The sequence below is a fragment of the Bufo gargarizans genome, chromosome 7, assembly GCF_014858855.1.
Source record: "Bufo gargarizans isolate SCDJY-AF-19 chromosome 7, ASM1485885v1, whole genome shotgun sequence".
In the NCBI taxonomy this organism is placed as follows: domain Eukaryota; kingdom Metazoa; phylum Chordata; class Amphibia; order Anura; family Bufonidae; genus Bufo; species Bufo gargarizans.
Genome location: NC_058086.1, coordinates 187,537,115 through 188,095,953, shown reverse-complemented (window position 1 = coordinate 188,095,953; position 558,839 = coordinate 187,537,115). Strand labels below are relative to the sequence as shown.

Below are 558,839 nucleotides of genomic sequence, written 5' to 3'. Positions count from 1 at the left end.
GGGGCGCTCTGACGTCATTCTGGAGCGCCCCGGGAGCCGCACGGACTGTAAGTATACTGCTCCCCCGCTCCCCACTACTACAATGGCAACCAGGACTTTAATAGCGTCCTGGCTGCCATAGTAACACTGAACGCATTTTGAAGACGGATCCGTCTTCAAATGCTTTCAGTTCACTTGCGTTTTTCTGGATCCGGCGTGTAATTCTGGCAAATGGAGTACACGCCGGATCCGGACAACGCAAGTGTGAAAGAGGCCTTAGTGATCATCAGTTTTCATGGTAATACTTGTATGATATTATGCAAAGTTACCTGTAATTACTGAAAATTGACATTAAATTTCTTTTTTTGCAAACATTTGTTGTATTTTTCAATACTAAAGAGAAATCCGTGAGAACTCTTCCACAAGCAAGAAATCTATTTTATTGTGCAAAATACATACAGCACAAAAGCAGCAATAGGGAGGAAATCCACATGTGGCCTATGGCCGTTTCATGTTATCCGTTGCTTTCCTAAAGCTTCCTGGGATTCGAATGGAGTCTTAGCAAACCCAGATCAGCTCTGCAGTGATGCACTGAGGCTGTACAGCCTTGCACAAGTTCTGTATTCTCCCTGTAACTGAGGCTAATATGTCAGCCCCATTTATAGGAGAAATCAGCAACAAAATAAATGTAATGTTAAATGTCCCCCAGAGGTCTTGTATGACCTTGGGGGGGGGGGGGGGGGGTGTAAATTAGAAAAGACAAAAAAAAAACACCATCACAGTTTAACTTTTTGCCCCACCCACAGCGACCATAACCCATATATCAAAAGTACCATTACGGAATATAATTCACAGAAAATATTTTTGCAAAAAAATATTTTTGTTACATATTCTGCTAGTAACTAAGAACCATTTTTCGATTTTCATTTTTATATTTTGTTAGGTATCAAAACAAAAAAAATGCTAAAATAAAAATAAAGCACAATGTATTACCAAACAAAGTTGTGAAAATAATTGGCATAACCGAATAGAAAAAAAAGTTATGGCTTTCAAAGACACATGTACTAAAGAAACAGGGAAAAGATGCCTTATCAGGAAGGGGGGTAAATGGCTCTTGGATAGGGATGAGCGAACTCGAACTGTATAGTTCGGGTTCGTACCGAATTTTGGGGTGTCCGTGACACGGACCCGAACCCGGACATTTTCGTAAAAGTCCGGGTTCGGGTTCGGTGTTCGTCGCTTTCTTCGCGCTTTTGTGACGCTTTCTTGGCGCTTTTTGAAAGGCTACAAAGCAGCCAATCAACAAGCGTCATACTACTTGCCCCAAGAGGCCATCACAGCCATGCCTACTATTGGCATGGCTGTGATTGGCCAGAGCACCATGTGACCCAGCCTCTATTTAAGCTGGAGTCACATAGCGCCGCCCGTCACTCTGCTCTGATTAGCGTAGGGAGAGGTTGCGGCTGCGACAGTAGGGCGAGATTAGGCAGATTAACTCCTCCAAAGGACTTGATTAACTGATCGATCTGCAGCTGTGGATCATTGAGCTGCTGATCCTCAATTGCTCACTGTTTTTAGGCTGCCCAGACCGTTTGTCAGTCACATTTTTCTGGGGTGATCGGCGGCCATTTTGTGTCTTGTGGTGCGCCAGCACAAGCTGCGACCAAGTGCATTTAACCCTCAATGGTGTGGTTGTTTTTTGGCTAAAGCCTACATCAGGGTGAAGCTGTCACACCAAGTGCATTTAACCAGCAATAGTCTGTTCATTTTTTGGCCATATACAAAATCAGGGGCAAGCTGCGCCTGTCACCAAGTGCATTTAACCCTCAATGGTGTGGTTGTTTTTTGGCTAAAGCCTACATCAGGGTGAAGCTGTCACACCAAGTGCATTTAACCAGCAATAGTCTGTTCATTTTTTGGCCATATACTAAATCAGGGGCAAGCTGCGCCTGTCACCAAGTGCATTTAACCCTCAATGGTGTGGTTGTTTTTTGGCTAAAGCCTACATCAGGGTGAAGCTGTCACACCAAGTGCATTTAACCAGCAATAGTCTGTTTATTTTTTGGCCATATCCCAGTCTAATTCTGTCACTAAATCCATACCGGTCACCCAGCGCCTAAATACTAGGCCTCAAATTTATATCCCGCTAAATCTGTCCTTAGTGCTGTAGCTGGGCGAGTTATTTAGTGTCCGTTCAAGCACATTTCTTGTTCTGGGTTGAAATACAATTCCCAATTTAGCAATTTCATAATTTAGTGGTTTCTGCTATATCAGAGCTATTTGAAATCTATCCCTAAAAGGGTATATAATATTCAAGGTGCACATTGGGTCATTCAGAATAACTTCACACACACCCGCTACTGTGTATTTCCAAGTCTAATTCTGGCACTAAACCCATACCTGTCACCCAGCGCCTAAATACTAGGCCTCAAATTTATATCCAGCTAAATCTGTCCCTAGTGCTGTAGCTGGGCGAGTTATTTAGTGTCCGTTCAAGCACATTTCTTGTTCTGGGTTGAAATACAATTCCCAATTTAGCAATTTCATAATTTAGTGGTTTCTGCTATATCAGAGCTATTTGAAATCTATCCCTAAAAGGGTATATAATATTCAAGGTGCACATTGGGTCATTCAGAATAACTTCACACACACCCGCTACTGTGTATTTCCAAGTCTAATTCTGGCACTAAACCCATACCTGTCACCCAGCGCCTAAATACTAGGCCTCAAATTTATATCCAGCTAAATCTGTCCCTAGTGCTGTAGCTGGGCGAGTTATTTAGTGTCCGTTCAAGCACATTTCTTGTTCTGGGTTGAAATACAATTCCCAATTTAGCAATTTCATAATTTAGTGGTTTCTGCTATATCAGAGCTATTTGAAATCTATCCCTAAAAGGGTATATAATATTCAAGGTGCACATTGGGTCATTCAGAATAACCTCACACACACCCGCTACTGTGTATTTCCAAGTCTAATTCTGGCACTAAACCCATACCTGTCACCCAGCGCCTAAATACTAGGCCTCAAATTTATATCCCGCTAAATCTGTCCTTAGTGCTGTAGCTGGGCGAGTTATTTAGTGTCCGTTCAAGCACATTTCTTGTTCTGGGTTGAAATACAATTCCCAATTTAGCAATTTCATAATTTAGTGGTTTCTGCTATATCAGAGCTATTTGAAATCTATCCCTAAAAGGGTATATAATATTCAAGGTGCACATTGGGTCATTCAGAATAACTTCACACACACCCGCTACTGTGTATTTCCAAGTCTAATTCTGGCACTAAACCCATACCTGTCACCCAGCGCCTAAATACTAGGCCTCAAATTTATATCCAGCTAAATCTGTCCCTAGTGCTGTAGCTGGGCGAGTTATTTAGTGTCCGTTCAAGCACATTTCTTGTTCTGGGTTGAAATACAATTCCCAATTTAGCAATTTCATAATTTAGTGGTTTCTGCTATATCAGAGCTATTTGAAATCTATCCCTAAAAGGGTATATAATATTCAAGGTGCACATTGGGTCATTTAGAATAACTTCACACACACCCGCTACTGTGTATTTCCAAGTCTAATTCTGGCACTAAACCCATACCTGTCACCCAGCGCCTAAATACTAGGCCTCAAATTTATATCCAGCTAAATCTGTCCCTAGTGCTGTAGCTGGGCGAGTTATTTAGTGTCCGTTCAAGCACATTTCTTGTTCTGGGTTGAAATACAATTCCCAATTTAGCAATTTCATAATTTAGTGGTTTCTGCTATATCAGAGCTATTTGAAATCTATCCCTAAAAGGGTATATAATATTCAAGGTGCACATTGGGTCATTCAGAATAACTTCACACACACCCGCTACTGTGTATTTCCAAGTCTAATTCTGGCACTAAACCCATACCTGTCACCCAGCGCCTAAATACTAGGCCTCAAATTTATATCCCGCTAAATCTGTCCTTAGTGCTGTAGCTGGGCGAGTTATTTAGTGTCCGTTCAAGCACATTTCTTGTTCTGGGTTGAAATACAATTCCCAATTTAGCAATTTCATAATTTAGTGGTTTCTGCTATATCAGAGCTATTTGAAATCTATCCCTAAAAGGGTATATAATATTCAAGGTGCACATTGGGTCATTCAGAATAACTTCACACACACCCGCTACTGTGTATTTCCAAGTCTAATTCTGGCACTAAACCCATACCTGTCACCCAGCGCCTAAATACTAGGCCTCAAATTTATATCCAGCTAAATCTGTCCCTAGTGCTGTAGCTGGGCGAGTTATTTAGTGTCCGTTCAAGCACATTTCTTGTTCTGGGTTGAAATACAATTCCCAATTTAGCAATTTCATAATTTAGTGGTTTCTGCTATATCAGAGCTATTTGAAATCTATCCCTAAAAGGGTATATAATATTCAAGGTGCACATTGGGTCATTTAGAATAACTTCACACACACCCGCTACTGTGTATTTCCAAGTCTAATTCTGGCACTAAACCCATACCTGTCACCCAGCGCCTAAATACTAGGCCTCAAATTTATATCCCGCTAAATCTGTCCTTAGTGCTGTAGCTGGGCGAGTTATTTAGTGTCCGTTCAAGCACATTTCTTGTTCTGGGTTGAAATACAATTCCCAATTTAGCAATTTCATAATTTAGTGGTTTCTGCTATATCAGAGCTATTTGAAATCTATCCCTAAAAGGGTATATAATATTCAAGGTGCACATTGGGTCATTCAGAATAACTTCACACACACCCGCTACTGTGTATTTCCAAGTCTAATTCTGGCACTAAACCCATACCTGTCACCCAGCGCCTAAATACTAGGCCTCAAATTTATATCCCGTTAAATCTGTCCCTAGTGCTGTAGCTGGGCGAGTTATTTAGTGTCCGTTCAAGCACATTTCTTGTTCTGGGTTGAAATACAATTCCCAATTTAGCAATTTCATAATTTAGTGGTTTCTGCTATATCAGAGCTATTTGAAATCTATCCCTAAAAGGGTATATAATATTCAAGGTGCACATAGGGTCATTCAGAATAACTTCACACACCCGCTACTGTGCATTTCCAAATCTAATTCTGTCACTAAACCCATACCTGTCACCCAGCGCCTAAATACTAGGCCTCAAATTTATATCCCGCTAAATCTCTCGTTACCGCTGTCCTGTTGTGGCTGGGAAAGTTATTTAGTGTCCGTCAAAGCACATTTTTTGTTCTGGGTTGAAATACAATTCCCAATTTAGCAATTTCATAATTTAGTCGTTTCTGCTATATCAGAGCTATTTGAAATCTATCCCTAAAAGGGTAGATCATATTGAAGGTGCACATAGGGTCATTCAGAATAACTTCACACACACGCTTCTGTGCATTTCCAAGTCTAATTCTGTCACTAAATCCATACCGGTCACCCAGCGCCTAAATACTAGGCCTCAAATTTATATCCCGCTGAATTTGAATACAATACATTGGGCCAAATAATATATTTGTTGTTGTGGTGAACCATAACAATGAGAAAAACATCTAGTAAGGGACGCGGACGTGGACATGGTCGTGGTGGTGTTAGTGGACCCTCTGGTGCTGGGAGAGGACGTGGCCGTTCTGCCACATCCACACGTCCTAGTGTACCAACTACCTCAGGTCCCAGTAGCCGCCAGAATTTACAGCGATATATGGTGGGGCCCAATGCCGTTCTAAGGATGGTAAGGCCTGAGCAGGTACAGGCATTAGTCAATTGGGTGGCCGACAGTGGATCCAGCACGTTCACATTATCTCCCACCCAGTCTTCTGCAGAAAGCGCACAGATGGCGCCTGAAAACCAACCCCATCAGTCTGTCACATCAACCCCATGCATACCAGGGAAACTGTCTCAGCCTCAAGTTATGCAGCAGTCTCTTATGCTGTTTGAAGACTCCGCTGGCAGGGTTTCCCAAGGGCATCCACCTAGCCCTTCCCCAGCGGTGAAAGACATAGAATGCACTGACGCACAACCACTTATGTTTCCTGATGATGAGGACATGGGAATACCACCTCAGCATGTCTCTGATGATGACGAAACACAGGTGCCAACTGCTGCGTCTTTCTGCAGTGTGCAGACTGAACAGGAGGTCAGGGATCAAGACTGGGTGGAAGACGATGCAGGGGACGATGAGGTCCTAGACCCCACATGGAATGAAGGTCGTGCCACTGACTTTCACAGTTCGGAGGAAGAGGCAGTGGTGAGACCGAGCCAACAGCGTAGCAAAAGAGGGAGCAGTGGGCAAAAGCAGAACACCCGCCGCCAAGAGACTCCGCCTGCTACTGACCGCCGCCATCTGGGACCGAGCACCCCAAAGGCAGCTTCAAGGAGTTCCCTGGCATGGCACTTCTTCAAACAATGTGCTGACGACAAGACCCGAGTGGTTTGCACGCTGTGCCATCAGAGCCTGAAGCGAGGCATTAACGTTCTGAACCTGAGCACAACCTGCATGACCAGGCACCTGCATGCAAAGCATGAACTGCAGTGGAGTAAACACCTTAAAACCAAGGAAGTCACTCAGGCTCCCCCTGCTACCTCTTCTGCTGCTGCCGCCTCGGCCTATTCTGCTGCTGCCGCCTCGGCCTCTTCCTCCGCCTCTGGAGGAACGTTGGCACCTGCCGCCCAGCAAACAGGGGATGTACCACCAACACCACCACCACCACCTCCGTCACCAAGCGTCTCAACCATGTCACACGCCAGCGTTCAGCTCTCCATCTCACAAACATTTGATAGAAAGCGTAAATTCCCACCTAGCCACCCTCGATCCCTGGCCCTGAATGCCAGCATTTCTAAACTACTGGCCTATGAAATGCTGTCATTTAGGCTGGTGGACACAGACAGCTTCAAACAGCTCATGTCGCTTGCTGTCCCACAGTATGTTGTTCCCAGCCGGCACTACTTCTCCAAGAGAGCCGTGCCTTCCCTGCACAACCAAGTATCCGATAAAATCAAGTGTGCACTGCGCAACGCCATCTGTGGCAAGGTCCACCTAACCACAGATATGTGGACCAGTAAGCACGGCCAGGGACGCTATATCTCCCTAACTGCACACTGGGTAAATGTAGTGGCAGCTGGGCCCCAGGCGGAGAGCTGTTTGGCGCACGTCCTTCCGCCGCCAAGGATCGCAGGGCAACATTCTTTGCCTCCTGTTGCCACCTCCTCCTTCTCGGCTTCCTCCTCCTCTTCTTCCACCTGCTCATCCAGTCAGCCACACACCTTCACCACCAACTTCAGCACAGCCCGGGGTAAACGTCAGCAGGCCATTCTGAAACTCATATGTTTGGGGGACAGGCCCCACACCGCACAGGAGTTGTGGCGGGGTATAGAACAACAGACCGACGAGTGGTTGCTGCCGGTGAGCCTCAAGCCCGGCCTGGTGGTGTGTGATAATGGGCGAAATCTCGTTGCAGCTCTGGGACTAGCCAATTTGACGCACATCCCTTGCTTGGCGCATGTGCTGAATTTGGTGGTGCAGAAGTTCATTCACAACTACCCCGACATGTCAGAGCTGCTGCATAAAGTGCGGGCCGTCTGTTCGCGCTTCCGGCGTTCACATCCTGCTGCTGCTCGCCTGTCTGCGCTACAGCGTAACTTCGGCCTTCCCGCTCACCGCCTCATATGCGACGTGCCCACCAGGTGGAACTCCACCTTGCACATGCTGGACAGACTGTGCGAGCAGCAGCAGGCCATAGTGGAGTTTCAGCTGCAGCACGCACGGGTCAGTCGCACTACAGAACAGCACCACTTCACCACCAATGACTGGGCCTCCATGCGAGACCTGTGTGCCCTGTTGCGCTGTTTCGAGTACTCCACCAACATGGCCAGTGGCGATGACACCGTTATCAGCGTTACAATACCACTTCTATGTCTCCTTGAGAAAACACTTAGGGCGATGATGGAAGAGGAGGTGGCCCAGGAGGAGGAGGAGGAGGAGGAGGAAGAGGGGTCATTTTTAGCACTTTCAGGCCAGTCTCTTCGAAGTGACTCAGAGGGAGGTTTTTGGCAACAGCAGAGGCCAGGTACAAATGTGGCCAGCCAGGGCCCACTACTGGAGGACGAGGAGGACGAGGATGAGGAGGAGGTGGAGGAGGATGAGGATGAAGCATGGTCACAGCGGGGTGGCACCCAACGCAGCTCGGGTCCATCACTGGTGCGTGGCTGGGGGGAAAGGCAGGACGATGACGATACGCCTCCCACAGAGGACAGCTTGTCCTTACCCCTGGGCAGCCTGGCACACATGAGCGACTACATGCTGCAGTGCCTGCGCAACGACAGCAGAGTTGCCCACATTTTAACCTGTGCGGACTACTGGGTTGCCACCCTGCTGGATCCACGCTACAAAGACAATGTGCCCACCTTACTTCCTGCACTGGAGCGTGATAGGAAGATTCGCGAGTACAAGCGCACGTTGGTAGACGCGCTACTGAGAGCATTCCCAAATGTCACAGGGGAACAAGTGGAAGCCCAAGGCCAAGGCAGAGGAGGAGCAAGAGGTCGCCAAGGCAGCTGTGTCACGGCCAGCTCCTCTGAGGGCAGGGTTAGCATGGCAGAGATGTGGAAAACTTTTGTCAACACGCCACAGCTAACTGCACCACCACCTGATACGCAACGTGTTAGCAGGAGGCAACATTTCACTAACATGGTGGAACAGTACGTGTGCACACCCCTCCACGTACTGACTGATGGTTCGGCCCCATTCAACTTCTGGGTCTCTAAATTGTCCACGTGGCCAGAGCTAGCCTTTTATGCCTTGGAGGTGCTGGCCTGCCCGGCAGCCAGCGTTTTGTCTGAACGTGTATTCAGCACGGCAGGGGGCGTCATTACAGACAAACGCAGCCGCCTGTCTACAGCCAATGTGGACAAGCTGACGTTCATAAAAATGAACCAGGCATGGATCCCACAGGACCTGTCCGTCCCTTGTCCAGATTAGACATTAACTACCTCCCCATAACCATATATTATTGGACTCCAGGGCACTTCCTCATTCAATCCTATTTTTATTTTCATTTTACCATTATATTGCGAGGCTACCCAAAGTTGAATGAACCTCTCCTCTGCCTGTGTGCTAGGCCTAAATATATGCCAATGGACTGTTGCAGTGGTGGCTGACGTGAAGCCTCATTCTCTGCTATGACATGCAGACTGATTCTCTGCTGACATGAAGACAGATTCTCTGTTACGGGACCTCCCTCCTCTGCCTGGGTGCTGGGCCTAAATATATGCCAATGGACTGTTGCAGTGGTGGCTGACATGAAGCCTGATTCTCTGCTATGACATGCAGACTAATTCTCTGCTGACATGAAGCCAGATTGTCTGTTACGGGACCTCTCTCCTCTGCCTGGGTGCTGGGCCTAAATTTATGACAATGGACTGTTGCAGTGGTGGCTGACGTGAAGCCTGATTCTCTGCTATGACATGCAGACTGATTCTCTGCTGACATGAAGCCAGATTGTCTGTTACGGGACCTCTCTGCTCTGCCTGTGTGCTAGGCCTAAATATATGCCAATGGACTGTTGCAGTGGTGGCTGACGTGAAGCCTCATTCTCTGCTATGACATGCAGACTGATTCTCTGCTGACATGAAGCCAGATTGTCTGTTACGGGACCTCTCTGCTCTGCCTGTGTGCTAGGCCTAAATATATGCCAATGGACTGTTGCAGTGGTGGCTGACGTGAAGCCTGATTCTCTGCTATGACATGCAGACTGATTCTCTGCTGACATGAAGCCAGATTGTCTGTTACGGGACCTCTCTGCTCTGCCTGTGTGCTAGGCCTAAATATATGCCAATGGACTGTTGCAGTGGTGGGTGACGTGAAGCCTCATTCTCTGCTATGACATGCAGACTGATTCTCTGCTGACATGAAGACAGATTCTCTGTTACGGGACCTCCCTCCTCTGCCTGGGTGCTGGGCCTAAATATATGCCAATGGACTGTTGCAGTGGTGGCTGACATGAAGCCTGATTCTCTGCTATGACATGCAGACTAATTCTCTGCTGACATGAAGCCAGATTGTCTGTTACGGGACCTCTCTCCTCTGCCTGGGTGCTGGGCCTAAATTTATGACAATGGACTGTTGCAGTGGTGGCTGACGTGAAGCCTGATTCTCTGCTATGACATGCAGACTGATTCTCTGCTGACATGAAGCCAGATTGTCTGTTACGGGACCTCTCTGCTCTGCCTGTGTGCTAGGCCTAAATATATGCCAATGGACTGTTGCAGTGGTGGCTGACGTGAAGCCTCATTCTCTGCTATGACATGCAGACTGATTCTCTGCTGACATGAAGCCAGATTGTCTGTTACGGGACCTCTCTGCTCTGCCTGTGTGCTAGGCCTAAATATATGCCAATGGACTGTTGCAGTGGTGGGTGACGTGAAGCCTCATTCTCTGCTATGACATGCAGACTGATTCTCTGCTGACATGAAGCCAGATTCTCTGTTACGGGACCTCTCTCCTCTGCCTGTGTGTGTGCTGGGCCTAAATATATGCCAATGGACTGTTGCAGTGGTGGCTGACGTGAAGCCTGATTCTCTGCTATGACATGCAGACTGATTCTCTGCTGACATGAAGCCAGATTGTCTGTTACGGGACCTCTCTCCTCTGCCTGTGTGTGTGCTGGGCCTAAATATATGCCAATGGACTGTTGCAGTGGTGGCTGACGTGAAGCCTCATTCTCTGCTATGACATGCAGACTAATTCTCTGCTGACATGAAGACAGATTCTCTGTTACGGGACCTCCCTCCTCTGCCTGGGTGCTGGGCCTAAATATATGCCAATGGACTGTTGCAGTGGTGGCTGACGTGAAGCCTCATTCTCTGCTATGACATGCAGACTGATTCTCTGCTGACATGAAGACAGATTCTCTGTTACGGGACCTCTCTCCTCTGCCTGGGTGCCGGGGCCTAAATATCTGAGAATGGACTGTTCCAGTGGTGGGTGACGGGAAGCCAGATTCTCTGCTATGGAACCTCTCTCCAATTGATTTTGGTTAATTTTTATTTATTTAATTTTTATTTTAATTCATTTCCCTATCCACATTTGTTTGCAGGGGATTTACCTACATGTTGCTGCCTTTTGCAGCCCTCTAGCTCTTTCCTGGGCTGTTTTACAGCCTTTTTAGTGCCGAAAAGTTCGGGTCCCCATTGACTTCAATGGGGTTCGGGTTCGGGACGAAGTTCGGATCGGGTTCGGATCCCGAACCCGAACATTTCCGGGATGTTCGGCCGAACTTCTCGAACCCGAACATCCAGGTGTTCGCTCAACTCTACTCTTGGACTGATTAATCAAATTCCCGTTGATCATATTTGATACCATCTTCTGACCAGCTAATCCCTCAAGTTTCTACATCTAGAGAAGGAGATGATAGGAAAATAATAAAAAGAAGGTTCGGAGATTGAATCACCCTAAAGGGATTTTTTTATTTATGTTGGCTTACCTGTGAGGTCATGACACTATACACATCCATCCCACATAACGGTGCAACACATAATGCAATTATTCTCATGAATTTAAATAGAATATTTATAGTTACAGAGGTCCTATTATCTAGCAATTATTTCAGATTTGACAACAAATAGTACTTACAAATACAAGGTTACCCGATGGGAACATTTTCCCCATTGCTGGCTAAGGCTACTTTCACAATTGCATTGTTAATTGCAGTATTGAGATCCGGCAGAAGATCTCAATACCGGAATTAAACGGATCTGTTTCAATTTTGCACATCAGGATGCACCCATTCTTTTAGGATGTGGTTGTGTGAAATCAAACCGGGAAAAAACGGATCACTAAATACATTGAAGGTCAATAGGCTTCTAACAAAATGGATCTGTCACCATTGACTTTCATTGTTTTCAGTGTTGGATCCGTTTTTATGATCGGACACAAATCCGCAGCTTGCAGCGGTTTTGTGTCCGGTCACAAAATGGAATGCTGCCAGAACCGACAACATCCTGATGAATCCTGAACGGATCTCATTCCATTCAGAATGCATGAAGACTAAAAGGAAACTTTTTTTTTGTAGTATTGAGATCCTCTGCCGGATCTCAATACCCAAAATCAACAACACAAGTGTGAAAGTAGCCTAACTCATATGTGTCATTTTGGGAGAGGTTTTACTTATACATGGAGAATAATCCTTTTTTCAAGCAGATAAAATGGTATGGGAGGTATATTGATGACTTCATTGCCATCTGGAAGGGTCTGATTAATTATATACCTGAATTTCTGAATTATTTAAATAACAATGAATTACATTTACAATTCAAACATGACTATTAGTGTAGCGAATTGAAGTTGACAAAGTGGAATTCAATCCGAATTTCAGGAAAAATTTGATGAGTCAGAAATCCGAATTTCCTGGCAATTAGTGGTAACGAATCAGATTTTCTCAAAGATGACTGCTGCATGTTACAAAGTGAAAGTAATTAGCCCGGGAATGAGGGATCACCCATAATACCATGCAGAGAGTCAATCAGCAGATAGCCAGCCCCTGTAATGCCACAGCCCTATAAAAAGCCTCATCATGTCCGGTCAGTGACCTGAGAGTAGGGAAAGATGTAACAAGTGCGAGGGACAGTGATTAAGAAAGACTTTATTTGAAAAATATTAGTTTTCAATAGTTCAGGGACAGCACTGAGATAGCGTAAGGATATAATAGGGAGACTTTACCCACACTATAGGGAAGAGAGCAGGACCAATAGAACAGTGTAACACTTGGCTAATAGACAAGCCACTCTATTGCACCTTGCCACACTAATTGGGTTTAAAAAGATTTTACGTTGTTGGCAATCTTTTATACATACAGTAAGTAATTCCATTAATCCTTGATTCTGTAATCGGTGTGAAACAGTGGTTCTGCAATTGGGGTGAAATTACGGCCTGATACAATAGATTTTAGGGGGTTCATGTTATTTTATACATAAGTAAGGCTACTTTCACACTAGCGGCAGCCTTCTCCGGCAGGTAAACAGCCTGCCGGATCCGTGCTGCCGCTAGTGCACGCGTGCCGCCGGAGGTCCGCTCTGGCCCCACTGACTATAATAGGGGTGGGCCGGCGGCAGCATGGCAAAGATGCCGAGAGGCGGCCGGAATAAAACTACGACATGTAGAGTGGACATGAATCATGCATAAACTTGGCTTAAATAACACGGCAGTTATCCTTGTGGTGTGAATATGTTCCAAGTGTGTAGACTAGTGTTCAGCGAATCGAAGTATCCGAAGTGGATTTCGATCCGAATTTAAGGAAAAATTTGATTGCTGTGATGTCGAATTTCCTCGAGCGTCGTGGTATTTTTCCTGAAATGGCAGTAAAAAAAAAAAAAAACATACTCACCTCATCCATTTGTGTGTGAAGAGGCCACCGCTGTTATCTTGATTGCAGAAACTGCACAAAATCTTGCACGGGGTGACGTGTGCATCACCGCACGGGCTGGGCGCTGTGACGTCATCAGTGTCACCACGCCCGGCCAGCGTGATGACGTCATCACGTCACCGCATGAGATGTCGCACGGTGTCTTCAATCAAGATGGCCACGAAGGCCTGTGAAAGGCCTTAATTTTAATTATAAGATAGGGTGGCCGCGCAATCGCCATTTCCTGTTATTATGTCGGCTACAAGGCTTTTTTTCTGGCGGAACGCACCGGAACGGAGTTCCGCCACCCTTTGACATCGCAGCCTGCCTTGCTCCAGCATCGCAGGCTGCGATGTATCAGCGGAGAGGGACTGGGAGGAGGAGCTGGGGGCCGGTGCGTTCACTGTGCTCCGGCCCCGCTGCTCCAGTACAGTTATAAAATGTGTAATTCAATTAATAATGATTCACGCTGCCCCCTCTGTAGTACAACATTCAATATATCCTACTCACAGGGCTACTGTTATCGTAATGCAGGCCTGCATTACTGGAGCGGCAATGGGGGGTCTGTGGATGACACTGTTAAGGGGTGGGGGGGGGGTCTGTGGATGGCACTGTTATGGGGTGGGGGGTCTGTGGATGGCACTGTTATGGGGTGGGGGGGTCTGTGGATGGCACTGTTAAGGGGGGGGTCTGTGGATGGCACTGTTATGGGGTGGAGGGATCTGTGGATGGCACTGTTATGGGGTGGGGGGTCTGTGGATGGCACTGTTAAGGGGGGGTCTGTGGATGGCACTGTTATAGGGTGGGGGGGTCTGTGGATGGCACTGTTATAGGGTGGGGGGTCTGTGGATGGCACTGTTAAGGGGGGGTCTGTGGATGGCACTGTTATAGGGTGGGGGGGTCTGTGGATGGCACTGTTATAGGGTGGGGGGGTCTGTGGATGGCACTGTTATGGGGTGGGGGGGGTCTGTGGATGGCACTGTTATGGGGTGGGGGGGTCTGTGGATGGCACTGTTATAGGATGGGGGGGTCTGTGGATGGCACTGTTATAGGATGGGGGATCTGTGGATAGCAGTGCCATCCACAGATCCCCCATTAACAGTGCCATCCCCAGATCCCCCATTAACAGTGCCATCCCCATCTGGGGGGTTTCTTTGCTGGGCTGGACTTTTATAGCCCCCCCCCCCCCCCCCCCCCACACACACACATTTTCTTGCATCCCTGTAAAAAGGGCGGTTTTAGGGGGCAGTCCTAGGGGTGGGGAGGGGCGTGGCCAGGGGAGGGGGGTGAGTTCTACCACCTTTTCTCTGAGAAAAAAAGCCCTGGTCGACTACATACAAAAGAATTCCTCACAAATGTAATTTCTTTGTGAAATTTGCTGAAGCAGCCAAATCGATTATTTTTTCAACTTTGCTCATCCTTAGTGTAGATTCATGGAAAAGACAAAGGAATTCACCACCCGTCATACAGATCAGAATCATACTATTGGAACTCGCATACCTTGTGACTGTAACTTATAACTAGAGCTGAGCAAAGTTATCTTCAATTTGGATGCTTCGCTGAAGTTCACAAAGAAATTTGATTTGTTACTAATTACTTTGTCATGAATCACATTCCATTGTATGTAGAGGCAAAATGACGGAGAACGGCGATCACGCCGCCCCCCGTAGTTGAACCCCTCAGATGCCACATTCAACGCAGATCATAGCATCTGAGTGTCCCATTGAGGCCTTTATTAAGGGGTTAAAAGCCAAAAATACATACTCAGCTTATCCATTTGCTCGCGGAGAGGCCGTTGCAGCCATCTTGAAAATGCATTAAATCTTGCGCACACTGAGGTGGTGATGTCACATGTCAGCACGCTCAAATTTGACGTGCTTTCTTCAATCAAGATGGACGCAGCGGCCTCTCCGTGAGCAAATGGATGAGGTGAGTATACTTCTTTTTTGCTTTTTACCACCTTTTCAGGAAAAATTGATTCGTTACCAGGAAGGGCGAGAAAATTCGGCTTTGTGATGAATCAATTTTTTCCTGAAATTCGGATCAAACACCACTTCAGATACTTCGATTTGCTCAACACTACCTATAACATATAGGTTGTAACACACGCAAACTAAAACAAAAATAGAATCAGTAAGCACATATATGAAACAAAAACTGATACTAGATCATTAAAGATGAATGTATCCACAGCATTGAAACACTTCAGAGACTATCCCTCAGGAAGCTTGAAATCCTTTTCATTTAAAGACATAGAGAGAGTAACTAATCCCCAGAGAGGGGCAGACTGGAGGAAAAAACTAATTTGTGAAGTATTTTGGGTCCTCACACTGGGCTCATTTTCCACATGGACTAAACTAGAAACAGATCTCATGTATCTGTATTGTCTGCTGACCAATGCCAATCAACATACAACCACCTGGAATCATTAGGGTTAAGTTCCACAAGTAACATAAGATGTAACCGCACACTTTAGATACAAAACAGTGTCACATTTGGTGAATCTTTTTATTAAGAAACCATGCGTAACAGATATATGGGAATGTGCATAACAGATGAATTTTAATGGATACACAATAAAAGTGGAATTTTTGGTCCAAGTGCTGGAAGATAAATATATTTTATAGTCGCATGCTTCACCAAGTCCTCAGCAGCTTCAACCTTATGCCATCTCTACCTGATGGCCGGTTTAATCTGTTCCACTATTGGGCTTCATTTGAATGAAAAACAAGCCTTGTATTCCCTGACTTTTCACAGCTCTGAAACAATAACTTTCTACCATCCTGAATGACGGCCTTGCATCTAAAATCACTGATTCCTCATAACCTCTTGACCTTGTATTTTTACATTCAAATATCTAAACATCTATCTACACTTCAATTATCTAAACATACATACAAAATCCTGTCAACCTCAAGATAGATGTCTTAGTCTTTCTTGATAATCCGTAGTTTACCTAAAAGATTTTCCTGAAGTGTAATTTAAAATTCATGAAATGGCTTACTATTCTGCAGTTCCTCTGAACCCATGACAACACAGTCTGCCCTGTGTTCTTTGACTACTTAGATACAAATGTTAGGGAGCATTTATCAAAGGCTGGCACTTTACAACAGCTGCTGGAGGAGTCTAAAGCCTAGTGCTTTTCCTGATCACATGTCCATGTAACATCTTGCATAGTAATTCTTTCATGTCTTGATGCAGCAGGGGAACGTTATAATATTGCTCTCGAACAGGAACAGCATGTCCAGTGCATATCGTACGGTCTTCTTGAAATGTGCAACATTACTCCTCATCATGTTGGGCGAACATGGTTGGATTCCAAGTTAACAACTGTCATACAGTCTGCTCAAGTTCATGCCTGAGGTCATGCTGTTCTAGGCCCAACTGCTTCCAAATCCCTACCACCTCTGTTTCTTCAGTACATTGTCATTCAGGTAGATTGAAAGGAACTGTCGGAGCAGCAATGTTCCTACTTTGGACCACATGTACTTCTGCTAATAACAGTATCCAGGGTAGTATGGATCCTTCCTGGCCTTCCAAGTTCCTGCTATACTGCTGCAACTCCTTGTTGAACTTTCCAAAAGATATGACTAACGGCCCACGCCACAAGTTCTGTAGTGAGACCAGCAAGCTTAAGATATATAGTGGACCCCTTCAGCTTTGTGTGTGTGTGGATCAGTAGAGGTTCAGTAGGATGATCTGTTATTGAGGGAACACCCTTACTCAGCCCTGACATGGAACTTGTAATGCCCCTGCTTTACATTCACATTGGCCTGCTTGCTTTTCTGCAGACAGATTTGTTGTAAATACTGAACCAAGAGGTGTCCTGTCTCAACCCAGGGAATACTACAGTATATCTCCTTATGGACAGCACCTAATTGGCATGAGGACTCTTATAAGCCAGACAATGATCCTTTGGAATTCTAGCAAGAGGTTATCCAAATAAGTTCTTAGCAACACATTCCTCTCTTGAGTAGTCCATCTAGTTTCTGTAGAACATTTCTTCCCACAATCATATTGAAAAAATCATTGACACAGTCTGATCATCACCATGTCTTTATGCCGGAATTATGTATTTTCTTCTAAAAACTCCACATCCATACAGATGACCAAGGTGCTTGGTCCTAAGCCATGGTTGCCCTTAGTTTAAAGGCTTCTGTACAATGGAATGGGGTCATGCAAAGGTCCACCTCTTGACTAAGGGACTTGGCGCACCACACCACCAACAGCTGTGTACTCTGTCCCTGCACCACATCTTATTTGACTTGCAGGTAGACTATTATTCCATAAGTGTGTGATCTCTGCCTTTACCTCAGAAATTGACTCAGAAAGAATCCTGGCAAATTCATTTAGAGCCCCTCCAGTTTTCTCTTCTACTGTCACATGTCAAACTTCTATAGAATTGACTCCTTGAGCAGCTACAACCATGTTTTGTTCTTAATCTCTCACCAACTCTGTCCTACAGGGGGTCCATTTCCTTCTATTTAATTTAGTCTCTTAATGTCCTACGCATGGTGGAACTCCACAGGTCAGCCATGTATTTGTGACAAAGCAATGGGTTTATGTCAGGCATTAACACGTACAACTTTCAATAATTTTTGCTCATCCAATGCTACAGTTTGGTTAGGTATGGAAAACTGCTCAACCATCTCTGTATTCAGGTGTAGAATTTCTTTCTCAGTTCAAGGATGATCATCACCTAAAGAGATTATTATGTTCTGAGGGTTAAGTGAACCCCTGAACATATCACAAGCATACAGAAGACCGACAAACAGACCAGAGAAGCAAACAAATAGTTTAATAAACAAAGAAGCCAGTACACTATAGGCAAAACCTGGACAACAGGCATGGTAACAGTGAAAGATTGAGCACCACTGGACCAAGTGACCGGTTTGGCTTGAGGCCAAACCCTAAGGGCGTTGTCTTGGTGAACCCTCGTTCTTCACAGTACCTCAGATGGTGGGGCTAGACTTTCCCAAGGGTTCACCAGGTTGCTACCTCATGGGATGGTCCCAATACACTTGACCAAAACCTGCAAGGTAACCTACATTGGTGAATAATATCAGCGGTCCAGGCACAATAGCAAATCAGGAACTAGAACCCAGAAACATAGAACAGTCGCAAAAACATACTGAAACACAGACAGACAAAGGTAGATACCTGGACCCCATGCAGAATGAATGCATGGCGGTCACATACAGAGCTGCTCAGACATGAGACAGGCAGATGCCTGGACCCCAAGCAGAACAAATGAATGGTGGTCGAAGACAGGGCTGCCAAGACATGAGACAGGCAGAGAAAGCATAAACACTGGAACCCATGCGGAATAGAGAGGATGGTGCTACCAGTCAGATAAGGCCAGGGTGACATCAATGAAATACCAGACGACCATACAGATCAGGGTAGAATGACAAACACCCAGATCAGGAGCATGCACCCTGCACACAGCAATCCTGGAGACAGACTTATGTCAGGCACAAAAATCACAGGACTAAATAGCTGAGTAATGAGAGAACGTGACCACTAGGTGTCACCGCCAGATCTCTGAGAAGTTCTGATAGACATTCTTCAGTACCTCCTGCATGATGTTCTTTTGTTTTGCTTTTGCTTTGACATCTCTCCTCCCTCTCCCAGCTGTCATCTATTAGCAGTGATTGCCTCTCTATATATCTCCTCCCATACTGCCTCACTTTGCGGTTTATACTATTTCCTGGATTGTGTTCTCTGCTTGAAGTTGCTACAGCTGGTTCTTCAGATAAGTCTATTTCTGTATTTGTTGTTTTCCTGTTGGCTTGATTCTAGGTGACCCTGACTCCCTCCGTATTAAGTGCAGGGAGCCGGTGGTCGTGTCCCCTCACTATTATAGGGTTTGCAGGTGTCACTCAGTGTAGGTACGCGGACATGCAACTTTCTATCATTGAGATCTTTGCATGGGCTGAGAAGACAGGGAGAGCTTCAGGGCTTTAATAGGGCTCACCCTTTTGTTCCTTAGTTTTGGATCAAGCCAGTCGGATCCTTATTTGTAACTTCTTGTTTTCTGTTACACCATCCATGACACCAGGTCATCAAACACACAGACCAGCGAAACATTAACCCTACATGAACACAGAGCATACAAGTCACAAGAGACAGTTCACACATAGCCACATAACACCGCAGCCAGCATGCACCACACAAACAACTAACATACATGGGTAAAGTCAACTGCAGCCAGTACGCAAGCACAGGCAGCCAGCCTACACAGCAACACAGTGAACTGCACTGTGATACAAACACAGGGAGCACAAAGATACACAGGACACAGTTCAAACACTAGAAGGCCACAGCCAGCATGTACCACCCAAGCAACCAGCATACATAGGAGACGACCTGCAGCCAGCTTGCACTGCAGCACAGTGACACAGATGGGCAGTACACACATTCACAGACCACAGTTCACACACTAGAAGGCCACAGCCAGTGAAGTGCCCTGAGCAGGGGTACTTTGAAGTCTGGACATTTGTGTACATTACCCCTGTTTCCCCTATGCAAAGTCATCAACTCCTCACTTTATTTCACTTGAAAGGGTTAACTTGCATTGGCGTATACTGTTTAATAATGTGTAACTGAATTTTACATGTTGTGATGTATATCCTGTTCATTTGCACCATCTTTGCATGGCACCATGGAAAGGGTTAATCAATACTGAGAAAATTTTGGGACTATGAATGAGAAGCGAGTATTTTTTCTTTCCACAGCTACCATAGGATTTAAAGAACAGCATGCTTTGGAGACAAAAAGCCAGACTTGTTTACCAACAAAACCAGACAGACTGACCTTTTGAATGTCTGGTTTAGTTATGTTGTTTTGCCTGAAAACCTTTTTTTGCCTGAAAAAACTGCTGTGTCATTGAGTATCATTGAAGCTCTAATATAAGTCTATGACAGATGGGAATTGCAACAATGTATCTGTTTTAGCTGAGTTTCTCCACTCCACCCCTCCCACTAGAAGGGTCTAGTTCAGCCAGAAACTATTCCCAAATAGACATAACAAATTATGCAATATGTATACCCTCCTTCACCCCAGCCAGTTCCACAAAGCGACTTTTACATGGAAACTTTTTATAAATTACATAGTAGCCTGCACTATTTGACCACGGAAACAAAGGGATTAAACTGCAGGGATCAAAGTTATCTCTTTACTTGGTAGCTACTGCAGGAGCCCAGCCAATGGTACTGCTGATGATTTTGTAGTTAACACAGCATTATGAGTATAAGATCAGTATAAAAAAAAATCAGTCATAGAGCTCATGTGTCACGACAGGTGGGTAAGCGGGGAAACAACCAAACACAGGGAAAACCAACAGAACAAATGACTAGGCCCAAAAGCTAGGGAGAAAAGGGTCACCTGCCAGCGATCCCTAAAAGCTTTCCCTAGACTGCTGTGCCCATGTGCATACCCTTAGGGTGGATATGCACATGCCCTCGTGCCTAAATCTGAACGCCCTGGGGAAACCCTAAGCAGCAGGGAAAAGGGAAGAGGCAACCTGCTTCTTCCAACCAAGAAGAAGAAAACATCTCTCTAGAGACCTAGATAACACACACATAGGGAAAGGAAGAAGAGGACTTATCTTGAGAAGAGCTGGAGCAGACGATCCAGCACAAATCAAGAGCTCCTGGAAAAGAACTATATCCCACACAGGCCACTGGGGGAAGGAGGGATAAATAGCCTCACTAACGATGAAACCCAGTACACCTGAGGGAAGGTGGATCCAGCTCAAATCCAAATCAAAACAAGCCAAGAAGTCAGACATGTGCAACCAGTCTGACAGATCTCCGCACATTTACAGGGCAAGGCGTGACAGTAACCCCCCTTCTACGGGTGACCTCCGGACGCCCCGGACAAAACTTATCTGGGTGTGCCCTGTGAAAGGCCCTCACCAGGCGGCTAGCACTGACATCAGCAGCCGGAACCCACATTCTTTCCTCGGGACCGTATTCCTTCCAGTGCACCAGGTACTGGAGGGAACCCCGAAGAACACGTGAGTCGAGAACCTTAGCGATTTCAAACTCCAAATTGCCATCCACCAGGACAGGGGAAGGTGGCAATGGAGATGGTTCCACAGGTTCCACATATTTCTTTAATAAAGACCTGTGAAACACATTATGGATCTTCCAGGTCTGTGGAAGATCCAGACGAAACGCCACCGGGTTGACAATGGCAGAGATTTTGTAAGGGCCAATAAATCTTGGACCCAATTTCCAAGATGGTACCTTCAGTTTAATGTTTCTAGTGGACAACCACACCGAATCACCCACACACAGGTTCGGACCAGTCATACGTCTCCTGTCAGCCATCCGTTTATATCTTTCACCCATCTTTTCCACATTAACTTGGATCTTCTGCCAGATAGATGACAAGGCTGACGAGAATCTCTCCTCTTCTGGCATCCCAGATGATCCAGTCCCAGAAAAAGTACTAAACTGTGGGTGAAAACCATATGCGCCAAAAAATGGCGAATTATCAGTGGACTCCTGTCTACGGTTATTCAAGGCAAACTCGGCTAGAGACAAGAACGAGGACCAGTCATCCTGGTTCTCAGCAACAAAACACCTAAAATAGGTCTCCAGGTTTTCGTTAGTGCGCTCTGTCTGACCATTCGACTGGGGATGAAAAGCCGAGGAAAAAGACAGTTGAATTCCTAGGCGAGAGCAGAACGCCCTCCAAAACCTGGAAACAAATTGTGTCCCCCTATCAGACACCACATCAGAGGGAATGCCATGTAGCTTCACAATGTTATCAACAAAAACCTGAGTGAGAGTCTTGGCATTGGGCAAGCTAGGCAACGGTACAAAGTGGGTCATCTTACTGAAGCGGTCCAACTACCACCAAAATTACAGTTTTCCCAGAGGAACACGGTAAATCGGTAATAAAGTCCATAGACAAATGCGTCCAAGAACGAGACGGGATGGATAAAGGAAGAAGGGATCCTGAAGGCCGAGTGTGAGCCACCTTCGCGCGTGCACAGGTCTCACAAGCTGTCACATAACCCTCCACACTCTTGCGCAGCCCTGGCCACCAGAATCTCTGGGAAATAAGATCTACGGTGGATTTGCTTCCAGTATATCCCGCAAGGACCGTATCATGATGTTCCTTGAATACCTTGTATCGCAGTTCAGCAGGAACAAACAACTTGTCTGGAGGACAAGAATCAGGAGCCTCCTCCTGGGCCCCTAACACCTCCATTTCCAACTCGGGGTACAGAGCGGAAACCATCACCCCATCAGCCAAAATCGGAGCGGGATCCTCCGAATCACTCCCCCCAGGAAAGCTACGTGACAACGCATCTGCCTTGACGTTTTTAACCCCAGGGCGAAAGGTGACCACAAAATTGAACCTAGTAAAAAACAGTGACCATCTAGCCTGTCTAGAATTCAGGCGCTTAGCAGACTGCAAGTAAGCCAAATTCTTGTGGTCAGTATATACAGTACCGTAAAAGGATGATTAGCCCCCTCCAACCAATGACGCCATTCCTCAAAGGCCAATTTAATGGCTAGCAACTCTCTATCTCCCACATCATAATTTCTTTCAGCGGCCGAGAGCTTTCTAGAGAAAAAAGAACACGGACGCCATTTGCTAGGGGATGGACCCTGCAACAGAACTGCTCTAACCCCCACTTCTGATGCATCAACCTCCACGATAAACGGTTGAGACACATCAGGTTGCATCAGAATGGGAGCAGACGCAAAACATTTCTTAATAGCAGAAAAGGCCTGTAATGCCTCATCCGACCAGACAGAAAAGTCGGTGCCTTTTTTAATCATATCTGTCAAAGGTTTTACAATGGTGGAATAATTAAAGTTGAATTTTCTGTAGTAATTGGTAAAACCCAAAAACCGCATCAGAGCTTTCTGATTCTCAGGCCGGTCACATTCCAGTACCGCTCGGACCTTTTCGGGGTCCATACGAAAACCAGAGTCAGAAAGCAGGTATTCTAAAAACGGTAGCTCCTGGACAGCAAATACACATTTTTCCTATTTAGCAAACAATTTATTTTCCCGAAGGATCGACAACACCTGTCTCACATGATCCTGATGGGTTTCCAAATCGGGTGAGTAAATTAGTATATCATCAAGGTAAACAACAATGAAACTTCCCACTAAATGATGGAAAATATCATTCACAAATCGCTGAAAGACCGCTGGTGCATTAGTTAAACCAAAGAACATGACAAGATTCTCGAAATGACCTTCGGGTGTATTGAAGGCCGTTTTCCACTCATCTCCTTCCTTGATTCTGATCAGATTATAAGCTCCTCTTAAATCCAGCTTGGAGAACACCTTGGCTCCGACAATTTGATTAAATAGATCAGAAATCAAAGGAAGGGGATACGGATGACGGACAGTAATGTGATTCAATTCCCGGAAATCTAAACACGGTCTAAGTGATCCCTCTTTCTTTTTTACGAAAAAGAACCCGGCAACCACAGGGGACTTAGATGGCCTAATATGTCCCTTTGACAAACTCTCTGCAATATACTACCGCATAGCTTCTCTTTTGGGTTGGGAAAGGTTGTATAGTTGAGATTTTGGCAGTTTAGCTCCAGGGATGAGATTGACCGGACAATCATATTCTCGATGTAGAGGCAGCTCCTGGGCTCCACCCTCCAAGAATATGTCCGCAAAATCAGAGAGAAACTGAGGTAGGACCGTAGTTGACACCCCTGAGATAAAAGCACCAAGACAGTTGTTCGAACAAAATTCCCTCCAGCTACTGATTTGTCTTGTTTGCCAGTCAATAGTAGGGATATGCTTTATCAACCACGGTAAACCCAGAACCATCGGAGCAGGCAAGTCCTTCATAACAAAACAAGAAATGGACCCAACATGTGAATCACCCACCCTTATCTTAATGTCATGAACAATATAAGTCAGACTGTTTTGTGAGAGAGGGGAGGAATCAATAGCAAACACTGGTATCTCTTTATCTAAAGTGCTAGTTCTAAAACCAAGATTTTGGATGAACTGAAAATCAATAAGGTTTACCCCCACACCACTGTCAACAAATACCTCAAAATCACAATTTTCTGAGTCTAGCTCCACCATGGCAGGCAGGAGGAAACGGGTACTGCAGGGAGAATGCATATTTGCTTGCTCAGACTCCCCATTCACACTACCAAAAGTCAGGGAAGTCTTTTTTTTCTCTTTATGTGAATACCTCCGTAGTTTTTCATTACCGCTTTGAGGTTTAACAAAAGGACATGCACAAACAAAATTACCTTCTTTTCCACAGAAGTAACATAGTTTATTCAACTTCCTAAAATCCCTATCACCTGAGCGAAAGGAAACCTGGCCCAACTGCATAGGCTCCTCTCCTGCCCCTGATTCAAAAGTCATCTTAACCCGGGAACTAGGTGGGACGGATCCACTTACAGACGGGTCCCACCGCTCGAGAGGAATCTTATACCTTTCTCTAAGACGTCTATCAAGCCGCACTGCCAAAGACATGGCCGTCTCCAATGAATCAGGATACTCATGAAAAGCAAGGGCATCTTTCAACCTCTCAGATAGCCCCTGACAAAACTGACTCTGGAGTGCAGGATCATTCCACCCCGAGTCAGTTGCCCATCTTCTAAATTCTGCACAATACGACTCCGCAGTACGTTCTCCCTGTAACAAACTGCGCAGCTTAGATTCAGCCATAGAGACGCGGTCTGGGTCATCATAAATCAAGCCCAAGGCTCTAAAAAAATTCATACACCGACCGGAGGGATGGTGAGCCGGTCGGCAGAGAAAAAGCCCAGGACTGCGCGTCCCCTTTGAGCAGAGATATAATGATCCCCACTATAATGATTCTGGTCACCAGATGACATCGGCCGCAGACGAAAATACAACCTGCAGAACTCCCTGAACCGTATAAAGTTATCACCACCCCCTGAGAACCTATCAGGGAGAGCAACTTTAGGCTCTAAGCAGACCTTATTTCCTCTAACGGCACCAGACGCCAGAGCATTCTGACACCTTGCAACAGAACTGCGGAGATCAACAACCTCCAGCGATTATCCCTGCATGCGATCAACCAAGACATCCATAGCCTCTATTTCGCAAACAGCAGGAATGTGACAGTTTTTCGGCGGGTTATAATGTCACAACAGGTGGGTAAGCGGGGAAACAACCAAACACAGGGAAAACCAACAGAACAAATGACTAGGCCCAAAAGCTAGGGAGAAAAGGGTCACCTCCCAGCGATCCCTAAAAGCTTTCCCTAGACTGCTGTGCCCATGTGCATACCCTTAGGGTGGATATGCACATGCCCTCGTGCCAAAATCTGAATGCCCTGGGCAAACCCTAAGCAGCAGGGAAAAGGGAAGAGGCAACCTGCTTCTTCCAACCAAGAAGAAGCAAGTGTCTCCCTAGGGACCTAGATAACACACACAAAGGGAAAGGAAGGAGAGGACTTATCTTGAGAAGAGCTGGAACAGACGATCCACCACAAATCAAGAGCTCCTGGAAAAGAACTATAACCCGCACAGGCCACGGGGGGGGGGGGGAGGAGGGATAAATAGCCTCACTAACGATGAAACCCAGTACACCTGAGGGAAGGTGGATCCAGCTCAAATCCAAATCAAAACAAACCAAGAAGTCAGACATGTGCAGCCAGTCTGACAGATCTCCGCACATTCACAGGGCAAGGCGTGACATCATGATGGAGTGTTAAGAGGTTATATTCAACTATATTTAGTTATGATTTAATTCCTGCCATTTGCTCAGGATGGGGTAGTTGGGCAGAGGAAATCAGGCTCCACAGGTGGCCCTCCTTCAAAACAGACCACATGTTTACATTTCACACCTCACGCCACCACACCACACTGGCAGCTCAGCTCCTCTTGCAGAATGAATGCCTGTGGGGGGCTGAACTCGTCAACATCATGGTAGACATCATGAAACTGGCAGTTAATAGAAATTATAAGCTGACCATACATCTCAAAAATACACCATTCATGTCTTTATGACCCTGGGACTGAGACAGATGTTCTCCCGATCTTCATTTACTTGTGGGATGCAGAGAAAGGGAGATACGGGGAACTCCTAGGAGGAACCACATAACGGCACCATGTTTGGTCTCCAATTGTACCCGTAATCCAGGCGGGTCCGTTGGCATCAGAACCAACTCCCTATGACTTTTCAGGACATGGCAGCATACATACATATTTAGCTGCATGAAGGGGAGCATGACATTTTTGGTATATTAGCATATGATGGCAGAACTGCATGGACAGCAGAGAGGGATCTATGGGTGAGAGAAGTTCAATCATTTTGATTCAATTTGAGGGCAAATGGGAGAAAATGAATATGTAGAGAGGTAAGTATGGTCAGCCCTGCTCATGTAATCTCTATAGACTGAATAACTTTGGGTATCATTGTTTATGAATAATAATACTGTCACTGTGCGGTTCAGTGTGACAGTTGTGAACGTGTAGGCTGACTGCATGCCCTCTCGCGTACTGGCTGCAGGCTAACTCCTGTGTTTGATGGTTTCTTGGGGCTGCGTGCTGGCTATGGTGTCTTATGTACACTATGCCCGTGAATGTGTGTACTCCCCTTGTCTGCATCTCTGTGCAGTTCTTGCCATTGTTGCCGTATAAGCTAGCTGCAGGCTCCCTCACATACTGGCTGCAGGCTTACACCTGTGTATGCTTGTTGCTTGGGACTGCATGCTGGCTGCGGTGTTGTGTGTGAACTGTGTCCTGTGTTTGTTTGGGTTCCAGTCCTGTTGTCTGTGGTTCTCCGCAGGTAGAAGCCAAGTGTACCACACCTTCCTCGAGGTGAAACCAATGAGCCCTCAGCCCAGTTCATCCCCAACACCAGGGGATCTGTGAAGAACGGGGCTTGCTGGCTCTCCGCCCTCTGGGTTTTGCCTTTGGTCTGCCGGTGCACTTGGTTCTGTGGTAGATCTACCACTATTGCTCAACCTGCATATGTTACTGTCATGTTCTTTATTACATGTGTAATAAGTATTCTGTTTGTCCCTGGTCTGAATCTTGCCTGTGTCCTGTTTGCAAGACGTCCTGGAGGTCTGCCTTGGGCCTCCTTCATGTGACAAATACTTATAACTGCAAATGGATGGCATTGTATATACAGTTTGCTGAAATAGTGGAGTATGTGAAAGACTCTAAAGTATAAAATTGCTAAGCTAATAACACGGTATGTATGCTATCATACAATATTATTAACATTAAAGTGTACCTTCAGCCAAATAGCCACATTGTTTCAATATCCATGTTTAGTAAGCTATTTTCTCCAAAGCTCAAATTTTTCCTACAGCTATCTCAAGTGTTTGTAAATCTTTGCATCTCATGAAAGCACCATCTGGTTTCAAAGTCTATTGCCATCCAATTGCCACATACTGATAGAAAAGTAAAGCCGATATTGTAGAGGAATGACACCAACAAATGCATGGAATTGTACCTCTTTGGTTATTTCATTGAGGAAGAAGGTCCTGGCAGGGCAGTACCTACACTATGGCCAAAAATATGTGGACATCTGATAATGCCACCTACAGTATATTAGTTGTTGGACATCTCATTTAAAAAACCATACGAGGTGGACCTCTGCCCTCCCTTGTGTCGCTGTAACAGCCTCTACTCTATTGTTAGGCCTCTTTCACACGAGCATGATGGATTAGGTCCGGATGTATTCAGTGAAACTCGCACCATTTTGCAAGCAAGTTCAGTCAGTTTTAGTAACATAGTACATAAGGCCGAAAAAAGACATTTGTCCATCCAGTTCGGCCTGTTATCCTGCAAGTTGATCCAGAGGAAGGCAAAAAAAAAACCTGTGAGGTAGAAGCCAATTTCCCCCACTTTAGGGGAATAAAAAATTCCTTCCCGACTCCAATCAGGCAATCAGACTAACTCCCTGGATCAACGACCCCTCTCTAGTAGCTATAGCCTGTAATATTATTACACTCCAGAAATACATCCAGGCCCCTCTTGAATTCCTTTATTGTACTCACCATCACCACCTCCTCAGGCAGAGAGTTTCATAGTCTCACTGCTCTTACCGTAAAGAATCCTTTTCTATGTTTGTGTACAAACCTTCTTTCCTCCAGACGCAGAGGATGTCCCCTCGTCACCGTCACAGTCCTGGGGATAAATAGATGATGGGAGAGATCTCTGTACTGACCCCTGATATATTTATACATAGTAATTAGATCTCCCCTCAGTCGTCTTTTTTCTAAAGTGAATAACCCTAATTTTGATACTTTCAGGGTACTGTAGTTGCCCCATTACAGTTATTACTTTAGTTGCCCTCCTCTGGACCCTCTCCAGCTCTGCTATGTCTGCCTTGTTTACAGGAGCCCAGAACTGTACACAGTACTCCATGTGTGGTCTGACTAGCGATTTGTAAAGTGGTAGGACTATGTTCTTATCACAGGCATCTATGCCCCTTTTGATGCAACCCATTATCTTATTGGCCTTGGCAGCAGCTGCCTGACACTGGTTTTTGCAGCTTAGTTTGCTGTTTATTAAAATTCCTACATCCTTTTACATGTCAGTGTTACCGAGTGTTTTACCATTTAGTATGTACGGGTGACTTGCATTATTCCTTCCCATGTGCATAACTTTACATTTGTCAGTGTTAAACCTCATCTGCCACTTATCTACCCAAGCCTCCAAACTATCCAGATCGCTCTGTAGTAGTATACTGTCCTCTTCAGTGTTAATTACTTTACACAGTTTAGTGTCATCTGCGAAAATTGATACTTTACTATGTAAGCCTTCTACAAGATCATTAATAAATATATTGAAGAGAATCGGGCCCAATACTGACCCTTGAGGTACTTCACTAGTGACAGTGACCCAATCTGAGTGTGTACCGTTAATAACCACCCTCTGTTTTCTATCATTGAGCCAGTTACTTACCCACATACAGACGTTTTCTCCCAGTCCGAGCATTCTCATCTTATATACTAACCTTTTATGTGATACAGTGTCAAATGCTTTGGAGAAGTCCAGATATACGACATCCATTGATTCGCCGATGTCAAGTCTAGAACTTACCTCCTCATAGAAACTGATTAAATTAGTTTGGCATGACCGATCCCTCACAAAGCCATGCTGATATGGCGTTATTTGCTTATTTCCGTTAAGATGCTCTAAGATAGCATCTCTCAGAAAACCTTCAAACAGTTTACCCACCACAGATGTTAAACTTACCGGCCTATAGTTTCCAGGCTCTGTTTTTGGACCCTTTTTGAATATTGGCACTACATTTGCCATGTGCCAATCCTGTGGGACACTCCCTGTCAGTAAAGACGTCCGCAAATATCAGAAATAAGGGTCTGGCCATGACATTACTTAATTCCCTTAGGATACGGGGGTGTATGCCATCCGGTCCTGGCGATTTGTCTATTTTAATCTTTTTAAGTCGCTGATGTACTTCTTCCTGGATCAGACAGGACACTTTTAATGGGGGATTTATTTTTACATTCTGCATGTCATCAGTGGAGAAAAAAATATTTAACAGCTTTGCTTTCTCCCCGTCGCTCTCTGCGACTCCCCCCTCATTACTCTTTAAAGGTCCGACACCTTCAGATTTATACTTTTTAACATTTATATAATTGAAGAACATTTTAGTGTTAGTTTTACTCTCTTTGGCAATTAATCTCTCGGTCTCTAGTTTGCCCGCTTTTATTTGTTTTTTACATGTTCTATTTTTTTTCAGTGCTTCCGTGCTACCCTCCTGTTTTAGTGATTTATATGCTTTCTTTTTGTCATTTATTGCTTTCTTTACAGTTCTATTTATCCACATTGGTTTCTTTTTGTTCCTTAACCTTTTATTCCCATACGGTATGTACCTCTCACAATGAGATTTTGGGATGCTTTTAAAGATATCCCATGTTGTGGCTGTATTTTTATTTTTGAGGACTTTGTCCCAGGCCTATGGCCTCTCTTAGCTTTTTTGAAGTTTGGTATTTTTGTTCCTCCCTGTAGAAACGCTCTTTTGAATGATAATTGGAATGCTATTACTTTATGGTCACTATTTCCCAGGTGTTCCCCGACCTGCACATCTGTTGTTCTGTCAGGCCTATTGGTTAATACTAAGTCCAGTTTGGCCGTCCCTCTAGTCGGGTCCTGAACCAGTTGGGAGAGGTAATTGTCTTTGGTTATTGACAAGAACCTGTTTCCCTTATGAGATATACAAGTTTCAGTTTCCCAGTCTATATCTGGGTAGTTGAAGTCCCCCATAATAACCACCTCATTATGATTTTGTCATGGTCTTACCTTCTTACTGTTCTCCTTCGTTTGACATGTGCTGGCGGCCATCTTGGTTTCCGGGTTTCTTGTAGCCTCCCACCCTGCGGCTTCTCCTTCCCACTGGGAGGAGCTGGTTGCCTAGCTCATATATATAGAAGGTCTGTGGCTTCAGTTCCTTGCTTGGTCCTCCTGTGTTCACATGCTTCTAAGACTGCTGCTGCTTCTGGTTCCTGATCCTGGCCTCGTCTGACTACCCCGTTGGTTCCTGATCCTGGCTTCGTCTGACTACCCTGCTGGTTCCTGATCCAGGCTTCGTCTGACTACCCTCCTGGTTCCTGACCTCTGTCTACGCAAGACCCTGCTTCGGTTTAGCCATCCGTTTGGACTTTTGCTACAGCTTGATTTTCAATAAAGCCTTCTTATTTCCACTTATCTCTTGTTGTACGTCTGGTTCATGGTTCCATGACATTAGGACCAAGCCATGAATTCTGACGGTACAGGGCCATCCTCGCTACCTACGCTGGTTGCCAGACTTGATCAGCAGGATCACCTGTTGGGTCGGTTCGCTGTGGCGTTGCAAACCCTGCTTGAACGCACGGCTCATTTCGCTTCAGTTGCCGATGGGTCGGTTGTCGCTCCTGGGCCCGCTCCTACTGCCGCTCCGGTTGTTGCGCCAGAGTCTACCCCGACACCTGTTGCTGCGCCTGCGGTGTTTCGGGGTATGACCGGTTCTGCCCCCCTTCCACAGCGCTTTGGGGGAGAGCCAACTCAGTGCCGAGGTTTCCTTAACCAGGTGGGCATTTATTTCGAGTTGCTGCCACATGCCTTTCCTACTGAGAGATCAAAGGTGGGCTTCTTGATCTCGCTGCTCTCGGACAAGGCCTTGGCCTGGGCCAGCCCTTTATGGGAGAACAACAATCCGGTGGTTGCCGAGTTTTCCGGTTTTGTTGCTTCTCTTCGGAAGGTATTCGATGTGCCGGCTCGTGCTGCCTCTGCTGCGAAGCTCCTTATGTCCATCAGACAGGGTTCACGATCCGTAGCTGAATACGCCATTGAGTTTCGTACCCTGGCAGCAGAGGTGGGCTGGAATAATGAGGCTCTGGTCGCTGCTTTCTCTCATGGTCTCTCGGATGCCTTGAAGGATGAGGTTGCAGCTAAGGACCTACCAGTGGAGCTCGAGTCTCTTATTTCTTTCCTGATTTTGATTGACACCAGACTCAGGGAGAGACCTTCCTTTAAGGAGAGCCTGCGGAGGTCTTCTAACAGATTGGCGCCTACGTTTGCTGTCCCACCCGTGCCTCCCTCTCCTCCCACGCCTCCTGGGGATGACTTGTCTGGGGGTGAACCCATGCAGCTGGGGTTTGCTCGCCTGTCCGAGGGGGAGAGGGTACTCCGGAGACGCGAGGGCCGATGCATGTACTGTGGTCTCGGTGGGCATTTTCGGTTGGCATGTCCGAACCGTCCGGGAAACGCTCGCACCTGAGATCCTGTCGGGGGCAGATCTTGGGTGGAGTCTCCTCGTCCCCGGTTTCCCGTGTTGACAAACCACTGATCACTGTTGTCCTCTCCTGGGTCGGGGGCTCGGTGACGACCCAGGCGTTGGTGGACTCTGGTGCTGGTGGTTTGTTCATTGATAGTGTGTTCGCTGCCGCCAATTCCATTCCTCTGCAGCCTCGAGGTTCCCCACTGGCTCTTGAGGCGATAGACGGCAGACCCCTTCTGCCGCCACACGTGACTCATGAGACCCTTCCGGTGGGGATAGCCATTGGTGCCGTTCACAGAGAGTCGGCCTGTCTCCAGGTGATTTCGTCTCCACACTACTCGGTGGTCTTGGGGTACCCCTGGCTCCAGAAGCATAATCCGACTTTCGATTGGAGATCGGCCGAGATCCTCTCGTGGTCACCGCAGTGTGGGGCTAGTTGCATCCATGGGCCTGTCAAGTTGCTGTGTACTTCCTCGGACTCTCTGTTGCCTCCTGAATACGAAGAGTACCGGGATGTATTCGATAAGGTGCGCGCGGTTGCCCTACCTCCGCACCGCCCATACGATTGTGCCATAGAGTTACAATCTGGTGCCGTTCCTCCTCGTGGCAAAGTCTATCCACTGTCGGTAGCGGAGAATGAGGCCATGGAGGAGTACGTGAGGGAGGCGCTTTCACGCGGACACATTCGCAAATCCTCGTCCCCGGCAGGGGCTGGATTTTTCTTTGTGAAAAAGAAGGACGGTGAGTTGAGGCCTTGCATCGATTACAGGGGTCTCAATCGCATCACGATCAAGAACGCTTACCCGATACCCTTGATTTCCGAGCTGTTCGATCGCCTCAAAGGGGCCACGGTCTTTACCAAACTCGACCTGAGGGCGGCATATAACCTGGTAAGGATCAAGGCGGGCGATGAGTGGAAGACCGCGTTTAACACCAGGACCAGTCATTATGAATCCTTGGTTATGCCCTTTGGGTTGTGCAATGCGCCCGCAGTCTTCCAGGAATTCATCAACGATGTTTTCCGTGACCTGTTGCAGCAGTGTGTGGTGGTCTATTTGGATGACATCTTGGTATATTCTGAATCCATGGAGGCCCACATTATGGATGTCAGACGAGTGTTGCAACGGTTACGAGAGAACAGGCTGTTCGGTAAGCTTGAGAAATGCGAATTTCACTGATCCCAGGTAACCTTCTTAGGTTACATCATTTCCGCTGAGGGGTTCTCCATGGATCCTGAGAAGGTTTCGGCTGTCTTACAGTGGCCCCAGCCCAGTGGTCTCCGTGCCCTGCAGCGCTTTTTGGGCTTCGCCAATTATTATCGGAAGTTCATCAGGGACTTTTCTATGCTAGCCAAGCCTCTCACGGATCTGACCAGGAAGGGCAGTAATTTCCAGGTCTGGCCGCTCGAGGCCATCCGAGCTTTTGAGGCTCTAAAGTCCGCCTTTGTGTCGGCTCCGATTCTGTCGCATCCCAACCCTGGGTTGCCCTTTGTCCTCGAGGTGGATGCGTCTGAGACGGGAGTAGGCGCCCTTCTGTCTCAGCGTAGAACACCAGAGGGTCCTCTGCTTCCTTGTGGGTTTTACTCCCGGAAACTGTCTTCCGCGGAGTGCAACTATCAGATTGGTGACAGGGAGTTATTGGCCATCGTGCAGGCCCTTAAAGAATGGAGGCACTTGCTCGAGGGATCGGTGGTTCCGGTTCTCATCCTGACGGACCACAAGAATCTGACCTACCTTTCTGAGGCCAAGAGATTGACACCACGTCAGGCCAGATGGGCTCTGTTCTTGTCACGTTTTAATTACGTGGTCTCCTACCTACCCGGTTCCAAGAACATCAGAGCGGATGCCTTATCACGGCAGTACTCCGAGCTGTCCGGGGAGGAGTCGATTCCGACTTCGGTCATACCTCCGAATCAGATCCTGGCCACCATTCGCACCAGCCTGACCTCTCCCCTGGGTGAGCAGATTTTGGCGGCGCAATCTGGTGCTCCCTCTGGGAGACCCAACGGCAGGTGTTTTGTGCCTGAGGAGTTGCGCACTCGGTTGTTGCGAACCTACCATAACTCCAAGGCCGCGGGGCATCCTGGAAAGAATCAGCTGTCCTGGGCTGTTTCACGTCTGTTCTGGTGGCCTTCTCTACGTTCCGACATCGCCGCATATGTAGCGGCATGCTCTGTTTGTGCCCAGAGTAAGTCCCCTCGGCACCTTCCGTTGGGCCTTTTGCAACCCATAGCCACCGGGGAGCGCCCATGGTCACACCTGGGGATGGATTTCATTGTGGACCTCCCTGCATCCCGAGGCCATACGGTCATTCTCATGATTGTGGATCGGTTTTCCAAAATGTGCCACTGTGTTCCTCTCAAGAAGTTACCCTCTGCACAAGAGTTGGCCACGATTTTCGCCAGGGAGGTCTTCCGGTTGCACGGTTTGCCCAAGGAGATTGTGTCGGATCGGGGGAGTCAGTTTGTGTCCAGGTTCTGGCGCGCCTTTTGCTCCCAGTTGGGGATTCATCTCTCTCCTCGGCCTACCACCTTCAGTCCAATGGGGCCGCAGAACGATCCAATCAGGCCTTGGAGCAATTCCTTCGTTGCTATGTCTCTGATCACCAAGACAATTGGGTTGACCTCCTGCCTTGGGCTGAGTTTGCCAGGAACACGGCGGTGAACTCTTCCTCTGGGACGTCTCCCTTCATGGCCAATTATGGGTTCCAACCTGCCGTGTTACTGGAGGTATTCTCTCCCCAGGATACTCCGGCTGTGGAGGATCACCTTTCCGTCCTACTTGCTTCTTGGGTACAGATCCAGAGGTCCCTTGAGGTCTCTGCGCAGCGCCAGAGACTCCAGGCTGATCGCAGACGAGCGCCCGCTCCTTCCTACCAGGTCGGAGACCGTGTATGGTTGTCCACCCGCAACCTCAACCTTCGAGTACCCACTCCCAAGCTGGCGCCTCGCTTTGTTGGTCCCTTCCGAGTGCTTCGCAGGGTAAACCCGGTAGCCTATGCCCTTGCGCTTCCTCCTGGCATGCGGATCTCCAACGTGTTTCATGTCTCCCTGTTGAATCCATTGGTGTGTAATCGTTTCACTTCCTCGGTTCCTCGGCCCCGTCCGGTCCAAGTGGGCAATCGTGAGGAATATGAGGTGAGCAATATCCTGGACTAACGCCTGGTCCGCGGTCGGTTGCAGTTTTTGGTCCATTGGCGTGGTTATGGTCCAGAGGAGCGTTCCTGGGTTCCCTCCGCAGATGTCCATGCTCCTGCTTTGCTCCGAGCCTTCCACGCACGCTTCCCTCAGAAACAGTTCCTTACTCCGCGGAGGAGGGGCCCTTGAGGGGGAGGTACTGTCATGGTCTTACCTTCTTACTGTTCTCCTTCGTTTGACATGTGCTGGCGGCCATCTTGGTTTCTGGGTTTCTTGTAGCCTCCCACCCTGCGGCTTCTCCTTCCCACTGGGAGGAGCTGGTTGCCTAGCTCATATATATAGAAGGTCTGTGGCTTCAGTTCCTTGCTTGGTCCTCCTGTGTTCACATGCTTCTAAGACTGCTGCTGCTTCTGGTTCCTGATCCTGGCCTCGTCTGACTACCCCGTTGGTTCCTGATCCTGGCTTCGTCTGACTACCCTGCTGGTTCCTGATCCAGGCTTCGTCTGACTACCCTCCTGGTTCCTGACCTCTGTCTACGCAAGACCCTGCTTCGGTTTAGCCATCCGTTTGGACTTTTGCTACAGCTTGATTTTCAATAAAGCCTTCTTATTTCCACTTATCTCTTGTTGTACGTCTGGTTCATGGTTCCATGACAGATTTGCCGCCTCGTCTATCTCGTTTAGTAGCAGATTTTCTGTGGACTCTGGTATATTAGGTGGTTTATAATAAAATCCTATTAGTAATTTATTGTTGTTTGTAGCTCCATGTATCTCTACCCACAGTGACTCAACATGTTCATGTCCCTCACGTATATCTTCACGGAGTGTGGGCTTTAGACAATACTTTACATAAAGGCAAACCCCTCCCCCTCTCCGATTTTGACGATCCTTTCTAAACAGACTGTAACCTTGTACATTAACTGCCCAATCATAGCTATCATCCAGCCATGTCTCAGTTATTCCCACTATGTCATAGTCCTCCTCACACATCACTAATTCCAGCTCCCCAGTTTTATTAGTCAGGCTTCTGGCATTAGTATACATACATTTGAGAGGTTTATGTATATTTCTTACCCTACACTTTTCCTTCTGAGCTGTTCTAGTCCCTCCTTCCATTCCTCCCCCAGTCCCACTACCTTGCCCCCGGTCTCTATCTGCACTATCTTCCCCTCCTATAATGTAGTTCCCCTCCCCCCAGTCCCTAGTTTAAACACTCCTCCAACCTTCTAGCCATCTTCTCCCCCAACACAGCTGCCCCTTCCCCATTGAGGTGCAGCCCGTCCCTACGATAGAGCCTGTAGCCGATAGAGAAGTCGGCCCAGTTCTCCAGGAACCCAAACCCCTCCTTCCTACACCAGTTCTCGAGCCACTTGTTAATCTCCCTAATCTCCCGCTGCCTTTCTTGTGTGGCCTGTGGTACAGGCAGTATTTCAGAAAATACTACCTTTGAGGTCCTTGCCCTAAGCTTTTGACCTAAATCCCTGAAATCATTTTTAAGGACTCTCCACCTACCTCTAACTTTGTCATTGGTTCCGATATGGACCATGACCGCTGGATCTTCTCCAGCCCCTCCCAGTAATCTGTCAACCCGATCCGCGATGTGTCGAACTCTAGCGCCAAGAAGACAGCACATTGTTCGGCGATCACGGTCTTTGTGACAGATTGCCCTATCTGTTCCCCTAATAATGGAGTCTCCCACTACCAGCACCTGTCTGGCCTGCCCTGCTCTTCTGGTTGCCTGCTTACCGGAGCTGACATTCCCCTGACTGGCAGGGGAAGTGTCCGGCTGCAGCAGTGCCGTCCCTGGACTGACATCTTCCTCATCTGCCAAACGTGCAAACTTGTTGGGGTGTGTCAGATCAGGGCTAGTCTCCCTGGCACTCTTCCCTCTACCCCGCTTTCTAACTGTTACCCAGCTAGCTACTTCACTTTCCTCAGCCTCCTCTCTGTCACCCCCCCCCCCCCCCTCATCTACCCCAAAGAGTGCTTGCTCGGTAAGAAGCAAACTCTTTTGCAAATTGTCAATGCCGCTCAGTGTTGCAACTTGCCCGTTTAGAGACTCGATTTGCTCAAATCTTGAACAAAGATATACACCCTCGAACGGCTGTTCCAGGACTGCATATATCATGCAAGATGTGCACTGGACTGCGTTGTCAATTGTGCAACACATTCTAAATGGGGATTACAACAGTAAAAAAGTAAAACAGTAAATATGATTTAGAATTAGACCCTGTCTGCTGTAGTTGAAGGACTACCTAGAATTAGTAGTAGAAGGATGTATCAGGAGATCAGCAGGACAACCTTTTCTGGTCGGGGGCCACATTGTCAGACTGAACCAATTCCAAGGGCCAAAAATAAAACTTAAAGGGGTATTAACAATTGAAATATTGTACTTATGACATATTGAGCATATAGTTTATATCATAAATGCCTAGTTACACTTCTAATACTCCCATCTAATGGGGGAATACATAAAAGATACATGTGAGCAGCCACAAGACACAGACATACATGTCTGTTGCCAGATGGTTGGGGGCCGCACAGAATGGTATTGAGGGCCGCATTTGGCCCCCGGGTCGCAGATTGTCCATCCATGCTTTAGAGGCTATGTACACCTTTGGAGGGATTTTTGTTATTGCATTTGTAGGGCCTTGAGTTTATCTTTCTCTTATCTCTAATCTCTGGCCTTAGCACTCATTATAGCTCAATTCTTATGTTACTGATAAGAATGTGGCTTAAATAAGTGTTTATGACCTTTTAGTATTTTAGAGATAAAGTAGGATTCACACAGCTAGAAAAACAGTTAACCCTTTGTGACAGAACGGGTCAATGTTTTTAATAAAGGCCAATTGAAAGAAATTCGTTTTAGCCCAAAATGAGTAAAATGCAATTATAAAAAAATTGCCCCTGAAATTGTACATAGCCTTTAAAGCATAAACCCATGCCCAGAAAAAAATCATGCCTCCACAGCTAGCGCTGAGTCACGTAATACGTGGTTCAAAGCAAAAGTGTTGCCCTGTCTAATCCACAGAAATTTGCAGTTTATGATCTTTTCCATCTCTTTCAATTCTTTAGGTTTTCTAGAGACGTTATGATGGCAGTGTGAATTTTTTAAGGGAGTGGAAAGACTACAAGCAAGGCTTTGGAAACCAACTAAGTGAATTCTGGCTGGGAAATGATAATATTCACTGCCTTACGTCTACAGGTAATGACTTCTTCACCTTCAGAACTCTGTCATTACTGCGGACACGTCTGCTGATGCCTATCATGACACACTAGTTACTACAGAACTGCAGATCTCTGCACTCCCTACTCTTAAGGCTACTTTCACACTGCCGTTTCTGGGTCCGCCTGTGAGATCCGTTTTAGGGCTCTCCCCAATGCATTCTGAATTGATGCGGATCCATTCAGAATGTATCAGTTTGGCTCCGTTCCGCCTCCATTCCGCTCTGGAGGCGGACACCAAAATGTCCGGTGGCGGTGCGGAGCCGAACGGATCCGTCCTGACTTACAATGTAAGTCAATGGGGATGGATCCGTTTACATTGACACAATATTGGTGCAATTGTAAACGGATCCGTCCCTATTGACTTTCAATGTAAAGTCAGGACGGATGCGTTTGACTTACACTTAGACTTAGACTTTTTTTGACTAAGTGTATGCAGACGGATCGGTACTGAACAGATACCATCATTTGCATTTACAGGTGGGGATCCGTCTGTGCAGATACCAGACGGATCCGCACCTAACACAGGTGTGAAAGTAGCCTAAAGGGATTGTGCCAAGTTTTAAAGTTATTATCTATTTAGAAGATAGGGGATAACTAACTGATCAGTTATGGTCTGTCCGCTGAGACACCCCTCAATCCAGAGAACGGGGTCCAATTTCACCTATCTGATGGAGTGGCTGGCCAAGCTTTCGCCCTGAAACTCCATTTATTTTGGATAGAGAATTAATAGAGCAGCAGGGCACATGCTCTACCTGCTGCTCCAACAGATTGGGGGAATTGGATCCCTGTTCTCTGTATCAGTGGCTGTCCCAGCGGTTGGTTAGTTAGTTATCCTTAACTAGAGATGAGCAAATTTTTCAAAAATTAGATTCAGCTGGTTCGCCGAATTTTTTGAAAATTCGGTTCGATCCGAATTTATTCACGGTGAATCGCGTTAAAAAACTGCTATTTACTGGCTTCAGATAGCCTTTATAGTGGCGTAGAACACTGTGCCTTGCAGTAACACGCATAGAGAGTCTGCTGTGGTAGTGAAATAATACTGTGAGTCAGTATGACATGCAGATGACAGGCATCGCTCCTAGAATCACTGCACACTTCACTTATTTGAGCAGTCACGGGACCAAAACTGACCAAATAACTCAAGTATGAACTCAGCCTTACAGGTCGATGTTAGCGCCAAGAAGAAGCGCACTCCTTTTACACCGTCGTCTGCTGATTCCACATAGATGTCTACAGAACCTGTTCTATTAAACACTTATATAAGTAGAGCCCCCGACATAGTGGAGAGGGTGTCAGCAGTAAGTTTGTGACGTCACTGATTATTTTGCCCTTCCTCTGATTCGTCAGAACAATAACCCCAAAGAAACGGATCCTGTCTGTTGAGCATCCGCTTTCACTCGGACAGAATTTGGTCAGTAATCCATCAGTATTGCTAATGCCAAAAAAGACAGGAGTGGATCCAAAACAGAGATGACACGTAAATGAGGAGACCACAGAGTGGCACAATGACAGAGCATGGAGGTGGTGGCAGCATCAGGAGGCCACAGAGTGGCACAATGACAGTGTGGAGGTAGCAGGAGCATCAGGAGGCCACAGAGCGGCACAATGACAGAGCATGGAGGTGGTGGCAGCATCAGAAGGAGGCCACAGAGTGGCACAATGACAGAGCGTGGAGGTAGTGGCAGCATCAGGAGGCCACAGAGTGGCACAATGATAGAGTGTGGAGATGGCGGCAGCATCAGTGTCATGGACATTCCCGCGACAGGTGGCAGGAGATCGCTGAGACTGGCAACACGTGGTTTGATGTGACAGATTTCCTTGTGGATTAATAGACGTCTGTGTTGTTTCTGGTAATGGCCACACCCCTTGCCTCGGGTGTTGCTTATGTGGTTATTTAACCTTCCTTATTTATAGTTGTTTCTCCCACAATGCTGTGTGGTTTATAGCTTCAGTTTCAGTTGTGGATTGCTGGTGTGTGGATCTCGGCTGAGTTCCTGGTGCTTCCATTGTTCCTTTGAAGTTAAGTCTTTCCTTTCCCTTTTTGTATTTTGTTTGAGTTGTGTGTGTTACCTTTCCCTGTCATTTGTATTAAGGCCTGAGGGAGACTCCTGTTCATCCTTCATTTTGGAGGAACACGTTGTCTCAGTCCTGACATTAGTACCAGGGGAATATAGGGTGAGTTAGGACATTAGGTATTCCTGTGTATCCTCTGGGGTATGTTCATACTGGTAGTTAGTCAAGACTTTGATTAGTGTTTTATTAGGAGGTGTCCATCTCCTTTCCCTAGTTTCCAGGCCTTATTCTCTCACCCCTTTCCCTCCTGTGTTCAGTGTGGTGTTTCCCTCCCACACGCGAACGTGACATTATAAACCGCCAAAACCGTAATTTTTTGCTTGTTTCAGTACAGCCATGGATCCTATTGCTGCAATGGCTGGACAGCTGCAGGGGCTGTCTTTGGAGGTACAGCTGACCTCCGCACGACCGTCTTGCAGATTCAGAGACCACAGGCTGCTAGTGGTGGTAGTGGTTACCAGGCCTGTCTCAAGCCTATAGTTGCCCTCCAGGACAGATTCTCTGGGGGAAGTGATAATTTCATTTTGTTTAGGGAGGTGTGCAAATTGCTCGCCCAACACTAATGTGTAGTGTGAACAGATACATATCAATGTTCTCAGGAAATTCTAGGAAATGTTTTCCTGCATAAAGAATGGTGTACATGTCCAAACTGAATCCAAGTTTGGAGAATTGAATCTTTACTTATATTCTGTTGCCAATATGTTATCACGTGCAATTATCTATTTTGCCACATATGATTTTAAGTATTGTAACCACCTTGAAACTCCCAGTTACTCCCATTATCCCAAGGGTATAATAATAAAGATATTTGGGGTGGTCCCATTGCGTCTCTGTATCTCTGTGTCGGCCGACTTAATTATTTAATTACTTTGTACCTGAAATTTGAACTACTCTGTACGCATTGATAGACGCCTGAGAGAGAGATCTAGGGGCCCCCACTCTCAGGACATACTATCACATAACGTATCGTCTTCCTTTGACACTTTGGGTGAAGATACTCCTGGGTTTATGTCTGGGGACGAACCCATGCAGTTAGGGGGAGCTATTCCTGGATCTGCTTTTAAGCATGCTGGTTATAAGAAAGGAGTGTGTTTTTTCTGTGGACAAAAGGGACATTTTATCAGAGTATGTCCATGTATTCAATGGAAAAAAGAAAAAAAAGGGACATTTAATTCCCATCTGACTATTGGAGGGGTGAGAGGAGAGTCAGAAAATGTGCATTTGTCTTTTACTGGTAGTACCCGGTAGTTCTCCTGGCTGCTGAGGTGGCGCTAGAGTCAAAAACTGTGGGAATTGAGGTGTTTATCGACAGCGGAGCTGGGGTGAACCTGATTGATGCTCAGTTCGTCCGTATGCATGGGTTGTCATTGAGTGCATTAGAAAAAAACATTTCCGTTTTTGCTATTGATTCTGCACCTCTAGCTCGGAAGTGTTTATCTCAAGTGGTGCATGATATCAGATTAATATTGGGTGACTTTCATCAAGAATTTATCTTGTGTTTTGTATTGGAGGGTCTCCCTGTACCTGTGGTTCTGGGTTTACCGTGGTTAAGCAAGCACAATCCAACCATCGATTTGCAAGCTAGATAGATTCTTGATTGCGGTGATTATTGCATTGACAATTGTCTGAATTCATCTTTTTCTGTTTTAACTACTAAGACATTACCCTCTTTTATATCTGATTTTGTCAATGTATTCTCTGAGAGTGGATGCCAGGATTTATCTCCGCATCGGGAATATGATTGTCCTATCAATCTTATTCCCGGAGCTAAGTTGCCAAAATCTAGGTTATATAACCTTTCTGAACCTGAAAGACTGGCCATAAGAGAATATATTATCAAACGTTTGTCTAAAGGACACATAAGACCTTTCAAGTCTCCAGTGGCAGCAGGGTTCTTTTTTGTTAAGAAAAAAGATAGAGGTCTTCGGCCATGTCTGGATTTCCGTGAACTCATTCGGATTACTGTCCGTAATCCTTACCCTTTTCCTTTGATTCCCGATTTGTTTAACCAGATTATTGGCGCCAAGGTGTTCTCCAAGTTGGATTTAAGGGGGGATGAATCTGGTTAGGATCAAGGAGGGGGATAAATGGAAGACGGCTTTTAATAATCCTGAGAGGCACTTTGAGAACCTGGTCATGCCTTTCGGGTTGACCAATGCTCCTGCGGTTTTAGGAGACCACAGAGTGACCCGATGAGTGTGGAGGTAGGTGGCAATATGAGTACCAGCTGAAGATGGTGGGTTAAAGAAGGAGCACTTGGTATCAGATGTGTGGCATCAGGAGGGTGACAGCATCAGAATAGTAGCTGAGGCAGGTAGCCAGAAGAAACCGGTCACCATGGTTCCGACTTTGAGTTGTCGCTGAGAAAGCCAGGATTCGATTTCTTGATGAAGGACACGGAGCAGTTCCTCCCCTGTGTGACTCTGTTCGCCCAGGCAAATGAGGTGCAGAAAAGCGTGACACCGCCATGCCCTGCACATGTGGTATGCTGGAGGGGCACAGTGAATTGTCCCTGCAGCGAAGGCTGAGGACACGGTGGAGGATTAGGAAGCAGAGGCGGATATTGTCGCTGGACCAATGGCGTGAGAATGTGGAGGTGGAAGCAGCGTCACCTGGCCAAGTTGCTGGTGGGGCTGGGCAGAAACCACATTTACCCAGTGCCACGTAAAGTATATATATTGTCCTTGACCATAGTTACAGCCACCGACCAATTTTCCCCAAAAAGGATGTATCACAAAGAGATTTCACCACTGAATGGCTAATTGACGTTATTCGGTTCATACAGAAGAAAGTCTACAAGCACCCATCAATTTTCCCGTATTCTTTTTCCTATCAATACACCCCCAAAAAATAAATATAAAAATCACAATTCACTGCAGAATGGCTAATAGGGCGTACGTATCTAGCCTATTAATACACCCTGTAAATGGCTGTAGCACAATGGATCTTCACCACTAAATGGAAAAAATGGCAAAACTTTTTTGCCACTAATACACACCAAAAAGGGCTTTATAACATATCCGCTTAACTGCAAATATATATACAGTACAGACCAAAAGTTTGGACACACCTTCTCATTCAAAGAGTTTTCTTTATTTTCGTGACTATGAAAATTGTAGATTCACACTGAAGGCATCAAAACTATGAATTAACACATGTGGAATTATATACATAACATAAAAAGTGTGAAACAACTGAAAATATGTCATATTCTAGGTTCTTCAAAGTAGCCACCTTTTGCTTTGATTACTGCTTTGCACACTCTTGGCATTCTCTTGATGAGCTTCAAGAGGTAGTCACCTGAAATGGTTTTTACTTCACAGGTGTGCCCTGTCAGGTTTAATAAGTGGGATTTCTTGCCTTATAAATGGGGTTGGACCATCAGTTGCGTTGTGGAGAAGTCAGGTGGATACACAGCTGATAGTCCTACTGAATAGACTGTTAGAATTTGTATTATGGCAAGAAAAAAGCAGCTAAGTAAAGAAAAACTAGTGGCCATCATTACTTTAAGAAATGAAGGTCAGTCAGTCTGAAAAATTGGGAAAACTTTGAAAGTGTCCCCAAGTGCAGTCACAAAAACATCAAGCGCTACAAAGAAACTGGCTCACATGCGGACCGCCCCAGGAAAGGAAGACCAAGAGTCACCTCTGCTTCGGAGAATAAGTTCATCTGAGTCACCAGCCTCAGAAATCACAGGTTAACAGCAGCTCAGATTAGAGACCAGGTCAATGCCACACAGAGTTCTAGCAGCAGACACAACTCTAGAACAATTGTTAAGAGGAGACTGTGTGAATCAGGTCTTCATGGTAGAATATCTGCTAGGAAACCACTGCTAAGGACAGGCAACAAGCAGAGGAGACTTGTTTGGGCTAAAGAACACAAGGAATGGACATTAGACCAGTGGAAATCTGTGCTTTGGTCTGATGAGTCCAAATTTGAGATCTTTGGTTCCAACCACCGTGTCTTTGTGCGACGCAGAAAAGGTGAACAGATGGACTCTACATGCCTGGTTCCCACCGTGAAGCATGGAGGAAGAGGTGTGATGGTGTGGGGGTGCTTTGCTGGTGACACTGTTGGGGATTTATTCAAAATTGAAGGTATACTGAACCAGCATGGCAACCACAGCATCTTGCAGCGGCATGGTATTCCATCCGGTTTGCGTTTAGTTGGACCATCATTTATTTTTCAACTGCACAATGACCCCAAACACACCTCCAGGCTGTGTAAGGGCTATTTGACCATGAAGGAGAGTGATGGGGTGCTGCGCCAGATGACCTGGCCTCCACAGTCACCGGACCTGAACCCAATCGAGATGGTTTGGGGTGAGCTGGACCGCAGAGTGAAGGCAAAAGGGCCAACAAGTGCTAAGCATCTCTGGGAACTCCTTCAAGACTGTTGGAAAACCATTTCAGGTGACTACCTCTTGAAGCTGATCAAGAGAATGCCAAGAGTGTGCAAAGCAGTAATCAAAGCAAAAGGTGGCTACTTTGAAGAACCTAGAATATGACATATTTTCTGTTGTTTCACACTTTTTATTTTATGTATATAATTCCACATGTGTTAATTCATAGTTTTGATGCCTTCAGTGTGAATCTACAATTTTCATAGTCATGAAAATAAAGAAAACTCTTTGAATGAGAAGGTGTGTCAAAACTTTTGGTCTGTACTGTATATATATTTTTTCCACTTATACACTCCACTAAAGGGCTTTAGAACATATAACTGCACCGCTGAATGGCAAATATATTTTACTTTTGCCACTAATACACAATAAAAAAAGGGCTTTAAAACATATAACTTCACCGCTGAACGACAAACATATTTTACTTTTGCCACTAATACACGACAAAAAGTGCTTTAGAACATATAATTGCACCGCTGAACGTTAAATATATTTAAAATTTTTCCAGTCATACACTCCACAAAAGGCCTTAGAACATATAACTGCACCGCTGAACGGCAAATATATTTTTCTTTTTTCCACTTATACACTCCAAAAAAGGCTTTAGAACATATAACTGCACCATTGAACGGCAAACATATTTTACTTTTGCCACTAATACAAGACAAAAAGTGCTTTAGAAAATATAACTGCACCACTGAACTGCAAATAAATATTACTTTTGCCACTAATACACGACAAAAAGGGCTTTAGAACATATAACTGCACCGCTGAATGGCAAATATATATTTTTTTCTACTTATACACTCCACAAAAGGCTTTAGTACATATAACTGCACCGCTGAACGGCAAATATATTTTTATTTTTTCCACCTATACACACCACAAAAGTCTTTAGAACATATAACTGCACCACTGAACAGCAAATATATTGTTCTTTTGCCACTAATACACAACAAAACAGGCTTTATAACATATAACTGCACCGCTGAACGGCAAATAGGCCCTTATTTTTTTCCACTTATACACGCCACAAAAGGCTTTAGAACATATAACTGCACCGCTGAATGGCAAATATCTTTTACTTTTGCCACTAATACACGATAAAAAGGTTTTTATAACATATAACTGCACCTCTAAACGGCAAATATATATATTTTTATTTTTTCCACTTTTTTCCATAAAAAATCTACACACCCCTGTTAAAATATCAGGTTTCTGTGCTGTAAAAAAAATGAGACAAAGATAAATCATTTCAGAACATTTTCCACCTTTAATGTGACCTATAAACCGTACCACTCAATTGAAAAACAAACTGAAATCTTTTAGGTGGAGGGAATAAAAAATAAAATTAAATAATGTAGTTGTATAAGTGTGCACACCCTCTTATAACTGGGGATGTAGCTGTGTTCAGAATTAAGCAATCACATTCAAAATCATGTGAAATAGGAGTCAGCATACACCTGCCATCATTTAAAGTGCCTCTGATTAACCTCAAATAAAGTTCAGCTGCTCTAGTTGGTCTTTCCTGAAATTTTATTAGTCGCATCCCACAGCAAAACCCATGGTCCACAGAGAGCTTCAAAAGCATCAGAGGGATCTCATTGTTAAAAGGTATCAGTCAGGACAAGGGTACAAAAGAATTTCCAAGCCATTACATATACCATGGAACACAGTGAAGACAGTCATCATCAAGTGGAGAAAATATGGCACAACAGTGACTTTACCAAGAACTGGACGTCCCTCTAAAATTGATGAAAAGACAAGAAGAAAACTGGTCTGGGAGGCTACCAAGAGGCCTACAGCAATATTAAAGGAGCTGCGGGAATATCTGGCAAGTACTGGCTGTGTGCTGTGTGGTACATGTGACAACAATCTCCTGTATTCTTCATACGTCTGGGCTATGGGGTAGAGTGGCAAGATGAAAGCCTTTTCTTATGAAGAAAAACATCCAAGCTAGGCTACATTTTGCAAAAACAAATCTGAAGTCTCCCAAAAGCATGTGGGAAAAGGTGTTATGGTCTGATGAAACCAAGGTTGAACTTTTTGGCCATAATTCCAAAAGATATATTTGGCCCAAAAACAACACTGCACATCACCAAAAGAACACCATACCCACATTGAAGCATGGTGATGGCAGCATCATGCTGCAGGGCTGTTTTTCTTCAGCTGGAACTGGTACATTAGTTAAGATAGAGGGAATTCTGAACATTTCCAAATACCAGTCAATATTGGCACAAAACCTTCAGGCTTCTGCTAGAAAGCTGAACATGTAGAGGAACTTCATCTTTCAGCATGACAACGACCCAAAGCATACATCCAAATTAACAAAGGAATGGCTTAACCAGAAGATTCAAATTTTGGAATGGCCCAGCCAGAGCCCAGACCTGAATCCGATTGAAAATCCGTGGGGTGATCTGAAGAGGGCTGTGCACAGGAGATGCCCTCGCAATCTGACAGATTTGGAGTGTTTTTGCAAAGAAGAGTGGGCAAATCTTGCCAAGTCAAAATGTGCCATGCTGATAGACTCATACCCAAAAAGACTGAGTGCTGTAATCAAATCAAAAGGTGCTTCAACAAAGTATTAGTTTAAGTGTGTGCACACTTATGCAAATATAATTTTATTTTTATATTTTTTCTTCCCGCTACTTAAAGATTTCAGTTTGTTTTTCAATTGAGTTGTACAGTTTATAGGTCACATTAAAGGTGGAAAAAAATCTGAAATGATTTATCTTTGTCTAATTCTTTTACATCACAGAAACTTGACATTTAAACAGGGGTGTGTAGACTTTTTATATCCACTGTACACTCCACAAAAGGGCTTTAGAACATATAACTGCACAGCTGAGCAGCAAATATATTTTACTTTTGCCACTAATACATGACAAAAAGGGCTTTAGAACATATAACTGCTCCGCTGAACGACAAATATATTATTCTTTTTTCCACTTATACACGCCACAAAAGGCTTTAGAACATGTAACTGCACCACTGAACGGCAAATATATTTTTATTTTTTCTACTCATACACTCTACAAAAAGGTTTTAGAAAATATAACTGCACAGCTGAACGGCAAATATATATTTCTTTTTTCCACTTATACACTACACAAAGGGGCTTTAGAACATATAACTGCGCCACTGAACAGCAAATATATTTTACTTTTGCCACTAATACACGACAAAAAGAGCTTTAGAACATATAACTGCACCGCTGAACAGCAAATATATTTTACTATTGCCACTAATACACGACAAAAAGGGCTTTAGAACATATAACTGCACCGCTGAACGGCAAATATATTTTTCTTTTTTCCACTTATACACTCCACAAAAGGGCTTAAGAACATATAACTGCACCGCTGAACGGCAAATATATTTTTCTTTTTTCAACTTATGCACGACACAAAAGGCTTTAGAATATATAACTGCACCGCTGAACGGCAAACATATTTTTCTTTTGCCACTAATACAGGACAAAAAGGGGTATAATTTTCGCACTTCACCACACAACGGCTAATAAACCATTTTTTCCCACTAATACAAGTCAAAAAAATGCTTTAAAACATATAACTGCACTGCACAAGGGCAAATAAGACATAGATATACTGTATTTCCTTGTAATAAACCCTGTTAATGGCTATATCAAACAGCACTTACACCCCAATAACAAGAATGATTTGCTGGAATTACAGAGCTGTATGATGGCAGTTTGGGTCCCCAGTCAGTGCAGCAAGGTACAATAGGATGGTTCCTATTACCCAGGGTGTAATCTCCCCTGCTGAACCCAAGTCATGGATGAACATCGGCCGGGATGTCTCGCGAACATGCGTTCGCAATCAAATAATTGTGAACCGCGCGTTTGCGGTGGGCCCCATTGACTTTAATGGCAGGCGAACCTTAAAAACCTTCAGGTCATATTTGCAACCACCAAATACTTACTAGAAGTGCACAAATAGTCCCACAACAGGGACAATGACATACCAGAGGGGGATTATTGGCAAGAATTCCCACAAAAAATATGTATTTTAATCAGGGGCCATTTTTATGCGTCTTAAAGGGAAACTCTCAAAAATGTGCCCCGCTAGAGCCTAGAAATTTTTTATTTTAGGCCACTGGAGTACAGGTCCCAAAAATTAGGCATTCACTGGACAGAAAAGAACTTGTAATTATGTGGCTCGAGGTACATTAGGTGGTCACTGGATACAAATTTTACTGTAGACCACTGGAGTACAGGCCCCAAAAATTAGGCATTCACCGGACAGAAAAGAACTTTCGTCACCTTCACCACCACTGACATTTGAGATCTTTGAGTAGGCAGCAACAGCGGGGACCACCCTACTTGGGCTGATCTGGGTACTGTCGTCAGACCGCTGGATGGCAGCCATTGCTACCTCCTCTTCCTCATCTGATGTCAAGAATGGCTGCGCATCGGTAAGGTCTGGGAATGGATGGGAAAATAATTCCTCTGACTCGAGTGGAGGGGCTATGGTGGTGGTGACTTTGGTGCAAACAGCAGAGAGTGAGGAGGGTGCAGATATAGAGGATGAGGAGGGTGCAGAAGCAGAAGGCTGAGTGAGCCACTCAGCCAACTCTGTGCGTCCTTTGACGTAATCGTACGCACCTTCTCTAACTTCTTGCTTATGCTCCGGCCTGGTGCACCTGCCCGACCCCTACCACCCCTGGGGAATGACCTGCCTCTTCCTCTGCCTGTCAGTTTCAAAATGACCCTGTGCCAAAGTCCCTAGAGAACAGCAGTATTTGTGGAAGCAGGTATATCGCAGGCCTCAATCAGTATTTGGTGGAAGCCGGTATATAGAACCCCTTAATCCGTATTTTGTAGAAGCAGGTATATAGAACACCTGAATCAATATTCGGTGGAAGCTGGTGTATCGCAGGCCTCAATCAATATTTGGTGGAAGCAGGTATATCGCACCCCTCAATCAGTATTTTGTGGAAACAGGTATATCAAACCCCTTAATCAGTATTTTGTGGAAGCAGGTATATCGCACCCCTCAACCAGTTTTTTTGGGGGGCAACAGGTATATCAAATCCGTTGCAAATAGTTGTTCCAATAACGCTTGTCCCTCTATATACCTGCTGTATCGCAGCTGAACCGCACACAACTGCCGCACAATACAAAATGCACTAAAATATACTTTCTATGTTAGAAAGTATATTATAGGTATATCACACCCCTCAAACTGTTTTTTTGGGGGCAACAGGTATATCACACCAGTTGCAATTAGTTATTCCAATAGCTTTTGTCCCTCTATATAGCTGCGGTATTGCAGCAGAACCGCACACAATACAAATGTGCTATAATATACTTTCTATGTTAAAAAATATATTATAAGTATATCACACCCCTCAGTATATCACACCTATCGATCGTACAACATTATCAGTCCTTAAAAGGACTTTTGTGGACCTATTAGCTAGCCTGTCCCTGCGCCACAAAGCAACCTCTCCCTACACCGGCAAAAGACTGAATGTAAAATGGTTGCCAGATCGGGTTCTTTTTATAGGGTGGGGGTGTGTCCATGTGCTGAAACGTCTCAATTGGCTGTCCTGTACCACCTGATGGATGTGTCATGGGTCAAAGTTCGGCGCAATGCAAAAGAATATAGCCATATGTTCGCATGTTCGGCGAATCGCGAATGAGCAAAATTCGTCACGAAACTACCGCCGGGCAAACCGCAAGGCCACCTCTACTGAACCCTGTTCAACATAAATGCTGTGGAATGATTCCTCCCTATCCTTTCCCGACACCTTGAATAATCTTTCCCTGAACTTGTAAATCATTATTTTTTGCATAATTAGTTTTTTTCTAGCACTGTCCCTAACGCCTGCTGACGTTCTCCCTGCACTGGAAACTGGCAGAGGCTATTTATAGGGCTGTGACATCATAGGGCTGGCTGCTGATTGGCTGCATGCATGGCATTATGGGTCATCCAGCTTTCCCAGAGTTCCTTGCTCCATGTCCTCACGCGTGCAGCAGCCATTTTAGAAAAAATTTGATTTGTTACTACGAAGTGTGAGGAAATTTGGATTCGGTGTGAATCAAATTTTTCCTGAAATTTGGATCGAATTCCACTTCATCAACTTCGATTCGCTCATCTCTATCCCCAACCCTTTAAAAGCTACCCAGCTCAGTATGTGTGATCTGCTAGGGCTTCTTCATCCATGCACTGATTTTGCACGTGTTTAACCTTTTAGGAACTCATCAGCTTCGAGTTGATCTGACAGATTTTGAAAATAATTACACTTTCGCCACTTGTAAGCTGAGTATTGGCGCTTTCACTGGAGGCAGTACAGGTAAAGTCTTTTCAGACAGTGGAATGATCTATTTTGGGACCCAATATCTAAAAACATCTAGTGCAGTCATACTGTCAGGCATGAACTGATGAACAGTTTTTTTGTGCTTCTGTTGCAATGTGTTGTCTTGGAAATTCTGATTATTGTTCCTTTATTTCCCTGCATGCAGGTGACTCTCTCTCTTATCACAACAATCGCCCTTTCACAACCAAAGACAGAGACAATGATGAATATCCACAAAACTGTGCGGTATCGTATAAAGGTGCTTGGTGGTACGGAAGCTGCCATAACTCCAATCTGAACGGGCAGTATCTGAGAGGAAAACACGCCAGCCACGCGGATGGAGTTAATTGGAAATGCAGACCAGGGCAGTATTACTCCTATAAAATAACAGAAATGAAGTTCAGGCCAGTTTAGTACATAGTGGGAACAGAGACCTAATGAATCAAGATAATGAAATCATCTAACATATAATAGACACAGACCAAAAGGGTCAAGTCTGTGATCTAGGACCACCACTAATTTATAGCCCACAAATGAAATAGTACATTTCCATACATTTTACCAGTGATTTGCGGCATATTAACATGTGTATTCCCAATTATGGAGGGGTTTATAGTGTGTTTGTCTTCGTGTTTGATGTACCCAGAATTCATAAAACAATCTTTTATATGGCTGATCTGTATATGCATCCTCATGTATAATACATAACTTCCTACAATAAACGTTTTCTACTACTATACGTCGTCCTCCGTTTTCTCTACCACTAAAACTATGACCTTAATCTTTTATACATAAACCAGCTTGTCGCCATATTGAATATTGAGCTCCTCGGCCTAAATGAGAACCATGCGGCTGCAGTGAGGCCACTGGGGAGGGGGCCCGGCTCTTGTTGGCCCTATCCTCATTCATACATTACATAGCACAGAAGAGTTATTATCCTTATACACACCATGCAGAATCTGCGTATTGTAGAGGTATACATCTAGGGAACAGGTCTATGGTTCTGTACTGTGACGCTGCTGTGTGCATGGGTCCTAAAAACAACATAGACCCTTATAGACTAAGCAGAATTGCTAATTTTGGACAGTGGAACAGCCAGATCAGGGGTGCACCACCAATGAGGCCAGGTGAGGCGATCCTCTCAGGCAGCACCAGGTAGGTGCAAGAGAGGGACAGCAGAAGGGTCATGGGCATTGAGCACTTTTATTGTGGAAAAAGTTGTTAGTTTAAGAAATTGGCATGGGGGGGCGTAGTTTCAGTTTTCGCCTCAGGCAGCAGAAAGTCTAGGTGCACCCCTAAGCCAAATATAAGCCTTCATGCACACAACTGTATTTTTCATCCGTGTACTATCTGCATTTTTTGTAGATAACACACTGCCCCATTCATTTCTGTACTTTTTGCAGATCCGTGTGGCCATTCCACAAATTACATATAATACATATCCTATTGTGGTCCGCATTACAGACATAAATAGCCCTTTCCATTGGTGGTAGCGAAAAAAATACAGAGTGCACACAGAAGGTATCCGTATTTTGCAGATCCTGATTTGCGGACCCAAATACGGATACGGTCGTGGCATGAGTGTAGTGTCCCACTAGGTAAACGTGGGCACTACACAAGGGTCAATATGGCCACGTTATTCTCCACCTCCTGTGGAACAGGGCCATTGTATTTTATATGATATTTTATGTGATTCTTCCTGTGTATCTCCTGTATCAGGCCTGTTAGGGGTAGTTCCTCCTCCTAGAGTGTAGAGGGAGCTAGGGAACCCCTAGTATATATAGTTAGGCCCAGACAGGAAAGGGTCAGTGCAGTATATTCCAGGAGGCTAGTTAGTGCAGTCTAGCCTGCCTGAGGTTCCTGAGCAAGAGAAGCTCAGAAGTTGCATCCAGGGGAAGAGTTGCTTCCTGAGAAACTAAGTTCCTACAAAGTACAGTGCAGAGCCAAATTGATTCCAGCCAAACCAAGAGCTGAAGGGCAGAAGGATCTATTTAAAGCAAGGAGACATATACCTGAGGAAGTTTTCCCTAACCAAGGATAAAGCCAGCAATAGGGCATACGGGCCTTGGGATAAAAACAGACAGGATTCTGAGGAAAGTGCAGCCTGATCTGTAAGTGTTTAACCCTCTGAGTATCTTGCCAGAACATTGTGCCTGCCAATTGATGTAAAGCCTGCATGTTACTACCTCTCACCTATGGAACTTTGACCAAAGACTGTATATAGTTAACTGTTTCAGTAAACAGAAGTTTTGGTTCACTTCAACGTGTGTTCCTCCATTATTACTCCAATAAATCGGTGTGCCACCATTACCGGAACTGGCGTCACAAACTTAAAGGGATCTTGCCACCGGCACATTAAACCTGCAACACCCAGGGCACCTATACACAGAGAGTGCCCCACAGGATCCATGTGTCAGCCTCTCGATCACTGCTGTACTCCTGCCCAGGGTCTATGAAAAACTGCGAGTACCAGAAACACCCTCGGTTAGTAATTACCCCTGTGACCTCACCATTCGCCTCACCCTGCAGAGCTGCATACTGCATGAGATCTAAAGGTCTATGCATTTCTCAGGTTTCATAGAATCTGCATTTTACGTTTTTGACACTAGATGGCGATGTTCTCAAGACAATCCTCAAGAATTGGAATGAAAAATAATATTTCAGAGATCCGCTCACCCCTGCTCTTTCAAGGCAGGTGCACCAACCAAAATTTGAGACACCCCTCAAAATTGGATTTAAATATAGAAAAAATATGGATGGGCACTCATATACGGAAATATAGGACAAGTTTATTGAGACATATAATAAAATTATTATAAAATTACAATGTAAAACGACAATACAATAAAATATGATATGGGATATATGGAAAAAAATTAATACCGTTTAGGCAGAGGTCGACACTCCAAAGAATCCTCACTATAGTTTTCCCCAATGCAAATCTGTGATTTGAGAGGGGGGAGGATAGATTGTGTGGGCAGCCTTCGTCCAAACAGGTAATGTATTTCCTACAAAGATTCGTATGTCAATTCTAAAAAAATGGCATATGTAACCAATTCTCTAAAACACATCAAATAATGCAGGTCAGTCCTATATCCAGATAAAAAACGCACATATGTGCTGAAATGCCGCTGAATATCCTTGGTTAATATAATGTGTATCCAGATTTGAGTACACAAATAGCGCTCCACATATGTGACTTCTCCTCTGCACTTAATGATCTTTGCAGACTATATCCAGTCTCTATTGTATCAATAGGATATTGTTGCGATTCATCCGAATCCGATTACTGGCAGGATAAAGTCCTTGATATATGACTAAGTGCATCTCACTATTTCTCCGTCTGTTAATTTAGTGTATTGCCTCATAGATTCTTACCCACTATGTGGGCTTACCTTTGTCTGGTTCTTAATTTGCTGGGACTCGCAAGTAGACTTTTACTCCGTGCTGAGTGCCGGCGTCCCGGCTATGGAGTTTGTCGCGTCCCACGTGTGTTTCACAGCTGCTTCCGAGACCTGACTCGGTATGAGAATCACGTACTTACAGCTCCAGGCACAGGTTGATGACGTATTGAGGTCTTTCTTAGATAGCAGAAATCCTTTTTTCTTCTTCTTTATAGTGCACTTTTGTCCATGGAGAGCGGGGTATTTATCCAAGATTCACCAGACGCGTTTCGGGGAGACGCTTTCCCCTTCCTCAGTGGTATACCCCGATTCTGTAAATCAGTATAATTTATACTAGTTGTCGGTCTTACTCAAAATCTGGTCCGGACCCAGAGTTCAACCAAAAAGCCGATCTGGCTCAGATTTCTAGGTATCATTTTATATCATTGCGGCTTACTTGCGGTTTTAATGCGATATTTTCCATAAAGGTGCGTTTTCTCTGTTATACTTGCAATTGTATATTTCTGGTTTAGTCCATTTACAATTATTCAAATAGAACATTTCATTCTCATGTTATAGTCCTTAATATAGGACATCCTTTATATCTATTTTCCAATACATATCATTAGCACTATTTGTTCATTAAAAACAATACATATTACTAAGTCTCAAGTATAACTCAAGTTAATGATGTGTGAATATAATAAATAGAATATAAAAAATATATACAGTACAGACCAAAAGTATGGTTTGGAGTTCTCATTCAAAGAGTTTTCTTTATTTTCATGACTATGAAAATTGTAGATTCACATTGAAGGCATCAAAACTATGAATTAACACATGTGGAATTATATACATAACAAAAAAGTGTGAAACAACTGAAAATAAGTCATATTCTAGGTTCTTCAAAGTAGCCACCTTTTGCTTTGATTACTGCTTTGCACACTCTTGGCATTCTCTTGATGAGCTTCAAGAGGTAGTCACCTGAAATGATTTTCACTTCACAGGTGTGCCCTGTCAGGTTTAATAAGTGGGATTTCTTGCCTTATAAATGGGGTTGGGACCATCAGTTGCGTTGTGGAGAAGTCAGGTGGATACACAGCTGATAGTCCTACTGAATAGACTGTTAGAATTTGTATTATGGCAAGAAAATAGCAGCTAAGTGAAGAAAAACTAGTGGCCATCATTACTTTAAGAAAAGTCAGTCCGAAAAATTGGGAAAACTTTGAAAGTGTCCCCAAGTGCAGTCACAAAAATTATCAAGCGCTACAAAGAAACTGGCTCACATGCGGACCGCCCCAGGAAAGGAAGACCAAGAGTCACCTCTGCAGTGGAGGATAAGTTCATCCGAGTCACCAGCCTCAGAAATCAGCGGGTTAACAGCAGCTCAGATTAGAGACCAGGTCAATGCCACACAGAGTTCAAGCAGCAGACACATCTCTAGAACAACGGTTAAGAGGAGACTGTGTGAATCAGGCCTTCATGGTAGAATATCTGCTAGGAAACCACTGCTAAGGACAGGCAATAAGCAGAAGAGACTTGTTTGGGCTAAAGAACACAAGGAATGGACATTAGACCAGTGGAAATCTGTGCTTTGGTCTGATGAGTCCAAATTTGAGATCTTTGGTTCCAACCACCGTGTCTTTGTGCGGCGCAGAAAAGGTGAACGGATGGACTCTACATGCCTGGTTCCCACCGTGAAGCATGGAGGAGGAGGTGTGATGGTGTGGGGGTGCTTTGCTGGTGACACTGTTGGGGATTTATTCAAAATTGAAGGCATACTGAACCAGCATGGCTACCACAGCATCTTGCAGCGGCATGCTATTCCATCCAGTTTGCGTTTAGTTGGACCATCATTTCTTTTTCAACAGGACAATGACCCCAAACACACCTCCAGGCTGTGTAAGGGCTATTTGACCATGAAGGAGAGTGATGATGTGCTGCGCCAGATTACCTGGCCTCCACAGTCACCGGACCTGAACCCAATCGAGATGGTTTGGGGTGAGCTGGACCGCAGAGTGAAGGCAAAAGGGCCAACAAGTGCTAAGCATCTCTGGGAACTCCTTCAAGACTGTTGGAAGACCATTTAAGGTGACTACCTCTTGAAGCTCATATAGAGAATGCCAAGAGTGGGCAAAGCAGTAATCAAACCAAAAGGTGGCTACTTTGAAGAACCTAGAATATGACATATTTTCAGTTGTTTCACACTTTTTTGTTATGTATATAATTTCACATGTGTTAATTCATAGTTTTGATGCCTTCAGTGTGAATCTACAATTTTCATAGTCATGAAAATAAAGAAAACTCTTTGAATGAGAAGGTGTGTCCAAACTTTTGGTCTGTACTGTATGTATAAAAATATATATAAAATATATATATACAGGCTTATTGCAGATTCCCACAGTTTCTATGTATGGGGAATATTTTCCCTCTAGATGGATCTATTCGAAATCTATTTTTATCAAAGTAGATTAGATTGCGTTTTATCTCCCATCCACATTTTTATGTTCATATGAGTCATCTTAGGTATTCTACACGTGGAAAAGAGTTTTTGTCATAGGAAATATTTGCATTAGTTCTAAAAGTGGTGTAGAAAGCGGGGAGCCCATGTGGGGTAGAGGGAGAGTTGCAGCGCTGGAACAAACCGCCTGGCATGCAACTCTGCGTCGACACACCATATTCTGCACCATAACTATTTTCTCTTTTCTGACCAATTCTATGTACAGAAGAGGGGAACCGCCATGGGTACCAGGTTTGCCCCCAGCGCTGAACTCTGGGTCTGGACCAGATTTTGAGTAAGACCGACAACTAGTATAAATTATACTGATTTACAGAATCGGGGTATACCACTGAGGAAGGGGAAAGCGTCTCCCTGTAACGCGTCTGGTGAATCTTGGATAAATACCCCGCTCTCCATGGACAAAAGTGCACTATAAAGAAGAAGAAAAAAGGATTTCTGCTATTCCAGAAAGACCTCAATACGTCATCAACCTGTGCCTGGAGCTGTAAGTACGTGATTCTCATACTGAGTCAGGTCTCGGAAGCAGCTGTGAAACACACGTGGGACGCGACAAACTCCATAGCCGGGACGCCGGCACTCAGCACGGAGTAAAAGTCTACTTGCGAGTCCCAGCAAATTAAGAACCAGACAAAGGTAAGCCCACATAGTGGGTAAGAATCTATGAGGCAATACACTAAATTAACAGACGGAGAAATAGTGAGATGCACTTAGTCATATATCAAGGACTTTATCCTGCCAGTAATCGGATTCGGATGAATCGCAACAATATCCTATTGATACAATAGAGACTGGATATAGTCTGCAAAGATCATTAAGTGCAGAGGAGAAGTCACATATGTGGAGCGCTATTTGTGTACTCAAATCTGGATACACATTATATTAACCAAGGATATTCAGCGGCATTTCAGCACATATGTGCGTTTTTTATCTGGATATAGGACTGACCTGCATTATTTGATGTGTTTTAGAGAATTGGTTACATATGCAATTTTTTTAGAATTGACATACGAATCTTTGTAGGAGATACATTACCTGTTTGGGCGAAGGCTGCCCACACAATCTATCCTCCCCCCTCTCAAATCACAGATTTGCATTGGGGAAAACTATAGTGAGGATTCTTTGGAGTGTCGACCTCTGTCCAAACGGTATTAATTTTTTTCCATATATCCCATATTATATTTTATTGTATTGTTGTTTTACATTGTAATTTTATAATAATTTTATTAAATGTCTCAATAAACTTGTCCTATATTTCCGTATATGAGTGCCCATCCATATTTTTTCTATATTTAAATCCTCAAGAACTGTTATTATTTCTTATTAAAGCGTCATTCATTCCATGTCACTGTAAATATGAAAAGGGTGCACATACATAAGACAACTACAATAAGCATGAACAGGGCACAGTTACAAACTGGTAAAGAAGGAGAGAGGACCCTGCCCACGAGGGCTTTCAATTTACAAGGGATGGTACAAGGGAAGCATACAGTTTGTGATGGTAAAGGTGGTCCTACAGCGGTATAGAGGCAGCAGAGTCACTGTAGGTTGTAGGCTTGTCTGACCAGGTGGTTTTTCAGGTTTCTTTTAAAGGTTTCCACTGTAGGTGAGAGTCTGATATATTGGTGAAGAGAGTTCCAGAGTATGGGGGATGCACGGGAGAAATCTTGGAGGCAATTGTGGGAAGGGGATTGGAGATTACATCTTGGGATGTATCAGGAAAGCAGGCCAGAGATGTATAGTGCACATGTGGACAAAATTGTTGGTACCCTTCCGTGAAAGAAAGAAAAAAAAACGGTCAATGAAATAACTTGAAACTGACAAAAGCAAATTAAAAGTAAAAAAATAAATAAAAATGTACTGAAAATAAACTAATGGAAATCAGACATTGCTTTTGAATTGTGGTTCAACAGAATATTTGTAAAACAAACTAGGTGGGAGATGATGAGGGCATGTACACGCTTATTGGCAGACTCCTGGTTGAGGAATGTGCTGACCTGAGAGATATTTTTCAGTTGGAGGCGGCAAGATGTGGAAATTGCTTGGATGTGCAGTTTGAAGGACAGAGCAGAATGAAAGGCAGCAGAACTGGTTGACTGGGAAGAGTGTGCAGCAATTGATTGTGATAGATAGGTCTGTTGGGGGGTTGAGCGAGATGGGGGAAAGATGATAAATTCTGTTTTATCCATGTTAAGTTTTAGAAAGCGGGATGAAAAGGAGGATATAGCAGAGAGCCATTTGGGGATTCTGGATACTAAGGAGGTGATATCTGGAGCAGAGAGGAAAATTTGCGTGTCATCAGCATAGAAGTGATAATGAAAGCCATGGGACTCTATGAGCTGACTCAGGCTGAAGGTGTAGATTGAGAAGAGCAGGGATCCTAGGACAGAGCCTTGAGAGACACCACAGAGGGGATAAGAAGAGGAGGTGGTATGAGAGTGGGAAACACTAAGGGGGTCATTTATTATGAGATAACCGACAATTTTTGGTATATCTGGTACAGATTGCAGCGCAATGGTTATTTGCACCGCAATCTGTGACTTTTCCCCGCTCATGCCAGGTCTAAAAAAAGGAGGCAAGGTGTGTGCGGTGAAGGGGGCAGGCCCGGCTGGCCTATCTCTTTTATAATTTTCTACGCCTGTTTTAGACATAGAAAATGGCCTTAATCTATGCCAGCAAGGGAGCTGTCTTACATTTAGGCAGGCGGTGGATACGCCTAAGTTATGTAGCAGCCAGCTCAAAGGGGTATTAAGACTGGAGTCTAAAATGCCGGGCTTAATAAATGACCCCCTAAATGTCTAGTCTGTGAGGTATAATATGATCCAGGAGAGGACCAGGTCTGAGACCAGCGTTCCCTCTAAGCCTCTGCTGTTGTTGAGCGGAGCAGTTAGGTAGTTGGGCGATACATTGTGAAAGGTGGGCAATCTCTTACTAAATGTGCATTCCCATGTAGCAACCACGGTGTAACCTGCAACACCGTGCGACCATCATTTACAGGGGAATTCTCATCTCTAATATTTCTGTGGATTTACAATAAAAGTGTGACAGATGCTGATTCTCTTGAGAAGCTTCATAGCTTCATTTGCCTATAGCAGTGCATGTAGTTTTGGCGCGACATGTGTTGTTCCTTTCACTTACTTCTATGGGAGTAAGGGACCTGTGGTATCTGAATCTGACTCCTGTGGATATTCCATAAAAGTCTTACCTGCAGTCCTATGTAACACTACAAATAGCACAGTGATAACTCTCTGAGTACAGATAATGTAGTATATGTTTTCTGCAGTCCTATGTAACACTACTAAAAGCACAGTGATAACTCTCTGAATACAGATAATGTAGTAGATGGTCATAACTCTCAACTTTTAAAAAGCCCAAGGACGGACATTATCAGCAGCACGCGGCACACATGATGGCTCCTTTTTGAAGCAGCTCTGACTTTCTGAGCACCTGTCATGTTTCCTGAGGTTCTACAATGCCCAAACAGTAGAAAAACCCCACAAATGACCCCATTTCGTAAAGTAGACACCCTAAGGTATTCGCTGATGGGCATAGTGAGTTCATAGAACTTTTTATTTTTTGTCACAAGTTAGCGGAAAATTATGATTTTTTTATTTTTTTATTTTTTCTTACAAAGTCTCATATTCCACTAACTTGCGACAAAAAATAAAAAATTCTAGGAACTCGCCATGCCCCTCACGGAATACCTTGGGGTGTCTTCTTTCCAAAATGGGGTCACTTGTGGGGTAGTTATACTGCCCTGGCAATTTAGGGGCCCAAATGTGTGAGAAGAACTTTGCAATCAAAATGTGTAAAAAATGGCCTGCGAAATCCGAAAGGTGCACTTTGGAATATGTGCCCCTTTGCCCACCTTGGCTGCAAAAAAGTGTCACACATCTGGTATCGCCGTACTCAGGAGAAGTTGGGGAATGTGTTTTGGGGTGTCATTTTACATATACCCATGCTGGGTGAGAGAAATATCTTGGCAAAAGACAACTTTTCCAATTTTTTTATACAAAGTTGGCATTTGACCAAGATATTATCTCACCCAGCATGGGTATATGTAAAATGACACCCCAAAACACATTCCCCAACTTCTCCTGAGTACGGCGATACCAGATGTGTGACACTTTTTTGCAGCCTAGATGCGCAAAGGGGCCCAAATTCCTTTTAGGAGGGCATTTTTAGACATTTGGATCCCAGACTTCTTCTCACGCTTTAGGGCCCCTAAAAAGCCAGGGCAGTATAAATACCCCACATGTGACCCCATTTTGGAAAGAAGACACCCCAAGGTATTCAATGAGGGGCATGGCGAGTTCATAGAAATTTTTTTTTTGGGCACAAGTTAGCGGAAATGTTTATTTTTATTTTTTTTTCTCACAAAGTCTCCCTTTCCGCTAACTTGGGACAAAAATGTAAATCTTTCATGGACTCAATATGCCCCTCACGGAATACCTTGGGGTGTCTTCTTTCCGAAATGGGGTCACATGTGGGGTATTTATACTGCCCTGGCATTTTAGGGGCCCTAAAGCGTGAGAAGAAGTCTGGAATATAAATGTCTAAAAAATGTTACGCATTTGGATTCCGTGAGGGGTATGGTGAGTTCATGTGAGATTTTATTTTTTGACACAAGTTAGTGGAATATGAGACTTTGTAAGAAAAAAACAAAAAAAAAAACAATTTCCGCTAACTTGGGCCAAAAAAATGTCTGAATGGAGCCTTACAGGGGGGGTGATCAATGACAGGGGGGTGATCAATGACAGGGGGGTGATCACCCATATAGACTCCCTGATCACCCCCCTGTAAGGCACTATTCAGACGTCCGTATGATTTTTACGGATCCACTGATACATGGATCGGATCCGCAAAACGCATACGGACGTCTGAATGGAGCCTTACAGGGGGGTGATCAATGACAAGGGGGTGATCATGCATTTAGACTTCCTGATCACTTCCCTGTCATTGATCACCCCCCTGTAAGGCTCCATTCAGACGTCCGTATGATTTTTACGGATCCACTGATACATGGATCAGATCCGCAAAACGCATACGGACGTCTGAATGGAGCCTTACAGGGGGGTGATCAATGACAAGGCTGTGATCACGCATATAGACTTCGTGATCACTTCCCTGTCATTGATCACCCCCCTGTAAGGCTCCATTCAGACGTCCGTATGATTTTTACGGATCCACGGATACATGGATCGGATCCGCAAAACACATACAGACGTCTGAATGGAGCCTTACAGGGGGGTGATCAATGACAGGGGGGTGATCAATGACAGGGAAGTGATCAGGAAGTCTATATGCGTGATCACCCCCTTGTCATTGATCACCCCCCTGTAAGGCTCCATTCAGACGTCCGTATGTGTTTTGCGGATCCGATCCATGTATCAGTGGATCCGTAAAAATCATACGGACGTCTGAATGGAGCCTTACAGGGGGGTGATCAATGACAGGGGGGTGATCAATGACAGGGAAGTGATCAGGAAGTCTATATGCGTGATCACCCCCTTGTCATTGATCACCCCCCTGTAAGGCTCCATTCAGACGTCCGTATGCGTTTTGCGGATCCGATCCATGCATCAGTGGATCCGTAAAAATCATACGGACGTCTGAATGGAGCCTTACAGGGGGGTGATCAATGATAGGGGTGTGATCAATGACAGGGGGGTGATCAGGGAATCTATATGGGTGATCACCTCCCTGTAATTGATCACCCCCCTGTAAGGCTCCATTCAGACGTCCGTATGCGTTTTGCGGATTCGATCCATGTATCCGTGGATCCGTAAAAATCATACGGACCTCTGAATGGAGCCTTACAGGGGGGTGATCAATGACAGGGGGGTGATTAGGGAGTCTATATGGGGTGATCAGTGGTTCATAAAGGGTTAATAAGTGACGGGGGGGGTGTAGTGTGGTGTTTGGTGCGACTTTACTGAGCTGCCTGTGTCCTCTGGTGGTCGATCCTAACAAAAGGGACCACCAGAGGACCAGGTAGCAGGTATATTAGACGCTGTTATCAAAACAGCGTCTAATATACCTGTTAGGGGTTAAAAAAATCAAATCTCCAGCCTGCCAGCGAGCGATCGCCGCTGGCAGGCTGGAGATGCACTCGCTTACCTTCCGTTCCTGTGAGCGCGTGTGCCTGTGTGCGCGCTTTCATAGGAAATCTCGGCTATCGCGAGATGACGCGCCGATGCGTCCAGGAGGAGTAAATGAACCACCTCCCGGACGCATCGGTGCGTTAGGCGGTCGGGAGGTGGTTAAACAGTCCTCCTCATCATGCTGTTCACATTTGAGACCAAAATTAAACCTAACAATTGATCAATAGTACCTCACCATTGCGAAGCTTCAAGCAGTATGTTCTCAGACGGAAGTGGCCACTGAGCTTAGAGTGTCATCAGCAGGTTGCAACAGAGATACAGAGAGACTGGAAGAGTCACAGAAAGACATAGAAGTGGACATCTTTTGGCCACATCCCACACTGATGACCGCTTCATTGTGAACAATGCCCTGTGGAACCGGATGATGAATGCCACACAACTTGAGGCACATTTAACCCCTTAGTGACCACTAATACGCCTTTTTACTGACGTAAACAAAGGGGGTTTAGACTAAACAACTGGCTTTAATCAATCATTACATGTACCCAAAATGGTGCATTAAAAACTATAACTTGTCCTGCAAAAAATAAGACCTCATACAAGTACATTGATGAAAAAACTAAAAAGTTATAGCTCTTGGAATGCGATTTTTAAAAAATGTGTGTGGTCAGTAATTAAGGGAGGTGAGAGGCACCTAAGTGTCATTACATATTTTATATGGTTTAAAAAAGACATAAGTCCATCAAGTTCAACCAAGGGATAGGTGGGGACGCGAATCCCAGAAAAAAGGGAGACTCAGATTTCTACATGTTTTCATAAGCATTAATGTCATTTACTTTTAAGAATTCATCTAAACCCTTTTTAAAACTGTCCACTGTTCCTGCTGTGACCACGTCCTGAGGGAGTCTATTGAACAGATTCACAGTTCTTACAGTAAGGAAGCTTTGACGCTTCTGGAGACTGAACTTTTTCTTCTCCAGTCGGAGGCAGTGCCCCCTTATCTTTTGAGGGCATTTTACATGGAACAGTTTTTCACTGAGTTTTTTGTACGGCACATTTATATATTTGTATATGTTAATCATGTCCCCCCCTTAGACGTCTCTTCAAGACTAAAAAAAATCACTTCTTTTAATCTTTCTTCATACTTAAGACCCTCCATGCCCCTTATCAGTTCAGTCGCTCTCCTCTGTACTTTTTCCAGCGGCAGTGTGTCCTTTCTATGGACTGGTGCCCAGAACGGGACTGCGTATTCCAGATGAGGCCGCACCAGCGCTTTGTAAAGTGGTAGTATTACATCCCTGCCCCGCGAGTCCATGCCTCGTTTAATGCATGACAATATCCTGGTGGCCTTAGAAGCAGCTGATTGACATTGTATGCTCTTATTCAATCTATGATCTACAAGGACACCCAAACCCTTCTCTATAAGTGACTCTCCCAGAGTTACATCACCTAGAACATATGAAGCACGGAGATTATTACTATCAAGATGCATAACTTTGCATTTATCCTCATTGAACCTCATTTGCCAAGTTGATGCCCAATCACTCAGTGTTCAAGTCAGCTTGTAGTTTATGGACATCTTCCATAGACTGTACAGTACTACATAGGTTAGTGTCATCTGCAAAAATAGAAATGGTGCTATTAATCCCATCCTCGGTATCATTAATAAATAAATTAAATAAAAGACGGCCCAGCACTGAACCTTGGGGTACACCACTTATAACCCGGGACCATTCTGAATAGAAATCATTAACCACAACTCTCTGAACACGGTCCTTCAGCCAGTTTTCAATCCAATTACAAACTATACTTACCAAGCCTAGACCTTACTTTACGTATGAAATGTCTATGAGGGACAGTATCAAAAGCCTTTTCAAAATCCAGAAACACTACATCCACAGCCGCCCCTCTGTCCAGGCTACTACTCACCTCCTCATAAAAACAAATCAGGTTAGTCTGACAACTTTTGTCCTTGATAAACCCATGTTGGTTATCACTTATAATATTATTTACAGTCACATACTCCTGTATTATATATAGTCCCTTAAGAGTCCTTCAAACATTTTTCCCACAACAGAAGTTAAACTAACTAATCTATAATTACCGGTGGAGGACCTTGACCTTTTTTTGAATATGGACACCACATTTGTTTTGCGACAATCACTTGGCACTGTACTAGTACCTAGAGAATCTTTAAAAATTATAAACAGGGGCAGAGTAATGACTGAACTGAGCTCATTAAGCACTCTTAGGTGTAATCCATCTGGACCCGGAGCCCTGTTCACATTTTACCATATCTACAGTAAACAAATTGAGTATATTACTGGATGTACTAACAGCCCCAGCACCACGGATATCAGCTCCTTTCTCTTCTTTTGTATATACAGAGTAAAAAAAAACATTTAGTAACTCTGCCTTTTCCTTATCTTCAGTGACTTCCCCCCTTTACCATTATTTAGGTATTTTTTGTATTTTTGCAAATTTGATCTCCTTTTTACAGATTTTATTAAGCCCTTTGTAATCTTCAAACGCTACAGCTGAACCCTCAGATTTGTATTTTTAAATGCCCTTTTTTTGTCTTTTATTGCCCTTTTTTACAGTAGCTGTAAGCAATGGGGGTTTAATTTTAGCCGTTTATACTTTTTACCTAAAGGAATACATGTTTAGTGCAATTACTTAATGTGGATTTAAAGCTCTCCCATTTATCCTCAGTATTATTATATGACAATAGCTGCCCCCAGTCTATGTCCTGAAACGTTGCCCTCAACCCAGGGAAATTTGCCTTTTAAAAAAATTCTGTGTCTTTGCTCTGCCTGACAGAGTTTGCTTCTTATAGTTTAGGGGGAATATAATTATATTGTGGTCACTATTACCTAGTGTTTCTCGAACAGTAACATTTCCAACAAGCTCTGCATCATTAGAGATGACCAGATCCAACAGAGCATCGCCCCTAGTGGGAGCTTCTACAAACTGGCCCATAAAGTGGTCCTGCAGCAAGTTGAGGAATTTTGGGGGTCTATAGATTACACCACATATTATTTTTTCAGTGTTTATATCCCTTTGAACTGCCACCCATAAGGTTTTCACATCCTCACCATCCTCATCCACAATTGCCTCTTTCACACTTGTCTTCAGATCACTCCTCACATACAGGCACATGGCACCACCTTTTCTATTGACCCGGTCTTTCCTAAATAGTGTAAAACCCTCAATATTTACCATGTCTCAGCCACACCAACTACATCTATGTGTTCTTCCAGTACCATAGCCTCCAGATCCTTGCCTGCTAGCTAGATTTCTGGCATTTGTGAAAATACATTTTAAATTACTATTACCTGTAAAATGAATATCTGGGATTTTTGGGTTACCTTGTTCGTATGAAACAGGTTCTTATTACCAGCAGTTCTATTTTTCATCGGTGCATAGTTCTGCCCAGTCTTCTTCCTACTTTCCTCACTAACCCCAGCCCCCACTAAATCCCCACTGCCCCCTCCTATATCCCACTCTCTATCTACACTATCTACCCTCTTATTAGTATGATCCCTCCAGTCAGAACATTCTAAACCGTTTACACTTAAGTAGTAACCCTCACTTTGAATGGATAATATTCTGTATGGCCTTATTCATCACTGTCTAGAGGCAGCTTAGTCTACAGGGGTGTAACAGTTTACTCACTCTTCTGTTAATCTAGGGATCAGGCTTGGTTTAGGCCTCCAACAACCAGCAGTATCAGCTAGTAAATAGTTCATGAAGAGAAGGACTAGCAGGTTGCTTTGAGGACGATCACTCTGGGATGACACTCCTCTCAGGAGATCCTCTGGAGTAGATGAATCGTCGAGCCTTGGCTTAATACTTTTCCTTTCTCTCTTAATAAATAGGCATCTTTTGTTTTACTAGCCTAACTGTAGATGGCTGCTTCTCAATAATCATCCGTTGCAAAACCAAAATGTCAGTTACTTATTCAAGTGCCAGTTACTTGTCTTCTGCGCACTGCTCCAAGGAGAGCTGGGAAATGTAGTTCTGCTGCCTCCCCTAACAGCTGTAGAGAATTCTTCTTACTGATGACCATCCACTGTAGTACTTATTGTTCTTATGGATCTCTTACAGGGGTTACATAAAGGTGTCGTCTCATCTTGGACATTGGGACAATATCACTTGGCTATGCCCCAATGTCGGATAGGTGCGGGTCCTAGTGGAAGTGAATGAAGCGGTGGCCGGCCACACTTGCGCACTGTCCACTATCCATTCAATTTAATGGGTTTTCTGAAAATAGCAGAGTTTGCTGCTCTGTTGTTTTCAGCACTCCCCATAAAAATGAATGGCGATATGTCCCAAATGTCCAAGATGAGGAAACCCCTTTAATATCTAGTGAAACACCTTGTCACTATTAGGCCCCTTTCACACGGGCGAGTATTCCGCGTGGGTGCAATGCGTGATGTGAATGCATTGCACGCGCACTGAATCCTGACCCATTCATTTCTATGGGGCTGTGCACATGAGCTGTGATTTTCACGCAACGCACAAGTGATGCCCTATATTGTGTGTTTTTGTGTGTTTTTATCGCAGAATGCCCTATATTGTGTGTTTTTCACACAACGCAGGCCTCATAGAAGTGAATGGGGCTGTGTGAAAATCGCACCGCATCCGCAAGCAAGTGCGGATGCGGTGCGATTTTCACGCATGGTTGCTAGGTGACGATCGGGCTGCGGACCCGATCTGTATTATTTTCTCTTATAACATGGTTATAAGGGAAAATAATAGCATTCTTCATACAAAATGCAAAGTAAAATAGTGATGGAGGGGTTAAAAATAAAAAAATAAATTAACTCACCGAGTCCACTTGATCGGATAGTTGCGGATCTCTGTCTTCTTCTGTAATGTTGAGCTGCCGGCTAATGTCACGGCCTTTGATATGTGCCGTGACACTTTCGCCGCGCATGCTGGTTGCCGGTGGCAACTTGTTGATATACATGTGTGTGCGCTTTCCCTTTAAGGATGTTTCCTTTTCCTGCTTTGGTGTGCATGACTGGATTAATGATGTTATTCAAGTAGTATGGGCTTGTCACTGTACCATTCACAAAGTGTAGGGCAGTTATGTATTGACTAGACACACCTGCCCACACTGTAACATCAACACCACCAAAAACTTGTCTGGTGACAAGAGTGGCTGATGCATAGCGCTCTCCTTGACGTCTCTATCGTTGACAGCCATCATTTCGGCTCAGCGGGAATCGACTTTCATCAGTGAACAGCACTGAGGCCCACTAGTCTCTTGTCCAGCATAGATGCTCCCTGGCACATGCAAGACGATGACGCCTGCGCCTGGTGATGTGGTCAGGTACCCTTGCAGGTCGTTTGGCAAACAGACCACGCTGATGTAAATGGTTTTAAAATGGCCTGACGTGACACTTGGGTGCCTTTCACCTCTCTTAAATGTGTCTGGAGTTGTGTGGCGTTCATCATCCCGTTCCGCAGGGCATTGGTCACAATGAAGTGGTCATCAGTGTGGGATATGGCCACAGGACATTCTATACCTTTCTGTGACTCAACCTGCTGATGACACTCTGTGACACTCTAAGCTCAGTGGCCACTGAGATACTGTTAATCAATTGTTCCATGCGGTCTTGGTCTCATGATGTCAAAATGTGAACAGCATGATGAGGAAGACTGTTTAAAATACCAATTCTAATTAAACCAGGAAATGTATTGGCCGATTCATGGATCAAACACCTGTTGTGCAAAAAGTACTGAAACAATGAACAGTTGGACATGTGCATTCAAAAGTTTAGAAAAGGTCACATTAAGTTCGACTGTAAAGGTTAAAGTGCATTTTAGGTTCATCCTGAAATTTCACCCACAAACCAAATATCCCTAACTTTTGAGAAATGACAAAAATAGTTTGATAAAAAAAAAAAAAAAAGGTGCAGAAGCTCTGGCCTGTTTTCTTTAGCCTGAATGGTTGTACATGCCTCCGCCCAACATTTCTTGTAAATAGCCTGATTTCTACAATAAATGCAGCCTAAAACCAAAACTAGGTGCTTTTATTCTGTATAAAAGATTAGATACATAAATTCATGTATAAAAAGATTCTAAAGAAAACACTGTCGGCAACTTTGTCAGCAAAGTAAATTTTCAAAATTTCATAAATCTCAAATTTTTACCAATTTCCTATATTAAAGGGTTGGCCAGGGGTTTTATATTGATGACCTATCCTCAGAACAGGTCATCAATATCTGATTGGTGGGGGTCTGACACCCCGCCAAGTAGCTGTTTGAAAAGGAGGTGGAGCTCCATGCGAGCGCTGCTTCCTCTTCATTACACTACCTGTCATCTCCCTTGCAGAGTGCAGTGGAGTAATGTAATTATAAGTACTTGCTCCATTCAAGTGAATGAAGAGAGTACTTATAATTATACTCACTTCCGAGACGAAGGGCAGTGATTTATAGAATATATTATGTTGCAGTCCTAAAATAAACAATACTGTCTTATAATCAAAAAACATGTCCATAAGTTATGTCCCAATGATATGTCTGTTAGAGGCACCTATAAGTAACCCCCCTCTTTCAATAGCAAATGTTCTTCTTTTACAAAGTTCCAATGTTCCAATAGGATATGGAGCTACATGGAGCCGGTCTCACTCACCCCTCCCGATGTTTCCATGCTGTAGCGGTCTGATAGCGGCAATCTTGGCGTCCCAAGAGAGCACTGTGGGGGTGAAGACCTGTGTATTGAACACGATTCTTTGCAGGCCTGTTCCATAAATGTCAGACTTGGTCAGTTGGTCATGCTTGCGCACTTTGTCTGTACAAGCTGGCTGGGAGTCCTAATGCCACAGGTTGTTGTGGAATTCTTCCTATTATTATTATCATTAGCAGCACAGCGATAAGCTGGGTATCTGTTCTATGCATTTCAATTTGTCTTTAGGCACTTTACGGTTCTGTAAAAAATGATCAGTGAAAAAGCTAAATAAAAAGTATAAAAACATAAATAAAAGAAAAACTGCAACACGTAGTAATTACACTCGCCCAAAAGACAATGGTGGCTGTGAGCTAAAGAGAGAAACTGAATAACACCTATAAATGTACAACACAGCCGTATGAAGTATAAAATACCAAATCTTTATTGTTACATAAATAACATATTAATAAAAGACATATATATGCGTGGCAATGCAGACACAGGGATAACACCGGACTACCAATGATGTATCAATACAGTAAATGCAGTAAATCCCATCTACCCCTGACAAATGCCAAAGAGATCAATGGATAATAGTAAAGTGCAAAGTGCATTGGATAGAGATAACCATAGGAGAGATAACTGCTCAGTGTATACAGACCAATAGTCCAGGACTATTAGTCTGTATACACTGAGCAAAGTGCAAAGTGCATTGGATAGGGATAAACATAGGAGAGATAACTGCTCAGTGTACACAGGACTATTGGTCTGTATACACTGAGCAGTTATCTCTCCTATGTTTATCCCTATCCAATGCACTTTGCACTTTACTATTATCCATTGATCTCTTTGGTATTTGTCAGGGGTAGATGGGATTTACTGCATTTACTGTATTGATACATCATTGGTAGTCCGGTGTTATCCCTGTGTCTGCATTGCCACGCATATATATGTCTTTTATTAATATGTTATTTATGTAACATTAAAGATTTGGGATTTTATACTTCATATGGCTGTGTTGTACATTAACACGTAGTAATTGTAGTAGTTGTGGTATGGTGTAATTGGCTAAATGTGTTTCGGGCTCTTGTCCCCTTTCTCAGTAGCCAAAATCTTGTTTGCTAGTTCATTGAGCCTTGAGAGTCAAACCTTAAATTTTCTTATAAACATTTTTTACTGCCTAGGATTCCAATACTGTGCAGTACAGCAGTTTTCTAACATTGTATTATATTTCATCTTATTACAATGACATCCAGGTTATTTTGCAAAATGAAAATGAATTTCTGTATAAGCACAAACCACAAGTACAGTATACCCCCATCCAGGACCAGTTTTAGATTAAATGTGGCCCTGGGCAAAATCAAAAGTGTGGCCCCAAATCTTGCAATAATGTGTTAAAAACACAGTCTGACGTCCGACACCTGGCACCCCTGCTGATCAGCTGTTTGAGGAGAGGGAGCGTGCTGTTCACTGCTGCTGTACCATAGACATACAACAGCAAAGCAGGAAGAGAGAAGGGAGATGGCACATGTGCACAGAGCTCGCCGTCTCCTAATACAGCTGTGGGGGTGCCGGGTGTCAGACCCCCGACGATCTGATATTAATGACTGATCCTGAGGATAGGTCATCAATATGAAAAAACCTGGAGGACCTCTTGAAGCTACTCCTAATACTGTGCCTGCTGTGCTCCACCCCATGTCCACAAACACTATACTATACTATACACAGAGACTGCCCTCATTTCATTTATTTTTTTATTTTTAATATCTTTATTAAAGTAAAACAAGTACAGACCAGGTCTAATACCAAATCAAAACTTAATATAATTACATTTTTTTATACCTTTCACAATCAGCTCCCGTCCCGCTCCTCGCCCCCCAACTCTGTGATGCGTCTCACATTTTACCTTTACTCAAGAAGAAAAAAAAGAAGAAAAAAGAAAAAGAAGGAAGAATGCAGAAATTGCTTATGCAATCAGGTTCAAATCCTCCAGACCTCCCATATATTAACCCACTTCTCATGTGCATCTCTCTGCCTATATAAGATACTTTCAGAATTTTTTACCTTATTAACCAGATTTATCCAGGTATTTACATCTGGAGTATGGCGTGAAAACCAGCTCAGAGTAACCAAAAGTCTAGCCAATAATAGTATTCTACCTAGGAAGATTTATTGATATTTATGACTGGCTATCTTGGTGAAATCGCTCAATATAAACGATTGTGCCTCAAAAGGGATCTGTATTTTCAGTTTATAAATAAGGAGGTTATTAATACTGTTCCAATATTCTTTAAGTTCTGGACATGCCCAGAACATATGTAGGTGATCCGCACCTAAAGTATCATATCGAGGGCACTTAGAACTATCTCTTAGTCCACATTTACTGAGCCATAGGGGCGTGACATATAATCTATGGAAAATATTAAACTGTATCAAAATGTGGTTAAAATTATGAGATAATAAACTTAAATTACAAAAAACATTTCCCCTATCCCTCTAACTGAATACTTGGACAGTCCACCTCTCAGGCCCTTTGTCCTGGTGATTGTGTCTTAGTAAATCGTGCCTTAAGAAGTACTTTATATATATATTTGCAGTCTTCAGTCTCAATTGTGACTTCCCTATCCACTCATTTAACAAAGAAGAACTATCTATTTCTAACAGTGATTTATCGTTCAAACTAAAAAGTGCCGATCGCAGCTGGATGTCACAATAGGTAGGTAAGTGGGAAAACAAACTGAACAAACAACTAGGCCCAAAAGCTAGGGAGAAAAGGGTCACCTCCTAGCGATCCCTAAAAGCTTTCTCTAAACTGCTGTGCCCATGTGCATACCCTTAGGGTGGATATGCACATGCCCTCGTGCCTAAACCTGAACACCCTTGGCAAACCCTAAGCAGCAGGGAAAAGGGAAGAGACAACCTGCTTCTTCAAACCAGGAAGAAGCAAGCGTCTCCCTAGAGGCTTAGATAAAACACACAAAGGGAGATGAAGGAGAGGACTTATCTTGAGCAGAGCTGGAGCAGACGATCCACCACAAATCAAGAGCTCCCAGGAAAGAACTATAACCCGCACAGGCCACTGGGGGAAGGAGGGATAAATAGCCTCACTAACAATGAAACCCAGTACACCTGAGGGAAGGTGGATCCAGCTCAAACCCAAATCAAAACAAACAGAGAAGTCAGACATGTGAAGCCAGTCTGACAGATCTCCGCACATTCACAGGGCAAGGCGTGACACTGGAAGTACCTAAACCATGAAAGGTTATCTACACTCTGTGCTAAATCCAAAAACGACTTTATCTCTCTATTCTTTACCACCTGTGCAATATATAAAATCTTATTCTTTTGCCAAAACTGATCCTCGGCTATACCACCTAGGGTCTGTAAGTGAGCATTGTGCCAAAGAGGAGTGAATATAAGTAATCCCTTTACCCCCAACAATATTCTAGTGGTGGCCCACATTTTTTAGAGTAATTTTGTAGTGTCTTTATAGTCCTGATTCCGATTAGTCAATTGTCCAGAGTCTAAGAGAGTAAATACAGTATGTTATTATATGAAGAACTCCCTATTAAGGTCACTAGAAATGTGCTATTCTGCCATTAATGACACAACCATAACTGTCCGGCAATAAAATAACCCTTAAAGCAGGGGAGATTCAAGCCCCCCTGCTCCAATGGTTTATACAGGTATTCCAGTTTGAGCCTTACTCGCTTCCTTCCCCACACTAAGTCATTAATTATTCTTTCCATAAGTTTGAAGTATTTATCTTCTATCCATATAGGTGTATTCCTAAGAACATAGAGGAATTGAGGTAGAATCACCATCTTAACCAGTGACACTCGATCAGCTCTGGATAAAGGTAGCCGCAGCCAGATCCCAATTCTTGACCTAATTTTCGTTATCAGTGAAGTCAGATTGAGCTCAATCTCAATCTGCCCTCATTAGTAATAGTGCCCCCAATAGTGATAATACTCCCCAAGATAGCCCCCATTAGTAGCAATGCCATTCATATTGCGTCAAATAATATTAATGCCCCTACAGTACCCAAGTAGTAATAATATAAACATAATGCTCCCAGTGGCTCTAATGTCCCCCTTTGGTGCCCCAAACTAGTTCCAATATAATGCCCCCCCTCATAGTGCCAGTATATATATATATATATATATAATATGTTCCCCCATAGTGCCAGTATATAATGCTACTCCATTCTTATCCAATAGTTTCAAGTACGGTATATATAATGATCTACTTCCCTCTTCCCTGGTGCCCCCAGCAGTGAGGACATTTAGTATAAAAAAAACCTGCCTCACTCCCGTCTCCCCCGCCGCTGTCTGCAATGCAGACCACAGTTGTATCTGTGGCTTGTGTTGCTGTGTCCTGATTCATGCAGTCCCAATGACATCACTGCTCCTGCTCTGGGTCTCACGTGATTATGTGAGACCCAGAGCAATAGGTTGCAGTGATGTCATTGCGGCTTCTTGCGCTGTGCTAATGCCTCACAGGCTTGAGGCCTAGCAGCCTGAGGCTTGGACGGCCGTGAGGCGCCTCCCTTTTATGGGTAGAGAAGTGTTGCCCCAGGAGGATGACTTCTCTTCCCTAGCCATGGTCCCAGCCCTAATTTAGAGCACATTACCACATGAGTTATAACAGGAGAGGACTATAACTCCCAGCATGTCTAGGCCATTATTATTTAATATCAGAGCACATTACAGGGGGATGTATAACAGTTTGGGACTACAACTCCCAGTATGTCCAAGCTGTTATTATGTAATATCAGAGTACATTACAAGAAGAGGTATAAGAGAAGATTACAACTCCCAGCATGACCAAGCAGTTTTTATGTAATATCAGAGTACATTATAAGAGGAGAGGACTACAACTCCCAGCATATCCAGGGTGTTGTAATTAGGGATGAGCGAATTTCATATTTTGAAATTCGTTTTTGCTTTGTTTTGTGGTATTTACTGAATAGCGTTATGGATTCTGTTACCACGGACCATAACGCAATTCCATGACGGAATGCATAACGTATTCCGTTATTCATTCCGTCATAATAGAAGTCTTTGGCCTGCATAACAGATCAGTCCCGTTTCCGTTATGCATTCCGTCATGGAATTACGTTATGGTCCGTGGTAACAGAATCTAACGCAATTCAATAAATACCACAAAACCTAGCCTTAGACCATCCTGAATAGTGAACACCTGAATGTGCATACTCATCCTGATTAACATTGATACTGTATCAAATTAAGCAATATATTAATACCAACACTGACAATGCAGTCTATCCGATAACATGCGGGGGATGTTCTGTGCAGTATGTGGGTTGCACCACAAATGCAAAAAAAAACTGAATACAAAGACATATTTTGGACATTCCACACTACAAAACCTGAAACGTACCGGCGGCAACCTTACATTTTGCAATGCTTCACAAAGGGGATGTTTCCATGCTTAGAGCACAGGGTACAGAAAGGATTACAGCTAGTGTTGAACGTGAATATTGTAATCGCAAATTTTTATCGCAAAGATCTAGAATATAGTGCTATATCTTCGTAAGTGCAAATATTCTATTTTTTTTTATCATTAAATAAACATAGAATCTTTGTTCACTTATTGTATATAACTTATGTATATATACTTATCCTTATTATGCTATTTATCATCCATAATTTTTTTTACCTATCATTAATAAACTATTTATTACTGCCTGTCATTAACAATTTGTTTTATAGAAGCTGTATTTTATTTTTAAAATAAATCATTACCTATAGCACACATTAGACAATCACACAAAGGCTGTATGGCAAGCCAACAACCTATCCATAAAATAGATACAATCAGCTTACTATACAATGGCAACCTTGTGTGCATGAGATATTCAAGACCAGCTCTGATCTGACTGAGAGCCAGTAAGCCTCAAAGTTACTTAATTTGAGTTTGATGGCTTGGGGGACCTGCGCGGCTGCGCCCCTAGATCATTATCATTAGGGTGACAAAAGTTTTCCTTTTTATTTATTTTTTTGGATGCCAGCTAACTTTTCTCTTACTTCTTAGGAGGGCTGCATAAAAATGTTCAGTTTTATAATTGTCCTAATATTATATTCAATAACCTTTCTATACTGTTTTGTCATGTAAACTAATTTGCATAAACATGTTATATGGGAAAGACATGCAAATAGTGTTTCAACTGAAAAAAAGGCAGATTCTGCTACCGTATTTTTCGTCCTATAAGACGCACCTAGGAATCTGAGGAGGAAAATAAGAAAAAAAAATTTTTTAACCAAAAGGTGTGCTTTTGGTGGGTTTGATCTAATGGCGGTCTGTGCATGACACTATTATGGGGGATCTGTGGATGACGCACTGTTATGGGGTGGGGGATTTGTGGATGGCACTGTTATTTGGGGGATCTGTGGGTGGCACTGTTATGGGGGGATCTGTGGATGGCATTATGATGGTGGGGGGATCTGTCGATGGCATTATGATGGTGGGGGGAATCTGTGGATGGCATTATGATGGTGGGGGGATCTGTGGATGGCATTATGATGGTGGGGGATCTGTGGATGGCATTATGATGGTGGGGGAGATCTGTGGATGGCACTGTTATGGGGTAGTGGATCTGTGGATGATACTGCTATATGTGTCATCCACAGATCCCCCCCATAACAGTCCCATCCACAGACCCCCCCAATTATAATGCCATCCACAGATCCCCCCCAACATCATAATGCCATCCACAGATCCCCCCCAACATCATAATGCCATCCACAGATCCCCCCCAACATCATAATGCCATCCACAGATCCCCCCATCATAATGCCATCCACAGATCCCCCCATCATAATGCCATCCACAGACCCCCCCATCATTATCCCATCCATAGATCCCTAAGGAGGGGCTGTAGTAGGCGGGGAGAGCGGCGGGGCAGTGCAGGCACTGTACTCTGGCCCCACCGCTCAGTATGTACTGTATTATACCTAGTGTTACCGTAATCATAATATCTAAACTGCGCTCCCCATACTCCCCATCTGTACCGTACTTACCAGTACACATGTTATGTTATGTTATGTTACTAAGTCCTTGTATAGCGCTCTAGAGGAACTCAATCCGATCGAAGCGCTTGTCGACGGCTATATTGGTGGGCCCCTACGTCATCCTACACAAAAATCCAGGTCTTAACCAACTTCCTAAATTCCAGGTAATTTGATGTTGTTCTAATGTGTTCTGGGAGGGAGTTCCAGATCTTGGGGGCCAATACTGACACATGTCGCACTCCGTCTCCTGTAGTAAGCGCTAGCAGGCAGGCCGGGCTGCAGGCGGCCGTAATTCACTGAGGTCACGTGCCTGCTCCGCCTGCTTCATTCATAAAGTAGGCGGAGCAGGCACGTGACCTTAGTGAGTTACGGCCGCCTGCAGCCCAGCCTGCCTGCTAGCGCTTACTACAGGAGACGGAGTGTGACATATACCGGTAAGTACGGTACAGATGAGGAGCAGGGGGAGCGCAGTTTAGATATTATGATTAACACTAGGCATAATACAGTGCATACTGAGCGGCGGGCCAGAGTACAGTGCCTGCACTGCCTGCTGCTCTCCCCGCCTACTACAGCCCCTCCTCCCTAATACATCGCAGTTTGCGATGCTGCAGCATTGCAGACTGCGATGTAAATTGCCAGCATTCGCCCCATAAGACGCAGGGGCACTTTCCCCCCACTTTTGGGGGGGGAAGTGCGTCTTATGGGGTGAAAAATACGGTAATTTGCATTTCTTGCCCATATAACCATGTTTATGCAAATGAGTTGACATGACAATACGGTATAGAAAGGTTATTGAATATAAATGTTAGGACAATTAGAAAACTGATTTTTTTATGCAGCCTTCCTAAGCAGTGAGAGAAGTGTTAGCTGGCATCCCCAAAACATTTTTTACAATTTTTGTCACCCCAATGATAATGATCTAAAAAAAAAAAAAAGGTTTTATTTTTGTCACCCCAATGATTATGATCTAGGGGCACAGGTCCCTAAGCCACCCAACTCAAATCAAGCAACTTTGAGGCTTACTGGCTCTCAGTCAGAGGAGAGCTGGTCTTGAATCTCTCATTGTCACGGATGGTGTACAGGAAACAAGACAATGCAACATGCATATAATGTCACGGATGGTGTACAGGAAACAAGACAATGCAACATGCATATAATGTCACGGACGGTGTACAGGAAACAAGACAATGCAACATGCATATATGAGTCACTGGATCCAAAGCTAAGGAACCAAAAGGGAGACCCCTGCACAAGACCTGGCACTTTCCCTGGCTGCTCAGCCTATGCAAAAATCCCAAAGGTGGATGGTTGCATATCCACGTACCTCGACTATATAACACCTGAACACCCTACAATAGTGAGGGGACACGACCACCGACTCCCTACACCAGACACGGAGGGAGTCAGGGTCACCTGGGATCCAGCAAACAGAAAATAACAGATGGAAGTACAGCACTTAACTTAGTAGCAGACTGGGAAATAGGATCAGCATTCACACACTCCAGGAAGAAGTATAAGCCGCCCAGTAATGCATTATGGGGAGGAATTTAAAGGGAAGCAATCAGTCCAACTACATGACAGCTGAAAGAGGCTAACGAGATGAGGAACTGAACACCACAACAAAGAAAACTCAAGGAGGAGGTTCTGAAAGGCTTCTGTCAGAGCTTCTCAGCTGTCTGGTTGTGACAGTACCCCTCCCTCTACGAGTGGACTCCGGACACTCAGAGCCCACCTTCTCAGGATGGGACCTATGGAAAGCCCTGACGAGAGGCCTTAATGTCCGTCACTGGGACCCACATCCTCTCCTCAGGACCATAACCCTCCCAATGAACAAGGTACTGAAGAGAACCGTGGACAAGACAAGAATCCACAATCCTAGAAACCTGAAATTCAAGATTCCCATCAACCATAATCGGAGGAGGAGGCAAAGGCGAGGGTACAATGGGTTGAACATAAGGTTTCAATAAGGACTTATGAAAAACATTATGGATCTTCCAAGTCTGAGGAAGATCAAGACGGTAGGCAACAGGATTGATGACAGACAGGATTTTGTAAGGCCCAATAAACCTAGGACCCAACTTCCAGGAGGGAACCTTCAATTTGATATTCTTGGTAGACAACCACACCAGATCACCAACATTCAGGTCCGGACCAAGCACACGTCTCTTATCTGCCACACGCTTATATCTCTCACTCATGCTCTTTAGATTATCCTGAATCTTTTGCCAAATAGATGACAAAGACGAGGAGAATCTGTCCTCATCAGGTAAACCAGAAGACCCCTCTCCCGAGAAAGTCCCAAACTGCGGATGAAACCCATATGCACCAAAAAATGGTGACTCCTGACGACGGTTATTTAAAGCAAACTCAGCAAGGGACAAAAAAGAACACCAATCCTCTTGATTCTCTGCCACAAAACAGCGCAGATATGTCTCCAGATTCTGATTGACGCGCTCTGTCTGGCCATTCGACTGCGGGTGGAAAGCAGAAGAGAATGACAACCGAACTCCCAAGCGAGAACAGAAAGCCTTCCAGAATCTGGAAACAAACTGCGTGCCCCTATCAGAGACTATGTCTGAAGGAATACCGTGCAATTTGACAATGTGATAAATAAATGCCTGTGCCAGCGTCTTAGCATTGGGCAAACCAGGAAAAGGGATGAAATGCACCATTTTGCTAAAACGGTCCACCACCACCAGAATCACAGTCTTCCCCGAGGAACGAGGCAGGTCCGTTATGAAGTCCATGGACAGATGTGTCCAAGGACGGGAAGGAATGGGTAAGGGAAGGAGAGGACCTGATGGCCGTGAATGAGGGATTTTGGCACGAGCGCAAGTCTCGCAGGCTGCCACAAAACCCTCAACCGACTTACGAAGCGCAGGCCACCAGAATCTCCGAGCGATGAGATCCAGTGTGGCTCTTGCCCCCGGGTGCCCAGCAAGGACAGTATCGTGGTGTTCCTTAAAAATCTTGTGTCTTAAAGCGAGAGGCACAAACAACCTCCCAGGAGGACAAAGATCAGGAGCCTCTGACTGGGCTGCCTGCACCTCTGCCTCCAATTCAGAAAAAAGAGCAGAGACCACCACACCTTCAGCCAAAATGGGACCCGTGTCTTCAAAATTCCCGCCTCCCGGAAAACAACGTGACAGGGCATCTGCCTTCACATTCTTAACCCCAGGGCGGAACGTGACAACAAAATTAAACCTAGAAAAGAACAAAGACCATCTGGCCTGTCTCGGGTTCAGACGCTTGGCTGACTCCAAGTAGGCCAGATTTTTATGGTCAGTAAATACGGTAATAGGGTGTCTGGCTCCCTCTAGCCAATGGCGCCATTCCTCAAAAGCCAACTTGATGGCCAACAATTCCCTATCTCCCACATCGTAATTTCTCTCTGCGGAGGAGAGTTTTTCGAGAAAAAGGCACATGGTCGCCATTTGGTAGGAGAGGAACCCTGAGACAAGACCACCCCCACACCCACCTCAGAAGCATCAACCTCAACTATGAAGGGTAAAGAAATATCAGGTTGCACCAATATGGGAGCGGAAGCAAAACTCTCCTTGATATTAGAAAAGGCCTTACGCGCCTCTACTGACCAAGAAGAAAAATCTACCCCCTTTCTGGTCATATCAGTGAGTGGTTTAACAATAGAGGAATAATTCAAAATAAACTTCCTGTAATAATTGGCAAAGCCCAAAAAACGCATCAGCGCCTTCTGATTCTCAGGAAGCTCCCACTCAAGCACAGCGCGGACCTTCTCGGGGTCCATGCGAAAACCAGAAGCGGAGAGAAGAAATCCCAGAAATTGGATTTCTGGAACCGCAAACACACATTTTTCCAGTTTCGCATATAATTTATTCTCCCACAGGATGAGCAAGACCTGACATAAATGTTCCTTATGAGTTTTGAAATCAGGAGAAAAAATCAAAATGTCATCCAAATACACTAATACAAATTTTCCCATCAAATGATAAAAAATGCTGTTCACGAAATGCTGAAAAACGGCTGGGGCATTCATCAAACCAAAAGGCATAACCAAATTCTCAAAATGGCCCTCAGGGGTATTGAAGGCCGTCTTCCATTTGTCTCCTTCTCTGACCCTGACCAGGTTGTATGCCCCTCTTAGATCTAATTTGGAAAAGACTTTAGCCCCAACAACCTGGTTAAACAGGTCTGGGATCAGAGGAAGCGGATAAGGGTCATGAATAGTGATACTGTTCAGTTCCCTGAAATCCAGACAAGGTCTTAAAGAACCATCTTTTTTCTTAACAAAGAAAAAACCAGCGGCAACAGGTGACTTCGAGGGTCCTATGTGTCCTTTTCTCAGAATCTCAGAGATAAAAGCACGCATAGCGATCCTCTCAGGTTGGGAAAGTTTGTATAAACGAGATTTAGGCAGCTTGGCGCCTGGGATGAGGTTAATAGGGCAATCATACTCCCTGTGCGGGGGCAAATCCTGAACTCCACTCTCAGAGAAGACATCCGAAAATTCAGAGAGAAAAGATGGTACAGTCTTAGTAGCAACCTCAGAAACAGATGTCGTGAGGCAATTCTCTCTGCAAAAGTCACCCCAACCATTTAATTGCCTCGCTTGCCAATCAATGGTGGGGGTATGTTTAGTGAGCCAGGGTAGCCCCAACACTAGAGGAGTAGGCAAACCGCTTAGGACGAAACATGACACATCCTCAACATGAGCATCACTCACAATTAAACGGATATTGTGAACTATGCCCTTTAATGATTTCTGAGAAAGTGGAGCGGAATCAATAGCAAAAACAGGAATATCCTTTTCCAAAGTGCGCACCTGGAAACCATGAGTTATTGCAAATTGATTATCAATGAGATTGACAGCTGCTCCACTATCCACAAAAATCTCACAAAAAATGCTCTTGCTCTCTAGCGCCACACTAGCAGGCAGGACAAAACGGGAACTACAAGCAAACGGAAAACCTTCAATTTCTGCCTCAACCCTGCCAATAGTAACAGACGGAACATTTTTAAAGGTTTTTTCCTGTTTGTTTCTTTATTACTCCCAGAAAACTGCCTGAATCTCCTAGAGGGACAAACATTTGCCAAATGATTTATACCTCCACAACAAAAACAAACCTCCCATGCGAGCTGAATCTTTTATTGTCAGAAGCAATCAACCTCAGCTGCATGGGCTCCTGCTCAGAAGGGGCTGACAGCGACCGAGACCCCTGCGCACAGAATGAGACCGCTGCACTGTCCTGGGACTGAGTATGACAGGAAGGAGATATCTCTCCTCTCTCTCTAAGACGCCTGTCAATACGAACGGCCTGAGACATAGCAGAGTCCAAGGAAATAGGCCTCTCATGAAAGGCAAATGCATCTTTCAATCCCTCTGAAAGACCATGGCAAAATTGACTTCGGAGTGCAGCATCATTCCAACCAGTATCAGCTGCCCATCTCCGAAATTCTGAGCAGTATATCTCTGCGGATTGTTTACCCTGGCATAATAGACGTAGTCTAGACTCAGCCAGAGCAACACGATCCGGATCATCATATATCTGACCCAGGGCTAAAAAGAATTCATCCACTGCACGGAGAGGCCGTGCCCCCTCCGGCAGCGAAAAGGCCCAAGACTGAGCGTTACCCCTGAGCAGCGATATAATGATCCCCACCCTCCGTTCCTCATCACCAGAGGAATGGGGAAGAAGGTGAAAATGGAGTTTGCAAGCCTCTCTAAAACGCACAAAATTCTCACTACCCCTGGAGAACGTATCCGGGAGCGAGATCTTAGGCTCAGAACAAACTCCATGAACGCAAGCTGAACCGGTCACTTGAAGCTGAGAAAAAGTCTTACGGAGATCAGCTACCTCCAATGAAAGACCCTGGAAGCATTCAGCCAAAAGTGAAACCGGATCCATGCTTGAGACGGTTTTGGCGGCTTATAATGTCACGGACGGTGTACAGGAAACAAGACAATGCAACATGCATATAATGTCATGGACGGTGTACAGGAAACAAGACAATGCAACATGCATATAATGTCACGGACGGTGTACAGGAAACAAGACAATGCAACATGCATATATGAGTCACTGGATCCAAAGCTAAGGAACCAAAAGGGAGACCCCTGCACAAGACCTGGCACTTTCCCTGGCTGCTCAGCCTATGCAAAAATCCCAAAGGTGGATGGTTGCATATCCACGTACCTCGACTATATAACACCTGAACACCCTACAATAGTGAGGGGACACGACCACCGGCTCTCTACACCAGACACGGAGGGAGTCAGGGTCACCTGAGATCCAGCAAACAGAAAATAATAGATAAATGTACAACACTTAACTTAGTAGCAGACTGGGAAATAGGATCAGCATGCACACACACTCCAGGGAGAAGTATAAGCCACCCAGTAATGCATTATGGGGAGGAATTTAAAGGGAAGCAATCAGTCCAACTACATGACAGCTGAGAGAGGCTAACGAGATGAGGAACTGAACACCACAACAAAGAAAACTCAAGGAGGAGGTTCTGAAAGGCTTCTGTCAGAGCTTCTCAGCTGTCTGGTTGTGACAATCATTGCACAAAAGGCTGCTAGATAGGATGTTGGCTTGCACATACCAGGCTTTTGGTATATAGCCTTTGTGTAATTGTTTGTTGTAGGTAATGAAATTGCGCGCAATGCGTGTATATGACATTGCCAATTTTTGCAATTGTGAATATTCAGCTAAAAATTCGCAAATTTGAATATTGCTTATGCTGCGCATCACTAATCTATATATTCCCGCTTCTGCGCCTAGAGGAAAGAAGGTTTCTACACAAACATACAAGAGGATTCTTTATGGAAAGAGCAGTGAGACTATGGAACTCTCTGTCTCATGCACACAAACGTATTTTTTATCTGCTTCCGTTCCGTTTTTTTTTGCGGACCGTATGCGGAACCATTCACTTCAATGGAGCTGTAGAAAATACTGAAGTTTCTCCGTGTGCATTCCGTTTCCGTTTGTCCGCATGGCCTTTCCGCAAAAAAAATATAGCATGTGCTAGTATTGTCTGCAAATCATGGTCCGAGGCCCCATTCAAGTCAATTGTTCCGCAGAAAATACGGAACGCACACGGTACACATTAGCATGTCATCCGTATTTTTTCTGTATTTTGCGGATCCATACTGTAGAAATGCTATGCCCAGCCCATATTGCTCATGTGTTTGGTGATTAATAAGCTACTGTTTCTGTATACGATCCGCAAAAAACAGATCAAATACGGAAACCATACGGATATGTTTGTGCAATATCGGAACAGAAGAGGACTTAAATCAGAGGAAAAAAAACCTCAGATACTGAACAACAGATCCGTGAAAAACGTCCCGCAAAACAACAACGGTCGTGTACATGAGCCCTTAGGAGGTGGTGAGTTTAAGAGGGGCCTGGATGTATTTCTGGAGTGAAGCTTTGAAAAATTCATATCGGCAGCTTCGCTGAGGTTTGACAAGAAATTCAATGCATTACGAATTAATTAGTCACAAATCACTTTAAATTAGGTATACCCAGGCAAATCTGCCTAAAAGCAGCATTTTCAAATCTGTCATAAAAATGGATTTCAGACAGAATTGGAGCAAATGGATGTCCATACAGTGACATCCGTCTTCCATTGAAGTGTAGGTTAAATAAAACGGACTGAAGGCTGAAAACCCGCTAAACACTCATGGGAACCCACCCTTACTGGCAAGTCTAATTTATTGCCATGTATCTGTGCAGTACACCAAGATTCATAGCTAATGCAACGTGCCACCCCCCAGGGCCCTATCGTGTCCCAGGTTTATTTGGAATGCCAAGTGGTATGGTGCGGCCTATATGTGTCACGGTGCTCCTACCTGGATACAGTGGGACTCCAGGCTTAGGCTCAGAAGCATTAAAAAATTTTAAGACCCCCACATTTATGTACATATAGACGTAAATACGCGTCGGATGCGCCAACACGCGAAAACGACAATTGTGGTACACGTTACATATCGCCACGAACGTTGGAGTGCGAGCATCAATCACTGACCGTTGGAGTAGGCCCATCAATCACTGACAGCACTAAACTGATGAGCGGTAAAAACTTGTAAATCGTCTCCTATGGCCAATTTTGGGTATTGTAATTTTTTGAGGTTTCGTGGGCGCGCACGCAATTTTAAGGCTTCACATGTTTGGTGTCTTTTTACCCAACGTAACCCCGACTCTTATATTTTACCAAAAAATTGGGTAATAATAATAGTTTTATAATTGAAAAAAAAATGTATGCCCCCCCCCCCCCCTTCCCGGATCTCCCATGTGTGTTTTGCAGATCCGCATTTTGCGGACCGCACATCGCCGACACTATATAGAAAATGCCTTTTCTTGTCCGCAATTGCGGACAAGAATAGGAAATGTTCTATATATTTCGGGAACGCAATTGCGGACCCGGAAGTGCGGATCCGCAATTGCGGATGCGGGCAGGACATAGTGTGTCCCCATAGAAATGAATGGGTCCGCAATTCCGTTCTGCAAAATGCGGAACAGAATTTTGGACGTGTGAATGGACCCTTACCCCTACACCATGCAGTACAGAATGCATTATAAAATCCATACCCCATGCCATACATACAGTATAGTTCATACACCATGCTTTACACAGTATAATCCATACCCCATGCCGTACAATATACACAATAACCCCACAGTGTAGGTGTTATACTGTATAGTGTACGGCATGGTGTATAGATTATACTGTATATTGTATGGCTTGGTGTATGGATTATTCTGTATATTGTACCGCATGGTGCAGGGATTATACTGTAGTCATCTATAGTGCCAGGGCGGACACAGACAGCAGAGGGCCCCTGTGCAAAAAATGTGCCTGGGCCCCCACCCCCATGCCAAATTCTCAACCTAACCTATTCTATTCTAACATTACATACAGCAATACAAAACATACAGGGTAAGGCTATTTTCACACCTGTGGCAGTACGATCCGGCCACCTAATCCGGCAGAAAATGCAAGGAATCGACTGGACACAAAGCACAGCACGCAGAGGTTTATGTCCCGCTGATTCTCTGCATTTTTCCTAGATTGTGGCCGGATCTCTGCCGTACCCCATTATAGTTAATGGGGCTGGCGGGCATCTGTCTGCATCCAGCAGTGCCGGATCCAGTGAATTCTCAGCTGGAACAGCCTGCCAGGATCACTAACGCAGATGTGAAAGTAGCCTCATACAGCCCCACATACCTCTTATATCCAGTGACGTCTCCTCTGATGTAGATGTTCTCTTTCTTCATCTTCTCCATTCAGACCAGACCACCGTGATCATTTCTTTCAGCCATCTCACGTCTCTGCAGAGTTTGACATACATCTTAGTTTCCTACTTTTCCATCATCCTCCAATTAACATCCCATCATGCACCGCCAATACTGAGAAGCTGTGCTCCCCATAACTATACTGCAAAAAGAACTGTGCTAAGCTGATGCTGTGCCAGGGTGCCCCAAAGTAATGGTGCTCCCAAAGTCCCAACAATAGTAATTATTTCGTTGCCAGAGTGCATTTAGTAGTAATAGTGCTCCTACAGTGCCCCCAACAGTAATTGTGTCCCACAAATAATAATGCTCCCATAGTCTCCCAGTTGTAATAAAGCCCACCGTAATGCCCTGATAGTAATAACCCCCCCCCCCCTTATAATGTGCACCAGTACAAAAAATGCCGTGTTGTGTGGCAGTAAAAAAAGAAATACCTCCTCTTAGTGCCCCCAGTAGACCCAATGTCCCCAGAGTGCCCTCATGTGTTCCAATGACCTGTACTGTGTGCCACTACAAAAAACAGTGCCACCAGTTGAGCTTAGGTGCCCATAGTGACCTTATAATTTGTGCCAGTATAAAATACTCCTATATAGTCACCACAGAAGATGCCCCCATAGTGCTCCTTCCCCGTCTCCATAGTGCCCTCCATAATGTGGCACTATAAAATGCCCCTATAGACTGCCCCACATAGATACCCCCATAATGCTCCTTTTCTCCCTTCCCCATAGTGGCATCAAAATGGGTGCCAGTATTAAATGCCCCTATATAATGCCCTTATAGTGCTCTTGTCCCCCACTTCTCCATAGTGCCCACCTATAATGCGTGCCAGTATATAGGACCCCCAGTAGATGCCCCCATAGTGCTCCTTCCCCTCTTCTCCATAGTGCCCCCCATAATGTGCCAGTATATAGGGCCCCCATAGTGCTTCCCCTCTTCTCCATAGTGCCCCCCATGTTGTGCCAGTATATAGCGCCACCATAGTGCTTCCTCTCTTCTCCATAGTGCCCCCCCATGTTGTGCCAGTATATTGGGCCCCCATAGTGCTTCCCCTCTTCCCCATAGTGCCCCCGTATTGTGACAGTATATAGGGCCCCATAGTGCTTCCCCTCTTCTCCATAGTGCCCCCCCATATTGTGCCAGTATATAGGGCCCCCCCATATTGTACAAAGAAAAAAATGTGAAGGGTTCAGCCCGCACTACCTTGTATGCAGGTGCTCATTGCTACAGCGAAATACAGATACAAATGTAAAAACACAAATGCAATCGCACTCTGCAAACCAGCACTCTGCCCTGCCTTTATGCTGGATGTTGAATAAGGCATTGGTGTACATTTTGGCCAAAGCGTAATAAGCCACTCACCATGTCAAGGTCGCCTTTATGAGTGGTCCCTAACACTAGTTCCTACCTGTTATGGGCCACGACAGCCACACAAAGTCCAGGGAGCGCAGGTACAGCATGCATGCCAAGCACAATCTGCTTTTAACCCCGTCCGGTGCCATCACAGCTTTCATCGGATCCAGGGATGCAAGTACCAACATGCATGCTGAGCCCACTATATACTTCTCCTGGAGCCAAATGGCTACTGGTAGGTGCTATATAAGCAGACTCAGTTTTATACTGAGTGCACACCTGACCAGCCGTGCACACCTGACCAGTTAGTCTGCCCTGGAGGCTGGTTTTAAAGTCAGTATAAAACTGAGTCTGCTTATATAGCACCTACCAGTAGCCATTTGGCTCCAGGAGAAGTACATAGTGGGCTCAGCATGCATGTTGGTACTTGCATCCCTGGATCCGATGAAAGCTGTAATGGCACCGGACAGGGTTAAAAGCAGAGTGTGCTTGGCGTGCATGCTGTACCTGCGCTCCCTGGACTTTGTGTGGCTGTCGTGGCCCATAACAGGTAGGAACTAGTGTTAGGGACCACTCATGAAGGCGACCTTGACGTGGTGAGTGGCTTATTACGCTTTGGCCAAAATATACACCAATGCCTTATTCAACATCCAGCATAAAGGCAGGGCAGAGTGCTGGTTGCAGAGTGCGATTGCATTTGTGTTTTTACCCCCCCATATTGTGCCAGTATATAGGGCCCCATAGTGCTTCCCCTTTTCTCCATAGTGCCCCCCCATGTTGTGCCAGTATATAGGACCCCATAGTGCTTCCCCTCTTCTCCATAGTGCCCCCCCATATTGTGCCAGTATATAGGCCCCCCATATTATGCCAGTATATATCGCCCCATAGTGCTTCCCCTCTTCTCCATAGTGCCGACCCCCCCCCATATTGTGCCAGTATATAGGGCCCCATAGTGCTTCCCCTCTTCTGCATAGTGTCCCCCCCATATTGTGCTAGTATATAGGGCCCCATAGTGCCCCCCCATATTGTGCCAGTATATAGGGCCCCATAGTGCTTCCCCTCTTCTCCATAGTGTCCCCCCCATATTGTGCCAGTATATAGGCCCCCCCATATTGTGCCAGTATATATGGCCCCATAGTGCTTCCCCTCTTCTCCATAGTGCCGAACCCCCCCATATTGTGCCAGTATATAGAGCCCCATAGTGTCCCCCCCATATTGTGCCAGTATATAGGCCCCCCCATATTGTGCCAGTATATATGGCCCCATAGTGCTTCCCCTCTTCTCCATAGTGCCGAGCCCCCCTATATTGTGCCAGTATATAGGGCCCCCACCCCCCTTCTTGCCACAGTATAGTATAAAATTAAATAATAAAAACAGTAAACTCATATACTTACCTCCATGCTGCTGTCAGCAATGCGATGCAGGCCTCTTCCGGCCTGTGTCCCGCGCTGTACGGCTCGGGCGGCACAATGACGTCATCGCTCCGCCTGCACCGACCTCTGATAGGCTACAGGCCTAATGCCTGTAGCCTATCAGAGGAATGGGCAAGGGAGATGCTTCTCCCCTGCTCCATTCATCTGTATCGCTGTCCTGAGGACGGCGATACAGATGAATATGGAGATGAGCGCTTCAACAATGGAAGCGCTCATCTCCACTCCTGCCCGGTTGCTGCCACATTAACTTAAAAAAAAAAAAAACTCAGCCGGCGGCCCGGGCCCCCAGTGGCGTAGGGCCCCATAGCCATTGCCCGGCCGAACACAATCAGGCTAACGCTAAGCTGATTGTGTTTGGCCCGGCCCACCGGGCAAATGCCCGGTCTGCCCTATGGCCAGTCCGGCCCTGCTCAGTAAATAACTTAACTTCCATCTGAATAACAATTCCTCTTGCTGATATCTCTTAAGGCAACCGAAGAACCCTGGGCGAGAATTTACTTGGGCCCCCTGGATCCCGCCTTCCCACACCCTAGCAGGCAATCACGCCCTCCACCACTATATATAATATAGATTACAGTGAATTACTGTAAATACTTACAGTTCTGAAGACTCCGGCAGGCTCAGGATCAGTGCTCTGGGCATCTGGGCTCAGGGCTGGAAGTGGGCACCGCTCTTCAGTTCAGGAAGTAGACCGGGGCTCTGCTCACCCTAGCATTACAGTGCACCCCACAGTATGCAGTACAGCACCCTATAGTATATAGCACCCCACAGAATTCAGTATAGCACCCTATAGTATACAGCACCCCACAGTATGCAGTATAGCACCCTATAGTGTTCAAAGCAATAATTGGTCAAGCTGGACAACATTTTCTTTCCATATAGCACCCTATAGTATACAGCACCCCACAGTATGCAGTGTAGCACCCTATAGTATATAGCACACCACAGTATGCAGTGTGTATATAATCCCACACAGCAGCCCCCCAGTATATAATCCCACACAGCAGCCCCTCAGTATATAATCACACACAGCAGCCCCCCCAGTATATAATCTCATACAGCAGCCACCCCCAGTATATAATCCCACACAGCAGCCCCCCAGTATATAATCCCACACAGCAGCCCCCCCAGTATATAATCCCACACAGCCTGAGACCCTCCACAGTAGTCACATCCACCTCTCCAGCGCTGACAGACTCTCTCCCCTCTACAGACGCTGCTGAGCAGCCGTCCCTGATCTTCCTACTCTGCAGACAGTCGGCCAGTGCCTGTGATAGCAGAGCGCTGCCGACCCACGTGACCTATCCTTCTCCTGCAGGCTGCAGCAACACTGAGTCCTGGAAGAAAGAAAGGACCTTTGATTACCTCATAGCCATGTGACCAGTAATATCGCAATGTTACTGGCCACATGGTAATGATGTCATGTAAGGTCCTTTCTCCCACAGGTCTCACTCTCACAGTTCTCTCTGGAGTACCGGCAGGCATGCATGGCAGCACTCCCCTGTAGCTGACAGCCTGACCCCTGGGGCGGACGGCAGCCTCCCCCGCGGCACTCCACTTGATGTAATTAAAATTGTTGGCAGTGGCCAGCGGGGCTCAAGAGGCAGCTGCCTTGGGCCCCCCAGGAATAACTGGGCCCGGGGCAGCTGCCCCTTTTGTCCCTTGTTAAAGATGGCCCTGTCCCTATGGCTTCCAGACATTTGCTTCCATGGTCAGCAGAGCTTATGGCTGCTCTGGCTGACATAGGCACGTCAGGCTGTGCCGTACCTTACTTCTCTCCTGTCCAGACTATAACTTGCACTAACTGGAACTGCTGCCCCTCCCTACTGGTAGGAAGCGGGACTGGACCACTTCTTCCCAGAGGGGGGAGAATGGAATGGTGAGTTCCATTCCCTCTAAGTATAGCTCTGCCATCTGCACTGCCACCTGCTGGTGAACCAGGCATATTACATGTAATAACAGTTGCATAATAATCATAGCATTGTACAATGTAAAGGACCTGGAAAGAAATACACAGGATGGCACTTATCCCAAAATGACAGACAACCAAGATTTTTATACGGACAAATTGGAAAAGCATAATGACTGACAAAGATTATAAAGTTCTGGGTGGTTGACAACCCTGGTTATTGCCACTGCTGTTGCCACTCTCCCCATTTTCTCATGGACCACTATTGACACTGTTACTTCCACTACTTCTGCTGCCACCGTCCCCAATCTGTCATGGGCCACTACTTTATACTACTTTTTGTGAAATATATTAGACACTTGGCCAGCACACTGGGAGTGGGCCTCCAAGTTGGTTAAAAATACTGCATTACAGTGGCCTGCAATACTGACTCATAGTAACTGTACAGCTAACAGAAGGGATTAGCTATGAATTTTGTTGCACTGCACACTTATGTACACAGCGATAAATTGTAGCAGAGTCTGTAGTTCAGCAGTCTTCTACACTCTCCCTCTCTGTTAACTGTTTCCAGCAACACTGTCCTAGTGCATGAGCGTCTTCTTACGTCTTTCCCTATGCTTAGCTCACAGGAAAATGGCGGCGGGATGAGAGGTTTATAGGGCTCTGCCTAGCTGTGTAATCACAGGTGGATGGCTACCTGCAGACTGGCTGGCTGCATGGAATTATGGGTGACCTCGCGTTTCCAGACTTTCTACACTTACTTTCACTTTCTAACACGTGCGGCGCCATTTTAGTTAAACTGGTTTGTTACCATGAAGCGTGAGAAAATTCTGATTCATTTAGAATCAAGGTTTTCTTAAACTTTAGACTGAATTCTGTTTTGAATACTTTGCTTCGCTCAACACTAGTAATTATATTACAGGTTATAGTTACTAGATTTCTGGAGAGGTCTTTGTGTTATTCTGATTGCCGGATTGGAGTTGGAAAGAAATTCGTTCCCCTAAAATGAGGAAAATCGGCTTCGACCTCATGGGGATTTTTGACTTTCTCTGGGTCAACTTGCAGGATAACTGGCTGAACTGGATGGGTGGATGTCATTTTTTAGCTTTACAAACTGTTACTATGTATAATAGCCATACTGGTCCCCAGTGCATGGTGGGTCTTAGATGGCACGAGCTCGGCATAAAATATTGAGCACTGAAATGCCATATCTGTCACCTATTGTTTAAATCACATTTTCGTGTTTAGTATATTTTTAAAGAATTTTTAGTGATGTAATTTTAAATTTTCCATGTTACTATGTATATTTAAACAAAAAATATAAAATCCTGCTGTTTTTGCACTGGGCACTAAGCCTAATAATAGGCGCCACTTCTTGGTCTGTACAGATCACTTTACTGCAGTTACCTGCTTTCGTATCTATACACAGAGGTTATATTATTACAGACAGGATTAGAATGACAGATTAGATCCACCATTAACAATAGGTGATATGAGATGTTATCTATTCTTTCCTTGTACAATGACCTCTGCACAGGTCACAGACCCTTGAAAACGCTCCCATAGAATTCAATGAGGTCCCTCCAGACCATTGTGTCTATGGCCCATGGGGCTGCCGTAAAGCAATTTTCTTAATGCTTTCTAAATGCTGTTTTACAAACAGCTCAGACAAGATGGCCGCCCCCATAATCATGTTCAGGAAATAGGATAAAAAATACTTGCAATCAGAAAATAAAAAGATATAAGAAAAAAAGTATGTGTGCAGTGTACTGCTCCTAGACCGTCGCAAACCACTGTAAAGTACAAGAACTGCATTTATTTTGTCTTATGTGTAATGTAATGCGATATTTAAAGCTGCTGGTCATAGATAACGGGCTAGATATTCTTGAATAATGCTGTATACTTCATCAGTCATCACTAGATGGGACTGGTGTCACCCTATATATAAGGAGAGGAGTGAGTCAGCACAGGGGAGTGAGTTCAGTGTGTTAGTCCAGTCTAAACCAATTCAGTCAGACAGCGCAGTGTTAGAGCAAGCAGAAACATGTAAATGACGCCATCAACCACCCTAGCCAAGCACCGGCCAGTGGAAGGCCAGAGAGAAGGTAAATCATTTACTAGAAGCAGACCAGTTGACATTGAGCGGTTTAGAGCAAGCCCGTTGGAGGTAAAGGGTTTACCAGACTTATAGACTCAACAGCATTGAGTGACCAGGAGAAGTCTCAGATGCCTGGGCACACCTAAACTACAGCTTGGCCTGTTGTGGAGCAAACGCGTTCCTAAAGTTGATTTGTGGATTATATTTTTGTGTGCAACCCTTTGAAATAATGGAGCAGATGTGTATTGCCTGCCACTAGGGAAAACCTTCCTGTGGGTTTCTGAAACTTTATGATATGCCCCATGCCTGGATGCTTCGTAGTGATACAGTCAGCCAGGAAAGTTCAGCCATAGGAAACTTACTTTTGCAGTATAAGCCTGTTATCTGGATCTCAGCAAAGGAGAACAGCAGTCTTTGAATATTGCCTTTAAAAGCTATGTACATCTTTGGGTAAAAAAAATGTATTATTGTATTATTATAGTATTTTTTATTATTGCATTGCTTTGAGCTAAAAAATAATTTAAAAAATTGGTCTTTATTAAAAATATGGTATTTTTTTTCTGTACAGAGCTAAGATGCTCTAGTAGCACACTTTGGATTTTCTGTCTTTTCTGTCAGACCAGGAGCTGACAGACTCCTTATCTCTGCTCTCTGACCTCCTAAACACTCATTATAGCTCAGTTCTTATCTTACTGATAAGAAGGTGGCTTAAATAAGTGTTTCTGACCTCTTAGTAGTTTAGAGATAAGGTTTATTAGATGAATGGCACAAAGTGAAAGTCAAAGTACCAGTCACACAGCTAGAAAAACAGTTAACCCTCTGTAACACAACAGCTCAATATTTTAATAAAGGCCAATTGAAAATAATTATTTTTAGCCAAAAATGAGCAAAATGCATTCATAAAAAAATTGCCTCCAAAGGTGTACATAGCCTTTAAGGAAAATCTGCCATTCCATGACGATTGAGCCAGTAACCTCTACCTCAAAACCTGAAGCTTCGGTAAAAAACTGTTTTCTTTTCACCATGGACTCCTCATTATTACCTTTTCTTTGCACTGCAAGGTTCTGGCATAATAAATACAGGGACCCTGCCTCGCACCATAAAACATCACCATCAAGGGCACCTCAACTGCAAATTTAATTTTTCATTTTCCTAGCTAAGCATTTCTAAATTCTATAAAATTACTGTGGTGTCAAAGCACTCAGTACACCTGTCATGGTCTTACCTTCTTACTGTTCTCCTTCGTTTGACATGTGCTGGCGGCCATCTTGGTTTCTGGGTTTCTTGTAGCCTCCCACCCTGCGGCTTCTCCTTCCCACTGGGAGGAGCTGGATGCCTAGCTCATATATATAGGAGGTCTGTGGCTTCAGTTCCTTGCTTGCTCCTCCTGTGTTCACATGCTTCTAAGACTGCTTCTGGTTCCTGATCCTGGCCTCGTCTGACTACCCCGTTGGTTCCTGATCCTGGCTTCGTCTGACTACCCTGCTGGTTCCTGATCCAGGCTTCGTCTGACTACCCTTCTGGTTCCTGACCTCTGTCTACGCAAGACCCTGCTTCGGTTTAGCCATCCGTTTGGACTTTTGCTTACAGCTTGATTTTCAATAAAGCCTTCTTATTTCCACTTATCTCTTGTTGTACGTCTGGTTCATGGTTCCATGACAATAGGACCAAGCCATGAATTTTGACGGTACAGGGCCATCCTCGCTACCTACGCTGGTTGCCAGACTTGATCAGCAGGATCACCTGTTGGGTCGGTTCGCTGTGGCGTTGCAAACCCTGCTTGAACGCACGGCTCATTTCGCTTCCGTTGCCGATGGGTCGGTTGTCGCTCCTGGGCCCGCTCCTACTGCCGCTCCGGTTGTTGCGCCAGAGTCTACCCCGACACCTGTTGCTGCGCCTGCGGTGTCTCGGGGTATGACCGGTTCTGCCCCCCTTCCACAGCGCTTTGGGGGAGAGCCAACTCAGTGCCGAGGTTTCCTTAACCAGGTGGGCATTTATTTCGAGTTGCTGCCACATGCCTTTCCTACTGAGAGATCAAAGGTGGGCTTCTTGATCTCGCTGCTCTCGGACAAGGCCTTGGCCTGGGCCAGCCCTTTATTGGAGAACAACAATCCGGTGGTTGCCGAGTTTTCCGGTTTTGTTGCTTCTCTTCGGAAGGTATTCGATGTGCCGGCTCGTGCTGCCTCTGCTGCGAAGCTCCTTATGTCCATCAGACAGGGTTCACGATCCGTAGCTGAATATGCCATTGAGTTTCGTACCCTGGCAGCAGAGGTGGGCTGGAATAATGAGGCTCTGGTCGCTGCTTTCTCTCATGGTCTCTCGGATGCCTTGAAGGATGAGGTTGCAGCTAAGGACCTACCAGTGGAGCTCGAGTCTCTTATTTCTTTCCTGATTTTGATTGACACCAGACTCAGGGAGAGACCTTCCTTTAAGGAGAGCCTGCGGAGGTCTTCTAACAGATTGGCGCCTACGTTTGCTGTCCCACCCGTGCCTCCCTCTCCTCCCACACCTCCTGGGGATGACTTGTCTGGGGGTGAACCCATGCAGCTGGGGTTTGCTCGACTGTCCGAGGGGGAGAGGGTACTCCGGAGACGCGAGGGCCGATGCATGTACTGTGGTCTCGGTGGGCATTTTCGGTTGGCATGTCCGAACCGTCCGGGAAACGCTCGCACCTGAGATCCTGTCGGGGGCAGATCTTGGGTGGAGTCTCCTCGTCCCCGGTTTCCCGTGTTGACAAACCACTGATCACTGTTGTCCTCTCCTGGGTCGGGGGCTCGGTGACGACCCAGGCGTTGGTGGACTCTGGTGCTGGTGGTTTGTTCATTGATAGTGTGTTCGCTGCCACCAATTCCATTCCTCTGCAGCCTCGAGGTTCCCCACTGGCTCTTGAGGCGATAGACGGCAGACCCCTTCTGCCGCCACACGTGACTCATGAGACCCTTCCAGTGGGGATAGCCATTGGTGCCGTTCACAGAGAGTCGGTCTGTCTCCAGGTGATTTAGTCTCCACACTACTCGGTGGTCTTGGGGTACCCCTGGCTCCAGAAGCATAATCCGACTTTCGATTGGAGATCGGCCGAGATCCTCTCGTGGTCACCGCAGTGTGGGGCTAGTTGCATCCATGGGCCTATCAAGTTGCTGTGTACTTCCTCGGACTCTCTGTTGCCTCCTGAATACGAAGAGTACCGGGATGTATTCGATAAGGTGCGCGCGGTTGCCCTACCTCCGCACCGCCCATACGATTGTGCCATAGAGTTACAATCTGGTGCCGTTCCTCCTCGTGGCAAAGTCTATCCACTGTCGGTAGCGGAGAATGAGGCCATGGAGGAGTACGTGAGGGAGGCGCTTTCACGCGGACACATTCGCAAATCCTCGTCCCCGGCAGGGGCTGGATTTTTCTTTGTGAAAAAGAAGGGCGGTGAGTTGAGGCCTTGTATCGATTACAGGGGTCTCAATCGCATCACGATCAAGCACGCTTACCCCATACCCTTGATTTCCGAGCTGTTCGATCGCCTCAAAGGGGCCACGGTCTTTACCAAACTCGACCTGAGGGCGGCATATAACCTGGTAAGGATCAAGGCGGGCGATGAGTGGAAGACCGCGTTTAACACCAGGACCGGTCATTATGAATCCTTGGTTATGCCCTTTGGGTTGTGCAATGCGCCCGCAGTCTTCCAGGAATTCATCAACGATGTTTTCCGTGACCTGTTGCAGCAGTGTGTGGTGGTCTATTTGGATGACATCTTGGTATATTCTGAATCCATGGAGGCCCACATTATGGATGTCAGACGAGTGTTGCAACGGTTACGAGAGAACAGGCTGTTCGGTAAGCTTGAGAAATGCGAATTTCACCGATCCCAGGTAACCTTCTTAGGTTACATCATTTCCGCTGAGGGGTTCTCCATGGATCCTGAGAAGGTTTCGGCTGTCTTACAGTGGCCCCAGCCCAGTGGTCTCCGTGCCCTGCAGCGCTTTTTGGGCTTCGCCAATTATTATCGGAAGTTCATCAGGGACTTTTCTATGCTAGCCAAGCCTCTCACGGATCTGACCAGGAAGGGCAGTAATTTCCAGGTCTGGCCGCTCGAGGCCATCCGAGCTTTTGAGGCTCTAAAGTCCGCCTTTGTGTCGGCTCCGATTCTGTCGCATCCCAACCCTGGGTTGCCCTTTGGACACCCGAGGGTCCTCTGCTTCCTTGTGGGTTTTACTCCCGGAAACTGTCTTCCGCGGAGTGCAACTATCAGATTGGTGACAGGGAGTTATTGGCCATCGTGCAGGCCCTTAAAGAATGGAGGCACTTGCTCGAGGGTTCGGTGGTTCCGGTTCTCATCCTGACGGACCACAAGAATCTGACCTACCTTTCTGAGGCCAAGAGATTGACACCACGTCAGGCCAGATGGGCTCTGTTCTTGTCACGTTTTAATTACGTGGTCTCCTACCTACCCGGTTCCAAGAACATCAGAGCGGATGCCTTATCACGGCAGTACTCCGAGCTGTCCGGGGAGGAGTCGATTCCGACTTCGGTCATACCTCCGAATCAGATCCTGGCCGCCATTCGCACCAGCCTGACCTCTCCCCTGGGTGAGCAGATTTTGGCGGCTCAATCTGGTGCTCCCTCTGGGAGACCCAACGGCAGGTGTTTTGTGCCTGAGGAGTTGCGCACTCGGTTGTTGCGAACCTACCATAACTCCAAGGCCGCGGGGCATCCTGGAAAGAATCAGCTGTCCTGGGCTGTTTCACGTCTGTTCTGGTGGCCTTCTCTACGTTCCGACATCGCCGCATATGTAGCGGCATGCTCCGTTTGTGCCCAGAGTAAGTCTCCTCGGCACCTTCCGTTGGGCCTTTTGCAACCCATAGCCACCGGGGAGCGCCCATGGTCATACCTGGGGATGGACTTCATTGTGGACCTCCCTGCATCCCGAGGCCATACGGTCATTCTCATGATTGTGGATCGGTTTTCCAAAATGTGCCACTGTGTTCCTCTCAAGAAGTTACCCTCTGCACAAGAGTTGGCCACGATTTTCGCCAGGGAGGTCTTCCGGTTGCACGGTTTGCCCAAGGAGATTGTGTCGGATCGGGGGGAGTCAGTTTGTGTCCAGGTTCTGGTGCGCCTTTTGCTCCCAGTTGGGGATTCATCTCTCTTTCTCCTCGGCCTACCACCCTCAGTCCAATGGGGCCGCAGAACGATCCAATCAGGCCTTGGAGCAATTCCTTCGTTGCTATGTCTCTGATCACCAAGACAATTGGGTTGACCTCCTGCCTTGGGCTGAGTTTGCCAGGAACACGGCGGTGAACTCTTCCTCTGGGACGTCTCCCTTCATGGCCAATTATGGGTTCCAACCTGCCGTGTTACCGGAGGTATTCTCTCCCCAGGATATTCCGGCTGTGGAGGATCACCTTTCCGTCCTACGTGCTTCTTGGGTACAGATCCAGAGGTCCCTTGAGGTCTCTGCGCAGCGCCAGAGACTCCAGGCTGATCGCAGACGAGCCCCCTCTCCTTCCTACCAGGTCGGAGACCGTGTATGGTTGTCCACCCGCAACCTCAACCTTCGAGTGCCCACTCCCAAGCTGGCGCCTCGCTTTGTTGGTCCCTTCCGAGTGCTTCGCAGGGTAAACCCGGTAGCCTATGCCCTTGCGCTTCCTCCTGGCATGCGGATCTCCAACGTGTTTTATGTCTCCCTGTTGAAGCCATTGGTGTGTAATCGTTTCACTTCCTCGGTTCCTCGGCCCCGTCCGGTCCAAGTGGGCAATCGTGAGGAATATGAGGTGAGCAATATCCTGGACTCACGCCTGGTCCGCGGTCGGTTGCAGTTTTTGGTCCATTGGCGTGGTTATGGTCCAGAGGAGCGTTCCTGGGTTCCCTCCGCAGATGTCCATGCTCCTGCTTTGCTCCGAGCCTTCCACGCACGCTTCCCTCAGAAACCGTTCCTTACTCCGCGGAGGAGGGGCCCTTGAGGGGGAGGTACTGTCATGGTCTTACCTTCTTACTGTTCTCCTTCGTTTGACATGTGCTGGCGGCCATCTTGGTTTCTGGGTTTCTTGTAGCCTCCCACCCTGCGGCTTCTCCTTCCCACTGGGAGGAGCTGGATGCCTAGCTCATATATATAGGAGGTCTGTGGCTTCAGTTCCTTGCTTGGTCCTCCTGTGTTCACATGCTTCTAAGACTGCTGCTGCTTCTGGTTCCTGATCCTGGCCTCGTCTGACTACCCCGTTGGTTCCTGATCCTGGCTTCGTCTGACTACCCTGCTGGTTCCTGATCCAGGCTTCGTCTGACTACCCTTCTGGTTCCTGACCTCTGTCTACGCAAGACCCTGCTTCGGTTTAGCCATCCGTTTGGACTTTTGCTTACAGCTTGATTTTCAATAAAGCCTTCTTATTTCCACTTATCTCTTGTTGTACGTCTGGTTCATGGTTCCATGACAACACCCCTCACTAAATTCCTTGATGGGTATAGTTTCCAAAATAGGGTCACTTTTTGGGGGTTACCACTGGAGGGGAGACTCAGAATCTCTTTAAATGTCACATGGTGCCCAAAAACCATTCCAGCAAAACGTACCCTCCAAAACCCATCTGGCACTCCTTCCCTTCTGAGCCGTGCTGTGTGCCCCTACAGCAGTTTTCGACTACATATGGTGTGTTGCCATGGGTTTAATCCCTGTTACGTCCCCTATCAGGGGACGTGTATATGGCATCGATTTTAGGAACGGGGAGATGGAAAAAGATGCTTGGTCGGTCCTCCTACTTCAAATTTGGGGCACTGCGCGTGCAATCTAATGTGCCACCAGATAGTTGTGGTGTGTTATGTTGTTCTATTCTTATCAGTTTATTCCCTGTTAAGTCCCCTATCAGGGGACATGTATGGAATAGATTTTAGACAACCGGAAAGAGTTGTCAAAAGTTGACACACTCATGACATAAATTTTATACCTCTATGCGTCAATCTTGGTGTAGTTATGACTGTGCTCGTGCGCACGTTTGGGAGATTGCAGGTTATGGGGGTTTTACAAAGCCTATGGTCGTGCTGAGGTAGATCAGTGACAGTTAAGTGACCCAGAAAACAATGATTCTGCAGTGTGGGCCCATTGTTGGCCTAGTAGGCTTTAATGATCACCTTAGATGATTACAAAGAAAATTAATGTTTTTTCTATGCAAAATTATCCAGCCGATCGCTTTTGGTCTGTTCACAATGAAGCAACGACCTTATCATCTGGGGTGTGCCAACATTGCCATTGGCAACACACTCATAGAGGTGGTCGCTTCATTGTGATACGCAAGCCCCTTCACCACAACAAGGTAACGACCACGAAGGGGAATTGACACATGTATGTGCCTTTTTTTTGTTTGGTTTTTGAAGCCACAGTGCAGCACCAGAGGCCAGAAAATTAGGCATGTACACATGCCTGAAAAATATGGTATTGTTTGTTTCCCAGGCAGAAAGCGCCTAATCTAGACTTTTTTGACCTAGGCGACTTCTCTTCTCAGTGACAATACCTCCTGCTGCACTGAAGGTCCTTTCTGACAGGACACTTGAAGCGGGGCAGGCCAGAAGTTCTATCGCAAATTGGGATAGCTCAGGCCACAGGTCAAGCCTGCACACCCAGTAGTCAAGGGGTTCATCGCTCCTCAGAGTGTCGATATCTGCAGTTAAGGCGAGGTAGTCTGCTACCTGTCGGTTGAGTCGTTCTCTGAGGGTGCACCCCGAAGGGCTGTGGCGATGCGTAGGACTTAAAAAGCTCTGCATGTCCTCCATCAACAACACATCTGTAAAGCGTCCTGTCCTTGCCAGCGTGGTCGTGGGAGGAGGAGGATTACTTTTACCTCTTCCCCTCTTAGATTCCTGTTGTGCTGTGACATCACCCTTATACGCTGTGTAAAGCATGCTTTTTAATTTATTTTGGAACTGCTGCATCCTTTCTGACTTGCGGTAATTCAGTAACATTTCAGGCACTTTCTGCTTATACTGAGGGTCTAGTAGGGTGGACACCCAGTACAGGTCGTTCTCCTTCAGACTTTTTAAACGAGGGTCCCTCAACAGGCACGACAGAATGGAAGACCCCATTTGCACAAGGTTGGATGCCGAGCTACTCATGTCCCGTTCCTCATCCTCAGTGATCTCACTGAAGGTATGTTCTTCCCCCCAGCCACGTACAACACCACGGGTACAAGATAGGTGACAACGAGCACCCTGGGATGCCTGCTGTGGTTGGTCTTCCTCCTCCTCAAAGCCACATTCCTCCTCTGACTCCTCTTCCTCACAATTTTCTTCCAGCGTTGCCGCAGGTCCAGCAAGCGATGCTGATAAGGCTGTTTCTGGTGGTGATGGTGACCACAACTCTTCCTCTTCCTCTTCACTACGGCCTGATCCAGCACTCTTCGCAGGGTACGCTCCAGGAAGAAAACAAATGGGATGATGTCGCTGATGGTGCCTTCGTTGCGACTGACTAGGTTTGTCACCTCCTCAAAAGGACGCATGAGCCTACAGGAATTGCGCATGAGCGTCCAGTAACGTGGCAAAAAAATTCCCAGCTCCGCAGAGGCTGTCCTAGCACCCCGGTCATACAAATACTCGTTGACGGCTTTTTCTTGTCTAGCATTAGGAGTGTTGAATTACAATGTGTCGGGCTGTCGCAAATCAAGCGCTTCACTGGCATGTTGTTTCGCTGCTGAATATCTGAAAAGTGCGCAATGGGCGTGTAGGAACACCTGAAATGGCTACACACCTTCCTGGCCTGCTTCAGGACGTCCTGTAAGCCTGGGTACCTATGCACAAAGCGTTGTACGATCAGATTACACACATGTGCCATGCACGGCACATATGTCAACTTGCCCAAATTCAATGCCGCAAACAAATTGCTTCCGTTGTCACACACCACTTTGTCGATCTCCAGTTGGTGCGGAGTCAGCCACTGATCCACCTGTGCGTTCAGGGCGGACAGGAGTGCTGGTCCGGTGTGACTCTCTGCTTTCAGGCAAGTATCAGTGGTCAGATGGACCCTTGCCCCAACACTGTGTGCCAGACATGCCATTACTTCCTTTTGCACAATCGAGTACAGGTTGGGGATTGCCTTTTGTGCAAAGAAATTTCGGCCGGGTACCTTCCACTGCGGTGTCCCAACACCTACAAATTTTTGGAACGCCTCAGACTCCACCAGTTTGTATGGTAAAAGCTGGCGGGCTAAGATTTCAGACAAACCAGCTGTCAGACGCTGGGCAAGGGGGTGACTTTGTGACATTGGCTTCTTACGCTCAAACATATCCTTGACAGACACCTGACTGTGGGCAGATGAGCAGGAACTGCTCAAGGCAAGAGACGGAGTGGTGGATGGTTGAGAGGGGGCAAGGAGGACAGCAGTGGTTGACGTGGCTGAAGATGCTGGACCAGGAGGAGGATGGCGGCTTTGAGTTTGTGTGCTGCTTGTACTCATATGTTGATCCCATAGGCGTTTGTGATGTGCGATCATGTGCCTTCGCAAAGCAGTTGTACCTAGGTAGGTGTTGGACTTCCCACGACTCAGTTTCTTTTGGCACAGGTTGCAAATGGCATCGCTGTTGTCAGAGGCAGACACACAAAATAAATGCCACACTGCTGAGCTCTGCAATGACGGCAGTCTTGTGGTGGCAACAGCATGCGTTGATTGGCGTGCTGTCTGGCTGACCCCGGGTGCCGATGCATGCTGTCTGACTGTGCCACTAGCTCCTAGCGACGACCTCCCCCTGCTTCCAACTCGTCTCCTCCTCCTCTCTGTCTCCCCATCAGAACTTTCCCCCTGTTCTTCTTCTCTTCGAGCGGGCACCTACGTGACATCCACGGACACATCGTCATCATCAACCACTTCACTTGTATCTGACAACTCAGCAAAGGAACCGGCAGCGGGTACAACATCATTATCATGTGTACACCGTACGTCCATGTGTGTAATGCTGCCTGACTGAGACATATCCCTGTTATCTACATCCTCTGGCAATAATGGTTGCGCATAACTCATTTCTTTAAACTGATAAATAACTCCTCTGACAGATCAAGTGAAGCGGCTGTGGTGCTAGTGTTGGTGGTGGCGGCAGGCGGGCGAGTGGTAACTTGAGAGGTGCCCAAAGCTAAGCAGGAGGAGGATGGTGCGTCAAGGTTCCGAGCGGAAGCTGTAGAATATTGGGTGTCCTGTGTTAGCCAGTCAACTATGTCTTTAGAACTTTTCGAGTTCAGGGTATGTGGCCTCAGAAAACACGGGGCATTATTCTAGGGCCAAAGGGAATCACAGCACCACGTCCACGGCGGCCCCTGCGGGGTGGCCTGCCTCTGCCTGTCATTTTTTTTTATTCGTTAAGTTGCACTATGCGTGCAAGCTACTGTGACACCAGATATGAGTTGCGCTGGTGACACTATGCACTTGCAGCTGGGCCTTAAACACACAAACACGTTTGTGCAACTGACTGCTATTTATTCACAGTCAAAATTGTTGTTTTTATTTAAATGGAATCGAATGTGACACCAGATATGAGTTGCGCTGGTGACACTGTGCACTTGCAGGGCATGAAACACACGCGTGTGCCGGCAACTGACTGCTATTATATTACAGTCAAAAAAGTTTTTTTTTTTTTAAATGCAAGCTACTGTGACACCAGATATGAGTCGTGGCACTGGACAAGTGGGCACAGTATACTCTGTGAGCCTGACACACACGCTGGCAGGCAGGCAACTGCAAACAGGGGGGAAAAAAAGCAGACTGATGTTCTAGCCCTAAAAAGGGCTTTTTGGAGTGCTGTCCTTACAGCAGAGATCAGATGAGTCTTTCAGGACTGTAGTGGACACTGAATACACTAGCCTAGCTATCAATTTCCCTATTAAATCAGCAGCAGCAGCACTGTCCCTCCTCTCACTAAGAATGCAGCTTCCGAATGAATCTAAAATGGATGCTGTCCAGGAGGAGGGAGGGTCTGCTGCTGATTGGCTGGAATGTGTCTGCTGACTGTGAGGTACAGGGTCATTAGGAACCCAGCTCTAAGTTGAAATCGCAATGCGATTTATATAACCTGTATTAATCGCATTGCGATTACAACTAAGGGCCCTTTCACACTTGCGTTGTCCGGATCCGGCATAGAGTTCCATCGTCGGGGCTCTATGCCGGAAGAATGCTGATCAGGATTATCCTAATGCATTCTGAATGGAGTGAAATCCGTTCAGGATGCATCAGGATGTCTTCCGTTCCGGAACGGAATGTTTTTTGGCCGGAGAAAATACCGCAGCATGCAGTACTTTTTGCTCCGGCCAAAAATCCTGAACACTTGCCGCAAGGCCGGATCCGGAATTAATGCCCATTGAAAGGCATTGATCCGGATCCGGCCTTAAGCTAAACGTCGTTTCGGCGCATTGCCGGATCCGACGTTTAGCTTTTTCTGAATGGTTACCATGGCTGCTGGGATGCTAAAGTCCTGGCAGCCATGGTAAAGTGTAGTGGGGAGCGGGGAGCAGCATACTTACCGTCCGTGCGGCTCCCGGGGCGCTCCAGAGTGACGTCAGGGCGCCCCAGGCGCATGGATGACGTGATCGCATGTACACGTCATCCATGCGCCTGGGGCGCTCTGACGTCACTCTGGAGCGCCCCGGGAGCCGCACGGACTGTAAGTATACCGCTCCCCCGCTCCCCACTACTACTATGGCAACCAGGACTTTAATAGCGTCCTGGCTGCCATAGTAGCACTGAAAGCATTTTGAAGACGGATCCGTCTTCAAATGCTTTCCGTACACTTGCGTTTTTCCGGATCCGGCGTGTACCTCCGGCAAGTGGAGTACACGCCGGATCCGAACAACGCAAGTGTGAAAGGGCCCTTAGTCAAATTTGTGACACTGCAGCTTCCGAATGAATCTAAAATGGATGCTGTCCAAGAGGTGGGAGGGTCTGGGAGGGAGGGTCTGCTGCTGATTGGCTGGAATGTGTCTGCTGACTGTGAGGTACAGGGTCAAAGTTTACACAATGATGATGAATAGGGGGCGGACCGAACATCGCATATGTTCGTCCGCTGCGGCGAACGCGAACAAGCTATTAACTACTCTATTAACTACTGCTGCTGCTATTAACTATTGCTGCTATTATTAGCACTAACTCTTATTACAAATTGCTACCCAACTGCAACAAGTAATACACTAAGCACTACTGGATTGACGCCATTGGTCTAAGTATTGTCCAACTACTGCCTCTACTATTACCACTAATCATTATTATAAATTGCTACTAACTGCAATAAGTAATACACTAAGCACCACTGAATGACGCCACTGATCTAAGGTTTTTTTACTTGCCTGGGCAAAACCCTCAAAAACTATCATTTTCATTGGTGCCACCCACTATTGTCACGAACATTGACTGTCATCATTTGATATCACTGATTCTTTAGTGATATAGCCACTGTTGTTACTACTATTACTAATTATTATCACTAACAACTGATACTACATTTTTGTTCAATAAGTGATATACAAAATACTGTTGGAATAACGCCATTGATTTAAAGATCTATCACTCGCCTGAGCGAAAGCCTACAAAAATTACCAATATCATTGGGGCCATCAACAGTCATTGTTGTCACTAATATTACTGGTTAATATTGAAGGTCACCGCGGCGAACGCGAACAAGCGATGTTTGACGGGAACTATTAGCCAGCGAATAGTTCGGGACATCTCTACTTATAACTTGTGCCAGTACAAAAATGCACCCTTATAATGCGCATTAAGTACAATAAATGCCCCTTATAAAGTGTGTCAGTACACAAAACTCCCCCCTTTTAGTGCCCCGAATAGAACGGATGTCCCCATAGTGGCCCCCTTATAATGTGGGCCAGTACAAAAATTATCCTTTTTACAGCCGCAATGTCCCCATAGTGCTTTCTCCAGTTACAAAATAATGACCCCCCCATCCCATTGTAGCTGCCAAATAAAAATAATAAACTCAAATATGGTTGTTATTTCATTTTAAAACACTGCAACTCCTAGTTAATGTCACTATTAGTGATCCAATACGCTTGATCTTAAATTATAGTTCTGGAGGCGAACACCACTCTTCAGTGGTCTTAACTCCACTCAGCTACCCACAAGGCTTCAGGGAAAACCAGTTCTGCACTGCCGACCAACTTCTTTGTTGCTTCCCACCTACTGGATCTCACTGTGCAAGCGGCAATGCAGACTCCATTACTAGAGCTCACTTCTCCACAATTATAGCTATCTTCTGGTGAAAGACATGCTATTTTATAGGCTCTACTAACATCTCCATCCATATATCACCAGTGCCTAGAGAGGAACCAAAATCCTGTTCACAAATAGACATAACAAATGATGCACCATGTACACCCTCCTTAACCCCAGGCAGTCTGTCCTGAAAACGGAGCAAAGAACATACACAACAGTTACGTCAGTAAATCATGAAACTGTAGAGTTGTGTGACGGATTTTTTTTTGTGGGACAAGCTGTAGTTTTTGCTAGTACTATTTGTGAATATATCTAATATAAGGCCACGTTCACACTTCCGGTTTTCACTGACATGTCCGCATTTTCCATGAACAGCACACTTACCCATTGATATGTGTGCACGTCACTATTTTTTTAATGACCGTGGGTCAGTTTAAAAATCATGTGGACATGCTCTACTTTGGTCCGTGATGCGGACCAGATACGCCCATTGAAGACAACTGGTCCATGAAAATCATGGACCCATAGACTTGGCATCTGTGTTGCGTCCGTTTTTCACTGAACACTGATGGTTGATTCTCTGGAAATGAATTTTCAGCTGAGCAGTGTCCATGGAATACGGATGACATGTAGGGTATATAATGGACACATGGACCAAAGACGGATCCTTCACGGACGTGTTCACAGATGTAATGCAGACTGATTTTTTTTTTTTTTTCAGGTAGAATCGATTCAAACAGGAATTATTTAGAAAAAAAAATATTCTGAATCGGATACAAAACGAATTTCAAGAAATCTGTAGCTTTAACACATATTTTTTTTTACAATATTTATTAATCCCACAAGGGGACGTGTACTTACAATACTTTTATTACTTACATAATACACGACAACACTTGACCACAAACTGTAAGGGGTTAAACTGCAGGGATAAAAGTTATCTCTGTTCTGGCAGCTACTGCAGTAGCCCAGATATGAGCATCGGCCATGTTCCTGCTGCCGATGCTGCAGTTACAGTAGCAGTTAGTGTTTAGCGAATCGAAGTTCACGCGCTGAACTTGGATCAGAATTTCAGGAAAAATTTGATTGGCAGCGAAGCCAAATTTCCTTGTGCTCCGTGGTAATGAATCGATTTTCCCTGAAATGGCGGTAAAAATGAAAAAAAATCATACTTACCTCATTCATTTGAGCACAAAGAGGCCGCCGCGGCCATCTTGCTTTAAGATCCCACTCGAAATCTCTTGCAGGGTGACATATGACATCACCACGCTGGCTGACGTGATGACATCATCACACACTGTACGAGATTTTGTGCTTAATCCTCAAGCAAGATGGCCGCCGCGGCCCCTTCGCGATCAAATGGATGAGGAAAGTACAATTCCAGTTTCATTTTTTAATTAGCAAACACTAAAATGATTTAATATGGATCTCAGATGCCGCGATCATCGATGAACGCGGCATCTGAGTGATTCAATGATGGGAGCGGCACAATCGCTGTTCCCTGTTATTGCACCCGCCATTTACAAAGAAATGCGCTTCATGGCGAAGTAATTCGTCACAAAGCAAATTTGTTTGGAAAATTCGGCAAAGCAGCCAAATAGAATTTTAGAGAACTTCGCTCAGTACCCACAAGATCAGTATAACATATATATCTGTCATAGAGCGCAAGCTGACCCTTTCTCGTAATGAAGTTTTAAGAGGTTATATAACTATCCGTAAAAAGTATACATAGCGCCCATACAGCTGGTTTATAGAAGACATTAACATCTTCACTTGGAATTGAATTTTGAAAGGTACAATGTTGGCAAAAAAAAACAAGGAAGAAAAAGGAAAAAAAAAAGGAAAATAAATGAGCGGTGGTGAGAATGGAAAGTCATTTCAGGCTGATTTGTGTACTGCCTCTGACTGATTGATGTGTTATATTCATTTTATTTAATTCATGTGAACCCAAGTAACTGGAAAATGTAGTAACATCATAAATATCTGGTCTTGTGAAGGCTAGATTATTAATATTACCGTACATTGCAAATGTCTTGAACAGATAAGGAAAAAAAGAACAGGATTGAGACACTCCAGATACTCCACAGATATTTACTTTAGGGATTATTTCTATGTTCTGTCAGATAAGAGTTGTGTAAGTAATTGTGTAACATTCAGTAACATCGGACAGGATAGAAGCACAAATAAAAGCCTGAGCCTTCAGGGAGCTGGAGGTCAGATGATGAGGGTAGTCAGTATGTGGACTTCGCTGGTCACTGTTCTCTGCCTGGTAACCTGTATTAGTAATGCTGAAGACTCATGTCCAGGTGAGTAATCTCAAATAACAGGAAAAATGATCTGCCAATATTTGCCAACTAAAAACTTCCAAACCAATTCTTCTTCCAGTATCAGTAATATTATTAGTAGTACAGGACATCACTGAACTAATATCTAGTACATCTACTGTGCCTTGTAGCGATGTCTCTTCAGGACTGGGCTCCACTAAAATGACAAGATTCTTTAAACAGAATTAAATTCTGCCATATTTTCAATATCTTTTACTAAATATTTGCTGTTTAAAGAGGCTATCCCATGAAAATTATGTTTTACCTGTCCACAGAAGAGGTAATATCCGATCAAAGAGGGTCTGGCTGTTGGGACCCCCAGGGATACTGAAAATGAGGAGTCCCCTGTCTGGATGGAGCAGTAGTGCATATGTGGATCCACTGTTCCATCCACTTCTATGGCAGATGACACAGATGTAGACCCCTTTTGATCATTTTCATGCGATGCTCCCTTTAAGCTAGTGAGATGTCAGCATATAGCAAACTTGCCAAATCTTCCAAAATGGGGGAGATCTCATGGACTCTCATCAGAGCTGGCATGTCTTGGCTGCTGACGGCCACCACTCAGAGGACATGGCAGCAGACGGACATATTTAGTTGTATATATCTGTATGCATTAAGCCCCTCTTGTGACGGCTCCAGGCAGAGAGATACATGACATTTCTGGTATATCAGCATAGGATGGCCGAGCTGCCTGGGCAGCAGAAAGGGGTCTGCGCTCATCTACATATCAGTAACAAAGCAGATATCTCTCCGGATGTTTAACATACAGACAAAAGAAAAGTATTGTAATCAGCATAATGAGTCCTACCAGGCAGCATGTCAGTTTTAATAGGGTTGGTCATGCTGACAGAGGCTCTTGAAAGCTTTGTAGCCTCAGGAGGAAGCACAACGCGAATCACGTGTTGGGGTTGTTTTGCGGTGCCATACTGGGTCTGTATTACTTGTGCGCATGATGAGCGGCAGGGGCTATATTCAAATTTGCGATATATGACAAATATTTTGTAGACTATTCGTCATATATTTGCGAATATACGAAAAAAACTAATATATTGCTATATATTAGTTTTTAAAATATTCATCATTTTTCATCATCCATCTGAACTTATGACAAGACTATTCATTGTTGTGAGATCGTGAAAACTCAGATCCGACAGTATATTCTAACCCCGAGGCGTTCCCATGGTAATGGGGACGCCTCGGGGTTAGAATATACCATCGGATCTGAGTTTTCACATGGAGTTCAGAAGGATGATGAAAAATCCCATGGAGTTCAGATGGATGATGAAAAATCACGAATATTCTAAAAACGAATATATAGCAAAATATTCTAAATATTCGCAAATTATCAGTGGCGATATTCACGATTAAAATTCGTTATTCCAATATTCATGCTCAACACTAATCAATTTGGATGTATGACCTGCTTTACTTGATTATATCTTGCTGTTATTATTGTGTCATTTTTTTTGACCACATACAGTTGTGTTCAAAATTATTCAACCCCCAATGCTGTAAAGGGTTTTAGGGAATTTTGTGTACATTTGTAATTGTGTTCAGAATGAAATCTTACAAGGACTTTTTAAAGAACCAAATGCAACTAAAATGACATCAATTGTTTTTGTAATACAGTATTAAATGTTTTTTTTGTGATTTCTTCATTGACACAATTATTCAACCCCTTAAAGACTTCCTCTCTTAAGAACAGAGGTTCATTCAAGTGTTTTCGATCAGGTATTGAAAACACCTGTGGATGTCAAGGAGCAGCAATCAAGCATAATAAGCACCAATTAGGCAGATTGCAAAGGACTGTGATACTCAGCTCCTTCTAGACATTTACTGGTGTGTTTACAAACATGGTGAAGTCAAAAGAATGGTCCAGGAAGACAAGAGAAGAGGTGATTTCTCTTCACAGGAAGGGCAATGGCTATAAGAAGATTGCAAAGATGTTAAACATACCAAGAGACACCATAGGAAGCATCATTCGCAAATTCAAGGCAAAGGGCACTGTTGAAACGCTACCTGGTCGTGGCAGAAAGAAGATGCTGACTTTGACTGCTGTGCGCTACCTGAAGCTCAAAGTGGAGAAAAGTCCCCGTGTGACTGCTGAGGAGCTGAAAAAAGATTTGTCAGATGCGGGTACTGAAGTTTCAGCTCAGACAATAAGGCGCACACTGCGTAATGAAGGCCTCCATGCCAGAACTCCCAGGCGCACCCCCTTGCTGTCTCCAAAGAATAAGAAGAGTCGACTGCAGTATGCCAAAAGTCATGTGGACAAACCACAAAAGTGTTCTTTGGACTGATGAAACAAAATTAGTACTGTTTGGGCCCATGGATCAATGCTATGTTTGGAGGAGGAAGAACAAGGCCTATGAAGAAAAGAACACCTTGCCTACTGTGAAGCATGGCGGGGGGTCAATCATGCTTTGGGGCTGTTTTGCTTCTACAGGTACAGGGAAGCTTCAGCGTGTGCAAGGTACCATGAATTCTCTTCAGTACCTTGAGATATTGGATGAAAATGTGACGCAGTCCGTCACAAACCTGAGACTTGGGAGACGTTGGACCTTTCAACAGGACAATGATCCCAAGCATACCTCCAAGTCCACTAGAGCATGGTTGCAGATTAAAGGCTGGAACATTTTGAAGTGGCCATCACAGTCACCAGACTTAAATTCGATTGAGAACCTCTGGTGGGACTTAAAGAAAGCAGTTGCAGCGCGCAAGCCTAAGAATGTGACTGAACTGGAGGCTTTTGCCCATGAAGAATGGGCGAAGATACCCGTAGATCGCTGCGAGACACTTGTGTCAAGCTATGCTTCACGTTTAAAAGCTGTTATAACTGGAAAAGGATGTTGTACTAAGTACTAAGATTGAATGTCACTTGGGGGTTGAATAAAACTGATAATGATGTGAGCACAGAAAAGACATTTGTGGTTATTTCATTATAAATGTTATGTTATATTTGTCTGACTTACAAGTGCTTCTTTGATTTAATTGTAAACAAGATGACTGAAATGATCAAAATCAATGTCAAACTGGCCAAAACACTCAATTTCAGTGGGGGTTGAATAATTTTGGGTCTAGTTAACTAAATTAAATCAGTATTATTTACGTACTATCTAAAATATATGTTTTACTGCCTAAATAAAGTACGCTAAAAACTGTTTATTGTATTATCTATTAAAAGACTCCGCAACAAATTAGGCTTGGTGGGGTAAACGGGGATATCTCAGACTGATGATGCTGATCCCTACAAAAACCCCTACCATTAGAACTCCAATAAAAGGAGTAAATAGTGTATGGTGTGATTCCTCTACCAGCATTGGGGAAAAGGACCAGACAAATGTACCTGATTGAGACAGTGTGTAATGTGACAGGTCTCCTAATGACGGGGAGACACTGCACACCACTCGATATCAGGTAACACTAAAAGAATAGACCAACCCTCAACTGGTGGCTTATGTACAGGAACAAACCACTAGGCTCCTATAATCAGCAAAAGTCAGTCTGTAGCTGTATTAACAGAAATAGATTGCTCGACGCGTTTCTTTTGTCCAACTTACTTGTTGGTTCATCAGGAGCAGGTTATAAAGTCCACTGTTGTCACTGAATATCACCCCCTCACACTGGGTGTACCACAGAGCAACAGGGAACTCCGCAACATCTGACTGTAACTATGCTGCATGCCACTGATATCATGCATGCAGCACTAATCAATCACCAAGTCCACTGCCACCGCTAAGATGTTATCCCTTCACACTGGGTATAGCGGTTAACAGGGAGCTCAGGATTGTTTTAGCAAAGAGTATGCTGCACGCCACTGATGACGTGCGTGCAGCAGAGAGCCTTCGGCAATGTGGCCGTGATCCGCGCGTAGCGCGGACTTGTTTAAATGGAGGAAACACCTCCCATCTGCAAAGCCAACTCACAAGAGAGAGGTTGTCTTTAACGAGGAAATGGAGCAATGGACCTCATCCATACTTTTTTGGATGAGGTTCATTGATGATATTTTCATTCTGTGGAAGGGCACAAAAGAGAGCTTCTTGGATTTTGTTTCAAGATTGAACATCAACTCTCTGGGTCTGTTTTTCACATCAGAAATTGATGGAAAGCGGCTCACCTTTTTGGACCTTACAATTGAGATCGATCCCTCGGGTTATATTACAACAAAAGTGTTCCGAAAACCAACGGCCACTAATGCCCTCTTGAGATGGGAGAGTGGACATCCTTACCAACTCAAGAGGGGCATTCCTAAGGGGCAATACCTTAGGATGAGGCGCAATTGCTCTCAATGGTCCGACTTTAAGGCCTCGGCTGATGACCTTAAAAAACGGTTTACAGATAAAGGTTATCCGAAACCAATTCTGAAGGAAGCATATCAGCATGCAGCAGCATGTAATAGAGAAGAACTTTTGCATCCTAGGAATAGAACATCCAATGAGGCACGGATACGAATTATTGGCACTTTTGACACAGCAAGTAGCGAGATACGCACGTTGCTCACTGAAAATTGGGACATTTTAAAAACTGATCCGGATGTTGGTCACTTGGTAGGCAGTAGCCCTATGATTACATACAGACATGGGGGCAATATCAGGGATAAACTGGTTCACAGTGCCTTTACTACCCCCAGGGATGCCACATGGCTGGGCGCCAGCAGACCCAATGGTACATATCAGTGTGGCAACTGCATTGCTTGCAAAACTATCTTGAAAAGTACTAAATTTAAGAGTTTTACCACAGGACATGAATATTCCATCAAGTCCTTCATTATTTGCAGGACAGTTGGAGTGGTTTACTTAGCCACGTGTATCTGTGGTATTCAATATACAGGCAAAACGAAACGTGAATTTAGGAGGCGTGTTGGTGAACATCTAAAAATTTTACATTCTGGAGATACCCCTGTGGCACAACATGTGGCCATTTGCCATCCTGGCAATTTGGATTGTTTTAAATTCCAAGGAATAGAACATGTCAGGCCACCACCCAGGGGAGGTGACATTGACACGCTGTTGCTTAAAAAAGAAGCACAGTGGATATTCACCCTTAACACTGTGAAACCCAGTGGCCTAAATGATGCGATTTCATTTGCCTGTTTTATTGAATGACTTCCAATAGCTGATTTCACTCTCCATTATGTCATGGAATCATTTAGATGAGATGATGTATTGGGTTGTGATACTGTTGTTTCCCTTGAGATCTTTTATATCCTATATAGATAATTTATTTATCTAGTTGGATATTCTGGTGCTTATTCTGTCTATATTCCCTTTTTAATAATTATTGCCACTTCTTTGTCACTTATTATGGGGGGTATGTATCTATCCTCCTTTAATAATTAATAGTTACAAGAAGTGTGTACTTTCTAGCTTTGTATCTTTATGCTAGTGATGTCCCCTATATATATTTAAAATTGAAGCAATCGTCACAGACCTTAAATTATTCCTCCCTCCTGCTACAGTATTTGATAGTGAAGGGAGAAGGCATTCGTCATCAATTTCTCCCCCTCCCCTATAGGTGACGCTTGTGGGTGGGTGGAGACAGGATTTTTCAAGTCTTGGATTGACGATAGGGTGGATTGCGCGTCATCCGGCTGCGACGGAAGGATTGGTGCGCAGTCGGATGACGTGTCCTGTTCCGGATTGGGCATCTTGTGAGTTGGCTTCATAGATGGGAGGTGCTTCCTCCATTTAAACAAGTCCGCGTTACGCGCGGGTCACGGCCACATTGCTGGAGGCTCTCTGCTGCACGCACGTCATCAGTGGCGTGCAGCATACTCTTTGCTAAAACAATCCTGAGCTCCCTGTTAACCGCTGTACCCAGTGTGAAGGGATAACATCTTAGCGGTGGCAGTGGACTTGGTGATTGATTAGTGCTGCATGCATGATATCAGTGGCATGCAGCATAGTTATAGTCAGATGTTGCGGAGTTCCCTGTTGCTCTGTGGTACACCCAGTGTGAGGGGGTGATATGCAGTGACAGCAGTGGACTTATTAACCTGCTCCTGATGAACCAACAAATAAGTTGGACAAAAGAAACGCGTCGAGCAATCTTTTTCTGTTAATACAGCTACAGACTGACTTTGCTGACTATAGGAGTCTAGTGGTTTGTTCCTGTACATAAGCCACCAGTTGAGGGTTGATCTATTCTTTTAGTGTTACCTGATATCGAGTGGTGTGCAGTGTCTCCCCGTCATTAGGAGACCTGTCACATTACACACTGTCTCAATCAGGTACATTTGTCTGGTCCTTTTCCCCAATGCTGGTAGAGGAATCACACCATACACTATTTACTCCTTTTATTGGAGTTCTAATGGTAGGGGTTTTTGTAGGGATCAGCATCATCAGTCTGAGATATCCCCGTTTACCCCACCAAGCCTAATTTATTGCGGAGTCTTTTAATAGATAATACAATAAACTGTTTTTAGCGTACTTTATTTAGGCAGTAAAACATTGAATAATTTTGAACACAACTGTATTTGGTGCCTCATCTGTGGTCTGTGTCAATACCTCATATTTGTGTTTTAATTGTGCATCGTAATAAAGTATCTTAATTTTTACAATTATATATGTAGAGTGCATTCTTTATTGGTGTCGCTAGTTTGATATATGCATCTACATGGTTTTCCAATGGGCCCTATGTTTATGGGTTTGCAGTTTTGGAAGCCAAAACCAGAAACATAAGTTATATCTGCCCTTTATACTTTCTCTCCTTTTATGATCCACTTCTGATTTTGGCTTTCAAAGCTGCATCAGGAAACCTGACCGCGTGGCCGTACCCTAAATGTCTACATTTTATAGCAAGTATACTGTACATCATCCATTATCTTGAAACATCTTACTTACAGAAGTAAAATATGTGGCAATTGGAGAAACCGAGAAGTTGACTATTCTCCGAGGATGTCCTGGTCTGCCTGGACCTCCTGGACAAAAAGGAGAAGCCGGTCCATCAGCAGAGAAAGGTGAATATTTATGAGCAATTAACTATCGGGCTAGAATAACTGGAACCAGGGCCTTCGTGTGGTTGATATACCGTAGATAGATATGAGACAGACAGATAGGAGATAGATAGATAGATAGGATAAAAACAAATAATTGCTGTTTTTGTTTCAGGACCCAAAGAAGACCCCGGGAAGGTTGGACCTGCAGGGCCGCCAGGTTTGCATTCAGATAACAGGGGCTTATATTGTAAATAAGGCTATTTTCACATCTGCGTTGTTAATTCGGATTTAAACTGATTTGTACGATTTAATACATCCAGATGCATCGGTTTCAGCAGGATCCTGTTGTTTTAAATGGAAACTGAACAAACCGGATCCAGTATGAAAATCATTTTAAAGAGGACCTCTCCCCTCTCCTGACAGGCCTGTTTTAATAGCTTCATGCATTCCCCATGTAATAACATTTCTGGAGCATCTATTCTTATGGCTCTATGTTGTGCCATTCCATTATTATTTCTACTACAAGTTATGAAATAATTGCTATTAGCCTTCAGTAAGGGTACAGAGGGGAGGTAACAAGTTGGGGGTGTACCTGCACAGTCTGAAAATGGCAGTGCTGATTGGATAGAGTGAGTCTGTGCAGGGACACCCCCCCAACTGGTAACACCCCTCTGTACCCTTACTGCAGACTGCTAGCAATTCTTTCATAACTTCTAGTAGAAATAATAAAGGAACGGCTCAACATAGAGTCATAAGAATAGATGCTCCAGAATTGTTATTACATGGGGAATGCATGAAGCTATTAAAACAGGCAGGTCAGGAGAGGTGAAAGGTCCTCTTTAAGTCAATGGGCTCCGGATCCATTTTTTCTGCCGGATCTCAAAACCGGAATTGAAACTCAGATGTGAAAGTAGCCGAGACTGTTTGTTGGCCGGTACCTCTAAATTATGTGTATCTACAATATTTTACATGCACTGTCCTCCACCTGTAAAGAGATTACATTACAGTGGTAGCAAACTTTAAATTGAGAATTAATACAAGTCATTGGAAAGGTCAAATTAAAGTCTGCGGTATGTTGGTTGTTTTTCTTTTGTTTTTAGGGTTATATTCGGGGGTTGCTCTTTATTGATCTTCTAACCAGAATGAATCCACAAGTGTGAGTGAGCCTGTGATATCCTCTGCGTCTCCAGGGGAATTTCATATTGCCTATTGCCCCGCATGAGCGGTCAGTAGAATACAGGCGCTATTTACACCCTCCTGTATAATCTTATAATGCATGGCTTTGCTTGCACAGATTAAAGGGGTTATCCGAAACTATAAACTTCCCCCACATGTGCCGGGCCCCTCACACAGAATATACTTCCCCCGCTCCCTGCGCCGCTACTGGTCCCCACACCGCCGCTGCTGCTTCTCCCAGTGCGTCGATGAAAACATCCAGTGTTGGGGGAAGGGGGAGAAGCAGACAATGGCAGGCGGTGACGGGCCTCGCTAGCATCGTGGGTGAGAGGCCCAGCACATGGGGGGGCAGTTTATAGTTTTAGATAACCCCTTTAATGGTGTCCATCCACATCTAACAGTTGTCAGTATCAGCACTTTCTTTCGCATTAATTCCAGACACAGCAGCAGTATACGTCTCCGTGTCCCATGTACTATAGAGACCATTAAAAGAAAATTAAATATATGTTTCCTATTAGAAGATCAATATACGGTAACACATCCTGCACAGGAATATGGACCAGTACTCACTGCTGTATTATTTATTACAGGATCTGCAGGTTCTCCTGGATTAAAGGGACAAAAAGGTGAGTAAATTGACATAATGCAAAGTAAAAATATTTCGTCTAGAGATTGAGGGAGATCTATCAGAACTAGTGCAAAGGAAAAGTGGTGCAGATACAAATAATAACCAGTCAGGTTGCAAATTGTATTGAAAAGGAGGGCTGGAATCTGATTGGTTGTTATGGTAACTGCTCCACTTGTCATCAGTTTTAGTAATGAAAAGATTAGAACCAATAAAAAAACAAACTCATTCGTCATCAATTTTCTCATCAAAGGTTATATCAGTGAAAGGGGTCGCCCCTTGAAAAATATTCTAAATTTTTCAAGCCAGCACCTGGATCTGAATACTTTTGTGATTGCATGTAATTCAAAATTTTTGTATATTCAGTGAAATCTATCTGTATAGCGCCACCTGCTTTTTTTTTTTTTTCTATTTTCTCTGTCCAGCTCACTGAGACGGCCGCACATGCTCAGTTTTATCCTTCAACTGCATTTGAAAGAACGCATCCTTGAGAGATCCCCCATGAGCTGTCAGCTGGATATAAATCTAGCCGAGCAATGAACGGGGAGATCTCTGGATCCATGTGAGGTACAGGGCTGGTTCTAGCTTTGCTAGAAAGAGATTGTCGTGTACTATACGATGTCTGATTTTATTGTTTTGCATTAATCATGGGATAACCCGTTTAAAGTAAAAACAATTTTTAAATCTGTTTCCTTTTTCCAGGAGAGAAGGGGGAACCTGGCTCCTCAGCTCCAGCATATGGTGAGTCGTGAAAATCTTGGGTAATAGAAAGTTTAGTTCTGTACATTTATTCCTTAGTTATTCCTTTGAGGGTTGCTTATACATATACATTCAAAAAATATCACAGCTATACTGCTGGTGTCCATAGGTTGCAGTGACCATTTATTTCAAGGTAAAACCCAATTTTCCTTTGGTAACATTTCACTTTATATTTAATGTCCACCTTCTAAAATCAGGTCAATTTCAGATCAACATGCTCATTCAATTTTGTCAATACACATGTATGTTGCCTTGCTGGCCACAAGGACATGCTGCCAGTGCCCCTTCTCCTTAAAGAGATTCTCCAGGTTCAGGGCTGAACCCGGATATAAGCTATTCTTCATTCTTTTGCTATATATGAGTGGAGCATTGGAGCATTTCCTTGTTATTTTACACACGTGTTGGGACTTGGTTCAAATATTATTTACAATTGGCCACTCGGACCATCAGTGTCCCTTGGTTTACACATGTTACTAATACTAAAAAATAACTTTTATTTTTTCTCCTTAAAATATTTGCTCTATATTTCCTATAATTAAAATTATCAGCGTAGCCTGCCTGCCTGTTAATGTGCTCACAGTGTGATCAATGATTGCCGAATTCGTCCACTAGGTGGCTCTGTGCATCTACAATAGCTTATTTCATGCGTCCTTTATTATGCAGGCATCTCTCTGCTAATATACTGCACGCTGTTATTCCCACAGCGTCTCACTACTGTGCCACCTTCTTGGACTAATCGCCTATCCTGATATCTCTCTCATACATGAGTTGAGGCTAGGCTACCGCTGGCTAAAACACTAAGTTCACTAGCTGCCCCCCGACATGTTTCGCCAACCAGGCGTCTTCAGGGGTTTGGGCAGAGGACTTGCAGATTACCTTGCTCAGATGCTCCCCCTTGCCTTGCGCTGCATTGCGCAGGGCAAGGTCTGTTTGCTTACTGCTGGTGAAGTACCGCGCTGCTCCTCACTATGCTAGGCGGAGACTTCCACCTAGCAGTGAACCTGGTGACATCACCGACACAAATGGGTGGCCTATAGCTCTGCCCTAGTATGTTTTGGAGGCGGGTACTATTCACATTAGCATAATACCCGCCTACAAAACAGCCTCTGGCAACGCTAGAGAACACCCATTTGTGCCGATGATGTCACTAGCTTTCTGCTGGGCGGAAGTGCTCCACTCATATGTAGTAAAAGAATAAAGAATTGCTTATATCTGGGTTCAGCCCTGAACCCAGAGAACCCCTTTAACCATTGAGCAGAGAACTTCATTAGATCATAAAGAGAACTATGCAGCCGTACAGTAGCCCTCCCTATCCCCCGTGCACTCAGCTATATGATCAGTGCAAGAAGGAAACAAACTTGGCGTACATGCCTTGTACCACATTTGTTAATAGTTTTAGGTGTTTTTAGACTCTTTTTCCATATAATACGACAAGAGGTGTGGTTTTAAAGGGTTGTCCGAGATAATGAAAGATCTCCAATAAAAAAAATCATCAATACTCACCCCTTGCTCGGAATCAGGAAACACTGTGGCCTTTAAAAAGAAATCAGCACAGCATTTTGGATATAGAGTATTCAGATTGCAAAATCAAAATGGTATTCGGTGGTGGGACCTTTTTTAAAGTGTCAAACCCAACATCACCTTTAGATCCAGGTGAAAATTTATTTACAACATATTACAGTCAATCTTCAATTAAACTATATATCACTGAGCTCAGCGGCTCGGTCTTTATTCTTTTGAATGGCAGTTTTAGGATAAGACAGCATTCTTCATGAATACATTGTGACTACATTATCACTACAATAATACATTTGCAGTGGTCTAATAAACCAGAGGACACAGCATATCAGCTGTTATGTGACTGCAATTTGGTGATTACATTACATACAATAGGCATATACAGAATATTAGATGACATTGCTGACTGTATAATTAATATCTTGGTCCCTTTCTTTTGCTATACAAATGTTTTAGGAACCCTATATTAAATGAATTGTTGCATTGTAGGAAAGGTGATAAGTGTCTGACCGCTGAGGATTTGATTACTGGAACCCCCCCCCCCGCACATCACACATGTCCTACCAAATGGAGTCGTGGTCAAGCATGTGCACTCTATGGAACTGCTGGACATAGCCAAGCGCTGTTCTCTGCCTCTCTTCAGCAGTCCCATAAACTTTGGATGGAGTATTAGTACGCGTACTTGACCATCACTCCATATACACAGTCGACACGGTACCCCTGTTCTTGTGATCGGTTGGATCCTCAGGGATCAGGATAGTTATCACCTATTCTATGGATAGCCGATAAGTTGGTATTGTGGGACAACACAATATTTATTGTATCTCTTTGGACAAGACCACCATAAAAACTATTTCTTCCAGCTCATCGAAATTGCAAGGAACTGCGGGACCAAGGGACTTTCCTCAGTGGTTGGTACAAGATATACCCAGATGGGGAGAATCCGCTTACAGTCTTGTGTGACATGGATACAGATGGAGGAGGATGGATTGTAAGTGATAATGCAGCTTCAGTTTTTTTTCTTATAGTGAGAAATATAGTGGGAAATAGCGGCACCTGCACCTCCAAAGTTAGAGTGGTCCTTGAAAGTTTGTCAACGCTTCAGCATTTTCTCTATTTCTGCATAAATATGACCTAAAACTAGATCAGAGTTTCACACAAGTCTTAAAAATAGATTGAGATAAGCAAATCAAAGAAAAGAGTCAAAAATATAAGACTTGGTCATTTATATATTGAGGGAAATTATCCAATATTACATATGTGTAAGCGACAAAAGTGTGCGAACCTTTGCTTTCAGTATCTGGTTTGACCCCCTCATGCACAAAAACTTTAGCTAAACATTTTCGATAATTTCATTGATGCTGCACATCGGCTTGGAGGAATTTTAGTCCATTCATCATTACGAAGCAACTTCAACTCTGTTATGTTAGGTGGTTTCCTTCCATGAACTGCTCGCTTCAGGTCCCTTCACAACATTTCTATTGCATTAAGGTCAGGACTTTGACTTGGCCGTTCCAAAATGTTATCTTTATTCTACTTTAACTATTCTTTCATAGAACCACTTTTGTGCTTATGGATGTTTTCTTGCTACATGACCCACTTTAAGCTTCTAAATTCATTGTTCTTTCAATAATTGCAAGCAATCGTGGCCCAGATGCAGCAGAACAGGACCAAATCATGATACTTACTAAACTGTATTTCACAGATGGGATGAGGTTTTTATGCTGTAATGCAGCTTTTCCTTTCTCCAAAAGTAACTCTTCTCATTTAAAGGCAATCAGTCACCACATATCTTGAAAATAAACCTTCTCCATGTCCAGTAGTGCGCTTGACAGCTTATTCCAAAGCTCTTAGTCCCATTTTCATACATGCCCCCAATGCAAAGAAATAAGTGTTTTAAGTTTCTGATAATTAGCCCTTTGGTGCAACAAGAGTGTTGCACCTCATTGAACTTGAGGTTCCACCTATCCTGTTTCCAGGCCAAGCCCCCATCACTGTGACTGACTGGGCCAAGCTTTGAAGATGTACTCACACCTGGCCCTGTCAGTCACAGTGTTGGAAGAACGGCCTGGAAACAAGATGAGTGGAGACTTGGGTGCAACAATGTGCAAAGGTAATGTCCTTGTTGCACCAAGGGGTAATTAACATAAACCTAAAACGCGTATTTCTCTGGATTGGGAACATGTATGAAGATGGGGTCAATAGCATTGCAATAAGCTGTCAAGCACCCATTTGCACATTGGGAAGGTTTAATTTCAAGGTATGTGTTACCAGATTCCCTTCAAGCCAAAAATTTCTGATTTGGGCTCAAGCATTCACAAAGCATTGTTCCAGTAGCCTTCTGGTTTGTCCAGGTGATCTTTAGCAAACTGAAAAAGATACAGCGACTCACCCCTACTTCGTATGGATAGGTGCTCACCCTCGAGTCCTACCCTCAGGACTAGAAAGAATAGATGAGTGTATACAAAAATGAGGGGGCACACTCAAAAGGGAAACACTAGATGGATGGTATAATAGTATTTTAATACTTTAAAAACACACCCTTAAAATTAATATAAAACATACATAAAACGCACATAACACGTATGCTGCAATCCTACACAATAATCTCTAATTATATACCCAGTACCAATGTTCGGTACTATAAGCGTTCACAAGTATGTGCAAGTTATTGGTGAGACTGACACTCCGGTTACTTACAATCTCTCGCAGCTTGTAGTGTCCCATTGTGAGCTCGGTCTTGTCCCTCTTGGCTGCCTGACCGCAGCGCTGGCTTCCCAGGTGGCCGTACACTCGCAGCGTCCCACGTGGTGTACTCGGCCTAGCGTGGCGTCCCACGTGACCTGGTTGTCTAGGGTGCCGGCTAAACGCTGAACTGACGTCACTGTTGTGCGACTTGTACTCCGGTTCTATGCCGAACAGAAATCTTGTACATTCGTCTCCTTTGGATGTCAGGCTTCCTTGGTTTTTCTGTAAATACACGCTCACTCTGTATTGCCAGACGCGTTTCAGGGTCTAACGCCCCTTCCTCAGTGGCCAACCGAGTGAGTGGATTCTCACTCCTTATAAATGGAATTTTCTTACCCACAATCCCACTTTTTAGTGCTTATCCTAATATGCAAAATGGATTGGATTGTTCCTTCTTTCCATCATACTTCACAATTAAAATATACTTAAATGAGAATTATAATCATAAATATTACTTCCCCTATACGTTGCTCCACAATAAAAATGGTTTGTAGAGAAGACTGCAAGGTCTAGGAATCATTTTGAAGGAAACCGCAATATGGTTACCCCCTCTCCATACTTTCTTGACACTTTCTATGGCTGTGAATTTAAGGCCAGTTGGGTCACAATTGTGTTGAGTTTTAAAGTGTTTGGATAGGGAGTGTGTTTCTAAACCTTTCCTGATATTTGCCACATGTTCCGCTACCCTCTTTTTGAGCGTTCTTTTTGTTCTGCCTATATATTGTTCTGCCTATATATTGCTTCCTGCACCCACATTGTAGCAAATATATGACATCGGTAGAATCGCAGGTCAGGCATTCTTGTATTTCTAGACTAAATGAGTTTACTGTAGATACTACTGTTGTTGTTTTTTTAGGAAAACTCGTAATTCTACAATTCGCGCATCTACCACACTTGAAGAACCCATTTACTGTTAACCAATTGTTATTTTGTTGTTGTGGGTTGTCCTTCCTAACTTTCACGGTCGGGGCTATTTTGCCTGCTAAATTATTAGCCCTTGTGTACGTGATTTTCGGTACATCACTCAAAAGAGGGCCAATTATCTTGTCATTGAGCAAATGTCCCCAATGTTTCCGAATGCTCCTTTCCATCACCCTATACTGAGAACTAAATGGAAGGATAATCCTCAATGTTTCATCTCGTGGTTGTAGCGGACCAGCTGCAAAGAATTCTTTTCTTTCCATCATTTTAACTTTCTCTAATGATTTGTCAATGATCTGGACTGGGTAGTCTCTTTCCAGCAATTGTTGTTTCAAGCCAATGGCCTCTTCCTTAAATTTGCTATCAACTGTACAGTTCCGCCTGAGTCTGCGGAACTGACTGGTCGGTATGTTGATCAGCCACCGCGGGAGATGGCAGCTAGCAAACCTGATGAAGCTATTTTTGGCCACTGGCTTGAAAAACGTATTGCAATGCAGCTGGTCTTCCTTTATCCATATTTCCAAATCTAAAAATTCAACCTTTTCTTTACTTACAATGGGGCTGAATATGAGATTCCTATAATTGTTATTGATGTTATTGAGGAATAGGTCAAGAGCTTCAGTTGTATCCTGCCAAATAAACAAAATGTCATCAATGTACCGCCGCCATAGCACCAGATCCGTCCCCAGCCTGGGTAGAATGACCTCCCTTTCCCACTGGGCCAAGAATAGGTTGGCATAGCTGGGGGCAAATCTGGTGCCCATGGCGGTACCGGTACACTGCACATAAAACTCCCGCTCAAAAGAAAAATAATTATGAGACAATATGTATCTCACTCCATCCAACAGGAATTCCAATTGTTCAGCAGACAACCCGGCATCTCCCGACAGTTGTTCATGTAATGCCTGTATCCCCTTTGTGTGCTCAATCACTGTATAGAGGGATCCAACATCCAGTGTCCCCAAGATCCATCCATCTACCCATTTGACATTCTCCAGTGTTTTAATAATGTCGGTAGTATCCCGAATGTAAGATGGCACTCGTTTGACATAAGGTTGAAGGCATTGATCAATGTACATAGACAAGTTACATGATATGGACTGGATACCCGACACTATTAGGCGGCCTGGGGGTGCTTCCAGGTTTTTGTGGATCTTGGGGACACAATAGAACATCGGAATCCTCCTCTCAGTGTCCAGGATAAATCTAGCTTCCTGATCAGAAAGAAAACCCGCTTGTGCTCCCCTAGCACAATAATCCTTCAGAATATTGCAGTATTCCTCTGTCGGGTCTCCTTTTAGTTTTTGATAGGTATTTTCTGATCCTATCAGCTGGCCTGATTGTGATATCATTTGCCTCTTGCAGTGATTTAATAGCCTTGATTTCTTCTTTGTTCAGGTTTGTATTAACCCTACGGCTTTTAATTCTCCTCAAATCACACTCCACATTGTTCCTAAATGTGGCCATTTCACTACTAATCTCCTGCCTCGGAAATTTTTTGGATCTAGCCTTCAAATCTGTGTGTAGATATTTGCTTGTATTCCCTTCCATATCCCTCTCTCGGTAATGGGATTTTTTAGAAAATATTTCTTAAGACATAAACGTCTGATGAACTTCTCCACTCCTATGTATGTGGCAAACTTATCCATAGGATTTGTGGGGGCAAACTTTAGACCCTTGTTGAGAAGCTGCACCTGGATATCTGTGAGTATAGTGTCACTGATGTTTATTACATTGGTGGTTGCTACTATTGATTCTTGTGCTTTCTTCTTATGTGCATGTCGTCCTCTCCGAATTGTTTGTTGTGCTCGTGTCTTTGTGACCTGTTCATTACTGGTGTGTAGTGATGTGCTGTGTTCTGATAATACCTGTGCTCCTGTCTGTGTGTTTAATAGTTCCCTCTGCCCTGTGCATAATCCCTCGGACGCTCCCTCAAGTTGTAATCGTGTACATAACCCTGAGTCTTGTGCTTGTGTTTCTTTGTCTCCTGTCGTGGTGGTGTAGGGGTGCGTGTGCTCCTCGTTCGTGCTTTGTGATGCGGGGGAGTGAAATCTAAAAAATGTGGTGTTGCCAGTGTCTCAAATCTATTTGTGATTTTAACATTTTCAAATTGCCCCTGTGTATTGATGTGTTCAGCCTCCCTCTTTTCATAAACCTCAGTGGCTTCTTTCCTCTCCATATGGTGCAGTTTCCTAGACTTTTTCCCTATTATCTCCCTTTCCAATGCGTCCAAATTTTTACAAATTCTCTCATGCCATTTGCGGACTGCATCAGTATCTGGGAATGTTTCCATTTCCCTTTTTAGGGTATCTATTTGTCCTGTCATTTCCTCTGTCATTAGAATCCTTCTTTTAATGATCATTTGTATAAGGGCTCCTGACTGCATTTTCAGGAAACTATCCCATTCCTTTTTGAATTTGTCATCCACCAGATCCGATGCGGGTGTCTTGGTGAGTGTCAAACCCCTAGGGATGAGGCCCCTATCCAAATATTGCGTAAGTGATCTTATCTCCCACTTGTTACGCAGCTGATGTTGCAAAGTCTTCTCCAAAACCCTAAAAACATCATCCATTGATCTTGTCATTCCTATTAATGCTTCACCTTCCACATTGAAGGTAAACGCCTCAATTTTTTTGTATTTGTTATCTAGGTTTTCCCAAATGTCCATCTCTAAGAAAGGACAGCGGCTCACCCCTACTTCGTATGGATAGCTGCTCACCCTCCAGTCCTACCCTCAGGACTAGAAAGAATAGATGAGTGTATACAAAAATGAGGGGGCACACTCAAAAGGGAAACACTAGATGGATGGTATAATAGTATTTTAATACTTTAAAAACACACCCTTAAAATTAATATAAAACATACATAAAACGCACATAACACATATGCAGCAATGCTACACAATAATCTCTAATTGTGGGTAAATGCGGCAACAATATTCCAATTCAATGTGCTACTAAACCGCATATAGGACGCAATACACAATGATGCGTTTCTCATGTGGTTTCCTTCAAAATGATTCCTAGACCTTGCAGTCTTCTCTACAAACCATTTTTATTGTGGAGCAACGTATAGGGGAAGTAATATTTATGATTATAATTCTCATTTAAGTATATTTTAATTGTGAAGTATGATGGAAAGAAGGAACAATCCAATCCATTTCGCATATTAGGATAAGCACTAAAAAGTGGGATTGTGGGTAAGAAAATTCCATTTATAAGGAGTGAGAATCCACTCACTCGGTTGGCCACTGAGGAAGGGGCGTTAGACCTCGAAACGCGTCTGGCAATACAGAGTGAGCGTGGATTTACAGAAAAACCAAGGAAGCCTGACATCCAAAGGAGACGAATGTACAAGATTTCTGTTCGGCATAGAACCGGAGTACAAGTCGCACAACAGTGACGTCAGTTCAGCGTTTAGCCGGTACCCTAGACAACCAGGTCACGTGGGACGCCACGCTAGGCCGAGTACACCACGTGGGACGCTGCGAGTGTACGGCCACCTGGGAAGCCAGCGCTGCGGTCAGGCAGCCAAGAGGGACAAGACCGAGCTAACAATGGGACACTACAAGCTGCGAGAGATTGTAAGTAACCGGAGTGTCAGTCTCACCAATAACTTGCACATTCTTGTGAACGCTTATAGTACCGGACATTGGTACTGGGTATATAATTACCATCACTGCTCCATCAGGATTTGGCCATAGTGCCACTACTATATCAGTATCATACAATATTAGAATCTGATTGGGACGTTTGGCCATAGTGCCATCACTACATCAGCACTATACGTCATTAGGAGTCTGATTGGGACATTATTTGCACTATAGTAGCACATTGAATTGGAATATTGTTGCCGCATTTACCCACAATTAGAGATTATTGTGTAGGATTGCTGCATGCGTGTTATGTGCGTTTTATGTATGTTTTATATTCATTTTAAGGGTGTGTTTTTAAAGTATTAAAACACTATTATACCATCCATCTAGTGTTTCCCTTTTGAGTGTGCCCCCTCATTTTTGTATACACTGATCTTTAGCAAACTGCAGACTGGCAGCAATGTTCTTATTGGAGAGCAGTTTTCTCCTTGCAATCCTGCCATGCACTCTATTGTTGTTCAGTGTCCTCCTGATGGTGGACTTATGAACATCAGCTAATGTGATAAAAGCATTTAGTTGCCTAGAGGTTACTTTGGGTTCCTTTGTGACCTTGCAGAGTATTACACACCTGGATCTTTGCGTGATCTTGGTTGGTCAACCACTCCTGGGGAGGGCAATAATGGTCTTGAATTTCCTCCATATTTCCACAGTCTGTCTGAATGTGGATTGGTGGAGTCTACAGAGGACTTACAGTATGTGAAAAACTGATGAAGTTTTACATCAAATTTATGCAAAAATATAAAAATATACAAAATTCAGAAGGGTTCACAAACTTTCAAGCACCACTGTAGTCTTATTTTGTCCCTGCTGATCCAAACATTTATGAGGGTCTTCTTGAAAGCTGCTCCTACAACCTGGTTGCAGGTCCTGAGTAGTAGTTGCCATGAGCCAACCCTATTAAACCAGGCATGATGCCTGTTGGGGTTGATCTGGCTAACTAAAATAACACCATTATTATGTTCTTCTGAAGCGGCATTACTGTGTAATACTTGTTTTTATTTTCATACAAATGAGCTTATTGGAGCACCAAGTGGTGGGACAAGACCCACGAGCACTAGTTCTTGACCTCCCTGCTCCTCCTGCCACTCCCCTTTCCTATTGATTGAAATAGCCAGGCATCTCATCTGGTCCTGTAAATCTAGTAACTGCCATGTTGCCTGCAGGATCAGCACATGCACAGAGCATGTGCTTCTGCTGCATAAGCAACACAGATGCCTACTGCGCATTGATGATGAAGTCTGAAGGTGTGCAAGGATTGTGATGTCAATATATCCCATGTCATAATCCTTCCCACAGATCTGGACGTCATCACCGCATGTACAGTTGTGTTCAAAATTATTCAACCCCCAATGCTGTAAAGGGTTTTAGGGAATTTTGTGTACATCTGTAATTGTGTTCAGAATGAAATCTTACAAGGACTTTTTAAAGAACCAAATGCAACTAAAATGACATCAATTGTTTTTGTAATACAGTATTAAATGTTTTTTTTGTGATTTCTTCATTGACACAATTATTCAACCTCTTAAAAACTACCACTCTTAAGAACAGAGATTCATTCAAGTGTTTTCGATCAGGTATTGAAAACACCTGTGGATGTCAAGGAGCAGCAATCAAGCATAATAAGCACCAATTAGGCAGATTTAAAAGGACTGTGATACTCAGCTCCTTCTAGACATTTACTGGTGTGTTTACAAACATGGTGAAGTCCAGAGAATGGTCCAGGAAGACAAGAGAAGAGGTGATTTCTCTTCATAGGAAGGGCAATGGCTATAAGAAGATTGCAAAGATGTTAAACATACCAAGAGACACCATAGGAAGCATCATTCGCAAATTCAAGGCAAAGGGCACTGTTGAAACGCTACCTAGTCGTGGCAGAAAGAAGATGCTGACTTTGACTGCTGTGCGCTACCTGAAGCGCAAAGTGGAGAAAAGTCCCTGTGTGACTGCTGAGGAACTGAATAAAGATTTGTCAGATGTGGGTACTGAAGTTTCAGCTCAGACAATAAGGCGCACACTGCGTAATGAAGGCCTCCATGCCAGAACTCCCAGGCGCACCCCCTTGCTGTCTCCAAAGAATAAGAAGAGTCGACTGCAGTATGCCAAAAGTCATGTGGACAAACCACAAAAGTTTTGGGATAGTGTTCTGTGGACTGATGAAACAAAATTAGAACTGTTTGGGCCCATGGATCAACACTATGTTTGGAGGAGGAAGAACAAGGCCTATGAAGAAAAGAACACTTTGCCTACTGTGAAGCATGGTGGGGGGTCAATCATGCTTTGGGGCGGTTTTGCTTCTACAGGTACAGGGAAGCTTCAGCGTGTGCAAGGTACCATGAATTCTCTTCAGTACCAGGAGATATTGGATGAAAATGTGATGCAGTCCGTCACAAACCTGAGGCTTGGGAGACGTTGGACCTTTCAACAGGACAATGATCCCAAGCATACCTCCAAGTCCACTAGAGCATGGTTGCAGATTAAAGGCTGGAACATTTTTAAGTGGCCATCGCAGTCACCAGACTTAAATCCGATTGAGAACCTCTGGTGGGACTTAAAGAAAGCAGTTGCAGCGCGCAAGCCTAAGAATGTGACTGAACTGGAGGCTTTTGCCCATGAAGAATGGGCGAAGATACCCGTAGATCGGTGCAAGACACTTGTGTCAAGCTATGCTTCACGTTTAAAAGCTGTTATAACTGGAAAAGGATATTGTACTAAGTACTAAGATTGAATGTCACTTGGGGGTTGAATAAAACTGATAATGATGTGAGCACAGAAAAGACATTTGTGGTTATTTCATTATAAATGTTATGTTATATTTGACTAACAAGTGCCTCTTTGATTTAATTGTAAACAAGATGACTGAAATGATCAAAAACAATGTCAAACTCAATTTCAGTGGGGGTTGAATAATTTTGAACACAACTGTATGTATCTGTGCTACTTGGGCAGCAAAAGCATATGCTCTGCGCACGTGCCAATTCTGCAATCATGGCCCTGGAAATACGTGGACCTGTCAACCAATGCAAAAGGCGGGAGTGGCAGGAGGAGCAGGTCATTGATGATCTGGTGCTATGAGGGGATCGATCTGCCCCTTTGGTGCTCGAATAAGCTCATGTGCATGAAATATAAAACAATTAATTAGTAATGGCGCTTCAGAGAAACATAAGAAAGGTGTCAGTTGACCCAGCAAGATTAACACCTCCAGACATCATGCCAGGTTTCATAGGGTTGGCCCTGGTGACAAATACTATTTAAAGAAAAAAAATCACTAATGTACGCATTCTAAGCTCCCTAATATGCTTAGCAGGCATGTAATCACCAGAAATTGATATATTAGCAAATCTATTTATCTGGATTAACAGTCCTGCTGGAAGCTTTTATTAATAGTGTTAAAATATGTGAGTGACTAGACAAACAAAGCAACAAAAAAGTTGCCAATGCTGCAGGTGGTAAGTCAGACTATGGAGTTGTCTTACCAGCCCTTGACCTATTAGTCTTGTCATAATGGACAAATATCCACCTTGAAAGGGAAACCCAGCAGTGCAGACCTAACCCTCTATTTCTCTTATACTTTCCTACCTATGGGTTTCATGCTAGGATTCATCCGGGGGCCAGAGAAAGATTTCAGAGAAAAGTTTCATTTGAGGTCAGAAAAACTGAGGTTTAGCAATATGTCATACAGACTGACAGTTCAGTCCAAGAGCCTTTGTAAGCATGAAACCATGACTGGCCGAAACGATGCCAGTGCACCAGTGGAAGGGGGTATCTGCAAATGTTTGGTATGTAATGTTATTTAATGTTTGCACTGTACAGCTAGTATGTCTAAGCATGAGCCAGGCGTGGCCAGGATTAACCACCTGGCCCAGCTCTCTCTGGAGTTTAGGGTGTGGGCTGGCGCCACCTCCTAGTTCCAGAGTTTTCTAGTTAGTATAATGTAGAGAGGAAGGACGTAGGGAGCAGTCTCCTTGTGCTCCTCTCCTCCAGAATCCAGCTTCAAGCCCAGGAGCCTTCGGTACCTTCACAAGCTCCAGAGGATGAAAGAGGGGAAGATCAGAAGGATTTGCATGGCTACAGTGTGCGAGTCAGCAAGCTAACCCAGCATAAAGCAATCCAGACCCTGCTGCAGAGAGGGGTAACTTGTTAACACACCCTGTACACTTCAGAATAGTGGACACTACAGCCACGATTGCCAGATTGTAGTCGCTAGATCCCAGTAACAGAGACTTTAGCAAAAGAAAGAGTAATCTGAGGGCCATTGCTGCTAACTACTTGCTTAGCTCATGTTTGGACATATGGGACATATGGCACTGTGTACAGATTATTTCTGAATGTACTACAACTTCTATTTTGTACACAGTAAAGAGAGAGACTTTCATTTTGGTTAATCTGGCCTGGTTACTGACACCAAACATTGGCAAGCCCAGTCTTGCACCCACATGGACATTTAGTACACTGTGACACTGTCATGGACGGTGTACAGGAAATAAGGCAAAGCAACAAGTATAAACGACTCGCTGGATCCAAAAACTAAGGAACCAAGGGAGACCCCTGCAGAAGACCTGGCACTTTCCCTGGCTGCTCAGCCTATGCAAAGATCCGAATGGTGGAGGTTTGCATATCCACGAACCTTGACTATAAAGCCCTGAGCACCCTACAATAGTGAGGGGACACGACCACCGGCTCCCTACACAAGATACGGAGGGGGTCAGGGTCACCTGGGATCCAGCAAACAGATATTAACAGATAAAGGTACACTTAGCTTTGAAGCAAACAGGAGGACAGATCAGCGTGCACACACACTCCAGGAAGTAATATAAGCCGCTCAGAAAAGCCTTCTGGGGAAGAATTTAAAGGGAAGCAATTAACACATGACAGCTGAGAGAGGCTGACGAGAGGAGGAGCTGAATACCACAACATAGAAATTCAAGGAGGAGGTTCTGAAAGGCCTCTGTCAGAGTTTCTCAGCTGTCTGGTTGTGACAGTACCCCTCCCTCTACGAGTGGACTCCGGACACTCAGAACCCACCTTCTCAGGATGGGACCTATGGAAAGCCCTGATGAGACGAGAGGCCTTAATGTCCGTCACTGGGACCCACATCCTCTCCTCAGGACCATACCCCTCCCACTGAACAAGGTACTGAAGAGAACCGCGGACAAGACGAGAATCCACAATCCTAGATACCTGAAATTCAAGATTCCCATCAACCATAATCGGAGGAGGAGGCAAAGGCGAGGGTACAATGGGTTGAACATAAGGTTTCAATAAGGACTTATGAAAAACATTATGGATCTTCCAAGTCTGAGGAAGATCAAGACGGTATGCAACAGGATTGATGACAGACAGGATTTTGTAAGGCCCAATAAACCTAGGACCCAACTTCCAGGAAGGAACCTTCAATTTGATATTCTTGGTAGACAACCACACCAGATCACCAACATTCAGGTCCGGACCAAGCACACGTCTCTTATCAGCCACACGCTTATATCTCTCACTCATGCTCTTTAGATTATCTTGAATCTTTTGCCAAATAGATGACAAAGACGAGGAGAATCTGTCCTCATCAGGTAAACCAGAAGACCCCTCTCCCGAGAAAGTCCCAAACTGTGGATGAAACCCATATGCACCAAAAAATGGTGACTTATCAGAGGACTCCTGACGACGGTTATTTAAAGCAAACTCAGCAAGGGACAAAAAAGAACACCAATCCTCTTGATTCTCCGCCACAAAACAACGCAGATATGTCTCCAGATTCTGATTGACGCGCTCTGTCTGGCCATTCGACTGCGGGTGGAAAGCAGAAGAGAATGACAACCGAACCCCCAAGCGAGAACAGAAAGCCTTCCAGAATCTGGAAACAAACTGCGTGCCCCTATCAGAGACTATGTCTGAAGGAATACCGTGCAATTTGACAATGTGATCAACAAATGCCTGCGCCAGCGTCTTAGCATTGGGCAAACCAGGAAAAGGGATGAAATGCACCATTTTGCTAAAACGGTCCACCACCACCAGAATCACAGTCTTTCCCGAGGAACGAGGCAGGTCCGTGATAAAGTCCATGGACAGATGTGTCCAAGGACGGGAAGGAATGGGTAAGGGAAGGAGAGGACCTGATGGCCGTGAATGAGGGACTTTGGCACGAGCGCAAGTCTCGCAGGCTGCCACAAAACCCTCAACCGACTTACGAAGCGCAGGCCACCAGAATCTCCGAGCGATGAGATCCAGTGTGGCTCTTACCCCCGGGTGCCCAGCAAGGACCGTATCGTGGTGTTCTTTAAAAATCTTGTGTCTTAAAGCGAGAGGCACAAACAACCTCCCAGGAGGACAAAGATCAGGAGCCTCTGACTGGGCTGCCTGCACCTCTGCCTCCAATTCAGGAAAAAGAGCAGAGACCACCACACCTTCAGCCAAAATGGGACCCGGGTCTTCAAAATTCCCGCCTCCCGGAAAACAACGTGACAGGGCATCTGCCTTCACATTCTTAACTCCAGGGCGGAACGTGACAACAAAATTAAACCTAGAAAAGAACAACGACCATCTGGCCTGTCTCGGGTTCAGACGCTTGGCTGACTCCAAGTAGGCCAGATTTTTATGGTCAGTAAATACGGTAATAGGGTGTCTGGCTCCCTCTAGCCAATGGCGCCATTCCTCAAAAGCCAACTTGATGGCCAACAATTCCCTATCTCCCACATCGTAATTTCTCTCTGCGGAGGAGAGTTTTCTTGAGAAAAAGGCACACGGTCGCCAATTGGCAGGAGAGGAACCCTGAGACAAGACCGCCCCCACACCCACCTCAGAAGCATCAACCTCAACTATGAAGGGTAACGAAACATCGGGTTGCACCAAGATGGGAGCGGAAGCAAAACTCTCCTTGATATCAGAAAAAGCCTTACGCGCCTCTACTGACCAAGAAGAAAAATCTACCCCCTTTCTGGTCATATCAGTGAGTGGTTTAACAATAGAAGAATAATTCAAAATGAACTTCCTGTAATAATTGGCAAAGCCCAAAAAACGCATCAGCGCCTTTTGATTCTCAGGAAGCTCCCACTCAAGCACAGCGCGGACCTTCTCGGGGTCCATGCGAAAACCAGAAGCGGAGAGAAGAAACCCCAGAAATTGAATCTCTGGAACCGCAAACACACATTTTTCCAGTTTCGCATATAATTTATTCTCCCGCAGGATGAGCAAGACCTGACGTAAATGTTCCTTATGAGTTTTGAAATCGGGAGAAAAAAATCTAAATGTCATCCAAATACACCAATACAAATTTTCCCATCAAATGATAAAAAATGCTGTTCACGAAATGCTGAAAAACGGCTGGGGCATTCATCAAACCAAAAGGCATAACCAAATTCTCAAAATGGCCCTCAGGGGTATTGAAGGCCGTCTTCCATTCGTCCCCTTCTCTGACCCTGACCAGGTTGTATGCCCCTCTTAAATCTAATTTGGAAAAGACTTTAGCCCCAACAACCTGGTTAAATAGGTCCGGGATCAGAGGAAGCGGATAAGGGTCACGAATTGTGATATTGTTCAGCTCCCTGAAATCCAGACAAGGTCTTAAAGAACCATCTTTTTTCTTAACAAAGAAAAAACCAGCGGCAACAGGTGACTTTGAGGGTCGTATGTGTCCCTTTCTCAGACTCTCAGAGATATAAGCACGCATAGCGATCCTCTCAGGTTGGGAAAGATTGTATAAACGAGATTTAGGCAGCTTGGCGTCTGGGATGAGATTAATAGGGCAATCGTACTCCCTGTGCGGGGGCAAATCCTGAACTCCACTCTCAGAGAAGACATCCGAAAATTCAGAGAGAAAAGATGGTACAGTCTTAGTAGCAACCTCAGAAACAGATGTCATGAGGCAATTCTCTCTGCAAAAGTCACTCCAACCATTTATTTGCCTCGCTTGCCAATCAATGGTGGGGTTATGTTTAGTGAGCCAGGGTAGCCTCAACACTAGAGGAGTCGGCAAACCGCTAAGGACGAAACATGACACATCCTCAACATGAGCATCACTCACAATTAAACGGATATTGTGAACTATGCCCTTTAACCACTTCAGCCCCGCTAGGTGAAACCCCCTTCATGACCAGGCCACTTTTTACACTTCGGCACTACACTACTTTCACCGTTTATCGCTCGGTCATGCAACTTACCACCCAAATGAATTTTACCTCCTTTTCTTCTCACTAATGGAGCTTTCATTTGGTGGTATTTTATTGCTGCTGACATTTTTCACTTTCAGCTGTGAAATTTTGCAAAAAAAACGACATCCATATATAAATTTTTCACTAAATTTATAGTTCTACATGTCTTTGATAAAAAAAAAATGTTTGGGCAAAAAAAAAAATGGTTTGGGTAAAAGTTATAGCATTTACAAACTATGGTACAAAAATGTGAATTTCCGCTTTTTGAAACGGCTCTGATTTTCTGAGCACCTGTCATGTTTCCTGAGGTTCTACAATGCCCAAACAGTAGAAAAACCCCACAAATGACCCCATTTCGGAAAGTAGACACCCTAAGGTATTCGCTGATGGGCATAGTGAGTTCATAGAACTTTTTATTTTTTGTCACAAGTTAGCGGAAAATGATGATGATTTTTTTTTTTTTTTTTTTTTCTTACAAAGTCTCATATTCCACTAACTTGCGACAAAAAATAAAAAATTCTAGGAACTCACCATGCCCCTCACAGAATACCTTGGGGTGTCTTCTTTCCAAAATGGGGTCACTTGTGGCGTAGTTATACTGCCCTGGCATTTTAGGGGCCCAAATGTGTGAGAAGAACTTTGCAATCAAAATGTGTAAGAAATGACCGGTGAAATCCGAAAGGTGCACTTTGGAATATGCGCCCCTTTGCCCACCTTGGCAGCAAAAAAGTGTCACATGTGGTATCGCCGTACTCAGGAGAAGTTGGGGAATGTGTTTTGGGGTGTCATTTTACATATACCCATGCTGGGTGAGAGAAATATCTTGGCAAAAGACAACTTTTCCCATTTTTTTTATACAAAGTTGGCATTTGACCAAGATATTTTTCTCACCCAGCATGGGTATATGTAAAATGACACCCCAAAACACATTCCCCAACTTCTCCTGAGTACGGCGATACCAGATGTGTCACACTTTTTTGCTGCCAAGGTGGGCAAAGGGGCACATATTCCAAAGTGCACCTTTCGGATTTTGCAGGGCATTTTTTACACATTTTGATTGCAAAGTTCTTCTCACACATTTGGGCCCCTAAATTGCCAGGGCAGTATAACTACGCCACAAGTGACCCCATTTTGGAAAGAAGACACCCTAAGGTATTCCGTGAGGGGCACTGCGATTTCCTAGAATTTTTTATTTTTTGTCACAAGTTAGCGGAAAATGATGATTTTTTTTTTTTTCTCTTTTTTCCTTACAAAGTCTCATATTCCACTAACTTGCGACAAAAAATTAAAAATTCTAGGAACTCGCCATGCCCCTCACGGAATACCTTGGGGTGTCTTTCCAAAATGGGGTCACTTGTGGCGTAGTTATACTGCCCTGGCAATTTACGGGCCCAAATGTGTGAGAAGTACTTTGTAATCAAAATCTGTAAAAAATGACCGGTGAAATCCGAAAGGTGCACTTTGGAATATGTGCCCCTTTGCCCACCTTGGCATCAAAAAAGTGTCACACATCTGGTATCGCCGTACTCAGGAGAAGTTGGGGAATGTGTTTTGGGCTGTCATTTTACATATACCCATGCTGAGTGAGAGAAATATCTTGGCAAAAGACAACTTTTCCAATTTTTTTATACAAAGTTGGCATTTGACCAAGATATTTTTCTCACCCAGCATGGGTATATGTAAAATGACACCCCAAAACACATTGCCCAACTTCTCCTGAGTACGGCGATACCAGATGTGTCACACTTTTTTGCTGCCAAGGTGGGCAAAGGGGCACATATTCCAAAGTGCACCTTTTGGATTTTGCAGGGCATTTTTTACACATTTTGATTGCAAAGTTCTTCTCACACATTTGGGCCCCTAAATTGCAAGGGCAGTATAACTACCCCACAAGTGACCCCATTTTGGAAAGAAGACACCCCAAGGTATTCCGTGAGGGGCATGGCGAGTTCCTAGAATTTTTTATTTTTTGTCGCAAGTTAGTGGAATATGAGACTTTGTAAGGAAAAAAGAAAAAAAAAGAAAAATCATCATTTTCCGCTAAATTGTGACAAAAAATAAAAAATTCTAGGAACTCGCCGTGCCCCCCACAGAATACCTTGGGGTGTCTTCTTTCCAAAATGGGGTCACTTGTGGCGTAGTTATACTGCCCTGGCAATTTAGGGGCCCAAATGTGTAAGAAGTACCTTGAAATCAAAATGTGTAAAAAATGGCCTGCGAAATCCGAAAGGTGCCCCTTTGCCCACCTTGGCTGCAAAAAAGTGTGACACATCTGGTATCGCCGTACTCAGGAGAAGTTGGGCAATGTGTTTTGGGGGGTCATTTTACATATACCCATGCTGGGTGAGAGAAATATCTTGGCAAAAGACAACTTTTCCCATTTTTTTATACAAAGTTGGCATTTGACCAAGATATTTTTCTCACCCAGCATGGGTATATGTAAAATGACACCCCAAAACACATTCCCCAACTTCTCCTGAGTACGGCGATACCACATGTGTGACACTTTTTTGCAGCCTAGATGCGCAAAGGGGCCCAAATTCCTTTTAGGAGGGCATTTTTAGACATTTGGATCCCAGACTTCTTCTCACACTTTCGGGCCCCTAAAAAGCCAGGGCAGTATAAATACCCCACATGTGACCCCACTTTGGAAAGAAGACACCCCGAGGTATTCAATGAGGGGCATGGCGAGTTCCTAGAATTTTTTATTTTTTTTGCATAAGTTAGCGGATATTGATTTTTTTTGTTTTTTTTCTCAAAGTCTCACTTTCCGCTAACTTAGGACAAAAATTTCAATCTTTCATGGACTCAATATGCCCCTCACGGAATACCTTGGGGTGTCTTCTTTCCGAAATGGGGTCACATGTGGGGTATTTATACTGCCCTGGCTTTTTAGGGGCCCTAAAGCGTGAGAAGTCTGGAATATAAATGTCTAAAAATGTTTACGCATTTGGATTCCGTGAGGGGTATGGTGCGTCCATGTGAGATTTTATTTTTTGACACAAGTTAGTGGAATATGAGACTTTGTAAGAAAAAACAAACAAAAAATGTCCGCTAACTTGTGCCAAAAAAAATGGCTGAATGGAGCCTTACCAGGGGGGGAGTGATCAATGACAGGGGGGTGATCAATGACAGGGGGGTGATCACCCATATAGACTCCCTGATCACCCCCCTGTCACTGATCACCCCCCCTGTAAGGCTCCATTCAGACGTCCGCATGATTTTTACGGCTCCATGGATACATGGATCGGATCCACAGAACGCATGCGGACGTCTGAATGGAGCCTTACAGGGGGGTTATCAATGACAGGGGGTGATCAGGGTAATCAGGGTGATCACCCCCCTGTCACTGATCACCCCCCCTGTAAGGCTCCATTCAGACATCCGCATGATTTTTTACGGATCCATGGATACATGGATCGGATCCACAAAACGCATGCGGACGTCTGAATGGAGCCTTACAGGGGGGTTATCAATGACAGGGGGTGATCAGGGTAATCAGGGTGATCACCCCCCTGTCACTGATCACCCCCCCTGTAAGGCTCCATTCAGACATCCGCATGATTTTTTACGGATCCATGGATACATGGATCGGATCCGTAAAAATCATGCGGACGTCTGAATGGAGCCTGACAGGGGGGTGATCAATGACAGGGGGGTGATCAATGACAGGGGGTGATCAGGGAGTGTATATGGGTGATCACCCGCCTGTCATTGATCACCCCCCTGTAAGGCTCCATTCAGACGTCCGCATGATTTTTACGGATCCATGGATACATGGATCGGATCCGTAAAAATCATGCGGACGTCTGAATGGAGCCTGACAGGGCGGTGATCAATGACAGGGGGTGATCAGGGAGTGTATATGGGTGATCACCCGCCTGTCATCGATCACCCCCCTGTAAGGCTCCATTCAGACGTCCGCATGATTTTTACGGATCCATGGATACATGGATCGGATCCGTAAAAATCATGCGGACGTCTGAATGGAGCCTGACAGGGCGGTGATCAATGACAGGGGGTGATCAGGGAGTGTATATGGGTGATCACCCGCCTGTCATTGATCACCCCCCTGTAAGGCTCCATTCAGACGTCCGCCTGATTTTTACGGATCCATGGATACATGGATCGGATCCGTAAAAATCATGCGGACGTCTGAACGGAGCCTGACAGGGCGGTGATCAATGACAGGGCGGTGATCAATGACAGGGCGGTGATCAATGACAGGGGGGTGATCAGGGAGTTTATATGGGGTGATCAGGGGTTTATAAGGGGTCAATAAGTGACGGGGGGGGGTGTAGTGTAGTGTAGTGTAGTGTGGTGTTTGGTGGGACTGTACTGACCTACCTGAGTCCTCTGGTGGTCGATCCTAACAAAAGGGACCACCAGAGGACCAGGTAGGAGGTATATTAGACGCTGTTATGAAAACAGCGTCTAATATACCTGTTAGGGGTTAAAAAATTCGGATCTCCAGCCTGCCAGCGAACGATCGCCGCTGGCAGGCTGGAGATCCACTCGCTTACCTTCTGTTCCTGTGAGCGCGCGCGCCTGTGCGCGCGCGTTCACAGGAAATCTCGCGTCTCGCGAGAAGACGCGTATATGCGTCCAGGAGGAATAAAGCAACCACCTCCCGGACGCATATACGCGTACGGCGGTCGGGAGGTGGTTAATGACTTCTGAGAAAGTGGAGCGGAATCGATAGCAAACACAGAAATATCCCTTCCCAAAGTGCACACCTGGAAACCATGAGTTATCGCAAAGTGATTATCAATGAGATTGACCGCTGCTCCACTATCCACAAAAATCTCACAAAAAATGTTCTTGCTCTCTAGCGCCACCCTAGCCGGCAGGACAAAACGGGAACTACAAGCAAACGGAAAACCTTCAATCTCCGCCTCAACCCTGCCAATAGTAACAGACGGAACATTTTTCAAAGATTTTTTCCTCTTTGTTTCTTTATTATACCCAGAGAACTGCCTGAATCTCCTAGAGGGACAAATATTTGCCAAATGATTAATACCTCCACAACAAAAACAAACCCTCCCATGCGGGCTGAATCTTCTATTGTCAGAAGCAATCAACCCCAGCTGCATGGGCTCCTGCTCAGAAGGGGCTGACAGCGACTGAGACCCCTGCGCAGAGAATGGGACCGCTGCACAGTCCTGGGACCGAGTATGACAGGAAGGAGAGATCTCTCCTCTCTCTCTAAGACGCCTGTCAATACGAACGGCCTGAGACATAGCAGAGTCCAAAGAAATAGGCCTTTCATGAAAGGCGAATGCATCTTTCAATCCCTCTGAAAGACCATGGCAAAATTGACTTCGGAGTGCAGCATCATTCCAACCAGTATCAGCTGCCCATCTCCGAAATTCTGAGCAGTATATTTCTGCGGATTGTTTACCCTGGCATAGGAGACGTAATCTAGACTCCGCCAGAGCAATACGATCCGGATCATCATATATCTGACCCAGGGCTAAAAAGAATTCATCCACTGAACGGAGGGGCCGTGCCCCCTCCGGCAGCGAAAAGGCCCAGGACTGAGCGTTACCCCTGAGCAGCGATATAATGATCCCTACCCTCCGTTCCTCATCACCAGAAGAATGGGGAAGAAGGCGAATATGGAGTTTGCAAGCCTCTCTAAAACGCACAAAATTCTCACTACCCCCGGAGAACGTATCCGGGAGCGAGATCTTAGGCTCAGAGCAAACTCCATGAACGCCAGCTGAACCGGTCACTTGAAGCTGAGAAAAAGTCCTGCGGAGATCAGCTACCTCCAATGAAAGACCCTGAAGGCGTTCAGCCAAAAGTGAAACCGGATCCATGCTTGAGACGGTTATGGCGGCTTATAATGTCATGGACGGTGTACAGGAAATAAGGCAAAGCAACAAGTATAAACGACTCGCTGGATCCAAAAACTAAGGAACCAAGGGAGACCCCTGCAGAAGACCTGGCACTTTCCCTGGCTGCTCAGCCTATGCAAAGATCCGAATGGTGGAGGTTTGCATATCCACGAACCTTGACTATAAAGCCCTGAGCACCCTACAATAGTGAGGGGACACGACCACCGGCTCCCTACACAAGATACGGAGGGGGTCAGGGTCACCTGGGATCCAGCAAACAGATATTAACAGATAAAGGTACACTTAGCTTTGAAGCAAACAGGAGGACAGATCAGCATGCACACACACTCCAGGAAGTAATATAAGCCGCTCAGAAAAGCCTTCTGGGGAAGAATTTAAAGGGAAGCAATTAACACATGACAGCTGAGAGAGGCTGACGAGAGGAGGAGCTGAATACCACAACATAGAAATTCAAGGAGGAGGTTCTGAAAGGCCTCTGTCAGAGCTTCTCAGCTGTCTGGTTGTGACAGACACATCCTCCTCATAGCTACAAGCGCCTCCTCAGGGGCTCGCTGCACATGTCTCCACAGATAGTGCTGAGTCCCGTAAATATGTGGTTCAAGGTAAAAGTGACTTACCCTGCCTATTCCATTGAAATTTTTGATCCTTTCCATCTTTCAACTCTTTAGGTTTTTCAGAGACGGTATGATGGCACTGTGAATTTTTTTAGAGAGTGGGATGACTACAAGCAAGGGTTTGGTAACCAACTAAGTGAATTCTGGCTGGGAAATGATAATATTCATCGCCTTACGTCTACAGGTAAGGAGTTCTTCACCTTCAGAGCTTTGTCATTATGGTTCACAAATCTTCTGATGCCTATCATGACACGCTAGTTACTACAGAACTGCTGATCTCTGCACTCCCTACCCTTAAAAGACACCATGCTCAGTATGTATGATCTGCTAGGACTTCTTCATCCATGCACTGACTTTGCACATGTTTAACCTTTCAGGAACTCATCAGCTTCGAGTTGATCTGACAGATTTTGAAAATAATGACACTTTTGTCACGTATGCTTCGTTTGCCCTATCAGGAGAAGATGACAATTATAAGCTGAACATTGGCGCTTTCACTGGAGGCAGTGCAGGTAAAGTCTTTTCTGTCCACAGAGATACCCATGAAATGATCTCTTATGGGACCCAAAATCTAAAAACTTCGTCAAGGCCTTTTTTTCTAGCATGAATAGTGAAGCTGGGCCTTGTACAGCATACTACTTTTATTTGAATGCTCTCAATTTAATGAAGCACTTCCCCTGAAGAGGTCGGTAGGAGTGGAATCAGCCAATGTGCAGCCCCCACGACAGGAAAAAGCCGCTCTGACACAGTGGTTTACCTATTGTAGAGGCAGACCATGCGATTGCTATGGGGCCTGGAGGTTGGGGTGGCTGGCGATGAGCTGCTTCTCCACCACTAGTGGAAACATAGTGCAGGGCTCGAGTCCTGCAGGAACGTGTGGGAACGGCGTTCCTGCACTTTTTTCATAGCAGGAGGACCCCATTCCCTTTCAGGGCCGTCTTTAACGCCGGGCAAAAGGAGTGAAGGCAGTACTCGGTTGTCAGCTGTGCAGGGCTGCGCACAGGCATGAGGGCTGAGGCGCTCTGTGAGGTCACGCTGTGCGCAGCCTTCACAGCACAGCCGACAGCAGGAGGATGCAGATCGCATAGGAGGAGAGGAGCGGCGGCGTCTAGGAGCAGGAGAGGGTAAGTGGTTTTTTTATTTTATATTTTATGAGGCTGATGGAGAGGCACTCTGGGCTGATGGAGAGGCACTGGGGGCTGATGGAAAGGCACTGGGAGCTGGTGAGAGGCACTGGGGGCTGATGGAGAAGCACTGGGGGCTGGTGAGAGGCACTGGGGGCTGATGGAGAGGCATTGGGGGCTGACAGTTGTTAGAACTGTTCTATATTCAATTGTTTATTGCATGTGAATTTTGCAGTTGTTTGTGTAAACTGGCACTTTACAATAAATGTTGCACTGAAACATATATAATAAAACTTTTTTTTTTTTTTTTTGGGGGGGGGGGGGGGGGGGGGTCGGGGTGGCAGTGCATCTTGGGTGAGTTCCCACATTTTTTCCCAGGACTTAGCCCCTGGCACAGTGCATAGAGATTGTACAGCTTTTATTGATTTCAGTAGTAACTGTATATATTCCAATGCACGGAGCTCCCCCTTGTGGTGGCTGCAGGTAGTCAGTTTTATAATACCCTGTGTGAAGGGCTGCAGGAGATAAAGTTATGGTAGTGTTCTGGTGCAAACTACATTGAGCAATGTGATATTCAGAACGAGCGCCATGTTTATGAACAGCTGTTCAACTTTGTCCATCATAGTAGTCAGATTAAGTGGGTGAGGCAAAGGGTTATTAAAAATGTCTTCCTCTTAATAAAAAAAAAGTCAGATGTCTGGGGAGTCGGCTTTACATGACATGTTACCTGGAAGAGTCCCTGCTCTGGGATGTAGTTTTACCCCAAGTCATACAATTGTTTATGATTGTACTTTTTTTTGTAAAGCTGTTTTTTTACAGGTAAAACAATGTGTCGTCTTTTCTGATTATTGTTCCTTTATTTCCCTGCCTGCAGGTGACTCTCTCTCTTATCACAACAATCGTCCTTTCACAACCAAAGACAGAGACAATGATGAAGCTTACCTAAACTGTGCGTCAGAGTATAAAGGTGCTTGGTGGTTTGGAAACTGCCGTCATTCCGATCTGAACGGACGGTATCTGAGAGGAAAACACCCCGACACAGCGGATGGAATTTTTTGGAACAGCGGACAAGGGCCGTTTTACTCCTATAAAATAACAGAAATGAAGTTTAGGCCAGTTTAATACATACTGTATAATGTGATCAGAGACCTTATGAAGGACGTCATTGAAAGATTAAATTACTGTATCTGACATATAATAGACCCAGGTCATAAGGGTCAAGTCTGTGATCTCGGACCTCCACAAATTTTTAGCCTGCAAATAAAATAGTACATTTTTTGGTGTAAAGGTGTTTGTCTTTATGTATGATGCACCCAGAATTCATAAAACAACCTTTTATATGGCTGATATGTATATGCAACCTCATGTATAATACATAACTTCCTACAATAAATGTTTTCTACTACTATACGTCGTCCTCCGTTTTCTCTAACACCAAAACTATGACCTTAATCTTTTATACATAAACCAGCTTGTCGCCATATTAAATATTGAGCTCCTCGGCCTAAATGAGAAGAAATCCTGTCTGAAGTCATTACACTATAGGGAAGGGAGTAAAAACTCCGCAGGTAGACCATGCGGCTGCAGTGGGGCCACTGGGGAGGGGGCCCGGCTCTTGTTGGCCCCATCCTCTTTCATACATTACATAGCACAGAAGAGTTATTATCCTTATAGACGCCGTGCAGAGTATTGTAGAGGTATACATCTAGGGAACAGGTCTATGGTTCTGTACTGTGACGCTGCTGTGTGCATGGGTCCTAAAAACAACATAGATCCTTATAGACTAAGCAGAATTGCTAATTTTGGGCAGTGGAACAGCCAGATCAGGGGTGCACCACCAATGAGGCCAGGTGAGGAGATCACCTCAGGCAGCACTAGGTAGAGGGGGCAGCGGAAGGGCCATGGGCATTCAGCGCTTTCATTGTGGAAAAAGGGGTTAGGTTAAGAAATTGGCATGGGGGGGGGGCACCATTTTAGTTTTCGCCTCAGGCGGCAGAAAGGCTTAGGTGCACCCCTGAGCCAAATATAAGCCTTCATGCACACAACTGTATTTTTCATGTGCTATCTGCATTTTTTGTGGATAACACACTGCCCCATTTATTTCTGCATTTTTGTGGATCCGTGTGGCCATTCCACAAATTATAGAAAATACGTATTATACACTAATGGAATGGCTCACCCGATCAGACTATGGGCAAAAAGAGGGTGCTCTATCTAAAGGCTCAACCGAGCCGATAATGAAGGATAAAATAATATATGAAAAATGATAGGCACATCCCTTAATGAAACTGACACCTAATGATATTTCACAGAATTTATTAAGTAAAAAATTATAATACAAATATGTAAATATGTAGTTAAAAATAAAACAAATGATGAAATGAATAAAAAAAACTCCTAGGTATAAACCATTAATTCATAACAGTTCATAATAATTCACACCATTCATCTATCTAAAAAAAGACTTAATTTCATTCATATTATTTGACCGCCTGATTTATGACATTTTAGAATATGTTAACTGTCTTCATGATTAAATATAACAAACATCCAAAAAGATATATGAAAAATGAAAAATGGTATCAAAATAAAAATAGATAAAGATGATCAATTCATAGGACTATAAAACTGCTTGATATCCCACTATAATATGGAAATCCAGTCCATTTTTTGGTCTCTACATACCAAATAAAAAGGGTGGAAAATCAACCAAACAATATGGCCACTGAGGAAGGAGTGAGTACACTCTGAAACGCGTCTGGCAGTTTATTTGTGTTTTATAATCACTTTGTTTGCATGTAAGCACTTTGTTTATGCAAGATACCAGCAGAAGAATTTTTATTGCATTTTAACTTGAATGATTATCGGAACCAAAAGGTATAATCCAAAGTGGTAACCCAACACCATTGCGGCGGATTTCAGCGCTGTATGGAACAGTCAAACACTGCTATTTATACCCCGACACGAGGTACGAGTGAGGCACGAGCGGGCCAGTTACATAACCCGGAACAGCCAAGCACTGCTACCTATAGCCCGATATAGGGAACGAGCGGCAATTTACATAACCCAATATAAAGCTCCAGCAGGTAAGTCACAGAACCGACGGCTACAATCTGCACAACATCAAGTAAACGCACGAGTGACCACAGCGCACATTGTAACAAACTCACAGAATATGAGAGCGAGCTCCGGAGTAGGACGCTGTAGACACATGTCCAAAATATATGGCCGCATGATTAGAACGGCGCAGGCAATCATAAGGTGTAAGATTAGGAATACAAGAGTGATTATTTCATCCATTCAAGTCTATACAGCGATCCCTCAAGATACAATGGCCTCAGGATACAATATTTTCAACATACAATGGTCTTTTCTGACCCATCGTAAGTTGAAACTAGACTCAACACACAATGCCTCAGACTCAGATCCAACCAATCAAGGTCACTTCTCTGGTAAAGTAGCTGGATTAGTTGCTGGTTAGCAGCTGTTCCTGACTGTTATATGTAAGGACTTGTTTTATCTGTCTTAGTAAGGCTACTTTCACACTTGCGTTTGGAGCGGATCCGTCTGGTGTCTGTACAGACGGATCCGCTCCTATAATGCAAACGCTTAGATCCGTTCAGAACAGATCCGTTTGCATTACCATGAACAAAAAAATAAAATAATTTATTTTTCTTTTTTGTTCATGATAATGCAAACGGATCCGTCCAGACTTTACATTGGAAGTCAATGGGGGACGGATCCGTTTGAAAAATGCACCATATTGTGTCACCTTTGAACGGATCCGCCCCCATTGACTTCCATTGTAAGTCTGGACGGATCCGTTTGCCTCCGCACGGCCAGGCGGACACCCGAACGCTGCAAGGTGTCCGCCTGCTGAGCGGAGCAGAGGACAGAAGGTGCCAGACTGATGCATTCTGAGCGGATCCGCATCCACTCAGAATGCATTAGGGCTGGACGGATCCGTTCGGGGCCGCTCGTGAGAGCCTTCAAATGGAACTCACAAGCGGAGCCCCGAACGCTAGTGTGAAAGTAGCCTTATCTGCTTATTTTTCTTAAATCTTTATTTTCTCTTATCTTGGATGACATTTTGAGGCTTTGGAACTAATTACTCAAGTTACAGTGGTTTCACCTGTACAATGGTCGTCCTGGAACCAATTAATATTGTAACTTGAGGGACTATTGTATAATGTGGAATACAGTTCAACTTAGAAATAAGACTACATAAGTGACACTGGACCCTATTACCACAACTAATTAGTGGCGGTATTATAAACACTGACATCCACAGCATCAATCACACTGCAGTAGGAAATACCTTTATGTGATCTATGAATTAACACTTCATCAGACGGCAGCAGGAAACATTCCTATGGGACTTATGAATTGATCATCTTTATTTTTATTTTGATACCATTTTTATATTTTTTTATATCTTTTTGGATGTTTATATTTAATCATGAAGACAGGTAACATATTCTAAAGTGTCATAAGTCAGGAGGTCAAATAATGTAAATAGAGATGAGCGATTCGAATCCCACGAAGTGGAGTTTGATCCGAATTTCACGATAAATCGATTCGCCTCGAAGCCGAATTTCCTCATGCTTCATATTAGCGAATCGATTTAACCGGAAATAGTGTAAAAAACAAGACAATTCTTACTTACCTCCTCCATTTGCTCGCGACGGGCCGCCAGCAGCCATCTTGATTGAAGATCTCGGCTGAAATCCCATGCGTGGTGACGTCATCTTGCGCCAGATCTTCATGCAAGTAAGATGGCGGAGGCTGGCCCATCGTGAGCAAAATGAGGCGGTAAGTTTCATTTTAAAAAAATTTATGTTAATTTTACGTTGTTTTTACACTCAGGTGCCACGATCATGTATGAAAGCGGCATCTGAGGGGTACAATGATGGGGGGCAGCGCTATCACAGATCTCTGTCATTGCACCCGCCACTTACAAAAAAATGCGCTTCGAGACAAAGTAATTTGTCACTAAGCAATTCATTTTTTTTTATTCGGCGAAGTAGCCAAATCAAACTTTCAAAAAATTCGCTCATCTCTAAATATAATTGAAATTAAGTCCTTTTTATATAGATGAATGGTATGAATTATTATAAACTGTTATGAATTAATGGGTTTTATTCATTTCATCATTATTTTTAACTACATATTTACATATTTATTTTATCATTTTTTACTTAATAAATTCAGTGACATATCATTAGGTGTTAATCTAGTCAGTTTCATTAGGAGATGTGCCTATCATTTTTCATATATTGAAAATACGTATGTTATTCTGTTCCGGATTGCAGACAAGAATAGTCCTTTCTATTGATGGTAGTGAGATTTCCTGAGCCAAATACAGATACGGTCGTGTGCATGAGGCCTACTGGAAATGGCAATGCATCTTTCACATTTTATAGAATCTGCATTTTTTATTTTTGACACTAGATGGCGATGTTCTCACGAAAATCCTCAAGCATTCTCAAGAATGCATGGGCTCCTAGGAGAATCCTCAGAGATAACATGCACAAACCCCAGCAACCCTCACCCTCCGCTAACCATAACAGACAGGACACCCCATAGGCAGTGTTCCCTCTAAGCTGCACGGGTGGGCGGCTGCGCAGCAATTATTGTGGCCCCGCTCACAACTTTACGTAGCGTGGGGGCCCGGTTGCCCCGAGCTCCGAGCAGTAAGCATTTCAATGAGGGCCACGAGACCCTATGGCTCCTGCCCCCTCCGTTATGCCTCATAGGTGTCAGGCCACTGAAGCCTAAGAGGCAGTAGAGCGACGCAGGAAGTCACGATTACCTCTCTGTGGCCTCCTGCGTCGGGTCTCATTAGGTGGCGCGATGACGTGGCGTGGGAAGGCACAGTGAAGCGTTCGTGACTGCCTGTGCCGGTATGCCACAAGTTGTGATGGAGAGAGGCAAGAATTATATATATTTTTTTTAATGTATGTACCCTACCCTAATTGCGGAGGTACTGGGGGCCTTATGGGGGTGGGGGAGGAGCAGAGAGAGGAAGACCGAGGACATTATACTAATGAGGGGGGCCATTATACTAATAATAAAGAGGGTCCATTATAATAATAATACAGAGGGGGCCATTATACTAATAATACAGAGGGGGCCATTATAATAATAATAATACAGAGGGAGCCATTATAATAATATTACAGAGGAGGCCATTATACTAATAATACAGAGGGGGACATTATAATAATAATACAGAGGGGGCCATTATAATAATAATACAGAGGGGGCCATTATAATAATAATACAGAGGGAGCCATTATGATAATAATACAGAGGGGGCCATTATAATAATAATACAGAGGGGGCCATTATATTAATAATACAGAGGGGGGAGTGTCCGGATGTGGAGCTGAGCGGTCGCACGCTGCACTAGCTCCGTTACCAGCGGTACAGAAAGCGGGTCACAGCATTGGATAGTGAACTTTTTCACATCAAAGGGTAGCAGAAACACTCACCGGAACCCCGTCAGCAACCGTCTGATATGGGGCGCGTCAAAAGAAAAGAGGGCCCGCCGAGTAAAATCGACCCAAGATGGCGCCCGCTCCCCGCACCACGAGGCGCCAGATACAAGATACAGATGTGAGCTCCTTATAGCGTGCTCTATGAGCGCAGGAGGCCGGAGTCCTCCGATAGAATCATCCTCCCCTCACCCCTCACCTTCTAAACGGCAGCAGGATCCATTAACTGCCACATACAAGCACATGCTGCAAGACATAGCCGCTACACATGTGGGTGGGAATCTATCCCAGGAGATTCATGTGTCACATTCACCTTCTGCCGATATCCCGCATGCGCACTGCATGGAATGATGCTGCTGCCCACAATGGTCCTCACAGTGCGCATGTGCCGGCGGGATATCGGCCAGTACACTGGATGACGTAAGAGGCTTACAGGGCGGGCCAAGCAACAGGCTGGGGAGGGGTTATGTGAGAAGAAGGAAGAGCGGCCTGGGCACTTACAGCCTGGACACAGCCCCTGGGCACTTACAGCCCGGACACCGCCCCTGGGCACTTACAGCCCGGACACCGCTCCTGGGCACTTACAGTCCGAACGCCGCCCCTGGGCACTTACAGCCCGGACACCGCTCCTGGGCACTTACAGTCCAAACGCCGCCCCTGGGCACTTACAGCCCGGACACCGCACCTGGGCACTTACAGCCCGAACGCCGCCCCTGGGCACTTACAGCCCGAACGCCGCCCCTGGGCACTTACAGCCCGAACGCCGCCCCTGGGCACTTACAGCCCGAACGCCGCCCCTGGGCACTTACAGCCCGAACGCCGCCCCTGGGCACTTACAGCCCGGACACCGCACCTGGGCACTTACAGCCCGGACACCGCACCTGGGCACTTGTGAGCCCTCATTTACATATGAATAAAACTCCGTTTTTGCCCCTGGTGAACATCCAAACAAGAAGACAAAGGTACCGTTTGACTGATCTATAGTTATGCTACAGCGCTATGTAAGCGGTCTATGAGGGCAAATTGTGACAGACTTCCTTTAACAACCTAAAGGAAAAATTTAAAAATGAATGAAAAACTACGAAATAGCATGGATGGGAAGAATATCAACCCTAAAAATGTTCATTATACCACAAATTCTATACCTATTGCGCAACCTCCCAATCTCTATGCTCAGAAAAAACCTAAAATAAATTTAAAAAATGCTTCTCAAGTATATATTGCAAGGAGGACTAGGATGCCCTTCCATAATTAAGTACTACAGGTCGTGCATTTTAGAACACTGGATCACAATTAAAAACTATATAATGGGTGTAAATAACCCCCAAATATTCTTCTATTCTATTTCGCTAGTGAAAAACTACCGCATTCTAGAGATGCCACCCACAACTCGAGCTACACTTAAAATTTGGACCCTACTGACGACCAAATTGAACCTTATCAACATTTTCTTTACAGAAATACCCCTAGAGGTCGTGGAGGAGTGCATCCCAAACCTAAAGATTTATAATTGGATTGACTTAGGAATTAAAAACCAATGACATAAAGTCAACTTTACACAAACAATACTTTAAGATCATTCACAGACTTGTCTTTGAAGTTTAAAATTCCCCATAGGGATTTCTACAAGTACTTACAAATCAGACACCTTTTATCTTGGACGAAATTCCCATGACCACTGACACCTCAGAAATAATGAAAATGTTACGAAACCCATTGACTACTCTCAAAGGCCTATCTCTCAGTTACCACCTTATGAGGTGGCATTATAATAATAATACAGAGGGGTAATTATAATTGTGTAATCTAACTTAGCATTTTCCTGTATATGTACTTTCCAGGCTTGTATCATGTATTTGCTGTAATTTCCCTGTCTGACAGCAGGTGGCAGCAATATGTAAGCAGACCAAGGTTAGTTAGTATATCTAGTCTGGAATAAACCATTCCAGTCTAGGCTCCCCTGTGTGAGCAGAAGTGGGACGTTCCCATGTCCTGTCTCATAAGGGAGGAGAAGGAAGTGTAGTCAGTGTACAAGCCACCCCCTGCTGGGGTAGGTTGTGTTGGTAGGAGCTCCCAGAACCAGGGACACCAACCTAGGATCCAGCCTCAGCTGAGGCAAAGATCCATCTTCCCATCAGCCTCAGTTGGTTGACAAGAAGAGCAGCCACCTCCAGCCTCCAGGAAGAAGCATACCCTGTGAGCCAAGCTGTGAGTACATATTCAAAGTCCAGGAGAAGCCAAATTCCTCCTCAGCTAGTCAGGCCCATTACTAAGCAGAAGACAGACAGAGCAGAAGACTAATACCTGCCAGACTCTTTAGGCATATGATCAGAAGCAGAATAGATATAAATTCCTGCCACATATTGCCAATACCTGCTGGGACCCCAAAAGACTAAAGCTGTACCCTATATGGATTTAAAGCTGCCATTAAGTAAAGACGAGTTGGATTATATCTCCTGTCTGGATCTCAATCATTCCACCATAACTCCTATTGACTACACAATTTATTGCAAGTGAGCCAGGATCCAGGAGTCCAGCCGTACCAAGGTAGGAAACACCGTTGACACTATACCTACTGCTATACAGAGACATTATCCCCCTCTGGCATTCCTCACCTGGTATATGAGCTATAACATCTTAAAGGGCCCTGCTACAGTACCTGCGCAAGCTGCAATTGGCGTCACAAACTACTACATATATATACTGACCCACTGCATAGCTGACCCACTGTACCGGTGTCCTGCTCATTGCACAATGTACAGTCCCATGTAAACATTATTCCCTCCCTCCAACATACAGTCCCATGTAGATCACATTACTCTCCTCCCTTCAAAGCTACAGTGCGAGGCAAATAACCACTCCCTCCCTCCAAGCAGGAGAACTACAGCTCCCAGCATATCCCAGGCTCTCAGCCTCTTACATTGAATCAATCCAGTATGTTCTCTCCACTGCTAAGCCCCGCCTCTTCATCCACTGATCACATGGACATGACATCATCGCAGGTCCTCGAACTGCTGAGCTCTGCCTACTGACGTCATCCCAGATCCTTCAGTGACGGTAGATGGAGTTGTTAGAAGGAGGTCTGTGATGTCACTGGTCACATGACCAAATGTGGGAAGTGCTGACAAACCCCGACTGCAGGAGCTTGTGGAAGGAGGAGGGGCTGTGTGCCTCTGTGAGGGAGGATGTGCTGCAGTCCTGGAGTTGGGGAGGGAGGTTAAATCAGGCAGAGCTCAGCAGTCCAAGGACCTGCGATGATGTCATATCCATGTGATCAGTGGATGAAGAGGCGGGGCTTAGCAATGGAGAGAACATTCTGGACTGCAGCTGTCAGAAAGCAGGACATGTCGTGGGATTAGGTGTTTTTCGTTAGAGGCGTGGCCTAGTGCAGAATAGTTTTCCGTGGCGCGCTTTGCAATAATGTCCCTCTTTGCAAAAGTTGGGAGGTATGTGGTGGCCGATCACAGTAGTAGCAGTGTGACAGCAAGGCCCAGTGACATGCATATCCTTTTAAAAAATGTAACATGTACATATCAGTAGCCAGGAGGCCCCATTGTAGGAATGGCAGTAGAGGCAGCAGCTGGGGGCATAAGGTGGACGGCAGCAGCAATGAGCGGAAGTAACGGCCCATTGTAGGTTATGAAGGTTAGTCATGATCAGCTACATTATTATCTACTATATTTTTTTATTGCAGCATGTTCTGGCTATGAGGTTTTTCCCCTCATTTTCTGACATTTTTGTGGAGTTTTTACATCGCATTTTTCTTTTCAATGTCTATTTTTTTAAATAGAGCTCTCCAAAGGCATTAACCCCTCAGAAGGAGTATATACTTTCCTTTTTGAAAAACATCACTTGCAAAAAAAAAACGAACAAAAAACATGGGTAATAAAACACACTATTTGCAAAAAAAATATAATAATAATTCCAAAGCACAGCACATGCATTTTTGTCTGTTGGTCTTTGCGCTAAAACCGCCCACCAAACTAAATGTATGTGTGATGGGGGGTTAGAGGGGTCCTATGGGGTGTCCTGTCTGTGCAGGGTTAGCGGAGGGTGAGGGTTGCTGGGGTTGGTGCATGTTGTCTCTGAGGATTCTCCTAGGAGCCCATGCATTCTTGAGAATTCTTGAGGATTTTCTTGAGAACATCGCTATCTAGTGTCAAAAATAAAAAATGCAGATTCTATAAAATGTGAAAGATGCATTGCCATTTCCAGTAGGCCTCATGCACACGACCGTATCTGTATTTGGCTCAGGAAATCTCACTACCATCAATAGAAAGGACTATTCTTGTCTGCAGTGCGGAACAGAATAAGATACGTATTTTCAATATATGAAAAATGATAGGCAATAAAAAAAATGTTTTACTTTGTCATGAAGCACATTTTTTTGTAAGTAGCGGGTGCAATGACAGGGAGCTGCGATAGCGCTGCCCCCCATCATTTTACCCCTTAGATTCCGTGTTTATACATGATTTGAGTGTAAAATTGACATACATTTTTTTAAAATCAAACTTACCGCCTCCATTTGTTCTCGACAGGCCGTCCGCCGCCATCTTGCTTGAAGATCTGGCGCAAGATGACGTCCTCACGCCGGCCGGCGTGTTATCTCATACGTCACCAGGCATGGGATTTCAGCCGAAATCTTCAATCAAGATGGCTGTTATTGCCTGAAACTTGCTTAGCTTAGTTATATATTTCTGCCCATCGGATTTTCAGTGCTATATATTTTTTTTCATAACTCGAACAACCCCTTTAAGGTTAAAATAGCATTGGAATAGATGGGAGGTTTAAATAGTCAGTGGTATATACAGTCCTGATCAAAAGTTTAAAGGATAACCGTCACACTTAGACCCTAATTTCAATTTTCATATATGTAGTTACTAATAACATGATATTCCAGAATCAGTTACTATTAGACTGACTTACCCCATATTTAATAAGATTCAGCCCTTAGCAACCAGTCTGCATAAAACTGCAATCTCACTATTCAGTTAAGATGGCCGCCACTGCCCTCACCCTGAGGCTAATCCCGCCTGCCCTCACTAGCCAGTAACAATAGCCCCCCAAAAGTGTCAGTAACCAGAGCCCTCCCCCTAAAGGGTTAATCTCCTGCAGCATAAAGGGGTCCTCTTACCACATGTTGCTGTCATTTATACACTGAGCAGACGGCAGATCTCCCTTCCCTGGTCTGCGCTGCTTCGGCTCTGCATTCTCCAGCTCTGCTGAGTGAGGGAGCGTCTGCCAAGCGCAGGGACAGGGAGAAGTGCACACAGGCACTGTTATCAGCTGCTGGGGAGGACCTGGCTTTAATCATTTACTTACACTCCCTGGCTGTCTGTAATCTGACCCTGCACGCTGCGTGCTTCTGCGTCCTCCGTCCTTCAACACATAGACGGACCCTGCCTAGCAACCTGATTTTAAGCACAGGTAAAAGTAGGCAGTACAGGGAACAAAACAGTGGAATTAAGGGGCAATTGAATACACAGTGAAAAGTTGAAATAGGGCCACCAAGGAGATATTAGTCACCACAATCCAATACTCCCCCCAAAAAATACAGTTATATACAGTTATACTTTAAGACCACTTAAAAAATGGCAAAAAAACATATTTTGCATGGCTGGATCTTAAAGGGCTTCTGTCACCCCCCAAAACTCATTTTTCATTTTTGGGCATATTAAAATCCTTATTGTACGACTATTCAATATATAGGGCTCTTACCTTGTTCTGTGGCTTCGTTTCATTAAAAATCAAGCTTTTAAAATATGCAAATGACTTCACTACTTGCTGGTAGCCGCCACATCCTCCTTTTAAAAAAACGCTCCTCCAGTTGATTGACAGGGCCAGCGATTCAAATCCCGCACCTGCGCCTTACATGTCTTCATTCGACGCAAGCGCTCTGAGAGAAGGACGCTCGCTTCCTCAGCACTTCCTCAGTACGCCTGCGCCGATGACGTCACCTCTAAACCCAAAAGAGAAGTTATGGGGCTGAAGTCAGAACCAGTAAGAGCCTTAATTTGGGTCGAGGATCGTCCAGTGTCTTGACGGACAGTCAATTGGATCCTCCGGCTCAGTGCTGATGAAATTCTTTTGGGTCTTCCACTTTACTTTTTTGTTCCATAACCCTCGGGATCAATTAAGAAATTCCAAATGACTGTCTTAGGCCTCTTTCACACTTGCGTTGTCCGGATCCGTCGTGTACTCCATTTGCCGGAATTACACGCCGGATCCGTAACACCGCAAGTGAACTGAAAGCATTTGAAGACCGACTTCAAAATGCTTTCAGTGTTACTATGGCAGCCAGGACGCTATTAAAGTCCTGGTTGCCATAGTAGGAGCGGGGGAGCGGTATACTTACAGTCCGTGCGGCTCCTGGGGCGCTCCAGAATGACGTCAGAGCGCCCCAGGCGCATGGATGACGTGCCATGCGATCACGTGATTCATGCGCTTGGGGCGCCCTGACGTCACTCTGAAGCGCCCGGGGAGCCGCACGGACGGTAAGTATACTGCTCCCCCGCTCCCCACTACACTTTACCATGGCTGTCAGGACTTTAGCGTCCCGGCAGCCATGGTAACCATTCAGAAAAAGCTAAACGTTGGATCCGGCAATGCGCCAAAACGACGTTTAGCTTAAGGCCGGATCCGGATTAATGCCTTTCAATGGGCATTAATTCCGGAGCCGGCCTTGCGGCAAGTCTTCAGGATTTTTGGCCGGAGCAAAAAGCGCAGCATGCTGCGGTATTTTCTCCGGCCAAAAAACGTTCCGGTCCTGAACTGAAGACATCCTGATGCATCCTGAACGGATTTCTCTCCATTCAGAATGCATGGGGATAATCCTGATCAGGATTCTTCCGGCATAGAGCCCCGACGACGGAACTCTATGCCGGAACAAAAGAACGCAGGTGTGAAAGAGCCCTTACTGCGTCCCACCTCAGCAGCGATGGCGCGCTGTGAGAGACCCTGCTTATGCAGTTTAACAACCTGACCACGTTCAAAAAGGGAGAGTTTTTTTGCCTTTGCCATCACAACGTGTGACTACATGACAGAAAATTACAATGCATCCACATCTTTGCACAGATTTGGTCTTTTAAAGGCAAGTGGTCCTAAATAGGGATGAGCGAACTCGAACTGTATAGTTCGGGTTCGTACCGAATTTTGGGGTGTCCGTGACACGGACCCGAACCCGGACATTTTCGTAAAAGTCCGGGTTCGGGTTCGGTGTTCGTCGCTTTCTTCGCGCTTTTGTGACGCTTTCTTGGCGCTTTTTGAAAGGCTGCAAAGCAGCCAATCAACAAGCGTCATACTACTTGCCCCAAGAGGCCATCACAGCCATGCCTACTATTGGCATGGCTGTGATTGGCCAGAGCACCATGTGACCCAGCCTCTATTTAAGCTGGAGTCACATAGCGCCGCCCGTCACTCTGCTCTGATTAGCGTAGGGAGAGGTTGCGGCTGCGACAGTAGGGCGAGATTAGGCAGATTAACTCCTCCAAAGGACTTGATTAACTGATCGATCTGCAGCTGTGGATCATTGAGCTGCTGATCCTCAATTGCTCACTGTTTTTAGGCTGCACAGACCGTTTGTCAGTCTCATTTTTCTGGGGTGATCGGCGGCCATTTTGTGTCTTGTGGTGCGCCAGCACAAGCTGCGACCAAGTGCATTTAACCCTCAATGGTGTGGTTGTTTTTTGGCTAAAGCCTACATCAGGGTGAAGCTGTCACACCAAGTGCATTTAACCAGCAATAGTCTGTTCATTTTTTGGCCATATACAAAATCAGGGGCAAGCTGCGCCTGTCACCAAGTGCATTTAACCCTCAATGGTGTGGTTGTTTTTTGGCTAAAGCCTACATCAGGGTGAAGCTGTCACACCAAGTGCATTTAACCAGCAATAGTCTGTTCATTTTTTGGCCATATACAAAATCAGGGGCAAGCTGCGCCTGTCACCAAGTGCATTTAACCCTCAATGGTGTGGTTGTTTTTTGGCTAAAGCCTACATCAGGGTGAAGCTGTCACACCAAGTGCATTTAACCAGCAATAGTCTGTTCATTTTTTGGCCATATACAAAATCAGGGGCAAGCTGCGCCTGTCACCAAGTGCATTTAACCCTCAATGGTGTGGTTGTTTTTTGGCTAAAGCCTACATCAGGGTGAAGCTGTCACACCAAGTGCATTTAACCAGCAATAGTCTGTTCATTTTTTGGCCATATCCCAGTCTAATTCTGTCACTAAATCCATACCGGTCACCCAGCGCCTAAATACTAGGCCTCAAATTTATATCCAGCTAAATCTGTCCCTAGTGCTGTAGCTGGGCGAGTTATTTAGTGTCCGTTCAAGCACATTTCTTGTTCTGGGTTGAAATACAATTCCCAATTTAGCAATTTCATAATTTAGTGGTTCCTGCTATATCAGAGCTATTTGAAATCTATCCCAAAAAGGGTATATAATATTGAAGGTGCACATTGGGTCATTCAGAATAACTTCACACACACCCGCTACTGTGTATTTCCAAGTCTAATTCTGTCACTAAACCCATACCTGTCACCCAGCGCCTAAATACTAGGCCTCAAATTTAAATCCCTCTAAATCTCTCGTTACCCACCGCTGTACTGTTGTTGCTGGGCAAGATATTTAGTGTCCGTCAAAGCACATTTTTTGTTCTGGGTTGAAGTACAATTCCCAATTTAGCAATTTCATAATTTAGTGGTTTCTGCTATATCAGAGCTATTTGAAATCTATCCCTAAAAGGGTATATAATATTGAAGGTGCACATAGGGTCATTCAGAATAACTTCACACACACGCTTCTGTGCATTTCCAAGTCTAATTCTGTCACTAAATCCATACCGGTGACCCAGCGCCTAAATACTAGGCCTCAAATTTAAATCCCTCTAAATCTCTCGTTACCCACCACTGTACTGTTGTTGCTGGGCAAGATATTTAGTGTCCGTCAAAGCACATTTTTTGTTCTGGGTTGAAGTACAATTCCCAATTTAGCAATTTCATAATTTAGTGGTTTCTGCTATATCAGAGCTATTTGAAATCTATCCCTAAAAGGGTATATAATATTGAAGGTGCACATAGGGTCATTCAGAATAACTTCACACACACGCTTCTGTGCATTTCCAAGTCTAATTCTGTCACTAAATCCATACCGGTGACCCAGCGCCTAAATACTAGGCCTCAAATTTAAATCCCTCTAAATCTCTCGTTACCCACCACTGTACTGTTGTTGCTGGGCAAGATATTTAGTGTCCGTCAAAGCACATTTTTTGTTCTGGGTTGAAGTACAATTCCCAATTTAGCAATTTCATAATTTAGTGGTTCCTGCTATATCAGAGCTATTTGAAATCTATCCCAAAAAGGGTATATAATATTGAAGGTGCACATTGGGTCATTCAGAATAACTTCACACACACCCGCTACTGTGTATTTCCAAGTCTAATTCTGTCACTAAACCCATACCTGTCACCCAGCGCCTAAATACTAGGCCTCAAATTTAAATCCCTCTAAATCTCTCGTTACCCACCGCTGTACTGTTGTTGCTGGGCAAGATATTTAGTGTCCGTCAAAGCACATTTTTTGTTCTGGGTTGAAGTACAATTCCCAATTTAGCAATTTCATAATTTAGTGGTTTCTGCTATATCAGAGCTATTTGAAATCTATCCCTAAAAGGGTATATAATATTGAAGGTGCACATAGGGTCATTCAGAATAACTTCACACACACGCTTCTGTGCATTTCCAAGTCTAATTCTGTCACTAAATCCATACCGGTGACCCAGCGCCTAAATACTAGGCCTCAAATTTAAATCCCTCTAAATCTCTCGTTACCCACCGCTGTACTGTTGTTGCTGGGCAAGATATTTAGTGTCCGTCAAAGCACATTTTTTGTTCTGGGTTGAAGTACAATTCCCAATTTAGCAATTTCATAATTTAGTGGTTCCTGCTATATCAGAGCTATTTGAAATCTATCCCAAAAAGGGTATATAATATTGAAGGTGCACATTGGGTCATTCAGAATAACTTCACACACACCCGCTACTGTGTATTTCCAAGTCTAATTCTGTCACTAAACCCATACCTGTCACCCAGCGCCTAAATACTAGGCCTCAAATTTAAATCCCTCTAAATCTCTCGTTACCCACCGCTGTACTGTTGTTGCTGGGCAAGATATTTAGTGTCCGTCAAAGCACATTTTTTGTTCTGGGTTGAAGTACAATTCCCAATTTAGCAATTTCATAATTTAGTGGTTTCTGCTATATCAGAGCTATTTGAAATCTATCCCTAAAAGGGTATATAATATTGAAGGTGCACATAGGGTCATTCAGAATAACTTCACACACACGCTTCTGTGCATTTCCAAGTCTAATTCTGTCACTAAATCCATACCGGTGACCCAGCGCCTAAATACTAGGCCTCAAATTTAAATCCCTCTAAATCTCTCGTTACCCACCGCTGTACTGTTGTTGCTGGGCAAGATATTTAGTGTCCGTCAAAGCACATTTTTTGTTCTGGGTTGAAGTACAATTCCCAATTTAGCAATTTCATAATTTAGTGGTTCCTGCTATATCAGAGCTATTTGAAATCTATCCCAAAAAGGGTATATAATATTGAAGGTGCACATTGGGTCATTCAGAATAACTTCACACACACCCGCTACTGTGTATTTCCAAGTCTAATTCTGTCACTAAACCCATACCTGTCACCCAGCGCCTAAATACTAGGCCTCAAATTTAAATCCCTCTAAATCTCTCGTTACCGCTGTACTGTTGTAGCTGGGAAAGTTATTTAGTGCCCGTCAAAGCACATTTTTTGTTCTGGGTTGAAGTACAATTCCCAATTTAGCAATTTCATAATTTAGTGGTTCCTGCTATATCAGAGCTATTTGAAATCTATCCCAAAAAGGGTATATAATATTCAAGGTGCACATTGGGTCATTCAGAATAACTTCACACACACGCTTCTGTGCATTTCCAAGTCTAATTCTGTCACTAAATCCATACCGGTCACCCAGCGCCTAAATACTAGGCCTCAAATTTATATCCCGCTGAATTTGAATACAATACATTGGGCCAAATAATATATTTGTTGTTGTGGTGAACCATAACAATGAGAAAAACATCTAGTAAGGGACGCGGACGTGGACATGGTCGTGGTGGTGTTAGTGGACCCTCTGGTGCTGGGAGAGGACGTGGCCGTTCTGCCACATCCACACGTCCTAGTGTACCAACTACCTCAGGTCCCAGTAGCCGCCAGAATTTACAGCGATATATGGTGGGGCCCAATGCCGTTCTAAGGATGGTAAGGCCTGAGCAGGTACAGGCATTAGTCAATTGGGTGGCCGACAGTGGATCCAGCACGTTCACATTATCTCCCACCCAGTCTTCTGCAGAAAGCGCACAGATGGCGCCTGAAAACCAACCCCATCAGTCTGTCACATCACCCCCATGCATACCAGGGAAACTGTCTCAGCCTCAAGTTATGCAGCAGTCTCTTATGCTGTTTGAAGACTCCGCTGGCAGGGTTTCCCAAGGGCATCCACCTAGCCCTTCCCCAGCGGTGAAAGACATAGAATGCACTGACGCACAACCACTTATGTTTCCTGATGATGAGGACATGGGAATACCACCTCAGCATGTCTCTGATGATGACGAAACACAGGTGCCAACTGCTGCGTCTTTCTGCAGTGTGCAGACTGAACAGGAGGTCAGGGATCAAGACTGGGTGGAAGACGATGCAGGGGACGATGAGGTCCTAGACCCCACATGGAATGAAGGTCGTGCCACTGACTTTCACAGTTCGGAGGAAGAGGCAGTGGTGAGACCGAGCCAACAGCGTAGCAAAAGAGGGAGCAGTGGGCAAAAGCAGAACACCCGCCGCCAAGAGACTCCGCCTGCTACTGACCGCCGCCATCTGGGACCGAGCACCCCAAAGGCAGCTTCAAGGAGTTCCCTGGCATGGCACTTCTTCAAACAATGTGCTGACGACAAGACCCGAGTGGTTTGCACGCTGTGCCATCAGAGCCTGAAGCGAGGCATTAACGTTCTGAACCTGAGCACAACCTGCATGACCAGGCACCTGCATGCAAAGCATGAACTGCAGTGGAGTAAACACCTTAAAACCAAGGAAGTCACTCAGGCTCCCCCTGCTACCTCTTCTGCTGCTGCCGCCTCGGCCTATTCTGCTGCTGCCGCCTCGGCCTCTTCCTCCGCCTCTGGAGGAACGTTGGCACCTGCCGCCCAGCAAACAGGGGATGTACCACCAACACCACCACCACCACCTCCGTCACCAAGCGTCTCAACCATGTCACACGCCAGCGTTCAGCTCTCCATCTCACAAACATTTGATAGAAAGCGTAAATTCCCACCTAGCCACCCTCGATCCCTGGCCCTGAATGCCAGCATTTCTAAACTACTGGCCTATGAAATGCTGTCATTTAGGCTGGTGGACACAGACAGCTTCAAACAGCTCATGTCGCTTGCTGTCCCACAGTATGTTGTTCCCAGCCGGCACTACTTCTCCAAGAGAGCCGTGCCTTCCCTGCACAACCAAGTATCCGATAAAATCAAGTGTGCACTGCGCAACGCCATCTGTAGCAAGGTCCACCTAACCACAGATACGTGGACCAGTAAGCACGGCCAGGGACGCTATATCTCCCTAACTGCACACTGGGTAAATGTAGTGGCAGCTGGGCCCCAGGCGGAGAGCTGTTTGGCGCACGTCCTGCCGCCGCCAAGGATCGCAGGGCAACATTCTTTGCCTCCTGTTGCCACCTCCTCCTTCTCGGCTTCCTCCTCCTCTTCTTCCACCTGCTCATCCAGTCAGCCACACACCTTCACCACCAACTTCAGCACAGCCCGGGGTAAACGTCAGCAGGCCATTCTGAAACTCATATGTTTGGGGGACAGGCCCCACACCGCACAGGAGTTGTGGCGGGGTATTGAACAACAGACCGACGAGTGGTTGCTGCCGGTGAGCCTCAAGCCCGGCCTGGTGGTGTGTGATAATGGGCGAAATCTCGTTGCAGCTCTGGGACTAGCCAATTTGACGCACATCCCTTGCTTGGCGCATGTGCTGAATTTGGTGGTGCAGAAGTTCATTCACAACTACCCCGACATGTCAGAGCTGCTGCATAAAGTGCGGGCCGTCTGTTCGCGCTTCCGGCGTTCACATCCTGCCGCTGCTCGCCTGTCTGCGCTACAGCGTAACTTCGGCCTTCCCGCTCACCGCCTCATATGCGACGTGCCCACCAGGTGGAACTCCACCTTGCACATGCTGGACAGACTGTGCGAGCAGCAGCAGGCCATAGTGGAGTTTCAGCTGCAGCACGCACGGGTCAGTCGCACTACAGAACAGCACCACTTCACCACCAATGACTGGGCCTCCATGCGAGACCTGTGTGCCCTGTTGCGCTGTTTCGAGTACTCCACCAACATGGCCAGTGGCGATGACACCGTTATCAGCGTTACAATACCACTTCTATGTCTCCTTGAGAAAACACTTAGGGCGATGATGGAACAGGAGGTGGCCCAGGAGGAGGAGGAGGAGGATGAGGAAGAGGGGTCATTTTTAGCACTTTCAGGCCAGTCTCTTCGAAGTGACTCAGAGGGAGGTTTTTTGCAACAGCAGAGGCCAGGTACAAATGTGGCCAGCCAGGGCCCACTACTGGAGGACGAGGAGGACGAGGATGAGGAGGAGGTGGAGGAGGATGAGGATGAAGCATGGTCACAGCGGGGTGGCACCCAACGCAGCTCGGGTCCATCACTGGTGCGTGGCTGGGGGGAAAGGCAGGACGATGACGATACGCCTCCCACAGAGGACAGCTTGTCCTTACCCCTGGGCAGCCTGGCACACATGAGCGACTACATGCTGCAGTGCCTGCGCAACGACAGCAGAGTTGCCCACATTTTAACCTGTGCGGACTACTGGGTTGCCACCCTGCTGGATCCACGCTACAAAGACAATGTGCCCACCTTACTTCCTGCACTGGAGCGTGATAGGAAGATGCGCGAGTACAAGCGCACGTTGGTAGACGCGCTACTGAGAGCATTCCCAAATGTCACAGGGGAACAAGTGGAAGCCCAAGGCCAAGGCAGAGGAGGAGCAAGAGGTCGCCAAGGCAGCTGTGTCACGGCCAGCTCCTCTGAGGGCAGGGTTAGCATGGCAGAGATGTGGAAAACTTTTGTCAACACGCCACAGCTAACTGCACCACCACCTGATACGCAACGTGTTAGCAGGAGGCAACATTTCACTAACATGGTGGAACAGTACGTGTGCACACCCCTCCACGTACTGACTGATGGTTCGGCCCCATTCAACTTCTGGGTCTCTAAATTGTCCACGTGGCCAGAGCTAGCCTTTTATGCCTTGGAGGTGCTGGCCTGCCCGGCAGCCAGCGTTTTGTCTGAACGTGTATTCAGCACGGCAGGGGGCGTCATTACAGACAAACGCAGCCGCCTGTCTACAGCCAATGTGGACAAGCTGACGTTCATAAAAATGAACCAGGCATGGATCCCACAGGACCTGTCCGTCCCTTGTCCAGATTAGACATTAACTACCTCCCCATAACCATATATTATTGGACTCCAGGGCACTTCCTCATTCAATCCTATTTTTATTTTCATTTTACCATTATATTGCGATGCTACCCAAAGTTGAATGAACCTCTCCTCTGCCTGTGTGCTAGGCCTAAATATATGCCAATGGACTGTTGCAGTGGTGGCTGACATGAAGCCTGATTCTCTGCTATGACATGCAGACTAATTCTCTGCTGACATGAAGCCAGATTGTCTGTTACGGGACCTCTCTCCTCTGCCTGGGTGCTGGGCCTAAATTTATGACAATGGACTGTTGCAGTGGTGGCTGACGTGAAGCCTGATTCTCTGCTATGACATGCAGACTGATTCTCTGCTGACATGAAGCCAGATCGTCTGTTACGGGACCTCTCTGCTCTGCCTGTGTGCTAGGCCTAAATATATGCCAATGGACTGTTGCAGTGGTGGGTGACGTGAAGCCTCATTCTCTGCTATGACATGCAGACTGATTCTCTGCTGACATGAAGCCAGATTGTCTGTTACGGGACCTCTCTGCTCTGCCTGTGTGCTAGGCCTAAATATATGCCAATGGACTGTTGCAGTGGTGGGTGACGTGAAGCCTCATTCTCTGCTATGACATGCAGACTGATTCTCTGCTGTCATGAAGCCAGATTGTCTGTTACGGGACCTCTCTGCTCTGCCTGTGTGCTAGGCCTAAATATATGCCAATGGACTGTTGCAGTGGTGGGTGACGTGAAGCCTCATTCTCTGCTATGACATGCAGACTGATTCTCTGCTGACATGAAGCCAGATTGTCTGTTACGGGACCTCTCTGCTCTGCCTGTGTGCTAGGCCTAAATATATGCCAATGGACTGTTGCAGTGGTGGGTGACGTGAAGCCTCATTCTCTGCTATGACATGCAGACTGATTCTCTGCTGTCATGAAGCCAGATTGTCTGTTACGGGACCTCTCTGCTCTGCCTGTGTGCTAGGCCTAAATATATGCCAATGGACTGTTGCAGTGGTGGGTGACGTGAAGCCTCATTCTCTGCTATGACATGCAGACTGATTCTCTGCTGACATGAAGCCAGATTGTCTGTTACGGGACCTCTCTGCTCTGCCTGTGTGCTAGGCCTAAATATATGCCAATGGACTGTTGCAGTGGTGGGTGACGTGAAGCCTCATTCTCTGCTATGACATGCAGACTGATTCTCTGCTGTCATGAAGCCAGATTGTCTGTTACGGGACCTCTCTGCTCTGCCTGTGTGCTAGGCCTAAATATATGCCAATGGACTGTTGCAGTGGTGGGTGACGTGAAGCCTCATTCTCTGCTATGACATGCAGACTAATTCTCTGCTGACATGAAGACAGATTCTCTGTTACGGGACCTCTCTCCTCTGCCTGTGTGTGTGCTGGGCCTAAATATATGCCAATGGACTGTTGCAGTGGTGGCTGACGTGAAGCCTCATTCTCTGCTATGACATGCAGACTGATTCTCTGCTGACATGAAGCCAGATTCTCTGTTACGGGACCTCTCTCCTCTGCCTGTGTGTGTGCTGGGCCTAAATATATGCCAATGGACTGTTGCAGTGGTGGCTGACGTGAAGCCTCATTCTCTGCTATGACATGCAGACTGATTCTCTGCTGACATGAAGCCAGATTCTCTGTTACGGGACCTCTCTCCTCTGCCTGTGTGTGTGCTGGGCCTAAATATATGCCAATGGACTGTTGCAGTGGTGGCTGACGTGAAGCCTCATTCTCTGCTATGACATGCAGACTGATTCTCTGCTGACATGAAGCCAGATTCTCTGTTACGGGACCTCTCTCCTCTGCCTGTGTGTGTGCTGGGCCTAAATATATGCCAATGGACTGTTGCAGTGGTGGCTGACGTGAAGCCTCATTCTCTGCTATGACATGCAGACTAATTCTCTGCTGACATGAAGACAGATTCTCTGTTACGGGACCTCCCTCCTCTGCCTGGGTGCTGGGCCTAAATATATGCCAATGGACTGTTGCAGTGGTGGCTGACGTGAAGCCTCATTCTCTGCTATGACATGCAGACTGATTCTCTGCTGACATGAAGCCAGATTCTCTGTTACGGGACCTCTCTCCTCTGCCTGTGTGTGTGCTGGGCCTAAATATATGCCAATGGACTGTTGCAGTGGTGGCTGACGTGAAGCCTCATTCTCTGCTATGACATGCAGACTGATTCTCTGCTGACATGAAGCCAGATTCTCTGTTACGGGACCTCTCTCCTCTGCCTGTGTGTGTGCTGGGCCTAAATATATGCCAATGGACTGTTGCAGTGGTGGCTGACGTGAAGCCTCATTCTCTGCTATGACATGCAGACTAATTCTCTGCTGACATGAAGACAGATTCTCTGTTACGGGACCTCCCTCCTCTGCCTGGGTGCTGGGCCTAAATATATGCCAATGGACTGTTGCAGTGGTGGCTGACGTGAAGCCTCATTCTCTGCTATGACATGCAGACTGATTCTCTGCTGACATGAAGACAGATTCTCTGTTACGGGACCTCTCTCCTCTGCCTGTGTGCTAGGCCTAAATATATGCCAATGGACTGTTGCAGTGGTGGGTGACGTGAAGCCTCATTCTCTGCTATGACATGCAGACTGATTCTCTGCTGTCATGAAGCCAGATTGTCTGTTACGGGACCTCTCTGCTCTGCCTGTGTGCTAGGCCTAAATATATGCCAATGGACTGTTGCAGTGGTGGGTGACGTGAAGCCTCATTCTCTGCTATGACATGCAGACTAATTCTCTGCTGACATGAAGACAGATTCTCTGTTACGGGACCTCTCTCCTCTGCCTGTGTGTGTGCTGGGCCTAAATATATGCCAATGGACTGTTGCAGTGGTGGCTGACGTGAAGCCTCATTCTCTGCTATGACATGCAGACTGATTCTCTGCTGACATGAAGCCAGATTCTCTGTTACGGGACCTCTCTCCTCTGCCTGTGTGCTAGGCCTAAATATATGCCAATGGACTGTTGCAGTGGTGGCTGACGTGAAGCCTCATTCTCTGCTATGACATGCAGACTAATTCTCTGCTGACATGAAGACAGATTCTCTGTTACGGGACCTCTCTCCTCTGCCTGTGTGCTAGGCCTAAATATATGCCAATGGACTGTTGCAGTGGTGGCTGACGTGAAGCCTCATTCTCTGCTATGACATGCAGACTAATTCTCTGCTGACATGAAGACAGATTCTCTGTTACGGGACCTCTCTCCTCTGCCTGGGTGCCGGGGCCTAAATATCTGAGAATGGACTGTTCCAGTGGTGGGTGACGGGAAGCCAGATTCTCTGCTATGGAACCTCTCTCCAATTGATTTTGGTTAATTTTTATTTATTTAATTTTTATTTTAATTAATTTCCCTATCCACATTTGTTTGCAGGGGATTTACCTACATGTTGCTGCCTTTTGCAGCCCTCTAGCCCTTTCCTGGGCTGTTTTACAGCCGTTTTAGTGCCGAAAAGTTCGGGTCCCCATTGACTTCAATGGGGTTCGGGTTCGGGACGAAGTTCGGATCGGGTTCGGATCCCGAACCCGAACATTTCCGGGATGTTCGGCCGAACTTCTCGAACCCGAACATCCAGGTGTTCGCTCAACTCTAGTCCTAAACTTTTGATCAGCTGAAAAACAGCCTGTTTCTTTTTATTCGTTATTTTCAATTAATTGAATGCCCAAAAAATGTTTTGTCTCACTCCCATTTCTTCTTGTTGCATGTTGAAGCTCTACTTGGAACATTGTTAAGATCCAACCATGCTAAATATGATTTTTTGCCATTTTTCAACTGGTCTTAAACTTTTGATCAGGACTGTATGAACCCTCCTAGTTGAATTAATTTTTCAGAGGGATATTTCTTTAACCGCCTCCGGACCGCCTAACGCAGGATTGCGGTCCGGAGGCGGTCGATTCATTCCTCCTTGACGCTCGGACACGTCATCTCGCGAGATGACGCGCATAGCCGGCCCGCGCATGCGCATTGCGGGCCGACAAAAGTCGCAGGAGGAGTTCGTCACCAGCCTGCCAGCCAATAATCATCGCTGGCAGGCTGGTGATTTTCTAAAAATCTAATCACCAGCCAGTTAACACATTATATTTATAAATATAAGGTGTTAAATGGCTTCTGTGCTCCTCTGCTGGTCTTTTTCGTCAGTTGGTCCCAGCAGAGGAGCACAGATCACTGTAAGTGCACAAACACCACACATTTAACCTCAGATCACCCCCCATTACCCCAATTAATCCCTTGATCACCCCTGTCAATCACTAGTGAAAGGGAAAAAAGTGATCAGTGTAAACTGTCCCTTTTTTTTTTTCACTAGTATTGACGGTTAGCTTTTAGGTTAGTCTAGGCCCCTTTGTTAGGTAGTTAGCGTCAGTTAGCGCCCAGCCCATCGCATCGCAGTCACTGATTCGCTGATTAGCGTATCGCAAATCGGCATTGGTACTTTTATAGTATCTGTAAGTGATCAGAACTGATCACAGTCAGATCTATAATAGTATTAGTGTCACCTTAGTTCGCCCTCCACCCAAAATGCAGTGTTTGCCCGATCAGGCCTGATCGGTCGCCCACACGTGTGTTTATCACTGCACAATCACTTTACAAGCGCTGCGGCGATAAAAAAATCAGTTTTGATATTTTTTATCAATCGCAGCGGCTTCCGGTACTTTGCTAGCCTCCCATTTGTAAGACAGGCTTGCTTTTTTTCTTGGGTAGTCTCAGGAAATACCCCCTAAATTTAGTTGACCAAATGGCAAATAAGGGGTATTCTTCTGAAGAGGCCTACAGGCTTCTGACCCAGTCGGATGAGGAATGGGAACCCTCATCTGACGAATCCAGCAGGTCAGAATACGAACCTTTGGAAAGCAGTGGCAGTCTGACCGAAAGACCCACGTACCCGGCCCCGTGTTGCTAGACCACAGGTTGCGCAGGATCCGCTTCAAGGGCAGCAGAGTGGGGCTGGCGCTGTCGGATTACGTGGTGAGGCATACACCAGCAGCGCAGCCCATCCTGGACCTAGTACCAGCACTGCCGTATAACATGGTGAAGTGGTGAGCACAAGAAGGGCAGTTGAAGCTGGTACGGTGGCACGTGCATTAGTTCCCCCGTCGCAGCCACCACACAGACAGGCCCGTAGAGCCCCTAGAGTCCCTGAGGTGCTGGCAAACCCTGATTGCCAGCCCCCAACTTCAGCCGCACCAGTAGTTCCCCCTTTCACCGCCCAGTCTGGAGTTCGGGTTGAGACAGCTCAGATCGGATCGGCACTGGGGTTTTTTGAGCTGTTCTTGACTGCGGAGCTCTTCGACTTAGTCGTGGCAGAAACAAATCTGTATGCCACTCAATTTATAGCCTCCAACCCGGGAAGCTTTTATGCCCAGTCTTTCCGGTGGAAACCCGTCCAAGTTTCCGAATTTAAAACTTTTCTGGGCCTTCTCCTCAACATGGGCCTGACAAAAAAAGCATGAATTGCGGTCATATTGGTCCACAAACCGAATTCATCACATGCCCATGTTCTCTGCTGCCATGTCCAGGACACGATTTGAGACCATCCTGCGTTTCCTGCACTTTAGTGACAACAGCACCTCTTGTCCCAAAGGCCACCCAGCTTTTGACCGGCTCCACCAAATTCGACCCCTCATAGACCACCTTAACACCAAATTTGCAGATGTGTATACCCCTGAGCAAAACATCTGCATAGACGAGTCCCTGATACATTTTACCGGGCGCCTTGACTTCAAACAATACATCCCAAGCAAGCGCGCCCGGTATGGGGTAAAATTGTATAAGCACTGTGAAAGGGCCACAGGCTATACGCACAAATTTTGAGTCTATGAGGGTAAAGATCAGACCCTGAAGCTGGTCGGTTGCCCTGACTACCTGGGCAGCAGTGGGAAGACAGTCTGGGACTTGGTGTCACCCTTATTTGGCAAGGGGTACCATCTTTATGTGGACAATTTCTACACAAGTGTGCCCCTCTTCAGGCATTTGTTTATAGAACAGATTGGCTGCTGTGGCACTGCGCAACCCAGTCGCCGGGGCTTCCCCCAATGGCTCGTTACCACTCGTCTTGCAAGGGGGGAGAGGGCTGCCTTGTGTAACGAAGAACTGCTCGCGGTGAAATGGAGAGACAAGCGTGATGTTTACATGCTCTCCTCCATTCATGCAGACACGGCAATACAAATTGAACGAGCAACCAGTGTCATTGAAAAGCCCCTCTCGGTCCACGACTATAATTTGCTCATGGGAGGGGTGGACTTCAATGACCAGATGTTGGCTCCTTATTTAGTGTCCCGCCGCACCAGACGCTGGTATAAGAAGGTGTCTGTATATTTAATTCAATTGGCTATGTACAATAGTTTTGTTCTCTACAGTAAGGCTGGTAGAACAGGATCCTTCCTCAAATTTCAGGAAGAGATCATCGAGAACCTCCTGTATCCAGGAGGTTCCGTGGCCCTATCCACCAGTGTAGTGAGCCGTCTACACAAGCGACATTTCCCCAATGTCGTTGCTGGTACCTCAACCCAAGCGCCACCCCGAAAAAGATGTCGTGTCTGTAGCAGGAGTGGAATAAGGCGTGACTCCCGCTATTTCTGTCCTGACTGCTCTGACCACCCTGCCCTATGCTTAGGGGAGTGTTTCCGGAAGTACCATACACAGGTACACTATTAGCATAGGGATTGCGTCACACAGGACAGGCACACAGGGGTCTTAGGGCCCTTTCAACTCACAGCAGCTGCAAACCTCTCCTTTCACCTGGGACAAAGTGCATAATGTACTTCGCCACATCTCTGGGCGATTTGCGCTTTGCACATTGTCCCATGGTAAAGGTAAAAAAAGCAAAACAAAACAAAAAATCACCAGTAAGCAAAAAAGTTAATGTTCTGTTCCAAAAGTTCAATAAAGTTTATAAAAGTTAATGTTGTGTTCAAATGTTATATAAAGTTAATGTTAATAAATTTATTGCGTTGCGGCCTGTTTTTTTTTTTTTTACCTTCTAGGTGGACGAACCAATGAACCAGCTGCAGCACTGTTGTGCATTCTGACAGAAGCATTGGGCTGCAAGATGAGATTTCTCCTCTGCAGTAAAAAAGATACGTTTGCCGAGGCTTATGAGCTGAGGGGCGGTGTTCATATGCTTTGGCAAACACTTTGTATAAAAAATATTTTTTTTAAATCCCGGCAATGATTTATTCATCCACATCGATTGATGTGAATGGAGAAATTAGGTTTGCCAGGGCATACGAGCTGAGTGGGTTTGGATGTTGGGCGGAGCTCCTATGTCCTGGCAGACGCCTTCACCCTCCTTTTTTTTTTGGGCAGAGATTTTTTCATTCACATTGATCGATGTGAATGAAGAAATCTGTGCCGTTCATTTTTTCAGAGGCTGAATGGAAAAAAAAATCTCATTACCCGTATGCTCAATATAAGGAGAATAGCAGAAACTCCTAATGCTGGCCATACATGTAATAATTGCGGAGACCCTCAAATGCCAGGGCAGTACAAACACCCCACAAATGACCCCATTTTGGAAAGAAGACAACCCAAGGTATTCCGTGAGGGGCATATTGAGTCCATAAAGGATTGAACTTTTTGTCCCAAGTCAGCGGAAAGGGAGACTTTGTGAGAAGAAACAAAAAAAAATCAATTTCCGCTAACTTGTGCAAAAAAAAAAATCTTCTATGAACTCGCCATGCCCCTCATGGAATACCTTGGGGTGTCTTCTTTCAAAAATGGGGTCACATGTGGCGTATTTATACTGCCCTGGCATTTTAGGGGCCCTAAAGCGTGAGAAGAAGTCTGGAATCTAAATGTCTAAAAATGCCCTCCTAAAAGGAATTTGGGCCCCTTTGCGCACCTAGGCTGCAAAAAAGTGTCACACATGTGGTATCGCCGTACTCAGGAGAAGTTGGGCAATGTGTTTTGGGGTGTCTTTTTACATATACCCATGCTGGGTGAGATAAATATCTCTCTAAAATGACAACTTTGTATAAAAAAATGGGAAAAGTTGACTTTTAGTGTCATTCTTATAGGAACTATGAATTGATCATCCTTTTTTATTTTTATTTTTATACAATTTTTCATATATCTTTTTGGATGTTTTTTATATTTAATCATGAAGACAGTTAAAGGGGTTGTCCGGGTTCAGAGCTGAACCCGGACATACCCTTATTTTCACCCAGACAGCCCCCCTGAGGCTGGCATCGGAGCATCTCATGCTTTTTTGTTTTCAATAACACACTGCCGGGTGGTAACTTCCGCCCAGCAGTGTGTTCGGTGACGTCACCGGCTCTGAGAGGCGGGCTTTAGCTCTGCCCTAGCCGTTTTACTGGCTAGGGCAGAGCTAAATCCCGCCCATCAGTGCCGGTGATGTCACTGGGGTTCCTGTCAGCCCCATGGAGAGCCCCGGTACGTCACCGGATCTCCTAAAAATGCCTTTGCCCTGCACAATTTAGCGCAGGGCAAAGGAGAGCATCGGAGCATGAACTGCTCTGATGCTCATGTCAGGGGGGCTGCCGGGGTGAAAATGGAGGGATGTCCAGGTTCAGCTCTGAACCCGGACAACCCCTTTAACATATTCTAAAATGTCAAATAATATGAATGAAATCAAGTCTTTTTTAGATAGATGAAATACTGAATTATTATGAACTGTTATGAATTAATGGTATATACCTAGGAGCTTTTTTTTATTCATTTCATCATTCATTTATTTTTAGCTACATATTTACATATTTGTATTATAATTTTTTACTTAATAAATTCTGTGAAATATCATTAGGTGTCAGTTTCATTGAGGGGTGTGCCTATCATTTTTCATATTTTTATTTTATCCTTCATTATGGGCTTGGGTGAGCCTTTAGATAGAGCACCCTCTTTTTTCCCATAGTCTGAGCCATTTCATTAGTGTATAATACGTATTTTCTATAATTTGTGGAATGGCCACACGGATCCACAAAAATGCAGAAATAAATGGGGCAGTGTGTTATCCACAAAAAATGCAGATACAGTAGCACATGAAAAATACAGTTGTGTGCATGAAGGCTTATATTTGGCTCAGGGGTGCACCTAGCCTTTCTGCTACCTGAGGCGAAAACTAAAACGGTGCCCCCCCCCCATGCCAATTTCTTAACCTAACCCCTTTTTCCACAATAAAAGCGCTGAATGCCCATGGCCCTTCCGCTGCCCCCTCTACCTGGTGCTACCTGAGGTGATCGCCTCACCTGGGCTCATTGGTGGTGACCCCCTGATCTGGCTGTTCCACTGTCCAAAATTAGCAATTCTGCTTAGTCTATAAGGATCTATGTTGTTTTTAGGACCCATGCACACAGCAGCGTCACAGTACAGAACCATAGACCTGTTCCCTAAATGTATACCTCTACAATACTCTGCACGGCGTCTATAAGGATAATAACTCTTCTGTGCTATGTAATGTATGAAAGAGGATGGGGTCAACAAGAGCCGGGCCCCCTCCCCAGTGGCCCCACTGCAGCCGCATGGTCTACCTGCGGAGTTTGTACTCCCTTCCCTATAGTGTAATGACTTCAGACAGGATTTCTTCTCATTTAGGCCGAGGAGCTCAATATTCAATATGGCGACAAGCTGGTTTATGTATAAAAGATTAAGGTAATAGTTTTAGTGGTAGAGAAAACGGAGGACGACGTATAGTAGTATTGTAGGAAGTTATGTATTATATATGAGGATGCATATACAGATCAGCCATATAAAAGGTTGTTTTACGAATTCTGGGCGCATCATACACAAAGACAAACACCTTTACACCACAATATGTACTATTTTATTTGTAGGCTAAAAATTTGTGGAGGTCCGAGATCACAGACTTGACCCTTATGACCTGGTTCTATTATACGTCACACACAGTAATTTAATCTTTCAATGACGTCCTTCATAAGGTCTCTGTTCACATTATACAGTATGTATTAAACTGGCCTGAACTTCATTTCTGTTATTTTATAGGAGTAATTCTGCCCTTGCCCGCTTTTCCAATTAACTCCGTCCGCGTAGCTGGCGTGTTTTCCTCTCAGATACTGCCCGTTCAGATTGGAGTTATGGCAGCTTCCGTACCACCAAGCACCTTTAAACGATACCGCACAGTTTTGTGGATATTCATCGTTGTCTCTGTCTTTGGTTGTGAAAGGGCGATTGTTGTGATAAGAGAGAGAGTCACCTGCATGCAGGGAAAAAAAGGAACAATAATCAGAGCGCAGCTGCAAAACACCCTTGCGGTCTTACTGGAAATCTTTTTTTTTTTTTTATGTGCAAGAAAAACTGTTTTACGAAAAAAAAGTGCAATCATGAACAAGTGTATGACTTGGGGTAAAACTTTATGCCAGAGCAGGGACGTACACAGATCTGATGGGGCTTCATTGCAAAACTGAGTATGGGCAGCCCCTTCCCCACAGTACATGTGCATCAAACTCTCCCAGGTAACATGTCATATAAAGCCGACTCCCCAGATATCTGACCTCTTTCTTTTTAAATTAAGAGGAGGAAATTTTTTATAAAAAAATGTAATGAAAAAGAATCACCCTTTGCTTCACCCACTTTATCTGACTACTATGATTGACAAAGTTGAACAGCTGTTTATAAACATGGCCCTCGTTCTGAATATCACATTGCTCAATGTAGTTTGCACCAGAACACTACCATCACTTTCTCTCCTGCAGCCCTTCACACAGGGTATTATAAAACTGACTGCCTGCAGCCACCACAAGGGGGAGCTCCGTGCATTGGAATATATACAGTTACTACTGAAATCAATGAAAGCTGTACAATCTCTATGCTCTGTGCTTCCACTAGTGGTGGAGAAGCAGCTCATCGCCAGCCACCCCAACCTCCAGGCCCCATAGCAATCGCATGGTCTGCCTCTACAATAGGTAAACCACTGTGTCAGAGCGGCTTTTTCCTGTCGTGGGGGCTGCACATTGGCTGATTCCACCCCTACCGGCCTCTGCAGGGTAAGTGCTTCATTAAATTGAGGGCATTCAAATAAATGTAGTATGCTGTACAAGGCCCAGCTTCACTATTCATGCTAGAAATAAAAAGCCTTGACAGAGTTTTTAGATTTTGGGTCCCATAAGAGATCATTTCGTGGGTATCTCTGTGGACAGAAAAGACTTTACCTGCACTGCCTCCAGTGAAAGCGCCAATGTTCAGCTTATAATTGTCATCTTCTCCTGATAGTGCAAACGAAGCATACGTGACGAAAGTGTAATTATTTTCAAAATCTGTCAGATCAACTCGAAGCTGATGAGTTCCTAAAAGGTCAAACACGTGCAAAGTCAGTGCATGGATGAAGAAGTCCTAGCAGATCATACATACTGAGCTGGGTGTCTTTTAAGGGTAGCGAGTGTAGAGATTTGCAGTTCTGCAGTAACTAGCGTGTCATGATAGGCATCAACAGAATTGTGAACCATAATGACAAAGCTCTGAAGGTGAAGAACTCCTTACCTGTAGACGTAAGGTGATGAATATTATCATTTCCCAGCCAGAATTCACTTAGTTGGTTACCAAACCCTTGCTTGTAGTCTTTCCACTCTCTAAAAAAATTCACACTGCCATCATAACGTCTCTGGAAAACCTAAAGAGTTGAAAGATGGAAAGAATCAAACATTTCAATGGAATAGGCAGGGTAGGTCACTTTTACCTTGAACCATATAATATGTGACTCAGCACTATCTGTGGAGACATGTGCAGCGAGCCCCTGAGGAGGCGCTTGTAGCTCTGAGGAGGATGTGTCACAGTCTACTCCTTCAGGCCGTCGCTACCTGGGGTCAGTACAGTGAAGGAGGGGCAATCTATATTCCCTTGGGACCCTCCCTGTAGCCATAAGTTACCCTGCCTGATGGTAGTTTGGGGGTGACCCTGATGTTAAATGTCTATGTGGGTGCAAGACTGGGCTTGCCAATGTTTGGTGTCAGTAACCAGGCCAGATTAACCAAAGTGAAAGTCTCTCTCTTTACTGTGTACAAAATAGAAGTTGTAGTACATCCAGCAATAATCTGTACACAGTGTAAATACTTCCTATATGTCCAAACATGAGCTAAGCAAGTAGTTAGCAGCAATGGCCCTCAGATTACTCTCTTTTGCTCTGTTACTGGGATCTTTGGCTAGCGACTACTATCTGGCAATCGTGGCTGTAGTGTCCACTAATCTGAAGTGTAGAGGGTGTGTTAACAAGTTACCCCTCTTGGCAGCAGGGTCTGGAATGCTTTATGCTGCGTTATCTTGCTGACTTGCACACTGTAGCCATGCAAATCCTCCTGATCTTCCCTTCTTTCATCCTCTGGAGCTTGTGAAGGTACCGAAGGCCCCTGGGTTTGTAACTGGATTCTGGAGGAGAGGAGCACATGGAGATTGCTCCCTACTTCCTTCCTCTCTCCATTAGACTAACTGGATAACAATGGAACTAGGAAGGGGGGCCAGCCCACACCCTAAACTCCAGAGAGGGCTGGGCCAGGTGGTTAATCCTGGCCACACCTGGCTCATGTTTAGACATACTAGCTGTACAGTGCTAAATAACATTACATACCAAACATTTGCAGATACCCCCTTCCACTGGTGGCATGATTTTGGCCAGTCATGGTTTCATGCTTACAAAGGCTCTTGGCCTGAACTGTCAGTCTGTATGACATATTGCTAAACCTCTGTTTTTCTGACCTCAAATGAAACTTTTCTCTGAAATATTTTTCTGGCCCTCGGATGAAACCCGTAGGTAGGAAAGTATAAGGAAAATAGAGGGTTAGGTCTGCAGTGCTGGGTCGCCCTTTCAAGGTGGATATTTGTCCATTATTACTAGGGTTGAGCGAACCCCAACTGTAAAGTTTGGGTTCGTACCGAACTTTAGGATTTTTGGACCCCGGATCCGAACATTTCAGTAAAGGTTCGGGTTCGGTGTTTGGCGATTTCTTAGAGCTTTTTGAAAGGCTGCAGAGCTATCACAGCCATGCCTACTAATGGCATGGCTGTGATTGGCCAGTGCAGCATGTGACCCAGCCTCTATATAAGCTGGAGTCACGTAGCGCCGCACGTCACTCTGCTGTGCTTAGTGTAGGGATAGGATGCTGCTGCTGTGAGGGAGAGAATAGGAAAGAATCTGTTATTAGAACTCCAATTGAGCTCAGCGATTTACATAGATTTAGTTGTGTGGGTGCAGTGCACAATCTTTATACCCTGCCCTGAGCCCAGTGACAGAGAAAAAGAACTTTTATCCGTCAGTTAGGTGGGCGGTGGCGGCGACCATTTTATGCGAGGTCAGTGCACCAGCACTGCATATGTGTTTTTGTGACATTCAAATCCAAGCTTGAAATACTGCAATAATAATAATCTGGTTTTAAAAAAACACCCTTTTTTGCAATATCCAACATCTGGTGCCTTTGCAGGATTAGTCAGTGTGCAATTTAAGCTAGAAATATAGCTATAATTTTCTGGGTTTTTAAAAACACCCATTTTGGACAAAAAACTTAATTTTGCAGCCTTTGCTGCATATGTAATTGTGAGATACACCCTTTAGATACTGTGGTTCTATTCTGCTATTAATAAAACACATTTTGGCAAAAAATCTTTAATTGCGGCCTAGTCTGGATCTGTACGTGTGAGATACACCCTTTACATACTGTGGTTCTGTTCTGCTATTAATAAAACAACCAATTTGGGCAAAAATCTTTAATTACGGCCTAGTCTGCATCTGTACGTGTGAGATACACACTTTAGATACTGTGGTTCTATTCTGTTATTCCCAAAACAGCCATTTTGGGCAAAATACACAATTTTACAGCCCTTGTGAAATTCAAGGGTTATATACTGCTGTCATATCCTGTTATTAAACAAACACCCATTTTGGGCAAAAAACTTAAATTGCGGCCTAGTCTGGATCTGTACGCGTGAGCTACACACTTTACATACTGTGGTTCTATTCTGTTATTTGAAAAACAACAATTTGGGGCAAAAAAACGAAATTGTAGCTTTGTCTGGATCTGTACGTGTGAGATACACACTTTACATACTGTGGTTCTATTCTGTTATTTGAAAAACAACAATTTTGGGCAAAAATTTTAATTGTGGCCTAGTCTGCATCTGTACGTGTGAGATACAATCTTTACGTACTGTCGTTCTATTCTGCTATTAATTAAACACCCATTTAGGGCAAAATCCTAAATTTGAGAAATATGAGAAAAGTGTCAAATAAGGACGTGGCCCAGGTCGTGGTGCTACTGGTGGAGCTCCTGTTGCAGGAGGAGGAGGTGGTCTATGCCAACTACACGCACAAGTGAAACACCTTTCTTAGGTGCGAGTAGGCGACAGAACCTGCAGGGGTATTAGGTCGGGCCTAATGCGGCTCTACGAATGGTGAGGCCAGAACAAGTACAGGCGATAGTAGATTGGGTTGCTGACAGTTCCGACAGTTCCTCCACATTGTGTCCCACCCAGTCTCTTGCTGAAAGATCAGAGTTGGCACCTGCAGCCGATGTCCATCAGTCTTTCACCTCACCCTTTTGCAAATCAGCTAAGCAGTCTGAGCCCCAAGTCATGCAGCAGTCTCTTCTGCTTTTTGATGACTCTGCTGGCAGGGTTTCCCAGGGCCATTCACCTATCATTGCCCCATAAGTGGAAGAGATTGAGTGCACCGATGCCCAACCACTTATGTTTCAAGATGAGTACATGGGAGGACCATCGCAGCACGTCTCGGATGATGACGAAACACAGGTGCCAACTGCTAGGACTTTCGAAAGTGTGCAGACTGAAAAGGAGGGCAGGGGTGAAGACTGGGTGGAAGATGATGTGGAGGACGATGAGTTCCTCGACCCCACATGGAATCAAGGTCATGCGAGTGACCTGTGTAGTTCGGAGGAAGAGGCTGTGGTCGCACAGAGCCACCAGCACAACAGAAGAGGGAGCAGGGTGCAAAAGCGGAGCGGCGATCCCCTAGACAGTACTCCTGCTACTGCCCACTGCAGCAAGGGAGCGAGCACACCAAAAGCCAGCTCCAAGGAATTCCCTGGCATGGCAGTTCTTCAGACAATGTGCTGATGGCAAGACACGAGTGGTTTGCACGCTGTGCAATCAGAGCCTGAAGCGAGGCATAAACATTCTCAACCTGAGCACAACCTGCATGACCAGGCATCTAAGTGCAAAGCACAAGCTGCAGTGGAGTAGGCACCTCAAAAACCAAGAAAGGTCTCTGGCTCCTCCTGCTTCCTCTTCTGCTGCAGTCTCGGCTTCTTCATCCACCTCTGGAGTGACAGTGCCACCTGCCAACCCGCAAACAGAGGATCTGCCAGCAACACCACCACCTGGGTCACCAAGCATCTCCATAATGTCCCACGGAAGTGTTCAGCTCTCATCTCCCAAACACTGAGGTGGAAGAGGAAGTACCTCCCTACCCACCCGCGATCCCTGGCCCTGAATGCCAGCATTTCTAAATTAATGGCCTTTGAAATGCTCTCATTCCGTGTGGTGGAGACAAAGAGTTTTAAAGGCCTTATGGCGGTGGCTGTCCCACAGTACGTCATGCCCAGCCGCCACTACTTTTGCAGGCGAGCCATCCCTTTCCTGCACAACCTAGTGGGGAACAAAATCAGGTGTGCACTGTGCAACACCATCTGTGGCAAGGTGCACCTCACTACGGATACGTGGACCAGTAAGCACGGTCAAGGACGTTATATCTCCATAATAGCACACTGGGTAAATGCAGTGGCGGCTTGGCCTGAGGCAGATAGCAGTTTGGCGCATGTCCTTCCACCACCGAGGATTGCAGGGCGCTTCAGTTTGCCTCCTGTTATGATATAATGTGTCTGGAACTTGACCTCCCCTTAATCAAAATTTCGGACACAGCTAAATTATCGGTCAGGAATAACACTGTCTGATCCCTCCACTGTTCTCCCCATTCTTGTGCAGCCTCCTCTATAGGGTAAATCTCAAACAGCGATGAACACTGAGTGAACCCTGGTGCTTCTCTGACCTCCTTTGGCCAGGCACCTGCAAATCAATAGCTACCATTGATGGCTGCGAACCCAACCGAGGACGAGGCGTCAGTGTGGACTATGGGGGATCGACTAGTCACAACCGGAACGAAAAAGGAGACTCCATTCCATTGAGACAGGAATCTATCCCAAATGTGCAGATCGGCCAAAACCTCTGGGTCTTGAAGCACCATACTACCCTGCTCCTGAGCTTGGGGAAGCAGATTGAGAAGTCTGGAAATGAAATCTCCCCTGGGGAATAATGCGTATTGCAAAATTCAACATACCCAATAGAGATTAAAGCTCTGCCTTGGTTGTAACTCTAAACTGAGTGAACCTATGCACCACCTCCCTAATCCTGTGCAGTTTATCCATTGGAAGACTGGCTTGCAGATTAACAGGTTCTAGACAGATCCCAAGAAAGGTGATCGAAGTACCAGGACCCTTAACTTATGAGGAGCTACAGGCACACCGAGATCTTCAAAAACTGTCTGTAATACTTGAAAATCCTGGGGAACTACTGTCGGGGGTTCTATTAGTAGGAAGTCATCTAGGTAGTGGATTACATGGTTGACACGAAAGGTATTTCCCAGAACCCAATGAAGAATGCTGGCGAATTGGTCAAAGATCCAAGGGCTGGACTTTGAACCAAATGTGAGTTTGTTTGCAAAATAATAGTGCCCCTGCCACTTAATGCCATGCCACCGCCACAATTCAGGTTGAATTGGGAGTAGTTTGAAAGCGTCTGTTATGTTCGCCTTTGACATCCAAGTCCCTTGCCCGAGACTAAGTATGACCTCTATGGCTTCGTCGATAGATGTATATTTCATGGTAAATTCTGTAGATGGAATACGTGAATTTAAACTTGGGATTTGTAATGAATGTGGGGCTGACAAATCGTAGATTAATCTTTTTTTAATTTAATTTGCCGGTTACAACTCCTACAGGGCTTACTCTCCAATTGTCATATGGAGGTTGCGAGAATGGTCCAATCAGGTAGCCTTGGTCTAATTCTGACTGTACCAGCTGAGAAATTGCCTCGGGATCTTTGACTGCTGATAATACATTTTTGCACTCATAATTCGACTGAGGGAGGGCCAGCAAACCTGTGTGAAAACCTTCAGCTAGACCGTTGAGTGCATATTGGACGCGGGCTCCGGGTGGCCGTCCAATAATATGCTCAAGAGATCTATGTTGACTAGGCTTAGTCATGTGGGGTTGTTACCTTTTTGTGGGCATGTAATACGAGGATGGGCCCTGAAACATATTGCACACAAATGTAACAATCTGCATTGGCTATAATTGAAATGATTGCAAATTTGTGCTTTGCCTAAATATTTGATTGGCTGACCCAGCTTGTCTAAACCCGACGTGGTTCTGCTAGTTGAAGGGCGGGGGCACTCCTGGGTTGAGTTGTTTCCGTAGGGTTAGTAATATTGGAACACCATCCTGCCGTATGAGAATATGAATTACACATTGTACATGACGGTGCTTTGAGACCCGCAAAATGTCGACAGAACAGTTTGGTATCGAGGTTCGACCAATCAATTGTATGTTGAAATTGCGCAAGCGCGGCTGCAGCTTTGGCTGAAAAAGATGAATGGTGGTAGTCATAGAAAGCTGTTCCACCATACTTATGACCTAACTCTACCACCTTATACAAATAGAGGTCCAGTTCTTCACTTTTATGCGGGCTCACAGTGCAAATGACGTTGCAATAAAGGCTAACTGCCAGGACGAATTCTGCTATGCTGAATTTCCTATTAAGTCTTACATCTTTAGACTTAAGGACCACTGATACCTCCCCACATGTAATGGTTTTGTTATCTGGGGCTTCATGCGCTGCTATAAGTAATGATGCTAGATTTATGTCTTTGCTTTCGAGGATATCCTGACGAATATTTGCTGGGATAAAATGAGAAGGTGCAATAGATGGAGTAGAACCAGACCCACCATAAACATTGGACTGCGTACTGGTAGATGTGGCTGGTCTCTGAGATGCCAAGCCAGATACTGCTGAACTGGCTTCAACTGTCTCCAGCCTAGCCTGGAAACCTGCCATGGAAGATGCCATGGTATTAATGGCCGCATGTAACTGGGTGATTGCTGTCTGGATCGTATCCAAACCAGAGGAGATGGAAAAGTTCCGCTTTCCTAGCCGAAGCTGGAAACGGAATCCCTCTCCGCCATAGTTCGGCCGTTATCTTGGGAACAGTCCATGATCTCAGTGACGGGATAGAACCTCTGTCGGATTGCAAATCCATGCTTCCGCGGGATAAGGATTAGTCCTCGGCGAACTCCCGAGACATACCTACTAAGAGAATTACAATTATAATTATAATAGTTGGGTGCAGATCATGGTTACATGCTGCCCAACACCAGTATAGCACCCAAGTGTTACTGCAATCCAACTGATTGTGCGTGATGAACCAACTACTGACCCACCACCAGCACACATGTTGTACATGACATGTGGCGGTGAGATACTACCGAGGCCTGACATAGTGGGCAACCCCCCCCCCCCCCCCCCTTCTTTCTCTGGCTAAACTGGTCTGCCGGACCAGTTAGTATGAGCCTGATTTCGTGACAGGACTTGAATCGTATCTGTAGTCGTGACAGATTGGAGCACCCATGCCTGTAGACGTGACAGGACTTAAATGAATCTGTAGTCGTGACAAATTTGGCCTGTAGATGTGACAGGACTTATATCGGACTGTAGACGTGACAGTCATTATTATGCAACCTGTAGTCGTGACAGGATTTAAATTCGTGACAGACATGGAAATGCTTCAGAATATACCATGAGTTGATTCACTCTGCTATAATGTACAATTACCCTAAATAGAACGTAGTTAATATGAATCCGTATATCGAAATTTGATCCTGTAATTCGTGACACGATGGTAACCCAATAGACCCACCGCCGCGTGACGTAGTGAGCCCCCAACTGGTGAAAGTCAGTAACTAACCAAGATACAACTATACCTGCCCTCAGATTCTAACGTAGGCGAGCTTCCGTAATACCGAGGTGAACCCTATATGAGGATCCCACTTTCTTGCCCTATTGGAGTGTGAATGCTGACGTACAATGTTTACAGGATACAGTATCGCTATGGGAACACCTTGCGTGACTACCCTGTAATAAACAAACCGAATACTGTAGCCATGGAATAGGTAACTGAGCAGATCATGCACAACAAACACCATCTAATATTCAAAATGTATTTTTTTTTTTAAGTGTCCACTCTTAAGTGCTGCTACTGGGGACATGACGTCACCTGCCCGGCGCTTCTCAATGAATTGTCTTGTATTGATGGGTTGTAGTGGGATGAGGTCTGCACTGCAGGTAGGTGGCCCGGCGTGTGCAGGGGCAACAGAGCCCGGAGGGAACGGTAGGTGAAGGGATGAGGGACTGACCGGGGCACGGACAGGAGCGCTGTGTTTACAGTTACAACAGGCGTATTGTGACGTCACCTGATTGACAGGTCGCCCTGCCAGAGGGAAAAGTCGCTAGCGTCCAATGGGCTTGTAAGCTGGGGGAAGACAGGTGGATATTAACCCCTCCGCTGCCGGCAGAGATGAAGAAGGGGGGGGGGGTTGCCCGTTAAACCGGCTGCAACAGCACCTATTATAAAAGGTGCCGTTCCCCGGAGACCGGGATGGAGAGCACAGGTACCGGAGCCCGGCTCCGCTCTCAGCCCGTGCACACAGCGGACTGCTGCAGCTTAGCTCAGGCAGTGCCCAGCGTTATGTACACAGTAATAACAGAGCAGAGAGTGGCGGCGGGATGACACTTACTGGGGGGAAGCCCAATGATAGGGAGCCGGCTGTCCAATGGTAACATCCAGTGCCCCGAGTCTGTCCTCTCTCTCCGGGCAGACGCAGCTCGCCGCCGGCCGCCGTGGTAACCAGGAGTGCTGCAGCCGCCTGAGGCTCTCTATAGAGCGCTCAGGCGGCTGCAGCCTTAAAGGAAGCAAAACAAGCATCGGGGCTTGGGGCCCCGGGCCAGCTCGGGGCCCCAAGCAATTGCTTGTTTTGCCTGTCTGTTAGCGACGGGCCTGCATGCGGCGATGACGTCCAGATCTGTGGGGAGGATTATGACATGGGATATACTGACATCACAATCCTTGTGCACCTTAAGACTTCATCATCAATGCGAAGTAGGCATCTGAGCTGCTTAGGCAGCAGAAGCACATGCTCTGTGCATGCGCTGATCCTGCAGGCAACATGACAGTTACTAGATTTACAGGACCAGGTGAGATGCCTGGCTATTTCAATCAATATGATAGGGGAGTGGCAGGAAGAGCAGGGAGGTCAAGAACTAGTGCTCGAGGGTCTTGGCCCACCACTTGGTGCTCCAATAAGCCCATTTGTATGAAAATAAAAACAAGTATTACACAGTAATGGCCCTTCTGAAGAACATAATAATGGTGTTATTTTAGTTAGCCAGATCAACCTCAACAGGCATCATGCCTGGTTTAATAGGGTTGGCTCATTGCAACTACTACTCGGGACCTGCAACCAGGTTGTAGGAGCAGCTTTCAAGAAGACCCTCATAAATGTTTGGATCAACAGGGACAAAATAAGACTACAGTGGTGCTTGAAAGTTTGTGAAACCTTCAGAATTTTGTATAAATTTGATGTAAAACTTCATCAGTTTTTCACATACTGTAAGTCCTCTGTAGACTCCACCAATCCACATTCAGACAGACTGTGTACAAATGGAGGAAATTCAAGACCAATATTACCCTCCCCAGGAGTGGTTGACCAACCAAGATCATGCAAAGATCCAGGTGTGTAATACTCTGCAAGGTCACGAAGAAACCATCAGGAGGACACTGAACAACAAAAGAGTGCATGGCAGGATTGCAAGGAGAAATCTGCTCTCCAAAAAGAACATTGCTGCCAGTCTGCAGTTTGCTAAAGATCACCTGGACAAACCAGAAGGCTACTGGAAAAATGTTTTGTGAATGCAAAGCCCAAATCAGAATTTTTTTTCTTAAAAGGGAATCTGTTAACACATACCTTGAATTTAAACCTTCCCAATGTGCAAATGGGTGCTTGACAGATTATTGCAATGCTCTTGGTCCCATCTTCATACATGTTCTTAATCCAGAGAAATACGCATTTTAGATTTATGTTAATTACCCCATGGTGCAACAAGGGCATTACCTTTGCACATTGTTGCACCCAAGGCTCCACTCATCCTATTTCCATGCCACTCCTCCAACACTGTGACTGACAGGGCCAGGTGAGTACATCTTCAATGCTTGGCCCAGTCAGTCACAGTGATGGGGGCTTGGCCTGGAAACAAGATAGGTGGAACCTCAAGTTCAATGAGGTGCAACACTCTTGTTGCACCAAGGGGCTAATTAGCAGAAACTTAAAGCACTTATTTCTTTGCATTGGGGGCATGTATGAAGATGGGACCAAGAGCTTTGGAAAAAGCTGTCAAGCGCACTTCTGGACATTGAGAAGGTTTATTTTCAAGATATGTGGTGACCGATTGCCTTTAAATGAGAAGTTACTTTTAAAGAAAACCTCATCCCACCTGTGAAATACAGTTTAGTAAGTATCATGATTTGGTCCTGTCCTGCTGCATCTGGGCCAGGATGGCCACTATTGATAGAACAATAAATTCAGAAGCTGAATCTCAGGAGAACGTGGGTCATGTAGCAAGAAAACATCCATAAGCACAAAAGTGGTTCTATGAAAGAATAGTTAAAGAAGAATAAAGATAACATTTTGGAACGGCCAAGTCCTGACCTTAATGCAATAGAAATGTTGTGAAGGGACCTGAAGCGAGCAGTTCATGGAAGGAAACCACCTAACATAACAGAGTTGAAGTTGCTTCGTAATGATGAATGGACTAAAATTCCTCAAAGCCGATGTGCAGCATCAATGAAATTAATGAAAATGTTTAGCTAAAGTTTTTGTGCATGAGGGGGTCAAACCAGATACTGAAAGCAAAGGTTGGCAAACTTTTGTCGCTTACACACATGTAATATTGGATAATTTCCCTCAATATATAAATGACCAAGTCTTATATTCTTGACTCTTTTCTTTGATTTGCTTATCTCAATCTATTTTTAAAACTTGTGTGAAACTCTGATCTAGTTTTAGGTCACATTTATGCAGAAATAGAGAAAATTCTGAAGCGTTGACAAACTTTCAAGCACCACTCTAACTTTGGGGGTGCAGGTGCCGCTTTATATTTGCTATAAGAAAAAAAAACTAAAGCTGCATTATCACTTACAATCCATCCTCCTCCATCTGTATCCATGTCACACAAGACTGTAAGCGGATTCTCGCCATCTGGGTATATTTTGTACCAACCAGTGAGGAAAGTCCCTTGGTCTCGCAGTTCCTTGCAATTTCGATGAGCTGGAAGAGATAGTATTTTTTGAGGGCTTGTCCAAAGAGATACAATGAATATTGTGTTGTCCCACAATACCAACTTATCGGCTATCCATAGAATAAGTGATAACTATCCTGATCACTGAGGATCCAACCGATCACAAGAACAGTGGTGCCGTGTCCCCTGTTTATATTGAGGGACGGTCAAGTACGCGTACCCATGCTCCATTCAAAGTTTATGGGACTGCTGAAGAGAGGCAGAGAACAGATGTCCAGCAGTTCCATAGAGTGCACATGCTCGACCACCACTCCATTTGGGAGGACACATTACCATGTGTGATGGGGGGGGGGGGGGGTTCCAGTAATGTAATCACCAAATTGCAGTCACATAACAGCTGATATGCTGTGTCCTCTGGTTTATTAGACCACTGCAAATGTATTATTGTATTGATAATGTAGTCACAATGTATTCATGAAGAATGCTGTCTTATCCTAAAACTGCAATTCAAAAGAATAAAGCCCGAGGCGCTGAGCTCAGTCATATATACAGAGGTAGCAGGGTTAACACACAAACTCTTAAATTTCTTAACTCATCGCGTTATCTTGAAACAAAAGCCATTGAAAAGCAATTGAAGGTGTTTAACGCATTTAGTTTAGATAACACGTCTCATAAATCATGTGTGCTAACTCTGCTACATCCGTAGTTTAATTGAAGATTTACTGCAATATGTTGTATATAAATTTTCACCTGGATCTAAAGGTGACGTTGGGTTCGACACTTTAAAAAAAGGTCCCACCACCGAATACCATTTTGATTTTGAAATCTGAATACTCTATATCCAAAATGGTACAGGAGAAGAAAGAAACGGAACCTTTGAGATGGCGCTGTCAACAGGAGTCGGAAGCAGGTAAGTATTGGTAACACAATACTTTTTATTTACAGTCGACGCGTTTCAGGGGTGGAGAGCCCCCTTCATCACGACAATATACTGATTGTATATTGTCCTGATGAAGGGGGCTCTCCGCCCCTGAAACGCGTCGACTGTAAATAAACAGTATTGTGTTACCAATACTTACCTGCTTCCGACTCCTGTTGACAGCGCCATCTCAAAGGTTCCGTTTCTTTCTTCTCCTGTACCGATATCTCTCTCCAACGAATGCTCTCATAGAACGTGCTGTAACCTAATGCTGTGCTGATTTCTTTTTAAGGGCCACAGTGTTTCCTGATACCGAGCAAAGGGTGAGTATTTTGGATTTTTTTTATTTTTTGCATTTGCAGGGTTCGTTCAAGATCTTTCATGATCTCGGACAACCGTTTAAAACCACACCTCTTGTCGTATTAAGTGGAACAAGTGTTTAAAAATGCCTAAAACTATTAACAAATGTGGTACAAGGCATGTACGCCAAGTTTGTTTCCTTCTTGCACTGATCATATAGCTGAGTGCACGGGGGATAGGGAGGACTGTGCAGCTACTGTACGACTGCATAGTTCTCTTTATGATCTAATGAAGTTCTCTGCTCAATGATTAAAGGGTTCTCTGGGTTCAGGGATGAACCCGGATATAAGCAATTCTTTATTCTTTTACTACATATAAGTGGAGCACTTCCGCCCAGCAGAGAGCTGGTTACATCACCGGCACAAATGGGTGTTCTCTAGTGTTGCCAGAGGCTGTTTTGTAGGTGGGAATTATGCTAATTTGCATAGTACCCACCTCCAAAACAGCCTAGGGCAGCGCTATAGGCCACTCATTTGTGTCGGTGATGTCACCAGGTTCCCTGCTAGGTGGAAGTCTCCGCCTAGCATAGTGAGGAGCAGCGCGGTACTTCACCAGCAGTAAGCAAACAGACCTTGTCCTGCGCAATGCAGCGCAAGGCAAGGGAGGGGGGGGCATCTGAGCAAGGAAATGCTCCGATGCTCTACTCATATATAGCAAAAGAATGAATAGCTTATATCCGGGTTCAGCCCTGAACCTGGAGAACCTATTTAAGGAGAACGGTCACTGGCAGCATGTCCTTGTGGCCAGCGGGACAATATACATGTGTATTGACAAAATTGAATGAGCATGTTGATCTGAAATTGACCTGATTTTAGAAGGTGGACATTAAATATAAAGTGAAATATAACCAAAGGAAAATTGTGTTTTGCCTTGAAATAAATGGTCACTGCAACCTATGGACACCAGTGGTATAGCTGTGATATTTTCAGAATGTATATGTATCAGCAACCCCCAAAGGGTTAACTGAATAAATGTACAGAACAAAACTTTCTATTACCCAAGACTTTCAAGACTCACCATATGCTGGAGCTGAGGAGCCAGGTTCCCCCTTCTCTCCTGGAAAAAGGACACAGATTTTAAAATTGTTTTTACTTTAAACGGGTTATCCCATGATTAACGCAATACAATAAAATCAGACATCGTATAGTACACGTCTCTTTCTAACAAAGCTAGAACCAGCCCTGTACCTCACATGGATCCAGAGATCTCCCCATTCATTGCTCTGCTAGATTTATATCCAGCTGACAGCTCATGGGGGATCTCTCAAGGATGCGTTCTTTCGAATACAGCTGGTGGCAGTTGAAGGATGAAACTGAGCATGTGCGGCCATCTCAGTGAGCAGGACAGAGAAATTAGAAAAAGAACAAACAGCAGGTGGCGCTATACAGATAGATTTCAGTGAATAACTCACTGGATATACTACATTTTGAATTACATGCGATCACAAAAGTATTCAGATCCAGGTGCTGGCTTGAAAAACTTTGAATATTTTTCAAGGGGCGACCCCTTTCACTGATATAACCTTTGATGAGAAAATTGATGATGAATGAGTTTTTTTTTTTATCGATTCTGATCCTTTCATTAATAAAACTGATGACAAGTGGAGCAGTTACCATAACAACCAATCAGATTCCAGCCCTCTCTTTTTTAATACAATTTGCAACCTGACTGGTTATTATTTGTATCTGCACCACTTTTCCTTTGCACTAGTTCTGATAGATCTCCCTCAATCTCTAGACAAAATATTTTTTCTTTGCATTATGTCAATTCACTCACCTTTTTGTCCCTTTAATCCAGGAGAACCGGCAGATCCTGTAATAAATAATACAGCAGTGAGTACTGGTCCATATTCCTGTGCAGGATGTGTTACCGTATATCGATGTTCTTATAGGAAACATATATTTCATTTTCTTTTAATGGTCTCTATAGTACATGGGACACGGAGACGTATACTGCTGCTGTGTCTGGAATTAATGCGAAAGAAAATGCTGATACTGACAACTGTTAGATGTGGATGGACACCATTAAAGGGGTTATCTGAAACTATAAACTGCCCCCCCATGTGCCGGGCCCCTCACATGGAATATACTTACCCCTCTCCCTGCGCCGTCCTGGTCCCCACACCGCCGCCGCTGCTTCTCCCAGTGCGCTGATGAAAACATCTGGTGTTGGGGGGGGGGGCGCAGGCAATGGCAGGCGGGGACAGGGACGAGCCTCCCTAGCGTTACCCGGATGTTTTTATAGGCGCACTGGGAGAAGCAGCGGCGGTGTGGGGACCAGGAGCTGCGCAGGGAGCTTGGTAAGTATATTCCGTGTAAGGGGCAGGCAGTTTATAGTTTTGGATAACCCCTTTAATCTGTGCAAGCCAAGCCATGCATTAAAATATTATATAGGAGGGTGTAAATAGCGCCTGTATTCTACTGACCGCTCATGCGGGGCAATAGGCAATATGAAATTCCCCTGGAGACGCAGAGGATATGACAGGCTCACTCACACTTGTGGATTCATTCTGGTTAGAAGAGCAATAAAGAGCAACCCCCTAATATAATTTGACCTTTCCAATGACTTGTATTCATTCTCAATATAAAGTTTGCTACAACTGCAATGTAATCTCTTTACAGGTGGAGGACAGTGCATGTAAAATATTGTAGATACACATAATTTAGAGGTACCGGCCAACAAACAGTCTCGGCTACTTTCACATCTGAGTTTCAATTCTGCTTTTGAGATCCAGCAGAAAAAAATGGATCCGGAGCCCATTGAGTTAAAATGACTCATACTGGATCCGGTTTGTTCAGTTTCCATTTAAAACAACAGGATCCTGCTGAAACTGATGCATCTGGATGTATTATCCAAATCCGTTTAAATCCCAATTAACAACGCAGATGTGAAAGTAGCCTTATTTATGATATAAACCCTTGTTATCTGAATGCAAACCTGGCGGCCCTGCAGGTCCAACCTTTCCAGGGTCTCCTTTGGGTCCTGAAACAAAAACAGGAATTATTTGTTTTTATCCTATCTGTCTGTCTCATATCTATCTACGGTATATCAACCAACACGAAGGCCCTGGTTCCAGTTATCCTAGCCCGATAGTTAATTGCTCATAAATATTCACCTTTCTCTGCTGATGGACCGGCTTCTCCTTTTTGTCCAGGTGGTCCAGGCAGACCAGGACATCCTCGGAGAATAGTCAACTTCTCAGTTTCTCCAAGTGCCACATATTTTACTTCTGTAAGTAAGATGTTTCAAGATAATAGATGATGTAAAATGTAGACATTTAGGGTACGGCCACACGGTCAGGTTTCCTGATGCAGCTTTGAAAGCCAAAATCAGAAGTGGATCATAAAAGGAGAGAAAGTATAAAGGGCAGATATAACTTATATTTCTGGTTTTGGCTTCCAAAACTGCAAACCCATAAACATAGGACCCATTGGAAACCATGTAGATGCATATATCAAACTAGCGACACCAATAAAGAATGCACTCTACATATATAATTGTAAAATTTAAGATACTTTATTATGATGCACAATTAAAACACAAATATAAGGTATTGACACAGACCACAGATGAGGCACCAAATATGTGGTCAAAAAATGACACAATAATAACAGCAAGATATAATCAAGTAAAGCAGGACATACATCCAAATTGATATACAAAACTGCACACACAAGTAATATAGACCCAGTATGGCGCCTCAAAACAACCCCAACACGTGTTTCGCGTTGTACTTCCTCCTGAGGCTACACAGCTATCTTAAAGAGCCTCTGTCAGCATGACTAACCCTATTAAAACTGACATACTACCTGGTAGGACTCATTATGCTAATTACAACAATACTTTTCTTTTTGCCAGCAGTAGAAAGAAGCAACTGACATCCTAGAGCGTGGTGGTAACGTACCAAACTAATTTGTATGCCATCTATTTCTCTGCCACCAGTCTAATGTTTGTCGTGGAGTATATCTATTATATGAGACCGACATATTTCAACATAGAGTGACTGTCTATCAAAGGGACCATCTGCAACACAGTCTATTTTTACTGGGACATTAACGAGGCTCATATTCTCTCTATTGCACCACTCTTATTTGCTACACTAGGCCTATGGTCACGAGGAGTGCTATCCTTTGGCTTATATCAGAGCACTGGAACTTAGTCCTCCCCTACTACCTTTCATCATTTATCTAGTTGTTTTTATTTGATGTGATTTTAATTGATTGATTTTATTTCTGCGTGAGTTTTCTTGATGCGATTTTATGCATATCTGCGTGAGTTTTCTTGATGCAATTTTATGCATATGAGGCGTTCTATTAATAAATACCATTATATCTGCTGCCCAGAGTTCTCAAATAATTGAGTGCCCCTCCTTTATACGTATGTTGAGGATAACCTCTATTCGTGAACCGGGTCCTCAGATCATTTGCGGCCACCTTGAAGTCCCTCATTTCCGAGCAGTTCCTCCTAGCCCTCAGGTACTGGCCTTTGGGAATGCCGCTCCTGAGGGCTAGTGGGTGGCCACTGTCCCACCGTAGCAGGCTATTCGTGGAGGTCTGCTTGTGGAACAGATTTGTAGTCATCTTTTTATCTGTTCCCACAGAGATGGTCAGATCCAAGAACGTGATTTTTTCGTTCATTGATATCTGACGTGAAGAACAGACCTAGCTGGTTGATATTAAGCTCAGCTACAAATTGGATAAAGCGATCTTTGGTCCCTTTCCACAGCAAAAACACGTCATCGATATATCTAATCCAGATTATTATCGATGACGTGTACTGATCCATATCCTCATTAAAGACAACCTCTCTTTCCCACCAGCCCAGGTAGAGATTTGCGTAAGTTGGGGCACACGGACTACCCATCGCAACTCCCCTGAGCTGGTGGAAAACTTGGCGGTCAAAGAGAAACACATTGTGACTCAGAACAAAGTCCAGTAGTTCCATCCCAAAAGCATTGTGCTGGTTATGATGTTCGCCCCTCTGGCTATGACATTACTTAATTCTCTTAGGATACGGGGGTGTATGCCATCTGGTCCTGGTGATTTGTCTATTTTAATCTTTTTAAGACACCGGTGTACTTCTTCCTGAGTTAATGGGGAATTAACTTTTACATTCTGTATTTAATCTAACAGTTTATTTTCTTCAGTGAATATAGTGGAGAAAAAAATATTGAATACCTTTGCTTTCTCCTCATCTCTCTCTGCCACTCCCCCCTCATTACTCTGTAGATGGCGACACCTTCACATTTATACTTTTTACAATTTATATAATTTTAGGGTTAGTTTTGCTCTTTTTGGCAATTAGTCTCTCGGTCTCTAGTTTGGCTGCTTGTATTTTTTTTTACATATTCTATTTTTTTCCTTATAGTTTTTCAGTGCTTCCTCGCTGCCCTCCTGTTTTAGTGATTTAAATGTTTTCTTTTTGTCATTTATTGCTTCCTTTAGAGTTCTATTTATCCACATTGGCTTCTTCTTGTTCCTTAACCTTTTATTGCCATAAGGTATGTACTTCTCATAATTAGATTTAAGGATGCTTTTAAAAATATCCCATTTTCTGGCTGTATTTTTATTTTTGAGGACTTTGTCCCAGTTAGTTAGGCCTATGGCCTCTCTTAGTTGGCAAAATTTAGTTTTTTGGAAGTTTGATATTTTTGTTCCTCCATGAGGAAACACTGTTTTGAATGATAATTGGAAGGTTATTACTTTATGGTCACTATTTCCCAGGTGTCCACCAACCTGCACATCTGTTGTTCTGTCAGGTCTATTGGTTAATACTAAGTCCAGTATGGCTTTCCCTCTAGTCGGGTCCTGAACCAGTTGGGAAAGGTAATTGTCTTTGGTTATTGCCAAGAACCTGTTTCCTTTATGAGATATACAAGTTTCAGTTTCCCAGTCTATATCTGGGTAGTTGAAGTCCCCCATAATAACCACCTCATTATGATCTGCCACCTCATCTATCTCGTTTAGTAGTAGATTTTCTGTGGACTCTGGTATATTAGGTGGTTTATAATAAACTCCTATTAATAATTTATTATTGTTTTTGCCTCAATGTATTTCTACCCACAGTGACTCCACATGTTCATGTCCCTCACTTATATCTTCTCGGACTGTGGGCTTTAGACAGGACTTTACATAAAGGCTGACCCCTCCACCTCTCAGTTTTTTGACGATCCTTTCTAAACAGACTGTAACCCTGTACATTAACTGCCCAGTCATAGCTATCATCCAGCCATGTCTCAGTAATTCCCACTATGTCATAGTCCTCCTCACTAATTCCAGTTCACCAGTTTTATTAGTCAGGCTTCTGGCATTAGTATACATACAATTAAGAGGTTTATGTATATTTTTTACCCTACACCTTTCCTTCTGAACTGTTCTAGTCCCTCCTCCCATTACCTCGCCCCTGGTCTCTATCTGCACTATCTTCCCATCCTATAATGTAGTTCCCCTCCCCCCCAGTCCCTAGTTTAAACACTCCTCCAACCTTCTAGCCATCTTCTCCCCCAGCACAGCTGCCCCTTCCCCATTGAGGTGCAGCCCATCCCTACGATACAGCCTGTAGCCGACAGAGAAGTTGGCCCAGTTCTCTAGGAACCCAACCCCCTCCTTCCTACACCAGTTCTTGAGTCACTTGTTAACCTCCCTAATCTCCTGCTGTCTTTCTTGTGTGGCTCGTGGTACCGGTAGTATTTCCGAAAATACTACCTTTGAGGTACATGCCCTAAGTTTTTAACCTAAATCCCTAAAATCTTTTTTAAGGACGCTCCACCTACCTCTAACTTTGTCTTGTGTTCCGATATGGACCATGACCGCTGGATCTTCTCCAGCCCCTTCCAGTAATCTGTCAACCCAATCCGCGATGTGTCGAACTCGAGCGCCAGAAAGATAACACACCGTTCGACGATCCCGGTCTTTGTGACAGATTGCCCTATGACATATTGTCTCCCACTACCAGCACCTGTCTGGCCTGCCCTGCTCTCCTGGTCCCCTGCTTACTGGAGCTGACATTCCCCTGACTGGCAAAGGAAGGGTCCGCCTGCAGCAGTGCTCTCTCTGAACTGACACCCCCCTCATCTGCCAAACATGAAAACTTGTTTGGGTGTTTTAGATCAGGGCTAGCCTCCCTGGCACTCTTCCCTCTACCCCGCTTTCTAACTTTTACCCAGATAGCTACCTCACTCTCCTGAGCCTCCTCGCTACCACCCTCCCCCACATCTACCCCATAGAGTGCTTGCTCAGTGAGCAGCAAACTCTGTTCCAAATTGTCAATGCCTCTCAGTGTTGAAACTCGCCCGATTAGATACTCGATGTGCGATTCCAAACAGGTAATTTGCTCACATTTTGAACAAAGATATGCACCCTCAAACGGCTGTTCCAGGACTGCATACATAAGACAAGATGTGCAGTGGACGGCACTGTCAATAATGGAACACATACTAAATGGGGATTACGCAAGAAAAAATAAAAAATACAATATGGTGCAAAAGTCCCTGAATCTGAACTTAATACAAACGCACACTTAATACAAACACACACTTAATACAAACACACACTTGAACATCAAAACACGCGAACGCTCACAAACTCGAGTTATTTGCCTGTTTGTATAAATGCAGATCTCAAACCAGCCTGCTTTGTTTCCTCTGGATTCAAAGGCAGAATGTAATTTTATTTAAAGAATTTTGCCATTTTAGTTGAGCCCAGTCCTGAAGAGTTCAGTGATGTCCTGTATTACTACTAATAATATTACTGATACTGGAAGAAGAATTGGTTTGGAAGTTTTTAGCTGGCAAAAATTGGCAGATAATTTTTGCCGTAATTAGAGATTACTCACCTGGACATGAGTCTTCAGCATTACTAATACAGGTTGCCAGGCAGAGAACAGTGACCATCAAAGTCCACATACTGACTACACTCGCGATCTGAACTTAAGCTTCCTTAAGGCTTATGTTTTTATTTGTGCTTCTATCCTGTCCGATGTGCCTCTTTATGTGAATGTTGCACAATTTAAACTCTTATCTGGCAGAACATAGTAATAATCCCTAAAGTAAATATCTGTTGAGTATCTGGTATGTCTCAATCCTGTTCTGTTTTTTTCCTTATTTGTTCAACACATTTGCAATGTACGGTATTTTAATAATCTAGCATTTACAAGACCAGATATTTATGATGTTACAAAATTTTCCAGTTTCTTGGGTTTCATGAATTAAATAAAATAAATATAACATATCAATCAGTCAGATGCAGTACACAAATCAACCTGAAATGACTTTCCATTCTCACCACCGCTCATTTATTTTCGTTTTTTTATTTCCTTTTTCTTCCTTGTTTTTTTGCCAACATTGTACCTTTCAAAATTCAATTCCAAGGGATAAGTGAAGATGTTAATGTCTTCTATAAACCAGCTGTATGGGCGCTATGTATACTTTTTTTTACAGATGGATTTAACCTCTTAAAACTCCATTATGGACAAGGGTCAGCTTGCGCTCTGACAGATATATACAGTATGTTATACTGATCTTGTGGGTACTGAGCAAAGTCCTCTAAAGTTCAATTTCGTCATGAAGCGCATTTCTTTGTAAATAGCGTGTGCAATTACAGGGAATGACGATTGCGCCGCCCCCATAATAGAACCACTCAGATGCCGCGTTCATCGTTGATATTAAATCATTTTAGTGAAGAAAAAAGGGATTGGTTGGTCCAAGCTGGACCAACCAATCCCTTTTTTCTTCATATTTATATTTCTCCTATTTCGGGTGAAGGAGCCGGTCCGCGCTACATCAGTGGAATCCTTGGCAGGTGAGAGCTGCTCAAACCCCTGATTTTCACATTTTAAATCATTTTAGTGTTTGCTAATTAAAAAATAAAGCTGAAATTGTACTTACCGTATCCATTTGATCGCGAAGGGGCCGCCGCGACCATCTTGCTTGAGGATCAAGCACAAAATTTTGTACAGTGTGTGATGACTTCATCACGTCAGCCGGCGTAGTGATGTCATATGTCACCCTGCACGAGATTTTGAGCAAGATAGCCGCAGTAGCCTATTCGTGCTCAAATGGATGAGGTACGGTAAGTATGATTTTATTCATTTTACCACCATTTGAGGGAAAATCTATTCCCTACCACGGAGCACAAGGAAATTTGGCTTCGCTGCAAATCATATTTTTCTTGAAATTCAGATCCAAGTCTAGTGCATGAACTCCGATTCGCTCAACACTAACTGCTACTGTAACTGCAGCATCGGCAGCAGGAACATGGCCGATGCTGATATCTGGGCTACTGCAGTCCATGTGTCCATTATATACCCTACAGGTCATCCGTATTCCATGGACACTTCTCAGCTGAAAATTATTTTCCAGAACATCTCCCATCAGTGGTCAGTGAAAAACGGATGCAACATGATTTTCACGGACCAATAGACTTCAATGGGCGTATCTGGTCCGCATCACAGACCAAAGTAGATCATGCCCCCATGATTTTTAAATGGACCCACGGTCATTAAAAAAATAGTGACATGTGCACACATATATAAATGGGTAAGTGTGCTGTCCGTGGAAAATGCGGACATGTCATGTGAAAACCGGAGGTGTGAACGTGGCCTTATATTAGTCATATTCAAAAATAGTACTAACAAAAACTACAGCTTGTCCGACAAAAAAACTATTCGTCACACAACTCTACAGTTTCATGATTTACTGATGTAACTGTTGTGTATGTTCTTTGCTCCGTTTTCAGGGCAGACTGCCTGGGGTTAAGGAGGGTGTACATGGTGCATTATTTGTTATGTCTATTTGTGAACAGGATTTTGGTTCCTCTCTAGGCACTGGTGATATTTGGATGGAGATGTTAGTAGAGCCTATAAAATAGCATGTCTTTCACCAGAAGATAGCTATAATTGTGGAGAAGTGAGCGCTAGTAATGGAGTCTGCATTGCCGCTTGCACAGTGAGATCCAGTAGGTGGGAAGCAACAAAGAAGTTGGTCGGCAGTGCAGAACTGGTTTTCCCTGAAGCCTTGTGGGTAGCTGAGTGGAGTTAAGACCAGTGAAGAGTGGTGTTCGCCTCCAGAACTATAATTTAAGATCAAGCGTATTGGATCACTAATAGTGACATTAACTAGGAGTGGCAGTGTTTTAAAGTGAAATAACCATTTGGCAGCATGCTGTTGGTCTACAATGGGATGGGGGGGGGGGGTGATTAGTTTGTAACTGGAGAAAGCACTATGGGGACATTGCGGCGGTAAAAAGGAGAATTTTTGTACTGGCCCACATTATAGAGTGGCCACTATGGGGACATCCGTTCTATTCGAGGCGCTAAAAGGGGGGAGTTTTTTGTACTGACACACTTTATAAGGGAGCATTTTTGTACTGGCACACATTTAAAGCTGACCACTATGGGGACATTGGTTCTACAGAGGGCACTAAAAGGGTTTCTTTTTGTACTGCCACACATTATAAGGGAGCATTTTTGTACTGCCACAGATTGCAGGGGGAATAATTTTACTGGCAAACATTAGGGGTAATTTTTGGACTTGCACACATTATAGGGGGAATTATTACTACTGGGGCACTATGGGGGCATTGTTACTTCTGGTGGCAAAATGAGGGACTTTATTACTATTCAGTTACCACATAGTGCACCCTGGCAGAAAATTATTACTATTGGTGGGACTTTTTGGAAGATTGTTACATGGGGAGGCACCCTGGCAAAGTATTAGCTTAGCACTATTATTTTTGGATGACACTATGTTTACGGCACTATGAGTTTCAGGGACACTACTTACTAGGCACAGTTATGTTTTAGGGCACTGTGTGCCAATAATTATTGAAGGGGAACTATCTGTATGATATAAGTATTTTCAGGGTTATTATCTGTTTCTGCAGTAAAGAATTGGGAAGCACAGTGGGCACAGTATTAGAGGTGGCAGGATTGGGTCTTCAGAAGGTGGGGAGGAGGATGGAAAAGTAGTTGTCAAACTCTACAGGGACAAGAGATGGCTGAAAGAAATCATCATGGCGGTCTGGTCTAAATGGAGAAGAGAAAGAGAACCTCTATATCAGAGATGTCACTGGATGTAAGAGGTAAGTGGCCCTGTATTACCCTGTATGTTTTGTAGAGATGTATGTAATGTTTCACCGTCACATTTTTCGCCTCAGGCAGCAGAAAGGCTAGGTGCACCCCTGGAGGCCACTAGCATTGCCCTATGAGTGAAGGAAAACTATGAATGCCATCATTGAACTATTTGACTCTATAAACACTGAACCTCTTTATGACCATCATTAATATGAGAAAGAAATTCTACACCTGAATACAGAGAAATGGATGAGTTGTTGAGTAGTTTTTTATAGCTACAAAACCAAAAAATGATCTAAAGTTGTGAGTGGCAGTGCCTGACACAAATCCATTGCTCTGTCACAAATTCATGGTCGCACTATAGAGTTTCACCATGTATGTATACCACATTAGGACAATATATGAGACAAGAGGAAGATGCCTCCCTGCAGGACATAGTGTGAGAAGCCATAGAGTTGGTGAGATATGAAGAAGAATGTGTGGTTGTAGCTGCTTAAGGAGTCAAATCTATATAATCTTTCCATGTGATGGTGGAAGATAAAACTGGAAGAGAAATGAAAACATTTGCCAGGTATCTTTGTCAGAGATCACACTTTTATGGAATCATAGTATGCCTGCAAATCAGATAAGATGTGATGTCCATCCCAGAAGGGTTGCAGTACAGAGGTGTTGGTGGTGTGGTGAGCCAGGAAGTGGCCCTCTGCATGGCCCCATTCCACTGAACAGCAGCCTTTAAACTAAGAGGACCCGTGACGTAGGACCCGAGCCCACCTCAGGGGCAATTGTCACATAATGCTCCAATGGTACAATCACAGATGAATTGACTACAAGTTCCTTGATTGATTGACATGGGCTTCAAGGTCACAAAGATAACCAGTAAGCTATATCAGGCATGCTTCCTGAACTCTTAGGGGCTGAAGCCTCCGTGCCTTATGCTTATGGCTGTCAACAGTCTCCCCATGTCCATGGTGGCAGTCATCTGTAAGGAGGACATGGAGCTTTTAGAAAAAAATACATAAATCTGGCACATGGACATGGTGGTGGTCAGAAACTATGCCAAAGCTGGTTTCCATATAATTGTGGGAAGAAATGTCTGCTCATGAGAAAAGTGGCAACAGACTACGGTGAATGGGTTGCTAAAAGCTTATTTGCATACCCTCTTCCCAGAATTCCAGAGGAGCATTGCCAGGCCTATAAGACTCCTCACGCCAATTAGGTCAATATGCACAATAGGTTGTAGGGGGTCACTGCATATGTTAAGCTTGGTGGTCTTCCTACAGAACAGGCGGCCTGGGCCATTGGTCATATTGTATGTTTTCCAAAGTTGAAAAAAGATGGCAGCACTGTAGCTGATGAACTTGAATGGCCAGGAATTATCCATACTTCCCTGGATGCTATTATTAGCAGAGGTGCATGTAGTCTAGAGTGGGGCCATTGCTCCTGCTTTCTTGAATCTACCAGTAAGACAATGTACTGAACAGAGGTGGTAGGGCTTTGGGAACAGTTGGGCCTAGGACAGCATGAACTCAGCCAAGAACTCAAGCGGACTGAATGGCAGTTGTTAACTTGGCATCCAACCGTGTCCGCTCAACATGATGAGGAGTAATGTTGCACAGACGAGTTCAAGCAGACTGTACAATGTGAATGGGGCATGCTGCTCCAGTTCGAAAGAAATACTATAACATTCCCCTGCTGTATCAAGAAATGAAAGAATGCAAGATGTTACATTGACATGCGATGTGGAAAAGCTAAAGGGTTTAAGCTGCTCCAGCAGCTCAGGGGTATAAAAGTGCCGCTCCTTGATAAATGGCACCCAGTGTCATGGGGTCAGAGGAACTGCAGGCTCATAAACCATTTCATTGTTTCTAAATAACACTTCAGGAAAATCTCCTTTTAGGTAAATTATGGATTATCAAAAAAAGAATAAGACTGCAGTTTAATTAGGCTTGGTTTATAAAATGTGACCATTCCATTCAGACAAAACCCCACTCACCCAACGACCAATGGGCATGTAATTGTGAGTGTAATAACTCAATTTTGCCCACAAAATCGTGCAGCCATTACATATTCCACCGGGTGATGGATTGTACTCCTTTCCCGGCAGATATGCTAGCAGCCTTAATAGTAACTCTCCCCAATCCGGGCAAGCCCCCAGATACTCCACAAAATTTCAGACCCATTTCTTTACTTAATTCAAAATATTTGCTAAACTTATTGTCAACAGACTGTTCCCAATGCTCCCCTCTCTTATCAAAACAGACCAGACTGGGTTTTTAGCTGGGAGACAGGCATCTGATAACACTAGAAGACTTGTGGATCTCTTCAACTATGCTGAAATTCACCGCTCCCCTATGCTCGCAGTGACCCTGGACGCTGAGAAGGCGTTCAACCGCCTTCACTGGTCATTTGCCTTTGCGGCCCTCCGGAACATTGGATTTACAGGCCACATAATGCAAGCCATTGAAAACCTCTACTCCTCCCCCTCTGCTAGAGTGTGGGTCAATGGGGTTGTCTCAGACAGTTTTCAGATTTCAAACGGGTCCTGTCAAGGATGCCCCTTATCGCCTCTGCTCTTCATCCTTGCTTTGGAACCCTTAGCACAACACATAAGAAACTCACCAAACCTCACTGGTATTAAGGTGGGAGATGAAACCCACACCATTACCATCTATGCTGATGATATTATCCTCATATAGGCGGACCCTAGTTAATTCCCTGGGAAAGGCTCTATCTTTATTATGACATTTTGGCTCCCTTTCCTACTACTGGACGTGTGTGAGGAGAGCTCCAAGGCTGACACTGCAGACCCGGAAAAATCCTACCTAATAAAAGCCATTTAAAGACAAAACGGACCCCTGGCAGAGCCCTGCTGCCCATAGAGAAGGAGAGCCTGGCCAATCTTGCAGGCCCCCTCAGTTTCCCGACAGTTGGCCGTCTTAGTAGCTCCTCTGCAGAGCGAGGAAGGAGGAGGGAGCTCAGAGAAAAGCAGGCTCCTTCATCTGTGACACGGTTAATACCACTTCCTCACATAATACAGGCACAATATCTTGTATATCGTCCCCAAAGACTACACTGAGGACTACTTGGCTGTATATAAAACTCTTTCCAGATGTAGATTTCTCTTCAGCATATGCAGTAGAAATAGCCCACAGAGTACCAGCAAAATCTCTCCCACCGGGGGCCCCACCCAGACCCATGCTTACCAGATTTCTCAACTGCAAAGATAGAGACAAGAAACTAGCCCTAGCCAGAAGACGGCAAGAAGTTAAGCATGACAACGCCAGAGTGTCAATCTTTCCAGACTTTTCCATGGAACTGCAGAAACAACGTGCCACCTTTATGGATGTCAAGAGAAGCCAACATCCCTTATTCCATGGGCTATCCAGTAAACTCAAGAGTGGTGGAAGCCATGACTTTGCAATAGCCACTGGGCAAAAAACCGAACCAACCCACTGATTCAACTTCATAAACCTGCCTCTCCCAACTTGATCTGTCTTAGAATGTCTCAGAAAAATCTCTATTGAGCTCTCTCTAACTGCCACATCTGAACCAGCTAGCCCAGAACAAACAGACTTGCTGACTACTACCAATTCTCCAATTCTTAAAGCAGGAAAAAAAATGTGAAAATGAACGCTGTCCTGAATAATAAAACTTAAAAACTGTCAAAACAAACCTCGGGTAAAACATTGATCAAATAACATCTGAATAGAAATAGGGCTCCTATTATCAACATTGGAAAAGCACTTTTTGTACCCTTTCAACATTAGTTTAATCTGAAAACAAGCAGACAGGGGCTGCTCACCATATAATTTTTGAAAGAACAAAATACCTGAAACAGTCTTAGAGACAGCAGAAAAAGACAACTGCCTGTCGCACAAACTTTCAATACTTAATAAACCTCTATCGGAGACATTACCAAATTTATCATCAGAACCAGAATTGAATAATAACCAATCACGCCATGCGGCTGCATAAGCAGCCCATGTTCTGGGTGCTAACGAGCGTACAATATTATCTGAAATTATTCCCAAATAAGGTCCTATAGAGGACGAGGGCATGGAATCCCTTGCTGATTTGCTTCCGGAGCGAGTTGCCGAAACTTCCCAAACTGCAAGCGAGATAAAGAGTCAGCTAAGCTATTTGATGACCTTACAACATAATTAGCTTTGATCCAAATATTACACTGCATACAAACAAGCACCAGGCGCCTTAACAGCTTAACCACTAACTCTGATTTGGACGATAACGTGTTAATAGCAAAAAGGACACCTTTGTTGTCTGTATGAAACTAAATCCTCTTATTCCTAAACTCTGAACCCCAAATTGCTACCGCAACAATTACAGAAAGTAACTCTAAAAACGCAATATTCTTTGTCACGCCACAACTAAACCATTTCTCCGCAGAGCAATTACCATCCCAAAAAACCCCGTATCCACAGCTCCCAACATCATCAGTAAGTAAACCTAAGACATCAGAATCTACGAATTCCTCTTGCCCAAAACTAGAGCCATTGAAGTTCTGTAAAAATTCTAACCAGATATAAAGATCATCCTTCAAGCATTTCGTAAGCCAAATATGTGAGCTAGGAGATTTCAAACTCGGTGGAAAAATAAAGACGCTTTGAAAAAACACTACCCATGGGGATAACTCTACTAGCAAAATTAAGCAAACCCAAAACCGATTGAATTTCTTTCAGAGTACATTTTGTTTTCCTCAATAATGCGACTAACAGATGTCTCAATTTATCTAATTTCGCTTCCGGTAATCTAAATTCCAATATCAATAGTAATTCCTAAAAATTCTAAACAACAACTCGGAAAAACATTTTTTTCATAAGCAACTAGAATACCAAAGAAACTACAGATATAAAAAAAATTCAACAGTAAATCAGAACAAAGACTAGAATTCGGAAGACCTACAAAAAAAACAAAAAAATAAAATAAAAATCGGCCAGATAATGTAAAATACCGCCAACAGAAATCAGAGAATACAAAAAACCCAGTGAATAAAACTAGAAAATGCTTAAAAATAATAACACAATAACGCAAAACCCATTGGAAGGCACTTGTCAAAATAATAAAACCCATCAAACTGGAAACCTAAAGAATAAAAACCTAGAAGGATTCACGGGGAGCAAGTGAAGGGCCGACTTTATGTCAGCCTTAGCCAACAAAGCCCCTTTACCAAATTGCCTAAGTAACAACAATGCACTTCAAAAGAAGAATATTCCACCGTAGCACAAGACTTATCCACCATGTCATTTAACAAATTCTTCTCTGGTAATGACAAGTGATGTATAAGGCCTCTTTCACATGGGCATCCCGGATTTGCTCCAGATGCGTTGCGTGTGCATTGCAGGAAACCCGCGCGAGTGCGCATGCAATTTCAGTCAGTTTTGACTGCGATTGCGTTGTTCAGTATTTTCCGCGCGAGTGCATTGCATTTTGCACACGCGTGATTAAAAACTGAATATGGTACACGAACCCGGACTTCTTCACTGAATGGTTATAAACAAAAATAATAGCATTCTTAATACAGAATGCTTACTAAAATGTGCCTTGAGGGGTTAAAAAAATTAACTCGCCTCATCCACTTGATCGCGCAGCTGGCATCATCTTTCTTCTTTCAGGACCCGCAAAAGGACCTTTGATGGAGTAATCGCACTCACCACGTGGTGAGCGTGGTGTCGTCAGCGCAGGTCCTCCTGAATGAAGATATCATCTATCATCTAGCAACCATGCGTGAAAATCGCACCGCATCTGCACTTGCTTGTGGATGCTTGCGATTTTCACGCAGACCCATTCACTTCTATGGGGCCTGCGTTGCGTGAAAAACACAGAATATAGAACCTGCTGCAATTTTCACGCAACGCTCAAGTACACAGCCCCATTGAAATGAATGGGTCAGGATTCAGTGCGGGTGCAATGCGTTCACGTCACGCATTGCACCTGCGCGGAATTCTCGCTCTTGTGAAAGAAGCCTAAGTCAAAATTAACTTGACTCTTTCTTTGGTACAATATCCAAAGGTGAAAGTCTGAAATTCTCAAAAGGCGGGCTGCTAAATGGACCTTCAATTCTACCCATAACCAACTCTTTCTGCAATTTTAGTCTTACAACATAACTATGAATATAAACAGACTTTAAATTGTCAACCCAGCAACAGCTCTTACCGAGGAACTCAGGTATAACAAACCCCTCATTAAACCCGTCAAAAATCAATTTAGCTTTCTGCTGATCTGGGCGACGCTCTACCCTAGGGCGCATTGCGGACAATTTCACTGGACTCAATGCTTTTGAGAACTTGTTCCTTGGTACCAAGCTGCTGCTGATCAGACTGAGAGTTCCTTTTGAAACAGCGCACCATGTGGTGAGCGCCCCCGCAAAAAGGAAAATTGATGCTTGTAGCGACAATTACTCAACCATTTACATGATGTTTCATTAAACGCAAAGCAAACCCCTTTTTTAAAGCAGATTGAGAAGAGTTTACAGGTTTAAAAGGAACAGGTTTGTGGGTGAATCTAATGTTACCGCAAAAATCTATGTCTTTTACCCCCCATCTAAGAGAGGGATGGACCGCCAGCTTCTGACGAAACGTTTCGTCAGAATCAAACCAAGCCAGGCCTCCAAAATTACGATGGGCCTCAATGATAATATCCATATGTTGAAATAGGCCAGAACAGAATTCTAGATGCTTCTCGCCCAGCACAGCCGAAGATATACAGAAAGCTTGAAGCCAGTTATTAAGTGACCTGGGCATGACATGTTATCTTTCGTCCTCACCTTCATCCTCCTTATTATCAGCCTTAGCCACATGCTCTTTAGCTGATGGCAATAGCGACATAATTGTCCATATACTCCATGTGCCAAATCCTCTCCTTAAGGCCTCTTTCACACTGGTGTGTGCGGCCCGTGGTCGTGCTGCGGCCCGCAATGCACGAGTATAGTCCGTGGGGCAGCTGCAGCGGATCGCGGACCCATTCACTCCAGCTGATGCTGGACAAACCTTTTCAACTTGAGGTAAACCTGTCAAAAAGAGCAGGAAAAACAAAAAAGGAGGGGGAAGGAGAAGCAAAAACTATACAACATACTAACATATGGTGTCATTGCCCCCATGTGTCCTCCAAGCGAAATGCTTTGGGGGCCTGTACATTCTCACCATACCCCTTCTTCAAGAGGGGTGTCCTTACTGATACACAAACAACTACGCTGGGAGGTAAAGGATCTAGTCATTGATACAGAAGGCAGATATGTATTTGTTCACTCTCTCATTGACAATGTACAGTACATTTTATTAGGCATTGATAATCCTCCCCCCAGCTCTATGCAGGTCTTACATTTAGCAGCTACGTTTGCGGCTACCTACCCATATGCCAAAGTAACATGTATGGAGATCTAAGCATGATGCTAGACCCCTCTTTGGACCGCTTTTAAGTTGAGGCGGATCCGACAGGAGTGGGGAACCCCTCGCAACTCAACAGGCTCCTGACGGAATTTAGTTGGTATGACCTCTGGAGGGCCAAACATCCAAGAGATAGAGTATACTCCTGCCATAGTGGTGGCCATAACTCTCTGACCCGGATAGATTATATGCTGGGCAATGAAATGACATTGTTAAATCTCCGCTCCATATCATATCAGGGGATATCAGTTCACTCGCCAATACTAGACATTTTAATACTAGTGCACCCTCACTAATGTATAGAATGAATATCCACCCATTTTGGCTGTACCTTTTGGGCTCAGTGGATGGGATTTCCCATCAATTGAGTGAATTTCTGAAAGTACATGAAGACGAGCCCAATCTGGCCGTTTTGTGGGACACGTTAAAGCCGTATCTACGCAGGGTCCCTGCAATCCAGCATAACATATATTAAAAAAGACTCCACTACATTGGAACAGCAATATATCCGACACCCAACTGATGCCAACAGGATTGCCTGGCTCCAGGCGGGTAGGCAATATCTAGCGATACTCAAAGATAAAACAGAAAGGAATCGCCATAATTAGCAATTTTGGCAGTTATGGACCCAGCAGGCCGAGAGTCCTGTACACAAGAAACAATTATACGTACTTTGATGCATTTTTAATCAGAATCTACAGTCAGGTCCATAAATATTGGGACATCGACCCAATTGTAACATTTTTGGCTCCATACACCACCACAATGGATTTGAAATGAAACTAACAAGATGTGCTTTACCTGCAGACTGTCAGCTTTAATTTGAGGGTATTTACATCCAAATCAGGTGAACGGTGTAGGAATTACAACAGTTTGCATATGTGTCTCCCACTTGTTAAGGAACCAAAAGTAATGGGACAGAATAATAATCATAAATCAAACTTTCACTTTTTAATACTTGGTTGCAAATCCTTTGCAGTCAATTACAGCCTGAAGTCTGGAACTCATAGACATCACCAGACGCTGGGTTTCATCCCTGGTGATGCTCTGCCAGGCCTCTACTGCAACTGTCTTCAGTTCCTGTTTGTTCTTGGGGCATTTTCCCTTCAGTTTTGTCTTCAGCAAGTGAGATGCATGCTCAATCGGATTCAGGTCAGGTGATTGACTCGGCCATTGCATAACATTCCACTTTTTTCCCTTTAAAAACTCTTTGGTTGCTTTTGCAGTATGCTTTGGGTCATTGTCCATCTGCTTTGAAGCATTTAGCTGAATATGAGCAGATAATATTGCCCGAAACACTTCAGAATTCATCCTGCTGCTTTTGTCAGCAGTCACATCATCAATAAATACAAGAGAACCAGTTCCATTGGCAGCCATACATCCCCACGCCATGACACTACCACCACCATGCTTCACTGATGAGGTGGTATGCTTAGGATCATGAGCAGTTCCTTTCCTTCTCCATGCTCTTCTCTTCCCATCACTCTGGTACAAGTTGATCTTGGTCTCATCTGTCCATAGGATGTTGTTCCAGAACTGTGAAGGCTTTTTTAGATGTTGTTTGGCAAACTCTAATCTGGCCTTCCTGTTTTTGAGACTCACCAAAGGTTTACATCTTGTGGTGAACCCTCTGTATTCACTCTTGAATGTTGACTTTGACACACATACACCTACCTCCTGTAGAGTGTTCTTGATCTAGCCAATTGTTGTGAAGGGTGTTTTCTTCACCAGGGAAATAATTCTTCTGTCATCCACCACAGTTGTTTTCCGTGGTCTACAGGGTCTTTTGGTGTTGCTGAGCTTACCGATGCATTCCTTCTTTTTAAAGATGTTCCAAACAGTTGTTTTGGCCACGCCTAATGTTTTTGCTATCTCTCTGATGGGTTTGTTTTGGTTTTTCAGCCTAATGATGGCTTGCTTCACTGATAGTGACAGCTCTTTGGATCTCATCTTGAGAGTTGACAGCAACAGATTCCAAATGCAAATAGCACACCTGAAATGAACTCTGGACCTTTTATCTGCTCATTGTAATTGGGATAATGAAGAAATAACACACACCTGGCCATGGAACAGCTGAGAAGCCAATTGTCCCATTATTTTTGGTTCCTTAACAAGTGGAAGGCACATATGCAAACTGTTGTAATTCCTACACTGTTCACCTGATTTGGATGTAAATACACTCAAATTAAAGCTGACAGTCTGCAGTTAAAGCACATCTTGTTCGTTTAATTTCAATGTTGTGGTGTATAGAGCCAAAAATGTTAGAATTTCGTCGATGTCCCAATATTTATGGACCTGACTGTATATAGCTCTAGCATCTGAGACAGAGATAGCCATGTATTTAGATGGCATAACCCTTCCTAAGCTTTCTATTTCACAAAGTGCCCAATTGGACCAACCAACTAGACTGGAAGAAATAATTTAAGCCATATCAGACCTTAATAATGGGAAATCCCCTGGCCCGGATGGGGTCCCCAAAGAGATATATGCTAAATATGCAGAGGTATTAGCCCCTCAATTATTATCCACCTTTTATTCGGCCTCATTTATGGAAGCCACTATAATACTTTTACTTAAGCCTGATAAAGAACCCCTAGAATGCAGTTTCTATAGGCCTATAGCACTGTTAAATGTAGACTACAAAATTCTGACAAGAATTCTGGCCACGTGTCTTAACCCCTTCCCGACCGCAATGTGTATATATACGTGATAGCTGCACATAACCCGTGCAGCTACCACGTATATAAACATCAAACCAGCTCTTTAATCCAAGCTCTGCAAAGCGCTTGGATTAAAGCTTCTGCCCGAGCCCTGCTGCTGTCACGGACAGCATACAGTACAGTAATGCCGGCAAGGGACCAATCAGAGTGGCCCCTTGCCGACAATCGATCCGATTGGTTAGTCTGTGCAGACTAACCAATCGGATCGCGGCAGTGAAAAAAATGCCGGTTTCATGCTCTGATCTGCGCTCTGCAGATCAGAGCCTGAAATCAGGTAGGGTCCTCGTAATACCCCCCCCCCCCCCGATCTGTGGCCCCGATCTGTGGCTGTGCCCCCCATCTGTGCCCCTTCAAGCCCCCCCTTGTGTCCACCTGCAGCTCATCTCCTAGAGGCAGCTGCCCTGATGCAGTCCGCCCCCTCCCCGCCCCATACATTCATTCTCACCCGCCCCTCCTGCCCCAGCCTCCCTCAATATTGGCGGCCGTACCCCCCCGATCCCCCCCTTTCCAGAGCTTCCCCCGATCCCCCTGCTGTGTGTGATGGCGGCGGCTCAGCTCTATGCTGACACTCTCCTGTAACCCCATAGATGCCGCATCCATGGGGTTAATACCCCAATGGTTGCGGCATCCATGGGGTTAATAGAGGGAGGGAGCTCCCTCTCTCAACCATCGGGGCTGCAGCGCTGTGATTGCAGCACCCGACAGTTGCCATGGAAACCGCACGCTTTGCAAAAGCGACCGCTGTTGCCACCTACAGGTTATTACAGGGCATCTAATAGTATTATACTTTGCAATGCAAGAGCATTGCAAAGTATAGTACAGCCATCAGCCCCGCTGGATCTTCATGATCCAAGAGGGACTTGATAAAAAAAGAAAGTGAAAATAATAAAAATGAAAAATAAAAAAATAAATAAAAATGTAAATAAAAAAAATGAAAAAATAAAATACGCATATTAGGTGTCACCGCGTCCGTAACAACCGTCTCTATAAATATATCACATGATAGACCCCGTCCGATAAACACCATAAAAATAAAATAAAAAACAGTGCCAAAAAAGCTATTTTTGTCACCTTACATCACAAAAAGTGCAACAGCAAGCGATCGAAAAGGCTTATGACCCTCTAAATAGTACCAAACAGTCACCTCGTCCCGCAAAAAAATGATACCCTATTTAAGACAATCGCCCAAAAATGAAAAAGCTATGGCTCTCAGACTATAGAGACACAAAAACATCATTTTTTTTTGTTTCAGAAATGCTATTATTGTGTAAAACTTAAATAAATAAGAAAAAAGTATACATATTAGGTATTGCCACGTCCGTAACGATCTTCTCTATAAAACTATCACATGACCTAACTCCTCAGATGAACGCTGTAAAAATAAATAAATGAAAACTGTTCCAAAACAGCCAATTTTTTGGTCACCTTGCCCCATAAAGTGTAATAATGAATTATCAAAAAATCCTATGTACCTAAAAATGGTACCAATAAAAACCTCAACACTTTCTGCAAAAAACGAGCCCCTGCACAAGACGATCGGCAGAAAAATAAAAAACATATGGCGTTCAGAAAACCAATCCAGCACAATCTGCCTTCCAAAAACCGTATGGCATTCCTTTCCTTCTGTGCCCTGCCTCGTGCCCGTACAGCAGTTTACGACCACATGTGGGGTGTTTATGTAAACCGCGGAATCAGGGTAATAAATATTGAGTTTTGTTTGGCTGTTAACCCTCAATGTGTTAAAGATTTTTTTTTTATAAAATGGAAAATCTGCCAAAAAAGTGAAATTTAGAAATTTCATCTCCATTTTCCTTTAATTCTTGTGGAACGCCTAAAGGGTTAACAAAGTTTGTAAAATCAGTTTTGAGTAACTTGAGGGGTGTAGTTTCTACAATGGGGTCATTTATGGGGGTTTCCACTATGTAAGCCCCACAAAATGACTTCAGACCTGAACTGGTCCTTAAACATTTTTAAGAATTTCTTCTAAACTTCTAAGCCTTCTAACGTCCTAAAAAAATAAAATGACATTTCCAAAATGATGCCAACATAAAGTAGACATATGGGGAATGTTAAGCAATAAATATTTTATTAGGTGTGACTTTCTGTTTTAGAAGCAGAGAAATTGAAATTTTAGAACTTTTTAAATTTTTGGGTAAATCTGGGATTTTTTCATAAATAAAGGTGAAATATATTGACTTAAATATATGACTAATTGACTATCATGAAGTACAATGTGTCTCGAGAAAACAATCTCAGAATGGCATGGATAAGTAAAAGTGTTCCAAAGCTATTACCACATAAAGTGACGCATGTCAGATTTGTAAATTTGGACCTGGACACTGGGGCATCAATGACCCTTGGTCATGAAAGGGTTAATCAAGTAATTTTGTCACTGGTACACCAGGATCAAACAGGTTTTATGCCAGGGAATCCACTACGGAGAATATCAGATGGGTTCAGGTAGTCACACAGATGGGTTACTCCCTAGATACAGATTGGGCCCTGACATCACTAGATGCCGCCAAGGCGTTTGATTCTATAGAATGGAACATACTTTCTCGGCTGCCTGCAGGGTTTTGGGTTTGGCCCTCAATTCATCAGATGGATTACTATCCTGTATAGCAACCCGGTAAGCAGGCTGCTGATAAATGGGGAATTATCAGAATGCTTCTCCCTCCATAGAGGAACAAGACAGGTATTCTGCCTGTCACCAGTCTTGTTTGCCCTGGCAATTGAGACATTGGCAATTAGGGTGAGGAGTAGTAACAACATAACCAGAGTGACCATGGGAGAGAGAGAGAAGTTCGTATAGGACTATATGCTGATGATATGATCCTATATCTATATCATCACCTGACACATCCCTTTATAATGCGGTGGCTTTGATAGATGAATTTAAGGAGTTCTCAGGCCTGAGAATCAATTGGGAGAAATCAGTCTTCATGCCTCTGGACAGGACAGATTGGACAGGACTAGAGATGAGCGAATCAAAGCTGCCGAAGTGGAATTCCATCTGAATTTCAGGAAAAATTTGATTCGCACCAAAGCGGAATTTCCTTGCGCTTCGTGGTAACGAATCGCATTTTTTCCTAAAATGGCTTCTGCACGTGTGAGGATATGGAGAAAGGAACTCTGGGAAGGCAGGATCACCCAGATTGACATACATGCATGCAGCCAATCAGCGGCCAGCCAGCCTTGTGATGTCATAGTCCATTAAATAGCGGCAGCCATCTTAGATTCTGCCATTTACCAGTGTACTAAGTGCAGGGAGAGCGTCTGCAGGCGCTAGGGACAGTGTTAGAAAAAACGATTTATTTGTGCAGAAAAAGCAATTTGCCAGTGCAGGGAAAGATTATTCAAGGTGTAGGGGAAGTATAGGGAGGAATAATTCTGCAGCTTTTATGTTGAAAAGGGTTCAGTAGGGGAGGTTACAGCCTGGTAATAGGGACATTCCTATTATACCTTGCAGCACTGACTGGGGATTCAAATTGCCATTCTACAGCTCTGTAATTCCAGCAAACCTTTGTTATTGGGGTGTAAGTGCTGTTTGATACAGCCATTAACAGGGTTTATTACAAGGAACTATTCCTATATCTTATTTGCCCTTGTGCAGTGCAGTTATATGTTCTAAAGCATTTTTGGCTTTACTGGGAAGAAAAGGGCTTGTTAGCTGTGTTAAAACCGCCCTAAATTAGGGCATTTAAGATACACTCTGGTGTTCCAAATCAATGTACCCCCCCCCCCAGGGGTTAATATCCACGCGTGGCTGAGAGACTAGACACTGACACAGAAGTTGGTCAAAGCAATCTCTCACTTTTATTACATGGGGGTAAGCGTATATACATCTTCAGAAGAGGGCAGTCCTCACTGAGGCTAAAACATTGTTTCATTGGTCAAAAAGGAAGAAGTTTGGAATGTGAACTAATGTAAACATCTGGTTACCATCGCCATTTTGTAATGGAGTTTATTCTAACAATAATACTGCCTACGTCATATGTGACACTTCAAGGAGGTGCTTCTCTATAGGCAGTTAATAATATATACATATCATGAAGCCATATGATTGGCTTACGCATTCCACCACACTCTATGGGACACCTGTAGAAAGATGAGAAATCAGACACTTCTCACAGCACAGCTCTTTGCCCCTCTCTCTCTCCTCTCCAGTCTTGAAACAAAGAGGGGGGTGGGTGGGCACTTGGAAGTAGAAAAAGTTAACTAATTACAATCCTAGATATACAAAATATAGAATAAAATTCACACATCTTTAACAGCTGTTAAGTGGTGAAGTGCTAACATACCGGTCAGTGGTGCGGTTATCTGTTTTAAAGTAATTTTTGCTGTGTATTAGTGGCAAACCAAAAATATGTTTACCAGTCAGCGGTGCAGTTAAATGATTGAAAGCCTTTTGTGGCGTGTATTACCATAAAAAAATATATATTTGCCGATTTGCCGGTCAGTGGTGCTGTTATCTGTTTTAAAGCCATTTTTGCTGTGTATTAGTGGCAAAGCAAAAATATATTTGCCGCCCAGCGGTGCAGTTATATGATTGAAAGCCTTTTGTGGTGTGTATTACCGTAAAAAGAATAAATATATTTGCTGCTTTTTGGCATGTGTTACTGGCACAAAAAAGTATTTTGCGTTGTGTGGTGAAGTGAGAAAATTACAGCCCTTTTTTGGCATGTATTAGTGGTAAAAAAAAAGAGATTATTATTAGTCGTTGTGTGCGGAAGTGAGAAAATTGCTGAGTTTTTTTTGGGTGTTCAAATTTCCTTTTTATTTGATCTAATAGTATGTCAGACAGACAAGTGCCAGGCCATCAGAGGAATGGGGCTCCCTCTCCAACCCCATTAGGTCCTGCGCTGCAGTGTCCCGATGGCTGGGAAGGCAGCTCGATCTGCAGAAAAATATAAAAAAATATGGCTCTCTGGAAATGGCCACACAAAAACAGGATAAAAAAAAATATGCTTTGTGTAAAAGTAGTAAAATGTACAAAAAAAATAATATATATATAAATTTGGTATCTCTGTAATTGCACTGACCAGCAGAATAAAGATAACGTGTCATTTTTCCCGAACGGTGTTCGCCGCAATAACAAGACCCAAAAAGCAATGTCAGAGTTGCTGCCTTTTCTTTATCCTGCCTCCCAAAAAGCTAAATAAAAAGCGATCAAAAAGTAGTATGTTCCTCAAAATAAAACCAATTATAAAGCTCCGTTGAGAGAAAAATAAAACGCATGGTTGTCAGAAAATGTCTGTACTGGTCTCCAGAGGCTAATTAATAGCAACATGGCGTCCGTAAACCATTCCACCAAAATCTGCCCTCTAAAAATATGGCGCTCCTTAAATCAACAGTGAAAAAAAAAAAGAAAAAGTGAAGCAAATGACCCCCAGAGGTCTTGTATGACCTTATGGGGGACGAAAAGTGTAAAATAAAATAAAAAAAAGTTTCACATGTAAAAAAAAAAGGTCCCCAAGTAAGGAATAAAAAAAAGAAATAAAAGAAATAGAAAAAATAAAATAGACATATTTGGCATTGCCGCGTCCGTAAAAACCAGCTCTATAAAAATATCACATGAGCTAACCCCTCAGATGAACACCGTAAAAAAAAAAAAAAAAAAAAACTGTGTCGAAACAAGCAATTTTTGTCACCTTGCATCACAAAAGGTGCAACACCAAGTGGTCAAAAACGCGTATGTCCCACAAAATGGTACCAATAAAACCGTCACCTCATCCCACAAAAAAATGAGCCCCTACATAAGAAAATCTCTCAAAAAATAAAAAAAACTATAGCTCTCAGAACATGGACACATTAAAACATAATTTTTTTGTTTCAAAAATGCTATTATTGTGTAAAACTTTAATAAATGAGAAAAAGTATACATATTAGGTATCGCCACGTCCGTAACAATCTGCTCTATAAAAATGTCACTTGACTGAACCCCTCAGGTGAACGCTGTAAAAATAAATAAATAGAAACTGTGCTAAAACAACCAATTTTTTGGTCACCTTGCCCCATAAAGTGTTATAATGAATGATCAAAAAATCATATGTACCCAAAAATAGTACTAATAAAACTGGCACCTTATCCCCTAGTTTCCAAAATGGGGTCACTTCTTGGGAGTTTCTACTGTAAGGGTACATCAGGGGGCTTCAAATGGGACATGGAATCTAAAAACCATGTGGAGTTCCTTTTCTTCTGCGAACTGCCGTGTGCCCATACAGCAGTTTATGACCACATGTGGGGTGTTTCTGTAAACCGCAGAATCTGGGTAATAAATATTGAGTTTTGTTTGGCTGTTAACCATCGATGTGTTAAAGAAAAAATTGGATTAAAATGGAAAATCTGCCAAAAAAGTGAAATTTAAAAATTTGATCTCCATTTTCCTTTAATTCTTGTGGAACGCATAAAGGGTTAACAAAGTTTGTAAAATCGGTTTTGAATACCTTGAGGGGTGTAGTTTCTACAATGGGGTCATTTATGGGGGTATCCACTATGTAGGCCCCACAAAGTGACTTCAGACCTGAACTGGTCCTTATAAAGTGGGTTTTGGCAATTTTCTTAAAAATTTGAAGAATTTCTTCTAAACTTCTAAGCCTTCTAACGTCCTAAAAAAATAAAATGACATTTCCAAAATGATGCCAACATAAAAGTAGACATATGGGGAATGTTAAGTAATAAATATTTTATGAGGTATCACTTTCTTTTTTAAAAGCAGAGAAATTGAAATTTAGAAAATTGCTAATTTTTCCAATTTTTGGGTAAATTTGGGATTTTTTCATAAATAAAGGTGAAATATTTTGACTCAAATTTATGACTATCATGAAGTACAATGTGTCACGAGAAAACAATCTCTGAATGACTTGGATAAATAAAGGCGTTCCAAAGTTATTACCACATAAAGTGAGATATGTCAGTTTTTCAAAATTAGGCCTGGTCAGGAAGGGGGCAAATGGCCCAGATGGGAAGTGGTTAAGTTGCTTCTACCAATGACCACAAACGAACAAAAACTTTAAGGGGGTTAGCTAATGAAGACAACCTAGTTTCGACAAGAATCCAGCGACTCAGCCCAAGCCATGAGATGCAGCAGTGGCGTTGCTAGGGCTGGTGACAGCCGGTGCGGTAGAAAATGGTGTCAGCCCCCCCAAGCCCCACACCCCCCAAAGCTTAGCTCCCCAGCACCCCCTTTCCCCCCTGGCAGCAGCTAACCTAGGTCAGGTGCAACCCACTTTCGCTGGCTGGCCGAGACACCAAATGCTGTTCAATTTCTTCTGGTGACTGTTTCTTCGTGTGGTCATCGTGTTCTGACCTGTGCGGACGAGCCACGTAGGGGACGTCCATCAAGCTCCGCCCTGGATAGTAAACAGACTGCTGATGTGGGGGGGGCTAATCAGACAGATGGCCGCCGGGGGGGGGGGGGGGTGTGCTAGTGGTGTTGGGTCCAGCCAGGGGCAGATTAAGTGCATGTGAGGCCCAGGGCTGTCTACCCCACACGGGCCCCTCCCTCCATTTTAGTTTAATTTTTTTCTGTATGAACAGGCTGCAGTGCTTCGTGAGCGCCACAGTCTCTTCCTAGGCCATATGACATCTTATTCATTGTTCACGTGATCTAGGTGCAGCTCAATCCCATCTGAGTGATTGGGGCTGAGCTGCAATACAAAGCACAGTGCTATCAAATGTACAGAGCTGTGCTTGGTAAGGAGCAAAGAGGCAGGGAACATCTACTACATTATCTGCACACAGAAAGTTAGCACTGTTATCTGGGCTGTTACTTAGGACTGCAGGTGACATCTACAAATTAAAATCTTAGCCCGCTCTATATATGAGAATACAGCACCACATACCTCTAACTTCCAGTGACATCTCCTGTAATGTAGACCTTCTCTTTTCTCTTCTCCTCCTCCGTGTGCTGTTCTTTTCAAATTTAATTCTTTTACCGTATGTTATTTCAATGTATTGTTCTCTGCTGCCATCTGCTGGCCGGAATTCGTATGCTGCACGCCTTGTTCTTGTTATTAAAGTTTTTCTCTGCTGACTGTGGTTTCATGCAGCCTTGGTCCTTGTCACTTCCTGCAGCCATTTTCAGTGCTACATTCCTGTGTGACTGGAGATACACACCTTGGCTTGTGAAGGCATCAGTTTTTGACCAGCAGTTAGCCTCAGGAAAGACATCTACGCGACAGCATCTACTCTGCTACTGCATTACAGTATTGCATCATTGTATGTCGCTGCTTTGGATCAAATAAACCCACGTTTGATTGCATCCTCGTGTCTACGTCTGGGTCCATCTAACCTGAGCATCTGCCGGTCCGGTCTGCTCCACTGCTTGGATACGAAGGTAGGACAGTCACAAAGTAATTACCAGTTATACCTTCATTCGCCTTCATGTGGGGACAGAACAGTCAAAAACTGCCTTAAATCCTTATACCCCAGTCAATATCTGTCTCAAAGTCCAATGCCCGGCTACAGATTCCCTCAGAGCCCAGTACCACACGCAGGAACCTCCCTTGCAACAGGCCCACTCGCAGCAAATCTGCCCGGCAACAGTGCATGTCCCACAAGCCTAAGGGGAAGCGCGGCATTTCGGCAGTAGATATACTCTCGCCTGGAAGTCCTCCACTACTCGCCAAGCCATTTTCTACATCCTATATTAACCCTTGCTCGCATGATATAAGAACTGTTCACGCACGCAGGGCTTCCCTCAAACCAAAACCCTGCAATTCACTCAAAACACTTTAGGAACCTCATGAGGGTGCCTCATCTGAGCGGCACTGCAATTTTCAGCCCCCAATTCAAAAGTTTATTTTCTTAAAGAGACAGTGCACCTTAAATCAAAATGGCCAAAAAGGACCTTGTACAGTTCCCCAGTGATGAAATAAAGCAAATGCAACCTGATATTGATCATTACGAAGAACAGGAGGTAGAACCCACACTTCCAGCGCACCAAGTCGCGTGACCAAGGTGCTCTCTCAAACCAACTATAAAGATCATGGAAAACTATCACACCAGGAAATATAAGCTATGTGACAACCTGGAAGACCTATGGGAACGAGTTTCCTCCCTCATATCAGGACTTAAGTCCTCCTCAGGCGATGCCACCAGTTTACAAGTTGCCGTCGGGCGGCTGAACGCAGAAGCCCCGTCAGAATTGTGCAAGGCAGAATCAATAGACAGACAGAGAGACGCCATGGTGCTGGATGCTAAAGATAAAGTGGAACTCTGCATCTCTCATTTGCAAGAAACTAGATCACACAAGTCACATTCATCCAAACATTCCTCTCGGTCCTACAGATCATAATGCCCTAGAAGCTCAGCCCTGAACCACAGATTACTAGAGGCCCGTATAAATGCAGAGCAATCCAAAGTGAGACGTTCCTTCCCTGAAAAAGAAGTCCTTGCGAGGGTAGAAGCAGAGGTTGTGGCCAAGAGGGCTGAAGCGGAGGCGGAGGCCAAGAGGGCTGAAGCGGAGGCGGAGGCCAAGAGGGCTGAAGCGGAGGCGGTGGCCAAGAGGGCTGAAGCGGAGGCGGTGGCCAAGAGGGCTGAAGCGGAGGCGGTGGCCAAGAGGGCTGAAGCGGAGGCGGTGGCCAAGAGGGCTGAAGCGGAGGCGGTGGCCAAGAGGGCTGAAGCGGAGGCGGTGGCCAAGAGGGCTGAGGCAGAGGCCAAGAGGGCAGAAGCGGAGGCAGAAGCCAAGAGGGCAGAAGCAGAGGCTCGAATAAAGATTCTTGAATCAGAGAGGGAAGAGGAAATTGCATTAGCAAAAGTAAGACTACAGTCTGCTCGCCACCAGAGGAGATAGACGATCCAGTTGATCGCACCAGCGACTATGTACTGAAAGAGTTTTCTGCACCACCCCCAGTTTGCAGTACTGTCCAAGCAAACACCACTGAAACCTCCAAGTCAGCTCTACCTGCAGTGCCCATGACACCCACAGCACCCGAGCAATCCAATAAACAGTTGCCCAGACGCGCCCTCTCAAGGGCAGTTATTACAGCAAGATGGCTACCAGGTGTTTCCTGGCCTGCCTCCACCGCTCAAGCAGCAGTCATCAAAATCTACAGAGGCTGGACCACAGCTCATCCCTGCAGCAACATAATTCTACCCGGAAGCATCTCAGCCTTTCACGCCACGCAACCTATACGCCCCAGGGGCATCACAAGTTGTCATGGAAACAAGCAGTGAGAAATCAGATATGTCTGAGTTTGCCATTTTTATGGTGAGCAGAGAGCTCATTAACACCAGTCTCTCAAAATTTGATGACCGTGCGGAGAGCTACAGAGGCTGGAAGGCAACCTTGAAAGCAGCCATCGCCAACCTTAACCTAACCGCAGAGCAGGAGTTCGACCTCTTGATCAAATGGCTGGGCCCAGGCTTGGGGTATGTTTCAGATGCTGCGCTTCATTGGAGCACATGGGTAAGGACTGCAAATCCATTATCAAGTGTGAGGAGTGTCATAGTGAAAGACAAGCCTCAGCTATGCACCCAACTCCTCACAAGGGATTCACCGGCTGCTGTCACCACCAGTCCTGCTTCAAGTCATGGCGGGGAGCCCCAGAATCACGCTAACACAGCCACTGCTGTTTCCTGCTCATGCTTGGACGTATGTGGGGAGGGCCAGAGTGAGAAATGTTGTGCCGTATATGCCTAATCAAGGTCTACCCGGAGGGGCTACCAGAAAAGGCAGTAAAAATGTATGCCATCATTGACAACCAAAGCAACCGCTCCCTAGCAGGACCTACATTTTTTGAAGCCTTTGGAATAAAGGAACCGTCAAAACATCTTAAACACCTGCTCGGGTCACAGAGACTAGCGGCAGGAGGGCACAAGGATTCATCGCTTGTCCCGTCAGTGGGAATACGGAAATAACACACCTAAGGCACCTAGCCAACGTTATCCCACCTATGGACAATATTGCCAAGATTCTACTCCTGCTTGGCAAGGTGCAAGGTGCGTCAACAGTGTAATGGTCCTGACTATGCACCATACGCCCAGAGACTGGACTTGGGATGGGTAGTCATAGGAAATGTATACTTGGATCAACCAAGAATCCGCTCTTGTACATGCGTGGAGATGGACGTACAACTTGCATTAAGCCTTGCCCTAATCAGTATGAGGTGAAAGAGAAGCCTCCAGACCTCATACAACCACCTGACGACATTCCTCCCTTCTTTGCTGACAACTTGGGAAGATTAGTCTTTCACACAAGCAAGGACGATGATAAAGTAGCCTTGTCAGTAGAGGACAGAGAATTTATCAAGATAATGGACAATGAGTTATTTAAAGACGAAAGCAATCACTGGGTTTCTCCATTACCCTTCCGAGCTACCAGGGTAAGACTCCCAAACAATAGAGAACAAGCTCTGTCTAGATTTAAAGGGTTTCTACCACCACATTTTGACCTAATTAGCTTTCTGACACTAGCTATCTGCTAGTGTCTGCTGTACCTAACCATGCTATTGTAATACCTTTCTCTGCAGCGGTTACCCTAAAAAATGAACTTTTATTGCTATGCAAATGAGCCTCTAGGTGCTATGGGGGCGTCTTTTCAGCACCTAGAGGCTCCGTCTACTCACCATGTCTGCCGCCCAGCTCGTCCCTCCAGCCCGCCCATCTCCTCTAGATTGACAGCCTCCATCGCATCCATCGCGCCCGAAATCTCGCGCCTGCACTGTGTGCGTCTGTATTCAGCGCAGGAGCAGTGACTGTCCGACCGCTCCCTGCGCTGCCATCTCCACTGCGCCAATGACGTCAGAGTGCTCCCAGGAACAGATGACGCCCAGCCTCAAGCAGTGGAAATGCGCAGGCACAGTGGATGGGATGTCTCGGTTGACTCCTTCGGTTTTCAGATAAGTTGTGCAGCCAAGTCCATTCAAGATCAGTTGGCGGAAAAGGATTGCACCTGGATTTTCAATCCTCCTCATAGTTCTCACATGGGGGGCTCCTGGGAGAGAATGATCGGCATCTCAACCAACATCTTAAATTCTATGTTGATGGATGTAAACTTGTCTAGACTCACACATGAGACTCTAGTCACCCTTCTTGCTGAAGTTTCGGCCATTGTCAATTCAAGACCCCTTGTGCCAGTGTCTATGGATCCTGAAACACCAGCCATACTGACTCCGGCTATTCTACTTACCCAAAAAACTGAGAATACGCTAATACCTAGTGGAGAATTTACTGATGCTAGCATCTATCAAAAACTGGAAACGTGTACAATACCTGGCAGATTACTTCTGGAACAGGTGGCGGAAGGAGTACCTCAGTATTCTTCAAGGAAGAAGAAAATGGCAACACCACAAACCAAACTTGAAGGAAGGAGACCTTGTATTGATGAAAGAGCAACAAACCGAAAGGATTGACTGGCCTATCGGACTAATTTCAAAAGTTTTTCCTAGCAAGGATGGCAAGGTCCGGAAGGTGGAGTTGAAGATCTTCAGGAAGGGCAATCTTAAAATGCTGTCAAGACCAATTAACAAACTCATTTTAATATTACCCATCGAGAAAGTCCCTGTTCGGTGAACAGGACTGTATCTAACTTCGCAGATCTTCTCCATTCTAAGTTGGAAAACAGGACTAAACTATGTTGTTCTCTGCTGCCATCTGCTGCCATCTGCTGGACGGAATTCGTATGCTGCACGCGTTGTTCTTGTTATTAAAGTTTTTCTCTGCTGGGCGTGGTTTTAGGCACCCTTGTTCCTTCTCACTTTCTGCAGCCATTTTCAGTGCTGCATTCTTGTGTGACTGGATACACCCCTTGGCTTGTGAAGGCATCAGTTTTTGACCAGCAGTTAGCCTTAGGAAAGGCATCTACGCGACAGCATCTACTCTGCTACTGCATTACAGTATTGCATTATCGTATTTCGCTGCTTTGGATCAAATAAACCCATGTTTGATTGCATCCTCGTGTCTACATTTGGGTCCATCTTACCAGAGCATCTGCTGGTACGGTCTGCTCCACTGTTCGAATACGAAGGTAGGAAAGTCACACAGTCATTATCAGTTATACCTTCATTCGCCTTCATGTGGGGACAGAACAACAGTTGTGTTACTAAATTCTTCTACCCCACTACAATCTATTAAGAGCATTAACTTTGTCATCTCATGTAATTTCACATAATATCCTCACAACTGTGCATTCTAAACCTTGTCAAATTTATAATTGTTGCAATTTACACATTCACCAGCAGGTGGCAGCAATGTTCTGGCAAGGATTTAAGTGTCAGTTCAGTGTTTCTAGGTTGGAATAGTTCATTCCAGTTTAACTCCCCCCCTCTGAGAGCAGAGTGGGTTGCTCCCACATCCTGCCTCATGGGTGGAGAAGGAAGTTAAGTCAGTGTGCCAGCCACCCCTGCTAGGGGAAGGCTGTGCGTGTAGGAGCTTCTAGATATAGGGAATCAAGCCAGGATCTTGTCTCGGCTGAGACATTGATAATAATCCCCAGCCTGAGCCCTTCAGCCTCACCTGGAAGAAGCAAGCAGACCACTCCAGTTCCAGGAAGAAACCATACCCTGTGAAGATAACTGTGAGTACAGTCAAGAGATCCAGGAGAAGACATATTCCTCCTCAGCTAGTCAGTCCCCATACAGCAGAAGATAGAAAGTGCAGAAGCCAAATTCCTGCAACAGTATAGAGCTACAAAGCAGACGTCCTTTTCCTGCATGCTCCAGGTACATGAGAGAGCAGAAGATAAATTCCTGCAACAGTATAGAGCTACAAAGCAGAAGTCCTTTTCCTGCATGCTCCAGGTACATACGAGAGCAGAAGATACATTCCTGCCAACCATTGCCATACCTGCTGGGACTTCAGACTAAAGCTGTATCTTGCTTGGATGAAAGTTAACATCAGTAAAGACAAGTTTAATTGTTGCCATGGGTCTGGATCTCAATTACTGCTGCAAAATCTCTCTATTACTCCTACTAGCACTACGCTCAATTTATTGCAAGTGAGCCAGGAACCAGGAGACCAGCCGTACCCAGGTAGCAGACAAAGTTGACACCATTACCACTACCACACAGAGACATTACATTACTCTGGCATTCCTAACCTGGTACGTGAGTTACAACACCTTAAAGGGCCCTGCGACAGTACCCTGCGCACGCCTCAATTGGCGTCAAACAAAACTATAGACTGTTATACCTATATCCTGACCCACTGCATAATTTAGCGTCCGTGTAAACGTACCACGGTCCTGCTCTATTGCACCTGCTTCTCACAGCAATCATCTTCTATCACAGCCCCCTTCTTCCCTCCTCCCCTTCACATCAGGTCTAGTATCCCCCTCAACAGTCCACACGGGATGGTGGGAATTTTTGGGGTAGTCAGAGACACTCTTCACACTTATGGAGCCCAGTAAACAGAGCCTGCTACTCACAGCAATCGTCCTCCATCATAGCCTCCTCCCTCCCATCTGTCCAGAGCTTTCCTCCTGTGCCCGGTGTACACGAGTGCAGGGCCACACACCAGCCAGCCCACGGCTGCATCCAGGTGCCTCCCCCCCCCTCCTTGCACAGTCCTGTACTCATTAACCTCAGCACTGCCAGTCAGTGGCGTTGATAGGGTCTCAAAAGATCCGGGGCCCAAGCCCCAATTAATATGGCCCAGTTCTCTAAGTCGTCCCCCCTCCCCCCACACACCGCATTTTGCTGCACTTGCTATAAAGCAGCACATACCTGTCACATCCAGTGGCTCCAGGTGAAGTCTCCTCCGATGTGGATCTTCTCTGTCATCATCTTCTCCATTTGGTCCATACAACTTCTTTCAGCCGTGCCTCATTCTATTAGCTTGCTCACATTTCTATCATCATCCCCCAGTGTTATCCTGCTGCTCACTGTGTTCCCCAACACCCCCAAGTACTATCCTGAAGAAATATTAGTGCCCCCATAGTAATAGTGCTCCTCCAAGTCCCACCAATAGTAATTCCCTTCTAGAATGCCCTCATTAGTAATACTGCCCCTACAGTGTCCCCAACCGTGATAACATTCCCCAAGAAGAGCCCTCTAGCATTAATAATACCCTCACAGAGCCCCCATTAGAAATAAGGACCCTTATTATTCCCTCAGTGGTAATAAAGCTATCTACAGACCCCTCGGTAGTAATAAGCCCCCCCCCCCCCCTATAGTGCTCTTAGTAGAAATAAGCCGGATCTATAAGTCCAATTTGCAGCCCCATGTAAATAACATCCCTCTCTATCTACAGCCCCCTCTAAATTACAGTCCCATGTAAATAACATCACCCTCTCCCCAGCCGCCTCCAACATGCAATCCCATGTAAGCATCACCCCCTCAACATTCAGTCCCATGTAAATAACATCATTCCCCCCACCAGCCACTTTCAACATACAGTCCCATGTAAATAACATCACTCCCTCTTTCAGACCCCTGTAACATTCAGTGCCATGTAAATAACAAGACTCCCTTCCACAGCCGCCATCAACATACAGTCCCATGTAAATAATATCACTGCCTCCCCCAGCCCTCTCCGACATGCAGTCCGATGTAAATAACATCACTCCCTCCCACAGCCACCTTCAGCATACAGTCCCATGTAAATAACATAATCCCCTCCCATAGCCGCCATCAACATACAGCCCCATGTAAAAAATATCACCCAGCCCTCTCCAACATTCAGTCCCATTTAAATAACATTACTCCCTTCAGCCCTAACATATAGTCCCAGTTAAATAACCACAACTCCCAGCATTGCTCTGCCTCTCCATTCACTTACCTCTCCTCATGTACAGACCTCACCACAGCTTCTTCCCCCAGGAGGACTTCTCCTCTTCTCTGCCATCCTCTCCTGCAGTGCTCACATGATGGTGACATCGCAGGTCCTTCTCAACCACTGCCTGTTTTACTGGTCACATGACCTGTGATTTCATCACAGGTCCTTCAGCTCTTCCAGTGCATTAGATTCAATTGTTCGGAAAAACAGTTGTATCTAGCTGACAGGGAGGACATTCGAGGCCTGGGACAAAATATCAGGGTCCCAGGCCCCGAATGTTTTAACCTAGCAACGCTCAGGGGCGGGCTGGGCAGGGGGGCAGGGAGGCAATTGCCCCCCAGGCCGTCCTAAAAAAACGGCCACTGGGCCGTCTTTAACAAATCATTTTTTATTTTATTTTTTCCTCAGGGCCGCACCGCCAATCACCACAGGCGGCGCGGCCCTGGATGTAATTGCGGCGGCGGCTGTGAGCTGTGGGCAGGAGAGGGAGAGGCGTGTCCCTCCCCTGGTCTTCTGATAGGCCGCAGGCACTAATGCCTGCAGCCTATCAGAGGCCGGCTCAGGCAGCGCGATGACGTCATCATCATCGCGCAGCCTGAGTCGGGCAGCACACAGCAGGGACACAGGCCGTAAGAGGCCTGCATCGCTGCTGATGATGGTAAGTATTACCATTTTTTTTTTCTTAGTGGGGGGAGCTGGCACTATGGAGGGAAGAGGGCTGGCACTATGGGGGGAGCTGGCACTATGGGGGGAAGAGGGCTGGCACTATGGGGGGAGCTGGCACTATGGGGGGGCTGGCACTATGGGGGAGCTGGCACTATGGGGGGAGCTGGCACTATGGGGGACTGGCACTCTGGGGGACTGGCACTATGGGGGGAGCTGGCACTATGGGGGGAGCTGGCACTATGGGGGGAGCTGGCACTATGGAGGGGGCTGGCACTATGGGGGGAAGAGGGCTGGCACTATGGAAGACTGGCACTATGGGGGGGAGCTGGCACTATGAGGGGAGCTGGCACTATGGGGGACTGGCACTATGGGGGACTGGCACTACGGGGGGGGCTGGCACTACGGGGGGGCTGGCACTATGGGGGGGGCTGGCACTATGGGGGGGACTGGCACTATAGGGGGGACTGGCACTATAGGGGGGACTGGCACTATAGGGGAGCTGGCACTATGGGGGAGCTGGCACTATGGGGGGAGAGGGCTGGCACTATGGGTGAGCTGGCACTATGGGGAAGCTGGCACTATGGGGGGGCTGGCACTATGGTGGGGCTGGCACTATGGGGGGGCTGGCACTATGGGGGGAGGCTGGCACTATGGGGGGAGGCTGGCACTATGGGGGGAGCTAACACTATGGGGGGAGCTAACACTATGGGGGGAGCTGACACTATGGGGGGAGCTGACACTATGGGGGGAGCTGACACTATGGGGGAGCTGACACTATGGGGAGGAGCTGTCACTATGGGTGGAGCTGACACTATGGGGGAGCTGACACTATGGGGAGGAGCTGTCACTATGGGGGCATTTCTTACTGGCACATTATGGGGGGGCACCATGGGGGAGAGGAGCACTATGGGGGTATCTGGGGGCTCTAAAGGGGCTTTTTTTAAATTATTGGCACAATATGGGGCACTATAGGGGTGAGAGGCACCATGGGGCATCTGGTGTCACTATAGGGGCATTATTTGGGGACACTATGGGGAAGTGGGGGCTCTAAAGGGGCCTTTTTTATTGGCATATTATGGGGGGCACTATGGCATTTGGTGGCACTAAGGGGGCATTTTTTACTGGCACATTATGGGAGGCACTATAGGGGAGAGCGGCACTATGGGGCATTATTTGGGGCACTATGGGGGAGTGGAGCACTATTGGGGCATATAGTGGCACTTTAGGGACATCTGCTGAGGGCACTAAGAAGGGGCATTTTTTACTGCCATATTATGGGGGACACTATGGGGAAGGGGGAGAGGGTACTATGAGGGCATTTACTGGGGCACTATATAGGGGTATTTTATACTGACATACATTATGGGGACATTCGCTCAACTGTGGGCACTAAGCGGGGGTGTTTCATGTACTGTCATATTATAGGGAGAATTATTACTACTAGGGGGTATTATGGGGAGCTTTACTACTACTGGGGGCTATGAGGAACATGATTACTAGTATAGGCACTATAGGGGCATTATTACTACTAAGTGTGCTCTGGCAAATAATTATTTCTATTGGTGGGATTTTGGGGAGCACTGTTACTTTGGGGGGCACCCTGGCATAGTATCAGCTTAGCACAATTATTTTTGGGGGACATTATCTTTATACTATTAGTGTCTGGGCGCAGTTATTTTTTAGATCACTGTGTGCCAATAATTGTTGAAGGGGGCACCATCTGTGTGGTAGTAGTATTTCCAGGGGGACTGTTTCTGCAGTAAAGTATTGGGGGCACAGTATTGGGGGCACTATCTGGTAGTAGTATTTCCAGGGGGACTGTTTCTGCAGTATAGTATTGGGGGCACAGCGGGCACAGTATTGGGGCACTATCTGTGTGGTAGTAGTATTTCCAGGGGGACTGTTTCTGCAGTATAGTATTGGGGGCACAGCGGGCACAGTATTGGGGGCACTATCTGTGTGGTAGTAGTATTTCCAGGGGGACTGTTTCTTCAGTATAGTATTGTGGGCACAGCGGGTACAGTATTGGGGCACTATCTGTGTGGTAGTAGTATTTCCAGGGGGACTGTTTCTGCAGTATAGTATTGTGGGCACAGCGGGCACAGTATTGGGGCACTATCTGTGTGGTAGTAGTATTTCCAGGGGGACTGTTTCTGCAGTATAGTATTGGGGGTGGCAGGAAAGGGTGTTCAAAAGATGTGAAGATGATGGAATTGTGGGAAACTAATGTCTGTTTCTCAATCTCTGCAGAGACGGGAGATGGCTGAAAAATCATCATGGCGGTCTGGTCTGAATGGAGAAGATGAGGAAAGAGAAAGGTGACATCACTGGATGTAAGAGGTATGAGGTGCTATGTAGGAGATAAGATGCTCCGGCTCCTCCCCTGCCATTTGCAGAAGGAGGATTCAGAGCTGGGTGAGGACGGTCAAGGGGGGCAGCAGGCCACGGGCGGGTGGCAGATGGTGGGGGGAACCACAGGCCTTGAGCAGGATCAGGGGAGGGAGGAGAGCGGAGGATCTTCCTGGCTTTAGCCGGCTGTTTATTGTATAATGTGAAGCAGGCAGTGCAGCCAGGACAGACCTCCCCTCTCCGTATGATGTGTAGAGACAGGCTGCAACTATAGAATGTCAGCTGTACAGTGTTTGTTGGGCATGGCCTATTATATGTAGGAGGGGCTTTTAATAATGGGCGGGGCTAAAAATGGGCCACTTGACTGGATTTGCCACACAGGGCTAAGGCTGCCAGCCCTCCCCTGCGCCCTGCTGCCAGCAATAGGTCTGAGGCAGCAGCACGTTACAGAGCCTCTTCTATAGGAAGTCCCATCCTAAGGACAGAAGTGGGTCTGACAGTTGTCACGCATGTCACCAGTCCCCTCTGTATACTGATCCCCATGTTAGCCCACCACATGTGCATCTCAGCACTGTTAACAGTATGTCTCCTGAGTCTGTGAGCCTTGCGGCTACACCTTCAGAACCCCCATCCCTCCATCTGTATCATCAGCAAGAGGATCAACTGCAGATGGCTCCCGCTGTTGCACCTCTGCTCCCCACCGCTCCAGATCCCCTCATCTTTACTCACCAGTGTCCAGCCTCCACAGCAACGCTTCATTTGCTCACCATTCCGCTTAACGGCAGCTATCTGCTCATTCGCCGGAGCCTTACCCAGAATCTCGCTGCCGCGGCAATGGACGTTACAAACATCGCAACACCAGTTTAGCTGGTATTAGCCCAAAAGTAGGTCACAGTCCAGAGTATCTACTAGGTGAGTGCAACTGGGACTCGGCGTGGAAGTGGGGGTTACCTGTAGTACACAGAACATTAGAAAAACACTTATTTTAGAAAAGTTTTCTGCCTCTCCAGCTAATGTACAGTATCACACCTCCCTCCCCTTTCTGGTAATTCCGACTTCTCTTTTGCTACCCAGGTGCCAGAGTAGTTGGCAGACAGAGAGAGCCGGTCTTCTGCTATTTCAGGTGCCCCCGCTTGTTCAGTGTCGCCATTGAGCTGGCACCTGGCTGCTGAAGTAAAAGGAAAAATTTGAGCGCGACAGTATGTACAGTCATGGCCAAAAGTTTTGAGAATTACATTAATATTGGAAATTGGAAAAGTTGCTGCTTATGTTTTTATAATAGCAATTTGCATATACTCCAGAATGTTATGAAGAGTGATCAGATGAATTGCATAGTCCTTCTTTGCCATGAAAATTAACTTAATCCCAAAAAAACATTTCCATTGCATTTCATTGCTGTCATTAAAGGGGTTGTCCGAGTTATGAAAAAAATATAATATAGCACTGAAAATCTGATATATAACTGAGCTAAGCAAGTTTTATGAAAAAAAATTTTTTCCTAATTTCCCTGGTTCTTTTCTGGCTCTTTGTTTACATGCAATAACAACAATCTCTGCCCCTCCCCCTGCTCTGCTAAGGGAGTGAATACAAGTGCTGCCCTGAGTGACATGTCTACCTGCTGGGGGACTCTGCAGCATGTTGTATGTGTAGGACTACAAGTCCCAGCTGAATAATGACACTGCTAAGGGAGTGAATACAAGAGCTACCCTGAGTGCTGGGAGACTCTGCAGCATGTTGTATGTGTAGGACTACATGTCCCACCTGTATAATGACACTGCTAATACACACAGGATCTTCTCTCTACCTTCTTGTGCAATGTTCTCTCTAGTCATTCAGCTCCAGTGCCTAGAATTGTCCCTGCTGCAGAGCTGTGCAGCTGAAGGGGTTAAGTATCCTAGCAGAGAGCAGACGGCAGGGAAGGGGGGGGGGGCGTGGCCAGCACAGTGACGTCTCCTTTACAGGCTTGTAAACGAACATTACAGGGAGAGAAGCTGACATCACAGGTCATGTGACCCTCAGTGAAATCTGAGAAACCAGCCACTGGAGATAAAGTGAGTGAATTGGAAAGCACTTAGTTAGGTACTTTGCTTAGTTAGGAACATAGAAAGAACAAAAAAATAACTCGGATAACCCCTTTAACTCAGGTGAGAATGTTGACGAGCACAAGGCTGGAGATCATTATGTCAGGCTGATTGGGTTAAAATGGCAGACTTGACCTGTTAAAAGGAGGGTGATGCTTGAAATCATTGTTCTTCCATTGTTAACCATGGTGACCTGCAAAGAAACGCGTGCAGCCATCATTGCGTTGCATAAAAATTGCTTCACAGGCAAGGATATTGTGGCTACTAAGATTGCACCTCAATCAACAATTTATAGGATCATCAAGAACTTCAAGGAAAGAGGTTCAGTTCTTGTTAAGAAGGCTTCAGGGCGTCCAAGAAAGTCCAGCAAGCGCCAGGATCGTCTCCTAAAGAGGATTCAGCTGCGGGATTGGAGTGCCACCAGTGCAGAGCTTGCTCAGAAATGGCAGCAGGCAGACTTTTGGAAGATGGCCTGGTGTCAAGAAGGGCAGCAAAGAAGCCACTTCTCTCCAAAAAAAACATTAGGGACAGATTGATCTTCTGCAGAAAATATGGTGAATGGACGGCTGAGGACTGGGGAAAAGTCATATCCTCCGATGAAGCCTCTTTCCGATTGTTTGGGGCATCAGGAAAAAGGCTTGTCCGGAGAAGAAAAGGTGAGCACTACCATCAGTCCTGTGTCATGCCAACAGTAAAGCATCCTGAGACCATTCATGTGTGGGGTTGCTTCTCATCCAAGGGATTGGGCTCACTCACAATTTTGTCCCAAAACACAGCCATAAAAAAAATAGTAACAAAACACCCTCCAAACTTCTTCTAACAATACAACAACAGTTTGGTGAAGAACAATGCATTTTCCAGCATGATGAAGCACCGTGCCATAAGGCAAAAGTGATAACTATGTGGCTCGGGGAGCAAAACGTTGACATTTTGGATCCATGGCCTGGAAACTCCCCAGATCTTAATCCCATTGAGAACTTGTGGTCAATCCTCAAGAGGCGGGTGGACAAACAAAAACCCACTAATTCTGACAAACTCCAAAAAGTGATTATGAAAGAATGGGTTGCTATCAGTCAGGAATTGGCCCATAAGTTGATTGAGAGCATGTCCAGTCGAATTGCAGAGGTCCTGAAAAAGAAGGGCCAACACTGCAAATACTGACTCTTTGCATAAATGTCATGTAATTGTCGATAAAAGCCTTTGAAACGTATGAAGTGCGTGTAATTATATTTCACTACATCACAGAAACAACTGAAACAAAGATCTAAAAGCAGTTTAGCAGCAAACTTTGTGAAAACGAATATTTGTGTAATTCTCAAAACTTTTGGCCACGACTGTAGATGTTTATTCTTTAGTCCTGCTGGACAGAGAATCTGTGGATAAATCATTTAAACGTCCAGGTGACTTGGAGGTAGACAAGTCTAAGCTAATCCCACATGCAGTTCGGAATTGGCTCAAGGCATCTCTATGATTTAACTTAGAGGGGCTACCTTAAGGGTAAATATTTTTGCTACAGCATGGCCACAGTCGTGGGAAGGGTCACCATTGCTCCATAATCTGACATGCTCTATCCTATAATTGCAGCAGTCAAGGTTTGGGGTAAGGAGATGAGAAAAAGACGCATAGTGTTCTGGACAGAAAATATTAGCGTGGTATATGTCCTGTATAGGTCTACCTCATCCCAGTCCTCGCCCTACTGCGTCATTTTGTCCTTCATTATGTAGCGCTAAATCTCTGGTTAAAAGCCTCATGCACACGGCCATTGTTCTACTTTTTTGCGGTGTGAAGGCACGGACAGAAACACCACGGAAGCACTCCGTAGTGCTTCCGTGGGGTTCCAAGCCTCCGTTCCGCACCGCAGCTCCGGATCTATAATGCAAGGAGCACACAGCAGAGGCCCGCATATTGCGGATCCGTTGTTTGCGGGCTGATATATGGCCATGGGCGGGAAACGTCCGAGTGCATGAGGCCTAAGGCAAAACAAGTTTCCAGGGTACGCAATGATATAGCAGACTCTCGTTGACCCCCTTCCAGATGACCAAGTTCCGCAGTCTGGCTCCACATGCGGAGCAGTCAGCAACTGCAGTGTCACCCTGCTTATGGGACATCGTTTTCAGAGAATTGTTGAACCTGATGAAGCAATCCATAGCTCCTACCACCTTCTGATCCTATTACAGCACCTGGCTCTGATGCCTCGATGTCACAAGCAAGGGACGGACAATCCGTGATTCGCACTAGCTTACCTGTGTCAATGAATGGAATGGGAGGGAGTACATTCCCATTTCTTGGATAAGAAAATTGTTTAGGGCCTAAAAAAATTAATAATGCACAAATACGGACAAACGCAGACCAATTTCCCCTGGCATTGTGAATTAGCTACTACTGGACTTCAAGGTGCGTGTGCTGGTTCTTTCGAAACACTCCTTTTATTTTTCGGCGCTTTTCACATTACCTAATTAATATCACAACGGACCGACTTAAAAAGCAGTTTACAAAAAGTTGATGCTCTTTGGCTCTGAAGTATGACTCCTTCCTTACAGCTGAATCTAAAAGTAACGCGCACCCCCTTAGGGTACTTTCACACTTGCGTTGTTTGATTCCGGCAGGCAGTTCCGTTGCCTGAACTGCCTGCCTGATCAGGCAAACTGTATGCAAACGCATGTCATTTTTTCTGACTGATCAGGCATTTTTGAAAAATGCCCGATCAGTCAGAAAAATGCATTGCAATACTGGATACGTTTTTCCAGTGCCGTGCGGCAAAACGGATACGTTATTTTCCCCACCGTTTTTGTGGTCTGATCATGCGCAGACTGCAAAAACAAATCCGTTTGCCGGAACACTCGGGGCTGGATTCGGCATTAATTCATTCTGGCAAGTGTTCCGGAATTTTGGAAGGAGTTAAAACTGCAGCATGCTGCGGTATTATCTCCGTCCTGAAAAGTCAAAAAAGACTGAACTGAAGTCATCCTGATGCATCCTGAACGGATTTCTCTCCATTCAGAATGCATGGGGATAAAACTGATCAGTTCTTTTCCGGTATTGAGCCCCGAGGACGGAACTGAGTGCCAGAAAAGAAAAACGCTAGTGTGAAAGTACCCTTATTTTGGGTATTCATATATCCCTAGGACCTAACTCAAAGGGAAAAAATGCGTACATGCGACCTGTGACGTTGCAGTCACAGCATATCACATTGCATTGCGACACCATTGACAATCATTACATGAAATGTCATGTGATAAGAGTCGACATGCTGCCCTGTAGCCGTACCCTAAATTGACCATTGTATAATGCACCATTTCTTTCTTCCTAGAAGCTCTGTGCCCTTATCCTCAGCCTGCCGATCTCCCTCCTCCCTGCACACATTTCCTGTAAATGGCCTGACTTCTGCTGTTACTAAGAATGCAGCCTGAAAGTGAGACGGAGCGCTTCCCTCCCGTCCCCCATGTGCAGTATAAAGAAAGAAAGAAAACATTGAACATGGAAATCTTTACTGCACCAGTTAGGGTACAGCTTTACAGCAATTTTGGGCGCGACCCGTGTAGCACACCCAAGTATGGCAGTGTAGGAGGGAAGCCACAGAATTAATGGGGTCTCAGCACATTTGCCGCGACTGCGACCTCAGGATTGCAAAAAATCTGCAATGTTGACTTTTTTGTGATTCTGGGGCCATGGTCGCGGCAAACTGGTGAGATGCGCTGTGACTAGAGTTGAGCGAACACCTGGATGTTCGGGTTCGAGAGGTTTGGCCGAACTTCCCGGAAATGTTCGGGTTCGGGATCCGAACCCGATCCGAACTTTGTCCCGAACCCGAACCCCATTGAAGTCAATGGGGACCCAAACTTTTCGGCACTAAAAAGGCTGTAAAACAGCCCAGGAAAGGGCTAAAGGGCTGCAAAATGTAGTTAAATCCCCTGCAAACAAATGTGGATAGGGAAATGAATAAAAATAAAATAAATAAAAATTAACCAAATATCAATTGGAGAGAGGTCCCATAGCAGAGAATCTGGCTTCATGTCAGCAGAGAATCAGTCTGCATGTCATAGCAGACAATCAGGCTTCACGTCAGCCACCACTGTAACAGTCCATTGGCATATATTTAGGCCCAGCACCCAGACAGAGGAGAGAGGTCCCGTAACAGAGAATCTGGCTTCATGTCAGCAGAGAATCAGTCTGCATGTCATAGCAGAGAATGAGGCTTCACGTCAGCCACCACTGCAACAGTCCATTGGCATATATTTAGGCCCAGCACACAGGCAGAGGAGAGAGGTCCCGTAACAGAGGATCTGTCTTCATGTCAGCAGAGAATCAGTCTGCATGTCATAGCAGAGAATCAGGCTTCACGTCAGCCACCACTGCAACAGTCCATTGGCATATATTTAGGCCCAGCACCCAGGCAGAGGAGAGAGGTCCCGTAACAGACAATCTGGCTTCATGTCAGCAGAGAATCAGTCTGCATGTCATAACAGAGAATCAGGCTTCACGTCAGCCACCACTGCAACAGTCCATTGGCATATATTTAGGCCCAGCACCCAGGCAGAGGAGAGAGGTCCCGTAACAGAGACTCTGGCTTCATGTCAGCAGAGAATCAGTCTGCATGTCATAGCAGAGAATCAGGCTTCACGTCAGCCACCACTGCAACAGTCCATTGTCAGATATTTAGGCCCAGCACCCAGGCAGAGGAGAGAGGTCCCGTAACAGAGAATCTGTCTTCATGTCAGCAGAGAATTAGTCTGCATGTCAAAGCAGAGAATCAGGCTTCACGTCAGCCACCACTGCAACAGTCCATTGGCATATATTTAGGCCCAGCACCCAGGCAGAGGAGAGAGGTCCCGTAACAGAGACTCTGGCTTCATGTCAGCAGAGAATCAGTCTGCATGTCATAGCAGAGAATCAGGCTTCACGTCAGCCACCACTGCAACAGTCCATTGTCAGATATTTAGGCCCAGCACCCAGGCAGAGGAGAGAGGTCCCGTAACAGAGAATCTGTCTTCATGTCAGCAGAGAATTAGTCTGCATGTCAAAGCAGAGAATCAGGCTTCACGTCAGCCACCACTGCAACAGTCCATTGGCATATATTTAGGCCCAGCACCCAGGCAGAGGAGAGAGGTCCCGTAACAGAGAATCTGGCTTCATGTCAGCAGAGAATCAGTCTGCATGTCATAGCAGAGAATCAGGCTTCACGTCACCCAACATTGGAACAGTCCATTGGCATATATTTAGGCCCCGGCACCCAGGCAGAGGAGAGGTTCATTCAACTTTGGGTAGCCTCGCAATATAATGGTAAAATGAAAATAAAAATAGGATTGAATGAGGAAGTGCCCTGGAGTACAATAATATATGGTTAAGGGGAGGTAGTTAATGTCTAATCTGCACAAGGGATGGACAGGGCCTGTGGGATCCATGCCTGGTTCATTTTTATGAACGTCAGCTTGTCCACATTGGCTGTAGACAGGCGGCTGCGTTTGTCTGTAATGACGCCCCCTGCCGTGCTAAATACACGTTCAGACAAAACGCTGGCCGCCGGGCAGGCCAGCACCTCCAAGGCATAAAAGGCTAGCTCTGGCCACGTGGACAATTTAGAGACCCAGAAGTTGAATGGGGTCGAACCATCACTCAGTACGTGGAGGGGTGTGCACAAGTACTGTTCCACCATGTTATTGAAATGTTGCCTCCTGCTAACACGTTGCGTATCAGGTGGTGGTGCAGTTAGCTGTGGCATGTTGACAAAACTTTTCCACATCTCTGCCATGCTAACCCTGCCCTCAGAGGAGCTGGCCGTGACACAGCTGCCTTGGCGACCTCTTGCTCCTCCTCTGCCTTGGCCTTGGGCTTCCAATTGTTCCCCTGTGACATTTGGGAATGCTCTCAGTAGCGCGTCTACCAACGTCTACCTACTCGCGCATCTTCCTATCACGCTCCAGTGCAGGAAGTAAGGTGGGCACATTGTCTTTGTACCGTGGATCCAGCAGGGTGGCAACCCAGTAGTCCGCACACGTTAAAATGTGGGCAACTCTGCTGTCGTTGCGCAGGCACTGCAGCATGTAGTCGCTCATGTGTGCCAGGCTGCCCAGGGGTAAGGACAAGCTGTCCTCTGTGGGAGGCGTATCGTCATCGTCCTGCCTTTCCCCCCAGCCACGCACCAGTGATGGGCCCGAGCTGCGTTGGGTGCCACCCCGCTGTGACCATGCTTCATCCTCATCCTCCTCATCCTTGTCCTTCTCGTCCTCCAGTAGTGGGCCCTGGCTGGCCACATTTGTACCTGGCCTCTGCTGTTGCAAAAAAACCTCCCTCTGAGTCACTTCGAAGAGACTGGCCTGAAAGTGCTAAAAATGACCCCTCTTCCTCCTCCTCCTCCTCCTGGGCCACCTCCTCTTGCATCATCGCCCTAAGTGTTTTCTCAAGGAGACATAGAAGTGGTATTGTAACGCTGATAACGGCGTCATCGCCACTGGCCATGTTGGTGGAGTACTCGAAACAGCGCAACAGGGCACACAGGTCTCGCATGGAGGCCCAGTCATTGGTGGTGAAGTGGTGCTGTTCCGTAGTGCGACTGACCCGTGCGTGCTGCAGCTGAAACTCCACTATGGCCTGCTGCTGCTCGCACAGTCTGTCCAGCATGTGCAAGGTGGAGTTCCACCTGGTGGGCACGTTGCATATGAGGCGGTGAGCGGGAAGGCCGAAGTTACGCTGTAGCGCAGACAGGCGAGCAGCGGCAGGATGTGAACGCCGGAAGCGCGAACAGACGGCCCGCACTTTATGCAGCAGCTCTGACATGTCGGGGTAGTTGTGAATGAACTTCTGCACCACCAAATTCAGCACATGCGCCAAGCAAGGGATGTGCGTCAAACCGGCTAGTCCCAGAGCTGCAACGAGATTTCGCCCATTATCACACACCACCAGGCCGGGCTTGAGGCTCACCGGCAGCAACCACTCGTCGGTCTGTTGTTCTATACCCCGCCACAACTCCTGTGCGGTGTGGGGCCTGTCCCCCAAACATATGAGTTTCAGAATGGCCTGCTGACGTTTACCCCGGGCTGTGCTGAAGTTGGTGGTGAAGGTGTGTGGCTGACTGGATGAGCAGGTGGAAGAAAAGGAGGAGGAAGCAGAGAAGGAGGAGGTGGCAACAGGAGGCAAAGAATGTTGCCCTGCGATCCTTGGCGGCGGAAGGACGTGCGCCAAACAGCTCTCCACCTGGGGCCCAGCTGCCACTACATTTATCCAGTGTGCAGTTAGGGAGATATAGCGTCCCTGGCCGTGCTTACTGGTCCACGTATCTGTGGTTAGGTGGACCTTGCCACAGATGGCGTTGCGCAGTGCACATTTGATTTTATTGGATACTTGGTTGTGCAGGGAAGGCACGGCTCTCTTGGAGAAGTAGTGCCGGCTAGGAACAACATACTGTGGGACAGCAAGCGACATGAGCTGTTTGAAGCTGTCTGTGTCCACCAGCCTAAATGACAGCATTTCATAGGCCAGTAGTTTAGAAATGCTGGCATTCAGGGCCAGGGATCGAGGGTGGCTAGGTGGGAATTTACGCTTTCTCTCAAATGTTTGTGAGATGGAGAGCTGAACGCTGCCGTTTGACATGGTTGAGATGCTTGGTGACGGAGGTGGTGTTGGTGTTGGTGGTACATCCCCTGTTTGCTGGGCGGCAGGTGCAAACGTTCCTCCAGAGGCGGAGGAAGAGGCCGAGGCGGCAGCAGCAGAAGAGGTCGAGGCGGCAGCAGCAGAAGAGGCCGAGGCGGCAGCAGCAGAAGAGGTAGCAGGGGGAGCCTAAGTGACTTCCTTGGTTTTAAGGTGTTTACTCCACTGCAGTTCATGCTTTGCATGCAGGTGCCTGGTCATGCAGGTTGTGCTAAGGTTCAGAACGTTAATGCCTCGCTTCAGGCTCTGATGGCACAGCGTGCAAACCACTCGGGTCTTGTCGTCAGCACATTGTTTGAAGAAGTGCCATGCCAGGGAACTCCTTGAAGCTGCCTTTGGGGTGCTCGGTCCCAGATGGCGGCGGTCAGTAGCAGGCGGAGTCTCTTGGCGGCGGGTGTTCTGCTTTTGCCCACTGCTCCCTCTTTTGCTACGCTGTTGGCTCGGTCTCACCACTGCCTCTTCCTCCGAACTGTGAAAGTCAGTGGCACGACCTTCATTCCATGTGGGGTCTAGGACCTCATCGTCCCCTGCATCGTCTTCCACCCAGTCTTGATCCCTGACCTCCTGTTCAGTCTGCACACTGCAGAAAGACGCAGCAGTTGGCACCTGTGTTTCGTCATCAGAGACATGCTGAGGTGGTATTCCCATGTCCTCATCATCAGGAAACATAAGTGGTTGTGCGTCAGTGCATTCTATGTCTTTCACCGCTGGGGAAGGGCTAGGTGGATGCCCTTGGGAAACCCTGCCAGCGGAGTCTTCAAACAGCATAAGAGACTGCTGCATAACTTGAGGCTGAGACAGTTTCCCTGATATGCATGGGGGTGATGTGACAGACTGATGGGGTTGGTTTTCAGGCGCCATCTGTGCGCTTTCTGCAGAAGACTGGGTGGGAGATAATGTGAACGTGCTGTATCCACTGTCGGACACCCAATTGACTAATGCCTGTACCTGCTCAGGCCTTACCATCCTTAGAACGGCATTGGGCCCCACCATATATCGCTGTAAATTCTGGCGGCTACTGGGACCTGAGGTAGTTGGTACACTAGGACGTGTGGATGTGGCAGAACGGCCACGTCCTCTCCCAGCACCAGAGGGTCCACTAACACCACCACGACCATGTCTGCGTCCCTTACTAGATGTTTTCCTCATTGTTATCGTTCACCACAACAACAAAAATATTATTTGGCCCAATGTATTGTATTCAAATTCAGCTGGATATAAATTTGAGGCCTAGTATTTAGGCACTGGGTGACAAGTATGGGTTTAGTGACAGAATTAGACTTGGAAATGCACAGTAGCGGGTGTGTGAAGTTATTCTGAATGTCCCTATGTGCACCTTCAATATGATCTACCCTTTTAGGGATAGATTTCAAATAGCTCTGATACAGCAGAAACCACTAAATTTTTAAATTGCTAAATTGGGAATTGTATTTCAACCCAGAACAAGAAATGTGCTTGAACGGACACTAAATAACTCGCCCAGCTACAGCACTAACGACAGATTTAGCTGGATATAAATTTGAGGCCTAGTATTTAGGCGCTGGGTGACAGGTATAGATTTACTGACGGAATTAGACTTGGAAATGCACAGTAGCGGGTGTGTGAAGTTATTCTGAATGACCCTATGTGCACCTTGAATATTATATACCTTTTTAGGGATAGATTTCAAATAGCTCTGATACAACAGAAACCACTAAATTAGGAAATTGTTAAATTGGGAATTGTATTTCAACCCAGAACAAAAAATGTGCTTTGACGGACACTAAATAACTTGCCCAGCCACAACAGTACAGCAGTAACGACAGATTTAGCGGGATATAAATTTGAGGCCTAGTATTTAGGCGCTGGGTGACAGGTATAGATTTACTGACAGAATTAGACTGGGATATGGCCAAAAAATAACCACACTATTGCTGGTTAAATGCTCTTGGTGTGACAGCTTGACCAACCACACTACTGAGGGTTAAATGCACTTGGTGACAGGCGCAGCTTTGCCCCTGATGTAGTATATGGCCAAAAAATAAACAGGCTATTGCTGGTTAAATGCACTTGGTGTGACAGCTTCACCCTGATGTAGGCTTTAGCCAAAAAACAACCACACCATTGAGGGTTAAATGCACTTGGTCGCAGCTTGGGCTGGCGCACCACAAGACACAAAATGGCCGCCGATCACCCCAGAAAAAAGTGACTGACAAACGGTCTGGGCAGCCTAAAAACAGTGAGCAATTGAGTATCAGCAGCTCAATGACCCACAGCTGCAGATCGATCAATAATCAAGTCCTTTGGAGGAGTTAATCTGCCTAATCTCGCCCTACTGTCGCAGCCGCAACCTCTCCCTACGCTAATCAGAGCAGAGTGACGGGCGGCGCTATGTGACTCCAGCTTAAATAGAGGCTGGGTCACATGGTGCTCTGGCCAATTACAGCCATGCCAATAGTAGGCATGGCTGTGATGGCCTCTTGGGGCAAGTAGTATGACGCTTGTTGATTGGCTGCTTTGCAGCCTTTCAAAAAGCGCCAAGAAAGCGTCACAAAAGCGCCAAGAAAGCGATGAACACCGAACCCGGACTTTTACGAAAATGTCCGGGTTCGGGTCCGTGTCACGGACACCCCAAAATTCGGTACGAACCCGAACTATACAGTTCGGGTTCGCTCATCCCTAGTTATGAACTGTGATCAGATGAATTGCATAGTCCTTCTTTGCCATGAAAATAAACTTAATCCCCCAAAAAAACAACTTTCCACTGCATTCCATTGCTGTCATTAAAGGACCTGCTGAGATCATTTCAGTAATCGTCTTGTTAACTCAGGTGAGGATGTTGACGAGCACAAGGCTGGAGATCATTATGTCAGGCTGATTGGGTTAAAATGGCAGACTTGACCTGTTAACCCCTTAAGGACACACCTTAGGACCAGGCCATTTTTTGCAAATCTGACCAGTGTCACTTTAAGTGCTGATAACTTTAAAACGCTTTGACTTATCCAGGCCATTCTGAGATTGTTTTTTCGTCACATATTGTACTTCATGACACTGGTAAAATAAAGTAAAAAAAAATATTTATTTTTGCATTAAAAAAATGTCAAATTTACCCAAAATTGGTAAAAATAAGCAAATTTCAAAGTTTCAGTTTCTCTACTTCTGTAATACATAGTAATACCCCTAAAAATTGTGATGACTTTACATTCCCCATATGTCTACTTCATGTTTGAATTATTTTGGGAATTATATTTTATTTTTTGGGGATGTTACAAGGCTTAGAAGTTTAGAAGAAAATCTTGAAATTTTTCAGAAATTTACAAAAACCCAATTTTTAGGGACCACTACAGCTCTGAAGTCACTTCGCGAGGCTTACATAATATAAACCACCCAAAAATGACCCCATTCTATAAACTACACCCCTCAAGGTATTCAAAACTGATTTTACAAACTTTGTTAACCCTTTAGGTGTTGCACAAGATTTAATGGAAAATAGAAATACAATTTCAAAATTTCACTTTTTTGGCAGATTTTCCATTTTAATATTTTTTTTCCAGTTACAAAGCAAGGGTTAACAGCCAAACAAAACTCATTATTTATGGCCCTGATTATGTAGTTTACAGAAACACCCCATATGTGGTCGTAAACTGCTGTACGGGCACACGGCAGGGCGCAGAAGGAAAGGAATGCCATACGGTTTTTGGAAGGCAGATTTTGCTGGACTGGTTTTTTTGACACCATGTCCCATTTGAAGCCCCCCTGATGCACCCCTAGAGTAGAAACTCCAAAAAAGTGACCCCATTTTAGAAACTACGGGATAGGGTGGCAGTTTTGTTGGTACTAGTTTAGGGTACATATGATTTTTGGTTGCTCTATATTACACTTTTTGTGCGGCAAGGTAACAAGAAATTGCTTTTTTGGCACCGTTTTTTTTTTGTTATTTACACCATTCATCTGACAGGTTAGATCATGTGGTAATTTTATAGAGCAGGTTGTCATGGACGCGGTGATACCCAATATTTATACAAATTTTTTTATTTATGTACGTTTTACACAATAATTTCATTTTTAAAACAAAAAAATGTTTTAGTGTCTCCATAGTCTAAGAGCCATAGTTTTTAACATTTTTGGGCGATTATCTTAAGTAGGGTCTCATTTTTTGTGGGATGAGATGACGGTTTGATTGGCACTATTTTGGGGTGCACATGACTTTTTGATTGCTTGCTATTACACTTTTTGTGACGGAAGATGACAAAAAATTGCTTTTACACCGTTTTTATTTTTATTTTTTTACGGTGGTCATCTGAGGGGTTAGGTCATGTGATATTTTTATAGAGCCGGTCAATACGGACGCGGCGATACCTAATATGTATACTTTTTTTATTTATGTAAGTTTTACACAATGATTTTATTTTTGAAACAAAATAAATCATGTTTTAGTGTTTCCATAGTCTAAGAGCCATAGTTTTTCCAGTTTTTGGGCGATTATCTTGGGTACGGTATGATTTTTGCAGGATGAGATAACGGTTTGATTGTTACAATTTTGGCGTACATGCGACTTTTTTGATCACTTTTATTACCTTTTTTGGGAAGTAAGGTGCGCAAAATTCCAATTTCATCATAGTTTTTAATTTTTTATTTTTATTGCGTTCACCGTTCGGGTAAAGTAACATGACCGTTTTATAGATCAGGTCGTTACGGACGCGGCGATACCAAACATGTGTAGGGAATTTTATTTTTTTCATTTTTAATCAGTGATAAATGTGTTTTTTACTTTATTTTCATTTTTTTTCACTTTTTCTTGAAGATCCAGTGGGTCTGATGTCTGTATAATACAGTACAGTACAATATATATTGTACTGTACTGTATTTTACTTACACTTTGTCTGAACAGATGTATGCTTTCAGCACAGATCTGTTCAGAACCATGGACAGCAGGACGCCCGAGAAGGCGTCCTGTTGCCATGGAAACCTTCCCCGTCTGCTCAGTAGTTGCCAGAACTTCGCAGACGGGGAAGGGTAAGGACGGGGCTTGGGGGGCTGCCTGGGAGCTCTCCCTCTCCATTCGGGGGGCTGCAAAGGCACAGCAGCCCCCCGATGGGAGAGGGAGGGAGCTCCCTGAGCTGTTAACCTTTTCCATACAGCGGTCCGTATGGACCGCTGTATGGAAAGGGTTAAACGGCTGACATCGCATCACCGATGTCAGCCGTTTATACCAGGTTGCCAGCAATGTGCTGGCACCCTGGTATACCCACTAGACGCCAACGATTATGTAATGGGAGGCGGGCAGGGGATCGCAATCCCGCCTGCCGCACCGCCCGCCTCCCGCACCCCTCCCCCTGCACCTCCCACCGGGCTCAAACAACTCAGGGGTGCAGGGGGGAGAGATACTGGGACATTTTTTGAATCCTAAAGTTTCTGATCCCCGCGGTCAGGAACCGCGGGGATCAGAAACTTCAGAAATCGCAGGTCTGAATTGACCTGCGGTTTGCCGCGATCGCCAACATGGGGGGGGTCACGGGACCCAACCGCGCATTTAGCCTAGGTGCCTGCTCAATGATTTGAGCAGGCACCGAGTTCCGATCACTGCCAGCCACACGGCAGTGATCGAAAATACACAGGGCGTACATGTACGCCCTGTGTTCTTAAGTACCAGGGCACGAGGGCGTACCTGTACGCCCTGTGTCCTTAAGGGGTTAAAAGGAGGGTGATGCTTGAAATTATTGTTCTTCCATTGTTAACCATGGTGTCCTGCAAAGAAAAGCGTGCAGCCATCATTGCATTGCATAAAAATGGCTTCACAGGCAAGGATATTGTGGCTACTAAGAATGCACCTCAATCAACAATTTATAGGATCATCAAGAACTTCAAGGAAAGAGGTTCAATTCTTGTTAAGAAGGCTTCAGGGCGTCCAAGAAAGTCCAGCAAGCGCCAGGATCATCTCCTAAAGAGGTTTCAGCTGCGGGATCGGAGTGCCACCAGTGCAGAGCTTGCGAAGGAATGGCAGCAGGCAGGTGTGAGCGCATCTGCACGCACAGTAAAGCAAAGACTTTTATAAGATGGCCTAATGTCAAGAAGGACAGCAAAGAAGACACTTCTCTCCAAAAAAAACATCAGGGACAGATTGATCTTCTGCAGAAAATATGGTGAATGGACTGCTGAGGACTGGGGAAAAGTCATATCCTCCGATGAAGCCTCTTTCCGATTGTTTGGGGCATCAGGAAAAAGGCTTGTCCGGAGAAGAAAAGGTAAGCAGTACCATCAGTCCTGTGTCATGCCAACAGTAAAGCATCCTGAGACCATTCATGTGTGGGGTTGCTTCTCATCCAAGGGAGTGGGCTCACTCACAATTTTGCCCAAAAACACAGCCATGAATAAAGAATGGTACCAAAACACCCTTCAACAGCAACTTCTTCCAACAATCCAACAACAGTTTGGTGAAGAACAATGCATTTTCCAGCATGATGGAGCACCGTGCCATAAGGCAAAAGTGATAACTAAGTGGCTCGGGGACCAAAACGTTGACATTTTGGGTCCATGGCCTGGAAACTCCCCAGATCTTAATCCCATTGAGAACTTGTGGTCAATCCTCAAGAGGCGAGTGGACAAACAAAAACCCACTAATTCTGACAAACTCCAAGAAGTGATTATGAAAGAATGGGTTGTTATCAGTCAGGAATTGAGAGCATGCCCAGTCGAATTGCAGAGGTCCTGAAAAAGAAGGGCCAACACTGCAAATACTGACTCTTTGCATAAATGTCCTGTAATTGTCGATAAAAGCCTTTGAAACGTATGAAGTGCGTGTAATTATATTTCACTACATCACAGAAACAACTGAAACAAAGATCTAAAAGCAGTTTAGAAGCAAACTTTGTGAAAACTAATATTTGTGTAATTCTCAAAACTTTTGGCCACGACTGTAGATATTTATTCTTTAGTCCTGCTGGACAGAGAATCTGTGGATAAATCATTTAAACGTCCAGGTGACTTGGAGGTAGACAAGTCTAAGCTAATCCCACATGCAGTTGGGAATTGGCTTAAGGCATCTCTATTTTTGCTAGCACCCTCTGTGAGCGTTTTTTCGGAATTGGGCCACCCCTCCATTGGTTGCTTACGTGGACATGATCTGGGGGGCTTACAAGGTGTACGGTTGGGGCTAGATATGACATGCAGTTCCGCAGGTCATGGCAGCGTAACATAATTTAACTTAGAGGGGCTACCTTAAGGATAAATATTTTTGCTACAGCATGGCCACAGTCGTGGGAAGAGTCACCGTTGCTCCATAATCTGACATGCTCTATCCTATAGTTGCAGCAGTCAAGGTTTGGGGTAAGGAGATGAGAAAAAGACGTATAGTGTTCTGGACAGACAATGTTAGCGTGGTATATGTCCTGTATAGGTCTACCTCATCCCAGTCCTCGCCCTACTGCGTCATTTTGTCTTTCGTTGCCTAGAGCTAAATCTCTGGTTTAAGGCCTCATGCACACGGCCGTTGTGCGGTCCCCAATGAACAGGCAACGTTCGTGCGGCGTTTGGGACGGATCGAAACCCATTCAACATGAATGGGGCCGTGATCCGTCCGCACCGCAAAAAAAGAGAACATGTTCTATTTTTTTGCGGTGTGAAGGCACGGACAGAAACACCACAGAAGCACTCCGTAGTGCTTCCGTGGGGTTCCAAGCCTCCGTTCCGGACCGCAGCTCCGGATTGTGGACCCATTCAAGTGAATGGGCCCGCATCTATAATGCAAGGAGCACACGGCAGAAGTCGCATATTGTGGACCCGTTGTTTGCGGGCCGCAATATTGCCACGGGCAGGAAACGGCCGAGTGCATGAGGCCTAAGGCAAAACAAGTTTCCGTGGTACGCAATGATATAGCAGACTCTAGTTTGACCGCCTTCCAAATGACCAAGTTTCCGCAGTCTGGCTCCACATGTGGAGCAGTCAGCAACTGCAGTGTCACCCTGCTTATGGGACATCGTTTTCAGAGAATTGTTGAACCTGGTGAAGCAATCCATAGCTCCTACCACCTTCTGATCCTATTACAGCACCTGGCTCTGATGGCTCGATGTCACAAGCAAGGGACGGAGAATCCGTGATTCGCACTAGCTTACCTGTGTCAATGAATGGAATGGGAGGGAGTACATTCCCATTTCTTGGATAAGAAAATTGTTTAGGGCCTAATAAAATAAATCCTGCACAAATACGGACAAACGCAGACCAATTTCCCCTGGCATTGTGAATCAGCTACTACTGGCCCTTCAAGGTGCGTGTGCTGGTTCTTTCGAAACACTCTTATTTTTCTGCGCTTTTCACATTAACAAATTAATATCACAACGGACCGACTTAAAAAGCAGTTTACAAAAAGTTGATGCTCTTTGGCTCTGAAGTATGACTCCTTCCTTACAGCTGAATCTAAAAGTAACGCGCACCCCCTTAGGGTACTTTCACACTTGCATTATTTGATTCCGGCAGGCAGTTCCGTTGCCTGAACATTTTTGAAAAATGCCCGATCAGTCAGAAAAATGCATTGCAATACCGGATACGTTTTTCCAGTGTCGTGCGGCAAAACGGATCAGTTTTTTTTTCCACAGTTTTTGTGGTCTGAGCATGCGCAGACCGCAAAAACTGATCCGTTTGCCGGAACACTCGGCGCTGGATTCGGCATTAATGCATTTCAATGGGAAAAAATGCCAGATCCGGCATTCCGGCAAGTGTTCTGGAATTTTGGAAGGAGTTAAAACTGCAGCATGCTGCGGTATTATCTCCGTCCTGAAAAGGCAAAAAGACTGAACTGAAGACATCCTGATGCATCCTGAACGGATTTCTCTCCATTCAGAATGCATGGGGATAAAACTGATCAGTTCTTTTCCGGTATTGAGCCCCGAGGACTGAACTGAGGGCCAGAAAAGAAAAACGCTAGTGTGAAAGTACCCTTATTTTGGGTATTCATATATCCCTAGGACCTAGCTCAAAGGCAAAAAAATGCGTACATGCGACCTGTGACGCAAAGTCCAGCATGTCTACATTTTTTGCGACTATGACGTTGCAGTCACAGCATATCACATTGCATTGCGACACCATTGACAATCATTACATGAGATGTCATGTGATAAGAGTCGACATGCCGCCTGTAGCCGTACCCTAAATTGACCATTGTATAATGCACCATTTCTTTCTTCCTAGAAGCTCTGTGCTCTTATCCTCAGCCTGCACACATTTCCTGTAAACGGCCTGACTGCTGTTACTAAGAATGCAGCCTGAAAGTGAGACGGAGCGCTTCCCTCCCTTCCCCCATGTGCAGTATAAAGAAAGAAAGAAAACATTGAACATGGAAATCTTTACTGCCCCAGTTAGGGTACAGCTTTACAGCGATTTTGGGCGCGACCCATGTAGCACACCCAAGTATGGCAGTGTAGGAAGGAAGCTATAGAATTAATGGGGTCTCGGCATATTTGCAGCGACTGCGACCCCAGGATTGTATAAAATCAGCAATGTTGACTTTTTTGTGATTCTGGGGCCATGGTCGCGGCAAACTGGTGAGATGCGCTGTGACCTCATTCATTTCTGTGGCTGCCCTGCTACGCCGCGATACTTGAGCACTCAACACGTGGCACTTGCAACCTCTCTGTGTAGCTGTACTCTTGTAGAAAGGAAAGACACCCCCATCCCCCACAAGGGACAAGATTAACCCCTGATTCAGACCCTATGTCTGTATAAATAGGTGGGTTGTACAAAAAATACCAGCCAGAGTTACTCAGCTAAAAAGAGGGTGTTATTGACACCAATGGTTTGATTATAATTTGAGTTTTCCACTTTTTTAAAAAATAAAATAATTATTTTCCTGTTGTTTTTAAAGTGGTTGTGCAGTGGCTTATCCTTAAGATAGGTCATCAATATCAGATTGGCGGGGGTCTGACTCCCAACGATCAGCGGTATGAAGAGGCAAGGCGAACTTAGGACCTCTTTCTAGGCCATGTGACGTCACGGTCATTGGTCACATGGCCTAAGTGCAGCTCAGTCCAATTTAAATGAATGGGGCTCAGCTGCAATACAAAGCAGAGCCAATATCCAATGGACGACACTGTGTTTGGTGAGCTGTGAGAAGGCCACAGGGCTCGCTGGACCTCTGGTGAGCTCAGCGGCTTGCTCAGACAGCTGATCGGCATGCGTGCCGCTAGTTAAGCTCCCGATCTTATATTGATGACCTATCCTGAGGATAGGCCATCAATATAAAAATACCAGAGAATCCCTTTAAGCGGTTTGTGGGGATAGCGGAGCGCTGTTGGGCTAGTGTAATGTTGATGCAGAGACTCAGACTAGAACAGCGATAATTAACAGTGACAGATTCTTGTCTCAAAGTCACCCAGACACTGCCCTGTAAATGTTTAACTCTGTTCTGTGTCCATGGCTGTTGGCTGAGCTCAGAGGACAGAGTAAGACGGCCACTGGGCCATCCATTCTGACTGCCTCTCAGGTGAACAGGGGGTAGGAGGCGGCAGCTCTTCACTTAATTGACTTATAATCCTACCTACAGTACAGACCAAAAGTTTGGACACACCTTCTCATTCAAAGAGTTTTCTTTATTTTCATGACTATGAAAATTTTAGATTCACACTGAAGACATGAAAACTATGAATTAACACATGTGGAATTATATACATAACAAACAAGGGTGAAACAACTGAAAATATGTAATATTCTAGGTTCTTCAAAGTAGCCACCTTTTGCTTTGATTACTGCTATGCACACTCTTGGCATTCTCTTGATGAGCTTCAAGAGGTAGTCACCTGAAATGGTCTTCCAACAGTCTTGAAGGAGTTCCCAGAGATGCTTAGCACTTGTTGGCCCTTTTGCCTTCACTCTGCAATCCAGCTCACCCCAAACCATCTCGATTGGGTTCAGGTCCGGTGACTGTGGAGGCCAGGTCATCTGGTGCAGCACCCCATCACTCTCCTTCATGGTCAAATAGCCCTTACACAGCCTGGAGGTGTGTTTGGGGTCATTGTCCTGTTGAAAAATAAATGATGGTCCAACTAAACGCAAACCGGATGGAATAGCATGCCGCTGCAAGATGCTGTGGTAGCCATGCTGGTTCAGTATGCCTTTAGTTTTAAATAAATCCCCAACAGTGTCACCAGCAAAGCACCACCACACCATCACACCTCCTCCTCCATGCTTCACGGTGGGTACCAGGCATGTAGAGTCCATCTGTTCACCTTTTCTGCGTCCCACAAAGACACGATGGTTGGAACCAAAGATCTCAAATTTGGACTCATCAGACCAAAGCACAGATTTCCACTGGTTTAATGTCCATTCCTTGTGTTCTTTAGCCCAACAGGTCTCTTCTGCTTGTTGCCTGTCCTTAGCAGTGGTTTCCTAGCAGATATTCTACCATGAAGGCCTGATTCACACAGTCTCCTCTTAATAGTTGTTCTAGAGATGTGTCTGCTGCTAGAACTCTGTGTGGCATTGACCTGGTCTCTAATCTGAGCTGCTGTTAACCTGCGATTTCTGAGGCTGGTGACTCGGATGAACTTATCCTCCGCAGCAGAGGTGACTCTTGGTCTTCCTTTCCTGGGGCGGTCCGCATGTGAGCCAGTTTCTTTGTAGTGCTTGATGGTTTTTGTGACTGCACTTGGGGACACTTTCAAAGTTTTCCCAATTTTTCGGACTGACTGACCTTCATTTCTTAAAGTAATGATGGCCACTCGTTTTTCTTTACTTAGCTGCTTTTTTCTTGCCATAATACAAATTCTAACAGTCTATTGAGTAGGACTATCAGCTGTGTATCCACCTGACTTCTCCACAACGCAACTGATGGTCCCAACCCCATTTATAAGGCAAGAAATCCCACGTATTAAACCTGACCGGGCACACCTATGAAGTGAAAACCATTTTAGGTGACTAACTCTTGAAGCTCATCAAGAGAATGCCAAGAGTGTGCAAAGCAGTAATCAAAGCAAATTTGGCTATTTTGAAGAACCTAGAATATGACATATTTTCAGTTGTTTCACACTTTTTTGTTATGTATATAATTCCACATGTGTTAATTCATAGTTTTGATGCCTTCAGTGTGAATCTACAATTTTCATAGTCATGAAAATAAAGAAAACTCTTTGAATGAGAAGGTGTGTCCAAACTTTTGGTCTGTACTGTATGTCTCTCGGACAGTCTACCCAGAAATCCCTGCAGCTGCATCTCCCCAACTCTCTCACATCCTCAACCTCTGAGTCTGAGTGAGCTGCCCGCTAGGCAGGGGTCATGTCTGGGGCACATATGTTAGTTTCTTCAGCACAACATGCATTGTAGCTTTAGCGTTTCAAGGTGACAAAACCATGAAGACATGGGACATGACACCCTCGGCATTCCCTGTATCATCCCCACCAGCTTTGTTACCAGCAAGGCACTTACACTTACAGCACTTACAGAGCCCAGCAAACAGAGCCTGTGTAACACCCCAGAGTTGCATTACTAAACTCTTCTACCCCGCTACAATCTGTTAATAGCATTAACTTTGTAATTTCATGTAATTTCACATAATATTCTAACAACTCTGCATTCTAAACCTTGTCAAATGTATAATTGTTGCAATATTCATGTTCACCAGCAGGTGGCAGCAATGTTCTGGAAAGGATTAAATTTTCAGTTTAGTGTTTCTAGGCTGGAATAGTTCATTTCAGTTTAGCTCCCCCCTCTGTGAGCAGAGTGGGTTGCTCCCACATACTGCCTCATGGGTGGAGAAGGAAGTTAAGTCAGTGTGCCAGCCACCCCTGCTAGGGTAAGGCTATGCATGTAGGAGCTCCCAGATATAGGTATTTAAGCCAGGATCTTGTCTCGGCTGAGACATTGATCATCATCCCCAGCCTGAGCCCTTCAGCCTCAGCTGGAAGAAGCAAGCAGACCATTCCAGTTCCAGGAACAAACAATACCCTGTGATGATAACTGTGAGTACAGTCTAGAGACCCAGGAGAAGACATATTCCTCCTCAGCTAGTCAGTCCCCATAAAGCAGAAGATAGAAAGTGCAGAAGCCAAATACCCTGCCACAGTATAGAGCTACAAAGCAGACGTCTTTTTCCTGCAAGCTCCAGGTACGTGAGAGAGTAGAAGATAAATTCCTGCCAACTATTGTCAATACCTGCTGGGACTTCAGACTAAAGCTGTATCTTGCTTGGATGAAAGTTACCATCAGTAAAGACAAGTTTGAACGTTACCAAGGGTCTGGATCTCAATTACTGCTGCAAAATCCCTCTATTACTCCTACTAGCACTACGCTCAATTTATTGCAAGTGAGCCAGGATCCAGGAGACCAGCCGTACCCAGGTAGGAGACACAGTTGACACAATTACTACTACCATACAGATACATTACATTACTCTGGCATGCCTAACATGGTTTGTGAATTACAACACCTTAAAGGGCCCTGCGACAGTACCCTGCGCACGCTGCAATTGGCATCACAAACAAAACTATAGACTGTTATACCCATATCCTGACCCACTGCATAATTTGGCGTCCGTGTAAACGTACCACGGTCCTGCTCTATTGCACCTGCTCCTCACAGCAATCATCTTCCATCACAGCCCCCTTCTTCCCTCCTCCCCTTCACATCAGGACTAGTATCCCCCTCAACAGTCCACACTGGATGGTGAGAGTTTTTGGGGTAGTCGCAGACACTCTTTACACTTATGGAGCCCAGCAAACAGAGCCTGCTACTCACAGCAATCATCCTCCATCATAGCCCCCTCTTTCCCATCTGTCCAGAGCTTTTCTCCTATGCCCAGTGTACACGAGTGCAGGGCCACACACCAGCCAGCCCACGGCTGCATCCAGGTGCTCGCCCCCCGCCTGCACAGTCCTGTACTCATTAACCTCAGCATTGCCAGTCAGGGGCGTTGCTAGGGTCTCATAAGATCCGGGGCCCAATCCCCAATGAATATGGCCCAGTTCTCTAAGTCGATCCCCCCCCCTCCCCCCACACACCGCATTTTGCTGTACTTGCTATGCAGCACCACATACCTGTCACATCCAGTGCCTCCAGGTGAATTCTCCTCCGATGTAGATCTTCTCTGTCATCATCTTCTCCATTTGGTCCATACAACTTCTTTCAGCCGCGCCTCGTTCTCTTAGCTTCCTAACATTTCTATCATCATCCCCCAACCTGGAGTCCCCCCAGTGTTATCCTGCTGCTCACTGTGCTCCCCAATGCCCCCAAATACTATCCTGAGGAAATATTAGTGCCCCCATAGTAATAGTGCGCCTCCAAGTCCCACCAATAGTAATTCCCTTCTAGAATGCCCTCATTAGTAATACTACCCTTACAGTGCCCCCAACCGTGATAACGTTCCCCAAGAAGAGCCCTCTAGTATTAATAATACTCTCACAGAGCCCCCAGTAGAAATAAGGACCCTTATTATCCCCCCAGTGGTAATAAAGCTATCTACAGACCCCTCAGTAGTAATAAGCCCCCCATAGTGCTCTTAGTAGAAATAAGCCGGATCTATAAGTCTAATATGCAACCCCATGTAAATAACATCCCTCTCTTTCTACAGCCCCCTCCAAATTACATCATCTCCTCCCCAGTCGCCTTCAACATACAGTCCCAAGTAAATAATATTACCCCCTCCCCATCCGCTTCCAACTTGCAATCCCATATAAACATCACCCCCTCAACATTCAGTCCCATGTAAATAACATCATTCCCCCCACCAGCTACCTTCAACATACAGTCCCATGTAAATAACATCACTCACTTTTTCAGACCCCTGTAACATTCAGTCCCATGTAAATAACATCACTGCCTCCCCCAGCCCTCTCTGACATGCAGTCCCATGTAAATAACATCACTCCCTCCCACAGCCGCCGTCAGCATACAGTCCCATGTAAATAACATAATCCCCTCCCATAGCCGCCTTCAACATACAGCCCCATGTAAATAACATCACCCAGCCCCCTCCAACATTCAGTCCCATGTAAATAGCATCACTCCCTCCCACAGCCTCCATCAACATACAGTCCCATGTAAATATCATCACTTCCTCCCTCAGCCCCCTCCAACATACAGTCCCATTTAAATACTATCACTCCCTTCAGCCCTAACATACAGTCCCAGTTAAATAACCACAACTCCCAGCATTGCTCTGCCTCTCCATTCACTTACCTCTCCTCATGTACAGACCTCAGCACAGCTTCTTCCCTCAGGATTTCTCCTCTTCTCTGCCGTCCTCTCCTGCAGTGGTCACATGATGGTGACATCATCGCAGGTCCTTCTCAACCACTGCCTGTTTTACTGGTCACATGACCTGTGATTTCATGAAAGGTCCTTCAGCTCTTCCAGTGCATTAGATTCAATTGTTCAGAAAAACTGCTGTATCTAGCTGACAGGCAGGACATTCAAGGCCTGGGACAAAATATCAGGGTCCCAAGCCCCGAATGTTTTAACTTAGCAACGCCCCTGCTGCCAGCAATAGGTCTGAGGCAGCAGCACGTTACAGAGCAACTTCTATAGGAAGTCCCATCCTAAGGACAGAAGTGGGTCTGACAGTTGTCACGCATGTCACCAGTCCCCTCTGTATACTGATCCCCATGTTAGCCCACCACATGTGCATCTCAGCACTGTTAAGGGTCCATTCACACATCCGTGTGTGTTTTGCGATCCACGGATCTGCGGATCCGCAAAACATGGACAGAGGAGTCAGGATGCCCATCTTTACTTCATTATTTAGACTATTTCTTTTTCATAGGCCCAGTAGGTACAGATGTAACATTACATTTGTAAAACACCTTCCATTGCATGCTCAACTATTTCGGAGCATGCCGATAAATCCTGCAAAAATACTGACAAACGCAGACCAATTTCCCCTGGCATTTTAAATCAGCTACTACTGGCCCTTCAAGGTGCGTGTGCTGGTTCTTTCGAAACACTCATTTGTGAATATTTTTCAGGCGCTTATCACATTAATGAATTAATATCACAATGGATCGACTTAAAAGGCAGTTTACAAAAAGTTGGCTTTTGAAATCCAAAACGGATCAGCAGGGAAATGGCCGCATTGTCCCGTTGTACGCTCAGCTCTTTCGTTATATGAATTCCCCCACATTCTAGCAGCCTGTTATAGCCGGGCAGAGCTGTCAAAATGCCTTTTCACTGCACATTCTTTTTGGATAGGAGCTGACAACCACGGCTTTTGTACACAGTTTGTCTGAAGTAGAGATCGAAAAAAAAAAAGTGGTGGGAGATCTAACCGATACAAAAGCCATATTCGTCCCAACATGGAACATAGCCAGTTCGGGTGTCGATCATAGGACCTTCTTTCGTATACTGGGCCTCAAGCGAGCAGCTGTGAGTCCTTACAGTAGCAACTTAGGATTCCCCTCTGTCGCAGGTACAGGTGACATAGAGGGGCATCAGGGGTTTTTGTTGGTCTCAATTTTACTAAGAAGTAGCCCACATACGGAATCTCTGTCCTTACCCCTTCATTCTTATTATACATGACGGGGGGAATGAACTGGACTCTCAAAAGAACCAAAACAGCAGATTTAGCCAGATGTTGTGCCCTAGTCATAGGCGTTTTACTGGTTTGGTCAGAAATACTTTCCAGATCTTTCTGGTCTGCAGCTAAAACTGAAAACTGAATATGGCTTTTGTCCGCTGCATGGGTGTTTTTTCCATTGGATATAGGGAGATTGAGAGTGGTGGTAATTACCTGAAAAGACTGGATGTTGTCCACAAACCCAAAAGGCCTAGATATATTGAATATGGATTTTCAGAATGGTATTGACTGGGTTCTGGCCTCGTGGGGACGTCTCTCAGGTTAGGTTTAACCTTCAAGACGTTGGCGGGGTTATGAGGCCAGAACTTATGGAGTTTGGGGAGTTAATACTGAGACCTGGTACCTCACGGGTTCATCTCTCAGTTGGAGACTCTTGGAAGTTGGGTTATAATATTGTGCCCACAGCGGCTCGCTCTGGCAGGTATTCCATTTTCACGAGTTATGTGTTGTTATAATTCAATAAAGCTGTGGCCAGTTTAAATCCCAAATGGTGTGTCCGCTTGTTCTTTCGGTTGCACCACAGCTTCAGTAAACTCTAGTAGGACATATAAGTATTGGTTATGGTAGTGCCTATTTGAGATGCATCCAATATGGCGGTCATGAAACTGGGACATCTGGTGCAGCTCCTGTGTCCACTTCAACTGGATCCTGTTCTCCGACCTCCCATTTGGATTCCCCAGACACTGGCGCTGCAGACCAGTGGCACTTCTGCCTGCCAGTAACAAAGTTCTTTTGCCTTGGGTGCTACCTCCTAGTCTGCACTGCGGTGGCCGCCTCTGAGGTGATCATGTCAGGCTGGCAGGCGGTACATCCTCATACGCTGGACCAGTCAGCTGCTGGTTGTCGATCTGGGTCTGTATCAATGTGGCTCCTCACTTCCAAATTCCCACCACCGATGCAGGCATCTAATCCTCCTGCCCACTTCCACCAGCACCAAACCAAGGAGGGTGGACGGTAAAAATGATTATGCCCATGTGCAAACCATGTCAGAGAAAATTGCCTGCAATTATAATTGCCAGTAAAAATAAAATACCGGCACCGACCTTCTGGATGAAATAGTGGTTAGACCGATGGTTTACCCGCCAGGTGGCAACCCTAGTTGTATGCCATGCTGTATTTTCTGCTGTGTGTGTCTGAAGAACTGTGCCCAAAATATGAAGGGTAGAAGAGATCCCTGTTTTCCCCTGTGGCTCTGACTCTGTGTAGCACGGTACTTTTATAAAACTGCATTATGTTTTCTGTTATTACTGTGACTTGTTATTTTGATATTAATAGTTAACGTTGGAAATTATTTCAGGTTTTCCTCCTGTTTAAGTGCTTGGTATAGGAGTTATTATAATGTGCTTGGTATAGGAGTTATTATTATGATGTGCTTGCTCCTGGTCGTGAACAAACTGGTCGTGACTGGAAATCTAAGGACAATTCCACAGCACAATGCAGCAGTTCAAAGACCAGAAAACTCAGATCGAAAGTGAAACCCGGGTCTGTCCTGTATAAATAGGAGACGATTTTCTTTCTATCCCAGAGCTCTGCAGAAGATCACAAACCTCTGCATCCTGCTTGAAGGACTCCGGAGAAAGGTAAATCACGTTAGGAACTAAAAGGTCATTTGTTCTTTTTTTTTCTCTCTCTCATTTGATCCTTTTTTTTATTTTTTTTTCTCCTTTTCGCTCTTCCTTTCTTCTGTTGCTCTTATTTCTCTGTTTATAAAATCCTGGCTGCAGCATTTTATGTTATTGATAAAACATTAAGGGTGTCATTTACTAAGCTGAAATACGCTTAAATTAGGACTATTTCAGGTGCAGATAGCGGCGCAACAGTCAAGCCTCATTCACATGTCAGTGTTTTCCCATTAGTGATTGTGAGCCAAAACCAGGATTGGAGCCTCCACAGACATAAGGTATAAGGGAAAGATCTGCACCTGTCCTGTATTTAGAGCCGCACCTTGTTTTGGCTCAAAATCACTGATGGAAATCACTGACCGAACACTGACGTGTGAAAAGGGCTTTAGTCAGGTCTAACATTGTGAGTGTTGCATGGAAGGGACCATGCCAAGAGGACTATTTAGAAGTGACGGAATGTTAGGGATGGGATGTAGGTGGTTTGGTGGGTATTCACCGAGGCAGCACCCTAAAGCAGTGTACGTCAGTGCACTGCAAGATAATATGGAGATGAAATTTAAAAAAGTGCTGGGGGGCTTGCCCAAGGATAGTGGACCAGGGAGGATAGTGGGCAGTAGCACAAGGGCGCCAAGGTGAAGAGAAAACAGATAAGGGCGGTGTAGTAAGTCTATGGAAGGTTACTACTTTGCTAGTTGGATTTGTGCTTCTGCTTCACAGTATCGATATATTGCAGAGGCATATATATCACTGTGTCTATATAGTTAGTGGTTCTATTTCACAGTCTCAGTATATGGAAAGCCTATATATCACTGTGTCTCTTTATATTTTGTTATATTGATTCTATTTTACAGTATCGATAGGCTTTCCATATACTGAGACTGTGAAATAGAACCACTAACTATATAGACACAGTGATATATATGCCTCTGCAATATATCGATACTGTGAAGCAGAAGCACAAATCCAACTAGCAAAGTAGTAACCTTCCATAGACTTACTACACAGCCCTTATCTGTTTTCTCTTCACCTTGGCGCCCCTGTGCTACTGCCCACTATCCTCCCCGGTCCACTATCCTTGGGCAAGCCCCCCAGCACTTTTTTAAATTTCATCTCCATATTATCTTGCAGTGCACTGACGTACACTGCTTTAGGGTGCTGCCTCGGTGAATACCCACCAAACCACCTACATCCCATCCCTAACATTCCGTCACTTCTAAATAGTCCTCTTGGCGCTCCAGAGAATACTTTTCCTCCTTCCCTTTTTACTGCATTTAATCCCCCTTCTTTTTTTCTCTACTTCTTCTTCAACATATTAGACAGAAGGTAGGGATATGTATCTTGTGTAGTTTGGGTGATACACGTGTAGGTGATAAGCCGCTCTGACATAATTCATCTCTTTCATGTTATAGGCTCCACTTATATATAATTTACTTACAGTTCTGAAGACTGAAGGGTGCTTTCCAGGCTTGGCCTCAGGGGTGCTTTGCAGGCTCGGCCTCAGGGGTGCTGGCTGGCTTGGCCTCAGGGGTGCTGGCTGGCTTGGCCTCAGGGGTGCTGGCAGGCTTGGCCTCAGGGGTGCTGGCAGGCTTGGCCTCAGGGGTGCTGGCTGGCTTGGCCTCAGGGGTGCTGGCAGGCTTGGCCGGGCAGAAGGGGTGGGGGAGACTGTGAGGGATTTTTTCTCCAAGCTGCTCTGGAAATTTTTTTATTTTCATTACACCTCAGGTCAGACCACCAATCAGACCCCCAATGTTAATTAGACCTCAGCTAACAGCCCCAATAAGATCCCCAATGTTAATAAGACCTCAGATAACACCTCAGCTTAGACCCCAATATGAATGACCGCCAATCAGACCTCAGATAAGAGCCATATGCCTCATAGCAGCCCCCAGTAGCCTCATAGCAGCCCCCAGTAGCATTATAGAATCCCCCAGTAGCCTTATAGCAGCCCCCAGTAGCCTCATAGCATCCCCCATTGCCTCTCACCAGCCCCCAGTGCCTCTCCATCAGCCCCCAGTGCCTCTCACCAGCCACCAGTGCCTCTCCATCAGCCCCAGTGCTTCTCACCAGCCCCCAGTGCCTTCCACCAGCCCCCAGTGCCTCTCCATCAGCCTCCAGTGCCTCTCCATCATCCCCCAGTGCCTCTCCATCAGCCCCCAGTACCCTCTCCGTCATCCCCCAGTGCCTCTCACCAGCCAAAAGTACCCTCTCCATCAGCCCCCAGTGCGCCCTCCCCAATATTAAAATCATTGGTGGGCAGTGCACCCTTCCCCCCTCGGTATTAAAATCATTGGTGGGCAGTGCACCCTCCCCCCCCCTCGGTATTAAAATCATTGGTGGGCAGTGCGGTCCCCCCCCCCCCCCCATCATTGGTGGCAGCAGCAGTTCCGATCGGAGTCCCAGAAGTGTTATGCTGGGGCTCCGATCGGTTACCATAGCAGCCAGGACGCTACTGAAGTCCTTTCTGCCATGGCCAGTTACTCTGCAGCATACTTACATGCGCTGTGGCTGCCTGGAGCTCCTTCTTCTTGTAACTCACAGATCTGTGCGGCGCATTGCTTATGCTTATAGCAATGCGCCGCACAGACCTGTGACGAGTTACAAGAAGGAGGCGCGCCCCCGGTGGCCACAGCACATGTAAGTATGCAGCAGAGTAAGTGGCCATGGCAGACAGGACTTCAGTAGCGTCCTGGCTGCCATGCTAACCGATCGGAGCCCCAGCATTACACTGCTGGGACTACGATCGGAACTGCAGCTGCCGCTGCCACCAATAGGGGGACCCTATCGCACCGCCACTTGAATTTTTATATATTTTTTTTAATCCTCAGCCAGCAGCCCGGGCCCCCAGTGGCGTAGGGCCCCATAGCCATTGCTATGGCTGCTATTGCGATCCCTACGCCACTGTAACCAGGAATGTTACATGTAATACAATGTTATAAAGGCACAATATCAAAGGACCTGGAATCAAATACACAGATGACATTTGTTAGCCATTAGAGACAGTAGTAAGGTGTAAGAATGGTAGTGCCCCCTTTGGGGTACTACAGATCTTCCCTCCTCATCCTGCACACACAGAGCTGACAGATTAGAGGAGTTCTGCAGAGCATTGCACAAAAACATGTAGGGGGAAGATCCTGTGTGTATCAGCAATGTCATTGTACAGCTGGGACTTGTAGTCCTACACATACAACATGATGCTGAGTATCCCAGCAGTCAGACATGTCGCTCAGGGCAGCTCTGTTATTCACTACCTTTGCAGAGCAGGGTTTGCAGAGATTGTTGTTATTGCAGGTAAACAGAGGCCAGAAGAGAATGAGGGAAATTAGAAAATATATATATATTTTGCCTAAAACTTGCTTAGATTATGTATATATTGCAGACCATAAGATTTACAGTGCTATATTGTTTTTGACATAACTCGGACAACTCCTTTAAGCATACATAATGGCATACATAGACAGAAGGGTGCCCATTACAATGATTTTTCAGCAGGGTGAAAATACTCCTCCTAGGGTTCGACCACACACACAGCGGCTGTGCTGTGGTTGGAATGCAGCCGAGTGCCGTGCAGCCTTAGGCCCCTTTTACACAAGTGAGTTTTCCGCGTGGGTGCAATGCGTGATGTGAACGCATAGCACCCGCACTGAATCTCGACCCATTCCTTTCAATGGGTCTGTGTACATGAGCGTTTTTTTCATGCATCAGTTCTGTGTTGCGTGAAAAACACAGCATGTTCTATATTCTGCGTTTTTCACGCTGCCCTGGCCCCATAGAAATGAATGGGGCATTATTGAAAAACGCATTGCATCCAGAAGCAAGTGCGAATGCAATGCGTTTTTCACTGATGGTTGCTAAGAGATGTTGTTTGTAAACCTTCAGTTTTTTATCATGCAAGTGAAAAACGCATCAAAATGCATTGCACCCGCGCCGAGAAAACTAAACAACTGAACGCAATCGCGTTCGTGTGAACGAGGCCTTAGGAGAAAGAGCTGAAAAATATTAACTAATTGTAACCGTATTGTTTATGTGGTCTTCATTGTTAACAGCTGCGCAGTAAGGGTACTGTGCTTTGGATGCAGCAAAAAACGACATCACCACCACATGCGGTTTTTGCAGCAACATAACTGCGGTTATGGTGCTTTTCTTCCAGCAAGGAAAAACACACAGCAGACTTTAATTACATTAAAGGGGTATTCCCATATCAGAGAATGGCGTCATACCTCTGGGGCCCTCACCTACACCTAGAATAGAGCAGGGAAGGTGGTGGCCGGAGGACCCCAGGTTTTCCAGGGTCTGTCCACCGCCAAGCGCTCTCCCCATGAAGGTGAATGGGAAGGCACCACACTTGCTCAGCCACCGCTCCCATTTATTCCTATGGGGCTGATGGAAATAGTCCAGCCAGTGCTCGGCTATTTTTGCCAGCCCCATAGAAATGAATGAAGAGCGGCTGTGCATGCGTGGTGCGCTCCCATTCGCCTTTATGGGGAGAGCGCTAGGCGGTGGCCAGACCCCGGAAACTTGGGGTCCTCAGGCCACCACAACTTTCAGGGCTCCGTTCTCGGTGTAGGTGCAGGTCCCAGTAGAGGGATCTGCACCTATCAGACAATGGGGGCATATCCTAGCGATATGCCCCCATTGTCTGAGATGGGAATAGCCCTTTAAAGAGGATCTTTCATCTGTTTAACCGTAGTCTAATTAGGGTCTTACCTTATAGGGCAGCCCCCACTGATGTCATCGCACTTTTTTTTTCAAAGACTCCGCCGTTCGTCCGCTGTTGTCCCCCGTTGATTTTGTCGCCTTTATATTCCAATTAGCTGACTTGGTTATACTAGGCGGAGACTGGAGCGTTTCTCTTCTCCCTGGCTGTGAGCACATCCAAACAGAGCGCACCACTCATAGCCAGGGAGGAGCAGCCAACAAACGCGTGGGGAGGCCGAACACTGCCATTTGCTGAGCAGATTCTCGAGTCAAAATGGTGCTCGCCCAACACTTCTAAGAACCTTTAACTCTGCCCTCCACCTCGCCAAACCTACTTGTAATCTCCTAATCTCCTCACTGTCTAACAACCCAAGAACTCACATTTTTCAATCCCTCCTCAGTCCTAAAGTGCAGATGCCTATCACAGACCTCTGTCCTGAAGATATGGCCGCCTACTTCACAGAGAAAATAAAAAACATCCGACATGAAATCAGCTCCCAGCCACTAAGTGTAATTAATCCCCTTCCCCTCTGCATCTCTTCTGGCTCATAGTCCACGTTTGAACTAGTCATGGAAGACTAGACCAGGCTCTTCTCTTCCCACCACTGCACTTCTGACCCCATTCCCTCACAGCTACTCCAGTTTCTCTCTCCAGCTGTCACCACTCCCCTAACAAAAATCTTCAACCTCTCTCTCTCTTCTGATATCTTCCCCATCTCTTGCAAACACTCCATTATTTAAAAAAAAAAACTTCTCTTGACCCTACAGACTAGTCTCCAATCTTCCCTTCATCTTTAAACTCCTGGAACAGCTGGTCAACTCTTGCCTCATCCGCTGTCTCTCTGCTCACTCTCTCCTTTATCCATTACAATCTGGTTTTCATACCCTACATTCTACAGAAACTGCCCTCACCAAAGTGTCAAATGACCTCCTCACAGCAAAATGCAATGTTGACTACTCTCTTCTCATTCTCCTTGACCTTTCTGCAGCTTCTGACACTGTAGACCACCATCTCCTATTCACCATGCTCCAATCTATCAGCCTAAAGGACACTGCCCTCTCCTGGTTTTCTTCATATCTCACTGATTGGTCTTTCAGTGTATCATTCGCTGGCTCCACTTTTCTCCTCTCCCTCTTGCTGTTGGGGGTTCCTCAGGGTTCAGTCCTAGGCCCTCTCTTCTTCTCTCTCTACACAGTTTAATTTGGGCAGACCATTAGTAGATTTGGTTTCCAGTACCATCTCCATGCTGATGACACACAACTATACACTTCATCCACCTGCTGAATTACTGAACAACAGTGACTGTCAGCCATCTCTAACATCATCTCCTCTTTCTATCTGAATCTTTCAAAAACGGACCTTCTTGTGTTCTCTCTATCTACTTATCTACCTAAACAGGGGCGTAGCTAGAAATGACTGGGCCCCATAGCAAAAAAAAATTATGGGCCCCCCCCCGTCCCGAATCTCCCACATACCTCTCAGACCTTGCAGCCACATCCGCAGCTCCTCATGCACTTGCGATGGTTACGCGTAGGACTGAGCACAGACAGTTGGTCACTGGCAACGCATTTGTGTCAGTGTAGGAAATGTATGAATCTAAGTGTGGGTTCACACCTGAGTGTACTCTGTATGCACTTTTTTCAGGCGTTTTTATCGTGCGTTTACAGACGCGCGAGGAAACAAACAAATGCCCATTGTCGCGCGTTCCCGCTAAGTCTATGTGCGGGAACGTGCGACAATACGCCCCAAAGAAGCTCCTGTACTTCTTGGGGCGCAGGGCTTTTTACAGTGCGTTCGTACGCGCTGTAAAACGCTCAGGTGAGAACCATTCCCATAGGGAATCATTGGTTTTTGCCTGTTGAGCGTTTTACAGCGCGTAGGAACGCGCTGTAAAACGCTCAGGTGTGAACCTAGCCTAAATGTCTGTATATTAAAGAAGATTGTTAAATTGTACAGGGGTCTGTAACACATGAAGGTGAAAGTACATATCGTGGGGTGTGTATGTGTATTAGACAGAAGGTAGGGATGTGTATCTTGTGTAGTTTAGGTATTAGAGAGAGTAAGGGGTATATATCTAGTGCTGATACATGTGTAGGTGAAGAGTGGCTCTGTATCAGCACTAGATATATACCCCTTACTCTCCCTAATACCCAAACTACACAAGAGACATATCCCTACCTTCTGTCTAATACACATACACACCCCACAATATGTACTTTCACCTTCCTGTGTTACAGACCCCTCAGATAGGATTCGGTGGCTGTGTCTTTGCCAAAATCCCACTAACCATTACCACAAATGCAGCTGTGCCTGCCAGGCTTGAGCAGGTATATGTGTGAATATGGATTAGGGAAGATGCTGAGATCCGGCGGTAGCTCACTGTAAGGTACAGCCGGATCTCAGCATCTTCCCTATTCACACATATACCTGCTCAAGCCTGGCAGGCGCAGCTGCATTTGTGGTAATGGTTAGTGGGATTTTGGCAAAGACACAGCCACCTAATCCTACCTGAGGGGTCTGTAATACTTGTCCACTCTAGTCTCCAGTTACAGTACTCCACGTTTGACTCCATTCACTGACTGACTGACGCTGCCGCCTGCTGCTTCGGTTGGACACACATCGCAACAGGGACGGACTCAGTCCCACTCCCCAGCCAGCCCTCACCTCAGCCACTTGAACCGAACGACACGGTGAAGCCGTACCGTACTGCGCGCGCCGCCAAGCCACCCAGCCACCCACACTCCAGCTTCCTTGTACATGCCACTTCCGCCTCCTACACTTCCGGCAAACCACAGCCCATACTGCCTCTCTGCCTCCGGCTCCTAGTCCGACCGCCCCCTATCACAGCGCCACGCCCGGGCCCGGTCCACTCGCCACATGGTTTTATATCATTATTTTTTCATCCTCAGTCGGCGGCGGGGGCCCAGTGGCGTAGGGCCCCATAGCCATTGCTATGGCGATCCCTACGCCACTGGGCGCATGGGTGCTTGCCCTGTAAGAGCCCAGGGAGCTGTTCATACCCTGAGGACTAGGGGAGAGGCCTAGCTAATAGCAGGTTGCAGCATGCGAGGAGAGACAAAACAGAATTGTGGTGGCCTGATCCAATGCAAGGAAGCTGAGGAAGATCGACGGGTCCAGGTCAACAGAGGAAGAGCAGATGGGCAAATGTAGGGTTGACTGTCTGAGTGACTGGAGCAGTGTCGGCCATGGTCCACCATTATAATAGTCAAATTTCACAAATCTGGTGCCCACTCACTTTTAAAAGTGACATAAAAACAAAGTTTTGACCCAAATTTATTTTTTTTACTTCATTTTTGTTAACATTATACTGTTTAGTGAGTAGAAAGCTGTATTATGAAAAGCAACATGATCTATCCATGGGGGAGGGGGGGTGACATATCTTTCATTTGATGGATCAAAATGAGGAAAACGCTTGCATTTAAATGTAGTAATGATCCAGAACAAGACGGATTTTGTTAACGATTGGTAATTATTTAAGTTGAGATCTGTTGAGTGAAAACAAGAAAGCGCGCAGTCTAGGTTAATGTGGTTATTTGGTGCATGATCTTCTGATGTGGTTTCAGCCACTGCTGTTTGTCGATGCAGCACAGTGATGTTCTATCTAGCTAAGGTCAGACACACTTTGCAAGAATTCATTCACTGTTGCATGCTGCTGTGCTACTGTTTCTGCCATTCCTGAGTCTGCAGCAAGAGGGGAGATGAGAGGGGACTTTACGGCGGCACATCTGTATTATAAAGTACTGTAGAGGCTAGAGGGCCCGGCGGCCGGCCAGAGGCTATTCAAAACTCACCTCGCGCCGCCAGCCACCGCACGTCTGCAGCCTCTGCAGGACCACACAGTCACTGCCGTCTGCTGCTTCGTTCTGAGTGTCTGACTGGGAGGGAGCCGGAGATGCGCGCAAACCACGCCTCCGGGCGGCTCCTCCTCACTCAGTCCTCACCTCACTCAATGTCTGCTTCCTTGGCCGCCCCCTCTGACAGTCACGTGAGCTGCCTACTGCGCTGCGCCGTGCGCACTGCCCCCGGGCCCCGGCACTATTAGATCACAATTTGAATAGGAGGCGGTGGGGGGGCCGTGGGCCCCCCTGGCTCAGGGGCCCGGTCGCAATTGCGACCGCTGCGACCCCTGTAGCTACGCCACTGTACCTAAACCATATATCTCCATCTTAGTGTGTGGCACTACCATCATGCTTAGGCAGCACGCACATCCACTATAATATGAACCTCTCATTCCCGGCTACGAGACTTCTCCCGAGCTGCACCAGTTCTCTGGAATGCCATTCCCCAAGAAATTAGGTTAAATCACAATATACACAGTTTTACACGCTCCCTAAAACAAATCTTTTTAGGGTGACCTTTCACATCTCCTGATCTGACTCCTCTCCATATATAGACCATCTATCATAAGTTCCTGAACGTGATTCTCCACCAAACTTTCCACCGCACCCAAAAGCACTACACTATCGGCTGGTTACTGGCTCATGCAGCTTTATATCTACTCCACTATTTTCCCAAGATGGCTGGACCATTGTACAAAAGCAGCACTGTTACCTTTTGTGTCACCCCTTTCCCCTCATAGATTGTAAGCTCTTGCGAGCAGGGCCCTCATTCCTCTTGTTCTAATTATTGACTTGTCTGTTGCTATGTTATTTATGACTGTTTGCACATGAACCCCTGAATTGTAAAGCGCTGCAGAATATGTTGGCGCTATATAAATAAAGATTATTATTATATTACTAGCAGAAGGATCCGGCTTTGCACGGGTATGTTTCATCTATTTCATTTAATGTTTGTGTGTGTCGTTAAAAGATATCAACAGTTTCCACTTTAACAGTGACCTCCACAGCGGCCTGCCCCCTTAACAGAGACCTCCACAGCGCCCATCCCTTTAACAGTGACCTTAACAGCATTCTGCCCCCTTAACAGTGACCACCACAGCATCCTGCCCCCTTAACAGTGACCACCACAGCATCCTGCCCCCTTAACAGTGACCACCACAGCATCCTGCCCCCTTAACAGTGACCACCACAGCATCCTGCCCCCTTAACAGTGACCACCACAGCATCCTGCCCCCTTAACAGTGACCTCCACAGCAGCCCGCCCCTTTAACCGTTACCTCCACAGCGGCCGCCCCTTTATTAGTGACCTCCACAGTACCCCATCTCCTTAAGGCCTCATGCACACGGGCGTTGGGCGGCAATCCACAGCCACCTGCCGTGTGCACCCTGCATCACCCTGATGCGGACCCATTCACTTGAATAGGTCCGCAATTCCGGAGATGTGGAACGGAGTAACGGAACAGAACACCGGAAGCACTACGGTGTGCTTCCGTGGTGTTTCTTTCCGTGGTTCTGCACCGCAAAAAAATATGACATGTCATATTTTTTGGCGGTGAGGACTTACCTTGGACCCATTCAAGTTGAATGGGTCCTGCCCGCTGCACGGTTGTTGCACGGTGCATTGGGGGCCGTGTGCATGAGGCCTAACAGTGATTTCCAAAACACCCCTTCCCATAACAGTGGCCTCTACAGCAATCTGCCCCTTAACACTGACCTCCATAGTGGACCGTCCCCTTAACTGTGACATTCACAGCAGCCTGCCCCTAGGGTGGCCAGAGGTCCGGTTTTAGGCTGGACAGTCTGGCTTACAGATTCCTTGTCCTCCGTCCGGCTCAGGGCCTGGACGGACACAGGGATGTCCTTTTGAACAGCTCACTCTCAGACAGCAGCACTGCAAAGTCACCCTCCCTCCCACCCCTGCAGCTGACAGAAGTAGATTTTTACCTTCATTTTTTCAATCCCCGTCGGCTGTGAAATGGGATGGGGCGTGGTCTAACCAGGTCAGAGGCGTGACTTGGTAGGACCTGGGGGCGGGGGCTTTAAGTCTGTCTTATGAGGGTGGCCTGAATGGCCACCCTACCTGCCCCCTGAACTGTGACCTCCACAGCACTCCGCACTCTTAAAGGGGTTATCCCGTCTTAGACTATATCCAGAACGGAGCCCCAAAAGTGAATGGGAGCGTTCTGCGCATGCGCGGACACCGAACCTATTCATTTCTATGGAGCCGACAGACATAACCGAGCCAACGCTCGGCTATTTTCGGCGGCTCCATAAAAATGAATGGAGGGCGGCTGCGCATGCCTGGCGCGCTCCCATTCAATTCTATGGGGGAGCTGCGTCTGGTGGTGGCCGGAGCCCGGGAAACCTGGGGTCGTTCAGGCGAAACTCTCCCCGCTCCGTTCTCCTTGTAGGTACGGGTCCCAGAGGTGGGACCTGCACCTATCAGAAAATGGGGGTAAAATCCTAGCAATATGCCCCCATTGTCTAAGATGGGATACCCCCTTTAACAGTGTCATCCACAGCGCCCTACCCCTCCTAAGGAAATCTGTCACCAGGATAATCGCTATTAAAGTAAAGCCATGGCCTAATAGCACTTATTACCTTATTTCTAGATGTGCCTTTATTTTAGCAATAGATGTTTTCTGTCTTCTGAAAATCCAGTTTACTGGGTATGCAAATGAGCCAGTAAGGTGCCCAGAGGGGCGTCACTCTTGCAGGAAGGAGCCCAGGCACGCCCTCTGCTAGTGCCCAAGCCTGCCCTCATGCTGGGAGCAGGGAAAAGGGGGGCAGAGCTATGGCTTGGATGTGATGTAGGAGGGGTGGGTGGACACATTGTGGCAGAAGGCCTGCCTGGGCTCCTTCCTGCAAGAATGACGCCCCTCTGGGCACCTTACTGGCTCATTGACATACCAAATAAACAGGATTTTCAGAGGATAAAAAACATCTATTGCTGGAACAAAGGCACTTCTGGAAATAAGGTACTAAGTGCCGTTTGGCTAAGGCTTTACTTCATGTGGAGACTAAGGGCCTGCGAGCTTCTATTGTCTGATATGGGTCATGTGACCAGGCTTCTATTGGCTAATGCATTTTTTGGGAATATCTCAGGAACGGTATGTGCTAGAGAGCTGAGACCCGGTCTAAAACCTTCCCGGACACCTGATGTGCCAAATTTTCTGATTGTAAATGAGACGGTGCAGATTCCTTTAGCGGACATGCATACACACATACATACACTCAGCTTTATATATTAGATAACAAATTTCCCTTGCCAGAGCCCATACATTTGAACGGTATATGGATCCAAACCTCGCTTTGCTCAACGCTAGTCGTAACCCCTTGATACGAGCAGTGTATATGTGATGGAAAAATGAATCAAGCCAGCAAAGGAAACAATATGGACAATCACAATACATTAGTAAGCGCCTTGTATTTACCTTCTCCTTACCTTTTATGTAATTCAGGGTTCCTTTGTGCTCCATTTGCTAGAAGAAATTGCACCATAAATACATGTATGATTGCAAACACTACATGAGGTTTTTTTTATGCACCAAAAATGTAGCACAGCCAGATGTTTTTTAGGGTGGTTACACACTTAGGAGGACATTTATCAAAGAATGGCTTTTTACCCCAGACTATGATTCCCTCTGTGCTGGAGGAGAAAGTGTCTAATTAATGATGAAACGCAGGCCTAGTCATAAATAAGGCACACCTCCGGCAGTCTGTGTGCCTGGTGTAAAATTGAATCCAGCCCCTGACTGGAGTAGTTTTTACTTCTTTTTTGCACCAGGTGTAAATGTTATTAAAAACATGTACGGAGGAAGTTGTTCCAAAAAGCAGAGGACCAGGGCTAATGTCTGCGATCGGAGAAAACATCAAATATGACCACAGCATCTGAAGACTAAAAACGCAGAAGTACTGCATTTCCAGGCCTAAAACTCCTACCCTGGTTGGTGAACAGGAGAGCCATGTCTTAGCTCGGATGTACTGGGTTTCTCTGAAGAAACCCAGTGTATTAGAGCTGTAGTTCCTATGCAGGCCTGCAGGTGGCAGGGCTCCATAGGATAACAGCAAATAGCGATTACCATGCAGTGCTAATGCCATGCAATGTAAGCTAAAAGCAATCTGAAGATCGCATATTCTAGCCTCCCAAGGGGGGTAAAAAAATTGTAAAAAAAAGTTTTCCAAAATATTCCAAAAATATTAAAATTCAAGTCATCCCCCTTTCTTCAGTATTAAAATAAAACTTAACAATAAAAAAGCATGAACATCATAGGCAATGCTGTGTCCCCAAAAGTCAAACTAACAAATCATAAATCTACCATATATTCCGCTCCATAAGGCACACTTTTTTCCTTCAAAAGTGGGAGTCATGTGGCAGTGCATCTTATGGAGTGAATACTAGTGAGCTCTTCCATTATGCAAGTTTTCACTAGTACTCAGTACTCAAGACCGGGGAGCGGTGAATACAGCAATCCTAGTTGCGTTTTATGGTCCAATGCATCTTATAGAGCGAAACATACAGTATGTTGAAAAATTATGTACCGTAGTGTGGATAATTTTTGACTGACCCTCGTATTTCCTATAGACTTTCAGGTAACATCTGCAGTTCTGCAAAAATGCCAAAAATTCAAGTATTTTAGACAAGGAGTATATAATTTGCAATAATTAAATATCTTAGTAAATGTGCTGAAGAATGGATATGCGCAAAAAAATTCTAATTTTCATATAGTAAGTATAGCAGTGATGCAGCTTACATTTATTCATGTTTTCAGTGTTTGCATGGGTCTTTGTGCATAAAGCAGTGTGCTGCTACTTGTAGTTCTTAAAGGTTTAAAGTTGGCCATACACATGATAACTGAACAACTATTCTTACTGGCTCCACTTTGAACATGGTCGCGTGGTCAGCTTAAAGGGTTTTCCAATTTGCATCAACATCCTTTAAAATCATTTATAAAAATAGCTGTAATTTTGTAATGTATTTCTTTTACATTTTACCTATTGCTCCTATCTTCAGTTCTGGTCTGTGGTCACATGACCACGTCCATGTAACTCTTTCTTGTGATGTCCATGGGCGTGTCAAAGGAGCAACAGGGGCAGTGATAGGGGAGTGATAGGGAAGTGTTTTTAATACAAAAAAAGTCAACCTTCAAATAATTATGTTCAGTTATGCACTCAATACTTGGTCGGGAATCCTTTTGCAGAAATGACTGCTTCAATGCGGCGTGGCATGGAGGCAATCAGCCTGTGGCACTGCTGAGGTGTTATGGAGGCCCAGGATGCTGCGATAGCGGCCTTAAGCTCATCCAGAGTGTTGGGTCTTGCGTCTCTCAACTTTCTCTTCCCAATATCCCACAGATTCTCTATGGGGTTCAGGTCAGGAGAGTTGGCAGGCCAATTGAGCACAGTAATACCATGGTCAATAAACCATTTACCAGTGGTGTTGGCACTGTGAGCAGGTGCCAGGTCGTGCTGAAAAATGAAATCTTCATCTCCATAAAGCTTTTCAGCAGATGGAAGCATGAAGTGCTCCAAAATCTCCTGATAGCTAGCTGCATTGACCTTGCCCTTGATAAAACACAGTGGACCAACACCAGCAGCTGACATGGCACCCCAAACCATCACTGACTGTGGGTACTTGACACTGGACTTCAGGCATTTTGGCATTTCCCTCTCCCCAGTCTTCCTCCAGACTCTGGTACCTTGATTTCTGAATGACATGCAACAGTCCAGTGCTGCTTCTCTGTAGCCCAGGTCAGGCGCTTCTGCCGCTGTTTCTGGTTCAAAAGTGGCTTGACCTGGGGAATGTGGCACCTGTAGCCCATTTCCTGCACACGCCTGTACACGGTGGCTCTGGATGTTTCTACTCCAGACTCAGTCCACTGCTTCCGCAGGTCCCCCAAGGTCTGGAATCGGTCCTTCTCCACAATCTTCCTCAGGGTCCGGTCACCTCTTCTCGTTGTGCAGCGTTTTCTGCCACACTTTTTCCTTCCCACAGACTTCCCACTGAGGTGCCTTGATACAGCACTCTGGGAACAGCCTATTCGTTCAGAAATTTCTTTCTGTGTCTTACCCTCTTGCTTGAGGGTGTCAATGATGGCCTTCTGGACAGCAGTCAGGTCGGCAGTCTTACCCATGATTGCGGTTTTGAGTAATGAACCAGGCTGGGAGTTTTTAAAAGCCTCAGGAATCTTTTGCAGGTGTTTAGAGTTAATTAGTTGATTCAGATGATTAGGTTGATAGCTCGTTTAGAGAACCTTTTCATGATATGCTAATTTTTTTAGATAGGAATTTTGGGTTTTCATGAGCAGTATGCCAAAATCATCAATATTAAAACAATAAAAGGCTTGAACTACTTCAGTTGTGTGTAATGAATGAAAAATATATGAAAGTCTAATGTTTATCAGTACATTACAGAAAATAATGAACTTTATCACAATATGCAATTTTTTTTAGAAGGACCTGTATATGAGCAACTACATGAGCATGTAGTAATCCCAGATAATCCCATTAAGTTAAAGTGCAGCTGTTGAATTGCAAATAAGCATTCTGTGCATTGTAGGACTGAAGTACATGAAAATGTAACCAGATTTTAACCTGAAAAAATGTACACTTTTTATTCACAGATGCTGATTGTAACGACTTAAAAAAGAATCCTGCTGGAAACCAAATCTTTCTCTGCTGCATTGGCGTCATCTACTTGCTGCCCTGGTATTACAGACTTTACTTGCAGTAAGTAAATAGGTTACTACTTACTACTTCTTCATTACTTTTTGCAGCTAAAATATTTATGGCACATCGCATGGTTGGTCATTGACTATGGAACCTCTGAAAGACGCTGAGTAGAAATAGGATCGGTATTGACCATTCCAATTATTTTGAGGACAACTTGAAAGGGAATCAGGCTCTGCTTAGCAGTCAGGTCCGGTCTGCCATCTTAGCTACTGTATTGTGACTTTGTATGAACCTTTTACAATATACTCTTTGTATCTCTTTTTATGTATTGTTATGGATCAAGATGAGTAGAAATATCTGATCCGATGCTGGCGCTGTGATCGGGGAGAAGGAGGAATTCATTCCAGTGTATGTCTAATAAAAGACTTCATTGGACTTGTATTAACAACATGTTTCAAGGGTGAATTTCCCTCTTCCTGAGATCACTGTACAATGTTTTTTTCTCCTTCTTTGGAAGGCCTAGAACATAGAAATCTGACGTCCACCCCAATCCTGTTTGGATATAGGACATATACGTAACATATGGCCAGAGGGGATAGTATCGTTGTGGCTGTGAAAATCCTGTTTATAGAAACCTGTTTACCATTTGTTTATTAAGTGTATAAGACCCTCTAGAACCAACTGCAGAGAACCTTCTTGTTAGAAAGAATCCTCAATGCTAAAGGTACCTCATTGCTGGGACCCTCATCCATATGCTGCATCAATGGGGGAACTTGGCAGCAAGTGTTTAATTCCCTTGCAGCACCTTCTCCAGTTAAATAATGCATCTGACCAGTGTCAGACTGATGTTCCTTGGGCCCAGCAGAGGAAATCATTCTGAGGGCCCACCCTCTGTGTATATAGGACCTTAAGGGCCGTGTTTTATGAGGGGTCCATTGTTGTCAGATCCTGGGCCTGAGGAGAGAGCAGTTAATGGCATAGCCACTTCTCCATTATTTTTATTTCTGGTCACCTCATGGCATTGGATGGGGGATTCTGCAGATTGGTGCGGGTCCCAGAGGTAGAAACTGCCTCTATCTGACATTTATGGCGTAACCTGTGAGTATGCCATGCTGAAAGTGTTCAAGAATATGCCATAACTTACTGAATGTAGGGTTTCACAAGTTATGACCTGCCCCTCCAATTCCCCAAATAATCAGGAGTAGTGCTGTGTAATTAACCCCTTAACGCATAATCACATACATGTACTGCACGACATTAGCGGTAAGGGGATGTATGAAATGAATTCACATGCTGAGTTTGCATCATATAATACAACCAGCACCTGGCAGCAACGACTCAAGTCAAATATGATGCAGAACCGGGTCTTTGAACCCCCCTTAGATGCTGCTGTCAATACCAGCTGTGGCATATGTGGGGTTACGCAGAGAGAGGAGGCTCCTTCTGCCAACTGGAGCTCCCATGGAGAAATAACTGGGCCATTGCAGCCTATGACATCCTGTGGCCTTCCATAGTTTCCCAGGCCTGTCATGGCTAACTGCCTGTAGCTGCCTGAAAAGCCGTGCCCAAGGCATGGCTCAGCAGGCAGTCTCTCAGGAGCCCATAGACTGTAATAGTATTCAATTGCAGTCTATGGGACAAGCGATCAAAAGATCGAAAGTTTAAGTTCACTAAGGAGACAAAAAGTTACTGTATAAAAAGTAAATAAACAGGAAAAGAACAAACATAATAAGTATTGCCACATCCCAAAATGCCCAAACTTATAATATACGGTAAAAATATTTTTCCTGCATAGTTTCCTGGACCCAGTCCTAAAGGGGTTAAGCAATCAAAGTGGCCTTGGAGATTTAGTAGTATTGTAGTCAACTTATCCAAACAGTTGGACACACTAGTCAGCAATTTATGGTACATCGTAGCAGTCACATTTGTCTAGTCTAAGCATTGCACGGGTCTTGTGGAGAGCGGGGGCTTGACAGAGGAGGTCTCCTGCTCTAGTGGTCAAGATGGGAAGAAGCACCTATTCGGACCATTTGACCCCTTAGACGTCGCAGTCAATAGCAACTACAGCTTGTAAATGGTATAGAGGGAGGCGCTACCTCTGTCTCCCATCAGCACTCCAAAAATGAGATCTCTGGATGCTGATGTATTTGCATTGCAGCCTGGTTCATAATGAAGGCCCCAGGCCTGCCTCTGTATCAGGGTACCCCTCTCTGGTGCAGCCTGCTGGTGAAGATCAGTATTGCACTGACTATAATACCCTGTACTGTAAGCAGTAAAGTATAATAGAAGCAATCAGAAGTTGAATAAACTTTTATTAAATAAAAAAAATCTGCAATTTAAAAAAAATATTACAAATTGCAAAAATAAAATCCCCACCACATATTTGGTATTGACCTGTTTTTTGCTTATTTTCCACCAAAAAGAAACAGAATAAAAAGCGATCACAAAGTGTTCTGTACCCCAAAATGATACCAAAAACGACAACGAAAAAAAAAAAAGTTATGAAATAAAGAGTTTTTATTAGTTCAAAACCAGTAAAGCGTAAAAAAAAAATAAAAAATGCTTAGTGTTGCTGTAATCATACTAACTCAGAGATTAAAATCATAATGTTATTTATGCCTGAAAAATGAACACCTCAAAAATTATTATGTAAAATTCAGTGGCTGTATTTCAGTCTTTTTCCCATCCCCCCCAAAAACAGATTGATAAAAGTTTATCAGAAAGTTATATGTATCCTCCAAAATGGTGCCATTAAAAACTACAACTTGTCCCGCAAGAAACAAGCCTTCATACTGCTCTATCTATAGAGAAAAAAAAAAAGTTATAGCTCTTGGAATGCGACAATGAAAAAATAAAAATAAAAATGCCTGGTCACTAAGGCCCAAAACATGCTGGCCACTAAGGGTTTGAATCATGTTTATTTTACAGCTTATTCCAATTTGCTTTTATTATTTTTATACTTCGCACCTCTATGCATTGACTTATGCACCACTAGGGGGAGCTTACTGCATAGCAATGTATCATCATTATGATCATAGGATACTAAAGCCTAGAGTGTATGGGCTCACAGGAGATTTATGCAGTCATTTATCAAACTGGTGTAAAGTAGAACTGGCTTAGTTGCCCATAGCGACCAATCAGATTCCATCTTTCATTCTTGACAGCTCCTTTGGAAAATGAAAGGTGGAATCTGATTGGTTTCTATGGGCAACTAAGCAAGTTCTACTTTACACCAGTTTGATAAATGACCCCATTAGTTCCTGTGAGGAGATCGGGTGACGATGAGACAGGAGGTAGTAAAAAGTAGTGTTTTGGAAAGCGGTAATTTTGCAATGTCTGTGGGAATTTTTAAAAGGAGTTTTGTGTGGTATTTTTTGCACGTTATTCACCTGACCATGTACACAACTAACCCCCCTCCCCCCCCTGAGGTGAATATATGAGACTGGAGATAGCAATGATATGTCATGGAGCCGGACAGATATAAAGCTGAGGTAATTTAACATCTTCATTTTATCAGAACCCCATTATTCACACCTCCCAATCATCCCGGATCCGGCGGACAGTCCTGATTTGCAGTGGCGGTCCTGCAGTATGTCCCTCTCTCAGTCCTCGATTTGTTCAAAAACTTCAGTTTGTAATGCTTTTTCCGTACAGCATTAGGGCACATGCACACAAACGTACACAAACGTACTGTATACGGGACCATTTATTTCAATGGGTCCTCAAAAAAACATAAGTTCCTCCATTTACATTCCGTTTCCGTATGTCTGCATGTCCGTTCTGCAAAAAAATAGAACATGTCTTATTATTGTCCGCATTATAGACAAGGATAGTGCTGTTCTATTAGGGGCCAGCTGTCTAGTTCCGCAAAATACAGAATGCACACGGACGTCATCCATATTTTTTGCGGATCCGTTTTTTGCAGACCGCAAAATACATACAGTCGTGTACATAAGCCCTTAAAATGTATTGACTCCGTGTAGGCAAACTTTGTATTGCCCGAATTTGTACTAGACTTCGGTGAATAACTACGGTATTCCTATCTGCATAGTTAATTTTTTTTTTAAAATAGGAATCCGAAGCGGGCTTTGGTACTGGCTGGTAACCTTGGTAAGAACACTTCAGATTCCTATTTTAAAATGTTTTTATACATGCAGCTAGGAATAACGTAGTAATTCACCGAAGTCTCGCACAACTTCAGGCGATATGAAGTTTGCCTACAAGGAGCCAATCCATTTTAATGCTGTATGGATGAATCGTCTTCGGATCTATGATCCGAGTTTTTGAATGAATCGTCTTCGGATCTATGATCCGAAGCTCCATTTGCTCAAGCCTAATTGTAATGGTGAAGTAGGGGGCCATCCGCTCCCTGCTTCAAGATTCAGCTGCCGGTGCTCACCACAGCATCACGCTGCTGGTCTGTGTAGGAGAAGCGTGCTGGCCGGGAATCAGCTTCTGCTCCTCCTACACAGCAAGCATGATTTGTGACAGCATCCTTCTACTGCTGAGGAATGCTGGCAGCTGAGCTGTGATCATCAGGGGAACCAGGTGAGTATTTATTGATTTATTTATTTTTTACTTCTTGTGAAGGGGGCAGATGCCTGAGCATAACTACTGTGAAGGGGCATATCTGGGTGTAACTACTGTGACAGGGGCATATATCTGGGCATAACTACTGTGAAGTAGGGAACATCTAAGCATAACTACTGTGAGGGGGCATATCTGGGTATAACTACTGTGATGGGGGCACATAACTGGGCATAACTACTGTGAAGGGGCATATATGGGCATATCTACTGTAAGGGGCATAATGTGGGCATAACTACTGTGAAGGGGGCACAGTGTGGGCATCACTACTGTGTGGTGGCACAAAGGGGGAATAACTACTATGTGGGGGGCATTAAAGGGACTAGATGTGCATAGTGCAGTGGAAAGGTTTGGGGTGGTCCCAATGTTAGGCTGGGTACCTTGGACACCATCGAGGTGTCACCATGTGTTGCTGCTCTCCGGAAGGGATGGTAAGATGTGGTGCAGCCCAATTGGAAATAAGTCCATAGAGTCAGGGTCTGCAGTAAACCAGTGTGCTTTTGTACTGGAGGAATTCAAGTGCAAAACAATACAGGCAAGGCACAGAGCTGGCTTCTGATTTAGCTGTCCCTATCTCTCTCTCTCTCTCTCTCTCTCTCTCTCAGAAGGCTGGTACCCTGGACAAAGGCTGGTTATACAGGGTCTGTGGCTTCGCATCCCCATCTCAGAGGCTTTTTCTGGTCATGCAGTCTGGAAGAGTCTCTTCTTCTATACACTGATCCCTAACTGCAGAACACTAGGGGCTCTGAATGTTCTCCTTATACATAGTTTCTGGCTAAACTAGAACCTTCTAATGGGAGGGGTGGAGTGGAGAAACACAACCCAAACAAATACAATGTTACAATTCTAGTCTCTCAAAGAACTGGATTTGAACTTCAATAATACCTAATGACACAGCATTTTTTTTTCCAGACAAAAACAAGTCTTTAGACATAATAACATAGCTAAACCAGACATCCAAAAAGTCAGTCTGTCTGGTTTAGCTTTTTACCTCTAAAACATGCTCTGCATTAAACCTTATGGTAACTATGGAAAATTACCAGCTTCTCATTATTAGGTCGAAAGTCTCTCAGTATTCATTAACCCTTCCACAGTGCTGTGCAAATTTTATGCAAATGAACAGGATATATATCACTAAATACCGTACATATAAAATGCAGTTACACGGTATTAAACAGTATAAGTCAGTGCAAGTTAACCCTTTAACGTGAAATAAAGTAAGAAGCTGATAGTAACATAGTAACATAGTAGCATAGTACATAAGGCCGAAAAAAGACATTTGTCCATCCAGTTCGGCCTATTATCCCGCAAGTTGATCCAGAGGAAGGCAAAAAAAAAAAAAAAAAACCCTGTGAGGTAGAAGCTAATTTTCTCCACTTTAGGGGACTATAAACTTCCTTCCCGACTCCAATCAGGCAATCAGAATAACTCCCTGGATCTACGACCCCTCTCTAGTAGCTATAGCCTGTAATATTATTAAGCTCCAGAAATACGTCCAGGGCCCTCTTGAATTCCTTTATTGTACTCCCCATCACCACCTCCTCAGGCAGAGAGTTCCATAGTCTCACTGCTCTTACCGTAAAGAATCCTCTTCTATGTTTGTGTACAAACCTTCTTTCCTCCAGACGCAGAGGATGTCCCCTCGTCACAGTCACAGTCCTGGGGATAAATAGCTGATGGGATAGATCTCTGTACTGACCCCTGATATATTTATACATATTAATTAGATCTCCCCTCAGTCGTCTTTTTTCTAAAGTGAATAACCCTAATTTTGATAATCTTTCAGGGTACTGTAGTTGCCCCATTCCAGTTATTACTTTAGATGCCCTCCTCTGGACCTTCTTCAGCTCTGCTATGTCTGCCTTGTTTACAGGAGCCCAGAACTGTACACAGTCCTCCATGTGTGGTCTGACCAGCGATTTGTAAAGTGGTAGGACTATGATCTTATCACGGGAATCTATGCCCCTTCTGATGCAACCCATTATCTTGTTGGCCTTGGCAGCAGCTGCCTGACACTGGTTTTTGCAGCTTAGTTTGCTGTTTATTAAAATTCCTAGATCCTTTTCCATGTCAGTGTTACCGAGTGTTTTACCATTTAGTATGTACGGGTGACTTGCATTTTTCCTTCCCATGTGCATAACTTTACATTTATCAGTGTTAAACCCCATCTGCCACTTATCTGCCCAAGCCTCCAATCTATCCAGATCCCTCTGTAGTAGTATACTGTCCTCATCAGTGTAAATTACTTTACACAGTTTAGTGTCATCTGTGAAAATTGATACTTTACTATGCAAGCCTTCTACAAGATCATTAATAAATATATTGAAGAGAATATATTTACTGATGACTTAATAAAGAGGAAACGGGGGCAAATGTCCACAAATGTCCAAACTTCAAAGTATCCCTGCTCCAGGGCACTACAATAGTTATGCTATTAGAGGCGTGGCCTAGTATGAAAAAAAAATGATGTGCACCGCACATGTTGTCCCTCACGTCCTGCTGCTGGGAAGTGTAGTTGGAGCATGCAGGCCCGGGAAAAAGTACTGCATGTCGTAGTTTTAGTCCGGCTGCCTCTCGCCAGGCCCTGCTGTGGTGCCGCCGGAACTCTGCCACCTCCCTCATTATAGTCAATGGGGACGGAGCGGCAGTCTGGGGGCACACGTGAACTAGTGGCAGGACGGATTCACCCGCTAGGACAGCCTGCCGGACACCCCTTCCGCTAATGTGAAAGTACCCTTAGACCAATGAGGCAGGCAATTGGCTGCAGTGGTGTATGGAACGTCACCACTGCAGCCAAAGTAATATGTCACTGGCTGCAGCCTGGGAGAGAGGAATGTCTTGAAAGGGAGAAGGTGAAGATTTATCAAAACTGGTGTAAAGGAAAAATTTCTTAGTTGCCCATAGCAACCAATCAGATTTGACCTGTCCATTTTTCAAGGATCCTTTGGAAAATGAAAGGTGGAATCTCAATGGTTACTATGGGCAACTAGGCCAGTTTTCCTTTATACCAGTTTTGATAAATCTCACCGCTACGTGCTTTTATTATTTTATCAGGCTCCCAGCAGTTTCCTATAATAAGAACATATCTTGGATAACGCCTTTAAAGTGGTATTCCAGTTTCATGACACTGATGACATATCTTCAGGATACATAATCAACATTGGATTGGTGGGCTTCCAATTCATGGCACCCCCACTGATCAGCTGTTTGAAGGGGCGCAGCGCTCGTGCTTTTCATTGTTTAGCAGCACAGTCTGCATCATAGTGCCAGGGCAGTGTAATTACAGCTTTATTTTCATTATATATATTTTTATTTGAAAAATACGTTGGAAATACGTTACAATATGCTTGTGCACATCACATAACGGAAAAGTTTCATATGTAGAGGACTGGCGAACATTGTATAGTTACTTCTAATATATCCCCTCAATATTGTTATATATCAGAGGAACACTGTTCGCCAGACTACCCTCAACTTTAATACATTCCATTTAGTTTTCCAGGTTTATACCCTTGCTCCCACCCTATCGCCCATCACCAATCTACCCGTCATCACCTCAAGAGCCCATGAGCTAAACTTTAAACATTTGTATATGATTTCCTCCTTTTCCAATGGATCCAATCCGACGTGTACATCGCCACTCATATGTCGCTAAGTCCAATTTGCCCAAATTGTTTCCCACTGTCTAAGCCGTTGTTTACCCTCATATAGGACCCTTTCATAACTATTTATCTTGTTCATTAACCCTTTCCATTTATCAAATTCAGGGCATTTATCCGATCCTCAATTCTGAACGATTACTACTCTAGCAATCATCAAACCTTAAAGCCATAGGCTATTCATCTTCTTGCCCGAAGTTTCAGGAACAAACTGTCCAAATATTGCTCATTCTATTCCTGGGGGGATTTTTAGGGAGGTCCTTGTGCCCATTTCCTCAAAAATCTTAACCCAGTACCGTTGTATTATAGGGCAAGTCCAGATCAGGTGTATAAAGTCTGCTTGCTCACTCTGGCACTTTAAACATCTGTAATCCGACTTTCTATATATCCTAGAGAGAAGTAGGGGAGTGTAATATAAGTGGTGAACTATTCTATATTGAATAAGCCTGTGATTACTGGATATTGATGCCCTTTTAATTTTTCTACAACCCCCCCCCCCCCCCCATTAAGTACAATATTGTGTCTATTGCCATTTATTTTCGCTCTTGAATTTAGTGACCTTCCCCAAGCCTAACTTTATCCTCTCATATAATTGTCATATAGTGACCCTAGTATCTTTAAAATTATAACAAAAGTTAGTAAATTCATCATCTTTAATCAAAATGTAATCTTTATTTTTTACCTAGCTAAGAGCGTGTTTTAATTGTTTGTATCTAAACTTTGTTACTGTGTTTATCTCGCTATCTACCCAAATTTCCTCCAGAGGTTTGATACTGTCTACATTAATAATTTGTGATAATTGAGCAATACCCTTCTTTTCCCAAAATTTATAATCTAAAAACCTAAGCTCCCTTAGGCGATAATTGTGCCATAGTGGAGTAAAACTTAAGCCATTTTAAATACCCAACACACCCTTGATTTTCTTCCAAACCATGTGAAGCATACTACTAATTGTACATTGTTTTCACACCACACCTAAATATCCAGATTCTAGTGCACTAAATATATCTCGTGAAGAACCCTCAAAGTCCCGTAAAAGATATTGAACAGGGGAGGTAAGCCCCTGTCCCATACAAATAAATGTATCCCTGTATAAATGGGAGGGATAACCCCCGTTGCTCTTCTGCGAGCCAAAGAAATTTCTGTTTAATTCGGACTCTCTTTCTTCCCCATATTAAGTCATTTATGATCTGCTAGAGTAGATTAAAAAAAAAGAATCCTTGATCCAAATTGGGCATGTGGTAAGTGTATATAAAATATGCGGAAGGAGAACCATTTTTACCAAAGTCAATCTATCAGATTGACTTAGTGTTAACTTCTGCCATACTCTTATTTTACCCTTAATTTTCTCCGATAATGGTGCGAGATTCAATTTATCAAATCCCGGTAATCTACCTCTGATCTTAATTCCCAGATACTCAAAATTATCTGAGGAGTCTAAGAGCTTGATATTTATAGCCCTGTTGGGGGCTGGCGCATTCAAGGGTAAGAGCACTGATTTAGACCAATTGATTTTGTATCCTGATATGACTCAAAATCATTTATAACCTGCATAACATAAGGAATTGCTCCTAACCCCTCTTTTAGGAATATAAGAACGTCATCGGCATATAGCCTAATTTTATCCTGGGCACCCCTCATTCCAAACCCAATTATGTTTGCATCAGATCTTATTTTGATAGCGAGGGGTTCTAAAAACAGTAGAGCAATAGGGAAAGGGGGAAGCCCTGTCTAGTGCCACGATGTAGTTCAAAAGCATCGGACCAATTGCCATCAATAACTACTCTCACCATCAGACAATTATATAGCATTTGAGTCCATCCGATATAATTTTCTCCTAAGTTCATTTTCGTCATTACTTGCCATAAGTAGTTCCACTCCACCCTGTCAAACGCCTTAGTGGCACCAAGTGACAGGATGGAGCAGTCCCGATATTTCCCTATTTGAATATTAAGCAGTGCTCTGTGGATGTTAATTTGGGCATGACACTTGGGAATGAACCCAGTTTGATCTTGATGGATTAGTCTTTCTAAAACTTCTTAACAATATTTTATAATCAGTGTTTAACAAGGAGATTGGTCGATAGAAGTCAATCTCTTGTTCATCTTTGCCTTTTTTGAGCACTAAGGTAATGAGAGCTACAGTTAGTGAGGCTGGCAGCCTACCTAAGTCACTCGATTCATTAAAAACCTGCAATAGATAGGGAAATAATATATCACTGTATCTTCTATAGATCTCAAACGGAAGTCCGTCAGCTCCTGGTGCAGAGTTCCCCTGAGTAGAACCCATCACCTCATACAACTCATTCAGCTGAAATGGTCTATTCAGAGCAGCACTTTCCTCTTCAATAAGAGCAGGGATATCTATACTATAAAAAAAAAAAATCCATACCATCCTAATTCCTGTCATACTCTGATCTATATAGAGCTGAGAAATAATCCACATACTCCCGTTTGAGATACTCCGGTTCCTCCATCACCGTACCATTAAGCATTCTCAGGGCTATCGCTCTATTGCTGGTCTTTGATTTTTTATAATAGCTGCGAGTAACCTGCCAGTTTTACCAGATTCACTAAAGTGCTTTAGTCCAGCAAAGAAGACTCTTTGTTGAGCTTTATTAATTATAACATTTTTATAGTCCTCCTTAGCTTGTATTAGCTGCTGTTGAGTTTTTATGTTTCGGATTTGTATGTACTTAGCCTCAAGTGCCCTTACCTGTTCCACCAACAGTTCCTCATGCTTAACAAAGGAATTTTTAAGATTCTTTATTTGACTCAAATATAGACCCCGGAGGAATGCTTTCAAGGCATCCCATACGGCGTGGATATGAGCTGTACCTATATTGATGTTCCAGAACTCTTGAATCATCTTACCTATAACTGATTGCTCATTAACAAGACTAATCCAGTAAGGATTTAGTCTAAACCGCTTGATCTTCAGGGTTTTATCCTAAGTTTTACATTCACAAACATGGGAGAATGGTCAGAACTACCATTAGGTTCGTATTTCATTCGACTGACTTGATCAATAAAATCTGATCTAGCAAAGGCAAGGTCAATCCTTGACATGGCTTCATATGAAAGGCTGAAACAGGAGAACACACCTTTATCTATGTATACAGGGGCGTAGCTATAGGGGGTGCAGAGGTAGCAGTCGCTACCGGGCCCAGGAGCCTGAGGGGCCCAAAGACTCTTGTGCCACATAAGAAGACACTGGTACAGTCCTGATCAAAAGTTTAAGACCACTTGAAAAATTGCAAACAAAATCATATTTTACATTGTTTGATCTTAACAAGGTTCCAAATAGAGCTTCAATATGCAACAAGAAGATATGAGAGTGAGACAAAACATTTTTTGAGCATACAATAATTGAAAATAACGGGTTAACTGAAACAGGCAGTTTTTCAGCTGATCAAAAGTTTAGGACCACAAGCCTTTAAAAGGCCAAATCTGTGCAAAGATGTGGATTAATTGTCATTTTCTGTCAGGTAGTCATACGTTGTGATGGCAAAGGCAAAAAAACTCTCCCTTTTTGATTGTGGTCGGGTTGTTGAACTGCACAAGCAGGGTCTCTCACAGCACGCTATCGCTGCTGAGGTGGGACGCAGTAAGACAGTCATTTGGAATTTCTTAAATGATCCTGAGGGTTATGTAACAAAAAAGTCAAGTGGAAGACCCAAAAGAATTTCACCAGCACTGAGCCGGAGGATCCAATTGGCTGTCCATCAAGACACTGGACGATCCTCGACCCAAATTAAGGCCCTTACTGTTGCTGACTGCAGCCCCATAACCATCAGGCGGCATCTGAGACTGAAGGGCTTCAAAAAAAACAAACGTTTTCAAAGACTTCGTCTCCTTGAACGCCACAGAACTGCTCGTTTGGACTTTGCAAGAGAGCACCAAACATGGGACATTCAAAGGTGGAAGAAAGTTTTATTCTCCGATTAGAAAAAATTTAACCTTGATGGTCCTGATGGTTTCCAACGTTATTGGCATGACAAGCAGATCCCACCTGAGAAGTTTTCTACGCGCCACAGTGGAAGGGGCGCCATAATGGTCTGGGGTGCTTTTTCCTTCAGTGGAACAATGGAGCTTCAGGAAGTGCAGGGGCGTCAAACGGCCGCTGGCTATGTCCAGATGTTGCAGAGAGCATACCTCATGACTGAGGGCCCTCGTCTGTGTGGTAATGACTGGGTTTTTCAACAGAACAACGCTACAGTACACAATGCCCGCAGGACAAGGGACTTCTTCCAGGAGAATAACATCACTCTTTTGGCCCATCCTGCATGTTCCCCTGATCTAAATCCAATTGAAAACCTTTGGGGATGGATGGCAAGGGAAGTTTACAAAAATAGACAACAGTTCCAGACAGTAGATGGCCTTCGTGCAGCTGTCTTCACCACTTGGAGAAATGTTCCCACTCACCTCATGGAAACGCTTGCATCAAGCATGCCAAAACGAATTTTTGAAGTGATCAACAATAACTGCGGAGCTACTTATTACTGAGTTCATGTTTGGAAGTTGGATTTCTGTTTTGGGGGGGGATTAGTTTTTTTTAGGAGGTGTGGTCCTAAACTTTTGATCAGCTGAAAAACAGCCTGTTTCAGTTTATTCATTGTTTTCATTAAATTGAATGCTCAAATTTTTTTTTGTCTCACTCCCATTTCTTCTTGTTGCATGTTGAAGCTCTACTTGGAACCTTGTTAAGATCCAGCCATGCTTAATATGATTTTTTGCCATTTTTCAAGTGGTCTTAAACTTTTGATCAGGACTGTATTATACAAAGTGCATGCAAGTTACACCTCTGGCTGGACAGAAGCGGTTAGGTTAGGAATTTGGTATGGAGGGGGGGGGGTGCAGTTTAAATTTTTGCCTCATGCAGCACGAAGGTTTGAGGGAAGGGGGGCCCAAGCTGAACTCTTGCACCAGAGCCCATGAGCCTTTAGCTACGTCCCCGTATGTATAAATATTGCCAGATATCAATCAATGCCCATTCCTGGCATATTCTAAATAACAAAGTGTGGCCCCCTGTTCTCAGCTTCCGATTGGACGAAGCGGAGAATCTGTCTTTTTCTAGGTCCATTACATTATTGATGTCACCCAAAACTAAAATAGAGCACTTACCCTTGCAGTTTATGAAATCCGTCAAACATGATAATTCAAAAAAGGCAAAAAGGAGGGTGGATGTAAACGAAAGCCAATATGCATATCACCCCATTTCATCTAGCATGCAAAAAAACTACTCTCTCGGTCAATTATTTGGTCCAGGGATATATAATCAACTTTACTACGTGTATATATATACGCTTATACCGCGTGAGTGGGTTACTGTATATTGTGCCCATTTATTTTTCATCACGGCAACCTTGTCTAAGGACAGGTGAGTTTCAAGAAGGCCAACTATCGCTGGAAGATGTTTAACAACTTGATCAAAAACAGCACACCTTTTTATTCTGTCGGCCAATCCACGCACGTTCTGTCTGTGACTCCCGGGGTGACGACAAGCCTCCCTCCCATCTTTATTCCCACCCTCTACCCACCAGGTTGGTCCACAAGACCACATAGACCTCATAAACCTCTTCCACTCTGCTCATCCCTTCCATTCCCCTATCCCCCCTACCCACCCATCCAAAGTCAAAATAAAGAAAAGAGAAAAAAAAGACATTATAAAAAATAAAAGAACATTAATCGCCTATTCATTTACGGTCAAGCCATTCCTGGGCCTCATTAGAGCTTACAAAGAACAAGACCTGGTCCTGGTATATTACTTTGAGTTTAGCCGGAGATAATAAGGAAAATTTGATCTTTGCTTGAAACAGCCTTTTCTTTATTTCTTGGAATTCTCTACGTTTGATCTGTGTTTCTCTACCAAAATCCTAGTATATCTCAATCCTGTTATCATTGAAGTATTTTTCCTGTAATTCTCTCATCCTCTTCAGGACCAGGTCTCGATCCTAGGAGCACAGCATCTTTGCTAATAGTGCTCTAGGGGGGCTCCCAGGGGAAGGCTTCCTTCCTGGGATTCTATGGGCTCGTTCTACCATAAACCATGAGGATAGATATTCAGGTCCAATACTCTCCAGAACCCATTTTTGGATAAAACCCGCTGGGTCTTCCTTTTCTACCCCCTCGGGAAATCCAACAAAATGAAGAAGATTATATCTTTGTGATCTATCCTCAAGGTCAGTGATTTTATCCCAAAGTGCTTTCTTCTCCTCTTCCATTTTATCCACTCTTGTGGTTGTCCTGCCTGCCTCAACTTTTAAATCAGTGACTGTAGTCTGTAAATCCTTCACCTTTTCCTGTACTTTATTCATCTCACCTTTGATGAGCTATATGACTGATTGTATGGATCATATTTTGATTGCCATATCTGCCAATGACTAATTGGTGTGATTCACCGCACCTAATATGTCTTCCAATTTCTTATCAATTAAATCTATCCTGGGGTCTACAATTGATGTTTTACATACTGTACATCTTCAACCTAAATTCTGTTGAATTTCACTTTTTTCTTTAGTTTCCAATATCCCCAATATATGAGCAGTTCTAGTTTTAACCAGGAAGGGGGGGGGGGGGACTTGAGATATTTCTCTATATTTGCAAGGGGGGGTACCAGCCCCCCCACCTTTTGGGGAAACAGTCCCCCCAGATGTCCTACTCTGTGCCTTTGCGGGCAATTTATATATTTTTTAAATTTGTTCAGATATATTTAAAGCGGTTAGATATTAGATGTTGTATATATAGACTAGAATACTACTCCGATCAGGTGTGTATCATATGCTAGCAAAATCTAGAATAATTGAGTTTGCATAGAAATGTGCATCCATTACTTCTTTCTTGTTACAATCCCGGCAATGGGGGTATCTGCACAATTCACTTTTTTATTTTAATAGAGAGAAATAACGGTTTACCAAAGTAATCTGTATAAAGTCACTTTAGGAAGCAAAGTTAAGACTCGGGCAGTCACAACAGCACCCGGTTATATATAGAGCATGTGGTGAAAATGACATTAAAGAGATTTCCCAGCAGTCCAGCATCGATGTTCTACCAGAAACTCTGTATTCAGGAATTTTTTGCATCCAGTTAGTATGTGGTAAGCAGAATAGAATATGGGCCAGTTCAAACTAGAAGTAACACTTGTGCATAATACCCAGGACTTAAACTGGGGCTGAATAAAAATACTTTATAGCACGAGGCGAATGACACGTAACCAGCAAAGCATGGGGACTCCGTTTTTACACATATCACATATTTCCTCCATATAACCAGGAATAAGAAGTCGCCTGCGTGCTACTTAACCCAATATATGGTAACTCCACCACTCTCCGTCTCAGACACCCGACTGACCTGCAGCTACAATCTTCTCCCTTCTCAGGATCACTGTGTGGCAGTAAGTCCGTAGCAAGGGGCTTGTGGAGGGCATAAGACAGATAAGTTACTCAAGCCCCAGAGTACTGCCATGTACTGTCCTCGTCCCTTTAAATTTGGGCTTGTCACACGCAGTGCAATAATTCCTGCCAGTATGCTCCTTAGACCGGCAAATTAAAGCTGAGGGAAACCCAGGACATCGTGTGTGATTATAGGACATTTACCAGTACTCACGATACCCAGTCCCGTCCTTGTGTCTGGCAGGGTCTTTAATGGCTTATTTCATCGAATTTCCTTCCTGGGATTCTATGGGCTCTATGAGGATATAGAAGAATAGAAATTCATGCGCCCCAGGCGTTCGGCGCGGCGGAAATAAACAGGGGCACACACAGTATCATGTGCAGGCTGGTCTTCCCCACTATCAAGTGCCCCTGGTCCTCAACGCTTTTACCGCCGACAAGTTCTTTTCCCACTCCGAATCAACTTGTCCGATAGGCTAAGGTCCAGGTGTATAGGTGAGACGGTGGCCAGATGGAGGCAATCTTCCTTCAGCGTGGAGGACGGCGGTCCCCATACCGCACGCATTGTCGGAGCGGCGGGGAGGGGGAAGGGGAAGAGGGAGGGATTGCGGCACGTTGTCTTACGTCATGCCGCTACGCTCCTTTTATTCTATTTACTTGATAGGTCATGAGTATCATGAAAACGAAATACCACTTTTACCCAATGCCTTTTCATTTTCCCTACCAGTTGCTGATTGAAGTAGGCACCTGTTCACTACAATTCCAGACTTTAACCACATATGTAACAGGCACCTACTTCACTGTAGTGCAGAGGAAGGCAGTCATTAGCACCAAGAGAAATATAACCGGCTGCTCAGCTACATTGCTGAGCGACTCCAGACAAAATGTTGTTGCCGACAACGGGTGTGGAACCACTGTGTCAATCAATAGGTTTGACTTTGTACTAAACCTAAGAGTGTTAGCCTGGCAGTCCCCTGGTATTCACGCTTTAACTCTTATACAGGGATCTAGACTTATGGAGTAGCCCCTGTGTTGTTAACAGCTCAGGCATGGGGGGTCAGAGACACTGCTGTGAAGCACTGAAGTATTGTCACAGGTTATGGGGAAGGGAAAACACCAAATTCACACAACAACAAATAGACAACAATCTAGGCCTCATAAGCTGAGGAAGAGGGATGTGACCTCCTAGTAATCCCTAGGCCTTTCCCTGACTCCTGCAAGTATGAGCAGATCCTGATGGTGAAAATACTCATATGCTGGATACCTAAATGCCTGCTAAAACCGACAAGCCCTAGGCTAGGTAGCAGGAGATGAGACAGCTGGTTCCTTCTCAGATGAAGGAACCTGCATCTCCCTGAGGCCTAGAAACAACTCACACCAGAGAATAACAAACAGCGAAGGCAGCAAGTACTTAGCTTAGAGATGTATGGAAAAGCAGGAGATCCAAGACAAACCAGCTCTAGCAACTCTAAGCAGAAACTTTCAACCGCATGGTCAGCAGTGTGAGGCGGATCTAAATAGAGCCTCATCACTGATAACGAGCAGCACCTGAGGAGAGATGAGCTCCTGCAAAACAACAACATACATAGAGGAAAACAGAGAGATGTAGAGTTTTCTTCGGGTATCCTCTCTTCCCTTTACCGGGTTTAGGAACTATAGGTGACTATTTAGGTTAGTGAGTGTATGTGCTGGTTCCACCGGTAAAACTCTCATGTATCCTAGTGTGACTTTCATGTGTTCTTATTCACGGGGAACAGTCCACTTGGATTCTACTGTCATTTTTTCCTTATAGGGACTTTTGACTACTTTTTCTCCTCCTTCTTTTCCATTCACCTATTGTCCATATTGGTTTAGTGTTACTTTATTATATCTATTTACGATTGTATGCGTGATGTAGAGTTTTCTTCGGGTATCCTCTCACTGAGAATTTTTTATTTATTTTTTTCTCAGTGAGAGGATACCCGAAGAAAACTCTACATCACGCATACAATTGAGCCAGAAAAAGCAGCAGGATGAATTTATTAATGAGCACCGGGCAATCCAGAACCCAAAATGATAAAACAATACGCTGTATTGGAAATTACGATGGACAACATGAGAAGATACGGAAGATCCTAACACGGTATTGGCATATACTACTCTCAGATGATGAGCTTAAAGAAATCATCACCCCGAGACCAGCAATTACATACAGAAGGGGGCAGAACATAAAAGAGAAAATAGTGCATAGTCACTTTGTTCAGAACAAAAAACAAAATAAACTTGTGGGGACTTCAGTTTCTGCAAGATGATGTCACCGAAAAGGGAATTTTTGAACCCTGGGGATAATAAGAAATATCAAATTAAGGAATACATTAATTGTAAGTCAATGGGAGTAGTGTATGCCATACAATGTGAATGTCCAAAAATCTATGTGGGTAAAACCACGCAAGAACTTAGAAGACGTATATCCAAACACCTGAGCGTAATAAATACCAGTGGTGATACACCTATAGCAAGACATATGCATCAAATGCATAATGGAAATACCCAGAATTTGAAAGTCTGGGGCATACAAAAACTTAAACTGGGCCCCAGAATGGGAAATTTAGACAGGAGACTACAGCAAGAGGAAACCCGCTGGATTTATCGTTTGAAAAGTCTAGCCCCTGTAGGACTAAATGAGGGATTCACCTTCGCCTCATTTCTCTGAGAGAGATCATAGTAACAAGAATTCAGTATAAGGAAGAGATAAGAATGAATAGAACCTATTTTAACTAGAAAGAAGAGGAGCCAGGCCAGAAACCAGAAATAGATGTATAGTACGAGAAATAGGATCTCAAGTACAATATGGAGTATGACCAATGGTATTGTATAGCCGTGCTGCAAACCATACACTTGGAGTAAAATAATACTGAGAAAGTAACAGTAAATAGATATAATAAAGTAACACTAAACCAATATGGACAATAGGTGAATGGAAAAGAAGGAGGAGAAATAAGTAGTCAAAAGTCCCTATAAGGAAAAAATGACAGTAGAATCCAAGTGGACTGTTCCCCGTGAATAAGAACACATGAAAGTCACACTAGGATACATGAGAGTTTTACCGGTAGAACCAACACATACACTCACTAACCTAAATAGTCACCTATAGTTCCTAAACCCGGTAAAGGGAAGAGAGGGATTATGGTAAATAAATCACTAGTAGCACTTATAATTGACACTAATGAAAATAATGGAGAATCAAATAAAAAAAAAAAAATATAATAAAAATAATTAAAATAATATTGGAAAGAAATAATAATATTAATAATTAAAAATAATAATAATAATAATAATTAATAATATATATATATATATATATATATATATAAAAAAAGGAAATTAAAAGTAAAAACAACAGATAGAAGTAATACAAATTTCACTATAATTATGAAAATTATAAAAATAAAATTTCACTACAATAAATAATATAAAATATATTTTTCTAAAAAATGACCAAAAATTTACAATTAAAAGGGAGGTGGTAAAACATAACGTGTATTTAAAACTTACCTCTGGGAACACGGTGATGTAAAAGGGAAAATCGGTACATCTGGAAGTAGAGAGAAGAGATTCAGAGATCATAATACCCATCCAAAACCTATTAATATGAGAATGCTGAAATAATTAACAAATATGTAGTATGAACTAATATAACTAAGCATGGCTATATAATATTGAATGAACAGCCCCCATATAGAAAGGAGATATTACAATAGGTAAAGTAAACCAAGAAACATCCATGACTAAAAGGGGCCTGAACATAGTGAACAGAATTGAAAGGGCATGAATCAAGAACTAAGACCGGACGCATGAGCAGTGATCACCCGTGGGATTCGCTCCAAGAGGGAGAGCAGGCGCAATACAACTCACTAATGCTAAAATAGTTAGAGTATTCTGACATGTGCAGAGACGTTATACATCTGGAGTCGCATCGCCCACACGCCATCAAAAGTAGACAGGACGCAGGGAAATGACCGGCATGAAGCGAAACCAGGAAGTAGCTCCAGACATGCGCGGTAAACGTGCATACGAGTTGAAATAATACTAAGTATCAGCGCACCATGCACGGCGCAGGTTAAAGCCCATTGAGTGAGAAAGATATGGGAGGAGTTAATACCTGGTAACATCCAGTAGAGGCGTCGTGATTGGTCTAATGCTAAGCCCACAGTTAGAGAGAAACCTATTGGTCAATACAGTTATGACGAGAGAAGGGAGGTTTTATAAACCTTGCTCCGCCCCTAACACTCAGTCCTCTGCCCAAACCCCTGAAGACGCCTGGTCGGCGAAACATGTCGGGGGCAGCTAGTGAAGTTAGCGTTTTAGCCAGCGGTAGCCTGGCCTGTATTTATGTCTGAGAGAGATACAAGTATAAGAGCCCAGTCCAGGAAGGCGGCACAGTAGCCTACACGCTGTGGGAATAACAGCGTGCAGTATATAAGCAGAGAAACGCCTGAACAATAAAGGACGTATGAAATAAGCTACTGCAGATGCATAGAGCCTAGTGGACGGACTCGATAATCATAGACAATACTGTGAAAAATACTAACAGGCAGGCAGGCTATGCTGATAATTTTAACTATAGGGTAAATATAGAGTTCTAAGAAAGTTATTTTAAGGACAAGTAATAAAAGCTATTTTTTAGAATTATTAACACGTGTAAATCAAGGGACACTGATGGTCCTAGTGGCCAATTGTAAATAATATACAGGGAGTGCAGAATTATTAGGCAAGTTGTATTTTTGAGGATTAATTTTATTATTGAACAACAACCATGTTCTCAATGAACCCAAAAAACTCATTAATATCAAAGGTGAATATTTTTGGAAGAAGTTTTTAGTTTGTTTTTAGTTTTAGCTATTTTAGGGGGATATCTGTGTGTGCAGGTGACTATTACTGTGCATAATTATTAGGCAACTTAAAAAAAAAATATATATACCCATTTCAATTATTTATTTTTACCAGTGAAACCAATATAACATCTCAACATTCACAAATATACATTTCTGACATTCAAAAACAAAACAAAAACAAATCAGTGACCAATATAGCCACCTTTCTTTGCAAGGACACTCAAAAGCCTGCCATCCATGGATTCTGTCAGTGTTTTGATCTGTTCACCATCAACATTGCGTGCAGCAGCAACCACAGCCTCCCAGACACTGTTCAGAGAGGTGTACTGTTTTCCCTCCTTGTAAATCTCACATTTGATGATGGACCACAGGTTCTCAATGGGGTTCAGATCAGGTGAACAAGGAGGCCATGTCATTAGATTTTCTTCTTTTATACCCTTTCTTGCCAGCCACGCTGTGGAGTACTTGGACGCGTGTGATGGAGCATTGTCCTGCATGAAAATCATGTTTTTCTTGAAGGATGCAGACTTCTTCCTGTACCACTGCTTGAAGAAGGTGTCTTCCAGAAACTGGCAGTAGGACTGGGAGTTGAGCTTGACTCCATCCTCAACCCGAAAAGGCCCCACAAGCTCATCTTTGATGATACCAGCCCAAACCAGTACTCCACCTCCACCTTGCTGGCGTCTGAGTCGGACTGGAGCTCTCTGCCCTTTACCAATCCAGCCACGGGCCCATCCATCTGGCCCATCAAGACTCACTCTCATTTCATCAGTCCATAAAACCTTAGAAAAATCAGTCTTGAGATATTTCTTGGCCCAGTCTTGACGTTTCAGCTTGTGTGTCTTGTTCAGTGGTGGTCGTTTTTCAGCCTTTCTTACCTTGGCCATGTCTGAGTATTGCACACCTTGTGCTTTTGGGCACTCCAGTGATGTTGCAGGTCTGAAATATGGCCAAACTGGTGGCAAGTGGCATCTTGGCAGCTGCACGCTTGACTTTTCTCAGTTCATGGGCAGTTATTTTGCGCCTTGGTTTTTCCACACGCTTCTTGCGACCCTGTTGACTATTTTGAATGAAACGCTTGATTGTTCGATGATCACACTTCAGAAGCTTTGCAATTTTAAGAGTGCTGCATCCCTCTGCAAGATATCTCACTATTTTTGACTTTTATGAGCCTGTCAAGTCCTTCTTTTGACCCATTTTGCCAAAGGAAAGGAAGTTGCCTAATAATTATGCACACCTGATATAGGGTGTTGATGTCATTAGACCACACCCCTTCTCATTACAGAGATGCACATCACCTAATATGCTTAATTGGTAGTAGGCTTTCGAGCCTATACAGCTTGGAGTAAGACAACATGCATAAAGAGGATGATGTGGTCAAAATACTCATTTGCCTAATAATTCTGCACTCCCTGTACAATAATAATACATGCACATTATTTTTAAACACATCCTAATACCATAAAAATCTGGATAGAACTAACTACAATATAAATATCTAAAACTGTGAAAATAAAAATGTTCTGTGCATCGACAATGATCCCCTAAGGGTTCCCTAGTGGCCAATTGTAAATAATATATAAAATAAAGTCCCAACACGTGTTAGGGAGATATGTGTAAATCAACTCTGTATTATTATTTTTCATAAAGTATATATACATTGTATTAATAAATTGTGTGGTTACATATATTGAGAGAGTGCCCAGTATTTCTATTAACAAAAATCAACTTCTGTTAGCTGCAGGGGTGGGAAGGAGGGTGACTTATATACTAATAAAAGTATATACTCAATTCTGGTCCTGGATGCCATCTACATGGAGTTTGTATGATCAACCTACGTTTGTGTGGATTATGAGATATTGTTGTTTGATCTATTCCTTACAGGGTACAATTACATGAATAGTGACACTGTAAGTACTAGGATCACAGTTTCTATTCTTATTTCCAAGTTTGTTTACATAAATACTCCCACTTGCAGGACTAGGAACACAGGTTCCATTCTGACCATGGAAAATATCTACATAGAGTTTGTATGTTTAACCTGTGTTTGCTTTAGTTTCCAGATAAGGGGTTGTTTAATTGATTATTGATACTTATGCTTATATTAATTTTATGTTCTATATTCTACAAGAATAATACATTTATTTGCTGACTGTGTCTTTTGCTTATACTTTTACACAAATTTTTTTGGACTCTTTTACAGATTTTATTATTACAAAAATGTCTACAAGAAAACGTAAGGAATTTTCTCAAGTGCCATCAAAAGCTAAAAAGATAAAACAACAACGTACAGAAGAAACTGATGAACAGAGGTATATAAGACTTGGCAAACTGGGCCACAGAGCTGCTACATCTAGAGCTTCAGAGACAGTACAGCAGCGTGCTGCCCGACTACAGGCTATGAAAGACTCAGCTGCTACAACCTATAAAAACCACTATATCTTCATTTCATTCCCATTCATGTATAATATAAGATTGCAATAAATAAATACCCAAGCAACGTTGGGTCATCAGTTTCCTATAAATTATTCAAACTTGGGTCCACCCTCCAGCATGGATACATATCCCTTCATGCAGGGGCAGACTGGGAACTTAAAGTGGCCCTGGAAAAAATACTAAGTGGCCCTGTTTTGTAGTCAGGTCCAAATTGATGGAAGGCAAGGCCAGCAATACCATATTGTTGCACATTATACCACCCCAACAGAGGCAAATACCACATATTTGCCAGTCAATCACAAAATACTGCCAGCAGCACAAAATACAACCCCAAAAACTTCCACTGGCCGGCCATGAGGAGGGCTCAGGCGGCCCCCTGGGCATCGGCCCACCTGGAAATTTCCCTGTAAGGTCTATGGCCAGTCCGCCCCTACTTATTACATAAATAAAACACAAGACCCAAGTTCATAACATATATAGACCACCAGAACCAAACTCAGTACATACATAGAGCCCCAAAATCTGGGTCAGTTCATAAATACAGAACCAAGTTCATAACAGTAATGCAACACCAGAACCAAGTTCATAAATACAGCACCAGAAGCAAATGGCCCTCACAACTAAATAAAAAATATGATCTATATTGTGCCCCTGAACAAAATATATCCCACATTGTATCCCTAAATAAAAAATATGCCTCACACTGTACCCTTGAATAAAAAAATGTCCAACACTATGTACAACTGCAAAGTCAGTTTAACCCGCTGCCGTACTGCAAGGCTACTTTCACATATGCAATTTCTTTGATCTCAAAGTTTTGAGATGTAAGATGCACTTGGCAGCTGAAGGCATCTGTGTTGATCCCATGTTTTTATGGTGCCCGAATTGCTGAGAAAAATTATATACAATTGAGCCTCTAGGAGCAACGGGGGTGTAGCTGTTACACCTAGAGGCTCTGCTCTCTCCGCAACTGCCGCACCAACACAAATGCATTTAGCTGCCAAGCGCACATGTAACAGGTCAGTCAGTGTCATAGGGACAAACAGAAATGGATATGCTGATGTTGGGCTTGGCTCCTTCACACACAGGTCAGGGACTGTGCCCCTGAAGATGCTTATATGGGTTTCGATTAATGCATTTTTTAAATTAGGTAATAAAAGCATCCTAGGTTTAAAATAAATAAATAAAACATTCTCATGATCTAGATCCACAGTGGGGCACAGGTATTCAGTAAGGAATGCATAACATTATTGTGCCTACACTTTAAAATCTGCTATAGATAAACTATTATAAGAAGAACTTATTTATCTCTTGTGGTGAAAACAAATTTTAATTACTATTTTAAATTACAGTTTGATCTCATATCCTAATAAAACATTTTGGGAATTTTCATTATCGTAACCTTTTTCATTATTTCCTTTCAGCTCTGCGGAAATGTCAGGACATCACGATGGGAGTTCTTCTGATGTTGAGCTTGTCAATAGACTTAGAGAGACTGGCTTGGATCCTGAGTATTGGCTCGGTGTGCTTGAAGAAAACCTGGGCATTAACAATATACAGTCAGTACAATACATTCAGCCTGAAGACTGCTCGCTACTAGAGGAGAAGACCCGTTACCAATGGGAAAAAAGAGCTTTACGTCAACTATGCAATGTGCCAGATAGCAGTACAAATGTTAAGGAAATGCAAGAGAAGCGACGTCAGGTAATGAAAGAAAAGAACGAACAAGCATTAAAGGTAATAACTGAGCTAAAAACATTAAGATCTGAAGGAAAAGATCGACATGATGAAATGGTCAAGCAGAGGGAAGAAGAAATTCGTAAAGCCCTAGAAATACCTTCTGATTGTTCAACACCACCTGAGAAGTCAATAGTGGATCTTATAGATTACTATGAAAAACAGATTAAGTTCATGGAAGAATCATTTGAAAAATCTGACAATATAAAAGATGAAGACCTCCTTAGATATGCTTCTGGGGGTTTGGCACTTGAAGGAATTTTCCAAACAAAAAACATTAATGATGTGTTTCAGAAACGTGAACCACTGCTATGTATTCCAGAGGGTTTCCAACTTCTTGGACCAGAGCAAAGTCCAGTTTTTCAACAAAAGGAATTTACATCCCAAATAGAGGAGTCCAGTTTTAAAAAAACAGTTGAAAAAGTAGGGTTAAGTTTAAGTAGCTCAGTTAATTTTAGTTTCATGGGCTTCGGTCTAAAAAGCAGTACAGATTATAGCAAAGATTCAGAATCTGATAAAACCAGTAAACAGTCTAGTCAACAACAATATGTCTGTACAACAAGATACAATTACATCCCACTAGCATCCTGCTACTTCACTAAGGACCAGATGAAACTCTCGCAGAGTGCACTAAATGCATTAAAAGACATTGAACAACTAATTGCCATAGATTCAGATAAACAAGTCATAAGAATGACATGTACTGATTTTTTCCAGAGGTTTGGCTCTCATGCTAACCTAGGCCCTGTACACTTTGGGGGAATATACTGGTGGAAAGCTTCCATGGAAGGCATTACATCTAATCAGATGCAAGAAGCTAAAATAATAACATCAGAGGCACTAAACTTCTATGTTGGGGCTAGTTATGCTGGAAGTGGAGGAGATTTTGACTTAACAAAAACAAATACATATGGTTCCATTGACCAATCAACAATCTCCAAATTTCAGAAAGATATTCAGTTCTTCTCCACCAAAACAGGGGGTCCTTCAGAAGTTGATTCTCTCTTTCATTGGAGATCAGGTCTTATAGCAAGTAACAAGACATGGAGTGTCATAGATCGTGGATTTCATCTCATGCCTGTTTGGGAAATTATTGTGAGTAATCACAGGGATCAGTTCACAGATACCATGAAACTTGCTTCATGTTTAATTGATTCTTACACATCATCAACTGGTCTGACTTCAGAAACAATGGTTGGAGAAGATTTACTGACTGCTTTAGAAAAAACTAAGATATTCTTGCAAGAAATACAATCTTGGAAAGCTGAGGATTCTGAGGAACATCTGAAAACATTAAGTGACTTTAAACAAACACTGAATGAAACCACAAGAAGTTACAGCGCTTGGGTGAATTTGTGCCTGTCAGATAAAGGTCTTCAAGAATTTTTGCTTAGCATCGTTAAGAGATATCAAGAAAGTACGGAGGAAAATGTCTATTGCATAAAAATTTCACTGCAAGAACTACTTGAGCCACATATTTATTCAGTCGATAATTTTCCTGATGCTTCATTTATTATGAGGTGGATTTATAATTCAGAGAAGAATGAACTTGATCAGATCCATCTTTCTGAATTTAAGGAGCTCCTTGATGTTTTGCAGAAATCAAAAGAAAATCTTTCTCAGATAACACTTTCTCTGTCATCATCTACAGAAGAACAATTCCAAGCTAAGAGAAAAGCTACCCAGCATATCGGTTACTCACTTTATTCGTTTTTAAAAACTATGAGAAAGACAAAACAAAAAGATTCTGAATTACTGGTGCTTCTCATTGCAAATAACTCTGGATACTGTATAAAAAATCTCTACTTTCGTAACACTCTAGAACGGAATGATATAGATATCTTGCAAAACAACATAGATGAAGTCCATAAAGAATATGCAAACCTCAAAGGTCAATGTGCTGAACGGGCACAAGCTTTTCTCCTGTACACAGGGTTAAAATTTGCTGGTGTTTACAAAGAAATGACTGCTCAACAGAAAGCAGACCGATTGAATTTCATGAAAAGTCATCTAGAAGGTGATATCTTATCTAATGTTAACAAAATCATTCATCAGCGTTCTGAATTTTATGATTGGAGCAAAATGGAAGATAATCTAAGAGAATTTGCCTATGGAATTGTATTAAGAAAGGAGTTTAGCTCAGATGAAATTGCCAAAGAGCTGGAAAATATCTGTCAGGATGAAATAACACTTATTAACACTGATGAACAAATTGACAGCAGCAACATGGACAAAGACTTTTTGCAATTGTTAAAGAGGCTTGACCTTGTAAAATATTATCCACAAAAAATGAAAACAGCTGATTTTCATAAGATATGTAGATCTTCTATGTCTGAAACCCTGACTTTAGGAGAACATCAACTTTCCTTCCATTATCTACAAAAGTTGCTCATGTTGGACTATCGTGCTAGATATACACAGTACAAAAGTGCTAATGATCTCACTCAAAAGAATATAGTGACCATAAATGATAAAGTTGACAAAAATGACATATCTGAAGTTTGCTTAGATGATTTCCTTGATGACAGCAATGAGGAATTTGAAAACCAAAGTGCAAACCAAGAGCAACTTATTCACCCTATGGATCTGCAGCTGGCAATTTTTCATTGTGCTAATGACTTTATGAGGCAGTATATTTACACAAAACTTTCACTTTGTCAGTTTGCTGTACCAATGTTGGTAAGAAATCCCAGCACAAAGCTCATTGAGTTTCCTCTTTGGTCTTTTCAAGAAGTTAAAAAGAAATGGAAAGCAAAAAGTGGCGCAAACAGGGATGATACATCCAGCAACAAATGTGTTACTGAAGCTGAAACTCCTATTGTATCTTTCATTCGCTTTGGTCCATCAGCTTCTTCTAAGTCACAAATAATCAACTGGCTGATCAGTAAACAAAGACATGACATCTTCTATCACCGCCATTGCAAGGGAAGTACGAAGAACTCTTTGCTAATGAATGGCATTACAGAAATTGCTTGGTATTGCCCAGGTGGGAAGATTGATGATGCATTTGATGACTGCATTGCCTTTACCAATCTACATGGTGATGCTAGAGACCATGACAAGCAAGTACAATTTTTAGAGCAGATTTCCTCAGTCATTGTAGTTTTGTTCAATGATAGAGATGCAAGGGAAGGACATGGTAAAATAGTTTTGCAGCGATTAGTGAACTCTCCCACACCATTAATCTGTCTTATTGCAGACAAGGAATGTCCTCCACCAAAACCTGGTACTAAATTAAAAATAGGTTTAAGAGACAGAAATGAAGCAGATATGGTAGACATAGTAGCTACTACAATACATTCATTATTGACCAGTTCAAATCAAAGACACTCTCTTAACAAATGTGCAAGCATTGCCAGAAGTCATGGATTTATAGTGGATGTGGACAAAGAGCAGTGCAAGCAAGGAAGAGATGATGCAGAGGGTCTACTGTCCCTACATAAAGAAAAAAAACTCTCAGCTATAAAGGAGGCATTTCTGCCATTGCAAGGTGATCTGTGGCATATGTGGTGCACAAAAGATAAGGAACTCACTAGACTCAAGGGAAAAAATAATTTGAGCATTGAGGAACAGCGGAGTAACATTGAGTCTGAAAAACAAGCGCTAAGAAACAGTCAAATACAAAAAGCTTTTCCTTTAAATAACTTTATGAGATCTCTCCTAAATATTCTACACTCAAATGCTCAGGGCTCAAAATTATATTTTCTGCAGTGGTTTAAAATGTTTTTGGATGATTTGTCTTCAGAAACATTATCAACTCTCAATCAAGAATATCATAATGTTTGGTCAGATTTAACAGTGGAAAAGCAAAAGTGCAAAAATAAGCGTAAAATACAAAAACTTGAAAACAAACTGGAAGAACTGTCAACCAAGATCAACGGCTCAACATTTGGGCTTGAACATATTCTCAGAGAACTGGGACAAATTTATGAAGCATTAGAAACATCCCCTGAAAAAGATCAAAGCTTTTTAACTTTGCCTAAAATTGCAGCACATCTTATGGTTTCAGGGTATCCAGTAGAGCTTATGGATGGCGACGCTGCACATGTACCATTGAAGTGGATAGGAGCTGTTCTGGATGAATTGATAGGACTGTTAGGAGATAAAAAGCTGTATGTCCTTTCTGTACTAGGTATTCAGAGTACAGGTAAATCCACTTTACTCAATGCTATGTTTGGCCTCCAGTTTGCAGTGAGTGCTGGTAGATGTACTCGAGGAGCGTTTATGCAACTTATTAAGGTTGATGAAGAACTTAAACAAGAACTAAAATTTGAATATGTGCTTGTTGTAGACACCGAAGGATTAAGAGCTGTAGAACTATCAAAGAAGAATTCGGTGAACCATGATAATGAATTGGCTACATTTGTAATTGGCCTGGGTAACATCACTGTAATCAATATTTTTGGTGAAAATCCTTCCGAAATGCAAGACATTCTACAGATTGCTGTCCAAGCATTTCTTAGAATGAAACAAGTGAAACTAAGACCAAGCTGTTTGTTTGTTCATCAAAATGTTGGTGAGATCACAGCCAAAGAAAAAAACATGGAGGGAAGAAGAAAATTGCAAGAGAAACTGGATGAAATGACATTGTGTGCAGCGCAGCAGGAGCAGTGTGATGTCACTTGTTTCAATGATGTCATTCAGTTTGATGTCAACACTCATATTCACTATTTTGCACATTTGTGGGAAGGTGACCCACCTATGGCCCCTCCAAATCCAAGTTACATGTGAAAATGTCCAAGAGTTAAAGAAGATCATACTCCAGTCAGGGAAACAAGAAGAACATGCAAATATTTTGAGCATTTCAATGTTTAAAGCACGTGTTAATGATCTATGGAATGCGCTGCTTAACGAAAACTTTGTTTTTAGTTTTAAGAATTCTCTTGAAATTGCTGCTTATAACAAACTGGAAACTAAATACAGTCAATGGGCCTGGTCTTTAAGAGAGCACATGCTGACGCTTCAAAGCAAAATCAACAACCAAATTCACAACGATGTGAAAAAATCTGTAAATGTGGCTTCTCTAACCAAGGAATTTGAACCGAAATACAAAACGATTCAGGAAGATCTGAATACATTTTTTACAGAAGAAAAAGATAGTGAAATGTTAGTGCAATGGAGAGCAAATACAGAAATTAGACTCTCTACTCTTAAAAGTGATATCATAGAAGAGATGAAGAAAAAAACTGATGAACTATTGACAGCAAAAAAGAATAGTGCAAAAATGAACTCTTTTAAGGAAAAGTATGAAGATGAAATGTTTAAGAAAAGCAAAAACCTGGCCTTGACTTTGAAAGGAAGAAACCTTAATGATGAGGAATTGCAGGAACAATTTAATGACATGTGGAATGCCTTGATTACTAAAGTATCTAACACAATAAACATGCCTGAGGGTCCTGAGATCTATCTAGACTTAGAAAATGTTTTCCTAGAACGCTTCAAAACAGAAACCAATCTTGTTGATACAATTCGTGATTCTTATAATTGGGAGGATTTTCTTGCAGTGTTCTCCAAGTATATTGAGGGTAAACGAGGATTTTTTTCAAAGGTGTTTTCCTCTGGAACACTCAGCCATGATGATCAAGACAAGATAAAACATACAACATATGCTCTAGAGAAGCGAGTTAATGAATATATTGAAAAAAAAGAGCAAGAGATCATGGATTATCAGTGTATCTATTTTCATGAAATTTTAAATACGATTAACAAGGAAATATACTCCATGCTGGATAAAAAGATTAAATATTTGACAGAATATAAGCTGTATGTGTCACTGTTCTTGTGCCAAATTGCCGCCAGAAGATTTGTCCGCATTTCAGAAGCTTTTAGAGAAGCTAACAATCCTCTTGTTTACTTGGAAGGTAAAAAGGATCAATTCTGGCAGAGTTTTAAAATCTCCTGCAAAGAAAAAACTGAAACAGCATTGGTAGCTAACTTATTGTGTAATACATTAAAACGGTCCATCCAACAAGAAGTGACAGAAAAGGCTGCACTTGAGTTAGCTGGGGACATGAAATGCAATGATCCTTCTTTAAATGGGAACAGATCAAAACTAGACTACTGTTTACTTAAGTCACTGGCAGAAAAGGAATGTTTCCAGGATTACATTAACTACATCCAAGATCCGAAATCAGCAGTTCAGGACTTTATCAAAGAACGTGTTCAAGTGATTTGTAAAGAAAAGGCAAAGATTTCAGAGATTTTCAATATTAATGTTGATTTTTTTAGACGACTTGTATCAAAAGCTATCGATAAGTCAACTGCGGAGGTTACAGACAAGCGTGGAAATGTTAAATCCTGGCTGGAAAGTTTCTGCCAAGAGCTTGAGAATGAAATGAAGCTGTCCTCAAATGACCTGAAAATTGTTCAATATCAGGACATAACTGACTTAGGATTCCTTAAGGAGGCAATGACAAAGGCTTTACAGATAGTAGTGAAATCCCTCAAAGAGGAGTTATCTGTATGTGATCCACAAACCCTTGAAAAAAAGATCTTCACCAATTTATTTGACCAGTTTCCCGGATGCTGGAAAATGTGTCCATTTTGTCATGCTGTTTGTACACATACTACAAGTTCACATGATGGAGACCACAGCATGAAGTTCCATCGTCCTACAGGTTTAAGAGGCTGGCGTTGGCATAATACCAGAAATTTTAGCACAAATATATGCACTTCTCTTGTAGGAAGTGATCTGTTCTGTGTAGTAAATGATGACAAAAGCTTTCCCTACATAAACTATAAAAGTGAAGGACCCCCTTACAGTGAGTGGTCTATTACTCCCGACAAATCTGCCTTATCCTACTGGAAATGGGTGACCTGCCGTTTTGAATCTGATTTAGAAAAACATTATAATTTAAAATTTGAAGATAAAGGAAAGATTCCTTCACAATGGAGAAATATAACCAAGCAGGATGTCATTAAAGAGATAGAGGAACTGATGTAGTCAATTAAAAAATCTAATAATGTATTAATAAAGAGGTTTTCCCATTATGACAACTTATCTTCTACCTATAGAATAGTGGACAAGTTGCAGACCGGCGGGGGGAATGCTAGAATGCTAGGGCCCCTACTAAACACTAGAATAAGGGCCAGTGCTCCCAGTTTGATTGCATTGGCAGATATGAATGTATGCTGCCTCTTCATTCAACTCTATAGAGATGCCAGAGATACAGTAGCTGAGTGCGATCTCTGGGAGCCCCATAGAGTTGAAAGGAGAGTAGGAAACACGTGCGTATCTGCCACTTCTAATGGGGAACATCCACCCTTGTTTTAGTATTGGCAGGGGCCCCAGCAATCGGCAACAAATCCCTTATACTATGGATAGAAGATGAGTTGTCATAGTGGGACAACCCCTTTAAGTTCAACTACTGCATGTATTCAGCCAATAGACAGATTGCTCAGGGAAGCCACTATGGCATCATAATATAATACTGGAATTATTACTGATATTGAATAGGTAATATAGGTTAAAGGGGTTAGCCCATCTCACACTATGTTGGCACATATCTAGGATATGCCACCAATGTCTGATAGGTGAGGGTCCCACCTCTGGAACCTATATCTATCTCTAGAATGGAGTCCAAAAGTGAACAAGGGCGCAAGCGTGGGCTCTCTCCATTCACTTCTATGGGGGTGCCAAAAATAGACAAGCTCCTTCATTTTATGGGCGTTCTAGAGTTAGGTACAGGTCTCAGAGTGGGACCCGCACCTATGGGACATTAGTGGCACATCCTAGAGCTAAGCCACCAAGATGCAAGATGGTCAATCCCTTTAAGCATATTGTCTATGATACAAAACATTGATGATACTTGTAAACAGATCAAATCTTAAATGGAATATGATTATGGATATAAAACAGTTGCCCATCTTAGACCTTTATTACAAGGATCTATAAATAACCATAAGCCGATCACAGTGTTTCCTGGTGCAGGAACCCCCAGATATCAGCTTTTACCTGCAGGAGAATTCAGCATAACCACAGGGAAAATGAAGTATTACACCATGGCCACTAACATCAATGGGCTGTTCAGCTGCTCTCCACAGGACTTCAGGCTTCTGAACAGATGACCCCCATCTATTAACCCCCTAATTGGGTTTCTTTTAACAAAATTCAAGGTGAGATTTGAAAGAACATTCAGCAAGTTATATGAAGGTCCCTGATAATCAGGGTGAAGATCATTATTAATACCAGTTCCTATGATTTTTTTTTTTTTATCCTTCAACTTTCTTTAAAAAAAATATATATATATAATTATTTGAATTTATTGTAAGTAAAAATAAAACAATATATCCAGCAAGTCTTTAAAGGGTTTTTCTGAGACTTTACTACTGATGACCTATTCTCAGGATAGGTCTGTCAGTATCTGATTGGTGGGGTCTGACCCCCGGGCCCTCCGCCGATCAGCTGTCCGAGAAGAGATCGGCACTTACAATACCGCTGCAGCCTTCTCTCAGCTTTTCCTAGGCCAGTCCATTTTGTCGTCACTGTATCAGTATTAAAGTCTTGGAGAACCCTTTTAAGAATTTTTCTTTAACCCCTTAGTGACCAGCTTGTTTTTCCTTACTGACTAAGCGTTTTTCTTCCTTTTTTTTATCGTTGCGTTCCAAGAGCTATATTTTTTTTTATTTTTCTGTCTATATAGCTTTATGAGGGCTTGTTTTTTGTGGAACAAGTTTTAGTTTTTAATCAGAAAGTTAAACTTTCTGATTAACTTTTATTAACTCTTTCTGGGAGGGAGATGGGGAAAAACAGCGTTTTTACGTTATAACTTTTATGCTGTTAATTTTTTGGTATAAATAACATAATATCTTTATTCTCTGGGTTACTACGATTACAGTGATACTAAATACGTATATTTTTTTTTCTGTTTTACAACTTTTTTGCAATAAAACACCCCTATTTTTTTAAGAAAAAAATGTTTTAGCATGGCTGCTTCCCAAGACCCATAACTTTTTTATTTTTATTTCTATGGAGTTGTGTGAGGACTTGATTTTTGTGGGATGACTTTTTTTTTATTGGTATCATTTTGGAGTAAATGGCGCTTTTTGATCGCTTGTTATTATGTTTTTCGGTGGCAACTAAGAATAAATTAGCAATTTTGTCTTTTTTTTTATGGCTTTCACCGTAGGTGATAATTTACGTGATATTTATGTAGTCTGGGTCATTACGGATGCAGCTATACCGAACATATGGGGGAGATTTTTATTTTTTATTTTTTTTCATTGAAAAGCGTATTTTCAATGGGGAAAAAAGCGTATTTTTTATGGGATTTTTTTATTGAATAAATGTTTTTTTTTTTTTCTTTTTATTTACCACTTAATAGTCCAACAAGGGTACTATAACAGACAAAATTCTGATTGATTTTAAAATTCAATGCATTAACCCTATAGTGCATTGCATTTTAAAGGATAACTGTCACATTTAGACCCTAATTTAAATTTTCATATATGTAGTTACTAATAACATGATATTCCAGAATCAGTTACTATTAGACTGACTCTCCCCATATTTAATAAGATTCAGCCCTTAGCAACCAGTCTGCATAAAAATGTAATTTCACTATTCAGTTAAGATGGCCGCCACTGCCCTCACCCTGAGGCTAATCCCGCCTGCCCTCACTAGCCAGTAACAATAGCCCCCCTAAAAGTGTCAGTAACCAGAGCCCTCCCCCCTAAAGGGTTAATCTCCTGCAGCACAGAGGGGTCCTCTTACCCCATGTTGCTTTCATTTATACACTGAGCAGACGGCAGATCTCCCTTCCCTGGTCTGCGCTGCTTCGACTCTGCATCCTCCAGCTCTGCTGAGTGAGGGAGCGTCTGCCAAGTGCAGGGACAGGGAGAAGTGCACACAGACCAGGCACTGTTATCAGCTGCTGGGGAGGACCTGGCTTTAATCATTTACCTACAGTCCCTGGCTGTCTGTAATCTGACCCTGCACACAGCGTGCTTCTGCGTCCTCCATCCTTCAACACAGAGGACGACCTGCATAGCAACCTGATTTTAAGCACAGGTAAAAGTAGGCAGTAGAGGGAACTAAACTGTTGAATTAGGGGTAATTGAATACACAGTGAAAAGTTTAAATAGGGCCACCAAGGTGATATTAAGCACCACAATCTAATACTCCAAAAAAAAAAAATGACAGTTATCCTTTAATATCAGTGCGGCTGGTCTGGGGCCTACACGAGACCCCAGCCAGCCTTCACACACATCGGCAACACGCGATCGCATTTGCGGGGTGCCGATGGGAGACAGAGGGAGTCCGCATCCTCTGTCAGCACTTTACATGCGGCAGGCGCCATTGCCCGTGGCAAGTAAAGTGTTAAACAGCCCGGATCAGCACTCCTGCCGGTCCGGGCTGTTAGAGCAGGGCCGTGGCTCTCATGTGAAAGCTGGGCCCACGCTCCCCGCTGCACGGTTGACCCATGCAGTGCTTAGACTAGGCCGCCATAAAAAATCCCCTTAGTGACCGCCATAAGAAGGCGTATGAGTGGTCACTAAGGGAATAAAGTGGTTTTTAGGATTCAGAATTTTGATGACCTAACCTCAGGACAGGCCCTCAATATCAGATAGGGGGGTCTGACTCTAAGCACCCCCCACATATTAGCTATTTGAAGGGGCTGTGGTGATCATGCTAACACTGAAGCATTTCCATTGCTTATATTAAGCTGTCTAATGGCACACCTACATAGTTTTGGCAGTGAAGGGTCTTGCAGTTTTGTCCTTTTTTGACACAGCTGAAATATCCTGCACCACCGCTACTAAGTAGACAGCAGGCAGGTTGATGGCCATGTGCAAACAATAAAGAGGCCTTGGTGTTCATATTAGTGCTGTAGCCCCTTCAAACAGCTGATCTGCTGACGGGTCGAGTTTTGGACCCCCACTGATCTATCGATGGTCTATCTTGATGATCGGCCATCAAAATTCTCATCTCAGACAAACCCTTTAAATCTATACCTAATGCGTAAAGATAACCATATGTAACTTTAGTTTGGTGATTGTTCTTTTCATTTTATGTCAGATTAGTCTTTTCTCACTATTTGCTGTGTTTTCTTATGAAATGATACAATGTTGAGTAAGCCTGTTCATATGATTATATGAGTATTCATGGTAATGCTTGTGTGTTATGGAAAATTAACTAATTACTGAAACTTGATATTAAATTTCTTTCTTTGAAACATTTGTTGCGTTTTCCATACAGAAGAGAAATCCCTCAGCACTCTTCTATAAGAGTGAGATCTGTTTTATTGAGTAGAATGTACACAGTGCAAACGAGCAACAGGGAGGAAATCCACAGGACGCGGCTATTGGCCGTTTCGTGTCATCCAACAGTTTCTGAAGGTTTCCTGAGATTCAGCATCAGTGCACTTCTATCCCAACATTATGTGGTGCAGATGAAACACTCTCTTTTAAAAAAAATTACAAAATATTACTATTAATATAAAATACATGATAAATATATACAAAATATTACTATTATTTTAAAAGGTTGTGTCTTTCATTGAGTTCACAGGGTCCTACAGTCTGCATTCTACAGGGTGGCCCACAAAAAAGTATCCCGCCTCCAGCGACAATATGACAAGATGAACGAACAAGTGAATTGTTTTTTAATTACAAAAAATGGGAGTCAGTCAGCACATCCCAATGTGCAGGTGCACGCTGCCATGGCTAGAAACATACAGGAAAAATGATGAGATTCTTGACAAATACATTTTGTAAAAAATTATTTGGGCCCGTCTGCCAAACGTCAAGGCAATCTCTCTAAGATGGAAACTCAACACTAAATCCTACCTGTTATGTGCCATAATGGCCACCATAGAATTCAGGGAGTGCAGGTTCCACATGCATGCTGGGTCCACTATGCTTTTTACAATTTTTAGTGCCATAACGGCCTCCATTAAATCCAGGGATGCAGGTATCAACATGCATGCTGAGCCCACTCTATACTTCTCCTGGTGCCAAAGGGCTTTTAATAAATACAATGAGAGCAGGCTACAGCTTTATTATTACTCTAATTAAAATCAGCCTATGGGGCAGACAGGCTAGTCAGGGGTGCAAGACCAACAGGAGTCAGCCACACCTCCCGCTCCAGTAAAACTGCAAAAAAAGGGGGTCAGTCAGCACATCCCAATGTGCAGGTGCGCGCTGTCTGCTCCATAGGCTAATGGATATTATATATATATATATATATATATATATACAGTGGGATGCGAAAGTTTGGGCAACCTTGTTAATCGTCATGATTTTCCTGTATAAATCGTTGGTTGTTACGATAAAAAATGTCAGTTAAATATATCATATAGGAGACACACACAGTGATATTTGAGAAGTGAAATGAAGTTTATTGGATTTACAGAAAGTGTGCTATAATTGTTTAACCACTTCAACCCCCCTAGCTGAAACACCCTTATGACCAGGCCACTTTTTACACTTCTGCACTACACTACTTTCACCGTTTATTGCTCGGTCATGCAACTTACCACCCAAATGAATTTTACCTCCTTTTCTTCTCACTAATAGAGTGTCACAACCAGACAGCTGAGAAGCTCTGACAGAGGCCTTTCAGAACCTCCTCCTTGAGTTTCTGTGTTGTGGCATTCAGCTCCTCCTCTCGTTAGCCTCTCTCAGCTGTCATGTGTTGGACTAATTGTTTCCCTTTAAATTCTTCCCCAGAAGGCTTTTCTGGGTGGCTTATACTACTTCCTGGAGTGTGTGTGCTCGCTGACTCTGTCCTCCTGTTTGCTTCAAAGCTAAGTGTTGTACCTTTATCTGTTATTTTCTGTTTGCTGGATCCCAGGTGACCCTGACTCCCTCCGTATCTTGTGTAGGGAGCCGGTGGTCGTGTCCCCTCACTATTGTAGGGTGCTCAGGGCTTTATAGTCAAGGTTCGTGGATATGCAAACCTCCACCATTCGGATCTTTGCATAGGCTGAGCAGCCAGGGAAAGTGCCAGGTCTTCTGCAGGGGTCTCCCTTGGTTCCTTAGTTTTGGGATCCAGCGAGTCGTTTATACATGTTGCTTTGCCTTGTTTCCTGTACACCGTCCGTGACATTATAAGCCGCCATAACCGTCTCAAGCATGGATCCGGTTTCACTTTTGGCTGAACGCTTCCAGGGTCTTTCATTGGAGGTAGCTGATCTCCGTAAGACTTTTTCTCAGCTTCAAGTGACCGGTTCAGCTTGCGTTCATGGAGTTTGTTCTGAGCCTAAGATCTCGCTCCCGGATACGTTCTCCGGGGGTAGTGAGAATTTTGTGCGTTTTAGAGAGGCTTGCAAACTCCATTTTCGCCTTCTTCCCCACTCCTCTGGTGATGAGGAACGGAGGGTGGGGATCATTATATCGCTGCTCAGAGGTAACGCTCAGTCCTGGGCCTTTTCGCTGCCGGAGGGGGCACGGCCTCTCCGTTCAGTGGATGAATTCTTTTTAGCCCTGGGTCAGATATATGATGATCCGGATCGTATTGCTCTGGCTGAGTCTAAACTACGTCTATTATGCCAGGGTAAACAATCCGCAGAAATATACTGCTCAGAATTTCGGAGATGGGCAGCTGATACTGGTTGGAATGATGCTGCACTCCGAAGTCAATTTTGCCATGGTCTTTCAGAGGGATTGAAAGATGCATTTGCCTTTCATGAGAGGCCTATTTCTTTGGACTCTGCTATGTCTCAGGCCGTTCGTATTGACAGGCGTCTTAGAGAGAGGGGAGAGATGTCCCCTTCCTGTCATACTCAGTCCCAGGACAGTGCAGCGGTCCCGTTCTGTGCGCAGGGGTCTCAGTCGCCGTCAGCCCCTTCTGAGCAGGAGCCCATGCAGCTGGGGTTGATTGCTTCTGACAATAGAAGATTCAGCCCGCATGGGAGGGTTTGTTTTTGTTGTGGAGGTATAAATCATTTGGCAAATATTTGTCCCTCTAGGAGATTCAGGCAGTTTTCTGGGAGTAATAAAGAAACAAACAGGGAAAAATCTTTTAAAAATGTTCCGTCTGTTACTATTGGCAGGGTTGAGGCGGAAATTGAAGGTTTTCCATTTGCTTGTAGTTCCCGTTTTGTCCTGCCGGCTAGGGTGGCGCTAGAGAGCAAGAACATTTTTTGTGAGATTTTTGTGGATAGTGGAGCAGCGGTTAATCTCATTGATAATCATTTTGCGATAACTCATGGTTTCCAGGTGCGCACTTTGGGAAAGGATATTCCTGTTTTTGCTATCGATTCCGCTCCACTTTCTCAAAAATCATTAAAGGGCATAGTTCACAATATCCGTTTAATTGTGAGTGATGCTCATGTTGAGGATGTGTCATGTTTCGTCCTTAGCGGTTTACCCACCCCTCTGGTGTTGGGGCTGCCCTGGCTCACTAAGCATAACCCCACCATTGATTGGCAAGCGAGGCAAATAAATGGTTGGAGTGACTTTTGCAGAGAGAATTGCCTCATGACATCTGTTTCTGAGGTTGCTACTAAGACTGTACCATCTTTTCTCTCTGAATTTTCGGATGTCTTCTCTGAGAGTGGAGTTCAGGATTTGCCCCCGCACAGGGAGTACGATTGCCCTATTAATCTCATCCCAGACGCCAAGCTGCCTAAATCTCGTTTATACAATCTTTCCCAACCTGAGAGGATCGCTATGCGTGCTTATATCTCTGAGAGTCTGAGAAAGGGACACATACGACCCTCGAAGTCACCTGTTGCCGCTGGTTTTTTCTTTGTTAAGAAAAAAGATGGTTCTTTAAGACCTTGTCTGGATTTCAGGGAGCTGAACAATATCACAATTCGTGACCCTTATCCGCTTCCTCTGATCCCGGACCTATTTAACCAGGTTGTTGGGGCTAAAGTCTTTTCCAAATTAGATTTAAGAGGGGCATACAACCTGGTCAGGGTCAGAGAAGGGGACGAATAGAAGACGGCCTTCAATACCCCTGAGGGCCATTTTGAAAACTTGGTTATGCCTTTTGGTTTGATGAATGCCCCAGCCGTTTTTCAGCATTTCGTGAACAGCATTTTTTATCATTTGATGGGAAAATTTGTATTGGTGTATTTGGATGACATTTTGATTTTTTCTCCCGATTTCAAAACCCATAAGGAACATTTACATCAGGTCTTGCTCATCCTGCGGGAGAATAAATTATATGCGAAACTGGAAAAATGTGTGTTTGCGGTTCCAGAAATTCAATTTCTGGGGTTTCTTCTCTCCGCTTCTGGTTTTCGCATGGACCCCGAGAAGGTCCGCGCTGTGCTTGAGTGGGAGCTTCCTGAGAATCAAAAGGCGCTGATGCGTTTTTTGGGCTTTGCCAATTATTACAGGAAGTTCATTTTGAATTATTCTTCTATTGTTAAACCACTCACTGATATGACCAGAAAGGGGGTAGATTTTTCTTCTTGGTCAGTAGAGGCGCGTAAGGCTTTTTCTGATATCAAGGAGAGTTTTGCTTCCGCTCCCATCTTGGTGCAACCTTATGTTTCTTTACCCTTCATAGTTGAGGTTGATGCTTCTGAGGTGGGTGTGGGGGCGGTCTTGTCTCAGGGTTCCTCTCCTGCCAATTGGCGACCGTGTGCCTTTTTCTCAAGAAAACTCTCCTCCGCAGAGAGAAATTACGATGTGGGAGATAGGGAATTGTTGGCCATCAAGTTGGCTTTTGAGGAATGGCGCCATTGGCTAGAGGGAGCCAGACACCCTATTACCGTATTTACTGACCATAAAAATCTGGCCTTCTTGGAGTCAGCCAAGCGTCTGAACCCGAGACAGGCCAGATGGTCGTTGTTCTTTTCTAGGTTTAATTTTGTTGTCACGTTCCGCCCTGGAGTTAAGAATGTGAAGGCAGATGCCCTGTCACGTTGTTTTCCGGGAGGCGGGAATTTTGAAGACCCGGGTCCCATTTTGGCCGAAGGTGTGGTGGTCTCTGCTCTTTTTCCTGAATTGGAGGCAGAGTTGCAGGCAGCCCAGTCAGAGGCTCCTGATCTTTGTCCTCCTGGGAGGTTGTTTGTGCCTCTCGCTTTAAGACACAAGATTTTTAAAGAACACCACGATACGGTCCTTGCTGGGCACCCGGGGGTAAGAGCCACACTGGATCTCATCGCTCGGAGATTCTGGTGGCCTGCGCTTCGTAAGTCGGTTGAGGGTTTTGTGGCAGCCTGCGAGACTTGCGCTCGTGCCAAAGTCCCTCATTCACGGCCATCAGGTCCTCTCCTTCCCTTACCCATTCCTTCCCGTCCTTGGACACATCTGTCCATGGACTTCATAACGGACCTGCCTCGTTCCTCGGGGAAGACTGTGATTCTGGTGGTGGTGGACCGTTTTAGCAAAATGGTGCATTTCATCCCTTTTCCTGGTTTGCCCAATGCTAAGACGCTGGCGCAGGCCTTTGTTGATCACATTGTTAAATTGCACGGTATTCCTTCAGACATAGTCTCTGATAGGGGCACGCAGTTTGTTTCCAGATTCTGGAAGGCTTTCTGTTCTCGCTTGGGGGTTCGGTTGTCATTCTCTTCTGCTTTCCACCCGCAGTCGAATGGCCAGACAGAGCGCGTCAATCAGAATCTGGAGCAGGACCGATCCTACACGGGGTGCAGTGGGTGCCCCGCACCCCAGCGCTGTCACCCGAAAGGCGCCGAGCGCAGGGCCGGACTGGCCTGCCGGGAAAGCGGGAAATTTCCCGGTGGGCCGGCAAGCCTGAGTGCCGCAAGGCCGCGGCCCTGGTGACAAGTGGGGGCGGCCGGCGGCAGGGCAGAGCAGGAGATGAGCGCCTCCATTGCGGAAGCGCTCATCTCCATAGTCATCTGTATTGCCGTCCTCAGGACGGCAATACAGATGCCTGTGCTGCGGCAGAGGAGGGAGAGGTGTGTCCCCTCCTGTTCCTCTGATAGGCTGCCGGCTTAGTGCTGGCAGCCTATCAGAGCTCAGGCCGGTGCAGGCGGCGCGATGACGTCATCGCGTCGCCTGAGCCGTATAGCGAGGGACACAGACGGAAGAGGCGGCCTGCATCGCATCGCATTGCTGGAGGTAAGTATAAGCAGGGCCGATCCTACACGGGGTGCAGTGGGTGCCCCGCACCCCAGCGCTGTCAACCGAAAGGCGCCGAGCGCAGGGCCAGACTGGCCTGCCGGGAAAGCGGGAAATTTCCCGGTGGGCCGGCAAGCCTGAGTGCCGCAAGGCCGCGGCCCTGGTGACAAGTGGGGGCGGCTGCGGCCGGCGGCAGGGCAGAGCAGGAGATGAGCGCCTCCATTGCGGAAGCGCTCATCTCCATAGTCATCTGTATTGCCGTCCTCAGGACGGCAATACAGATGCCTGTGCTGCGGCAGAGGAGGGAGAGGTGTGTCCCCTCCTGTTCCTCTGATAGGCTGCCGGCTTAGTGCTGGCAGCCTATCAGAGCTCAGGCCGGTGCAGGCGGCGCGATGATGTCATCGCGTCGCCTGAGCCGTATAGCGAGGGACACAGACGGAAGAGGCGGCCTGCATCGCATCGCATTGCTGGAGGTAAGTATAAGTGTATTATTTTTTTTTATATAGGTACAATACTGGGCTGGCACATGATAAGGGGGGCTACTGGGCTGGCACATAAGGGGGGCTACTGGGCTGGCACATAAGGGAGGACTACTGGGCTGGGCTGGCACATGATAAGGGGGGCTACTGGGCTGGCACATGATAAGGGGGGACTACTGGGCTGGCACATGATAAGGGGGGACTACTGGGCTGGCACATGATAAGGGGGGCTACTGGCACATGATATGGGGGGCTACTGGCACATGATATGGGGGCACTCTGGCTACTGGCACATGATATGGGGGGGCTCTGGCTACTGGCATATGATATGGGGGGCTCTGGCTACTGGCACATGATGGTGGGGGGGCTCTTATTTCTGGCACATGATTGGGGGCACTCTGGCTACTGGCACATGATATGGGGGGCTCTGGCTACTGACACATGATATGGGGGGGCTCTGGCTACTGACATGATATGGGGGGGCTCTGGCTACTGGCACATGATGGTGGGGGGGCTCTTATTACTGGCACATGATTGGGGCATCTATGGGGGCACATCTTACTGCAGATTATTGGGGGGCACTATAGGGGCATCTACTGAGGCTAAAAAAGAAGATATTTTATATGGGGGCTCTGTATAGGGGCATTTTATACTGGGACACATTATGGTGGGTACTATGGGGAAGGGGGGGCACTATGGGGGTCATCTACGGGGGCACTGAGAAGGGGTATTTTATATTGGCACATTATGGGAACATTAGCTCAACTGGGGGCATTACAAATGTTTTGCATATTATAAGGAGAATTATTACTACTGGGGGGGCATTATGGTGGGCTTTATTACTCCCCCATGGTATGACCCCCTAGTAGCAGCACCAGCCTCTCCCTGCTCTGCTATCCCTCTGCCCTTTCTCCAAATCCTTATTATGAAATCTTTCTCATTAGGTTAAAGCACAACATCAGCTCCGCCGAGCCCCCGGCCAAAGTGTTGAAGTGGCGTCCGAGATCCCCAAGGGCCAAGTCAAGTAACTGTAAGTTTTTATGGGGGTTCTACAAAAGAGCTATCGTGGGGCAAAGTTCATATTCGAGTTTACACACGTGTTTTAAAATGAATGCTTTCTCCTATTATAAACAAGTAAATAATGACGCAATGCTGTGGGGCTGGTGTGCAACTTTTTCCAGGGCTGGTTTTTATCCCCAGTCCGGCCCTGGCCGAGCGAGCCGCCGGGACTTTTTTTTGACTTTTTTTTTTTTTAAGCCGAGCCGCCGATTCGTGGGGCTGAAGTTGGGGGCTGAAGTTGTTGCCATAGAAACATTGTAAAGGGGAGGAGTTAGTAAGATAACCACGCCCATGTGGGGGCGCCAGAAATATTTCTGCACCCAGGCGCCTGTGACCCTAGGATCGGCCCTGATCTGGAGACATATCTGCGTTGTTTTGTGGCAGAGAATCAAGAGGATTGGTGTTCTTTTTTGTCCCTTGCTGAGTTTGCTTTAAATAACCGTCGTCAGGAGTCCTCTGATAAGTCACCATTTTTTGGTGCATATGGGTTTCATCCACAGTTTGGGACTTTCTCGGGAGAGGGGTCTTCTGGTTTACCTGATGAGGACAGATTCTCCTCGTCTTTGTCATCTATTTGGCAAAAGATTCAAGATAATCTAAAGAGCATGAGTGAGAGATATAAGCGTGTGGCTGATAAGAGACGTGTGCTTGGTCCGGACCTGAATGTTGGTGATCTGGTGTGGTTGTCTACCAAGAATATCAAATTGAAGGTTCCCTCCTGGAAGTTGGGTCCTAGGTTTATTGGGCCTTACAAAATCCTGTCTGTCATCAATCCTGTTGCATACCGTCTTGATCTTCCTCAGACTTGGAAGATCCATAATGTTTTTCATAAGTCCTTATTGAAACCTTATGTTCAACCCATTGTACCCTCGCCTTTGCCTCCTCCTCCGATTATGGTTGATGGGAATCTTGAATTTCAGGTCTCTAGGATTGTGGATTCTCGTCTTGTCCGCGGTTCTCTTCAGTACCTTGTTCACTGGGAGGGGTATGGTCCTGAGGAGAGGATGTGGGTCCCAGTGACGGACATTAAAGCCTCTCGTCTCATCAGGGCTTTCCATAGGTCCCATCCTGAGAAGGTGGGTTCTGAGTGTCCGGAGTCCACTCGTAGAGGGAGGGGTACTGTCACAACCAGACAGCTGAGAAGCTCTGACAGAGGCCTTTCAGAACCTCCTCCTTGAGTTTCTGTGTTGTGGTATTCAGTTCCTCCTCTCTCAGCTGTCATGTGTTGGACTAATTGTTTCCCTTTAAATTCTTCCCCAGAAGGCTTTTCTGGGTGGCTTATACTACTTCCTGGAGTGTGTGTGCTCGCTGACTCTGTCCTCCTGTTTGCTTCAAAGCTAAGTGTTGTACCTTTATCTGTTATTTTCTGTTTGCTGGATCCCAGGTGACCCTCACTCCCTCCGTATCTTGTGTAGGGAGCCGGTGGTCGTGTCCCCTCACTATTGTAGGGTGCTCAGGGCTTTATAGTCAAGGTTCGTGGATATGCAAACCTCCACCATTCGGATCTTTGCATAGGCTGAGCAGCCAGGGAAAGTGCCAGGTCTTCTGCAGGGGTCTCCCTTGGTTCCTTAGTTTTGGGATCCAGCGAGTCGTTTATACATGTTGCTTTGCCTTGTTTCCTGTACACCGTCCGTGACATAGAGCTTTCATTTGGTGGTATTTCATTGCTGCTGACATTTTAACTTTTTTTGTGATTAATCGAAATTTAGCGATTTTTTTGCAAAAAAATGAAATTTTTCACTTTCAGTTGTAAAATTTTGCAAAAAAAAGACATCCATATATACATTTTTCGCTAAATTTATTGTTCTACATGTCTTTTATAAAAAAAAATGTTTGGGTAAAAGTTATAGCGTTTACAAACTATGGTACAAAAATGTGAATTTCCACTTTTTGAAGCAGCTCGGACTTTCTGAGCACCTGTCATGTTTCCTGAGGTTCTACAATGCCCAAACAGTAGAAAACCCCCACAAATGACCCCATTTCGGAAAGTAGACACCCTAAGGTATTCACTGATGGGCATAGTGAGTTCATAGAACTTTTTATTTTTTGTCACAAGTTAGCGGAAAATGATGATTTATTTTTTCTTTTTTTTTCTTACAAAGTCTCATATTCCACTAACTTGTGACAAAAAATAAAAACTTCCATGAACTCACTATGCCCATCACAAAATACCTTGGGGTGTCTTCTTTCCAAAATGGGGTCACTTGTGGGGTAGTTATGCATTTTAGGGGCCCAGATGCGTGAGAAGTAGTTTGAAATCAAAATCTGTAAAAAATGACCGGTGAAATCCGAAAGGTGCTCTTTGGAATGTGTGCCCCTTTGCCCATCTAGGCTGCAAAAAAGTGTCACACATCTGGTATCGCCGTACTCAGGAGAAGTTAGTGTCATTTTACATATACCCATGCTGGGTGAGAGAAATGTCTTGGCAAAAGACAACTTTTCCAATTTTTTTTTATACAAAGTTGGCATTTGACCAAGATATTTATCTCACCCAGCATGGTTATATGTAAAATGACACCCCAAAACACATTGCCCAACTTCTCCTGAGTACGGCGATACCAGATGTGTGACACTTTTTTGCAGCCTAGGTGGGCAAAGGGGCACACATTCCAAAGAGCACCTTTAGGATTTCACCGGCCATTTTTTACAGATTTTGAATTCAAACGACTTCGCACACATTAGGGCCCCTAAATTGCCAGGGCAGTATAACTACCCCACAAGTGACCCCATTTTGGAAAGAAGACACCCCAAGGTATTCCGTGAGAGGCATGGCGAGTTCCTACAATTTTTTATTTTTTGTCACAAGTTAGTGGAATATGAGACTTTGTTAGAAAAAAAATAAAAAATAAAATCATCATTTTCCGCTAACTTGTGACAAAAAATAAAAAATTCTAGGAACTCGCCATGCCCCTCACGCAATACCTTGGGGTGTCTTCTTTCCAAAATGGGGTCACTTGTGGGGTAGTTATAATGCCCTGGCATTTTAGGGGCCCTAATGCGTGAGAAGTAGTTTGAAATACAAAGTTGGCATTTGACCAAGATATTTATCTCACCCAGCATTGGTATATGTAAAATGACACCCCAAAACACATTCCCCAACTTCTCCTGAGTACGGCAATACCACATGTGTGAAACTTTTTTGCAGCCTAAATGCGCAAAGCGGCCCAAATTCCTTTTAGGAGGGCATTTTTAGACATTTGGATCCCAGACTTCTTCTCACGCTTTCGGGCCCCTAAAATGCCAGGGCAGTATAAATACCCCACATGTGACCCCATTTTGGAAAGAAGACACCCCAAGGTATTCAATGAGGGGCATGGCGAGTTCATAGAATTTTTTTTTTTGGGCACAAGTTAGCGGAAATTGATTTTTTTTTTGTATTTTCCCACAGTCTCCCTTTCCGCTAACTTGGGACAAAAATTTAAATCTTTCATGGACTCAATATGCCCCTCACGGAATACTTTGGGGTGTCTTCTTTCCGAAATGGGGTCACATGTGGGGTATTTATACTGCCCTGGCATTTTAGGGGCCCTAAAGCGTGAGAAGAAGTCTGGAATATAAATGTCTAAAAAATGTTACGCATTTGGATTTCGTGAGGGGTATGGTGAGTTCATGTGAGATTTAATTTTTTGACACAAGTTAGTGGAATATGAGACTTTGTAAGAAAAAGCAAACAAAAAAAAACAAAAACAATTTCTGCTAACTTGGGCAAAAAAATGTCTGAATGGAGCCTTAAAGGGGGTGATCAATGACAGGGGGGTGATCACCTACAGTGGCAGAAATAATTATTTGACCCCTCACTGATTTTGTAAGTTTGTCCAATGACAAAGAAATGAAAAGTCTCAGAACAGTATCATTTCAATGGTAGGTTTATTGTAACAGTGGCAGATAGCACATCAAAAGGAAAATCGAAAAAATAACTTTAAATAAAAGATAGCAACTGATTTGCATTTCATTGAGTGAAATAAGTATTTGAACCCCTACCAACCATTAAGAGTTCTGGCTCCCACAGAGTGGTTAGACACTTCTACTCAATTAGTCACCCTCATTAAGGACACCTGTCTTAACTAGTCACCTGTATAAAAGACACCTGTCCACATAATCAATCAATCAAGCAGACTCCAAACTCTCCAACATGGGAAAGACCAAAGAGCTGTCCAAGGATGTCAGAGACAAAATTGTAGACCTGCACAAGGCTGGAATGGGCTACAAAACCATTAGCAAGAAGCTGGGAGAGAAGGTGACAACTGTTGGTGCGATTGTTCGAAAATGGAAGGAGCACAAAATGACCATCAATCGACCTCGCTCTGGGGCTCCACGCAAGATCTCACCTCGTGGGGTGTCAATGGTTCTGAGAAAGGTGAAAAAGCATCCTAGAACTACACGGGAGGAGTTAGTTAATGACCTCAAATTAGCAGGGACCACAGTCACCAAGAAAACCATTGGAAACACATTACACCGCAATGGATTAAAATCCTGCAGGGCTCGCAAGGTCCCCCTGCTCAGGAAGGCACATGTGCAGGCCCGTCTGAAGTTTGCCAATGAACACCTGAATGATTCAGAGAGTGACTGGGAGAAGGTGCTGTGGTCTGATGAGACCAAAATAGAGCTCTTTGGCATTAACTCAACTCGCTGTGTTTGGAGGAAGAAAAATGCTGCCTATGACCCCCAAAACACCGTCCCCACCGTCAAGCATGGGGGTGGAAACATTTTGCTTTGGGGGTGTTTTTCTGCTAAGGGCACAGGACAACTTATTCGCATAAACGGGAAAATGGACGGAGCCATGTATCGTGAAATCCTGAGCGACAACCTCCTTCCCTCTGCCAGGAAACTGAAAATGGGTCGTGGATGGGTGTTCCAGCACGACAATGACCCAAAACATACAGCAAAGGCAACAAAGGAGTGGCTCAAGAAGAAGCACATTAAGGTCATGGAGTGGCCTAGTCAGTCTCCGGACCTTAATCCAATCGAAAACCTATGGAGGGAGCTCAAGCTCAGAGTTGCACAGAGACAGCCTCGAAACCTTAGGGATTTAGAGATGATCTGCAAAGAGGAGTGGACCAACATTCCTCCTAAAATGTGCGCAAACTTGGTCATCAATTACAAGAAACGTTTGACCTCTGTGCTTGCAAACAAGGGTTTTTCCACCAAGTATTAAGTCTTTTTTTGTTACAGGGTTCAAATACTTATTTCACTCAATGAAATGCAAATCAGTTGCTATCTTTTATTTAAAGTTATTTTTTCGATTTTCCTTTTGATGTGCTATCTGCCACTGTTACAATAAACCTACCATTGAAATGATACTGTTCTGAGACTTTTCATTTCTTTGTCATTGGACAAACTTACAAAATCAGTGAGGGGTCAAATAATTATTTCCGCCACTGTACATAGACTCCCTGATCACCCCCCTGTCATTGATCACCTCCCTGTCATTGATCACCCCCCTGTAAGGCTCCATTCAGACGTCCGTATGATTTTTACGGATCCACGGATACATGGATCGGATCCGCAAAACACATACGGACGTCTGAATGGAGCCTTACAGGGGGGTGATCAATGACAGGGGGGTGATTAGGGAGTGTATATGAGGTGATCACCCCCCTGTCATTGATCACCCCCCTGTAAGGCTCCATTCAGACGTCCGTATGTGTTTTGCGGATCCGATCCATGTATCCGTGGAAAAATAATAATAATAAAAATCATACGGACGTCTGAATGGAGCCTTACAGGGGGGTGATCAATGACAGGGGGGTGATCAGGGAGTCTATATGGGGTGATCATGGGTGATCAGGGGTTCATAAGGGGTTAATAAGTGACAGGGGGGGTGTAGTGTAGTGTAGTGGTGTTTTGTGGTACTTTACTGAGCTACCTGTGTCCTCTGGTGGTCGATCCAAGCAAAAGGGACCACCAGAGGACCAGGTAGCAGGTATATTAGTTATCAAAACAGCGTCTAATATACCTGTTAGGGGTTAAAAAATTGCATCTCCAGCCTGCCAGCGAACAATCGCCGCTGGCAGGCTGGAGATCCTGTCTCTTACCTTCCGATCCTGTGAACGTGCGCGCCTGTGTGTCTGCGTTCACAGGAAATCACGGCTCTCGCGAGATGACGCGTATATGCGTCACTCTGCGCAGAGCTGCCGCCTACGGACCGCGGATCTGCGTTAGGCGGTCCGGAAGCGGTTAAACAAAATTAGGCAGGTGCATAAATTTGGGCACCACAAAAAAGAAATGAAATCAATATTTAGTAGATCCTTCTTTTGCAGAAATTACAGCCTCTAAACGCTTCCTGTAGGTTCCAATGAGAGTCTGGATTCTGGTTGAAGGTATTTTGGACCATTCCTCTTTACAAATCTGTAGTTCATTCAGGTTTGATGGCTTCCGAGCATGGACAGCTCTCTTTAAGTCACACCACAGATTTTCAATTATATTCAGGTCTGGGGACTGAGATGGCCATTCCAGAACGTTGTACTTGTTCCTTTGCATAAATGCCTTAGTGGATTTTGAGCAGTGTTTAGGGTCGTTGTCTTGTTGAAAGATCCAGCCCCGGCGCAGCTTCAGCTTTGTCACTGATTCCTGGACATTGGTCTCCAGAATCTGCTGATACTGAGTGGAATCCATGCGTCCCTCAACTTTGACAAGATTCCCAGTCCCTGCACTGGCCACACAGCCCCACAGCATGATGGAACCACCACCATATTTTACTGTAGGTAGCCGGTGTTTTTCTTGGAATGCTGTGTTCTTTTTCCTCAATGCATAACGCCCCTTGTTATGGCCAAATAACTCAATTTTAGTTTCATCAGTCCACAGCACCTTATTCCAAAATGAAGCTGGCATGTCCAAATGTGCTTTAGCCCACCTCAAGCGGCACTTTTTGTGCTGTGGGTGAAGAAAAGGCTTCCTCTGCATCACTCTCGCATACAGCATCTCCTTGTGTAAAGTGCGCCGAATGGTTGAACGATGCACAGTGACTCCATCTGCAGCAAGATGATGTTGTAGGAAGGGAAGTCGCGGTTGATGAGTCTCTCATTGCTTTCAAGGGGAGACTCATTATCCGCCAGTATGTTCCCTCTAAGCGGGGGAGGTATGGCGTGAAGCTGTACAAACATTGTGAGAGTACCTCAGGACGCGGATGACAAAAGGAAAGTGGGGTCATCCTCGTCCTCACTGGGGCTCTTGGACTCGGAGGCAAGCTGGGCATATGCCGCCTAGAACATCCGGCGGGCCATAGGGGAGTGTGCAGTGGCGGATCCAGGGGGGGGGCAACGGGCCAATTGCCCCCCCCCCCCCGAGCTGGCGGCGGGCGGCGGCAGCGGCGGCTGGGCACAGGGAGATGAGCGCTTCCATTGTGGAAGCACTCATCTCCAGGCATCTGTATCGCCGTCCTCAGGACAGCGATACAGATGCCTGCCTGTGCTGCGGCAGGGAAGGGAGAGGCGTGTCCCTTTCCCTTCCTCTGATAGGCTGCCGGCCTAGTGCCTGCAGCCTATCAGAGGCCGGCGCAGGCGGCGCGATGACGTCATCGCGCTGCCTGAGCCATACAGCGTGGGACACAGGCCAGAAGAGGCCTGCATCGCATCGCTGACATGGAGGTAAGTATGTGTGTGGTTTTTTTTCCATTATATACAATACTTTTACTGGCACCTGGGGGCGGTTATTACTGGCAAAGGGGGGGGGCTATTACTGGCAAAGGGGGGCTATTACTGGCAAAGGGGGGCTATTACTGGCAAAGGGGGGGCTATTACTGGCAAAGGGGGGCTATTACTGGCAAAGGGGGGGCTATTACTGGCAAAGGGGGGCTATTACTGGCAAAGGGGGGGCTATTACTGTCAAAGGGGGGCTATTACTGGCAAAGGGGGGCTATTACTGGCAAAGGGGCTATTACTGGCAAAGGGGGGCTATTACTGGCAAAGGGGGGGCTATTACTGGCAAAGGGGGGCTCTTATTATTGGCAAAGGGGGGGCTCTTATTTCTGGCAAAGGGGTCTCTTATTACTGGCAAAGGGTGGCGCTGGTATTACTGGCAAAGGAGGGCTGTTATTACTAGCAAAGGGGGGCTCTTATTTCTGGGGCTGTTATTACTGTTGGCTCTTATTACTGGCTCAGAGCGGCTGTTATTACTGGCACAGAGGGGCTCTTATTACTGGGGGCTGTTATTACTGGCACAGAGGGGCTCTTATTACTGGGGGCTGTTATTACTGGCACAGGGGGGGCTGTTATTACTGGGGGCTGCTATTACTGGCACAGGGGGGCTGCTATTACTGGCACAGGGGGGCTGCTATTACTGGCACAAGGGGGCTGCTATTACTGGCACAGGGGGGGCTGTTATTACTGGGGGCTGCTATTACTGGCACAGGGGGGCTGCTATTACTGGCACAGGGGGGGCTATTATTACTGGCACATGATTGGGGGCACTATAGGGGCATCTACTGAGGCCACAAAGAAGGGGTATTTTATATGGGCTCTCTGTACAGTACAATTTTATACTGGGACACATTATGGTGGGTACTATGGGGAAGGGGGGAGAGGAGTACTATGGGGTCATCTACGGGGGGCACTAAGAAGGGGTATTTTATACTTGCAAATTATGGGGGACACTGAGGGCATCTACTGGAGCATTTTATACTGGTACATTATGGGGGCACTAGGAGGAAGGAGGGTGTGGAGCACTATGGGGTAATTTACTAGGGGCACTATATAGGGGTATTTTATACTGGCACATTATGAGGGCACTATGGAGACATCAGCTCAACTGGGGGCATTACAAGGGGGTATTTTTTGCACTGTCACATTATAAGGAGAATTATTACTACTGGGGGGGGCATTATGGTGGGCTTTATTACTCCCCCATGGTATGACCCCCTAGTAGCGGCACCGGCCTCTCCCTGCTCTGCTATCCCTCTGCCCCTTCTCCAAATCCTTATTATGAAATCTTTCTCATTAGGATAAAACACATCAGCTCCGCCGAGCCCCCGGCCAAGTGTGGAAGTGGCGTCCGAGATCCCCAAGGGCCAAGTGACTGTAAGTGTTCATGTGGAATATGTTTGTTATACACATATAGCCTACACTGTGTAGTCTGTTCTATAAGCACCATTGTTTTGTGGCGGCGGACAGAAAATAATCTGAAAGTGCCCCTCCCGAGACCAGGCTCTGGATCCGCCACTGGGAGTGTGTGTGTGTGATAAACTTTATTTGGTATGCGTGTGTGTGGGGGGACGGGTGTTCGGGAACTTACCCAAAACCTAACAGACAAAAAAATAAAAAAAGGCCCAAAAATGTGATTTTTTTTTTAATTCAAACTCGCTGATCAACCGTCTGAAGTTGATCAGCGGTGGGGTGTGTGATGCGCTAACAGTGGCCGGACGCTAAGAGTCCCGGCCACTGAAGGATCTTACAGCCACAGTCAGCGTACGCAGAAAAAAAAATAATAATATGCTTGTGCCCCAAAAAAGTTGTGGGGGGGGGGGCAAGCTGCAGCACACCTGGGGGGTCTAGAGTCAGGGTTAAAAACATGGGGTGGAAAGTGGGAGGGGTTTCATCAAATCAAGCACGCAATATCTCGGAAACCAAAGCGGCGCAAATGTTAATTTTTGCAGCACAAACGCAGCACAAACGAATGGTGTATTTCTTTTTGAAATTTAAGAACATGGGGTGGAAAGTGGGAGGGGTTTCAGCAAATCAAGCGCGCAATATCTCGGAAACCAAAGCGGCGCAAACGTTAATTTTTGCGGCACAAACCAGCACAAACGCAGCACAAACGAATGGTGTATTTCTTTTTGAAATTTAAGAACATGGGGTGGAAAATGGGCGGGTCTTCATAAAAATCTAACGCGCAATATCTCAGGAACCGAACCGGCACAAACGTTCATTTTTGCGGCATAAACCAGCACAAACGAATGGTGTATTTATTTTTGAAATTTAAGAACATGGGGTGCCAACTTCACACAGGTGAAAGAACGTGCTCATGTGAATTGTAGTAAAGGCATTTACTCATTTTGTATCAGGATGCCACAATATTTAAAATTCTCCAAACCGGTTGCCATTTTGTTGCCAGACATGTTCGCATACTAGACAAAATGCTATCAACTAGTGATTGTAGAGTGAACATAAATCATGCATAAACTTGGCTTAAATAGCAAGGCTGTTATCTTTGTAGTATGAATAGGCGCCAAGTGTGTAGATACATGGAAAAGGAAAAATAATTCACAACGCCTCATACAGATCAGAATCATACTATAGGAACTCACATACCTTGTGAATGTGACCTATAACATATAGGTTGCAACACACGCAAACTTAAAAATAGAATCAGTGAGCATATATATGAAACAAAAACTGATACTAGGTCATTAAATACGAATTTACCTACAGTATCTAAACACTTCAGAGAATCTTTTCATGTAAAGGCATAGAGTAACTAGCCCCCAGAGAGGGGCAAACTGGAGGAAAATCTTCTCATGTGTTAAGCATTTTGGGTCCTCACACTGGGCACATTTGCAACATGGACTAAACTTAAAGGGTAACTGTCATGTTTTCATAAAGAAAAAAATCAATTTTAGCATATGTTACTGCAGCATTATGCATCAAACAATCTTTAGTTTCTTCACATACCACTGTTTTCCTTGAGTTTTTCCCTTAGTTATGGCTGTTTAAACATTTACAATATGAGGACCTCCTCAAGATGGCTCCTCTGCCAGTTCTCTGAGGCCAAAACTGCTTTTCCTCACTTCCCATGCACACTTTCTGTAGCCAGCAGCTTCCTGCCAGCCAATCAGATTGGATTACTGAGAGACACGACTCCTCATTCTAAAGCCTAATGCAGGCATGCAGTGTGGAAGACCGCCCCTCTGTCTACTGTTTATACCAGGCATCCTCAAACTGCGGCCCTCCAGCTGTTGTAAAGCTACAACTCCCACAATGCCCTGCTGTAGGCTGATACCTGTAGGCTGTTCCAGCATGCTGGGAGTTGTAGTTTTGCAACAGCTGGAGGGCCACAGTTTGAGGATGCCTGGTTTATACTAAAAGGAAGATAGACAAGCCCTAGCAACAGTCTTAAGAGAGCAGTGCAAAGGGACAGAGGACATTAATGAAAGCAGTTATTATAAGGCAATTACAGATCTGTTGACAATCATTGACAGACTAACTCAGGTATACATGCCTAGATCTAATAAACTAGCAAATAAATAAAAATATGACAGTTACACTTTAAAAACAGATCTAATGTATCTATGTTGTCTGCTGACCAATGCCAATCAACATACATGGCCTATACAACCACCCGGAATCATTAGGTTTAAGTAACACATGATGTAACCGCAAACTTATGGATACAAAACAATTGACAAGATATGGTTAGGAAACCATATATAGAAATGTGCACAACACATGGTTTTAACAATTTTTAATGGAATTACCTACAATAAAAGTTTGTTCTTAACTAGAATTTTTGGGTCCAAGAGCTGAAAGATAATGAAAGTGGCTGGACCGCATCCTCCATCCTCCTCATCAGCATTATTGTATTCCTTTGCATCTGAAACCACCATTTCCTCATAACTTCTTGACCTTGTTGTATTTTTACCTTCAGTTAAATGACCACTGAGGCTGGGTTAAAATGCTCTTGATGCCACATACGTCCAAAACCCCATTGACCTGTAGTAGCCAATGGCTGCACGATTTTGTGGGCAAAATTGAGTTATTACCTGTGCAATCACATGCCCATTGGTCGCTGGGTGAGTGGGGTTTTGTCTGAATGGGGTGGTCACATTTTATAAACCAAGTCTAATTAAACTGCAGTGAGATAGATGTCTTATTCTTTTTTTTTTTTGATAATCGATAATTTACCTAAAGAAGATTTTCCTGAAATGTTATTTAGAAACAAAGAAATGACTTATGAGCCCGCAGTTCCTCTGACCCCATGACACTGGGTGCCATTTATCAAGGAGCGGCACTTTACAACAGTCTTTTATACCCCTGAGCTTCTGGAGCAGCTTAAACCCTTTTGCTTTTCCACATCACATGTCAATGTAACATCTTGCAAAGTAATTCTTTCATTTCTTGATACAGCAGGGAATGTTATAGTATTGCTCTCAAACTGGAGAAGCATGTCCAGTGCACATTGTACAGTCTGCTTGAACTCGTCTGTGCAACATTACTCCTCATGTTGGGCGAACATGGTTGGATGCCAAGTTAACAACTGTCATACAGTCTGCTCGAGTTCTTGGCAGAGTTCATGCTGTCCTAGGCCCAACTGTTCTGAAAGCTCTACCGCCTCTGTTCAGTACATTGTCTTACTGTTAGATTCAAGAAAGCAGGAGCAATGGCCCCACTCTAGACTACATGCACCTCTGCTAATAATAGGATCCAGGGAAGTATGGATAATTCCTGGCCATTCATGTTCATCAGCTACACTGCTGCCATCCTTTTTCAAGTTTGGAAAACATACAATATGTAGGACGACCACCAAGCTTAACATATGTAGTGACCCCCTACAACCTATTGTGCATGTTGTCCTAATTGGCGTGAGGAGTCTTATAGGCCTGGCAGTGCTCCTCTGGAATTCTGGGAAGAGGGTATGCAAATAAGCTATTAGCAACCCATTCACCGTAGTCTGCTGCCACTTTTCTCATGAGTATTCCATTTAGTTTCTGTAGAACATTTCCTCCCACAGTTATGTGGAAACCAGTTTTGGCATAGTCTCTGACCACCACCATGTCTGTGTGCCAGAATTATGTATTTTTTTCTAAGAGCTCCATGTCCTTACAGATAACTGCCACCATGGACATGGAGAGACTGTTGGCAGCCATAGGGTTAATCCACGGATGCTTCAGCCCCTAAGAGTTCAGGAAGCATGCCTGATATAGCTTACTGGTTATCTTTGTGACCTTGAAGCCCATGTAAATCAATCAAGCAACTTGTAGTCAATTCATCTGTGATTCTACTATTGGACATCATCTGACAATTGCCCCTGAGGTGGGCTCGGGTCCTCTTAGTTTAAAGGCTGCTGTTCAGTGAAATGGGGCCATGCAGATGACCACTTCCTGGCTAAGGGACCTGGCTCACCACACGACCAACACCTCTGTACTGCAACACTTCTGGGATGGACATTGCATCTTATCTGACTTGCAGGTAGACTATGATTCCATAAAAGTGTGATTTCTGCCTTCACCTCGGAAATTGACTCACAAAGATACCTGGTCAATTTTTTCATTTCTCTTCCAGTTTTATCTTCCACCATCACATGGAAAGCTTATATAGATTTGACTCCTTAAGCAGCTACAACCACACATTCTTCTTCATATCTCACCAACTCTATGGCTTCTCACACTATGTCCTGCAGGGAGCCATCTTCTTCTTGTCTCATATATTGTCCTAATGTGGTATACGTTGTGGAACTCTATAGCGCGACCATGAATTTGTGACAGAGCAATGGATTTGTGTCAGGCACTGCCACTCACAACTTTAGATCATTTTTCAGAAGCCAAAGCTACAGGGTTTGGTAGCTATAGAAAACTGCTCAACCACCCATCCATTTCTCTGTATTCAGGTGTATAATTTCTTTGTCATATTAATGATGGTCGTTGCATCACCATAAAGAGGTTCAGTGTTTATAGAGTCAAATAGTTCAATGATGGCATCCATAGTTTTCCTTAACTCCTGGAGCAATACTAGTGGCCTCCAGGGGTACACCTAGCCTTTCTGCTGCCTGAGGCGAAAATGTGACGGCGCTCCAACCCCCCCCCCCCCCCCCCCCCCCCATGCCAATTTCTTAACCCAACCCCTTCCCTCCAGCCCTACTGTTAAAGACAGGGGCGTTGCTAGGGTCTCAAAAGATCCGGCACCCAAGCACCAATGCATATGGCCCAATTCTCTAAGTTGAACAACTGCATCCCCCCCCCCCCCCGCAAACACTAGCACTGAAGACATTGTGCTCTACTTGCTATACAGCAGCACGTACCGCTCACATCCAGGGCCTCCAGGTGACGTCTCCTCTGATGTAGATCTTCTCTGTCATCATCTTCTCCATTCGGTCCCGACACTGCTCTCAGCCGCCTCATCTCTACAGAGTGTAACACACAGACATCTTAGCTTCCTTACTTTTCTGTACCCCCAAATAATATCCTGAAGTAAAATGAGTGCATACAGATAATCCTCCCCATAGTAATAGTGCTCCTCATAGTCCCACCAATATAACTCCCTTCTAGAATGCCCTCATTAGTAATACTGCCCCCTACAGTGCCCCCAACCATGATAACACTGCACAAGAATGCCTCCATTAGTAGAAGAGCCCTCCAGTATTAATAATACCCTCACAGAGCCCCCAGTAGAAATAAGGCCCTCCATTGTTCCCCCAGTGGTAATAAAGCTCTCTACAGACCCCTCAGTAGTAATAAGGCCCCCATAGTACTCTTAGTAGAAATAATGCGGATCTATAAGGCCCTCCTACAGATCCCCCAGTAGTAATAAGAACACCTAATGTCCCCTGGATTTAAAATGCCCCCACAGTGCCCCCTGTATGTATATAGCCCCCTACTGTTATTATGCTTGCCCTGCAACTCCCCCAGTATTTATAATGCCGCCTGCAGTGCCCCCTGTAGTTATATTCCTCCGTTTAGTGTCCTCAGAAATTATAATTCCTCAGCACCTCCGCCATACAGTCCCATGTATATACTATATATCTGTACATATTGCATCTATAATACTGTGTAATATATGAAGTGTGTGTATATATATAGATATACAGTCCTGATCAAAAGTTTAGGACCACTTGAAAAATGGCAAAAAATCATATTTAGCATGGCTGGATCTTAACAAGGTTCCAAGTAGAGCTTCGACATGCAACAAGAAGAAATGGGAGTGAGACAAAACATTTTTTGAGCATTCAATTTAATGAAAACAACGAATAAACTGAAACAGGCTGTTTTCTAGCTGATCAAAAGTTTAGGACCACACCTCCCAAAAAAAAACTAAACCCCCCAAAACAGAAATCCAACTTCCAAACATGAACTCAGTAATGAGTAGCTCCGCCGTTATTGTTTATCACTTCAAAAATTGCTTGATGCAAGCGTTTCCATGTGGTGAGTGGGAACATTTCTCCAAGTGGTGAAGACGACCGCACGAAGGCCATCTACTGTCTGGAACTATTGTCCATTTTTGTAAACTTCCCTTGCCATCCATCCCCAAAGGTTCTCAATTGGATTTAGATCAGGGGAACACGCAGGATGGGCCAAAAGAGTGATGTTATTCTCCTGGAAGAAGTCCCTTGTCCTGCGGGCATTGTGTACTGTAGCGTTGTCCTGTTCAAAAACCCAGTCGTTACCACACAGACGAGGGCCCTCAGTCATGACGAATGTTTGACGCCCCTGCACTTCCTGAAGCTCCATTGTTCCACTGAAGGAAAAAGCACCCCAGACCATTGTGGCGCCCCATCCACTGTGGCGCGTAGAAAACATCTCAGGTGGGATCTGCTTGTCATGCCAGTAACGTTGGAAACCATCAGGACCATCAAGGTTAAATTTTTTCTCATCAGAGAAGAAAACTTTCTTCCACCTTTAAATGTCCCATATTTGGTGCTCTCTTGCAAAGTCCAAACGAGCAGTTCTGTGGCGTTCAATGAGACGAGGTCTTTGAAGACGTTTTTGTTATTGAAGCCCTTCAGTCTCAGATGCCATCTGATGGTTATGGGGCTGCAGTCAGCACCAGTAAGGGCCTTAATTTGGGTCGAGGATCGTCCAGTGTCTTGACGGAGAGCCAATTTGATCCTCCTGCTCAGTGCTAATGACATTTTATTGGGTCTTCCACTTGAATTTTTTGTTCCATAACCCTCAGGATCATTTAAGAAATTCCAAATGACTGTCTTACTGCGTCCCACCTCATCAGTGATTGCGCGCTGTGAGAAACCCTGCTTATGCAGTTCAACAACCCAACCACATTCAAAAAGGGAGAGTTTTTTGCCTTTGCCATGACGTGTGACTACCTGACAGAAAATGACAATGAATCCACATCTTTGCACAGATTTAGCCTTTTAACCCCTTAAGGACTTAGGACGTATCGGTACGGCATGGTTCCCGAGTCCTTAAGGACCCATGACGTACCGGTACGTCATGAGTTTAAAATAAGATTGCGGCCGCCCCGGGGGTTAATCCAAACGGGATTTCGGCTGAAATCATTCAGCCGGCATCCTGTCACAACGCCGAGGGGGGTCATGTGACCCCCCCGTATCGGCGATCACAGCAAACCGCAGGTCAATTCAGACCTGCGGTTTGCTGCGCTTTTAGCCGATTCTGATCCCCGCGGTCTCTGACCGCGGGGATCAAACGTTAAAATGCCAGAAATTAAGTTTTATTAACCCCCCCCTGCACCCCTGAATGATATTATGTGGGCGGGTGGTGCAGGAGGGGTGTCGCAGGCGGTGCGGGAGGTGCGGGAGGCGGGCGGTGCGGGAGGCGGGATCACGATCCCCCGCCCGCCTCCCCTTGAATAATCGTTGGCTTCTAGTGGGTATACCAGGGTGCCAGCACATTGCTGGCACCCTGGTATAAACGGCTGACATCGGTGATGCGATGTCAGCCGTTTAACCCTTTCCATACAGCGGTCCGTACGGACCGCTGTATGGAAAAGGTTAACAGCTCAGGGAGCTCCCTCCCTCTCCCATCGGGGGGCTGCTGTGCCTTTGCAGCCCCCCGATGGGAGAGGGAGAGAGCTCCCAGGCAGCCCCCCAAGCCCTGTCCTTACCCTTCCCCGTCTGCGAAGTTCTGAACACTACTGAGCAGACGGGGAAGGTTCCCATGGCAACAGGATGCCTCTCAGGCGTCCTGCTGTCCATGGTGCTGAACAGATCTGTGCTGAAGGCAGAGATCTGTTCAGACAAAGTGGTAAGTAAAATACAGTGCAGTACAATATATATTGTACAGTACTGTATTATACAGACATCAGACCCACTGGATCTTCAAGAACCAAGTGGGTCTGGGTCAAAAAAAATGTAAAAAAAAAGTGAAAAAAGTTAAGATAAAAAAAAAACACATTTATCACTGAATAAAAAAAATAAATATATATATACTACACATATTAGGTATCGCCGCGTCCATAACGACCTGATCTATAAAACAGTCATTTTACTTTCCCCGCACGGTGAACGCCATAAAAAAATAAAAATAAAAACTATGAGAAAATTGAAATTTTGCCCACCTTACTTCCCAAAAAAGGTAATAAAAGTGATCCAAAAAGTCGCATGTACGCCAAAATAGTACCAATCAAACCGTCATCTCATCCCACAAAAATCATACCCTACCCAAGATAATCGCCCAAAAACTGAAAAAACTATGGCTCTTAGACTATGGAAACACTAAAACATGATTTTTTTTGTTTCAAAAATGAAATCATTGTGTAAAACTTAAATAAATAAAAAAAAGTATACATATTAGGTATCGACGCGTCCGTATCGACCAGCTCTATAAAAATATCACATGACCTAACCCCTCAGATGACCACCGTAAAAAAATAAAAATAAAAACGGTGTAAAAAAAGCCATTTTTTGCCATCTTACATCACAAAAAGTGTAATAGCAAGCGATCAAAAAGTCATATGCACCCCAAAATAGTGCCAATCAAACCGTCATCCCATCCCGCAAAAAATGAGACCCTACTTAAGATAATTGCCCAAAAACTGAAAAAACTATGGCTCTTAGACTATGGAGACACTAAAACATTTTTTTGGTTTTAAAAATGAAATCATTGTGTAAAACTTACATAAATAAAAAAAATTGTATACATACTAGGTATCGCCACGTCCGTGACAACCTGCTCTATAAAATTACCACATGATCTAACCTGTCAGATGAATTTTGTAAATAACAAAAAATAAAAACGTGCCAAAAAATCTATTTCTTGTTACCTTGCCGCACAAAAAAGTGTAATATAGAGCAACCAAAAATCATATGTACCCTAAACTAGTACCAACAAAACTGCCACCTTATCCCGTAGTTTCTAAAATGGGGTCACTTTTATGGAGTTTCTACTCTAGGGGTACATCAGGGGGGCTTCAAATGGGACATGGTGTCAAAAAACCGTATGGCATTCCTTTCCTTCTGCGCCCTGCCGTGTGCCCGTACAGCGGTTTACGACCACATATGGGGTGTTTCTGTAAACTACAGAATCAGGGCCATAAATAATGAGGTTTTTTTGGCTGTTAACCCTTGCTTTGTAACTGGAAAAAAATATTAAAATGGAAAATCTGCCAAAAAAGTGAAATTTTGAAATTGTATCTCTAATTTCCATTAAATCTTGTGCAACACCTAAAGGGTTAACAAAGTTTGTAAAATAAGTTTTGAATACCTTGAGGGGTGTAGTTTCTTAGATGGGGTCACTTTTATGGAGTTTCTACTCTAGGGGTGCATCAGGGGGGCTTCAAATGGGACATGGTGTCAAAAAAACAGTCCAGCAAAATCTGCCTTCCAAAAACCGTATGGCATTCCTTTCCTTCTGCGCCCTGCCGTGTGCCCGTACAGCGGTTTACGACCACATATGGGGTGTTTCTGTAAACTACAGAATCAGGGCCATAAATAATGAGTTTTTTTTGGCTGTTAACCCTTGCTTTGTAACTGGAAAAAAAATATTAAAATGGAAAATCTGCCAAAAAAGTGAAATTTTTAAATTGTATCTCTATTTTCCATTAAATCTTGTGCAACACCTAAAGGGTTAACAAAGTTTGTAAAATCAGTTTTGAATACCTTGAGGGGTGTAGTTTCTTAGATGGGGTCACTTTTATGGAGTTTCTACTCTAGGGGTGCATCAGGGGGGCTTCAAATGGGACATGGTGTCAAAAAACCAGTCCAGCAAAATCTGGCTTCCAAAAACCATACGGCGCACCTTTCCTTCTACGCCCTACTGTGTGCCCGTACAGTAGTTTACGGCCACATATAGGGTGTTTCTGTAAACGGCAGAGTCAGGGAAATAAAGATACAGTCTTGTTTGGCTGTTAACCCTTGCTTTGTTAGTAGAAAAAATTGGTTAAAATGGAAAATTAGGCAAAAAAATGAAATTCTCAAATTTCATCCCCATTTGCCAATAACTTTTGTGCAACACCTAAAGGGTTAACGAAGTTTGTAAAATTAGTTTTGAATACCTTGAGGGGTGTAGTTTATAGAATGGGGTCATTTTTGGGCAGTTTCTATTATGTAAGCCTCGCAAAGTGACTTCAGACCTGTAGTGGTCCCTAAAAATTGGGTTTTTGTAAATTTCTGAAAAATTTCAAGATTTGCTTCTAAACTTCTAAGCCTTGTAACATCCTCAAAAAATAAAATATCATTCCCAAAATGCTGCAAACATGAAGTAGACATATGGGGAATGTAAAGTCATCAACATTTTTGGGGGTATTGCTATGTATTACAGAAGTAGAGAAACTGAAACTTTGAAATTTGCAAATTTTTCAAAATTTTTGGTAAATATGGTATTTTTTTATCCAAAAAAATTAACTTTTTTGACCCAATTTTTGCAGTGTCATGAAGTACAATATGTGACGAAAAAACAATCTCAGAACGGCCTGGATAAGTCAAAGCGTTTTAAAGTTATCAGCACTTAAAGGGACACTGGTCAGATTTGCAAAAAATGGCCAAGTCCTTAAGGTGAAATAGGGCTGAGTCCTTAAGGGGTTAAAGGCATGTGGTAGCTTTAGAAAGATAGACAGGAGCAATTAGTTGGCGGGGCCTCTCCTCCACTGTGGGCCCCACAGTAGGTACGCCACTGCCAATACGCTTGATCTTTTAGAGTTCTGGAGGCGAACACCACTCTTCAGTGGTCTTAACTCCACTCAGCTACCCACAAGTCTTCAGGGAAAACCAATTCTGCACTGCCGACCAACTTCTTTGTTGCTTCCCACCTACTGGATCTCACTGTGCAAGCGGCAATGCAGACTCCATTACTAGCGCTCACTTCTCCACAATTATAGCTATCTTCTGGTGAAAGACATGCTATTTTATAGGCTCTACTAACATCTCCATCCAAATATCACCAGTGCCTAGAGAGGAACCAAAATCCTGTTCACAAATAGACATAAATGATGCACCATGTACACCCTCCTTAACCCCAGGCAGTCTGTCCTGAAAACGGAGCAAAGAACATACACAACAGTTACATCAGTAAATCATGAAACTGTAGAGTTGTGTGACAAATAGTTTTTTGTGGGGCAAGCTGTAGTTTTTGTTAGTACTATTTTGGAATATGACTAATATAAGGCCACGTTCACACTTCCGGTTTTCACTGACATGTCCGCATTTTCCACAGACAGCACTCTTACCCATTTATATATTTGTGCACATATCACTATTTTTTTAATGACCGTGGGTCAGTTTAAAAATCATGGCGACATGCACTACTTTGGTCCGTGAAGCGGACCAGATACGCCCATTGAAGCCTATTGGTCCGTAAAAAAACATGGACCCATAGACTTGGCATCTGTGTTGCGTCCATTTTTCACTGACCACTGATGGGAGATGCTCTGGAAATGAATTTTCAGCTGAGCAGTGTCCATGGAATACAGATGACATGTAGGATATATAATGGACACATGAACCAAACACGGATCCTTCACGGACATGTTCAAAGATGTAAGGCAGACACTTTTTTTTAAAAAAAATTTCGGGCAGAATCGATTCAAACCAGAATAATTTTTTTAAAAATATTTTCTGAATCGGATACAAAAGGAATTTCAATAAATCTGTAACTTCAACACATTTTTTTCATTTTGCAATATTTATTAATCCCACAAGGGGGCGTGTACTTGCAATCCTTTTATTGCTTACATAATATACTACAATACTTGACCACAGACTGTAAGGGGTTAAACTGAAGGGATGAAAGTTATCTCTGTTCTGGCAGCTACTGCCGGAGCCCAGATATGAGCATCGGCCATGTTCCTGCTGCCGATGCTGCAGTTACAGTAGCAGTTAGTGTTGAGCGAATCGAAGTTCACGCGCTGGACTTGGATCCGAATTTCAGGAAAAATTTTGATTTGCAGCAAAGCTAAATTTCATTGTGCTCCATGGTAATGAATCGATTTTCCCTGAAATGGCGGTAAAAATGAAAAAATAAATCATATTTACCTCATCCATTTGAGCACGAAGAGGCCGCCGCGGCCATCTTGCTTGAAGATGCCACTTGAAATCTCGTGCAGGGTGATGTATGACATCACCACGCCGGCTGACGTGATGATGTCATCACGCACTGTACGAGATTTTGTGCTTGATTCTCAAGCAAGATGGCCGCGCCCCCTTAGCGATTAAATGGATGAGAAAAGTACAATTTCAGTTTTACTTTTTAATGAGCAAACACTAAAATGATTTAATATGGATCTCAGATACCGCGATCATCGATGAACGCGGCATATGAGTGGTTCAATGATGGGGGCGGCGCAATCGCTGTTCCCTGTCATTGCACACGCTATTTACAAAGAAATGTGCTTCGCGTAATTCGTCAAAAAGCTACTTATTTTTGTTAAATTCAGCAAAGCAGCCAAATTGAATTTTAGAGAACTTCACTCAGTACCCACAAGATCAGTATAACATATACACTCACCTAAAGAATTATTAGGAACACCATACTAATACGGTGTTGGACCCCCTTTTGCCTTCAGAACTGCCTTAATTCTACGTGGCATTGATTGAACAAGGTGCTGATAGCATTCTTTAGAAATGTTGGCCCATATTGATAGGATAGCATCTTGCAGTTGGTGGAGATTTGAGGGATGCACATCCAGGGCACGAAGCTCCCGTTCCACCACATCCCAGAGATGCTCTATTGGGTTGAGATCTGGTGACTGTGGGGGCCATTTTAGTACAGTGAACTCATTGTCATGTTCAAGAAACCAATTTGAAATGATTCGAGCTTTGTGACATGTTGCATTATCCTGCTGGAAGTAGCCATCAGAGGATGGGTACATGGTGGTCATGAAGGGATGGACATGGTCAGAAACAATGCTCAGGTAGCCCGTGGCATTTAAACGATGGCCAATTGGCACTAAGGGGCCTAAAGTGTGCCCAGAAAACATCCCCCACACCATTACACCACCACCACCAGCCTGCACAGTGGTAACAAGGCATGATGGATACATGTTCTCATTCTGTTTACGCAAAATTCGGACTCTACCATTTGAATGTCTCAACAGAAATCGAGACTCATCAGACCAGGCAACATTTTTCCAGTCTTCAACAGTCCAATTTTGGTGAGCTCGTGCAAATTGTAGCCTCTTTTTCCTATTTGTAGTGGAGATGAGTGGTACCCGGTGGGGTCTTCTGCTGTTGTAGCCCACCTTTCTTTCCCATTCTGACATTCAGTTTGGAGTTCAGGAGATTGTCTTGACCAGGACCACAACCCTACATGCATTGAAGCAACTGCCATGTGATTGGTTGACTAGATAATCGCATTAATGAGAAATAGAACAGGTGTTCCTAATAATTCTTTAGGTGAGTGTATATCTGTCATAGAGCGCAAGCTGACCCTTTGTCGTAATGAAGTTTTAAGAGGCTATATATCTATCCGTAAGAAAGTATAGATAGCGCCCATACAGCTGGTTTATAGAAGACATTAACATCTTCACTTATCCCTTGGAATTGAATTTTGAAAGGTACAATGTTGGCAAAAAAACAAGGAAATAAAACAAAATAAAAAAGGAAAATAAATGAGCGGTGGTGAGAATGGAAAGTCATTTGAGGCTGATTTGTGTACTGCATCTGACTGATTGATATGTGGTGTATTCATTTTATTTAATTCATGTGAACCCAAGAAACTGGAAAATGTAATATCATCATAAATATCTGGTCTTGTGAATGCTAAATTATTAATATTACCGTACATTGCAAATGTCTTGAACAGAAAAGGAAACAAAGAACAGGATTGAGACACACCAGATACTCCACAGATATTTACTTTAGGGATTATTGCTATGTTCTGTCAGATAAGAGTTGTGTAAGTAATTGTGTAACATTCAGTAAAGAGGAACATCGGACAGGATATAAGCACAAATAAAAGCCTAAGCCTTCAGGAAGCTGGAGGTCAGATGATGAGGGTAGTCAGTATGTGGACTTCGCTGGTCACTGTTCTCTGCCTGGTAACCTGTATTAGTAATGCTGAAGACTCATGTCCAGGTGAGTAATCTCTAATAACGGGAAAAATTATCTGCCAATGTTTGCCAACTAAAAACTTCCAAACCAATTCTTCTTCCAGTATCAGTAATATTATTAGTAATACAGGACATCACTGAACTAATATCTAGTACATCTACAGTACCTTGTAGTGATGTCTCTTCAGGACTGGGCGCCACTAAAATGACAAGATTCTTTAAATAAAATTTAATTCTGCCATATTTTCAATATCTTTAACTGAATATTTGCTGTTTAAAGAGGCTATCCCATGAAAGTGATGTTTTACCTGTCCACAGAAGAGGTAATATCCGATCAAAGAGGGTCTGGCTGCTGGGACCCCCAGGGATACTGAAAATGAGGAGTCCCCTGTCTGGATGGAGCAGTAGTGCATATGTGGATCCACTGTTCCATCCACTTCTATGGCAGATGGCAGAGATGTAGACCCCTTTTGATCATTTTCATGCGATGCTTCCTTTAAGCTAGTGAGATGTCAGCATATAGCAAACTTGCCAAATCTTCCAAAATGGGGGAGATCTCATGGACTCTCATCAGAGCTGGCATGTCTTGGCTGCTGACGGCCACCACTCAGAGGACATGGCAGCAGACGGACATATTTAGTTGTATATATCTGTATGCATTAAGCCCCTCTTGTGACGGCTCCAGGCAGATAGATACATGACATTTCTGGTATATCAGCATAGGATGGCCGAGCTGCCTGGACAGCAGAGAGGGGTCTGCGCTCATCTACATATCAGTAACAAAGCAGATATCTCTCCGGATGTTTAACATACAGACAAAAGGAAAGTATTGTAATCAGCATAATGAGTCCTACCAGGCAGCATGTCAGTTTTAATAGGGTTGGTCATGCTGACAGAGGCTCTTTAAGATAGCTGTGTAGCCTCAGGAGGAAGCACAACGCAAAACACGTGTTGGGGTCGTTTTGAGGCGCCATACTGGGTCTGTATTACTTGTGTGTGCAGTTTTGTATATCAATTTGGATGTATGTCCATTTTTTTACCACATATTTGGTGCCTCATCTGTGGTTTGTGTCAATACCTTATATTTGTGTTTTAATTGTGCATCGTAATAAAGTATCTTAATTTTTACAATGATATATGTAGAGTGCATTCTTTATCGATAGTTTAATATATGCATCTACATGGTTTTCCAATGGGCCCTATGTTTATGGGTTTGCAGTTTTGGAAGCCAAAACCAGAAACATAAGTTATATCTGCCCTTTATACTTTCTCTCCTTTTATGATCCACTTCTGATTTTGGCTTTCAAAGCTGCATAAGGAAACCTGACCGTGTGGCCGTACCCTAAATGTCTACATTTTACATCACCTATTATCTTGAAACATCTTACTTACAGAAGTAAAATATGTGGCACTTGGAGAAACCGAGAAGTTGACTATTCTCCGAGGATGTCCTGGTCTGCCTGGACCTCCTGGACAAAAAGGAGAAGCCGGTCCATCAGCAGAGAAAGGTGAATATTTATGAGCAATTAACTATCGGGCTAGAATAACTGGAATCAGGGCCTTCGTGTGGTTGATATACCGTAGATAGATATGAGACAGACAGACAGATAGAAAGATAAAAACAAATAATTGCCGTTTTTGTTTCAGGACCCAAAGGAGACCCCGGGAAGGTTGGACCTGCAGGGCCGCCAGGTTTGCATTCAGATAACAGGGGTTTATATCGTAAATAAGGCTACTTTTTTACATCTGCGTTGTTAATTCGGATTGAAACGGATTTGTGCGATTTAATACACCCAGATGCATCGGTTTCAGCAGGATCCTGTTGTTTTAAATAGAAACTGAACAAACCGGATCCGGTATGAAAATCATTTTAAGTCACTGGGCTCTGGATGCATTTTTTTCTGCCGGATCTCAAAAGCGGAATTGAAACTCAGATGTGAAAGTAGCCGAGACTGTTTGTTGGCCGGTACCTCTAAATTATGTGTATCTACAATATTTTACATGCACTGTCCTCCACCTGTAAAGAGATTACATTACAGTTGTAGCAAACTTTAAATTGAGAATTAATACAACAAAAGTCATTGGAAAAGTCAAATTAAAGTCTGCTGTATGTTGGTTGTTTTTTATTTTTTTATTTTAGAGTTATACTAGGGGGTTGCTCTTTATTGCTCTTCTAACCAGAATGAATCCACAAGTGTGAGTGAGCCTGTGATATCCTCTGCGGCTCCAGGGGAATTTCATAATGCCTATTGCCCCGCATGAGTGGTCAGTAGAATACAGGCGCTATTTACATCCTCCTGTGTAATCTTATAATGCATGGGTGGCTTGCACAGATTAAAGGGGTTATCCAAAACTACAAACTGCCCCCACATGTGCCGGGCCCCTCACACGGAATATACTTACCCCGCTCCCTGCGCCGCTCCCTCCTGGTCCCAACACCACCGCTGCTGCTTCTCCCAGTGTGTCGATGAAAACATCCGGTGTTCAGGGGGGGGGGGGCAGCCTCACTAGCATCGCGGGTGACACTAGGGAGGCTCGTCCCTGTCCCCGCCTGCCATTGGCTGCTCCCCCCCCCCCAACACTGGATGTTTTTATCGGCGCACTGGGAGAAGCAGCGGCGGTGTGGGAATTAGGAGCGGTGAAGGGAGCGGGGTAAGTATATTCCGTGTGAGGGGCCCAGCACATGGGGGGGGGGGCAGTTTATAGTTTCAGATAACCCCTTTAATGGTGTCCATCTAACAGTTGTCAGTATCAGCATTTTCTTTCGCATTATTTCCAGACACAGCAGCAGTATACGTCTCCGTGTCCCATGTACTATAGAGACCATTAAAAGTAAATGAAATATATGTTTCCTATAAGAACATCAATATACGGTAACACATCCTGCACAGGAATATGGACCAGTATTCACTGCTGTATTATTTATTACAGGATCTGCAGGTTCTCCTGGATTAAAGGGACAAAAAGGTGAGTGAATTGACATAATGCAAAGAAAAAATATTTTGTCTAGAGATTGAGGGAGATCTATCAGAACTAGTGCAAAGGAAAAGTGGTGCAGATACAAATAATAACCAGTCAGGTTGCAAATTGTATTGAAAAAGAGAGCTGGAATCTGATTGGTTGTTATGGTAACTGCTCCACTTGTCATCAGTTTTATTAATGAAAGGATCAGAACCGATAAAAAAACAAACTCATTCATCATCAATTTTCTCATCAAAGGTTATATCGGTTTAAGGGGTCGCCCCTTGAAAAATATTGGATCTGAATACTTTTGTGATTGCATGTAATTCAAAATTTAGTATATCCAGTGAGTTATTCACTGAAATCTATCTGTATAGCGCCACCTGCTGTTTGTTCTTTTTCTAATTTCGCTGTCCTGCTCACTGAGATGGCCGCACATGCTCAGTTTCATCCTTCAACTGCCAACAGCTGTATTCGAAAGAACGCATCCTTGAGAGATCCCCCATGAGCTGTCAGCTGGATATAAATCTAGCAGAGCAATGAATGGGGAGATCTCTGAATCCATGTGAGCTGGTTCTAAGTTTCATATAAAGAGATTGTCGTGTACTATACGATGTCTGATTTTGTGTTGCATTAATCATGGGATAACCCGTTTAAAGTAAAAAAAAAATTTAATGTGTTTCCTTTTTCCAGGAGAGAAGGGGGAACCTGGCTCCTCAGCTCCAGTATATGGTGAGTCGTGAAAGTCTTGGGTAATAGAAAGTTTTGTTCTGTACATTTATTCTTTAGTTAACCCTTTGGGGGTTGCTTATACATATACATTCAGAAAATATCACAGCTATACTGCTGGTGTCCATAGGTTGCAGTGACCATTTTTTTCAAGGTGAAACCCAATTTTCCCTTTGTTATATTTACTTTATATTTAATGACCACCTTCTAAAATCAGGTCAATTTCAGATCAACATGCTCATTAAATTTTGTCAATACACATGTATGTTGCCTTGCTGGCCACAAGGACATGCTGCCAGTGCCCCTTCTCCTTAAATAGGTTCTCCAGGTTCAGGACTGCACCCTGATATAAGCTATTCTCCATTCTTTTGCTATATATGAGTAGAGCATTGGAGCATTTCCTTGCTCAGATGCTCCCCCCCCCCCCTTGCCTTGCGCTGCATTGCGCAGGGCAAGGTCTGTTTGCTTACTGCTGGTGAAGTACCGCGCTTCTCCTCACTATGCTAGGCGGAGACTTCCACTTAGCAGTGAACCTGGTGACATCACCGACACAAATGGGTGGCCTATAGCGCTGCCCTAGGATGTTTTGGAGGCGGGTACTATGCGAATTAGTATAATACCGCCTACAAAACAGCCTCTGGCAACACTAGAGAACACCCATTTGTGCCGGTGATATCACCAGCTTTCTGCTAGGCGGAAGTGCTCCATTCATATGTAGTAAAAGAATAAAGAATTGCTTATATCCGGGTTCAGCCCTAATCCCAGAGAACCCCTTTAACTATTAAGCAGAGAATCATTAGATCATAAAGAGAACTATGCAGCCTGTGTAGCTGCACAGTCCTCCCTATTGTCACGGCTGTGGATGGGGGAAACCCTCAGCCGTGTGCCGATGGAAGATGGTCGCTGCTTGACCAGGACCACAGGATTAGGGAGCAGGTCATCTCCTACAGCGTCCCTAACCTGACCCTAACTCCTACCTGCATGGGCCAACCTTTAAGGTAGGAGGACCCATGCGCAGGAACCTCGGAGCCCTGACTTACCCTCCGACCGGTCCCTGGGCTAGGAGTCAGGGTAAGACATCCTGTTCCTTCTGGATACGGAGGAACAGGAGTCTCACTGGCCAAGCTGCAAGCAAGGGGGAACAAATGAAACCTATGGCAATGGCAGGTACTTGCCACAAACATACAGTGACCTGCCACAGACAACCAAGCCTGGAACCCATGTGGATGTACTGCCCACAGACAGCAGGACTCAGCACACAAACACACAACACACGGGAACCCAGGACCATAGGTGCAATAAAGAAACATAAAACCAAACACATCTTCCAGACACAAAACGACATATATTTTGCTATATTTTGCTATGACCAGAAGGATGGCCCCCACTGGCAGTTGGTAAGCAACCAGGAGGATGTCTCCAGCCAGCATGGCTGAAGCACACTCTCTGGCTACTGCCTACAACTGAAGCTTTATAGGGCCAAGAGGCCACACCCAACAATCAGACACACCCCAGTGACCCACACACACTGAAAGGGAGTTAGCCCTTCCAAAATCGCAGAAGGGAAAACACAACTTAAAGGGGAAGTGTCCAAACAACAAACACACTTGCTGTTGCCGCAGGCAACGACATGGGCGGCAAGCGTGTCCTGGGAGTCAGCCCGAAGGCCGGGACACTGCCACCACAGGTACATCATACAACCAAACGTTGCCACGGACAGCCACAGTGAGGGGAAAATGTCAGTGCACACCACACATAAACAAAGTGCACACAGACATACAAAAGTGCTTCAAACGCGCACACAACTCCAAGGGAACCGCACACATAGCTGTTGTCCGCGGCAACCGCACTTGAGGCTAACAACATTATGCCTCAAGCTGCGGTTGACACTACAACCCAAAACCGCGGGCAACTGTATGCGGCTCCCAAGGAGTCACGGCCATAACATGGTCGTGACACCTATCCTCCGTGCACTCAGCTATATGATCAGAGCAAAAAGGAAACAAACTTGGCGTATATTCCTTGTACCACATTTCTTAATAGTTTTTGACATTTTTCTGACACTTTTTCCACTTCATCCGACAATAAGTGTGGTTTTAAAGAGTTGTCCGAGATAATGAAAAATCTTGGACAAACCCCCCAAATGCTTAAAAAAAAAAAATCATCAATACTCACCCCTTGCTCGGTATCCGGAAACACTGTGGCCCTTAAAAAGAAATCAGCACAGCATTTTAGATATAGAGTATTCAGATTGCAAAGTCAAAATGGTATTCGGTGATGGGACCTTTTTTTAAGGGGTCGAACCCAACGTCACCTTTAGATCCAGGTGAAAATTTATATACAACATATTGCAGTAAATCTTCAATTAAACTATATATCACTGAGCTCAGCGGCTCGGTCTTTATTATTTTGAATTGCAGTTTTAGGATAAGACAGCATTCTTCATAAATACATTGTGACCAGATTATCAATACGATAATACATTTGCAGTGGTCTAATAAACCAGAGGACACAGCATATCAGCTGTTATGTGAATGCAATTTGGTGATTAAACAAATCACGGAAAAAAATATACAAAACATCCTGCACGATATGATAATGAATGTTGCGGATGTACATGGCTACATTTATACAGTCACAGAAAATAATGCACTATAATAGTAGATGCAAGCATAACATATGGACTAAGCCCTCACTCTATTGATAAAATCTGGTCAATACATTTTGATCAAAACACATCTAAGCCCACCTACCAAGCAACAAGGTGGTCTCAGTTCCTATTTTGGGAGTAGTATTCATGTGCACTTTTGCCCCACCTATCTAATAGGCGACCTTAATTTAAGGTGGTACATATAGGTGTGTGTGCTCTTCCCCCCACCGGTTGCTGCTGCACATGGAAGTAACTAGGAGCAACACACTATATGTGCGGGGTCTGCGCTCCTGAACATAAATGCATAACGGCCTAGGCAGGTTTAGTGTAGTGCCTGAACTGAGACCACCTTGGAGCTTGGTAGGTGGGCTTAGATGTATTTTGATCAAAATGTATTGACCAATTGTCTAAGATTTTATCAATAGAGTGAGGGCTTAGTCCATACTACTATTATAGTGCATTATTTTCTGTGACTGCAATTTGGTGATTACATTACATACAATAGGCATATACAGAATATAAGATGACATTGCTGACTGTATAATTAATATATTGGTCACTTTCTTTTGCTATACAAAAGTCTTAAGAACCCTATATTAAATGAATTGTTGCATCGTAGGATAGTTGATAAGTGTCTGAGCGCTGAGGATTTGATTACTGGAACCCCCACATCATACATGGTCATATGTCCTCCCAAATGGAGTGGTGGTCGAGCATGTGCACTCTATGGAACTGCTGGACATAGCCAAGCGCTGTTCTCTGCCTCTCTTCAGCAGTCCCATAAACTTTGGATGGAGCATGGGTACACGTACTTGACCGACACTCCATATACACAGGGGACACGGCACCACTGTTCTTGTGATCGGTTGGATCCTCAGTCATCAGGATAGTTATCACCTATTCTATGGATAGCTGATAAGTTGGTATTGTTGGACAACACAGTATTCATTGTATATCTTTGAACAAGACCACCCAAAAAGCTATTTCTTCCAGCTCATCGAAATTGCAAGGAACTGCGGGACCAAGGGACTTTCCTCACTGGTTGGTACAAAATATATCCAGATGGGGAGAATCCGCTTACAGTCTTGTGTGACATGGATACAGATGGAGGAGGATGGATTGTAAGTGATAATGCTGCTTTAGTTTTTTTTCTTAAAGTGAACCTTTTGGGGATTCGCTCTGGTAGTTGGGATAAGCGGGTGCAGTACAGGGGCAAAGTACAAGTTCGTAATTCAAATGTCCGTGTTTATTCATACATAAGGTCAAACAAAAACACTTTTGTTCACACCAAGTAGAAAGTTTGTGCATAACAAAAAAAAAGTCACCTTGTCGGCAGATCTGCCTGCAGCAGTCAAAAATGCAGGCTTTAGGTGGCCTGCTCTCCCAACACACAGGTCTCAGCTTTTCAGCCCAGCACAGGGCTCCGTTACTACACAAGCGATTGCCAGAGCTCCTCTGTCAGAGAGAGGTAATCACTCACAGCTGACACTGCTGGCTGGGTTTTTTATAGGCCAGTCAAGACCCGGCCTGGAACGTGGGGAGTAGTCACCCACCCATCACTTTGACTACTCCCAGTAAGAGCCATCCCGGATCAGCTATACAGCCATACTAAAATAGCAAATTGTCAATCAGCATTAGCTGCCGCTGACACCTAAAAAGGCCGGCTCTTACTTCACCGAGGCCAGGAACCTCGATGACACATACCTTCCGTCAACAATGAACCCTTGCGCCTTCCCACAACCTCTAGGAAAAAGCGGCACCTGTACCACCAAAGTTACAGTGGTACTTAAAAATTTGTGAACCCTTCAGCATTCTCTCTATTTCTGCATAAATGTGACCTAAAACTAGATCAGAGTTTCACTTGAGTCTTAAAAATAGATTGAGATAAGAAAATCAAACAAAAGAGCCTAGAATATAAGACTTGGTCATTTATATATTGAGCGAAATTATCCAATATTACATGTGTGTAAGTGACAAAAGTATGTGAACCTTTACTTTCAGTATCTGGTGTGACCCCCTCATGCACAAAAACTTTAGCTAAACATTTTTGTTAATTTCATTAATGCTGCACATCGGCTTGGAGGAATTTTAGCCCATTCATCATTACTAGGGATGAGCGAATCGACTTAAGCTGAAACATCCAAAGTCGATTTGCATAAAACTTTGTTTCAATACTTTATGGAATGAACGCTCTGTACAGTATTAGAATGTATTGGCTCCAATGAGCCGAAGTTATTACTCCGCATAATAACTTCAGAAATTGATTTATACTATAAAAAACATCTCCCAAACTCTGGTTCGGTTCCATGTGGTACCTTGCACCCGATAACCACATGCTTAAAATTTTTTAGACATTTCTACTAGGCGCATGTTTTTTTTAAATGGGATCACTGACTATCCTGGTCACCCAGGTAAACTGGGATCTAGGTAGAGAGTTCTTAGTGTTCCTGGGATGACAACTAGAATACAGTAGAAGTGTATTTCTATCGGTGGGTTTGGTGTATAGATCTATACTTAGGGTTCCATCTGGGTTTTTGATGATAGTAGTGTCCAAAAAATTTATACTAGTGTCAGGAATAAGGACCACCTTATTCCTAGTTATTATAATGTTTGCTGTGATAATATATGTTTTATGGTTATATGTTGTGGTGTAACATGTTCTGGTGTGATTCACATATATATACAGTATGTTTTTATGTATTTGTGTTGGCAAGCCAGCAGCCACTGATGAATTGGTTTAAGGCTGCATATAGGCTGAGATGTCTACTTCATACCTGGGAAAAACAGCAGCCTGCTTCCCAGGGTGTAGTTAGCACAGAGATGCTAACGAGAATGGACCCGTTTGCTGGTCACACTCAAGACAGGGGACAGCAGACTCTCCGGCGCCTTGTGTCAGCATTGGGGCTTCCTAACCAGAGCATGAACCATAATCCGTAATCCTTCATAACTTGTTCAGGATCGGATGTCCGAAAAATTTTGCTTATTATCTCTGGTATGATGAGGGCAACGCATGGATACCAGACATGGCATATCAACTCGCCTTCATCTTCTTAAAATAAGGATCTCATCTTCCGAGCGTCCTGGACTCAGAACGATGAGATATTGATTATGAAGAAGGGGTCTGTATCTTCACCAGGGCAACTGGGAAACTATCTTTTTGATATTTTCATACTTGTTCCCTAGTTGGCCAGGGGGCCAGCTGCATGGGTAATGTAGCTTGGCCCAGAGGGGCTAAGCTAGAGGTAGGAGTGAGTATCCCCCTTAGCCTGCCCCTGGAGAGAAGGCATAAAAATGCATTCCCTGGATATTTGGGTGTCACAATGTGGAAGATCCAATCGAATTGGTTTGTGTTTACTCTGCCCAAATCTCCTGGGAGGAAAGGACTTTTACCACACAAATGTTAAGTATTAGAACTTTCTTTGTTTTCTCCTTAATATTTTACAATTGTTTGCCATTTATGTATGTCTCTTTTGAGAATATTTTTTTGGAACCAAGTACTGTCTATTTTTTATACATTAAACCTAAAAATTTGATGGTTTGTCTTGTACCCTTAAGAACCTGTTAGCTCCATGAAGAGTGTGTGTGCAGTCTGAGGCTGTATGTTGTTTTTCCATGAGGCTTGCTTTCGTGTGGAACACTCAGGGGTGTCCTGTCGACCTTATAACTGATGGGTGGTGGCAGCGAAAGTTTCGTGTTCGTGCGTGGATGTGCTTGCAGGCTTCAGGTGGCGATTTATGCTCATTACGGCCCGGCGTTGGGCCGGTCTGGTACCCGGTACGTGACAACTAGTCTCATTGATATGGGCCGTAAATTGGAGGTCATTGAGGTAAGTGTGAAATATATTAAATGACTCTCTATCACCTGTCCAGATACAGAAAATATCATCAATGTATCTGTGCCATGATGGCACATGTTTCTGATATAATGCATGGCGGTATATAAAATCATCCTCAAACTTTGCCATGATGATGTTGGTGTAGGAAGGGGCTACATTTGCCTCCATAGCGGTCCCCTTCTTTTGAATGTAATACTCGTCACCAAACATAAAAAAAATTGTTGTACAGAACAAAACGCAATAGCTGAATGCAAAAGGACTGTTGGGTTGCGTTTAGTGAGGATGTTTGTAGAAGCGAGGAAGTTGCACGTATTCCTTTTTCGTGTTGAATTGAGGTGTACAGGCTGTTTACATCTAAGGTAACTAGTAGAGAACCAGGTGTAATGCATTGTAATGTGGAGATCATTTTAAGAAAATGAGAGGTATCCAATAAATAGGTGTCACGGCTGAGGATGGGGGAAATCCTCAGCCGTGCGGTGGCGGAAGATGTCCAGTCGCTACTCGCCAGGAAAACAGAATTAGGGAGCAGGTCACCTCCTGTTGCGTCCTTAACACTGACCCTGTCTCCTACCTGCATGGAGACACACAGGGACCAGGGACATCCATAGCTGCACAAAAAGCAAAGACACAGGACATCAACAACAAATCACGCAATAATAACATATGACCGGAAGGGTGGCCCTTACAAGGAGATAGAAATCACAGGAGGCTGCTACAGCAAAGCATGACTGAAGCAACCTCCTGAGCCATGCCAAAGACATAAGCTATATAGGCCTAAGTGGCCACACCCACCGGTCAGACACACCCAGTGACATCACACACACTGGGAAGAGAGTTAACCCTTCCCGCACCACAGGAAAGGGAAAACACCAACTTAAAGAAACAGTGTCCAAACACAACAAACACACTGTGGTTGTTACCGCTGGCAACGACATGGGTGGCAACCGTGTCCTGGGAGTCAGCCCAAAGGCCGGGACACTGCCACCACATGTACACATCACCAAACGTTGCTACGGGCAACCACAGTGCAGGAAAGGTGCAGTGCACACCACACAATACACAGAGTGCACACAGACAAGCAACAGTGCATACATACACGCACACAAACTCCAAGGGAACCGCACACATACCTGTTGTCCGCGGCAACCGCACCTGAGGCAAACAACATCATGCCTCAAGCTGCGGTTGAAACAACAACCCAAACCGCGGGCAACTGTATGCGGCTCCCAAGGAGTCACGGCCATAACCGTGGCCGTGACAATAGGATTTCGTAAGTCGTGTCAATGGAGTCAATATTTTTCCCAAAAAGATTGAAAGTGGTGTAAGAATTGAGTCTGTAGATGAGACTATTGGACGTCTTGGTGGTTTCTGAAGGTTTTTGTGTGTTTTAGGTAAGATATAGAAAAATTGGATGCTCATTACGGAGAAAGGAAAATGTAGCTTTATCGATTGTACCTTGTGTCAGGTGTAGATCCAGGAATGCTTCTATTTCTTTTTGTATTCTGAAGGTGGGATTGATGTTAGTCAGTTCATATGTGTCATAATCAGATAATTGCCTGCAAATTTCTTGCATGTAGTATGAGGTGTTCAAAACTACAACTGCACCCCCTATATCGGCGGGTTTAATGGAGATGGACTTATCTTTTTTTAAAGTATAGAGTGCAGTGGATTTGACATTGGAGAGGTTGGAATAAAAAGGATATTTGCCTTTTTTTAAATAGTTGATACTGTTCTGAATCTCCTTATCAACTAGATTAATAAAGGCTTCTACTCCATGATATATCTTAGGTGGCATAAAATAACTTCTGTTTCTAAGACCCAATTTAGAAATGGATAAGCAGTTCAACATTTGTGATGAATAAGATCCATTAGAGTCCTGAGCGTGCATAAAATGTGCTTTACGGTGTAATGACCTGTAAAACCTATTAAGGTCTTGGTCAAACGAAAAATGATGGAACGAGTTCTTTGGACAGAATGATAGTCCTTTAGATAGAACACTATGTTCGGCCGGCGACAAAGTCCTAGAGGATATGTTAATAAAAAAAAAATGGCAAATTGACTGTTTAATTTTTTTTTTCCCGTTACGCCATTTTAATTATATGGGCATTTTCACACGTGGCGATGCCCATGATGTTTATTTTTTTTTCTTGGTTAAGTATTTTTATTTTAAGGAAAGGAGGCTTCAGTATATTTTAGAGTAGTAACAGGTTCCCCGATCTCAGCCAGGGAACACGTTTACCGGACCGGAAGCGCGTGACTTCCGCTTCCGGTCTGATCGGATGCCGTGGTCACATTTGACCACGACATCTGAGGGGTAAAATGTATGCGATCAGCCTTATGGCTGATCACATACATGTGCCATGGGTCTCTGCTATTTAAAATAGCAAAAACCCGGCGGCTATGGCACCCGCTGCTCACGCGAGCGGGCGCCATGTTTGGGGCCGGACCTCCGCCATACATATACGATATATATACAGCGGAGGTCCATAAGGGGCTAATTTCAAGGTATGTGTTAACAAAATCCCTTTAAGCCAAAAATTTCTGATTTGCGCTCATGCATCCACAAAGTATTGTTCCAGTAGCCTTCTGGTTTGTCGAGGTGATCTTTAGCAAACTGCAGACTGGCAGCAATGTTCTTTTTGGAGAGCAGTTTTCTCCTTGCAATCCTGCCATGCACTTTATTGTTGTTCAGTGTCCTCCTGATGGTGGACTCATGAACATCAGCTAATGTGATAAAAGCATTTAGTTGCCTAGAGGTTACTTTGGGTTCCTTTGTGACCTTGCAGAGTATTACACACCTGGATCTTTGCATGATCTCGGTTGGTCAACAACTCCTGGGGAGGGTAATAATGGTCTTGATTTTCCTCCATTTGTACACAGTCTGTCTGAATGTGGATTGGTGGAGTCTACAAGATTTACAGTATGTGAAAAACTGATGAAGTTTCACATCACATTTAAGCAGAAATATAAAAATATACAAAATACAGGTACACCCTGTGTATTTACGACCACCGCCGTGCAGCGGGCGGTGATGGGAGAAGAGTGCCTGCTGTGACCCCCCCCCCCCCCCCGTATCAACGATCGCTGCGGATTAACCCATTCTATGCTGCTGACTGGCATTCAATCAAATTAATAAAGTAATACAATTAATAAAGTAAAAAAAGAAGAAAAAAAGCCCCTTTCCCGTTATTTTATATGAAAAAAACAGAAAAAAAACCTTCATGGTGTCAAAAAAACAGTCCAGCAAAATCTGCCTTACAAAAACCGTATGGCGTTCCTTTCCTTCTACGCCCTGCCGTGTGCCCGTACAGCAGTTTATGACCACATACAGGTCCTTCTAAAAAAATTAGCATATTGTGATAAAGTTCATTATTTTCTGTAATGTACTGATAAACATTAGACTTTCATATATTTTAGATTCATTACACACCAACTGAAGTAGTTCAAGCCTTTTATTGTTTTAATATTGATGATTTTGGCATACAGCTCATGAAAACCCAAATTTCCTATCTCAAAAAATTAGCATATTTCATCCGACCAATAAAAGAAAAGTGTTTTTAATACAAAAAAAGTCAACCTTCAAATAATTATGTTCAGTTATGCACTCAATACTTGGTCGGGAATCCTTTTGCAGAAATGACTGCTTCAATGCGGCTTGGCATGGAGGCAATCAGCCTGTGGCACTGCTGAGGTGTTATGGAGGCCCAGGATGCTTCGATAGTTGGGTCTTGCGTCTCTCAACTTTCTCTTCCTAATATCCCACAGATTCTCTATGGGGTTCAGGTCAGGAGAGTTGGAAGGCCAATTGAGCACAGTAATACCATGGTCAGTAAACCATTTACCAGTGGTTTTGGCACTGTAAGCAGGTGCCAGGTCGTGCTGAAAAATGAAATCTTCATCTCCATAAAGCTTTTCAGCAGATGGAAGCATGAAGTGCTCCAAAATCTCCTGATAGCTAGCTGCATTGACCCTGCCCTTGATAAAACACAGTGGACCAACACCAGCAGCTGACATGGCACCTCAGACCATCACTGACTGTGGGTACTTGACACTGGACTTCAGGCATTTTGGCATTTCCCTCTCCCCAGTCTTCCTCCAGACTCTCGACCCTTGATTTCCGAATGACATGCAACAGTCCAGTGCTGCTTCTCTGTAGCCCAGGTGAGGCGCTTCTGCCGCTGTTTCTGGTTCAAAAGTGGCTTGACCTGGGGAATGCGGCACCTGTAGCCCATTTCCTGCACACGCCTTTACACGGTGGCTCTGGATGTTTCTACTCCAGACTCGGTCCACTGCTTCCGCAGGTCCCCCAAGGTCTGGAATCGGTCCTTCTCCACAATCTTCCTCAGGGTCCAGTCACCTCTTCTCGTTGTGCAGCGTTTTCTGCCACACTTTTTCCTTCCCACAGACTTCCCACTGAGGTGCCTTGATACAGCACTCTGGGAACAGCCTATTCGTTCAGAAATTTCTTTCTGTGTCTTACCCTCTTGCTTGAGGGTGTCAATGATGGCCTTCTGGACAGCAGTCAGGTCGGCAGTCTTACCCATGATTGCGGTTTTGAGTAATGAACCAGGCTGGGAGTTTTTAAAAGCCTCAGGAATCTTTTGCAGGTGTTTAGAGTTAATTAGTTGATTCAGATGATTAGGTTAATAGCTCGTTTAGAGAACCTTTTCATGATATGCTAATTTTTTGAGATAGGAATTTTGGGTTTTCATGAGCTGTATGCCAAAATCATCAATATTAAAACAATAAAAGGCTTGAACTACTTCAGTTGGTGTGTAATGAATCTAAAATATATGAAAGTCTAATGTTTATCAGTACATTACAGAAAATAATGAACTTTATCACAATATGCAAATTTTTTGAGAAGGACCTGTATGGGGTGTTTCTGTAAACTACTGAATGAGGAACATAAATATTGAGTTTTGTTTGGCTGTTAACCCTTGCTTTGTAACTGGAAAAAATTGATTCAAATTGAAAATCTGCCAAAAAAGTGAAATTTCTAAATGTTATCTCTATTTTTCATTAATTCTTGTGGAACACCTAAAAGGTTAACAAAGTTTGTAAAATCAGTTTTGAATACCTTGAGGGGTGTAGTTTGTAAAATGGGGTCATTTTTGGGTGGTTTCTATTATGTAAGCCTCACAAAGTGACTTCAGACCTGAACTGGTCCTTAAAAAGTGGGTTTTAGAGATTTGCTTCTAAACTTCTAAGCCTTGTAATGGCCCTTAAAAAATAAAATGGCATTCACAAAATGATCTAACCATGAAGTAGACATATGGGGAATGTAAATTAATAACTATTTTTGGAGGTATTACTATCTATTACAAAAGTAGAGAAATTGAAAGTTGAAAATTTGCAAATTTTTCAAATGTTTGGCAATTTTTGGACTCAATTTTACAACTGTCATGAAGTACAATATGTGATGAGAAAACAATCTCAGAATGGCCTGGATAAGTAAAAGCGTTTTAAAGTTATCACCACATAAAGTGACACATTTCAGATTTCCAAAAAATGGCCTGGTCCTTAAGGTGAAAAATGGCCCGGTCCTTAAGGGGTTAAACCAGGCATGATGCCTGTTCGGGTTGATCTGGCTGAGTAAAATAACACCATTATTATGTTCTTCTGAAGCGCCATTACTGTGTAATACTTGTTTTTATTTTCATACAAATGAGCTTATTGGAGCACCAAGTGGTGGGCCAAGACCCTCGAGCACTAGATCTTGACCTTCCTGCTCTTCCTAAAACCCCCATTTCCTATTGATTGAAATAGCCAGGCATCTCATCTGGTCCTGTTAATCTAGTAACTGTCATGTTGCCTGCAGGATCAGCACATGCACAGCACAGATGCCTACTGCGCATTGATGATGAAGTCTGAAGGTGCGCAAGGATTGTGATGTCAGTATATCCCATGTCATAATCCTCCCCACAGATCTGGACGTCATCGCCACATGTATGTATCTGTGCTGCTTAGGCAGCAAAAGCATATGCTGTGCGCACGTGCCAATTCTGCAATCATGGCCCTTAAAATACGTGGACCTGTCAATCAATGGGAAAGGCGGGTGTTGCAGGAGTAGCGGGTCGTTGATGATCTGGTGCTCTGAGGAGCTTGGTCTGCCCCTTGATGCTCGAATAAGCTCATGTGCATGAAAATTAAAACAAGTATTAATCAGTAATGGCGCTTCAGAGAAACATAAGAAAGGTGTCAGTTGACCCAGCAAGATTAACACCTCCATGCATCATGACTGGTTTTATAGGGTTGGCCCTGCTGACAGATACTCTTTAAAGAAAAAAAAATCAGGAATGTACGCATTCTCAGCTCCCTAATATGCTTAGCAGGCACGTAATCACCAGAAATGGATAGATTAGCAAATCTATTTCTCTGGATTAACAGTCCTGCTGGAAGCTTGTATTAATAGTCTTAAAATATGTGAGTGACTAGACAAACAAAGCAACAAAAAAGTTGCCAATGCTGCAGGTCGTAAGCAGTGTTGATCGCGGAAATTCTAATCGCGAATTTCTATCGCGAATATCGGCACTTCGAGTCTTAATGGAAATCTGAGTAGTAGTATTGATTTAAAAAGAGGCACGCGGCAGGGCTGTCCATTATCTCCCTTATTATTCGATATTTATATCGATCCCCTTGCGATGGCCATCAGGCAGGAGGATCAGGTTAAAGGATTTGGTACGCTAGGAGTACAAGACCGTATCTCCTTATATGCGGATGATGTTCTGTTTTTTATAGACCATACGGAAATCACTCTTCCTAGGATTATTCAAATGGTTAAAGCATTTGGTGAGGTGTCTGGTCTTCTTATAAACTGGGCCAAGACCAGCTTGATGCCAATAGACCCCCTGCCACAGAAAGAGGTTCTTGTGACACAGTTAGACATTGTTGATACTTTTCAATATTTGGGTTTGACTATATCACCTCGGGTTGAAAATTTTGTACAACTCAATTTGATTCCCATAATGATAAGGACTAGAGCTAAAATAGGGATCTGGCTGAGACTTCCCCTATCCAGAGCTGACCGAGTTTCACTAGTTAAAATGGTGAAACTACCACAATTTCTTTATGTCCTCAGGAATGCACCTATTTGGATACAAGACAAATATTTTAAACTCATGGAAAGAATAATTAATGATTTAATATGGGGAAGAAAGCGAGTTCGAATAAAGCTGGAATATTTGTATAAATCTGTGGAGTGCGGGGGCTTAAATCTCCCTTACTTTAAAGGGTACTTTATTGCAGCCCAGTTATTGAGGTGCTATGAATCAAAGAATAGTGCATTGCTGGGGAAGTTGGTAACTAGCCATGCCCACAATAATATTTTTACCTTGTTGGAATCTGGTTTATTAAAGAGTTATGAGTGGGGCTACAGAGAGACTATAAAACTACTCCTGAAAGTGTGGGCTACAACTAGGTGTCATGGTCTTACCTTCTTGCTGTCCTCCTTCGTTTGACATGTGCTGGCGGCCATCTTGGTTTCTGGGTTTCTTGTAGCCTCCCACCCTGCGGCTTCTCCTTCCCACTGGGAGGAGCTGGATGCCTAGCTCATATATATAGGAGGTCTGTGGCTTCAGTTCCCTGCTTGGTCCTCCTGTGTTCACATGCTTCTAAGACTGCTGCTGCTTCTGGTTCCTGATCCTGGCTTCGTCTGACTACCCTTCTGGTTCCTGATCCTGGCTTCGTCTGACTACCCTGCTGGTTCCTGATCCTGGCTTCGTCTGACTACCCTGCTGGTTCCTGATCCTGGCTTCGTCTGACTACCCTTCTGGTTCCCGACTTCTGGCTTCGCAAGACCCTGCTTCGGTTTAGCCATCCGCTTGGACTTTTGCCTTACAGCTTTATTTTCAATAAAGCCTTCTTATTTCCACTATCTCTTGTTGTACGTCTGGTTCATGGTTCCTTGACATTAGGACCAAGCCATGAATTCTGACGGTACAGGGCCATCCTCGCTACCTACGCTGGTTGCCAGACTTGATCAGCAGGATCACCTGTTGGGTCGGTTCGCTGTGGCGTTGCAAACCCTGCTTGAACGCACGGCTCATTTAGCTTCCGTTGCCGATGGGTCGGTTGTCGCTCCTGGGCCCGCTCCTACTGCCGCTCCGGTTGTTGCGCCAGAGTCTACCCCGACACCTGTTGCTGCGCCTGCGGTGTTTTGGGGTATGACCGGTTCTGCCCCCCTTCCACAGCGCTTTGGGGGAGAGTCAACTCAGTGCCGAGGTTTCCTTAACCAGGTGGGCATTTATTTCGAGTTGCTGCCACATGCCTTTCCTACTGAGAGATCAAAGGTGGGCTTCTTGATCTCGCTGCTCTCGGACAAGGCCTTGGCCTGGGCCAGCCCTTTATGGGAGAACAACAATCCGGTGGTTGCCGAGTTTTCCGGTTTTTGCTTCTCTTCGGAAGGTATTCGATGTGCCGGCTCGTGCTGCCTCTGCTGCGAAGCTCCTTATGTCCATCAGACAGGGTTCACGATCCGTAGCTGAATACGCCATTGAGTTTCGTACCCTGGCAGCAGAGGTGGGCTGGAATAATGAGGCTCTGGTCGCTGCTTTCTCTCATGGTCTCTCGGATGCCTTGAAGGATGAGGTTGCAGCTAAGGACCTACCAGTGGAGCTCGAGTCCCTTATTTCTTTCCTGATTTTGATTGACACCAGACTCAGGGAGAGACCTTCCATTAAGGAGAGCCTGCAGAGGTCTTCTAACAGATTGGCGCCTACGTTTGCTGTCCCACCCGTGCCTCCCTCTCCTCCCACGCCTCCTGGGGATGACTTGTCTGGGGGTGAACCCATGCAGCTGGGGTTTGCTCGCCTGTCCGAGGGGGAGAGGGTACTCCGGAGACGCGAGGGCCGATGCATGTACTGTGGTCTCGGTGAGCATTTTCGGTTGGCATGCCCGAACCGTCCGGGAAACGCTCGCACCTGAGATCCTGTCGGGGGCAGATCTTGGGTGGAGTCTCCTCGTCCCCGGTTTCCCGTGTTGACAAACCACTGATTACTGTTGTTCTCTCCTGGGTCGGGGGCTCGGTGACGACCCAGGCGTTGGTGGACTCTGGTGCTGGTGGTTTGTTCATTGATAGTGTGTTCGCTGCCGCCAATTCCATTCCTCTGCAGCCTCGAGGTTCCCCACTGGCTCTTGAGGCGATAGACGGCAGACCCCTTCTGCCGCCACACGTGACTCAGGAGACCCTTCCAGTGGGGATGGCCATTGGTGCCGTTCACAGAGAGTCGGTCTGTCTCCAGGTTATTTCGTCTCCACACTACTCGGTGGTCTTGGGGTACCCCTGGCTCCAGAAGCATAATCCGACTTTCGATTGGAGATCGGCCGAGATCCTCTCGTGGTCACCGCAGTGTGGGGCCAGTTGCATCCATGGGCCTGTCAAGTTGCTGTGTACTTCCTCGGACTCTCTGTTGCCTCCTGAATACGAGGAGTACCGGGATGTATTCGATAAAGTGCGCGCGGTTGCCCTACCTCCGCACCGCCCATACGATTGTGCCATAGAGTTACAATCTGGTGCCGTTCCTCCTCGTGGCAAGGTCTATCCACTGTCGGTAGCGGAGAATGAGGCCATGGAGGAGTACGTGAGGGAGGTGCTTTCACGCGGACACATTCGCAAATCCTCGTCCCCGGCAGGGGCTGGATTTTTCTTTGTGAAAAAGAAGGGCGGTGAGTTGAGGCCTTGCATCGACTACAGGGGTCTCAATCGCATCACGATCAAGAACGCTTACCCGATACCTTTGATTTCCGAGCTGTTCGATCGCCTCAAAGGGGCCACGGTCTTTACCAAACTCGACCTGAGGGCGGCATATAACCTGGTAAGGATCAAGGCGGGCGATGAGTGGAAGACCGCGTTTAACACCAGGACCGGTCATTATGAATCCTTGGTTATGCCCTTTGGGTTGTGCAATGCGCCCGCAGTCTTCCAGGAATTCATCAACGATGTTTTCCGTGACCTGTTGCAGCAGTGTGTGGTGGTCTATTTGGATGACATCTTGGTATATTCTGAATCCATGGAGGCCCACATTCTGGATGTCAGACGAGTGTTGCAACGCTTACGAGAGAACAAGCTGTTCGGTAAGCTTGAGAAATGCGAATTTCACCGATCCCAGGTAACCTTCTTAGGTTACATCATTTCCGCTGAGGGGTTCTCCATGGATCCTGAGAAGGTTTCGGCTGTCTTACAGTGGCCCCAGCCCAGTGGGCTTCGTGCCCTGCAGCGCTTTTTGGGCTTCGCCAATTATTATCGGAAGTTCATCAGGGACTTTTCCATGCTAGCCAAGCCTCTCACGGATCTGACCAGGAAGGGCAGTAATCCCCAGGTCTGGCCGCTCGAGGCCATCCGAGCTTTTGAGGCTCTAAAGTCCGCCTTTGTGTCGGCTCCGATTCTGTCACATCCCAACCCTGGGTTGCCTTTTGTCCTCGAGGTGGACGCGTCTGATACGGGAGTAGGCGCCCTCCTGTTCCAGCGTAGAACACCAGAGGGTCCTCTGCTTCCTTGTGGGTTTTACTCCCGGAAACTGTCTTCCGCGGAGTGCAACTATCAGATTGGTGACAGGGAGTTATTGGCCATCGTGCAGGCCCTTAAAGAATGGAGGCACTTGCTCGAGGGCTCGGTGGTTCCGGTTCTCATCCTGACGGACCACAAGAATCTGACCTACCTCTCTGAGGCCAAGAGATTGATACCACGTCAGGCCAGATGGGCTCTGTTCTTGTCACGTTTTAATTACGTGGTCTCCTACCTACCCGGTTCCAAGGACATCAGAGCGGATGCCTTATCACGGCAGTACTCCGAGCTGTCCGGGGAGGAGTCGATTCCGACTTCGGTCATACCTCCGAATCAGATCCTGGCCGCCATTCGCACCAGCCTGACCTCTCCCCTGGGTGAGCAGATTTTGGCGGCTCAATCTGGTGCTCCATCTGGGAGACCCAACGGCAGATGTTTTGTGCCTGAGGAGTTGCGCACTCGGTTGTTGCGGACCTACCATAACTCCAAGGCCGCGGGGCATCCTGGTAAGAATCAGCTGTCCTGGGCTGTTTCACGTCTGTTCTGGTGGCCTTCTCTACGTTCCGACATCGCCGCATATGTAGCGGCATGCTCCGTTTGTGCCCAGAGTAAGTCCCCTCGGCACCTTCCGTTGGGCCTTTTGCAACCCATAGCCACCGGGGAGCGTCCTTGGTCACACCTGGGGATGGATTTCATTGTGGACCTCCCTGCATCCCGAGGCCATACGGTCATTCTCATGATTGTGGATCGGTTTTCCAAAATGTGCCACTGTGTTCCTCTCAAGAAGTTACCCTCTGCACAAGAGTTGGCCTCGATTTTTGCCAGGGAGGTCTTCCGGTTGCACGGGTTGCCCAAGGAGATTGTGTCGGATCGGGGGAGTCAGTTTGTGTCCAGGTTCTGGCGCGCCTTTTGCTCCCAGTTGGGGATTCATCTCTCCTTCTCCTCGGCCTACCACCCTCAGTCCAATGGGGCCGCAGAACGATCCAATCAGGCCTTGGAGCAATTCCTTCGTTGCTATGTCTCCGATCACCAAGACAATTGGGTTGACCTCCTGCCTTGGGCTGAGTTTGCCAGGAACACGGCGGTGAACTCTTCCTCTGGGACGTCTCCCTTCATGGCCAATTATGGGTTTCAACCTGCCGTGTTACCGGAGGTATTCTCTCCCCAGGATATTCCGGCTGTGGAGGATCACCTTTCCGTCCTACGTGCTTCTTGGGTACAGATCCAGAGGTCCCTTGAGGTCTCTGCGCAGCGCCAGAGACTCCAGGCTGATCGCAGACGAGCGCCCGCTCCTTCCTACCAGGTCGGAGACCGCGTATGGTTGTCCACCCGCAACCTCAACCTTCGAGTGCCCACTCCCAAGCTGGCGCCTCACTTTGTTGGTCCCTTCCGAGTGCTTCGCAGGGTAAACCCGGTAGCCTATGCCCTCGCGCTTCCTCCTGGCATGCGGATCTCCAACGTGTTTCATGTCTCCCTGTTGAAGCCACTGGTGTGTAATCGTTTCACTTCCTCGGTTCCTCGGCCTCGTCCGGTCCAAGTGGGCAATCGTGAGGAGTATGAGGTGAGCAATATCCTGGACTCACGCCTGGTCCGCGGTCGGGTGCAGTTTTTGGTCCATTGGCGTGGTTATGGTCCAGAGGAGCGTTCCTGGGTTCCCTCCGCAGATGTCCATGCTCCTGCCTTGCTCCGAGCCTTCCACGCACGCTTCCCTCAGAAACCGTTCTTTACTCCGCGGAGGAGGGGCCCTTGAGGGGGAGGTACTGTCATGGTCTTACCTTCTTGCTGTCCTCCTTCGTTTGACATGTGCTGGCGGCCATCTTGGTTTCTGGGTTTCTTGTAGCCTCCCACCCTGCGGCTTCTCCTTCCCACTGGGAGGAGCTGGATGCCTAGCTCATATATATAGGAGGTCTGTGGCTTCAGTTCCCTGCTTGGTCCTCCTGTGTTCACATGCTTCTAAGACTGCTGCTGCTTCTGGTTCCTGATCCTGGCTTCGTCTGACTACCCTTCTGGTTCCTGATCCTGGCTTCGTCTGACTACCCTGCTGGTTCCTGATCCTGGCTTCGTCTGACTACCCTGCTGGTTCCTGATCCTGGCTTCGTCTGACTACCCTTCTGGTTCCCGACTTCTGGCTTCGCAAGACCCTGCTTCGGTTTAGCCATCCGCTTGGACTTTTGCCTTACAGCTTTATTTTCAATAAAGCCTTCTTATTTCCACTATCTCTTGTTGTACGTCTGGTTCATGGTTCCTTGACACTAGGACATGGTTGAAGGTCAAGGGTTCACTTACATTTACGCCTCTTTGGCATAATCTGTACTTACAAAGGCTAGATGATAGTGCAGCTGACACATTTTGGCACAAGAATAAAATTCTGTATATTTCACAGGTAGTTAAAGATAGAGAAATTAAACCATTTATAGAGATGACACACAGTATAACAAACCTTTCCTGGTTTAGGTATTTTCAATTGCGCTCAGTCCTATCCAGTTTGGATGATAAACTGGTGTTGGATATAGATAATTCGTCTTTTTTGAATGATTGGGTAGGGGGTACACTGTCTAGAATAAAAATTTCAAATATATATAAGTCATTACTTAAGGCACGGTTTAGTGATACACAGTCACCAGGACAAAAAGCGTGGGAGGTGGATTGTCCGAATTTACAAATAGAAGGGTGGGAGAATATTTTTGGGAACCTAGTCTCACTATCCCAGAACGTTTTAATACAATTTTATATTTGCCATAGACTATATATTACTCCTTTATGGATGAATAAATGTGGATTAAGAGACACGTCTAACTGCCCCAGATGCGATATCGTAGGAGCGGATTTTCTTCATATGATATGGACTTGTCCAGAACTCACAAACTTCTGGAATACTATAAATAATTGTATCATGTATAAACTAAAAATACGAATCCCTTTTGAACCACAAGTATTCGTGCTTAATGATCTCTCCAAATTAAATAATCATAAGTATCAAAAGATCCTCCTGAGTAGGATATTGATGTTGGCCAGAGTGCTGGTCAGTCGAACCTGGTTTGCCCGATATACTCCAGATATAATTACATGGATAAATCTAATTGCTAAGGTAAAAAATTATGAGAAAATCATGTATAAACAGAGGGAAGCTGAGGAGAAGTGGATTAAGATATGGGGTGGTTGGAGAACTTGATTAGTTGTGTTTGATTTCCTCAATGATAAAGGTCTTATTTTGACGCACCACAGGCAGGGGGGGAGGGGAGGGTTTCTTTAGGGAATTGGGGTTGGGGAGAAATTGTATTTTTTTCTTCTATTTGTAATGTTTCGATATATTAATTTAAAAAAAAAAAAAAAAAAAAAAAAGAGAATTCACAAAGATGTAGAATACAGTGCTATATATTTGGAATCTCGAATATTCTAGTTTTTTTTTTCCTCCCTTCTTGCTTGTGGGCCAATGAGAAGGCTGCAATAGCTTTGTCAGAGCTTAGCAACATCCCTAGCAACCAATAGGAAAGTTGCCTGCCCCTTACTATATAAGAACCTCCCCAGCAGCCATTTTCTGCAGTTTTTTTGCAGTTCTGAGAGAGAGAGCAGTGTCATTGCTGTGCTCTGTGCTTTCATCTGGATCCTATTCCTTATCCAATTACATTAGATAGTTAGTTAGTTAGTTAGCTCATATATATAATACAGATAGTTAGTGGGAGATAGTCAGTGTCACGGCCTTTGGTTTGCACTGTGACACTGTTGCCACACTTGCGGTTGCCCGTGGCAACGTGTTGCTGTGAGAGCATGCAGTGGCAGTGTCTCGGCCTTCTGGGTGATTGCCGGGACATGGTTGCCACACATGCTGTTGCCGGTGGTAACGTGTGGCTTAGTTTGCTTGTGTGTGCACTTCCCCTTTCAGTGGCTTCCTTCCTGTGTTTGGTGATGTAAGGGTTAACTACCTTGCTGGGTGTGGTCACTTGGGCTTCTTATACCTGTGGCTTTAGGTCAGGAGTCAGTTGTACTCCAGCCTTGGTGTGTGCTGGAGTGAAGCTCCTTGTCTGCTTTACCATCTGTCCAGTGAGGGCCACCCTTGTGGTCATCAATGTTATCCCGGTGTCTCCTTCCCTTCCTGTCCCTATGTGTATGGAGTGGGTTATGTTGAGGGTGTTGATATGTCTAGTTTTGGTGTTACATGTCTGGTGGTGTTTGATGTCCAGCATGTTTGTAAGACATTCCCCTGTCTCACATTTATTGCAGCTTTGGATGTCTTGGGTCCCTGTGTGGTTCTTGGTGTGTGCTGTGTCCTTTTAATGTTGATGTGGACAGCAGCACTAGTGCATGGGTTCCAGTCAGTTTGTCTGTGGCAGGCAAGTGTGTTACTGGTTTTACTTACCTGCCATCTCCTTTAGGCTACTTTCACACTAGCGTTCAGAGCGGATCCGTCTCAGACGGATCCGCTCATATAATGCAGACGGTGGCTCCGTTCAGAACGGATCCGTCTGCATTATATTGTTAAGCCTGAGCGGATCCGTCCAGACTTTACATTGAAAGTCAATGGGGGACGGATCCGTTTGAAGATTGAGCCATATTGTGTCATCTTCAAACGGATCCGTCCCCATTGACTTACATTGTAAGTCTGGACGGATCTGCATGCTTCCGCACGGCCAGACGGACACTCGAACGCTGCAAGCATCGTTCGGGTGTCCGCCTACTGAGCGGAGCGGAGGCTGAACGCTGCCAGACTGATGCATTCTGAGCGGATCCGCGTCCACTCAGAATGCATTAGTGCTGGACGGATGCGTTCGGGACCGCTTGTGAGCCCCTTCAAACGGAGCTCACAAGCGGACACCCGAACGCTAGTCTGAAAGTAGCCTTAGCTGTATGTGTTTCCCCTCCTTGCAGCCTCACCTTAGTTAGAGACTCTTGTTCCTCCGTGTTGTGGATGAACAGGTAGTCTCTCCCCTGCTCCTAAGTGAGGGATTTCCAGGGCAACTCAGGATATTAGGTATCCAGTGTATAAGCCGTCCCACCATCGGGGTCCGCTCATATGGTGAGGAGTCAAGGATTAGAGACACGGTAGGAGGTGACCTGCTCCCTTATCTCTCCTTTTTGGCGAGGCTGATCCCCTTTACCCTCTGACACCACACGGTGGGGGGTTTCCCCCACTCCCCGCCGTGACAGTTAGGTAGTGATATAGTGTAGCTGATAGGTTTCAGTGCAGGGTGTTAGGTAGTGTGATAGGAATTACTGTTTCTCTGCTGTCCATACATACATGCTACAGACTTAGTGCTGTGATGTCACAACAATACTTAGTGCACCAATCAGTAATATCTACTCAAACCTGATAAAATGTGAAGTTGCATGCATTGCGCAAAAAATATGCACATCATTAGTGCCGATTTGCGCATTGCAAAAAAAAATGACTGGAGATCACAAATTCTAAAGCCGTGAATTTATTGCGAATATTATGCGAAAAATTTGCGAATACGAATATTGTCTATGCCGCTCATCACTAGTCGTAAGCCAGACTAAGGAGTTGTCTTACCAGCACTTGCCCTATTAGACTTGTCATATTGGACAAATATCCACCTTGAAAGGTCGACCCAGCACTGCAGACCTAACCCTCTATTTCTCTTATACTTTCCATTCATCCGGGGGCCAGAAAAAGATTTCAGAGAAAAGTTTCATTTGAGGTCAGAAAAACTGAGGTTTAGCAATATGTCATACAGACTGACAGTTCAGTCCAAGAGCCTTTGTAAGCATGAAACCATGACTGGCCAAAACCATGTATAGTGCACCAGTGGAAGGGGGTATCTGCAAATGTTTGCATGTAATGTTATTTAATGTTTGCACTGTACAACTAGTATGTCTAAGCATGAGCCAGGCGTGGCTAGGATCAACCACCTGGCTCAGCCCTCTCTGGAGTTTAGAGAGGAAGGAAGTAGGGAACAGTCTCCTCTCCTCCAGAATCCAGCTTCAAGCCCAGGAGCCTTTGGTACCTTCACAAGCTCCAGAGGATGAAAGAGAGGAAGATCAGGAGGATTTGTATGGCTACAGTGTGCAAGTCAGCAAGATAACCCAGCATAAAGCATTCCAGACCCTGCTGCAAAGAGGGGTAACTTGTTAACACACCCTCTACACTTCAGATTAGTGGACACTACAGCCACGATTGCCAGATTGTAGTCGCTAGCCAAAGATCCCAGTAACAGAGACTTTAGCAAAAGAAAGAGTAATCTGATGACCTTTACTGTTAACTACTTGCTTAGCTCATGTTTGGACATATAGGAAGGATTTACACTGTGTACAGATTATTGCTGGATGTACTACAACTTCTATTTTGTACACAGTAAAGAGAGAGACTTTCACTTTGGTTAATCTGGCCTGGTTACTGACACCAAACATTGGCAAGCCCTGTCTTGCATCCACATGGACATTCAACATCAGGGGCACCCCCCAAACTACCATCAAGCAGGGTAACTTATGGCTACAGGGAGGGTCCCAAGGGAATATAGAATGCCCCTCCTTCACTGTACCGACCCCAGCCAGCGACGGCCTGAAGGAGTACACTGTGACACATCCTCCTTAGAGCTACAAGCGCCTCCTCAGGGGCTCGCTGCACATGCCTCCACAGATAGTGCTGAGTCACGTAATATGTGGTTCAAGGTAAAAGTGACTTACCCTGCTATTCCATTGAAATGTTTGATCCTTTCCATCTTTCAACTCTTTAGGTTTTCCAGAGACGGTATGATGGCACTGTGAATTTTTTTAGAGAGTGGAAAGACTACAAGCAAGGGTTTGGTAACCAACTAAGTGAATTCTGGCTGGGAAATGATAATATTCATCGCCTTACGTCTACAGGTAATGACTTCTTCACCTTCAGAGCTTTGTCATTATGGTTCACAAATCTGCTGATGCCTATCATGAGACGCTAGTTTCTACAGAACTGCAAATCTCTACACTCCCTACCCTTAAAAGACACCCAGCTCAGTATGTATGATCTGCTAGGACTTCTTCATCCATGCACTGACTTTGCACGTGTTTGACCTTTCAGGAACTCATCAGCTTCGAGTTGATCTGACAGATTTTGAAAATAATTACACTTTCGTCACGTATGCTTCGTTTGCACTATCAGGAGAAGATGACAATTATAAGCTGAACATTGGCGCTTTCACTGCAGGCAGTGCAGGTAAAGTCTTTTCTGTCCACAGAGATACCCATGAAATGATCTCTTATGGGACCCAAAATCTAAAAACTTTGTCAAGGCTTTTTTTTTCAAGCATGAATAGTGAAGCTGGACCTTGTACAGCATACTACATTTATTTGAATGCCCTCAATTTAATGAAGCATTTCCCCTGCAGAGGCCGGTAGGGGTGGAATCAACCAATGTGCAGCCCCCACGACAGGAAAAAGCCGCTCTGACACAGTGGTTTACCTATCATAGAGGCAGACCATGCGATTGCTATGGGGCCTGGAGGTTGGGGTGGCTGGCGATGAGCTGCTTCTCCACCACTAGTGGAAGCACAGAGCATAGAGATTGTACAGCTTTCATCGATTTCAGTAGTAACTGTATATATTCCAATGCACGGAGCTCCCCCTTGTGGTGGCTGCAGCCAGACAGTTTTATAATATCCTGTGTGAATGGCTGCAGGATATAAAGTTATGGTTGTGTTCTGGTGTGAACTACATTGAGCAATGTGATATTCAGAACGAGCGCCATGTTTATGAACAGCTGTTCAACTTTGTCCATCATAGTAGTCAGATTAAGTGGGTGAGGCAAAGGGTGATTATTTTTCATTACATTTTTTCGTAAAACAGTTTTTTTTTTTTTACACATAAAAAAATAAAAACGATTTACAGTAAAACCACACACCAGGGTGGTTTGCAGCTGTGCTTCTGTCGCAATGTGTCGTCTTGGAGGGAAATTCTGATTATTGTTCCTTTTTTTCCCTGCCTGCAGGTGACTCTCTCTCTTATCACAACAATCGCCCTTTCACAACCAAAGACAGAGACAATGATGAATATCCACAAAACTGTGCGGTTTCGTTTAAAGGTGCCTGGTGGTACGGAAGCTGCCATAACTCCAATCTGAACGGGCAGTATCTGAGAGGAAAACACGCCAGCTACGCGGATGGAGTTAATTGGGAAAGCGGACAAGGGCAATATTACTCCTATAAAATAACAGAAATGAAGTTCAGGCCAGTTTAATACATATTGTATAATGTGAACAGAGACCTTATGAATCACTTCATTGAAAGATTAAATTACTGTATCTGACGTATAATAGACGCAGGTCATGAGGGTCAAGTGTAAGTAATAAAGTAATGAGGCACTCAGGTTGATTTGCAATTCAAGTGAGGTTTATTTCATAATCTCTGCATCATCCATTTGCCCGTGGTATATATGAATCAGCAACAAAATATTTCTGACCAGACCGAAACGGTCACGGTGGACCTTCATCAGTGGTCATGTTATCTGAGTGGTGGGTAGCGGTATTTCTGGGGCGCTGGATGCATAAGGGTCAAGTCTGTGATCTCGGACCTCCACTAATTTTTAGCCTACAAATAAAATAGTAAATTTTTGGGATGAATACCATGAATTTTACCAGTGATTTGTGGCATATTAACACGTGTATTCGCAATTATTGATGGGCTTATAGTGTAAGGGTGTTTGTCTTTATCTATGATGCGCCCAGAATTCATAAAAATATCTTTTATATGGCTGATCTGTATATGCAACCTCATGTATAATACATAACTTCCTACAATAAATGTTTTCTACTACTATACGTTGTCCTCCGTTTTCTCTACCACTAAAACTATGACCTTAATCTTTTATACATAAACCAGCTTGTCGCCATATTGAATATTGAGCTCCTCGGCCTAAATGAGAAGAAATCCTGTCTGAAGTCATTACACTATAGGGAAGGGAGTACAAACTCCGCAGGTAGACCATGCGGCTGCAGTGGGGCCACTGGGGAGGGGGCCCGGCACTTGTTGGCCCCATCCTCTTTCATACATTACATAGCACAGAAGAGTTTTTATCCTTATAGACGCCATGCAGAGTATTGTAGAGGTATACATCTAGGGAACAGGTCTATGGTTCTGTACTGTGACGCTGCTGTGTGCATGGGTCCTAAAAACAACATAGATCCTTATAGACTAAGCAGAATTGCTAAATTTGGACAGTGGAACAGCCAGATCAGGGGTGTACCACCAATGAGGCCAGGTGAGGCGATCACCTTAGGCAGCGCCAGGTAGAGGGGAGCAGCGGAAGGGCCATGGGCATTGAGCACTTTAATTGTGGAAAAGGGGTTAGGTTAAGGCCTCATGCACACGACCGTTGTGTGCATCCGTGGCCGTTGTGCCGTTTTCCGCTTTTTTTTTCGCTGACCCATTGAGTTTCAATGGGTCCGTGGAAAAATCGGAAAATGCACCGTTTGGCAGCCGAGACCGTGATCCGTGCATCCTGTCCGTCAAAAAAATATGACCTGTCCTATTTTTTGGACGGACAACGGTTCACGGACCCATTCAAGTCAATGGGTCCGTGAAAGAACACGGATGCACACAAGATTGGCATCCGTGTCCGTGATCCGTGGCCGTAGGTTACTTTCATACAGACGGATCCGAAGATCCGTCTGCATAAAAGCTTTTTCAGATCTAAGTTTTCACTTCGTGAAAACTCAGATCCAACAGTATATTCTAACACAGAGGCGTTCCCATGGTGATGGGGACGCTTCTAGTTAGAATACACTACAAACTGTGTACAAGACTGCCCCCTGCTGCCTGGCAGCACCCGATCTCTTACAGGGGGCCACAGCACAATTAACCCCTTCAGGTGCGGCACCTGAAGGGGTTAATTGTACTATCATATCCCCCTGTAAGAGATCAGGGCTGCCAGGCAGCAGGGGGCAAACCCCCCCCCCTCCCCAGTTTGAATATCATTGGTGGCCAGTGCGGCCCCCCCCCTCCCTCCCTCTATTGTAATAATAGGTTGGTGGCAGTGTGCGGCCCCCCCCCCCTCCTCCCTCTATTGTAATAATTCGTTGGTGGCACAGTGTGCGCCCCCCCCCCCCCGCCCCCCCTTCCTCCCTCTATTGTAATAATTCGTTGGTGGCACAGTGTGTGCCCACTCGGCCCCCCCCCCTTCCTCCCTCTATTGTAATAATTTGTTGGTGGCACAGTGTGCGCCCCCCATCGTCCCCCCTCCCTCTATAGCATTAACAACATTGGTGGCCAGTGTGCGGCCTCCCATCTCCCCCCCCCCCCCAATTGGTGGCAGCGGAGTTCCGATCGGAGTCCCAGTTTAATTGCTGGGGCTCCGATCGGTAACCAGGACGTTACTGCAGTCCTGGTTGCCATGGTTACTTAGCAATAGTACAATAGTAGAAGATTCATACTTGGCTGCTGCGATGTCTGTGCCCGGCCGGGAGCTCCTCCTACTGGTAAGTGACAGGTCTGTGCGGCGCATTGCTAAATGAACTGTCACTTACCAGTAGGTGGAGCTCCCGGCCGGACACAGACATCGCAGAGGCCAGCAGGTAAGTATGAATCTTCTACTATTGTACTATTGCTAAGTAACCATGGCAACCAGGACTGCAGTAGCGTCCTGGTTGCCATGGTTACCGATCGGAGCCCCAGCGATTAAACTGGGACTCCGATCGGAACTCCGCTGCCACCAATGATCGGGGGGGGGGGGGAGATGGGAGGCCGCACACTGGCCACCAACAAATTATTACAATAGAGGGAGGAAGGGGGGGGCGGGGGGGGCCGCACACTGTGAAGCCAACAAATTATTACAATAGAGGGAGGGAGGGGGGCGGGGGCCGCACACTGCCACCAATGTTATTATTACAATAGAGCATGCAATCAAAAAAGATAGGGGCACATCCAATAATATAAGGGGAGAGTGCCGGCCCTCGGTATGTGAAGCACAATATAACAAAAGAGAAAAAGAATACCGAAATGGGAGCCGCACATCTACAAAAATATAAGTTTATTAAGGCAACAGACACAGCATAAAAAAGTTTTTTAAAATCGTTGTATACAACAAATCTGGGCCATGTAAGCCGTGTATCGGCGCATGCCCATCTGAATCACCACAAATTCATATATGAGCCCCCACATCAATCAGCATATAATGATATAAAGTGCATGAAATCCATCAACAATAGATAATAAATACTTATCATAGAAATGGCATAATGGGGGGTGTCTGTGGCGGTCAGCAGAAGAGCCCAACGCGTATCGCCAGACTTGCTGGCTTCCTCAGGAGTGTCTGGTTCCTAGTGGTAATCATCAGATATATATACAAAGTAATCAATATACTGCTACCTTGCAGCTGGACACTGATTCCTGATGGAGAAAAGGACGGGCGGTGACCACCTCGCCATCATCAAGCGACAGAGGGGCGAAATGGGGAAGTCTCCAATGATATAAATGTAAATTGATTGTGGGACGCGAACGGCGTCCGGATGTGCCGTCCGCGCATGCGCCCATCCAAGCCGGCCCGTGCTGCGTTCCAAAGACCGGAAGTAGCAGCACGTGCCGGCTCACAAGGCTCCCACTGCGCGTCAATAACCGGAAATGACATAGGTCCCGGTATGTGACGCGACGGAGGGGGCGCTGCAGATGTGCACGGAGCAAAGAGATAAGGCAGGAAAGAGCTTCTTGCAATAGACATGATATATCCATTATCATAGACAAAAGACCAGTACCGGGGACTCTGACCAAAGATTGGAATAAGGAGGAAGAGACTAATGTCAATCCAAGAAATAGAGACATGGAGAGAATACCAAAAACGAAATAAAATGAATTAATAAGCACACAGAAAACGTGACAAATAATGATAATAAACAAAATCCAGAAAATAAATTGATTTTTTGTATTGATATTTGTAATTATTTAATAATTTTGTACTTTCCCCCCCCCTTCTTTTTTTATTTTTTTATATTTTTTTATAATATATTCATTTGTTATTTAAAAAAAAAAAAAAAAATATTTTTTTATTATTTTATTTTTTATATTTGATATGAATATTATTTTCATATTTTATTTCATAATTTTTTCGTGTATATACTTCTTATTGTTTATTTTTTATATTTTCTATATATTTTATAGAGTTTGTTTTCTATTATTTTTTATATATTTTTCACTTTATTTCTTGAATTTTGATGTATTAATTAGTGCATTAAGGGGCAATATAAATGCCCAGAAATAAGATCCAAAAGTAAATACTATGATTGGATCATGTGCAGAAATAACTACCTGTCAAGGGAATCACCTGGTCTGTTAGGTCAGCTACATGATATTACATCCAGAAGTACTTGGATAGGCATTTTGTCCCTTAATTTTAGTTATTAATCACTCCTAATTTTTGTCTAATTTGGAAATTTTATGGTATATGCTCAGTAATCACCCCGATGGAAAAAAAAAAAAAAAAAGGAGGAGGGAAAGGGGGAGGGAGAAGAGGAATGGAAACAAGAATTTTATAAAAGAAGAGAAGTAGAAGGAAACAAATATGAAGCGCCGTGCCCAAATCCGCAGCTCCCCACATCGAAGTCCCAGAATCGAAGAGGGTTATTCTTCAAATAATGGCCACACCAGGGATTGAAGCATCAAAGGACCGTCAAGAACAAATAAGGTGGGGACATATATAGATTGAAGTAGGCTAATCATCACAAGTCCAAGCAAACAAAGAAGTCCTTGAGGAAAAGACATGGTAATCCAGTGAGATTCAATGTGATGAACAATATTCAAGTGATTTCCCAACCAAGGTGCAGAAAGGGATAACCCGATCCCGGAGTCGAAGACCAGGTGATCACATGTAATGTGAACAACACGTGTATCTGAAATTGCAAAAGAATTTTTTTTTTTATTATTGAAGAAGAAAAAGAGAAAGAAAAGAAAAGAAAAACAGACAATTGAAAAGTGCAACAAATCATCTAGCATAAAAGCCTGTGAACAAAAGCTCCTCGTTAAGGCCCTGTGGGGATAAACAATCAAGGTTATAAATCCATCGGGATTCCGCCTTCAACAAACATTGTGTTATGTGTGTCCCCCTGATATTGGAATAAATTTTTTCTAAGCCTACAACTTGTAGGTCATTGTGCTTACCCCCATGATGATCCAAAAAGTGTGAAGCCACAGAAGTGAGAGTCTTCTCCTCGTCGGCTCGGTCCCGAGCGGCCAGGTTAATGTTAGACATATGCTGCTGGATCCGTTTTCGCAGTTCCTGTGAGGTCTGTCCCACATATATTTGTCCACATGGACAGATGATCCCGTATACCACATTTCTCGTGCGACAGTTGATGTAATGCTTTAAACGTATATGTTCCTCACCATTCATGAAATTATCTTTCCCCAACATGTATGGACAAACATTGCACTGGCCGCAGGGATGTGTACCTTTGAACTTGATGCCTCTATTCAGTCCCCGTGTAGGACGCTGGAAGTGACTGCAGACAAGCTTGTCCTTGAGTGAGGGTGCTTTCCGGGCAATGATTTTCGGTTTTTCGTTTATGTGTGGTGTCAGTCTGTGGTCAGAGGTGAGCAAAAACCAATGGTTCTCCAGGATCTTGTATAGTGCTGACCATTGATTGTTATATCGCGTAATCAAATGCACCTTACCATCCCTGGTTTTTAATTTTGGGGCGAATAGTTGCGTCCGGTCAGCATTTTTGGCTTCTTCATAGGATCGAGTAATGAGCCTCCTAGGGTATCCCCTTTTTCGGAACCGTGTTGTTAGGTCTGCTGATGCTGTCTTGAAGTCCGTTACACTGGTGCAATTGCGCCGCAACCTGAGAAACTGCCCTTTTGGAATCCCTTTCTTCATATGAGTTGGGTGAAAGCTTTGATAGTGTAATAAGTTGTTCGTAGCCGTGCTTTTTCGGAAAAGAGATGTAGTAATCCTCTCGTGCTCTTTACATAACTTCAAATCCAGAAAATCCACCACATCATCCGATATAGTATATGTCAAATGGATGTTGAGGTCGTTAATATTTAACGTGTCGATAAACTGGATACAGGTCTCCCTGGAGCCCTGCCAAAGAAACAGGACGTCATCGATGTATCGGAACCAACCCACCACGCCCCCACTGAATGACGGCGACGGGTACACGCAGGTCTCCTCCCACCAACCTAAGAATAGGTTTGCGTAGGAGGGCGCACAGCGTGCACCCATCGCGGTCCCAGACTCCTGCCTGTAGAAAATTCAGTCAAAAACAAAATAGTTGTGATGTAACACAAAATGCAGGAGACTTACCAGGAAGGTGCGATGGGCCGGCTCCTCCGAAATTGATTGTTCCAAAAAATGGGTTGTAGCCCTGATGCCGTCCTTGTGTGCAATGTTCGTGTAAAGCGACTCGACGTCGCAGGTTACCAGCAATACGTCGGAGGCAATTGGTAGATGTTCCAATATTTCTATCAAATGGAGAGAGTCCCGTACATAGGAGGGTAGTCCTAAAACAATGGGTTGAAGAAAGAAGTCCACATAAGTGCAAGCCTGTTCACACAGGCCCCCAATGCCGGCCACAATGAATATATTATTATAAAAAAATATAAAAAAATAAATAAAAAAAGAAGGGGGGGGGGAAAGTACAAAATTATTAAATAATTACAAATATCAATACAAAAAATCGATTTATTTTCTGGATTTTGTTTATTATCATTATTTGTCACGTTTTCTGTGTGCTTATTAATTCATTTTATTTCGTTTTTGGTATTCTCTCCATGTCTCTATTTCTTGGATTGACATTAGTCTCTTCCTCCTTATTCCAATCTTTGGTCAGAGTCCCCGGTACTGGTCTTTTGTCTATGATAATGGATATATCATGTCTATTGCAAGAAGCTCTTTCCTGCCTTATCTCTTTGCTCCGTGCACATCTGCAGCGCCCCCTCCGTCGCGTCACATACCGGGACCTATGTCATTTCCGGTTATTGACGCGCAGTGGGAGCCTTGTGAGCCGGCACGTGCTGCTACTTCCGGTCTTTGGAACGCAGCACGGGCCGGCTTGGATGGGCGCATGCGCGGACGGCACATCCGGACGCCGTTCGCGTCCCACAATCAATTTACATTTATATCATTGGAGACTTCCCCATTTCGCCCCTCTGTCGCTTGATGATGGCGAGGTGGTCACCGCCCGCCCTTTTCTCCATCAGGAATCAGTGTCCAGCTGCAAGGTAGCAGTATATTGATTACTTTGTATATATATCTGATGATTACCACTAGGAACCAGACACTCCTGAGGAAGCCAGCAAGTCTGGCAATACGCGTTGGGCTCTTCTGCTGACCGCCACAGACACCCCCCATTATGCCATTTCTATGATAAGTATTTATTATCTATTGTTGATGGATTTCATGCACTTTATATCATTATATGCTGATTGATGTGGGGGCTCATATATGAATTTGTGGTGATTCAGATGGGCATGCGCCGATACACGGCTTACATGGCCCAGATTTGTTGTATACAACGATTTTAAAAAACTTTTTTATGCTGTGTCTGTTGCCTTAATAAACTTATATTTTTGTAGATGTGCGGCTCCCATTTCGGTATTCTTTTTCTCTTTTGTTATATTATTACAATAGAGGGAGGGGGGGGGAGGCCGCACTGGCCACCAATGATATTCAAACTGGGGAGGGGGGGGTCTGCCCCCTGCTGCCTGGCAGCCCTGATCTCTTACAGGGGGATATGATAGTACAATTAACCCCTTCAGGTGCGGCACCTGAGGGGTTAATTGTGCTGATCACGGCCCCCTGTAAGAGATCGGGTGCTGCCAGGCAGCAGGGGGCAGTCATGTACACAGTTTGTAGTATATTCTAACTAGAAGCGCCCGTCCGTGAGTCTTCCTTGATTTTTGGAGGATCCACCTGGCCGTGCGGAGCCAAACGGATCCGTCCTGAATTACAATGCAAGTCAATGGGGAGGGATCCGTTTGACGTTGACACAATATGGTGCCATTTCAAACGGATCCGTCCCCCATTGACTTTCAATGTAAAGTCTGGAGTCCCTTTTATACCATCGGATCGGAGTTTTCCCCAATCCGATGGTATATTTTAACTTGAAGCGTCCCCATCACCATGGGAACGCCTCTGTGTTAGAATATACTGTCGGAAATGAGTTTTCACGATCTAACTCATATCCGACAGTATATTCTAACATAGAGGCGTTCCCATGGTGATGGGGACGCTTCAAGTTAAAATATACCATCGGATTGGGGAAAACTCCGATCCGATGGTATAAAAGGGACTCCAGACTTTACATTGAAAGTCAATGGGGGACGGATCCGTTTGAAATGGCACCATATTGTGTCAACGTCAAACGGATCCCTCCCCATTGACTTGCATTGTAATTCAGGACGGATCCGTTTGGCTCCGCACGGCCAGGTGGATCCTCCAAAAATCAAGGAAGACTCACGGACGAAAAAACAGTCACGGATCACGGACCTACGGACCACTTTTTTGCGGACCGTGAAAAAATACTGTCGTGTGCATGAGGCCTAAGAAAAAGCATTGGGGGAGGGGGGCATTTCAGTTTTCGCCTCAGGCAGCAGAAAGGCTAGGTGCACCCCTGAGCCAAATATAAGCCTTCATGCACACAACTGTATTTTTCATGTATTATCTGCATTTTATGTATATAACACACTGCCCCATTTATTTCTGCATTTTTGTGGATCCGTGTGGCCATTCCACAAATTATAGAAAATACATATTATACACTAATGAAATGGCTCACCCGATCAGACTATGGGAAAAAGAGGGTGCTCTATCTAAAGGCTCACCCAAGCCCATAATGAAGGATAAAATAAATATATGAAAAATGATAGGCACATTTTTTCACAGAATTTATTAAGTAAAAAAATGATAATACAAATATGTAAATATGTAGTTAAAAATAAAACTAATGATGAAATGAATAAAAAACTCCTAGGTATAAACCATTAATTCATAACAGTTCATAATAATTCACACCATTCATCTATATAAAAAAAAAGACTTAATTTCATTCATATTATTTGACCTCCTGATTTATGACATTTTAGAATGTTAACTGTCTTCATGATTAAATATAAAAAACATCCAAAAAGAAATTAAAAGAATGAAAAATGGTATCAAAATAAAAATAGATAAAGATGATCAATTCATAGGTCCCATAAGAATGACACTTTAGACTATAAAACCGTTTGATATCCCACTATAATATGGAAATCCAGACCATTTTTGGTCTCTACATGCCAAAAAAAGGTGGAAAATCAACCAAACAATATGGCCACTGAGGAAGGAGTGAGTACACTCTGAAACGCGTCTGGCCGTTTATTTGAGTTTTGTTTGCATGTAAGCACTTCGTTTATGCAAGATACCAGCAGAAGAACTTTTATTGCATTTTAACTTGAATGATTATCGGAACCAAAAGGTATAATCCAAAGTGGTAACCCAACACCATTGCGGCGGATTTCAGCGCTGTATGGAACAGCCAAACACTGCTATTTATTACCCGACACGAGGTACGAGTGAGGCACGAGCAGGCCAGTTACATAACCCGGAACAGCCAAGCACTGCTACCTATAACCCGATATAGGGAACGAGCGGCAATTTACATAACTGATATAAAGCTCCAGCAGGTCAGTCACAGAACCGACGGCTACAATCTGCGCAACATCAAGTAAACGCACGAGTGACCACAGCGCACATTGTAACAAACTCACAGAATATGAGAGCGAGCTCCGGAGTAGGACGCTGTAGACACATGTCCAAAATATATGGCCGCATGATTAGGCGCAGGCAACCATAAGGTGTAAGATTAGGAATACAAGAGTGATTATTTCATCGATTCAAGTATATACAGCGATCCCTCAGGATACAATATTTTCAACATACAATGGTCTTTTCTGTTCGCAGCTGTTCCTGACTGTTATATGTAAGGACTTGTTTTATCTGTCTTATCTGCAAATTTTTCTTAAATCTTCATTTTCTCTTATCTTCGATGACATTTTAAAGCTTTGGAACCAATTACTCAAGTTACAGTTGCTTCAACATACAGGTGAAACTCGAAAAATTTGAATATCGTGCAAAAGTCCATTTATTTCAGTAATGCAACTTAAAAGGAATTGCATTAATGCAGCCTAAAATGAGAATTTTGTGAAAAGGTTCAATATTCTAGGCTCAAAGTGTCGCACTCTAGTCAGTTTATTAATCCGTACCCCCTGAGCAAAGGGGACCTCAAAAATGAGACTTTGGGGTTTCATAACCTGTAAGCCATAATCATCCAAATTATAACAAATAAAGGCTTGAAATATCTCGCTCTGCCTGTAATGAGTCTCATGTGTTAGTTTCACCTTTTAAGTTGCATTACTGAAATAAATGAACTTTGCACGATATTCACATTTTTCGAGTTTCACCTGTACAATGGTCGTCCTGGAACCAATTAATATTGTAACTTGAGGGACTATTGTATAATGTGGAATACAGTTCAACTTAGAAATAAGACTACATAAGTGACACTGGACCCTATTACCACAACTAATTAGTGGCGGTATTATAAACACTGACATCCACAGCATCAATCCCACTGCAGCAGGAAATACCTGTATGTGATCTATGAATTAACTCTTCATCAGACGGCAGCAGGAAACATTCCTATGGGACCTATGAATTGATCAGCTTTATTTTTATTTTGATACCATTTTTAATTTTTATAGCTTTTTGGATGTTTATATTTAATCATGAAGACAGGTAACATATTCTAAAGTGTCATAAGTCAGGAGGTCAAATAATGTAAATAGAGATGAGTGAATCGAATCCCACAAAGTGGAGTTCGATCCGAATTTCACGATAAATTCGATTTGCCTCGAAGCCGAATTTCCTTGTGCTTCATATTAGAGAATCGATGTAACTTGAAAATTCTTACTTATCTCCTCCATTTGCTCGCGACGGGCCGCCAGCCGCCATCTTGATTGAAGATCTCGGCTGAAATCTCATGTGTGGTGACGTATGATGTCACCACGCTTGACGGCGTGATGATGTCATCTCGCACCAGATCTTCAAGCAAGATGGCGGTGGCCGCCCCGTCATCAGCGAATGGAGGCAGTAAGGTTGATTTAATTTTTTTTATGTTCATTTTACACTGTTTTTACACTCAGATGCCGCGATCATGTATGAATATGGCATCTGAGGGGTACAATGATGGGGGGCAGCGCTATCGCAGCTCCCTGTCATTGCGCCCGCTACTTACAAAAAAATGCACTTTGTCATTTAATCGTGAGTAATTTGTCACAAAGCTAATTTTTTTTTTTTATTCGGCGAAGTAGCTGAATCGAACTTTCTAAAAATTCGCTCATCTCTAAATATAAATGAAATCAAGTCTTTTTTATATAGATGAATGGTATGAATTATTAGGAACTGTTATGAATTAATGGTATATACCTAGTTTTTATTCATTTCATCATTATTATTTTTTTTTAACTATATATTTACATATTTGTATTATCATTTTTTACTTAATAAATTCTGTGACATATCATTAGGTGTTAATCTAGTCAGTTTAATTAAGAGATGTGCCTATCATTTTTCATATATTGAAAATACGTATCTTATTCTGTTCCGCATTGCAGACAAGAATAGTCCTTTCTATTGATGGTAGTGAGATTTCCTGAGCCAAATACAGATACGGTCGTGTGCATGAGGCCTACTGGAAATGGCAATGCATCTTTCACATTTTAAAGAATCTGCATTTTTTATTTTTGACACTAGATGGCGATGTTCTCAAGAAAATCCTCAAGAATTCTCAAGAAAGCATGGGCTCCTAGGAGAATCCTCAGAGACAACATGCACCAACCCCAGCAACCCTCACCCTCCGCTAACCCTAACAGACAGGACACCCCATAGGACCCCTCTAACCCCCCTTCACACATACATTTAGTTTGATGGGGGGTTTTAGTGCAAAGACCACCAGACAAAAATGCATGTGCTTTGGAATTTATTTTTTTGCGAATAGTGTTTTATCACCCATGTTTTTGTGGGGGGTTTTGTTAGTTTTTTTGCAAGTCATGTTTTAAAAAAAAGAAAGTATATGCTCCTTCTGAGGGGTTAATGCCTTTGGAGAGCTCTATAAAAAAAAATTGACATTGAAAAGAATGTAGATCTGAAAGGTCTGACGGGGCACCCTCTGCGCTCACACTGCACTGCCAGGACTGGGAGGGGGCGGCTTTAGGAGCAGCACCAGCTCCATAAGCAGCAAGTTAAGTCTGGAGTCTCTGATGACCAGTGTTCTTCAGCCGCCTTCTGAAGTAACCAGCCAGCAGCAGTGGTACATCCAGCAAAACCTCAACCAGCAGGTGTTGGCATACTTGGAATGCACCCTGTCACCCATGATCCAAGATCCCCTGGAGTACTGGGCATGCAACTTTAAAGTGTGGCCGCAACTGGCCGAGTTTGCCATGGGCATGCTTTCCTGCCCAGCCAGTAGTGTGGCATCAGAGCGGGTGTTCAGTGCGGAAGGGGGTATAGTTACCCCTATGAGAACACGCATTTACATCCAAAATTTGAGAGACTAACCTTCATAAAGATGAAGATCGGTGTCTGATGTGACAGAATAGATCATTCTGCCACCAATGATCATACTGTAGTGTGCTGCCACACCGGAATATTGTGCAAAATGGGCCATTACTTCCACTTATTGCTGCTGCCGTCCACATTATGCCCCCACCTGCTGCCTCTACTGCCATTCCTCGGCCACCACGCACCTCCCAACTTTTGAAAAGAGGGAAGCGCTTCTAACTCCGCCCAAAATCCCACGACATGTCCCGCTTCCTGACAGCCGCTATTCTTTGGCCGTTAAAGAAACAGCCGTGTGACCAGCCTCATAGACTTTAATTGGTTATAAAAATGGTCATGTGACGACTGTTACTTAAACTGCCCTCACACCGCCATTTATTGCTTCCATGTGCAACGGACGGGAGTTAACGTCCATGGGATCCCTTTAAGAAGGTGTAAGTGTTTGTCGTGTGTAAGGGATCGCCTCTTATTTGGGGGTCATTCTCACAGATACGACTTTAGGACACCAGGTTTCAGGTCCAAACCGTGCATTTATTGTGCACACTCCAACCAATACAGGTTATCATGAAGTCGCAGCTTCACCTAACACATGTGACATCCACATAAAATAATAAACACTTGCCCGGCTAGGCTCTAACTAACACAGAGTTTCCTGACTCACCTAAGTCCTTGTTCACACCCTGTGAACACAAGCGGCTTTCTCAGCCAATGTCCCACAGCCTCCTGGCTGTACAGAGCACAGTACGCCCACTGCCTCCAGTCCAGTGTCTCAGCACACATGAGGAATTGTGGTCTCTCAGCCCTCCTGGCTTGGACCACACAGAGCCTCCAGGCCTCTGTCCACAGGCAACACACTCCCCCCCCCTTGCTGACACCCTGGGAGGTGCTTTGTGCCAGGCTGATTACTTCCAGCTGGTCTCGTCTGTGGTGGAATAGGGGTGTGGACAGAACTATCCACCCCTTCCTTGCCTCTAACCTGCGTGAGACCTGTCACTGTCTCACACGTGACACCAGTTGCATTGCAGCAATGAGGGCACAAGACCCCTTTTAGTAATATTGTGGTACCCAGGGTAGGAATGACAGAGTGGTGTAGGGTGGCCTAAAGACCCTTATAGGTGTTGCACCTACCTGGATACACAGGAACCCTAGGCGTCCGTGGTCCGCTGCAGCAAAAGGGGAGGTTGGTGAAGGGGATGATGAAATAAATTGGAGTCTAGACTTTGTGATGAACTTGAAAACAGCTTCACTTGAACAAACTTTCATCAGGCAACAATCTTCCAACTTTATCTTGGTCACCAGCAGGCTTTGGCATAAATTCTGGCAGGCAAACTTACTCAGCTCTGCTACATCTACTCTTTGGCCCTGCTGTGCTGACAGGATTAAATAGGAACTTTTCCTTTCTGCTGTCCTTAGCTTTCTGTAGTCTGACTCTCTCTCTCTCTCTTTATCCAGGGAACTTTTACTCCTGGCTCCTGAGGCTTGTAGCTTGGGCCTCTAGGTCCAGCAGAGCTGATGGTGCTCTGCTGGCTTTAGCGGGGCCCGTCCAGCCGGGGCGAGGGCCTGCTTCTGTCCCCTTAGATGGGGTACTCTCAACTGACCTTCAATAACTAAAACTCCTCCCTCTCTAGAGAGGGCTAGAATGGAAAGAGGGGTTCCATTCTAGGCAAATCTGCTGGAGAACCAGGCACATCACATATAACATAACAGTTGCATAGAAATGAATACACACATTTTGCAGGATATAGAAATAAGTGCATAGATGACGTTATATTAACCATATGAGATGGTGAAGAGGTGTAAAAGGTGGTACTGCACCTCTGGGGCGTTACACATATGCATATAGATAGTCATGAGCTAACTTCCATACAACATACAGTCCCATGTAAATAACATCATTCTCTCTGTCCAGCCCCCTCCAACATACAGTCCCATGTAAATAACATCATTCCCTCCTTCCAGCCCCCTCCAACATACAGTCCCATGTAAATAACATCATTCCCTCCCTCCAGCCCCCTTCAACATACAGTCCCATGTAAATAACATCATTTCCTCCCTCCAGCCCCCTCCAACATACAGTCTCGTGTAGATAACATCACTCTCCTCCCGTCAAAGCTACAGTGCTAGGCAAATAACCACTCCCTCCCTTTGCAGCAAGCCAGACCTGCAGGGTTTTGCGATTGTGAGGTCACGGTTAATGGGCAGGCGAGAGTTACTCACAGTTCTGTAGAAAAACCCTGGGCAGGCGTACAGCAGTGAAGGAGAGGCTGGCACAGGAGTCCTCTGGGGCACACTCTGTATATAGGGACCAGGCCTGATGATGGATGAGGTGCCCTGGATGTTGCAGGTGTTTAATGTGCCTGGGGCAAGGTCCCTTTAAGAAACATGACACCAGTGCCTGTAACGGTGGCACACCGATTTATGGTTGGAGTAAATGATGAACACGATGGTATGGTAAACAAAACTTTGCTTTACTGCTCCATAACTGAACAGTTCAACTTTGTACAGTTCAGTATCAGTTCCACACTGAAGCAATAACGATTAGCAGGCTCTTTATAAATGGCAGACAAATGTTCTTTGCAAGATACTCAGAGGGTAACAATCAACACTCCCAGACCAGGCTGCACTATTCCTCAGTTATTCTGGCTGGCTGTATTCCAAGGCCCATATGCCCAAATGCTGGCTTTTATCCTTGGTAGCAATCTTCCTCAGGTATATATCACTTGCCTTAGCCCAATGTCTCTTCTGCCCTTCAGCTTACTTGGCGTACACTGGCTCTGCTCTGCTTGTGGGAACTGCAGGTTTCTCATGGGGGGGACTCTTCTGAGCTAACATAGACTCAGGAACTTCAGGCTGGTTAGACCACACTACTAGCCACCTGGACTGCACTAACTCTTCCCTGTCTGGGCCTACCTATATATACTCTCTAGCTCCCTCTAACGTCTAGGAGGCTGAACTACACCCTAACAGGCCTGACACCCAGATAACACAGGGAAATTAACATAAAACATCACATTAATGCAATAGACATATTAACCCTTGAGTAGTGCCCACCTTTACCTAGTGGGACACTACACCTTCAAGCAGGAGAACTACAGCTCCCAGCATATCCCAGGCTCTCAGCCTCTTAGGCTACTTTCACAGTTGTGGCAGTCGGCAGAGTGATCCGGCAAGCAGTCACCAGAACTGCCTGCCGGATCCGTCAATATGTATGCCAACGGATGGCATTTGTAAGACTGAAAAATGCCTAATCAGTGAGAAAAATGCATTGAAATGCCAAATCCGTCTTTCCGGATCCGGCATTTATTTTTTTCACCTTTTTTTCGGTCTGCGTATGCAGATGGATCCAGCATTTTGGTATTTTGAATGCCGGATCCGGCACTAATACATTCCTATGGAAGAAAATGCTGGATCCGGCATTCAGGCAAGTCTTCCGTTTTTTTGGCCGGAGATAAAACCTTAGCATGCTGCAGTTTTATCTTTGTCCTGATCAGTCAAAAAGACTGAACTGAAGACATCCTGATGCATCCTGAACGGATTACTCTCCCTTCAGAATGCATGGGGATAAAACTGATCAGTTCTTTTCCGGTATTGAGCCCCGAGGATGGAACTCAGTGCCGGAAAAGAAAAACGCAAGTGTGAAAGTACCCTAACATTGAATCAGTCCAGTATGTTCTCTCCACTGCTAAGCCCCGCCTCCTCATCCACTGATCACATGGACATGACATAATCGCAGGTCCTTGAACCGCTGAGCTCTGCCTACTGATGTCATCCAAAGTTCTTCAGCGACTGCAGACAGATGAGGGCGCTGAAAGAACAAGTCCTCCTCAGAGCTCACCCTCCTGATGACGAGGTTAGTGGAAAGGGGCAGCTGAGGTGAAGTGGGGAGCGGACAGCTCCCTGCTTCACCATTATAATCAGCTGTCTCTGGGTCCTATGGAAGCTGAGACAGCTGAAAGTGGGACACCCCTCCCTCACCCGGGACCGTGGGACAGCCACTGAAACCCGGGACTGTCCTGCTGGATCCGGATGGTTGGGAGGTATGCCACCATCTTGTGCTGCATGCCACTGCTGCTGCCGCCCCTCCCCACTATGTCATGGGACCACTATTTTCACGTTACTGCTGCTGCTGCCGTCCTCCCCACTATGTCATGGGGCCACTACGTTATACTACTTTTTATTATATTTATTAGACACATGGCCAGTACACTGGGATTGGGCCGCCAAGTAAAAAGAATATGCCTTAGGGCGGGTTCACACCAGCATTTCACTGGTTTTCAGACTTCCGTCTGGCGGATCCGCCTGCCTGTTCTTTAAAACAGAAGCAAACTTTTCCGTTTTATTTAACCTACACTTCAATGGAGGACGGATGTCATTGTATTCCTCCAATTCCATCTGAAATCAATTTTTATGCCAGATTTAAAAATGCTGCTTTTAGGCAGATTGGCCCGGGTATACCTGATTTATAGCGATTTGTGACAATTTAATTCATAAATAATCGAATATCTTGTCAAACTTTGGCGAAGCTGCTGAATCAAATTTTTCAAAACTTCACTCATTTCTACCCCTATTCATAGCAATTGGTCAGAACTCGAATGTCTGCTAAATCTTGTATATCAACCCGTTAGGCTCGGGCTACACCGCAACTTTTTGTAGCATGACTGATTGATTTTAACTATTGAATGACAGCAGCAATCCAAATGAATGCGTTCAGTTGAATGCAATCTTATGGACTGCAGCAGACATTCAATAGTTAAAATCAAACAGTCGCGCTACAAAAAGTCGCAGTGTAGCACGAGCCTAATTCCTGACATTTCAGTCTGTCAAGCGTAAGGAAATGTATATTTTTTCCATCTTAAGTTCCAAGCGAAAAGATGTAAATCTGTCACCCAGTTGAACAGGTTGAACTTCTGTAAAGGGACAAATGTCAGAAAACACATTTCTACTGACACGATAAGTTGACAATTTGCAAATATTAACTGGGATGGAAGAGACTGGTGGTAGGTCTTACTTCCTCTCTTGAATAGTATACATTCACACGGTCCGCAAAATACGGATGCCACCCTTGTCCGATCCGTAATTTGCAGAACGGTACGGGCGGCCCTTTATGTTAATGCCTATTCTTGTTCTAGGACCTGCTCTATATTTTTTGCAGGGACGCAGAACGGAACATCGGATGCGGACAGCAAACACAGTGTGCTGTCTACATCTTTTGCGGCCCCATTGAAATGAATGGGTCTGCACCCGTTCCGCAAAATTGGAGAATGGATGCGGACCCTTTCATAGGGTCGAGTGAATTTACCCATAGTCTGATATTGTATGGGTTTTTCCTAACCATTCCCCGCTTGCTTCGCCTTTTTTTTCACAGTTTCTTCTACTGTTTTGTCTCCGAAGAGTTAGTGTCCCTGAGTCTCTCTCTTTATTCTAGGTCTTAGAGGGATATTTTGGGTCAGTGTCACACTCAGGTGACAGCTGCTATGTCTATACCTCTAAGGCCACATGCACATGACTGTGTGTATTTTGCAGTCCATAAAACCCTAATTCACCAAATATGGATGAGCTCCATGTGACATCCATGTTGCATCCCTTTTTGATTGTTTGCAGACTCTTTGACTCCAGGTCCATGATCCACATTTTGTGGCCAAGAATATGACATGTCCTATCTTATATGGAACGGATATATGGATGTGGAAAGCACATGGATCATCCTTGTTTTTTCTACATCCGTATGTCCATTCCGCCAAGCGATAGAACGTGTCCTATACTTGGCCACAAAATGCGAACCACGGACCCATTGAAGTCATTGGCTCTGCAAAAAATTTATGCAATGCGAACATTATACAGACGCCATTGTATTTTAGAGCAGTGGTCCCCAACCTTTTTTGCACCAAGGACCGGTTTCATGCGAGACAATTTTCCCAGGGACCGGGTGGGGGGAGAAAGGGGGCAGGGGTTCTGGGGCGGGGCTTAGGGGGTGGGCGGGGCTGACTGATTCACGCACATAACAAAACACAAGGTGCATATTAAAATATATAACACTATATAATGACTATATAAACTGACTATGGTCTCTGCTGCACTGGTCTCTGCTGCACTGGTCTCTGCTGCACTGGTCTCTGCTGCACTGGTCTCTGCTGCACTGTACCATATTTTTCGCCCTATAAGATGCACCTAGTTTTAGAGGAGAACAATAAGAAAAAAAAAATTCATTACACCTCAGATCAGACCCCCAATGGCTCAGATCAACCCCTAAACCTTTAGCTATCTATCAGCCCCCAATGTCAGCCATAAACCCCCCAATGTCAGCCATAAACCCCCCCAATGTCAGCCATAAGCCCCCCAATGTCAGCCATAAGCCCCCCATTAGCCCCTCGTCAGCCATAAGCTCCCCATTGCACCCTCATGTCAGCCATAAGCCCCCCATTAGCCCCTCATGTCAGCCATAAGTCCCCCATTAGCCCCTCATGTCAGCCATAAGCCCCCATTAGCCCCTCATGTCAGCCATAAGCCCCCCCCATTAGCCCCTCATGTCAGCCATAAGCCCCCATTAGCCCCTCATGTCAGCCATAAGCCCCCCATTAGCCCCTCATGTCAGCCATAAGCCCCCCATTAGCCCCTCATGTCAGCCATTAGCCCCACATTAGCCCCTTATGTCAGCCCCATGTCCCCCAGGTCAGCCATCAGCCCCCATTAGCCCCTCATGTCAGCCCCATGTCCCTCATGTCAGCCCCATGTCCCTCATGTCAGCCCCATGTCCCTCATATCAGCCCCTAGCGCAAATAAAATAAAATAAAAAAACCTCTTACCTCTCCTGCTCCTGGTCACCATCGCGATCCTCTTCAGTCTGCTGTCGGCTGTGTATAGCGGCGCACAGCGTGAGGTCACAGAGAGACCTCACGGTGTGCGCAGCCCTGCACAGCCGATAGCCGAACCGTGGACCAGGAAGTGGTGAGTACAGATCCTTCACCGCTTCCTGGTCCTTCTGTACTAATGAAGCGCTTCCATAATGGAAGCGCTTCATTAGTACAGAGTTAAAGACTGCCATGATCGCCGCGGCCCGGCTAACAATCCTCCGCGGCCCGGTCCTGGGCCGCGGCCCGGCGGTTGGGGACCGCTGTTTTAGAGGATCCCCGTTTTGCTGAATGAAAAATAATTCAGTCGTGTGCTTGAGGCCTACGGCTGTGGAGGTTTTGTTGATGCCTACTAAGGGCACTTTCACACTAGCGTTATTCGTTTTCGGTATTGAAATTTGGTAAAGGGTCTCAATACCGGAAAAAAAAAAACGCTTCCGTTTTGTCCCAATACATTCTGAATGGAAAGCAATCCGTTCAGCATGCATCAGGATATCTTCCATTCCGTCCCTTGTACGGTAGTTGACCGGACAAAATACCGCAGCTTGCTGCGATATTTTTTCCGGCTGAAATTCTGGAACACCACCGCACTTGCATTGAAATGTATTAATGCTGAGTGTTCCGGAAATTGACGCATCGCCGGATCTGGTTTTCCATTCTGCGCATGCGCATTTTTTTCTAGCTTTGAAAAAATTAAACACCGGATCTGTTATTCCAGGTGAGACCGGAAAGACGGATCCGGCATTTCAATGAATAAGTCTACCGGATCCGATAAAAAAAGATATCTGTTTGCATACGGATTTCCGGATCCGGCAGGCAGTTCCGGCAACGGAACTGCCTGCCGGATTCTAACATCGCTAGTGTGAAAGTACCCTAATCAATGTTCTAGTTGGTAAATTCAGTTCATCTAAGCGCACTCCCTGTAACGACTGACTCCTCATAAGTAAGCCCACTGGCGGGGTTTACGTTAGCCATACTTTTGGCCCAGGACAGACCAAACTTGCTAGGGCTGTCTCTGGACAGTTGGCAATGATGTTGGTGTGATCAAATATCCACCCCTCTTTAAAGTCCTAAAAATTGGAAACGCTTTCTGTCCTTAAGGTGGGACGTGAACTTTTTTACTGGCTGTTGTAGGGCTAATTCTTTTCTTTAAAACCAGGGTTTTCACTAAATGTTTTTGTTGCCTCAATACATTTTCTAAGCTATATATTTTTTTATTTTTTTTTGAATAAACTTTTTACTTTCTCTAACAGTAATTTCATCATTCATAGTTAAGATTCTACATGTTCCTTCTGCCACTTTTTAATTCAGTCCCCTTAAACGTAAACGACCTGCTGGTAATATTGGATTTCTCCGGCCCTTTGGAAGAATCTTATATTTAAAGGGACACTGACAGGCCCAAAACCATAATTAGCTGTACATATCCATGCACAGGTCTTCTGATGTGCATTAAAAACATATAAGTATCCCCCCTGTCCACATTATGTATACAGTTAACTCACGTTTTATAACCTGAACTAATCGCTGTTCTTTCTGCCCAAGGGCGGGTTTTCAGCTTCTCTTGCGCCCAGCCAGCATCAGCCCAACCGCCGTTTTTGAAGCGCCGCCCAGCTCATCAATATTCACTTAGCTGGGCGGCTTCTGCAGTCCCCGACCGTCCGAGATCCGGCGCATGGCCAATAGAAAGCTATGGGTGCCGGGCGCGCTTCTGCTTCTTCTATCAGGGAGAATAGGACAAGGGTTCTAGTCCCTAAGGGGGCTAATAGTAAAACAAAAAAACACCAAAATATTAAGTATAAATGCAAAAGAAAGATTTAGGGGAAAAAAACTACACGTTAACAATAAACATATTCATTTTCAGCAGATTTGTGTAGGAATTTTTTATTTTTTTTTTCAAAAATTAAAATTCACAGAATATTGGTAAAAATTATCAGCTATCGGCCTGAAAGTTCACAGCTTATCGGTATCGGCTCTAAAAAAATCAATATCGGTTGATCCCTAATCTTTAGCGTGAAAAGTAGTTTATGGCGGAATCCTTTAACAAAAGAAAATCAGTATGTATGTTTACTAAAATAATCACTTTAACTGCTGGAATAAAACGTTAAAATAGAAATAACAAACTGACTGGTTTATTAGTATCAATCAAAAAAATTATATATGCTCCTTGTGCCCAGGGGCGGACTGGGAACTTAAAGTGGCCCTGGAAAAAGTACTAAAAGTGGCCCAATTTATGGTTGGCAGGGCCATCAATACCATATTGTGGCACATTATTTCACCCCAACAGAGCCAAAAACCACAGTCCATCACAAAATACTGCCAGCAGCACACATTACATCCCCAAAAACTTCCACTGGTAGACTGGGACCCCTGGGCATCGGCCCACCGGGAAATTTCCCTGTAAGGTCTATGGCTAATCCGCCCCCGGCTTGTGCCCTGATTTGAATCCTAATCAGGCTCAGAGGCAGAGGGAGCCTTTATCAATCAATACAGATGTCATTACTGAGGGGAATTCCCAAGATACGGGAATGGTATTGAACAAGACGGTGGGCGGAAAGATCATATCAAGGACCGAATACGATCATTATGATGATGTTTTGAAGGTCATTATGCATAAGCTGCCTGATAGTCCCCTGTAACCAGAGAAGCCTTCAGGGGCTTCTCCACAGAGATACTCACTACACACCAGTATGCGGTCCCTGACTGAATAAGGATCATCTGCTTCAGATATCGGATAACCATGCTTATCTAATGTGATCTTTGTGCTCGCCATTTTGTTCATAACCACCCCCATATCTTGGGGCTTCCCCTCCGTAATGACATCTGTCTTTATTACTCCCCCGATTGGTTACTTGCACATCCAAGTAGTGGAAGTAGCATTGTCCTGTTAAATATCTGGCAGTGCAGCGGCCGTGATCGTCACAATGCTGGAGGCTCGGCAGACCACACATTACCAGCAGTGGTCAGTGCTTTCTACAAACTTCTACATGCATTGTCTCACATACATTGGTTTCTGCTTATCGCTCCTGAGGATATGTCTGGACACACTGCCACAGATATGCATTGAGCGACATGGCAGAGGGAGCTAATCACTACCTCCTTAGTATTTCTAGAAGATAGAGGACAGTATATATAGTTCAGGTTGTCTTCCTCCTGACCCTAATAATTCAATGAGGGCACAAGGCTCATATATACAGTTGTGTTTAAAATAATAGCAGTCAGACATCACTAACCTGATCAATCACTGTTTTTGGTAGAAATTATGTTTCTACATGGCAAATAATTTACTAGCAGGTGTAGTAGAGTAAGAGAAACCAATCAGACCCAACCGTCATGACATGCATGCTGCTGATTCTGTGTAACTGAAGCAGTGTGGAATTCAATGAGTGAGGTCATTCATTCTTTGAAAAACAGGTGGCAATTATTGTCCTTATTTAAGGAAGGCAGCAAATGTTGTACATGCTGGTTACAGTGCATTTCTCTCTGAAATTCTGAGGAAAATGGGCCATTCCAGACATTGCTCAGAAGAACAGCGTACCTTGATTAAAAAGTTGATTGGACAGGGGAAAACATTTAAAGAAGTGCAGAAAATGATAGGCTGCTCAGTTAAAATGATCGCAAATGCTTAAAATGGCAACCAAAACCTTAAAGACGTGAAAGAAAGCGAAAAACTACCATTTGAATGGATAATAGAATAGCCAAAATGGCAAGGACTTAACCAACAATCAGCTCTAGGAAGATCAAAGAAGGTCTAAAGTTACCTGTGAGCACTGTTACAATTAGAAGACACCTATGTGAAGCCAAGCTATCTGCAAGAAGCCCCCGCAAAGTCCCACTGTTGAAAAAAAGACATGTGCTCATGACGTTACAATTTGCCAAAGAGCACATTGACCGGCCTAAAGAGAAATTTCGTGGAATGATGAAAGTAAGATTGTTCTTTTTGGGACTAGTGGCCGGAGACAGTTTGTCAGATGACCCCCAAACACTGAATTCAAGCCACAGTTCACTGTGAAGACCGTGAAGCATGGTGGCACAAGCATCATGATATAGGGATGTTCCTCATACTACGGTGTTGGGCCTATTTATCGCAGACCAGGGATCATGGATCAGTTTGAAAACATCAGAATACTTGAAGAGGTCACGCTGCCTTATGCTGAAGAGGAAATGCCCTTGAAATGGGTGTTCCAACAAGACAATGACCCCGAACACACCAGTAAACGTACAACATCTTGGTTCCAAACCAACAAGATTGACGTTATGGAGCAGTCAGCCCAATTCCCGGATCTTAATCCAATAGAAAACCTGTGGGGTGACATCAAAAATGCAGTTTCTGAGGCAAAACCAAGAAATAGAGAAGAACTGTGGAATGTAGTCCAATCATCCTGGGCAGAGGTCGCGCCAATTTTTCTTTGGAAGAGTAAAAATACTCCTCTTATCATTTTTGAGGAGTATTTTTAGCCGATGAGGAGTAAGAAAGTTATAGTAATTCAAATAGTTAATACGAAGACCTACATAGCATTAAGGGGTTGCTATTTATGCAGGGAAACCATTACTAGTATCCTAGAACTGTCTTCCATGCATAAATAGCAAATTTAGACAATTTTAAAATTAGCCAACATCATATACTAAACATAAGACCACTACCACCTCAACAGTGCCACATGACTGTGTCCATAACCCTGCATTATTACATCACTGGGTGTACTATCCCTGCACGGTGACATCACTGTGCACATAACCCTACATTATTATTACATCACTTGTGCCCTGTTCTGTGACATCACTGTACTTAGTCAGGGGCTGTTGAGATCTCATTTTTGCTGTGCATCAAGCAGAAATTTTTGTAAACAGAAAAAACATATAGAAAGTATGGCTTGACATAATCATAGACTATAACTGGGAAAACTTAGTTCAAAAGTGTATACTTTTGACACTGTAATGTGCTGCCCCATGGTTACTTGATAGTAGATACGCCCTGACTTTACTTGTAGCAGTGGTGGAGAGGTCATTGCTGTGGCTTGCACTATTCTGGGGTTAATATGGATCGGGGCCTAATATGGCTGGTTGTTCTGGGGGTAACATGTCTCTGGCACTGTTTCCGACATGTTACCCCCAGGCAGAACAGTACCAGCCATATTAGGCCCTGAAGGCCCATCAAGTAACTATGGGGCAGCAGCCTCCTATAGTGCAGGCAGCGTGCGGCATGAGGAGTACAGTACAGCTGTTACCCATAGCAACCGGAGACGGCCTGTTCTGTAATTAGAGGAAGCAGCCACAGTCTGTTCATAAGTCATAACCCCATCAGTCACATTACCCCCAGAATAGCGCCAATCTGCCAGACGTTGTCGGTGACACAACACTCACTATGCTGCCGGCTGTCACTTATGGGTAACCTGTGCGAACTGTGGAGTTACCGAAAGTTACTACTAGCAGGGCTGGTCCCTGACAGGGCGCACACCGCGGACGAGCACCGCTATAGCCGGATTAGGCTCATACAGCATGTGAGGCTGAACAAGTTGAAACAAGGCGCTACAGCAAGGCCACTTACCCCGCCAGTGACGTGCACCTCCTTCCTTACTTCAGAGCGGTGTGCCATAAGCGCCAGCAGCCCGCTCAAACTGACCAATCACTAAGCTCCTTACTGTAAGGAGCTTTGTGATTGGTTGTTTCAGGCAGCATCGCTGCGCTGCCTGTGCCATTCACAGCGCTCACTGCGCTGATGAATGGCAGGAATAAGTCTAAGGCGTATCGGTGCATCTTAGACTTTTTCCAGGGAGTAAAATGGCCTGAAGCGGCGTCAATGACGCTTGTACAGGCATTATTGCGACCTCTGATCCTGGGCTGGAATACCTGCTCACAAGGGCCAGAAGGTGGGTGACTCCGAGCAGCACAGACGTCCAGCAGTTCTCAGAAACAGCGGTTATACAACTAAATATTAGTAAAGTGATTGAAAGGAAAGCAAAATCTTCAAACATTTTTCAGTTTATATAGTGAATGTTTGAGTTTGTAAAGAAGAATACAAACACTGCTATTTTTTTGAACAGTCTAATATTCACTTTTCTATTTTTTTAGAGGAACAACACAAATTTGATATATTTTTCTTCATGTTTTGATTTGCAATAGAATGTGTAGTGTTCCCAATGCATTTGTGTGGATGGAAATAAAAGCTATTAGAAGGATTTTGAGCTGTATTGACTTTTTTAAACGCACTGCTATTATTTTGAACACAACTGTACATACTTTAAGATTGTTACTAATAAACCAGTTTGTTATTTGTATTTTACCGTCCTCTTCAGACAGTGGCTATTTTAGCAAATGTATACATATTCATTTTCATTTGATAAGGGGTTGTGCCATCAACTACTTTTGATATTAAAGTTGATTTTCATAAATTACTCTAGCTCCCATTCCTCCTAGGATTGCCTTTTCTTTTTCTTTTTTCATTTACCTCATTTGCAGTTTTCTCTTATCCCCGTGCTTGAATCCTACTTTCTGTTCTGACCATCACAGTATATACTACTCATTTCCAGGGGTTATGGCCACCCTACAATCCAGCAGCGGTGGCCGTGCTTGCACACTATTTTGAAAAGCACCAGCCTAGAAACACTCCCGCAGTCACAACCACCAGAGAGGCTGAAGCCTATTCCTTGCTCGATTGCAGGGTGGTCGTAACCCCTGGATATGAGCCGTGTATAATGTGATAGAAAAATGAATCCAGCCAGTAAAGGAGACAATATGGACAATCACAATACATTAGTAAGTGCCTTGTAATACCTTTCTCTACATGATAAATGCCACTTGCTGGAGTGACACAACCCTTTTAAAGGGCTGACATTTGTCCCTATACAGAATTTCAATCTGTTCAACTGTGGGAAAGATTTACATCTTTTCACTTGGAAAGTAAAATGCAAAGAATCTTCCTCATTCATGACAGACGGCAATGTCAGGAATCAGGGGTTGATATACAAGATTTACCAGACATTTGAGTACTGACCAACCTACTGTATATGAAGAGGGGCAATGTGAGTTGAGAACTTTTGCGGGTGAGGTTATGAAACGTCCTAATGTCACATAGGAAGAGAATGAAGCTATTCTCTCTTTAGAAAAGGACACATCTATCATTATTAGGCTACTTTCACACTAGCGTTCTTGCTGGATCTGGCAGGGCTCAGCAAAAACGCTTCCGTTATTTCACACCTTCAGGGCTATAGAACACTTACAGTTGACCTCTTATATTTAGAAGTCTCACTAGGACATTTCTTCATTTAGTCCATACATACTCAGAGAATGTTCACATCTGAGGTAAGCTTCTCATAGGATCTTGCCACATGACTTTCCCTCCGAAACATTGCGTGGCAAGGTCTTATCTGAAGTTTACTAGATGTGAGTGGTCTGCTGTAATTTTTATATAGCCCTTGAATGGAGCAATGTTTGAACATGAGAACTCTATTGGACTGCTGGACATAGCCAAGCGATGCTCTCTGCGTCTCTTCAGCAATCCCATAGACTTCGAATGGAGCAGCAGCACACTTACTTGACTGACTCTCGAGCTCTCGGGGGACACAGTACCTTAATTCTTCAAAATCAAAAACAATAGGGGGTACTCCTTTGTGAAATACCTTTAGGGTTCCCAGATAAGGACTCAAAGTCAGTATACCTTACCGAATAATGTTGTGCAAATCCAGGCACAACAGTAGGAAATGGTGTGGTCTCTCCTGTAGAGGATAGGTCAGGCTGCTGCGCTTTTTTGCCAGGATCCTCCAGATGGAGTCTGGAATACACATAGGAACAAGGAGCAGAAAAAGAAAAACGCACTGCTCGCAAAACATACATAAAACACTATAAATAAAAGACTAGCTACACGTTTCAGTGGCGGGCCGCCACCTTCTTCAGGCTGCAGTACCTTAATTCGGATCCTCAGTTATCCGTTGGTTGGTTGAGGAGTTGTTTTTGTGGGACAACTGCTTTAATATCTTGGTGTTCATTGTATTTCCACTGGTAGACATTGTACCAGGTATCTCCTTGGACAAGACCACCAACAAACCTATTTTTTCCAGCTCCTCGAAATTGCAAAGAACTGCGGGACCAAGGGACTTTCCTCAGTGGGTGGCACAAAATATATCCAGATGGAGAGAAACCATTTACAGTCTTGTGTGACATGGATACAGATGGAGGAGGGTGGATTGTAAGTGATAATGCTGCTTTTTCTTTTTTTCTTTTAACCCCTTAGTGACCACCCATCCGTGTTTTTACTGACGTAAACAACGTTTTTTTTTAGCTAAACGGCTGGCTTTAATCAATCATTACATGTACTTAAAATGGTGCATTAAAAACTATAACTTGTCCTGCAAAAAATAAGACCTCATACAAGTACATTTTTGAAAAAACAAAAAAGTTCTAGCTCTTGGAATGCAATTTTTAAAAAAAGTGCTTGGTCACTAGTGTCCGTCTGGGCAAAAACTGCTACTTCACCCCCTGAGTTATTCTTAATATTCTGAACATTCATGGGGGTCTTCTTGCAAGCTGCTCCAGTAACTTGGCTGTATTCTCAGGTCCCAGGTAGTTGTTATCATGATGACCCATCCTAGTAACTGTACAGGAATTAACTCTATAAGGAAATGTTCTGTATCCAACTACCTGAATGCAGAATCATTCTTATGGTGAATCTGTCAGCAGCATCAATTCTATTAAGCCAGTTATATATCTGATAGGGTTGATCCTGTCAAGTAAAATGAGACTGTTATTATGTTTCTCTGAAGAGCTGTCATTTTATTTTCATGCAAATGAGCTTATTGGAGCACCCACGGGTGGGTCAAAACCCTCCAAAACTGCTCTTCTCCTCCTGCCACCCCTTCCCCCCTTCCCCATTGATTAACAGGACCAGACATGTCTCCTGGCTTTGTAATCTATCGCCTGTGCCTCTGGTTGCAGGAATGGTGCATCAACAGAGCATCATCTCTGGCTTCCAAAGCAGTGCAGATGCCTACTGTGCATGCGTCGATGACGTTTGGAGCTGCAGGGGAGGATCAGAACATCAGTATATTTCATGTGTCCCATGTGGTTCAAGGCAGAAGTGTTGCCCTATCTATTCCATTGAAATCTGCCATTTATGATCTTTTCCATCTCTTTCAATTCTTTAGGTTTTCCAGAGACGGTATGATGGCAGTGTGAATTTTTTCAGAGAGTGGAAAGACTACAAGCAAGGGTTTGGAAACCAACTAAGTGAATTCTGGCTGGGAAATGATAATATTCACCGCCTTACTTCTACAGGTAAGGAGTTCTTCACCTTCAGAAGTCTGTCATTACTGCGGACACGTCTGCTGATCTCTGCACTCCTTACTCTTAAAAGCTACCCAGCTCAGTATGTATGATCTGCTAGGACTTCTTCCTCCCTGCACTGACTTTGCACGTCTTGAACCTTTTAGGAACCCATCAGCTTCGAGTTAATCTGACAGATTTTGAACTTTCGTCACATATGCTTTGTTTGCTGTATCGGGAGAAGGTGACAATTATAAGCTGAGAATTGGCGCTTTCACTGGAGGCAGTACAGGTAAAGTCTTTTCTGTCAACAGATATACCTATGAAATGATCTCTTATGGGACCTGATATCTAAAAACTTCTAGAGCAGCCATCCCACCAAGGATTTTTATTTTTTTGCATGAATAGCGCAACTGGGCCATTTTATCAACTGTAAGCATACTACATTTATCTGAATGGCCGCAATATAATGAAGCATTTCCCCTGCAGAGGCCTCTAGGGGTGGAATCAGCCAATGTACAGCCTCACGACAGGAAAAAGCAGATCAGACCATGAGACTGCTATGGGGCCCAGAGGTAGGGTTGGCTGGTGATGAGCTGCTTTTCCCATTGCAGACATGTAGTTTCACTGCATTTTCCATCTGCCTGCAGTAGGGGGAGCTCAGTGTATAGAGATTCTATAGCTTTCATTGATTTCAGTAACTGTATACATTCCTATGCACTGAGCTCTCCCTACTGGTGGCTGCAGGGAGCTGATTTTATATTATGTTCTGTAAAGGGCTTCAGGAGATTTATCAATGTTGTGTAATACCTGAGAGTTGGAGGTATTGCTATTTTGTACTTGGTTCTTCTCTGGTTGGCCAAGTTCACACTTCAGTTATTTGGTCAGTTATTTCTATCAGTTATTGTGAGCCAAAACCAGGTTCGGGTCAAAAACACAGAACAGGTGTAGACCTTTCCATTATACCTTATCTCTGAGTAGGCTTCACTACTGGTTTTAACTTACTGGTTTTACTGGTTTACCTTGGCCTTACACATATTTCCTATGCAATGTGAATGTAATGACATGTTTTGCACTTGGTAACAGCAATGTTTGGTAACAGGAATGGAACTTACCATTCCATTCCTCCCACCTTTAGTAGGTGTGAGCCAGTCAGACTTCCTGCCAAGGGTGAGGCTGAGCTAAGCAGAGCCCGCCTAGAGGAGAATTAGGCGGAGAAGGGATGAATGTGGACCCTCTCCTGCCAGGGAGTGAGAAAGCAGCTCCTACAGCACCAACTTCCCAGAATTGAAGTAGGACTCGTGTTGGGTATTGGAATCAGGGACAGCAGAGTCACCTGCTACATCTACCATAGATTCTGCCGACACTGCTGTGAAGATACCCTCACAACAACTTTCATTAGGCCAGCAGCATCTAAGTCAGTGCTCCAGACTAAAAAAAATACCTAGTAGCCATTGTCTCCTGAACTGAAAAATCTAGGAGCCAAATTAAATTTTTAGTCGCCAAATCGAAACCGAATCAAAATTTTGGTATCGTGACAACGCTATGCCGATCAGATGTCAGTGTTACCGAGTGTTTTATCATTTAGTATGTACGGGTGACTTGCATTATTCCTTCCCATGTGAAAAACTTTACATTTGTCAGTGTTAAGCCTCATCTGCCACTTATCTGCCCAAGCCTCCAATCTATCCAGATCCCTCTGTAGTAGTATACTGTCCTCTTCCGTGTAAATTACTTTATACAGTTTAGTGTAATCTGTGAAAATGTATACTTTACTATGCAAGCCTTCTACAAGATCATTAATAAATATATTGAAGAGAATAGGGCCCAATACTGACCCCTGAGGTACCCCACTAGTGACAGTGACCCAATCTGAGTGTGTACCGTTAATTTCTATCACTCAGTCAGTTACTTACCCACTTACAGACGTTTTCTCCCAGTCCGAGCATTCTCATTTTATATACTAACCTTTTATGTGGTACAGTGTCAAATGCTTTGGAGAAGTCCAGATATACGACATCCATTGATTCGCCGCTGTCAAGTCTAGAACTTACCTCCTCATAGAAACTGATTAAATTAGTCTGACATGACCGATCCCTCACGAAGCCATGCTGATATGGCGTTATTTGCTTATTTCCGTTGAGATGCTCTAAGATAGCATCTCTCAGATAACCTTCAAACAGTTTACCCACCACAGATGTTAAACTTACCGGCCTATAGTTTCCAGGCTCTGTTTTTGGACCCTTTTTGAATATTGGCACCACATTTGCCATGCGCCAATCCTGTGAGACATTCCCTGTCAGTATAGAGTCTGCAAATATCAGAAATAAGGGTCTGGCTATGACAGTACTTAATTCCCTTAGGATACTGGGGTGTATGCCATCTGGTCCTGGCGATTTGTCTATTTTAATCTTTTTAAGTCGCTGATGTACTTCTTCCTGGGTCAGACAGGACACTTTTAATGGGGAATTTATTTTTACATTCAGCATGTCATCTGACAATTTATTTTCCTCAGTGAATACATTGGAGAAAAAAATATTTAACAGCTTTGCTTTCTCCTCGTCGCTCTCTGCGACTCCGCCCTTATTACTTTTTAAAGGGCCGACACCTTCAGATTTATACTTTTCAACATTTATATTATTGAAGAACATTTTAGGGTTAGTTTTACTCTCTTTGGCAATTATCTCTCGGTCTCTAGTTTGGCCGCTTTTATTTGTTTTTTACATGTTCTATTTTTTTCCTTATAGTTTTTCAGTGCTTCCTCGCTACCCTCCTGTTTTAGTGATTAATTATAGGAGTTAGATAAAGTAACACTTTTTTATTGCATTTTTTAAATTAAAAGTTTTAAAAAATTGTCATGAATCTGAGATGTCGGCTTTACGTTACAGGTTGCCTGGGAGAGTTTGATGCACATGTACTGTGGGGCAGGGTAACCATATTAAGTTTGGCTACGAGATCTTATGAGATCTGTGCACGCCGCTGCTCTGACATGCAGTTTTATCACAAATCATACGCTTCTTTGTGATTATGCTCAGTTGTTTTTTTTTTCAGGTAAAACTACTTTTAGGCAAAACCCTAGGGTGTTTTACAGCTGTGCTTCGGTCGCCATATGTTTAAGGAAATTCTGACAATTGTCTTTTCTTTTCACTGCATGCAGGTGACTCTCTCTCTTCTCACAACAATCGTCCTTTCACAACCAAAGACAGAGACAATGATGAATCTTCACAAAACTGTGCGGTGCTATATAAAGGTGCTTGGTGGTACGGAAGCTGCCATAACTCCAATCTGAACGGGCAGTATCTGAGAGGAAAACACGCCAGCTACGCGGATGGAGTTACTTGGTCCAGTGGAAAAGACTATTATTATTCCTATAAAATAACGGAAATGAAGTTCAGACCAGTTTAATACAGAGGGCCCTACTGAATGAAGTCATTGACAAATGACGGTATCGGATATATAAGGCCTCATGCACACGACCGTTCCGTTTTTTGCAGTCTGCAAATTGTTGATCTTCAAAACACGGAAGCTGCTCGCGTGCCTTCCGCAATTTGCAGAACGGAACAGGCGGCCCATTGTAGAAATGCCAATTCTTGTCCGCAAAAACTGCGGCTCGGATGCGGACCAGAACAACGGTCGTGTGCATGAGGCCTAATAGACACAGATCATAAAGGTCAAGTCTGTGGTCTGAGACCACCATAGATTTTTAGCCCACATATACTATAGTGCATTTTTGTCTGATCTCCAATAAAGAGTAACTAAATCTTTGAGTAAATAGAGAAAACTTTGTATCCAGCTCACCTTCCTGGTGTGGTGTATAAACCCGGCTCCAGAGGCCCTGGGGGAGTGTTCCCGTAGCAGGCAGCAAACAAAATAGGAAAAAAGGTATCTGGAGACAATGGAGGTCCTCTTAGCTCTTCTTTATTGATTCATAAAACCGACACAGTCACTGGATCCACGGCATGGTCGCTGACGCGTTTCGGGTATGTACCCTTAGTCGTAGCACCATGCTACGTGTGACCCCACATTATAAAGGATTAGGAATGCACCTCGTCAGAAAATCCTGGGAGGAGCATCCAATCTCATAGGCTGCCACAACAGAGGCACACCTCTTGATTAGGTTCATCGATTACACATGCAATTCGAACCACACTGTGAGGATATACCTGGGTCAATTTAACCCCACAATCACCAGATTGTGTGCTTTGCAATGGTAAAACCGCACAGTGTGGATACTTACTAATAAAAATTATTAATATAAACAATCAAAATAACGGTCTTACAACCTGAAATGTAATACAATCAAATAAAGATTCGGCAAATAGTATAGAGATTTCATAGTAAATCTATATGATAGAAATAAAGCAAGCTTGTGTGTTTGCATTATGTTGCAGAGATACATTGATCTTAAAGTGTTCATTACAGACTAGCATATCCTGTGTTGCAAAGCTAATATATCTATATATAGAAGGTATGAAAGAGAGACTAAATAAGTATGTATAAATACTGTCTCTCTGGCACAACTGTCATCTGAACAAATTGGTATTAAATTTAACAATGATGCATACTGTTGCGCATGACCAAACCGCACCGTGCAACCGATGTCCTAGGCAGAATTCGGCTGGTACGCACAAACCCATCCCGCAATATAAATTTCACACCTTATCTCTCGGCAAAGAGAGAGGATTTTTGTGTGCATGGGTCGGACCCTCGTGTTGAACTACTGGCAAATACCTATATCCTCTTTATATGCATAATCCATAGTTCAATTGTAAATATACATCAGTTCTTTTCGCAAATTGAGGCCTGCCGGAATCCTGGACCCAAGTCTAAAGATCCAGTAGGCCTCACGGAGAAGAATCTTTTTGCGGTGGTCACCTCCCCTTTTGGGTGCCAAAACTTTTTCTATAGCAAAAGCTTGGAAAAACGTCACTCTACGGGCATGTTTTTGGATGAAGTGCCTCGCTATATTTGAGATGTTGAGAATATTAGGGTTGCCAATATAGTTCAAATGTTCGAGGATCCGACTCTTAAATTTACGGGCTGTGCTGCCTATGTACATCAGATCACAATCAGTGCATCTGATGGCATAGACTACACCCTCCGTATTACAGTTGATATAACTCAAAGATAGAGAGGAAATGCTATTTGGCAAGTCCAAGCATAAGATGATTAGGAGGGCCTCTCCTGGCGGTGTAGGAGTCTGCGTGGATGGTGAGCGGGACAGCATTCCTACCTTATCCCTGTCTTATAGTAGAGAATTCAATGCAATCAGTTCATCTATTAAAAAAATGTTTACCAATATTGTTTGAGGACAACATCTTATATCAAGCATTGAAATCTGGTTGCAGAATTGTCTCTAGAAGAGCAGCTACTCTGTCCTGCTCACTATCACCGTCTCTTTATACTGCCAGTAGCATTAGACAAGATGTCAAATCCAGGTGGTTATGCTACCAGGGCTTCACTAAGTGTGGAGCCAACCGCTGTAAGACATGCAATTACGTTGTACCTACTCAGACATTTGACAATGTAACACATACTGACAAATTTCCTATCCGCAGTTATATCAACTGTAATACGGAGGGTGTAGTCTATGCCATCAGATGCACTGATTGTGATCTGATGTACATAGGCAGCACAGCCCGTAAATTTAAGAGTCGGATCCTCGAACATTTGAACTATATTGGCAACCCTAATATTCTCAACATCTCAAATATAGCGAGGCACTTCATCCAAAAACATGCCCGTAGAGTGACGTTTTTCCAAGCTTTTGCTATAGAAAAAGTTTTGGCACCCAAAAGGGGAGGTGACCACCGCAAAAAGATTCTTCTCCGTGAGGCCTACTGGATCTTTAGACTTGGGTCCAGGATTCCGGCAGGCCTCAATTTGCGAAAAGAACTGATGTATATTTACAATTGAACTATGGATTATGCATATAAAGAGGATACAGGTATTTGCCAGTAGTTCAACACGAGGGTCCGACCCATGCGCACAAAAATCCTCTCTCTTTGCCGAGAGATAAGGTGTGAAATTTATATTGCGGGATGGGTTTGTGCGTACCAGCCGAATTCTGCCTAGGACATCGGTTGCACGGTGCGGTTTGGTCATGCGCAACAGTATGCATCATTGTTAAATTTAATACCAATTTGTTCAGATGATAGTTGTGCCAGAGAGACAGTATTTATACATACTTATTTAGTCTCTCTTTCATACCTTCTATATATAGATATATTAGCTTTGCAACACAGGATATGCTAGTCTGTAATGAACACTTTAAGATCAATGTATCTCTGCAACATAATGCAAACACACAAGCTTGCTTTATTTCTATCATATAGATTTACTATGAAATCTCTATACTATTTGCCGAATCTTTATTTGATTGTATTACATTTCAGGTTGTAAGACCGTTATTTTGATTGTTTATATTAATAATTTTTATTAGTAAGTATCCACACTGTGCGGTTTTACCATTGCAAAGCACACAATCTGGTGATTGTGGGGTTAAATTGACCCAGGTATATCCTCACAGTGTGTTTCGAATTGCATGTGTAATCGATGAACCTAATCAAGAGGTGTGCCTCTGTTGTGGCAGCCTATGAGATTGGATGCTCCTCCCAGGATTTTCTGACGAGGTGCATTCCTAATCCTTTATAATGTGGGGTCACACGTAGCATGGTGCTACGACTAAGGGTACATACCCGAAACGCGTCAGCGACCATGCCGTGGATCCAGTGACTGTGTCGGTTTTATGAATCAATAAAGAAGAGCTAAGAGGACCTCCATTGTCTCCAGAAACCTTTTTTCCTATTTTGTTTGCTAACTAAATCTTTGTTTAAAATGTAAACATGTTGTCCCTTAGGGTCCATTCACACATCCGTGTGTGTTTTGCGGATCTACAAAACAGGGACACCAGCAATGTGCGTTCCGCATTTTGCGGACCGCACATCGCCGGCACTATAATAGAAAATGCCTAATCATGTCTAGGACATGTTCTAGTTTTTTAGAGAACGGAATTGCTGACCCGGAAGTGCAGGTCCGCATTTCCGGATCCGGACAGCACATCGTGTGGCCGCATAGAAATGAATGGGTCCGCAATTCCGTGTGATGTGTGAATGGAACCTAATGCCCTAATAAAATGTTTTCTAATATACTTTATTCATTAATTTTCTATTTTTATTATACTTTTCCCTACCTAAAGCGCACCATGCACTGCGCGCTTAAAACTCAGTTCTTCGTACACCGCTGACAGCTCAGCGGCGTACAGAGTACAGGCATGACATTTATGAATGGGGCCGCAGCAGCGCTGTGAGTACGGGCAGGAGCGCACATTGCTGCTCCTGCCTGTGCCGCCTGAGGATTACTAACTCCTGGATTAGCACATGGGTACCCTGTAACCAAGTGCTATGCCAGGATTAGCGGAGCGGAGAGGGCTCCTGCTTAGCAGTTCCCTTTGCTTAGCGGAGCAGGCAGAGGCAGGAGTCGCTCCGTTCAGCTAATCCTGGCATGGTACAGGGTACCCATGTGCTATGCCAGGAGTTAGTAATCCTCCAGGGGGCACAGGCAGGAGCAGCAATGTGCGCTCCTGCCCGTACTCACAGCGCTGCTGCGGCCCCATTCATAAATGTCATGCCTGTACTCTGTACGCCGCTGAGCTGTCGGCGGTGTACGAAGAACTGAGTTTTAAGCGCACAGTGCATGGTGCGCTTCAGGTAGGGAAAAGTATAATAAAAATTGAAAACTAATTAATAAAGTATATTAGAAAACCATTTATTAGGGCATTAGGCTCCATTCACACATCACACGGAATTGCAGGCCCATTCAAACTTTTATTAGGGCATTAGGAAGAACATATTAAAATGTTAAACATTTGTTTAGTTACTCTTTAACTTTAGCAGTGATTTGCAGCATTTTCCAATTGTGGAGCTTACAGTTTAAAGGTGTTTGTCTTTGTGTAGGATGCAGAATAAAATGATATTGTATATGCAACCTTATGTATAATACATAACCTCCTACAGTAAATGCTTTCTACTACTCTAAATGTCATCTGTTTTCTCGCCCACCAAACCTACAACCTTGATCTTTTATACATAAACCAACTCATCACCATTCTGAACATTGAATTCCCCGGCCTAAAGGAGAAAAAAATCCTGTCTAAAGTCATTACACTTTAGGAAAGAGCGTGCAAATCCTGCAGCTAGACCAGGCAGCTGCAACGAGGCCACTGGAGAGAGGGGGCACAGCCCTAGTTGGCACTATCCTCTTTCATATATTACATAGCACAGAAGGCTAGGGTTGCACCATGCATCAAAAAATTTATACTATTTCGATTACTTGAATGTGCTTCTTCGTTCAGTACTGACATTTCAATACTGCGCAGGTCCAACTGAGAGAACATAACGTGTGGAGTTCCCAGCGTACACCATGTTCTAATCAGCGACCATGCATCGGTAGCAGTGGCAGTAGAGCTGGGGGAAAGTGCAGGAACCAAGGAGGCTGTGGAGGTGAGAGCCAGGGGAGAGCGCAGGGACTGAGGAAGCCATGAGGATGAAAACTGGGGGAGAGCGCAGGGATCGAGGAAGCCATGGGGGTGAAAACTGGGGAAAAGCACAGGGATCGAGGAGGCTGTGGGCATGAGATAGTACAAGACAGTACATGATCAGGTTACTTACCGGTAATGTGGGGCACATGGAGGTTCAAACTTATTAACATCATGTGCCTCACATTAAGTCTGATTCAGGCAGCCGTCTGCTGTCTGCAAAAATGCAGATCCGTTTTTTTGCGGATTAGATGCTGTCCTATTAACTTCTGCGGGGCCCTTCCATTGCACGGCTCAGTAAAACAAATGAAACATATCCTATACTTGTCAGTGAAAATCAGGACATGGACCCATTAAAGTCTATGGGTCAGCAAAAAAACTGAATGCAATCCGTTTTTTTGCGGACATGCTGAACTGTCGGCAAAAAAACGAATCCGCATTCTTCCAGACAGCATACGGCCGTCTGAATGAGCCCTAATAGTAAGTATCCATGTGGTTTTATTGGTAAAAGAGCAGTTTTCCAGCAAACTCAATCGGTCGAACAAGTACAATCAATTAAAAAACCACTCCAAGAGTATCTCATTCATACCGATACAAAAGTATCATTTTGGTATCTACAATCGTGATACTGCACTTGCTATCTGTATTAAATTCTGGTATTGTTGCAGCCAGCCAGTAGCGCAGGGGCAACACGTGAGGTGCACGGTGGGCCGATGAGGGGCCAAATAATAGCACACAGTTCATCAGTTTACTCACGGTTAGCAGTCTCCCTGGGCTGGCAGCACAGTGTTGCGGTGGACAGCACGAAATCCTCCGGGGCACGCTCTGTGGTAGGAAAGCATTAGCCAAGATGGAGGTTGAGGTGCCCTTGATGTTAGGGGTGCTTAGGGTGCTTGTTGCGGCTGAGTCCCTTGATGGTATTTGTCGTGACGCCAGTACCGTTAATGGTGGTACAACCAATAGTAGTAATAATGAGGTAGACAGTGGTAAGATACAACTCACACCTTCTACTGATGTAGGTTCCAGTTGCAGTAGGTACATCAATCAAAATGCAGTTTTTGGTTAGCAGTAGAGTTAATCTGTAAATCTACTGTTTATAGGCTTTCTTAGGCTTTGGTTTGAGCTGTGGTTATGGAGTACCTTATTCTAGTTGGCATACCTTGTCCTTTTCCTCCAAGCTGAATATTGGGACAGGTAGCTAATCTGTTTCCCTAATTATGGTGTGGCTGCCAGAAGCTATAAAGTCCTCCACCATGCGCAAAGGTGTCTGTGGCACTAAATAACGGCTATCATCACCGATGAATCTTTCTGATGCTTGGGTCTGTTCCAGGGAGGCAAACTCTCTCCTACTGGTCAGGGATGCAAGTGTATAGTCCGGCCACAGAAGAAAAACATTCTTCTGCGCCTCACACCTTGGTACTACCTCATAGCGAGGTTGGCTCCACTGTGGTGTGAAGTCTTCACTCTACATTCTCAACTCTGTTGGAATTTGAATCTCTCCCACTAATCTCAACTAACTAGGCCTGACCTAAGTATTTATAGGACCTAAGTATTATCCCCATCTAGTGGTGGGATGTATAAATTACACCTAATCTGCCCAGTAACAGGGATTTTGCAGATAAGTTAGTATAAAATTGCATAACATAGCATAATACAATTTTTTTTGGGGGGGAAAGTGCTTCTATGCAGTGCCCACACACATGTAGTGAGACGCTGCATTGTGAAACCCTACAGAAGACTTATTTTTCTCATAGCTTCCATGTAGTATCTCATGCATGTTTAAGGGCATGTTCACATTTGCGTCGGAGGCTCCATTTGGCGCCTTTGTCGGAAGCAAACTTCCTGCATCAGGCTTTGGTGAATCAATACCACATACCTCTCCGGCAACTAGAGGAGTCCTTGGTGTTCCATCTATCAATGGAAAGGCTCTCTCAGAGACCAAACAGCATGTCACCATGTCCTTGGAGCTTCAAGTAGGTGCACTTCACAAGGAGGAAATGTTATGTTCTGCCTGTGTCTACCAGTCCTCTCCCTTTGGGACTCCCACTATTACGTCTGTACTGTCTTAGACTGGAATTCGGAACAGATTCTGCGTTGTCACTCTCACTACCTGTAGAGCCAGTCCATGCTCCGCCTATCCCACAAAATCTGCAAGGGTTGCCTTGTGCTTACGCCAGCCACATCCACATCTCCCATGTGGCTGCTCCATTAACCTGTTGCCAGAGACAACTTCTTCTCCGTCACAGATTTAGCCAGAAAGAGCAGAAAAAAAGACTTTTGGCCTTTGGCTGATGTAAGTTGAAGACTGAAGTATTCCATATCATAGAAACCTGGATTTCAGTGCAAAGAGTTAATTGACATTATGTTTTATTCTCAAAGGGGTTGTGCGGCCATATATATTGATGATCTATCCTCCGAATAGTTCATCAATATCTGATCGGTGGGGATCCGACACCCGGCCCCCAGCCGATCAGCTGTTAGAAGAGGATGCGGCGCTCCTGCTTCCTGTTCATTACGCTGCACTTCATCTCGGAAGTGCAGTGTAATAACGAGTTCTCGCTCCACCAAAGTGAATGGAGCGAGTACTTGTAATTACACTGTGCCGCCGCTCCACAGGAAGTGAAATGACCAGGAAGCGGCGCTCATATGTGTAATTTTTTTATTTTAAAAGGTATTTTAAGAATATATATACTATGGAGTTACATCACTCCAAAATGAATACATTTAAGCATTTCTTTACATAAATGCTATTTATATCAAGAGATGCAATACAAACTGACATCACATTGGTATAAAACCCCGGCTCTGTTAGGCCTATTGCACACGACCGTATGGCTTTTTCAGTGTTTTGCGATCCGTTTTTCACTGATCCGTTGTTCCGTTTTTCCGTTACGTTTTTCTATATGGCATATACAGTATACAGTAATTACATAGATAAAATTGGGCTGGGCATAACATTTTCAATAGATGGTTCAGCAAAAATGGGAACGGAAACAGAAGACATACGGATGCATTTCCGTATGTGTTCCGTTTTTTTGCGGACCCATTGACTTGAATGGAGCCACGAGCGTGATTTGCGGGCAATAATAGGACATGTTCTATCTTTAAACGGAACGGAAAAATGGAAATACGGAAACGGAATGCATACGGACTACATTACGTTTTTTTGCGGAACCATTGGAATGAATGGTTCTGTATACGGAACGCAAAAAACGGCCAGTAAACAGGGGGGAAAAACGGTCGTGTGCAATAGGCCTTGCACAGAATAAATCCAGAGATCCACGATCGCTGTTGGAGATGTGGAGGAGAGATAGGGACATATGCGCATATTTGGTATAACTGTCCTTTAATCGTTCCTTTTTGGAAAGAGATAAACAAAATTGGCAATGAGCTTTTCCAAGCCAAAACTACATTTTCTCTACATCGGATTTTGTTCAATTGGTTTGATGTATGTCATGCTTCTATAAAGTCCGAGGAGCAGTGCTCGCATGGAACGCCGCCTCCTCATCAAATAACTGATCTGTGGGGGTGCCGAGTGTCGAATACTCGCCGATCAGATATTGATGACCTGTCCTGACAGTAGGTCATCAATATGTATGGCCTGACAACCCCTTTAAGTGAAATTTTGTGATTTACTGTTTTTAAAAAGGAATTGTCACCTCTCCTGACATGTTTCTTTTAGTAACTACCAGCATTCCCCAACTGGTTACCTCCCCTCTGTACCATTACTGCAGACTGCTAGACATTCAGTCATAACTTCTTGTAGAAATAATAAAGTAATGGCAACATGGAGACATAAGAATAGATGCTCCAGAATTATTACCTGGGGGATGCAAGTAGCTATTAAAACAGACATGTCAGGAGAGGTGACATGTTCTCTTTCAGTACCTTATGGCATTGTATGGACAAGTCAGGGTTAACACCTTGGTTCATCCCCTTAGGTTGCCAGGAGATTGACCTGGTTAGTTAGTTAGTTAGGGAAAGTGTGAGTCTAGATCAGCTACTTTGAGGACATACATGTTCAAACTCCTCGGAGCTAGATCCAAGTACCAGAGAAACACCATCTCTGTGACTTCTACAGCTAAAGAACAACTTCTACATAGCAGCACTTCAGAGACAAAATAAGTCAGAAGATCCGGAACCTGCAGGGAATTGGAGTTAGCCAGCAAGGTATTGTGCTCATTCATGGCAGGGAGAGCCTTTGCTGCTGTGACAGGGAATATTGCCAATGCACCCTTCCACACTTTAAAATGGTTTTGCCAGCCGTATTTTAAATCTGTAGCCTTCAGCCGGGAATCTAGATCAGAGGTGACGTCACTGGATGTAAGAGGTATGTGGTGCTGTTTTGCCCTGTATGTTTTGTGTTGTTGTATGTAATGTTAGGAGGGAAGGTGTTAGGTTAAGAATTTGGCTTTGTGGGCAGGGTACATTTCAATTTTTGCCCCAGGCAGCAGAAAGGTTAGGTGCACCCCTGCAAACAACTAACATAATGGGCACCCCAACTACCATCAGGCAGGAGCTCCAACACCAGGATGTGTCAAAAGGGAAAGAAGGATTTTGTCCCTCCATTCACAGTCGTGCAGACCCAGGGAGTGCTAGAGGGAAGTTTACTACTGTGCACTGTGGGGACTACTACCTAGCCACTACCATCTTTACCTCCCCTGTGGGCTGCGGCAGCAGTATTTTAAAACACTACATCGCTAAGATGTCATATCTATTATACCCTTGATGGTTGCATCACTCAATATGAGGGAAAAGCACTCTTGGTGGTTACAGTCTCTTAAAGGCACAGTATGCTTAATGGTTGCAGCGTGTTAGTAAGGGCACATACACACAGTTGTTTCATCTACAGTCTAGAGGCACAATTTAGGTTATCAGTTCTCATGTAGAGGCACTATATTCTGCCACCGATGTACGTGAGAGAAGTCTTTGATAGTGAACTCGCTATACTCATTGCCCTAGCAACACTAGTGGCATGTAGAATTCCAGTGAGGGACAGAGACAGTGGCGTGTAGCAGTTGAAAATCTTATTAAGATCCAACGGGTTCCTGGGTGCTACGCTAAAAATTCAGTGGGACTAGACGAGATTTGGAATAAATGGCCATACTAGCTTGACTTTTTTTTTTTTCTCTCTTCCTCTCTCTCCCCCTCTCCCCCCTGTGGGTGGTGGGTGGGTCTTTGGGTGATAATAAATTATACTTGTTGTATGTAATACAGAATATGTATATTTTGCTATTGATGTGATGAAAAGAGTATATGTTTTAAGAAAGAAAAGAATAAAGTAAATAAAAAAAACAATGCCACATGCCTCAGGTGGAATGCCTCTCTGATGTCTATATAAACTGCTGTAATTCCTGTAATAAACAAGAATTTGCTTTGCCCCAAAAAAAAAAAAAAAAAAGAGTTCCAGTGAGGGAGAAGCAATGGATATGCCTTTAGGTGATTTAATGAATGTACAGTACAGCTATCTTTTTTTCTATATTTGCTACCATTTACTATGCTGACATCCTTGTGCAACTAAACTACTGTTTTGTGCACGCACTCCAGGTCCTGTGGTGGGAGTTAGTTTCTGTGCAGATCCTTGCATTACATTGTTGCAGTGCCGGACAGTGTCTCTACCTTTGCTGATTTATTGAATGTACCTTGGGAAATAATGATAGAGATCAAAGGAAAATCCTCTTTCCAGCATTTTGATGAATGTCTGACAAAAGTTGTTTCTAAAGATGCATAGTCTTAAACGGGTTGTCCAGGTTCAGAGCTGAACCCGGACAAACCTCCATTTTCACCTAGGCAGCCCCCCTAACTTAAGCATCGGAGCAATGCATGCCCCGATGCTCTCCTTTGCCTTGCGATGGATCGCGCAGGGCAAGGGCTCTTTTGTCTATAATAACACACTGCCGGGTGGAAGCTTCTGCCCGGCAGTGTGTTCGGTGATGTCACTGGCTCTGAATCCGGACAAACCTCCATTTTCACCCAGGCAGCCACCCTGACTTGAGCATCGGAGCAATGCATGCTCCAACACTCTCCTTCGCGCAGGGTAAGGTCGCGCAGAGCAAGGTCTCTTTTGTTTATAATAATACACTGCTGGGTGGAAACTTCCACCCAGCAGTGTGTTCAGTGACATCACTGGCACTGATTGGCGGGCTTTAGCACTGCCCTAGCCGTTTTACTGGCTAGGGCAGCGCTAAAGCCTGCCCATCAGTGCCGGTGACATTACCGGGCTCCCTGAGCAGCCGGAAGAAGAGGCTTCACTCGCCTGCAAGGGACCGGGTACGTTCTTGAGTATAAGAAAACAGTCACTTTCGGCTAAGAATTTCCTATATGAAAACAGGGCTTCATAAATATGTGGCAACGGTAGGACATGCATGTATGTGTAACACTAAACTCTTTTACCCCGCTACAATCTGTTAAGAGCCTTTACATTGTCATCTGATGTAATTTTACATTATGTCATCCACAAATGTGCATACAACCATGTTAAATCTAATAAGTGCTGTAATTTTCATTTTCACCAGCAGGTGGCAGCAATGTGTTAGTAAGGACAGGTTCAGTTTAGTATATCTAGGCTGGAATGGTTCGTTCCAGCTTAGCTCTCCCTCTGTGAGCAGAGTGGGCTGAGCCCACATCCTGCAGCATGAGGAGAGAAGGAAGTTAGTCAGAGTGTAGCCTACCCCCGCAAGTTGTAGGGTGTGTTCATCAGGAGCTCCCTGAATAGAGAAGAAACCCAGGATCTTGTCTCGGCTGAGACATTGATCATCATCCCCAGCCTGAGCCCTTCAGCCTCAGCTGGATGAAGCAAGCAGATAAACTCCAGTTCCAGGAAGAAAACATACCCTGATTAGATAACTGTGAGTTAAGTCCAGAGACCCAGGAGAAGCCATTCCTCCTCACCAAGTCAGTCCCCATACCGCAGAAGATAGAGAGTGTAGAAGCCAAATTCAGCCCACAGTATAGAGCTACGAAACAGACGTCCTTTCCTGCAAGCTCCAGGTTGATAGAGCAGAAGATAAATTCCTGCCAACCATTGCTAATACCTGCTGGGACCCAAGACAAGCTGTATTTTGCTTGGATGAAAGTTACAATCAGTAAAGACAAGTTTGAACTTTACCAAAGGTCTGGATCTCAATTTCTGCTCCAAAATCCCTCTATTATTCCTACAAGCACTACACTCAATTTATTGGAAGTGAGCCAAGATCCAGGAGTCCAGCCGTACCCAGGTAGGAGACACCGTTGACACCATTACCACTTGCATACAGAGACATTACATCAGTCTGGCATTCCTAACCTGGGACGGGCGTTATAACACCTTTAAAGGGCCCTGTGAGTGAACCCTGCACACGCTGCAATTGGCATCACTAACAAAACTATAGACTATTATACCCATATACTGACCCACTGCATTAGTGGCGTCAGCGTACCCTGTTCCTGGTCACTGCATATGTAATATGTATGTCACTCTAGTACTATTACACCAATGTCCCCAATCCCGGACAACCCCTTTAAGGACCTTGTGATGTCACAGGGTCATGTGACATGCTAAAGTCATGTGGGTTTGAAGCAGCCAATGGATTTACCAGCAGGGATATATCTACATCCCATGTGCTGTGGTAATAAAAATGAATAATATAATATAAAAATAATTATTATTATTCCTATAGATGGTGTTAATGGTGAAACACTCGGTCACTTTGGGATTGAGGCTTACAATGTCACAAGGCCCTGTAATGTCAAAAAGTCCATATGGCGCGTGGAGTTTAGACACTACCTTCTGACTAACAGGAAAGGACTGTAGGGCATGAGATATGAGCTCACAGATGAGGAGGAGTTACAAGATGAATGACATAATGAAATTACAACCATAGATAACATAATAAAAACATATAAGAATGGCCACTAGCTGGCAGCAAAGTACACTAAGTAAGTAGATAACAAATATAACACAGAATCCAATAATAAAATCTAGTTCAAAGCCATAGCTGGGGCAGCTCATGCTATGTCTTAAAGGGACAGTCCTTTAACTATATTCAGTCAATTTGTAATCTATTTTAGTCCTTGATCCAGGAACAATGTTTGGCATCTCTAGGCCTCATGTACTTGGGGTCTTCCCTTACTTTGTAGCTGTCACACTTAGCCACCTGCTGCTCAAGTGTTGCCAGGAGCTGATGCATGGACTATAGCAGTGGTTCCCCTTCAGCCCAGCATCACTAATCCTACTGCTTCTTCTCTCAGGGAGCCCAGATCTTGCCTGGTACTTTGGTCATGTTTCAGCTGTAGCCATCTTTGGTGTCACACCTGCAAAGAGGGATACTCCTCCTCCTCCCATGCTGCTGCTCCAAAAGCCCCTTCACATCAGAGCAAAATTTCATTACTGTGGCCATCCCTAACCAGAGACTTTATGGAGAGAGAAGAATGGGGTGAAATTAATATTTTTGCCCTATTCTTATCTTTTTCTCCCGGGAGATAAGTGTCTGGAAAGGGCTTTCTCCGCTCTCCCCATAAAGTACACATACATGTTCAACCGAGCCGAACAGGCACATGTATTGACGAGTTGTTAGGGAGGCTCGAGAGATAGCTGTCTAATGATTGTTCGGCCGTCGGCTATGATTGTGTGTGGCCGGGTTTAGATTTAAATTGTATTGCATCCTTGGATTTGAGTCGTGCATCCCCAGTCTGCATGACATTTGTAGTGTAAGACCTCGTGCACACATCCATGCCCATGTTCTGATCTGCAACATATGGCTAGCTTCCATGTGCATTGCATATTTTTCTTACTTCCATCAATAGACAGGTGTATTCTAGAGATAGAGCACACGGATATACAAAAAACAGATGTGTGCACGGCTCCATAGAAATAAATGTACTATGCGTGAACAAGACGGATAGCACACTGAGAAAATATAGTTATGTGCGTCTACTGTAATACTTACTGTTATCACTAGATGTCACTGTTTTTCAAAAACTAGAGTGAGCCTACATACAGTATAAAGGGACAAATTTAATTTAGTTTTAGGGTCCCTGTACACGGAGGGTTCCAGCCGTGGGATCCGCATGTAGAATACCGCTGATTGCTGGTCTGCACCTGTAATTGCTATTGTTTAAAATGTCAGGTACAGGTGATGTCTGACAACTACCGGTAATCCATATGCGGATGTTACGGCTGGGCTTCACCGTCTATGGGGAGGGGGGGGGGGGTACCACAATTAATAATTTGCCCCAAGTAAAGAAGAATACCTATAAAAAAACTGGTGGATAGGTGGATTTTTAAGCTCTATTCACACGTCCGCAAATGGGTCCGCATACATTCCGCAATTTTGCGGAACGGGTGCGGACCCATTCATTCTCTATGTGCTCTCCGCTTCCGCATTTGCGGAGCGCGGCCCCGAACTTCCGGTCTGCAGCTCCGCAAAAGATAGAACATGTCCTATTCTTGTCCGCAGCTGCGTACAAGAATAGGCATTTCTATAGGGGGTGCCAGCCGGATGTGTTGTGGATACGCAATTTGCGGGTCCGCAACACACTATGGACATGTGAATGGACCATAACTCACACTCATGGTAAAAAGCTTTTCTTAAGGGCTCATGCACACAAACCTATTTTTTTCCATTTCCGTTCCGTTTTTTTTACAGGTCCGTATGCGGAACCATTCACTTCAACGAGGCTTGAAAGAAATGGAAAAGACTCCGTGTGCATTCTGTGTCCGTATGTCCATTCTCCCAAAAAAATAGAACACGTCCTATTCTTGTCCGTTTTGCGGACAAGGACAGGCATTGTTACAGTGGACCCGCCAAAAAAGTCTGCAACATGGACATCAAACAGATGTCATCCATTTTTTTTAAGGATCCGTGTTTTGCGGACCGCAAAATACATGTGGATGTGTGCCTGATCCCTAACTTTCTCAGTCTAACCATCACTGCGACTAGTGAGACACCCCCTGTAGTGACTCAATTGTGGCATCACACATTACACCAATCAATGCAATGATCTTCTGTGGGCATCTTTATCCAGTCCTATCAAGAGAACAATAGAGTTGTAACACTGTTATCCCAATTCTACACCTACTATTATGAAAATGATTACCCTGTAGATAACATATTACCCTAATAGCAGCATCAAACTGTCAATGGATTACCTAGATAGATAGATAGTATATTTTTATGAATGTTGAGTTTAAAAAATATCCCGTTCTGATGGAATTGTTTCTTTAAGTGACCACATGCCAAGACTTCAGTGGAGCTGAGCTGCAGTACTTGATAGACATAACCCATACGGTTTTGTGACCATTGACAACCCCTTTAAAGTTTATTGGCCCCGATGCAACATCTGGAACAGGGCCCCCATGTGACATTTACACTATTGTCATCTTATATGGCAGGGGAGCTTTGGGGGCCCCGTCAGGATCCAGGGTCCCAGCTGCATCTGCTACCCCTGTACCCCCTATAGCTTACATTCCTGCACAGAGGATGTCTTACAGTAAGGGACTGGCGGTCCATGTATACCTATTAGTCTTCTGGTCAATAGCTAATGAGCTTCTCCCATCGTTTGTTCTGGACGCGGCGCAATGACAATATTACCATTCGGTTGTGTCTACGACCAACGTTTCCTGAATCTCTTACAAACTGCTTGGCATTCGGTGACATGTTGGGCTGTCAGGAGCAATTACTCTAATCTTGTCCAGCCTTTCGGCTTAACGGCAGGGTCTGTATGAAAGGTGCTATTGTGCATGGCGTGAACGCTTCACCCCGGAAAAGACTGTGCCCTCTTCTGCCAAAAGACCAGCGAAAATGTTCATCTCCTTTAAGATGCTGCTGATTTCTCCTCCTTGCTGGGTAAAGTAAAGTGGAGCTGTCAGGGGGCCAGCGGCTGTGCGTTCCATGCAGTCCGTGCCTTTCCAGAGTCTGGGTGGACAATACGCACTCTGCAAAGTGCCAACTCCCAGAAAGTCAAGGACCTCATTGTGAGGAGCTGCAGCGTTTTCTCCGTGGGGGGAGATTGGATTTCCAGCTCCTCGTAGCATGGGAGCGGCTCATGGGAAGAAGGTATGGGGATTGTTCGCATTCCCGTCTTAATAATGGCTTTTCTTCTTTCATTGCACCTGCGGAGATCATAAATCCCTTTAAGAGCAGGTTCTATAAATGACTGACCGAGCTAGAGAGCACGGGGTGGAACTAATATTGCGTCCTATTAAAATGCTTCTTGCACACAACCATAAGTATTTTGCGGTCCGCCAAAAACGGATCCGCAAAAAATACGGATGACGTCCGTGTGCATTCTGTATTTTGCGGAACAGAACAGCTGGCCCCTAATAGAACAGTCCTGTCCTTGTCCGTAATGCTGACAATAATAGGACATGTTCTATTTTTTTTGCGGAACGGAAATACGGAAACGGAATGCACACGGAGTACCTCAAGTTTTTTTTTGCGGACCCATTGAAATGACTGGTTCCGTATACAGTCCGCAAAAAAACCCGGAAAGGAATGAAAGCACGTTTGTGTGCAAGTGGCCTAACTGTGCATTATCAGCACCATGGGGGGCGATGATATAGAATGACCAACGCCACCTGAAGCTTTGATGACCAGTGATGCCAATACGGGGGCAGGGGTAGGCCGCACATGCACCATAGTTAGGGCTTATGCACACAAACGTATTTTCTTTCTGTGTGCATTCCATTTTTTCTTTTCCTGCAGAACCATTGCAAAAAAACAAAAAGGGAAGTTATTCCGTGTGCATTCCGTTTCCGTATGTCCGCATGTCCGTTCTGCCCAAAAAATAGAACATGTCCTATTATTTTCTACATAACGGACAAGAATAGGACTGTTCTATTAGGGGCAAACTTTTCCGTTCCGCAAAATACAGAATGCACACGGACGTCATCCTTGTTTTGCAGACCGCAAAATACATACGGTCGTGTGCATGAGCCCGTACTCTGCGTGCGCACTTCTATAGAAGGGTTGGTTGTCGTTGGCTCTTGGTTGTCAATTTTCTGCTTCCGCGCCATTTTTATACAGTGCATGTGATATTTTCTACTCCTGTCAGACCCGACATTGCAGAAGGGATTTTATAAAGGGTGAAATTTCGCATTCCATATTATCTACATTTTTTTGTTATTGACCAAATAAATATATTTTATGCACTTTAATTTAAAAGATTTGTCCAACTTTTTTATACCATCCTGCTCGCTCCCGCTCGGTTCCAGCTCCCTTCGCTGCTCATCTGATCCCCATCCTGTAAACTTCTTGCAAGTGCGTGCTGGGTCACCTACCTCTTGGGCACACGTCAACGCTGAGGCCAGTCCGTGGCTGCAGAGACAATCAGTACGGAGGTTTACGGGATGGGGAACGGAAGGTCAGCGAAGGGAGCAGGAATGAAGCAGCAGGGAGCAGATGAGGGTGATTTTGTTTTTTTCTGCTGGGGACAGGTAAAAAAATGTTGGACGACCCCTTTGAGAAAAGTATTCTGCTCTCCTATAAACATACATAACATTTGACATATACTGTATGTGCCCCATTACTCGAGACCCGTTCAAGTGTATGGGGGCGGCTGCAGTTCTCTGCACAGCTGGATGGCCGGAGGCATCATTGTATTGTGGAATATAGTAAGGGGGCTGCAAAGCTGTAGCCCCTTCATTCTCAGTGTAGTGTCCCACTAGGTAAAGGTGGGCACTACACAAGGGTTAATATGTCTATTGAGTTAATGTGGTGTTTTATGTTCATTTCCCTGTGTTATCTGGGTGTCAGGCCTGTTAGGGTGTAGTTTAGCCTCCCAGACGTTAGAGGGAGCTAGAGAGCCCTGAGTATATATAGGTAGGCCCAGACAGGGACGAGTTAGTTCGGTCCAGGTGGCTAGTAGTGTAGTCTAGCCAGCCTGAAGTTCCTGAGCCTCTGTTTAGCTCAGAAGATTCACCCCACGAAAAGAGTTTTCCTCCTGGGAGAAACCTGCAGTTTCCACAAGCAAAGTAGAGCCAGTATCCAGCTAAGACAAGTAAGCTGAAGGGCAGAGGAGTCATAAATATAGAGCAAGAATAAATACGGGAGGAAGATTATTTGCCAAGGATAAAAGCCAGCATTTGGGCATACGGGCCTTGGAATACAGCCAGCCAGAAATACTGAGGAATAGTGCAGCCTGGTCTGGGAAGTGTTGATTGTTACCCTCTGAGTATCTTGCAAAGAACTTTTGTCTGCCATTTATAAAGAGCCTGCAAAGTTGAACTGTTGTTCCAGTAAAGCAAAGTATGGTTTACCATACCACCGTGTTCCTCTATTACTACATCTATAAATCGGTGTGCCACCGTTACAGGCACTGGCGTCACGTTTCTTAAAGGGACCTTGCCCCAGGCACATAAAACACCTGCAACATCCAGGGCACCTCATCCACCATCAGGCCTGGTCCCCATATACAGAGTGTGCCCCAGAGGACTCCTGTGCCAGCCTCTCCTTCACTGCCGCATGCCTGCCCAGGGTTCTCCTATCAAACTGTGAGTAACCCCCGCTTGAGGTACGCCATTACTTTATGACAGGGATGCCCAACATGCGACCCTCCAGTTGTTGCAAAACTACAACGCCCAGTATGCCGGGACAGCCTACAGCAGGGCATGGTGGGAGTTGTAGTTTAACAACAGCTGGAGGGCCGCAGGTTGAGCATCTCTGCTTTATGGGATGGGAGTAACCCTATAAGACACTAAAGGCGTTGTCTCACAAAGGCAACCCTTGTCCACCAAGAAATACCTCCAGAACCTCAATGCAAAATTTTGAAACATGTTGCTGCGGCCCTGTCTGTCCATGTAGAGGGGCTCCCCTCTTTTAGGAACCTTACTATAAGCCAGAGCTGAGAGCCACTAACACACAGTATGGTGGACTGGAACTATACCTGTACTCAGTGGTCAACCCTTCATATAAATGGCCACATATAATATGGCAGTTGCCTGCAGAGGGGACTGCAGGGGAAATGTATAGAAGACGGCAACTATCCCTGTTGTCCATGATTAGGAAAATACTTCTTCCAGACACAGTGCCACAGCTATCCACAGTTAGGGGGAGGTATTGCAGCTCAGCCCCATTCACTGCAGTGGAGCTGAAGTTGCAGACACAAGCCATGGACAGACTCCGTGCTGGTTCCGCAGGAAAGCAGCCATGTTTTCTAACCATGGACAGCCCCTTTATTTATTTCTGCTCTGTGTAGCAAATGTGGCGATGTGTGAGGGTGATGTCTCTCACCAGACAGATTTGACACACATGACTTTTGAGAAGCTTCCTGACAACCTGTGTTGAAAATGGCACCCATATTTATTGTCATCCATTGTCAACAATTATAAAAAATATATAGATATGAATAATTAAAAAGAACTTCATTGTTAGGTTTTGTTCAGGCATAAAATTATTTGAATATGAACTCAAGGGGTTATAGGCGGTGAAGAGAACGGCTGACGTGTTGCGTGTGCGCGGTCATGTGACTCCAGACTCCTACACACCTGAATTTGCCTTGGTGATTTGTTACCAGTAAAAATGCATAAGTTTGGCCTCTTGCACTCGGCTGTTGTGGGTCCGTTCCGTGCATTAGGGACCGCAATCTGAAGCCCCCAATTTATGGGCAACGTCCGTGCGGCGGCCGGGACGGATCGAGACCCATTCAACTTGAACAAGTTCTATTTTTTTGCGGTGTGGAGGCACGGAGAGAAACACCTCGTGGGGTTCTGATCCGTGCTTCCGTTCCGCATCTCCGTGATTGCGGACCCATGAATTGGTCCGCATCCGTGATGCGGAGTGCACATGGGCCGATGCCCGTGTATTGCAGACCCGCCATTGTATTGCAAACCCGCCATATGCGAGCCGCAATACGGCCACGGGCACACAACGGCCGTGTGCAAGAGGCCTTTTTTCTATGACACATACATTTTTGCAGTTTTTATTTTCTTAGCATGCTTTTTTTTTTTATAAACATCATTTTCCCCTATAGAGAAGGGGATGCAAAAATCCCTGAAAAAAACACCATTGCTACAAATATTCAGCGTTTTTTTAAAAACACCATAAATACAAAAAAAGCACTACAACTAATAAAAAAAAACCAATTGCAAAAAAAAGCACGCGTGTCCTGCATTTCATAATTCCAACAGATTCCAACTGGATTCCAACTGGAGTTGTAATTAAAAATAAAAATTACAAAAAACGCCATAAATATATGTGCGCATCCAGCCTCAAAGGAATTATCCCATGATTAATGTAAAAAAAAGGGAAATCAGCCATTGTCTAGTATCTTACAATCTGTTTCTAACAAAGCTACAACCAGCCCTGTGCCTCACATGGATCCAGAGATCTCCACATTCTTTGCTCCAGTTGCTTTGCTATTTACGTATATTTAAAGTTGGCAGCTCAAGGGGCGTGTCCTTTCTCAGAGGAGGGGCGTGCCCTTTCTACTGCAGCTCTCCCTCTCACATGTCAGAGGAGGTGTCCTTTCTGCTTCAGCTCGGGGGGCAAGTCCTTTCTGCTGACAGCTCAGGGAGTGTGTCCTTTCTCAGGGGTGTTGTCCTTTCTGCTGCAGTTCTCTGTAAGGGCTGATGCACACGACCGTATGTATTTTGCGTTCTGCAAAAAAACGGATCCACATAAAAATACGGATGACGTCCGTGTGCTTTCCGTATTTTGCAGAACGGAACAGCTGGCCCCTAATAGAACAGTACTATAATGTGGACAATAATAGGACATGTTCTATTTTTTTGCGGGACGGAAATACGTAAACGGAATGCACACGGAGTAACTTCCGTTTTTTGTTTTTTTTTGCAGACCCATTCAAATGAATAGTTCCGCCTACGGTCCGTTAAAAAAACCAGAACAGACGTGGAAAGAAAATACGTGTGCATGAGCCCTAACTGCCATAGCAAATCTAAGGGCTGGAGACAGAGAACAAAAAGAGCAAACAGCAGGTGGCGCTATACAGATAGATTTTATTAAATAGCTCACTGCTATACTACATTTTTAATTACATGCAATCCAGGTGCTGCTTTGAAAAATGCGACATATTTTTTGTGGGACAACCCCTTTAGTGCGCATGGTGTGTCCCATGATGTGTGTCCATGTGATTAGTGTCACCTACAGCACAGTGGGGTTCCTGGGAGTTGTAATGCTCTGAATGATCTGCTTATACTGTATATTAGCTGCTTACTGCATTGCTTACATTCCAGATCACACTTTTACTGATGTGCAACATTAGCGCGCGGTTCTGCAATGAAACTTTTGTCTCCTGTTTTCTTTTTCAAATTTATATGTGAAAGGCAAAAAAGATATATGTAAATAATAATAATAACTATACCTGGGCAAACAAGCCTAAAATTACAACAAAAAGCATGGCGGACCCATTTTTTGGATGGACCGCGGCTAGGCTGACCCCAACTCACTGCACCATCGACCATATTTCCTGGACCGCACATACTTGGGATAAACCGGGCTAAATAGGGAATCTCGAAAAAGAAACCTTTCCAGTGTATAGGAGATACAATGGGCCAAATGTATCACGACTCTGACAGCTGACTCCACTTTCACATATGGCTAAAGTCAGTTTTAGCCAAGTCAGATTTATGATCGGCCCTTTAAGACTGTAATAAATGTGGTTTGACGGTAGCAGTTTATCCGTCAGTAAGCAGCTTTACAAAAGTCGCACGTCCTTACGAAAAAGTCGCATGTTCTATTAAAAAGTCTCATAAGATAAGCATGGTCCTCACTGGAGTGAAATTGCGCATTTTTTTTTACGACTTTTTTGCGACTTTTTAAATAGTCCCAATAGTAAATCTGTCTAGAGATTCATTTACATAAGAAAACACTCCCACTTTCAGAAAACTGGCGAGCATAGCGCAGAGCAGAAAAAGTCTCAAATTTGTGCGCAGTTTTAGCGTTTGTGCATTTTTTTGCTACTTTTTCCCTCCATTATTCTGACTTGAGCTAATGATAAATCTGGCCCATTGTATATTGGTGATTGTGCCTCACGTAATGCCAGCCCCAGGCTTTACCCTATAGTGCCCCTGCTGCAAGTGCTGCCATGTATCTCCCCTATCTTTGTTTGAAGACTGTCTCCTGCTTAGGCCTCATGCACACGACCATATTTATTTTGCAGTCCGTAACCGTGGATCCGCAAAATACGGATACGGCCCGTGTGCCATCCGCAAAAAAAGATACGGTCGTGTGCCTATCGCTTTATACAGTAAAATCATCCGGTTTGAGATATGATATTAACTTTTGCAGACACTGAATAATTGAATTATTGGGAGTCTGGATGAATAGATAGCAGATTTTTTTTATTTTTTTTGTAGCAGAATCCATTACTTTTATTACTGGGGTAATGAATACTGTAGTAACCTCGTGCATTATGAATCGAATAGCAAAGGCCATAAATAGCAATTAATGAGAACAGAGGGCCGTAATAACATATGATAGGATACAGCCAGGGCTACCGTCAGATATTCCAGGGCCCCATACAGGCACCCGGCCCTTCTCACCTATAGGGCACATTCACACGACTGTAAGTGTTTTGCGATCTGCATAACACGGGTACCGGCTGTGTGCGTTTAGTATTTTGCCCTATGATAGAAATGCCTATCTTTTTTTCGTCGGGCTGCGAAACGGATACAAACAGCACACAGTGTGCTGTCTGCATCTTTTGAGGCCCTGTTGAAATGAATGGGTCTGCACCCTTTCCGCAAAATTGCAGAACGGATGCGGAACCAGGGAAATGGCCGTGTGAATAGACCCTTATAATTTGAGATGAGCAAACAGAAGTTGACAAAGTGGAATTCCTTCCCATCATCTGCTGGTCCTGATGCTCCTGCTCCTCCTCCTACTCCTCGTCAGTCATTCCGTTAACAATCAATCACCGAAGCGATTGCCAAGAGACAGCAGTATGAGTGCATTCATCCAACGGCGCAGAAACTGACTGTGCTCCTGGCCAAGTTGCTGGTGCTGCAGTCCCTCCCTTTCCAAGTGGTGAACTCTGCACCTTTCAGGGAACTGATGGCTTGTGCCGAGCCGAAGTGGAGAGTACCAAGCCGTTATTTCTTTGCCAAAAAGGCAGTACCAGACCTGCATGCGTACGTAAAACAGAAGGTGGGCCAGTCCTTGAGCATGTCGGTGTCTGCCAAAGTGCACGGCCGTGCCGACGTGTGGAGCTGTAACTGCGGTCAGGGACAGTACATGTCCTTTATGGCCCACTGGGTGAATGTGGTTCCTGCACAGCCACGCTAGCAACTTGGCCAGGTGACGCCACTTCTGCCTCAAGTTCTCACGCCGTTGGTCCTGCGACAATGTCCGCCTCTGCCTCCTCATCCTACACCGTGTCCTCAGCCTCCACTGCAGGGACAATTCACAGTGCCTCTCCAGCATACCACATGTGCCGGGCACGGCAGTGTCACGCTGTTCTGCACCTCGTTTGCCTGGGCGAACTGAGTCACACAGGGGAGGAACTGCTCCATGTCCTTCATCAAGAAATCGAATCCTGGCTTTCCCCGTGACAACTCAAAATCGGAACCATGGTGACCGACAATGGGAAGAGCATGGTGTCGGCGCTGTGTCAAAGAGGGCTGAGCCATGCGCCGTGCATGGCACACGTGTTCAATCTGGTTGTCAAGCGGTTGCTGAAATCTTCCACCCATCTGCAAGAGATCCTAAAAATGGCCAGGAAACTTTGCATGCACTTCAGCCACACGTACACCGCAAAGCACACTGTCCTTGAGCTGCAGAACGGCAGTCCCCAACATAGGCTGATATGCAACTTTTCACCTGTTGGAATTTCACCCTCCATATGTTGGACCGACTGTACGAACAGAGAAAGGCCATAAACGATTTCCTGATGATCCAAGCGGACAGGAGTACTCCTCTGTGTAGCTCGATGTCAGCCAGTGGCAGCTCATGCGGGACACCTGCCGTTTGCTCAGGCCCTTTGAGGAGGCCACGTTATTTATCAGTCAGGAGGAGCAGGAGCAGCCGGAGGAGCTACAGGGCGATGAGGAAGACGAGGCAGAGGACCCAGAAACACCGTGGCAGTATGCAGTGGAGATGGAGGCAAGGAGTCCCTCCGAGTCACTTGCACAAATGGCCTGATACAAGCTCACTTGCTTGTGTAGTGACAGCCGAATTGTCACCATTCGGCAAAGGGATGCCTTCTGGCTCTCCACCTTGTTGGACCCTCACTAAAGGTCCAAAATGGGGGCCTTTTTTACACATGCTGAGAGGGAGGACAAACTGAACTACTATATAGACATTCTATGTAGTCAATTGGCCACTGCCTATCTGCGCCACCGTCTATCCTCTCGCAGGCCCTCTGCGCTCACGTTCCTCTGCCGTGGCTGCTGTGCCGGGGGAGGGGGGAAGTTGGAGCAGTTCCAGCTCCATCAGCAGCAACTTGAGTCTAGAGTCGCTGATGAGCAGCTTTCTTCACCCGCCTAGTAAAGAAACTACTCACCAGCAGCAGCAGCTAGACCTGGAGCAGGACCTGAACCCCACATTGAAGATCCGCTGGACTACTAAGCAGCCAAACTGGATTTGTGGTCGCAACTGGCAGAGTTTTCCCTGGAAAAGCTGTCCTGCCTGGCCAGTAGTGTGGCATCAGAGCGGGTGTTTAGTGCAGTGGGGACCATAGTTACCCCAAGAAGAACTTGCCTGTCCCCCCAAAATGTGAAGAGACTGACCTTTGTCAAGATGAGGTATGGATCAGGCATGGATCACCCAGGATTTTCACCCACCAATGCGTGATGCATCAGACCATGGTGCCACACCAACATTTTGACAGAAGAGACCAATTTCTTCTGGCTACCTGCCTTAGCTACTATTCTGATGCTGCCACTCGCCTGATGCCACACATCTGATGCCAAGTGCTCCTTCTTTCTCCCACATCTTCAGCTGGTACTGGTATTGCCACCCACCTCCCCAATCTGTCTACGGGTTACTTTGTGGTCTCCTGATGCTGCTGCCACCTCACCACTCAGGTCTCCTGATACTGCTGCTGCCACCTCCACACTGTCATTGTGCCACTCTGTGGCCTCCTCCTGATGCTGCTGCTGCCGCCACATCCACACTCTGTCATTGTGCCACTCTGGGGCCTGCTGATGCTTCTGCTGCCACCTCCACACTGTTATTGTGCCACCCTGTGGCCTCCTCCTGATGCTGCTGCTGCCACCTCCACATTGTCATCGTGCCACTCTGTGGCCTCCTCCTGATGCTGCTGCCACCTCCACACTGTCATTGTGCCACCCTGTGGCCTCCTCCTGATGCTGCTGCCGCCACCTCCACACTCTGTCATTGTGCCACTCTGTGGCCTCCTGATGCTGCTGCCAACTCCACACTGTCATTGTTCCACTCTGTGAGTGAAAGCGCATGCTCCACAGACAAAATCGTTTTTTTGGGGGTTATTGTTCTGACGGATCAGAAGAAGGGCAAAATAATTAGTGACGTCAACACAAACTTACTGCTGACACCCACTTCACTCAGTCGGGGGGGCTCTACTTGTATAAGCGTTTAATAGAACAGGGTGTGTAGAAATCTATGTGGAATCAGTGAATTGGTGTATAAGGAGTACTCTCTTTCACACTATAGTAGTATCTTGGGCCTGTGCACGGTTCTTTACACCTGGCGCTAACATCGACCTGTAAGGCTAAGTTCATACTTGAGTTATTTAGTCAGTTTTGGCCCGTGATTGGCCAAAATAAGTGAAGTGTAGCCGTCTTTTAATGCGATTCACCACAAATAAATTCGGATTGAAACACATTTTTTCGGAAAATTCGCCGAACCAGCCGAATTGAATTTTTGAGAAATTCGCTCATCTCTACTTATATTCATAACAGCCATAATTTTTTTTTTGCTTCAGGTAAGATTTTAACTTCTAGCAATTTTTATTCTGGGTTAGGGTCCATTCACACATCCATGTATGTTTTGCGGATCCACAAATCCGTGGATCCGCAAAACACGGACATCGGCGATTGTGGGAGCTGCACCTATCTGACTTTGATGTTATAACCTAGTGAAATACCATCAAAGTCTGAAATGACACAACCCCTTGAATACAACAAAAAAAAAGCACATTTTTTGTTTAAAAAAAATATTGCATAGGTCTCTGTGGGGAATTGACTTCAGTTTTAGTCTGGCCAATTCTCGTCATATTTGCCAGGTTTGCAGCCGAATCTCCGCCGGTCTCCATTACAGATAATGGGGCTGGTGAGCATTCAGGCAGCTTCTGACAATGCCAGATCCAGAGACCTCCGGCAGGCTGTTCTCTTCCAGAAACCATCCTTGAGGGCTCATGCACAGGAACGTATTTTCTTTTCGTGTCTGTCCGTTTTTTTTTGGGGGGGGGTAGAACATGTCCTATTATTGTCCGCATTATGCACAAGGATAGGACTGCTAGGGACCAGCTTTTCCGTTCTCCAAAATACGGAATGCACACGGACGTCATCTGCATTTTTTGCGGATCCATTTTTTTGCGGACCTCAGTATACATACGGTCATGTGCATGAGCCCTGAGTGTGGAACTAACCTTCTAAAGACAACATTTTTGTGTTTAAAAAGCTACTAAGTATTATTACTGTTACTGCATATAACATTCTACCAACAAACATGTGCGGGCACATAGTGTAATGGTAGGGCTTGCCGCTGCTGAAGGTCTGGGGTTCAATTCCCAGCAAAGTAATTTTTTAATAAAAGCTATGGCAGAGAAGTGAAACTTTTATTTCCCAGCATTTCTCATTTATGGTAAAAGTTACAGTTTTATGCATCATTAATGTTGCAAAAAAATTATTGGACCAAAAAATCATTACAATAAATAGATTTTTGTAACATAGTTACTATTTAATATGACAAAACAGTATTTGGTATCCCTGTAAACACATTAGTTATGGTGATCGGTAAAAAGTGTGAATAAAAATAATGCAATTGTTTTTACATTAATTTCATTGTATTTATTTAATCCCCTAATGGCTTGTGCCATTAGGGGGTTAAAAGATGTCACCCGTTCAGTAGCTGTGAGGGCGCCATAGAAGACGGGTGCCTGCTGTATTACACAGTAGACGCGGAGGCAGAGTCTGTGATCGGCGATAACAGCGATCATGGACATTTCACCTCTCAGATGCCAAAGGTCAATAGCGACCACAACATCTGAGCAGCTGAAATCATGGGAGCAGTTCGGTTGCTATAGAAGCCTTAGGCCCTCAGGCCTGCCATAGTGAAATTCTTATGAAGCCCAGCCTGTAGTAGATAGGAGTATGCTGAATTTTAAATCACTGCAGTCTATGGGAGAAGTGATCAGATGACCGTATGTTAAAGTCTCCCAGGAGAATTTAAAGTGAGTATAAAAAAGGGGAAAATAAGTATTTAAAAATATGTAAAAAATAATAATAATTCAAATCACTCCCTTATCCCATTTGCATGCCTAGCATACAGAAGGTCTGGGGTTCAAATCCCACCAAAGACCTGTAACATAATTTATTAAGTAAAAGTCTATGTGCTGGGAGAGGGTTCCACCCCAACCAATATTAGTATTTACTGCACTGAAGTTAATATCAATGATGATAACAAAGTGGCTCAGCCTGGGCCCCTGAATGTAGTACCACTAGTACTGTCCTGATGACAGCTTGTTATAAGGGAAAATAATAACATTTTCACAACACCGATCCCAAACCCAAACTCAAACTTTTGTGAAGAAGTCCGTGTTCGGGTACCAAACATGCTGATTTTTCACACGCGCGTGGAAAACTCATTGAAAACGGTTTGCACTCGTGTGAAAGAGGCCTTAGTGATAGCAGCAGGAGGTTGTGCACCACAATGCGTGGAGAGGGGGAAGAATATACAAGCTCAAACAGGCTGTAGATAGGGAGAAAAACACTCACAATGCAGTTTGCAGGGGGAAGACAGCAGCATCCTAGACACACAGATCTGGCACTTATTAGTGAGAGTTCTGGAGTTCTTCTTTGGGCGCTGTACACACTGAGATACACTGCCCTGGAAGCAGCTCTTTTTAGTGCAGGATACCTCAAAAGGCGCGAATTTAGATAGAGCACGCCATGTTTTTTTGTATATGATATAGAAATCCAACAGAAAATACCTCCATATGCCTCTATAAAAAAATCTGCGACGTATGCAGGTACAGTAAGGGTGCCGTGGGCATCAGCCCTTAATTGCAGTGGATGTAAGACACATAACCCTAAAAAAGTGAGAGAATCCAGGAGCAGTAAGTGATCGGTAAGCGGCTTGTCTCTGCTGAACCCTGACTTACATTGTGATTAGCCTCCACCAGAAGTCCTAATGAAACTGCCCGTACTGTAATTTTATGGTGGCAGTAATCGTGTTCAGTGGAATGGCATAATAGGCCTTTATTAAAAGATGAGTGTCTCGTCCCTCGGCGGACCGCTCACATATCAGATCAGTCGTGTAGATGGCTATAATTTAGCCTTTCGCTGGCAGCGGTCTCTGGGATCGTATGACTCACCTGCGTCTAGAATAAATCACTGCAGCTGACTCAGAGGCCTGTGTACTTTGCTTCCGTTAATAGCTGACTTATTGATTTACTGATTCGGCCACCTTCCAAAATGCTCTCAATAAATGGTCTGTCACAGGCACTTTCTCAAATACTTTACTGTCCCACTTTGCCTTCACTACGGATTTAACCTGTGTGTAATCAAATTGACTTATAATCGTTGCACGGCTGGACCTTTACTTTAGCCCTTTAATGTGGGCTCAAAAAATATCACCAGGTTTAAAACTGTGGTCAGCAATGCACGGGCACTGACCGTGGGGCTGCCGCATACGGATTGCGGACCCATTCACTTGAATGGGGTCTGCGATCCGCATCTGACTGTCCGCACTGCAAAAAAGTAGTGCACGCGCTACTTTTTTGCGGTGCGGAGGCATGGACAGAAAACCCCACGGAAGCACTCCGTAGTGCTTCCATGGGCTTCTGAACCGTGCCTCCGTTCCGCAACGCACCGCATCTCCCGGATTGCGGATTCACTTGAATGGGTCCGAATCCCTGATGCGGGGTGCACGGGCAATGGCCGTGTGCATGAGCCCTAAGTGAAAGATATCATTACATTCAGCGGCGCTAGCTCTACAAGGAGTTGTGCCTGATTTATAAGTGAGTTTCCTGGTGACAGGTTCCCTTTGATTTGACGTAGACCAGTGCAATGGGTCAGTGGTTTTACTGAAATTGTGCCCAGCCTATTAAAGACCACATTCCTTCACTCACCAAAACACTGTTCAAAACATCATTGTCTTAGTAATCTTAGTAGTTTCATCATTTACCCCTTGCCGAGAGGGGGCTTGGCACTGAAATTCTTCCCGTCTTTTGTCACATAGCTATATCAATTGCCTGCAGTTGCCACTAGGGGGAGCTCATGGAGTTGTAACGCTTATTGAGGCCAGCTTTATGGATGCATAGGATGTGCCTTGGAAAGGGGCTGCAGTACCAGGTACAGCCACTACAAAGTGTACGGCGCCGTGGCTTTTCAGTCAGTTAATCGTGGGGGTTCCAGGAGTTAGACCTCCCCCTGTTAAGATACTGATCTTCAGATATTTTATGCTTGAGACAGCCCAAATATGCCAGGACTGTCTTTAAAAATTAGGGACAGTCCCTGCAAATTTGGAACTGTTGGCAACTAGGCCACAGTTGGCCACCTCATGCAGCTTGCCTATTGTCGGCAGCACATTGCTGCATACACAGGGTGATGATCGGGAACAGACATTTGCACGATCATCGGCCCAGGTAAAAGGGTGTTAAGTACTGGAATTGATGTGAACGGGAGAAATGTGGTTCTTTTATAAGTGATTTGCATTTTTCTGTCAATAAAATATATTTGGATGGGGAGAACGGCAGCACTGGAACGGAGGGGTTTGCAACATTGAGTGTAACTTTTTGTTATTGTTATAATAGCTTTCCTGCCTTTAAAACATTAATTTGGACAATCCCTTTAAATTTCACATATGCCTGTTGCGCCTCTACAGTAGGTAGCAGTAATTCCATTACCTGGTCTTGCTACATCTTGTACCTAAAAATTCAACTTTTTTCTTTGTAGTCAGGGGTGCATACAGTGGTGTTTAAAATAATAGCAGTCAGACATCACTAACCAGATCAATCACTGTTATTGGTAGAAATGATATTTCTTCATGGCAAATAATTTACTAGCAGGTGTAGTAGAGTAATAGAATCCCAACAGACCCAACAGTCATGACATGCATGCTGCTGATTCTCTGTAATTCAATCACTTATTGAAAGGGGCGTGTTCAAAATAATAGCAGTGTGGAGTTCAATGAGTGAGGTCATTCATTCTTTGAAAAACAAGTGGCAATTATTGCCCTTATTTAAGGAAGGAAGGCAGCAAATGTTGTACATGCTGGTTACAGTGCATTTCTCTCTGAAATTCTGAGGAAAATGGGTCGTTCCAGACATTGTTCAGAAGAACAGCGTACCTTCATTAAAAAGTTGATTGTAGAGGGGAAAACCTATAAAGAAGTGCAGAAAATGATAGGCTGCTCAGATAAAATGATCTCAAATGCTTTAAAATGGCAACCAAATCCTGAAAGACGTGGAAGAAAGCGGAACAACTACCATTGGAATGGATAGAAGAATAGCCAAAATGGCAAGGACTCAGCCAACAATCAGCTCCAGGAAGATCAAAGAAGGTGTAAAGTTACCTGTGAGTACTGTTACAATTAGAAGACGCCTATGTGAAGCCGAGCTATCTGCAAGAAGTCCCCGCAAAGTCCCACTGTTGGAAAAAAAAGACATGTGCTGAAGAGGTTACAATTTGCCAAAGAGCACATTGACCGGCCTAAAGAGACATTTTGTGGACTGATGAAAGTGAGATTGTTCTTTTTGGGTCTAGTGGCCGGAGACAGTTTGTCAGACGACCCCCAAACACTGAATTCAAGCCACAGTACACTGTGAAGACAGAGAAGCATGGTGGGCAAGCATCATGATATGGGGCTGGATCTTGGTGATCTACAGAGCACTTTCCCTTCATTGCCTGGTGGTCATGGGAATACTGAAAGAGATTGTGGTATCGGGGCGGCCCCTGACCATCTGCCCTATCCGGGTATATAGCGAAGGACTCCCCACTTGGGACCCCCATCTAAGTGTCAGATTGGAGAGCTGCTCTGTCAGAACCATTTGGGTGGCTGACTGCATCTCATGGTTCGGGCTGAGAGTCGCTGGATTCTTGTCAAAACTAGATTGTCTTCATTAGCTAACCCCCTTAAAGTTTTTGTTCCCTTGTGGTCATTGGTAGAAGCAACTTTAATTCTCTGGTGATCAGAAGTATATCCATTCTTCTGTATATACTGCCATCGCCATCACTGGAATATATAGAGTATATGCTTTTTGTGATAAAAGTGATTTTCCAGGGAAAAAACTTTCTAAAAAAAAAAAGGGACTTAAAGGAATAAAAATTTTAAGAAAATAGACCATACTCCCCCTTACCGATTTTCGCCACAGGCGGGAGATCGGTGAGGATGTTTTTTTTTTATTTTAACCTATTATTGTCCTTTAAAACCTTCAGTCAAGTCAAATCTGACTTGGTAATAACTTTGGAATGCTTTTACGTATCCAAGCAATTCTGAGATCGTTTTTTTTACACAATAAAAGCACACAGAGCTATAGGGACTGGGTATTGCGGATGTGCTAGCAGTCATCTAGCAGCCCATGTCCTCAGCTCTATACACAAAATCCCGGTGACAGGTTCCCTTAAAAGGCGAACAGTGATATGTCTGCTTTATGTTTGCATAATTTTGCATGTCATTTTTTTTTTTTATGCCATTAGAAAGCTTATATTTTTAGAAGGAAATTTCCAAAATCCACAGTTTTTAAGGACCAGTTGAGTTTAGAAGTCACTTACGTAGTAGAAACCATCCATAAATGACCCATTTTATTCAAAACTGATTTGATTGAAATTGTTAACCCTTTACATGTTTCACAAGAATTAAAGGAAAATGGAGAATTTACATCTTAATCATTTTTTTTTCCTGGAAGGCAGCAAGGGTTTACAGCAAAACAAACCATATGTGGTTGTAAACTACTGTATAGGCACATGGCAGGGCCCAGAAGGGAAGGAGCGCCATATGGTTTTTGGAGGGCAAATTTTGCTGTAATGGTTTTTGGGTGTATTGTTACATTTGAAGGCACCCTAAGGTACCCCTACAGTAGAATCACCCAAAAAGACCCAATTTTGGAAACTACATCCCTTAAGGAATTTATTGAAAGGTGTTCTGACCACTTAGACCACACAGGCTTTTCATTTCTTTTAATAAAATGTTTCATAGGCTCCACAATTTTCATTTTCACAAGGGGTAACAGGAGAAAAAGCACCACAAGTTTTGTTAAGTATTTTCTCCTAAACACGGCAAAACCCCATACGTAGTCGTAAATTGCTGTTTGGGCACACGGCAGGGATCAAAAGAGAATGAGCGCCATATGATTTTTGGAGGGCAGCCTATGGAGACCGGTACAGACATTTTCTGACAACCATGCATTTTATTTTTCTCTCAACTGAGTTTTATCATTGGTTCTATTTTGAGGAACATATGACTTTTTGATCACTTTTTATTTAGCTTTTTGGGAGGCAGGATAAAGAAAAGGCAGCAACATCGATATTACTTTTTGGGTTTTGTTATTTGGGCGAAAAATGACACGTTATCTTTATTCTGCGGGTCAGTACGATTACAGAGATACCAAATTTCTATATTTTTTTTAATTTTTTTTTATTTTTCTGCAGATCGAGCTGCCTTCCCAGCCATCAGGACTCTGCAGCGCAGGGACCCAATGGGATCGGAGAGGGAGCCCCATTCCTCTGAAAACTCCTTGCATGCCAACACGGCAAACAAAGGGTTAATGTCAGGAACAGCTGGGCCCCTACTGCTGATTGAGTGGTGCAATTCCTGCACCCGGACGATCACCACTCTGTACCTGTATGGCGGCTGTCGAGAAGTTCCTTCCAGCTGTGCTGTACATGTATAACAGATGTCGGAAAGGGGTTGAAAATTCAAAAACTATGCAGCATACTGTACTCTGCATATCTACCTTGAAGGTGTATCCCACTGGATATGTCTGATACATGTAGGTCCCACTTCTGGAAACCAAACCTATCTCCAGAACAGGGCTCCTTCAGTCTCAGGTCTCTTGTACACGAACATGTGCGCCCCTTGTCCATGCTGCGGCCGTAAATTGCGGGCTGCAATAAATGAACATCCACCGCGGGGCAGCCGCAGCGGATCGCGACCCATTTACTTTATTGGGTCAGCAATCCAACCATTCCACAAAAAGATAGGACATGTTCTATCTTTTTGCGGAACAGAAGTACGGGACGAAACACCACAGAAGCACTCTGTAGTGCTTCCTTAGGGTTAGGTCCCGTGCTTCCGTTCCGCACCATTCTGCATCTGCAGATTTGCGGACCCACTGAAGTGAATGCGTCCGCATCACGAATCTGTGATGCAGAATGCCCACGGAACGGTGCCCGTGTATTGCGGATCCGCAAATGCGGTCCACAATACGGCCACGGAGCGCACACGTTCGTGTGCAATAAGCCTCAGACCCAGTCGAAAACAGTCTAGCTATAACTCCCATCGAACTGAATGGAGGGATTTGATCACATTCACTTCTCCAGTCAATTGATACTGCGGCTAGCATCCGTTTCACCAGGTGGAACTGTAGTCAGGGAACCCCAGTTCTGGAGATTGGTGAAGAACCAGAAGTGGGACCCGCATGTATTAGACATTTACAGCAAAACATTTATTATTGTGTTACCTAGAATTTTTTTATGCCAATTAAAACACATATTATTTTTCTAATCTTCTTCAGATTTTTTTAATTCTTTTTCCTTATCTGTCATTGTAATCCTGCTTGTGATGATAATGATATGACTACTGAAAAGTGATCCAAACAAACCCAAGAAGTGGTGCCTATTATTAGGCTTAGTGGCCTGCAGGATTTGGGGATGTTTTTTTTTTACAAAAATTACAAATAATATCACCAAAAATTATTTAACAATAAAGTTAAGGGCTCATGCACACGACCGTATGTATTTTGCGGTCCACAAAAACCATGTGCATTCCGTATTTTGCGGAACGGAACAGCTGGCCCCTAATAGAACAGTACTATCCTGGTCCGTAATGCGGAAAATAATAGGACATGTTCTATTATTTGCGGAATGGAAATATGGACATACGGAATGCACACGGAGTAACTTCCGTTTTTTTTTGCGGACCCGTTGAAATGAATTGTTCCGCAATCGGGCCGCAAGAAAAACTGTACGGACACAGAATGAAAATACGTTCCTGTGCATGAGTTATTTGGTCAGTTCTTTCCATCAGTTATTGTGAGGCAAAACCAGTATGAAGCCTACTCAGAGATCAGGTATAATGGAAAGATCTGCACCCGTTCTGTGTTTTTGACCCGCACCTGGTTTTGGCTCACAATAACTGATGGAAATAACTGACCAAATAACTGAAGTGTTAACTGGGCCTAAAAACTTTGATTTAAACAATAGGTCATTTTCTGATGATACATTCCCTTTAAGGTGGGAATACCGCTCTAATTTTCAGAAAAGCTACAGTAGCTGATGCTGTCACCAGTTGAAATGTTTCAAATATTTGTTTAGCTTCTGAATTATACTGGAAGCTAAGCATAATGTTTATGACCCCATGACATTAGTTCCTCTGGTAGTAAGCCTTGAGAACACTCCCACATATGAAGGAAATCTCTCGAAACAGTCGATGACTTTCATAAGAAATAACAGCTCTCTGTCCTCACTCAACACTGCGCTCTTGTTCCTTCTTTTTTAATTACCAAATGAGAAGCAAGACGTTTCCTCGATTCTGATCATTTCTGAAGGGTTGTCAGTTCTACTCTTTCCTTTTTTGAAGACATATTTTCATTGAAAAATTCTTGGCTACGTCTGTTTCCAGCTGAAAGGGCGGCCAGACGGTTCTGCCCAGAGAGATAAGTCAATCATATGAGAAGATACCAAGGAAATTAAAAAGTACTTATGGGTGACTGATACAAAAGTCATCTTGTAATCTTAGATGTTTTCAACATTCCACATGAATTTTCTTCTTCTCGGTGAGTGTAACAGGTCAATATCATATACCATTGTATATGGCACAAGAAACATGATCAACTGATTGCTATAGGTTCGGCCGATTAAACCCCTGGCGATCAGCTCTTGTCAAGAAGCTCCAGGTGGCTGCACATTTCTCCTGCAGTGGCCACTACAGGAACAATGTGGTATTGCATGTTTGCGTACATACAGTATTAATTGTCAACTATGTAATACAGTCCTCCAGAGCAGAGGCCATTATTAGTAGTGGCTCCCCACTCTGGTTAATAGAAAGGCAAGGACTCCCAAACACCTTTGATGTCCATATGCCCTAATAGGAGAACCTCCGTTAAGGGGTTATACCAAGATTATCTATAGGATAGGTGAAATGTGTCTGATTGGTGAGGGTCCAATTTCTTGGACCACTGTGAGCATCAGAACAGGGGTTCCATTTCTCCACTTTGAATGGATCTCCGGTTCAGCCTTTAATGTAGGAAAACCAGGCCACTGCTATGGGGCCTGAGGGATGATGGGGCCCAGCGCTGAACTCCTCCTTCTGTTCCCAATGTGAAAAATACTGTGTGTGAAAAAGTGGAACTGGTGCTTTAAAAATATTGCGCTCTTTCTGAACAGCGTGTTTCTAAATGTTTCTCATCATGGCATAAATCCATTGATAAATCCCCTACTTCACTTAAAGAGTTGTCCGGGTTCAGAGCTGAACCCGGACATACCTATAATTTCACCTAGGCAGCCCCCCTGACTTGAGCATCGGAGCAGTTCATGCTCCGATGCTCTCCTTTGCCCTGCACTAGATTGCGCAGGGCAAAGGCATTTTTTGGAGATCCGGTGATGTACCGGACTCTCCATGGGGCTGCCAGAAAGCCCGGTGACGTCACCGGCACTAAAGGGAGTGATTTAGGGCTGCCCTTGGCAGTAAAACGGCTAGGGCAGTGCTAAAGTCCGCCCATCAGAGCCGGTGACGTCACAAAAGAGCCCGTGCCCTTAGCGCAGGGCAAGGGAGTGCATCGGAGCATGAGATGCTCCGATGCTAGCCTCAGGGGGGGCTGCCTGGGTGAAATTATGGGACAACCCCTTTAAGTGAAGTAGGGGATTTATCAGTGGATTTATGCCATGATGAGAAACATTTAGAAACACTCTGTCCAGAAAGAGCGCAATATTTTTTAAGCACCAGTTCCACTTTTTCCGAGGGCAACTTTTTTATTAACTTTCTTTAAATTAAAATTTCTTCTACTTAATAAAAATGATTGTAAATTAGTCTGAAATCTTGGGCATTGCAGTTGGCATTTCACGTTACCTGGGAATGTTTAATGCACACATACCAGGAAATTGGTGTCCTATAGCGATATAATGCAATGACGACAGCAATGCACATGCTTCAGTCAAAAGAAGGACTTTGTTCCCTTGTTCTCATCATCAGTGGGCATCCCAGCAGTTGGACCCGCACTGATCAAACACATCACAGATCCTGTGGACAGTTAAAGGGGTATTCCCATCTTCACTTTTCATACTTACCTTTGTTGAGCGCGACGTTCACTTCCTGGATTCGGCTGGGCTTGATTGACGTCTTCTCCCATCCGGGCCGCGCTTGCGCAGAAGACTGAATATTTTCTCCCGGCCAGGCCGCGCAATGTCCTGAATGCACACGCCGCCGCGCATGCGCCATGGTGACTTATTCCTGGCCTGTATAGTACAGAGCCGGCGTGCACGTTCGCAGCTCTGTACTATACTGGCCAGGAACAAGTCATCATGGCGCATGCGCGGCGGCGTGCATGTTCAGTACATTGCGCGGCCCAGCTGGGAGAAAATCTTCAGTCTTCTTCGCAAGCGCAGCCCTGCGGGATTCGACAGGAGAGGTGGCCGTAACCAGGGGAGACGAAAGACAACGATCTGGTAAGAGGGGACTTATTTTCTCAAAAAGGGTGGGAATTGGGTCATTAAATGTATTTACAAAAAAGATCACTGTCAAATCATTAACAGATTTAACAGTGATCATTGTGATGGGAATACCCCTTTAACAAGTGTCCATCTTGGTACAACTCTTTAAATGAAATTATTATAGGGGATGTCCCACAAAAATGAGACCCTACACAAGACATCGTCAGAAAAATAAAAAAAAATGGCTCTCTGAAACTGGCTACACAAAAACAGGATATTCTTTTCTCAAACATGCTTTGTGTAAAAGTGGTAAAATGTTTTAAAAAAATATATATAAAGTTGGTATCTCTGTAATTGTACTGACCAGCAGAATAAATATAATGTGTCATTTTTCCCAAAAGGGGATGTCCCACGAAAAATATTCTACATTTTTCAAACTAGCACCTAGATCTGAATATTGCAATTAAACATTTTGTATAGCCAGTGAGTTATTCACTGAAATCTATCTGTATAGCGCCACCTGCTGTTTGCTCTTAGTCTAGCTCACTGAGATGGAAGCACATGCTCAGTTCCATCCTTCAATTGCCACCAGCTGCAGTGGAAAGGACATGCCCCCTGAGCTGCCAGCTTGATATAAATCTAGCATAGCCATTGGACGATGAATGGGGAGATCTCTGGATCCATGTGAGGTACAGGGCTGGTTCTAGCTTTCTTAGAAAGAGATTGTCATGTACTATATGATGTCTTGTTTTAATTTTTTACATTAATCATGGGATTATCCCTTTAAAGTGCAGATTAAATGAGAAATCACATCTGGAGGTACTTCAAGTGGTTCCTTGTGTACTGTATTTCTGGGCAAGCTGTGTGACAGCTATCGTGCCCGTCACTACAGTTCTCATGGGTATTGTCAGTTGTCACCCATCTTGACCCCTTAGAAGAAGCGAAGGCGAAACATCCATCAGGGTTCCCATTTCCCCACTAAATTTGGTCTGTATTTTTATGTTTGATACTGGTGTATAAATTACTTTATGATCTATTTACTCAGTTTACATCCTATTAGCTTTTTTAAGTGAACTTTTTAAAAGCCCTCATTATATATTCTAATTTTGGTATTTATAGACTGGTAGCATTTGTTGGCCCAGTTATCAGCCGCTTTAAAGATTTGTAATTTGCTTTGTGTTCCTCTTTTGTATAAATGTAATTATTTTTGTGGTATCTTTATGTACCTAGGGCATAAATAGTTGATGAATTTTGTGATTCCTTCATATAATTAATTTGTATTTATACTAACATTCATCTATTGTGGCAATATGGATTATTATTTTTTTGTCCTTTGTCTGTCCCTCCCTGTAGGGATTAGTATTGTTTTATGAATTTTATATGATTCTTGCGATGCATAAATAAAGATGAATTCCTAGTTCTATTATATTTGGTTTAGCATGTTTTAATTGTTTGTTTATTTCAGGGCATTTGTGTTATGTATAAGCTCATTTTGATCAGTTTTATGCTCATAGTAACAAGCAAATACTGAAAATGCTGCTTATCTTTCCTGGAATTCAAGTTTCAGTGTGATTGTCATGCAAACATATGACCATAAAAGTTGAAGTCAGGTAAAGCATGGCACCGCCTTATGTATGTACTTACGGCAAGAGGTAATGAACTGTGTCTGGGGATATAAGGCAGGCGACCACTTAAAAACAAGCTGCTTTGAGCCTGAGCTTAATCCCTTGCACCGTCTGCTAAGACACCAGTGCTAAACCCACAACTTCCCTTATATAATTGCATTTACTCTATTGCATCTCCTAAAATAATTCATGGACAAGATTATTTCCATAAAAACTAGTTTTTACGATTTCCTTAAAATCAATAACTAATAGGATTTTAAAAACAATATTTCTTCTAAAGAGGAAATGCTTAACCCTTTCCTTAGCCTCCTTTTTTTCTTCTCTGGGGGAGGAAGGTGTCGCCGAAATGCGCGTCGGGGTGTGCGGTTCTCCTGAGGTGGGTTCCCCAATTTTATGGGTATGTCATATACACTCACCTAAAGAATTATTAGGAACACCATACTAATACGGTGTTGAACCCCCTTTTGCCTTCAGAACTGCCTTAATTCTACGTGGCATTGATTCAACAAGGTGCTGATAGCATTCTTTAGAAATGTTGGCCCATATTGATAGGATAGCATCTTGCAGTTGATGGAGATTTGAGGGATGCACATCCAGGGCACGAAGCTCCCGCTCCACCACATTCCAAAGATGCTCTATTGGGTTGAGATCTGGTGACTGTGGGGGCCATTTTAGTACAGTGAACTCATTGTCATGTTCAAGAAACCAATTTGAAATGATTCGAGCTTCGTGACATGGTGCATTATCCTGCTGGAAGTAGCCATCAGAGGATGGGTACATGGTGGTCATGAAGGGATGGACATGGTCAGAAACAATGCTCAGGTAGCCCGTGGCATTTAAACGATGGCCAATTGGCACTAAGGGGCTTAAAGTGTGCCCAGAAAACATCCCACACCATTACACCACCACCACCAGCCTGCACAGTGGTAACAAGGCATGATGGATACATGTTCTCATTATGTTTACGCCAAATTCGGACTCTACCATTTGAATGTCTCAACAGAAATCGAGACTCATCAGACCAGGCAACATTTTTCCAGTCTTCAACAGTCCAATTTTGGTGAGCTCGTGCAAATTGTAGCCTCTTTTTCCTATTTGTAGTGGAGATGAGTGGTACCCGGTGGGGTCTTCTGCTGTTGTAGCCCACCTTTCTTTCCCATTCTGACATTCAGTTTGGAGTTCAGGAGATTGTCTTGACCAGGACCACAACCCTACATGCATTGAAGCAACTGCCATGTGATTGGTTGACTAGATAATCGCATTAATGAGAAATAGAACAGGTGTTTCTAATAATTCTTTAGGTGAGTGTATGTTACTATCAGTATGTCGTCTGGTCTGGGCATTATGATATGCTTATGTCTATTTTGCACACTCTGGCGCGGGAATATTGAATATTACCCTATGATACAATAAAATTTTTAGTATGGTCATTTTTTTGCCCCTATTTGACTTTTTGTGACCTTTGGTTAGCGTCTGGTCAAGATGTGGGTTAACTCTATATACATTATATTGCATCTGCACTTACCAGACATACTCAACTATTTGTCAAATTCTTATAAGTATAATAGAATAGACTGAAAGGGGCGTCTCCAGGTAAATGGTGGATTCCTATGTGTACCTGTCGATATCAACAGTGATTGTGGTGCTCAGCCTTCGAAAACAACGAAAGTCCATGTAATAACACGAGTAGACGAACAGAAAGGCGGCACTCACCACTGTGGTAAAAAAAACTCCTTTTATTCTTCCAACCGGATACAATAAAAATAGGACTACTGGGGCGGACTCTTGCCTCTACACAGTACGCGAAGTGGCGACGGCCGTTTCGCGCTTACACGCCTCTTTGGGCCACTGACCTCATCGCGCAGACACGCTCACCTTTTTAAGCGTCATTCCATACAGTTGCTATAGCAACCCCTGACGCTATTTTACTTATTAAAACAAAACAACACAAAATGACACCTAACGCTAAAGCTCATAAATGTTCCTTTCATTGAGACCTGGAGGGCCCGTGGCTGCAGTCCGGACACTCCATCTAGCCTCCTTTCGTGGGAGCAGGCGTTGCCTATCTCCCCCTCGTGGCATACTTGGAACTAATTCAATACCTGCAAAGCTCAAACAATTCGGGTCACCTGCGTGGACACCGCATACGTGAGTAATCAATCTCGGGCAGCCTTTTCCTGTTCTTATAGAGTTAATATGCTCCCTGAATCTCTCCTATAAGGGTCTGATTGTTTTGCCTATATAAAAAGCGCCACAGCGACACAGAATCAGATAAACCACATCATTACTTTGACATGTGATAAATTGGGTCCTTACCAACAATGTATTCTGCTTTGGAGGCCAATGGTACAAGCAAATTTATGGAACGGTGATGGGCACACCGGTGGCATGTACTTTTGCGAATATCTATTTAGCCACGTTTGAGGACAGATTTATATTCTCCACTAGAAACCCTTTTTTTGCGCTACGTGGATGACGTTTTCATGGTGTGGTCGGGGACTGAAGCCCAATGTAGTGAATTTGTATCATACCTAAACGAGTTCAATGACATGAACATGAGATTTACTCTGAATTATGGTGGCATGACGGAGTTTCTTGACGTCTTGGTGACAGTGGAGGGTGGTGCTCTTATTACTAAAGGGTATCGCAAGCCCACTGCCACCAACTCGTTACTACACCATGATAGTTTCCATCCACTTACCGTAGAAAAAAGTCTGTCCCTTACGGGCAATTTATCAGACTAAAGCCTCATGCACACGTCCGTGGAACACGGACCGTGAGATACTGGCCTGGATTCCTTCTGAGTGCAGGAGCGCACGGTGTCATTGGTTGCTATGACGCCGTGCGCTTCCTGCTGCCGCTGCTGTACAGGAAATGAAAGGAGCGATCTGAGCGTGTTTATATAATGCCAACAACATTTATGAGATTTAGCGTTACGTGTCATTTTGTGTTATTTTGTTTTAATAAGTAAAATAGCGTCAGGGGTTGCTATAGCAACTGTATGGAGTGACGCTTAAAAAGGTGAGTGTGTCTGCGCCATGAGGTCAGTGGCCCGAAGAGGTGCATAAGAGCAAAATGGCCGTCGCCACTTTGCGTTCTGTGTAGAGGCAAGAGTCCGCCCCAGCCCAATTTTTATTGTATCCGGTTGGAAGAATAAAAGGAGTTTTTTATCACAGTGGTTATTTGTCAAATTCCCTCATGCAATGTTTATATTCATAGGAGTATACCGCACTTTATTCTTGATGTCCTTTGTCTCTATTTTTAACAACTCTTTGTATACCCTGTTTGAATAAAATTTACCATATATTTGGAGCCCTTTTAGACTCATTTTTTTTCTTTTTATGTTGATGTATCTGTTCCATGCTAAGTGGGCTTGTTAGGGGCTTGTGACACTGCCCAGTATTGGCTTTCGGTCCTAATTTTGGTTTGATTTTGTGTAAGACTACTTTCACACTGGCGTTTTGGCTTTCCGTTTGTGAGATCCGTTCAGGGGCTCTCACAAGCGGTCCAAAACGGATCAGTTTTGCCCTAATGCATGGTGCCATATGAGCAATAACCTTAACACTTAAATTAAACAATAATTAAATAAACACACAACAACTTTTCCAGTGGTGAAATAATGGCCGCGGTCCTTTATTAAGGGTTAATCTCCAAACCAATAAATATTCAATTACAATTTCACTCAATAAATAACCATTAAAACCATTAAAATATTACTGTCCCCCCAGAAAAGCTGGGTGACTAACCCCCCTCTAAATCAGGACCGCGACTAAACAATTAAGGGCGGGTGGGTGGGACGACGTCTTCTCTTCTTTAGGTGTTCCAGGGCAGACAGGCTCTGGACCTACGGACACCTGCTTAAATAGACCAGTTTCCCGCCTCCTGGCGTTGCTTGACCAATCAGCGCTGGGCAGAACTCAGGTGCCCAGCAACAGGTAAGTAACCAGGAGCCAATCAGCTGAGTTCCTCCACTTTACCTCAGGTAAATATGGATCCTTTGTTACAGGGAAAAAAGGCGGGAAAAAACAGGGAGAAAGCAGCAAAACAGGGGGGAAATACACCATATACAAAAGAAAAATCCTCTTATGCTCAATGTCACCATGGTGGTGACTTCGGCATATGCCTACGTGCCCACTTCCATTCTGAATGGAAAATGATTGGCTCAGAATGCATCAGTTTGCCTCCGTTCCGTCTCCATTCCGCTTTGGAGGCGGACACCTGCAGCGTTTTGGTGTCCGTCTGACGCAACTGAGCCAAACGGATCCGTTCTGACACGCAATATAAGTCAATGGGGACGGATCCGTTTTCTATGATACAATCTGGCACAATAGAAAACGGATCTGTCTTGGCTATGTTACAGATAATACAAACGGATTAGTTCAGAACGGATGCAGACGGTTGTATTATTTGAACAGATCCGTCTGTGCAGATCCATGACGGATCCACACCAAAACGCGAGTGTGAAAGTAGCCTAACCTGTATATAATAACTATGGTAGGACCAAAGTCTGAAAGCCTTGCCATGGCACATTCAGCGTGCCCTGTTCTGCTCCATTTCCATGCCCACGAGTCATGCCCTGTTGAAGTGAGCGGCACACACTTGGTTACACCTTACGTAGAGATGACCCTTTAACTGCTCCATCTTTACGTCATACTGTACATTTGATTTTCAACGGGTTATCCCATGACAGATGTAAAAAAATGAAAATCAGACATCATAGAGTACATGCAAATCTGTAACACAGCTAGAACCAGCCCTGTCCCTCCATTCATTACTCTGCTACATTTATTTCAAGCTAGAAGCTTAGGGGTTGTGTCATTGCTCAGGGGACATGTCCTTTGTGCTGCAGCTCCCTTCCTATAATAGCTCATGTCAGTGGCGTACTGCCAATATAGGCAGACCATGCCGTTGCTATGGTGCCCGCGGCACAGGGCGCCACGGAGCGCATGGAAGGCCCCGCCCCCTTAGTCTACTCTGCACAAGACAGTTTTTATTCATAGTTAATTGAGGCGCTCAGGCTGCCGTGTCCCGTCCACTTGGTTCACGCGCCGCTCCCTATCTGACCTGGCTACAGGCTCCAGCTGCAGGCTCCCGGTGTCTGCTGCATTTCACACTGGCCAATCAGCATTTAGCAGCGCAAAGATCCTGCTGCTGATTGGCCAGTGTATCGCAGCAGGAGCAGGCTCAACAATCACAAACAGAGTGCGCTCGTGTCCTCCGCTCTGTGCTTACGCGCTGCCCGCCATCTGCCTATCAGCCAGTGAGCGCAGCCTCCCCGACACAGACTGAAGGACCGCTCCATAGTGTGCCTGCCACAGTAAGAAGACAGCAGTCAGACTTAATAAAAAGTTAAAGTTCATGTATGTTTGGATGGGTATTCTTAATGGGGGGAGGGCAGCAGCAAGCAGTGTTTTTGTTTTGTTTTTATGGGGGGGGGGCCTTTAGGATCATAGAGGACTCAGGAGGACAGTGTGCTTTCCTCCTAATCCTCCCCCTTCCCCCCGGGGGGAGCAGACTGTCCTCCTCAGTCCTCTATGAGCCTACAGGCCCCCCCCCCCCCCAGCACATCAGTCACCTTGCAGGGGGGGGGGATATGATTAGTGGCTATGTGCACACTGTGCTATCTAACCCCTATAATGCCCCCCAAAATGCCAGGGCACCGTACTTACCTTATTCCCCGGCACCCACATTGCTCCTGATGCCCGCACAGCGGCCACTTCCGTCACGCAGATGAAAACATCCAGCGACATGGGGGGGGGGGGCAGCCAATAGCAGGCCACGATGGGAACGAGCCTCCCTAGCATCGTGAGTGACGCTAGGGAGGCTCATTTCCGACATGGCCTGCTATTGGCTGCAACCCCCACTAGGCATAAGTATTATCTGTATGCGGTGCCTGGGCATTTTGGGGGGCATAATAGGGGTTAGATAGCCCCTTTAACCCTTAGGATACTTGATTTTTTTTTTTTTTTTTTTCGTTTTTGCATTTTCTTTTTTCTTCCCTATCTTCCTTCAGCCATAACTTTTTTATTTTTCCATTCACATAGATATATGAAGGCTTAATTTTTGTGGGAGAAGTTGTACTTTAATATGGCATACAATGTAGTGGGAAGCGGGCAAAAAAAAATTCCAAATGGGGTGGGAAAAAAAACAATTTATCCACCGTTTTATGGGCTTTGTTCCTACGGTGTTCTCTTTGCGGCAAAACTGACCTGTGCCCTTCATTCTCTGAGTCAGTACGATTACAATGATACCACATATGTATAGTTTTTTTTTATGTGTAAATAGTGTAAAAATAAATTAAAACATTGAAAAAATAAATTTTATTTACTTTTTTACATCACCATATTCTGACCCCCATAACTTTTTTTATAGTTATATCTACTGAGCTGTGTGGGGGCTCATTTTTTGCGGGATGAACTGTAGTTTTTATTGATACCATTTTGGAATGTGTGTGGCTTTTTGATCACATTTTTGGGGGTTAGAGAAGTGATGAAAAAATGGCGCAGGTAGCAAAGGGGTTAGGATGTGGGGGATGGGCTATGTCAGGCTTTAGCACAGTGGACACAGGCAGGAGGAGCAATATGTATGCGGGCTCCTGCCCTGCACTCGTTCAGCTGTGCTCGCATACGCATCGCGCCCTGTGTCCACTGTCCTGTGCCCGCTCTGCTAAAGCCTGACATAGCCCATCTATGCCCGGCTTTACCAAAGCAGACAGGCAGGAGCAGTGATGTGCGCTGTGCATGGCTCACTGCACCCCAGGGAGATCCTTACTGCCACACAGCACTGTCTTATCAGCGGTGTAGGAGAGTTAATAAAAAAATAAAAATAAAAAGATTTATCCCTAACGGTTTCAGCAATTGGGGGTGCAGTGAGCAGGACACTGGTACAATGGCCAATGATGCAGTGGGTCAGGATATGTATATATATGTTTGAGCTGTTCGTGACGCCAATTGCAGCTTGTGCAGGTACTGTTGCAGGGCCCTTTAAGATGTTATAACTCACGTACCAGGTGAGGAATGCCAGAGGGGGATAATGTCTCTGTATAGCAGATAGGGTAGTGTCAACGGTGTCTCCTACCTTGGTACGGCTGGACGCCTGGATCCTGGCTCACTTGCAATAAAATGAGTGTTGCTAATAGGAGTAATTGAGGAACTTTGGTATCAGTAAATGAGATCCAGACTTGAAATATAATCCAACTTGTCTTTACTGAATGGCAGCTTAAAATCCATACAAGTTACAGCAATAGTCTTTAGGTCCCAGCAGGTATAGGCAATGCATGGCAGGGATAAATATCTCTTCTGCTTCTATACTATGTGCCTGGAGAATCTGGCAGGTATTTATCTTCTGCTCTGTCTGTCTTCTGCTTGGTATGGGCCTGACTAGCTGAGGAAGAATTTGGCTTCTCCTGGACTCTGGATATGTACTCACAGCTTGGCTCACAGGGGATGCTTCTTCCTGGAGGCTGGAGATGGCTGCTTTTCTTGTCAACCAGCTGAGGCTGATGGCTCAGGCTGGGAAGAGTGATCTTTGGCTTCAGCCGAGGCAAGATCCTGTCTTGGGATCCCATTTTCTGGGAGCTCCTACTAACACAGCCTACCCCAAGTGGGGGTGGCTGGTACACCAACTAGAACTTCCTTCTCCTCCCCATGAGACAGGACATGGGACCAGCCCACTTCTGCTCACAGAGGAGGGGGAGCTAAAACTGGAATGAACTATTCCAGTCTAGCAATACTAAACTGGCTATGGATCTGATCACACATTACTGCCACCTGCTGGTGTACAGGGAAATTACAGCATAATATAAAACAGGCCTAGAAATACATTAAATGACATTAATGACAATATAATTATATAGACGGACAATGAAATTACACTTAACATGTTGTAGCAGGGAAAGAGAGTTTAGTAACATATTTCGGGATGTTACCGGGGTGTGGCAGGGGAAGAGCCAGGACAGTGGGTGGGGTTAGGGGGCCCAAGTCAGGTTCTCGCTATGGGGCCCAGTGATTTCTATGTACGCCCTGGCTCATGTTCTTCCTGATACAGCTCTCTTCCTATCAGAGCTCAGGGAGTGTGTCCTTTCTCCTACAGCTCTCTTCCTATCAGAGCTCAGGGAGTGTGTCCTTTCTCCTACAGCTCTCTTCCTTTTACAGCTCAGGGACATGCCCTTTCTTCTGAAGATCTCTCCCTACCACAGCTCAGGGGGCACTTCCTTCTGCTGCAGCTCTCGCCCTATACAGTTGAAGGGACGTGTCCTTTCTGATGCACATCGACTTGTAACTGTCCCAGCTTCTCACAGTAGATCCAGCTGGTGAATATGACCATGTGCGACCACCTCAGTAAGTGGACGTGTACATTACTATACCAGGGGTGCAATTACAATGAAGTTACAATATCTCGCAACTGCAAAATTTTTGTAACAGAACTAGTTTTTCATTCTAAATTATATTAAAGTAACATTTCATAGAGGCACAACCCCTTTAAACTTGATGGACCCCTGGCTACGTTCTCAATCCTTGTTGAAAACGTCTGCAATCTCTTTGTGACTTGACGAGTCTTGCGTTTCTCTTGAACCGAGCCAACATCGCTCCAGAGTGGCTTTGTTACTTTAAATCAATTAGGTTTGTGTTTCCAGCCATGAAGCATTGCCTCTGCCAGCTTGTTTTTCCGTCTTTCCGGCCACTGTCCGGGTAATGAAATCACAATGATATCAGATGTTCTTCTGTGGGTCCAGGGCCATTTTTGCCTTAGACTCCTGCAGAGATGCTGAGTGACTTCCTTGAGACTGAGGAGGCTGAAGGTGCACCGAACCAGGCTCTGGAGATGGTGTCATGCTTTCTGAAAATCATGAATGCAGGCTTTAGTGCAGATATATACAGTAAATCCCAGAATAATATACTTGCATTATTATATTTGGGATAATGTGTCACTTACTGAAGGGCAGCATGCAAAAAAAGGTCTCGCCCACTAGCAATTTTTGGAGATTTTTTTCATCCCACATAATATCATAATTCAGATGTATAATGCTAAGATGATGCTGTCATATACAGCCCACATACAGTAATAGCACTATCTATTGTCAAATTAATACTGCCATATACTGCCCACGTAAAACCACCATATAACGCTAAGATAATACTGCCATTTACTGCCCACGTAAAACCACCATATAATACCTAGATAATACTGATATATAGTATATAGCAAACATAATACCACCATACAATGCCAAGATTATACTGCCATATATAGGCCACATAATACCATCCAAGATAATGCTGCCATATACAGCAAACATATTATGGCACGATAATACCACTCTATACTGCCAAGATAATACTGCCATGTACAGCCCACGTTATTCCAATATATAGTGTCAAAATAATACTGCTCTACACAGCCCATATAAAATAACATATAATTCCAAGATAATACTGCCAGATACAGTGCACATAATACCACCCTATAGTGGCAAGATAACACTGCCCTATACAGCTCATGAAATACCAACATACTATGCCCTACAAAAGTGTAAAGGTCATCTGTGACAGACCTCACCGGCAAGAAGAGATAAGTGGTGCCTTTGTAACGCTGCTCATTTCTGCAAAAACTCTCAGGTCCTGACATTAGAATGTGATATTATAGGAGTATTCGCATCTCAATATTTATGATATATCGCTAGAATGTGACATAAATGTCAGAACGGTGAGGATCCCGCCTCTGGGACCTGCTCCTATCTCCAGAAGAGGATGGAGCTGTGCATGCGTAGCCCCTCTCCATTCACCGATGTGGGAATTTCAAAAATAGCTGAGTCAGCGAGTGGTGAATGGAGAGGTGGTAAAGGGAATGGATGCCTCGCATCTGGGGTGCGAACTCCTTCACTTCAGGGGCCCATTCTGGATATGGTCCCAGAGGTGGGACCTGCACCTGTCTGGTATTTATGGACGATATGCCATAAATGTTGAGATGGGAATAGCCCTTTAAACCATTCTAGACCTCCACCATATACAGTATGTACGGTGGAGGTCCAGTTTTTAAACATGGAGGGCGCTCAGAAGCTGAGTGGGCACCTTAGCCTCCAGGTTTCACACAGCAGACAGCCAGAGGTGTAACGCCCCAGAGTGGCATTACCAATTACCACTCCTATGCCCTGCTTCTATCTGTGTATGCTAATATCATGTCATCTATGCATTTATTTCAGGTCCTATACAATGTGCATTTCTAATGTTTGAAACTGTTATGTTCAAATGTAATGTGCCTGGTTCACCAGCAGGTGGCAGCAAATACGGCAGAGCTACAGTTAGGTAGAATGAAGCTTTCCATTCCATTCTAACCCCCCAAGTCCCACTTCCTGCAGGAAGGGTGGAGATCAGTTTTAGTTAGTCTAGCTTACCCCCTGGGGTAAGGAGGATGTGCTGGGCACGTGTCTGCTGGATGTGCCCAAGCCAAGCCAGCCAGAGCACCTTCAGCTCTTCTGGATGTGGGTGCCACAGCTTAGAGCCTCAGGAGCCAGGAGGAGAGTTCTCTGGCATAATTAAGAGACAGACTACATAGAGAGAAGTCGCAGCATAAAGAAGAAACAAAGTTATACAGTCAGCCTGTCAGCACAGCAGGCCAGAGAGCAACAGATGTAGCAGAGACGAGTTTGCCTGCCACAGTTTTAATTCCAAAGCCTGCTGGGACAAAGACAAAGTTTGAAGATTGTGTCTGATGAATGTTTATGCAAAGTAAACTTGCTTTTCAACTGCATCTTAAAGGGAACCTGTCACCGGGATTTTGTGTATAGAGCTGAGGACATGGGTTACTAGATGGCCCCTAACACATCCGCAATACCCAGTCCCCATAGCTCTGTGTGCTTTTATTGTGTAAAAAAAAAACGATTTGATACATATGCAAATTAACCTGAGATGAGTCCTCTCCCTGACTCATCTCACGTACAGGACTCATCTCAGGTTAATTTGCATATGTATCAAATCGGTTTTTTTTGCACAATAAAAGCACACAGAGCTATGGGGACTGGATATTGCGGATGTGCTAGTGGCCATCTAGTAACCCATGTCCTCAGCTCTATACACAAAATCCCGGTGACAGGTTCCCTTTAAGGTCTGGATTCAAGTTATCCTTTTATCCCTCAAAAATTCACCCCTATTTGTCTGCTTTGGAGCCAAAGCCTGGGGTCCAGCCGTATCCAGGTAGGAGCACCGTGACACTCACTTACACTAGAAGGGACATTTTAAGCCACCCTATACCACTCGGCCATTCCTACACCTGGGTACCGCCACCATTACAAAAGGGGCCCTAGGAATTGGGGCCCCTTTCAGATGCCATGATCAATTGAGACCATGGCTTATGAGTGGTGAAACCCCAGGAGCACTGCACTTCTGGGGCCCGAATTCTTTCGCCGAAATGAGGAAGCTGTTTGATTGATATGGCAGCTTCATCAGACAGGGCTGCATAGGAACATAAGGAATCTCCTATAGGCTGCAAGGTTGAAAGAAGTGAAAAAAGTAAACAATTTTTTTTTTAAATATCACAAAAAAATAATAAATTCAAATTAGCCCCTTTCCTCATACATCAAAATAAATTAACAGCTCATAGGCGTTGCTGCGTTCCAAAATGCTCAATCTATTAAGATCAAAACAAATTTATTTCATACAGTGAACGGTCTAACAGAAAAAAATAAAATTGCCAATTCTCCATTTCTTTTCTCCTGAAATCTAAAAAAGTTATCGGGGTCAATCTTATTTGGATTTTTTTTCCAAGCAACTGATGATTTGTGGGTGCCTGCGCACCCAGGGGTAGAGAGATCTGATGCAAAATCTCTATACCCCTAAGTGCGCACGCGCGGTGTACGAAGTACTTCTATCGTGGCGCTGCAAAAATTCTTTGCTAAGCCGGTGGATGTGCGCTTGCGCAGCGCCGCGCACACCCTTCTCCAGCTGATTCCTTGGCGATCTCGTCACTTCTGGCGTGGCCGTGTCACTTCTGGTATAGACTTTTGGCAAGGTATAGAGATTTGGCAGAACACCGGCTCTAGGTTCATGTCGGCACTTGGGCGATAAAGTCTCAGTGTTTTAGTGGGACGAGCTGTAGTTTTTACCATTTTTGCATATAATAAAGCTCACCATAATGCCCCCCAGTAGTAATAATTCTCCTTATAATGTGACAGTAGAAAAATGCCCCCTAATGTGTGCCAGTGCAAAAAATGGTAAAGGGGCTGGGCTTTTTGAGGAAATAGGGCGGGGCCTAAGAAATATTAATTTGCACCACAATTCTGGTATAAAGTTCTGTCTCAGAGTAAGGAAACCGATAGTGTCTCATTTATCCATTAGCTTGAGCCACTGGGATAAATCTGCTGCAGCTCTAGATGGCCATTTATAGGTTTCATAAATCCACCCCAGAGTGTTCCTATAAATGAGATGCAATCGTCAATGTGGTTTATAGGGAGATGATTTTGAATTGCATGCACATATGGTAATTGCAGCACAACACTATTCTTACAAGTTCCACTAGAGGGCAGCATGTTACAGGTCTAGCCCATGTGATGCCAATGGAATCCTCTGTATGTGAATTTACAGTGTGTTTTACACCTCTGCCCTTATGTCTTACATTCTTTGATATTTTTAGCAACTTGCCTAGCAACCTGGCATTACACATGTAATTTCCTCCATTTTTGAACAGGAACCAATCTCAGCTATCGCCATTATCACGACGGCTTACGTAGCGGCATGCTATTCTCTGCGTTTAGAAAAGTATACAGGGCATGCATGTTCATGTAGATGAGCACCCGGGGCTAAATATTTTACCATTTCATGAATTGAGATTTTATGTTGCCCATATAGGAATACAGTAGGTGCCATATGCCCTGCGTTCACCCTTTTACGGAGCTGTCATAAATGTATTCCAATAGTTTATTTGCTTAGTATACACTGCATTTTTTTTTATAGCCTATTGTATTATGTGCTGTATACCAAGCAAAAAAGCACAAGCCATTTATCTCAGAGCATAGAGTCTCTAGGCTATGCACCTGTAGGGACTCTGTGTGCCGCCATATGGTGCCTGTGTGAGACAGTATTCTCCCCTAGATCCAGTGCTTTCAGGGACGAGTACCTGTGTAATAGGGCATGTGATGGAGCATACCAAAATTGATTTCTTCGGGGATTTCGTCTATAATCAGAGGTCCGCAGTGGTACAGTAGGGCCCCACAGCTACAGGCAATGCAGTAGAGATCTGTGGTACAGCAATGAGCGTGGGCCCTAAGTACAGTATATAATAGCTGGGGGAATATTCTGTGTGTAACATCAGGATCATAATACAAACCATATTACGTCCATCTGATGAACATAATAAGTAGATATGAGCGAAGTGGAATTCGATACGAATTTCAGGATAAATTTGCTTCGCTTTGAAGCGGAATTTCCTCTTGCATCGTGTTAGCGAATCGATTTAACCTAAAATAATGTAAAAAACAAAAAAAAATCCTACTTACTCCCTCCATTTGCTCGCCACGTACCAGCCATCTTGATTGAACATCTCGTCCGAAATCCCATGCATGGTGACATATGACATCCATTCGCCGGCCGGCATGATGACGTCATATCTGGCCGCGAGAGATTTCGCGCCAGATCTTTAAGCACGGCCGGCCCGTCGCGAGCAAATGGAGGCGGAAAGTTTGCTAACATTTTTTTTTTTACAGTGTTCATTTTACACAGTTTTTACGCTCAGATGCCGTGATCATGTATGAACGCGGCATCTGAGGGATACAATGACAAGGGGCGGCGCTATTGCACCTCCCTGTCATTGCACCCGCTACTTACAAAAAAATGCGCTTTGTGACTAAGTAATTCATCACGAAGCAAATTATTTTTTTGTAAAATTCAGCGAAGCAGCCGAATCGAACTCGCTTATCTCTAATAATAAGGGAAAATGACCGTCCAAACCTTATATGTTCTGCACTTGGCCAGATTCTTGCCTATTTGCCGGATTGAGTTGGAGACTTGCACTTTGTGCTGTATGAAATTTCCATGGAAATACCCGTAAAAGCCAAAAATGTATTGCAGAAGATCCTTTCAGGCTATCTACTGTATCGAGTTGCTGAAAAATTTGGCCTAAACTCAATTGTATCAGCACCAAGAAGGACAGGAACATAATTCACCCGTGTCAGACTATTTTATTAATGGATAATGTAATAAAGGGAGCTATTTCAAGCTGCGCTCATTTTCCAGTTGAATAGCTTGAGTGTACAAGTGGCTGCCATGCTTGGAAGACCGGCAGAGAAGTAACATGAACTATTTCTTGTAATGAGATCCTGAGACTACAATCCCCATCAGACAGGCAGCAGAGATCTACAACATGATTCGCATGATTTGTTATATAAAGATGTAGCAGAGATGAATTTGTAATTGGTCTAGGTCTTTGGTGCATTGTGGTACATTTGCAAGGTGGCTTTACAGGTTCCAAATTTTTTAACTTGGCTTCAAAAAGTGCATCAGAAAACCTGAACCTGGAAATCCAGCCTTAGGCCTCATGCACACGACCGTTGTTGTGTCCCGTGTCCGTTGTTCCGTTTTCCGTGATTTTCTGCGGGCTTTCAATGGGTCCGTGGAAAACTTGGCTAATGCACCGTTTGTCATCCGCGTCCGTGATGCGTGTTTCCAGTCCGTGAAAAAAATATAACCTGTCCTATTTTTTTCACGGAAAACGGTTCGCGGACCCATTCAAGTCAATGGGTCCATGAAAAAACACGGAGGCACACAAGATTGTCATCCGCGTCCGTGTCGTTTTTTTTCCTATCATTTGCATGGCAAACTTGACTTAGATTTTTTTTTACTTTCCTTCATGTCTGGAGATCCTCCAAAAATAAAGGAAGACACACGGAAACAAAAACGGAAACGGATCACGGAACATTGGAACCCCTTTTTGCGGACCGCAAAAAAATACTGTCGTGTGCATGAGGCCTTAGGATTGACTTTCACATGACTGTATCCGTGATGACACCCGTGACAACATGGTCAGTGGTTCATTCATGAAGATGTCTGCAAAGGACCCGTCTGTGGAAAGGTGGTTTGAAGAATCAGACCAGGAGTAAAAGTATAAAAGTCTCTTTACTTCCACTTACATCCAGCAATAGTTGGTAAAAAGTGAAATTTCTGTCACAATATGATGGGGTATGGTAGCTGGTTAGGTGGCATTTACGTGGCACTTGTAGGCACTTTTGGGTACAGGTGTTCATGGTGTGATACAGATATGGTGGCCACTGGCTTCACCCAAGAAAGCCGGACCTCACCGCCCACGCCCCCAAACCGATAAACCACGCCTACCTCCATGAAGCCTCACCCCCATCACCACCAGAGGAAAAAAAACGGGGGGAGGAGATGGAAGAAGTTTTTGAGGGGAAGGTGAGCTGGGGGCAGCCGGGGTGCTTCTCTCCCTATCAGTCAGCCACAGGGAGCCATGTCTGCAGCTCTAGTGACTGACCAGGGGTGAGAGAAGCCTCAGTCAGTTGCTGCAGCTCACGCTCAGACTGCTCATTGCTGCTGTCTGAGCGTGAGCTACTGAAAGGGTGGACATCCCTGTGTCCGTCCGGGCCCTGCAGCGGACGGAGGACAGGGATCCTGAAAATTGGACTGTCCGGCCTAAATCTGGCCACCCTAGATGGAAGCGATCAAGGTGATGGGTGTCTGAACCATAGTCTATCACCTCCAGCAGGGTCTCCAGCAAGCTGTAGTTTTGCTGATCACTCTGCTAAGCATGCTAAAGGTTTTTGAAAATCAGTGTTCTTGTCTCTGGCAATCTCCCTGGAGTAAGTCTCACAGGAGAACTGGTTAAAGTCCCTAGCAGTAGGAGCTCTGGCATGCGCTTCCTATCTCCTTCACTATCTCTCAGGAACTCCCCCTCCTGGCAGGAAGCAGGGCCAGCCCTACTAATATGGGAGGAACAGGGTGGTTAACCCTGTTCCTGCCAACCATACCTCTTCAGCTGGAGTACACTGCAGAACAAAGTATAATACAAAATACGTAATATAATAAGCAATGGCAGAAACCCCCAAGTCTGGGACACTGCACTATCTGTGTTGTGTCCGTGGTTTTCATGGACCCATAGACTCTAATGGGCATCAAGGATAAATAATCACATACATAAATAGGGCATGGCTTACAAGGCATCCTCATAGACCCACAGTCCGTGGAAAAAACACATTGAAGTCAAGGGATGAGTGAGCGGTCCATGGAGACCACAGACAGCACACATCCCTGAGGATTCGCAACTTGTTGTGTCAGTAGTTTTTCACTGACCCTTAGGCCCCTTTCACACGGGCGAGTATTCCGCGAGGGTGCAATGTGCGAGTTAAACGCATTTCTATGGGGCTGTTCACATGAGCGGTGATTTTCACGCATCACATGTGCGTTGCGTGAAAATCGCAGCAAGCTCTATTTTGTGCGTTATTCACGTTGCATAGAAGTGAATGGGGCTGCGTGAAAATCGCAAGCATCCTCAAGCAAGTGCGGATGCGGTGCGATTTTCACACACGGATGCTAGGTGACGATCGGGATGGGGACCCGATCTTTATTATTTTCCCTTATAACATGGTTATAAGGGAAAATAATAGCATTCTGAATACAGAATGCATAGTACAATAGCGCTGGAGGGGTTAAAAATAAAAAATGTAACTCACCTTAATCCACCTGCTCACGCAGCCCGGCTTCTCTTCTTTGCTGTGTACAGGAAAAGGACCTGTGGTGATGTCATTCTGGTCATCACATGATCTTTTACCATGGTGATGGATCATGTGATGGACCATGTGATGGTCGGAGTAACGTCACCACAGGTCCTTTTCCTGTACACAGCAAAGAAGAAGACAGAAGAGAAGCCGGGCTGCTCTTGCAAGTGGATTAAGGTGAGTTAAAAAAAAAAAAATTTAACCCCTCCAGCGCTATTGTACTATTCATTCTGTATTCAGAATGCTATTATTTTCCCTTATAACCATGTTATAAGGAAAAATAATACAATCTACAGAACACCGATCCCAAGCCCGAACTTCTGTAAAGAAGTTCGGGTTTGGGTACCAAACATGCCGATTTTTCTCACGCGCGTGCAAAACGCATTACAATGTTTTGCACTCGCGCGGAAAAATCGTGCATGTTCCCGCAACTCACCCGCAACTTTTTCCGCAACGCCCGTGTGAAAGAGCCCTTAGACTTCAATGGGCGTGCAGTCTGCATCATGGACCACAGTAGTGCACGTCTTCGTGATTTTTTCACTGACCCATTGTGAAAAACTACTGATATGTGAACAGATACATAGATATGTGTGCTGGTAGCACGCAGGAGTGAAAAACGAAAATGTGAATGAGGCCTGACTCACTGACGTGTGAAAGAGACCAAATTCCTATGGAAAATTATTTATAGCATGGTACTGCAATTAGGTGTCCTAAATAACACACTCACCTCTGCTACACGTCATGTGTTGTTACACGGTTGTTGTGAGACAAAGTCACGTCAAAGTCGTACGCTCAGCGGTAGTGCTTGTACTAAACTGCTGTGTAGAAAAAGCTTCACGCTACGCGGGTTGTTTTCTCCAAGATTTTGAATCATGGCAAATTAAAGGGATCTTCCAAGACCCCAAAAATCGTATGTGGTGAATCCCTTGACATTCCTATCTCCCAACCATCCGGGATCCAGCAGGAGTGTCCTAGATTTCGGGCACTGTATCTGCACCCGCACCCCAATCACCGGCCTCAGTGATCACCAGGGGTAATCAGGCACGTGACCGCTGAGGACAGTGATTGGCTGCAGCGATCATCTGGAGTACTAAGGTATGTAATTGCTGCAGCATCGGAAAGGTAGACCACTGGGAGCACCAGATCGATGTCACTGTAATGGCGCAAACATGACGGAGAGAGGTACTGTACAGAATACATCAGGATAACTTCTTTATTATTAAACAACGCATTTCGGAGTATTGATACTCCTTTTTCAAGTCTAAAAGGGGTATTCCCATCTTGGGCATTTTGGGCATACTGCTAGGATGTGGCCCCAATGTCTAGAGGTGGGACCCGCACCTATCCTTACAATGGACCCTGCAAAGTGACTATAGGTGCACCATGCATGCCCAGATGCCCCTCAGCTTTTTTCGTAAGCTCAATGAGCAAACGCGACCACAGCTCCATTCACTTCTGTGGGGCTTATGGAAATAGTTGAGCCAGTGCTCGGCTATTTTTCGGCACTGCCATCGAAAGGAATAAAAGGCAGCTGTGCATGCCCTTGGCGGGCTCCATTCTAAGGATAGGTGCGGGTCCAGAGGCTGGACCCGCACCTATTAGACATTAGGGGCATATCCTAGTGAATATATTTAATTAACTAATTCCCACCCCTTAGAAGAAAATAAACATATACTTACCTGACTGTTGTCTTCCGTCTCGCCTGGTTACGGCCACCGCTCTTCTCAGGAATCGCCGTGGCCGCGCTTGCGCAGACAACTTGTCTTCACTTCTCCTGGCCAGCTGCGTGCAGTCCCGAAAGCGCACGCCGAGGCCGCGCATGCGCTATGGTGATTTCTTCCTGGCCAGTATAGTATACTTGCCAGGAAGAAGTCACCAGGGCGCATGCACGGTCTCGGCGTGCGTTCAGTCCAGCGCGCGACCCGGCCGATGGAGAAGACTTCAATCAAGATGGAGCCCGCCCCCTGCCGAGTGCCGAAACCAGGAAGTGGACAGTGCGCCGGGAGCAGGTAAGTATGAAACGGCGTGTTGAGAATACCCCTTTAAAGGAGTTCTCCAGGCTTTCAATATTGATGATCTATCTTGAGGATAGGTCATCGATATCAGATCGGCGGGGGTCCAACACCCACCACCCCCGCCGATCAGCTGTATGAGGAGACGGTGATTAATGGATGAAGAATAAAGGTCAGAATTACAATGTATCTAAGATGTGGGGCCACGGTTTTGCTCCCTGGCTCCGCCACCCTTGCAGCAAAATCTGCAGCAGAAATGTATCCCCGTGTGGCAGTACTGGCACACCGACACATCAATAATGCTGAGATACAGCCTCTTCTAGATATGTAGAGAGTATTTCATACCAGAGTATAAAACTGAAATCTTTTTTTTTATCCATAGAAAATATATGAATCAAGACAAACTGTAAAATCCATACTCTTCCTGTACCGGTTCATCTGTGAATTCATGCTGAAAGTGCATTAACATAAATTAGTGGAGATAATTACATGTCAGCTAATCTGAAAGTGGAGGCGATGCATCCCATGAATAAAGGTTAGCAGCGGCTGCGGGTAATTACAGCTCCGTCTTACTCGCGCACCTTTACAAAATGTCTAATAATGATTCTGCTCAGCATTTCGGTTTCAGCAGGTTCTGTACATTACCGATGTCGATGGAACCCGGATGCCTCATTTTTCACCATTTTCCGTGATCAGATGGACCTGGAGGCGTCTGGCGGCTGCTAATATAACCTGTAGGGAAATAGGTTCCATTAAAAGGCTTGTTGTCTATTCATGTCTGGTATCAGCTCCTCTGTGACTACGGCTGAGCTGCAATACCACACACAGCCTGTGGATAAAGGTGGCGCTGTTTCAGTAAGAAAGCAGATATGTTTTTCTAGCCCTGTACAAGATCTTTTCTCGGTATTGTCAGCTTTCTATTTTTTGTGGTGTTTTATGTCGTTTTTGTCAGCAGTCACTTGTAATTTAAGGGGGTTTTGTGCTACAGACAATGGGGGAGATTTAGCAAAACTGGTGCAAAACCTGGTCTAGTTGCCCATAGCAACCAATCAAACTTATATGATTTCATTTTCCAAAGGAGCTCTGAAAAATTAAAGTTGGAGACTGATTGGTTGCGACTAAGTCAGCTTTACTTTACACCAGTTTTGATAAATCTCCCCCATTATGCTCTGATATGCCTATTAGGGTCCACGGCATTGCCACTTCCATGTCTCCTGTACAGTGGCACATATAGTCCTGGCAGGACCGTAAAACAGACCTATAGTGAATCCGTGTGCTACCGTACGGTGGTTCTGTGAGAGCCTGTTTTCCTTCCTAAAAGCAATGGTCAAGAAAGTAGGTACATAGCTTAAAGGGGTATGACAGACAATGGGGGCATATTTCTAGGATATTAGAGATGGCCTTGCGGTTCGCCCGGCGGTCGTTTCGCAGCGAACTTTGCGTGTTCGCGATTCGCCGAACATGCGAACATATGGAGAAATTCGCGCCCGCCATATTCTTTTACATTGTGAAGAACTTTGACCCATGACACATCCATCAGGTGGTACAGGACAGCCAATTGAGACGTTTCAGCACATGGACACACCCCCTACCCTATAAATAAACCTGATCTGGCCGTGTTTTGCCAGTGTAGGGAGAGGTTGCTGTGTGGAGCAGGGACAGGCTGTTAGGGACACCAAACGCTAACTAATAGGGCCACAAAAGTAATTTTAAGGACCGGTATAGGTGTGCTATCGATAGGTGTGATACACAGAGGGGTGCAATATACTTATAATATAATTTTATAATGACACATAGATCTATATAGTGATCACCTGGAAGTCAGGGGCCTAGGGGCTTATATAGGGTAAGGTTCCGGGCGGGGTCGCTCTTATCAGGGCGGGTGGTCTGTGGTTAGGCTATCAGAGCCAGAATAGCACCCCCTGTAGCGCAATATCAGGGACAGTTCTTTGCCCACCCGGTCCTTCAATACCACATGGATGTGCACTGGAACCCCCCGGATTGTGGTAGGACATATGGTTTCTGATTTAGTGCCGTCGAGCACTTGTTATTGCCTACCACATCTATGCTTTTTGCTTAAAGGGGTTCTGCACTTTGTTTTAACTGATGATCTATCCTCTCTTTATGCTATAAACACTATAGGATATACACCAATTGTCTGATAGGTGTGGGTCCCACCTCTGGGACACCTACAGTATACTGAGAGCAGAGCGGGGAAAGTGGTGGAGGGTACACTGCACATGTGCAGCCGCCCTTTATTAATTTCTATGGAGCTGCCAAAAATAGGCAAGCATTGGCTCTGCTATTTCCGTCTGCCCCATAAAAATTAATAGGAGCGGTGGTCGCGCAACCAAGGTGCACTCCCATTCACTTCTATGGGGAGAGCGCTTGGCGGAGGCCAGACCCCGGGAAACCCCAGACTCTCCACGCTCCGTTCTCAACGTAGGTACGGGTACCAGAGGTGGGACCCGCACCTATCAGACAAAGGGGGCATATCCTAGCAATGGGAATACCCCTTTACCGTACCTGAGATTTAAATAAAATAGTTTGCATAATGGCTGTGTTATGTTTGGGCTTCCCCAATAATTCTTTCAGCCATATTATTCCATGTTTCAGCTGCACAGGTAGATGCATTTCAGTCAGAAGCAGCGGTCGTCTCTCTTCTTACTTCCCACTATTTTTGTTTTCAGCTCTCGAGCCCACAGAACAGATAAGGAAGAGGAAATCACTCTTTATGCTATAAACACTGTCAATTACTCTAAAACTGCTTTTGTATATGAAAATTATCTACATTAGGATAACCATTTTAAATAGCGGGTTGGCTGCAGCTTCCCCCAGAGAATCGGCTGTTTGCTGAAGTTGTCAGTAGTCAGACCTATGGCAATCAGTTGACTGCCTTGGTGGTTCCCATATGAAACGGAGCGGGAATAAAATTCTGGTGACACAGTTAAGCCCCCAAGACAAACTGAGCCTGTTTATGATTCAGTGAGGGTATTTTGGGGGAATTGTGACGGTCATGGGGGGCAATCTGTGGCTGTCATGAGAAGTGTCTGGTGTAACAATGAGTAGTTCTGCCAGAAAACTTTGAAGAGAAGCATCCTAGGTGGACGATGTTTTCACCCCTCTTTGTGACTCTTCATACCCTACATTATCTGTAGGAATGAATGATGGAGGTATCGTTACAACATGGGAAGGCTGTTTTAGCCTGGGATGGGAGAACATATTTCCTTTACCAAATATGAGCTGGAAACTTAGTTCATTTCCTTGTCAAATAATTGTACTTAAGCAATGAAAACTCGAACAACTTGAATGGTGAGAATCCCAGCCAGATCTGAGATTCAATCCACCTTAGTAAATAACTCTGGGGAACTCTGAAAATGCGGAAATACTAGAATTTACAGGTCCTAGGTCGTCGTCGTCGTCGTCGTCGTCCCCCCCCCCCCCAAAAAAAAAACAGGTACTATGGTTCTGGAAGACTTGGAGGAATGGGATAGGAATAAGGCTTGGAAATCCACAGGGACATAACTAGGGCCCATGGGGCCCGACAGCAAAACTTGGTATGGGGCCTCCCTCCACCATGATCACCTTCAAGCAAAGTTTAGAACGTGAGAAGCTTATGATTATTTTGGTTTCCCAATTGCACAGCGATAATGCACAAAGTGATGTCACGATAGTGGGCAAAATGAGCACAATGATGTCACAGCACAACAAGAAGGGTCACAGTGATGTCACAACAGTATAATAAAATGTATACACAAGACAAGGCGGTGGCTCACTCTGGACGGAACTGTGGAACAGGTGCTACTAGCCCAAAGGGAGGGACACCCACCCTCTGGAGGATAAATATGTATGACTAGAGTGATAGGCGAGCACACTTCATTTGGATCATAGAAGTTAAAATTTAATTAAATTACAATATAAGTATACACGTGTTCAAGCTTAAAAAGTCCAATCAAATAAAATACAATAAAACAATAAATAATACAATTAATAATGCAATTCAGATAATGGAAAGGGTGGTTGTTTCCTTTTTCCAATGTACTGTAGTCTGGTATGATATTTCGACCAGAGTACTGTGTAACAATGAATGTCTTATAACGTTAAGAATCCACAGATGTTTCAATTGTTAGATACCGGTATTCAGACATCAATGTAGATAGATGATATACAAATCGTGATTCAGTCTCTGGTCGACTAAATATGTTGGAATAATTTTATATATTTCTCAAACGTTGGGTGCCGATCATGTGCACCAATTTTCTGAATAATAGTGAACAGTCCCGTAATCACTGTAAGGGTCCATTCACACGTCCGTTTTTTCTTTCCTGATCTGTTCCGTTTTTTGCGGAACAGATCAGGACCAGATCTGGACCTATTCATTTTCAATGGGTCCTGGAAAAAATCGGACAGCACAATGTGTGCTGTCCGTTTCCGTTGTTCCGTTCCGCATGTCCGTTTAAATATAAAACATGTCCTATTCTTTTCCGCAAAATTCAGATCTTGGTACAATACAAAGTCAATGGATCCGCAAAAAACGGAAGACATTCGGATGTCATTCCGTATGTCATCCGTTTTATGCGGAATCCGTTCCTGGAAACACATAACAAATTATTTTATTTTATTTTTTTTCAATTTTTTTTCAAAGAAATCCAGACAACTTTATTTGATTATTGAAATTTATACATGTTTCCGTTTTTTGTGGATCCGCAAAAAACGGATGACATACGGATGACATACGGAAACATTTTCAGCAACAACGGATCCGCAAAAAACGGACCCAAAATCGGGATATAGGAAAATACTGACATGTGAATGTAGCCTAATTGTTTAAGCTTGTATGTTAAAGCTTCTTACCTCCCTCGTTGTACACGGTCGCTTTCAAGCGTGAGTCGGGCAGCGCGGGACACTTCCGGCGTCTTACTTCATTCAGCTGCAGCTGACTTACCCGAAGTCTCACGAGATTTCCAAGCGGGATTGTCGTCCGTGAGGGAATACAGTGTATCTTTGGTATCGTTCCGGTTATTGATGTGGTCCTACAGTCCAATTTTGCAGCATGGCCATGCTTACAGACGTGGAGGGGCTTTTCTTACAGGTGTGCGATCTGGCCCATACGCGTTTCGGGAACTCTCCTTCCCTTCATCAGTGGTGTCGCCTCACCTGTTGACCTCCTCCTTATATATCCTGGATAGCACCAAAGAGTGGATCACTGGACTTCTTACTTTAAGATCCATTCATGCGTTTTTTATGCATGCGTTTTTTAGTGCGTTTTTTCTGTACTCATGCGTTTTTTAGACCATACATTCATTCCATCAATCTAAACATGTCCATGTAAACAGAATTAATAAAATCGATTGCATATAAAAGTTATTAGATTTTTAAGTTGTCTTTGTATACAAAATTATTTCCATTCTATTCTATACTACTGTACTCCGGGTTCAGTCCTTTTCATGCATTGTGAACATATTAAAATATAAAAATTAGACTTATTGCAAATAAAAAAGCAGATAGCAGATGGCTTGGAAATCCACAGGGACATAACTAGGGCCCATGGGGCCCGACAGCAAAACTTGGTATGGGGCCTCCCTCCACCATGATCACCTTCAAGCAAAGTTCAGAACATGAGAAGCTTATGATTATTTTGGTTTCCCAATTGCACAGCGATAATGCACAAAGTGATGTCACTATAGTGGGCAAAATGTGCACAATGATGTCACAGCACAACAAGAAGGGTCACAGTGATGTCACAACAGTATAATAAAATGAATGGTAATGTACCGAAATAAATCAGTGATGTCGCAGCACAGAAATAAAGCAATGCACTCTTGCATTAGCCACACTCATGGGTTGCCCCCATGAAAATGGAGGTCATTTTATTGGGACCCACTAGACTGACATTGTATGAGTACTCATTGTGGCTAGCACTTTATGGAGACATGCAAAGGAGTGATGGCACCCACCTTATGGTTTGCCTGCCTTTTATTGGGGTCCACTGTTAGAGAAGTGTTATGTGCTTCTTTTCCTTCTCATATAGCTTGGACTCAGGGGGGGCTTGCATTCACCATGTTCATTTGGTGTTTATGTGTAGCAAGATGGTGGGTTTTCACCTGGTCACCTGTCTGGGTCAGCATACTGTGTTTTTTTGGGGGGGCACACTTTTGCTGGCATTGTATTGGAGCATGTTAGGCTAGCATTGGGAAACACAGCCCCGCTGCACATACCCTGATAGCGAACAAGAAGCAGTGCATGTTAATAAATCAGGGACTTATCTATAAAGCCTCATTTTCATTGTGGCCTGGTATTCTGGTAGTTCCACCCATGAATATACAGACAAAATGGAGGTTACTTTATTGAGACCCACTAGACTGACATTGTATGGGTACACACTGTGGTTACCACTTTATAGAGGCATGTATGAAGCGTGTGGCACCCACCTTACAATTTCCCTGCCTTTTTTGTTTATTGCGGTGCACTGTTGGACAAGTTTTCTGTGCCTCTTTTCCTTCTCATATAGCTTGGACTTAGCGGGTTTGCATTCATCATGCTGTTTATGTGTAGCAAGATGGCAACACAGCTCCGCTGCACATACCCTGATAGCCAGCAAGAAGCAGTGCAGGAACTGATTTAGAATTTACATTGGCATGCAAAAGTTTGGGCAACCCTGGTCAAAATTACTGTTCCTGTGAGCAGTTAAGGGTACTTTCACACTAGCGTTGTTTGAATCCGGCGGGCAATTCCATTGCCGGAACTGCCCGGCAGATCCAGAAAAACGTGTGAAAACGGAATACATTTGAATCCTAATCAGGATTCTGATCACAGTGGAAAAAATGCATTGGAAAAAACGGATCCGCCATTTATGGACTTTTTCGGGTTTAACATGCAAAAGCCGGATCCAGTTTGACGAAACACACGGCGCCGGATCCGGCATTAATGCAAGTCAATGGGAAAAATGCTGGATCCAGCGTTCAGTCAAAGTGTTCCGGATTTTTGGCCGGAGGTAAAAATACAACATGCTACTGTTTTCTGAAAAGCCTGATCAGTAAAAAAGACTGAACTGGATGCATCCTGAACGGATTGCTCTCCATTCAGAATGCATGGGGATAAAACTCATCAGTTCTTTTCCGGATTTGAGCCCCTAGGACGGAACTCAGCGCCAGAAAAGAAAAACGCTGGTGTGAGGGTACCCTAAACAAGTTGAAGATGATTTCCAAAAGGCATGAAGTTAAAGATGACACATTCTGTTTTCATTTTAAACAAGAGCAAAGTTTATTTTCATTTTTTTACATTTTCTAAATAAAAAAGGAAAAGAGCCTAAAGCAAAACTTTGGGCACCCTGCATGGTTAGTACCTAGTAGCACCCCCTTTGGCAAGCATCGACGCTTTTTGTAGTCAATCGTCTTGCAATTCTTGTTTGCGGGATTTTCAGCCGTTCTTCCTTTCACAAGTCTTCCAGTTCTGTCAGATTCCTGGGCCGTCTTGCATGCACTGCTCTTTTGAGGTCTGTCAAGGATGTTCAGGTCAGAGGACTGTGAGGACCATTGTAAAACCTTCAGCATTCGCCTTTTGAGGTGGTCTATACTACTATACATTATTAAGAAAATGATGTGTCACCGAGGACAGAGTTCCCATCATCCTAGTCATTATCTTGCCCGTTGAAGGTGTCAGAAGAATACAAGTTACAGAAGCCAATGCAATGTTCTTACGGGTTTTTGAAAATCTCTGAGGGTCATTGTGATGGCACTGGGAGAAAACAAGCTGGCACAAATGCCTCCTGGGGGCACAGAGCTTTACATATAGCCCTCAGATCTTCAGAACTGTTGTCAGGTTACTCCTGCTGGAAAGGGATGATAACATTATATTAGGAAACTTCTCGTACAGCAATTCCTTGTGGAACCCTGGAAGTATCTCATCTGCTGGAAACTTCCTCTCTGTCTTTTCCTATAATTTCTTAACAAATGACGGCATTTCTGAGCCAGATGGAGCGGTGCAGAAATCTCCTAGCAACCAGAAATCGACTTCAGGGAGCTATGAAGAAACACAAAGGCTTTTTGTTTCCAACTACTTTTAACAACTACTGTTTAGCAATGTGGACGGCAAAGTCAATGTGAAATCAGCAGGTCATGTGTGCTTTACCCCAGAAATCAATGCGTGTACCTGGGAAATATTACAGGAAAACTATCAACAAACCGTGAGCCTTAAAGGGGTGTTCTACTTTGCATCAACATGTTTTAATATAACCATTTATGTTGCTGTAATTTTGTAATGTATTCCTTTTACCTTTATTGCTTCTATCTCCTATTCTGGGCTGTGGTCACATGACCTTGTCCGTGGCGCTCTTTCTTATTTCCTGTGATGTCATGTCCATGGGTGGGGCAGTGATAGGGGAGTGTCTATGTAACTGGCTGAGTGGGAGGAGCTATAAACTAGTTGGGCGTGGTTAGGGCCAGTCCTGGAGCTGTGGCAGAGAAAGGAAAAGTGCATCATGGCTATAGTTGGATACAGGAACAGGCCAGACTGGGACTGAAATACAGCCCTGACATTTAATAACAGATAGGCCCACTGGTTGTATGGTAAATGTAAAATATGTTTGCGCATCAGTACTTATAATGTCCCCCTGTAGTGCCCACAGTACTTATAATGTCTCCCTGTAGTGCCCCCAATACTTATAATGTCTCCCTGTAGTGCCCCCAGTACTTATAATGTCCCCCTGTAGTGCCGCCCTGGGTATATATAATGTTCCCTTGTAGTGCCCCTGTATTTATAATGTCCCCCTGTAGTGCCCCCAGTACATATAATTTCCCCCTGTAGGCCACCAAGTATATATAATGTTCCCCTGTGCGCCACCGAGCATATATAATGTCCCCCTGTAGTGCCCCAAGTATATATAATGTCCCATGTAGTGCCCCAGTACATATAATGTCCCCCTGTATTGCCCCAGTACTTATAATATGCCCCTGTATTAGCCCAGTACTTATAATGTCCGCCTGTAGAGCTCCAAGTATATATGATGTCCCTGTGTAGGGCCCCAAGTATATGTAATGTCCTCCTATATTGCCCCAGTGCTTATAATATCCCCCTGTATTGCCCCAGTATATATAATATCCCCCTGCATTGCCCCAGTACATATAATATCCTCCTGTATTGCCCCAAAAGTGAGGGGGGGGGAATACTCAGTAGTAGAGCCCCGTTTCAAGCTGTAATCTGCGAAGCAGGCCACAGGCCTTTTCTAACCTGCAGCCAAGTTGCTTGTGTTCAGGGATAGGCCGTAGCTATGAACTCATCGCAACACCTGTGTCCTGGCACAATGACATCCAACTGCAGGCGACTGCGATGATATCCTCTCTTTGTGACCATAGGTGTTGCTTCATAGACTCCAGGCCTGTGGCCTATGAAAGTGAATGGAGGAGCTGGGAACCATTGGTTCCTGTGCCCCACCGCACTTTTCAACTGTATTACCATTCTGAATATAACAATACAGTTGTATATGCAGGGGCCACTACTTAAGGGGCCCTAGGCAAAACATCAAGGGACCAAGCAATAGATGTTTTGGCCTAGGGATACCCGGGGCAGCCCACTCCGGCACTGGCCCATATGCCATTTGCCAGATGGGCAGTCGAGCCCTGGATACAGCAGAAAGGGCTACATATAGGATCGAAACAAACCAGAGGGGCCGGTTTATGTGGAGAAAACAGGTCAGAAAAGTCCAAATTGAACAGGAAAAAGCATGATAAAGATGTACAGCAAGCCTCTGTGGCAGCTGGTGTAGAGGATAGGAGTGATAGTGGCCCTGATGTAGTGTTGTAGTATCACGATGTCCCACCTCAAGCCATCGCTCCCAGGAGTCCATTGCAGTGCTAGTTGTAGCACTGAATGAGGCCGGAGTAGAATGTAACAAAGTCCTTTTTACTAGGTGCAACATAGAACTGGAAAATACATTCAGTAGCAGCAGGCTTTAGTGTAATTCTCTTCTAGAACCAGCTGAGGAGGTATGGTGGCAGGTTCTGCTGGCCTAGTGGTTGTTTGGTGATGAGGGTGTCTTTAGCCGTAATTCCTCACCTCACAGCAGTGTCTGTAGAAGCTGATGTCACAGTTCACTTTGCTGCCTCGGCTCCCAAGGCTTTACTTGAGTCTTTCCTTTAGTTCTTGACAGTTGGTGCTCTATGAGCTGCTCCCTCACTCTCCGGCAGGAGAGGATATCTGGATCCTGACTCTCAGAAGTGGTTCCTCAGAGTTGGTGCTCTATGAGCTGCTTCCCTACCCCCTGCACTATATAAGGACAGGACCTCTCACGTCCCCTCTCCACCTTACTCTGACCAAGACTGAACCACACTAGACTTTTCCCTTCTGTCAGGAAGTCAGATGAGCCCACTCTTCCAGTAGGGGTGGAACAGGGTGGTTAAGCCCCGTTAGAGGCAGTCGTTGCCAAACAATACCTCCCCCTGCTGAATAAGATACTTAGTACAGGTGACATAAAAAACATTACATAGAATTGTATATAAAAGGTATACAATGCAGCAATTAAAGTACACAATAGTAATACCCCCAAGATACACATAAGCATATCTGTTACAAACCAAAGTAATCCCAGAAAACCCCTTTAAAGCACTGGGTCAATCACTTGAATTGACCTTGTTAATTTGCTAAAATCTGTATCGAGAGGCTCCAGCAAGTCGGCAAGCACGGTGGTCACCATATTCATAAGCACCCGGCTCTGTCCATCTCTAGCCGCTGATTGCTATATGAAGAGCAATGTCAATCTGCAGCAGGGGGTGGTGTGAGCTCTGAGGTCATGAATATAAGGACTCCAGCACTCGTGGATTGCAGCACTGGAGCTGTTCAGTGCAAGATTTTCACAAAATGACAAGTACAGTAAGTGGCCTGGATTCTCATCATGGTCTCTGCCAATGCGACGCACGGCAGCGGCAAGGGGTTCCTTTAAGAGAAATAAATGTACTTGTTTTCGTGACGCCAGTTGCAGTGAAGCAACAAGGGCACAGGGCCCCTTTTTTGTGATACTGTAGATGGTACCCAGGTGTAGGAATGCCAGAGTGGTATAGGGTGGCCTATAATGTTCCTTAATGTTGGTGCACGTGTCACTGTGCTCCTAACTGGATACACTGGACCCCAGGCACTGTTGTCTAAAGCAGAGCAAAAGGGGTAGGTGATGAAGGGGATGAAGAAATAAATTTAGTCCAGACCTTGTGATGAAGTTGATAACAGCTTTACTTGAATAAACGTTTCTCCAAACAGTTTCAGGCTTTGTCTTGGTTCCAGCAGGCTTTGGCATTAACTTTGGCAGGCAAACTCCTTTCTGCTACGTCTGTTGCTCTCTGGCTCTGCTGTGCTAACAGGATAGCTGTATAACTTAGCTTTAGCTGAAGGCAGCAACTTCTCTCTTGTAGTCCAACTCTAGGTTTGTCCAGGGAACTTTACTCCTGGCTTCAGAGGCTTCCAGCTTCTGCCTCCATATCCAGTTGAGCTGAAAGTGCTCCAGCTGGCCTGGGCAAGACCACGTCCAACAGGGACATGCTCCTGCTGCACACCCTCCCTTGGCAGGGGGTAAGCTGGACTTTCCCCTAGCAGGGGGTAAGCTGGACCTTCCCCTAGCAGGGGGTAAGCTGGACCTTCCCCTAGCAGGGGGTAAGCTGGACCTTCCCCTAGCAGGGGGTTAGCTGGACCTTCCCCTAGCAGGGGGTTAGCTGGACCTTCCCCTAGCAGGGGGTAAGCTGGACCTTCCCCTAGCAGGGGGTTAGCTGGAACTTCCCCTAGCAGGGGGTAAGCTGGACCTTCCCCTAGCAGGGGGTAAGCTGGACCTTCCCCTAGCAGGGGGTAAGCTAGACCTTCCCCTAGCAGGGGGCAAGCTGGACCTTCCCTTAGCAGGGGGTAAGCTAGACCTTCCCCTAGCAGGGGGTAAGCTAGACTGACTAACTAGAACTCAACCCCCCTGCAGGAAGCGGCACACGCCCACCACACCACAGAGGGGGGGGGGGGGGGTGTTAGAATGGAAGGGAAAGCTCCATTCTCTGTACCTGTAGCTCTGCCATTTATGCTGCCACCTGCTGTTAAACCAGGCATATTGCATGTAAACAGTTACAGAATAGATAATGCACATAGTGAAGAACCTGCAATAAATACGTATGAAGAGATGAGGTCAACCATAGGAGATAGTAGTGAGGTGCAGAAGTGGTAATGCGACTCTGGGGCGTTACACCACCAGGCTACCCTCAGCATAAAACTGGTGACAGATTCCCTTATTGTTTTTAAAAGCTCCTCGTGGTGTAAAACAATAGGACAAGTCAATACTCACATTACTGGTCCGCCAAGTGCACGTTCCGACATTTCGTGGTTTCTTGCACGTCTCTGCTTACTGCTCTTTTTCAATATGTAGAAAATGCCCACGTAACTGAGCAAGGTCATATACCTGCACTAGCTATCAGTCGAGCACTTGTTCTGCTGATATCTGTCTCTCCCGATCCACATATGTTTGCATTTGTTGTGAATAGAAAGATTGGAGGAAGCGACTAACGGACCCCCTAGCATCGGCGTATCGCCTAGGAAAAAAAAAGGATCGGGAGGTTGGATTTCAACTGCCTTATCTTCTGAGATCTGCTGTCGGCAGAGAGACTGGGACGCCCCCATACACATCAGCTGGTCCGGCCGGTTTGGCTGACATTTATCTAATGTCAGAATCACATTATCCCTCATTAAAGGGCATCTGTCAGCAGTTTTGCACCTATGACACTGGCTGACCTGTTACATGTGCGCTTGGCAGCTGAAGACATCTGTGTTGGTCCCATGTTCATATGTGTCCACCTTGCTGAGAAAAATGAAGTTTTAATATATGCAAATAAGCCTCTAGGAGCAACGGGGGCGTTACCATTACACTTAGAGGCTCTGCTCTCTATGCAACTATCGCGCCCTCTGCACTTTGATTGCCAGAACCAGGCAGTGAAAACGTCATCACACTGGGACCTGTCAATTAAAGTGGAAAGGGCACAGCAGTTGCAGAGAGGGCAATGCGGACACATATGAACATGGGACCAACACAGATGCCTTCAGCTGCCAAGCGCACATGTAACAGGTCAGCCAGTGTCATAGGTACAAAACTGCTGACAGATGCCCTTTTAATATGTATCAGCTTGCTCCATGGAAAACCTACAGTAATTGCTCTAACAAGGAAAGCGTGCCTTACAGATGTCCCTGTGGCAGTGATTTGTGATGACAGCAACATGAGTACTCAATAGCGGCAGATTTGCTTCATATGACTCATTAGTCTGAACAGAAGGCACCAAGAATTTCATCTTGTAACACGTCGTGATGGGTCCATTGACCAGACATCAGCGCCTCGGTCTGTGCGCTGGGATCTATACGGACACGACTATGCGGGAGCGTCACATATGTAATCTGTAATTTACACTGATCCTCCTAAATCTGGTATGCTGGTGTCCATATACAGTAGTAGAATTTAGATATGTATTACTACTGATGGATTTGACCACCACACATGATTGTGTGGGGCTCTGGGGTTCAGGGGACCTCCTGCTGCACCCTGGCAGCCGGGTTCCCCCAGCAGTGGCACCAATTTAATCTGCATTAGCGGATACAGTTGAAGCAGGGAGCCATCAGCCCCATGATTCACTATTCACCTGGCAATCAGCGGTGTGATGATGTCATCGTATGTTCTGTGCCAGCCGCCAGACCACCGGAGCAGATCAGCAGTGAGAGAACCTGCAAACATGGGCTAGGTGGGAATTTATTTTAGAGAAGTAAAGGGGCACCATATTTTTTAGGGGGGCACAAAAAGGACATCACATTATATTGGGTGCACCATATTGTGTTGGGCCACATAAGGGGCATTATACTGTGTTGGGGCACATAAAGGAAGGATTATTCTGTGTTAGGGCACATAAGGGGCACCATATTGTTTTCGGATACCACATGGTATTGGGGAAATATAAAGAGACATCATACTGTGTGAGGGGCACATAATGAATCATTATACTATGTGGGGGCACTATAATGTATGGGAGCACATAACGGGACATTGTACTGTGGGAGGGACACATAAGGGGCATTATACTATGTGTGGGCACACAAGGAGGCACTATAATGTATGAGAGCACATAACAGGACATTGTACTGTGTGAGGGGCACATAAGGGGCATTATACTGTGTGAGGGGCACATAATGGAGCATAATACTATGTGGGGGCACATAAGGGGGCACTATAATGTATGGGAGCACATAACAGGACATTGTACTGTGTCATGGGCACATAAGGGGCATTATACTGTGTCATGGGCACATAAGAGGGAATTTTATTGTGTGGGTCACATAGAGGGGCATTATACTGTGTGGGGCACATAAGGGGACACTATACTGTGTGGGGGCACTATACTGTGTGATGGCACATAGGGGGCACTATACTGTGTGATGGCACATAGGGGGGATTGTACTATGTGATGGCACATAGGGGGCATTGTACTTTGCGAGGAGCACATAAGGGGGCATTATACTATGAGAGGGGCACATAAAGGGGCATTATACTGTGTGGGCACATAAGGGGTGTTATCCTGTATTGGGCACATTGGGGGGGGGGGGGGTCACCAAATTAGCAGTGTCATGGACCAGAGTTTGAGTCCTACAATTCAGAGCTTAGTGGTTCTACAAGGATGAGCTCATTTCTGGAGCAGGTTTAATTTTAATTCTGCATTGTGCTATTTTTCCTACTGGAAATGTATGAATTGATTGACAGTTGGGTGTTACCATTCCCCTAGTCCCTTGTGTTAATGTGCAACCTACATTATATTAGAATAATAAGTGAAATGATGACAGCACCCTACATGGCTGCAGAGAAACCCAGCAAGGACCACATTCACCACAATAACCACCATAACATAAAGGACTTATTAAACCTCAAGATTTTGGGGGCAATTATTGGGAACAAGCGTTCACAGGAACTTGTTTCCGATCACTGGTTGGTATAATCGAGCAATTGATCAGCTGATGAAAGAGCAAAACGCCCATTTGTCGGCTGATTGGCATCTTTCATCAGGATGAATGATGGGCGATTATCAGCAGAATACCTCCACTTTCAGTCGATAATAATATACACAGTCGAGTCCAGGGGCGTAACTAGAAGTGACTGGGCCCCACAGCAAATATTTGTAAGGGCCCCCCTCAGTGCGCTTCGCACCTCCCTCCTCCTGTGTAAACCCCACTCCTTTGGCACAGTGTAGCGGTATACTGTATATTGTGGGGCACAGTGTAGCGGTATACTGTACATTGTGGGGCACAGTGTAGAGGTATACTGCACATTGTGGGGCACAGTGTAGAGGTATACTGTATATTGTGAGGCACAGTGTAGAGGTATACTGTATATTGTGTGGCACAGTGTAGAGGTATACTGTATATTGAGGGGCACAGTGTAGAGGTATACTGTATATTGTGGGGCACAGTAGCAGTATACTGTATATTGTGTGGCACAGTGTAGCGGTATACTGTGTATTGTGTGGCACAGTATAGAGGTATACTGTACATTGTGGGGCACAGTGTAGAGGTATACTGTACATTGTGGGGCACAGTATAGAGGTATACTGTATATTGTGGGGCACAGTATAGAGGTATACTGTATATTGTGGGGCACAGTATAGAGGTATACTGTATATTGTGGGGCACAGTGTAGAGGTATACTGTATATTGTGGGGCACAGTGTAGAGGTATACTGTATATTGTGTGGCACAGTGTAGCGGTATACTGTATATTGTGTGGCACAGTAGCGGTATACTGTATATTGTGGGGCACAGTGTAGCGGTATACTGTATATTGTGGGGCACGGTGTAGTGGTATACTGTACATTGTGGGGCACGGTGTAGTGGTATACTGTACATTGTGGGGCACAGTATAGAGGTACACTGTATATTGTGGGGCACAGTACAGAGGTATACTGTACATTGTGGGGCACAGTGTAGGCTATATGTGTATAACATAAACATATTTCACATGAAAACTTAGTTACTTGGCTTGGCCCTTGGGGATCTCGGACGCCACTTCCACACTTTGGCCGGGGGCTCGGCAGAGCTGGTGTTGTGTTTTATCCTAATGAGAAATATTTCATAATAAGGATTTGGAGAAGGGGCAGAGGGAGAGCAGAGCAGGGAGAGGCCGGTGCTGCTACTAGGGGGTCATGCCATGGGGGAGTAATAAAGCCCACCATAATACCCCCCAGTAGTAATAATTCTCCTTATAATGTGACAGTGCAAAAATACCCCCTTGTAATGTCCCCATAGTGCCCCCATAATGTGCCAGTATAAAATACCCCTATATAGTGACCCCAGTAAATGCCCCTATAGTGCTCCTCTCCCCCTTCCCTGCTAGTGCCCCCCATAATGTACCAGTATAAAATGCCCCATATATAGTGCCCCAGTAGATGCCCCTTAGTGTCCGGCCTCTGATAGGCTGCCGGCCTAGTGTCCCCCATAATGCCCCCCAATAATGTGCCAGTAAGTGTCCCCATAGATGCCCCCCCATCATGTGCCAGTATCAAGTGCCTCCCCCCCCACATGTCCAAGTATCATAGTGCCATCTCCCCCCCCATGTGCCAGTATCAAGTGCCTCTCTCCTTCCCACCCCCCATGTGCCAGTATCAAGTGCCTCTCTCTTCCCCCCCCATGTCCCATTATCATAGTGCCATCTCCCCCCCCCCAAAAAAGTGCCAGTATCAAGTGCCTCTCCCCCCCATGTGCCAGTATCATAGTGCCACCCCCCCCCACATGCCAGTATCAAGTGCCTCTCTCCTCCCCCCCATGTCCCAGTATCATAGTGCCATCTCCCCCCCCCCCCCACAAAAAAGTGCCAGTATCAAGTGCCTCTCTCCCTCCCCATGTGCCAGTATCAGGTGCCAACCCCTCTCCCCCCCATGTCCCAGTATCATAGTGCCATCTCCCCCCCCCCCCACAAAAAAAGTGCCAGTATCAAGTGCCTCTCTCCTTCCCCCCCCCCATGTGCCAGTATCAGGTGCCAACCCCTCTCCCCCCATGTGCCAGTATCAGGTGCCTCTCCCCTCCATGTGCCAGTATCAGGTGCCAACCCCCCCTCCCCCCCAGGTGCCAGTATCAGGTGCCAACCCCCCTCCCCCCATGTGCCATACCAGTATCAGGTGCCTCTCCCCCCCATGTCCTAGTATCATAGTGCCATCTCCCCCCCCACACAAAAAAAGTGCCAGTATCAAGTGCCTCTCCCCCCCCCATGTGCCAGTATCAGGTGCCAACCCCCCTCCCCCCATGTGCCAGTATCAGGTGCCTCCCGCTCCCCCATGGCAGTAACATAAACACTTCTACTTACCTCCATGTTAGCGATGCGATGCAGCCTCTTCCTGTGTCCCGCCCTGTATGTCCTTATATGTCAGTGCTTGTATTTCAGAAAAGTTTCTGCTGGGATTCGAACCCACGACCTTCTGCTTCAGAGGCAAAGCAGCTAACCACAAGACCATACCAGCTGCCTTGCTGCTGACTGAAAAAATATGAGACTTCTACTGTTATAGCTGGCTAAGTGTACATCTATACACATGACAGCTGCTCATATATAGAGATATAGCAGAGCTGAGTGTGCTGGGACAGCTGTCATATACAGATATAGCAGTATCTCAGATATAGCAGATACTGTATATCTCTATATGACAGCTGTCCCAGCACACTCAGCTCTGCTATATCTCTATATATGATAGCTGCCCCAGCAAACCCAGCTCTGCTACATCTATGCATATGACAGCTGCCCAAACACACCCAGCACTGCTATATCTCTATATGACAGCTGTCCCAGCACACTCAGCTCTACTATATCTCTACAGGGAGTGCAGAATTATTAGGCAAGTTGTATTTTTGAGGAATAATTTTATTATTGAACAACAACCATGTTCTCAATGAACCCAAAAAACTCATTAATATCAAAGCTGAATATTTTTGGAAGTAGTTTTTAGTTTGTTTTTAGTTTTAGCTATTTTAGGGGGATATCTGTGTGTGCAGGTGACTATTAATGTACATAATTATTAGGCAACTTAACAAAAAACAAATATATACCCATTTCAATTATTTATTTTTACCAGTGAAACCAATATAACATCTCAACATTCACAAATATACATTTCTGACATTCAAAAACAAAACAAAAACAAATCAGTGAACCAATATAGCCACCTTTCTTTGCAAGGACACTCAAAAGCCTGCCATCCATGGATTCTGTCAGTGTTTTGATCTGTTCACCATCAACATTGCGTGCAGCAGCAACCACAGCCTCCCAGACACTGTTCAGAGAGGAGTACTGTTTTCCCTCCTTGTAAATCTCACATTTGATGATGGACCACAGGTTCTCAATGGGGTTCAGATCAGGTGAACAAGGAGGCCATGTCATTAGATTTTCTTCTTTTATACCCTTTCTTGCCAGCCACGTTGTGGAGTACTTGGACGCGTGTGATGGAGCATTGTCCTGCATGAAAGTCATGTTTTTCTTACCTTGCAGACTTCTTCCTGTACCACTGCTTGAAGAAGGTGTCTTCCAGAAACTGGCAGTAGGACTGGGAGTTGAGCTTGACTCCATCCTCAACCCAAAAAGGCCCCACAAGCTCATCTTTGATGATACCAGCCCAAACCAGTACTCCACCTCCACCTTGCTGGCGTCTGAGTCGGACTGGAGCTCTCTGCCCTTTACCAATCCAGCCATCTGGCCCATCAAGACTCACTCTCATTTCATCAGTCCATAAAACCTTAGAAAAATCAGTCTTGAGATATTTCTTGGCCCAGTCTTGACGTTTCAGCTTGTGTGTCTTGTTCAGTGGTGGTCGTCTTTCAGCCTTTCTTACCTTGGCCATGTCTCTGAGTATTGCACACCTTGTGCTTTTGGGCACTCCAGTGATGTTGCAGCTCTGAAATATGGCCAAACTGGTGGCAAGTGGCATCTTGGCAGCTGCACGCTTGACTTTTCTCAGTTCATGGGCAGTTATTTTGCGCCTTGGTTTTTCCACACGCTTCTTGCGACCCTGTTGACTATTTTGAATGAAACGCTTGATTGTTCGATGATTACGCTTCAGAAGCTTTGCAATTTTAAGAGTGCTGCATCCCTCTGCAAGATATCTCACTATTTTTGACTTTTCTGAGCCTGTCAAGTCCTTCTTTTGACCCATTTTGCCAAAGGAAAGGAAGTTGCCTAATAATTATGCACACCTGATATAGGGTGTTGATGTCATTAGACCACACCCCTTCTCATTACAGAGATGCACATCACCTAATATGCTTAATTGGTAATAGGCTTTTGAGCCTATACAGCTTGGAGTAAGACAACATGCATAAAGAGGATGATGTGGTCAAAATACTCATTTGCCTAATAATTCTGCACGTAGTGTATATATGATAGCTGCTCCAGCACACCCAGCTCTGCTACATCTATATATCTCTAAGTATTGCTATACAGTAGATAGATATATAGAGATATAGCAGGCTGAGTGTGCTGGGGCAGCTGTCATGTGTATAGATGTAGCAGAGCTGGCTGTGTTTCGGCAGCTGTCATGTGTATAGATGTAGTAGAGCTGGGTTTGCTGGGGCAGCTGTCATATATAGAGATATAGTAGAGCTGAGTGTGCTGGTGCAGCTGTCATGTGTATAGATGTAGCAGGGCTGGGTGTGTTTGGGCAGCTGTCATGTGTATAGATGTAGTAGAGCTGGGTTTGCTGGGGAAGCTGTCATATATAGAGATATAGCAGAGCTGAGTGTGCTGGGACAGCTGTCATATACAGATATAGCAGTATCTCAGATATAGCAGATATATCTCTATATGACAGCTGTCCCAGCACACTCAGCTCTACTATATCTCTATATATGATAGCTGCCCCAGCAAACCCAGAAGGTTCCTCTTCAGGGAGCTAACTCTGCCAATGTTTGCTGCCACCTGCTGGTGCATCAGGCAATTACATCTGAACATAACTGTTGCATAGAAATGAGTACACATTTTGCAGGACATATAAATAATTATGCAAGATGATACAGGATACATCATTAATGATAGAGGAGGGGTAAAAGAGTGTTAATGCCCTCTAGCTGGGCATTACACATGTCTGGTGGACCCTGGTTGATTTGGCGCTGAGCTGCTCCACTGTAGCGTGTCGGTCCTCTTTCAGGACTTTCATAGCAGACATGCAGCTATCAAATCAATGGCATGTGGTGCTCCACAGTTCCCATGTCATTTATTCACAATGGTGCCATTTGTCCATTCACCATACACTTTCACCACAGCAGCACTGAAACAGTTCACACACTGCGCAGTTTCAGAAATACCGCCACCCTGGGCCCGAAAGCCAATAATCAGCCCTTTCTACAACTCTAATAAATGGCCCCTTTTACCCATGACAGTAATGAGGGATACATTCCTCATATACCCACCAAGCCAGCTCAGCACACAGGTCTTCCTCCATGATCTTTGTGCCACCGTCAAAAGTAAGGCTGGCTTCACATCACGTTTTTCCCATTCGTATACAAAAAACGTATACATTAAACGAACGCCTCAGACTGATGCCATACAGTGGCATCCGTTCACCGTAGAGTTCCATTGTAAAAAAAAAAAAAAACTATAGTATACTTTCTTTTTTACCAGACTTACGTGGTGTGCTGCATTTTTGTATCTTTTTTTTTTTTTGGGTATACGTCAAACGGAGGCATAAAACGTGATGTGAATGCACCCTAAGAAGTGGTCATAATAATGTGACTGGATGCTTGGTTTCCGCAGTCCGCTGGTCGCCTTCTATAATAAAACATCCAAAAATAAATGTTTTCTTAGTTATAAAATCGCTGTCAAACCGGCCTGAATACTCAGTAAGAAGTCCTCATTAACACAAGATCTGCTGAACGGATCTTATTTCTGAGATTTTTTGATCAAGCAGCCGCTCGTCCCCTGGTTAATGGTTAACGCAGCTCCGCGGACAATAAATGGGCTGCGTTATTCCAGGCTGTGACATTCATTCCCAGTATCAACCAGAGGATCAAGGTAATGAACAGGTTCGAAGAGCAAATATTGACTCAAGAGGGAAAGCCTCAGACGTGTGAAGGGAATTATTGCCAAAAGTTAATTTATCGTACTTACCGCCAATAAAAGTCATGAGCCGAGCCAACTTTTCTTTTTACAATTCTTTTCCTTCCCCCCCCCCCCTCCATTTTGGCAATGAATGAGCGCTAGGTAAGTAGGGGGTTTCACTCTTGTAGATAGGGTAAGCGGGCGCAGTACAGAGGCAAAATACAAATTCTTAGGTCAAAACGTCAGTGTTTATTCACACTTGAGGCAATTGCACATAACACCAGGTTACTTTGCAGTCTTGGTGTTAATTCACACACAATGGAAAGTTCATATAACACAAGTCACCTTGCTGGCAGTTCTGCCTCCAGTAGTCCACAGCAGACTTTAGGGGGCCTGTTTCCCCAGCGTGCGGCTCTCAGCCCGCCAGCACGGCACAAAGCCTCAGATCCCAAAAACAGAGACATCTCTGCTGAGCCCAGCTGCCTATTTAAGGATAGCCAGGTGCTGCCAAAACCTGGACCGACACAAACTCCAGTCCGGTATTTGACCTCATCTGGCTGGAAACCAGCCCAGCCACACATGCTGGGAGGAAAATACCTGCCTTGCCAGACACAAGTCCTCACTGTGTCACAGCAGCTAAAGAGTTATTTTGGTTTTCGCATATCCTTTGCATAATGAAAATTTCTTCAATGTTAAAATATCCTTTCTGTATCAATTTCTCAAGGTTTTCAAGATCTCTGCTTGCTGTCATACAATGGGAATGTTTATTGTTTGCTTCCAGGGGATAAAAAAAATCTGGTCATGGGACGGACATATACGTGTAGGTGCACAACGGGTTACAGTACAGCTATCAGAGATCTGATGCCCGTCACATGACCAGGACCGATTTATATCCTGGAAATAACAATGTGCATTCCTATTGAATGACTGCAAGCAGAGATCTTGAAGACCATAGAAAATTTGATACTAAAGGAATATTGGAAATTTTTATAACCTTTTATTATTTTATTATAACTTTTCTGTATCAGTTCCTCAAGATTTTCTAGATATCTGCTTGCTGTCATGAAATAGGAACAAACCTTTTATTATTACTTTTCTGTATCAGTTCCTCAAGATTTTCAAGATATCTGCTTGCTGTCATGAAATAGGACCATTGATTGTTTGCTTCCAGGGGATAAAAATCTGGTCATGGTATGGACATATAGGTGCACAACGGGTTACAGTACAGCTATCAGAGATCTGATGCCTGTCACATGACCAGGATAGATTTATAGCCTGGAAAAAAACAATGTTCATTCCTATTGAATGACTGCAAGCGGAGATCTTGAAGACCATTGGAAATTTGATACCAAGGTAATATTGGAAATTTGTATAACGTTTTATTATTTTATTATAACCTTTATGTGCTGAAAAAGAAATATCATCATGAAGGGGATGTCTGCCTGTTTAAATCCTTTAAAAAAAAAGACCCCGCCCATGATGTAAAGTAATAAAATAACTGAAAATGTACCCCCGTCTGCACTCCCCCACCCCACCCCAGTCTCTACTTCCTTGTCCTGACTGCCTGCCTCTCCTTCCTAAATGACAGGGCCAGGTTCCTGCATAGTCACCTCACCTGTCCTGTCAATCAAGGAGAGGGAGGGACTAGCAGAGGAAGCATGAGAAGCAGTGGTGCACAGAATGACTTGGCCCCGCCCTCAGTGCACTTAACTGCTCCTTTGGATTTAAAGTGCCTTTTTTCCTGAATGAATAAATGGATCACTAAGTAAAATGTATCATTACATTCAGCTGAGCTAGACCTACAAGGCATTGTGCCTGGGGTAACAGTAAATTATCTTCTTATGAATGGGATTAAAATAATTAATTCAGACCAACAATTATTGGTAATTACTAATTAGTCAAGTATCAAACAAGTTACCACATGAGAAGCAAAGCATATGGACATACTGTATAGAAAGTTATTCCCATGATTGCACACATTTTTCCAGATACGGACCATCACTAACCTGAATCCCAGTAGGAAACCCTTTTGTCTATGGCAGTTTTAGTTATAGGGATTGGTTGATGTGACTGGACAACAGCTGGACCAGTTCAAGTCATGGGATCAATGGCGACCTCAACAGCTGGACCCACTCTAGTAATGCATTTGTAGTACCCCAGAGGGGGTACTACCATTCTTACACCTAGCTACCATCTCTAATGGCTAGCAGAGAATGTCTGTATATTTATTTCTAGGTCCTCTCATATTGTGCTTTGATAACATTTATGTATTATATTACATGCACTGTGCCTGGTTATCCAGCAGGTGGCAGTGTATCTGGCAGAGAGAGATTCTTAGATACAATGGAACTTACCATTCCATTCTCCCCCCTTTTGGGCAGAAGTGGACGAGTCTTGCTTCCTACCAAGGGAAGGGTTGCAGAAAGCAATAGGAAGTTGAGAGTTGGAAGGAGAGGAGAGAACATGGCGCAGTGAGGGGAGCGTTTCTTTCCCCCTCCTGCAGTCTTGTGGAGCAACCAGACTCCTTGCAGTTCATGGACTAAGTATTGCAAGGGGGTCAACAGCCAATGACCCCACTCAAAGGTACCAGAACTGTCATCAGACTGAAGCCAGAGATTAGTACAGCAGAGAAAGATAAAGCCAAGTATTCAAGTTCACCTGCCAGTCTACCCCAAAACCTGCTGAAACCAAGAGAAAGATCAAATATTATCTGCATGCAAGTTTATTCAAGTAAAATTGTTAAACTTTACTAAGTCTGGACTCGACTTCTTCTCCACCAACTACAACTGACACACAAACTATTCAGGCCACATCACCACTCGGCATTCCTAACACTGGCACCCCGACCGTGCCCTAGGGGGGCGTCCCCCACATTTATAGCTTTTACATTGAAATGTCTCGTAAATGTCTAAATATGAAAAAAAAAAAACTCTTTACTGGTTAGTCTACTTTTACACTGGCGTTTTGGCTTTCTGTTTGTGAGATCCATTCAGGGCTCTCAGAAGCGGTCCAAAACGGATCAGTTTGCATTCTGAATGGGAAAGGATCCGCTCAGAATGCATCAGTTTAGTCTCCATTCCAATCTGGAGATGGACGTTTTGTTGTCCGTCTAATGAAACTGAGCCAAACGGATCCATCCTGGCACACAATGTAAGTCAATGGGGACGGATCAATTTTTACTGACACAATAGAAAACGGATCCATCCTCCATTGACTTTCAATGGTGTTCAAGACGGATCCGTCTTAGCTATGTTAAAGATAATAAAAACTGATCCGTTCTGAACGGATACAGACGGTTGTATTATCTGTACGGATCTGCACAAAACGCGAGTGTGAAAGTAGCCTTAAAGAGGACCTTTCATCAGTTTTGACATAGGCTAATTATGGTATTACCTTGTAGGGCGGCCCCCACTGATGCCATGGGTGTATTTTTTATTTTTTAAACCGTCATCCCCCCCCGTTCGTCCTCTGTGGCCCCCCGATGATTTGGCGCGCTGTATTATGATGAGCATTAAACTTGGCAACGGGGCGGAGGGCCACAGTGGACGAACGGGGGGGGGGGGGGGGGTGTTGAGGGGTTTGAAGAAAAAAAAAATACACCCATGGTATCAGTGGGGGCCGCCCTACAAGGTAATATCATAATTAGCCTATGTCAAAACTGATGAAAGGTTCTCTTTAAAAAAATGTCAACTGTTAAAATTAATGAAAGGCCACACGTGGATATATAAATCAGTAACCGGAAATTGTAAGTGAGAAAAGCACTAAATGTCCATTCATTTTCCTCTCTTTACAGAAGGAATACTCGCTGCAGGATAATTACCATAATGAATATGGAAGACACATAATAAATGGATCGGGTAAGAGAATTTCTATTCCTAGACCTTTAAATATATAGTTACAGGGGAGGATTTGGCATTTTTGGGGCTCCAAGGAAAGTTACTACTGGGGTCCCCATCATACTGCTAAGCTCCGCCCTGTCACACTGCAAAATTCCACTCCCTTGCCCCGCTAAGCCCCGCCCATTAGCCTGATAAGCTCCACCTCCCATTGTCCCGCTAAGCCCCACTCTCATCTTAGCAGTGCCGCCTAGGCAGTTCTCCTACTCCTCTACAGTTGGGAAGGGCCCCTGTGCAGCTGTATCGGCTGCATAGATTATGTTTGCCCCCTTAGTTTATTTAATTTTTTCAGCTTGTGGCCAGCACCCCAATCTTTGCATGGTGGTAATGTCCGCCACTGCATAATTATTATGATATTTGCCAACATTTTAACAGCCAAAATTTGAACATTTAAGCCTCACCCCAGGAACACCCCTGAACCAGGAAAGCCCCCTTCGGGTGTCACTTGCATAATTTATGCACCTTTGCTATCCAATAATCTATAAACACAGCCGACAACTATTACTCATCATTTATAATACAGTTCTCTTATTTTAGGCCCCATTAGGCTCCAGGATGCAACCGCAACCTCTGCACCATTACAGCCGTCGTTACGCCCCTGGGTACATACTGAAGTGTAGCCTCACGGTATGACCACTTAGGGCTCTTTCACACTTGCGTTGTTCTTTTCCGGCATAGAGTTCCCTCGTCGGGGCTCTATGCCAGAAGAATTATCCTAATGCATTCTGAATGGAGTGAAATCCGTTCAGGATGCATCAGGATGTCTTCAGTTCAGGACCGGAACGTTTTTTGGCCGGAGAAAATTCTGCAGCATTTTTTACTGCGCTTTTTGCTCCGGCCAAAAATCCTGAACACTTGCCGCACGGCCGGATCCGGAATTAATGCCCATTGAAAGGCATTAATCCGGATCCGGCTTTAAGCTAAACGTCGTTTTGGCGCATTACCGGATCCGACGTTTAGCTTTTTCTGGATGGTTACCATGGCTGCCAGGACGCTAAAGTCCTGTTTGCCATGGTCAAGTGTAGTGGGGAGCGGGGGAGCAGCATACTTACCATCCGTGCGGCTCCCGGGGCGCTCCAGAGTGACGTCAGGGCGCCCCACGCGCATGGATGACGTGATCGCATGGCACGTCATCCATGCGCATGGGGCGCTCTGACGTCATTCTGAAGCGCCCCGGGAGCCGCACGGACTGTAAGTATACTGCTCCCCCCGCTCCCCACTACTACTATGGCAACCAGGACTTTAATAGCGTCCTGGCTGCCATAGTAACACTGAACGCATTTTGAAGACGGATCCGTCTTCAAATGCTTTCAGTTCACTTGTGTTTTTCCGGATCCGGCGTGTAATTCCGGCAAATGGAGTACACGCCGGATCCGGACAACGCAAGTGTGAAAGAGCCCTTATCTAGGATAAATTACTATTTCTCTGGGTCCATATAATAAGCAATCCTACAAACCAGAGGTGACCACTCCAGTCACCACAAGAGCAGGGTGCTTCAGTGTTGTCACCGGTGTCCTACTGGACTTGTTGCTAGGCAACAAACAAAACATACTCATGCACTGCATGGCTAATGGTACAATGATAAGAAAAGCCTGTAAGAAATTATTGGGAAAACTGCCTTGATGATTAAGTACTGTACCAAGTGAAACATAACCCTTAAAGGGACACCATCATCAGGAAATGTTTTTGTAACATATTTTCATCCTATACGTGAACATTTTACGCAATTTATTTTTCAGAAAAGGAACACAGGTCACTATAATAAAGTCATTATAATATTCAACATTTTTCAAACCAGCCCTTGGATCTGAACACTTTTGTAATTGCATGTAATTACAAATTTAGCATGGCCACTGAGTTATTCGCTGAAATCTGTCTGTATAGCGCCACCTGCTGTTTGCTCTTTTTCTAATTTCTCTGTCCCGCTCACTGAGATGGAATCACATGCTCAGTTCCATCCTTCAACCGCCACCAGCTGCAGTAGAAAGGACACGCCCCCCAGAGAAAGGACACGCCCCCCTAAACTACCAGATTTAAATAAATCAGAGCAATTGGAGCAATAAAGGGTGAGATCTGAAGATCCATGTGAGGTACAGGGCTGGTTCTAAGTTTGTTAGAGAGTTTCATGTACTATGTGATGTCGGATTTTAATTTTTTACATTACTCATAGGACAACCCTTTTAACTCAGTCAGACCGGTCACTGAGAGGGAAGGGGATGAGTGACTCAGTGAGAGCATCACACATTACACCGATCAATACAACACTCTTCTGTGGACATTTTTTTATAGCCCTATCAAGAGAATAATACAGCTGTCATGCTATTATCCTAATTCTACAAATACTATTCTACTAGCAGATAGCATTTTCCTCTTACAACAGCAATAAACTGACAAAGAATTACCTATCTACTTAGGAGTTGTCTCTGTGTGCCGACTGCTACAGAAAGACAGTTGTTCTGTATTTCATTTTCAATGGCATGATACGATAGAAATGAATGACAGATAGTCTGAAATTCTGTAAAAATGTTTTCTAATATACCTCGTTCTGAGGGAAGTGTCCCTCTAAAACACAAACTATTTAAAAGGGTTATTCAGGAATTAAATATTGATGGCCTATTCGCATCAATATCAGATTGTCGGGGGTCCCACACTGCGTACATCTGGTGATCAGTTGTTAGAAGAAACCGCGGGACGTCATGTGACATCACTGTACATCGGTCACATGGCTAAGATGCAGCTCAGCCCCTTTCAAGTCAATAGGGGTGAGCTGCAATACCAAGCACTGCCACTATATGATGTACGGCGCTGTGTTAAGCCCAAGGAGAGCGCTGCGCTTACCAGAACTCCGGTTATCCTGCAGATACCCGGGTCAGCTGATCGTGGGGGGGTGCCGGGACATGGACCGCCGCCGATGTGCTATGGATGACCTATCCTGTACATAGGTCATCAATATTATTTCCTGGATAACCCCCTTAAAGGGATCACCCATCTCATACATTGGGGGCGTATCTCTAGGACAGGGATCAGCAACCTTTGGCACTCCAGCTGCTGTGGAACTACAACTCCCATCATGCAACCTTACTCAGCTGTTCATGTAACTCCTACAGAAGTGAAAGGAGGATTCTGGGAGTTGTAGTTTCAGAACAGCTGGAGTGCCGGAGGTTGCTGATCCCTGCTCTAGGAGGTGGGACCCGCACCTATCTTTATAATGGCGCCTGCAAAGTGAAGGATAGCGGACTGTGTATGTGCGGCCGCCCTCCATTATTTTCTATGGTCACACCGAAAATAGCCAAGAGCACAGAAGTGAATGGAGCAGTGGTTGCACTTGCACGGTGCACTTCCCATTAATTTCTATGGGACTTCCAAAAATAGAAATTAGTGGAGGGTGGCCACGCGTACACAGTCCTCTGTCCTTTACTTTGCAGGCTCCATTCTAAAGATAGGTGCAGGTCCCAGAGGTGGGACCCGCAACTATCAGACATTGGGGGCATGTCCTAATATGAGATGGGCCAACCCCTTTAATATTCCTAATATAACATTAGTCAGTGGAGATGAGCGAATTTCATATTTTGAAATTCGTTCACGCTTTGTTTACTGGTAAAAGGTGAATTGCGTTATGGATTCCGTTACCACGGACCATAACGCAATTCTATGATGGAATGCATAACGGAATGCCTTTAGAGACATTCCGTTATAATAGAAGTCTATGGGCTGCAAAACGGATCCGTCCCGTTTCCGTTATGCAGGGGAGTCCTCTTCTGCATAACGGAGACAGGGACGGATCCGTTATGCAGCCCATAGACTTCTATTATGACGGAATGAATAACGGAATGCCTGAAATTCGCTCATCTCTATTAGTCAGTGGAAGCACATCAGCAAGCAATGAATATACCGTATATGACAAATTGTGGGGGCTGTCTTCCATGCAGCAAAAAACTGAATATCTAATAGTCAATTGTGCAATAATGTAGAAACCGACTGCAAAAAAAAAAGTATGAAATAAAGTAGACAATAAACAGGCAAACAGCAGAAAACGACCTGTGGATTCGCTAAGCCTTGGCAACTCCTGCATGTGGCACCGAGGTGTCAATCAGAAAGGAAAAACTTCTCGCCCACCAGTCCTGCTATATATATATATATATATATTAAGAGGCTTCCCGATGGCGTGTAATTATTCCTGTTGCCATGGAAACGGACCTATACTGAGCCGCATTATGAGAACACGTTGTACCTTGGCAAGTACGAGCTACTGACAGACGACAGAAAAGGCTTTCCGCAGGCAGAACCACCAGATCCGACTTGTGCCTTTGTTTACCCAATGACATTTGTCAACGTGGTGTTCAGCGCATCCGCCCGGCACATCGGCGAGCGCGCTGTCCGTTCAGGGCCAAAGAATCTTTTCACTGAAATTATTGTTTTATTTATTTATTATTTATTTATCGTTGTTTTTCAATCATCCAGAAAAAAAAAAAAATGATACGAAGGTCGTAAAATATACAATAAAATTGCAATTAAAATAAGCAATTATGTGAGTAAGGTCTATTGTGTTCTATGAGTTGTCCCGGGAGGGGTCAAAACCAAAGTCACCAAGAAATAATCGGCTCCTTTTTGGGGGTCAATATATTTCCGTGGGTCTGTTAATGACAGAGGAAATCTCCAGCCCGATCACCCAAGTCTGATATTGGTAATTATGGGATACCATTTATTTTCTTCTTCAAATGCACTCCCTCCTGCCATGTCCGTCTCAGTAAATAATTGTATTCCGCACAAGATAACAATTCTGCAGCATCTTTTCTCTGTGCTTTCTCTCGATTATTCCTCCTAGAAATGGATTAATAAATAGTGATGAGCGGCATAGGCAATATTTCTTTTTTGCAATATTTCGAAAATTTTTCGCATTATATTCACAATAAATTTGCGAATTCTAGAATTCGGGATCTCCAGTCATTTTTTTTTCACGATTGCGCAAATCGGCACTAATGATGCGCCAATTTTTTGCGCAATACATGTAACTTGCACATTTTATCAGGTCTGAGTAGATATTACTGATTGGTGCACTATGTATTGTTGTGACATCACAGCACTATGTCTGTACAGTATGTATGTATGGACAGCAGAGAAACAGTAATTCCTATCACACTACCTATCAGCTCCACTATATCACTATCTAACCTACACTGACTATCTGTATTATATATATGAGCTAACTAACTAACTAAATATCTAATGTAATTGGATAAGGAATAGGATCCAGATGAAAGCACAGAGCACAGCAATGACACTGCTCTCTCTCAGAACTGCCGGGGAGGTTCTTATATAGTAAGGGGCAGGCAACTTTCCTATTGGTTGCTAGGGATGGTGCTAAGCTCTGACAAAGATATTGCAGCCTTCTCATTGGCCAAGAAGCAGGGAGGTTACTGATGGAAAAAAAAAATCTAGAATATTCGTGATATATATGCGAATATATAGCACTATATTCAACATCTTCGCGAATTCTTAAAGTGCTGATATTTGCGATAAAAATTTGCTATTAGAATATTCGCTATTAATAAATTGACCACTGGGTGTTACCATTCCAGGGGCGGAACAACAGCTGCAGCAGCCATAGGGGCTGCAGTATCGGTAGCTGACTGAAAGGGGGGGGGGAGGGGGGGCTGTATAAATCTGTTCAGTCCGAGCTGAAAAGAGCTAAATAGTGAGACTTTTTTTATTAGTTAAAGGGAACCTGTCATGTGGATATTTGACTATAATCTAACTAATTATATACAATCATTAACTACTAAAAAGTACCTCAGATGTATTCACTAAGGCTACTTTCACACTAGGGCTTGATCGGATCCGTTCTGAACGGATCCGATCATATTAATGCAGACGGAGGCTCCGTTCAGTACGGATCCGTCTGCATTAATAACTTAGAAAAATTTCTAAGTGCGCAAGATGCCTGAGCGGATCCGTTCAGACCTTCAATGTAAAGTCAATGGGGGACGGATCCGCTTGAAGATTGAGCCATATGGTGTCATCTTCAAGCGGATCCGTTCCCATTGACTTAAATTGGGAACGGATCCGCTCGCCTCCGCACGGTCTGAACGGATCCGCTCGCCTCCGCACGGCCAGGCGGACACCCGAACGCTGCAAGCAGTGTTCAGCTGTCCGCCTGGCCGTGCGGAGGCGAGCGGAGCGGAGGCTGAACGCCGCCAGACTGATGCAGTCTGAGCGGATCCGCTCCATTCAGACTGCATCAGGGCTGGACGGAGGCGTTCGGGTCCGCTCGTGAGCCCCTTCAAACGGAGCTCACGAGCGGACCGACGAACGCTAGTGTGAAAGTAGCCTTACTGGTGTGACAGATGGTTACCTCATAATATACACACAAAGATGCCACATGCCGCATGCTAATGAGCTGATTGGAGTCCGTCGTGATGTCATTGAGTCCAGCGTATATTTAATTCAGAGCTATAGCCACTCCCCCGCCCACCTGCTGCTGATTCATATGGAAACAAATTGTCATTCAGCAGCAGGTGGGCGGGGAGAGTCAGGAGCTCATGAATATTCATCATTATCAGCTGGAGCTTTTCAATACAAGATGTTGGCAGATTGACTGGGTCAATTAAAGAAAAGTGACCCAGCATTTTGCTAAGAGAATCAGTCACTTATTTATGTTGCCCTTAGTTAGGACACCATAAAACTGGTGACAGGTTCCCTTTTAAAGGGGTTTTACTATGAATAATGTAAACATCAAAAACCATATATAATGTAGTACACGACAACCTCTTTCTAACAATGGTAGACCCAGACCCCATTCATTGCTCCATTTGCTCTGGTAGATTTATGGGCAGTTTAGGGGCATGTGCTTCCGTCTCAGTGTGCAGGACAGAGAAATTAGATGGCAAACAGTAGGTGGCGCTGTGCAGAGATTTCAGTGAATAACTCAGTAGCTATAATACATTTTGAATTACAGGCAATTACAAAAGTATTCAGATCCAGGTGCTGGTTTGAAAAGTATAGAATATTTTTCGTGTGACAACCCCTTTAAAAAATTGCAAATAAACAGAAGATTGCCCTATATTTTATTAACAGGAATGTGAAACCTATGAGCTAGGGTATACCATCACCCCCACCAGTATGAGGACACAGATGGAGGAGATGGTGATACAGTATAAAAAAAATAAAAAAAAAGACGTCCCTGAAAATCAGTATGCGAGAGCTTACAGTGTATATACAATAAGGCTCAATAAACCGCACGCTACAGCTATTAGTCATAAGCTGATCGTCTCAAACCCGCTTATCACTTAAAGTTGTAGCATACCTAATCACTAACACAGATCTCGCTGCTAAACACAGATGTATGGCTATATCGCAAGGTCTATGTGCAGCTCAGCCCCATAGAAGTGAATGGGACTGAACTGTGACACCAAGCACAGCCGATATACAATGTACGGCGCTGTGAGCTGAGAGAAGGCCACTGCGCTATTGTACGTATCGGTGCCTTCTCAAACAGCTCATTGATGGGGGTCCCGGTGTCGGACCCCCACCCAATCAGATACTAATACCCTAACCAGAGGATAATTAATCTGTTAAAAAATCTCAGAAAAGTTTGCCCTTTTTTTTGTCACCTGCCCCCAACTACTAACACTCAGTTGTCAATAATTTATTCATACATTTGTAGTGTAAATAACAGAGGAACGGAACAATACAGGGAATACAAGTATTTACTAGACAGATGTGTCAGAGCTGACAGGTTCTTTTTATAATAACTTAAAGGGGTTTTCCCATCTCAGACATTGAGGTCATATCGCTAGGATATGCTCCCAATGCCTGATAGGTGCGGTTTCTACCTATCTTTAGAACGGAGCTGGCAAAATCCTAGAGGGCTATTTCCATTAGCCCTCATAGAAGTGGATGGAGCGGTGGCCATTCTTCCACAGTGCGCCCTCCCATTTATTTCAATGGTACTTAACAAACAGACATTAGTTTCCCACATTTCCATCATCTTCCCCTCTTCTGAACACCCTTTCCTGCCACCCCCAATACTGTGCCCGCTGTGCCCCCAATACTATACTGCAGAAACAGTCCCCCTGGAAATACTACTACCACACAGATAGTGCCCCAATACTGTGCCCGCTGTGCCCCCAATACTATACTGCAGAAAGTCCCCCTGGAAATACTGCTACCACACAGATAGTGCCCGAATACTGTGCCCGCTGTGCCCCCAATACTATACTGCAGAAACAGTCCCCCTGGAAATACTACTACCACACAGATAGTGCCCCAATACTGTGCCCCCAATACTATACTGCAGAAAGTCCCCCTGGAAATACTGCTACCACACAGATAGTGCCCGAATACTGTGCCCGCTGTGCCCCCAATACTATACTGCAGAAACAGTCCCCCTGGAAATACTGCTACCACACAGATAGTGCCCCCAATACTATACTGCAGAAACAGTCCCCCTGGAAATACTGCTACCACACAGATGGGTATGGTGAGTTCATGTGAGATTTTATTTTTTGACACAAGTTAGTGGAATATGAGACTTTGTTTTTTTTTTTTTCTTACAATTTCCACTAACTTGGGCCAAAAAAAATGTCTGAATGGAGCCTTACAGGGGGTGATCAATGACAGGGGGGTGATCAGGGAGTCTATATGGGGTGATCACCCCCCTGTCATTGATCACCCCCCTGTAAGGCTCCATTCAGACGTCCGTATGATTTTTACGGATACATGGGTCGGATCCCCAAAACGCATACGGACGTCTGAATGGAGCCTTACAGGGGGGTGATCAATGACAGGGGGTGATCAGGGAGTCTATATGGGTGATCACCCCCCTGTCATTGATCACCCCCCTGTAAGGCTCCATTCAGACGTCCGTATGCGTTTTGCGGATCCGATCCATGTATCCGTGGATCCGTAAAAACCAGGACCTCCACATCCAGCATGTTCACCTCCATGATCGTCTGAGACCAGCCACCCGGACAGCTGCAGCAACAATCGGTTTGCATAACCAAAGCATTTCTGCACAAACTGTCAGAAACCGTCTCAGGGAAGCTCATCTGCATGCTCGTCGTCCTCATCTGGGTCTCGACCTGACTGCAGTTCATGGTCGTAACCGACTTGAGTGGGCAAATGCTCATATTCGATGGCATCTGCCACGTTGGAGAGGTGTTCTGTTCATGGATGAGTCCCGGTTTTCACTGTACAGGGCAGATGGCAGACAGCGTGTGTGGCGTTGTGTGGGTGAGCGGATTGCTGACGTCAACGTTGTGGATCAAGTGGGCCATGGTGGCGGTGGGGTTATGGTATAACGAACACAGGTGCATTTTATTGATAGCATTTTGAATGCACAGAGATACCGTGACGAGATCCGGAGGCCCATTGTTGTGCCATTCATCCATCACCTCATGTTGCAGCATGATAATACACGGCCCCATATTGCAAGGATCTGTACACAATTCCTGGAAGCTGAAAACATCCCAGCTCTTGCATGGCCAGCATACTCACCGGACATGTCACCCATTGAGCATGTCTGGGAAGCTCTGGATCGGCGTATGCGACAGTGTGTTCCAGTTCCTGCCAATATTCTGCAACGTCACGTCTAAGGCACACCTGTGCAGTATTCATGCTGTCTAATCAGCACCTTGATATGCCACATCTGTGAGGTGGGATGGATTATCTCGGCAAATGAGAAGTTCTCACTAACACAGATTTAGACAGATTTGTGAACAATATTTGAGAGTAATGGGCCTTTTGTGTATGTAGAAAATGTTTCAGATCTTTGAGTTTAGCTCATGCAAAATGGGAGCAAAACCGAAAGAGTTGCGTTTATATTTTTGTTCGGTGTATATATGTTTGGCTCTCTGCTATGTACAGAACTCCCATAGAGATGAATGGAGCGGCAGTGTGCATGCTCAACAGGAGTACTGGCGATTTGGCAGAATGCATGGTCCGTGTTTTTGTGATCATCAGTAGGAGCCCCACTGATCTAATAGTTATGCCCTGTCCTGATTATCAGATTACACTTTTAGGGCCCATTCAGACGGCCATACTGCTTTGCGGATCCGCAAAACACGGATACCGGCCATGTGAGATCCTCAATGGCCGCAACCATAATAAAAAATTTATATTCTTGTCCGCGATCTTTTCAGCTGAGCCACGGATCAGAACCACGGATGCGGACAGTACACGGTGTGCTGTCCGCATCTTTTGCGGCCCCCATTGAAATGAATTGGTCCGCACCCGTTCCACAAAATTGCGGCACAGAGGCTGACTCATTCATACGGCCATCTGAATGAGCCTTTAAAGGGGAATAACACCCAAAAATATTCCTCTTCTTTTCGCTGAATAGGTAATAAATGTTAGATTATTGGCGTCAGGCCACTGGACTCCACGGATCTAATATTTTGTTTTAGTGAATATAGGGGGGCTGAATATATATCACACAGGGGGTTATGCTCCGGCTATGGGGCTAGCTTTCTAGTACAGCAGTTGTACTTTGTGTACTGGCTCTGAATCAGTGAAACCACAGGCGGGATACCTGACAATAGACACCTTTGTCAGGGACACACCTCGGCTTTCTTATTGGGACTGGAATTAGGGGGCGGCCGCTGAGCCATGATGTGATACTGTATGTATTCTAAGGAGAGACGGACCTTCATATTAGTAACTATTGACTCCGGTCATTATACTGAGGACAAGATAACTACTATAATTGTGGCCTGAAGAAGGGCAGCGTAAAGAACCCACCGCACCGAGGACACTGGGTCATGGAAGGGATCATCGGTCGTGTATTTACTGGAAATAACCTGCAGATAATATAGAAATCGCTGTCTTCACTGGTAGATCAGATTGTAAGGGCCGACATGTGGAGTTTATTCACTTATCTCTATATTTTTATATTATTTTTATGTTTCTATGTTCTTTGAAGACACAATAATTGGAGCAGTGATTTGCTGTGACTGGAGCGATGGACTGTACAGCTGGAAAAGAGGGAGGGAGCAATAGGTTACACAATTAAAGGGGTTCTCCAGGCTCCAGACATTGATGACCTGTCCTCAGGATGGATAGTCAGTATCAGATGGGTGGGGGTCGGACACCCAGCTCGATCACCGATCAGCTGTTTTGGACGGAAATTAATGTGTCCCACTTTTGGACGGACATTCCCTATTTATGATCCAAATCCCTCTGTACTTCTAGGTGAGAATTACTTTTTTTTTATTTTTTATTACAGGTCTTCTCTATTAAGAGGGCAGCACTGCTGCAAGGGGCAGGCAGTAAGGGAGAAACATTATTGTAGGGGGCAGTACCACTGCAAGGGGGGCAGTAAGGGGGAAACATTATTGTGGGGGGCAGCACTACTGCAAGGGGGGGCAGTAAGGGGGACACATTATTGTAGGGGGCTGCACTACTGCAAGGGGGGCGGTAAGGGGGCAACATTATTGTAGGGGTATGCACTACTGCAAGGAGGGGCAGTAAGGGGGAAACATTATTGTAGGGGGCAGCACTACTGCAAGGGGGGGGAGTAAGGGGGCAACATGATTGTAGGGGGCTGAACTACTGCAAGGGGGGACAGTAAGGGGGAAACATTATTGTAGGTGGCAGCACTACTGCAAGGGGGGGCAGTAAGGGGGAAACATTATTGTAGGGGGCAGCACTACTGAAACGGGGGGGGCAGTAAGGGGGGAAACATTATTGTAGGGGGCAGCACTACTGCAAGGGAGGGCAGTAAGGGGGAAACATTATTGTAGGGGGCAGCACTACTGCAAGGGGGGCAGTAAGGGGGAAACATTATTGTAGGGGCAGCACTACTGCAAGGGGGGCAGTAAGGGGGCAACATTATTGTAGGAGGCCGCACTACTGCAAGGGGGGGCAGTAAGGGGGCAACATTATTGTAGGGGGCAGCACTACTGTAAGGTGGGCACTGAGGGGGCAATATTATTGTCAGAGGGCACTAAGGGGCATTCTATCATGTGGGGACTGGACAGGATGGGGCAGGTATAGATACGTATTGGGTTACGGTAAGGCTACATGATAACATCAAGATGCAGAAAAGTTGCACGACACAAAACTATGTGGACTTGTGGCACAACACGTCCTTGTGTAACCGTACCCTTACGGTTAGAGGCATGGCTTAGTGTGAAAAAAGAAAATTGACAAAGTGCGCCACACGCACCACTGCTGTTATCCATCCTTGGGCTTTTCAAAAGTTGGGAGGTATGGTGTAGGGTTGGAAGCAGAAGGGCCCATTAATTGTGTAGCTTCTGGACCGCAGCACACTGCATGGTGCCCGGCGCCATAGTGCCCAGCTGAGTGGTGGAGGTGGCGGGTGTCAGACCTCACCATCCTGATACTGATGACCCTTCTGGAGGAGATTTCACTCCTAGACCCAAAGCCCATTTCCCCTGGCCGCCCATGATGAAGGTTCACCTCAATACTTCACAGTAGCTACTCGTAGAGCAGATCGCATATTATAGTCTTTCCCCTTGTATGAAATGTGCTGCCGATGGGGTACATTTTGCCCGTCCTTACCTTGAAGCTGGCCATACACATGCAGACTTCCCCTGTAAGGCCTCTTTCACACTGGCGTGTGCGGCCCGTTTCCGTATTGCGGGCCGCAAAACACTGGCGCCATTCCGTGGGCATTCCGCATCACGGATGCGGACCCATTCAACTTTCCCTCAATGGCAGATAGTCTAAGGCTACTTTCACACTAGCGTTTTTTGCGGATCCGTCATATATCTGCAAAAACGCTTCCGTTACCAGAATACAACCGCATGCATCCATCATGAACGGATCCGGTTATATTATGTCTTCTATAGCCATGACGGATCCGTCTTGAACACCATTGAAAGTCAGTGGAGGATGGATCCGTTTTCTATTGTGTCAGAGAAAATGGATCGTCCCCATTGACTTACATTGTGTGTCAGGACAGATCCGTCTTGCTCCGCACCACATCGCGGACTGCGCTATTCTGCCCGCGATGGGGACGCGCAACCAAATGGAACGGAATGCATTCCTCTTCATCCGCTATTAAGATCTTATGACGGATCTCAATAGCGGAATTGAAAACGCTAATGTGAAAGTAGCCTTAAAGAGAACCTGTCACCGGGATTTTGTGCAAAGAGCTGAGGACATGGGTTGCTAGATCGCCGCTAGCACATCCGCAATATCCAGTCCCCATAGCTCTGTGTGCTTCTATTGTGTAAATAAACAGATTTGATACATATGCAAATTAACCTGAGATAAGTCTTGTCCCTGACTCATCTCACATACAGGACTCATCTCAGGTTAATTTGCATATGTATCAAATCGGTTAATTTACACAATAAAAGCACACAGAGCTATAGGGACTGGATATTGCGGATGTGCTAGCGGCCATCTAGCAACCCATGTCCTCAGCTCTATACACAAAATCCTGGTTACAGGTTCCCTTTAAAGTGTAACTGTCATTCTTTTTTTTTTTTTTTTTTTATGTATAGGGGCCCCTCGGAACCAAACCCGAGTTCGGGAAATGTTTTTTCACGGTATAAATCAATTTTTGAAGTTATTATGCGAAGTCTCGCGAGACTTCACGAAGTAATAACTTTAGCTCATCGGAGCCAATACATTCTAATACTGTACAGAGCGCTCGCACCTTACAGTAAAGTTTTATGCAAATCGACTTCGGATGTTTCATCCAAAATAAATTCGCTCATCCCTAGCTGTGACCATTCATGTCAATGGAGCTGGGCTGCAATACCAGACACAACCCATAGACAGGTAGGGCGCTGTTCCTTTAAGAAAGCAGCCTTTTTTTTAAATTCATTTTTCTAAACATCCCCTTTAATTCATGGACCGCACACTATAACTCCCATCATCAGACTGAAAAGAAAAATAAATCTGAATGACCCTGTGGCTACCTATACGGTCCTGTACTGTAGGGAGGCACATGGCGTGGGCTGTGATACAGCAGGGTCCCGGGGGATGGAGCTGTCAGCAGTCGGGGGAGGCTCCGGTACAATCCAGGCGGGCGCGGGTGTCACGTGACTGGCAGCTCTCGTAGAAAACACCGCGGACGAGGGAGAGCTCTGCAGTTCCCCTTCAGCCGCAGGCAGAGCTCGTCGTGCGCGGTGCGGACAGCAGGGGGCGCGCTCATGTCACAGAGGTGGTTTGACCGGGTGCGGGTACCTGATACCGCGGGCACCGGGATGCACAGGGCCATGCTGGTCAAGTCCGGTAAGCGGGGGGGCTTTATGCCGTAAGCAGCTCGTTACCGGGGGTTTGTAAGGACGTGTACATGCCGTGCTGCTGCTGCAGAGCTTCTACGCAGATGGAAGGAGATGGTGACTGAAAGCTCAGCACCCAAGAGGTTCTGCAGCAGCTCCGAATGCTTTTTTCCCCCTCTGTGGTCTGCAGTGTGGGGGGCTCTCTACATGTAATGAAACTACAGCTCTCAGCATCTCCTGATGATGGAAGCAGCAAATGAGGGCTTGCTGGGAGTTATAGTATCAGCGCCCAGCATGCCTTGAGAGCCACAGAGGGCTTGCTGGGAGTTGTGGTTCTACAAGCATCAGTGTATCTAATGTGACCTCTGAAATAGAGAAAGTAACCAGTATTGTGTCCTTGGGGTGTCTATGTATGTATGCCGTCACCGTGACGGGCCCCATAGGTTGTCACCCAGCTTTCCTGGAGTCTGATAGAGCTGCCAGTTTATACCGCCGACATCTTCTGGTCCCCTGTAGCGGCGTCAGATGGCAGATTTACCATTCAAGTAGCATTCTGGGTCATGCCCGCATGGAATTTGGGTGTTTTTGACAACTTGGGACGTACACCGAAGGGAGAACCCAATGCGATTGTCCGGACCGCTCATCGTATGAGGACGCCTGCACGCGCTGCGGAGGCTACGGCAGAACTTTTCCTCTGAACGGGGCTCGCAGGAATCCACGTGTTCGCCGTGTTCAGATGAACGCAACTGATTTACAGTCGCAGGAATTTCTTCAACAAAATCTGCAGCGTGTGAAAGCGCCCCAACACCCGGAACCCCCCGAAACGGCAGTCCGTTGGCTCCGCGCGGCCAGTGAGATACGTGTTTATTTATTTTTTATTGCTGGAGGAAATCGTGACTTGAGGAGAGACGAAACGTACAGTATCTCGCCGTGAGGAGCCCCGGTGCCATGTGGACCATCGCTGTGCAGAACTTTACTATAGCATATCCAGGATATACCGCCCACAGCGATCAGGACGGCGCCGGGCGGATTAGTAATATCTCACATTGGTATAGAAATATTTGGTTTTGAATGAATGGATAGATATGTGATAGATGTACAGGTGAAACTCCAAAAATTTGAAAATGAACTTTTGGACGATATATTTCAGTAATGCAAATTAGAATTTTGTGAAAAGGTTCAATATTCTGGGCTCAAAGTGTCGCACTCTAGTCCGCTAATTAACCCCTACCCCCTGAGCAAAGGGGACCTGAGATTGTGACTTTGGGGTTTCATAACCTGTAAGTCATAATCATCCAAATTATAACAAATAAAGGCTTGAAATATCTCGCTTTGCCTGTAATGAGTCTATCTAATATGTTAGTTTCACCCTTTAAGGCCTCATGCACACGACCGTTGTTGTGTTCCGTTCCGCAAAATGGGGTTCCGTTGTTCCGTGATCCGTTTTTGTTTCCGTGTGGCTTCCTTTATTTTTGGAGAATCACCAGACATGAAGGAAAGTTAAAAAAAAAAAAAAAGTCTAAGTCAAGTTTGCCATGCAAATAATCGGAAAAAAAAGGGCACGGACGCGGATGACAATCCTTGTGTGCCTCCGCGTTTTTGGAACAACGGACACGGAATGAAACAACGGTCGTGTGCATGAGGCCTAAGTTGCATTACTGGAAATAAATGAACTTTGCACGATATTCGAATTTTTCGAGTTTCACCTGTGTTGAGACAGGAAAGCATCCTGACAATTCCCCCCCCCCCCCCCGCCTCTCTATCTGTACATACTGTGTAATATTCAGATATGTCTGTCCAGTATAAGGCTACTATCACACTAGCGTTTACGTTTTTCCGGTATTCAGATCCGTCATAGGATCTCAATACCGGGTAAAAAAACCGCTTCAGTTTTATTCCCATTCATTGTCAATGGGGACAACACGTAATTGAACAAAACTGAGTGCTCCAAAATGTATTGCATTCCGTTCCCGGATCGTAGAGCGAACCGCAACATGTATTTTGCTTTCTGTCCTGGGAGGCGGAGCAAGACGGATTCGGCATGACCCCCAATGCAAGTCAAAAGGGACGGATCCGTTATCTCTGCCACAATAGAAAACTGATCCGTCCTCCATTGACTTGCATTGGGGGTCATGCCGGATCAGTCTTGGCTATGTTAAAGATAATACAACTGGATACGTTCATAACGGTAATTATCAGTAACGGACGCGTTTTTGCTGAACCCTGCCGGATCCAGTTAAGTGAGCTCATATGCTTTGAGGGTTTGGAGCTCCTGTATCTCTCCCTCTCTGCAGTCACAGATTAAGGGCTCATGCACACGACGGTATGGCTTTTTCAGTGTTTTGCGGTCCGTTTTTTACGGATCCGTTGTTTCCTTTCCGTATGCCATATACAGTAATTACATAGGAAAAATTGGGCTGGGCATAACATTTTCAATAAATGGTTCAGCAAAAACGGAACGAATACTGAAGATATACGGATGCATTTCCATATGTGTTCCCTTTTTTTTTTTTTTGCGGACCCATTGACTTGAATGGAGCCAAGCACCATAATTTGCGGACAAGAATAGGACATGTTCTATCTTTTCACGATACGGAAATACTGAAACGGAATGCACACGAAGACACTTCAGTATTTTTTGCTGAACCATTGAAATCAATGGTTTAGTATATGTACCGCATACTGAACTAAAAAAAACGGCCAGTATACTTGCTGAACGCAAAATACTCTCGTGTGCATGAGCCCTAACAGCTTCGTCGCTATGTAAAATAATAGGGAGAAGGCTGTCAATCAGTGTCCAGAGGAGCCCGCATGTCCGGAATACACCGGATGTCCCGGCAGCAGCTGCAAGCAATAAATTGTGGGTTTAGCTAGAATACGTGTATACGCTTGGAGAAATAAGACGGGACTGCCATCAGTAGTAGCATACCGCTATAATAGTATGGTATAGTAATAGTGCATAGTGGGTAGTTGCTGTTTTTTGTTAAATATTTCATATAATTTAATAGGGAGTATTTTAAAAAATAATTAAAAGGGGATTATAAAATACTAAATCGTATCAATATTACTATGGGTTGATAATTTATAAGTCATTGGCACTTAAAGGAGTTCTCCAGGCTCTTAATATTGATGACCCATCCTCAGGATAGGTAGTCTATATCAGATTGGTGGGGGTCCGACACCCGGCACCACCGCCGATCAGCTGTATGAGGAGACGGCGTGCCCCATGTGCGTGTGCTGTCTCCTGTCTCTTTTCCTGCTCGCTGATATGTCTATGGCAAGCAGGAAGAGAGGCCGGAGACCGCACACGCACGTGGCACATGCCTTCTCCTCATACAGCCGATCAGCAGGGGTACGGCCCCCCCGCCGATCTGATATTGATGCCCTATCCTGTGGATATGTCATCCATATTAAAAGCCTGGAAAACCTCCTTTAAAGGAGTATTCCCACCTGGAACATTGATGATATATCGCTAGGAAATGCCGTTAATGTCAGAAAGATGCACGTCTTACGTCTGGGACCCGCACCTACCTCCAGAACGGGACCCCTGAAGGGAACAGAGTGGCTGCACATGCACGGCCACCCTCCATTCACCGCTATGGGAGTTCTAAAACATAGCTGACCGCTGGCTCGGCTATTTCGGCGGTGAATGGAGGGTGACAACTGCAGGCTCTTCCTTTGTATTTTCAGCCACGTGTGGACATGGCCTAAAGGGGTCATTCCCATCCCATCAATCAAGTGTTATGACTGAAGCGGAAGTCGGTGTGAAGTTTAGGAAAACTTTGATTCTAAACGAATCCGAATTTACTTGCGCTTCGCGGTAACGAATCAGTTTTCCAAAAAATGGCGGCTGCGTGTGTTACAAAGTGAAAGTAAGTGTAGAGGAGACAAGCCCGGGAATGCAAGATCACCCATAATGCCGTGCAGCCAGCCAATCCGCAGGTAGCCACCCCCCTGTGATGTCACAGCTAGGCAGAGCGCTATAAACCTCTGATCCCATGTGGTCGCCGCCATTTTCCTGTGAGCTGAGCATGGGGAGAGGCGTGACAAGATGCTCATTCACTAGGGAAAGTGTTGCTGCAAACTGTTAATAGAGAGTGGAGGGAGAGCGTAGGAGACTGCTGACCTACAGACTCTGCTACAATGTATCGCAGTGCACCAATAGTCATAGCGAATTCATTCTGTTAGGCCTCTTTCACACCTGCATTATTGTCTTCCGGCATAGAGTTCCGTCGTCGGGGCTCTATGCCGGAAGAATCCTGATCAGTTTTATCCTAATGCATTCTGAATGGAGAGAAATCCGTTCAGGATGCATCAGGATGTCTTCAGTTCCGGAACGGAACGTTTTTTGGCTGGAGAAAATACCGCAGCATGCTGCGCTTTTTGCTCCGGCCAAAAATCCTGAAGACTTGCCGCAAGGCCGGACCCGGAATTAATGTCCATTGAAAGGCATTGATCCGGATCCGGCCTTAAGCTAAACGTCGTTTCGGCGCATTGCTGGATCCGACGTTTAGCTTTTTCTGAATGGTTACCATGGCTGCCGGGACGCTAAAGTCCTGGCAGCCATGGTAAAGTGTAGTGGGGAGCGGGGGAGCAGCATACTTACCGTCCGTGCGGCTCCCGGGGCGCTCCAGAGTGACGTCAGGGCGCCCCAAGCGCATGGATCCTGTGATCGCATGGACACGTCACCCATGCGCATGGGGTGCTCTGACGTCATTCTGGAGCGCCCCGGGAGCCGTACGGACTGTAAGTATACCGCTCCCCCGCTCCCCGCTCCTACTATGGCAACCAGGACTTTAATAGCGTCCTGGCTGCCATAGTAACACTGAGCGCATTTTGAAGACGGATCCGTCTTCAAATGCTTTCAGTTCACTTGCGTTTTTCCGGATCCGGCGTGTAATTCCGGCAAATGGAGTACACGACGGATCCGGACAACGCAAGTGTGAAAGAGGCCTTAGCTGTAGAGGTACTGTGCGTCAGTATTACAGGCAGGTCTAATTTATCGCCGTGTACATAACTGTGCAGTGCACCAATAGTCATAGCTAATTCATTCTGTTAGCTGTAGAGGTACTGTGCGTCAGTATTACAGGCCACTGTTACTTTTAGGCAGATTGGCCTGGGTATACCTGATTTATAGCGATTAATTAATTCGTAACAAATCAAATTTCTTATCGAACTTCGGCAAAGCTGCTGAATCGAATTTTTCAAAACTTCACTCCTCTCTAGTTATGACACTTAACTAGGATACGTCTCTGGAGGAAATATGTTTCTCCTTGTAGGGAGTCTTAGGCTACTTTCACCTATGCACTGCGATCCGGCAGAGAATACGGGAAATCGGCCGGACACTAACTGCAGTGTGCAGAGGTTTCTGTCTGGCTGATTCTCTGGATATTTGCCAGATCTCCGCCGGACCACATTATAGTTGATGGGGCCGGCGGCCATTCCGGTTGCATCCAGCAGTGCTGGATGTGGATCCAGAGAATTCTGGCAGGCTGTTCTCTGCTGGAATCCATGCCACAGATGTGAAACTAGACTTAAAGGGGTTATCCAATTTCTGAAATGGCCCCCCATGTGCCGGGCCCCACACAGGAAATATACTTACCTTGCTAAAAGCGCCGCTGCTGCTTCTCCCTGGACACGGATGAAAACCTCCAGTGTTGCCAATGGCAAGCGGGGACGACCCTCCCTAGCGTCACTCGCGATGCTAGGAAGGCTCGTACCTGCCTGCTATTGGCTGCTTCCCCTCGACACCGGAGGGAGAAGCAGCAGCGACTGTGCCGGGATCGGGAGCTGGGTAAGTATATTCCGTGTGAGGGGCAGTTTCAGAAATTGGATAACCTAGGGATGGCCTAAAATCTATATTGCGATATACTGTAATTTGAAGCATGTGCGATATAACTATATATATATATCGCAATATATTATTTTCTCATATATATATATATATATATATATATATATATATATATATATATATATATATATATATATATATATATATATATATAATTTTATTTTTATTTTTTTATTTACTATTAGCCCCCTAAGGCTTAGGCTAGAACTAATAGATCTCTATCAGGGTGAATAGGAGCTCACACTGTCCCTGCTGCCCTCTGCATAGTACACACAGCAGCAGGGAGCTTACCATGGCAGCCAGGGCTTCAGTAGCGTCCTGGCTGCCATGGTAACGGATTAGAGTCCCGCAATTACACTGCTGGGGCTACGATCAGAAGCTGCCACTGCCACCAATGGGTGAGGTGGGGGGGTCCCTGGGGCCACTGCCACCAATGATTTAATACTGTGGGGGAGGGTTGCACTGCGGGGGGAGAGGGGGGCAGGGACCGCAATTAATATAATACTGAGAAGAGGGGGAGTAGAAGGGAGGGACTGCGCCACCAATGAATATAGCCATACCTGGCCTCTATGACTGTGCGCTGCAATACGCAGCAATTAACCCCTCAGGAACTGAGGGGTTAATTGTGGCGGGTCGCAGCTTGCAGTCAGAGACTGGGTGCTGGGTATGGGATATGGCCGGCACACACAGGCTACGTTTCTATTCAGGCATTAACTATATTCATTGGTGTCAATGGAACCAGGGACTCCCAACCAGTCCAAGTTGGTACTTGCCCAGCCTTAAGCTGCATATTTTCTGCGATCTGACGAGTGCAGGTACATTCCGCTTAGAATAACCACTGTTCTCACTGGTGGCCAGCGGCAGCCACACACAGTGGGGAGAGAGGGACTCCTCCTTCTCCACTGTGCCGCCTCAGAATAACACTGTGCGGCCTCAGGATAACACTGTGCGCGCCAAGAGCGTTTATATCGTAAATCGTCTTCATCGCCCACTCCTAGGATAACCCCTTTAAATGGGTTTGCCCATTTTAGACATTGGAGGCATATCGCTATGTTATGCCCCCCAGTGTCTGATAGGTGCTGGTTCCACCTCTGGACCAAAATCCCACGGAAGTGCTTTGTAGTGCTTCCGATCTGTGCCTCCGCACTGTATCTTGAGCATTGTGGACCCATTCAAGTCAGTGGGTCTGCATTTGCATGGTGCACGCCCCGGTGCTGTTTGCGGTCCGCCATACGGCCGTGTGCAGGAGCCCTAACCAAGTGAATGAGGCCGTCCTGCAGTGCCTCAGTACAGGGCAAAGCTCGTCATTGTGCTCCTCACTGATTAGGAAGTGACAACCTATCCGAACAGTATTCAGTCTATTTCTATGATGGGGGGGAAAACCCCAAAAACACACAAAATAATTCTGTATAGTCAGATTAAGGCCTCATGCACACGACCGTTGTGTGCACCCGTGGCCGTTGTGCCGTTTTCCGTTTTTTTCTGCGGCTCCATTGACTTTCAATGGGGCCGTAGAAAACTCGGCTTGTGCACCGTTTTTACACCGCGCCCGTGACCCGTGTTTCGAGGCCGTGAAAAAAATATAACCTGTCCTATTTTTTTCACGGCCAACGGTTCACGGGCCCATTCAAGTCAATGGGTCCGTGAAAGAACACGGATGCACACAAGATTGGCATCCGTGTCCGTGATCCGTGGCCGTAGGTTGCTTTCATACAGACGGATCCGAAGATCCGTCTGCATAAAAGCTTTTTCTGATCTAAGTTTTCACTTCGTGAAAACTCATTTCCGACAGTATATTCTAACACAGAAGCGTTCCCATGGTGATGGGGACGCTTCAGGTTAGAATATACTGAAAAACTGTGTACATGACTGCCCCCTGCTGCCTGGCAGGTGCTGCCAGGCAGCAGGGGACAGACCCCCCCCCCCCCCCCCCCCTGTTTTTAACTCATTTGTGGCCAGTGCGGCCGCCCCCCCCCCCCCTCCCTCCCCTGTAGTTAACTTCTTGGTAGCCAGCCCCCCCTCCCTCCCCTGTAGTTAACTAATTGGTGTCCAGTGGGCCCCCCCTCCGTCCGCTATAGATAACTCATTGGTGTCCAGTGGGCCCCCCCTCCGTCCGCTATAGATAACTCATTGGTGGCCAGTGGGCCCCCCCTCCGTCCGCTATAGATAACTCATTGGTGTCCAGTGGGCCCCCCCTCCCTCCGCTGTAGATAACTCATTGGTGGCCAGTGGGCCCTCTCCCCTCCCACCCCCTCCTAATTAAAATCGCCCCCCTATCATTGGTGGCAGTGGTGAGTACCGATCGGAGTCCCAGTGTAATCGCTGGGGCTCCGATCGGTAACCATGGCAACCGGGACGCTACTGCAGTCCCGGTTGCCATGGTAGCTTAGCAATTTGTAGAAGCTTTATACTTACCTGAAGAGCAGCGATGTCTGTGACCGGCCGGGAGCTCCTCCTACTGGTAAGTGACAGGTCTGCGCTATAAGCAATGCGCCGCACAGACCTTTCACTTACCAGTAGGAGGAGCTCCCGGCCGGTCACAGACATCGCAGCTCTTCAGGTAAGTATGAAGCTTCTACAAATTGCTAAGCTACCATGGCAACCGGGACTGCAGTAGCGTCCCGGTTGCCATGGTTACCGATCGGAGCCCCAGCGATTACACTGGGACTCCGATCGGTACTCACCACTGCCACCAATGATAGGGGGGCGATTTTAATTAGGAGGGGAGAGGGCCCACTGGCCACCAACGAGTTATCTACAGCGGAGGGAGGGGGGGCCCACTGGACACCAATGAGTTATCTATAGCGGACGGAGGGGGGGCCCACTGGACACCAATGAGTTATCTATAGCGGACGGAGGGGGGGCCCACTGGACACCAATGAGTTATCTATAGCGGACGGAGGGGGGGCCCACTGGACACCAATGAGTTATCTATAGCGGACGGAGGGGGGGCCCACTGGACACCAATGAGTTATCTATAGCGGACGGAGGGGGGGCCCACTGGACACCAATGAGTTATCTATAGCGGACGGAGGGGGGGCCCACTGGACACCAATGAGTTATCTATAGCGGACGGAGGGGGGGCCCACTGGACACCAATGAGTTATCTATAGCGGACGGAGGGGGGGCCCACTGGACACCAATGAGTTATCTATAGCGGACGGAGGGGGGGCCCACTGGCCACCAACGAGTTAACTATAGCGGACGGAGGGGGGGCCCACTGGACACCAATGAGTTTACTACAGGGGAGGGAGGGGGGGGGGGGCGGCCGCACTGGCCACCAATGAGTTAAAAACGGGGGGGGGGGGGGGGTCTGCCCCCTGCTGCCTGGCAGCACCTGCCAGGCAGCAGGGGGCAGTCATGTACACAGTTTTTCAGTATATTCTAACCTGAAGCGTCCCCATCACCATGGGAACGCCTCTGTGTTAGAATATACTGTCGGATCTGATTTTCACGATGTAGCTCATATCCGACAGTATATTCTAACATAGAGGCGTTCCCATGGTGATGGGGACGCTTCAAGTTAAAATATACCATCGGATTGGAGAAAACTCCAATCCGATGGTATAAAAGAACTCCAGACTTTACATTGAAAGTCAATGGGGACGGATCCGTTTGAAATGGCACCATATTGTGTCAACTTCAAACGGATCCGTCCCCATTGACTTGCATTGTAATTCAGGACGGATCCGTTTGGCTCCGCACGGCCAGGCGGACACCAAAACGACTTTTTTTTCATGTCCGTGGATCCTCCAAAAATCAAGGAAGACCCACGGACGAAAAAACGGTCACGGATCACGGACCCACGGACCCAGTTTTTGCGGGCCGTGAAAAAAAACTGTCGTGTGCATGAGGCCTCAGACAGGACAAATCCTGAGAGTCTGGCAGCCGATGCATCTAGAGACTCACAGGTGCTTAAATTTCGGTCCTTTTACCATCTAAGGTCTCATGTACGCGAACGTGTGCGGCCCGTGTCAGTGCTGCGGACTGCAAATAGCAGTCCACAATGCACGGGTGCTGGCCGTGTGCGCACTGTTAACAGGTGCGGACCCATGCACTTGAATGGGTCTGCTATCTGCAAAGTTCAGTCCGCACGGGAAAAACATGTTGTTGTTGTTTTTTTTTGCGGTGTGGAGGCACAGACTGAAATCTCACAGAAGCACTTTGTAGTGCTTCCGTGGCCTTCAAATCTGTGCCTCCGCTCCGTATCTTGCGGATTGCCGACCCATTCAATTGATCCGTGATGCTGAGCGCACGCGGCCTGTGCTCGTATATTGCGGACCGCACATGTTCCTGTACATGAGCCATTAATGTCTGGCTGCTATCTCACTGGCTCCTGGAGCGGTCCATCTGACTACTGGTTTTTATACCAGTGCAGGGTGAAGACCTGACCTGCCCTAGTCTTGGCATCAGATGTGTTTGTTCTGTATATCTCTGTGTATCTTGTTAGCATTAGTCCTAATATTTGCTTTGGTTCAGTCCTGGATGTTTTTTATGCTGATAATTCTGTCGTAAACATTCAGATTTCATTTGTTTATTTCTCCTTCTTGCATGAAACCAGATGTAATCTCCATTGTCTCGAACTCTCTGGGTCATTGCTTTACAGTGACACACTGCTCATACTCTCTTGTATGACACGGAGATCACATGCTTACATAGTAAGCCCGGAGACGGTGTTGTCAGGTCATAGGTTTATTGCTCTAGCCCTAGATGGGAAAGATGTTGTGAAACAGACCTGGTAATCTCTTTGTATTTTCTTACGCTTTAGTTTCTTATGGGCCAAGGTAAGCAATGGAGAAGATGGTGCAAGAACTGGGAAAAACTCTCAAGACCGAGAACCACCTATTGGAAGTGCCCCCTATGCCTGAAGATCTGACTTTCCAAGAAGCCTTGGGATTTGACAGCGTAATATAACCATCCGTAGACAGCGCCCTGCCTGAGCTGCTTCCAAGGCATCGCACTGGTCCAGCCAGAACCCTGCTCTATACTGATGAGGAGCAAGCCCCCGGACTATGCTGTCTACAGATGGATATCTGTCCTGGTTATATTGCTTGTTGGAAAGTCTGATCTTGACCGATAGGAGGCACTTCCAATAGGTGGCGCTGGCGAGACTATTCTCTTTCTTGGAAGATACTACTTTGCATATTCGTTTCCTATGGAGCATTGTCAGTAAGTCCCCATGTCATGGAGCACTTCAAGTCTCCATAAAGGACCGGTCTCTTTAAGGGAGTATTCCGGTTGTTAGATGTTATCCCTGATCCACAGAATAGGGAATAACTATTAGATTGGTGGGGATCCTGCTGCTGGGACCCCCACTGATCATGAGACTGAACATAGTGGTCGGGCATGCGTGCTGCCGAGAGATACTTGGAATTCCCATAGAAATAAATTTAGCTGCCATGCGCATGTGCCACTGGCCATGCCGTTCATTTCAGGGGGGCTGCAGGAGGTACAGGGCCCCCATTCTCGTGATCAGTGGGGGTCCCAGCAGTAGGACCCCCACCGATCTAATAGTTATCCCCTATCCTGGGGATCAGGAATAACTTCTAACAACCGGAATACCCCTTTAAGAAGATCCAGCACCCTGCCTAGGCTGGAAAAACTCTGTAAGGCCTCATGCCATGCACACGACTGTAGTTTGCATCTGTGTCCAATACAGATTGCACACGGACCCATTCATTTCTACGGGTCTGTAAAAAATACTGAGAGCAGACAGATATCACCTGTGTGCTGTCTGCATCCGTATGCCCGTGCTGCAAATTATAGAACGTGTCCTATTCTTGTCTGTATTGCAAGTATAGTCATTTCTAGTGATGGGAGTGAGAAAAATGCGTATTGCACACAGTAGATATCTGCATTTTCACGAATCCACGGTTTGCGGACTGCAATTCGAACACCGTTGTATGCATAAGACCTAATTGGAATACCTTTTTTGCCTCCTGCACATGACCACATCCATTTTGCAGTCTGGAAATTGCAGACCCACAATACGGATGAGGCATGTGTGCATCCCGCACTTTTCGCTGGCCCAATTGTAGAAATGCCTATTCTTGTCCTCAAAATGGACGACACGGATGACATCCGTGTGCTGTTCAAATCTTTTCCGGCCCCATATAAATCAACGGGTCAGCATTTGATCCGCAAAAAAAATAAAAATTTGATTGGATGCGGTCCGCAAATATGGTCGTGTGTATGAGGCCTAAGGGTGCTGGTGTGGCTCAGCAATTACTGGGTGTAAGGGCTCATGCTGTGCGGGGCCGGTGCTGCGGACCACAAATTGCTGTCCGCAATGCATGGGCACCGACCGTGGGGCAGCCGCATGCAGATCGTGGACCCATTCACTTGATTGGGGTCTGCGATCTGCATCAGATGGTCTGCACCACAAAAAAGTAGTGCATGCACTACTTTTTTGCAGTGCGGAGGCACGGACAGTGCTTCCATGGGCTTCAGATCCGTGCCTCCGTTCTGCACCGCACCAAATCTCCCGGATTGCAGACCCATTCCAGTGAATGCGTCCGCCATCCGTGATGCGGGGTGCACACGGTCAGTGCCTGTATATGCGGGCAGCAATACAGCCACGGCCGGGCAATGGCCGTGTGCATAAGCTCTTACCTGCGCCATCAAAACCCCAGAATATTATCAGGAGCCTTATCTTTCTGAACAACCATAGAACTCGGTTAGCATTTGTCGTATCTGATCTTCTGGTACATTGTGATTCCCTGATGTGATGGGCCCATCTGCTGATGAATACTGCAAAGACTCAGCCTTGTTGCCTGTTTCCCCCCCCCCCCCCCCCTTCAGGCCCCATAGAAATGAATAGGTCCGCATGTGATCTGCAGAAAATACAGACTGGATGCTGACCACAGCTGCTGTCATGTGCATGAGGTCTAATGGAACAACCTGTTTTGCAAGTTTAGTATTTTCTTTCCATTTGCATGAGGCATCTCATAAGGACGTTGTACCCACTACTACTGCATCAGAATGTTCTGTAAGTATCCGGGAGGAAATATACGTAGTTTATAATTTATGGGTCAGTAATAAGAAGAATATTACACTACGGTTTTATGTAGTAGCTTAGTTACAAAAGCTCCAACTTTTCTAAAACTTTTTCATGCAGTTAAAGGGGTATTCCGGTTACTTTGTACCTATTCACAGGATAGTGGATAACTATTAGATCCTACCGCTGGGACTCCCACCGATCACAAGAACGGGAGCACCGTACCCGCTGCAAGTCCCTCCTGAAAAAAAAGGAGGGTCCGGTCGTGCATGAGTGCGGCTGCTCCATTCACTTCTATGAAATTTCGAGATAGCCGAGCACCGTAGGACACCCACCGATCTAATAGTTATCCTCTATCCTGTGAACCGGAGTGCCCCTTTAACTGCATGGAACTGTTTTAGAAAATCTGGAAAGGGGTATTCCCATTTTGGACATGTATGGGCTATCTACAGCAAATGCTTGATAGGTGAAGGTCTAACCCCTGGGACCCCCACCTCAACTGACCACGTGAGAGTGAGCACAGATGCATAAAACTGTCGCTTTGTTAAAGTGGCTCCCATCCCCAATGTGGGCACTCATGGTAGCTGCAGTATTATGGAGGCACTGTGCCTGACCATGTTTGATTGTCCTTGGTAATATTATGGTGGTCAATGCCTGATATAACGATGTGTTATGGGGGTACTAGCTGTGTTTTTTTTTTGTTTTTTTACTCTCATGCAAACTCTGTCAACCATTAGAACTTAATATTGGAAAATAAAATGTTTTTTGGATGAAGGGCACGCTTTGCTTCTGTACACCCACATATGTGGCTCCAGATGACTCCCTGAAGAGCTCTATAATAGACTTAGCCATGGCACACTGCGTACACTGAAAACCGTTTTATTTCCACTTGCTTGACTTTATATTATCTGAATTATATGGTGTGTTGATTTGCACACCATAGGCTTACATTAAAGAAGCACTCTTCTTGTCCGGTGGTCCTGAACAGGTAAATAGCGGTGCCATTAATTTTCTCGCTTTATCAGCCTCCATTCCTTTCCCCCTTCGCTCTTCACTCTGACTCTGTCTCTATATACATTCCTCTGAGGGTCGTACTTCACTGATAATCCGGCTGGGAGTCCTGATGGGACACCTGTTCAGTAGCCTGGAAGCAAGTATTTAGGTTTTCTGCGGTGCCCCCCACAGGAGACATAAGGTAGTCCAGGATGCCCATGGAGATCAATGGCCTGTCTGTGTAATGTACAGATGAATGGGGTCGTCGGGAGATGCTTTCAATTCCAGGTTATCTAGAGGAGTCTTGAAAAGGGGATTATTAAATTATTAGTTATTATTCCCATAGCTGGGATCGGAATAACCGTGTATGCCCGGCTGTGGTATGCTTTTTCTGTACCTCTCATTGAGGTGAATGGGAGCGTTGTGCGGCGAGATACGCTGTTTCCATGACTTGCATTCACTTCTAAGGGGGTTACAGAAACTGGGTACCTCAGCCCGCTAAACTTCATAACTCCAAACACTGGTGACCGCGGCATACGAGGGCTATTCCAATGCCACCCATGTCCCTATAAGGGCTTATGCACACAACCGTATTTTCTTTCCGTGTCTGTTCGTGTTTTTTGGCAGATCATACGCAGAACTATTCACTTCAATGAGTTAGCAAAAAAAGCGGAAATTACTCCGTGTGCATTTATTTCTATGGGAGTGCCGAAAATTGCGGAGCTGTGGCTTATGTATTTCTGCCAGTTCCATTGCAGTGACTGGAGCTGTGGCCTCGCTTGCACGGTGCGCTTTCCATTCATTTCTATGGGACTTCCCGAAAAATAGCTAAGCAAGCCGCTCTACTATTTTTGGTTCTCCCATAGAAATGAATGGACGGCGGCTGTGTATGCGCAGTACACTCTACTGAACTATGGGTGCTCTGTTCTAGAGATATCTGATTTGCTGGCCTATTCTAGCGATGTGCACCAATGTTGTAGGTGAGACAACTCCTTTAAACCTGTCATGTTCAGGTGTGGGAGGGAAACACCACACCGAACATAGGAGAGAAAGGGGTGAGGGAATAACACCTGGAAACTAGGGAAAGGCGATGGACACCTCCTAGTAAAACTCTAATAAAAGTCCTGACCAACTACCAGTATGAACAGACCCCATAGGTAGGTGAGTTCATACACTGGAATACCTAGTGTCCTAACTCGCCCTATAGGACCCTGGTACTAATGTCGGGACTGAGACCTCCTGTTCCTCCAAAAGGAAGGACGAACAGGAGTCTCCCTCAGGCCTTAATACAAATGGCAGGGAAATGCAACACACAAAATAACCCAAACAAAATACAAAAGGGAAAGAAAACACTTAACTTCAAGTGGCTATGGCAGCACCAGGAACTCAGCTGAGATCCAAACACTAACAATCCACAACTCCAACAGAAGCTATAAACCGCATAGCATAGAGGGAGAAACAACAATAAGGAGAGAAGGTTAAATGACTATAATAGCCACACCTGGGGAAAGAAGGTGCGGCAAGCACCAGAAACAGACATCATTTGATCCAAATGGAAAACCGGTCAGATCAAACCACGTGTTGCCAGTCTCACCGATCTCCTGTCGCGGGAAAGTCCGTGACAAAACCTCTTGCCTAAAGCATAAAAAGGATTCCTCATATGTTAAGAGGTTATCCCACAAAAAGTATTTATCACCTTTTCCCACTGTACATGATAAATATCAGATTGTGGTGGGGTTGGAACATTGAAACCTGAGAATGGGGGGTCCCCTCTGAGCACAGCACTGTTTATGTCCACCCCATAGAAGTGAATAGAGTGAAATGTGGACAACTAGTGCATTTAGAGAGGGGACATCTTGTTCTCGAGAGGTTGGACCACTCAGGAACCAATATACAGGTGCATCTTAATAAATTAGAATATCATTGAAAAATGTATTTCCGTAAATGAATTCAAAAACTGAAAATCATATATTCTATAGATTGATTATTCACGGAATGATCTATTTGAAGCGTTCTTCCTTTTTAATGTTCATGATTATGGCTTACCGCGAATGAAAACCCAAAAATCAGTATTAGAATATCGTGAAAAAGTTCAATATTGTAGACTCGTGGTATCACACTCTAATCAGCGAATAAACACAAAACACCTGCAAAGGTTTCCTAAACCTTTAAATGGCCCCTAAGTCTGGTTCACTAGGCTACACAATCATGGGGGAGACCGCGGACTTGACAGTTGTCCAGAAGACAGTCATTGACACCCTCCACAAGGAGAGAATGCCACAAAAGTTAGTCGAAGAAAAGTGTGGTAGAAAAAGGTGCACAAGCAACAGGGAGTGCTCCAAGGCTAGAAGTTGCGTAAAAGCTTTTAAATGGTCCCTCAGTCTGGTTGACTAGGCTACACAATCATGGGGAAGACCGCGGACTTGGCAGTTGTCCAGAAGGCACTCATTGACACCCTCCACAAGGAGGGTAAGTTACAAAAGTTGTGTAAGAAAAGTGTGGTAGAAAAAGGTTCACAAGCAACAGGGAGTGCTCCAAGAACAGAAGTTGCCTACAAACAGAGGTCATATCATTTCAGTCTTCAAACATTGGCATATGTGAGCTCCAGGCACATATGTTGAATTTATCCATAGTTGGAATCATCCTTTGGAGTTATAGGTTGAGAAATTGTCCTGATTTACACTTCCGACGGAAGGCAATAACAAAGTGTAAACCAAGCCTTAGCTGTCTTTTGACATAGAGGACCCCCCCCCACTGATCCCTCGAATAAAGGGGTCCTGTCCTTTGGGCCTCATGCACACGACAGTATTTTTTTCACGGTCCGCAAAAACGGGGTCCGTGATCCGTGACAGTTTTTTAGTCCGTGGGTCTTCCTTAATTTTTGGAGGATCCACGGACATGAAGAAAAAGTCGTTTTGGTGTCCGCCTGGCCGTGCGGAGCCAAACGGATCCGTCCTGAATTACAATGCAAGTCAAGACTTTTAATGTAAAGTCAGGATTCCCTTTTATACCATCGGATCGGAGTTTTCTCCAATCCGATGGTATATTTTAACTTGAAGCGTCCCCATCACCGTGGGAACGCCTCTGTTAGAATATACTGTCGGATATGAGTTAGATCGTTAAACTCAGATCCGACAGTATATTCTAACACAGAGGCGTTCCCATGGTGATGGGGACGCTTCAGGTTAGAATATACAAAAAAACTGTGTACATGACTGCCCCCTGCTCATTGGTGGCCAGTGCGGCCGCCCCCCCCCTCTAGTTGACTCATTTCTGGCCAGTGGGCCCCCCCCCCCTCCGTCCCCTGTAGATAACTCTTTGGTAGCCAGCCCCCCCTCCCTCCCCTGTAGTTAACTCGTTGGTGGCCAGTGGGCCCTCTCTCCCCCCCCCCCCCCCCCCCTATCATTGGTGGCAGCGGAGAGTACCGATCGGAGTCCCAGTTTAATCGCTGGGGCTCCGATCGGTAACCATGGCAACCGGGACGCTACTGCAGTCCCGGTTGCCATGGTTACTTAGCAATTTGTAGAAGCATCATACTTACCTGCGAGCAGCGATGTCTGTGTCCGGCCGGGAGCTCCTCCTACTGGTAAGTGACAGATCATTAGGCAATGCGCCGCACAGACCTGACACTTACCAGTAGGAGGAGCTCCTGGCCGGACACAGACATCACAGCTCGCAGGTAGGTATAATGCTTCTACAAATTGCTAAGTAACCATGGCAACCGGGACTGCAGTAGCGTCCCGGTTGCCATGGTTACCGATCGGAGCCCCAGCGATTAAACTGGGACTCCGATCGGTACACTCCGCTGCCACCAATGATAGGGGGGGAGATTTTAATTAGGAGGGGGGAGGGAGGGGAGAGGGCCCACTGGCCACCAACGAGTTAACTAGAGGGGAGGGAGGGGGGGCCCACTGGCTACAGCAGGGGGCAGTCATGTACACAGTTCTTTTAGTATATTCTAACCTGAAGCGTCCCCATCACTATGGGAACGCCTCTGTGTTAGAATATACTGTTGGATCTGAGTTTTCACAAAGTGAAAACTCAGCTCTGAAAAAGCTTTTATGCAGACGGATCCGTCTGTATGAAAGTAACCTACGGCCACGGATCACTGACACGGATGCCAATCTTGTGTGCATCCGTGTTTTCACGGACCCATTGACTTGAATGGGTCCGTGAACCGTTGTCCGTCCCAAAAAATAGGACAGGTCCTATTTTTTTTTTTTTGACGAACAGGATACACGGATCACGGTCTCGGCTGCAAAACGGTGCATTTTCCGATTTTAATTTATTTATATTTTTTTTTCTTTCTCCCACGTTCCCATTGAAAGTCAATGGGTCAGCGAAAAAAACCTGAAAACGGCCACGGATGCACACAACGGTCGTGTGCATGAGGCCTTAACCATACAACCCATCTAAGAAGTGTCAGTAAAGTTTAATCTCCCCTGGTTAATCCCATACGCTGGTAGCGCTGACATTCCTAACTGGCCACTTGTTTAATTCAACATCTTAATTACCTTTTCCAAGTCACATACCGATCATTCTTCCTTACCCCATCGAGAACATGAAAAGTAAACTTGAAGTTTCTGCCGGAAGCATATTAGACTTTTAGGTGTGGTCGGGAGCTGTTTATGTCCCTGTGAGAGCAGATTACATAGTTGATACGGTGCAAAAAAGACATAAGTCCATCAAGTTCAACCAAGGATCAGATAAAATGCTTATCAAAACTGCAACATGTTGACGTGAACGGCTGATGTTCACCTTAACCTAAAAATTCTTGTAGTGGTGATGAAATGTAGTAAAGTAACAGTTGTCACAACGAACGTAGTACAGAAAGTCACCTGAGTGATAGTCAAGAAAGACAATCTAAGGCCTCGTCCAATATCAGTTTTTCACTGACGTGTGCTGTCCGCATTTTCCACGGACAGCACACGTACCCATTGATTTAAACGTCTGTTCATATATCAGTATTTGTATTACGGACCGTGGGTCAGTAAAAAAAATCTCGGCGACCTGCACTACTTTCATCCATGATGCAGACCAAGCACGCCCATAAAAAGCTTATGGGTCTGTGAAAATTACGGACGCACCACATCTGCGGTGTGTCCATTTTTCACTGAAGGCTGAGAGGAGATTCTTTAGAAATTAATTTTCAGCTGAGCAACGTCGGTGAATTAGGGATGACACACGAATAGTAAAAACGGACCAACCCCAGATCGTTCACAGATGAAACACGTGCTTTTTTTTTTTTTTTTTTTTCATGGGCGTTTCACTGACACGGAAATGTGGACAAGGCCTAAGGGCTCATGCACGCAGCCATAGCAATTTTTGCGGTCCGCAAATTGTGGATCTGCAAAACGCAGATACCAGGCGTGTGTGTGTGTGTTCCGCATTTTGTGGAACGGAACCTCCTGCCCCCTATAAAACAGTCCTGTCAGGTCGTGGAACGGGCCTACGGATGCGGACAGCACATGGTGTGCTTTCCGCATATTTTGCGGCCTCATTGAAGTAATTGGGTGTGCATCCGACCCGCAAAATATGCGGATCGGATGCGGACCAGAAATATGTTTGTGTGCATGAGCCCTAAGGGTAACCGCACACTATGTCGATTATGGGCAGATTTTCAGGCGGGAAAAACGCAGCGTAATACAGTACCAGCAAAGTGAATGAATGAGATTTGACACATCTCATGTACACTGAGCGCATCTTTTACGCGTGGAAATTGACTAGTCGTGCAGATTTTAAAATCTGCAGCACGTCAATTGTTTGTGCGATTCTGCTCCTTGGGTATAGTGGTTTTCCCCATAGACTTCAAATGGGGTTGTTGACATAAACCGAAAATGCACGAAAGGAAATTGCTGTTGTATAAATCCGCAACGGGTGTAGGTAGCCCACTGCACGGGTGGCCATGCACAGTCCGTAGCTGTCAGGCTTTGCTGGCTGCTACCTTTTCTGACTCCCTCATACACGTCAATTTGGGGGGAGAGAAAAGAAAGCCACTATCGGACGTTTTTGGCAGCAGCTTATCTACTGGGAGAACAAAAAGAGAGGGCAAAAGAATCCAGTTCGCCAGGGAGAGAAGTCACGAGCGCCATATCGGGTTGTCGGCTACCCCCCCCCCCCCCCCCTACATTCGCCTCCTGTGTTGGTTGTTGTGCACATAAATCACAGTCGGGCGTCTGATCACTGAGCAGCTGCCGGGTGACTTTCAGGGACTTCTTATTTGGGAAGTGGAACATCTGGAGAGCCGTGTGTTCTCTGTCCGTGATGTCATCTTCTGATCATCAATGATGGATACAACCATTCCAACAATGTGCGCTTATTGTGCACAACATTTCATGGCAGCTGAAGTCGCGTGATGTCATTCTCCGCACGCCTGCATCGGGGAGCGCGATGTACTGTAGGTGACCAATGCAAGAGCTGCCAGAGATTACAGTGCAAGTCCACAAGGAGATGCGCAGCATTTCATATTTGTTTGACTGTTGCTCAACAATAAGAGACTTTAAAAGGGTTATTCCATAATTGATGTAAAAAAAAAATGAAGATCAGACATCCTATAGTATAGTACATGACAATCTCTCGACCCAGCCCTGTACCCCACATGGATCCAGAGGTCATTCATTGCTCCATTTGCTCTGCTAGCTTTTCTTTAGGCAGGCAGCTCACATGACATGTCCTTTCTGCTGCAGCGCTCTCCCTATCACAGCTCAGTGGTGTGTCCTTTCTGCTGCAGCTCTCTCTATTACAGCCAGGGGGTGTCCTTTCTGCTGCAGCTCTCTATTACAGCCAGGGGGGTGTCCTTTCTGCTGCAGCTCTCTCTATTACAGCCAGGGGGTGTCCTTTCTGCTGCAGCTCTCTCCCTATCACAGCTCAGGAAGTGTCCTTTCTACCTCAGCTCTCTCCCTTTGGCCTCATGCACATGATCGTGCCGTTTATTTTTATTTTTTTGCAGTCCGCAAACTGCGGATCCGCAAAAAACGGAAGCCGCCCGTGTTGCCTACCGCAATTTGCGGAACGGAACGGGAACCGGCAATATAAATGCCTATTCTTGTCCGCAAAGCACGGACAAGAATAAGGCATGTTATATATTTTTTTTTGCGGGGCCGCGGATGCGGACAGCCCACGGAGTGCGGTCCTAAAACGGCGGCTCGGATGCGGTCCCAAACAACTGTCGTGTGCATGAGGCCTTTGGCTGAGGGGACATGTCCTTTCTGCTGCCGCTGTCCCCCAGTAACTTTCACAGCTTCTAACAGTAGATGTGGCAGTTGAAGAATGGAATTGAGCATGTGTGACCAGATGGAAGTGCACTTTACTATACAGATTAAACACCAGGGAGCGCCATTATAAAGAATGTACAAAAGTTACTAGTTTATCATTCTGCAATATATTAAAATGTCATAGCGGTGCTATCCCTTTAAGTGTGTGTGTGTGTGTATATATATTTAGACACTTAGGGCTGCACCTTTTTGTAGCATTCATTTTCTTAAAGGGCTTCTGTCACCCCACTAAACCGTTTTTTGTTTACTTATAATCCCTATACTGCGATTTATGCCTACATAATCCAATTATTCATTTTGGTCCAGTAGATTTTGTTTAAAACGTGCTTTTAAAATATGCAAATTACCTTGCTACCAGCAAGTAGGGCGGCTATTTGCTGGTAGCAGCCGCATCCTCCGATCCTAAAGACGCCCCCTCCGCATGTTGATTGACAGGGCCAGGGAACGGGATCGTCCTCTGCTGGCCCTGTCTGCTATCAAGCTCTCGCGCCTGCGCCGTAACAGTATTCAGTCGGCGCAGGCGCACTGAGAGGCGGCCGAGCGAGCGGCCGCCTTTCAGTGCGCCTGCGCCGATTTGAAGACAGGTACGGTGCAGGCGCGAGATTTTGAATGCAAACAGGGCTAGCAGAGGACGATCCCGTTCCCTGGCCCTGTCAATCACAATGCGGAGGGGGCGTCTTTAGGATCGGAGGATGCGGCTGCTACCAGCAAGTAGCCGCCCTACTTGCTGGTAGCAAGGTAATTTGCATATTTTAAAAGCACGTTTTAAACAAAATCTACTGGACCAAAATGAATAATTGGATTATGTAGGCATAAATCGCAGTATAGGGATTATAAGTAAACAAAAAACGGTTTAGTGGGGTGACAGAAGCCCTTTAACCCCTTAGGGACCCATGACGTACCGGTACGGCATGTTTCCCGAGTCCTTAAGGACCCATGACGTACCGGTACGTCATGAGTTTAAATTGAGATTGTGGCGCCCCAGGGGTTAATCCGCACAGGATGCCGGCTGAAATCATTCAGCCGGCATCCTGTCACAACGCCTGGGGGGGTCATGTGACCCCCCCGTATCGGCGATCGCAGCAAACCGCAGGTCAATTCAGACCTGCGGTTTGTTGCTATTTCTGCTGTTTCTGATCGCCGCGGTCAGGGACTTTAGTGTGGCACAAATCTATAGTGATCACCCCCCCTGCACCCCTGCATGATTTTAGCCTGGTGGGAGGTGCAGGGGGGGTCTTGCGGGAGGCGGGCGGTGCGGCAGGCGGGATCGCGATCCCCCGCCCGCCTCCCGCCGAATAATCGTTGGCTTCTAGTGGGTATACCAGGGTGCCAGCACATTGCTGGCACCCTGGTATAAACGGCTGACATCTGTGAATGGATGTCAGCCGTTTAACCCTTTCCATACAGCGGTCCGTACGGACCGCTGTATGGAAAGAGTTAACAGTAAGATGCGGCTCCCTCCCTCTCCCATCGGGGGGCTGCTGTGCCTTTGCAGCCCCCCGATGGGAGAGGGAGAGAGCCCCCAGACAGCCCCCCCGAAGCCCCAGTCCTTACCCTTCCCCGTCTGCGAAGTTGTGGCAGACGGGGAAGGTTCCCATGGCAACAGGACGCCTGCTCAGGCGTCCTGCTGTCCATGGTGCTGAACAGATCTGTGCTGAAAGCATAGATCTGTTCAGTGTAAGTAAAATACAGTACAGAAACATATATAGGTTTTGTACTGTATTATGCAGACACCAGACCCACTGGATCTTCAAGAACCAAGTGGGTCTGGGTCAAAAAAAAAAGTAAAAAAAAGTGAAAATCAAAAAACACATTTATCACTAATTAAAAATGAAAAAAATAAAATTCCCTACACATGTTTGGTATCGCCGCGTCCGTAACGACCTGATCTATAAAACGGTCATGTTACTTTCCCCGCACGGTGAACGCCATAAAAATAAAAAAATAAAAACTATGAGAAAATTAAAATTTTGCCCACCTTACTTCCCAAAAAAGGTAATAAAAGTGATCAAAAAAGTCGCATGTACTCCAAAATAGTGCCAATCAAACCGGCATCTCATCCCGCAAAAAATGAGACCCTACCCAAGATTATCGCCCAAAAACTGAAAAAACTATGGCTCTTAGACTATGGAAACACTAAAACATCATTTTTTTTGTTTCAAAAATTAAATCAGTGTAAGGCCTCTTTCACACTACAGTTTTTTGCGTTCCGTATACGGTCCGTTTTTTGCGTTCCGTATACGGTCCGTATACGGAACCATTCATTTCAATGGTTCCGCAAAAAAACGGAATGTGTTCCGTATGCATTCCATTTCCGTTTTTCCGTTCCGTTGAAAAGATAGAACATGTCCTATATTTGGCCGAGAATCACAGTCCGTGGCTCCATTCAAGTCAATGGGGCCGCAAAAAAAACGGAACACATACGGAAATGCATCCGTATGTCTTCCGTATCCGTTCCGTTTTTTGCGGAACCATCAATTGAAAATGTTATGCCCAGCCCAATTTTTAATATGAAATTACTGTATACTGTATTTGCCATACGGAAAAACGGAACGGAACAACGGAACGGAAACGGAACCACAACGGAAGCAAAAAACGGAACAACGGATCCGTGAAAAACGGAACGCAAAACACTGAATGCAACATACTGTAGTGTGAAAGAGGCCTAAAACTTACATAAATAAAAAAAAGTATACATATTAGGTATCTCCGCGTCCGTATCGACCGGCTCTATAAAAATATCACATGAGTTAACCCCTCAGGTGACCACCGTAAAAAAATAAAAATAAAAACTGTTTAAAAAAAGCAATTTTTTGTCATCTTACGTCACAAAAAGTGCAATAGCAAGCGATCAAAAAGTCATATGCACCCCAAAATAGTGCCAATAAGACAGCCATCTCAATCCCGCAAAAAATGAGACCCTACATAAGATAATCGCCCAAAAACTGAAAAAACTATGGCTCTTAGACTATGGAGAAACTAAAACTTTTTTTGTTTTAACAATGAAATCATTGTGTAAAACTTACATAAATAAAAAAAAAGTATACATATTAGGTATCGCCGCGTCCGTGAGAACCTGCTCTATAAAATTACCACATGATCTAACCTTTCAGATGAATGTTGTAAATAACAAAAAAAAAAACGGTGCCAAAAAAGCTATTTCTTGTTACCTTGCCGCACAAAAAGTGTAATATAGAGCAACCAAAAATCATATGTACCCTAAACTAGTACCAAGAAAACTGCCACCTTATCCCGTAGTTTCTAAAATGGGGTCACTTTTTTGGAGTTTCTACTCTAGGGGTGCATCAGGGGGGCTTCAAATGGGACATGGTGTAAAAAAAACAGTCCAGCAAAATCTGCCTTCCAAAAACCGTATGGCGTTCCTTTCCTTCTGCGCCCTGCCGTGTGCCCGTACAGCAGTTTACGACCACATATGGGGTGTTTCTGTAAACTACAGAATTAGGGCCATAAATAATGAGTTTTGTTTGGCTGTTAACCCTTGCTTTGTTACTTGAAAAAATATATTAAAATGGAAAATCTGCCAAAAAAGTGAAATTTTGAAATTGTATCTCTATTTTCCATTATATCTTGTGCAACACCTAAAGGGTTAACAAAGTTTTTAAAATCAGTTTTGAATACCTTGAGGGGTGTAGTTTCTTAGATGGGGTCACTTTTATGGAGTTTCTACTCTAGGGGTGCATCAGGGGGCTTCAAATGGGACATGGTGTCAAAAAACCAGTCCAGCAAAATTTGGCTTCCAAAAACCAAACGGCACACCTTTCACTCTACGCTCTGCTGTGTGGCCGTACAGTAGTTTACAGCCACATATGGGGTGTTTCTGTAAACGGCAGAGTCAGGGCAATAAAGATAGTCTTGTTTGGCTGTTAACCCTTGCTTTGTTAGTGGAAAAAATGGGTTAAAATGGAAAATTAGGCAAAAAAATGAAATTCTCAAATTTCATCCCCATTTGCCAATAACTCTTGTGCAACACCTAAAGGGTTAACAAAGTTTGTAAAATCAGTTTTGAATACCTTGAGGGGTGTAGTTTATAGAATGGGGTCATTTTTGGGTGGTTTCTATTATGTAAGCCTCGCAAAGTGACTTCAGAGCTGTAGTGGTCCCTAAAAATTGGGTTTTTGTAAATTTCTGAAAAATTTCAATATTTGCTTCTAAAGTTCTAAACCTTGTAACATCCCCAAAAAATAAAATATCATTCCCAAAATAATTCCAACCTGAAGTAGACATATGGGGAATGTAAAGTCATCACAATTTTTTGGGGTATTACTATGTATTACAGAAGTAGAGAAACTGAAACTTTGAAATTTGCAAATTTTTCCAAATTTTTTGTAAATTAGGTATTTTTTTATGCAAAAAAAATAATTTTTTTGACTTCATTTTACCAGTGTCATGAAGTACAATATGTGACGAAAAAACTATCTCAGAATGGCCTGGATAAGTCAAAGTGTTTTAAAGTTATGAGCACTTAAAGGGACACTGGTCAGATTTGCAAAAAATGGCCAAGTCCTTAAGGTGAAATAGGGCTGAGACCTTAAGGGGTTAAAGGATTAGAAAACTGAGGCTGATTTCTTGTAACAGTGCCATACCTGACCCCAGGTTGTATCTGGTATTGCAGCTCAGCTCTGTTCAAGTGATTGAGGCCACACAACCCATGGAGAAGTCGTGCTATTTCTGGCAGGAGGTGGGCTTTTTTATTTATTTTTTTTAGGGCAGAAGGCCAAGGCCTTTACCTTCATGGAAATTGAAGGTAAGGCTTCATGCACACAAACGTATTTTCTTTCCGTCTCCGTTCTGTGTTTATTTTTTTATTTTTTTGCGGACCGTATACAGGACCAGTCATTTCAATGGGTCCGCCAAAAAAGTTACTCCCAGTGCATTCCATTTCCGTATTTCCGTTCCACAAAAAAAATAGAACATGTCCTGTTATTGTCCGTAATGCGGACAAGGATAGGACTGTTCTATCAGGGGCCAGCTGTTCCGTTCTGCAAAATACAGAATGCACACGGACGTCATCCGTATTTTTTGCGGACTGCAAAATACATATGGCCGTGTGCATGAGGCCTAAGACTGTGGCCCTCCTTCCAGATTATTTTGTTTTGCCTCCAGGGCAGGGATGTCAAACTCTTGGCCCTCCCAGCTGTTGCAAAACTAGAACTTCCATCATGGCCAGACAGCCTACAACTCTCAGGACATGCTGGGAGTTGTTGTTTTGCCACAGCTGGAAGGCAAAGAGCTTGAAATCCCTGCTTGAAAAACCTAACAATAACCACATAAACCTTTCTGTACTGAACCCCTGGATGGGGTTTCTTGACGAGGACCCGGTCTTTTCGCTGTGGTCCGGTGAGCCGCACATTTAGAGATATCTCTGCTCAAAACCATGAACTTGACTTTATCTGATCGTCAATCCAACTGCAACTTGTGAATTTCCCCCTTAGTGGGAATTCTGCCATTCGTCAGAAAAATGAGGAGGAGGACACTCTCTCGTTCACTTACCAGCAATTATGTAAACTGCGTGATGAGCTGCAAAGTGCCGGAGAAATGTCATGCAGCGAGTGGTGTTAACCCTGTCTGCCAGAATGACAGTAGATGGAGAAATTGGGAAGAGAGGGGGGCTCCAACATGAGGAAGGGAAGAAGTCCCTCCTACCCTCTGTATATCTGTCTATAAATGCTAGCCTGCAAATGCACACGTCGGTGCTTAGATCAGATGGACCCCGTGTCAGCTCCTATGACTGGAGAGGTCTCCAGGATCACTGCGAGAGGGAAGAGAATGAGCGACTCCATCACACATTACACTGATAAGTGCAGTGCTCTTCTATGGCCGTCTTTATCTAGGCCTATCCAGAGAACAATACTGTTATCCCAATTCTACACCTATTGTTAGGATGGAGGAGGATTACCCTTCAGATAACATCTTCCCCTCACAGCAGCAGTAAACTGGCAGTATATTACCTATCTTTATAGGAGTTTTATCTCTCTGTGCTGATTGCTACAAGAACAGCAGTGTTTTGTTTCATTTTTAATGGTATTGCACTGTCAAAATGAAAACGAAAAGGTGCCAAAATAAAAAAAAATATTAATATTGAGTTTAAAAACCTACCCCTTTCTGATGGAAGTGTCCATTAAAGGGCATCTTGGCAGCTGAAGGCTTCTGTGTTGGTCCCATGTTCATATGTGCCCACATTGCTGAGAAAAAAAATGTTTTACCATATGCAAATTGGCCTCTAGGGGCAACGGGGTGTGGCCGTTACACCTAGAGGCTGTGCCCTCTCTAACTGCCATGCCCTCTGCACTATGACAGGACCACACAGTGAAAATTTCATTACGCCTGGTCCTGTCAAAGTGCAGAGGGCACAGCAGTTGCAGAGAGAGCAGAGCCTCTAGGTGTAATGGTAACGCCCCCGTTGCTCCTAGAGGCTCATTTGCATATATTAAAAACATAATTTTTCTCAGCAATGCGGGCACATATGAACATGAGTCCAACACTGATACATGTGTGCTTGCCAGCTGAAGGCAACAGGTCAGCCAGTGTCATAGGTACAGATCTGCTGACAGATGCCCTTTATCCTAAAGGGGTTATGTAAAAAAATCTAAATCTGACATCATATAGGACATGACTCTCTCTTTCTAACAAAGCTAGAACCAGCCCTGTACCTCACATGGATCCAGAGATCTCCCCAATCATTGCTCTGCTAGATTTATATCAAGCGTGCCCACGCTCTCCCCATCGCAGCTCGGGGGGCGTGCCCACGCTCTCCCCATCGCAGCTCGGGGGGCGTGCCCACGCTCTCCCCATCGCAGCTCGGGGGGCGTGCCCACGCTCTCCCCATCGCAGCTCGGGGGGCGTGCCCACGCTCTCCCCATCGCAGCTCGGGGGGCGTGCCCACGCTCTCCCCATCGCAGCTCGGGGGGCGTGCCCACGCTCTCCCCATCGCAGCTCGGGGGGCGTGCCCACGCTCTCCCCATCGCAGCTCGGGCGACAGTTGAAGGATAAAACAGAGCATGTGCGGCCATCTCAGTGAGCTTGACAAATAAATAAGAAAAAGAACAAACAGCAGGTGGCGCTATACAGATAGATTTTATTTAATAACCCAGTGTCTAGGCTACATTTTTAATTGCATGTGATTACAAAAAAGATCCATGTGCTGGTTTGAAAATTGTAGAATATTTATTTATTTATTTATTTATTTTTTTGTGGTGCAACCCCTTTAAGCTTATAATTAAACGTATTTAGACCAGACATGGCAAACCAGTGTCCTCAAAAAGTTAGCTTTTTAGTCTCTGTTCACACCTGCACTGGAGCGCCTATTGCAGATTCCACCATATTAGCACTAAAGGGTCCCATGACAGGCCAAGATGGGAATGACCACAGCGAGCGCTGTCCAGAGGCTGCCGGAATTACAGAAACTTCCGAGCGTCCGGCATGACACAGCAAGCTATGCTGTTTCCATAATTCAAAAGTTATGGAAACATCAGGGAGCAAGTCGCTCGGCTGTGCCTGTAGCGCTGTATACACCGTAGTTATTATGAAAGGCGGAGAGGAGACAACCCCTTTAAGGGCATGTTCACATGCGGCAGATTTGTGTTCCGTTCATTTGAATGGAGTTTGTACAATCCATGCACATGCCGCAGAGACAACCCCATTCAGATGTATGGGACAGATTCCTGATCACAGAGATCTCTGTCAAAAAAAAAACCAATCTGCCAGGGACCCGGGCAACAGGGTCATTGGCGCTAGGAGTCCAAAAGTGCGTGGATTGTGATGCAATATGAATTAGAGAGACGTACGCAGTGGTATCGGCTGGACTGTACGTGGAGAGCCCACTTAGATGATTTCCCCGCTGTCCTTCCCCTCCTCTCCGCGCTGACAGCACCATCTGTGCACATCCTGCCAAATGTTCATTCTGTAAGCGCCATCTCTTCCAGCTCCGTGAACGGATATCCCTGCGCCAGGACGGCTGCTTCCCTCCCTGCAAATCATATTTACTTTCTATTCATTCAGTGCATTTACAGAATAAGGGCTCATGCACACGGCCATGGCTGTATTGCGTTCCACATATGGCGGGTCCGCGTTACAGGGGCACCGGCCGTGTGCATCATGGATGCGGACCCACTCACTTGAATGGGTCTGCAATCCGGGATGTGCGGAACGGAAGCGCGGATCGGAACCACTACGGAGTGCTTCCGTGTGTTTTCTGTCCACGCCTCCTTCCACGCATGCACTACTATTTTGCGGTGCGGACCCCATTCAAGTGAATGGGTCCACGACCCCCATGCGGCTGTCCCACGCTCGGTGCCCGTGCCTTCCGTTCACAGCATCCGCTTAGAGACCCTTTAAAGCCCCCAACATGTCTGTTTTAGTCACTGCTTGCATCCCCCATGTAATAAAAATTCTGGAGCATCTATTCTCACTCTATGATGTGCCATTTCTCTATTATTACTATTAGAAATTTAGCATTGACTTGCCAACTGGGGGTGTGTCCCTGCACAGTCTGACACTGGCAGCACGGATTGGACGGTGTCACACTGGGCAGGGACACTCCTCTCAACTGTTAACATCCAGATGGCAATTTATAGTTTAATAAATTCTAGTAGGCATAAAAGAGGAATGGCGTAACATAGTATCCTAGGAATAGATGATGGAGAATAGTTATTTAAATGGGTTGTCCGAATGTTTAATACCGATGGCGTGTCCTCAGAATAGGTCATCAGTATCTGATCAGTTGGAGTCCGACTCTCAGCACCCCCGCCTATCAGCTGTTTCGCTGCGGCCTCTTCCTAGGCCAGTGATGTCCCATTCATCGGCCTAATCGCAGCTCCTTCCCATTCAAGTCAATTTCCTACCAATGGTCCACGAAGACTATTGACAGAACACGGATGCCCTAGACGTCAATGAGCATGTGTCATCCGCATCACAGACCGAGGTAGTGCACGCCCCCGCTGATTATTCCATTGACCCCCGATCAGTGAGTAAACACGCCATAGTCAATGGATGCATGTGCCGTCCATGGTGAACACAGACGGCACACGTCTGTCATGTGTGGATAAGTCCTAAATCTTTTTTGGGTTTTTATATTTGCCTTTTGGTTCCCCTTTTGCTGTAGTTTACAGGTCGCACATACTCTGAATAGTGGGTACCAAAAAAAAAATGCTTGAAAGAAAATGATGTCAGCCTAAAAAATCAGCGGGTTTTGTCCAAATACCCCACAAGTGGCGTATTTGAAAGTCTCCTCAATGCGAGCGTCCGTCCTTATGGTCTGTAGTCATTCATTGCTGCGGCGGTCCAGAACCAATGTGCTCAGCGAGTCTCGTGAGAAATGTCCTCTCCTCATCCGGGCATCGGGCCAGGCTCCTTTCTTCGCCGTACGGCTCGCTTCTTTAGACCTGGCCAAACTCCCTCATCTCTGACAGATTCACTCCGACCATTGAAAATGAGGAAATAAAAACCTTTTTTTCTTTCAGCCTGGAAGCCAGGCCTTGAGGAATCTGCATTACGGCATCGGCCGGTGGCTGGAGGAATACAAATGTCTCAACTATTGTTGTCAAACAAAGATCCACTGTTGTCAGGAACTTGAACCGCTGCGGAGATTATGCCGGGGATCTTAATCTACATTCTGCCGGGGTTATTTAGATATCACATTACAATGGGGCATGCAGCGTCTCCTGGAGTTTGTGCTGTTACTATAATGCTGAATATTGTACCTCAAGCCTGGGCTGGAGCGGCGCGAATTATTGACTCTTCTGACCAAAATTCTTTGATGTGCGGTCACCATGCTGGGATATGTAGTTCTAGAACCTGGTAAAGTCTTAACGGAAAATTTTATTAAATTAGAGACTATTTTTGAAGTGCAGTGGATGAGGAAACGCTATGGACCGTTATGAGATAAAGGGCATCTGTCAGCAGTTTTGTACCTATAACACTGGCTGACCTGTTACATGTACACTTTGCAGCTGAAGGCATCTGTGTTGGTCCCATTTTCATATGTGCCCGCATTGCTGAGAATATATGCAAATGAGCCTCTAGGAGCAACGGGGGCGTTACCATTACACCTTGAGGCTCTGCTTTCTCTGCAACTGCTGCTCCCTCTGCGAGGTGTGATGATTTTTCCACTGCCTGGCTCTGTCAAAGTGCAAAGGGTGCGGCACTTGCAGAGAGAGCAGAGCCTCTAGGTGGAATGGTAACGCCCCCGTCGCTCCTAGAGCCTAATTTGCATATATTAAAAGCTCATTTTAAACCATATGTGCGGTCACATATGAACATGGGACCAGCACAGATGCCTTCAGCTGCCAAGCGCACATGTAACGGGTCAGCTAGTTTCAGAATTCAGATTGGAGAAAAGAGAAAGGCAAGGGAGACTCATGACTCTCTCATCTCACTCAGACTCCATTCCACCTTACACTTAGATCAGCTAAATCCAGTAGTGATAGTGGATCCTTGCTCCAGTCCCAAGGCCTGACTATGACATTCAGCAAGTCAAAGGCCTTGCCTGACCTCCACAAAAATTAGTGAGTAAAACAAACCAAAAAGTTCTCTTAAGGCTTTATGCACACGACAGTATTTTTTCTCGGTCCGCAAAACGGGGTTCAGTTGTTCCGTGTCTGTTTTTTCTTCAGTGTGTCTTCCTTGATTTTTGGAGGATCACCAGACCAGAAAAGTGAAAAAAAAAAATCTAAGTCAAGTTTGCCTTGAAAATGCAAATGCAATCTTGTGTGCCTCCGTGTTTTTTCACGGACCCATTGACTTGAATGGGTCCGTGAACCGTTGTCCGTCAAAAAAATAGGACAGGTCCTATTTTTTTTACGGACAGAAGACACGGATCACGGACATGGATGACAAACGGTGCATTTTCCGAGTTTTCAACTGACCCATTGAAAGTCAATGGGTCCGCAGGAAAACGGAACAACGGACACGGATGCACACAACGGTCGTGTGCATGAGGCCTAAAGGGAACCTGTCATCAACTTTATGCTGCCCATATTAACGGCAGAAGAGAGTAGAGACAGGTGAGTTGATTTCAGCGGTCTGTCATTTATAAGTTAAAAGTAAGTGGTTGCCGAGAACCAACATCACAAACCTTGCAGACTGGGCCTGGAAAAGAGTCCCGGCCACCTGAGAAGAGTCCTGGTTATTCATGAATTCCTGCTCTCCTGCTGATGGCTGACAGTCTTCTACCTAGTTTCCTCCCTTTCCCTCTAGGAGAGAACTGCCAATCAGCAGATGGGCGAGAGAGCAGGAGATTATGAAGAACCAGGACTCTTCTCAAGTAGATTTGACTCTTTTCAAGGCCTGGGCTGCAATGATTATGATGCTGGTTCTCAGCAACCTCTTACTTTTAGCTCATTAGTGACACACCGCTGACATCAGCATTTATGTCACTAATTTATGATGCCCTCAGTACAGTCAGCATAAAGTTTTTGAAAGCCCCTCTGTTCCTGCTCTGAAGCTCCGGTATCACGACCGGCGTGCCGATCACATACGTGACGCAAAGGGAGGGAAAAGGAAGGCCCTGTCCAAAGGAGAGGGAAAGATGGCGACCCCTATCTCACCTTGAGGCTGGCACCTGACTGCCCTGACGTCCCTAGACTGGTTTCTCACCCGTACGCCGATCACGTTCCTAAACCCTGGCTTTCCCTAAGATGAGCCCTACGTAGTGAATAGGGCGGTGGGAACACTAGTCCGCACTAGGGCTGAAACGATTATTCGAATAACTCGATTAAATCGAGTCAAAAAATTCATCGATGCAGTTTCCCTGCATCGAGGAATCGTTTAGATCACGTGATCACGGAGCGGGAGTGAAATTAAGCGTCTCACTCACCGCTTCCGTGTCCTCCGGAGGCCAGAGAGGCAGGACTGAGCGGCCGGCACAGCTGAGGGAGGAGGAGGAGGGAGTCTCTCCCTCCCCACTGTGCGCGGCTGCCGCTGAAGACCAAGGAGGAGGGGAGGGACTGAGTAGGAGGAGGAGGAGGGGAGGGGAGGGACTGTGGCCACTGCGCCACCAATTAATGTGCCGGCCATATCCCACAGGGTCCCCCTCCTCCCCCCCATCATTGGTGGCAGTGTCAGTTCCGATCGGAGCCCCAGCAGTGTAATGCTGGGGCTCCGATCGGTTACCATGGCAGCCAGGACGCTACTGAAGTCCTGGCTGCCATGGTATGTTAGTGAGCAGAGAGCAGCGCATTATACTCACGTGCGCTGTGGCCGGCGGTCGCTCCTTCTCATAGGTCTGTGCGGCGCATTGCTAATGCTGTAAGCATTAGCAATGCGCCGCACAGACAGAAGAAGGAGCGACCGGCGGCCACAGCGCACGTGAGTATAATGCGCTGCTCTCTGCTCACTAACATACCATGGCAGCCAGGACTTCAGTAGCGTCCTGGCTGCCATGGTAACCGATCGGAGCCCCAGCATTACACTGCTGGGGCTCCGATCGGAACTGACACTGCCACCAATGATGGGGGGGGGGGGGGGGAGGGGAGGAGGGGGACCCTGTGGCCACTGCCACCAATGATTAATACTGGGGGGGGGTTGCGTTACCAGAGGGGGCAGATCAGAGGCTGGGGGGGGGAGGCAGATCAGAGGCTGGGGGGGAGGCAGATCAGAGGCTGGGGGGGGGGGGAGGCAGATCAGAGGCTGGGGGGGGGAGGCAGATCAGAGGCTGGGGGGGGGAGGCAGATCAGAGGCTGGGGGGGGAGGCAGATCAGAGGCTGGGGGGGAGGCAGATCAGAGGCTGGGGGGGGAGGCAGATCAGAGGCTGGGGGGGGGAGGCAGATCAGAGGCTGGGGGGGGGAGGCAGATCAGAGGCTGGGGGGGGGAGGCAGATCAGAGGCTGGGGGGGGGGAGGCAGATCAGAGGCTGGGGGGGGGGAGGCAGATCAGAGGCTGGGGGGGGGAGGCAGATCAGAGGCTGGGGGGGGGGAGGCAGATCAGAGGCTGGGGGGGGAGGCAGATCAGAGGCTGGGGGGGGGGGAGGCAGATCAGAGGCTGGGGGGGGGGAGGCAGATCAGAGGCTGGGGGGGGGGGAGGCAGATCAGAGGCTGGGGGGGGGGAGGCAGATCAGAGGCTGGGGGGGGAGGCAGATCAGAGGCTGGGGGGGGGAGGCAGATCAGAGGCTGGGGGGGGGAGGCAGATCAGAGGCTGGGGGGGGAGGCAGATCAGAGGCTGGGGGGGGGAGGCAGATCAGAGGCTGGGGGGGGAGGCAGATCAGAGGCTGGGGGGCCTGGGGGGGGAGGCAGATCAGAGGCTGGGGGGGGGAGGCAGATCAGAGGCTGGGGGGGGGAGGCAGATCAGAGGCTGGGGGGGGGGAGGCAGATCAGAGGCTGGGGGGGGAGGCAGATCAGAGGCTGGGGGGGGAGGCAGATCAGAGGCTGGGGGGGGAGGCAGATCAGAGGCTGGGGGGGAGGCAGATCAGAGGCTGGGGGGAGGCAGATGGAGAGAGAGTGGTTAATGGAGGCTGCAAGCACCACCTTGGCATGTATAAAGTTATTGGTTTAGAGAGGGGTTAATGAAGGCACCTCCAAGGTGCTTTCATTAACCTCTTCAGACCAATAACTTTATACATGCCTAATGCCAAGGTGCTTCCATTAACCCCTCCAAACCCAATGGGCATGTATAAAGTTATTGGTTTGGAGGGGTTAATGGAAGCACCTTGGCATTAGGCATGTATAAAGTTATTAACCCCTTCAAACCAATAACTTTATACATACCCAATTACGTACGTTATTTTAAGTAGCTTTTTCTTATTAGATTACTCGATGAATCGAGAAATATAATCGATAGAATACTCGATTACAAAAATATTCGTTTACTGCAGCCCTAGTCCGCACCACTAACACTAAAGGGAAACGCCAGGGAGAGGACAGACAATACTGACAAAACATATAGTCCCAGGTGGGTGACAACAAACAACCAACCAACAGGGATCCGAAGGGTAATGCTCCGGTACGACAACCAGGAATAACAGCTACACAGCTCCAGTGGGTCAGTATAGAAGTCCAGGCAGGAAGCTCTATATCTGGCAAACCAGAGAAGTGGGAGAGGGGAATATAAGGAGGTTGGGAGTGCTGGACAAGAAACGGCTGAGGAGAAGAAGCTACGGATCCCTGAGTGAGACAAAAAGGATTGCAAGGCAAACACAGAAAGCTACCATTAAGTAACAGCGCTATCTTTAAACATGGAGCGCGCAGCCACCCGCTGCTACTTCCTGACCCCAGGTATAACTGAGTCAGACGTGGCTCGTGACATCCGGTCCCCATTGCTCCCTGTGGCTGAAACTGATGTCCCATGCATGGTCACGTTGACCACTGTGGCCATTCTCTGGTGTGTTCCAAGCGACTTGTGATGGCAGAGGCTCAGTAGTCACATGCCGCTCGGGGACATGTCACTACTGAGCCTGGTGAATGGCTGCACAGCTCGGCATGACCATGGAAGGAAGGGGGGGGGGGGGGGTGTGACACAAACCGGGATAAGAGCTGTGGGGCTTTTAAAAGGTGAATGGGAATTGACAGTCCCTTTAGGGCACGATGCATGTAGTTTGTAGCTTTTCTCTATGCTCCCTCGTAGTGTAAGCAAAATGGACTCCTAGATTAATGTGCCTTCATAGGCCTGGAGGTAGGGAAATGAAACAGATAGCTACGTTGCATATAACTAAATCCCTTATCCATACAGCGCTGCAGGATAGGTCGGCACAACTAGCAGGATAATGACTGTAAATCTGTATTTTCGGGTCCGTTATAAATGCCCGTACCACACGCTCACTGGCTGCACCCTACATTAGTCATGTTTGTTACCCAAATGGAAAATGACATGTACAATAACTGTTGTCGGAGCACAATCCATTGGATGCTATTAATACGTAAAGGGATTAGGTGTCTTTAGTGACGGCCTTTGGGCTCCTCCATATTCTGTCTTCTCGTGTCTTCGACATATCGAATGACTCTTGCTTTGCAGGCAAATACAGTTTCAGGTTATAAAGAGGATGATAATTAATGCATCACAACAAATTAAAGGCCATTCGGACTCGTGACATCTTCAGCGAAGGCAAATTTGACACCTCAAAGAGAGTCTGAAGGACACTTGAAGACCAAAACTGAAATGTTAATTTACCAGGCAAACCCCACCAGGTTTTCTTAAAGGGTTTTTCCTCAACATGACATATATTGAGACACAACCTGCGGCCCTCCAGCTGTTGTAAAACTACAATTCCCAACATGCCCTGCTGTAGGCTGATACCTGTAGGCAGTCTGGGAATGCTGGGAGTTTTGGTTTTGCAACAGCTGGAGAGCCTCAGGTTGGCCATCCCTGACATACTGGGTTGGGAAGACCTTCTAGCTGGTGAAGAGCCTCGAAGAAAGAGTGACTTCCACTGTGCAGGTCTTGGCATGACCGTGGGCTTCGTGAGCTTGCTCAGCCATGCATTGTCCAGGTGAATATTTTTTATAGTGGCTGTGCAAACAACCCTGGTGGTCCTGGATAGTTAAGGTGTTTGCATATTTTCTGGTCTTGGGCAGAAACGGGTGTTAAATGGGTTTTCTGAGGTTTTTCATATTGATGACTTATCCTCAGGATGGATCATCAATACGTACATTCCTGGTGGTCCAGGATAGTGAAGGCTTTTCTTTCTGCATCTTTTGTGATCTTGGGCAGAGATAGGTTTAAATGGGTTTTCTGAGGTTTTGATATTGATTACTTATCCTCAGGATCAGATTGGTGGGAGTCAGACCACGGGCACCCCTGCCAATCAGCTGTTTGAAGATAGGCCGTCCCTATTTGAAATCCTGGAATACCTTTTTAAGCCACTGTGTTACAGAGACACAGATACCAAAGTTACAATGTAAACGTTGGTGGCGGTTATGCAAATAAAAACGGCAATTATCCAAAGAAGTGACTTTGGATTACAATTTTACATTTTAAAGGGGTTGTCAGAGTTAGGATACTTTCACACTTGAGGCAGGACGGATCCGACAGGCTGTTCACCATGTCGGATCCGTCCTGCAGCTATTTTGCCGTGCCCGCGGACCGCCGCTTTGTCCCCATTGACTATAACGGGGACGGAGCTCCGGCGCAGCACGGTGGTGCACGGAAAAAGCCCACCGGACTAAAATTACTGCATGTCAGGCTTTTTAGTCCGGCGGCTTTCTCCGTGCACCGCCATGCTGCGCAGGAGCTCCGCCCCCGTCCCCATTATAGTCAATGGGGACGGAGCGGCGGTCCGCGGGCACGGCGAAATAGCCGCAGGACGGATCAGACATGGTGAACAGCCTGTCTGATCCGTCCTGCCACAAGTGTGAAAGTAGCCTTATGGGCACTGTAAATCTGATGGTCAGCGATATCTACTAAGCTAAGTAAGTCTTGGGCAAAAAAAAATAATCTATTTTCTAATTTCCCTGGTTCTCTTTTGGCCCTTTGTTTACTTGCAATAAAAACAATCTCTTCCCCTCCCCCTGCACTTCTAAGGGAGTGAATGCCCTGAGTAACATGTCTGTGTGCTAGGAGACTCAGCAGCATGTTGTATGTGTAGAACTACAAGTCCCAGCTGTACAATGACACTGCTAACACACACAGGATCTTCCCCCTACCTGCAATGCTCTGCAGAACTTCTCTTTCAGCTCCTGTGCCCAGCATTTGTCTCCTCACTGCCGGCAGCTACACAGTAAACATTTCAGCCCTGAGTCTGTGCAGCTGAAGGGGTTAAGAATCCTGGGGGAGAGCAATAAGCAGCAGCCGGCAGTGCAGGGGGGCGTGGCCAACACTGACATCTAGTGTACAGATCTCTCAGGTTTGTGCACAAACCTCATCAGAGCAGGGAGATAAACCAGCCACTGGAGATAAAGTGAGTTAATTGGAAAGCTGTTACATTTGCCTAGTTAGAAACCTAGAAAGAATAAAAAAATAACTCTGATAACCCCTTTTAAGTGAAGATTAGAAAGACGATAACCCATCTATATGATCTTCGGGGGAAGTTTAGATGATTGGGAGGGCCTTGGGCTCCGAACCCTACTTTAATTGCTGTATTTTCCATTAAGGCTGCATACACACGGCCAAATTTTTGGTGTGTTTTTTTTTTTTTTTTTTTTTTTTTTTTTTTGGCGGATTGGATGCAGACCCATTCATTTCAATAGGGTCGCAAAAAATGAGAATGGCACACCGTGTGCTGTCTGCATCTGCATGGTCGTTCTGCAGTGCCGCAAAAAAGGTAGAACATGTCCTATTGTCCATTTTGCGGATAAGAATAGACATTTTTCATAGGGCAGGAAATGCCGGCCGAAAAAATGGATACGGTTGTGAGCATGGGGCCCAATCCTTATGTCCTATGTTTTTGTCTTCTTATAATGTGATGCTTCTTTTTTCTTTCTCGCCTCCTTTCTCACACTGTATTCACTTGGCCTAGTTCACCCTTCAGTGTTTGGTCAGTGGTTTCCATCAGTGACTGTGAACCAAATCCAGGTGCGGGTCAAAAACGCAGAACAGGTGCAGATCTTTCCATTATACCTGATCTCTGTGTAGTCTCCACTCCTAGTCTTGGCTCACAATAAGGCTCCATTCACACGTTCGTGTGTGTTTTGTGGACCCGCAAAACACGGACACCGGCAATGTGCAATCCGCATTTTGCGGACCACACATTGCCGGCCCTCAATAGAAAATGCCTATTCTTGTCCGCAATTGCTCTATTGTTCTATTTTTTTTTTCCGGAACGTAATTGCAGACCCGGAAGTGCAGATCCGCAGTTCTGGATCTGGGCAGCACATCGTGGGCCCCATAGAAATGAATGGGTCCTCAATTCCGTTTCCGCAAAATGATGGAAATGGAAATCACTGAAGTGTGAATTAGGCCAAGTGGCTCCAGCTGTTGTGAAACTACAACTCCCAGAAGCCTCAAGCACTTTTATTAGAGCTACCTGAACAGCTAAGCAAGTGTACATGCTGGGAGTTGTGGTCTCACAGCAGCTGAAGTGCCGAAGGTTGCTGACCCCCTGAACTAGGCCTTTCTCCATTCTTCCAGTGTCTCCTCCTCTTCGCTTTCCTTCCCTCTCACAACCTCTTTCTACACAACGGGGCCTCAGTTATTATTAACCAGGAATTGATGGCTTTTTATAGACCTCGGTAGATCTAGGCTGATTCCATTTATACATTGCTAGACCCCGGAGGGCGTTTTGGCCTGGAATCGCTGTGCACCTGACCGACTTCATCTAGAGATTACATTCTTGGGAAATTAACTTTCCTTTAAAAGTAGCTCAGAAGGTTTTCCGTTGCTTTCTTCTAGAAGTCCTGTTCGCTGTGTTCTCTGGAATTGAAAGAGTTAAAAACTCCCAACTCTGCAGCGGCCAAAGCGGTTACTGGGCTCTTTAATCCTAGTTAGGGTCTATTCACACGTCCGTTTTTTCTTTCCTGATCTGTTCCGTTTTTTGCTGAACAGATCTGGACCAGATCTGGACCCATTCATTTTCAATGGGTCCTGAAAAAAAATCAGACATTGTGCTGTCCGTTTTTTTTCAGGACCCATTGAAAATGAATGGGTCCAGATCTGGTCCAGATCTGTTCAGCAAAAAACGGAACAGATCAGGAAAGAAAAAAACGGACGTGTGAATAGACCCTTAGTATGTTGTTTTAACCCTCTCCTTTCCAAAGTGCACAGCTTGAAGGGAAGACTGGAGACTCCCGCTCCTGATGTTCTCTACAGTATTTGACCCTGTTCCCACAAACATATAAAACATTTATTTGCATTATTCTGACAAAAAAAGGGGAACCAATTATTGACTTTTTGCTTTGCTTTTATATATTTCTGTTGCACCCCACATTGCTGATTTTTTTTTTTTTTTTTTTTTTTTTTTTTTATATACAGACTTTATTGTACTACACATTTAAAGGGCATCTGTCAGCAGATTTGTGACCCTGGCGGACCTGTTACATGTGCGCTTGGCAGCTGAAGGCATCTGTGTTGGCCCCATGTGCCCGCATTAAGCTTTAATACATGCAATGGGGGCGTTACCATTACACCTAGAGGCTCTGCTCTCTCTGCAACTGCCGCTCCCTCTCCACTTTGACAGTGTAAACATGATCACGTCTGGCCCTGTCAAAGAAAGTGCAAAGGGTGCAGCAGTTGCAGACAGAGCAGAGCCTCTAGGTGTAATGGTAACGCCCCCGTTGCTCCTAGAGACTCATTTGCATATATAAAAACATCATTTTTCTCAGCAATGCGGACACACATGAACATGGGACCAACACAGATGCCTTCAGCTGCCGAGCGCACATGTAACAGGTCAGCCAGTGTCATAGGTACAAAACTGCTGACAGATGCCCTTTTAAGCCTAACATTTCAGCTAATAACCAGATATTTTATAGGTCATGGTTCCAGGATTCAGCAATTAGCGCAAAGCACATTTTTTTTTTTTTTTTTTAGTTTACATGGAAGATAGCTGCAATACCAGACAGTCATGGGACACCAGTGGCGCTGTTTCTGCAAAAATAATGCAATTTTTTTTTTTTTTTTTTTTTTATCAGCTGGTATCTGTAAAGTTAGAAACCAATGGACACTAAGTGCACCTGCCATACGGCTCCCTAAACTTGAGTGCAACGGTCAGCACACTGAATTTCGTGCCTGCAGTATCTCAGCCTGTGTTCGTTTTTGCATTAACGTGTACTGTATTATATGTGTTTTACCTGCAGCTTCCATGTACTCTGAAATACAGAGGGAGCCGCCGGATATAGGGAGTATTCTGGCTCATCCTGACTATCTGGAATCAAATGCTGAACTCATCAAGCCCAAGAAGCTCTCTAATCCTGTGAAAGCATCTAGAAGTCACCAGGAGCTCCATCGCGAGCTGCTCATGAACCATCGCAGGTACATTTTCCATTTTACATACAGTAGTTAACTTTCAACTTTTCCGGGCGCAGCATAAAGATGGCCTCAGATCGATGAAGGTCCGACTCCCGCTAATCAGCTGTCTGTTTGAAGCAACCCGGTGCTTGTGCGAGCGTTGTGACCTTGTTTTGTCGTAGTGATGTTACAGGGTATTGTAGCTTCTTCCCACTCACTTGAATGGGACAAAGCTGCAATTACCCTGCACCACCACCACTGCTGCTATATGTATCATGCAAGGTGAACAGTGAAGTGGCTGCAGCGCACACATGAGCACTGCAGCCCCCTCAAACAGCTGAACACCAGGGGCCTAACTTAAGGATAAACCTGAATGTGCTTATCTTGGAAAAACCCTTTAAAGTGAACCTCTCATCAACTTTCTGCTGATCTCACTGAGGGCAGCATAAAATAGTGACCGAGATGCTGATGTCAGCGCTGTGTCACTCATGAGCTAATAGTAAGAGGTTGCTGAGAACCAGCATCATAATCATTGCAGCCCAGGCCTGGAAAAGAGTCAAATCTACCTGAGAAGAGTCCTGGTTATCCATAATCTCCTGCTCTCTCGCCCATCTGCTGATGATTGGCAGTTCTCTCCTAGAGAGAAAGGGAGAAAACTAGGTATTAGACTGTCAGCCATCAGCAGGAGAGCAGGAATTCATGAATAACCAGGACTCTTCTCAGGCGGCCGGGACTCTTTTCCAGGCCCAGTCTGCAATGATTGTGATGCTGGTTCTCGGCAACCACTTCCTTTTAACTTATAAATGACAGACCGCTGAAATCACCTCACCTGTCTTTACTCTATTCTGCCGTTAGTACGGGCAGCATAAAGGTGATGACCGGTTCGCTTTAAGGCTGGGTTCACATCTGCGATGTCAACTCCGGCACTATTATCCGGTCACTGTATCCGGCATACATGCTGGCTTAAAGCTCGATAAAACACCCATTTTATTTTTATTTTTTTGTCCAGCCGAAAGTCTGCATATATGCCGGAAAGCAGATGGATTACACTGTGGTATCCGGCCATGCCAGATACGGTGAGCTCCGTCAGTCTGTTCCTCTGCCGAAACAGACTGCCGGAGTTCACATTGCAGATGTGAACCCAGCCTTACTCCTCCGACACTTCAGCTGCTGTAAAACCACAACTCCCAGTATGCACACTTACTCTTCTGTTCTTGTAACTCCCATAGAAGTGGAAGGAGGATTTTAGGAGCTGTAGTTTTAGCTGGAGTGCCCCAGGATGCTGATCCCTGCTCTACCACGTAAAAGCATTCGCCTCCCTCTTTACGCTGGGTTTACGCCTGAGCGTTTTACAGCGCGTTCAAACGCGCTGTAAAATGCTCAACACATGAAAACCAATGCTTCCCTATGGCCCTGGTTCACACCTGAGCGTTTTACAGCGTGTTTGAACGTGCTGAAAAACGCCCTATGCTCAAAAAAGTTCTTGAGCTTCTTTGGGGCGTTTTGTCGCGCGTTCCCGTACATAGACTTTCGGGAACGCGCGACAATGGGCGTTCGCTTGTCTCTGTATGCGCGATTGTAAACGCCGGTACAATCACGCATACAGAGCGCTCCTTTCAGAACGCTCAGGTGTGAACCCAGGGTTAAAGGTTTTGTCCAACCCTTTAAAATGTTTATAGAAAAATAAAACTGTTCTATTGAGGGTTCCGCCCTCCAGCGTTCCGGAATGGTGACGTCCCATACGTGGTCACTTGTAACACTGCAGGTGGCATATCCCCTTTGACACTGGATATGGTATAACATTAGATCAGTGGGAGTCCTACTGCTGGGACCTCCACCGATCATGAGAACCTGTACCCCTCAGATCCCCCTGAAATGAACGGAGTGACAGGTCGAGCATGCACACACTCCATTCATCTCTATGGGAGTTCCTGAAATAGCGGCTGTCTCCAGAACTTCCATAGAGATTAATTGAGGTCCAGTGTGCATGCTCGACCCACCACTCCATTCTTTTCTCGGGACTTCAAGGGGTACGGAGTCCCTGTTTTCATGTTCGATAGGGGTCTCGGCAGTAGGACCCACACCGATCTAATAATTATGCCCTATCCTGAGGATGGGGATAATTTGTAACAACCATAATAGCCCTTTAAGTGTAACTACTGTAACACATTTCTGATCCTTAGCTTGAAAAGTACTGCTTGAGAAAGGTTCCAGTGTCTGAACTGAAACGTTGCTACTGGTGAATAAACCTACACTTTTTTTACTGAAGGAAGTGCCGGGGATATTTTTGACTGTTTATCTTGGGGGAGAGGATCGCGCCATCAGCCGCTGGCACCCGTCTCTACTTTTCTGCTGTGCAGTTCACATATTTGGGACTTAGCTTGAAAAGTAGTTATCAGGAGCTTATATGGCAGGGTTATTTAGACAGTGTATAGCGGTAGTATTAGGGCAGTATGTGGCATTATTTTGGCAGTATTAGGCCGAATGCGCAATGCCGAGAGCGGTCCGTGGTATGCCGGGCTGGATTCCTGTTCAGAGCAGGAGCGCACGGCGTCTTTGGTTGCTATGACTCCGTGCGCTTCATGCCGCCGCTGCTGTACAGTAATACACTATACGAGTGTATTACTGTACAGCAGTGGCGGCATGAAGCGCACGGCGTCATAGCAACCAATGACGCTGTGCGCTCCTGCTCTGAACAGGAATCCAGCCCGGCATACCGCGGAACACGGCCGTGTGCATTCGGCCTTATACCAATGTGTTTGAGCATGGAGGTGGCATTACTTGAAAACTGCTTACCTAATACTTTACCATAAAGATAATGGCTGTGGCCATCCTGCACTTTGTCATTTTCAATATATTATAGCAGTATAATTGTCGTAACCTGTATTATAGCACCAAAACCCCCTGCAGTTCTGCATTTCCCTGAAATCAAGTTAAAAGGGCTGAGATGTGATGGATTTATTCTAAATCTGTAACCTTCCATATATGAAGGAACATCCCCCCCCCCCCCCCCCCCCCCCAAAAAAAAATAAGGCAAATCCGCTAGTTCCGCACATTGATTAAAGGTGTCATATTATTGTAAGAGGGCACAGTTCCTTTTCTTGAATTTGCCCTTGAGTCCCGCATTTTAACAGAGTATCTTCTGTCCCAGAACAGCCATTGTCAGCTCAGTATCGCTCTCCATTTACAAGACAGTTAGAAGCCTGACGACAAGATCACCAGGGAATGCTGTCCGACAAGTCACCTTTATACTCACATTTAACAGCAGCAGAGAGGCTCCGACCTCATGTAGTATGCATTACAGCCGCCCGTACTGCCAGCCGCAGCGCATCAGGAAGACCGGCGCCAGTAACGTCTAACAAGCTGCCTCCTATCTCCTTTATCTACCTGCTTCTTATAGTGTTACTAAGTCTTTGTTCATGGTTTTTGCTCCTACATTGTCGTTTTCTCCAGCATGTACATCTCTTAGGAATATGCTGGAGCTACATAGAGAGTGGTAATAGCTTTGTAGCGTATCACTGACCTTATTTATATTTATTTCATTTATTTATGTACAGATTCAACAGATTAAAATCAAGCATGGATTTCTCACGGGTACCTATAGCAGAGAATCTCCCATGCTTGGTCCCATGACGCCTGTATAGAAGTGGAGCACAGACTCCATGAACTGCTGTACAAACGCCATTACTGTGTGCATGAGCCTTAGGGCTCATGCACACGACCGTATGTATTTTGCGGAACGGAACAGCTGGTCCCTAATACAACAGTCCTATCCTTGTCCATAATGCGGACAACAAAATAGGACATGTTCTATTACTTTGTGGAACGGACATACGGAAACGGAATGCACATGAAGTAACGTGTTTGTTTTTTTTGTGGACCCTTTGAAATGGTTCCTAATACGGTCTGCAAAAAATAAAACGGAACGGACACGGAAAGAAAATGCGATCGTGTGCATGAGCTTTTAACGGGGGTTTCAGAGATATTTTTACAGATGACCTATCCTCTGCATGGGAACAATAGAGCTGTAAGAATTGTTACATAGGAGGAGCTGAAAATGAAACCAGATTGATGCAAATAGGTACAAAAAAAATCTTCATGTTTGAAATGGTAACAGAACTGAATGTTTTGTTACATAACTGGTTTGCCTGCAGTCTGGTGGAAAACCACGGATAGAAAACGCATTATGAAGTTATGTAGGCCGCATACCGGGGTTGGCTCCCCAGGATACAGTGAAGTCACAAACGAGGAAAACAACTCCACCACCAGCTTTTGCCAAAACAGAATTTTACTTAAACGTGGTAATGAACACAACCTCACATGCTGGGAACACACAATAAATTTACATACACCCAGCCCAAGGGCTGAGACCCTTGTGCTGCACAGCACGGCGCCCTCCAATGGATGCAGGAGGAAAGCGGGGTAATTTACCTACTGCTGGGCATGACTAAACCGCCACACCTTGCCTGTTATTACCCTCAAAAACAAGAATAACTGTATGGCTGTGTGGTAGGGGCTAGCCTGCGGTGCAGCACAACAGCTTACAATCTTACAAAGCTCTACAGTATTACCCCTCCCATAACTGGTCCTGTAGCACCTGCCTGAGTATTTCTTCTTAGCAAAACGCCAGCCTGGCTTGAGTTTGTGGGACGTTTATCAGCTCTCCAGTGTGAAATGTTCCTTTTAAATTATGGAGTCCTTGCAATGAACAATAGCAACACTTGTGGCCTGACACAAACAGAGACCTCTAACTACAGGCCTCAGTCTCTAGGCGCCAACACTGATGAGGTGCGTGCACGATCTTACCGACCCGGGTCTGCTCTGCCTCTGCTGGTGACTCAGAACTAAACAAATGCCTCTCCAACAAGCATGCGGTACTGCAGTGTATGTACAGTAACTTTGCTCCTCTGCTCTCATCTGGGTTCCTAGAAGCAATCCTCGTTCCTCTGGTCAGGATCAGGGTCTTGGACTCAATCAGCTTCACGTAGCTGCCGCTCTGGTCACTGAGGTTGGATCCTCTGCTCACACAGTTCCTCAGTCTCTGCTCCCTCTAAGATGGCTGCTCTCTTTCTCTTCCTCTCCAGGCTCTGTGTTACCCCCCACCTCTCATGAATATGGACATATATACACTCACCTAAAGAATTATTAGGAACGCCATACTAATAGGGTGTTTGACCCCCTTTCGCCTTCAGAACTGCCTTAATTCTACATGGCATTGATTCAACAAGGTGCTGATGGCATTCTTTAGAAATGTTGGCCCATATTGATAGGATAGCATCTTGCAGTTGATGGAGATTTGAGGGAAGCACATCCAGGGCACGAAGCTCCCGTTCCACCACATCCCAAAGATGCTCTATTGGGTTGAGATCTGGTGACTGTGGGGGCCATTTTAGTACAGTGAACTCATTGTCATGTTCAAAAAACCAATTTGAAATGATTTGAGCTTTGTGACACGGTGCATTATCCTGCTGGAAGTAGCCATCAGAGGATGGGTACATGATGGTCATGAAGGGATGGACATGGTCAGAAACAATGCTCAGGTAGCCAGTGGCATTTAAACGATGGCCAATTGGCACTAAGGGGCCTAAAGTGTGCCCAGAAAACCTCCCCCACACCATTACACCACCACCACCAGCCTGCACAGTGGTAACAAGGCATGATGGATACATGTTCTCATTCTCTACCATTTGAATGTCTCAACAGAAATCGAGACTCGGACCAGGCAACATTTTTCCAGTCTTCAACAGTCCAATTTTGGTGAGCTCGTGCAAATTGTAGCCTCTTTTTCCTATTTGTAGTGGAGATGAGTGGTACCCGGTGGGGTCTTCTGCTGTTGTAGCCCACCTTTCTTTCCCATTCTGACACTCAGTTTGGAGTTCAGGAGATTGTCTTGACCAGGACCACAACCCTACATGCATTGAATCAACTGCCATGTGATTGGTTGACTAGATAATCGCATTAATGAGAAATAGAACAGGTGTTCCTAATAATTCTTTAGGTGAGTGTATGTGTGTGTGTGTGTGTGTATATATATATATATATATATATATATATATATATATATATATATATATATTAGTACAGACCAAAAGTTTGGACACCCCTTCTCATTCAAAGAGTTTTCTTTATTTTTATGACTGAAAATTGTAGATTCACACTGAAGGCATCAAAACTATGAATTAACACATGTGGAATTATATACATAACAAAAAAGTGTGAAACAACTGAAAATAAGTCATATTCTAGGTTCTTCAAAGTAGCCACCTTTTGCTTTGATTACTGCTTTGCACACTCTTGGCATTCTCTTGATGAGCTTCAAGAGGTAGTCACCTGAAATGGTTTTCACTTCACAGGTGTGCCCTGTCAAGTTTAATAAGTGGGATTTCTTGCCTTATAAATGGGGTTGGGACCATCAGTTGCGTTGTGGAGAAGTCAGGTGGATACACAGCTAATAGTCCTACTGAATAGACTGTTAGAATTTGTATTATGGCAAGAAAAAAGCAGCTAAGTAAAGAAAAACGAGTGGCCATCATTACTTTAAGAAATGAAGGTCAGTCAGTGCGAGAAATTGGGAAAACTTTGAAAGTGTCCCCAAGTGCAGTCAAAAAACCATCAAGCGCTACAAAGAAACTGGCTCACATGCGGACCGCCCCAGGAAAGGAAGACCAAGAGTCACCTCTGCTGCGGAGGATAAGTTCATCCGAGTCACCAGCCTCAGAAATCGCAGGTTAACAGCAGCTCAGATTAGAGACCAGGTCAATGCCACACAGAGTTCTAGCAGCAGACACATCTCTAGAACAACTGTTAAGAGGAGACTGTGTGAATCAGGCCTTCATGGTAGAATATCTGCTAGGAAACCACTGCTAAGGACAGGCAACAAGCAGAAGAGACTTGTTTGGGCTAAAGAACACAAGGAATAGACATTAGACCAGTGGAAATTTGTGCTTTGGTCTAATGAGTCCAAATTTGAGATCTTTGGTTCCAACCACCGTGTCTTTGTGCGACGCAGAAAAGGTGAACGGATGGACTCTACATGCCTGGTTCCCACCGTGAAGCATGGAGGAGGAGGTGTGATGGTGTGGGGGTGCTTTGCTGGTGACACTGTTGGGGATTTATTCAAAATTGAAGGCATACTGAACCAGCATGGCTACCACAGCATCTTGCAGCGGCATGCTATTCCATCCGGTTTGCGTTTATTGGACCATCATATATTTTTCAACAGGACAATGACCCCAAACATGGAGGAGGAGGTGTGATGGTGTGGGGGTGCTTTGCTGGTGACACTGTTGGGGATTTATTCAAAATTGAAGGCATACTGAACCAGCATGGCTACCACAGCATCTTGCAGCGGCATGCTATTCCATCCGGTTTGCGTTTATTGGACCATCATATATTTTTCAACAGGACAATGACCCCAAACACACCTCCAGGCTGTGTAAGGGCTATTTGACCATGAAGGAGAGTAATGGGGTGCTGCGCCAGATGACCTGGCCTCCACAGTCACCGGACCTGAACCCAATCGAGATGGTTTGGGGTGAGCTGGACCGCAGAGTGAAGGCAAAAGGGCCAACAAGTGCTAAGCATCTCTGGGAACTCCTTCAAGACTGTTGGAAGACCATTTCAGGTGACTACCTCTTTAAGCTCATCAAGAGAATGCCAAGAGTGTGCAAAGCAGTAATCAAAGCAAAAAGGTGGCTACTTTGAAGAACCTGGAATATGACATATTTTCAGTTGTTTCACACTTTTGTTATGTATATAATTCTACATGTGTTAATTCATAGTTTTGATGCCTTCAGCGTGAATCTACAATTTTCATAGTCATGAAAATAAAGAAAACTCTTTGAATGAGAAGGTGTGTCCAAACTTTTGGTCTGTACTGTGTATATATACACTCACCTAAAGAATTATTAGGAACACCATACTAATACGGTGTTGGACCCCCTTTTGCCTTCAGAACTGCCTTAATTCTACGTGGCATTGATTCAACAAGGTGCTGATAGCATTCTTTAGAAATGTTGGCCCATATTGATAGGATAGCATCTTGCAGTTGGAGATTTGAGGGATGCACATCCAGGGCACCAAGCTCCTGTTCCACCACATCCCAAAGATGCTCTATTGGGTTGAGATCTGGTGACTGTGGGACATTTTAGTACAGTGAACTCATTGTCATGTTCAAGAAACCATTTTTACAGTCTTCAACAGTCACCGCTCGTGCAAATTGTAGCCTCCTTTTCCTATTTGTAGTGGAGATGAGTGGCACCCGGTGGGGTCTTCTGCTGTTGTAGCCCATTCGCCTCAAGGTTGTGCGTGTTGTGGCTTCACAAATGCTTTGCTGAATACCTCGGTTGTAATGAGTGATTATTTCAGTCAACGTTGCTCTTCTATCAGCTTGAATCAGTCGGCCCATTCTCCTCTGACCTCTAGCATCAACAAGGCATTTTCGCCCACAGGACTGCTGCATACTGGATGTTTTTCCCTTTTCACACCATTCTTTGTAAACCTTAGAAATGGTTGTGCGTGAAAATCCCAGTAACTGAGCAGATTGTGAAATACTCAGACCGGCCCGTCTGGCACCAACAACCATGCCACGCTCAAAATTGCTTAAATCACCTTTGTTTCCCATTCTGACATTCAGTTTGGAGTTCATGAGATTGTCTTGACCAGGACCACAACCCTCCATGCATTGAAGCAACTGCCATGTGATTGGTTGACTAGATAATCGCATTAATGAGAAATAGAACAGGTGTTCCTAATAATTCTTTAGGTGAGTGTATATATATATATATACAGTTATGAATAATACTGCCCCTTTCTTGCTCACAATTCCTAGCTTTTCAATATTAGTCAACAGACTAACCACTCTTGCTCAACTACTTATTTCGGGCGTAAAAGTCCCTGGTAACTATCCTTGACAAATAAGGTTTGATATTATCTTTGATTGTTCAACACAATGTCTCTGTTACTACTTATATGTAACATGAAATGTGGCTATTGCAAGCTCGATTTACAGACTGTTTGTAACCCCCCTTCTATCTTTGAAAATCAATAAAAAGATATTTAAAAAGAGAAAAAAAAAAAAAGCATTAAAGCAAGTGCTCTGCGGTGATTACATGTCGTGTAGACCTCTACTATGATCCGGCCATGTTATTCTTGTCTCTGTGTTGCTGTTCCCTCTAGTGCCAGAAGAGTGTATTGCTCCTCCACAAGCAGCTGAGTTCAAGGAATGAACCAAATGCATCTAGTTTTAGAGAAACATAATTCTTATAAAGGTTTTTTTTTTTTTTTTTATACTGTATTTTGGTGATTATTTGTATTTTTACTGTGATTGGATGTCATAGTAAGCTGTCCTTTCTGTGGGGTAATTCACCATGTCTGGTCCTTATAGAGGTTTGAGCCTTGACAAGAAGCCGGAACTGCAGAGGGTGCTGGAAAATCGGAGAAGAGACAAGATCATACAACAGAAGAGACAGGAGGAGGAGAGCAAGAAGATGCAGTCGCCATTTGAACAAGAGTTATTAAAGAGACAGCAGAGGCTCGAGCAGGTAATTCTTCTCTATACAAATCATGAACATTTTGAAAGCATAAGTATGCCTGAAGAATATACATTACAGGGGTTCTCCGGAACTACTAGGGCTCATGCACATGGCTGTTGTCATTTTGTGGCCCTGTGCATCCCGCACTTTGTGTGGGCCCTGTCGTAGAAATGCCTATTCTTGTCCACAAAAATGTAAATGCAGTCTAGCTATTGAGTTATTCAATAAAATGTATCTGAATAGCGCCACCTGCTGTTTGTTCTGTTCCTTATTTCTCTGTCCATCACAGTGACATCACTGAGGTGGATGCACATGGTCAGGTCCAGCCTTGAATAGCCATCAGCTGTATCTACTGTTAGAAACGGAGACAGTTTATAGTTAGAAACTGTGTCTGCTGCAAAAAGGATACCCCCCCCCCCGAGCTGCTCTCTAAAAGAAAAGCTAGAAGAGCAACTGGAGCAATGAATGTGGAGATTTCTGGATCCATGTGAGGTACAGGGCTGGTTGTAGCTTTGTTAGAAATATATTGTCATGTACTAGATGATGCCCGATTATATTTTTTTATTTTTATTTTTTTACATTATTCATGGGTTAATGCATTAACTCTTAACATGTAAAAAAATATAATCATCTTTTTCCTGTGTTTATGTTAAAAAAATTGTATTTAGTTTTGTAACCATGTGCAACTAAAATTTCTTTTTAGTATTTCCCTTTTCCATAACTGTTTTATTTTGATTTATGGAATGCAGGACCTATATTGCTGGGGGCGGGGCTAGAAGCTGCAGTTCAGCTTGTTGTGACTTGTTTTTTAATTATTATTTTGTCTTTGTCTTTTATTTTTTTGATTTTACAAGACCTTTTGGGGGACATTTAACTTTACTTATTTTTTTATTGCCGATTTCTCCTGCAACAGGGGCTGACATTGCTGTCCAGGTTAAAGAAGCAATACAGCCTCCTGAGAGGTTGTACAGCCTCTCTGCAAAGCTGATCTGGGTCTGAGAAGACCCAGCAGCTCTTGATCGGAGCAGTCCACAGCATTGCTAATGGAGCGCTGTGTGTAGAGCAATGGGCAACCTTGTTAATCGTCATGATTTTCCTGTATAAATCGTTGGTTGTTACGATAAAAAATGTCAGTTAAATATATCATAGGAGGCACACACAGTGATATTTGAGAAGTGAAATAAGGTTTATTGGATTTACAGAAAGTGTTCTATAATTGTTTAAACAAAATTAGGCAGGTGCCTACATGTGGGCTCTGTTGTTGTCATTTTATTGATTCCAAAACCTTTAGAACTAATTATTGGAACCCAAATTGGCTTGGTAAGCTCAGTGACCCCTGACCTACATACACAGGTGAATCCAATTATGAGAGAGTATTTAAGGGGGTCAATTGTAAGTTTCCCTCCTCTTTTAATTTTCTCTGAAGAGTAGCAACATGGGGGTCTCAAAACAACTCTCAAATGACCTGAAGACAAAGATTGTTCACCATCATGGTTTAGGGGAAGGATACAGAAAGCCGTCTCAGAGATTTCAGCTGTCTGTCTCCACAGTTAGGAACATATTGAGGAAATGGAAGACCACAGGCTCGGTTCAAGTTAAGGCTCGAAGTGGCAGACCAAGAAAAATCTCAGATAGACAGAAGCAACGAATGATGAGAACAGTCAGAGTCAACCCACAGACCAGCACCAAAGACCTACAACATCATCTTGCTACAGATGGAGTCACTGTGCATCGTTCAACCATTCGGCGCACTTTACACAAGGAGATGCTGTATGCGAGAGTGATGCAGAGGAAGCCTTTTCTCTCTTGAGGTGGGCTAAAGCACATTTGGACAAGCCAGCTTCATTTCGGAATAAGGTGCCGTGGACTGATGAAACTAAAATGGAGTTATTTGGCCATAACAAGGGGCGTTATGCATGGAGGAAAAAGAACACAGCATTCCAAGAAAAACACCTGCTACCTACAGTAAAATATGGTGGTGGTTCCATCTTGCTGTGGGGCTGTGTGGCCAGTGCAGGGACTGGGAATCTTGTCAAAGTTGAGAGACACATGGATTCCACTCAGTATCAGCAGATTCTGGAGACCAATGTCCAGGAATCGGTGACAAAGCTGAAGCTGCGCCGGGGGTGGATCTTTCAACAAGACAACGACCCTAAACACTGCTAAACATCCACTAAGGCATTTATGCAGAGGAAGAAGTACAACGTTCTGGAATGGCCATCTCCGTCCCCAGACCTGAATATAATTGAAAATCTGTGGTGTGACTTAAAGAGAGCTGTCCATGCTCGGAAGCCATCAAACCTGAATGAACTAAAGATGTTTTGTAAAGAGGAATGGTCCAAAATACCTTCAACCAGAATCCAGACTCTCATTGGAACCTACAGGAAGCGTTTAGAGGCTGTAATTTCTGCAAAAGGAGGATCTACTAAATATTGATTTCATTTCTTTTTTGTGGTGCCCAAATTTATGCACCTGCCTAATTTTGTTTAAATAATTATAGCACACTTTCTGTAAATCCAATAAACTTCATTTCACTTCTCAAATATCACTGTGTGTGTCTCCTATATGATATATTTAACTGACATTTTTTATCGTAACAACCAATGATTTATACAGGAAAATCATGACGATTAACAAGGTTGCCCAAACTTTCGCATCCCACTGTATATGTGCCGACTGACCAGACGTATATTGTCTACGGTCCACTATGTAGTGGTCGGCCGTATGCATCATCTTCAGTGTAACGTAGTGCACGTCTTAAGTTTTAAAGCCTTTTTCACACATCAGTGTTTGGGCAGTGATTTTGAGCCAAAACCAGAAGTGGAGACTACACAGACATAAGGTATAAGGGAAAGATCTGCATCTGTTCTGTGTTTAGAGCCGCACCTGGTTTTGGCTCAAAATCACTGATGGAAATCACTGACCGAACACTGACTGTGTGAATAAGACATATTGCAGTAATGTTTGGATTCTACTTTGATTCATTTTTACTTGTGTTTTCTTGTAGCTGGAAAAGGAAGAAGAGGAACCTAAAGAAGACGGCCATGCTCCCGAATTCATCAAAGTGAAGGAAAATCTCAGAAGAACGGCAACAACACCAAGCGATGAGCAAGTAGTGTAAAAAAAACAAAAATTGCCAAGCGGGAATGAGAGTTCCGTGTCAAGCCGGATTTGTCATGTCACCCGGACATCTTTCTGCTTGACTGGCAGATTGTTTGTGGAAGGAACCCTCCAGTGTAGGCCGTGCGATCGTGCTCTCAGAAGCCATGTTACACCCTGTATTTAGCCGCCACAGCGTTTAGTACATGATGCTTTGCCCTAACACCAACGGAAGTGTCCTCATACAACTGCACGTGGCTGTGGAGATTTGTGGCTGAGCTGCTGTGTTGCCCATGCTTTCCATATGATGCAACATTCAAGAGTTGTCAGGTTGTCAGTAGATAACCTATCCAGTGCATCTGTATGGTGACCCCGGAGGGGCCCGTGGGAGCATACGGTTTATTAAGCTGTGTTTACCGCATACATGTTCTGCATGTTCAAAATTCTAAGAGTTGTCCTCTGCGTGTTGCACAGTTATCATAACTGCCGCGTGAGGTGTCACATGACCAGCCATCAACGCTATTTGTGTTACCAGCCCGTGGTCCGGGCAGTATTACATTCCTATTTCCTTATGACTACAGTGCAGTATTACCTGCATCTAACAACGACCGGAACGCAGCGAGTTAGGGAACCAAGCGCACTCCTTGCTGATGACCAATGGAAGAATGAGAGTTGCAGTTTATCCTTTTGGCCACTAGAGGGTGTTGTCAGATATGGTTTTTATGTATTATGCAGATTTTTGACGTCGGTGTCATTGACTGCGAAGTTGTTGAATTTGATCCTGAACGTACAGGGGAAGATATGTATCTCAGGCATCGGCAAAGCCAGTATTCATCAAGCCTTAATGTATCAGCACAACCCCTCCATATATCCTATTAATGGTACAATTAGTGCATGCTGGGGTTCCATATTAAAGGGGTTGTCTGAGATAATCCCAAAAATGGCACAAAGGCTTGGAATGTGTTTAAAAACAACAAAAGAAAATAGACCCTTTATTCACCTGTTCAGTCCTCTGCTCCAGCGCTGTTGCTGCGGTCCCATCCCCGCTCGGCTTTGTTTACATGGATGCATCGAAGGCGTGCTCGTGTACCCCATGCGGCTGCTGCAACCAGTCACTGGCTTCAGCAGTATATTGCACGAGATCGCTAAGGCTAGAGCATGGTTACCAACATTGCAGTTGGTAAATTCAGACATGTAAGCCCCAAACAAGAGGAACTGGCCTCCTATGGGTGAGGCTCATACAATACCCACCCATTTTCAGCCTAGGATAGCCCAAATTTGACAGCACAGTCTCTGTATATTATGAACAGACCTTGAAAATTTTAGTGACAATGCTAGTGATTGGCTTCAGCAGTCACGTGGATTATACAGGCGCGTCGCCACTACAGCCATGTTAGTAAAGCGGAGAGGACCGGAGCAGAGGGCAAAAAAACTGGGGATTAAACTAGTGAGTATATGGTATTTTGTTATTTTAACTCATTTTCGGCCTTTAACCCATTTTTTTTTAAATTTCCCTTTAAAGTCAGGGATGGACTGGTCATAGACCCTACAGGAAAACCTCCCGGTGGGGCGATGCCCTGGAGACCGCCTGAGCCCTGCTCGAGGCCGGCCAGTGGCAGTTTTTGAAAGGTTTTGTACTATTGGGCAGTATTTTGGATGCACTCTGGTATTTGGCCTTGCTGGGGTGGTATATGGTATTGCTGGCCCCCACCCTCTTATGTTTTAAATTTTATTTTAATTTTTTCAGGGCCACTTTAAGTTCTCAGTCTGCCCCTGTTTAAAGCGGTGACGAGACAACCATGATATAGCTTTTTTTAAATTATTATTGCTTAAAAAAACATAATATATCATTAAAAGAAAATACACGGATTACACGTACCTTGTTGCCATAATGTATCATTGCCCAACGAAGGGACATTTTCATTTTATAAGGCATGCATTAACTATGTTTGCTCGTTTCATCGGTGACCAGTCCTTCCCCTTTAGGAACGTGGCCCAATCACAATATCACTTGCTGTGCATTCGGTAGAGCATATATTTATTTTGGCGTCCGTGCGATGCCGATTATTTTTCTATATAGTCTTCTAATCTGAATAAATCAGTAGATGTATAATATTTGCATACAGTATATTGAATACAGCACAGAGTATTTTTTTACATCTAAATTGGACCTTTACAATCTATTAATTTTTGCCCGGACTAATTATAATGAAATAATATGTTGCACTTCATGCATTAGTAGGATTGAACGAATAATGGATTTCAGGGCTATTATCACACCTGGGATGATGAGAGTAGTGGTGTCCATGATAAGAGTAGTGGTAGTTCACAGATACGGCCCCTTTAGCTGCTTTTCTGACATGTCTGTTTTAGTAAATGCTTGCATCTCCAATTAGATAACGACCCCAGAGCATCTTTCCTTATAGCTCTGTGCGGTCCCTCTGTTATTCATCCTGGAAAATGTATGATAAACAGAGCTTGGAAATAGGTCTGACACTGCAGGATTGAATGGCCCGAGTGTGTAGGGCCCCAGCGCAATGGGGACACCCAGTTGGCAATGTATTCATACATTTCCGGGAGGAATACAAGAGGAATGACACAACACTGAGTTCTAAGATGAGATGCCCCAGGTAATTGTTTAAAGCTTCTTGTAAAGCTGTGCCTTGGGGTGCACCATATATATTTTTTTTATTTAAAAATTGCACATCTTGCCCTATTATGGTAGCAGTTTTAGCTCCTGTTGGCATTGCCTTCCCCTTTTGAAATATTGCAGGCGGGCACAGATGGCATATGGAGTCGTATTGCCATGTAGAAGGAGGAGGAGGCAAGGTGGGAGACGAGAGCACTGTCTATATGTATGTGAGAGTGGGTGACCAGAAGACTCTGCTCTGCAACTTAAAAATGCCTGACATTGGTTGATTGCCCCCAGTTACTGTACAGTAGGAAGAGCAGCTCTGGAGGCCAAACTGCTTCTCTAGCTAATTAAATATTGTGCAGAGAACATGAATATTCATGAGCAGGCTGTGGTATATGAAATGTTGTTATTTATGGATCTTAAAGGGAAGATGACACAATTTTGTCAAATATTCTTTTAGAAGAAAACTTTCAATGTATTCTTTATTTTAATTAAGGTAATTTTGTGCATAAGCTAAGCGCTGGAGCGTTTTATAATAGTGGTCACCTTGTTCAGGGATTGCAAATATCCTATAGTTGAAACGTTGCCTAATATAGAGGATCCGCCATTCAGGACTATTCTCAGCCAGGCTGAAGAGTCTTTAAAAAAGTCTCACTGAGGATCCATGCATTGCATTGATTTCAATGGGCAGCTGAAGTTATCAATGTTGGTCCCATGTTCATATGTGCCGCATTGCTGAGAAAAGTGATGTTTTAATATATGCAAATGAGCCTCTAGGAGCAACGGGGGCGTTACCATTACACCTCTGCTGCACCCTCTGCACTTTGAATGAAAGGGCTAGGCGTAATGACGTTTTCACTGCCTGGCCCTGTCAAAGTGGAGAGGGCGCAGAAGTTGTAGAGAGAGCAGAGCTTCTAGGTGTAGTGACAACGCCTCCTAGAGGTGCATTTAGGTATTTTAAAACCATGTTTCTCAGCAATGCGGACACATATGAACATGGGACCAACACGGATGTCTTCAGCTGCCACGCGCACATGTAACAGGTCAGCCGGTGTCATAGGGACAAATCTGCTGACAGATCACTTACTGCCGGATTCCCCTACAGACAGTATTACAGCAGGGGGTCCTATCGGTGGAATAATATGGTAGCCAAGGAAAATTTTTGGCAACAAAAAACTTACTTTCAAGTAGCCGAGCCCACTTCCCATCTAATACCACCTTATATAACTCTGGGGCCTCATTCACACATATGTGGATTATCACAGTTCATGAAAAAACGTCCTGAGTGCATGAGGGTCATTGGTTGCTATGACTCTGTGCGCTTCGTGCTGCTGCCGATGTACGGTAATACACTCGTATGATCAATACGAGCAACCAATGACACCACGCGCTCGTGCAAACGGACCGTGGTCTGTGAAGACCCACGTATGTGTGAATGAGGCCTTAGAGTGGGATCGCACTAGCGTTATGCCAGACTGAATGCAAAACGGAAACCTTTAAGAGGCATTCTGTTTTGCTCCATCCTAATAGAAGGCTATGGGCAAGCATAACGGATCCGTCTGGTTTCCTGTCGACAGGACTTTGTTTCCGTCCTGCATAATGGAAACCAGATGGATCCGTTATGTTGCCCATAGACTTCTATTAGGATGGAGCAAAACTGAAATCCTCCCAAAGTTTTCTGTTTTTTGCATTCCGTCTGGCCATTCTATTATAAACGGAACCTATAACGGAATGGCATAACGCTAGAGAGAACCCACCCTTACCTGTACCAAAATTACATAAATAAATGACTGGACTGTCTAGGATTAGGGGGGACCTGTCACCCTGCTTATGCCAGTTTCCTGGTGTACAAAAACTGCAAATTTTTGGGTAAGCCACATTTTTGCATTTTGTTGAGATTTTCTCTATGCTCTCGCTTCACGGTGGGTGGGGCTTAGCCGAGGGGGTGGAGTCTCCACTTCCCATGATATCTATTGTCAGATATGCCAGAAACTGCAATATTATTATTATATTCCAATCCTGTAAATGTATCCTGATGATCTTACTGGGCGCTGCCTTGATGGAAATTCCTTTTTTTTTTTTACTTTGGTTTCCATTCCTGTTTTTATATGAACCAGCCTAACGATCCTGTGACCCTTTACCTCATTATCATTGGAAGTATATGTTTAGTTGCTTCTTTATGTTACTATGGTATTACCTCCGGTACGCTTTTATTAGTATTATTATTGGTAGGGGGTGAGGATGAGGATTTTAGGTTAACCATGTTGTGACTGTGGCGCAGGTTTGATTCGATAATCATTCAGTATCTGTTGCGTTAAGCGGCGTTTGTGCTTCTGTGTTTTTTATATTATTTAGTTGATAGAAGTCACTCGCACATCAAGCTCAACCTCTTTGTAGCCAATTTATCCTCAGAAGGTGAAACTTTCCTTCCCCATCCTAAAAAATTAATCAAATAATTTCCGTGGCTACATTACTTAGATCCCTTAATACCGTCATAATACTTAGTTATCCAGGAGGTCACAACATTGTACTGTATGTTCACCTTTCATGGCCATTTTACAGTTCTATCTCATTAAAAGGGGTTGTCTGACCCCCATAGTGAAAGTGCTCAGCCTGAGGGCCCATTCGCACGACTGTATATTTGAGTCTGCATCCATTCCGCAATTTTGCGGAACGGATGTGGACCCGTTTATTTCAATCGTGCCGCAAAAGATGCGGACAGCAGCGGTCCACATACGTACTTCCTTCCGTGGCCCTGCAAAAAAGAGAGAACATGTCCTTTGCGGACAAGAATAGGCATTTCTATCATAGGGCTGGCACATGGCCGGTATCCGTGTTTTGCGGATCCGCAATATCCAGACTGCAAAAATGTATACGCTCGTCTGAATGAGCCCTGAATTAAAGGGGCTCTGTTATCAGACACGCCGCAATAACACCGTCTCACCTGAGACCGGTGTGCTTGACAGTTGAACTTCATGGGCGTGGTCCCATTTTCCTTGGTGCCCACTTTCTTGAGAAAATGGATGTTTTATAATATGCAAATGAGCCCCTAGGAGCAACTAGGGTGGTGCCGTTGCACCTTTTTGCTCCACTTGCATCCCATTTCCCCCCTTACTGACTGACAGGGCCAGGCAGTAAAGATATACCCACACCTGACCGTGAAATCTTGCCGGAGCTCGTTCAGTGCATGTGCTGTACAGGGTTGCAGTCGCAGTGAAGATATACTCATGCCTGGCCCTGAGGTCTCACGGGAGCTTGCTTAGCGCATGTGCTATACAGCGGTGGAGGAACAGTGAAGACGTACTCACGCCTAGCGCTGAGGTATTGTGGGAGGTCGTCCCGCCCAGACTGTACAGGAATAGAGCGCCTCCATCCCTGTAAGGCCTCCATCACACAAACGTTTTTATTTTTTCAATTTTTCTGTTTCATTCAAAGATAGAACTGTCACGATCAGTGTGGGGAGAAAAACTCCACACTAAACAGAGGAGGGAAGGGGACAGTAACAGGGCCAGGAAACTAGGGAAGGAACAGGTCACCTCATAAACAACCCTATTCCGGGCCCTAACTACCTATCAATATGAAATAGACCTTGCAGACAGGAATATTCATATGCAGGATACCTAGGCCCTTATATCCCTATAAGGCCCTGGAATGAGGTTAGGACCGGAGATAACCCATTCCTCCCCAGATGGACGAATGGAAGTCTCTGTCTCAGGACCAAACAGGGAATATAACAAATACAAAACAATAAGAACAGACAAAACTTATCTGAAAGTAGAAAACTGCCAACTCCAGAAGCAGCACAGAGTACAACCGAGCAGCTAGTAAGAAGTCAGGAAGAACATCTATAGACCGCACCTCCAAGAGTGAGAAGCAGCTACTTATGCGAAAGGTAAATTACCAACAAGCAACACCTGAAGAAGGGGTGTGGCATTCACCAAAACAGACACCATAAGATCCACAGTGAACTTGTCAATTTAACCCACGAGTTGCCAGTCTCTCCGATCTCCTGGTACCTGCCACGGGAACGTCCGTGACAAGAACATGTCCTATTATTGGCCGCAAATCATGTTGCGTGGCTCAATTCAAGTCAATGGGTCTGTCCGTATCCGTTCCATTTTTGCGGAACCATGTATTTAAAATTTTATGCCCAGCCCAATTTTTCTCTGTAATCACTGTATATGCCATGCTTCCGTTTCTGTTTGCGATCCGCAAAAAGCGGAACAGAATCGGAAACACTACTGAAACGAAAAACGGATCAGTTTAAAACGGACCACAAAACACTGAAAAAGCCATACGGTCGCGTGAAAGAGGCCTAAAACGCGTGCACTTAACGAGCTCCAGCGAGACTTCAGGGCCAGGAGTGCATACGTCTTCACTGCCCCTCCATCCCTGTACAGCGCATGCGTGAGACGTCAGATGTGTGTACTTCTTCACTGCCTTGCCCTGTCGGTAAGTGATGGGGGGGCATGAAGGGCAGTGAGCAGAACCTCTGGGAGATCAGAGATGCAACGGCACCACCCTCTTTGCTCCCAGAGGCTCATTTCCATATTATAAAATATAAATTTTCTCAAGAAGGCGGGCACCTGGGAAGATGGGACAAAGCCCATGATGTTCAATTGTCAAGTGCAGATGTCCCAGATGAGACAGTTTTGTGGGTCCCATCCACACTTCTACCGGTCCCCTGTGGCCCAAAAGTGTGACGTCTTGTACGTCATCGCATGTACCGCTGCAGCATTCACTGGCTTCAGTGGTGATCTGTCCCTTTGTGGCATGGGACCACTGAGGTCAGTGAATGGCTGCCACTTCCGCTCCGCAGGGGAATAGATGCAGTGTGGGATGGGATCCTCGGCGCTGGGACAGAGGGACCGAGTGCTGGTGAATAGGTAGGGGGGGGGGGGGGCTGAGCACTTTTGGGAGTTGGTGTGGGGGTTGGACAACCCCTTGAAGGGTTAATTAATTCGCAGATTAATTCCTATTCCTTATCATAGGACAGTCCAGACCAGCATTCAGATTTCTGGAGACTCCAGAGCTGAAATCTCCCTGATTTACTTTGCTACTCAAAGCTTACTCTTGTGATTTGCATCTGGGACATGTAGTCCAATTCGTCCAACCCAGGTTGTAACACAGGCTGTATGCCCAGTGCAGTAGACTTAACACACTGGATCACGTTTTTAGGCCTGGAGTAAAACCAATTACTAATATGTTGTATGTTCAGGTACTTTATATGCCTTTTATTTGTACATAGTGTTTACAGTAAAGGGGACCTGTCTCCACTCCTGACGAGTCTGTCTTAGTGACCCCATAAAATAAGAAATCATGAGTACTCTTTTATTATAAGTCTGTATTCATTCCTCTGTTATTCCTACTGGAAATGTATATGTTACCATTCCCCTTATCGATAGAGTATGTCCAATCAATGCCCTGCTGAAAAGAGGAATGGTGACGCCCAGCTGTCAGGAGAGCCGACAAGTCGTCATTGAGGGCTCGCCACCTTAAAATCGTATTTGATCTGCACTTTTTTTTAGGCAACATAATTGTATTTTTGTGTAAATTCACCTATGTTTGCCTTTCACAGGACTACTGAGAATATTTCAAGAATCTAAGCGTGATTTATTCACGATTCACTTTAGGTAATATATGTTATGTCCCTTAAGTGTTGGAACTGCTGGGAGCTTCATCTCTGTACATGTGGAAGAATTTCTACTCTTACCATATAATAAAGAAGTTATTAAAGGGTTCGCAAAAGCCACTGAACTACGGACATCTTTTGAGGGCAGTTTTTTTTAATTTTTATTTGCATTCTACTCCTTTTGGGATAAAACACAATTTTAGCCATTTAAAAAAAAAATTTTTTTTATTATAAACGTTTAACACTTTTTCCATCTTTCACTGCATCTGCAGACTGTTGCTTCCCCTTCTCGTTAAAGCCTTCAGAAAGCTGCTGTGACGGCCCGACGTGTAGCGCATATCTGTCCTTTCCTGACAGCTCATAAACACTCATCATTTTAATAAGGATTTAGGTTACTTTCACACTAGCGGTATTATTTTCCGGTATTGAAATCCGGTAAAGGGTCTCAATACCGAAAAAAAACGCTAAAGTTTTGTCCTAGTGCATTCTGAATGGAAAGCAATCCGTTCAGTATGCATAAGGATGTCTTCCGTTCCGTCCATTGTAGGTATTTGACCGGACAAAATACTGCAGCATGCTGCGGTATTTTTTCCGGCCAAAATCCCGGAACAATACCGCACTTGCTGGTTCCGGCATTCATTTCCATAGAGATGTATTAATGCCGAATCCGGTACCAAGTGTTCTGGGAATTGCCGTGTCCCGGATGAGGTTTTCCGGTCTGCGCCTCCACCAGGATATAGGAGGAGCTAGGTTCACTTTTGATCTTTGAAAAAATGTAAATACCGGATCCATTATTCCTGATGATAACGGATTAGACGGATCCGGTATATCACTGGATCCGGAAAAAAAGGATATCCGTTTGCATATAGTTTGACGGATGCGGCATGCAGTTGCAGCAACGGAACTGCCTGCAAGATTCTAACAACGCTAGTGTGAAAATAGCCTTAGCTTGTGAGTGATAATAGGTGATTAGGAGCTGTCAGGAGTTCAGAGATGAGGCCTACAGAGCAGCTCTCTGATGGATTCACCGAGAGGGAAGAAGCAAGACTCTGCAGATGCAATGAAAGTGAAAATTGCAGAAGAAAAACAGTTGAAATTCTTAATAAAAACCAATTAAACATTTTTTTCTCTTTTTAGCCCAAAATAAGTAGAACACAGTGATAAAAAAAAATGCCCCACCCATAGGTGTCCACCGTCTTTAAAGGGGTAGTCCCAAAAGTTACATTTCAGAACGCACTGCAGATCCATTGCTCTCTAAGGGTCTGACAGAGTCAACGCTGTGCTTTGCTTGTCTTCGGCAGTCCCACAGAGATCAATAGGGCAGCAGCGCACTGCTCCGCCACCCCTCCGGGGACACAGGACCTCCATTCTCGTGGTCTGTGGGGGTCCAAGGTGTTGTACACTTACCGATCAAGCACTTATCACCTATCCTATGGATGGGTGATGCATATAAGTCTTGGGACGACTGTAAGGAACTTCCTCGTCAGAAGTGTCCTCCTCTAGAAGTAAGCTTATTGCCACAGGTCCAGCTGCTGAAACCCCCCGGTGATCTTCTGATATCCTGAGGGACAATCCTGCACTAGACCTCAGTGAGGTATTACATGGGTGACCATGTAATACTTGGTCACACAGAGTCTGCTAGATAGAAAGCTACTGTTTGCTGGGGTCCATATTCTAATGATGGAGGGTCATTTGGTCACCAGCTGCCACTGTATCATTCATCATGCCGATTGACACAAATGGGGGGAGGGCCGTATTCATAAATATAGGGAGACCCTATATCACAAATGCGGTCCTAACACAGGAGGGTCTGACACATTGCCCCCATACCATTTTCATCTCTTGTAGAAGAAAAGTGGCCAGTAGGGCCTGTTAAAGGGATTAGAGAAAAATGTCAACTTTTTTCCCAAAAACAGCGCCACTCTTGACCTTTTGGTTGTATTCAATAATAAAGTCTCACCCACTACTACAGGGAAGAGTAGTAGTGCTATATACAACCTATGGTCAAGAGTGGCCCATTTTTCTGCCCATTTTTTAATCCTGGACATTCCTTTTAATTCTATTCCCTTGTAGAGATGGGCACCATGACCCACTGCCCAGTTACCAGTTTTATTTTTTATTCTACGGGGAAAGACCCTACCTTGTAAAGGCCTCAGGGGGTCATGTACCAGCTGCAAGGACTTTATGTTTGCCACAAACTATTTTTTTTTTACTGCAGATTCACGTCAGCTATGGTCAACTGTTTGCACTATTCTAACGGCAAATGACTTCAAGTGGGTGTAAAAGTATAGAAAGACATCATGACCGCTATCTGTGAGAAACAGCGCTCCAACTGCCCATGGGTGGTACTGCAGCTCAGCTTCACTGAAGTGAATTGAGCCAAGCGGCAATACCACACACCACCTGTGTGGCGCTGTTTTTGAAAGAAAGCGGCTATGTTTTTCTAATACACTAACCCGTTTCTGCTTTGACCAATTAAGGCCTCTTTCACACGGGCGTGAGTTTTTTTGCCCGGATAAGAGCCGGGTGCGTTGCGGGAAAATGCGCGATTTTTTTCTGCGCAAGTGCAAAACATTGTCATGCGTTGCACTCGCGTGAGAAAAATCGCGCATGTTTGGTACCCAAACCCGAACTTCTTCATAGAAGTTCGGGCTTGGGATTGATGTTCTGAAGATTGTATTATTTTCCCTTATAACATGGTTATAAGGGAAAATAATAGCATTCTGAATACAGAATGCATAGTAAACCAGCGCTAGAGGGGTTAAAAAAATAAAATAATTTAACTCACCTTAGTCCACTTGCTCGCGAAGCCTGGCATCTCCTTGTGTCTCCGCTGCTGATGAACAGGACCTGGGGTGAGCTGCTCCATTAAATACAGGTTAAGGACCTTCGATGACGTCACTCCGGTCATCACATGGTACGTCACATGATCTTTTACCATGGTGATTCACCATGGTAAAAGACCATGTGATGACCGGAGTGACGTCATCGAAGGTCCTTAAGCTCTATTTAATGGAGCAGCTCACCCCAGGTCCTGTTCATCAGCAGCGGAGACACAAGGAGATGCCAGCTTCGCGAGCAAGTGGACTAAGGTGAGTTAAATTATTTTTTTATTTTTTTTAACCCCTCTAGCGCTGGTTTACTATGCATTCTGTAT

At 44.9% G+C, this 558,839-nt stretch overlaps 5 protein-coding genes and 2 long non-coding RNA genes across 8 annotated transcripts; 5 read left to right on the top strand and 2 right to left on the bottom strand.

Annotated features, from left to right (window-relative positions):
- The first annotated feature begins 51,104 nt into the window (after positions 1-51,104).
- Positions 51,105-51,942, top strand: LOC122943018. The gene is made up of 2 exons (XR_006390811.1): positions 51,105-51,205; positions 51,375-51,942. It is a non-coding gene; the product is annotated as an uncharacterized LOC122943018 (long non-coding RNA).
- A 56,461-nt stretch (positions 51,943-108,403) lies between these two features.
- Positions 108,404-365,991, top strand: LOC122944087 (ficolin-1-B-like). Its single transcript, XM_044302310.1, has 13 exons — positions 108,404-108,473; positions 115,339-115,452; positions 115,604-115,648; positions 117,198-117,227; positions 336,493-336,588; positions 337,958-338,071; positions 338,211-338,255; positions 339,495-339,530; positions 340,218-340,256; positions 343,897-344,024; positions 363,935-364,064; positions 364,258-364,392; positions 365,164-365,991. Exons 1-13 carry the CDS (start codon positions 108,404-108,406, stop codon positions 365,409-365,411), a joined length of 1,230 nt encoding a protein of 409 aa, XP_044158245.1. The 3' UTR covers positions 365,412-365,991.
- On the bottom strand, positions 173,278-195,209 carry LOC122944088 (ficolin-1-B-like). Of its 2 annotated transcripts, none has more exons than XM_044302312.1 (9): positions 195,060-195,209; positions 190,342-190,455; positions 190,164-190,208; positions 189,003-189,038; positions 188,244-188,282; positions 185,849-185,976; positions 175,082-175,211; positions 174,754-174,807; positions 173,278-173,798 (listed from the first exon to the last, which is right to left on the bottom strand). In XM_044302312.1, the coding sequence occupies exons 1-9, from the start codon at positions 195,127-195,129 to the stop codon at positions 173,551-173,553; spliced, it is 864 nt and encodes a 287-aa protein (XP_044158247.1). In that variant the 5' UTR covers positions 195,130-195,209; the 3' UTR covers positions 173,278-173,550. The 2 variants fall into 2 exon arrangements, with proteins under 2 accessions (XP_044158247.1, XP_044158246.1); XM_044302311.1 differs by having other exon boundaries at positions 173,285-173,798; positions 174,754-174,888.
- On the top strand, positions 254,921-303,488 carry LOC122944086 (interferon-induced very large GTPase 1-like). The gene is given in 7 exon segments (XM_044302309.1): positions 254,921-255,008; positions 270,206-270,311; positions 287,841-288,012; positions 292,649-292,674; positions 292,968-293,076; positions 294,625-299,662; positions 299,664-303,488. Coding segments are annotated over 3 exon segments (7,347 nt in total). The 5' UTR covers positions 254,921-255,008; positions 270,206-270,311; positions 287,841-288,012; positions 292,649-292,674; positions 292,968-292,984; the 3' UTR covers positions 301,881-303,488.
- Positions 284,152-294,737, bottom strand: LOC122944089. The gene is made up of 3 exons (XR_006390939.1): positions 294,603-294,737; positions 289,425-289,464; positions 284,152-287,456 (listed from the first exon to the last, which is right to left on the bottom strand). It is a non-coding gene; the product is annotated as an uncharacterized LOC122944089 (long non-coding RNA).
- A 25,938-nt stretch (positions 365,992-391,929) lies between the features above and the next one.
- On the top strand, positions 391,930-397,264 carry LOC122944243 (ficolin-2-like). The gene is given in 6 exon segments (XM_044302478.1): positions 391,930-391,984; positions 392,659-392,786; positions 393,742-393,871; positions 394,027-394,062; positions 394,065-394,151; positions 397,017-397,264. Coding segments are annotated over 6 exon segments (684 nt in total).
- A 96,460-nt stretch (positions 397,265-493,724) lies between these two features.
- On the top strand, positions 493,725-550,774 carry FAM107A (family with sequence similarity 107 member A). The gene is made up of 4 exons (XM_044301603.1): positions 493,725-493,849; positions 534,633-534,807; positions 544,169-544,325; positions 547,324-550,774. The coding sequence occupies exons 1-4, from the start codon at positions 493,768-493,770 to the stop codon at positions 547,435-547,437; spliced, it is 528 nt and encodes a 175-aa protein (XP_044157538.1). The 5' UTR covers positions 493,725-493,767; the 3' UTR covers positions 547,438-550,774.
- Positions 550,775-558,839: the final 8,065 nt, after the last annotated feature.

Excerpts from the sequence above, each read along its gene's own strand:
- LOC122944087 (XM_044302310.1), top strand. The coding sequence starts at position 108,404 with ATGTGGACTTCGCTGGTCACTGTTCTCTGCCTGGTAACCTGTATTAGT. Across the intron at positions 108,474-115,338 it reads TGCTGAAGACTCATGTCCAG|AAGTAAAATATGTGGCAATT; the intron begins GTGAGTAATCTC and ends TCTTACTTACAG. Across the intron at positions 344,025-363,934 it reads CAGATGGAGGAGGATGGATT|GTTTTCCAGAGACGGTATGA; the intron begins GTAAGTGATAAT and ends TCAACTCTTTAG.
- FAM107A (XM_044301603.1), top strand. The coding sequence starts at position 493,768 with ATGTCACAGAGGTGGTTTGACCGGGTGCGGGTACCTGATACCGCGGGC. Across the intron at positions 493,850-534,632 it reads GGCCATGCTGGTCAAGTCCG|CTTCCATGTACTCTGAAATA; the intron begins GTAAGCGGGGGG and ends TTTTACCTGCAG. Across the intron at positions 544,326-547,323 it reads GACAGCAGAGGCTCGAGCAG|CTGGAAAAGGAAGAAGAGGA; the intron begins GTAATTCTTCTC and ends GTTTTCTTGTAG.
- LOC122944088 (XM_044302311.1), bottom strand. The coding sequence starts at position 195,129 with ATGTGGACTTTGATGGTCACTGTTCTCTGCCTGGCAACCTGTATTAGT. Across the intron at positions 190,456-195,059 it reads TGCTGAAGACTCATGTCCAG|AAGTAAAATATGTGGCACTT; the intron begins GTGAGTAATCTC and ends TCTTACTTACAG. Across the intron at positions 189,039-190,163 it reads TGGACCTGCAGGGCCGCCAG|GATCTGCCGGTTCTCCTGGA; the intron begins GTTTGCATTCAG and ends TATTTATTACAG.